General features: G+C 44.1%; 4 long non-coding RNA genes and 3 other non-coding genes across 8 annotated transcripts; 6 read left to right on the plus strand and 1 right to left on the minus strand.

Moving 5' to 3' along the window:
* Positions 1 to 34,824: 34,824 nt before the first annotated feature.
* On the plus strand, positions 34,825 to 34,931 carry LOC132537231 (U6 spliceosomal RNA). The gene has a single exon (XR_009548692.1). It is a non-coding gene; the product is annotated as a U6 spliceosomal RNA (small nuclear RNA).
* Positions 34,932 to 46,598: 11,667 nt separating this feature from the next.
* On the plus strand, positions 46,599 to 310,241 carry LOC132537024 (uncharacterized). Of its 2 annotated transcripts, XR_009548541.1 has the most exons (5): positions 46,599 to 46,689; positions 49,545 to 49,608; positions 305,230 to 305,362; positions 307,802 to 307,892; positions 309,593 to 310,241. It is a non-coding gene; the product is annotated as an uncharacterized LOC132537024 (long non-coding RNA). The 2 variants fall into 2 exon arrangements; XR_009548540.1 differs by lacking the exon at positions 309,593 to 310,241 and having other exon boundaries at positions 307,802 to 307,960.
* Positions 229,244 to 229,350, plus strand: LOC132537222 (U6 spliceosomal RNA). Its single transcript, XR_009548684.1, has one exon. It is a non-coding gene; the product is annotated as a U6 spliceosomal RNA (small nuclear RNA).
* On the plus strand, positions 263,074 to 263,180 carry LOC132537226 (U6 spliceosomal RNA). The gene has a single exon (XR_009548688.1). It is a non-coding gene; the product is annotated as a U6 spliceosomal RNA (small nuclear RNA).
* LOC132537023 (uncharacterized) lies at positions 280,181 to 281,414 on the minus strand. The gene is made up of 3 exons (XR_009548539.1): positions 281,256 to 281,414; positions 280,737 to 280,778; positions 280,181 to 280,245 (listed from the first exon to the last, which is right to left on the minus strand). It is a non-coding gene; the product is annotated as an uncharacterized LOC132537023 (long non-coding RNA).
* A 30,902-nt stretch (positions 310,242 to 341,143) lies between the features above and the next one.
* Positions 341,144 to 348,562, plus strand: LOC132537025 (uncharacterized). The gene is made up of 4 exons (XR_009548542.1): positions 341,144 to 341,854; positions 345,612 to 345,647; positions 346,084 to 346,110; positions 348,525 to 348,562. It is a non-coding gene; the product is annotated as an uncharacterized LOC132537025 (long non-coding RNA).
* Positions 348,563 to 432,403: 83,841 nt separating this feature from the next.
* Positions 432,404 to 442,394, plus strand: LOC132536782 (uncharacterized). Its single transcript, XR_009548312.1, has 3 exons — positions 432,404 to 432,564; positions 440,352 to 440,508; positions 442,106 to 442,394. It is a non-coding gene; the product is annotated as an uncharacterized LOC132536782 (long non-coding RNA).
* The last annotated feature ends 16,476 nt before the right edge of the window (positions 442,395 to 458,870 follow it).

Below are 458,870 nucleotides of genomic sequence, written 5' to 3' on the forward strand. Positions count from 1 at the left end.
TGCAGACATCAGATAAAACAGCAGTGCTGTTGGGGGATGGTCTAGACGTGAATTGCAGTAGATAATGAAAAATAAAATTGTTTCTAGAATGTGATTAGTAGTCTTTTTAGTTACATAGCATTTCCTCTCATTGTACACATTCTAGTGTTAATGAATCTAGTTTCTTTGATACTTGATTAAAACCAAGGGTGAAGGACAATGATAATGAGGAACAATAAATAACTTCCAAAAAGCCCCCAGGGTTGACTCACTCACAAGCTGGGCGGCCAGTCTCAGTGAAGATTCATGTGAACGCCATACCTCTGGACCTGTACGGAGACTTTGCATGAAGTCTTGGAAGAGTGTCTGTCACACTCATGCTTAATGTACCCAAGTGTGGATTAACTAGGGGACAGGTGACCCTTTCAAATCACATGTAGGAACAACTCCAAATTCAGTTAAACTCGGTCCTCTTGCTTGTCTCCTAGACATCCACGGAGCAACCCCTGGTCTCTTCCCTGGCTGGCGAGTTTTTCACCCACCTATTGCTGCTTCTGCTGTTCAGACCTCTTTTAATGTGGATGTCCATGTTCACTACAGGCTGTGTTGCAGAATAGACTCAGTGCCCTGTTTTGTTTTGTTTTTGTTTTTTTATTTAAGTTTCAGGTGATCTTCAAGGGTTTTACTCAACAGCTTCTTCTTTGGGACACCATCTTTGAAGTTTCTGAGTTTTCCTTGTGCTTTGATCTGATAAACTAGGCCTTGAAGACTGACTGCTCAGCCTCCTTACATGTTCCTGCTGTGCACTGTTTCCTCCTGGTGGAGGCCTCGGTGCTGTTGCCTGACCTCTTCAACAGTCCTTTTCATCAGCTCAACTCCCACAACTTGCTGCACCACCTGGTTTGAATGGGAACTTTCCTCATCCCCATCTCAGGAAGTTTTGCTGCTCCAAGAGTTTTAGTTTCCTCTTCCTCACCTTTTGTTTGGCAGGGTGGGGAGGACCTAAGGTGTCTAGAGTGTCTCGTCACTCTGGCTGACGTTGCCTATTCATATAGTGATAGACTGAAACACCACTGCTAGGTCAGATGGTGGCTCATATGTTACAATGTGCAGGGACCCGGGGTCAAGCCACCAGGCCCCATCTGCAGGGGTGGGGGAAAAGCTTCACCAGTGGTGAAGCAGGGCTGCAGGTGTCTCTCTGTCTCTCTCCCTCTGTATCTCCCCCTTTCAATTTCTGGCTATTTCTATCCAACATATAAAGATGAAAGAAAGGAAGAATGAGGGACCTGGGTGGTGGCACAGCGGGTTAAGTACACAAGGGACGAAGCGCAAGGACTGGCATAAGGCTCCAGGTACCAGCACCTGGCTCCTCACCTGCACTGGGTTCACTTGACAGGTCGTGAATTAGGTCTACAGGTGTCTTTCTTTCTCTTGCATCTCTGTCTCCCCCTCTTCTCTGGATCTCTCTCTGACTTTACCAACATCGACAATAGCAATAACAATAGAGAGATAGGGAAGAGAGAGGGAGTGAGGGAGAAAGGAAGCAAGGAATAAAGAAAGAGAGAAAGGAAAGAAAGAAAGAAAGAAAGACCACTCTCTGAAACTTGCTCTGGTGCTGTGGTACCTCACTATGGTTTTAGAACCTGAATCTGGACCACGTGCATGGCAAGGTTCTTGTCCTGCCTGATGGAATACATCTCCAGTCCTCTTCACTTTTTATTTCATTTTTATCTGATTCTTGTGTTTTTAAATTTTGATTAGATTGTAACATTCCAGTGTATAGTGCCATATCACACCCAGCACCAGAGTCCTGAATCCCAACCACTCCACTACCCAGAGATGACCACTAGAGTTCTCACAAGTCTTAAACTTTGCGTAATTCGGTTTTGTTTTTTCAAGTTCATATGTTTCAGTTCTCTATATTCCACGTGAGTGAAACCATCTGAGAGTTGTCTTTAATGCCTTTATTTATATCTAGAAACAAAATCATTTCCAGTTCTATCCATTTTGTCCTGAAACACACAATAGCATCTTTTTGATTGCCGAGTAATATTCCACTGAATATATATCCCATAACTTCTTTAGCCAGTCTTCTGATGATGGAATTTAGGCTGCTTCCACTCTTTGACTATTGTGAATAATGCAGCTATGAACATAAGAGTGTCTATGTCCCTTCACGTTTGAGTGTACTTTGGATAAATGCCTGTATGGAGTTATGGGATATATATTATATATATTATATATATATGGGAATATTAATGTGCATTCAGAAAAATATGATTACATACAAAACTTTTAGACAAGTTGTTCAATTTTCTTGAAATATGTCACTGAGTCTTGATAGGAGTTGCATTGTAATTGTAGATTAGTTTTGGTAGAAAGACCATTTAATATTGTTTATTCTTCCAATCCAGGGATGAGGAATGTTCTTCAATTCTTGTGTGAAAAGACATTCTCTATTTCTTTTAACAGTGCCCAATAGTTTTCCTTTATGTGTTTGTGTGGTTTATTTTTTTAACCTCCTTTGTGAGACCATCCCAAGGTATTTTATGTTTTAGGTTTTGATTGTAAATGTACTTGAGTCTTTTATTTTACTCTCTTCTAACTTTTTTGTATACAGAAATGCCACAGACTTATGAGTATTGACTTTATATCCTGTTACTTTATGAAATTTATTAAATACTTCAGTAGTTTGTCCGTAGAGTCTTGAGGTTCTCCAGATATGTTATCAGTCAGTAGCAAATAGTGCTAGTTTAATTTTTCTAATTTGCATATATTTGATATCTCTTTCTTGTCTGGTTGCAGTTGTTAGGACCTCAGTGACTGTAGTGAATAACAGTGGAGGTAGTGGAATCCTTGTTTGGTTTTCCCCATTGAGAATGATGTTAACTGTGGGTTTGTCTTAATGGTGTTTACTAGGTTGAGTAATTGTCCTTCTTTTCTCAATTTCTTGAGTGTTTTTATTATAAATGGCTAATGGATCATGTCAAATTATTTTTCACCATTAGTTGATATGACAGTGTGATTTTTTTCTTTTCCTTCTCTCTCCTCTCTCTCTCTTTCTGGTATGATAGATTTTATTTATTGACTTTCAGATATTGTTCCATTCCTATTTCTGAGGGATGAATCCCACTTGTACTTGGTGAATTATTTCCTTGACATGTTAGACTTGTTTTTCAGTGTTTTTTTTTTAAAAACGAATTGATTGTAATTTATTTATATTATTATTTTAATATATTTATTTATAAAATGGAAACACTGTTACAAACACTGGTATATTTATGGAATGGAGGAAATGATTCTCTAAGGAGAATAAAAAAGAACTGCACCAGGAAACGCAAAAACACCGAGTAACACATCAAATTCATGCATTTCCTTTTACCTTGCACATTACCTGTTGGCTATTTGGCTGTTGGCCAAGGCTAAGGTTGCTCAGTTTAGGAATTTTTTTCCCCCAGTGGTAAGAGAGGAGCTGCCGCTGGAGGGCACTTAGCACTTTTTTAATTGTTTGACAATTTAAAAAATATCAGAAAAAAAATATATATCAGAGCCTAGTTTCCTTGCCTTTCTTTTAGAGAGAAGACATTTTTTCCCCTCCTCCGGGGTTATTGCTGGGCTCAGTGCCTGCACCATGAATCCAACAGTCCTGGAGGCCATTTTTTCCACCTATAGGCTTCCCACACCTTGGAACTCCCTTCAAAGAGCAGGGAAATATTGTCAGAACAGAGGAGGTAAAAATGAACTCCTAGCCTCCACACCTGCAGAAAGCCAGGAAGCCTTGACCCATGACACCCAGGTGCAAAACTGGTCAGAGTTACCAAGCACCCAATCTGAAAGTATGGGACGTATTGGGGAGTAAAAGAGATAAAACCCTGTCCTGGAAAACTAAACAGAGGAGGAAGACTTGATTCAAAGGTATTTAAAGATAGAGTAAGAGAGAAGTGTGTACATGCAAGAACTGGTCCTCAAGAAAAGGAGGTGGCTCAGTGATAGAGCACAGGACTTGCCTGGGTAAAGTCCAGAGTTTGATCCTTAAATCTGTCAAATAACTGAGTAATTATTTTTAAAGTCCAGGTGGTGGAGCACATGTTACAATTCACAAGGACCCAGGTTCAAGCCCCCAGTCCCCACCTGCAGAGGGGAAGTTGCATGAGCATTGAAGCAGGTGTGCAGGTATCTTCTGTCTCTCTCCTTCTCTGTCTCCCCACTACCTCCCCAATTTTCTTTTTTTTTTTCTCACCTGACCACACCTGGCCCCACAGCTGAGTGCAGGGCCGCTACGACCCAGCCAGGTCCCCCCTCCGAGGCGCCCCTGCCCCAGGAGCCTGAGCCTGAGCCGCCCATAGCGGCCTGGCCCTCACGCCCCACCCCGGTGCCTCCAGCCCACTCACCTCGACCCGGCCCTACCTCCCCAATTTTCTTTGTCCTGTCAAAAAAAAAATGAAATCAAAACCCAAAAAGGAAATCTTAAAAAAAAAAAGTACAAATAAGCCTTTAAAGCAGGAGGAGGAGAAGGAGAAGAAGAAAAGAACTGTGGGGCTCTGGAAATGGCACAGTGGCTAAGGTGCTAGGCTCTGAATCGCGAGATCCCAAGCTCAGTCTCCAACATTGCTTGTGAGAGAGTGATGCTCTGGCTCCCTCTGCCCCATCCCTCTCATTAATAAATAAATGTTTAAAAAGAATAAAAGCAAGAACTAGGCCTGAGCTCACTTCTGCTGACAAAACAGAGGGTGGGGCATTTTTTAAATTTCTTAATTGGGGATTAATTTTTACATTCAACAGAACAAAACAATAAGGGGGGTTCAATTTGGGGCTAAAAGGAGGTCCTTAGTCATCTGTGCTTGCTCATGAGCTTTACCTAAAGGCAATGGGCCCATTCTTATATCTTTGAGACAGGAGGCAATTTCTCATATCTTTGAGACAGTTTAGGGGAAGGGGCCCACAGCTGTAGGCTCCCTCCTTCCTGGGGAGACTGCAAGATAGGGTTGCTGTCTCTTCTGATGTTTACATTTAAAAGTGGTCCTTGCGTAAGATGTTTCCTGGGTTGTAAGCTGACAAGAGAATTTAATTCTGTAAATGCTTGTGTGTTTGTGTGTGTGGGGGTGTGTGTGTGAGAGAGAGAGAGAGAGAGAGAGAGAGAGAGAGAGAGAGAGATACAGCAAAGCATCACTGTAGCCTTTGTGATGCTTGAGATCAAACTCGGGCAGGACCCCATGCTTGAGAGTCAGCTCTCTACCCACTGAATCACATCCCTAGCCAAAAATAAAAAGAAATCTCTTTTTAAAAAAAGAAAACTGGGGTGACAGTAAAATACTTTCTGCAAAATACTTTCATGCCAGAAACTCTGAGGTCTTAGGCTTAATCCCCAGCACCATCATCAGACAGAGCTGAATAGTGCTCTGTTCTATATGTGTATATCATTCTGCATCTCTCTCATTAAAATAAATAAAATATCTTAGAAAGAAAGAGGAAAAAAGAAAGTAGAATTCTGAAAGTAGAATTTCCCTTTTGTAGAATTGCCCTTGTTGTTTATCATTGTCATAATTGTTGTTGTCAGTGCTGTCATTGTTGTTGTTGGATAGGGCAGTGAAATTGAGAGAGTAGGGGAAGACAGAGAGGGGGAAAGAAAGACACCTGCAGACCTGCTTAACTGCCTGTGATGCGACTCCCCTGCAGGTGGGGAGCCAGGGGCTCGAACCCGGGTCCCTGCAGCGGGATCCTTGAGCTTCGTGCCATATGGGCTTAACCTGCTGCATGACTGCACAGCCCCCTATATTTTCAGTCTTTCTGTCCTGTGTTGCGGCCCACTTACACATGCATCACAGCCAGATTATAAGCACAAACTATAAGCAGTGCACGGGCTAAAATCTGGACATTCCCGACCGGTGACTGTGGTGACTGCGAGGCCGACCTCAGCCTCTGTGGCCAACTTCAGGGTCCTTAACAGCCCCCAGCTGAGGCCAGACCTTCAGCTTTTGCACAGGACCGGCCTGCAGCTCCTGACATCACCTTGTGCTTCCTGGCTTCCAGTAGGTTCAAGGCTCCTGAGCTTCCTGAAATAAATCTCTTTAGAGAAAATCCTGTAGACTTTGCACTAAAATATCAATATTCCTACTATGCAGGAAAAACTCACTTGATAAAATGCAGGGCGTTGGGTGGAGCTGGGCCCTTCTGCTAGTGAGAGTGATGGAGGACAAAAGCCCTCACGCCTGGCCTGCTCCTTGGGCCCAGAGCAGAGTCCCCAATGCCCTTCCTGTGGGTCACACACCCAACTCTTGTTCATCCTCACCCTGTGACAACCTTTCCCTCCATCCACAGCCCGGAGTGACTGCGCCAGCAGGGCCTGGGACAGAAGTGCAGCCGCAGCCAGGCCGGCACAGTGCTGGGAGATGCAAGCCCAGAGAAGAGGCTGCAGACAGGTAGGCGGACATGGTTCTCCTGCCCGGGAGAGCCTACCTGGCTCTGTCCAGTTTGCTGATGTGGTGGTGCTCCTTCACACACTTGATATGCATTCCCCTAGTACTCCACCTGTGACCGACCAGACCAGTGAGGTCAGTGAACCTGCTGGAAGCCTGCGGTATCTGGTGTTTTCCCAGATGTGACCCCAGGAAGGCATGGCCTCAGTTTGCTGGGGGAGGAAGCCACTTGGTCAAGTGGCAGATGTTGTGGAAAGCAGAAAGCTTAGTCCTTGAGGAGAAAGGCTTCTGGCAGCGGGTTCCTTTTTGGTGGCAGGAACACTAAGCTGGATGGTTAAGGACTGAGGTGAATTTGGGCAGTTGGGTGAGAACTATCTTTGAGAGTTGCAGGCAGCAAATGCAGAGGCAGCACAGCATGAAACTGGAGAGTATGAGAAAAAACAACTGACATCCCCAGGGCAGTTTGAAGGGGTTGGCTGAAAGGGGGTTTGGGTGGGGTTGTCCTTGTTTCTGGGCAGTGGCTCAGCAGGAAGAGCCCTGGGCTTGCCTTTGTGACACTGAACTTGGATGTGCCAGGTCTTGGCTTCTGTGCCAGCACTGCTTGTGCGAGAGATGGGCGTTGTTTGCTGGTGCCTTTCTCCTTAAGTATGTATCTTCACCCTGGCTGACGTTGCCCATTCATATAGTTCTTCTAGCATTTTCCCTTCTTCCGTAGCCAGTCAACAGCGTCAGGTTGAGCCTGATGTAAAGTTTCGAGACCTCCTTTGAATCTGGAGAGGTGGCAGTCGTTGACTATGTGGGTCATAGTCTGTCTGTAGCCGCAGGAGCAGTTCGGGTGGTCTCTGGCTCCCCAGTGATGGAACATAGAGGCGCACTGGCCATGGCCTGTTCGATAGCGATTGAGGAGGGCCCAATCATAACGTGCTAGGTCAAAGCCGGGTTGACGCTTGCAGGGGTCTGTGATGAGGTGTTTGTTCTTTACCTCAGCTGACTGCCAACTCTGTTTCCAAGAGACTGGAACAGAGAAGTTCAGTGTAAGCATAGGGGACCAGATTGGGTGATGAGACGTCAAGGGTTGGACAGGGTGGGCGAAGATATCCACGTATATTGGCAGGTCCGGTCGAGTATAGACATGGGAAAGGAACTTAGATGATGCCGCATCCTGTTAGAGGACAGTTTCTTGTGAGGTTTCACGTGTGTCACTGAGGTGATAAGAGAAACCTTCTCTGTGGTTGAATGCAGCTTTGGCTTGCCCATAGCTGGCTCACATGTGGGTCAGCACAGGAACCCTAGGCTTTTCCTGCCCCCATTCCTTCCACAGAGATGGGAGGGACCAGATATACAGCCCATTCTCACCAGGACAGAGTTGCGGGAGAAGCTCAGAGACCAAAGTTCCCTGTCATTACACTCTGACCCAGAGGCCTTCCCACAAACTCTTCCCAAACACACTCCTCCCACTCCTCCCAGTGAAAGCACCTTCCTATCACTTTTCTTCTCCTTTCCATGAGAGTTTCTCCTGTGCTTATTCTCTTGTTGGAGAGCCCTGACACTGGGTTCCAGGAGTGGGAGTCACCAGACCCTTCTCATCACATGGTCAAATGTCTATTTTTTTAAATAAATTTGTCTGTGCTCATGGTACTCTATTTGGGTGTCTTCCTATGACCTTGGTCCCTGAAATTTATTGACTTGGTACATCTATACTTCTCTGAAAACTCTCTTCCTTTCCTCCTCCAATAAAGTAGATCTACATGAGAATATTCCCCTCCCACCATGTGAGAGAGTTGCTCAGACTGTGAGCATTGTCTGAGCAGATGCTGACTCTTCCTATCAGAGTTTATTTGACCTAGGTACCACTTAAGAACAAGGACCTAGGCATTGAGAATTTGTTTTCATCCAGGGTTAATCCACTTCATCGATGTATCTGACATTTCCTTCGAGGTGGATGATGGAGTGAATTTTAGCATTCAGGGAAGGATGTCACCTTAGATTATGGATTTTTTCCAGTTAATTATCCACCAGAGGAGGTGGACCACACCTGTTATCAGGGAATAGAGTCCAACATGCAGAGATTGGTGCCTTCACTTCACCTGCCTGTGTACAAAGGGGCTAGGTTTTCTTGACCCCTACAAGTTCATACTTGAGTATTTAACTTTGCAAAGGAGGGATATTATTACCTAAACTATAGGAATAACAACATGGGTGTGTTCATTTTTCAAAGTCACTTAATAGGAGAATATACAGACAAGCCAGAAGGTGCTTGCATCTTTGCATAACTTGATCACGTGCAGCTGACAAATTATAGCGTGATTCCTCTTTCACAAAAGGCTTCCAAGTCCCACCTCCATTGCAGCTGCTATTGTGCTCAGTATCCATGACTAAGGGCTTGTTCATAGTATACAAAGGATTATGTTGAAAATGCCTACGAAGTCACTCATCAGTACTACCTATGAGAATGTATACAAACACAGAAACACAATTTGAAGTCCACAGTTAAGTGGCTTTCTTGGGGCATTCACTCTCCTCTTTCTAAGGATGTCAGATGGTGCTAAGTGAGATTAAATAACTGTCAGGGTTGTGACTCAGCTCCTGGACAGTAGCTTCATTGAATGATCTGTGGAAACTCAGAAAAGTTTCTTCCTGATTTCCTGTCATACTGCTTATTTTTCTCTCCCTCAGAAATAGATTCCAAAGCATCTGGGAGACTTTTAAGAGTTTTAAGTTAAACTTAGAGAACATCTTAGAATTGTAAGCCAGAGAGCCTTCTGGTGTTGTTTTCCTCAGGGGGTAAGGTACCAGCAGGACCTTCTAGAAGGAACCCCTGACCAACAACCAGTGCTGACTGAAATGCCAACCAGAGAATGAGGAGAGAAGAGCTGGTTCACTCAGGGCTGAATCATGTTGTCAGAGAGGTATTCCTTCTCCTTTCTTTTATTCAGTGTGCTGTAGATGTACAAGCACATTCAAAGTTCAGGGTTGATCGAGGAGTGGCTCAAATAAAGAATAAAAATTGGGCCTGGGGTTATCATACAAAGTCCCAGGTTTGTTTCCTGGCACCATATAAATAGTCTCTTTTGTTTCCTTTTCTGGGCAGATTTGGAATGGATTACAGTACAATTGTTAACACATGAGTATGATCTCTCATCTTACTGTGGTAGGTGTCTTGCAAGGAGCAAGATGGAAACTCGCCAGAGCAGATTTATGAAATGATGTCATCTCTTCACTGTGCTGAAAGGAGGTATAGTGGAGGAGGCCTGTAGAATCCTTTGAATGGCAAGCAGTAAGAAGGCAATGGCAGTGGAACTGGTGGGAAGAGGTAGTGAAATCTGGATATGTCTGAAGACAAAGCAAGGGATTTTCGGATTGAACAAGTGCAGGCTCTGACAGAGAAAAAGAACTACAGCATATCCCCACAGTTGTTCTTTACCAAAAGACTGGTGGTGTAATGAGAGAGGAGGTGCCTTGGATTGAATGTGAAATACAGGTTAGCTGTGTCATTGTGGGCAATTGAGAGTGACTTCAGAGTTCAGCAAAAATGCCCAGCAGGGACATATGCCTATGGCAGCACCTGAATCTGTCAGACTAGTCATGAAAAGAGTGGTCCCCTCCCCAGGCCCTACCTCACTTGGGAGAGATAGAAACAGACAGGGTGTGTGGATAGAACTGCCAATGCCCATGTCCAGCAGAGAAGCAATTATAGAAGCCAGATCTTCCACCTTCTGCACCTCATAAAGTTCTTTGGTCCATACTCCTAGAGGGTAAAGAATAGGGAAGTTTCCAATGGAGGGGATGGGTTACAGAACTCTGTTGGTGGGAATTGTATGAAATTCTACCTTTCTTATCCCACAGTCTTGTGAATCATTATTAAACCACTAATAAAAAGAAAGAAAGATCACTTCGGTAAAAAAAAAAAAAAAAAAAGAAAGAAAGAAAGAAGAGTGGTCCAGAACCAAACTTTTAACTAGGTACTATCTGAAAAAAAAAAAAAAACCTTATTTTTATTTGATAGAACAGAGAGAAACTAGGGGTTGTGGGAATAGAGAGAAAGAGACACTTGCAGCACTTCTTCACCACTTGTGAAGCTTCCTGTCACAGGTGGGGCTTCAGGCTTATGCTCAGACACTTATGCTAATACATACTAATGTGTGTGCTCAATTGGTTGTGCCACCACCCAGCCCCTTCTAATCCAGGTACTCCAACCAGAGTGGAGACAGAAGGTGCAAGGCTTGGAATATGACATGGAATGGGCAAGGAGGAGATGGAAGAAGTGAGAGGCTCAAAGCCAATCAAAGAAGTCATTAGTTTCAGATGAGGTAAGTGGGTGAAGATGAGCTCATCTCAGACAACTGATTTTGTCATAGCAGACTTTAGTAACCTTGACTAGGGTGATTTTGTTGAAGGGGTAGATACAAAACTTGCTGGCAATTCAATAGTGAGATTTGCAAGAGGGAAATTGAAGCCATTAACTGCAGACCACTCTCCACAGAGACTAGACAGGTTAGTGGCTGGAGGGTTTCTAAAATCAAGATACACTCCCCACATATAGTCAAAATAGGAACATGTGCATATGACCTATAAATAATTAAAGGAGGGACACACCCCATATATGAAAGAAAATTAGGCACATAAATAAGCCGTTTACAGTCAAAGGAAGGATACACACATACCACATATCATCAAAGGAGCACACATCCCATGCATGTTCTGAAGGACCTGATCAAGTTGAGACTGAAAAATAAGTACTAGAGACAAACACTATAATTTAAAAATAGGTGAAAGGAGAAAGGCAAAAGACCATAGACAGCTCACCATAGAAAATTGCAAAAAACATTCAGAATGATCACTGCTGGTGAAGACATGGAGCAACAGAAACTCTGGTCCCTGCTAATGGGAGTACAGATACTTTGGAGGACAGTTTAATATTTTCTTGTTAATACTAAACACTTATATGATCCAGAAATTGTTCTCCATGGGCTTTTAACCCAAATGGTTCCACACAAACACATGCACAAAAATGATTATACAGTTTTTTTACATGATCACCACAAATTGGAAACAATAAAGATGCCTTTCAGTAGCTGAAGAAATAAGCTATGGTCCATCCAAAAAGAGGAATGTTAGCACTAAAAAAGAAATGAGCTAGTCATGAAAAGACACTGAGGGACCTTAAACACTCATTACTAAGTGAAAGAAGTTCCTCTGAAAAGGTTACACACTGTACAATTCCAACTATAGGACATTCTGGAGAAGGGAAAACAAGAGATATAATAAAAAATTTGCCAGGGCATTGGAAAAGTAATGAATAGGCTGAACACAGAGCGTTTTAGGTCAGTGATAATGTAAGATGCTATAATGGACAAATGTCATTATACCTTTACCTTAACCCACAGGAAGTTCAACACTAAGAGTGCCTTGATAGGAACTATAGCCTCTGTGTAATAACAGCATGTCCCAGGTATAGGTTCACCAGTTGTAACAAATGTTCCATCTGGCAGGGTGTGCATAATTGGGCAGATTGGGAACACCAAAGGTATATATATATATATATATATATCTTTGTGCCTTCAGCTCAGTTTTGCTGTGAACTATACACTTCCCTAAAATTTTTATTTTAAAAAATGAATAATGCAGGAGAGAGAAGAAATACACAATAAAGTAATGTTTGATTGGGTTCGCCTTGAACTTGTCATTCTCTTCAAAATTCTCACCTTTATTCAAGCCTACTCTGAAATTCACAATAAAATGATCCCAGGAACCTTATGGTGATTTTTTAAACCTCTATTTTCCAGTCCCTTCCCCAGTTTTATTAAGACATAGTAGACATGCAACACTAAGTTTAAGGTACAGCATAATGACTTATATGTTATGAAATGATTATATTATGTTTACTTAACATCTTTCAATGGGATACCAAAATAATTTTTTTTCTCCTTGTGGTGAGAATACTGAAGATTTACTCTCCCAACAGCTCTGTTATCTTACATACAACAGTGTTCACTGTGATCACCACAATGGGTCATCAGAATGTCTGATCTCAGTCAGGAATCTTTATTTTTCGACCACTTTTCTCCTATTTTCCCTTGCCTGTCACTGGTACCAATAATTTGTTATCTATTTTTCTTTCTTTTCCATCACCTCTGGAGCTTTAACACTCTGAGATGACATTTTTTTTTATTTAAGAAAGTATTAGTTAACAAAACCATAGGGTAGGAGGGGTACAATTCCACACAATTCCCACCACCCATTCTCCATATCCCTCCCCCTAACCTGATAGCTTTCCCATTCTCTAGCCCTCAGGGAGCATGGACCCAGGGTCATTGTGGGTTGCAGAAGGTAGAAAGAAGGTCTGGCTTCTGTAATTGCTTCCCCGCTGAACATTGGCGTTGACTGGTCGGTCCATACTCCCAGTCTGCCTCTCTCTTTCCCTAGTAGGGTGGGTCTCTGGGGAAGCTGAGCTCCAGGACACATTGATGGGGTCTTCAGTCCAGGGAAGCCTGGCCGGCATCCTGATGACATCTGGAACCTGGTGACTGAAAACAGAGTTAACATACGAAGCCAAACAAGTTGTTGAGCAATCATGGACCCAAAGCTTGGGATAGTGGAGAGGAAGTGTTAGGGGGATACTCACTGCAAACTCTAGTGTACTTCTGGTTTCAGGCATATATTTTGCAGTAGTTTACGGATATGTGTGAACATATGCTCTCTCTCACAGAAACTGGTGTATATCTAGGTTTTGGGACTTTGTTAGAAAGTGAACCACCTGAGATGGAATTAGAGTATACTATGAAAGGAAAGGTCTCACCCAAGTAATGAAGCTGAAGGGTTGTCATTCCACAAGTGTAGTCTCTGGACACACAGTGAAGCATGTTGAGGTGGCAATCGTTGTGTTGGTTAAGTTGTGATCGGCAGATGCAATATTATTTGATATGGATTAGGAGAAGCATACGTGAAAGTGGGCCCTATCCAATGGTTCCAGGACTGGGGGAAGTAGAGGCTCTATAGTGGAGATGTGAGGTTCCTGCTGTCTTAGGGTTCAAAAAGACAATCGATAGTTAATGTTATCATCACATTATTTGGTAATTGGGTTAACTTTGAAAAGTCCTTTTGTTAGGGTTTGCTGTATAGTACCCAGTATCTTGTATATAGCTGTGCTATTGATTGCTTCTGATCTACTTGGTCAAGACCTTTGAGAGTGTCTGCATATCAATTACACTGCATATATTGAGAAAAGATTCAGTTTGTGTTTTGAAAACTTCAAGACATACAATTAATTTTCCCCCTCTCGTATTAATTAACTAGTGAAGTATATGACTACACTTTACTAGGAGTGTACATAAACACCATTCCCATCACCAAAAGACTGTGACCCATCCCTCCCACCCACTCCCACCCCCAACTGGCCCAGGAAGCTGCATGTCTACCCCTCACCACAGGGATTTTACTTTGGTGCCCTACTTACAATTTGGTCAGGTCCTGCTTTTAGTTTCCCATTCAGATCTTCTTCCTCAACTTCTGTTGATGAGTGGGATCATCCCATACTCATCTTTATCTTTCTGATTTAGCTTACTTAACATAATACCTTCTAGCTCCGTCCAAGATGGGTCAGAGAAGGTGGCTTCATTGTTCAGGATAGCTGCATAGTACTCCATTGTGTATATATACCACAGCTTTCTCAGCCACTCATCTGTTGTTGGGCACCTGGGTTGCTTCCAGGTTTTAGCTATTATGAATTGTGCTGCTATGAACATAGGAGTACACACCTCTTTTTGGTTGGGTGTTATGGAGTCCTTGGGGTATAAGCCCAGGAGAGGAATTACTGGATCATATGGAAGGTCCATGTCTAGCCTTCTGAAAGTTTTCCAGACTGCTCTCCACAGAGGCTGTACCAATTTACATTCCCACCAGCAATGTAAAAGGGTTCCTTTGTCCCCACATCCTCTCCAGCATTTGTTGCTGCTGTCCTTTTTGATGTATGCCATTCTTACAGGAGTGAGGTGGTATCTTAGTGTTGTCTTAATTTGCATTTCTCTGACAATCAGTGACCTAAAGCAGTTTTTCATATTTTTGTTAGCCTTTTGGATCTCCTCTGAGGTGAATGTTTTGTTCATATCCTCTGCCCATTTTTGGATGGGGTCATTTGCTTTTTTGGTGTTAAGTTTGCTGAGTTCTTTATATATTTTGGTGATTAGTTTCTTGTCTGATGTATGGCATGTGAAGATCTTCTCCCATTCTGTGAGGGGTCTCTTTGTTTGTTTAATAGTTTCTTTGGATATGCAGAAGTTTTTCAATTTGATGTAGTCCCATTGGTTTGCTTCTGCTTTAGTCTTCCTTGCAATTGGGTTTGATTTATCAAAGATGTCCTTGAGGTGTAGGTGGGAAAGTGTTTTACCAATGTTTTCCTCTAAGTATTTGATTGTTTCTGGTCTGACATCTAGGTCTTTGATCCATTTGGAGTTGATTTTTGTTTCTGGTGAGATAAAGTGGTTCAATTTCATTCTTCTGCATGTTACAACCCAGTTTTCCGAGCACCATTTATTGAAGAGAGCCTCCTACTTCCATTTAATCCTTTGGGCCCCCTTATCAAATATTAGTTGTCCGTAGGTGTGGGGATTTATTTCTGGGCTTTCAATTCTGTTCCACTGGTCTGTGTGCCTATTTTTGTTCCAGTACCATGCTGTTTTGATGATGATGGCTTTATAATATAGTTTAAGGTCTTAGAGTGTGATGCCTGCATTTCTGTTTCTTTTCCTTAAGATGGTCTTGGCAATTCTAGGTGTTTTCAGGTTCCAGATAAATGACTGTAGTGTTTGTTCTATTCTTTTAAAGAAGCTTGGTGGAACTTTGATGGGTATTGCATAAAATTTGTGTATGGCTCTGGGGAGAATATTCATTTTGATGACATTTATTCTTCCAATCCATGAGCATGGGATATCTTTCCATTTCTTGGTAGCAGTTTCTATTTCCTTGAGTAGCGACTCATAGTTTTCAGTATATAAGTCTTTCACTTCTTTGGTCAACTTTATTCTTAGGTATTTGATTGATTTTGCTGAAACAGTAAATGGGAGTGATTTCTGGATGTCTTCTTCTTCAGATTTAGTGTTTGCATAAAAAAATGCCACTGATTTTTGTACATTGATTTTGTAGCCTGATACCTTGCTATATTGCCTAATAACTTCCAGTAGTTTTCTGGTGGATTCTTTAGGTTTTTCTATGTATACTATCATATCATCTGCAAATAGTGACAGCTTGACTTCTTCCCTTCCAATCTGTATTCCTTTGATTTCTTTCTCTTGCCTGATTGCTATGGCAAGAACGTCCAATACTATGTTGAAGAGTAACGGTGACAGTGGACATCTCTGTCTAGTCCCCGATCTGAGGGCGTATGCTTTCAGCTTCTGTCCATTGAGTATAATGTTGGCTGTAGGTTGGCAATATATAGATTCCACTATCTTGAGGAATTTCCCATCTATTCCCATTTTTTGTAGTTTTGAGCATGACTGGGTGCTGGATTTTGTCAAAGGCTTTCTCTGCATCTATTGAAATAATCATGTGGTTTTTGGCTTTGCTTTTATTGATGTGGTGAATGACATTGATTGACTTATGGATGTTGAACCAGCCTTGCATTCCTGGGATGAATCCCAATTGGTCATGATGAACAATCTTTTTGATATGTTGCTGTATCCGGTTGGGCAAGATCTTGTTTAATATTTTGGCATCTATGTTCATCAGAGTTATTGGTCTGTAGTTTTCCTTTTTTGTTCTGTCCCTATCAGCTTTTGGTATCAGAGTGATGTTGGCTTCATAGAAGGTGGAAGGGAGTATTTCTGTTTCTTCAATCTTATGGAAAAGCTTAAGAAGTATGGGTACTAACTGTTTCCTGAAAGTTTTGTAGAATTGGTTTGTGAAGCCATCTGGTCCAGGACTTTTGTTGTTGGGGAGGTTCTTAATAATGGTTTAAATTTCTTTGTCTGTGATTGGTGCATTTAGATTTTGTAGTTCTTCTTGGTTCAGTTTTGGAAGGTCATATGCTTCTAGGAATTCTTCCATTTCTTCCAGATTCTCTAGCGTGGTGGCGTATAGTTCTTTATAGAAGTTTCACAGGTTTCTCTGGATTTCTTTGGTGTCAGTTATGATATCTCCTCCATCTTTCACAATTCTATTAATTTGAGTCTTCTCTCTTTTTTGTTTGGTGAGTCTGGCTAGGGTTTTTGTCAATTTTGTTTAATCTTTCAAAGAACCAACATTTGGCTTCATTGATCTTTTGTATGGTTCTTTTATTTTTGATGTTGTTGATTTCTGCTCTAACTGTAGTGATTTCTGTCCTTCTGGTTGGTTTAGGGTTCCTTTGTTCCTCTTCCTGTAAGTCCTTGAGGTGTGCAGTAAGGTCGTTCATTTGAGCTTCTACTTGGTGTTTAATATGTGATTGTATAGCTATAAGTTTCCCTCTCAGTACTGCTTTAGCTGTGTCCGAAATATTTTGATAGGTTGTGTCTTCATTTTCATTTGTTTCCAGGGACATTTGAATTTCCTGCTTGAGTGAATCTCTGACCCAGTGGTTCTTAAGGAGTATGTTGTTTAGTTTCCAAATTCTGTGACTTTTAATAATTGTCTGTCTGTTGTTAAATGTTAGTTTTACTCCACTGTGGTCTGAGAAGATACTAGGGATGATTTCAATGTTCTTGAATTTATTGATGCGGTCTTTGTCGCCTAACATGTGGTCTATCCTTGAGTATGTGTTATGTGGATTTGAAAAGAAGGTGTATTCCAGTTTTTTGGGGTGAAGGACTCTGAAATTTCCAAGAGGTCTAGTCTGTCAATCTCTTCATTCAATTCTCTTGTATCTTTGTTGGTTCTCTGCTTTGTTGATCTGTCTAAGTGTGAGAGTGGGGTATTGAAGTCTCCCACTATTACTGTATTACTATTGATGTATTTTTGAAATTCTTTCAGTAAGTGCTTGACGTATTTAGATGGTCCCTCATTGGGTGCATAGGTGTTAATGATTGTTAAGTCTTCTTGGCTGATTGATCCTCTAATCATTATGTAATGTCCTTGCCTATCTTTTATTACTTTATTTAATTTAAAATCTATCGTGTCTGAGATGAGAATGGCTGTTCCTGCCTTTTTTTGTGGTCCGTTAGCCTGTGTGATAGTTTTCCATCCCTTCACTTTAAGTCTGTGTTTATCTTGTTGTGACTGATGGGATTCTTTCAAGCAGCATATGGTTGGATTATGTTTTCTGATCCATCCCCCAACTCTGTGCCTTTTGATGGGTGAGTTTACGCCACTGACATTTATTGATATTATGGATTTAATGTATTGTAGTGCCATTGTTCAAAAAAAATTTTTTTTGTTTGCTCTGATATATTGCCAGTATTGTAGTGATGTTCTTGTTTATAAGAGGTCTTTTAGAACCTCTTTCAGGGCCAGTTCAGTGATGGTTGCCTCCTTTAACTGTTGTTTGTCTAAGAAGGTTTTGATCCCTCCATCTAGTTTGAATGAAAGTCTAGCAGGATATACTATCCTTGATTGAAACCCTTTTTCATTCAGGGCTCAATAGATATCTTGCCATTCTCTTCTGGCTTATAGAGTTTGAGTGGAGAAGTCTGCAGATAATCTTATGGGTTTTCCCTTGTATGTGACTTTTTTTCTCTCTTGCAGCCTTTAGGATCCTTTCTTTATCCTTACTTATTCTCATTGTGACTATGATGTGTCTTAGTGTCTTCAGGTCTGGGTTGTATCTGTTTGGTACTCTCTGGGCCTCTTGAATCTCGATGTCCTTTCTGTTATTCAGGTCTGGGAAGTTTTCTTCTATTATTTCCTCTAGAATGTTTGCTTCCCCTTCCTCTCTTTCTTCCTCTGGCAGGCCAATTAAACGAATGTTACTTCTTTTGAGATCATCCCATACATCTCTGTTGTTGTTTTCAGTGTCTCTCGATCTCTTTTTTAGCTCTTTCATCTCTTTCTTAGTTTTCTCTAACTCATCCTCTGACTAATTCTGTTTTCTGCTTCTGTTAGTCTGCTTTCCCTTGCCTCAGCTTCTTACTTCATTACAGCTATTTCAGCTTTCAGTTCTCTAATTGCCTCAGGATAATCAGTATTTTCCTTGGGGGTCTCAACTGTTGTTTCCCTAATACTGCCATTAATTTCCTCCAATGTTGTTTTCATTTCTGTGATTAATAAGTTTATTATTGCTTGCATACTTTTCTTATCTATGGTTACTTCTGGCTGATTTGTAGTTTCTTCTGGGCTCTTGTCTTCATTCATTGGAGTAGCAGTTTTATTTGTTTTTGATCTAATCATTTTTTATTTATGTGTTTCATTTTTTTTCCTGCAGGGTTATTGCTGGGCTCGGTGCCTGCACCATGAATCCACTGCTCCTGGAGGCCATTTTCCCCCTTTTTGTTGCAGCCTCGTTGCGTTTATTATTGCCATTGTTGACATTGCTTTGATGTTGGATAGGACAGAGAGAAATGAAGAGAGGAGGGGAAGACAGAGAGAGAGGGGAGAGAAAGATAGACACCTGCAACCTGCTTCACCCCCCGTGAAGCGACTCCCCTGCAGGTGGGGAGCCGGGGGCTCAAACCGGGATCCTTACGCCGGTCCCTGCACTTTGTGCCACGTGCGCTTAACCCACTGCACCACCGCCCGATTCCCTATTTGTTTCTTTTTTCATGCTCTGTTGTTCCTCAGTTGTTGTGTTTTGAGTACAAGCAACACTGTACTAAATACCTGTATGACAATTACAGTCACCAACCTCAGGAATTACAGTAGCAACTGAAGCAAGTATTGAAGCAGTTTAATCACTACCAGTTAGCCAAACAATTTCTCCAGTCAGTGAAAGAATAGTAACCAAGTCCCAGTGAAGAAGAAAGAGAAAAAAAAAAGAAGAGAAAGCAAGAATAGAGAGTTATGCAAGTCTACTATCCACTGTATATTCTATGGGTAACAAGAGGGGAAAGGGAACCAGAGCAGAGATACACACATAGAGAGTTCACTCTGAGTCAGAATTCTTCCCCAGAATAATTCCCAAATGTGTATCAGTGAATTCAAAAAAGCACACTGTTTGGTGGTGTGGGGGCTGGTTCCTGTGGCTTTGGGAACTGTAGGATTAAGGAAGAAAGAATGACAAGAATGGGAAAAGAATAAAAAACGAAAGAGAGAAAAAAGAAAAAGATAAGAAAAAGAACAGTCATAAAATAGCGGTGAAAGGAGTTTTTAAAATTTATTTATTTTTAATTATTTAATTAGCTATGTGGGGTGAGGTGGGGGGGTTGGCTACATAGAAAGAAAAAAAGGCCAGAGGTTTCAGAAGGGTATAGACTTAGAATGAATGATACTCCCTGGTGGGACAGGAATTCGGTAAAGACAGAAGCTCAGCAGGGGATTCTGCTAGGAGCTGGTCCCCAGGGACTGGTTAGGGGCAGGGGGCAGAGGAGGTGGTGTGCTTAATAATTAAAAGGAAAAAAAATTGTTCCCTTTTTTTCTACTCTAATTCTTAACCAAATTAAGTTATAGTCACCTCCTTGGTGTCACCACTAGGACCCCTTATTGACTGGCCTACTAAAAGCAGAAAATCCTACCTTTTCCAGAAGATGTGATCAGAGCTCAAGCCACTAGCAGCTTCTCAGTCAGCCATCTTCCGGGAACCCCCCTCTGGGATGACTTTTTCAGATAGAAAGAGCAAGTTGGTGGCTACATACTGAAGTTTCCTTTAATTCAGTGGGGCTGAGCTCAAACCTGGATCTCACACATGACAAACAGCACAATATACAAGTGAGCTACTGCCAACCAAATCTGATCTCTTCTCCTAAGAGTCTGGTGGTGGGTGGTGGTAGTGGGGTGTGTCTTTGATTAGATCATGCAATCACATAGAAACCTACTTTTATATCTAAAGCTCTGGAACGAACTGGTATCAGAGCCAGTTTTCATTTTTGTCATCTTCAGAGGACTCGATTGTTCCATCTGTCTTCTCCACTAAATCCCCTAGGCCCTCTGTGTCACAGTGATCCGTATTCTTGCCACAGTCCTCCAGAAGCACCACTCACTCAAATGCAGAGTCAGGCTTGGGTACTTCTTGCACTCCTCTGCTTCCTCTCTCCCTTTATAACCCAGCCAAAAAAAAATAATAATACCGTGTGTTTTACTTGCAACACTTCTCACTTCCAGTTTCTTTTTAAAAATTAATTTTATAAAATTATATGTCAACAGCGGTTTAAAGCCACACCATGCCTACCACCAGAGTTCTGAATCTTCAGTCTCTTCACTGCAATCCACTATAGTTCCCCTAAGGTTGTAGACATGCGCTAACCATCATCTCTACAACTATCTGTCTCCATTTATACATGATTTCCCCCATTTTCTCCTGATTCAAATCTCTGTTCCTCTCCAAGCCATTCATGACAAAATAACTACCTCCATATGCCCCTCTCCTTTTCCTTATTTCTCTCTGGGTGCTGATGGAGATGGAGTTCAGAATCCTCTTATCTTCATCTTACCACTTCTCCCCCACTGGGAGTACAGATCAGGCTTGTTTTTGGGGTGCAGAAGGTAGGGGTTCTGGCTTCTGAAATTGCTTCTCTGCTGAACACAGTCACTGACAGGTCGATCCATACTCCCAGCCTGTACCTATCTTTCCATAGTGGACCAGAGCTCTGGAGGTGGGAGCAGCTAGGACACATTGGTGAGGTCATCTTCCCAGAGAAGTCAGGATGAAGTCATGGTAGCATCTGTAACTTGGTATCTGGAAGGTGACGTGACCTAAATTGAGACAAACTAGTTATTGAACAGGAACCAAAAAGTAGGATTAGAGCAGATGAGATTAGGGATTTTAGGGTAGAATAAAGCTAGGAAAACCATTTTAGGCATGTTTCTGGGGGCACACAACTACGGTAGTTTTGCTTGAGTTTGATAGCTAGCCTGAAGTTAGAATAGAATATTATCTGAAAGAATAGTGTCAGGTTCCAGATAACAGCATGATGTTGACCAGACTTCCCTGGACTAACAGACAACCCCACCAATGTGTCCTGGAGCCTGCTTCCCCAGAGACCCACCCTACTAGGGGAAGAGAGAGGCCCACTGGGAGTAGTCAGTGCCCATATTCAGCAGGGAAGCAGTTACAGAAGCCAGACCTTCCACCTTCTGTACCCCATAGTGACCCTGAGTCCATACTCCCAGAGGGATAGAGAATGGGAAAGCTATCAGGGGAGGGAATTAAATATGCAGATTGGGTGGTGGGAATTGTGTGGAGTTGTACCCCTCCTATCCTATGGTTTTGTTTATGTCTCCCTTACTTAAATTTTAAAAAATTAAATAAAAAAAGAAGAAATCCAAGAAAAAAATGGTGTCAGAGTAGAGAAAAGGGCTAAAAAGTTGGATTAGGGCAAATGATGGATAAAATGAACTATCTCCATCCATCTGACCGAGGGCCCATACATATTTGTCCTTATACTTTATATTTACATTTATACTTATATTTATAATATACTTATATTTATATTTAGCACCAGAACCTGTGTAACCTCTAAGTCCCTATTGGTCTGAGCTCACAGCTCATGGTCACAGCTGGGAACATTGCAGCCTGCACTCATTTCAGGACACAGTGTTTTTTGAGTGGCAGGGCAGGATACCCCAGACTGGGGCTATCCTTACAGTCACTGCTTTATGGTGAAGACAATGTCATAGGAGGGCCAACAAGATGCCCTTCTTGATGTATCACTTCTTGTTTCCAGTTTATGTTTTTATTGTTTCACCAGAACTTTTCCTATCACTCTAAATGTGGACTTCCCAGTTTCATTTTTTTCCTTACCTCCCCTTTTAACCTCAGTCACATTTCCTTGTTAACAGTCTACTATTCCTTTAGACACCTCATTGCTGTTAAAAAAATTAATGACTTTTTTGTGGACCGTTAGCCTGTATGATAGTTTTCCATCCTTTCACTTTAAGTCTGTGTTTATCTTGTTGTGACAGATGGGATTCTTGCAAGCAGCATATGGTTGGGTTATGTTTTCTGATCCATCCCCCCACCCTGTGCCTTTTGATGGGTGAGTTTAAGCCATTGACATTTATTGATATTATGGATTTAATGTATTGTAGTGCCATTGTTCTAAAAAACAATTTGTTTACTCTGATATATTGCAAGTATTATAGTGATGTTCTTGTTTATAAGAGGTCTTTTAGTACCTCTTTCAGGGCCAGCTTGTTGATGGTTGTCTCCTTTAACTGTTGTTTGTCTAAGAAGGTTTTGATCCCTCCATCTAGCTTGAGTGAAAGTCTAGCAGGATATATTATCCTTGGTTGAAACCCTTTTTCATTCAGGGCTCGATAGATATCTTGCCACTCCCTTCTGGCTTTTAGAGTTTGAGTGGAGAAGTCTGCAGATAATCTTATGGGTTTTCCCTTGTATGTGACTTTTTTTCTCTCTTGCAGCCTTTAGGATCCTTTCTTTATCCTTACTTATTCTCATTGTGACTATGATGTGTCTTGGTGTCTTCAGGTCTGGGTTGATTCTGTTGGGTACTCTCTGGGCCTCATGAACCTTGATATCCTTTCTGTTATTCAGGTCTGGGAAGTTTTCTTGTATTATTTCCTCTAGAATGTTTGCTTCCCCTTCCTCTCTTCCTCTGGCAGGCCAATTATACGAATGTTACTTCTTTTGATATCATCCCATATGTCTCTTTTGTTGTTTTCAGTGTCTCTCAATCTCTTTTTAAGCTCTTTCACCTCTTTCTTAGTTTTCTCTAACTCATCCTCTGTCTGACTAATTCTGTTTTCTGCTTCTGTTAGTCTGCTTTCCCTTGCCTCAGCTTCTTTCTTCATTACAGCTATTTCAGCTTTCAGTTCTCTAATTGCCTCAAAATAATCAGTATTTTCCTTGGGGGTCTCAACTGTTGTTTCCCTAATACTGTCATTCCTTTCCTCCAATGTTGTTTTCATTTCTGTGATTAATAAATTTATTATTGCTTGCATACTTTTCTTATCTATGGTTACTTCTGACTGATTTGTAGTTTCTTCTGGGCTCTTGTCTTCATTCATTGGGGTAGCAGTTTTATTTGTTTTTAATCTACCCATTTTTTTTATTTATGTGTTTCTCTCTTTTTTTTTAATGCTCTGTTGTTCCTCAGTTGTTGTGTCTTGAGTACAAGTAACACTGTACTAAATACCTTTATGACAATTGCACTCACCAACCTCTGGAATTACAGTAGCAACTGAAGTAAGTATTGAAGTAGTTTAATCGTTACCAGTTAGCCAAACAATTTCTCCAGTCCGTGAAAAAATAGTAACCAAATCCCAGTGAAGAAAGAGAAAAGAAAGAGACGATAGCAAGAATAGACAGTTATGCAAATCTACTATCCAGTGTATATTCTAGGGGTAACAAGAGGGGAAAGGGAACTAGAGCAGAGATACACACATAGAGAGTCTACTCTGAGTCAGATTTCTTCCCCAAAGTAATTCACAAATTCAGAAAGGCAAAGAAGAAAGAAGAAGTGTATGACAAGATTAAAAAAAAGAGAGAGAGAGAGATAAGAGAGAGAAAAGGGAGAAGATAAGAAGAAGAGTTGTAATTAAAGAGCAGTGCAAGGAACTTCCCAAATGTGTATCAGTGAATTTAAAAAAAAAAACACCCTGTTTGGTGGTATGGGGTATCCTGCTAGGAGCTGGTCCCAGGGACTGCTTATGGGGGGGGGGAGGATGTATGCTTGAAAATTAAAAGGAAGAAAAAAGAATTTTTTTCCCTACTCTAATTCTTAACCCAAATTAAGTTATAGTCACCTCCTTGGTGTCTAAGCACACCTTATTGGCTGGCCTGCTAAAGGCAGAAAATCCTATTGTCTCTAGGGGAGTGTGTTCGGAGCTCAGAGGCTAGCAGCTTTTCCGTCCGCCATCTTCCGGGAACCCCCCCCTCCAGACTTTTTTAAAGGATTTCTCGAAAATGAAAACTAGCTCCAAGTCCTTTGATCCAATGAGAGCTATACTCAAGAAGTCTTTGGATCTGCCCTCAGGGTCGCGGTGGTCCCTGGAGACTCCCAAGAGAAAGCCCCTGAGCTAAAGTGCTCTCTCCGGGTCCTCTGCCCGCCGCCCAACAGCGCTCTGCAATCGGCGGAGGAGCCACCTTCCTATTAAGTATATACCTGACATTAATATTATTATTATTATTTATTATTATTATTATTATCGACAAGTTTATCAGTGGTGTGGTAAAATGAGTAATGGTCATTATTTTTCTGTTGTATGTGTTAGAACAGAGAGAAATTGCAGCTATCAAAAACAATGAACCCACCTTCTCTGACCCATCTTGGACAGAGCTAGAAGGAATTATGTTAAGTGAACTAAGTCAGAAAGATAAAGATGAGTATGGGATGATCCCACTCATCAACAGCTGACTAAGAAGATCTGAAAGGGAAACTAAAAGCAGGACCGGATCAAATTGTAAGTAGGGCACCAAAGTAAAAACCCAGTGGTGAGGGGTAGACATGTAGCTTCCTGGGCCAGTGGGGGGTGGGAGTGGGCGGGAGGGATGGGTCACAGTCCTTTGGTGGTGGGAATGGTGTTTATGTACACTCCTAGCAAAATGTAGACATATAAATCAGTAGTTAATTAATATGAGAGGGGGAAATCAATTGTATGTCTCAAAGTTTCTCAAAACACAAACTGAATCTTTTTAATATATAGGCTACGTATTTGATATGCGGACTCTCTCAAAAGCCTAGACCAAGTAGATTAGAAGCATCCAATAGCACAGCTATATACAAGATACTGGATACTGTACAGCAAACCATAACAAAGGGACTTTTCAAAGTTAACCCAATTAACAAATAATGTGATGATAATATTAACTATCGATTGTCTTTTTGAACCCTAAGACAGCAGGAACCTCACATCTTCACTATAGAGCCCCTACTTCCCCCAGTCCTGGAACCCTTGGATAGGGCCCACTTTCACGTATGCATCTCCCAATCCAAACCAAATAATATTGCATCCGCCGATCACAACCTAACCAAAGCAACGATTGCCACCTCAACATGCTTCACCTCAGGCTGTATCCAGAGACTTCACGTGTGGAATGACAACCCTTCAGCTTCATTACTCGGGTGAGACCTTTCCTTTTATAGTACACTCTAATTTCATCTCAGGTAGTTCACTTTCTAACAAAGTCCCATAACCTAGATATACACCAGTTTCTGTGAGAGAGAGCTTATGTGCACACGTATCCATAAACTACTGCAAAATATATACCTGAAAGCAGAAGTACACTAGAGTTTGCAGTGAGTACCTCCGTAACACTTCCTCTCCACTATTCCAAGCTTGGGATCCATGATTGCTCAACAATTTGTTTGGCTTCATATGTTAACTCTCTTTTCAATCACCAGGTTCCAGATGCCACCAGGATGCTGGCTAGGCTTCCCTGGATTGAAGACCCCACCAATGTGTCCTGAAGCTCAGCTTCCCCAGAGACACACCTTACTAGGGAAAGAGAGAGGCAGACTGGGAGTATAGACTGACCAGTCAACGCCCATGTTCAGCGGGGAAGCAATTACAGAAGCCAGACCTTCTATCTTCTGCAACCCTCAACGACCCTGGGTCCATGCTCCCAGAGGGCTAGAGAATGGGAAAGCTATCATGGGAGGGGGTGGGTTATGGGGATTGGGTGATGGGAATTGTGTGGAGTTGTACCCCTCCTACCTTATGTTTTTGTTCATTAATCCTTTCTTAAATAAAAAATTTAAAAAAATTAATGACTATGATCTGTCATGTTTACAAGCTAAAGAAGAAAACCCACATGTTCATACCAGTGAATACAGAAAAAGCATTTGACACAGTCCAACATCCACATAAAGGAAACAAACAAACACTTCTCATTAAACTAGGAGGAGAAGACTTCTTCAATTTGACAAAGGTCATCTACAAACACCTTACAGCTGACACTATATTTCATGTTTAGAAACTCATTGTTTCCTCCATGCCACCTGGAACAAGATAAAACTGTCTCTTCTCCCCATGCCTTTCAATAACTCACTGGAAATCCTGCTTAATGCAATAAGAAAAGGAAATAAAAACATTGGGAAGGAAGAAATAAAACTGTCTTTGTTTGCAAATGACATGGCTGCTTAAGGAAACATTTCCTTCCTCAAAATCCTATGTCAGATTTTATTTTATATGGGATACAAGCAGAATCCTTAAAATGCCCTTTCAAAAGCCTTGGGGGATGGGGAGAAGCAGCAGCTCTTCAGACATGTTCTGGCTGTTCCCTCCTTTACTTATGTGATTGCAGTTACTATGGACAGTCAGTTAAGTAAAGAGAACACTTCACTGGGGTCTCAGACCTGCTCTTTTTCATGTTTGAGAGCCCAACATATTATCCACTATGTCACGTCCTTGGCTGTCACCTCTTTCTTTCTACTTCACTGATTTCTTAGGATGAATCTCCCAATCCCACACCCAATGAGCTGCACTCAAGTTCACATCTCTGGACATGCTTTGAGGAAACCACAAGAAAAGATTTAACTGAAATATGTCTTCTTCAAAGCATTCCTCCCTGATACCACATGCTATGGTATTTGCCCTTTTAACATTTTCCAGTGAGATACTTTATCATTTGTTATTACAAATCACTGTGTGGGATGCATTGGATCGACCTTCTCGTGGTGCATCCCGTGAGTACCCATTTATTGGGGAAACTGAGGATCCTTCCTAGCCGACTGAATCCACATGGATCCCAGTCACTTTCAAAGCCAGCAACAAGCAGACATCAGGCTCAACCTGACGCTGTTGACTGGCTATGGAAGAAGGGCAAACGCTAGAAGAAGAACTGTGTTACTTAAAAAAAAAACAAACACTCCCTCTTTAGATTGAAAGCTCGATGGAGCTAGGGCTATTTCTCTGCTTTGTCACATACTGAGAGCAAAGAACAGTACTTGTCCCTATTATTATAATTATAAAAATAATAATTACTATTATTATTTTGCTGTTGCTGTTCATGATAAATGATATTTTGAAGATGAAAGGAATGTAAAATTTTAAATAAAAATATATATTGATCTAGGTCCAGTGAGTTTGCCAGGTTGGATGTGTGTGTTGCTATGCATTTCAGCCCCTTACCATACAAGAGTGGCACTGTACTGGGGGAGCTCCAGTGCCGCAATCTCCCTCTCTTTCTTGTCCATAGGACTAAAGTTGAGGTGGGAGTAGGGAAATCATACATGTGCAGGGCCTACACTCTGAAAACAAACAAACAAATTGAATCTCTATTTTTGAGGTTTGGCATAAAATCCAGCGATTTCTGACAGTGGAGCATATTGGGACGTAATATTCAATTTTGGACAAGATTCTTTGATTCTTTGATTCCTCTTTTATCCATGTTCCTGGGCACCTCTTAAAATGACTGCTCAATTTTAAGAAACTTAAGAAACAAATCTTAAAGCACAAGGACTGGCATAAGGATCCCGGTTCGAACCCCGCCTCCCCACCTGCAGGGGAGTCGCTTCACAGGTGGTAAAGCAGGTCTGCAGGTGTCTATCTTTCTCTCCCCCTGTCTTCCCCTCCTCTCTCCGTTTCTCTCTGTCCTATCCAACAACGACGACAACAACAACTACAACAATAAAACAACAAGGGAAACAAAAGGGAATAAATAAATAAAATAAAATATTTTTAAAAAAGAAAGAAACAAATCTTAGGAAGACCATGTTTCTGTTCAAAGACCAGGAAAATTTCCAGGAAAGATTAGTCTGTCCTGGGAGTATGGCTCTAGTACAGCGGGCTAAGACGCAGGTGGCGCAAAGCACAAAGACCGGCATAAGGATCCCGGTTCGAACCCCGGCTCCCCACCTGCAGGGGAGTTGCTTCACAGGCGGTGAAGCAGGTCTGCAGGTGTCTATCTTTCTCTCCTCCTCTCTGTCTTCCCCTCCCTCTCTCCATTTCTCTCTGTCCTATCCAACAACAGCAATAACAATAATAACTACAACAATAAAACAACAAGGGCAACAAAAGGGAAAAAAATAAAATAATTATTTAAAAAAATTAAAAAAAAAGATTAGTCTGTCCCAATTCAAAATAATCTGGACCACTCAACTCTCTTTTCCTATTTGAATCCCTATCCACTTTCTTTTTTAAAAAATGTCTTACTTATTTCTTATTGGATAGACGGAGAGAAATTGAGAGGACAGAGGGAGACAGAGAGGGAAAGAGACAGAGACACCTGCAGCCCTGCTTCACCCCTTGTGAAGTTTCCCCCCTGCAGATGGGGACCAAGGGCTTGAACCTGCGTCCTTGTGCACTGTAATGTGTGGGCTTAACCAGGTGTGCCACCGCCTGGCCCCACCTATCCATTTTCTGATAAGCTTTCATCTTGGAGTTTTTACTTTTTCTAGCAGCCTTCCTTCCAGTCTTTTCCTCTGGTTTAAACTCAGAGCTGAAGTCTATTCTTGCAGGAATACTACTCCTGGGGCTTCCAGAGCACTCAGAGGTCAGCTCTGTAAAGAGCAGCTGGTTGGAAGGGTGTAGGTTGACAACCCCACCCCCTACACTCCCACCCCCTTAGGTCACTGCAAGCTACCATTCTACTTGCAACCTCACCTTGCAAGGCAGAGGGGGACTTTTAGTCATGGTCTACCAAAGTAGGGCCAATGTCGCGAGAATTTCCTTCTTTCTAGATTCCTTCTCTTAGTTCTTGGCCAACCTCCGCCTAGCAATGGTGAGAGCACTTATTGCCCATAGGCCAGACCTCCTGCCTGCACTCCCTCAGCACCCAGTTACTGCTGGGGGGGTGGGCAGCACCTGGATGGTCTCTTCCACCTTGGAGACCCCCACGACACATTTAGTCTGCTGGGAAAGCGAGCGCCCGCAAGGAGAGAGACCCACGCCGAGACCTTCCGGGGCCTGAGACTTGCGTTGCACGCCCGCTCCCGGTGCGGGTGCAAGGAGCAGAGCAGCCACTGTGAAGACTTCTGTGGGCACAGGAGCTCCCCGCGCTGGAGCTTTGGGTCCCAAGCGGGCCTTCCGGCGCGGGGCTGCGCGGTCCTGCAGGGAACTTTGCAGCGCCCGGGGCTGGGCTCGAGCGCACCGCGGTGGAGGCCGCAGCCTCCGCGGGACATGCGCCCCGTGCCCTCCGCGGTCCCCATGTCCCCGCTTGACCCGCGGGTCCCCGCGCAGCAGTTGTCTGTTTGGAGGGACTCTGGGGGTGGGGTGAAGGGGAGCAGGCCAGGGGCCTGGGCTGGGGCGCCCTGTGCAGGCACCAGGGGCTGAGCGTCCCCCTAGGCATGCAGGGGGCTGGCCCCTCTGGGTGGAGCACGCACCGGCCGCCCCCCAGTGCGCAGGCGCCAGTGGTTGGCTTGCACCAAAACCCGGCTCGAGCGCGGTGGGAGCGCTGGAGCAACACGAACCCTGACTGACTGACCAACGGAGCCTGGAGTCTCAGAGGCAAGGGACTACGACGCCCGCCTAGGGGCCCGCTTGCCATGTGGCCTGGCCCCTGCTGAGCCTGGAGCACTGGAGGATGTCTGCGCTGAGGAAGGTGCGACTGCGGGGCCGGGGCCGGGGGGGGGGGGGGGGGGGGGGGCGGGCGCCATCGGGGAGAGGGGGGTGGCGGGTGGCGGGGAAGGGTCCCTGCAGAGCGCCCGGGTGTGGGCGGGGGACCCTGCGCGAGACTGCGTGGGGGCGGGAGCGCATAGGTCGCTGCTCCCGAGCCAGAGCGAGGTCCCCCGGCACCTGTGCGTGGGACCCCTGGCCCCGCGCCCCAGCGGCACTGAGTGCCGGGAGCCAGCGCGCGCGTCCTGCACCGTGGCGGGGTCCCTGGGTTCCGGGCTCTGGGGTGCACGTGTTAGAAGGTAAAACATTGTTCCAGAGATAAAAGGGTTAAAAAAGTAAAACTGGAGAAAATGGGCCCCCTGGAAAGGCCAGTAAACTACTTGTTTTGACAAGAATCAGTTAAGGAAACATTTCCTGCTGAGGGGAGACAATTAACAAAGGCAACTCCCCAACCTGCAACATCCTGCTGACCAGGCAGAAGGGAAGATTAGCAAAAGTCGCAACTCCTACCCCCCTGCATCCTCCTGCTATGGCTTGGGAACACTTTTTTTTAAATTAAACTAACAGGATGCTTGTCATATAGCCCCCCTTCCCTAAATCCTATATAATCTCAATAGAAACTATAGAGGGGGTCGAGCATTACTGACCACCACTGCGTGGTGGCTCAGTGTGTTCATCCCTGGCGCCAGCTAATAAAGACTCTGTTGATTTTACATCGCTCTGGTCTCTTGGTGATTTCTGTGGATTACCGGACCCTAACACATGGAGGGCGCCGAGTGGGGCGCCGCGGAGGTGCGACGGTCCCTCCTTGGCCCTGTGAGCCCAGTAGCTGGGAGACCCATGGAGGGGCTGACCAGTGAGAGGGCTACATGCTGACTGGGACTCGGGTTCCGGTGCAGGAGGGGCAGCCGCCATGGTGGTGGTGGTGGTGGGGCAGGCGGCACATTGCACCCCCCCAACCTCCTTGGTCAATTCCGTGTGGTGACGCTCTGGGACCCGCGGGAAAGGAGAGGTGTGGGGTCGCTGGTGCGGGGTGGCCTAGGCTGTGGTGACTGTGGTGCGGGGAAGGCGTGCGCAGGCAGGGGGTGGCCAATGCCCTGCTCTCCAAGTGCCAACTAGTGCACAGGGCTTTTTTAGGGGTGGTTGCTAAGCTAGGCTCTACCAGGCGCAGGATTTTATAACCAAGCCTTTTGTAACAAAAGCAAATTGATATGTAAAATATGATAGATTCCTTGTGCAGGCACCAATACCCAGAAATAACCCTGGTGAGGAAAACAAAACACAAAACATTAAAATAAATAAATAAACAATGATGTTGAGAGAAAAAAGTTAAAAGAATCTGGAGGAGCTGGGCGGTAGTGCAGCAGGTTAAACGCAGGTGGCACGAAGCACAAGGACCTGCCTAAGGATCCCTGTTAGAGCCCCAGGTTCCCCACCTGCAGGGGAGTCCTTCACAGATGTTGAAGCAGGTCTGCAGGTGTCTATCTTTATTCCCACCCCCGCTGTCTTCCCCTCCTCTGTCCATTTCTCTCTGTCATTTTTAACAATGACATCAATAATTACAGTAATAACTGCAACAATAAAAATGAACCCGGGCAAAAAAGGGAAAATAAAAAAATATATATATATATATATATATTTTTTAAAAGCACATTTAAAGAATCTTGGAGTTGGGCGGTAGCCCAGTGGGTTTAGCACACATGGCACAAAGCACAAGGACTGGCCTAAGGATCCCGGTTTGAGCCCCCAAGTCCCCACCTACAGTGGAGTGGCTTCACGGGCTGTGAAATAGGTCTGCAGGTGTCTATATTTCTCTCCCCTCTCTGTCTTTCCCTCCTCTCTCTATTTCTCTGTCCTATCCAACAAGGACAACAATAACAACAACAATAGTAACTACAACAATTAAACAAGGGCAACAAAAGGAAATAAATATTTAAAAAAAGAACTTAAAAGAATCTTTAAATCTGTAGCAAACAGGTAAACAGTAACAATTCAGTGTACATATCCTTGTAGACACTATATGGAAGCCAATGTGCAGACATCAGAGGAAACAACACTGCAGTTTGGGGATGGTCTAGATGTGAATTGATATAGTCCCATAATGAAAAAAATGTTTCTGGACTGTGGTTAGTAGTCTTTCTTAGTTACGTAGCCTTTCCTCTCTTTGTACACATTTGAGAATATTAATAATAGGATCAGCTGTTATTAAGAATTTGAAACAACAAGGGCAACAAAAGGATAAATGAATAAATAAAAATTTAATAGAAGAATTTGAAGGCATCTTGTAAATAATTAACAAGTGTTATATATATGTATATATATATATATATAAGATTTATATAAATATAAAGCAAATTCAGGGCCTGGCGGTAGTGCAGTGGATTATGTGCACACAGTACAAGGAGCAAAGACTGGCCTAAGGATCCTGGTTGGAACCCCTGGCTCCCCACCTGCAGGGGGGTCACTTCACAAGTGGTGAAGCAGGACTGTAGGTGTTGCTCTCCTTTTCAGTCTCTGTTTTCCTGTCCTCTCTGTTTCTGTCTGTCCTATCCAACAACAATAGCAATGGCAACAATAACCACAGCAGTAACAACTAGGACAAAAGAATGGGAAATAATGACCTCCAGGATCAGTGGACTATAGTGAAGGCACCAAGCCCCAACTATAAGCCTGGAGGCAAAAAGAAGAAATCTTTTGTCCATTCTCCCAGAGGGATAAGGATTAGGGAACCTTCCAGTGGAGGGGAGGATATAGGGAACTCTGGTGACTGGAATTGTATGGGATTGTACTCCTCTTATCCCACAATCTTCTTAATCATTATTAAATCACTAATTTAAAGAAAGCAAGAGAAAAAATCTATAAAAACACAGAAGCACACTATCTGCTAGCTACCTTCTTAGTAACTTTCTGAAGCTCCACATTCATTCTGTAGTATATTTAGAAAAGAGTTTAGTCTAGCTAGCTTAACACAAATACTAAAGAAAACATGTTCTCTGTACACTTGGTGAGGGAGGAACATTGGTTGTTTTTTTTTTCCTATTTTTATTAGTGATTTAATAATGGGTTTAATTGTTTTGTTGTTATTGTTGAGTCATATGATTGATTTATTGTCATTTGTTATCAGTCTCTTGTCAATTTTGTGACATCCAGGTATCTTCTCCCAATTTCCGGGTTACCTTTAGTGGCGAAGTCGGGGTACAGCCGCAGAGGGGCTAGCGCCCCCGGACCCAGTACCCCGGGACAGGCGCACCCCTTAGAGGTGGCTGCGCACCCCCCCCAAACCTCCAGCACCCAGCGGCCTTGAGCAGGGCGCTCCCCGAGATGGAGCCATGCACACCCAAGGCAGGGGCGCACCCAGGGGAGGTGTCCGCGAGCCCCCAGACCCCGCACCTCTGGCAGGGACAACCTGGAAGGGTGGCTGCGCGCCCCCAGATCTTGCTGCTTTTGGCTTCCTTGAGTGCGAGCATAGGGACCCCGCCAAAGTCTGGGCAGCAGGCCTTCCCTTTCCTTCCTGCCAGGAGAGGGGTCCTAGGTCCCTGGGCCTCACCCAGTGTGTCAGTGCTGGTGGCTCCAAGTGCCCTGAGGGTGAGGACCCGCCAGCACAGCTGGAGTCCAGGCAGTGCGCCTCCCGCCCATCCCAAACGCCCGGGCAGGAGGGGACCCCGGAACCCACTGACCTGGCTTCAGGAGCAGCCAGGCCCAGAAAACTTTCCTCGTGTCCGCCCACCCGAAATGTGCACCCGCTGTCCTTCCTCTCGGTGTGGCCCACGACGAGGTCCTCGGGGGACGGCTGTTTGGAATCCTGAACTTCGAGTTTGATCTGGGGCAACATGGCGAGCCAAGCTCCCAAATTAGGGTGAAGGAGGCTGGGGCACGGGGTGCGGGTCCAGGTTGGGGGTCTCCTCGCACTACTAGAACTGGAGTGTTTTCTCTGCCTCTTTTGGAAGAGACATGCATTTCAGAGGGGTGCCCCAAGCCAGCTGGCCCCAACCCTTGTTGAGCCCTGGGCCCAGGCTGTGGATTGGGTCTGGGCTGAGGGTCTGGCACTTTGCAACCTGCTGGTCCTAGAGGGCACTGCCAACACCCACCCCTAACCCCCCTCATCCCGGTGGCCTGGGTCTGGCAGGGCTCCCTGTGTGGTGGGGGGTGGGCAGGGGTCGCCTGGGGTTCTTGTGTCTGTGGGGACAGTCCTGGGGAGACTGCAATCTGCCTACTCACACAATGGGGCAGCCAGGATGCTGGCAGGTGGGAGCTGCACTAGGAGCCCCACAGAGCCAGGCAGCAGCTGATCTTGGAGCTGGGTGGGAACCAGGCAGGAACCGCGGTTTTTTTTTTTTTTAAATGAAATTTAAAAAAGGAAATTAAAAAAAGGAAAAATGTTATTTGTTAATACAAAAAAGAGAAGCAGAGCATGACTATGGCACATGCAAATCTGGGGATTGAATTCAGGACTTAATGCCTACAGAGCCATTGCCCTAGCCATTTTGCAATTCTAAAGTATAAATAGTTTATTTTATTTTTGTTGTTGTTGTTGTCACCAAGGTCTCATTGTCTTCCTTTCTTTATTTTCCTTGTCTATTATTTTCCACTCTTTTTTATTTTTATTTATTTTTCCATTTTGTTGCCCTTGTTGCTTAACATTGTGTGGTGATTAATGTCATTGTTGTTGGATAGGACAGAGAGAAATGGAGAGAAGAGGGGAAGACATAGAGGGGGAGAGAAAGACAGACACCTGCAGACCTGCTTCACCACCTGTGAAGGGACTCCCGGGCAGGTGGGGAGCCAGGGGCTAGAACCGCGATCTTTCCTCTGGTCCATGAGCTTTGCGCCATGTGCGCTTAACCCGCTGTGCCACTGCCTGACTCCAACTGTCTCCATCTCTTAACACTTTTTTAAATAAGATTATAATATAGTCCTAGTTTCCGTAGTACATATACTAAAATTGGCATGATACATAGAAGATTAGCATGGCCCCTGCTCAAGGATTACACACAGATTCATGAGGCATACCATGTTTTTTCAAAAAAGATTATAAAATATATGTACACACATATAAATAATTATAATCTTTTAAAGAGCCAGTTAATGCAACCTGGGAGGCGGTTCAGTGGCAAGAGATCTGGATTTGTATGTGTGGGGTCCCAGGTCTGTCTGAACTCTGGTTCTACATATGATGAAGCTCTTTTAAAAGATTTATTAATCAGTGAGGGAGAAAGGGAGGGGAGAGAGAGAGAGAGAGAGAGGAAACACACTATAGCATCAGTCTGGAACATGTGATACTGGAGGTAGAATTCAGGACCTCATGCTTGAGTCCAAAACTCCAACCACTCTGCCAGCCTCCAGGGCTGCAGATTGGCTTTTTTGAATAAAATCATGGTAATATTGTTCTCTTAACTGTAAATCTTTTAAATAATACAAAGTCTTTTTAAAATTTTTTCTCAAATAGTGTGCCTGGGGATCAATCCCACCCAGAACCTTGCACCTGCATGGGACAGCTGAGAAGCCTCCCTGCCAGTCTCCATTCTGTATCCTTTAAGAGAGGGAGACATGCAAAGCACTGCTCCTCTATGCAAGGAGTCCCGCCCATTGCCTGCCTGTGTTTTCACTTGCAGTGTGCAGGATCAGACCCCCAGCCACATGCTATGCAAAGCATGTGCTTTACCCCCCGCAGCACCTTCTGGTCCTGAGTTTGATTGCTGGCATTGCATGTGCCAGAATGATACTCTCATTCTCTCTCATGAATAAAAAAGTTATGTTATGTATGTTACTTATGTTATGTTATGTTTTTAATTAACGTATGTTATGTTATGTTTTCTTTTTAAGAAACAGACAACCTGCACCTAGATTTAGGCGGGTAACTGGACTCAACAGTAGGCCAGGCCCATTTAAAATCCAAATTCAACAAATTTAGAACCAAGGCAAAGGAAAGAACACTCACTATAATTTTTTTAAGACACAGGGTAGCTTCTTTGCATTGGTCTCTCTATATAAGTTATTTTCAACATCTCTGTATTTGTGATTGAAATGGGTCAAGCTGACTTAGTTCCCTTGAGCCAGACAAGGTGTGTGTCTACATTTGGGTCACAATACCCTGCTGTATGTTGATCTTTGAAAGTAAATGAATGTGCTGGGGTGGGATTGGGAGGCTGAACTTGGAGAAAGAATCATCCTCATCCATAGGTGTTGCTACATTCAGCCTTCATATAGGAAACACCTCAAGATATCAGTATCAGAGCAACCATTTACAAGTATTTTTTCAAGATTTATTTTAGTTTACATGTTTATTGAATAAAGACAGAGAAACTGAGATCGTAGGGGGAGGTAGAGAGAAAGACACCAACAGCACTGCTTAACCGCCTGTGAAGCTTCCTTCTTTACAGGTGAGTCAACAGTTATTACCATCTTTTTTTTTAAATTTTTTTTATTTAAGAAAGGATTCATTAACAAAACCATAGGGTAGGAGGGGTACAACTCCACACAATTCCCACCGCCCAATCTCCATATCCCACTCCCCCCCCGATAGCTTTCCCATTCTCTAGCCCTCTGGGAGCATGGACCCAGGGTCATTGTGGGTTGCAGAAGGTAGAAGGTCTGGCCCCTGTAATTGCTTCCCCGCTGAACACGGGCGTTGACTGGTTGGTCCACACTCCCAGTCTGCCTCTCTCTTTCCCCAGCAGGGTGGGTCTCTGGGGAAGCTGAGCTCCAGGACACATTGGTGTTATTACCATCTTAAGCTAGGTATCATTTCTTCCTTTCTTTCTCTCTTTTTCTTTTTAATTTCTTTATTGGGGAATTAATGTTTTACATTCCACAGTAAATACAATAGTTTGTACTTGCATAACAATTCCCAGTTTTCCATATAGCAATCTATGTATCATTTCTTTTCTTTCTTTCTTTTTTTTTGTTGTTATTGGATAGCGACAAAGATAAATTGAGAGAGAAGGGGGAGATAGAGAGGAATAGAGACAGAGAGACACCTGCAGACCTGCTTTACTACCTGTGAAGTGACTCCACTGCAGGTGGGGAGCAGGGGGCTTGAACCAGGATCCTAAATGGTCCTTGCTCTTTGTGCCATGTGGGCTTAGCCCACTGTGCTACATTCTGGCTCCCTTAGGTATCATTTCTAAAGCCTGTTAAATCTAAAATGTTCTTAACATTTTGTAGTAATTTCCTGATTCATGTTTGCTTGTCTTAAATATCTTGGTTCTGTTTTAGTTTGCCTTGTGGGAACTCCCATCTGTCTTTGGTCTTGGTAATTTTCCAGGGCTTGTAGTTGAATGCCAGCAAGGATGCTCCCAGATAAAAAACAAAGAAATCGCTCTGCATGTGCTTCGAGATAGGCTTTACCAGAAGATTATAGAGAAAGACGTGTCAACAGCAAAATACCAGAAGAATGCAGGTAATATATATATATATATATATATATATATATATATATTTAAATAAAAGAAAAAAAGAAAGGTGGGGGTCAGGTGGTAGTGCAGGAGGTTGAGTGCAGGTGGTGCAAATCACAAGGATTGGTGCAAGGAACCTGGGTTGAGTTCCTGGCTCCCCACCTGCAGGTTGTCTCTTCATAAGTGGTGAATCAGGTTTGCAGATGTCTTATCTTTCTCTCACCCTCTATCTTCCCCTCCTCTCTCGATTTCTGTCTGTCCTATCCACAATGACATCAATAACAATAATAATAACCATAATAATGATAAAACAACAAGTGCAACAAAATGGAAAGGGAAAAAAAAAAAGATTTATTTGTTAATGAGAAGGTGTGAGGGAAGAACCAGAGCATCACTGTGACCTATGGAATGCCAGAGATTAAACTCAGAACTTCATGCTTGAGAGTCCAATGTCTTATTCACTGCACCACCTCTCAGGACACTGCAGATAAGATTTATTTAGTAGAATCACTTAACAACTGTTCAAAGAGTCATTCTGCACATGCCTTACATATGGGAGTCCCTGGGATTGATTCCTGGCACCACTGAACAGTAACACAGACACAGCAAGCCAAGTTCAGTGGATGGTAGATCTATGCTTAGGTCTCTATCTCAAAATCATAAGCATTGAACTGAGAGGTAGCTTATTTGTAAATTTTATACTGCACATGCATAAGGCCCCAAGATTGATCCCCAGCATACAGAAGTTCTGAGTGGTGCTCTATCCATAAAAATAAATAAACGAAGGGGTCCAGAGCTTGCTCCCCCAGTAGAGTGCACATCACATCACCATGCTTGCAGACCTGGTGTTGAGCCCTAACACAACATGGGAGCACCAGGCATGATGGCAGGTACTGTGATGTTTCTCACATGCTCTTTCCCCCACTTTTTCTATTTCATTTATTTAATTTTTAAAGTCAATTTTCTTTTATATATATTAATATATATATTTATTATTGGACAGAGACAGAGAAATACGGAGGGGAGGGAGACAGAGAACAGGAGAGAGACAGAGAACCACCTACAGCCTTGCTTTACCACTTGTGAAGCTTCCCCTACCCCCTGCAGCTGGGGACCAAGGGCTTGAACCTGGTTCCTTATGCACTGTAATTTGTGTGCTTAACCAGATGCACCACTGCTGGCCCCCTGTATATTTTATTCATTTATTATTTCCTGGATAGAAATTGAGAGGGAACAGAAGATGTAGAGGGGGAGACAAAGAGAGACACCTGCAGCGCTGCCTTACCACTTGTGAAGCTTCTCCTCAGCTGGTTGTATCTTGGGCTTGAACCTTAGTCCTTGTGAATTGTAACATGTTCACTCCACTGGTTACACCACCTCCTGGATCCCATTTTTTCATTTTTAAATTTAAAAGGAGAAAACAACTGTTGACAACAGTAGAATTATGTAAGTATGAAACTCTGGTGTAAGTATGAAACTCTGGTGTACTAAAATACATGAATATATTCATCTTTTTTTAAAGGTCACTTTGTGACTGCACATGTTATAGTGTGAGAGGACCAAGGTTCAAGCCCCTGATCCCCACTTGCAGGTGGAAGCTTCACAAGCAGTGAAACAGTATCTTAATGTGTCTCACTTTCTTTTTCCACTCTATCTCCCCTTTCCATCTCCATTTCTTTCTTTCTTACCAAGCAAAAAGAAAAAAAAAACTTTTTAAAAGGTTTCTTTATATTAAAAATGTTTTTTCATTATTCTTGACCAAGTAAAAATCTCAGGACACATAGAAATTATACTCCGCTGTGAGTAAGAAATAACTTGAATGTTTAGGCTCTCTGTGTCTGTGCCAGAAGGGGTTTGCTAAGAAGTAGTGGTTTTTAAATGCAAATTCCTATCTTCAAGTCTACCTACTGATGCTCCTCTGCAGTCTGAGACCATTGCAGGCAAGGGATAAATATATTATTTGCACTGTCACTTACACTACGGCAGGCTAAAACAAGCGTAGGGGAAGTGGAAAGGCCAAAAGTAGGGAAAACTAAGATATCTAAATCAAAGTGACTTGTGACAGTTATTATAATGCTAACTGTTATGCAGCCCACTTTTCCTAAAATGCTACAAGGTTTACTGCAAATAACTCAAAAACATGGCTATTTTGGGCTTCCAACCCCAAAATTCTCTTTCAACCCCATTCAGGTTTTACTTTTGTTTTTAAAGATTTATTTATTAGTGAGAGAAATAGGGGACAGGAAGAAGGAGAACCGCAGCATCACTCTGACACATCTGATGCTGGAGATCAATCTTGAGACCTCACACCTAAGAACCCCAAAGCTTTATCCACTGCACAACTTCCCAGACAGTGGCAGCCTTTATTTTTATTTTTTTATATTTATTTTATTTATTTATTCCCTTTTGTTGCCATTGTTGTTTTATTGTTGTAGTTATTATTGTTGTTGTCATTGTTGGATAGGACAGAGAGAAATGGAGAGAGGAGGGGAAGACAGAGAGGAGGAGAGACAGATAGACACCTGCAGATCTGCTTCACCGCCTGTGAAGCGACTCCCCTGCAGGTGGGGAGGCGGGGTTCGAACCGGGATCCTTATGCAGGTCCTTGTGCTTTGCGCCACCTGCGCTTAACCTGTTGCGCTACAGCCTGACTCCCAGCAGCCTTTACTTTTTTATAATTTAAAATATTATGATACTTTGCTTACTTAAGAGGCAAAAGATTTATATAATCTGAAGAGAACAAGAGTATACATACTTTGCTTATTTAAATGATACATACACTTTAGTAGAACTTATACATTTGAGTAAAACTACATACATATGTAATTCAAAATCTAGGAAATAGAGAAAAATGAAGTGGGGGGAAAACCCTTTCCTGACCCTGGACCTTAGACTCTATCAGTAGAGAATATTACAGTATGGTGTTTTTAAATGAATTAATTTATTTTCCCTTTTTAGTTGCCCTTGTTTAACATTGTTGTAGTTATTGATGTCATTGTTGTTGGATAGGACAGAGAGAAATGGAGATAGCAGGGAAAAACAGAGGGGGAGAGAAAGACAGATACCTGCAGACCTGCTTCACTGCTTGTGAAGTACCTTTCCTGCAGGTCCGGGGAGCTGGGGCCAGAACCAGGATCCTTCCGCTGGTCCTTGCACTTTGCAGTATGGTTTTGGCAGAGATATTTATTTCTGAACCCATAGGGATTTGTAATAAATTTTTGTAATGATATGTTTCATTTTAAAACTTGAAAGTATCTTAATTTCCATAAAATTTTTCATAAAAATGACCTTTAAACCAATTTTCTCTTTAGACAGTAATGATACAAATCCTGAATAGAAATAGCTTGAGGAAGAAATTTGAGTTAACACATTAGTAAACTTGCTGGAGAACGGACTGATGAGGGTAAAATATAGTTTTTTAATTATTTTAATTTCATGAATTACAGAAGGTGGTAGAGGGCCACAGAAGCAGCACTCTAGCATATACAGTGCTTGGGATTGGACTCAGGACCTAAAATTTAGAAGCTCTAATTTCTTCCATGGTGCAACATACCCATCTTCAGAGATAGTTTTGTTTTGTCCTAAAGATCTTATTTATTCATTAATGAGAGAGAGAGGAGCAGGGAGGATCTGCACGTTACTCTAGTATATGTGGCACTGGGGATTGAACTTGGGACCTCATGCCTGAGAATCCTGTACTTTATCCACTCTGCCTCTTCCTCCCAGACCACTGATAATTTGGCTTTGATTGGAATTGGAACTACTGAAGAAGCACTGTTGGGGGCTGGGTGGTAGTGCAGCGGTTAAGCACCCATGGCACAAAGCTCAAGGATAGGGGTTGGGATCCCAGTTTGAGCTCCCCACCTGCAGGGATGTCACTTCACAAGTGGTGAAGGAGGTCTGCAGGTGTCTGTCTTTCTCTCCCACTCATTGTCTCCTCCCCACCCTCAATTTCTCTGTCCATTGTTGTGTGTTTAACCAAGTATACCAGTGCCTGACTCCCCCCTTTTTTCTCTTGGCTTTTCTTTCTTTGTTTATTTTTCCTTCCTTTCTTTCTTTCTTTTTTTTTTTTTTTTTTGCTTTTGGGCTTATCACCAGGTTTCAGGGCCAGCACTGTGAATCCACTGGTGCTGGCAGCCATATATTTATTGATTCATTTATTTATTTATTATGGCTAAGACAGAGAGAAACTGAGAGGGGAGGGGGTATATAGAGAGGGATAGAGACCTGTTTCTCTGCTTGTGAAGTGTCCCTCTGCAGGTGAGGAGCCAGGGCCTCCAACCAAGATAATTGCATGGGTCTTTGTGCTTTTATACTATGTGCACTAAACCCAGTGCACCCCCACCTACCCCACCCTCCCATTTGCATTCCTTTATAGGTGAGAGGAAATACAAAATAAGAGGCAAAATCTTCACCCAGCACTTTGTTTAGGGCAGAAGAAACTCTGCAAATGTCTCCCCTCAGCTTAGAGGGAGAGGGGAGTTTCTCTGCATGTGATGCCTCTTTTTTTTTAATTATTTATGTCTGGATTGACTGATTAGATAGAAAGAGAAATTGATAAGGGAGGAGCATATAGAAAGGGAAAGAGATAGAGACATCTGTAGCTATATTTCACCACTTGTGAAGTTTTCCCCCTGCAGGTAGGGGGCCAGGGGCTTGAACCCAGGTCCTTGTGCACTATGATGTATGCACTTAACCAGGTGCACCACCACCTGCCCCCATTTTTTGCTTTTAAAGAAGCTTCCATTGAGTTTTTTTGCATACAACTCTCTATATATGCTATTCTTTTTTAAAGGTTTATTTATAAAATGGAAACATTGACAAGGCCATAGGATAAGAAGGGTATAATTCCCACCACCAGAACTCAGTATCCCATCCCCTCCCAATGGCTTTCCTATTCTTTAACCCTCTGGGAGTATGGACTCAGGGACATTATGGTGTGCAGAGGTAGAAGGTCTGGCTTCTGTAACTGCTTCCATGCTGAACATGGGTGTTTACAGGTGGACCCATACTCTCAGCCTGTCTTTCTCTTTCCCTAGTGGGGCAGAGCTCTGGGGAAGTGGGGCTCCAGGACACATGGGTGGAGTCTTCTGTCCAGGGAAGTCCAGTAGGCATCTTGGTAGCATCTGAAACCTGGTGGCTAAAAAAAGAGTTGACATATAAAGCCAAACAAATTGTTGACCAATCATGAACCTAAAGGCTGGAATATTGCAGATGAAGATTTGGGGTCTCTGTTTTGAAGATAGCTAGTAGGCCTATTTTTAAAATGTTATATTACAAAGGGATATATATTCCAAAGGGATATTATATTCCAAGGGATATATATTCCAAAGGGACATTATATTCCTACTGCTTTGTCCTCCTCTCACGCAGTCTCATCCTGCAGGTAGCAGGGATGGGTCTGGGCAAAGCCCTATTTCTTTTTCTGGCTCTGAGATTTTGAACTTTACATCCTGTCTCTAGATTTTATTCAAAATTAAGTCTGTCTCTAAACCCTAACACCATCAACACAAAATGAGTTGAGTTAGATTCTTAAAATTTATTTTGGATTTGAGTCCCCACCACACCTGCAGAGGAAAATCTTTGTGAATGGTGAAGCAGTGCTGCAGGTCTCTCTCTCTCTCTCTTCTCCCTCTTTACTTCCCCTTTCCCTTTTGATTTCTGCTGTTACTATCCAATAAATAAAGATAATAAAAATATTTTTAAATTTTTAAAATATTTATTTTCCCTTTTGTTGCCCTTGTTGTTTTATTGTTGTAGTTATTATTGTTCTTATTGATGTCCTTGTAGTTGGATAGGACAGAGAGAAATGGAGAGAGGAGGAGAAAACAGAGAGGGGGAGAGAAAGATAGACACCTGCAGACCTGCTTCACTGCCTGTGAAGCAAACGCCCTGCAGTTTGAGAGCCGGTGTACTTAACCCACTGTGCTACCTCCTGACTTCGCTTAGATTATTTTTAAGGAATTTGTATTTACAATTAAATTTTGATTTGATAGAACAAGGCAATTCAAGCAAGGAAGGGAGATAATGGAGAGAGAGAAAGACACGTACAGCTCTGCTTGCTTGTCAAGCTTAACCCCACCCCCTAGCAGGTAGGCACTGGGGCCTTGAACCTGGGTTCTTAGTCATGGTTATGTGCATGCTCAACTGAGATCACCACCACCTGTGCCTATTTTAAAATTATTAAAGAATTTCTTAAGAATCCCCTCAACACTTTATCTGTACTATTCCAGCTTAGGTCCATGATTGGTCAACAATTTGTTCGGCTTTGTATGTTAACTCTTTTCAACCACCAGGTTCCAGATGCTAGCATAATGCTGACCAGACTTCCCTGGACAGACAACACCACCAATGTGTCCTGGAGCTCTGCTTCCCCAGAGCCCTTGCCCACTAGGACAAGGGAGAGACAGGCTGGGAGTATGGATCAACCAGTCACCGCCCATGTTCAGCGGGGAAGCAATTGCAGAAGCCAGACCTTCCGTCTTCTGCATCCCACAATGACCTTGGGTCCATACTCCCAGGGTTAAAAAACAAGAAAGCTATCAGGGAAGGGGATGGGATACAGAGTTCTGGTGGTGGGAGTTGTACCCCTCTTTTTTTAAAAATTATTTTATTTATTTATTCCCTTTTGTTGCCCTTGTTGATTTATTGTTGTAGTTATTATTGTTGTCGTCGTTGTTGGAAGTTGTACCCCTCTTATCCTATGGTTTACTCAATGTTTCCTTTTTATAAATAAAACATTTTTAAAAAAGGGAGTTCGGAGGTAGCGCAGCGGGTTTAGCGCAGGTGGCACAGCCTAAGGATCCTGGTTCGAGCCCCCAGCTCCCCACCTGCAGGGGCCTGGCCTCACAGTAGGTGAAGCAGGTCTGCAGGTGTCTATCTTTCTCTCCCCGTCTTCCCTTCTTCTCTTCTTCTCTTTGTCCCAGCTGCGTCCAGCGCAGCGCCATGGAGCCCTGCGGCCCGCGCCCTGAGGCCCCGTCGCCCCCACGCGCATTGCTTAGCGTCGCGTCGCGTCACGTCACCCCACGCGCGTCGCGTCACGTCACGTCACCCCCACGCCGCATTGGGTTGAGTTGCGTCGCACCCATAGGCCCCAGCGCTGGGGCCCGGGTCCGCAACTTGAGCGCCAGGCCACGACTGTGCGGAGGCTCCTGGCGTGGAAGTCCTGCTGCGGAGTCACGACGGTGCTGTGCTGGACAGCAGCGGCCATGTCCATCGTGCTCGGGCCATCTACTGCCATTCCTCCAATTCCAAGTAAGTGGCCCCCAGTGCCACCCGTCCTGGAAGGCTAGGGTGTTGTGCCCGCCCAGGAAGGTGCTGGGTGGGGGGAGGGGCGAAGTCGGGGTATAGCCGCAGAGGCGCCAGCGCCCTCGGACCCCTTACCCCGGGTCAGCCACACCCAGAAGAGGTGACTGCGCCCCCCCCAACCCCCAGGACCCAGCGGCCTTGAGCGGGGTGGTCCCCGGATAAGGGCCATACGCACCCCCGGCAGGGGCGCACCCGGGGGAGGTGTGCGCGAGCCCCCAGACCCCACACCCCAGGCAGGGACACCCTGGAAGGGTGGCTGCACGCCCCAGATCCCGCTGTTTTTGGCTTCCAGGAGCTCGAGCGCAGGAACCCCGTCTGAGAGTCTGGGCAGTCGGCCTTCCCTTTCCTTCCAGCCAGGAGAGGGGTCCTGGGGTCCCAGGGCCTCGCCCAGCATGTCCATGCCTGCGGCTCCGAGCGCCCTGAGGGTGAGGACCCGCCCGGACAGCTCGAGGCCAGGCAGTGTGCCTCCCGCCCACCCCAACCGCCTGGGCAGGAGGGGACCCCGGTGGAACCCACCGGCCTGCCCTGGCTTCCGGAGTGGCCAGGCCCAGAGAACTTTCCGCGAGCCTGCCCATCCGAAATGTGCGCCCTCTGTCCTTCCTCGGTGTGGCCCACTACAAGGTCCTCGGGGGAAGGCTGTTTGGAATCCTGAACCTGGAGTTTGGCCTGGGGCAACATGGTGAGCCGGGCTCCCAGACTAAGGTGAAGGCCTGGGCGCGGGGTGTGGGTCCAGGTTGGGGGGTCTCCTCACACTTCTAGAACTGGAGTGTTTTCTCTGCCTCTGTCTCTCTCGAAGAGACATGCATTTCAGAGCTGTGCCCCATGTTGGCTGGCTGGAACCCCTGTTGAGCCATTTGCACTGTCACTTACACTACTAGAGGCTAAAACAAGGGTAGTGAAAGTGGAAAGGACAAAAGTAGGAAAAACTAAGATATCTAAATCAAAGTGACTAGTGACAGTTACTATAATGCTTACTGTTATGCAACCCACTTTTACTAAAATGCTACAAGGATTATTGCAAATAACTAAAAAATCTGGGTATTTTGGGCTTCCACATTCTCTTTCAACACCATTCAGGTTTTACTTTTGTTTCTAAAGATTTATTTATTAATGAGAGAAATAGGGGAGAGGAAGAAGGAGACAGCATCACTCTGACACATCTGATGCCGGAGACCAAACTTGAGACCTCACACCTAAGAACTCCAAAGCTTTATCCACTGCACAACCTCCCAGACAGTGGCAGCCTTTATTTTTTTATAATTTAAAATATTATGATACTTTGCTTACTTAAGAGGCAAAATATTTATACAATCTGAAGAGAACAAGAGTATACATACTTTGCTTATTTAAATGATACATACACTTTAGTAGAACTTACACATTTGAATAAAACTACATACATATGTAATTCAAAATCTAGGAAATATCGAAAATGTAGTGGGGGGAAAAACCCTTTCTTGCCCCTTGACCTTAGACTCTATAAGTAGAAAATATTAGAGTATGGTTTTTTAAATGAATTAATTTATTTTCCCTTTTTAGTTGCCCTTGTTTAACATTGTTGTAGTTATTGATGTTGTTGTTGTTGGATAGGACAGATAGAAATGAAGAGAGGAGGGGAAGACAGAGGGGGAGAGAAAGACAGATACCTGCAGACCTGCTTCACTGCTTGTGAAGTACCTTTCCTGCAGGTGGGGAGCTGGGGGCCAGCTGGGCGGGGGGGAGGGGGGGCTGGCCTCCAGGAGCAGTGGATTTGTAGTGCAGGAGGCAAAAGAAAAAGAAACACTCTTACTCCATAAGTAAACCTGAGATAACAAGAGTCTTAAACAATTAAGTTCCTTCTACTCTTGTTCTTGTCAATTGTATGTGTCTGACCTTCAGAAATAGAAATCCTTAGAAGAAAATTTACAAGTGCCTTTTCCATTGTAGTAAAGATAGTGATTGTGTTAAAATGTGAATTCCTTTCTATCTCTGAACAGGTTGGAACAGGAGCCCAGTCAGAAAGAATTCAGACCTACAATTTTACACAGAATAGAGTCACTGACCACAGGGTAGGATATGAAGTCCAAGATATTAAGGTAGTATTACTGAATGTGCTTACTGTATCTTTGATTTATTAAGGAATCAAATTTCAGGGCCTGGTGGTAGCACAACAGGTTAAGCATACATGGTGCAAAGAAGCCACCTGGCAGCGGTCCCAGTTCATGCAGATGCATGTGGTCCTGGTGATACTGCGGGGCCCATCCATGCTGGCTCTGGGCACAGCTCAGTGCCCCCCATCTGTGCAGTACTTAGGGGCCAGGGAGCCCACAGTGGACCACAGGACAGCAGCAAGGCCCCTGTGTCGCCCTAGTTACAACATCTTCACTGGAGTGACTGTCAGTATCACCTAGAGATGCCTGCTAGCCATATGCTGCTGGGCATTTCAGTGTTTGTTTTGCCTTTCTTTTATATTATTTTTTATATATTCTCTTTTGTTGCCCTTTTTTATTGTTGTTGTATTTATTAGTATTGATGTCATCCTGTAGACAGGACAGAGAAAAATTGAGAAAGGAGGGGAAGACAGACGGGGAGAGAAAGACAACTGTAGATCTGCCTCACTGCCTGTGAAGCAACTCCCCTACAAGCAGGGAGCTGGGGGCTCGAACTCTGATCCTTCAGAAGGCCTTGCATTTTTTGCCCCACTTGGCTTAACTGGCTGCGCTACTGCTCAGTTCCCTTTTTCCCCGCTTTTTAAAAAAAAATATTTATTTATTCCCTTTTGTTGCCCTTGTTTTATTGTTGTTGTTATTTTATTTTTAAATATCTATTTATTCAGTTTTGTTGCCCTTTGGTTTTTTTTGTTGTTGTTGTTGTAGTTATTGTTGTTTTGTTGGGTGGGACAGAGAGATATGGAGATAGGAGGGGAAGACAGAGAGGGGGAGAGAAAGATAGACACCTGCAGACCTGCTTCACTGCCTGTGAAGCGACTCCCCTGCAGGTGGGGAGCCGGGGGCTGAAACCGGGATCCACATGGTGATCCTTCTGCTTGTGCACTTGTGCTTAACCTGCTGCACTACCAACCAAATCCCCTGTTGTAGTTGTTGTTGTTACTGATGTCATCATTGTTGGATAGGACAGACAGAAATGAGGAGAGGAGGGGGTCGGGCGGTGGCGCAGTGGGTTAAGCGCACGTGGCGCAAAGGGCAGGGACTGGCGTAAGGATCCTGGTTCGAGCCCCCGGCCCCCCACCTGCAGGGGAGTCGCTTCACAGGCGGTGTTGTAGGTCTGCAGGTGTCTACCTTTCTCTCCCCCTCTCTCTGTCTTCCCCTTCTCTCTCCATTTCTCTCTGTCCTATCCAAGAACAAAGCAATGTCAACAATGGCAATAATAACCACAATGAGGCTGCAACAACTAGGGCAACAAAAAGGGGGAAAATGGCCTCCAGGAGCTGTGGATTCATGGTGGAGGCACCGAGCACAGCAATAACCATGGAGGAAAAAAAAAAAAAGAAATGAGGAGAGGAGGGGAAGACAGAGAGGGGAGAGAAACATAGACACCTATAGACCTGCTTCACTGCTTGTGAAGCAACTCCCCTACAGGTGGGAAGCCAGGGACTCCAACCTGGATCATTACCCCCATCCTTGCACTTTGAGCCATGGGCGCATAATCAGCTGCACTACCACCCAAGTCTCCTCTTTTCCCTTTCTATATGCACTGAGTATGTGCTTGTCTCTGAAGGTCATGTATACCCTATGAGTTTTAGTCTTTTTTTTTTTTTTGCCTCCATAGTTATCATTGGGCTTGGTGGCAGCACTAGGAATCCACTGCTCCTGGAGGCTATTTTTACCATTTCATTGCCCTTGTTGTTGTTGTTGTTGTTGTTGTTGTTGCTATACCTGTTGTTGTTGGACAGGACAGAGAGAAACTGAGAGAGGACAGGAAGACAGAGGGGGAGAGAAAGACAGACACCTGCAGACCTACTTCACTGCTAGTCAAGCGACCTTCCCCACACACATAAGGAAGTGGGGGCTCAAACTGGGATCTTTATGCCCATCCTAGTGCTTTGAGCCATGTGTGCTTCTCCTGCTGTGTACGGCACAGCCCCCAGTATTTGCCTTTAATGACTTCGGTGTACCTTACTAATAATGAGACTATTTCTCATATAGACTCAGAATAATACTTTGATCGGACTTTTCAGGAAGCATTTCTTTAGATCATGTTCAGAGTTATATTTCTCTTTTTAAATATTTTTCATGACATGCCCGATTTTATATATATGGAGACAGAGATAGAGGCAAAGGCAGGGACTGAGAGACAGAGAGACAACGTCCCAGCATATACAGAACCTATCTGGCTGGAATGATCACCTAATCTGGCACTCTCTCCGTCTCAGGAGGTGTTCGCATCCCTACTCCCAGCCTGTCCTGGGACCCTCTTCCTAGTAATTGCTACCTCTGCATTTTTCCTAGTTAACATTAATTTTTGATCATTTGAGAGTTGGTCTCTATTCTTGAAAGTTGCTCACATTTTCAAGGTGTTTCCCTCCTCCCCCCTACATTAAGGAGCACTTTAACTGCTATATGGATACAATATATTTCCTTGCAAGGGAGTATTTGAAACTATGATCTGTATTTAAAGTTGATTTACAAAGTGCTGAGTTTGCTAGAATATATATCTGTCATTTACAAGGAAACAGTCACTGTGCAAGAAGAAATACAGTGTTGACAGTAGTGTTTCAAATATATAGTGTTCTTATGCACTCAGTCCAAGAGTTACTGAAATCAACAATGTTTACTCTCAAACTGTAGTCAAGTCTGTGGAGCTAAGAGAATTTACATTTTTACTTGATTCATTTTTTGTGAACCTTTGGGAAGCTAAAGACAAGTTTTCTTCAAGTAGATCCTGTGAAACGTGGGTTGTAACCCCAGTTTTTTAAAAATTATTATTCAAGGTTCCTGCACAGCATCAGATGTGTCTGACTTCTAAGGAAAATGAGACCCCAGACACATTGATGGGTGAGTGTCAAAATATTTAAGTTGGGATGGTTGGATTTAAAATAGCAGTTCAAAACTCTCTCAATAGCAGCTGTTTAGTATTAAGCTTAATTGTCTTCACACATTTCATCCATCCTGACCAGCCCTTACTATGGCACAAAACTCAGACCTGCCTTGCTAAAAGTTTTCTTTAGTACACTAGAGAATATACTGATTTGTACATCTGGGGAACAATATAGTTGCTGGGTCTTTCTATTTGTTTTGATATCTCAGTGTAATTTGTTTTAGGTAAAATACTTAATTAAAATAATGAAAATAGAAACCAGGCATTGCACAATGTAAAGGCATCAATACCCCTGTCCCAAACTCACCTGTTCCCAGTGTCTTTTTATCCCATTTTCCATGTTTTCAGCTACATGTTCTCAGGGAAAAAAACAAAACTCAGACCTGCTCCTCTGCACCTCTAACCACACTTGATGGTGTTGTTAGCCAGAGAGGTGAAGTCTCCTATTTTTTTCACCAAGAAGTGCTGTCTTGAAAAAAATATTTTGAGGGAGAGGCTGGGTGGTGAGGCTAGTTGAGAGCACATGTTACAGTGCTAAAGGACTCAGGTTCAAGCCCCTGTTCCCCACCTGCAGGGGGAAAGCTTCATGAGTGGTGAAGCTGTGCTGCTGGTGTCTCCCTCCATATCACCCCCATTCCTTCTCAATTTTAGGCTGTCTATCCCATCAATAAATATATAAAGATAATAAAATATTTTTAAATATGTATATTGAAGGGGCTGGCAGTGTACCTGGTTAAGCACACATAGTACTCAGAACAAGGACCCATGCAAGGATCAAGTTTCAAACCCCACTCCCCACCTTCAGGGGGGTCGCTTCACAAGAGTCGAAGCAGGTCTGCTAGTGTGTCCTTCGTTCTCCCTCCTCTCACCTCTCAATTTCTTTTTTTTTTTAAATTTTTTTATATTTACTTATTTATTCCCTTTTGTTGCCCTTGATGTTTTATTGTTGTAGTTATTATCAATGTCATTGTTGGATAGGACAGAGAGAAATGGAGAGAGGAGGGAAAGACAGAGAAGAGGAGAGAAAGATAGACACCTGCAGACCTGCTTCACCACCTGTGAAGCAAGTCCCCTGCAGGTGGGGAGCCGGGCTCAAACCGGGATCCTTTCACCGGTCCTTGCATTTGGAGCCACATGCGCTTAACCCGCTGTGCTACTGCCCGACTCCCACCTCTCAATTTCTGTATTATCCAATAAAATGAAAAAAATAGGCCACCAGGAAAAGTGGATTCTTATTGAGCCCCAGCAATAAGTAACCCTGGAGGCAAAAAGAGGAAAAATCTGTTAATTGATTTATTCATTTACTTCACTAATCATATCTTTCTCTCCCCCCTCTGTCTTCCCCTCCTCTCAATTTCTCTCTGTCCTGTCCAACAACAATGACAGAAATAAAAATCTATAATAACTACAACAAAGATAAAAAACAAGGTCAAAAAAAGGAAAAAATACCCTCCAGGAGCAGTGGATTTGTAGCATAGGCACTGAGCCACAGCAATTACACGGGGGGGGGGGAAATTAAAGAAAAAAAAGAGAGGGGGACTTTTAAACCTACTTCACCACTCATTAAAAATCCTTCCTGCTGGTGGGGAGTAGGGGCTCAAACCCAGGTCCCTGTGTATGGTAAGAGCAGTGTCAGCTGTGTGCATCACCAGCCATGCCCCATTCTAACATAGTTATCTAGTTGTCTGTGTTTAGGTTGCTTCCATATTTTGACTTACCAACTATATAGCTATATAAACATAGCTGTGCATATGTTTTGGGACTAGCATACAATTAAATATTAGAAATTAAAGTACATATATATGTTTTTAACAGACTATTATTATTGGAAAGGGCAGAGAGAAATTTAGAAGGGAGGGGGAGGTGGAGAAGGCGAGAGACAGATATGCACCTGCAGCCCTGCTTCACCACTCTTGAAGCTTTCTCCAACTCAGGCGGAGATCAGAGGCCTGAACCTGGTTCAATGTGCACTGTAACATGTGGGCTCAACCAGATGTGTCACTGCCCGGACCCTAAAAATATATATATATATTCTTTATATATTTTTAAAATATTTTTATTAATATTTCTTTATTCCCTTTTGTTGCCCTTGTTTTATTGCTGTAGTTATTACTGTTGTAGCCGTTGTTGGAAAGAACAGAGCGAAATGGAGAGAGGAGGGGAATACGGGGGAGAGAAAGACACCTGCAGATGTGCTTCACACCTGTGAAGCAAACCCCCTGCACGTGGGGAGCCTGAGGCTCTAACTGGGATCCTGATGCCTGTCCTTGTGCTTTGCACCACGTACACTTAACCAGATGCACTACCAGCGAACTCCCAATTCTTTATATTTTAATGAGAGAGATACAAAAAGAGAAAGATCAGAGCACTGCTCAGCTCTGGGTTATGGTGGAGCTGAAAATTGATCCTGGGACTTCAGAGCCTCAGGCATGGAAGCCTTTGACATACAGAACCATTATGCTGGCTCCCCAGCAGGGTCAGTGGAAGATAAGGAAGTTAGATGAGTGACATGCCTGGAGACAATCTTGAGTATTCAAGACTATCGGAAGTTCTCAAAAATTGAGAAAAGTGGGCAGTTAGTGTGTCACCCAGTAGAGCACTTAAGTTGCCATGTTGGTGACCCGGGTTCCAGCTACAGTCCCTACTCGCTAGGTGGGGATGGCAGAAAGTTTTAGAAATAGTAGAACAGTTCCGCACTTTGGTTCTTCATCTTTGTCTCTACATACATTCAAAATGAATAAATAAAATAAAGACAGCTGATGATGATGTTAGAGTCCTGTAGGTAATAATAAAAATAACATAAATGATATATTTATTATATATGAATAAAATAAATTAAATTAAATGATGACAGCTGATAATGATGATAGAGTCCTATAGCTAATGAGCAGGAGCCATAGCATTAGCAACAACAATGAAACATCAAAAAGAAAACGACACATGGGCCTTTAGAGTTTTTCAAATATTATGAATAGGGTACAGAAAAAGTACAGGTAGTCAATAAATACATAAAAATATTACACTTGTTATTAGGGAGGTGCAAAAGAAACTATAATGTTGATTGTATTTATAAGTAGCTTAAAAAAAGTGGGTCACTATTGAAAAATAGTTACTGTCTTTATTGTTTTTGTAATTATTGTTGTCTTCGTTATTAGATAGAATAGAGAGAAAAGGAGAGAGGAGGGGAAGACAGGGGTGGAGAGAAAGATAGACACCTGCAGACTTGCTTCACCGCCTGTGAAGTGACTCCCCTGCATGTGGGTAGCTGGGGATCCTTACGCTACTCCTTGCATTTCACGCCATGTGCCCTTAACCCTTGCGCTATTGCCCAACTCCCTGTTTCTATCTTTTTTTTTTCCTTTCAGAGAGTTTAAACTTTTAAAAATTTATTTATTCCCATTATTGCACTTTTTAATTTTTTATAGTTATTGTTGTTGTTGACCTTGTCAGATAGGATAGAGAGAAATGGAGAGAGGAGGGGAAGACAGAGACGTGAAGGGAAAGATAGACACCTGCAGACCTGCTTCACCAATTGTGAATCAACTCCCCTGCAGGTGGGGAGCTGGCAGGTCTAACCGGGATCCTTACCCCGGTCCTTCTGCTTTGTGCCACCTGTGCTTTACCAGCTGTGCTACTGCCCAACTCCTGACCTTAAACTTTTATAATTATCAGGTGTGGTCCTAGTGTACACAGGTTTTCATTTTTTTAAATTTTGACAAAAGCATACTCTGATATTTTAGAAAATGTGTGCTTTTTATTTTGGAAATGCGTACTTGCTTGTTTAAAAATGTCACTTCTCTTGAAAGAATGTTGAGTGTTATATTTTCTAAAGTTCTTAGTAGGCAGTGTAGTACTAAGTTTTCCTAAAAAGAGAAAGGGCAGTCAGGTTGAACAGTGACCTTCGTTTCCCCAGGATGCCAGTTTTGACCTGTGACCTTCTGATCTACATGTGGTGTACAGATGCCAGTGTCAGCATAATGAGTGGCTATTCCATGACCATTTGTCCCCACAATTGGTGACTATCTGGGAAGTGCTGGGCTAAGGAGTCTTTAAAAGGCTAGTAGCTGAGGGCCTATGGCAGTAGAGGTGTCACCTTGAACTTTTCAGTGAAATGTGCTGATCACAGTAACAGCCATCCAGAAGCCCAAAGTGCGCCATCTTAGTCTCTGCTACTGTCTCCTCCTGGGCTGACTGTAGACTCAGCCATGTCCTTGCTCTGGCACATGGAACATGGACAAATGGGAAGCAGGCAGAGACCTCAGTGGCTGTCTGGCTATGGTATGGGAGCCCTTCTTCGGCACTGAAGAAGCTGGTGCCACCCTGTGGAGATTTGGGGAACAGGCAACACAGAAAATAGATCCAGTTGAGCTATGAGCTGCCTGCAGACACATGGGACCTCAGCTAATGCAGAGCTGCCCAGAGGAGCCCACCAAGGTTTCATATGAGCCCTGAGCAAAGAGAGGGGCCATATAAGGTACAGAGTCAGGGAGTGATATTTATTATAGTAATACAATCAACAAGAAAATACAATAAAAGACTCTATAACTACATACATACAGTGAAAGGAATAAGAGAGAGATTTCTGTGAAAAGACCTTCAAAGCAGGATGTAAGAAGGGATCAAGGAAGATGCCTCAAATGAAATGAGCTGGATGTGAGATGTTGACATTTTTCATTGTGACCCCACTAGACAAAAAGTTTAAAAGAACTGCCTTAGTCAGAGGGCTTCATGTCTTCCACCAGGAAGTTTTCACATAAATGGCAGGACTGAGAACTAACTCAAAATCCTGCAAAGGATTAAGAAAATAATTGTTCTCAGTTGGATATCATAAAGTAACAGGGAAAAGAAAGGGTCAGTTCTAGAAAGGGGAACCTGTCTGTAGGCATTCCAACAGACACCCAGGTGGCCTCACTGATTGTAGATTTGCCAGGGGAGCCCTGAGCCATTATCAGCTGAGTAGGTTGTAGGTAGGGGGCTCTCTGAATCCCATTTGGAGAGACCTGAGATGTTCCATCACTGAGCCTTTCTGGAGGCATCACTCTCCCGGATTGGAATTAGCAGTCTGTCTTACTGTCATGCCTGAAATGAAAAACAGAGAGCTGTCTTAGTTAAATCACATTGTCATATACTAGCTTCTTCTTGATTCCTGAAGAAATAAGTTAAGCCAAAGAGAGTATTTATCCATGGAGATAAATTTATGAAAGGACTAAGTGGTGCCCACCTGGTGAGCACACATGCCACAGTGAAAAAGGACCTAGGTTTTTGCCCCTATCCCCACCTGCAGGGGGGAAGCTTCAGGAGCCGAAAAGCCAAGCTGTAGGTATCTCTCAATTTCTCCCCCACTGTCTCTCCCTCCCATCTGAATTTCTATCGCTAGCAATTAGGTAAATTGAATTATTATCAGAAGAGTTAAATATATTAAAACCTAGTCAACATTTCCTCTCAACACAGCAAGATTCTGCAGCCTCCACCCAGAATGTGCTGTCACCAGGACAATGAGTCAAGTCCTGCCATTGTTGGGATGTGATTCTCTTGTCCTGTTTTAATCAGCCAGAAACCTTTGTCTCACACAGACTAGTTGCTCGAATTAATCTCACATGGCCTAAGCTCACCCAGACTCATGGTGTAGATGAGGTGTGTCTAGGAGCCTGGTCACCTTTGTACCACTGGCATCAGTCAGGAAGGAGGCGCCTACCTCTAGCAGGATCAGGGGACTTGGATGTAGGGCCTCACTCCTCCCTGTCTTCCTTGTTAAGCTCTGTGTGGCTGCTGGTGCACAACACGGACATGATAGAGGAGAACTGAGTGATGGTGGCCTTCTCCTTCTGGTGTAGCAGATAGACACAGTCCATGATGTCCTCCACTGCCAGATTCACGGGGATAATGGGGTGGCTCAGGGCATAGTTGTAGAGTGACAGCTTGTGGGTGGCCCTGTCCCCACAGCCCATCAGGTATTCAGTACTGAGCTCAGAGGCAGTGAGCTCTAGCAGAGGCAGCCATGAGGGGGCACTGTGCAGACGGTTGAACACAGAGCTCTGCCTGATGCTTTCCACATCATGGAGGGTGGTGTCAGAGTCATCCCTCTGGTCCACAGCCACCAAGATGCTCTTGTGGTGGCCTCTGTAAACAGAGCTGCCCAGGGTCCATGTAGAGTCACCCCCAGTGCAGAGACCTGTGATCATAGCAGTGGGATTAGCAATGGACAAAGTAGGGGCCCTAGGGAGCAGAGCAGAGGCAGTGAGAGCATGAAGGACGTGGAAAACCAAGGGGTCGAGCGTCCACTTTCTAACTGAAACCTTTGTAGAGGGACAGATGGAGGTAGCAAACCCAGTTATAAGTGTATGACATGATTCCTGCACATTAACAGGAAAATCTTTGAGGATTTGAAAAAGGAGACTTGGACTCCCTACTTTTGACTGAATTTGAAGGTGTATATAACTGGCCTTGGCTTTTTATTGGAGAACTTAAGAGGTTTCTAGAAACTTGGAAGTAGAAGTTGTCATGCTGGGTCACTATTAGTTCTGGTGTATATTCTGATCCCATTTCCATAGTGAGGCTGGTTTTCAGTATCATGTGCTTGATTTCAAGAGGGGAGAAATGTCCAGAGAGGTGGCACTGGCAGCAAAGTGTTCAATTTCCCTCTCCTCTGCTGGCCCTGCCCTGAGGTCTGGGCTTGTGGAGGAACTAACCTGGGGTGTCCTCAAATAGCTGCTCCAAAAGGAAGGACTCCTGGTGGCTGGAAGCCAAGCCAGAGATTTCCTGATCCTGTGACTGGTCCTCAGTCACCTGTAGTGGAGCCATTCCATTTTCATAGTGATATTCTCTGTCTGTATGGAGAGGAATCCAAAATAGGTTCAGGCTGAAGTGGTCGTGATGAGCCCATCGTGACCACAGGATGTAGCTAGAGCAAGGCAAGGGAGCTGTGTCTTCCTTGGAGATGTGCATGTTTTTCTTTGGGACTACTGGGTCCCTGCCAATCTCCCCACCCCCTTGGGATTGATTTTTAGTGTCGTGAGCTTGTTTCAAAAAGGAGGTATGACTCGGCAGGAGGCATGTACAGGAACCCAGCTGGTCTCCACATGTGAGGCTGTGGGAGTCATCTGCTTCTAGTGGAAGCCCCTCAGTGGCTGGCGTTTGACCCCCTTCATGTTTATGCAGATGTTTGACACCTACATGTAGAGAAACTCCCATCTAGGTCCAGGCTGACCATGAAGAGACTCACCTCACTGTAGAAGATGACACATGGGCCTTTTTTGGACTTTCTGTGCAAAGAAGGCTGTGTCTCTGTGTCTCTGTGTCCAAGAGTCTGACAGGAAACCCTGCCCTAGCATGTGCCCAAGAAAAGAGTTGACAAAGTAAAGAGGAAGATGCTCTTATACATCCCTGTGCCTGGAATGCAATGAATTCCTCATGAGGAAGAGCTTCATATAGCAGTCCTGTCTGCCACAGAGAAGTAGAGAAGCAAGGACTGTCATTAGAGCCTATTACAGAGTAGTAGTTGGTCAGTGTCTGTTGAATTCATGGAGGCCTACTGCTTGCACTTTTCCCTGTCAGAAGGTATTGAAGCTAAGCCGGAATATATTTTCCCTGAGCCTTTGTAGTTAATGTCTCACTCCAGTCAGCCTCTTAGATTGCCCTGACACTCACCTGCAGGTGGCTCTGTGGTTTCTTCCATCCTAGAACTCACAGACCCCTGACCAGTTTCTGCAGAGTCCTGGGAGAGAAAGAAGTCAGGGTCACAATAAGCCTTTGGAGTGAGCAGTGGAAGAACACATTTCCCAGCAGCTCTGTTTCCCCCAGAGAGAGAGAGAGAGAGACAGAGAGAGAGAACCCTGTGTCCAGTATCAAACTACTTGACCCCTGGCGGTGACTGTGGTTTAGAATCACCACTGTAGATTTACATGAATACTTGGATTTTCAGTGCATGTTTAAAAGTGTGATGACAAGGGTATTTGGATTCGTTCCTGCATGCTCTCTAGTCTCAGGATACGCACACAGGTAACTCTCAGTTGAGTAATTTGTAATTTAAAATGTCAGCTATCTAATCAAATACTTTTAAAAAAATATATCTTGCCCCCACTAGAGGAGAAGAATTTCCTGGTATTTGAAGAGGCAGGAAACTGGCATCAATGCTGCAGAGTGAAGGCCAACCCTGACATGATGCAGATTTCAAATTATGCAAAAGAAGAAATAAAAAGAGAGAGGGCTAGGCGGTGTTGCAGCTGTTTTGGCACACACCTTACCAAGTGCAAGAACCAAGGATTGGGTGCCACTACCCTGCCAGAAAGCCTTATGATTGACATACTAAGCTGATAATGAAGATGAAAATTAAGGAGGAATTGGTTTGAGATAGGTCATTAAAAATGATCCCATTCTAATGCAGTAAAGAATTGTAAAAAGAGCACACAGTGTACAAGGGACATGCAGACAGTATCCATAGGTCAAGTATATATGTAAGTGGATCTTATGAGAATATCATAGTGGGATCTCCTAGCATAATGGTCATGCAAAGAGACTGTCATGCCTGAGGCTCCAAAATCCCAGGTACAACACCCTGGATGACCATAAGCATTAAGCCAAAGCTGAGCAGTGCTCTGGAAAAAAAAAAGAGAAAGAAAGAAAGAAAGAAAGAAAGAAAGAAAGAAAGAAAGAAAGAAAGAATCCTCCTCAGGGCCAGGCAAGGCAGTACACCTAGTTAAGTACACACATTACTATGGACAAGGACTCATGTTCTAACCCTGGGCCCCACCTGTAGGGGGACAGCATCATGAGTAGTTAAGCAGTGCTGTAGGTGACTCTGTCTCTTTCCTTCTCTATCTCCCCTCCCCTATCAGTTTCTTTCTGTATCTATCCATAGTAAAACAAAGAAACAAAAAAACTCCAAGGGAAGAATATGGTGTCCCATATCTGAAAATGGGGAAAGATTTAAGATGGGAAAGAAAAGATATCCGAGGTCACATGATGGAAAGACTCTAACTGAATGAAAAGTACATTTACAAATTTGAGAAGATACTCAGAATTACTTTGTTCAAATTCACATGACTCAGTTCTTTAGCCCTCACCTCCTCAGTTCATTAAGCATAATCAGCTCCAGGCCCTCCCCCCCAAATGGAAGCTCCAATGTATTTCAAGGTTTGTGAGAACTATGAAGTTATCTCTTATGGGAGACACAGGGATTTGGAGTGGGGTGAGCATGGAACTCTACCCGTATACTTGGATAAGCTTATTAACCATTATTCAGTCACTGCTGAAAATGTGGTTAAGAGAATGTCTTAGTTCTCCATAGTAAATGTCTTAGCTATTGTACTGCAGTTCCAGAAACCAAATGATACGCAGAGCTCCTGGCTGTCATTCTCTTCTTTTTTGTTTTCTTTGATAGCGGGGAAATGGGGGAGAAAGGGGCAGAGAAAGAGAGAGAAACCTGAAGTACTGCCTCACCACTCATGAAGCTCCCCTGCCACAAGTAGGTCTCAGGGACTTGAACCCAGGTCCTCTTGCATGGTAATGTGCACTCTACCGGGTACACCACTGCCTGGTCCCTCCTAGCTTGATTTTGGTCCAGTAGCATAAAGAAAAGTGAGGTTGTTATTTTTTCTTTAATTAGTAGAGTCACCCATTCCAGGAGGAAAACATCCACAGGGAGCAATGCAGACCACTCTGTATATGCAAGACAGGGTTGCATTCAGTCTAATTTTTTGTGTCTATAGAAAGTGTGTGTAAATAGGAAAATACATCCTTCCGGGAGGTATGTGCTGAATTCTTCCCTCATCTCTAGACCACTTTCTGTGTAAAGCAGGAACTTGGAATGTAAGTTCTAGTCTTAGAAACACTCACACAGGTGCGTTCTGCCTCCTTTTGGTTGATATCCAGGTAGTCCAGAATGGCGGTATAAATTTTGCTAATAGATTCCACAGTGACCCAAAAGAGAGAAGGAGAAATGAGCTGTTAGACTATTATCAAATGAACTTGTGTTTTGGCTAATCATTTCAGCATTTTTCAATGCTTTTTCAAGATGTCAAGTTTTTTAAGATACGTGCAAGACTTAATGAGAATAACAGTATGCAAATGTATTTCTGGAGAATGAGACAGATCCCAGAAAACATGTCTGTGGTGTCAGGTCTCTGAGACCAGGGCTGAAGATCCCATCCTCCAGGCCTGCCTGGAGTCCAGGCCAGACCCTCCCTGGTCTGTAGCTCTGGCAGGTTCATTTGCTTTGAGAACCAGCCCATGGAGAAACCTGCCCTTAAGTCAGGGCCATTTAATACATGGTGCAGGCTGATGTTAGCTCCCATCACAGCATGAAGAGAAGGGGGACAGTAGGGATGGGCATTGACTGCTTGGACTCTGCATTCTGAGAACTTGAAAATTTGAAATACATGAAATAAGGACATACTCAGAAAGCTCGTTATACCATTGCTCCATCTTCTCAACTGATCTGAAATCCAAGAGAAGGGGAGAAAAGCAGTTAAAATGCACATTCACACAAACATATTATGAGTGTTGGCCAGTGTAAACAGCATCATTGATTGTTATTGGTGGGACTGTGTGATCCAGGAGGCCTGTCCTGGTCATTGGGTGCTGAGGGGCCCTGCTCTTTGACAGTTTGCTGGGGTGGCAAGGAAATCTTCTAAATGGAGGAGAAATTGGGTTTAGGGCCCTTTGGTGGTGCTGGTGGTTAACTGCACATGCTACCATGCACAAGGACCCGGGTTCAAGCCCCTGGCCCCCACCTGCAAAGGGCTTAGCAGCTACATGTGTTTGCCTGTATCAGAGCCAGTGGGAGCCAATGGAGAGCACAGAGCTGTCCTTTTGGGGGTCAGAGCACCTGTGGCTAATAGACCCCCAGATGGAGCTGTGCTCCCCCTAAGAGTCATGAGGAGACAGGCAGGGCCTGGCTGCAGTCTTACTGAAAAGAGACCACGAAGCTGCAGTCAGCCCAGCCCAAGACCAGTGATGTGCGGGCTCTTGCAGCTTTCCTCATGTTGGGTTCCACCCACATGTCCATCAGGGGCACCAAGTACTTGATTCGGAAGTGACTCTTGTACCTGGGAGGAAATAGAGCACAGCACTGTTAGCTTGCATCCCAGCGATCTGGGAGTAGCTGGGTTTCTCCTGAGGAGATGGTGGGTGTGTTTCTTTCTTTAATTTTTTTATTGGGGAATTAATGTTTTACAGTTGACAGTAACTACAATAGTTTGTACATGCATAACATTTCTCAGTTTACCCTGAGTGTTTTTCACATAACAATACAACCCCCACTAGGTCCTCTGTCATCCTTTTCCAGGATGTGTACTCCCTCCACTCCTCCACCCCAGAGTCTTTCACTTTGGTGCATTATACCAATTCCTGGGAGGGAGGTACATACTTTGTGTTGGAGATGAGCAGCATGTTGGAATATAGGATCAGCTGCCTTTTCTGCCACCTCCGACCCTTCTGGAATTTGCCAGTGCCCATGAACTGGATATGGCCATAAGGCAACACTAGGATGTTCTCTTCCAGACTGCCCTCCTCCATAGAAGAGCTGCAACACAGCAGACCCACAGGGCAGTTTGTCTCTGGCAGGTAGGACAGTGGCTCATTCTGATGTCAGCCCTCACAGAGCAATACAGAGGAGTCTCAGTCCCCCAGAAGGGCTCAGTAGCCCAATTCAGGAGTCTTGAGCTAGACAGAGCTCCTGTGATAGTTGAGGTCACTCAGGCCTGGTGGTAATGGAGGGCTGCTTCAAGGAGAGGGCACAGGGCTTGTCACTTCAGTGTCAGGGGACAAGGAAGTAGCAGAGTCAGGACCTGGTAGAAAGGAGACACTAAAGGGAGTGAGGGGGAGTGAGGGTATTGGGGCCCTGGTACTTGGTGTGCTGGGAGAGGACCTGAGTGGGGGTGAGAGTATTGTGCAGACACCCTGTGTCAACAAATCACACTGTAGTGAATTAACACTGACCCCCAATATAAGGATAAAAAAATGTAAGGGGACACTAAGAGGTCAAAGGAGAGAGGATGAGAAATGTTTTAAAGAACCAACTCAGGGACACAGGGTCAAGGCCTGAAGGCAGCACAGTGTCTACAGCGTTGTCAGAGCATAATCAACCACAGTATCATCTGCGGTTTTAGCCTTTGTGACGCTGCTTCTTTCCCTACCCATTCTTCTACCACTTTCTTTCCTCTTTTCTCTTCTTTTTATTCACTCTCTCTTCCTCTCTCATAAAAATAATTTTAAACAGATCTATGTGTGACCTATAGGGATCAGATTGCATAGATCCAAGAGTGTGAAGAAGTCATTCCATTGTGGTCTCAGGTTAACATACACACTTAGATAACAGGATTCTGGAAAACTGACTCTAATCTTCTTTAAGTCAGTCATTGCTTTGGGGTTGAAGGGGGCAGGAAACCCATGATCAGCAGAGAATAAACCAAACATTCAAATGTTTCTCAACTCAAGGAAGTACTAAGCTATTCCTTGGCCGTGCCCTGAGTAAGCCCACAAGACTCTGATGCTAAGGGGTCAAGCCTGCTCTCTGTCATCAGCAGAAGGGAATCTCATGAGCACAAGTAGTTGTTGATGAGACCAGGGCTGAAGCTGAGGATCCTGTCAGTGGGAATCACACAGAGCACCTCCTGGAACCACCCTCCTCCTCCTCTGCTGGTCACACAGGGCATGTGAACAGACTCTACCTTAAGCAGGGCATCCAGCGCAGACACGCTGAAAGCCTCGAAGACTTTCTGGTAGACGCAGACATCCTCTACTCTTCACTCCTTGACACGAAAGTGAGAGCTGGGCACAGCACTTTGTGCACTGTTCAGCTCAGTCTCCAAGACTGAAGATTCCACTGTAGCTAGGGACCCTGGCCTGTGTTGTCAGTGGTCAAAGGTCAGCATCATAACTGACAGCTGACAGAGTGTCCCTCTAAAGCCAGTTGCACGTACAGCTTTCAGTCTTTTAATCTTTTCCTTTTGAGATGACTATAGACTTCCAGGCTTTTATTGGAAATAATAGAGATGCTACAAGCCTAGCCCCTATTTCATGCAGTGGTCATCTAATTATATAATTCTAAACAGAGTAAATATCACTAGGATATTCACATGGATGCTGTCACAGACACACTATTTCCAGGAGCATGTGTGTGTGTGTGTGTGTGTGTGTGTGTGTACACACACACACACACAAAGGCAATGTTATCCTCATAAAACCATTTTTGAAAGAATGAATCCATTGGCAAATGAGGTATGGACATTCTTTGATGTCCTTCAACTCTAGTGTAAAAGACCCACATTCAAGGAACCATTGGAGGACTTGATGTATCCTAGAATAGATGCCTTAGCTTCTTGGTATGTTTTCTCTTTTATTAATTAATTCATTTATCTTAATGAGAAAGATAAGAGCAATGCTCAGCTCTTTCCTTTGGCAATGGGATTGAACCTGGAAAGGACCCCAGATCCTCACACATGAAAGTCTTTCACTTTCTTTTTTTATTATTTTATTCATAGTTCACTGGACAGAGATAGAAAAAGTAGAGTGAAGGAGATGGAGGGAGAGAGGAGAGATATCTGCAGCCCTGCTTCAACTGCTTGTGAAGCTCTTCCTCTTTAGGGTGGAACCGTGTCTGGAACCCAGCATGTTGTAACTAGTGCTCTGAGCTAGGTGCATCTGAGCCTTCCATTACTTCTTGTCTTAAACAGCTCTGTAGGATGCACTCCATCTGATCACAGACAAGAAACATCCAGATTAATATCAGTGAGAGAATCACTGTTCAGAAAAAACAGGGTGTTGAGCACCAGACAGTGTGCTTGTATCTGTGTCTGCTTGTGTGGAGAGAGAGGTGGGGAGAAGCCTGTTCTCACTGTCCTGCTGCATCATCTGAGTGCTTGACCAGGCTGAGTGGTTCCTCAGACTTTTCTTTCTTTCTTTCTTACCTTCCCTTAATATAAACTGTTTGAAGGAAAATATGGCATTCTTACTAATGATGTGATGGTTGAACAATGCTTTTCCTCACTCAGTCCAGGGAAAGTGAGACAGATGTTTGTCTTTGCCATAAGGAACAATTAAAAGATTAAGGAAGCAATGGATCACATATACAATATTTCTATCATGCTGCTGGCACACTGGTAAAGTACAGTCAGGTGGCCGTGATGTGATTCACTTCCCTTGTCTGTCAGAGACTCATTGGCACTTCACCTCTAAAAGGTTCAGGCAGATTGGCTTTAGCTGCAGTTTTGGAATTCAGCCTCTTGAGGGCACTCATCACCTACATAGGGAAGCAAAATGAACAAAACTCACTCAGTTTTTTTCTTCAAGTACTTACTTAGAAAGGAGATTCTTCTAACAGATCCATTCACATAATTTAATTGTGAATGATCAACTTATAACAGTGCATAATGTTGAATAAGAATCAGAAATTCAACATACATGTAGATTGATATTAACTGTCAGCTGGAGGCAGTCTGCAATATTTTGTAAAATGATTTATTTCTATGGATTATGTTTTTCAGAAATTTGGAATGATTCTATTCCATACTTTAGAGATACATCTGGATCTAAATTTACACAACACTTTTTTGTTTTTTTATATGTATTTATTTATTTATTTATTTTCTCTTGTTTTGACCTTGTTTTTTGTTGTTGTTATAGTTATTATTGTTGTTGTTATTGAAATTGTTGTTGTTAGGACAGAGAGAATGTATAGAGGAGAGGAAGACAAAGAGGGGAGAAGAAAGATAGACACCTGCAGACCTGTTTCACCGCCTGTGAAGTGTCTCCAGCAGTGAGGAGCTGGGGCTTGAACTGGGATCCTTAGCCAGTCTTTGCGCTTTGTGCCACATGAGCTGAACCCACTGTGCTCTCATCTGACTCCCTACTCAACACTTTTTATGTGTCCAGCATTAACTACCACAATAATAGTTTGAGTTTCCTTAGGACATTTGGGGTCAGTTCTCTTCCTTGTGTCCAGGGTTATAACCGCTGGGGCTTATTGCAGGCACAGGAATCCACTGCAGCTGGTTGCCATATTTTTACCTTTTTTTTTTTTTTTTTTTTTACTAATTCCCTATTTTTTTTGGATAGGACAGAAAGAAATTCAGAAGAGAAAGGAAGGATATATATATATAAATATATATATATATATATAGAGAGAGAGAGAGAGAGGGAGAGAGAGAGAGAGAGAGGGACCTACAGACATGCTTCTCCACTTGTGAAGCCTCCTTGCTGCAGGGATGAGCAGGACCTGGAAGGACCTTGACCATGTACTATGTGTGCTTATCTGGGTGCAATACCGCCAGCCCCATAATGAAGTGATTAAATGCACAGCTTTTTACCCTACAGCCTAGAGAAACACCAGTAAGTGCTCTCTTACATCTTAATATGTCATTCATATAGCCATTGAGTAATAACTTTGTCTCATACATTTGGGGCCAAGATTGGAACATGCATTTTTCTTTACATAGTTCTGTCTGCAAAGGAGATTCTGCAGATGAGAAAGAGGGAAAGCATCCAGCAGGAGGCAGCATTTTCTGGCCTCAAGTTTCAAGACTGAGCCCCAGGGGATGGTCAGCTCCTGACAGCCAACTCCAGAGAATCTCCACAGGTTTGCTGGTTGGTGGCTCACCCTGATGAGAGCACATGTTTTCATGCCCAGGAACCTATAAAAGGTTAGGACAGTAAATATCCGGGAGTCTGGAGTTGGGCTGTAGTGCAGCAGGTTAAGCACAAGTGGCAGGAAGTACAAGGACTGGCATAAGAATCCTGGTTCAAGCCCCAAAGCTCTTTCTGGACTTTCTCAGATTGATTTACACTGATGGGACCTTGCTTGTGACTAATGGGGACATTCTAACCTTCCCTTGACTTATCTTTTTGCCTTTCTGTCATCCCATTCATTCAATCCTCCAAAGTTTTACAGAATACTTTCTCTAGAAGTCAGTTATAGTTGAAAAGGCTTCTTCTAACCCTGGAATCACCTTCTCCTATTCCCATATTTCAATTAACAGAAGCCAGGCTCTAAGGACTGCAGGGTAAGCTCTGCACCTTAGTGCTTATTTTGTTATTATTATTTTTAATATTTATTTTATTTATTTATGCCCTTTTGTTGCCCTTGTTGTTTTATTGTTGTAGTTATCATTGTTGTTGGATAGGACAGAGAGAAATGGAGAGGAGGGGAAGACAGAGAGGAGGAGAGAAAGATAGACACCTGCAGACCTGCTTCACCGCCTGTGAAGCGACTCCCTGCAGGTGGGGAGCCTGGGTTCGAACCGGGATCCTTATGTCGGTCCTTGTGCTTTGCGCCACCTGTGCTTAACCCGCTGCGCTACAGCCCGACTCACTTATTTTGTTATTTAATATTTATTTTTCTAGAGAAGGAAATTGAGAAGAGGGAGACAGAGACTCCCATATCCCTGCTTTAGAATCTGTGAAGCTTTCCCCCCTGCAGGCAAGGTCATAGGGCTTACTGCCTGGCATCCTTAGGCACTGTAGTGTATGTACTTGTGTGTGGCAGCCGGGCCATGCAATGTATTGTTTAAATTTCATGGTGAAAGGGTGAGCAGCCCCACAGTCCTGGAACAGTAGTTAGTGCTCAGACTACCTCTAGGCCTCTTAATCCTTTCTCACCTTGGCACATCCAAAGTGTGGATTTGTAGTGCAGGCACTGAGCCCTAGAAGTTACCCTGGAAGCCAAAAAAAAAATCTCTGCAGGGAGGCAATTTTCAAAATGTTTAATTTTTAAAAATTTCTTCACCTTCTTAATTTATTTAAAAAAGGAAATATTCACAAAACCATAGGATAAGAGGGGTACAACTCCACACAATTCCTACCACCAGTACTCCGTATCCCATCCCCTCCCCTGCCAGCTTTCCTATTCCTTATCCCTCTGGGAGTATGGACCGAAGGTCACTGTGGGATGCAGAAGGTGGAAGGTCGGTTTTCTGTAATTGTTTCCCCGCTGAACATGGGCATTGAATGGTCGATCCAGATCCATACTCCCAGCCTGCTTCTCTCTTTCCCTATTAGGGTGGGGCTCTGGGGAAGCAGAGATCCAGGACACATTGGTGGGGTTGTCTGTCCAGGGAAGTCTGGTCAGCATCATGCTGACATCTGGAACCTGGTGGCAGAAAAGAGAACTAACATACAAAGCCAAACAAATTGTTGACAATCATAGACCTAAAGGCTGGAATAGTGCAGATGAAGTGTAGGGGGGGGTACTCACTGCAGACTCTTGTGTACTTCTGCTTTCAGGTATATATTTTCCCTAGTTTATGGATACATGTGAAAGGCTGGAGTAGTACAGATGGCATGTTGGGGAGGCGGGCCCTCCATTTTGGAGATAGCTAATAGGCATATTTTAGTAATATTTCAAAGGTCCTGTAGCTATACTAGTTTTTTATTTTTCCTCTGAACCTGAAATCTGATATGCAAGTGGATCCCAATATTATCTGGGGAGGCGATGTCATGGCTGGAATAGGGACAGAAATCTGGATCAGGGAAGAGAGTAGTTCCATAATATGGGAAAGGTGTATAAATATTGTTGACTGTAAACCCCATCAATTTGATATGGACTGGGGCCAATATTCAACTTAGGAGCCTATGTGAATTCTGCATCCCTGTAGATCTGAGCTCACATTCTGTGGTCACGAGTAGGAGCATTCCAAGCTGCCCCAATATCAGGACCGATCTTCCTTAGGTGTAGCGTAGCTTATGTTGTCCATCCTCCAAAGGGAGGATAGAACATTCTCTACCATTGTTGATCCAAGGTGAGGACAAGGTCCTATGGGGGGCCCACATAGGGTTGTTTTTGAGAGAGATGACTGGTAACAATGGAGAGAGGGAATTATTTGATGTCTGGGCCCATCATGTCTGTTTGAGAATCTCAGGACTCCCCGAATAGGGCCCCAGCTGATGGGGTGGCCTGATAGTGACTAAAGAATCATCATTAATGTAAGCCAGTCTCTTGCCCTTATTCAGGTTTGCAGTCCTTGCTTTGTTAAGGTTAGCTTTGGGGTGAGTGAGAGAACTGTAATAGGAAGGAGGTGAGGAGGGTATCTAAGTCTAATTAGATACTATTTCATTAGGAACTTTATACTGACTCACTGCAGACTGTTGTGTACTTATGCTTCCAGGTATATATTTTGCCCTAGTTTATGGATGGTGTGAACATAAGCTCTATCTCATGGGACCTGGTCTACATCTAGGTTTTGGGACTTTGTTGGGAGTGAACCTCCTGGGTTGGAATTAGAGAATACTATGGAAGGATAGGTCTCACCCGAGTAATGAAGCTGAAGGTTGTCGTTCCACACCTGAAGTCTCTTGACACAGTCTGAAGTGAAGCATGCTGAGGTGGTACTCGTTACATTGATTAGGTTGGGACTGGCAGATGCAATATTATCATTATTGTTGTTAGTAGTATTGTTGTTGGATAGGACAGCCAGAAATGGAGAGAGGAGGGGAAGATAGAGGGGGAGAACAAGATAGACACCTGCAGACCTGTTTTACCATCTGTGAAGTGACCCCCTGTAGGGGCGCAAACCCAGATCCTTATGCTGGTCCTTGCACTTCAGGTCATGTGCACTTAACTGGCTGTGCTGCTTCTCAGCACCCAGGATCCTTTCTTTATCCTTACTTCTTTTCATTGTAACTACGATGTGTCATGATGTCTTCAGGTTTGGGTTTATCCTGTTTGGGACTCTCCTGGCCTCTGAAGTCTTAATGTCCTTTCTGTTGTTGAGAGCTGGGAAGTTTTTCTCTCTTAATTCCTCTAGGATATTTTCTTCCCCTTCCTCTCTTTTTTCCTCTGGTAGGCCAATTATGAAGTGTTACTTCTTTTGAGATCATCCCATATGTCTCTGTTATTGTTTTCAGTGTCTCTCAATCTCTTTTTTAGCTCTTTTACGTCCTTCTTTTATTTCTCTAGCTCATCCTCTCTGTCTGGTAATTCTGTCTTCTGCTTCTGTTAATCTTCGTTCCCTTCCTTCACCTTCCTTCTTCAGCTCAGTAACTTGTTCTGCTAGTTGGCCTTTTAGCTCAGCTATGTCAGCTTTCAGTTCTCTAATTACCTTGAGGTAGCTGGTATTTTCCTTGAGGGTCTCCTCTGTTGTTTCCCTATTTCTGACAGTCCTTTCCTCCATAGTTGTCTTCATTTCTGTGATCATCAGGTCTATTACTGTTTGCATACCTTTCTAATCTATAATTACTTCTGATTTATCTGGACTCTGTTCTGGGGTCTTGTCCTGATTCATTGTGCTAGCAGGTTTATTTGCTCTCAATTTTACCTTCTTTATTTTTTCATTGACGTGGTTTGTAGTTTTCTGTCCTGTCATTCTTAAGTTGTTGTGTGTGTGAGTATAAGGGCACACTAGAGTCTTTTCTCAGATGAAGTCACAAACCCCAGAGTGTACATTAGCAGCTGAAGCAGAGATTGATGCAGTTCAATCAAAAGCAGTTAGCCAGACAACACCAACACTGTAAAAACAACAGACATTACGAAAAGAAGAGAAATGAAAAATGGAAAGGCAAGAATAGACAATTACAAAAATAAGCCATCAACTATATAAATTCTGAGATAGTGGGAAGGGAGAGTGAAGGAAGGGGAAAGAGGCAAAGGGAGAGAGATAGAATCATAGAGAGAGTCCACTCCGCTACTGCTATAATCTCACCCATCTCTGACTCCTTTTAGGAGTTAGATCCTGGCATCTGCTTTGAAGGATTCTGAGCAATGAGTCAATCCTATTTCTGAATTATGCCATTTCCCAGAATAACCATAATAATTCTTTGTTGTGATAGAGATAGATGATACATAGGTAGATTGATTGATAGATAGATAGATAGATAGATAGATAACAGCACTAAAGCTTGCTTCAGTGAAGTGGGGGCAGGGTTCAAACCTGCATTAGACACATGGAAAAACCAATGCACTATTCAAGTGAGCTATTTCACCTGCCTAGCAAAATCTTTGTTTCTTAGTCTTTTTAAAAGTTTTTTTAAAATATTTATTTATGGGAGTTGGCAGTACTGCATGGTTAATTGCATGTGGGACAAAGCACAAGGACCATCATAAAGATATCGGTTTGAGCCCCTGGCTCCTCACCTGTAGGGGAGTCACTTCACAGGTGGTAAAGCAGGTCTGCAGGTGTCTTTCTCTCCCCCTCTCTGTCTTCCCATCCTCTTTCCATTTCTCTCTGCCCTATCTAACAATGATGGCGTCAATAACAACAATAATAAGTACACAAACAATAACAACAAGGGCAACAGAAGGGGAAATAAATAAAAATATAAAAAATAAAAATATTTATTTACTTTCTTCTTTGTAGAGACAGAGAGAAATTGAAAATGAAAGGGGATATAGGGAGGGAAATATACCTGCTACACTGCTTCTCTCATGAAACCTCCCCCCAGAGGTGGGGACCTGGGCCTTGAACCCAGGTCACTGTACATGGTAACCTGTGTGCTCAACTGGCTGCACCACCCACCATGCTCTGCTCCATATAATATTTAAATATCTTTGCTAGGGGCTGAGAGAGGTCGGATGCATACCTAGTAGGGTGCTCCTGGCCCAGATGAACCCTGGTACCACATAGGAGTACCATAGCACCAGGGGCTGGGCAGAGGTACACCCAGTAGAGTGTATATGTTACCATGTGCAAGGACCCTAGTTGAAGCCCTCAGCCCCTACCTGCAGGGGTTAAAGCTTTAGGAGTGGTGAAGCAGTGCTATAGGTGTGTTTCTGTCTCTCCCCTCTCTATTTCTCCTTCCTTCTTAATTTCTCTCTGTGTTATTAAATCAAATATATTTATTAAAAAATGAGAGTCACAGCACCAAGGGGGAGTGCCTGTCTCTGAGTGAAATTGGGGGACTACTTAGTAGTTCATGCAGAAGACTTTAGTGCTTGAGGCACCAGAGATTCCAGATTCAGTCTCCAACAGCATAAGCCAGAGTTAAGCAGTGGTCAGCTAAAGAAGGAAAAGGAAGGGAAGGGAAATACAGAAAAGGAGAGGAAGGAGAAGGAGAGATATATGGAGTATAGTGGTGCTTTTGTATGACCATTATGCTATCTCCTCAGTTTTTTTTTTTCATTTTTTTACCACTTATAGACCAAATTATAAAAAACCACAAATCCCCATTCATCCACCCTCCAAATTTAAACAATAATCGTACTCTGTCTCTCAGTTTGTCTGTTCTTTCCTACTCAGTATTTTTTTTAAAAAAACTATTTATTTTCCCTGTTGTTGTTATTGTTGTTGGATAGGACAGAGAGAAATGCATAGAGGAGGGGATGGCAGAGAGGGGGAGAGAAAGATAGACAACTGTTAACCTGCTTCACTGCCTGTGAAGCGACCCCCCCTGCAGGTGGGGAGTTAGGGGCTTAGACCAGGATCCTTATGCTGGTACTTGTGCTTTGTGCCATGTGTGCTTAACCCACTGTGCTACCGCTGACTCCCCAGATGTCTTTACTTAACATAATGGCGTTACCACTATAATCGATTTTACTTTTTTTTCTTCTTAATATTGTGTTCAGGATCTTTGCCAGTTAATGACATCTAAACTTGGAGGCTGGGGAGCTAACTTAAAGTTTACATAGAAAGCTTTCATGCTTCAGGTTCCAAGGCTTCAGGTTGAATCCCCAGCTCTCCAGCATAAGTCTGAGCTGAGCAGTGCTGTGCTTTCACTGATACACACACACACACACACACACACACACACACACACACACACACACTTATTTATTAAGTATTTATTTTTTTACCAGAGCCTTGCTCAGCTCTGCATCATGGTGAGGCAGGAACCCTAGAGCTTCCAGTATGAGTCTCTTTCCATCAGCATTATGTTATTTAATTATTTAACCCTGCCCATTCTCACACTTTTTGTATCATTCCATTTCTGTAGCTTTCATTACTAAACATAACAATAAAATAAAATGTGATAAAGTAGTAAATAAATAAGTAGGGCTTTGGCAGAAGTGACTGCCTAGTTATCATCTTTTTGTCTTTATACCTATCTCTCATTAGTAATGCTATTTAAGAAAGTAATGGAAAATAAAAATATTTTTCAAAGAAGCCCTTCGACTGGGAGAGCATTGACATCTTTCTCTCTCCCCATAACTAAATACAATAATACAATAAAATACAATTATTTAAAATAAAAGAGAGTGGGGGTAGAGAGCATAGTGGTTATGCAAAAATACTTTCATGCCTGAGGTACCAAGGTCCCATTTTCAATCCCTAAGACTACCATAGTCCAGAGCTGATCAGTGTCCTGGTTAAAAAGAAGAAGAAGAAGAAGGAGAAGAAGAAACATACCTGTGTGACGCATATTTTGTGAGTTCTTTAAATAAAATAAAATAAGAAGAACTTGTGCTTAGGAGTTCTGCTGAAGCCTGTCATACCTGTGGCTTTAAGAGCCCAGTTTCAGTTCCCCCGCGCCCCTTGAGCTTGAGCTGACAGTGAAAAACATACAGTTTTTCTCCCTGGATCTGTGTCTGGAAAAGAAAGTGAGGTGAAATTTGGGAGAAATATGGGAGCCCTTTGGTTGGCTGTAAGGTGCATTCTGCTCTGTGACCACAAGGCGGCAACATAACACAGCAAGGCCCCTCCTGGGCTGGCCTTGCTCTCATTGCACTGCCCCTTGGTCTGGAATAGTTGTTACTTTGGGCAGGGTGTTTGCAGTCTGTACCCAGGATCTGTTCCTGGGAGCTTCCTTCCCAGGAGCTAGAGAGAGGTAAGAGACTGTTCACTGGGCATGGCACCAGGTTTATGAGGCTGAGGCGCCAAGTTCCCTGTCCTGGTGAGGTGGCCACAGAGACAGAAGGGTCCTGGAGCTCTGCCTTTGCTCCCCCTGTGTTTGTGTCATGGGTGTATCCCCTTCCATTTCTTTCACTGCTCCAACCCCTTCCAAGAAAAATGATTTGAACACCTGTGCTGGGCTGCTGGGCTGTGAGGAACCTGCTGGAGTTCCCAGACTTCCCTGCACAAGGACCAGGGTTGGAGCCCTGGTGGTTCCCCACCTGCATGGGGAGGAGAGGTGAGGCAGGTCTGTGGGGGTCTCTTTCTCTCCACATCTCTATCTCTCCCCTTCCTCTCAATTTCTCAGTAGACTTTAAATTCAGAGAGAAAGAACAAATGGGATGTTGTTAGGTGGCAGGAGTGGGGTGAGCCATCAGCATCCCTGGGTTCCTAGTGTTGGAAATGATGTCCAATTAAAAATAGTTGTCAAGGCAAAAAATAGGAATTGAAGCAAGGCATTTATTTATTCTTTTGCAAAAGGGTGTGCCACCAACAGTGGCCTTCAGGCAGCAGCATGTCCCCCTCAGCCTTTTCCCATCTTTTATATCTGAAGCAGAACTGACTCCTCCACCCCTGGGCTGGGATTCAGAGCTCACAAATCTCTCCATTGTCTAAAGGAGGGAAGGAGGAAGGGAGTATGAGGGTCTCTGCTGGAGGATTGGGAGGCACTGCAGGGAGCTGACCTAAAGAATACAAAACTACTGGCCACAGGTGGTTACAGATAACAATTTATAAAAAGAATGTTTGTACTAAACAGTTGTTCTATTCGTGTTCTTTTGAAGAGAACACCTAACCATCTCTCACAGTCGATTGACTTTTTCTCTGCATGTTCTTTCTTTGATAACCACAGGAAGGCTCCCTTAATCTCCATGAAAATAAAGAGGGAAAAAATGTAGATGGGAAAGAGCTGCAGTTCAAGTCACAGCAATTCTGCTGATCCTCAGATTCCTTAGAATAAAGCAGAAGTGTCTAAAATTCTAGTTCAAAAATGTATCAGAAGTACAAGAGATAAAGTTTCTGAAATATGTTTTCCTAGTAGATAAATAACGACATAGTATTGCTTTAACGTTCCCTATTTCTACATGTCTCTATCTATACATACAAATGCAGTTATTTCTCTACCTCTCTGCCCATTTGTGTACTACCAGAGAGAAATTGAGTAATGAACAGCAAGGTAGGAAGCAAACTCTCACAAGAATATACTAAAAAGTTACGTGTCACACTGTTTATTTGGAGTTATTCATGACTTTAATCATAAAAGAGGACTGGAAAAATAAGCAATGGATGGGACTTGGGTGGTATAGTGTAGTGGGTTAAGTACAGGTGGCATGAAGCATGAGGACCTGCTTAAGGATCCTGCTTTGACCACCACCGCCTGCTGGGCTCCCCACCTGCAGGGGAGACCCTTTACAAGCTTTGAAGCAGGTCTGCAGGTGTGTATCTTTCTCTGCCACTCTGTCTTCCACTCCTCTCTCCATTTCTATCTTATCCAACAATGACGACATCAGTAACAACAACAACTAGAACAAGGGCAATAAAAAGGGAAAAATAAATAAAAAGGGAAAATATAAAATAAACATAAATAAATTTTTAAAATTGAAGAAAAAAATAAAAAAGCACTTGATACCCGGTCTCACTATTAGATATTATCACTATTAGGCCAGATTTCACTATTAAACATCCGTGATCAATGTTGGTAAGTTTGCTTGATAACCCAGTTGACCAGGAGAAGTCACTCTGCTTGTGTTCCTACATTAATGACTGTAAACAACACTATTCATAGTTTCCATTAAAAATAGATTCATTTAATTCTACGAACATTCGAGGAATGATTAATACCTATTCCCATAACTTCTTATTCAGTGATCTGCTATTGGCTATTTGCTTTCCTGTTCGGCTACTGTAAGCAGTGCAGCTGAGAACATGGGGCTCAGATACCTTTTATTTTTTAATGTGTTTGCCTCCAGGGTTATTTGTGGGGCTGGGTGCCTGCACTACAAATCCACTGCTCCTGGAGGCCATTTTTCCAACTTTGATGCCATTGTTGCATTGCTGTTGTTGGAAAGGACAAAGAGAAATTGAGAGAGGAGGGGCAAGAGAGAGTGGAGAGAGAAAGACAGACACCAGCAGACCAGCTTCACCCCCAGTGAAGCGACCCCTCCCTGCATGTGTGGAGCAGGGGGCCTGGGGCTCAAGCCAGGATCCTTGTGCTGCCATGTGCAGTTAACCTGCTGCAATACCGCCTGGCCCCTGGGCTCAGATATCTTTGAGAACCAGTGCTTCCATGTCTTTGGATAGAAGCCTAGGGATGGTATTGCTGGATCTTAAGGCACTACCCTTTTTGTTTGTTTGAGGACTCTCCCTGCAGCTTTCCAAAGGGGCTGCACCAGTTTACATTCCCAACAGCAGTGTCACTTCTCAGGGTTCCCTTTGCCCACACCTTCCCAGACCCCAGATCTTAAAGGTATGTTGATATGTGAGCTGGAGTCTCACTGTGATCCCAATCTGCATTTGCCAAAGTCCCTGTAATGGGTTGGCCAGTCAGCACAATTGTTGTGCAAATGACTTGAAAGCCTGGGGCTCTGAGATCCCAAATCCTGTTTCAGCACCAGAATCAGCCAGAGCTGAGCAGGGAGTGAGCAGCTGAGAAAAAAAAAAAAAATCAAAGGCCCCTGTAACCTCTGAGGTCATGACCTTGGTGTCTTCCTGGCCCTTGACTTGGTCCAGTGCTGGTTGAGGACCTGGGTCTCCCCTTCAGGAGCTCTTGGGGGAGCTGCTGGGCTTTGACACAAGACCTGCCCCTGCCTGCAGCAGCCCCTCAGTCTTCCCTGTGATGGTGGCCAGGAGGACACAGTCCAGATCACCTGAATGAAGTGACACTGCTGGGCCTTTATTGGGGATCCCAACACTGACTCACAGCCCCTCCATCCCACACAATTGTTAAAGAGATAATGTGGGGGGGCACCTGCCCCCATTCTGAAAGTGCCTCATGCCAATCTCAACAATGAATTAAAAAGAGAGCATGATTATCCAAGTAAACTAAACTGTAGAGAAAACGAAACATGTTAGTGTACAAGAGAGGGAGAGGAATGAACTCACTCACTTTCTCCTTGATCACATGGTATTCCCCAGAAAGAGCAAGCTCCACAAGGTTCACCACTTTTAAAGCCAAAGGCCCCACCTACAGCTGTAACCACTCCCATTTCTGGGTTGTGCCTTCTCTCCCTCAACACCATGACTCATCCAGGAAAGACTCACCCCTGCTCTCTCTATGCCCTGAGCCTCTGCCTCCTGCTCCTGCTCCCACTCCTGCTCCTGCCTGATTTCATGGTTCCACATGGGTCTGCACTTCTGCTCTGAGAGGAGGCACCAGGACCCGGGTTGGAGACCACACCCCAAGTCCACCAGGAGTCACAGTGCGCAGGGGGATCCCGTCCTGCTGGATGGTAAGAAGGGGTGCACTCAGTGATGTGGGTCTGAGACCTCATCCACATGCCTATGACCTTGACGTCACTGCTTCCCACCTGGAGCTTCCAGAAGCTTCTTCAATGGCGCTTCTGCTTTCTGAGGGCAGGAGACCGGGTGTCTCCATAGGTTACAGAGACAGTGATTGGGATTGTGCCCTTATGTCAACTCTCCCATAAACCTGGAGGCCCCCATTAAGATGATGGCAAAAGGAAAACAGACAAACAGCAAAAGCTAGAAGGAAGGCAACAGTGAGGTGAACACTGAACCTTTGAAAGTTCACGGAAATGTTTAGTGTGAGACGGCCTTTACTCTGTGCTTCATTTTGTCCCTCCAGGGCTGGGACTCCACACCTGCCCAACTCCACCATTCCTAGAGGCCGTTCTTTATCTTCTTCTTTTCCCATTTTTCATTCGATAGAGCACCCAGATGGATGGGGGAAACAGTGTCACACACTATAGAGCTCAGCTACGATAATGTACAAGGACCCAGGTTTAAGCCTCAGGTCCTCACCCGGGGGGAAAGGAGGCTTCACAGAGCAGTTAAACAGAGCAGCAGGTGTCTCTCCCTTTCTATAATCTCTCTTTCCACTTTCAATTTCTCTCTCTATTCAAAATAAAGAGAGAAGATGATCGCATGCAGCACTGGTCACCTGCTCCTGAGTTCTTACCCCTTCAAGAGGAACCAGGGACTTGAACCCAGGTCCTCTACTATGGTAACATGTGATCTCTACCAGATGAGCTAGCACCTGAGCCATGGCTTTTGCCCTGAGCCCTCTCATCACATATGCCAGGGGTAGAGATGTGTGGATGTAGACACACACATATGCACACACAGAGCCCAAACCTTTTGGTTCCTACTGAGTTAGCTTCTGATGTTGGAGTCCTACAGGCCTTACCTATGAACATGACACAGCATAGCCAGGACTGAACACGATAGGGAAATAACTGAACAGTCTGGGGCCTGGGATTCAGCATCCAAGATACACGCAGGTGCACTTGCATTTTCCCAGCAGCTGTTAGACGTTCTCTTCCGTCAGAATGAACTGCATATTAGAATTTAAACATACGTCTGAAGGAAGCTCAGAGTTACTATTATTGAGGTGAGGGAGCAGAGTTTAGTGCAAAGCACAGCGTTCTTAGCACATCAGTGTGCAGAGATGAAGCCTGGCTGCAGGTGGGCACCATCTGAGGAGTTTTTAGACCCCAGAGATTCTGTTCTGTCACAGGATGGACTTCCTCTGGGGGGCCGAGCTCAGTGCTGAATAGCTCCAGGTGAAACTCCCTGTGCTGCACATTTATTTGGAGGGACAGCCACGGGGCTTCAGGGACATTGACATCTACTTAGAGAAGTGAGGTCAGTTAGTCCTGTGAGTGCCCACACACGTCTGGTTTGGTAAGAGCATGCTCAGTGAATATGAAGATAAGATTAAGACAGAGCATTGCCAGTGGTGGTGGCCAGGCTGGTGAGGAAGCCGAGATGCGGAGATCGGCACCATAGTAACAGTGTGTGGATTGTTGTTCTGGGAACCCTTCTGAGCAGCTCATGTTCTTTGGAAGTACATGTCAGGCTGTTCTGTAACTTACAGTCTTTCCATTTTTCCTTTAAAAACAGAAACTGATGTGACTGTCTTGAACCATGTCTAAATGAAGGAGTGGGGCTCGTCTCACTGGCACTGTGGACATAAACATGTTCATGTCTGGGTCCAGGACGTAACACCAATTTTAGCTAAAAATATCAGTGAGAAGTGTAATTTTCCCCCTCAATTTTATATCGTTCCTGCAGTTATTCACAGTGGCATTTTAGATGAATTCAAAGTGTGTTTACATTTTGGTGACTGGAGATAGCTCATCTCTTAGAGTGCATGCCTCCCATGTTTGAATCCCTGCATTTGAGCATCAGCACCATACATGGCCTCAGTCTCGTCATGGGTGGTGACAGGTGCTGTGATGACTCTGTCTCTCTTTCTCCAACTGCTCTCTCTCTCTCTCTCTCTAAAAAATTATTTTAAATATTATACAGTTGGGCATTAGGGTCATTCAGTGGCACTGTGCAGATGGCAGGGCCAGGATTATTCCCTGCAGTGATTAAAATAAATCAAGAGCCAGGGAGAGAGCATAATGGCTATGCAAATGACATTTATGTCAGACGCTTCTGGGTCCCAGGTTCAAACCCTGCTACCACCATAAGCCATATCTGAGCAGAGCTCTGAAAAAAAAAAAAGGAAATTAAATTCAAATAAGTCTCCTTTCAAATGAGCTCTTCCAAGGAGCCTTCCTTGTTTGTCCTCTCCACAGTGTCAGTCAGGTTTCATGTTCCACCTTTACTCCCTCACTTCCCTCTTTGTTTTTTTCTGGGTAATATTTCCAGGAGTCTAGAATCACATTGTGATTGGTAGTCTCTTCTGTTGAATTTCTGTCTTCCCCATTCAAAAGTTGGTTGCATGAGAATTGGGCCTTTTTTCTTTTCTTTTTTTTTTTTTTTAGTTCTTACTATAGGACACTATTTCATTTCCTCAGGAAAATAACTTAAATATGTAGGCCAATCTGAAGATGCAGATAAGAATTCATTAGTAGCCACTTGTGGTGGACGGTCATTAGCACCTAGAGGTCTGGGACCTGGACAGTGTTGGAAACTTGCCCTGGAAGCTGCATGGACATGTCTGAAACATATAGTCTTGCAAACCAAGGTCTCATCCAAAACTGTGAATGATGCCTGGCAGAGGCATAATGTTGAGGTGGTTGTGTGTCTAGTGGTAAATAAAAGACAGGCGTCCATCAAGCTTCCTGAACAACTAGAAAAACCACAGCCCACATTTCTCCAGTTTAGGACCTATATAGCCCCCATTTGGAAGCAACCCAAATGCCCTTTGACAGATGACTGCATAAAAAAGTTATGGGACGGGGGTCGGGCGGTGGCGCAGTGGGTTAAGCGCATGTGGCGCAATGCGCAGTAACCGGCACAAGGATCCCAGTTCGAGCCCCCAGCTCCCCACCTGCAGGGGAGTTGCTTCACAGGCGGTGAAGCAGGTCTGCTGGTGTCTATCTTTCTCTCCCCTTCTCTGTCTTCCCCTCCTCTCTCCATTTCTCTATCCTATCCAACAATGACAATATCAACAATAATAACTACTACAACAATAAAAACAACAAGGGCAACAAAAAGGAAATAAATATTTTAAAACGTCTTTAAGAAAACATTTTAGGGAAAAAAAGAAAAAGAAATGAACCACATTTTTAAAACTCAAATCCACACCACAGCAAACTGTCTTTCTCTATTTTGGGAAGGGCAATGGAAAGCAATCCTAAGCATGAAGTACTAGCCACTGTTTTTATGCACAGTTACTCCCTGTGTCAGCTCTGGCTTTGTACTTGACTTCTGGGTTTTCAGTCCCCTGCGTCCTCTCTTTGGTGACTCCATGGGCTGGGAGGAGCAGTGGGATGGGAGCATAGAGCAAAGTGCCTGCTGTTCCTTTGTAGCCCTGACAAGGAGAAGGACATTCTAGGACTGGCACGGAGCTCCCACAGCAAAGTTCATTTTATTGTGTAGGAAGCCCCAGGTTCACACATGCACATCAAATCAGCTCAAACAGCACAGAGGGGAGACTCCATGATCAGTGGAGGCTTGCAGTGAGCCTGGATCTCTATCTCAAAATCTCTGTCTCTCTTTCTCTGCCTCCAGGGCTATTGCTGCGTCTCTGTTCCCTGCACGATGAATCCACTGCTCCTGGAGGCTATTTTCCTCTTTTGTTGCCCTTGTTCTTTATTGTTATTATAATTGTTTTTGTTATTGCTATCATTGTTATTAGACAGGACAGAGAGAAATCTAGTGAGGAGAGGAAGAGAGAGAGGGCAGAGAAAGACAGATACCTTCAGACCTGCTTCTCCACTTATGGAGCCAGGGGCTCGAACCAGAATCCTTAGGCCAGTCCTAGAGCTTCACACAATGTGCACTTAACATGCTGCACTAGCGCCCAGCCACCTTGTCTCTTTTTAAAGGATTCAAAAGAAAAGGTCTTCTGGAACTAGTGGGTGGTCACAAGACCATAACAGTTAAGTAAATAATAAAAGAAAAGAAACATTTAAAGTCTATTAGACTGACCTCATGTGTCAGTATAGTGAGCAGAGCAATTCCACACAATCCATTGCAGTTATTTAATCACAGCAGCCATCAGTGTTCCTACCTTCATTTGTTTGACTCCTTAACAGATCTCTGTTTAGAAAGTTTAGAAAGGCAATGTCAGGGCACAGGCAGTGGCATATCTGGTAGAGCGCACAAATTACAGTGCACAAGCATCCAGGTTCTAGTCCCTAGCCCCCACCTGCAACAGGGAACCTTGATGGACAGTGAAACAGAACTACAGGCTCCTGTCTATCTCTCTACCCCCATCTCTCCTCTCAATATCTCTTATCTTTATTCGCAAGAAATAGTAAATCAAATCTTTTCTAAAGAAGGACACATTTAGTGTCAGAACTGACAAATAATCTGCCATAGAAATACAGATCTCAATGGTATTGGGCATGGATGAGCAGGAGTGTTCTCAGACAGGATCCTAGCAGAAGTTACTACTAGGCCCAGGAGAAGAGCCCTCGTACTGCAGTCGCCAGCTTTTCCTGTGCCAGATCCAGGTTCAAGCTCAATCCTCACCATAGGATGGAAATAAGTGTCAGCGCTGTGTTGTTGCCTTTCTCTCTCTCCCTCTCCCTCTCCCTATCTTTCTCCCTCTCTCTCTGCTATCCTGTAATTCAGTGGATGGAGCTGGTTACTGGCACCATGAATTCACTGGTCCTGTCAGTCATTTTCCTTTTTTTTCCTATTTTATTGAATAAAGATATATTGGGGGGGGGAAGAGAGAATAGAGAACGATAGACACCTGCAGCGTGTTTCATCTCTAAGCATGTTGGGAACTTGGACTCAAACCCAGATCCTTGCACATGGTCATGTGTGCCCTCAGCCTGGTGCCCCACCTCCCGGCCTCTTGTGTTATTTTTGATCTATCTCCCTCCTCTACTGGAAGAAAGACAAACCCAGTGCAATGTCACCCCAGACATCATGGAATATAAAGTTCCTATTGCACCCTGTACCAAGGGATGTCTGCATTATAAGCAAGGGAACCTGGGAAGCTTGCTCCCATGGACTCAGCAATTTCTATGCCTGGCACCTGCTTTCTGTAGGGTTTCCCTGGCTGAGTGCAGTGATGCTCCCACAGACACAGTGGCTCCATCCTGAGGCCCAGAGGGAGGACCTAAGGCACCATGTGGGCACTAGCTTAAGGTGAGTTGGCCTGATTGGTACCATTCTTCAGCCTGAGTCTGCATGTTGACTGTTCTCCGTTTAGGGCATCAAGACTGTGGATAGGAAATGAGTGAGCTGCCAACTATTGAGCTGCTGCGCTGGAGACCACAAGACTCCACTTCTATCTCCATCATCGCAGAGCCCTGCCATCTGGAGCAGACCTCTGAGGAGAACCCAGGTCAGTGTGTCCTCAGGCCCAGACACTGAGTAGGAACCAGCAGGGAGCACTGGTGAACCCCAGCCATTCTGCAAGTGTCCCCTCTGGGCCAATGACTGCCATCCTGATGTGGCTCCTGACATTGAAAGCCACCTGTAGGGGTGAGGGGGTGGTACAGGCAGGGACCAAGACCCACCCACAGTCCAACCTGGGGACACTTCCTGTTGTGAAATCAGACCCAGCTCACTGCTAGGGAGGGCGCTTATTTTTCAGTGGCTATAGGTAGATAGTGGCTCCTCCTCTTTGTCTCTGGAGCCTCTCTCACACAGGACTCTGTCTCTGTGCACTGTGTCTCTTACCAGACCAGAATGCAAGAAAGTGAAATGTATACATATCATAAATCCTCACATTTCCCCTTGTAAAGGGCCCAGGGATTTGTACTCAGTCTTCATGCTGGGGAACATGTGCTCTCTGTTATCCCAGATTCACCCTGGTCCCTTTTGGAATATCTGAACGCGGCAAGGTGTTCATCACCTCCTGTTCGTGAAAGGCTCAGGCTGTAGCTAGAGGCCAGGCTCCCACAGTGGATCAAGTTCAGACATCACAGAATATTAAGGGAGCCATTGTGTTAAAACCTTGGCTGTTCAATTTCAGTTGAGAAGTCACTATAAACAACCTGTCTGCATTGCCTGTGCTGACCAGTCTGAACACTTGCTAGAGTCTGCTGGTGACTGGTAACTTTGCAACAGTTACTCAACTCACACAAGGTTGCAAAGGGTATTGATGAGGTACTTTCTGGTCATAAATACATGTGCCAGTTTACAAATATATATATATATAGAGAGAGAGGAACAGGGAGAGGGAGAGGGAGAGAGACATGAAGGAGGGAAGAGAAGGAAAGTATAAAGAAAACAAAAGAAATGAGAACTAAGGAACAATCTGGCCCATTTGATGTCAAAGGGAGGAATCTGACTGATCCCCACCAAAGAGAGACCAGGTAGCAGTGCTGGCCTTGTGATTGCAGACAGATAGACACAGTGTCACAGAGGGACTGTGGGCCCTTTCCCACATTGGGAGCCCAGAGCGGGCCAGTAAGTGTCAGTGTTACATTAGAAGCATTTGAATGAAATGTTGGTGTCAGGTAAGTTGAGACAGCAATGCCTTCTAGTTGTGGGAAATACACACACACACACGCCCAACTTAGGCACACACAGAAAGGAAATAAGCAGAGGATTAAAAAACTGCCATGCAAAAGGAGACAAATAGGTCTCCAAAATGATCAGTGCACAGGTGGGTCCAAATCCAGGAGCAACCCCAAAGGTTAACAGACGGGAGTGTTTTAAATGCTTGTGGTCCATATACACAAGGGAAGTCTACTCACCCATTGAAGATGGAGAAATCATACTCTTGTGTCCTACTGTATGGAACTTCAGGTGGCCATGTTTAGTACCATTTGTTGGAAGGAGAAAGATGAGTATTTGGAAATCTCACTTATAGATAGAACTTAAGAAATAAGGAATAGGTCCAAGGCCCTGGCTCCCCACCTGTAGGGGAGTCTCATCACAGTCAGTGAAGCAATTCTGCCTGTGTCTGTCTTTCTCTCCCCCTCTTTGTCTTCCCCTCCTCTCTCCATTTCTCTCTGTTGTATCCCACAACAACATCAACATTAACTACAACAATAAAACAAAAAGGGCAACAAAAAGGAATAAAACAATAGTTATATTTTTTAAATGCCCTTTCCCTTCATTTAAAAAAAATTAGCAAGAAAAAGCCAGATACATGGCAGAATTTAGACTGGGCTTGGCCTGTTGCAACAAGACCAGGCCTTGTGCTGTAACAGGAAGAGGAAGAGTGGGAGCTAGAGATACCCACTCTGCCCAAGGGTGCAGAAAGGCTAACATGGCTGTGGAGTCAGTGTGCAAGTGACTGTCAGAGACGGGGAGAAATTGTGCCCACTTGATAACTACTATTTTTTAAATCATTCTTTCCTAAGTAGAAAAATAAACTGAAAGGAATTTTGAAGATTAACAATAGGCTGTTTTGAGTTGAGGTAGATTCATAAACCAGTGTTTCAGAAATTGATATCTTCCCTTTTTCAAAATGTGTTGCAACACCTTATCTTCCACCAGAGTCCACTGAACCCCCTGCACCTCATCTGCAGACTCTGGGGTCTAAGCACTAAACTCTAGTTTTCCACACAAAGAAGTTCTTCTGTCCTTAATTTAAACTAGATTTTATGGACAGAAGTCACTTTCCTAATTCAGGTGGCTCACTTATGTATTGTTAGGATTAAACTGAAGTTCTGTAGAATACAGTTTTTAGATCAGTATATAGTGCATAGTAATAGCCTCTCAGTCATTTATTTTTATATTCCCAAATGTATTGTTCTTAATTTTACAAATACCTCATGTGTTTTAGATTTTGCCCATTTGGCTTTGGCTGGAATTCAATTACTCTGCCGATCCTTGTCTCATCATCTAGTGGGTAACAACCTTTTCTAACATGGGCCAGGTAGTGAGTTACTGTTGTTTCCTTTCTCTTAAAGTTGATAATACAGGGTGGGGGAGAGAGCATAATGGTTATGCAAACAAACTCTCATGCCTGAGGCTCCTAAGTCCCAGGTTCAATCCCCCACACCACCATAAGCCAGAGCTGAGCAGTGCTCTGGTGTTTCTCTGTGTGTGTGTGTGTCTCTCTCTCTGCATTGCTCTCAAAAAAATAAATAAAATTAATTTTAAAAAAAGGATTAGAAGACCATTCCAGGCACACATGAGAAAACTCCATTTAGTCAGGACTATGAATGCCCTAACACAGTAAGGATTAATACTCTTCTGAAATCCCTTCTAGAAAGGTTTTGCAGTACATCTGGTGTCTCTGCTAGAATTATTTTAGTTCCAAGAATTTAAAGTATTAACTTAGTGCTATTAGTCATAGGAAATATTCAAAGGCTGTAGCAATACAAAAACCATCCTTGATTAGGTAGCATCATGAATGAATCTCAGCTTGTAAGGAAGTGTGTATCTGTATATATACACATACACATAGTTGTATGAGAAGTTTTCGCTAAGGAACTCAGTGTTCTAAGAAACATTTAAGATTGTTTTATGTACTGCATAATCCTGAAGTGTGAGGGCTTTATTTACATTTATGGTTTTTCATTCCATCAGTGAATGTCCCTCTCTAGTTAAGTGGAATTGAACTGCATTTATACTTCAAGCATTATTAACCTTGTGGATCTAGGACCTCCTGTATGCTTGATTTCACCACTTCTAGGCTGCTTTTTCATTCAGACAGAGGGACAAGAGAGGTGAAGAGAGACAGATGGCATACTGACTGCATTGAAACTTCTCCTGGTCCATTCTCTTCCCATATAGGGCCATGGCCCAATTCTGGGCAGCCTGCTCTACTTGGTGAACTATGTATGTTCAAGGGTTCATTTTCCACATTATTTTAAACTGTTTTTTCACAGGTAGCATTTGCAAAACAGTGTCTTGGAATGAGGATAGGTTGACTTTAGATGCCAGTTATAGGCATACCTGCTCTTTACAAATTAGTGAAAATTCAGTTTTCTAGATATTGGACATTGCTTTTCTTTATTATAAATTCCCTTTTCTTTATTATTCCTCCCTCCTTTTCTCTGTCTCTCTCTATTATTTGTTTGTTTGTTTGTTTGTTTTACCAGAGCACTGCTCAACTCTGGCTCATTTTATGGTGGTATGAGCTGCTGAGCCTGGGACTTTGGAGTGTCAGGTGTGAGAGTCTTTTTGCAGAACCAATGTGCTCTCTACACCTGCTGGAACAGTGACTTCTTTGTGTCAAATTCTTCTCAAGAGAACATACCAGAGCATCATTCTGGCACATTCAGTGCTGGAACCAAATTCAGGATCCTATGCTTGCAGGTCCTGCTTTCTGACTTCTGAGCTCCCTCCTGGGTCACAGTAATTCTGCTTTTAAAAACAACCAGAGGGAGTCAGGCTGTAGCACAGCGGGTTAAGCGCAGGTGGCGCAAAGCACAAGGAACGGCATAAGGATCCTGGTTCGAATCCCGGCTTCCCACCTGCAGGGGAGTAGCTTCACAGGCGGTGAAGCAGGTGTGCAGGTGTCTATCTTTCTCTCCTCCTGTCTTCCCCTCCTCTCTCCATTTCTCTCTGTCCTATCCAACAATGACAACAACAATAATAACTACAACAATAAAACAACAAGGGCAACAAAAGGGAATAAATAAAATAAATATTAAAAAAAAAAAAACCAGAGCACCTCTGAGCTTTGTGTGGATGCCAGTTATAGGCATAGCTGCTCTTTACAAATTAGTGAAAATTCAGTTTTCTAGATCATGGACATTGCTTTTCTTTATTATAAATTCCCTTTTCTTTATTATTCCTCCCTCCTTCTCTTTGTCTCTATGTATTATTTATTTATTTGTTTTATTTATTATACCAGAGCACTGCTCAACTCCGGCTTATTTTATGGTGGTGTGAGCTGCTGAGCCTGGGACTTTGGAGTGTCAGGTGTGAGAGTCTTTTTGCAGAACCAATGTGCTCTCTACACCTGCTGGAACAGTGAACTCTTTGTGTCAAATTCTTCTCAAGAGAACATACCAGAGCATCATTCTGGCACATTCAGTGCTGGAACCAAATTCAGGATCCTATGCTTGCAGGCCCTGCTTTGTGACTTCTGAGGTCCCTCCTGGGTCACAATAATTCTGCTTTTAAAAACAACCAGAGCACCTCTGAGCTCTGCTTGTGGTCATGCCAGAGGTTCCACTGGGACTCCAGAGCTTCAGGCATGAAAGCCTTTTGTGTAACCGCTATGCTGCCTCCCAGTCACTGCAGTTGTGTTTGCAAAATGGACTTGTAGCACCAAGGTTTGGTGCAGGGACCTGAAGGAGCCAGGAGCAGCCCTGAGTGCTGCCATGTAGGTGTTGTGAACTGAAGCTGGGTTTGGAGGTCAGTTTACTGTGTCAAGAAAGCTTCATGGAACTCATTGTGACACCTGTGCTTTTCCTCCCTTTATTATGTTTTTATCAGAGTCTAAGTATTCTTTAAAGGAGGCTTGGTGCTCTTCTCTTTTCAGACCCACTAGAATTCTTTTCTCCATTGTACTGTCAGCATCATGACTTCCATTGGTTTGAAGCCCATCGGTAACTCTTTAGAATCACTGCTGCTTGAATGTTGCTAACATTATGCTTGTTTACACCTGAATTGTGGCTTCTGGTGGGCAGAAGACGTGTACTTTCTTTCCTCTCTCAGAGCCTAAGTTGTGTCTAATGCTGTGCAGTTGTTAAATCACCAGTAGCCACAAACAACTTTTCATGCTTCTCTTTTCTGTTTTCATATTAGTATAAATAGAGATTGCTCTGGCTCTGTGAATGTCTTTTTTTCCTTCCCAAGGGATTTTCTGATTATGATAAGTAGTTATTTTTTGTTGTTTTTATTTTTGTAACTTACAGGTTTAAATTTATTCTGCTATGCAATGGCACTTAGTCTTCCCGAGTTAAAAGTGCTAAAACTGTTTTTAAAAGACCAGAGGCATAAAGGGGGAAAATGATAGTTATAACTAAATATCTTTTTTAACATTTGTATTAGGGATTTAGTAATGCTTTATAAGATTATAATATGGACAGCCGTGATTCCACACCAAACCCATTGCCAAAGTTCTGTACTTCTGTCCACAAGAGGAACCGCCATAGTTTTCACAAAATCTTAGAAGTCAGCTTGGCTGCTTCTATTTCTTTCACTTTTTTCCAAGTTCATTTGTTCCAATTTTCTATCTTCTTTGTCCAAAAGGACATGGTACTATCTCTTTTTTAAATTGCAAAATATTTTCATATTAAGTATATACTTGAAATTATTATTATTATTATCATCAAGTTTATCAGTGGTGTGGTAGTATAAGTAATGGTCATTAATTTTCTGTTTTATGTCTTAGAACAGAGAGAAATTAAGAGGTGAGTGGGAAGAAAAAAGGGAGGGGGACCGGTGTAGTTGGTTAAGAGCACATGGCAGGAAGTTTATGGACCAGTTTAGGAATCCACTTGGTGCCACCCATTCCCCACCTGCAGAGGGGTCACTGTACAAGGGGATGAAGCAGGTCTGCTGGTGTCTATGTTTCTCTCCCCCTCTCTGTCTTCCCCTACTCTCAATTTCTCTCTGTCCTGTCCAACCACTATGACAGAAATAACAATAATAATAACTACAACAAAGATAAACAACAAGGGCAACAAAAGGAAAAAACAGCCTCCAGGAACAGTGGATTTGTAGTACAGGCACTGAGCCCCAGCAATTATCTTTGGGGGGGAATTAAATAAAAAAAGAAAAGAGATATATAGAGAGAGGGACTTTCAAACCTACTTCCCCACTCATTAAACATCCTCCCTGCTGGTGGGGAGCAGGAGCTCAAACCCAGTTCCCTGTGTATGGTAAGAGCAGTCTCAGCTGTGTGCATCACCAGCCATGCCCCATTCTAACGTGGTTATCTAGTTTTCTGTGTTTAGGTTGGTTCCACATTAGACTTACCAACTATATAGCTATATAAACATAGCTGTGCATGTGTCTTGGGATTAGCATACAATTAATAATCTAGAGGGGAGGGGGAGATGGAGAAGGGGAGAGACAGAGAGGTACCTGCAGCCCCGCTTCCCTGCTCTTGAAGCTTTCCCCACCTCAGGCAGAGACCAGAGAATTGAACCTGGGTTATTGTGCACTGTAAAGTGCGCTCAACCAGGTGCACCACTGCCTGGACCCTAAAAATAATTTATATTTTTAATGAGAGAGATACAAAGAGAAAGAACAAAGCACTGCTCAGCTCCAGGTTATGGTGGAGCTGATAATTGAACCAGGGACTTCAGAGCCTCAGGCATGAAAGCCTGTGACATGCAGAACCATTATGCTGGCTCCCCAGCAGGGACAGTGAAAGATAAGGAAGTCAGATGAGTGACATGCCTGGAGACAATCTGAGTATTCAAGACTATGGGAAGTTCTTAAAAATTGAGAAAAGTGGGCAGTTTGTGTGTCACCCAGTAGAGTACTTAAGTTGCCATGTTGGTAACCTTGGTTCCAACCCCAGTCCCCACCCGCGAGGCAGGGAGGGGGGAAGTTTTAGAAATAGTAGAACAGTTCTGCACCTCGGTTCTTCATCTTTGTCTCTACATACATTCAAAATGAAAAAATAAAGACAGCTGATTATGATGTTAGAGTCTTGTCGCTAATAGTAAAAATAACATAAATGATATATTAGTAATATATGAATAAAATAAATAAAAATTAAATTAAGACAGTTGATAATGATGATAGAGTCCTATAGCTAATGAGCAGAAGCCATAGCATTAACAACAACAATGAAACATCAAGAAGAAAATGACACATTGGCCTTTAGAGGATTTCAAATATTATGAATAGGGTACAGAAAAAGTACAAGTGTCAATAAATACATAAAAATATTACACTTGTTCAGTTATTATCAGGGAGGTGCAAAAGAAACTATAATGTTGATTATATTTATAAGTAGCATAAAAAAAAGTGGGTCACTATTGAAAAATATATATAAAAAAAACTCCCATGCTCAGTGATTTGGGACTGAAATCATTGTTTCCATCTTTTTTTAAAAAAGATTTTTTAAGGTGCATTTAAAATTTTTTATGTATTTATTTTTCCTTTTGTTGCCTTTGTTGTTTTTATTTTTGTAGTTATTATTGTTGTTGTCCTTGTTAGATAGGTTAGAGAGAAATGGAGAGAGGAGTGGAAGACAGAGAGGGGGAGAGAAAGATAGACACCTGCAGACTTGCTTCACTGCCTGTGAAGTGACTCCCCTGCAGGTGGGGAGCTGGGGTCTAGAACCGGGATCCTTACACTACTCCTTGCATTTCAGCCACATGCCCTTAACCCGCTGCTCTACTGCCCAACTCCATGTTTCTATCTTTTTTTATTGCCTTCCCGAGCTTTTTAACTTTTTATTCATTTGTTTATTCCCCTTTTGTGCTCTTGTTTAGTTGTAGTTAGTATTCTTGTTGGCGTTGTTGGATATGACAGAGAGAAATGGAGAGAGGAGGGGAAGACAGAGATGGGGAGGGAAAGATAGACACCTGCAGACCTGCTTCACCACTTGTGAATCTACTCCCCTGCAGGTGGGGAGCTGGCGGCTCTAACTGGGATCCTTACACTCGTCCTTCTGCTTTGTGCCACCTGTGCTTTACCCACTGTGCTACCGCCCGACTCCTGAACTTAAACTTGTTTAATTTTCAGGTGTGGTAGTAGTGTACACAGGTTTTCATTTTTTTAATTTTGACAAAAACATATTATGATATTTTAGAAAATTTGAAATTTTTATTTTGGAAAACGTGTACTTGCTTGTTTAAAAATGTCACTTCGAAACTTGGAAGTAGAAGTTATGCTGGGTCACTATTAGTTCTGGTGTATATTCTGGACCCGTCTCCCCAGTGAGGCTGGTTTTCAGTGTCATGAGCTTGTTTTCAGGAGGGAGAAATGGCCAGAGAGGTGGCACTTGAAGCAGAGTGTTCAATTTCCCTCTCCTCTGCTGGCCCTGACCTGGGGTCTGTGCTTGAGGAGGAACTAACTGGGGGTGTCCTCAAATAGCTGCTCCAACAGGAAGGACTCCTGGTAGCTGGAAGCCAAGCCAGAGACTTCCTGTTCCTGAAACTGCTCCTCAGTCACAGGCAGTGGAGACATTCCATTTTCATGGTGATATTAACCATCTGTATGGAGAGAAATCCAAATCAAATGCTTTGAACTGCCCCCTCCACTTGAGGAGAAGCATTGCCTGGTGTATGAAGAAATTGGAAAATGGCATCAGTGCTGCAGAGTGAAGGCCAACCATGACATGATGCAGATTTTCAAATTATGCAAAAGAAGAAATAAAAAAAGAGGGCTAGGCAGTTGTGCAGCTGGTTAGGCACACACCTTACCAAGTGCTAGAACCCAGGATTGGGTGCCACTACTCTGCCAGAAGGTCTTATTATTGACATGAGGCTGTTAATGAAGATGAGAAATTAAGGAGGAATTGGTTTGTGATAAATCATTAAAAATGATTGCATCCTAATGCAATAAAGAATTGTAAAAAGAGCACACAGTATCCAAGGGGCATGCAGACAGTATCCATAGGTCTAGTATATCTGTAAGTGGGATCTCATGAGAATAGCATAGTGGGATCTCCTAGCATAATGGTTATGCAAAGAGACTGTCATGCCTGAGGCTCCAAAGTCCCTGGTTCAACCCCCCGGACCACTATAGGCCATAAGCCAAAGCTGATCAGTGCTCTGGAAAAAAAGCAAAAGTAAGAAAGAAAGAAAGAACCTTCCTCAGGGCCAGGCAAGGCAGTACACCTAGTTAAGTACACACATTACCATGGACAAGGACCCACATTCAAGTCCTAGGCCCCACCTTAAGGGGAAAACTTCATGAGTAGTTAAGCAGTGCTCTAGGTGACTCTGTCTCTTTCCTTCTTTATCTCCCCTCCCCACTCAATTTCTTTCTGTATGTATCAATAGTAAAACAAAGAGACAAAAAAACTCCAAGGGAAGAAGATGGTGTCCCATATCTGAAAATGGGGAAAGATTTAAGATGGGAAAGAAAAAATATCCAAGGTCACATGACTGAAAGATTCTAACTTAGTGAAAGAAGTACATTTACAAATTGGAGAAGATACTCCGAATTACTTTGTTCAAGTTCACATGACTCATTTCTTTATATTCCTAAATGTGTGAAACCACCTAGTAGCTCTCACCACCTCAATTCATTAAACATAATCAGCTCCAGCCCCTCCCCCCCTAATGGAAGTGCCAAGCTATCTCAAGAATTATGGGTTTATCTCTTATGGGAAACACAGGGCTTTGGAGTGGGATGAGCATGCAACTCTACCCCTATACTTGGATAAGTTTATTAACTATTATTCAGTCACTACTAAAAATGTGGGTAAGAGAATGTCTTAGTCCCCCATAGTAAATGTCGTAGCTATTGTATTGCAATTCCAGAAAACAAATGATACTCAACGAACTTTCTTTTGCCACTGGACTTGGTGGCTACATCATGACTCCACAGCTCCTGGCTGTCATTTTCTTCTTTTTCATTTGATTTGATAGAGGGGAAACGGGGGAGAAAGGGGCATAGAAATAGAGAGACACCTGCAGTACTGCCTCACCACTCATTAAGCTCCCCCTGCCACAAGTAGGACTCAGAACTTGAACCCAGGTCCTCTTGCATGGTAACATGTGCACTCTACCAGGTACTCAACTGCCTGGTCCCTCCTAGCTTGCTTTTGGTCCAGTATCATAAAGAAAACTTGAGCTTGTTATTTTCTCTTTAATTAGTAGAGTCACCCATTCCAGGGGGAAATAATCCACAGGGAGCAATCCAAACCACTCTGTATATGCAAAAGTATGTTGCTCTTTAATAGTTTTCTGGGTTGGCAAGGAAATCTTATAATTGGAGGAGAAATTGGGTTTGGGCTCAGTTGGTGGTGCTGGTGGTTAACTGCACATGCTACTATGCACAAGGACCTGGTTTCAAGCCCCAGGTCCCCACCTGCAGGGGTCTTAGCAGCTACATGTGTTTGCCTGAATCATCCATTGGGGGACAAGGGAGAGCACACAGCTGTCCTTGTGGGGGTCAGAGCACGTGTGGCTAATAGACTCCCAGATGGAGCTGTGCTCCCCCTGAGAGTCATGAGGAGACAGGCAGAGCCTGACTGCAGTCTTACTGAAAAGAGACCACGAAGCTGCGGTCAGCCCAGCCCAGGACCAGCGATGTGCGGGCTCTCGTGGCTTTCCTCATGTTGGGTTCCACCCACATGTCCATCAGGGGCACGGAGTACTTGATTCGGAAGTGATTCTGAAGTGACTCTTGTACCTGGAGAGGGAATAGAGCACAGCACTGTAAGCTTGTATCCCATAGATCTGTGAGCAGCTGAGTTTCTCCTGAGGAGATGGTGGGTTTCTTGCTTTTATTCAATTTTTATTGGGGGGATTAATGTTTTATAGTCGACAATAACTACAATAGTACATGCATAATATTTCTCAGTTTTCCCTGAGAGTTTCCCCATAATGATACAACCCCCACTAGGTCCTCTGTCATTCTTTTCCAAGACCTGTATTTCCCCCCACTCCTCCACCCCAGTTTTTTACTTTGGTGCTTTACACCAACTTCAGGGTGAGCAGGTACATACTTTGTGTTGGAGATAAGCAGCACGTTAGAATATAAGATCAGTTGCCTTTTCTGCCACCTCCCACCCTTCTGGAATTTGCCAGAGCCAAAGAACTAGATATGGCCATGAGGCAACACTAGGTTCTTCTCTTCTGGACCAACCTCCTCCACAGAAGAGCTGCAACAGAGCAGACCCACAGGGCAGTTTGTCACTGGCAGGCAGGACACAGGGGCTCCTGCTGATGTCAGCACTCACAGAGCATTACAGAGGAGTCTAGTTCCCCAGAAGGGCTCAGCAACCCAATTCAGGAGTCTTGAGCTCCACACTCTCCTGTGAGAGTTGAGGTCACTCAGGGCTGGTGGTAATGGAGGGAAGCTTAAAGGACAGGGCACAGGGCCTGCCACTTCAGTGTCAGGGGACAAGGAAGTAGCAGAGTCTCAGGACCTGGTAGAAAGGAGACACTGAGAGGGAGTTAGGGGAAGTGAGGGTATTGGGGCCCTGGTGCTTGGTGCTGGTAGAGGATCTGAGTGGGGGTGAGAGTATTGTGCAGACACCCTGTGTCAACAAATCACACTGTAGTGAATTAACACTTACCCCAAAATATAAGGATAAAAAAATGTAAGGGGACACTAAGAGGTCAAAGGAGAGAGGATGAGAAATGTTTCAAAGAACCAACTCAGGGACACAGGGCCAAGGCCTGAAGGCAGCACAATGTTTAGAGTGTTGCGGAACATAATCAACCCCAAGTATCCTTTGCAGTTTTTGCCTCAGTGACTCTGCCTCTCTTCCTACCCATTCATCTCCCCTTTTCTTTTCTCTTTCCTTCTTTTTTGTTCTCTCTCTCTTCCTCTCTCATAAAAATAATTTTAAATGGATCTATGTGTGACCTATAGGGATCAGATTGCATAGATCCAAGAGTGTGAAGAAGTCATTCCATTGTGGTCTCAGGTTAACATACACACTTAGATAACAGGATTCTGGAAAACTGACTCTAATCTCCTTTAAGCCAGTCATCACTTTGGGCTTGAGGGGGGCAGGAAACCCATGATCAGCCGAGAATAAACCAAACATTCAAATGTTTCTCAACTCAAGGACATAGAAAGCTATTCCTTAGCTTGCCCAGAGTAAGCCCACAGGACTCAGATCCTAACAGGTCAAGCCTGCTCTCTGGCATCAGCAGAAGGGAATCTCATGAGCACAAGTAACTGTTGATGACTAGGGCTGAAGCTGAGGATCCTGTCAGTGGGAATCACACACTGGGACCACCCTCTTCCTCCTCTGCTGGTCACACAGGGCATGTGAACAGACTCTACCATAAGCAGGGCAGCCAGCCCAGACACCCTGAAAGCCTGGAAGAGTTTCTGGTAGACACAGACATCCTCTACTCTTCACTCCTTGATGCGAATGAGAGAGCTGGGCACAGCACTGTGTGCACTATTCAGCTCAGTCTCCAAGACTGAAGATTCCACTGTAGCCAGGGACCCTGGGCTGTGATGTCAGTGGTAAAAGGTCAGTGTCATAACAGAGTTGACAGAGTGACCCTCTGAAGCCAGTTGCACCTACAGCTTTGAGTCTTTTAATCTTTTCCTTTTGAGATGACTATAGACTTCCATGCTTTTATTGGAAATAATAGAGATTCCAGAAGACTTGCCCCTATTTCATGCAGTGGTCATCTAATTATATAATTCTAAACAGAGTAAATATCACTGTTGGATATTCACATGGATGCTGTCACAGACATACTATTACCAGGAGTGTGTGTATGTGTGTGTGTGTGTGTGTGTCTGTCCGTGTGTACATACACAACGGCAATGTTATCTTCATGAAACCATTTTTGAAAGAATGAATCCATTGGCAAATGAGTTGTGGACATTCTTTGATGTCCTTCAACTCTAGTGTAAAAGACACACATTCAAGGAACTATTGGAGGACTTGATGTATCCTAGAATAGATGCCTTAGCTTCTTGGTATGTTTTCTCTTTTATTCATTAATTAATCAATTTATTTATCTTAATGAGAAGGATAAGAGCATTGATCAGCTTAGGCCTTTGTCAGTAGGATTGAACCTGGAAAGTACTCCAGACACACATGAAAGTCTTTCACTTCTTAAAAATTATGTAATTAATTAATTAATTTTATTATTTATTTATTCCCTTCTGTTGCCCTTGTTGTTATATTGTTGTAGTTATTATTGTTGTTCTTGTTGTTAGATAGGACAGAGATAAATGGAGAGAGAAGGGAAAGACAGAGGGGAAGAGAAAGACACCAGCAAACCTGCTTCACCACCTGTGAAGTTACTCCCCTGTAGGTGGGGAATTGGGGGCTCGAACCAGGATCCTGATGTTGGTCCTTTTGTTTTTCTCCACCTGTGCTTAATCCACTGCGCTACTGCTGGACTCCCTTTTTTGTTATTTTATATATAGTTCACTGGACAGTGACAGAAAAAGTAGAGTGAAGGAGATGGAGGGAGAGAGGAGAGACACCTGCAGCACTGCTTCAACTACTTGTGAAGCTCTTCCTCTTCATGGGGACCCGTGTCTTGAACCCAGCAGCTTGTAACTAGTGCTCTGAGCCAGGTGCACTCCAGCCTTCCACCACTTCTTGTTTTAAACAGCTCTGTAGGATGCACTCCACCTGATCAAAGATGAGAAACATCCAGATTAACATCAGTGAGAGAATCACTGGTCAGGAAAATCAGGGTGTTGAGCACCAGACAGTGTGTTTGTGTCTGTGTCTGCTTGTGTGGGAGAGAGGTGGGGACAAGCCTGTTCTCACCTGCTGCATCATCTGAGTGCATGACCAGGCTGAGTGGTTCCTCAGACTTTTCTTTCTTTCTTTCTTACCTTCCCTTAATATCTTATAAACTATTTGAAGGAAAATATGACGTTCTTACTAATGATGTGATGCTTGAACAATGCTTTTCCTCACTCAATCCAGGAAAAACGAGAGAGATGTTTGTCTTTGCCATAAGGAAGGATGAAAATATTAAGGAGGCAATGGACCACATATGCTAGATTTCCTTCATGCTGCTGGCACACGGTAAAGCACAGACAGGTGGCCATGATGTCATTCACTTCCCTTGTTTGTCAGAGACTCATTGGAACTTCACCTCTAAAAGGTTCAGACAGATTTGCTTTAGCTGCAGTTTTGGGATTCAGCTAGTTGAGGGCACTCATCACCTACACAGGGCAGCAAAATGAACAACACTCACTCAGTTTTCTTCTTCAAGTACTTAGAAAGGAGATTCTTCCAATAGATACATTCACATATTTTAATTGTGAATTATCAACTTATAACAGTGCATATTGTTGAATAAGAATCAGAAATTCAAAGTACATGTACATTGTCAGCTGGAGGCATTCAGCAATATTTTCTAAAATGATTCTTTCTCTGGTTTATGTTTTTTAGATCTTTGGAATTATTCCATTCCATACTTTAGAGATGCATCTGGGTCCAAATTTACACAACACTTTTTTATTATTTTTTAGTATTTATCTATTTTCTCCTGTGTTGTCCTTATTGATCTTTATTGTTGATCTTTGTTGTTGTAGTTATTATTATTGTTGTTATTGATGTCATTGTTGTTAGATATGCCAGAGAGATATGTAGAGAGGTCGGGAAACAGAGACAGGGAAAGAAAGATAGACACCCGCAGACCTGCTTCACTGCCTGTGAAGCGACTCCCCTGCAGTGGGGAGTTGGGGCTTGAACCAGGATCCTTAGTCAGTCCTATCGCTTTGCTCCACAATCACTTAACCTGCTGTGCTCTCGCCTGACTCGCTACACAACACTTTTTGTGTGTCCAGAGTTAAGTATCGTAATAAATAGTTTGAGTTTCCTTAGTACATTTGGGATCCATTCTCTTCTTTGTGTCCAGGTTATAACCGCTGGGGCTCAGTGTAGGAACTAGGAATCCACTGCTCCTGGTTGCCATTTTTAACCTTTTTTCTTTTCTTCTTCCCTATTTTGTTGGCTAGGACAAAAAGTAATTCAGAAGAGAAGGGAGGGAGGAATATATATGGAGAGAGAGAAAGAGAGAGAGAGAAAGAGAGATAGAGACCCCTAAGACCTGCTCCACTTGTGAAGCCTCCTTGCTGCAGGGATGAGCAGGAACTGGAATCTGGGCCCTTGACCATGTACTGTGTGTGCTTATCTGGGTGCACTATCGCCAGCCCCATAATGAAGCAATTAAATGGACAGCTTTTTACTCTATAGCCTAGAGAAACACCAATAAGTGCTCTCTTACATCTTAATATGTCATTCATATAGCCATTGAGTAATAACTTTGTCTCATACATTTGGGGCCAAGATTGGAACATGCATTTTTCTTTGCATAGTTCTGTCTGCAAAGGAGATTCTGCAGATGAGAAAGAGGGAAAGGATCCAGCAGGAGGCAGCATTTTCTGGCCTCAAGTTTCAAGATTGAGCCCCAGGGGCTGGTCAGCTCCTGACAGCCAACCACAGATAAACTCCACAGGGGTGCTGAGTGGTGGCTCACCCTGATGAGAGCACATGTTTTCATGCCCAAGGAACCTACAAAAGGTTAAGACAGGAAATGTGGAGGAGCACTGGCTGCCCTCTGCCTTGGTTTTTTTACAGTTATGTGTGAGAAATTGCCAGATAGCTTACTGGAAACAGAGTCTTTCAGGTACTGGCTTAGATAGCAATCCTAAACTCTAGGACATCTTATATGAATATCCCCCAAGTTTGAAGGTAGACAGTCTACAGGGCCTGATAGAAGGTTAAGGATGTACTGGTGGCCTTCAACTTCTCTAGAACCAGAATGAAACAGCTTATGAACTCCACCACTATGTTCAGAGGGAAAGCAGGGGTCTCCTGGATAATAGCTATTGTACAGGAGCAGTTTGGGGCGGCCCTGTCCCCAGAGGCCATCACAGACTTAGGGGTGAGCTCAAGGCACTGAGGAGGAGAAGATTTGGCCAAATTGGGGCCATGGGTGTGTGGTATATGGTGGAGTGCTTCCAGTAAAGTTTCCATATCACTGATGGTGGTGATGATGTTACTTTTCTGGTCCATTGCCACCAAGAAGCTCTGATGGATGGTGCCTGATGACAGATTGTACAAGTCCTGGGATACACCCCCCCCAGCAAATAGATCTGTGACATAGCAGTGTGTTGAATGACGAGCTCAAGTGGACAATCTGTGTGCTGAGAGGAGGTGGAGAGCCAGGCGGTCACCAGGCCCACTTTCTAGTTGAGAGCATTATAGAAGGAGAGAAGGAAGAAAGCCCAACCAGTCTTACGTCCAGGAGGAGAATGATGTACCTCACCATGGAAATGTTTCCTTTACGTACAGTCCTTTCATGAGTAAAGACAGAAAGCAGAGAGGGCACTGAGTTTTGTCACATACTGTCTTTCAGGCTTCTGCCTTTTAATGGACAGTATTTGTTGCAAGAGTCACCAGGGGCCTGGCAGTGGTGCACCTGGTAGTGCACACACAGGAGCCCAGGTACTACCTGGTTTTAAGTCCCTGGACCCTATTCCTGGGTGGGGGAGGGAGTGGAGAACACCTCCCATGTGGTGGAGCAGTGCTGCTGATGTCTGCCTTTATCCTTCTCTCCCCATGTCTATATCTCTCTGGCGTGGCAAATTAGAAAAGGAAAAAATGACTGCGGAGAGCAATGGAATCATAGTGCAGGCATGAGCCCCAGCAATAACACTGGTGGTTAAAAAAAAAGAAAAAAGTCAGAATAATAAAATTATTTAACTAGACATCCTAGTCTGGTCATACTACATAGCAAGCTAATACACTTTTTCAATACATAATTATTGATGGGAGAGTATTAGAATGGTATGGAGAAAATGGCTCCTAAAGAAATTTTTAAAAAGCTGGTCAAAAACATCCCTGTCTTCTTTCAAAATAACCTGGTTCTGAAGCAGGTATTGATGGTTAGACACTGTGGGATGAAACAGAGTGTTTCTTTCTTTTTTTTAATTTTATTTTATTTATTTATTCCCTTTTGTTGCCCTTGTTTTTTTTTATTTGTTGTAGTTATTATTGTTGTTGTCATTGTTGGATAGGACAGAGAAATGGAGAGAGGAGGGGAAGACAGAGAGGGGGAGAGAAAGATAGACACCTGCAGACCTGCTTCACTGCCTGTGAAGCGACTCCCCTGCAGGTGGGGAGTCGGGATTCGAACCGGGATCCTTATGCCGGTCCTTGTGCTTTGTGCCACCTGCAGAGTGTTTATTTCTAATGGGAATCTGGATCCTACTTCTTTCCAGTCTCAGAATAGAGTCCATGCCTAATACATACACTTACTGTATCACTTCCTGGATTGCCTGAGACACTAGGGAAATCTAAAAACATCCTCGATCCATCCATCAACACAGATCCAGCATCACTGGACACAGTTTGAGTCATCTTTTTAGGTCTGTCTTCCAGGATTTTCTCTCCTTTTTCTTGCTACTCTCTTTTTCCTTCCCTTAGGCTCTCAATCTTCCTCAATATTTTCTAAGATAGTAATAATATAAATGAATGAAAACAGATGTACAAAAACTTACAGATCCACTTATATCCTTCTATATAACACACTTGTGCTTGTACTGCATGAGCAATCTCTATACATTTAGAAATAAGTAATAAGTCATTATCAAGACAATATATTAGATTCACTATAAAGTGTTATTTTAGTTTATCTACAAAGGAAAGGTGTCTCAGGTACATTATCTTTTTTTTTACCGGATACTATTATTTAAATTCTAGACACCGCTGTTTTTTTGTGTGCATTAAGTATCTGAGTGTCAAAGGACTGAAAGGACTAGTTTATACCCCTTTGCCTTTCATTATTTCTTTCTTCTCTTTCCTTTCAAAGAAATCTTTTCCTTTAAGCAAAATGTACTCTTGGTTATCACAAATATAATAATGAGAAAATGAATACATACTACCTGGACAGAAAAGTATTTTTATGCATGGTATGTGTGTGTGTGTGGTGTGGTGTGTAATAGAGAGAGGGAGAGAAACGGGGAGAAGGCCTGTGAGTTTCCTGAGTCATAATCAGCTCTGATAATGATGCCTGATGGATGACCCTGTCCCCAGAGAGGTTGCAGACCTGGCTCTAGACTAGCCAAGTCGGATTCATATCTTGCTGTCCTGGTGTCAGACCAGTTCCTCTATAGGCCTCCAGTTCTATAAAGGCAAAGCCTGTCACAGAGATTGAACCCATTCTTTCCAGTCCCTGGCACATATGGAGAGGGCTGCGCTCTAGTGTTTGAATTAAAACACCAGCCTTAATCCTGTTTCTCAAAGCCAGAGGCCAGAATCTCATAGTAGGTCATCTGTGGCGGCTAACCCTTGCTTCTGAACACAGAGACCAACAGGCCAACAACTTTCAATCCCACAGACAGTTCTGTCCTAGTTAGTTTCTGGCTCAGAAATGTTCCTTGTGGAAGGAATGGTAACTGGAGCTTCAGAGGCATGTGGCCATCTGTCCCCCTGGGCATTGCTGGGCTCCTACCTCTCCTCCCATGGGTGTTATGCCTGGACATTTCAGGACCCAGTGGGAGGCTGTCTGATGACAGAGTTGTCCAGCAGCAGGGAAGGAGAGGAAAGAGCAGAAGCTGCTTAGTGTGGCCATGTCTGAGGTTTCTCAAGTGGTCCTTGTCACAGTGCGCACAGGCAGAGCCATCATGAACAGTGAGGCTGCAGCTCTGTGGGCTGCATCAAGGGTGCCATCACGGCCACCCATCCCGGAGCCCAGCCCAGCCCTGGGCCATGTCCCCCATGACAGTAGAGCTGTGTTGTAGGTCTGTGGTCTGAACAAGAGTGAGGTTGCTGAGGAGCACTATTAATAATCAAGATAACTGAAGCCGAGGTGGGTGGAGGAGGAAAGGAGCCTTTTATTTATGCTTGAACCAGGGTCTCAGGTCTTTCTCATAAGTCTTGCACCAGACAAAGGGGCGGTACTGCCTTATATCAGGGCACAGGCTGGAAAACAGTAGGCATCATTCCAGACGCAGAGGCTACAAGGTTAAGGGGTGGGACTGGGACCCATTGCTGAAGGTCTGTTTGCCTTAGTTACTATTATCTTTCTTGCAGAGCTGTGCCTGGGAAAGTTTAGCCTCCACAAAAGAGAACCCACTGGTGGTGGGGGCAGGATGTCTAGGTGGGCAGGTGTTGGTCTGCTCCGGAATTCTGCCTCAGGGACCTCTTCTGTTGCACTGCTTACACTGGTCTATTTACATAATCACTGTGTTACCTGGGAACCGCCCTGCATACAGGGCATTGGATTAATCCCCACTGGTTCTAGCTTTTTCCTTCTCCCCACCCCCTATCCTACGTACTTCCTCTTCCTGACACTTCCGCCTCAGGAGATTATATATATAGGACAGGATTGTGATTAGAGCTAGCTTGCACTGCATCCCCGCTCATCAATAAAGATAGAACTGCATTTCCAGCTCAGCCTTGAGTCCCTGGTCGTCTCTCTCCCACCCGCAAAGCTAGAACAGCAACTGGCGCCCCGAACAGGGACTGGCAGGCAGGAGTTAGTGGGGTTTATTGAAGCGTCTTCTTAGTAAAGGTTCAGTCTGTGTCCCCATCCACACACCCATAGATAAACCACTAGAGTGTGCACACAGTCTCAGAAATAGGTTCACAGTTTGCTTTTTTTCCCCACACATATAGACTCACTATTCAACATATGAGTGAAACCATTCTGTAGTTGTCCTTACTCCTAACTTGCTTCACTGAGCATCATCTTCTCAAGTTTCAGCCACTTTATCCCAAAGGACACAACGTCATCCTTTTTGATTACTGCATAGTACTCTTTTTTCATCTAGGCATCTGTCAAAAGGACATTTTGGTTGTTTCCAGGTATTTGCTATTGTGACTAAAGCAGCTGTGAAAGTGGGGGTGCACATATCCCTCTGAACCAGTGCTTTTCTATCTTTTGGGTATATGCCTAAGAGTGGAATTGCTGTGTCATGTGGTATTTCCTTTTTTATTTGTTTAAGGATTCTCCATACTGTTCTCCTCACTCAATTTACCAGTTTGCATCCCAAAGGCAGTGCAGGAGAGTTCCCCTCTCCCCACATCCTCTTCAACACTTGCCTTCTCTTGCTTTACAGATGGAGTCCATATCACAGGTGTGAGGTGGAATCTCAGAAGTGGTTTTGATATGCACATCTCTGATGATGAGTGAACTGGAGCATTTCTGCCTATGTCTGTGGGCCAGGGGTATCTCTTCTTTAGAGAGCCACCTACTCGTATATTCTGACATTTTTATTGTGTTCTTTTTGTTGAGTTTTCGACTCACCTTTCTAAATTTCTCTATATATATATATCAAAAATAAAACAAAAATGACCACTAGTAGGGCAACAAAATTGAGAATAAATAAGTAAATATAATTTTAAAAAAGAAAGACCACTAGCAGCTGTTGATTCATCATTCATGCAGACACCAAGTCCTAGTGGTAATCCTGGTGAAAATAAATAAATAAATGCCTTTAGAGAAAATCCTGGAGTCCTTGCACTTAAATATCATTATTCCTACTATGCAGGAAGAGCACACTTAATAAAATTCAGGGTGCTGGTGGAGATGGGCCCTTCACCATGTGAGGGTGATGGGGGACTGCAGCCCCTGCCCCTGGCCTGCCCCTTGGGCTCAGAGCAGAGTTGCTGCTGCCATTGGTGTGGGTCACACTCCAAGCTCATGCTCATCCTCACCCAGAGACAACCTTTCCCTCAATCCACAGCCCACATGACCATGTTCAGCAGGGCCTCGAGACAGAAGTGCAGCCTTAGCCAGGCCAGCTCAGTGCTGGGGAGAACCAAGCTCAGAGAAGATGCTGCAGACAAGGTAGGCAGACAGGCTTCTCCCTGCCTTGTAGAACCCACCTGGCTCTGTCCGGTTTGCAGATGTGGTGGTGCTCATTCATGCACTTGAAATGCTGTCTCCTAAGTATTCCTTCCTGTGACTGGCGAGGTCAGTGAACCTGCCAGAACCCTGCAGGGACTGCTGGTTTCCCAGATTTGACTCCAGGAAGGCAGGACCTCAGTCTGCTAGGGGAGGAAACTGATCAGCCATGTGGCAGATGGGCACTGAGGTGTTGTGAAAAGTAGAAAGCTTAGTCCCAGAGGAGAGAAGCTGCTGGAAGTGGGTTCCTTTTTGGAGACAGGAACACTGAGCTGCCTGGTTGAGGACAGGTGGATTTGGGCAGTTGGGCAAGAACTATCCTTCAGAGGTTGTAGGCAGCAAATGCAGAGGCAGCAAGGCATGAAACTGCATAGTGTGAGAAGAGACAACTTACATCTTGAGGACAGTGTCAAGGGGTCAGCTGAAAGGGGGTTAGGGTGGGGTTGTCTTTATGCTTGGGCCATAACTCAGCAGGAAGAGCCCCAGGCTTGCCTTTGTGACACTGAACTTGGATGTGTGAAGTTTTGTCTTCTGGACCAGCACTGCTTGTATGAGAGATGAGTGGTGCTTTGCCAAAGGGTGTCTTTCTCCTTAAGTAAGTGCTTAAAACTGGAAAACAGAGTATTTTAAATGAACTGTAATTCAGGGAGCCTATGACCATTGGAAGGTGTGTAAGATAAGAAGGATGTTTTAGCTGTGAATCTCAATGTTACATGTATTTTTCTCCTTTTTTAAAAAAATGATTTAATTATGAAGGACAATTCCATTAGATAAGAGGGGTACAATTCCACACACAATTCCCAACACCAGATATTTCCATCGTACCCCCTTGATCGGAAGCTTCTATATTTTTTATCTCTCTGGGAGTATGTGCCCAGGATCTTTATGGGGTGCAGAAGGTGGAAGGTCTGGCTTCTGTAATTGCTTCATTGCTGGACATGGGCATTGACAGTTGGATCCATACTCCCAGCCTGTCTCTCTCTTCCCTAGTGGAGCAGGGATCTGGGGAGGTGGGGCTCCAGGACACATTGGTGGAGTTGTCTGCCCAGGGAAGTGAGGTTGACATCATGGTATGTGTAATTTTTTTAATGAAATGATACATATAGTATTGCCTGTGGCTAGTAAGTTGTATCTTTACACCTACATGTGGATGGGTTTAGCACTGTTATCAGATCACTATGAAGGTTGAACCTAGATATTTTAAGTATCTAAACAGATGCCGCAGTATAAAAGCCAGCCATAACAGGATTTATTCAAGAAATATTCAGAAGGTAATTTCAAAAGAATAGTGAGTGTGTTGGGCTGGAGAGATAGAAGTAGAATTAAAGCTCCAAACTTTCAGTCTCAAGATACATGAGGCCCCAGGTTTAGTTCCCAATACCAGGGCAAGCCAGGGCTGATCAGTGCTCTGTCCAAAACAACAACAACAAAAAAAAAGCAAGCAAACAAACAAAAAACTAAATTGAGTAATAATCTGTAGAGGTAGCCATGAGGGGGCTTTAAAAAAACTGAAATCAAACCTCCTAGAACTAATGGTTCTCTGTCAATAGCAGTGCAGGCACCTGCCACCTCCTTGCTGCTCTTTCCATGCATGATTTTCTCTCTTCAGATACTGGCCTGTAAGTGGAGCTGCAAAGAGGATATATAAACAGATCACCAGCGCCTCCTTTTAAAATACCCAGTGTACTGTTCATGTATTTGTTTCTCTGAACTGGTCAGTAGACCTGCATCCATGAAAGCTAAATAGTAAAATCACGGGTTTCTTAATTGTGTTTTACTCGAAGAGATAGAATGACAATATTTTTGAGGCCTACCACCCCACAGAGTCTATTCTTCAGACCTCTTTCTGGACTTTCTCAGATTGATTTACACTTATGGGACCTTGCTTGTGACTACTGGGGATATTCTAACCTTCCCTTCAGTTATCTTCCTGCCTTTCTGTCATCCCATTAACTCAATCCTCCAAAGTGTTACAGAATGCTTTCTCTAGAAGTCAGTTATATTTGGACAGGCTTGTTCTAAACTCTGGAATCACCTTCTTATATTCCTATACTTAAATTACCAGAAGCCAGGCACTAAGAACTGCAGGGTACACTCTGCAACTTAGTGCTTATTTTGTTAATACTTTTTTTTTTCTAGAGATGGAGAGAAATTGGGAAGAGGGGGATAGAGATCCCCCATAGTCCTGTTTTAGTACTTGTGAAGCTTTCCCCCTGCAGGGAAGGATAGGTGGCTCAATCCATGGTATTCTTAGGCACTGTAGTGTATGCCATGCCATATATTGTTTAAGTTCCATGGTAAAAGGGTGAGTATCCCCACATCCCTGCTACAGTAGTTAATGCTCAGACTACCTCTGGGCCTCTTATTCCTTTCTCACCACAGCACATCCACAATGGGGATTTGTTTTGCAGGCACTGAGCCCCAGCAGTAAACCTGGAGGCAAAAAAAAAAAATCATTTCCAGAGCCATTTTTTAAAATAATTATTTTAGTGGTTTATTTCATTTCTTCACCTTTTAATTTTATTTATTTAAAAAAGGATACATTAACCAAACTATGGATAAGAAGGGTACATACAACTCCACAAAATTTTCGCCACCAGATCTCTGTATCAAATCCTCTCCCCTGATAGCTCTCCTATTCTTTATCCCTCTGGGAGTATGAACCCAAGGTCATTGTGGGATGCAGAAGGTGGAAAGTCTGGCTTCTGTAATTGCTTCCCCACTGAACATGGGCATTGACTGATCAATCCATACTCCCAGCCTGCATTTCTCTTTCCCTAGTGTGCTGAGGTTCTGGAGAAGCAGAGCTCCAGGACACATTGGTGGGGTTGTCTGTCCAGGGAAGTCTGGTTGGCATTATGCGGGCATCTGCAACCTGGTGGCTGAAAAGAGAGTTAACATCCAAAACCAAATTTTTGAACAATCATGTACCTAGAAGCTGTAATAGTACAGATGAAATGTTGAGGAGAGGGAGGAGCTCCCTTTTGTAGTAGGCATGTTTTAGTTATATTTCAACTATAGGTTGGGCCTATAGGTATGTTAGTTTTTTTTTTTCCTCTGAGCCTGAAATCTGATATGCATGTGGATCCAAGTTATTGTCTGGGGAGGTAATGTCATGGCTGGAAAAGGAACAGAAAGGTGGATCAGGGAGGAGAGTAGATCCCTAATATGTGAAAGGGGTATAAATATGGTTGACTGTGAACCCCATTGATTTGATTTGGTCTGGAGCCCATATTCAGTTTAGGAGCCTATGTGACTTATGCATCCCTGTAGATCTGAGCTCACATTTTGTGGTCATGAGTGGGAACATTCCAAGCTGCCCCAATATCAACCCATCTTCCTCTGGTGTAGCACAGAGTATGTTGTCCATCCTCCCTTTGGAGGATGGAACATTCTCTACCATTGTTGATCCAAGTTGAGGGCAAGGTCTTATAGGGGGCCCACAAAGGGGTCTATTTTGTGTTCCTGATAGAGATGACTGGTAACAATGGAGAGAGGGATTTATTTGAGGTCTTGCCCCATCGGTTGACATGTAAATAAAGGAGTTTTTTATTAACTGCAAAAAAACTAACAATAATATATTCATATGTTAATTTCTTCATCTGTATATTGGAGATAATAACATAGTTATTGAAGAGACACTTACTCTGAACTTAGAAAACTTTTGGTATATGGGTGCAACCATATTGGGAGCACATATAATGAGGATGATAAACTTTCTGTTGGATTGATCCTCTAACCAATATGTGGCTAAGTGAGTTATCTTTTTTTAAAAAAAGACATAGTTGTAATTGGTAAATTTTCATGTAATTTTGTTGTTATTTTTACTTAAATTAGTTGTTTGGGGAGTGAATCTCTTGCTGTGCATTTCGTATGCATTTGGAAGTGGGCCAGGATTTATTTGCCTAGCTGCTTTTGGAAGCCTGAGCCAACCACAGGGCTTTAGTTCTCATCTTAATTTTTCCATTAATACTGGTGAATCCTTCTGGGGAGCCCAATATACTGTTGTTATTGAGTTCCTAAGTTAAGCCTCAAGATCTACCTTCGTGCCACTAACAGTGTACTCTGCCTTGTAATTCCTAAAATGGTGCCAGCAGTCACTAAGCATAGCTTCTTATGTCCTGAGAATCTCTCCTTCATCCTTTTTCTACTCTTTGACCACATATGTCTTCACCTACCTGTGGCTTAGTAAGATTCTGAAGAATTCCCAGTTGCGTTTTTTTATTATTATGATGATTTTAGGTTATTATTGTTGCTTTAAATTTTTGTTCAGGGGTGCAAACTTCATTGTCATGCAGGATCCTTGCAGGATCTGCTCTAGCATGCTCCATTCCCCTTTTCAGGCCTGTCCTTGTCTTTTGCTCCATGTGCGCTTAACCCTCTGTGCTATCACTCGACTCCGAAAAGTTAATATTTTTATGCATGGCGTGTGTGTGTGTGTGTGTGTGTGTGTATAATAGGTAGAAGGAGAGAAATGGAGTGAAGGCCTGTGAGTTTCCTGAGTCATAATCAGCTCTGATAATGATGTCTGATGACACTGTCCCCAGAGAGGTTGCAGACCTGGCTCTAGAGCTAGCTAAGTGGGATTCATGTCTTGTTGTCCTGGTGTCAGACCAGTTCCTCTATAGGCCTCCAGCTTTATAAAGGCAAAGCCCTTCACAGAGATTGAACCCTTTTTTTCCAATTCCTGGACATATTGGGAGGGCTGCACCCTAGTTTTTGAATTAAAATACCAGTCATAATCCTGTTTCTCAAAGCCAGAGGTCGGAATCTCATAGTAGGTCATCTGTAGTGGTTCACTCTTGCTTCTGGACACAGAGACCAACAGACCAACAACTTTTGATCCCACAGACAGTTCTGTCCTGGTTCGATACTGGCTCAGAGATGTTCCTTGTGCAAGGAATGGCGACTGGAGCTTCAGAGTATGTGGCCATCACTCCTCCTGGGAATTGCTGGGCTCTGCCTCTCCTCCCATGGGTATTATGCCTGAACATTTTAGGATCTAGTGGAAGGCTGTCTGGGGACAGAGTTGTCTAGCAGCAGGGAAGTGACCGTGTTCAGCAGGGCCTCGGGACAGAAGTGGAGCCTCAGCCAGGCCAGCTCAGCACTGGGGAGAAGCAAGCCCAGAGAAGATGCAGCAGACAAGTCAGGCAGACAGGCTTCTCCCTGCCCTGGAGAGCCCACCTGGCTGTGTCCAGTTTACAGATGTGGTGGTGCTCATTCATGCACTTGAAATGCTGTCTCCTAAGTATTCCTTTCTGTGACTGGCAAGGTCAGTGAAACTGCAGGAATCCAGCGGGGATTGGTTTTTTCCCAGAGGTGACCCCAGGAAGGCAGGACCTCAGTCTGCCAGGGGAAGAAGCTGCTAAGCTGCGTGGCAGATGGGCACTGACTGAGGTGTTGTGAAAAGCAGAAAGCTTAGTCTTTGAGGAGAGAAGCTGCTGGCAGCGGGTTCCTTTTTTGCGACAGGAACACTGAGCTGCATGGTTGAGGACTGAGGTAGAGTTGGGCAACTGGGCAAAAACTATCCTTCAGAAGTCACAGGCAGCAGATGCAGAGGCAGCTGGCATGAAACTGGATGCTGTGAGAAGAGACAACTGACATCCTGAGGACTGTGTGAAGGGGTCAGCTGAAAGGGGGTTAGGGTGGGGTTGTCCTTGTGCCTTGGCAGTAACTCAGCAAGAAGAGCCCCAGGCTTGCCTTTGTGACACTGAACTTGGATGTGTGAGGTCTTGTCTTCTGGACAGCACTGCTGTGTGAGAGATGAGTGGTGATTTGCCAAAGGGTGTCTTTCTCCTTAAGTAAGTGCTTAAAACTGGACAACAGAGGTTGTTAAATGAACTATAATTCAGGGAGCCTATGGCCATTGGAAGGTGTGTAAGATAAGAAGGATGTTCTAGCTGTGAATCTCAATGTTATGTGTATTTTTCTACTTTTTAAAAAATTATTTAATTATGATGGTCAAGTCCATTGGATAAGAGGGGTACAATTCCACACACAATTCCCAACACCAGATATCTCCATCCTACCCCCTAGTTCAGTAGTTTCTTTATTGTTTATCCCTCTGGGAGTATGGGCCCAGGATATTTATGGGGTGCTGAAGGTGGAAGGTCTGGCTTCTGCAGTTGCTTCTCTGCTGGACATGGGCATTGACAGGTGGATTCATACTCCCAGCCTGTCTCTCTCTTTCCCTAGTGGAGCAGGGACACATTGGTGGAGTTGTCTGCCCAGGGAAGTTTGGTTGAAAGCATTGTATGTGTATTTTTTTTTAATGAAATGATACATATAGTAGTGCCTGTGGATAGTAAGTTGTATCTTTACACCTCAATGTGGATGGGTTTAGCACTGTTATCAGATCACTATGAAGGTTGAACCTAGATATTTTAAGCATCCTAACAGATGCCGCGGTATAAAAGCCAGCTATAACAGGATTCATTCAAGAAATATTCAGAAGGTAATTTCAAAAGAATACAGAGTGTGTTGGGCTGGAGAGATGGAAGTAGAATTAAAGCTTCAAACTTTCAGTCTCAAGATACATGAGGCCCCAGGTTTAGTTCCCAATACCAGGGCAAGCCAGGGCTGATCAGTGCTTTGTCAAAACAGCAACAACAACAACAACAACAACAACAAAAAAACAAGAAAAGAAACAAAAACTAAATTAAATAATATTCTGTAGAGGTAGCCATGAGGGGTCCTTAAACAAACTGAAATCAAACCTCCTAGAACTAATGGTTCTCTGTCACTAGCAGTACTGGCACATGCCACCTCCTTGCAGCACTTTGCCTGCATGATTTTCTCTCTTCAGATACTGGCCTGACAGTGGAGCTGCACAGAGGATATATAAACAGATCACCAGTGCCTCCTTTTGAAATACCCAGTGTACTGTTCATGTATTTGTTTCTCTAAACTGGTCAGTAGACCTGCATCCATGAAAGCTAAATAGTAAAATCACGGGTTTCTTAATTGTGTTTTACTCGAAGAGATAGAATGACAATATTTTTGAGGCCTACCACCCCACAGAGTCTATTCTTCAAAACTCTTTCTGGACCTTCTCAGATTGATTTACACTTATGGGACCTTGCTTGTGACTACTGGGGATATTCTAACCTTCCCTTCAGTTATCTTCCTGCCTTTCTGTCATCCCATTAACTCAATCCTCCAAAGTGTTACAGAATGCTTTCTCTAGAAGTCAGTAATATTTAGACAGGCTTGTTCTAAACTCTGGAAGCACATTCTCCCATTCCTATACTTAAATTACCAGAAGCCAGGCACTAAGAACTGCAGGGTACACTCTGCAACTTAGTGCTTATTTTGTTAATTTTTTTTTCTAGAGATGGAAAGAAATTGAGAAGAGGGGGATAGACACCCCCATAGCCCTGCTTTAGTACTTGTGAAGCTTTCCTCCTGCAGGGAAGGATAGGTGGCTCAATCCATGGTATTCTTAGGCACTGTAGTGTATGCACTTAGTGTGTGGCAGCCGGGCCATGCCATGTATTGTTTAAATTCCATGGTAAAACGGTGAGTAGCCTACAGTAGTTAGTGCTCAGACTACCTCTGGGCCTCTTATTCCTTTCTCGCCACATCACATTCACAATGGGGATTTGTTTTACAGGGACTGAGCCCCAGCAGTAAACCTCGAGGCAAAAAAAAAAATCATTGCCGGAGCCTTACTAGGGAAAGAGAGAGGCAGACTGGGAGTATGGACCGACCAGTCAACGCCCATGTTCAGCGGGGAAGCAATTACAGAAGCCAGACCCTCTACCTTCTGCAACCCTCAACGACCCTGGGTCCATGCTCCCAGAGGGCTAGAGAATGGGAAGGCTATCATGGGAGAGGGTGGGTTATGGGGATTGGGTGGTGGGAATTGTGTGGAGTTGTACCCCTCCTACCTTATGCTTTTGTTCACTAATCCTTTCTTAAATTAAAAATTTAAATAAAAAAAAATAATTATTTAAGTGTTTTTTTTCATTTCTTCACCTTTTTAATTTAATTTATTTATTTTATTTTAAAAAGGAGACATTAACCAAACCATGGATAAGAGGGGTACAACTCCACATAATTTTCACCACCAGATAGCTGTATCCAATCCCCTCCCCTGATAGCTTTCCTATTCTTTATCCCTCTGGGAGTATGAACCCAAGGTCATTGTGGGATGCAGAAGGTGGAAAGTCTGGCTTCTGTAATTCCTTCCCCACTGAACATGGGCATTGACTGGTCAATCCATACTCCCAGCCTGCCTCTCTCTTTCCCTAGTGTGCTGTGGTTCTGGAGAAGCAGAGCTCCAGGGCACATTGGTGGGGTCCTCTGTCCAGGGAAGTCTGGTTGGCATCATGCTGGCATCTGGACCCTGGTGGCCGAAAAGAGAGTTAAGATACAAAGCCAAATTGTTGAACAATCAGTACCTGAAAACTGGAATAGTGCAGATGAAGTGTTGAGGAGAGGGAGGTCCTCCATTTTGTAGAAGGTAGTAGGCATGTTTTAGTTAAGGGCCTATAGGTATATTAGTGGACCTATAGGTATATTAGTGTTTTTTATCAAAGGGCCTATAGGTATATAGGTATATTAGCCTATATCAAAGGGCCTATAGGTATATTAGTGTTTTTTTTTCCCTCTGAGCCTGAAATCTAATATGCATGTGGATCCAAGTTATTGTCTATGGAGGTGATGTCATGGCTGGAAAAGGAACAGAAAGTTGGATCAGGGAAGAAAGTAGCTCCCTAATATGGGAAAGGGGTATAAATATGGTTGACTGTAAACCCCATTGATTTGATTTGGTCTGGGGCCCATATTCAGTTTAGGAGCCAATGTGACTTCTGCATCCCTGTAGATTTGAGCTCACATTCTGTGGTCATGAGTAGGAACATGCCAAGCTGCCCAAATATCGACCCATCTTCCTCAGGTGTAGCATAGAGTATGTTGTCCATCCTCCCTTCGGAGGATGGAACATTCTCTACCATTGTTGATCCAAGATGAGGGCAAGGTCCTATGGGGGCCCCACAAAGGGCTCGGTTTTGTTGTTCTTGATAGAGATGACTGGTAACAATGGAGAGAGGGATTTATTTGAGGTCTTGTCCCATCAGTTGGCATGTAAATAAAGGAGTTTTTTATTAACTGCAAAAAAACTAACAATAGTATATTCATATGTTAATTTCTTCATTTGTATATTGGAGATAATAACATAGTTATTGAAGAGACACTTACTCTGAACTTAGAACACTTTTAGTATATTTGGGTGCAACCATATTGGGGGCACATATAATTTTTCTGTTGGATTGATCCTCTAACCAATATGTGGCTAAGTGAGTTATCTTTTTTAAAAAAAAGACATAGTTTTAATTGGTAAGTTTTCATGTAATTTTATTGTTGTTTTAACTTCAATTAGTTGTTTGGGGAGTGAATCTGTTGGTATGCATTTAGTATGCATTTGGAAGTGGGCCAGGATTTATTTGCCTAGCTGCTTTTGGAAGCCTGAGCCAACCACAGGGCTTTAGTTCTCATCTTAATTTTTCCATTAATACTGGTGAATCCTTCTGGGGAGCCCAATATACTGTTGTTATTGAGTTCCTAGCTTAAGCCTCAAGATCTACCTTCATGCCACTAACAGTGTACTCTGCCTTGTAATTCCTAAAATGGTGCCAGCAGTCACTAAGCATAGCTTCTTATGTCCTGAGAATCTCTCCTTCACCCTTTTTCTACTCTTTGACCACATGTGTCTTCACCTACCTGTGGCTTAGTAAGATTCTGAAGAATTCCCAGTTGCGGGTTTTTTATTATTATTATTTTAGGTGATTATTGTTGCTTTAACTTTTTTCTCAGGGGTGCAAACTTCATTGTCATGCAGGATCCTTGCAGGATCTGCTCTAGCATGCTCTGGCCTGTCTCTTTAACCTGCTTCACTTTCAGCAACCTCTTGCCTCCCCTTGCATCTCAGGACCTTGACAGCTTTGAAGAGTGCTGGCTGAGTATTTTGTATTGTCTTTATGTTGGGATGCATATGATGCTTTTCTCCTAATTGGACCAGGGTTGTGTGTTCCTGGAAAGTAGAGCACAGAAAAAAAAAATGCTATTTTTACCAGGTCATTCAAAAGTACATATTATCAGTATGACATCACTGCTGACAATGACCGCAGTCCCCTAGCTCAAGTTGTATTTGCCCTGTTTCTCCATGGCACTTGTCAGGCTTCTCTAGAAGAACAGAGCCAACAGAATATATATGGAGAGAAATGGAATATATATGGAGAGAAGGGAAAGACAGAGAGAGGTAGAGAATGACACACTACTGGAGACCTGCTTCACTGCCTGTGAAGCAACTCCGCTGCAGGTGGGGAACCAGGGGCTGGAACCAGGATCCTTATGCCAGTCCTTCTGGTTCACACTACCTGCGCTTAACCTTCTGTGCTGTCGCCCGACTCCCATGTTATTTGAATTTCAAGTGGTTTTTGACTTAAGTGAGTTAAGATTATGTTACAGTTCCTTTTCAAAGGGCACATTCTCTAACAACGTGACAGAACCTAGATATAGACTAGGGCCTAAGTGATAGGTTATATGTGCACATCAGTTAGGGGAAAATATATACCTCAAAGTTAAAGTACTCAATAGGCTGCTGTGATTAGATTTAGATTCTATATGTGCAGCAAGCTAGTATAAATGCCTAAAGACACCATAAAGTACCTAATCAAATATTTACTGCTTAGGTCTAAATTCCCTTCTTTCCTACCCCATACTTCACTTCCCTCAACCACTTTATATCTAATCTTGTCAGATACAGTAAGGACTTCAGGGGAGTCGGGTGGTAGTGCAGTGGGTTAATAGCACATGGCACAAAGTGCAAGGACCTGTTAGGATCCAAGTTTTAGCCCCCGGCTCCCCACCTGCAAGGGAGTGACTTCACAGGTGATGAAGCAGGTCTACAGGTGTCTCTCTTCCTCTCTATCTCCCCCTTCTCACTCAATTTCTCTGTCTCTATCCAGTAACAAATACAAAGAGGCAAGGACTTCAAACGCTGTTTAGGGACAAGAGACTGGCACACTTTAATGATGGCCTTTTTGGTCCCTACCAGGAATATCCATCATCTGGGAATCTAGTCAGGGAATCCTTGAATTACCACATAGATAATGATGGGCCTAGACCTCTAATAGGCCCCATCTCTCTACCACCACTAGTCATCTTCATCAGGAACATTGTCATAAGCCCTCTTGTTAGCCTCTACAGTACCTTGCCCTCAGTGTAGAATAGCAATGGTAGAAACTGCCCCATTTATTGAAGGGAGACTGGATCAACCTACTGTGGCAGTCAAGGAAGACTGGTCCTAAAATGGGTGCAGTCTAGAATGTTCCTAGCTGTAGCCATCAACTGAGAGCTCACAATGACAGAGATTCAGAGGTTACACAGGCTCCTGTGCTAAATATGAATATATATGGGCCCTAGGTCAGATTTTTGGGTTTAAATTTAGTGGTATTTATATAATTTTCAAATATTTGGGAGCTAGCCAGGGGAATTAGACCAAAACTAAGTCACTAGATGTGGATTTTAAACACTGGAGATAGCACAATGTCAATATATAGTATCTTATGCAGTATACTAGATGATATTTTATTTTAATATATATACATTTTGTTGCCCTTGTTGGTTTTCATTGTTGTTGTACTTATTGTTGTTATTGACATTGTCATTGTTGGATAGGACACAAGAGAAATAGAGAGTAGAGGGGAAGACAGATGGGAAGAGAAAGATAAACACATGCAGATGTACTTCATCACCTGTGAAGCTACTCCCCTGCAGATGTGGAGCCGAGGGCTCAAACTGAGATCCTTAGGCTGGTCCTTGTTCTTTGTACCAAGTGTGCTTAACATGCTGTGCTACTGCCCAACTCCTTATAAAATATATTTTAACATATTTTGTGTATTATATATTACAGTGGAAAGTGTATAAGGTAAAATTGTAAAAAATGCTTAATAATTGTATGTTTATAATGTGTAAACTACAATTTAAAAGCTTATATTAATGTGATAATATCCTAACATACAAGGTACTACATATTACATAATAATAATATAAATTACATAATAATATACATACAGTTACCCAAAGTACAGTTTATAATAGTTAATATAATACATAGACAATATTTAATACATACCTGATAATATATAATAGTGTATATTGCTGGCACTCATGTGGGTGGCCTTGCAACCAGAGGTAAGTCACTGGTTTCCCCATGCCAGCTCAAGAGACTGCGCAAACAGAGGGAACCGCCAGGGGAAAATTAAGGTATGAACAATCCGCTTTATTAAGAAAAAGGCAGGGTTTATATAGCAGAGTGGAAGAAAGAACATTTTTCACATATGTCAATGATGATGGGTTTCCAAAAGGTCAGTACCCTTTTGGTGGGGGAATCTAAGGAATGATGAGAATTGATAGGGGTAGTTGAAAGGTCATTGTGATTTGTTACTTTGAGGCAAGAATGCTAATTAACTAAAGGTATTAAGAAAAACATGGTAGTTAAACCAGCATGGTGAGGTAAAGGGCAGAATATTGATGTAAGGAACAGTGATGACAGAATGAGGAAATAGTGTGTGGGTCTTAACTGTTATGTTACTGACAAGGCAGGGTGATGGAGTCCGATTTGTATGTGATCAAAGATGGTGAAGTGATCGTGAACTTTAAGTGAAATTTAAAGCAGGCAAACATTTGGTTTGTAGCAAGAGGCAAAAGAAAGGAAATACATACGATAGGGGGTAGGGAGAAGGAAGAAGCGCACACCAGTGATGACTAAACCAGATGTCACAGAGAAAAGGGAGGAAGACCAAACCAATATCCTGGAGGCAGGGGTGTGCCCAGCCAACAGTGGACATGCAAAAAGAACACATAGCAAGCAGCACAAGGGAACGCAATGTGTTAATAAAAAGAGAAGGCTTCACAAGCAGTATCCAGAAGCATACCAACAATTCCCCCTTTTCTTTTTAACTAATGGCCATAGTATCAGGAATGTGGGGGGAACAGAAACCTGTACAGGCATTTTCAAAAAAAAAACTGGCACAAGACATGGAGGAACAAGTAAGAGAGCAGCAAGAACCAGTGTGATGCCAAGGGAAGGCCTGAGGGGGCGTTTCTTGCCTGTGTGGGCAAGGCCTATCAGGCTAAAGAACATTTCCTGCCTCTGTGGGCATCTCTTGCCTCTGGGGGCGCTTCATGCCTCAACAGGCATTTCCTGCCTCTGTGGGCTTCTCTTGCCTCTAGGGGCGTAAAATGCCTCAATGGGCGTTTCTTACCTCTGTGGGCTTCTCTTGCCTCTGGGGGCGTAAAATGCCTCAACAGGCGTTTCCTACCTCTGTGGGCATTACCTACCAAGGAGGGGTGTGTGTCTGTCCTATAGAGTCCCAAGGCAGCTGGATGCAGTCAGTCTTTGAGACACCCAGCAGCGTAAAGGGAGCTGCTGTAGAGTTGTGTACCAGTCAGTCCGATAGAAGTGCCAGTCCAAAGTAGATTGCTAGGGGAAGAACTGCCAGGGGATGAAATGTTTCGTGTCTATCTCCATGGGGAAGGTGACCCACTGGAATTTCGCTTTTCTGTAGAGACTGAGCTTTGGAATCTATGAATCCTTTTCTTCAGGTCGTGCCAAGTCACATCATTGGTTTTGGGGGGGTGCGTTGTCCAGCGGTGGCCTCTTGCCCAACTTCACCTCTAGGAAGTGCAGAGGTGCGATCACTGCATGGAAGTCTGTGTATTCTAGCACCTCTGCCATCAGAGCCAAGCTGGGGATCTCGGCCAGAGGGTCCAGTCCTGGCAGGGAGCCTGTGGTCACCGCGGGGTTCGGGATCTGCCCAAGCTTCATAGCAGGAGGGTGGGAGAGGGAGCTGTGTAGAAGGCATGGGCCAAGGCACCCAGGGCGGGTGATGGGTTGCAGCCCTGCTCCCAGAAACCAAGCAGCACAGAGGGAGCCCACGCCCAGCGTCCCGCGTCCCACAGTGGCATGCAGGCTCTGGCGGGGTGGGGGGTGGCAGGCAGAAACCAAAGTGTGGCCCAGAACGAAATGTTCCAGAGACAGAGAAACTGTCTCATGAGGAAAGAGTAAAGGCTTTTGGAAACCTCTCCATAAGTAGAAAGGCAGGCCATGGCAGCTTTACTTATCTGGTCTCCTTCATGTGTGTGAAGCCAAGATTCTTGTACCTGTTCTTCGGGCGCCATTTTGTCATTTTTGCTGGGCTGGCATCGTGGGCAGGAGACAGAGACAACCAGAGACTTATGGCTGAGCTGAGAACGCAGTTCAATGTTTATTCACGAGCAGGGATGCAGTTCAACAAACTAATCTAATCTAATCACAACCCAATTCTGTCCTGCATCTCTCTCCTCCAGCTGAAGAGTCAGAAACAAAGGAAATACGTATGATGGAGGCAGGGAGAAGGAAGAAGCGCAAACCAGCAAAGACTAAACCAAATGTCCCAGAGGCAGGAGGGGAAGACCAAACCAATATCCCGGAGGCAGGGGTGTGCCCAGTCAACAGTGGACGTGCAAACAGAACACATAGGAAGCAACACAAGGGAACCCAATGTGATGATAAAAACAGAAGGCTTCACAAGCAGAATCCAGAAGCATACCAACAATGGGAGGAGTTTTCCCTAAGCTCTACCAATCCACAGTCCCACAACAGATTATCTCTAAAAGGTTGTTTTCTTTTGTTTTTTTACCAGAGTTGCCTACCTCTGGCTTCGTTTGGGACAGTGCTTTGAACCTCAACCTCAGGCATGCAAAGCCTCCATCTTGAAGTCTTCTGTTCCTTCCATACCCACAGACTGGTTGCTTTTTTCTGAAATCTGTCATTTAGCTTCAAATGAATTTATGAATATCTGTGGCGGTTGTTATGATGTCTTCCCTGTCATTTACAATTCTATTTATTTGAGTCTTTTTTTTTGTGAGTCAGGCTGTTTAATTTTTCAAAGAACCAACATTTGGCTTCATTAATCTTTTGTATGGTTCTCTTATTTTTGACACTACTTATTTCTGCCTTAAGTTTTGCTGTTTCTGGTTGCTTTAGTGTTTCTTTGTTTCCCTTTTTCTCAGTCTTTAAATCTTGTTGTCAGGTTGTTTACTGGAGCTTATTTTATTTATTTATTTTTTGGTCCCCTGATGTGTGCTTGTATGCCTATGAATTTCCCTCAAAGTAGTGCTTTAAAATATAAAAGTAGTGCCTAAATTTTTTGGCCTCCAGGGTTATTGCTGGGGTCAGTGCGTGCACCATGAATTCACTGCTCCTGGAGGCCATCTGCCCCCCTTTGTTGCCCCCTTGTTGTGGTTATTACCCTTGTTTTAGTTATTTGTTGTATAGGACAGAGAGAAATGGAGAGAGAAGGGGAAGACAGAGAGAAGGAGAGAAAGACACCTGCATACCTGCTTCACTGCCTGTGAAACGACTCCCCTGCAGGTGTGGAGCAGGGGGCCCGAACCGGGATACCTATGCTGGTCCTTGTACTTTGTGCCACTTGAGCTTAACCTGCTGTACTACTGCCCGACCCCCTGTGTCCTAAAATTTTGATAGATTGTGTCTTCATTTTCATTTGTTTCTAGGAACCTTTGAATTTCTTTCTTGAGTTCCTCAATGTGTTAAGCAGTGTGTTGTTTAGTGTCCATATTTTGTGACTTTTACTGATTTTCCGTTTGTTGTTAAGTGTTAATTTAATTTCACTGTGGTCTGGGAAGGTGCTTGGATGATTTCAGTGCTCTAGACTTTGCTGATACTATCTTTGTGTCCTAAGGATATGGTCTGTCCTTGATTTCCTGTGTGGGTTCAGAAAGAAAGTATATTCCAGTTTTTTGGAGTGAAGAACTCTAAAAATATCCAGAAGGTCTAGTCTGTCTATCTCTTCAATTAATTCTGTTTCTTTGTTCATTCTCTGCCTAGATGATCTTTTAAGTGTGAGAGTGGTGTGTTGAAGTCTCCTACTACCACTGTGTTACTATAGATGTTTTCTTTGTAGTTCTTTCGATGCGTTTGATGTATTTAAATGGATCCTCATTGGGGTTTGGTGCCTGCACTATGAATCCACTGGTCTTCATGGCCATTTTTTCCCTTTTGTTGCCCTTGTTGTTTTTATTGGTGTTGTAGTTACTATTATTGTTGTCTTTGTTGTTGGATAGGACAGAGAGAAATTGAGAGAGGAGGGGAATACAGAGAGGGGCAAAGAAAGATAGACACCTGCAGACCTGCTTCACCACCTGTGAAGTGACTCCCCTTGCAGGTAGGCAGCCAAGGGCTCTAACCAGGATCCTTCCGCTGTCCTTGTGCTTTGCGCCATATGTGTTTAACCCGCTGCACTACTGCCCGCCCCTGTATTTTTTTTCCTCTTCTTTCCCACTCTCTCTTAAATGTATACTTGATAGCTGATTTTTGTGATTGTCTATTCTTTTTTTTTGTCTTTGGAGGAAGAATTTTGCTTGGCTAACTGATTTTGTTTGAATAGCACTAATATATACTTCTGTTGCTGTTGTATTTGCTGAGGTTTGTGATTTCATTTGTGAGAGGACTTTGGTTTTTTGTGGCTTTTTCTCACAAAATAGAGTAACTGAATAGCCAGGACACAAAACACCCCCCCCAATATGGCTAAATCAAAAACAGATAAATCAGCTACAACAATAAATAAGGACAGGAGCCCAGAACAAATTCCAAGTAAGCTAGAAGCAACCAAAATAGAAGAAAATTTCCAAACATTAAATGATGCATTAAACACATGAATGAGAAAAGCTTTTGAGGAAAATACCATCAGTAATAGGGAAATTGGAGTTCCAGTGGGTTAGCAATGGGTTAGCGTGCGGTACTTATACAGAAATAGGGGAATAATCATTGAGACCCTGAAAGAAAACATGAACTATCTCAAGGTAATTAGAGAACTGAAAGCTGAAATGCCTGAGGTAGAAGTCCAGCTAGCAGAACAAGCTAATACTGTAACAGAATGAGGTTTTTTAAAAAAAAAACAGGGTTAACTGAAGAAAGAAGCTGAGGGAAGGGAAAGCAAAATAATAGTAGCAGAAAACAGAATTAGCCAGACCAAGGATGAGTTAGAGAAAACTGAAAAATAAGAAAGAATTCAAAGAGCTAAAAGAGAAAGGGAAACACCGAAAACAACAACAGACACATATTGGGCAACCTTAAAAGAGGCAACACACACATAATTGGCCTACCAGAGCAAGAAAGAAAGAAAGAAAGAAAGAAAGGGGAAGATAGCATCCAAGAAGAAACAATAGAAGAAAACTTCCCCATACTAAATAACAAAAAGGACATTAAGATACAAGAATCTCAGAGAGTCCTAACAGAATGAACCCAGACCTGAAGGCACCAAGATACATCATAGTTACAATTGGAAGAAATAAGGGTAAAAAAAAAAAAAGGATCCTGAAGGTTGTAAGAGAAAAACAAAAATTCAAATACAGAGGAAAACCCTTTAGACTATCAGGAGACTTCTCTCAGATTCTAAAAGCCAGAAGAGAATGGCAAGATATCTACTGAACTCTCAATGAAAGAGAGTTTCAACCAAGAATAGTATAACCTGTTAGACTGTCATGCAGAGTAGACAGAGGGATAAAAACCTTCTCAGGCAATCAGCAGTTAAAGGAGGCAACTATCATCAAACCTACCCAGAAAGAGGTTGTAAAAGCTCTCCAATACACATTAACAGCAACATCTCTCAAAAAAAAAAAAAAAAAACTTGCCAAATATCAGAACACGCAAAAAAGTGTTGAATAGGTAGTTGGGCTGTAGTGCAGCAGGTTAAGCGCAGGTGGCACAAAGCACAATAACCAGCATAAGGATCCCAGTTCGAGCCCGGCTCCCCATCTGCGGAGGAGTCGCTTCACAAGTGGTGAAGCAGGTCTGCAGGTGTCTTTCTCTTCTCTTCTCTGCCTTCCCCTCCTCTCTCCATTTCTCTCTGTCCTATCCAACAATGACGACAACAATAATAACTACAACAATAAAAAACAACAACAAGGGCAACAAAAGGGAATAAATATTAAACATAAATAAAAACATTTTTTAAAATATTTTATTTATTTATTCCCTTTTGTTGCCCTTGTTGTTTTATTGTTGTAGTTATTATTGTTGTTGTCATCGTTGTTGGATAGGACAGAGAGAAATGGAGAGAGGAGGGGAAGACAGAGAGTAGGAGAGAAAGATAGACACCTGCAAACCTGCTTCACCGCCAGTGAAGCGACTCCCCTGCAGGTGGGGACCCAGGGTTCGAACCGGGATCCTTATGCCGGTCCTTGTGCTTTGCGCCACCTGCACTTAACCCGCTGCGCTACAGCCCGACTCCCCAAAACATTTTTTAAAAGTGTTGAATAATGGCACTTAAACCCATAATATCAATACATGTCAATGGCTTATATTTACCCTTTAACAGTCAGAATAACAGGATAGACTAGTAAATATAACCCAACCATATGCTTTCTGCAGGAATCCCACCTAATTCAACAATAAAAACACAAACATAAAAACAATAAGGGCAACAACAACAACAACAATGCATGTTCCTTCCAAGATTGAGAGCACAGCCAGTCATCAGTTAATGCAAAATAAAGAAATAAATGCCTTCAGAGAAAATCCTGGAGACTTTGCACTAAAATATCATTATTCCTACTATGCAGGAAGATCTCACTTAATAAAATGCAGGATGCTGGGTGGGTCTGAGCCCTTCTCCGTGTGAGGGTGATGGTGGGCTGCAGTCCCCGCCCCTGGCCTGCCCCTTGGGCCCAGAGCAGAGTCCCCAATGCCCTTCGTGTGGGTCACACACCTGACTCTTGGTCATCCTCACCCGGTGACAACCTTTCCCTCCATCCACAGCCTGCAGTGACCACACCAGCAGGGCCCAGGACAGAAGTGTATCCATAGCCAGGCATGCGCAGTGCTGGGAGACTTGAGCCCAGAGAAGAGGCTTCAGACAGGTAGGCAGACAGGCTTCTCCTGCCCAGGAGAGCCCACCTGGCTCTGTCCAATTTGCAGATGTGGCGGTGCTAATTCATGTGCTTGAACTGCTGTCTCCTTAGTATCCTGCCTGTGAACAACCAGACCAGTGAGGTCAGTGAACCTGCTGGAGGAACCCTGCGGGGACTGCTGTTTTCCCTGAAGTGACTCCAGGAAGGCAGGGCCTCAGTCTGCTGGGGGAGGAAGCCGCTGGGCCATGTGGCAGATGGGCACTGAGATGTTGTGGAAAGCAGAAAGCTTAGTCCTTGAGGAAAGAAGCTGCTGGCAGCGGGTTCCTTTTTGGTGGCAGGAGCACTGAGCTGGATGGTTGAGGACTGAGGTGAATTTGGGCAGTTTGGCGAGAACGGCCTTTGAGAGTCGCAGGCAGCAGATGCAGAGGCTGCAGAGCAGGAAACTGGAGGGTGTGAGAAGAGACAACTGAAGTCCCCAGGGCAGTGTGAAGGGGTGGGCTGAAAGGGGGTTTTGGTGGGGTTGTCCTTGTGCCTGGGCAGTGGCTCAGCGGTAATGGCCATGGGCTTGCCTTTGTGACACTGAACTTGAGTGCATGAGGTCTTGGTTTCTGTGCCAGCACTGCTGGTGTGAGAGATGAGTGGTGCTCTCTCCCTGTCCTATAAAATACAAGGGGGGGGGGGGAGAAATGGCATCTGGGAATGGTGGGTTCATAGTCCAGGCACCAAGCCCCAGCGATAATCCTGGTTAGAAAAAATAACTTGCTTAAAAAATTAAAAATAGGGTACAGGCAGTGGTGCACTGGGTTAAGCACACATATAACCATGTGTAAGGATCTGGGTTTGAGCCCCACTCCTCACCTGGATAGAGAAAGTTTCATGAGCGATGAAGATATTTTTCTCTCTCCCTTTCTATCTACCCTTCTCTTTCAATTTCAATCTGTCCTCTCAAATAAACAAAAAACAGAAAAAATTAGTTGCAAGGAGCCATGGATTCCTAGTGTTGGCAGGGAGCCCAGCGATAACCCTGGTAGCAAAAAAATAAATAAAAAGAATAAATTAAAAATAAAATAAAAATGTTTAGGCTCAATTTGTGGCATATATATTAGACATCTTGTAGTTTTCACCACATTTACAGTCACATGTGGAACACTTCAGTTCTGTCATATTGTGACAATGTTGTGACCTCAGATTTTCTGTAATGAGAGAGTTGATAGACGTCAGACTAGATGATTTGCTTGATGCTGCTTTGCCAAGATTTATGGGGGATTTTGGAACATTATGACATATAGAAAATGTTTACTTGACGTTGCTGATATAATCTCTAGTTCTTTCCTAATGAAAAACAAAAGAATTCTGGGGCCAGGTAGTGGTGTTCCTGATTGAGTGCACATGTTATGATGTGGAAGGATCCAGGTTCAAGACTCCAGTCTCCACCTGCAGAGGGAAAGCTTTGTGAGTGGTGAAGCAGTATGGCAGGTGTCTCTCTTCCTATCACACTTCACTCTCAATTTCTGGCTTTCTATCCATTAAATAAAGATAATAATTAAAAAATTAAAAAAGACAATTGCTTCCAACAGTTTGCTTTATAGCATGTAGCAGCTCCCTATCAGTCATAGAGAAAAATAGAGGAGAATTAGAAATTCCTGTAAGCTCACTGATAACTTTTCTTGGGTCTTACTTAGAAACATTGCTCAGCTCTGCCTGATAGTTTAAACATGTAAGTAGAGTTTTCCTTCATCAGTCTTCAGTGCATATAATTTAACTCTGATCTAAATTGCATAGAGTAGAAATAAGAAGATGTGAAGTCTAATCATTTAGTAATCACAGTGGCATTTTTGGTGCAGAGGAATAAGGAGTGGTGTCAGGAAATACTAGCACCACACAAGCTCTAAGGATTGCCAACTGACTACCCTGATACACAGGGTGCTCTCTCCTGGTCTTTTAGGCTCATATACTTCTTTTTATTTTATATTTTAAATAAATATTAATTTGTTCCCTTTTGTTGCCCTTTTTGTTTTATTGTTGTCCTTATTGATGCCGTTTGTTGTTGGATAGGACAGAGTGAAATGGAGACAGAAGCGGAAGACAGAGGGGGAGAGAAAGATAGACACCTGCAGACCTGCTTCACCTCTTTTGAAGCGACTCCAAGGATCCTTACACTGGTTCTTGTGCTTTGCGCCATGTGTGCTTAACCTGCTGTGCCACTGCCCAGTTCCCTTAGGCTCATATTCTAGGAGAACAGGTACATTGACTTGATCCACCTCAGGGATCCTGAAACACTCTAGTCAACTTTAAAAAGAGTCCAATTTTGTTTTGTGGGCTGGGTGTTGTGCAGTAGTAGAGTACAGGACTTGTGAGCATGAGATTCTAAATTAGATTCTAACACGATATGAATCAGATTAATGCACTGATCCTCTTTTCTTAAATAAATTAAAAATACAATTATTAATTAGAAATTGACTTTATCTGTTTGTAGGAATAATTATACCCATCAAAAGTGCTAAATTGTCATATTCCTCTGTTTTAAGCTCCCTTATTTATGACAGTACATGAAAAATCAGATATTTATTAAATTGCATGCCTAAGCTAGAAATTGACTTGTGAGAATTTCCCTATAATCTTAATGGCATTGGGTTCAGTCTTCATGGATTAAAAAGGCAGTATGGTGAAACTAGGTATCTGCATCAGCATCTTAATGTGTTCTTACTCCTGGAAACAGCTAGAGAACTAGAAAGTTTGTGCTGCTTTCACCACCAAACATACTCAACCTGCCCTTTGTGTGTGTTCAGGTTTAATGTATTTCACATGCATTAACCTCTTTACATATTAGTGCCACATTGTAGTATAGTAACAACCCCTTTCTTTTTTTAATATTTATTTTTATTATTCCCTTTTGTTGCCCTTTTTGTTTTATTGTTGTAGTTATTATTGATGTTGTTGTAGTTGGATGGGAAAGAGAGAAATGGAGAGAGAAGGAGAGAAAGGTAGACACTGCAGACCTGCTTCACCACTTGTGAAGCTATTCCTCTGCAGGGGGGAGCCGGGGGCTCGAGCCGGGATCCTTACACAGGTCCTTGCGCTTTGCGCCAAGTGCGCTTAACCTGCTGCGCTACTGGCCAACTCCCAACAACCCCTTTCTTTGTCTGAAAGTTATTTTATCTACAAAATCTTACTTCTTTGCTTAATAACTGTCTATCCATCTAGCTGGTTTTATAAAGTAACTTGAACATGTGGAGTGTTTTATTATGTCACTTCTTTATCAGTAATGCTACTACTAAGACAAAGTAAGTGTGGATCACTTGTTAAAAATATCCCCCTGGAAGTTAGGCAGTAGCACAGAGGGTTAAGCTCAGGTGGCGCAAGGCACAAATACCAGTGTAAGGATCCTGGTTCAAGCCCTGGGCTTCCCACCTGCAGGGGAGTAGCTTCACAGGTGAAGCAGGTTTGCAGGTGTCTCTTTCTCTCTCCTCCTCTCTGTCTTCCCCTCCTATCTCCATTTCTATCCAGCAATGACTACAACAATAACTATTAAAAAAAACATCTAGGGCAACAAAGGAATAAATAAATAAGTAAATAAATAAATAAAATATCCCTCTGAGCTTTCCTATAGAGGTTGCTTAGAGACAGAACAGAAGCTTTTGCCAAAGGCTACTTCTAGGTAGGATCTTCCTGGGCGGAGGTCTACTCCTATACACCTGGGCATTATAGTGGACTAAGCTGTTTGAATTACTGTGTCCAGGTGTGTCATGTTCTGAAAGGGAAGGACTGTCATCTCTCAGTGTGGATAAATCCTCTCAGTTTTCTTCTATTGTGATAGTAAGATTTTTTTTGGAAATATTGAGGTGAAAACATAATAAAACCAACCTATGACAAACCCACAGTTAGTATGGTGGAAGAGAAGTCACACACTCACCATTTGCAGATAGTATGATAGTATTCATAGAAAAACCTAAAGAATCCAGCAGTAAGCTCTTGGAAATTATCAAGTAATATAGTAAGATGTCAGGCTACAAAATTAACATATAAAAGTCAGTGGCATACCTCTATGGAAACACTAAATTAACAGAAGAAGAAATCAATCCCTTTTACTATAGCAGTAAGAACAATAAAATATGTAGGAATAAACCTAACAAAGGAAGTGAAAGATTTGTATACTTAAAATTATGAGTCACTATTCAAGGAAGTAGAAAAATAATAGGAAGAATTAGCATCATCAAAATGAATATGTTATCCAGGACCAAGTACAATTTATTTTTATTTTGAAAAGTTTTTTATAATCTTTATTACTGCATAGAGACAGAGAGAAATTGAGAGGGGAGGGGGATGTAGAGTGGGAGACAGAGACAGAGAGACACCCTCAGCCATGTTTTACCACCTGTGAAGCTTGCTCCCTGCAGGTGGGGGCCAGGAGCTTGAACCTGTGTCCTTGTGCACTGTAATGTGTGCTCTCAAACTGGCTGTGCCATCACCCTGCTGTTCATTTTTAATACTTTGAGGAACTTCCATTTGCTTTATCTAGAGCCTGGACCAGTTTACATATCTCTGCATAAGGGAACCTTTTTTTTTCATACCCTCACCAATAACTGCTGTTTCTAGTCTTTATGATGTTGGGGATTTGGTAGTGTGATTTTACTTATTTATTAAATTTATTTTAATAAATAAGTGGAGATATGAAGAGAAAGATATGAAGAGAGAAAGACTGCTCAGGTCTGGCTTATGAAGGTGATAAGGACATGAAACTTAGACCTTTAATCCTCAAAATATCAAATATCAGTCTTTTTTATAACCATTATGCCCTCTCCCCTATTCAAGATTTTTAAAAATAGTAATTAAATGAAAAAAGTGATCTATTTCTGATTTTATTTTACATGTGTTAAGGATCAGAATAATGAAGCTATAGAAATTTCCTTAGGTGATCTTAATTATTTTAAATGAACAATATCATTTGACCTAAAAAATAATTGAGATGTAGTTGTAGTCTTACTTTGTTTGATTTATAGTACCCTTCATTCTCATTATTTGCCCGAGATAGCTCAGATTCAAAATGAAGTATCTTATGCCTTATAAGTTACATACAGACATGCACAAAAACCCACAGTTACCTATAAGATGTATGTAAATTTTCTACCATAAGAAAAATCAAAATAATTGTGGAGTTTGGGGCTGTTGGGTTGGGTTATCTTCTGCCTTATAAGTTACATACACACATGCACAAAAATCCATAGATACCTATAAGATGTATGTGAAATTACCACTTTACAAAAAATCAAAATAATTGTGGAGTTTGGAGCTGATGGGTTGGGTTATGTTCTGCCTTATAAGTTACATACACACATGCACAAAAATCCATAGATAGCTATAAGATGTATGTGAATTTATCACCTTATGAAAAATCAAAATAATTGTGGAATTTGGGGCTGTTGGCTATTTGGCTGTTGGCCAAGACTAAAGTTGTTCAGTTTAGGAAATTTTTTCCCCCAGTGCTAAGAGAGGAGCTGCCGCTGGAGGGCACTTAGCACTTTTTTTTAATTGTTTGACAATTTAAAAAATATCAGAGTCTAGTTTCCTTGCCTTTCTTTTAAAGAGAAGACATTTTTTCCCCCTCCTCCAGACTTATTGCTGGGCTTGGTGCCTGCACCATGAATCCACCACTCCTGGTGGCCATTTTTTCCCACTTTTTTGTTGTCCTTGTTGTTGTAGCCTCATTGCGGTTATTATTATTACCATTGTTGATGTTGTTCATTGTTTGACAGGAAAGAGAGAAATGGAGAGAGGAGGGGAAGACAAAAAGGGGGAGAGAAAGATAGACATCTGCCTCACTGCCTGTGAAGCAACTCCCCTGCAGGTGGGGAGCCGGGGGCTTGAACTGGGATCTTTATGCTGGTCCTTGCACTTTGCGCCACCTGTGCTTAACCCACTGCACCACCACCCGACCCCCAGAGAGAAGACATTTTACCAACAGTACAGATACAGTTATCTTCTCATTCAACTGCATGAGTTTGACCTCCGGTTATTTACCACTTTTGTCTCTAGTCTTTGCAGTCCATAGGACTCAGCTCTTCTAAACACCCCCCCTGGGAGCCCCAGTGATTTCACCTACAGGTTATTTAGGAAACCGGAGTCTATGTATCTGCTGCTTTCTGACTTGAACTGACTTGTCTTCAGCACTCAGATAATTAATAAAGGAATGCTGCCTCAGGTGTTACTGTGAGTCTGGTTTTGAGAGGCTTCCTTGTGCCCGTATGAATGAGATACTCTTTCTAGAGAGCTTACACAACAAGATTTCTTTCACTGCCCATGATGACATCTTTGGATTGATCCCAAATCTTTCCTGTATCCTAAAATTTTCTATTTCTCCCACCTTGAATATATGGGGATATATATATATAGATAGATAGATATAGATATAGATATAGATATAGATATAGATATAGATATAGATATAGATATAGATATATCCAGGGTTACTGCTGGGGCTCGGTGCCTGCGCTATGAATCCACTGCTTCTGGAGACCATTCCCCACATTTTTGCTGCCTTTGTTGATGCCCTTGTTGTTGGTATTTTTATTGTTGCCATTGCTATTGTTGTTGCTGCTGCACAGGACAGAGAGAAATCAAGAAAGGAGGGGAAGATAGAGAGGGGGAGAGAAAGACAGATACCTGAAGACCTGCTTCCCTGACTGTGAAGCAACTCCCCTATAAGTGGGGAGCTGGGGGCTTGAACTGGGGTCCTTACGCAAGTCCTTATGTTTCATACCATGTGTGCTTAACCCACTGCAATGCTACAGCCTAGCTCTCTATTTTCTAGTTTTAAGGTCTTCCTTGCAAGGATATGGGTATGCTTACATGATGTTTTTACAATTAGTGCTCAATTTAAAAATATAAAATGTCTGAATTTAAAATGAATTTTCAATTTAAAACTCATCCCTGGAGATGAATAATAATTGTATTTATATACTATTTGCACTTGTGTTTCATTTGGCTCTTACTCTTTTTTTTTTTCCTCCAGTGTTGTTTCTGGGGCTCAGTGCCTGCACCATGAATCTACTGCTCCTGCGGGCATTTTTTCTATTTTATTAGGCAGGGCAGAGAGAAATTGAGAGAGGAGGGGGAGTTAGAGATAAGGAGAGAAAGATAGATACCTGCAGATCTGCTTTGCTGCTGTGAAGCAACCCCTCTGCAGGAGGGGAGCCAGTGGCTTGAACTGGGATCCTAGCGCAGGTCCTTGCACTTTGTGCTATGTGTGATTAACCTGGTGAACCACCACCTGGCCTGGCCTTTACTCTTTAACTAAAAGTAAAGTATGGTTTTTGTTATGATTGCCACTGTCCAATCAGTAAGGTGGTCCTGACTTTAATCTTGTGATACAGCTATTATCACTATCATTCAAATTTACAGTTGAATTTGCAGCTAGAGATATGTTTTTACCTAATCAGACACTGAAGAAATGTGACCACTAGCTAATTACAGATTGTGTTCATGTAATTGGCAGAGCTGCTCTTGCTGACACTGAAGTTGATTGCACTCAACTCTTAGACTTTCTGTATATTCTGACTTAGAAAGGTACATCAATACTCTGGTGACTGGTATGTGCCAAATATGTATTCATAGGCTTATTAATATTTTCTCAGTAGTGTAAAGCCACCTGTATTCTGAGGCTCATTGGATCAGTCAGTCAGATGTGTACCATACTGGTAGGACCTGAAGGTTCACAAATGAGTAGGAGCACAGCACAGCGTCTGTTTGACGACTTAGCTTCCTACCCACTGCAGCATGTCCTGTCCTGGAGTGAATGGTGCTCTGGCCTGTCCCTTATACAAAATTACAACTTAATACTGTTTGACTCACAGGTTGGTTAGTTTTTGAAATCAGTGATTCTATTCAGTGTCAGTGAGGCTGGGGAAGTTACATTCTTACCAGCATTGCTGAGTTGGTTGCAAATTGATGCACACTTTCAGGAGAAAATGTTCTCAAATTATTGTTAAACTGAAAAAAATCACATGGGCTTGGGAGCCGGACAGTGGCACCCCTGATTGAGCACAGACATGACATGTGCAAGGACCCCTGGCCAGGACTCCAATCTCCACCTGTAGGAAAAAGCTTTACAGTGGTAAAGCAGGGCAGGAGATCTATCTATCTCTATCTATCTATCTATCTATCTATCTATCTCTAACTCTATATCTATCTCTGTTCTCTCTCAATATCTCTTTCCATATTGATTTTTCTGGCCCTATTAAACAAAGAAGTAACTTATTAATAAAGAGTTGTAAAAAAAAAGAAAATACATAGACTCTTTGAATAAGAATATACGTTAAAAAACTTGTCCCAAGGAAATCACTGGGCCTTTGCTCCAAAATTCAATACACAAAACCTGGTACTTCAGAGAAAAATAGACAAATAGAAACTGGTTTAAAAAATGTTAAGTTCTGTGGACTGGGAGTTGGTGCAGTGGATAAGGCATTGGACTCTCAAGCATGAGGTCCTAAGTTCAATCCCTGGCAGCACATGTACCAGAGTGATGTCTGGTTCTCACTCTCCTATAATTTCTCATTACTCAATAAATAAAAGCTGAAAGAAAAATTGTTAAGTTCCAGGAAGATAACTCATAAGCAGAGCACAGAACATAGATGCATAAAATTCCCAGGTCTGGTGTGTGTGTGTGTGTGTGTGTGTGTGTGTGTGTGTGTGTGTGTGTGTGTTAGAAATAAGTGTATCTGGGGCTGGGTGGTAGCACACCTGTTTGAGCACACATGTTACAATGCTGAAAGACCCGGGTTGAGGTCCCTAACCCCCAGCTGCAGGGGGAAAGCTTTGAAAAAGGTAAAGCAGTGCTGCAGGTGTCTCTCTGTCTCTCTTCCTCTCTAACTTCCCTTTCCTCTCAATGTCTGGATGTCTATGTCCAATAAATAAAGATAATAAATTATATATATATATATATTTTTTTTTTTTAAACTGAGTGCCACAAAGGAAAGTCACAAATGGGCTGGGTGTATGGATCAACATACCAACTCCCATGTTAAGAGGAGAAGCAGTTACGAAAGGCATAATTCTTTTTTTTAAATTATTTTTAATTTATTTCATTTATTTATTCCCTTTTGTTGCCCTTGTTGTTTTATTGTTGTAGTTATTATTGTTGTTGTCTTTGTTGGATAGGACAGAGAGAAATGGAGAGAGGAGGGGAAGACAGAGAGGAGGATAGAAAGATAGACACTTGCAGACCTGCTTCACCGCCTGTGAAGCTACTCCCCTGCAGCTGGAGAGCCGGGGTTCGAACTGGGACCTTTATGCCGGTTCTTGTGCTTTGCGCCACCTGCGCTTAACCCACTGTGCTACAGCCCGACTCCCGGAAGGCAGAATTCTTACCTTCTGCACCCCAAAAGGAATTCTGGTCCATACTCCCAGAGGGAGGAGAAATGTTATGGGAAGGTGACTTAAAGATGACTATTTACAGAAGGAATAAGTCAACTCATATCTTTAACCTTGGGAGAACCACATCAGTTCCCAGTGAAGGGGCAGAGAAGGAATGGAATTGTACTTCTGTTGTCTCATAATTTTGTAAATCAATATTAAGCCACTAATAAAAACCTTTCAAAACTTGAATCATCTTGTGTTCAGGCAGTGGCACTCCCAATTGAGTGCACATATTGACATGTGCAAGGACCTAGGTTCAAGCCCTTGGCCTCCATCTGCAGGGAAGAAGCTTCATGAGCAGTGAAGCCAGGATGCAGGCATGTCTCTGTCTCTCTCCTTCTTTCTCCCCAACCCCTGTCAGTTTCTTTCTGTCCTGTCAAATATGAAGGAAACAAAAACCCAAAAAAAAGGGAAGGAAAAATGAATGGTCACTAGGGTCAGTGGATTCATTGTGGAAGCACCATGCCCCAAATGATAACCCTGGTGGAAAAATAAAATCTGAAAATGGTAGAATTTTGTATTCAATTATCAAAATAATGTAGTAGCATAATTTTGTAGGTTTGGAAATAGATTAAAGATGCCATCTTAAGCAACAAAAGCAAATTAATATATAAAGTATGATGGATTCCTTGTGCAGGCACCAATCCCCAGCAATAACCCTGGTGACGAAAAAAACAAACAATAACAACAACAAAACTAAAAAAAATGATGTTGAGATAAAGAAGTTAAAAGAATCTTTAAATCTAAAGCAAACAGGTAAACAGTAACAAGTCATCCCACATATCCTTGTAGACACTATATAGAAGACAGTGTGCAGACATCAGATAAAACAACAGTGTTGTTGGGGGATGGTCTAGATGTGAATTGCAGTAGAAAATGAAAAATAAAATTGTTTCTAGAATGTGATTAGTAGTCTTTTTAGTTACATAGCCTTTCCTCTCATTGTACACATTCTAGTGTTAATGAATCTAGTTTCCTTAATACTTGATTAAAACCAAGGGCGAAAGACAGTGATAATGAGGAACAATAAGTAACTTCCAAAAAGCCCCCAGGGTTGACTCACTCACCAGCTGGGTGGCCAGTCTCAGTGAAGATTCATGTGAACACCTTACTTACCTCTGGACCTGTACGGAGACTTTCCATGAAGTCTTGGAAGAGTGTCTGTCACACTCATGCTTAATGTACCCAAGTGTGGATTAACTAGGGGACAGGTGACCCTTTCAAATCACATGTAGGAACAACTCCAAATTCAGTTAAACTCGGTCCTCTTGCTTATCTCCTAGACATCCACGGAGCAACCCCTGGTCTCTTCCCTGGCTGGCGAGTTTTTCCACCCGCCTGTTGCTGCTTCTGCTGTTCAGACCTCTTTTAATGTGGATGTCCATGTTCACTACAGGCTGTGTTGCAGAATAGACTCAGTGCCCTGTTTGTTTTTTTTTATTTAAGTTTCAGGTGATCTTCAAGGGTTTTATTCAACCGTTTCTTCTTTGGGACACCATCTTTGAAGTTTCTGAGTTTTCCTTCTGCTTTGATCTGATAAACTAGGCCTTGAAGACTGACTGCTCAGCCTCCTTACATGTTCCTGCTGTGCACTGCTTCCTGCCAGTGGAGGCCTTGGTGCTGTTGCCTGACCTCTTCAACAGTCCTTCTCATCAGCTCAACTCCCACAACTTCCTGCACCTCCTGGTTTGAATGGGAACGTTCCTCGTCCCCATCTCAGGAAGTTTTGCTGCTACAAGAGTTTTAGTTTCCTCTTCCTCTCCTTTTGTTTGGCAGGGTGGGGAGGACCTCAGGCTTCTAGCATGTGTCCTCACTCTGGCTGATGTTGCCCATTCATATAGTGATAGACTGAAACACCACTGCAGGGGCCAGATGGTGACACATATGTTACAATGTGCAAGGACCCGGGGTCACCACCAGGTCCCATCTGAAGGGGTGGGGGACAAGCATCACCAGTGGTGAAGCAGGGCTGCAGGTGTCTCTCTGTCTCTCTCCCTCTGTATCCCCCCTTTCAATTTCTGGCTATTTCTATCCAACAAATAAAGATGAAAGAAAGGAAGAATGAGGGACCTGGGTGGTGGTGCAGCAGGTTAAGTGCACAAGGGACGAAGCGCAAGGACTGGCATAAGGCTCCAGGTTCCAGCACCTGGCTCCTCACCTGCAAGGGGTTCGCTTGACAGGTGGTGAATTAGGTCTACAGGTGTCTTTCTTTCTCTTCCATCTCTGTCTTCCCCTCTTCTCTGGATCTTTCTCTGACTTTACCAACATTGATAATAGCAATAACAATAGAGAGAAAGGGAAGAGAGAGGTAGAGAGAGGGAGAAAGAAAACGAGGAATAAAGAAAGAGAAAGGAAGAAAGAAAGAAAGACCACTCTCTGAAACTTGCTCTGGTGCTGTGGTCCCTCACTATGGTACTAGAACTTGAATGTGGACCACATGCATGGCAAGGTTCTTGTCCTGCCTGATGGAATACATCTCCAGTCCTCTTTCTTCACTTTTTATTTCATTTTTATCTGATTGTTGTGTTTTTAATTTTTTAATTTTTTTAATTAATTAATTTATTTTGTTGCCCTTGTTTTGTTGTTGTTGTTGATGTCGTTGTTGGATAGGACGGAGAGAAATGGAGAGAGGAGGGGAAGACAGAGAGGGGGAGAGAAAGACAGACACCTGCAGACCTGCTTCACAGCCTGTGAAGTGACTCCCCTGCAGGTGGAGAGCCAGGGGCTCGAACAGGTTCCTTCTGCTGGTCCTTGTGCTTAGCGCCACCTGCGCTTAACCTGCTGCGCTACCATCCAACTCCCTGTGTTTTTAAATTTTATGATTAGATTGTAAAATTCCAGTGTGTAGTGCCATCTCACACCCACCACGAGTCCTGAATCCCAACCACTCCACTACCCAAAGATGACCACTAGAGTTCTCACTAGAGTTTTACACTTTGCTTGAATCTGTTTTGTTTTTTCAAGTTGATATGTTTCAGTTCTCTATATTCCACATGAGTGAAACCATCTTAGAGTTGTCTTTAATGCCTTTATTTATATCTATAAACAAAATCATCTCCACTTCTATCCATTTTGTCCTGAAAGACACAATATCATCTTTTTGATTGCCGAGTAGTATCCCATTGAATATATATCCCCTACCTTCTTTAGCCAGTCTTCTGATGATGGGCATTTAGGCTGCTTCCACTCTTTGGCTATTGTGAATAATCAGCTATGAACATAAGAGTGTCTGTGTCCCTTCACATTAGTGTTTGAGTGTACTTTGGATACATGCCTGTATGGAGTTAAAGGATTTATATATATATTGAATTGAATATTACCATGCATTCAAAAATATGATTACATACAAAACTTTTAGACAAGTTGTTCAATTTTCTTGAAATATGCCACTGAGTCTTGATAGGGGTTGCATTGTAATTGTAGATTACTTTTGGTAGATAGACCATTTAATATTGTTTATTCTTCCAATACAGGGACAAGGAATGTTCTTTAATTCTTGTGTGTCTTTCTCTATTTCTTTTAACAGTGCCCAATAGTTTTCCTTTATGTGTTTGTGTGGTTTATTTTTTTAACCTCCTTTGTGAGACCATCCCAAGGTATTTTATGTTTTTGGTTTTGATTGTAAATGTAATTGAGTCTTTTATTTTACTCTCTTCTAACATTTTTTATACAGAAATGCCACAGACTTATGAGTATTGACTTTATATCCTGTTACTTTATGAAATTTATTAAATACTTCAGTAATTTGTCCGTCGAGCCTTGAGGTTCTCCAGATATGTTATCAGTCAGTAGCAAATAGTGCTAGTTTAATTTTTCTTTCTAATTTGCATATATTTGATAGCTCTTTCTTGTCTGGTTGCAGTGGTGAGGACCTCAGTGACTATAGTGAATAACAGTGGAGGTAGTGGACATCCTTGTTTGGTTTTCCCCATTGAGAATGATGTTAGCTGTGGGTTTGTCTTAATGGTGTTTACTAGGTTGAGTAAATGTCCTTCTTTTCTCAATTTCTGGAGTGTCTTTATTATAAATGGCTAATGGATCATGTCAAATTATTTTTCACCATTAGTTGATATGACAGTGTGATTTTTTCTTTTCCTTCTCTTCACTCTCTCTGTCTTTCTGGTATGATAGATTTTATTGATTGGTTTTCAGATATTGTTCCATTCCTGTTTCTCAGGGTTCAATCCCACTTGTACTTGGTGAATTATTTTCTTTTTTTTTATTTAAGAAAGGATTAATGAACAAAAACGTAAGGTAGGAGGGGTACAACTCCACACAATTCCCACCACCCAGTCTCCATAACCCACCCCCACCCATGATAGCTTTCCCATTCTCTAGCCCTCTGGGAGCATGGACCCAGGGTCGTTGAGGGTTGCAGAAGGTAGAAGGTCTGGCTTCTGTAATTGCTTCCCCGCTGAACATGGGCGTTGACTGTTCGGTCCATACTCCCAGTCTGCCTCTCTCTTTCCCTAGTAAGGTGTGTCTCTGGGGAAGCTGAGCTCCAGGACACATTGGTGGGGTCTTCAATCCAGGGAAGCCTGGCCAGCATCCTGGTGGCATCTGGAACCTGGTGATTGAAAAGAGAGTTAACATACGAAGCCAAACAATTTGTTGAGCAATCATGGATCCCAAGCTTGGAATAGTGGAGAGGAAGTGTTAGGGAGGTACTCACTGCAAACTCTAGTGTACTACTGCTTTCAGGTATATATTTTGCAGTAGTTTACGGATACGTGTGCACATAAGCTCTCTCTCACAGAAACTGGTGTATATCTAGGTTATGGGACTTTGTTAGAAAGTGAACCACCTCAGATTAAATTAGAGTGTACTATAAAAGGAAAGGTCTCACCCGAGTAATGAAGCTGAAGGGTTGTCCAGAAACAAAAATCAACTCCAAATGGATCAAAGACCTAGATGTCAGACCAGAAAAAATCAAATACTTAGAGGAAAACTTTGGTAAAACACTTTCCTACATACACCTCAAGGACATCTTTGATGAATCAAACCCAATTGCAAGGAAGACTAAAGCAGAAACAAACCAATGGGACTACATCAAATTGAAAAGCTTCTGCACATCCAAAGAAACTATTAAACAAACAGAGAGACCCCTCACAGAATGGGAGAAGATCTTCACATGCCAGACATCAAACAAGAAACTAATCACCAAAATATATAAAGAGCTCAGCAAACTTAGCACCAAAAAAGCAAACGACCCCATCCAAGAATTATTTTCTTAACATGTTAGACTCGTTTTTTCAGTGTTTTTTAAAAACAAATTGATTGTAATTTCTTTATTATTATTATTTTAATGTATTTGTTTATAAAATGGAAACACTGTTACAAACATTTGTATGTTTATGGAATGTTGGAAATGATTCTCTAAGAAGAATAAAAAAGCACTGCACCAGAAAAGGCAAAAACACCGAGTAAAACATCAAATTCATGCATTTCCTTTTAAGTTGCACATTACCTGTTCATACTTATTTGAAGCTTTTCTCCCTTGGTCGAGATCAACTGCAGCTTCCATAAGTAAACATGTTTTTTGTGAGATCATAACTACTTGGTCAGAAGGACAAAACTGGGACATCTATGAGAAATGGCCAGAATACTAATAAATAGTAATAACACTTCCAGATGAACACAAAGAATAAGAATGAATTAGATAATTCAGCTAAAAAAACATCTCGCTAAGAATTATATAGACTATAGCATTGATTATTTGTTTCAATTTTATATTGTTTTCTCACTGATTTTAGCACCTCCATAGAAATAAAAACACTTTATTTACCTGAAAAAATACAAATTGATTGAAAAACCTAAATGATTTCTTTCCCCCATCATGTCAGTGCTTTAAAACATAACGTTAAACAGTAGCTCTTTGAGGGCTTTTAACTATTTGTCTCTCATGTAGATTGTTGCTTCTTCTCTTCCTCACTTAATTCAAGTGCATGGTTTTTGTTAATTTTTGGTAATCTTTTTAACAATATGGGGTGTGTTATCTCCTTCCTGCCAGATCTCTTCCCTACATTCTGCACAAATCAGGGATTTAACTATCTCCTTGTGACAGACAGTTCATGTAAAAATCCCTGCAAATATGTGCAGAGATATGATGAGTTAATGAGTTAATGAGATGTCTTTGAGCCCGACATTCCCATGATCATTCTTGGTGCCTAATTTTAATAAAGATAGATAGTTGTTTCTGTATTCTCATCTAACTCTTCAACTAAGTTTTCTAAAAAGAAATGTCACCTGCTAGTAGATATAAATTAAATTTCAGATTGATTATAAAAGTCAGTAGTAATTCAAGAGGTAGATTATGGGGGAAGATCCTGAAGATGATATCATGGCTGGAAAAAGGACCAGAAAGCTGGATCAGGGAAGAGAGTAGCTCCCAAATATGGGAAAGGTGTATAAATATTGTTGACTGTAAGCCCCATAAATTTGATCTGATTCAATGCCCATATTCAGCTTTGGAGCCTATGTGACCTCTGCATCCCTGAGTTCACATTCTATGGTCATGAGTAGTAATGTTCCAAGCTGCCCCAATTTCAGTATCCAACTTCCTCAGGTGGAACATAGAGTATGTTGTCCAGCCTCCCTTAGGAGGATGAAAATTCTTAACTCAGAGACTATTTGAAAAGATAGAGTCAGCTGTTATGAAGAATTTGAAACAACAAGGGCAGCAAAAGAGAAAATAAATAAATAAAATTTAAAAAAGAATTTGAAAGCATCTTGTAAAAAAAATTAACAAGTATATTATAAAAGAAAAAAAAAAAACGAGGGCCTGGCGGTAGTGCAGTGGTTTAAGCACACAGGGTGCAAATCTCAAAGACTGGCCTAAGAGTCCCAGTAGGAGACCCTTGCTCCCCACCTGCAGGGGCATCACTTCACAAGAGGTAAAGCAGGATTGTAGGTGTCTCTCTCTCTTTCCCTGTCTCTGTCTTCCTGTCCTCTTTCAAATTCTCTCTGTCCTATCCAACAACAATGACAACAGTGTTAATAACAACAATGATAAGCAACAAAAGGGAAAATAGCCTCCAGGAGCAGTGGAGGCACTGAGCCCCAGCAATAACCCCAGAGGTTTAAAAAAAATCAACATTTTTCATGTTAAATCATAGGAGACTGAAAAAAAGATATGGCTCTTACCTCCACAGAGCCCTGCTGCCTCACTAGGGAAAGACAGAAACAGGTTGGGGGTATGGACCCACCTGTCAATGCCCATGTCCGGTGGAAAAGCAATTACAGAAGTCACAACTCTACTTTCTGCACCCCATAAAATCTTTGGTCCAGGGGCTGGGTGTTAGGGCAGCAGGTTAAGCACACATGGCACAAAGCTCCAGGATTGGAGTAAGGATCCCAGTTTGAGCTCCCAGTTCTCTAACTGCAGGGTGGGCACTTCATAAGTGGTGAAGCAGGTATGCAGGTATCTTGTCTTTCTCTCCCCACCTCTGTCGTCCCATCCTCTTTGGATTTCTCTCTGTCCTATCCAACAACAATAGGAATGACAATAATAACAACAGCAATAACAACAAGGACAAAAGAATGGAAAATAATGACCTCCAGGAGCAGTGGACTGTAGTGCAGGCACCAAGCCCCAGCTGTACTCCTGGAGGCAAAAAAAAGAAATCTTTGGTCCATTCTCGCAGAGGGATAAAGATTAGGGAACCTTCCAGTGGAGGGGAGGGTATAGGGAACTCTAGTGACTGTAATTGTATGGGATTGTACTTCTCTTATCCCACAATCTTGTTAATCATTATTAAATCACTAATTAAAAAAAACAAGATAAAAATCTGTAAAAACAAAGTAGCACACTATCTGCTAGGTGCCTTCTTAGTAACTTTCTGAAGCTCCACATCCAATCTGTGTATATTTAGAAAAGAGTTTAGTCTAGCTAGCTTAACACAAATACTAAAGAAAACATGTTCTCTGTACACTTGTTGAGGGAGGAATATTGATTGTTTTTTTTCTATTTTTATTAGTGATTTAATAATGAGTTTGTTCTGTTGTTATTGTTGAGTCATATGATTTATTTATTATCATTTTTTATCCGTCTCATCAGTTGTGTGACATCCAGGTATCTTCTGCCAAATTCTGGGTCACCTTTGTGTGTGTGTGTGTGTGTGTGTGTTTATTTAGAAGAAGCTGTTAAGTTTGTAGAAGCTGTAAAATTTGTTGTAGTCCCAGTAATTTAACCTTGTTTTAGTTTTGCTTACTCATAGCAATGAGTCTCCAAATAGAGCCTGATGTTAAACTGTGGATGTTTTCCACCAATGTTTTCTTTATATTTTTTATTCTCAGTTCCAATAGCCAGATCTTTGACCCATTTTGAGTTAATTTGGCATATGGTATTAAGGGGTGGTGAAGTTTCATTTTTCTGCAATTGACTACCCAGTGTCAGCTATTGAAGAGGCCTTCTTTCCACTCACTGAAAAGGTTTTAGTCCTTTATAATGTATGCACATGTGGGTTTATTTTCCCTTTCTGCCCTTTTTATTGTTATAGTTATTATTGCTGTTGTTATTGATGTAATCATTGTTAGATAGGACAGAGAGAAATGGAGAGAGGAGGGGAAGACAGAGGGAGAGAGATAGACACCTGCAGACCTGCTTCACCACCTGTGAAGTGACCCCCCTGCAGCCTCTCTCCATTTCTCTCTGTCCTATCCAATGACAACGATGATATCAACAACAGAAACTACAACAATAAAAATAATAATAATAATCCCAGGCATTAGTAAGCTCTAAAAGACATGAGCCTATCATTCAGAAATGTGAAATTTGGTATGTATGGAACAGGCTTCCAAAAATTCTGACATCGTAAGGAAAGAGATGCTTGCTAACACGCATGTACAAGACAGACTGAGAACACAACCAAATTTACCCTGAAGTTCATAAAATTTAAGCAGAGACACACATGACCTTGGCTGATTCCAGAACTGCCCAGGTGAGGCCTCAACAAGGGATTTATGTGAGCCTTGAACAAAAAATAGAGGTCATATAAGTACAGAATTATAGGATAAATTTTATTATATCAATAAATAGAAAAATACAACAAATGACTATATACCAATATATGACATTATTAATGGGATAATGGGTCCTGGAAAGGGCCAGAGAAGTGTTGTAGACTGGTGCATTGTGGGCGGCCCTGTCCCCACAGCCCATCAGAAACTCAGTGTTAGGCTCCGGGGCAGTCTGGGTCAATACAGGTGGCCGTGTCGGAGCCCTGTGCCGATGAATGAACATGGAGCACTGCCTAGTGCTTTCCACGTCACGGTAGGCAGTGTTGTCCTCACTCCTCTGCTCCACAGCCACCGACATACTCTTGTTCTTGTCTCTGTCAACAGAGCTGCCTAAGGTCCAGGTAGAGTCACCCCCAGTGCAGAGACCTGTGAACAAAGCAGTGGGTTTAGCAATGGACAAAGGAGGAGCCCCAGGGAGCAGAGGAGAGGCAGTGAGAGGATGAAGGGCTTGGAGAACCAAGGGGCCGAGGGTCCACTACCTCACTGAAACCATGGTAGAGGGAGAGATGGGAGAGCAAACCCAGACTTAAGTCAAGGAGACGATTCCTGCATATCAGCAGGGAAATGTTTAATGAGGAGTTGAGGTATGTGACCTTATGCTTTACTGAACTTAATATTTGTAACTGGAATCCAGATAAATTCAATATGGAGTCTCAGCAGAAAGAACGCCTTGAGGAAGAATGCCACATCTCCTTACACTCACTCTACACCCAGAGAGTCCTCTGAGGCTGAGCACAGGCAGAAGCAGAGAGCCAGAGTCCTGTGTCACCCTGTCAGAGTCCTGTGTCACCCTGTCAGGCTTGGTCCTTCTGTGCTGGACATTATTTGGAGGAAGAGCTCATGATCCCTCAGTGACCAAACAAGAGAGATGCTCTATCTGTGGGGGCTGAGTGGGATGAATAAACAGGCTAGCATATTAAATTGATCTGTCTTCTGGAGTTGGGCGGTAGCACAGTGGGTTAAACACACATGTTGCAAAACACAAGAACCAGATTAAGGATCTCAATTTGAGCCTCCAGCTCCCAACCTGCAGGGGAGTCGCTTCACAGTTGGTGAAGCAGGTCTGCAGGTGTCTATCTTTCTCTCCCCCTCTCTGTCTTCCTGTCCTCCTTCCATTTCTCTCTGTACTATGCAACAACAACATATATAATAACTACAACAATAAAATAAAGACAACAAAAGGAAATAAATAAATATTAAAATTTCTTTCAATGTTCTGTCTTCAATGTTTAGGCAAGATTTGTTTTATGAATACCTCAGGGTTGATGGGGCATGAATACAACCTTGAAAGTGTAAGTCAGTACTTCTGGATTAGAATTATCATAATAAAAATATCTTAACCCATTTTATTCTGATCCAAATAAATACCAACTAGCACTTTTCTTTAAGGGACAAAGATTGGTGGGAGAGTTTTAGCATTATATTGGGGAAAGGGGAGGGACTGGATAGAAGGACCATTTTAAAGACACCTGATAACACATAGACTTTCAGTCTACTGTCATGCTGATCTGGGCCTGAAGACAACTTGGGAAATGAGACTGCTTTGGGGGTGGAATTGAGAGTTTCACTGTAACAGGAATCCCAAGGCTTCTCCAATACAAGCTCAGAATAGAGTCCAGTCCATTCCTGCAACTCAGAGTTGCTCCACCTCTACCAGAGTCAGTGGAGACGTGCATGGTTTCTGGGGGCTTCTAGGTCCCTGCCAATCCTGCCCTCCCTCCCATGGGATTGGTTTTCAGTGTCATGAGCTTGTTTCAGGAAGGAAGATCTGACCTGGATCAAGGCATACACAGGCACCCAGGGGGTCCCCTCTCCCCTGCTGGTCTTCACATGCAAGGCTGGGGGACTCCTGTGCTTCCTGTGGAAGCTCCTCAGTGGCCGGCATTTGGCCCACTTCATGCTCCTGCAGATGTTTGCCACCTACATGGAGAGAAACCTCAGTCTAGGTCCAGGCTGACCATGAAGAGACTCACCTCACTTTGAGTGTGACATAGGGGCCTTCTCCTGGACCTTCTGTGCAAAGAAGGAGGTGTCTCTGTGTCTCTGTGTCACTGTGTTTCTGTGTCTCTATGTCCCTGAATCTGACAGGAGATCTTGCCCTCACTTGTGCCCAAGAAAAGAGTTGACAAAATAAACAGGAAGATGCTCTTATTCATTCCTGTGCCTGGAATGCCATGAATTCCTCATGAGGAAGAGCTCTACAGAGCAGCCCAATCTGCCACAGAGAAAGAAGTAGAGAAGCAAGGACTATCCCTAGAGCCTGTTACAGAGCAGTGAGTTGGTCACTGTCTACTGAATGCATGGAGGCCTGTTGCCTGCACTTTTCCCTGTCAGAAGGTATTGAAGCGAAGCTGGAAACCATGTACTCTGAGTCTTTACAGTTAATGTCTCACTCCAGTCAGCTTCTTCTCAGATTGCCCTGACACTCACCTGCAGGTGGCTTTCTGTTTACTTCCAGCCTGGAATTCGCATCCTGTAAGAGAAGGAAGGCAGGGTCACAACAAGCTTTTGCAGTGTGCAGTGGAAGAACACATTTCCCAGCAGCTCTGTTTCCCTGGAGAGAGAGCCCTGTGTCCAGGATCAAAGCTACTTGACCCTTGCAGTGACTGTGGTTGAGTCGACACTGTAGATTTGAGTGAATCCTTGGGTTTTCAGTGCATGTTCAGAAGTGTGTTGACAAGGATATGTGGATTTCTTCTTGCTTGCTCTCTAGTCTCAGGTTATACACACAGGTAACTCCCAGTTGAGTGAGTAATTCATAATTTAAAATGTCAAATATATCAACTATCTACTCAAATGCTTTGAAAAAAAAGCAGCTCCTCCCCCACCCCCCTTGAAGAGAAGCATTGCCTGGTGTATGAAGAAGCAGGAAAATGTCATCAATGCTGCAGAGTGAAGGCCAACCCTGACATGATGCAGCTGTTCAAATTATGCAAAAAAAAATAAAAGAAATAATGAAAAGAAAGCGAGCTAGGAGGTAGTGCAGCTGGTTAGGCACACACCTTAACAAGTCAAGAACCCAGGTCTCAACCCTCACTCCCTACCTGTAGTGGGGAGGCTTCCTGAGAGGTGAAGCAGGTCTGCAGGTTCTATCTCTCTTGAGTGGGGAGAGGTGGGTTATGGTGCACAAGGTTAAGCGTACATAGTACAAACTGCAAGGACCTACATAAGGATCCTGGTTCAGTTCGAGCCCCTGCTCCTGATCTGCATGGGGGTCACTTCACAAGTGGTGAAGCAGGTCTGCAGTGTCTCTTTCTCTCTCCTCTATCTTCCCCTCCCCTATCAATTTCTCTTTGTACTATCAAAAAAAAAAAAAAAAGGAAAAGTCCAAAAAAATATCCATAAAAGCACTGGATCTGTAGTGCAGCAATGAGCCTCAGCAATAACCCTGGAGGGAGGGAGAGAGAGAGATAGAGGGGGGGGAACAAAAGGAAAGGAAAAAAGGAAAAGAAAGGAAAGGAAAGGAAAGGAAAATTGAGGTCAGTATTTTCTCTTCACTTGAAGAGCCATCCTTGAATTGGGTTTGGTGTACTGCACCAAAGTAAAAGACTAGGGCGAATGGTTGTTCCAATCCTGGTGCATGATGGGAGAGGCGGAGCTGGGCTGGGAGTGAAGTGTTTTGCAGAAAACCGATATACATATGTGCCAACAACTGTTTACTGTTTACTGTAAACCATTAATCTCCCCATTAATAAAAAGTAAAAAAAAAAAATCCTGGCCAGGGATAAATTATCTACAGGAAACAATGCAAACCACGTTGTACATGCAAGAGTTAATTGGGAAAACAATCCTAGCTAATAGAAAAGCTGTCCTGTGAAAATCATTTGGTGCAAGAGACATCAAGGATGGATATTAGGGCAATCTGAAAAAAATGTTAACTTTTCAGATGCAATCTTCTTTCCAAGTTTAAGTCATGTGACCACTAAGGACTGTTGCATATAGTCCCAGCTTTCTTTTCTGTGTATACACAGACCTGTGTGTCTGTAGAAAAATACACTTTTCTATCTGGTACATTCTGGATTCTTCCCTCATCTCTAGACCTCTTTCTGTCCAAGGCAGAAGCTTGGAGTGTAAGTTCTAGTCTTAGAAACACTTACAATGATGTCTTCCACCTGCTTTCGGAGGGTGTTCTGGAAGTCCAAAATCTCATTCTGAATGTTCCTAATCAAGTCCACAGTGACCCAGAACAAAAGAATATCTGTTAGATTATGTGCAAGTCAACTTACGTTTTGACTAGTCACTTCAGTATTTTGCACGCCTTTTTCAAGATATCAACATACTCAGCGAGATCTAATGAAGAGATATACAAATGTATTTCTGGAAAATGAGACCAAATCCTAGAAAACATATATTGTCAGGTCTCTGAGAGCAGGGCTCCAGATCGTGTCTTCACAGCTTTCCTGCCTGGAGTCCAGGCCAGAACCTCCCTGGGCTGTAGGGCTGGCAGGTGCATTTGCTTTGAGAACCACCCCTCAGAGAAACATGCCCTTAAGTCTGGGCAGGTGAATACATGGTCCAGGGTGATGTTAGCTGCCATCACAGAGTGGAGAGAAGGGGGACAAGAGGGAGAAGCATTGACTGCTAGGACTCTGCATTCTGAGAACTTGAAGATTTGAAATACCATGGCCTGGGTGGTAACACAAAGGAAAAAGATCTCAAGCATGAGATCCTAGTTCAATTCTTGGAAGCACATGTACCAGAGGGATGTCTGGTTCTTACTCTCTCTCCTCCTATCTTTCTCATTAATAAAATAATGTCTTATAAAAAAGATTTGAAATACCTGAACTAAGGACCTACCTATGAAGCTCATTGTACCATTGCTCCATTTTGTCGACTGAACTGAAATCCAAGAGACGGGCAGAAAAGAAGTTAAAATGCACAAAATTCACACAAACATATTGTGAGTATTTCCCCCACCAATAAAAAGTAAAAACAAATAATAAATAAAATAAAATAAAGTTATCCCTTCCAGGGGGAAATTACCTACAGGAAACAACAACAACAACAAAATCAACATGTAAACATCAACATCAGGTTGTTATTGGTGGGACTGTATGAGTCAGGAGGCCTGTCCTGCTCATTGGGTGGTGAGAGGCCCAGCTCTCTGACAGATAGTTTGCTGTGGGTTGGCAAGGAAATCTTCTAGCTGGAGGAGAAATTGGGTTGAGGCTCAGGTGGTGGTGCCAGTGGTTAATGGCATATGTTACCATGTACGAGGACCCAGGTTCAAACCCCTGGTCCCCACCTGCAGAGGGCTTAGAAGCTGCATGTGTTTGCTTGAATCACAACCATTGGGGGACAGTGGAGAGCATACAGCTATCCTTGTGGGGGTCAGAGCACATGTGGCAAATAGACCCCCAGATGGAGCTGTGCCCCCCGCCCAGGTGAATCATATGGAGACAGGGCCGGGCTGCAGTCTTACTGAAAAGAGACCACGAAGCTGCGGTCATCCCAGCCCAAGACCAGCGATGTGCGGGCTCTCGCTCCATTCCTTGAGTTGTGTGCCACCCACATGTCCAGCAGGGGCACCCAGTACTTGATTCTGCAGTCACTCTTGAACCTGGAGAGGGAACAGCACAGAGCAGTTAGCTTGCATCTCCAGCATTCTGGGAGCAGCTGGGTTTCTTCTGGGGAGATGGTGGGTGTGTTTCTGTGGCTCCTTCCCCTCTGAGCTGAGCCTTGAGAGCACAGCAGAGGGAGGGCTGGGGCCTGAGTGCTGTGTGCTGACTGGAGCCAGGCCCAGGATGTCCCTGAACACTCCTTACCAGTGGGAGGAAACCAGCCATTTTCCTGAACATTGCAGAACAGTTAGATACTCCCCCATATTTATGAGCTCGCTTTTTATGAGAACCTTTCACTCATTTAGCATCTTTCCAGGTGCTTGCTTGTTAGCCATAATGGTCCATGATCATATTTCCCTTATTAATTGTATGGAAATTGCAATTAATATATTAGTTCATTATTGTCATCCTGAAAGTGCTTGAGGATACTAATAAAATAAATCATGCATTACAATGTTAGTTAAGAATATTTTCTGGATGTCTACCCCTCACCACAGAGTTTTTACTTTGGTGCCCTACTTAAATTTGGTCAGGTCCTGCTTTTAGTTTCCCTTTCAGATCTTCTTACTCAACTTCTGTTGATGAGTGGGATCATACCCCTCCTACCCTATGTTTTTGTTAACTTATCCTTTCTTTAAATAAAAAAAAAATTTTTAAGAATATTTTCTGGACTGGGCGGTAGTGCGCAAGGACCGGGTTCAAGCCCCGTCCCCACCTGCAGAGGGAAAGCTTCGCAAGTAGTGAAGCAGGGCTGTAGGTGACTCTCTGTTTTTCTCCTCCCTATCACCCTCTTCCTTCACGATTTCTGGCTGTCTCTATCCAATAAGTAAATAAAGATAATTTTTTAAAAAGTTTAAAAGAATATTTTCTATGAGTCCCAAACAATTAAGTTGAATTTTCCATGTCTATTATTTTTAATTGCCACTGAGGTTATCACTGTGGCTTGGTGGCTACATGATGAATCCACTGTTTTTGTGGGTCATTTTCCTGGTTTTTGTTTGTTTGTTTTAATATATACTTATTTATGTATTTTTTCCCTTTTCTTGTCCTTGTTTTTTTATTGTTATGGTTATTATTGTTGTTGTTGATGATGATATTGTTGTTGGATAGGACAGAGAGAAATGGAGAGAGGAGGGGAAGATAGAGGGAAGAGAAAGATAGATACCTGCAGACCTGCTTCACCGCTTGTGAAGCGACTCTCCTGCAGGTGGGGAGCCAGGGGCTTGAACCAGGATCCTAATGTTGGTCCTTGCACTTTGTGCCACCTGTGCTTAACCTGCTGTGCTACTGCCCGACTCCCTGTTTTGTTTTGCTTTAAAGGACTGAGAGAATTAAGATGGTAAGATGACTGAGTGGAAGATAGGAATGAAACCTACAGCCTTGCTAACTGCTCATGCATCTTTCCCTCTGCAGATGGGGAGTGGGGATTGAACCTGGGTCTTAGGCCATGGATGCTCAACCAGGTGTGCCACCACCACCCAGCCACCCAGTCTCAGTTTCTAAGGGTTTTTCATGCCTTTAAAGCTTAAGTTACTGAAAATTTGCTTTCATGAATTTGTATTCATAATTATCCCACTTAGAGTCTGGCAAAACATGAAAAGCTGCTTTAGTACTGTGCCCACCTAAAACCAGGCAGAGGCTCATGTACCATGAGAAGGACCATGGACAGGAGCAAAGGGAACTGCACGGTGGGAGCTGTCACTGGGTGTCTCTCCTCTCTGTTCCCTTCCCAATCTCCTTCTCTGTCTCTCAGGTACTTAAAAAGAAATTTGAGGGTGGTGGGTAGATACTATAATGGTTATGCAAAGATACTCTCATGCCTGAGGCTCCAAAGTGCCAGGTTCACCCCCACATCCCATCAGCCATGAGGAGGACTTTGCTCAACAGTGTTTTCCACTCACGGAATTCACTGCCTCTTGTCACAAGAGAATAAATTCAGTCAGTGAATGAATCATTCATTCCCTCAGTCCCAGGTCCCTGTCTCCATGTGCAGGCTATTGTTGGTATGCAGGAGACCCCTTCTGTTTCATTTGGTTTAAATCCCCCCTGCTTAACACTATTCTATTTACATAACCATTTCATTCTATTTACATAACCACTGTTAACAAGTAGCACCCTCCCTCCAGGGCATTGGTGGTTCAGTGATGGGATTCTCGCCTGCTCTGCCACCTCCTTGTCACACTCTGATTTTCACCAGTCACTTTTCTCTCCACCCTCTCTATGTCACATCCTGTTTCCACCCTACTTGGCAAGTATATATAAAGACAGCATTTTACAGTACCTTGAGTTTAGCTTAGCTCATCTTAGATTGTGCTGTGTCCTGCATGAATAAAGAGATACTGCCTACAGCTCAACCATGAGTCCCTGGTCGTCTGTTACCTGCCCGTGAAGCTAGCCCGGCAAAAACAACATAACCCGTTGAAAACAACAGGCTGTGAATGCAAACACTTTGCAAAAATTCAGTGTGAGTGTCTGTGAGTCCTGGGAAGCAGGGACTGGCTGTGCCTTGTCCTGCCTCCCTCGGGCAGAGCTGGAAGGGTAGACACCTGAAGGAAGAGCAGGCCAGGGGAGGGTCCTCCAGGCTGGTGCCCCCCTGACCTCTGTCTCTGCATCTCTCCTTTATCCTCTCCACCATGGCTGCCCTTCCCCAGGACTCTGGGCCTGCCCAGTCTCCCTGCTTCCCCTCAGACGACCACCCAGTGCTGGACAGAAACCTCGCAGAAAAGCCACCCTTTCTGTCCTCAGAGCAGCAGAGAAGAGGCAGCTGTGGGGTCAGGAGCAGGGGGAGCAGGTACGTACTTTGTGTTGGAGATGAGCAGCACGTTGGAATATAAGATCAGTTGTCTTTTCTGCCACCTCCGCCTCTTCAGGAATTTGCCAGGGCCACTGAGCAGGGTGTGGCCATGAGACAATACTGGGATGTTCCTCTCTTTTAGGCCGCTCTCCTCCACAGAAGACCTGCAACACAGCAGACCCCCAGGGCAGCTTGTCAATGGGCAAGTGGGACACAGGGACTCGTGCTAATGTCAACACTCACAAGCATTACAGAGGAGTCTCGGTCCCCCAGAAGGACTCAGCACCCCAATTCAGGAGTCCTGAGCTACACAGAGGTCCTGTGAGAGTTGAGGTCACTATAGATCAGAAGAGGAGAATGTGTGCATTTGTAATGAATGACCATGAAATATTTTCAATTTATGGTGAGTTGTTGGAGTATTTCACTTGGGATCAGTCCAGATGATTTATGGGCATCTGTCAGTGACTATTTTTGTTCAGAGGATGGTAACATATCTAGTCAGGCTGTTGATGCCAAGGTCTCCTAGATTGTAAGGGAAAGAAGATGGTGAGGTTATTCATTTCTGAAACTCCAGCAAGTCAATTCATGGTAATATCCCCATGCTCCACTTTTTTTCTTTAGACTCAGAATCTCATACAGATACAACTTCAGTTTCCAATAGCTTTTAATCCAATTAGAGAGAGACACACAAAGAAAGAGAGGGAGAGGGAGAGGGAGAGAGAGAGAGAGAGACTTACCACAGAACCAGAGCTTTCCTTGGGGCCATACTGTTACCATGGGGTGTTCAAGCTTGAACCCAGGCTGCAAGTATGGCAAGGTATGTGCCCAATCTGTTGAGCTGTCTTTCTGTCTAACCCAGCTCCCGTTCTTTCAAAACATGTGGAAAGATGTGTGTAATCCTCAAAAAATTAAAAATATATGTTGTATATGGTCCAGTTATCCTCCTTCAGGTTTCTTACCTGAAAAAAAAGCATAAACAGTAATTCAAGAGCCACCTACATCTCCATGTTCATTTCAGCACTATTTACAATATGTGAGAACTGAAAAACAACCTATTGCCTATAGAGAGGGGAGTGGATAATGAAAATGTAGTCTGCATACACAATATATATTCAGATCAAAGGAAAAGAAGGCCTGCTGTTTTCAGTAGCCTGGATAGACTTTGTAGATATTATGTTTAGGTGGAGAAAGACAAATGCCTCGTGATTTCACTCATTTGTGATAGATAGAGAAAACAAATGGATGAGTTACACCTATCCGTAGTCTTACCTTATTAGGGATAGATAGAGACAGGCTGGGGATATGGATCAACTAGCTAACATCCCTGGCCAGTAGAGAAGCAATCATGGAAGCCAGAGCTCCTTCCTTCTGCACCTCAAAAAGAATTTGGGGTTCATACTTCCAGCAGTGGGGGGATGTGAAGGGAAGATGACCAGAGAATGTTGAACCCCAATTCCATCAGGCCAGGAAATGTTTGTCACCAGGAATCTTTGTTTTATCCCCATCACTGAAGGGGAAAAAATCTGGAAATCACCAGAGGAAGTCAGGCAGTGTTTTGCTTATCTGAGAGGGAAGAAAATGAAAATTTGGAAGTCGTAATGGGTGTAGGTGTGACTTAGAAATGGTAATAGAAATGTGTGTAAGTGTGACTTAGAAAGGAAGAGAAGACAAGGTCATATAAGTGAATATAAATGGGCAAAATATATAGAGATAGGTAGGTAGGTAGGTAGGTAGATAGATAGATAGATAGATTGGATGATAGATAATAGTCAGTCCTTCCCTGGGCAGATGACCTCATAAATGTATCCTGTAACCTCATCTCTCCTGAGCCCTAACCCACTAGGGAAAGATAGAAACAGGTTGGGAGCATGGATCAACATGTCAGTGTCCATGTCCAGCAGAGAAACAATTACAGAAGCCAGAGTCCATGGCCAGCAGAGAACAATTACAGAAGCCAGACTGTCCACATTCTGTACCCCCCAAAAAATTTTGGGCCATACTCCCAGATAGAGAGACAATAGGAAAGTTTCCAATAGAGGAGATGGGACACAGAACTCTATTGATGGAAGCTGTATGGAATTATTCTCCTATTACAATTATACCTTTTACAATCTAGTAAATCAATATTAATCACTAAAAAAACCATAAAAATATATAGTCAATCCATATCTGTGACTTTGGGAGAACTATTATAATTTCCACTGGAGGGCTATGGGGACCCAGAACTCTGGTGGTAGGTAGGAACAGTGTGGAATTTTACCTCTATTATCTTTTAATTTTTTAAATCACTATTAAATAATTGATAAGCATAAAAAAGCAAGTAGATGAGCTAAATAAAACAGCAATATACTTCTAGGCTCTGAAAAACAACTATATGGTAAAAGGAAAGTGTTGGTGAGTGATTGGAGAAGCACACCTTTGATTTTTTTTTTTGTCTTTGTGGAAGAGAATACTCCTTGCTGTGGTGTAAATGAAACAGGAAAATTTCAGAAGGGAGAGAGGTAAGAACCTGCTGGCCACCTGTCCCAGAGCCTAGTGCCCTGAGGAACTCAGGCCCTGAAGCTTTTCTGCCAGTTGTGTCATTCCACAGGGCAGGGCGGGGTGGATCTGAAACCCTGGTCATACTCCTTTGCTTTATCCTTCAAGAATGTGTCTGAAAGGAGATCCTTTTCTCTTGAAAAAAGAAACCCATAAGGGCAAATCAGCATTAGTTTTGCTGCATTGGGACCATGGGGCAGCTAGGAGGCTCCCACCTAGTGGTACTGAGAAGAAGACGACCATCTCACACCGAGATTCGTTCCACACATCATTTAACCCTAATTTGAATGACCTCCAATGTACACCTAAGTGAACAGCACAACTGCAGTGCATGGAACTCCATGAAGTTACCTTTGTCTTTTTGGTACTTTTTTTCTTCCCTCAGAAGTGTGTTATATTTCCCTCACTTGTTATTCCAGTTTCTACATTGTGTTTCTAGAAGAATGGATTCACTGTGAGTCCTGACTTTATTGTGCATTTCAGTTCAGGACACTGATGTTTTACATGAGTTGCAGAAAGAGTCCTGACTCCCATACACAACAATCCTGGTATCTTATTTTTACACTGATAGAATCAGAGAGGGTTGAAAGCAAAGCCACACGGCCCCTCACCTTCGAAAAGAATGAAGGCAGCAGAATCCATCTGCTTCTATAGATCCAGCATTCACTGAATGTGTGCAGTGCTCATGCCTCTACTAGAGACATAAATAGAAGGCAACCACAGCACATGAGAGAGTTGTCTGCAGGAGGAAGTAGCTACTGTGAAAAGAGGAAGTGTTCTGGCTGCTTGGGTTTATGAAGGCTCTTTCAAGAGGAGGCTGGTGGGTGGAAGGGCTTCCAGAAGAAAGTGTCTGGGACATAGCTGTCCCAGGTGGGAGAGAAGCTGCAAGCAGTGTTTTTGAAACAGCTATACAAACACTGGGGGGTGGAGGAGCATGGGTGTCATGCTGAAATGAGTATTTTTCTAATTTCTAAATCAACTTTTCCACTGGTTCTCCACCAAATAAAACCTCTCCCAGGGGGAACACAGAGGGGTTTCCCTCAAGTCACCACTAGTAGCTTGGGCCTTTTAACATTTCAATGCGAGGCCACTATGCAATCAATTCCGCCCTTTCTAAATCTACACTTACTTTAAAATTCTCCACATGCCACAGAGCTGGTGGTCAGGCCTTCAAGTGAGCTGACCTTCTCTGGAAGATTTCTGAATGTCAGAGCCTGGGCAGCAACACTCCCAGGAAGCTCTTCTGCCTGAATAGCAGCAGTGCTTTGTCCCAAAGCCCATAACAACTCCGGGGCTCCCCAGCCTACGGGGAGCTCTCCAGGGGCAGACATGAGCGAGGTACAGAGGTACATTTTATATCCCTGCTTCCAGCAGCAGCCGTCAGTTGTGCCGCACATCTTGTGCCGTCATTACCCATCAATGAACGTCAAATGTGCACCTGTCACATCCAACAAAGCTGATGCTTCAAGTTTCCCATCAATTCCACTCTTTAGAGACTGGGTCTAATGATCATTCTTTTCTTCAGAAATGACGTGTTCCCCAGGGAAGCCACTTTGAAAAGATGTCAGTTAATGTGTATTTATTTGAATGTCACCTGCATCATAAAGCAAACCCTCCACACTGGATAGAAGGTTTCTGGAATAACAGGATACCTGCCCTGTGGAGGATACGTCCCTACAAGGCCTGAGTGAGGCGCGTGGTAGGCAGAAGGCTCAGGATCACATCCATCCCTGTGAGAGAGTTGGTGGGCTCTCTTCCTGTTCCTATGGCTCACTCATTTCCAAAGGGTCTGGGCTTGGGGGTCACCCTTGTGTATCCCTCAGTAAAGGACCTCTCTTCCTATCTGGTCCTCAGCTGAGTGATATCTCAGCATCTCTCACTTTTGAGGCTCATAGGTGTTCGACCAGATGACCCTCAGGGCTCTTTCAAGTCCTGTATTCTGTGTCCCTGTGATTCCCAGATCAGGTCACAGGTGTTTGGGTTGTGAGGGACCAGATGTTCAGACCATCCTGTACTCCAGTGATCATTCAAGGGGAGTTGAGATCATGTTCATGTTTTCCACTCTCATATATTCTCCCGTCCTTTGCATACCAGATAAGCACTATTGCTGTGCCTGCCCCCTCCATCTCTCTCTCTCTCTCTCTATTTTTCTGTGTCTGTCTCTCTATCTCTCCACCAGATACACACAGTGCAGTATTCCCAGTTGAGGCCTGTCTCAGGCTATAGAGTGGTGGTGACTTTTCATGTTAACTAGTTCAGTCTGTCCTTAGTACATTCATCTGCTATATCACTTCTCTCAGAGGATGTTGAAGTGCAGTAACTAGTTGTGATTAGATCTTTTCCCTAAGAAAGCCTGAGATGTGTCTGTTAAAACCTCCTCTGAGGGAGTCGGGCTGTAGCTCAGCGAGTTAAGCACAGGTGGCGCAAAGCACAAGGACCGGCATACGGATCCTGGTTGGAACCCCGGCTCCCCACCTGCAGGGGAGTCGCTTCACAGGCGGTGAAGCAGGTCTGCAGGTGTCTATCTTTCTCTCCTCCTCTCTGTCTTCCCCTCCTCTCTCCATTTCTCTCTGTCCTATCCAACAACGACAACAATAATAACTACAACAATAAAACAACAAGGGCAACAAAAGGGAATAAATAAATAAAATAAATATAAAAAAAAACTCCTCTGAGAGGAGCAGATAAGGAGTGCCTTCTCCCAGAGGTGAGACCACCCTGTAGACAAAGAGAAGGGACCGACATCTAAATGTGTCACTTTGTCATGTTGACACATATTATGTTTAGTTCTGAGTATGTGTCAGTGCTATCTGGGAGCTGAGAACATGCACAGAATCCTGCTGTCAGAAACATGAGGCCATGGGGCTAGGAAGCCTTAGAAGTGAGCTTTATAAAGTGTCTGAGATTGTGAGGGTAGCAACTAGAAAGATAAACAATTCCTTCTGCTCACATTAGTCCAGCAAGTTTTCCTGAGAGGGGAGGGGCATTTTCAAGTGTGGGTAAAAGGGTGAACAGATAGGGAAGAAGGCAGTGTGTGGACACAAGGACAGAAGAGGGCCTTCAAATCTGAAGACATGTATAATGGGTAGTTTGGTGTCATTTGCGTAGCCCGTGGGGCTTTCAGATGAGAGAGCCCTCTGTGTCCTCTTTGTGTCAGAGGCTAAGGAAGCTCTGAGCCTTGCACTCATCCCACAGAGGCCATGACAGTGGTACCTGGACCAAGCAAATGGCACATGTCCTATGAAAATAAAATCTGTATATTCAGGACTTCTGAAGTTAGCCTGTGATAAAGCAATGAAACAGCCATTGTCAGAAAGCAAGATACAGACATCCTGGTGACCATGGTGACTTGGTTAATATTGGCAGGGGCTGGGGGCTGCTTCCATGGGGAGCTGGACTCGGGGCTTATGTGATGGGACATGAGGTCATCACGGCTACATGGCTGCATGTGAGTGCTCTGACCCCCACATACAGCCCTACCACCAGCAACAAATAATTCCAGGACTGTAAAGGAATCATCATCCTTCAAATCAAAGTGCCATGGTTATCATTAAAGCTGCAGAACACATGGAATCTCAATGAATCTGCAGGAGCCTGGAAAAACCATGGGTCTTGGAGCTTGAGGACTTGGCTCCGTGTCTGAGTATTGCTACTTATTTTATGACTCTTGACATTTACTTAAATTCTCTGAGTTTCCATTTCACCTTTAAAATTGGGATCACAGTAATGGCAGCATCACAAGAAGATGGGGTGATGTGCTTGGGAGATGCATGTAGAACACTTTATGCAGTAAGGAAGATGCTCTGTGACATCTTGGGAGCCAGGATGGAATTGAACGTGTGATGGAACCAGGCACCTCCACTTTACCTGCTTGGATGCTTCCTTTCTGAGCTCAGATTATTCATCTGCAGCATGAAGAGGCAAGGCCTTATATTTTATGATCTATGCAGTATGAACTGTACATGCAGCCTGCACTCCTGTGTGAACCATATACATATATGCACCGTGTGGTGCAGACTACTAGTGCATCACACACATTTGCTACACCTCGTACAGCACACAGTGCACTGTGAGTACATTTACTGCACTGTGCAGTGTCCAGCACATGTAAAGCACATACTGTGATGTAATGCACATAAGTATATAAGAAGACACAAGGGCCGGGGATAGCGCACTGGGTTAAGCGCACATGGCACGAAGCACAAGGACAGGCCTAAGGATCCCAGTTTGAGATCCCAGTTTGAGTTTTTGTGGAGGTCGCTTCACGGATGGTAAAGCAGGTCTGCAGGTGTCTATCTTTCTCTCCCCTTCTCTGTCTTCCCCTTCTCTCTCCATTTCTCTCTGTCCTATTCAACAACAATGATAGCATTGGCAACAATAACAACAACAACAACAACAATAAAGGCAACAAATGGGGAAAATGGCCTCCAGGAGCAGTGGATTCGTAATGCAGGCACTGAGCCCCAGAAATAACCCTGGAGATATATATGATGACACACAGGGCTTGACAGGAATCTCTGAGCAGGAGTTTGCAGGAATTGCATAGTAGTACCCAACCTTTCTTTATTTTTCTTTTTGTCTCCAGGGTTATCTCTGGGGCTTGGTGCCTGCACTACAAATCCACTGCTCCTGGAGGCCATTTCCCCCTCTTTTTTGTTGTTATTTTTAACCTGCTGTGCTACTGTCCATCCCTCAGACCCAGCCTTTGTATATCAGAAATAGAGATGAGCAGACATCTGATTTCAAACAGCCCCAACAAAGAAAGGTCCTACGTGCACATGTGGCCCTGACCATACAGCTGTGTTTTAACTCCCTCCCAATTTGCAGACCCACAAAACATGTCCTATGTCTGTTCATCCCAGAATCTCCTATTTACAGCAGAAACTTGATCCTGGAACAAACAGCTGCACAGACACCACCATACATCAACTGGAAAACCATCAGCATGAGTGTTCATTAGCAGTGAAAAACAACCTCTCAAAATCCAGTATTTAAAATTGGAAATGATCTCTTGTCTCCCATTCCCATTCCCCCTAACGGGAAAAAATAATAGTAAAATAATAATAAAGTCAAACTATGTTCTATTTTCAATATTCAGAAACTTTAAAATCCAGTCTGCAAAAAGCAGAAGTTGTGAGCACGAGCATGCTTTCCTCTTGCATCTTTTCCTGATTACTATGCCCTGCTGCTATTTGTGAAATTCCAAGCATATGATATTTTGCACAATTTCTTTTTGAGGAGACAGGGCCTTCTACATGCATGATTTCACCAAACTGGGCTCCTTTTTCTTTCTTTTTAAAAAATCTTTATTTATTGGGAGTCCGTGGTAGCGCAGTGGGTTGGGCGCAGGTGACGCAAAGCACAAGGATTGGCTGAAGGATCCCGGTTCGAGCCCCCGGCTCCCCACCTGCAGGGGAATCACTTCACAAGCGGTGAAGCAGGTCTGCAGGTGTCTATCTTTCTCTCCTCCTCTTTGTCTTCCCCTCCTCTCTCCATTTCTCTCTGTCCTATCCAACAACAACGACATCAATCATAACTACAACAATAAAACAATGAGGGCAACAAAAGGGAATAAATAATAAATAAAAAATATTTTTTAAAATACATTTATTTATTTATTTATTTATTTTCCCTTTTGTTTCCTTTGTTTTATTGTTGTAGTTATTACTGTTGTTGTTATTGATGTCATCATTGTTGGACTGGACAGACAGAAATGGAAAGAAGAGGGGAAGACAGAGGAGGAGAGAAAGACAGACACCTGCAGACCTGCTTCACCATCTGTGAAGCGACTCCCCTGCAAGTGGAGAGCTGACGGCTCAAACTGAGATCCTTAACGCAGGTCCTTGCACTTGGAGCCACCTGCACTTAACCTGCTGTACCACCACCCAACCCCCTTTTTCTTTCAGATAGAGAAACACCACAGCACCAGGTCTTCCTCTAGTGCTGTAGCATCTCCCAGGCAGTGCCAGGACTCAAACCTGAACTGTGCGCACATAACAAGGCACATGCTTTACCTGGTGAATTATATCCCCAGATCCTTAAACCATTTTTCAAGGTTCATTTTTTATTTATTATACTTGAGAGAGAGTTTCATATGAGATGGGGTGGAGAAACACCAGAGCACCACTTTGGCACATATGCTGCCAGGAGTCAAGCCAGGAATCTTAGGCATGCAGGTCTGGCGCTCTACCAGTTGAGACAACTGCAGTTCTACTTCACTACTCATGAAGCTTCCTTTCTGCAGGTGGGGACCAGGGGCTTGAACCCAGATCTTTGAGCACTGTAATGTGTGCACTTAGCCAGGTGGTTGGTAATTGAATGGGGAAAGGGGTGATTTCTGGACCTTCTTTGAAAGCAACATGTTGTATGATGTGGAATAGCATTTTAGTGTTTCTTGTTAGGTTTTATGATTTAATCGTTTTCTAGATATTTGAACTTGGAAGGTAAATGAGGCTTCACAAGTGCAGGGTGGTGCCTCCTCATTTTCCTTCTGTTATGCTGTGTCTCCTCCTTTTTCTTGTTCAGCTCATGAGAGGAGCTCAACATGTTTACATGGAAAGTGCACTCATTCCTCTGTGAGCATAGCCCCCTTACACCCCCAAAGCTGTACTGGACAGTGCCTTCCAGGCTACAGGTTTAGGGGACAGGGGTTGAGAGCAGTTTTTTAGCATCATCTTTTTTGGAAATTTATAGAAGACTTTCATATTTCTCCAGGTTTCCTTCCTCTTTCTGTGTCTCTCTATCTGCATGCCTGTCTATATCTCTCCTCTTTTTGAACCACACTCCACATCATGGTATTTTATTTTTATTGGCCTGTTGAAATGCCCATGTTTTAAACTGAGGGCATAGAACATGTCTAGGAAGTAATGAGAATGGCTTTATCTTGTGTGCCCTTTTTGCAGATTAGTCAATAGCTGTGCCCTTTCTCTTTACACTCTGGGTGGTCTTAATCTCCTCCACTCTTAAAACGGAATGCATTTGCACTGATGGGCCCACTGTGGGCTTTCACTCAGCATCTCTGTGGAAGGTGTGCCCTCCAGAAGGCTCCATAGAAGCAGAGGAGCAGAACTGAAGGTGGAAATATGCCCTCAGCTGCAGCTTCTCGGTGGTGCTACTATCTGTTGACACAATTTTTTTTAACTTTTGTAGATGTCTAGGTCAGTGCTGACCTGTCCCCTGGCCACAGACTCCTTCTTCTGCTGTATCTGTGTTCATCTGCTGCGTACAAATGTTAAAGTTCCTGATCTGAGGATTTGTTGGATTTTGCCTAAAGGGTGCACTGCTTCTCTGAGACTACTACTACTTTTTCAGCTCTTACACGGGAAGCAGGGCAGTGAGTAGGATTTCTTGCTGCTTTATTTCTAGGTTAAATGAGGTTCTGAAGTGGTTGTCATAGAAGAAAAAAAAGTAAGTGTTAGAAATGGTTGCTCTTTTTCAAGTCATGTTGGTGTCCTCAGCTGAGAATAAGTTGCACATCTGCCTTTGAGAATTCTAGATGAATCCCACAGATCCTAGAGCCAATTCTCCATGCAGAAGCCCCCACAAGCCACTTAGGGAGATTCAATTCAGATTGAATTGTGGACATGATATAGGCAATAATAACTGGTGTGTATTGAAGATTTGCTACAGGTCCTCAGGCATGGTAAGGGCTAGACTGTAATGGATGAATTATTTCCCCTGTCAGTTATACTTCTGATGTCCATTTGCTCCTTGCTTTCAAGAATCTATAGATGATCAGAATGGCAAGTGCCATGCATTGTCCATGGTGCTGCCTGCAGTGGTGATGAAGGTCGTTAGACTCCTGTGCATACATGTTGAGATGACACTGTGCACACCTATCAAGCTGACACCATATATGCACGCCTAATATGATGACACTGTGTAACCTAGTGAGAAGGGGTCAGTGCACACCTTCTGAGACAGTGTGCACACCTAGTGAAATAGACTCAGTGTACACCCTAGCAAAAAGGACTTAGAGCAAGAATGCAGTTGATGATTTTACTAACTAGAAGTAATCTTAAATGTCTTTTCCTAAGTTTCCTTTTCTTGCACCTTCTATTATTTGCCCATAAAGAGAAACCATTTCAAAGTCCTGGTAGAATCATTGGGACCACTTAGAAACAAGTCATTTTTCAGGAATCAAAGAGATACTTCCAGATGTTGAGTTCAACTATGGGTCACCAACTTCAGTTTGATTACTGTACTCTCCCACTCTCCCAGCGTGCATACACACTCTCACTCTCATGCCTTCCCTCCCTCCCTTACTACCTCTCTCCCTCTGGTGCACTGAGCAGAGCAGCCGCTGTGAAGACTTCTGTGGGCACAGGAGCTCCGCGCGCTGGAGCTTTGGGTCCCTAGTGGGCCTTCTGGCGCGGGGCTGCGCGGTCCTGCAGGGAACTTTGCAGAGCCCGGGGCTGGGTTGGAGCGCACCGCTGTGGAAGCTGCAGCCTCCTCAGGACATGCGCCTGGTCCCTCCTGCTGTCCCCATGTCCCCGCTTGACCCGTGGGTCCCTGCGCAACAGTTGTCTGTTTGGAGGGACTGGGGGGGTGGGGTGAAGGAGGGCGGGCCAGGGGCCTGGGCTGGGGCGCGCGGTGCGAGGCACCAGGGGCTGAGTGCCCCCCCTAGGCGTGCAGGGGGCTGGCCCCTCTGGTGGAGCGCACTGGCCGCCCCCCAGTGGCAGGTGCCTCCCTGGGCGCTGAGTGCGCAGGCGCCAGCCGCTGGCACTGACCAAAACCAGGCTTGAGCGGGCAGCAGCAGCGGCGGCAGCGCTGGACCAACAGGAACCTTGACTGACTGACCAAGGGAGCCTCGAGTCTTGGAGGCAACGGGACTATGAAGCCCGCCTAGGGGCCCGCTAGCCATGTGGCCCGGCACCTGCTGAGCCTGGAGCATGCTGAGGAAGGTGCGACTGTGGGGCCGGGTCGGGTCGGCGCGGGCAAGAGGGGTGGCGGGTGGCGGGGTAGGGTCCCCGCGGAGCGCGCGGGTGTGGGCGGGGGACCCTGCGCAAGACTGCGTGGGGGCAGGAGCGCGTAGGTCGCTGCTCCTGAGCCAGAGCGAGGTCCCCCCGCACCTGTGTGTGGGACCGCGAGTTGGCAGCATGGCCCTGCGCCCCGGAGGCACTGAGTGCCCAGAGCCAGCGCGCGCGTCCTGCACCTCTGCGGGTCCCTGGGTCCCGGGCTCTGGGGTGCACGGCGAGCGCCGAGTGGGGCGCCACGGAGGTGCGACTGTCCCTCCTTGGCCCTGTAAGCCCAGTAGGCAGGAGACCCATGGAGGGGCTGACCGGCAAGAGGGCTACATGCTGACTGGGACTCAGGTTCTGGCTCAGAAGGGGCAGCCGCCTTGGTGGTGGTGGGGCAGGCGGCACATTGCAAACCCCCCACCCCCCAACCTCCTTGGTCAATTCCGTGTGGTGACGCTCTCTGGGACCCACGGGAAAGGAGAGGTGTGGGGTCGCTGGTGCGGGGTGGCCTGGGCTGCAGCGACTGGGGTGGGGGGAAGGCGTGCGCCTGCAGGGGGTGGCCGACGCCCAGATCTCCAAGTGCAAGAGAGCTTGCCAGGCCTTTTTAGGGGTGGTTGCTAAGGAGGCGCTACCCAGCACAGGATTTTGTAACCAAGCCTCCCCTGGCAGAGGCTGTCGCTGCTTGCGCCCCTTCCCTCTCTTGCAGGAGAAATAATGATGTGATGAGCATAGCCCTGCGCGCCATGGCCAGGGTGCGGCGGGTGCGCCCAGGTGGGCTGGCTGGGGTGTGTGTGTAGGGGGGCCGCTGCACACCGCCTCGCCCCACCCCCACCACTCACCCCTGCGATGCGCCCGGGGTGTCTGGACTAATTAGACTTGGGGAGCCTAAAGGAGAGAAGAGTTGCAAGAGGTGGGGAGGGGGTGGCGAGCTCGGGCTAGGTGACAAGCAGAGGCAACCTGCCTGCACTACCCCAGGAAACTCTGGGCTAGTCCTGGATGAGGTACTCCACCAGCCTTTCGCTCTCGGTGAAGGTCTTGGGATTCAGAATCCATGATTTATCAGTGGTGGCAATATTGTATGGATTAACAATATGGCCATTGCCAGCAGAACCATCTTCAGTGTTGAACGATTCTGCCTGGGCTGCTTTAGGGAGATTGAAGTGCTGTAGCCTCTCCATCACCTTTGGCTGGAGTGTGCTGGGGAGGCCACCTCACCTGCCACTGAACTGGGGGTGGAAGGGGTTGCCCCGTCATCAGTTTGGGGGCCGGGAGGCGTGTGCTTCTGATTGACACTCAGGGACTTTAGTCTCCTAAGACTTGAAGACTCTTCACAGCACAATAGGAGAGTGTCCCTGTGGCACATTCACAGATTCCAAAGCACAGTTAGCGACAGACCCCTTTTTAGCTCCACTTTCACCCCTGGGAGTGACACATTTAGATTTGAGGTTGAGTTGCATTACAGCACAATTTTCAGTTTACCTGCTTTATTTCCCTGGTGAAAGAAAGGTAATAGGTAACCAAGGCAAAAAAAGAGGGTTAAATGATAAAACATGCTAATTTTTGGCAGGTCAAGTTGTTACTCTGGTTTTTCAAAAAATACCATTAATCAGAATTTTCCAGTAGCCAAATTGTCTTGTGCAGGCAGCTGTGACTCAGAGATTTTGGCTCTAATAGTAATTGTAGAGTGTGCAACATTTCCTTTAGATGGGGTGACTTTTTCATTGCCTGCAAGAGAACAAATGAGAATTATTTTGTACCCCACATCTGGCATTATGGCTAGTGGGATTCATCGTGTACGTGGGTACATTTGGACTGAGAGGTAGGGCCTTGCAGGCCTTCAGGGACAGGAACAGGAACTACACGCACCAAAGACACTATCTTCTCCACCAACATTTAGAGTCAATTTATCCTCTGTCAGTAATTCAGCAGACCTGAGGGTTCTTCTCAGTAAAAGTTGTTCAAGGGAACTGGACTTTATCATGCAAATCACTCAGTTCCCTTTATTAACTCTTTCCTCCATGTTTCTCTGTTCTTGGTTAAGAGTTCATATAAGCCACAGATGTCATCGATGTCACTTGTCATGTCAAACTTGTGTATTGCACTTGAGACTAAGTGGTAACTTGAGTGAGCAAAATGAGTACTATGTCCAGTAAACAAGCAGATGAAATAAAGGTTCTCAGTTCAGCATTCTAAGTCATTGTTTCAAACTCTTAAGCATTTATTCCTCCTTCTTCGAAAGAACTTTGCACTTATAGTATAATTATCCTAAGTGGTACTGTTTGAGACAAAAATAAACATGTATCCTACTTTCCAGTATTTCTGAATGTTATAGGTTACTTGTGGTGGAAATGAAATTTAACATGTAAAACCCTTCTATAGAAGTAGGATTATATTGGTATTTCTCCCCTTTGACATATATATCCTGTAGCTCTCTGTTTTAAAATGGTATAAGTTACAAAATAAATAATAGCACTTAATAATAATACTCAATAGAAAAAGTCCTTTGGGGGGCCGGCAGTAGTGCTTCAGGTTAAGCATACATAGTACGAAGTGCAAGGACCTGTGAAAGTATCCCAGTTCAAGCCCCAGCTCCCTACCAACAGGGGAGTTGCTTCACAGGTAGTGAACCAGGTCTGCAGTAATCTCTTTCTCTTCCCCTATCTTCCCTTCCTCTCTCAATTTCACTCTGTCCTGGGACCAGATGGTGGCACACCTGGTTGAGTGCACATGTCACAATGTGCAAGGACCCAGGTTCGAGCCCGGTCCCCACCTGCAGGGGGAAAGCTTCACAAGTGTTGAAGCAGGGCTGCAGGTATCTCTCTGTCTCTCTCCCTCTCTATCACCCTCTTCCCTCTTGATTTCTGGCTGTCTCTATCCAGTAAATAAATCAATAAAGATAAAAAAGGGAGTCGGGTGGTAGCACAGCATGTTAAGCACATGTGGCGCAAAGTGCAAGGATTTGCATAAGAATCAATATCCATAACAACAATAATAAAAATCAACAAGGGCAACAAAAGGAAAAATAAATATTAAAAAAAGAAAAAAAATTCACTCTGTCCTATCCTATAAAAAAAGTGTTTTGCAGAATTTAAATACATTGTATTTCATGTACCTAGAACCTGACCAGTTTTGAAAGTAAAGGAGTATAATGGGGCTTTTTTTAATTGTTAGAGGATCTGTTATTGCTCTTAACAGAGTATCTTTCAGGAAATGCACATAGGGTGAAGAGATGCCTTGATGCTTTTGTTATTTACAACAACATATTGAGGTGGCGACTAGGAGATAGCTCACTTAGTAGAGCACACACTTTGCCATGCTAAGTATTCATAGGAGCACCATACAGAGGGGAAACTCCATGAGTGGTAAAGTAGTGCTGTGGTGTTTCTCCACCCTCTCTCTCCCATCTCTATTTCTGTCTCTCTCTCTCTCTCCCCCTTTCTATATTCCATCTTCTGTATGAAAAAAAAAGAAAAAATAGTCTACTTGGAGTGGTTGATTGTTGCAGACACTGGTGGCAAAAAAGTAAGTATATAATATTGATTTAAGAAAACATGGAAGTCATAGTTTCTCAGTTGCCCACGTTATTGAATAATAGGCACTTTGACTACAGATTTTAAAGGAGTGTTAATTAAATATATTTTATTGACACACAGAATAGATATGCCCTGGTCTTTCACTGGACACAATAAAAATAACTATGCCTTTGTGACTTGGGCAGAAGGGAGTCCTGTGTCAGCACTGCCAGTACATTGGTTATGAAGAGTTGTGTTCAGGAGTCAGTCATAAAGACAAGATGAGTCAGTGGGCAGCACATATACCTTACCATGAGTTTTAGTCTTGGCACCACATGGGAGTACCATAGATAGCACTGGGGTAGCTCCCCGATGAGGTAGAATGATGATGTGATACTCGTCTTCTCTCCTGTCCCCCAGATAGTGAAGAAAGAAAAAGGGCCAAAGAGGTCTCTCAGTAGTGTTATCTGCCACACATGAAGCCATAAATTGATGTTGCATATGTACAAGGCTCAGAGCTCATTTCTGGAACTACATTAAAACAAATAAATAAGCAGGAAGTCAGCAAGCAGAGTGTTCTTGTGCAGTTAAATCACTTGTAAGGACTGACAAAGTTGCTCACTTGGATAATGCAGAGCTTTGCCACATGTGTGACCCAAGTTTGAGCCCGGCCCCCATAGCATTGAAGAAAGCCTCAGTTCTCCGGTCTCTCTCACTCTTTCTACTTCTGCCCATAAAAAAGAAAAGTTATTCTTCATCCGCAATAGTTTTACTTAATGCTGTTTTTATCAAACAGTCCATTCCCAGAAGACTGGCATTTTCTTTGTCTGGGCTCTGGAGTGTATAAGATGGTGTGTTTGTGTGTGTGTGTGTGTGTGTGTGTGTGTGTGTGTGTGTGTGTGTGTGTGTGTGTGTGTGTGTGTGGTGTCAGGGCTCTCCTTTTCAAAGGCCAAGTCTCAGCTCTGTCTTATGGTGTGCCAGAGACAGATAGGTGCACTTACCCTGCCTTCTAGCCTGAACAGTAGTGACAAGGAATGGACTGAGCTGTCCATGGCAGCTGGAGTTCAGTAACCACTGCTCTGCTTTTTCAGCCATTACTTTCTGCCCCTATGCTGTGGAGATGCTTCTCAGTCAGCAGCTCCTGGCCCTCACATTCAGTCCCTTGGAGTGACAGTCCTCTTGGCCTGATCTGTCATTTCTCAGAGAGAATATTATAGGGCTCACTCTTGAGAAAATGTGCGTCTCCTGAATTATTCCCAGTCATTTTTCCATGATGGATGCCTCCAGCTTTTATTCTTAAACTCTCTTTCCTGCTAGAAGAAGTTGTCCTGCACTCTTGCCCTTGTGATTGGCCCTCCATAGACATTTGCATGTAAATTTCCTTGGACTATTATATTTGCCTTTCTGAGAGTCTTGCTATTTTCAAAATGGTTCTGCTTTGTCTAATGAGAACCCTTCCTGTTTGAGGATTTTGGTATCCAGGGATAAGATAACATGACATTTATTTATTTATTTTTGAGCTGAGACAGAAACATGCCTTTTGAGCAGAGGGAATCCTCGGGAGGAAGGCTGAAAGGGAGTGGGTCCTAGAATTTTTGCTGGGTGCCAACAGCTTAGGTGGTGACTGTCTGTACACAGAGCAACATGGCCACTTTACTGTGAATTCAGGCAAGAATCTGGTTGTCTGTCCATGGCAACCAAAGTAAAGTATGAGTTTTTCTAAAATAATATTAATAATTACATGAAAATTACTGAAGAGCAAGATTTTCAGTCTTTAGCTGATATTCTCATCTGGTGTAGTCACAGAATAACAAAAAAGAAAACTTTTAATGAGTCATTGCTAAAAAGGGACATTTGCAACCAGTCTTTCCTTAAAATCATAGAAAATATGTTAACAGTAACTTTGTAAGTTTAGGTAGGCATTACCTTTAAAATGATGTACTATACTCTGCACAAAAGAAAAAAGTACTCAACTAATCCACCAGAACCTGTAAGTATATATGTTAAGCCAGCCATGATGTCATTATCCCCTTGTCTGTCATGAAAAGTTGTCCTGCTCTCCTGCATGAGGATGAATTGGAGCCCCCCTGGGGTGACAGTTCAAGTGGTATCACTGAGTTCTGATCCTAATACTCAAAAGGGGACAGAATCAATGCTGATTTGATAGGATTGTCACAAGGATGAAGTGAAACTGTGGCTGTACAGCATACAGCATTTAGAGAAGCTCCGGAGGTGACTCAGCAGGTAGAACACAGAGCCTGTGTGTGTGAGTCCCAAGTTCAATCCCTGGTATGTACATGCTAGAGTTGTTACTGATTCTCTCTTTCTCCTAAATAAGTACATACATACACAATGAAATTTCCCCCCTTTTTATTTGATAGGACAGAGAGAAATTGAGAGGAGGGCGAGGAGACAGCCAAAGAGAAAGAGGAAACACTTGCAGTACTGTGTCACTGCACATGAAGCATTCCTCCTGCAGATGGGGACCTGGGACTTCAACACCAGTTCCACTACAACATGTGTGCTCAACTGGGTGCACCAGTCTCCATATTTTAAAAATAAAGCATTTAGCATAGTGCCCACTGTCATGCTCAATGAAGCTGGTTCATTGGGACCCAGTTGCAGCCATCTTGCATAGGTTGTGACCAGGCCATCTTCATATTACCATCCACCCAGAAAATAATGATTTACAGGACAGTTCTTACATGGGTTACTTGTTCATCCTTCCATGATAGGTATCTACACACCATTCCCACCATCAATTTTGCTCCACCACTGTGCATTGGGTCCCTGATAGCCACTCAACTCCCTTCCGTGGGCTTTCTGCAGTGGAGAACATCTAGTCTGGTTTTCTCCCAGTGTTTTATCTTTCTTTCTTTTTAAAATTTTTTTTATTTATTCCCTTTTGTTGCTCTTTTTTATTGTTGTAGTTACTACTGTTGTTGTTGTATAGGGCAGAGAGAAATGGAGAAAGGAGGGGAAGACAGAGAGGTGGGAGAGAAAGACAGACACCTGCAGACCTGCTTCACTGCCTGTGAAGCGACTTCCCTGCAGTTGGGGAGCTGGGGGCTCAAACAGGGATCCTTACACCAGTCTTTGCGCTTTGTGCCACGTGCACTTAACCCACTGTGCTACCACCCACTCCCTGTGTTTTATCTTTCTTAAGTTCCACTTATAAGTGAGATCATATAGTGTTCATTCTTCTCCTTTTGATTGATCTCACTTAACATGATTTCTTCAAGTTCCATTCAAGATGGGGCAAAAGAGATTGTTACATCATTTAAATAACTGAATAGTATTCCATTATGAATATAGACCACAATTACCTTTCTCTTCTATTCCCTTCTTCTTCTTTCTCCTCCTCCTTCTCTTCTCTTCTCTTCTCTTCTCCCCTTCCACCACCTCCCCTCCCCTCCTCTCTCTCTCCCCCCCCTCTCCGAACAGGGGCTTAAATCCAGGTCTTTAACATGGTAATATGTGTGTTTAATTGGATGCACCACTGCCTACCCCTAGACGCTAAATTTCTTAACCACCTGTCTGTTGTTGGGCATTTAGCATGGTCTGTTGTTGAGCTAATTTCCCAGAGAATTATGGCTGCTGTTCTGAATGTGAAACCATGTGGGTGAAGTCTTAAGCTTTTGTCTCCAAATCCAAGCTACTTTTCTGTGCCCCCCCCCCAACACTTGGGAAGCAGGGTGAGTGTCTCAATGAGAACTTAGATGTGATATCAGTACCACTTTCTGATCCACAGGGTGGGCCAAGTATCACTCTGCACCTTCTATGGAATAGCATCTCACCATCAAAATCTCCCCATCCCCCCAGACCCCCTTCCCCTGCCACCTTTCTTCTGGAGAGACAGCTCTTAAAAAACAGTGCCCGGGGAGTTGGGCGGTGGCGCAGTGGGTTAAGTGCATGTGGCACAAAGCACAAGGACAGGCGTAAGGATCCCTGTTAGAACCCCCAGCTCTCCACCTTCAGGGGAGTCACGTCACAAGTGTTGAAGCAGGTCTGCAGGTGTCTGTCTTTCTCTCACCTCTCTGTCTTCCCCTCCTCTCCATTTCTCTCTATCCTATCCAACAACAATGACATCAATAACCACAACAACGTTAAACAACAAGAGCAACAAAAGGGAAAATAAATAAATTAAACAAAACAAAAAAACCAGTGCCTGGTCTTATTTAGCTAAGATCTGACCGAAGAGGTCATACTATTCTGTGGATGAGTGAGTGAGACTGTTGGACACATTACAGATTCTCCAGATCTGTCTGACCTTGTCTTGTGAACACTGCCACTTCCTGTGGGCCCAGTACTCTGCTCTTGGGTACTGTTACTCTGTACCAGTTTCTGATTCACCTATACAAGGACAAGATTCCCTGATTTTTAATTTAATGAATTAATTTATTTAGCCTTTTCCGTGTTTTCTTCTCATTTGTTCTTTATGACTGAATAGCTACTTCTGCTGTGCCTGTGTCTCAGGTCTTAACTGCCAAAAATCAATATATCTGTGTGGCCCTGGGTCTCTGCCTGTCTCAGGGAATGTTCTGTGGAAGATTTGTTCTCCAGGCTGCCCAGCTAGAGTATGGCACTGTCTTTAGGGGTTGAGATTCAGTGAATGGGCAAGTTTGGCAGTCTCCCAGTTTCCACATAGTTTTTGAATGAATAAATAAATCCACAACCAACTAACTCCATAGTCCACTACTAGAAAGTGTCCTACTGGCATGTTTTCACATTTCTTCTATAAATTGTGTGAGAGAGACAGATGGAGCTAGAGGACCTCATGAGCATGTTAGTGGGTATGAATACTTTTTATTTGCTTGTAATAGGATAACTTTGACTCTTTAAAAATAACTTCAATCTTTTGTAATATTTTGACAAGTTTTTCAACATTTGTTTTCTGGTTCTATTAAAAACGTAGCACTGAAATCTATACTATAGTCAATTTAGATTTTTTTTTTTGCCTCCAGGCTTATTGCTGGTGCGCGGTGCCTGCGCTGCAAATCCATCAATCCTGGAGGCTGTTTTTTTCCTTTCGTTGCCCTTATTGTTTACTGTTATTGCTGTCATTGTTGTTGTATAGGACAGAGAGTAATCACGAGAGAGAGGAAGAAAAGACAGAGAGAGGGAGAGAAGGATAGGCACCTGCAGACCTGCTTCACCGCTTGTGAAGTGATCCCGTGCAGGTGGGAAGCTGGAGGCTCGAACCTGGATCCTTATGCCTGTTCTTGCGCTTTGTACCATGTGTGCTTAACCTGATATGTTATCTGCCCCGCAGCAATTTAGAATTTTTCACAAACTGTTGATGTTGTCTTTTCAGTCTTTCATCATGATAACTACATATTCCCAAGTCTATACTATGCTGTTGATGTCATCAACCATCATTAGGCCAAGATTTTAGTTTTTTGTAAGGCAAGTTACATTGCTCTTTGAAGTCTGAACATTATTTCTTAGTCTTCAATTTATCTATTTGTTTATATTTCCTTGTTTCTATAATGATATTCTACGAAGGGTCATAGCACACATTTAAAAAGCACTACTATTCCAGGGCCTGTTGGTGGCTCAACTGGCAGAATTGGTAGCACACGCTACCAAGCACAAGGACCCAAGTTCAGGTCCTTGGTGTCTCCCTTCAGGGACCGTCATGGGCTGTGAAGCAGTGTTGCAGACATCTCTCCTTCTCTGTGTCTCTCTATTCTTCTTTCTCTATGTCTCTTGCCCTCTAAAGAAATATCTGCTGTAATGGGGAAGTAGTGTAGGTACCATATTCCAGTGGCAGCAAGAACACCACCACCATTCTTTCTGCTTCCAGCAGTTTCATTTCTGGGAACATATCCTAATAAAATTATCATGAATTTATAGGAAATTAGCTGAACAGATGTTCTCTTCAGCTTTGTTCATTGTAAGAAGTTGGAAAATAGCATTAACCATTGGATAAAGCCAGTGTGAAAAGTAAAAGAAAAGGGAAAGAAAACTACATGTATGCATTAAAAGGATGAAAGTTAATACAAAATACTGTGCTCAGTGAAGAAAAGCAGGCCCTTGTACCCCAAATACCTGTCATCCTTTTCAATCCTGACACCAATCTAACTATGTCAACCCATCTGACTGAGTTTGTCCTTATCTAACCAGATTGGAAGACCATGTGGGAGAGTGTGTTACTGTGGTCCGAAGTGCATATGCCACTTCATTCTTTTCTGTTGCCTCCTCACATGCCACACTCATGGGTGGGAGATAAAAGACCCTTAGGGCCCAGGAAGAATAAGGGGTGTGTGTGTGTGTGTGTATGTGTGTGTGTGTGTGTGTGTGTGTGTGTGTGTGTGTTTGTGTGTGATGTATGTAAATCTTTGACTGTTTCATGGAACTGGGAAACCTGATGTGTTCCTTTTCACAGAATAGAGACCTCCTGAGGTTCTCCGGAGGATTGTAACCTGTATCTCACAAACCTAATACTGGTTTGAAAAGCCACTCAACACTTTAAAAACTGGGAGAAAGTCTAAGCTTGTCTGATATAGAAGGGACTCCAAAGCTGGATAAGGGCAGGAGACTGGCTCACTCAATGATGGTCTCTTTAGCCAGTGTCAAGCCACTCTTATCACCTAGGGTCCTATCCAGAGGATCATAGGATTCCCCCATAGATGATGTGGGGCAAGATCTCTAGGAGTTCCCTCTAACACCACTGGTCACATCCATTGGGAATATTACCAGAAACTCCATTGAAAACACTGTATTTAAAATGGGAGTTGCCTCAGATAAATCAGATCTAGAGACAGCTTCAGAAAATGATGGAAAATTTCCTTTCCTTTTATGTTCATTTCCACCTCCACATTTCAGAGACAGTAATTAAAATTTTTATTTATAAAAAGTAAACCCTGACAAAAACCATATATACGATGGGTACAATTCCCCACAATTCCTGCCACCAGAATGCCATATCCCACCCCCTCCCCTGATAGCTTTCCTCTTCTTTCTCCCTCTGGGAGTATGGACCCAGGGTCATTATAGGGTACAGAAGGTGGAATGTTTGGCTTCTGTAATTACTTCCCCACTAAACATGGGTGTTTGTAGGTCGATCCATACTACCAGCCTGTCTCTCTTTCCCTAGTGGGGCGGGGTTCTGGGGAAGCAGAGCTCAAAGACACATTGGTGTGGGTTTTTCTGCCCACGGAAGTCCAGTTGGCAATCATGTTAGCATCTGGAACCTGTTGTCTGAAAAAAGATTTAACATATAAAACAAACAAACAAAAGTTGACTAATCATTATCCTAAATGCTGTAAAAGTTCATATGAAGAGTTGGGGGGTATCCATTTTAGAGTTAGTTATAGTTCTATTTTAGGTGTATTCCAAAGAGCCTATGACTATACTACTTTGTTTTCCTGAGCCTAACATCTAATATGCAGGTGGATCTAAGTTATTGTCTGTGGAGATGATAATCATGGCTGGAGAAAGGACCAGAAAGCTGGATCAGCGAAGAGAGTAGCTCCCAAGTATGGGATAGGTGTATAAATATTGTTGACTGTAAACCACATCAATTTGATCTGATCTGGTGACCATATTAAGCTTTGGAGCCTATGTGACCTCTGCATCCCTATAGACCTGAGTTCACATTCTGAGGTCATGAGTAGGAATGTTCCAAGCTGCCCCAACTTCAGTATCCAACTTCCTCAGGTGGAAAATAGAGAAACATTCTCTACTCAGAGACTATTTGAAAAGATAGAGTCAGCTATTATTAATAATTTGAAACAAGGGCAACAAAAGGATAAATAAATAAAAAATAATTTGAAGGCATTCTTTAGAAAATTAACAAGTAATATATATAAATATATAAATATATAAATATATATATATATAATTGGGGACCTGGCGGTAGTGCAGTGGATTAAGTGCACATGGTACAAGGCTCAAAGCCTGGCCTAAGGATCCTGATTGGAACCCCTAGCTCCTGACCTGCGGGGGGGAGGTCACGTCAGAAGTGGTAAAGATGGACTGTAGGTGTCTCTTTCCCCATCTCTGTCTTCCTGTCCTCTCTCAGTTTTCTCTGTCCTATCCAACAACAATAACAACATTGTTAATAACAACAAAGATAAACAACAAAAGGGAAAATAACCTCCAGGAGCAGTGGATTATAGTGCAGGCACTGAGCCCCAGCAATAACCCCAGAGGTAAAAAAAAAAAAAAAAAAAAAAAAAATTTTCATGTGAAATAATAGAAGACTAAAAAAAGATATGGCTTTTACCTCCCCAGAGCCCTGCTGCCTCACTTGGGAAAGACAGAAACAGGTTGGGGGTATGGACCCAACGGGCAATGCCCATGTCCAGTGGAGAAGCAATTACAGAATTCAGACTCCTCCTTCTGCACCCCATAAAATCTTTGCTCCAGTGGTTGGGCGGTAGCACAGTGCGTTAAGTGCACTTGGTGCAAAGCTCCAGGATTGGAGTAAGGATCCCAGTTCGAGCCCCCTGCTCTCAACTGTAGGGTGGCCACTTAACACTTGTGAGGCAGGTCTGCAGGTGTCTGTTTTTCTCTCCCCACCTCTGTCTTCCCATCCTCTCTGTATTTCTCTCTGTCCTATCCAACAAAAATAGCAATGGCAACAATAACCACAGCAGTAACAACTAGGACAAAAGAATGGAAAATAATGACCTCCAGGAGCAGTGGACTGTAGTGCAGGCACCAAGCCACAGCTGTAACCCTGGAGGAAAAAAAAAAAGAAATCTTTGGTCCATTCTCCCAGAAGGATAAAGATTAGGGAACCTTCCAGTGGAGGGGAGGGTATAGGGAACTCTGTTGACTGGAATTGTATGGGATTGTGCTTCTATTATCCCACAATCTTGTTAATCATTATTAAATCACTAATTTAAAAAAAAAGATAAAAAAATCTATAAAAACACAGAAGCACACTATCTGCTAGCTACCTTCTTAGTAACTTTCTGAAGCTTTACATCCATTCTGTAGTATATTTAGAGAAGAGTTTAGCTAGCTTAACACAAATACTAAAGAAAACATGTTCTCTGTACACTTGGTGAGGGAGGAACATGGCTTGGTTTTTTTCCCTATTTTTATTAGTGATTTAATAATGGGTTTAATTGTTGTTATTGTTGAGTCATATGATTTATTTATTGTCATTTGTGATCAGTCTCTTGTCAGTTTTGTGACATCCAAGTATCTTCTCCCAGTTTCCAGGTTACCTTTGTGTGTGTGTGTGTGTGTGTGTGTGTGTGTGTGTGTGTGTGTGTGAAGTTTTCTTTTAATGTAAAGAAGCTGTTAAATTTGATGTAGTCCCAGTAATTTAACCTTGTTTTAGTTTTGCTTACCCATAGTGTGATGAGTCTCCAAATAGAGCCTGATGTTAAATTGTGGACGTGTTTCACCAATGTTTTCTTCTCTATAATTTTTAGTCTCAGTTCCAATAACCAGATGTTTGATCCATCTTGAGTTATTTGGCATGTGGTGTTAAGGGCTGGTGCAGTTTTATTTTTCATTGACTACCCAGCATCAGATATTGAAGAGGTCTTTTTCCCTCCCACCCCCCACTGAAAAGGTTTTAGTCCTTTATTATATACACACATATAGGTTTATTTATGAAATTTCAATTTTATTTTGTTGGTCTATAAATTGGTTTTGTTCCAGTACAGTATGTAACATTAATTACTATTGCTTTGTAGCATCAATGGAAGTCAGGAATGTTATGTGTGCATTGTTTGGTTTTTGCTAGACTGCTATGGTGCTGACTCCCCTCTGGACATCTTTATTAAATATTTTCAATGAATGTGAAAACGCATACCTTGGGATTCATAGTGTGATTATTAGTACATGATTGTTAGTTTCTATACTTAGCATATTTAATAAATATTAAAGTAGATTTTTAAATTAATTCATCTCTATATAATTAAATTATATGGCAAAGTTAGTAAAAATGTAAAACCAAGGTCTCTTTTACAATCTTCTCCTTGGGAAACAGACGATGGCTTGTCACTTATAAGCCAGGTTCTAGTAGGAATGAACATGTCTGGCTCCACTCTGAAACATTTCTTTTTAATATTTACTATGGCTTTCAATTTCCCATCGTTTTCCATCCAAGTTCAGCTCATTAGCAAATCCAGTAGCAAGTCTAGAATGAAATTTTCAAGAGAAAATGATCTTGTCTTTTACTTCCAAACGCCTGAAGATTCAGTGAAAAGACAGATGTATTTATTTCTTCTAGTGTAGGTGATTATTTTTCTTATGATTAATGAAGAAATAGCTACAATTCAAGGCCAGAGGGTAAGCTGTTGCCCAGGGGTTCTTTTCAACTTTTTGTTAATTAGTAAATTCCTAAGCCCAATTATTCAAGTAATGCTTTGACTACTTTCTTTTTTTATTATCTTTATTTTTTATATTTATTTATTATTCCCTTTTGTTGCCCTTTGTTATTATAATTTTTGTTATTGTAAGTTTTGTTATTGTTATTGTAATTTGTTGCCTTTTTTGTTATTGTAATTATTGTTGTTATTGATGCTATCGTTGTTGGATAGGACAGAGGGAAGAGGAGGGGAAGACAGAGAGGCAGAGAGAAAGATAGACACCTGCAGACCTGCTTCACCTCCTGTCACGCGACTCCCCTGCAGGTGGGGAGCCAGGGGCTTGAACTGGGATCCTTACACTGGTCCTTGAGCTTTGTGCCACCTGCGCTTAATCCGTTGTGCTACCACCTGACTCGCTATTTGACTACTTTCTTTGTAAATAGATTTAGGTAAATTAGTTCTCCTCCAGGACCATATTTAAAGCTGACTCTCCATCAAAATCCAAAGGCACATACCTGTGAAAAATGGCAAAAAGGCACTTAAGTTCAACGTTCAATCTGACATACCATTATAAGCCACAGTTGAGCAGTTCTATGGTAAAATAAAAATAAAATAAAACAAAATAAAGAATTTAAATAAAAAATAAATCTACCACCCTCAAAAGTATGTCTTTGGGGGAAAATAATTTCATGGGAGGAGAATAATGGAGATTCCTTTTTAGAGATAAGGCCAACTTCTTGGGAAAAGTTGACCAGTGAGGAAAGCAGAATTTTATGTGTAGTCATGTCCTTTTATTGACCGTGTCTCTTCTTGCTAAGCTTATGAGCTGGCCTTCTGTTACCCCCTCACAATGTCCTCTTTGTTAACTAAGCTATTAAAGATGGCGTCGAAGAACACATGGTGAGTTCCTCACCATATCTGACTCTCATATGTGAAGGTGGTGTGCATGTTATTAATCATCCTTTATTTTTCTCTAATCCGTCTTTCTAATGCCTACTTAAGCAGTATCTGAAGAACTCTGCTGGGTAGAAGATAATTTCTTTCTTGTTTGAACACTATAGAACATTCATATTTAGTCTTTTTTCCCTTCCTTTTTGTACTCACTAGGCCAATGTACTCCCAATGTGCAGGTGTCTAGAAATCCCTGAAAAGCAAGCTTTCTCTTCATTTTTGCTGAGTTTATGTGTGAGGAAATTTTATTTATTTGTTTAAATTTCTCAATTTTCTTTTTTTTATTAATATTATTTTTGAAAGAATGGAGAGACACATACAGAGAACCCCATGTTTAATTTTAAATGTCTTCTTTGGGGGAAATGTTTCTTTTTAATATTCTGTTTACTTATCTATTTCCTGGGTAGAGACAGAAATTGAGAGGGAAGCAGGAGATGATAGATTAGAGAAAGGACAATTAGAAAAGTGCCCTTCATTTTCCCAGGATGCCAGTTTGACCTGTGACCTTCTGACCTGCATGTGGTGCACAGGGGCCAATGTCAGCAGAATGAGTGACTATTCCATGAACTATTGTCCCCACACTTGGCCTCTGTCTGGGAAGTGCTGGCTAAGGAGTAAAAGGCTAGTAGCTGAGGGACTAGTGTGGGAGAGGCTTCACCTTGAGCTTTGCTGTGAAGTGTGCTGATGACAGTAACAGCCTTCCAGAAATCAGAAGTGCACCATCTCTAGTATCTGCTACTGTATTCAGCCATGTACTTGTTCTGGCCCCTGGGACATTGACAGGTGGGACTCAGGCAGAGACCTCAGTGCCTGTCTGGCTGTGGGGAGCCCTTCTTCCAGCACTTTTTCTTCTAGCGTTTGCCTCTTCCAGCACTGAGGAAGCTAGGTGCCACTCTGTGGAGGCCTGGGGAACAGGCAAGACACACATAGTAGCTCCAGTGGAGCTGTTAGCTGCCTGCAGACACACATGACCTCAGCTGATGTAGAGCTGCCCTGAGGAGCCCACCAAGGGCTGATCTGAGTCCCGAGCAAAGAGAGGGGTCATCTAAGGCACAGAGTCAGGGAGTGATCTTTATTATAGCAATAAGCAAGAAAATACAGTAAAAGAATATATAACTACATATATACCATGAAAGGAATAATAAGCGAGAAATTTCTGTGAAAAGACCAGGGAGCAAGGGATTAAGGAAGAAGACTCAAATGAAATGATCTGGATATGGAATGCTGACATTTTCCATTGTGACCCCACTAGACAAAAAGTTTAAAAGTCTTAGTCAAAGGGCTTCAAGTCTTCCACCAGAAAGTTTACACATGGATGGCAGGACTGAGGAACAATGCAAAATCCTGCAAAGTATTAGCATATAATTGCTCTCAATTGTATATCATAAACTAATAGGAAAAAGAAAGGGTCAGTTCTCGGAAGGGGAAGGCTGGCTGTAGGCATTTCAGCAGACACGCAGGAGGCCTCACTGATTGCAGACCTGCCAGGGGAGCCCCCAGCAAGGTGCTGAGAGGAGCCCTGAGCTCCTTAGCAGCTGAGCAGGGTGTAGACAGGGTGCTGCCTGGACCCCGCTCAGAGAGGTCGGAGATGGTCCATCACTGCGCCTTTCTGTAGGTGTCACTCTCCCAGCTTGGAATTAGGAGGCTGTCTTATTGTCATGCCTGAAATGAAACACAGAGAGCTGTCTTAGTCAAGTCACATTCTCAGACACTAGCTTCCTCTTGATTCCTGAAGAAATGAATTATCCCAGGAGAGAATTTTTCCAAGGAGATAAATGCATGAAGGGGCTGAGTATTGCCCACCTGGTGAGCACACATGCCACAGTGAGCAAGGACCTGGGTTCTTGCCCCTGTGCCCACCTACAAAAAGGGAAAGCTTCAGGAGCTGGAAAGCAGATCTGTAGGCATCTTTCCTTCTCTCCCCTCTGTCTCTCCCTCTCATTTTAATTTGTCTCTAGCCATTAGGTAAATTGAATCATTATCAGGAGTGAAATATATTAAAACCTAGTCAGCACATAGTAGAAACCTTTCCTCTTAAATCAATACAGCAAAAATCTGCAGCCTCCACCAAGACTGTGCTGCCAGAAGAATGAAGTCCTGCCATTGTTGGGATGTGATTCTCTTGTCCTGTTTTAAACAACCAGAACACCGTGTGTCTCACACAGACTGGTTGCTAGACTAATCTCACATGGCCTAGGCTCACCCTGACTCATGGTGTAGATGAGCAGTGTCCAGGAGCCTGGTCGCCTTTGTACAACTGGCATCAGTGAGGAAGAAGGCACCTACCTCTAGCAGAACAGGGACCAGGATGGAGGGTCACACTCCTCCCTCTCCTCCTTGTTAATCCCTGTATGGTTGTGGGTGCACAGCACGGCCATGAAGCAGGAGAACTGAGTGCGGGTGGCCTCCTCCTTCTGGGGGACCAGATGGACACAGTGCCTGATATCCTCCACTGCCAGGTTCACAGGGATGATGGGGTTGCCCAGGGCATAGTTGTAGAGTGACACCTTGTGGGTGACCCTGTCCCCATAGCCCATCAGAGAGTCAACCCTGAGCTCAGAGGCGGTGAGGTCCAGCAGAGGCAGCCATGAGAGGGCCCCGTGCAGACGGGTGGAAACGGAGCTCTACCAGATGCTTTCCACATCATGCAGGGCGGTGACAGTGTCACTCCTCTGGCCCACAGCCACCAAAATGCTCTTCTGGTGGCCTCTGCCAACAGAGCTGACCAGGGTCCAGATAGAGTCACCTCTAGCACAGATACCTGTGAACATAGCAGTGGGTTTAGCAGTGGACAAAGGAGGCACCCCAGAGAGCAGAGCAGAGGCAGTGAGAGGATGAAGGACTTGGAGAACCAAGGGGCTGAGGGTCCACCACCTCACTGACACCATTGCGGAGGGACTGATGGGGAGAGCAAACCCAGGCTTATATCTAGGAGACGATTCGCACATATCAGCAGGAAAATGTTTAATGAGAGTTGAGACAGGAGACCAGGAGTCCCTAATTTTTACTGAATTTGAAGGTGTGGGACTGGAGTTGCCTTTTTAATTGAGAACTTAAGAGGATTCTGTAAACTTGGCACTGGAAGTTATCATGCTGGGTCATTGTTAATTCTGGTGTATATTCTGATCCCATTTCCCCAGGGAGTTCGGTTTTCAGTGTCCTGAGCTTGTTTTCAGGAGGGGATAGATGGCCAGAGAGGTGGCACTTGCAGCAAAGGGTGCAGTTCCCCTCTCTCCTGCTGACCTGACCTGGGGAACTGGGCTTGAGGAGGAGCTGACCTGGGGTGTCCTCTAGTAGCTGCTCCAAAAGGAAGGACTCCTGGCAGCTGGAAGCTGAGCTGGAGTCTTCCTGTTCCTGTGACAGGTCCTCAGTCACGGGCGGTGGTGCCATTCCATTTTCGTGGTGATAGTCACAGTCTGTGTGGAGAGAAATCCAAGCATAGATTCAGGCTTAGGTGCCATGATGAGCCCATTGTGATCCCAGAATGTGCCCACAGCTTAGCAAGGGAGCTGTGTTTTTCTTGGAGACGTGCATGGTTTCTGGGGGCTACTGGGTTCCTTTCAGTCCTTTGTCCCCCATGGAATTGGTTTTCAGGGTCATGAGTTTGTTTCAGGAAGGAAGATCTGACCTGGTAGGAGGCATTTACAGGAACCCAGGGGGTCCCCTCTCCTCAGATGGTCTCCACATGCCAGGCTGGGGGAGTCATCAGCTTCTCGTGGAAGCTCCTCAGTGGCTGGCATTTGGCCCACTTCATGCTCCTGCAGATGTTTGCCATCTAGGTGGAGAGAAACCTCTGTCTAGGTCCAGGCTGACCATGACCATGAAGAGACTCACCTCATATAGAATATGACACATGGGCCTTCTCCTGGACCTTCTGTGCTAAGAAGGCTGTGTCTCTGTGTCCCTGAATCTGTCAGGAGACCCTACCCTCCCATGTGCCCAAGAAAAGAGTTGACAAAATAAAGAGGAAGATGCTCTTATACATTCCTGTGCCTGGAATGCCATGAATTCCTCATGAGGAAGAGCTCTACAGAGCAGCCCAATCTGCCACAGAGAAAGAAGTAGAGAAGCAAGGACTATCCCTAGAGCCTGTTACAGAGCAGTGAGCTGGTCACTGTCTACTGAATGCACGGAGGCCTGTTGCCTGCGCTTTTCCCTGTCAGATGGTGTTGAAGCGAAGCTGGAAACCATTTATTTACTCTGAGTCTTTGCAGTTAATATCTCACTCCAATAAGCTTCTTCTCTGCTCTGACACTCACCGGCAGGTGGCTCTATGGTTTTCTCCATCCTGGAACTCACAGGTCCCTGATCATGTTTCTCAGAGTCCTGGAAGAGAAAGAAGTCAGGGTCACAATAATCATTGCAGTGAGCAGTGGTAGAGCACATTTCCCAGCAGCTCTGTTTCCCCAGAGAGAGCCCTGTGTCAGTAGCAAAGCTACTTCACCCCCGGGGGGGGGATGGGGTGACTGGTTTAGAGTCTACACTGTAGATTTGAGTGAATCCTTGGGTTTTCAGTGCATTTTCAGAAGTTTATTGACAAGGATATGTAGATTTCTTCCTGCTTGCTCTCAAGTCTCCCTTGCTGCAAGTAGGACCCAGGGACTTGAACTCAGGTCCTCTTGCATGGTGACATGCGCACTCTACCAGGTACACCAGTGTCTCCCCCCACACCCTTTCTTGCTTTTTTCCAGTTGAATAAGGAAAACTGAGGTCAATATTTTCTCTTCACTTAAAAGTGTCACCCTGTCCAGGGGTAAATAATCCACTGAAAACGACACAGACCACTCTGTATACACAACAGTCAATTGGGGAAAAAATCCATGTGAATAGAAAAGCTGTCTCCTGAAAACAGTTAAGTACAAGAGCCATCAAGGATTGACACAAGAAGCCTTCTGGAAAAAATTGTGACATTTCAGGTGCCATGGTCTCTCCATGTTTAAGTCAAATTAATTATTGTTGCATATAGTCCCAACTTCCTTTTCTGTGTATACACAGACCTGTGTGTCTGCAGGAAAATAAACTTTCCTGTCTGGTACATTCTGGATTCTTCCCTCAACTCTAGACCTCTTTCTGTCCAAGGCAGGAGCTTGGAATGTACGTTCTAGTCTTAGACACACTTACACTGATGTTGTCCTCTGCATACTCCAGGATGGCATCTTCATAGTCCGTGTTCTCACTGTAAATGTTGCTAATCAAGTCCACAGTGACCCAAAACGAAAGAATACCTGTTAGGTTGTTTTCTAATCAACTTAAGTTTTAGCTGGTTACTTCAGTATTTTCCACTACTTTTTCAAGATAATCAACTTTTTAAAGATATATGCAAGATCTAATGAGAGAAACAGTATGCAAATGTATTTTTGGAGAATGGACAGATACCAGAAAAAGAATGAAAGCTATGTTGTCAGGCCTCTGAGACTAGGGCTGCAGATCCTGTCCTCACAGCTTTCCTGCCTGGAGTCCAGGCCAGACCCTCCCTGGCCTGTAGGGCTGGCAGATGCATTTGCTTTGAGAACCACCCAGTGAAGAAAGCTGCCCTTAAGTCAGTGAAGTTTAATACATAGTCTTGGGTGATGTTAGCTCCCATCACAGCATGGAAAGAAGGGGGACGAGAGGGAGCGGCACTGACTTCTAGGACTCTGCATTCTGAGAACTTAAAGATTTGAAATACCATGGCCTGTGAAGTGGCACAATGGATAAAGTACTGGGCTCTCAAGCATGAGGTCCTGAGTTCAATCCCCAGAAGCACATGTACCAGAATGATATCTGGTTCTTTCTCTTTCTCTCTCTCTCTCTCCTCCTTTCTCATTAATAAAATAAAATATTCTTAAGAAATGATTTGAAATATGTAAACTAATGACATACCTACAAAGCTCTTTAAACCATTGCTCCATCCTCTCAACTGATCTGAAATGCAAGGGAAGAGGGGAAATCCAGTTAGAATGCATAAAATTCACACAAACATATTATGAGTGCTGGTCAGTGTAAACATCAATGTCGGTCATTATTGGTGGGACTGTGTGAGTCAGGAGGACTGTCCTGGTCACTGGGTGTGAGGGAGCCCTGCTCTTTGAAAGACAGTTTTCTGGGTTGGCAAGGAAGTTATCTAGATGGAGGCTAATTGGGTTTGGGGGTAAGGTGGTTATGCTGGTGGTTACCTGCACATTTTACCAAGCACAAGGACCCAGGTCCAAGCCCCTAGTCCCTATCTGCAGAGGGCTTAGCAGTTGCATGTGTTTGCCTGAATCAGAGCCACTAGGGGACAGTTGAGAGCACACAGATGTTTTTGAGGGGGTCAGAGCACGTTTGGCTAATAGATCCCCAGATGGAGCTGTGTTCCCCCCTGAGAGTCATGAGGAGACAGGGCCGGGCTGCAGTCTTACTGAAAAGAGACAAAGAATCGGTGTTCAGCCCAGCCCAAGACCAGCGATAGGCGGACTCTTGTGAATTTCTTGGCTTTCTTCAAGTTGCATATAACCCACATGTCCAGCAGGGGCACCGTGTACTTGATTCTGAAGTGACCCTTGAACCTGGAGAGGGAACAGAGCACACTGCAGTTAGCTTGCATCAACAGCATTCTGGGAGCAGCTTGGTTTCTCCTGGGGAGATGGTGGGTGTGTTTCTGTGGCTCCTTCCCCTCCCCTCTGAGCTGAGCCTTGTGAGCACAGCAGAGGGAGGGCTGGGGCCTGAGAGCTGTGTGCTGACTGAAGCCCGGCCCAGGATGTCCCTGAACACTCCTGACCAGTGGCAGGAAAGCAGCCATTTTCCTGAACATTGTAGAACAATTAGATACCCCCCTATATTTATGAGCTCGCTAAGAGAACCTTTCACTCAGTTAGAATCTTTCCATGTAGTGTCTTCTTTGTTAATCATAATGATCCATGATCATATTTCCCTTATTAATCATATAAAATTGTAATTAACTTATTAGGTAATTATTGTCACCCTGAAAGTGCTTGAGGATACTCATGAAATAAGTCATGCATTATAAGTTCCGTTAAATACATTTTCTATGAGAATGAAAGAAGTAAGATGTATTTTCTATGTCACTTTGTTTTAATTGCCACTGGGGTTATCACAGTGGCAGCCCGATGAATCCACTGTTGTTACTGATCATTTCCCTGTTTCTGTGTGTTTGTTTTTGAGAGGACGGAGAGAAATTGAGAGGGTGGGAGACTGAGTTGAAAAGAGGAATGAAATCTTTAGCCCTAGGGTGTTGCAGCAGGTTAAGTGCATGTGGCACAAAGTGCAAGGACTGGCATTAAGGATCCTGGTTTGAGGTCCTGGCTCCCCACCTGCAGGGGAGTCACTTCACAAACAGTGAAGGAGTTCTACAGGTGTCTACCTTTCTCTCCCCTTCTCTGTCTTCACCTCCTCTCTCCATTTCTTTTTCTCTTATCCTACAACGACGACAACAATAACTACAACAACAATAAAAAAAACAAGGGCAACAAAAGGTAAAATAAATAAATATAAAAAAACAAAAAAAAACAAAAAATCTATAGCCCTCCTAACTGCTTATGAGGCTTCCCCTCTGCAAATGAAGAGTGGGGATTGAATCTGGAACCTTGGGCATGGTAATATGTACGCTCACTGAACCAGGTGTGCCACCAGCCAGCCACCCAATCTTACTTTATAAGGGCTTTTCATACATTTTTATAAGTTACAGGAAAAATATATAGCTCAAATAAAAAGTGCACACATTTATAATGAGTCAATAAGTGCAGCAAGCAAGTAGAAAGAAAAAAAAGACACCATAAACTATTTAATCAAATAGTTTATACTTAGACCTAGATACCTCTTCACCCACTTCCTATTTCACTTCCTCAATCACACTAAGGCTAAACTTGTCAGACAAAGTAAGGACAACAAAAGCTGAATAAGGGCAAGAGACCAGCAGACTTCAATGGCTCTTTTGGTCACCACCAGGCCACCCCATCATCTGGGGCCCAAGTGGGGGAATAGTGGGATTCCCACATAGACAAGATGGGCCTTGACCGCTGACAGAGACCTCCCTGCACTATCACTGGTCACCTCCATCAGGAGCAACACCATGAACCCTCTTGTGGGCCTCTACAGGACCTTTACCTCAAAAGGGAACAGCAATGGTAGGGACTGCCCCACTCTCCGAAGGGAGGCTGGGTCAACATACTCTGACACTGGAGGAAGACTGGTCCTGAAATGAGTGCAGCCTAGAAATGTAAAGGAATCATGTGAGATAAGCCAAAAGGGGAAGGATGAGTAGAGATGATCTCACTTGTAGGCAGAACATAAGGTTCAACAACAGAAAGGAGAAACACATAACAAAACATTGACTCATTTGGTATATTGAACCAAAGGGAAGGACTCTAGGGAAGGGAAGGGTAGGGAGAGGGCTAGGTTGGGGGTGGGGTGATTGTGGAGTCCTGGAGCATGATGGGAAAGGACCTAAGTCGATGAAGAGAGTGTTTTCAGACAACTATTAAGGTGCAATGAAAAAATTACCTTTGTGTCAAGAACTGTACCAAACCATAAACCTCAAATAAAATTATTTTAAAAGATAAAAAGTCAAGTTGTTCCCTGAAGACCCCACCAATGTGTCCTGGAGCTCCACTTCCCCAGAGACCCACCCTAGTAGGGAAAGAGAGAGGCAGACTGGGAATATGGATCGACCAGTCAACGTCCATGTTCAGCAGGGAAGCATTTACAGAAGCCAGACCTCCCACCTTCTGCAACCCACAACAACCCTGGGTCCATGCTCCCAGAGGGATAGAGAATGGGAAAGCTATCAGGGGAGGGGATAGGATATGGAGATTGGGTGGTGGGAATTATGTGGAGTTGTCCCCCTCCTCCCCTATGGTTTTGTTAATTTATTCTTTCTTAAATAAAATATAAATTTAAAAAAAGAAAAAAATTTAACCACTCAAAAAAAAAGTCAAGTTATTTAAAACTTGCTTTCTTAGAGTTCTATTCATAATCTTTCACTTAGAGTTTGCAAAACCTAAACAGCTGCTTATATACTGTGTCCACCATAAAACCGGCAGAGGCTCACAAGTACCGTGAGAAGGACCATGGATATGAGCAAAGGGAACTGCATGGTGGGAGCTGTCACTGGGTGTCTCTCCTCTCTGTTACCTTCCCCATCTCCTTCTCTGTCTCTCAGGTACGTTAAAAGAAATTTGAGGGTGGTCTGTAGACACTGTAATGGTTATGCAAAGATACTCTCATGCCTGAAGCTCCAAAGTCCCAGGTTCAATCCCCCACACCACATCAGCCAGAGCAGAGCAGTGCTCTGTTTAAAAAAAAATTGAGGAGGACTTTGCTCAACAGTATAGTTCACTCACTGAATTCATTGCCTCGTGTCACACAGAATAAATTCAGTTAATAAATCACTCATTCCCTCAGTCCCTGGTCCCTGTCACCATGTGCAGTCTGTGAATGCAAAGACTTTGCAGAAACTTAGTGTGAGTGTCTGTGAGTTGTAGGAAGCAGGTTCTGGCTGTGGGTTGTCCTGTCTCCTTCGGGCTGAGCTGGAAGGGCAGACACATAAAGGAAGAGCAGGCTGGGGAGGGTCTTCCAGGCTGGGACCCCGCTGGCCTGTGTCTCTGCATCTCTTCTTCAGCCTCTCCACCCTGGGTGCCCTTCCCTAGGACTCAGGCCCTGCCCAGTCTCCCTGCTTCCCCTCTGCTGCCTGCCCAGTGCTGGACAGAAACCTTGCAGAAAAGCCACCTCTTCTGTCCTCAGGGCAGCAGAGAAGAGGCAGCTGTGGAGTCAGGAGGAGGGGGAGCAGGTACGCACTTTGTGTTGGAGATGAGCAGCACGTTGGAATATACGAACATTTGTCTTTTCTGCCACCTCCGGCCCTTCTGGAATTTGGCAGGGCCGAAGAGCAGGATGCCTCCACGAGGCACCACTGGGATCTCCTCTTGCGGGCTGCTCTCTTCCACAGAAGACCTGAAACACAGCAGACACAGGGCAGTGTGTCACTGGGCAGGCAGGACACAGGGTCTCATGCTGATACCAGCACTCACAGCATGAGTCTCACAGAAGAGTCTTAGTCCCTCAGAAGGACTCAGCACCCCGATTCAGGAGTCCTGAGCTACACAGAACTCCTATGAGATTTGAGGTCACTCGGCCAGTGGAGATGGAGGGCAGCTTGAAGGACAGGGCACGGGGCTGTCACTTTAGTGTTAGGGGACAAGGAAGCAGCAGAGTCTCCTGACCTGGGGAAAAGGAGACTCTAAGAGGGAGTGAGGGGGAATGAGGGTTGGGGTCCTGCTGCTTGGTGCTGGGGAGGGAGCTGAATGGGTGTGAAAGTGTTCTGCAGACACCTCTCACAGGGAGATGAGAAATCTTACCCTGTGACAACAAACTGCACTGTATTGATTTAACACTGGCCCACAATATAAAAATCAAAATATATAAGGGGATGCTAAGAGGTCAAAGGAGAGAGGATGAGAAATATTTCAAAGAACCAGCTCAGGGCCAAGGCCTAAAGGCAGCACAGTGCCTAGAGTATTGTCAGGAAATCATCAACTCCAAGTATCATCTGCAGTTTTTGCCTCTGTGACTCTGCTTCACTCCCTACCCATTCCTACTCCCCTTTTCTTTCCTCTTCTTTTCTTTTCTCTTTTTCTCTCTTCCTCTGTCATAAAAATAACAGACCCATGTGGGATCTATAAAGGTCAGATTGCATTTGCATCCAAGAGTGTGAAGAGGTCATTCAATTGTGGTCTCACATTAACATACACACTTAGATAACAGAATTATTGAAAACTGACTCTAATCTTTAAGTCAGTCTTCACTTTGGGGCTGAGGGGGGCAGGAATTCCACAATCAGCAAATAATAAATCAACATCCAAATGTTTTTCAACTCAAGGAAGTACTAAGCTCTTCATGGCTGTGCCCTGAGTAAGCCCACAGGACTCTGATCCTAGCAGTTCAAGTCTGCTCTCTGGCATCAGCAGGAGGGAATCTCATGAGCACAAGTAACCGTTCATGAGACCAGGGCTGAAGCTGAGGATTCTGTCAGTGGGCATCATACAGAGCACGTCCTGGGACTGCCCTCCTCCTGCTCTGCCGGTCACACAGGGCATGTGAACAGACTACCTGATGCAGGACAGACAGCCCAGACATGCTGAAAGCCTCGAAGACTTTCTGGTAGACGCCGACATCCTCTAATATTCACTCCTTGATGCTCAAGAGAGAGCTGGACACAGTACTGCTTTCACTGTCAGCTCAGTCACCAAGACTGGAGATTCTGCTGTAGCCAAGGTCACTGGGCTGTGATGTCAGCAGTCAAAGGTCAGCGTCATAATTGACCAGCTGACAGCATGACTGACTCCCTAAGCATGTTGCACCACCCTCTCTTGATTATTAAAATAGTTTTCTTTTGAGATGACTATAGACTTCCAGGCTTTTACTGAAAATAATAGAAATGTCAGAATCCTTGCCCCATTTCACACAGTAGTCATATAATTATATAATTCTAAACAGAGTAAATATCACAGCAAGATATTTACATGGGTGCTTTCAGAGATACACTATTTCCAGGAGCATAAGTGAGTGTGTGTGTTTGTGTTTGTGTGTCTCACAAACTACAATGTTATCTCCATAAAACCACTTTTAATATAAACAATCCAATAGCAAAGATCTCAATGGTGTTATGTTTGAATGAGCAGGAGTGTTCTCAGACAGTATCCTAGCAGAAGTGACTTTATGGGCCCAGCAGAAGAGCCCTCACACTGCACAGTCCCCTGGCTTTTCCTGTGCCAGATCCAGGTTCAACTCAGCCCTTACCAGATAATGGAAATAAGGGTCAGTGCTGTTTTGTTGCCTTTCCCTCTCCCTCTCCCTCTCCCTCTCCCTCTCCCTCTCCCTCTCCCTCTCCCTCTCCCTCTCCCTCTCCCTCTCCTCCTCTTCTTTCCCTCTCTCTCTCTCTCTCTCTCTCTCTCTCTGCTAATCTGAAATTCAGTGGAACTGGTTAATGGCACCATGAATTGACTGGTCCTGTCAGTCATTTTCCATTTGTTTTTCTCTTCTGTTTTATTAGATTGAGAGAAATTGGAGGGGGAAAGAGAGAAGAGAGAAAGATAGACACCAGCAGACATGTTTCATCAGTAGAAACTGTCCCTAGCAGTTTGGGAGCTAGGGCTGTGCACTCAGGTTGGGAGCTAGTATGTGCACCCAGCCCTATACACCACCACCCAGCACCTTGTTGTTATTTGTGATCTGTCTCCCTCCTCTACTTAAAGAAAGGCAAACCCAGTGCAATGTCACCCCAGACATCACAGCATATGAAGGCCCCATTGCACCAGGTACAAGGGATGTCTGCATTCTAAGCAGGGGAACCTGGGAAGCCTGCTCCCACTGACTCAGCACATTCTGTGCCTGGGTACCTGCTTTCCGCAGGGTCTTCCTGCGTGACTGCAGTGATGCTCCCACAGACACAGAGGCTCCATCCTGAGGCCCAGAGGGAGGACCGTGGGCACCATGTGGGCAAAGCTCAAGGTGAGGTTGGCCTGATCCGGACCATTCATCAGCTTGCATCTGCATGTTGACTGTTCTCCCTGTGGGGCATCAACAAGATTGTGGACAGGAAATGGGTGAGCTGCCACCCACTGAGCTGCTGCCCCAGAGACCACAAGACTCCACTTCTGTTGTTAAAATTCGGAGGCTCCAGCTGGCCGGGCTAGCTTCAAGGGCGGGTAACAGAGATGACCAGAGCCATACGGCTGGGCAGGGAAGCTGTATTTCTTTATTCAGAAACAACGATTTATAAACTAAACCAAGCTAATCACCAAACAGAACTCTGTTGCCTCTTTCCCCCGCGGCAGCGCCAAGCACTCTCGAACTCTGCAACTCTGGAACTATGGAACCCTCTCGGGGTTCCTTGGGGTGGGGACAAGCGGGCCCATGAAAATAGAACGACTGAACCAATTTTCTTGGCAGGGGGAGAGCTAGAACAAACCAATGTGAAGCATACAACAATTCCCCCTTTTCTTTTTAACTAAATGACCACAGTATCAGGGGTGTGGCGTGAACAGAAACCTATATCATACAGGCATTTTTAAAAAAGAAACTGGCACAAACATGGAGAAACATGTAAGCAAGTAACAAGAACCAGTGTGTTGCCAAGGGAAGGCCTGAGGGGGCCATTTTTTTGCCTCTGTGGGCAAAACTTTATCAGCTTAAAAAAAACATTTCTTGCTTCTGGGGGGTGTACATGTCTCGATGGGTATTTGTATGGGGGTGGGGAACGGCCTAGAGTCCCAAAGGCAGCTGGCTGCAATTTACTTACTATGAAACAAAACTTGTTATTAGCATATCCACAGCACAATCTAAAATTTCTAATAGAGAAGGAATTTGAGACTTTTACATATCAACAACATCTTTTTAACCTTTTGTTACACCTATTCAAGATGGAGACACACCCTAGGTGTGCACAGGAAAGGAAACCTCAGGCATGATAATAATTAGCATAGCCATTGTGTAATCTACCATTTCTAATAGAGAAGGTAATCGAGAGTTTTACATATCAACAAGTTTATTTAAACTTTTGTTATACCCATTCAAGGTGGAGACACACCCTAGGTGTGCGTAGGTCTTTAGACCAACTTAGTTAAAATATATTGATTGTTAACTAATTTTTACCTCAGACTTTAAATATAAGTTAATTTTGTCTTTATGAGAATTACGTTGAAAACCTTTTTCATTTAACTTTGACTAGTAAGAATTTAGCCTTAAAAATACTGTTTACCAAACTTTAAACATACACATAAACATGGTCATTAATGCACAAGGAGAGAAACCTTTGTTACAAAGACATGTCATTTCAAACACGAATTTAGATATGTACTGTCTTAGTTGTTGAGGGGGTGCGTTGTCCAGTGGTGGTCTCTTGGGCAGCTTCACTTCTAGGAATTGCAGGTTGCGATCTCTGTACAAATCTCTGTGTACTCCAGGTTGTCTGTCTTCAGACCAGACCAGCAGCTGGAGATCTCAGTCCAGTTTCAGCAGGGAGCCCGGGCGTCCGGGAGGTCTGGGATCATTCCAGAATTCATAGCACAAGGGCGGGCGGGCCAGCCTTGTAGAAGGCACGGGCCGAGGTGCCCAGGGGTGGCAGCCATGATAGGCTGCCGCGGCCCTGCCCCATGGCCCTGCCATGTCTGCTGCCCTGTTCGCAGTGGAAGAACAGCATGGAGGGATCACATGTCAAGTGCCCTGCACCAAGTGGTGGAGAGCTGGCTCCTGTGGGCTGGCCTCGGGCTCCTGCGTGTTGGCATCAGGCTCCTGTATGTTGGCATCGGGCTCTAGTGTGTTGGCATCGGCTCCTGCGTGTTGGTGTTGGTCTCCTGCAGGCTGCAGGGCTGTAGGGCTGCGGGCGTGGTGCGCGGCGTTGTCTGGGCACAGCCGGCTGCCTGGCTGTTCCACCAGATGGAAAAGGCAGCTCCGTGCCTCGCCCCTTGCCCGCTGACTCTTCCCGACTCCTCTGGCTGTTTTGAGTGTGCCCGAGTGCGTGGAAACCACAGAGAGGTCCAAACATAAATGTTCCAGAAACAGCAAAACAGTCTCGTGAAGAAAGAGCAGAGGCCTTTGGAGATCTCTTCACAAGCAGAAGAGAAGGCCATAGTACATAGGTAGCCAAATTGTCTTCACTTATCTGATAGATGCGCAGGTCAGGTCCACATGGGCACCATTTGTTGTTAAAATTCAGAGGCTCCAGCTGGCCGGGCTAGCTTCAAGGGCGGGTAACAGAGATGACCAGAGACATACGGCTGGGCAGGGAAGCTGTATTTCTTTATTCAGAAACAATGATTTATAAACTAAACCAAGCTAATCACCAAACAGAACTCTGTTGCCTCTTTCCCCCGCGGCAGCGCCAAGCACTCTCGAACTCTGCAACTCTGGAACTATGGAACCCTCTCGGGGTTCCTTGGGGTGGGGACAAGCGGGCCCGCGAAACTAGAAGGACTGAACCAATTTTCTTGGCAGGGGGAGAGCTAGAACAAACCAATGTAAAGCATACAACACACTTCTGTCTCCATCATCACAGAGCCCTGCCATCTCTGAGGAGAACCCAGATCAGTGTGTCCTCAGTTGAAGTGAAGCTGGAAACTCTTTACCATTTATGTCTCACTCTAGTCAGCCTCTTCTTAGATTGCCCTGACACTCACCTGCTGGTGGCTCTGTGGTTTCTTCCCTCTTGGAACATACAGGCCCCTGATCATCTTCCTCAGAGTCCTGGGAGAGAAAGAAGTCAGGGTCACAATAAGCTTTTGCAGTGAGCAGTGGTACAACACATTTCCTAGCAGCTCCGTTTCCCCAGAGAGAGATCCCTGTGTCCAGAATCAAAGCTACTTGACCCCTGGGTGTGACTGTGGTTCAGAGTCGACACTGTAGATTTGAGTGAATCCTTGGGTTTTCAGTGCATGTTCAGAAGTGTGTTGACAAGCATAAATGGATTTCTTCCTGCTTGCTCTCTAGTCTCCGGATATACACACAGGTAACTCCCAGTTGAGTGAGTAATTTGTCATTTAAAATGTTAACTATCTAATCAAATGGTTTGAAAGAAAAAAAAAACCCACACTCTCCCCCACTTGAGGAGAAGCATTGCCTGGTGTATGAAGAAGCAATAAAATGTCATCAGTGCTGTAGATTCAAGTCCCACCCTGACATGATACAGATGCTCAAATTATGTGAAAGAAGAAATTAAAAAAAGGAAAGTGGGCTAGGAGGTGGTTCAGCTGGTTGGGCACACACCTTACCAAGTACAAGAACCCAGGTTTGAACCCTCACTCCCTACCTGTAGTGGGGAAAACTGACTCTAAACTTTAAGTCAGTCTGCACTTTGGGGTTGAGGGGGGCAGGAATCCCACAATCAGCAAATAATAAATCAAACATCCAAATGTTTCTCAACTCAAGGAAGTACTAAGCTATTCCTTGGCTGTGCCCTGAGTAAGCCCACAGGACTCTTATCCTAGCAGGTCAAGTCTGCACTCTGGCATCAGCAGGAGTGAATCTCATGAGCACAAGTAACCGTTCATGAGACCAGGGCTGAAGGTGAGGATTCTGTCAGTGGGCATCACACAGAGAACGTCCTGGGATTGCCCTCCTCCTGCTCTGCCGGTCACACAGGGCATGTGAACAGACTCTACCTGAAGCAGGGCAGCCAGCCCAGACACTCTGAAAGCTGCGAAAAATTTCTGGTAGAAGCAGATATCCTCTACTCTTCACTCCTTGATGCTAAAGAGAGAGCTGGACACAGCACTGCTTGCACTGTCAGCTCAGTCTCCAAGACTGGAGATTCCGCAGTAGCCAAGGCCCCAGGGAAGACCAGCATGCACTACACACCTGCACTGCCTCAGACCTTCTACAATTCTCAACCCTTCATTACAGTTACACATTTATTTATTTATTTATTTATTTATTTATTTATTTATTTTGCTTTCAGGGTTATTGCTAGGTCTCAGTGCCTGCACCAAAAATCCACTGCTCCTGGATGCCATTTTTGCCCTTTTGTTTCCCTTGTTGTTTATCAGTGTTATTATTGTTGTTGTCATTGCTGTCATCATTGTTGTTGGATAGGACAGAGAGAAATCGAGAGAGGAGGGGAACTCATAGAGGGGGAGAGAAAGACAGATACCTGCAGACATGCTTCAGTGACCATGAAGCAACCCCCCTGCACCTAGGGAGCTGGGGGCTCAAACCAGGATCCTTGTGCTTCATGCCATGTGTGCTTATCCTGCGTTGCTACTGCCTAGCCCCTATATTTTCAGTCTTTCTGTCCGGTATTGTGGCCCACTTACAAATGCATCACAGGCAGATTATAAGCACAAACTACAAGCAGTGCAGGAACTAAAATCTGTGGACATTCCCCATCAGTGACTGCGAGGCTGACCTTGGCCCCTTCCTCCAACTTTGGGGCCCCAGACTGCCCCAAGCAGGTGCTGGACACTTGCATCTGGCTGAGCACAGACCCGTGGCTTTTGTACATGCCTGGCTCTCGGGCTCCTGCTCTGTCCCCTTCCCCAAGACTCAGCCCTCAATGGGCGCCCAAGGAGGACTCTGCAACCCACGGCTTTGCCTGCAGGTCTCCAGAGATTCCCCTCTAACCCCCACTTCCTCTCTGACAGGAGGCTCCAGGACTGGAGTTCTGGGATTTGGGGACCCGAGCATGAGTCCACCAGGAGTCGCAGGGCACCGGGACAACCCATATCCCAAGGGAGGATGAAGGGGTGTGCTCCAGGATGGGGTCTGTGACATCAGAACATGGCTGCCCCGATGACATCACTGCATCCCTCCTGGCTTCTGGCAGGTTCTAGGCACCTGGGCTTCCTGAGAGCACAGACCAAAGGGCACCTGGTATGACCATGAAACATTTTCAGTTTATGGTGAGTTGTTGGAGTATTTCACTTGGGATCAGTCCAGATGATTTATGGGCATCTGTCAGTGACTATTTTTGTTCAGAGGATGGTAACATATCTAGTCAGGCTGTTGATGCCAAGATCTCCTATATTGTAAGGGAAAGAAGATGGTGAAGATAGTCATTTCTGAAACTCCAGCAAGTCAATTCGTGGTAATACCCCCATGCTCCACTTTTTTCTTTAGACTCAGAATCTCATACAGATACAAGTTCAGTTTCCAATAGCTCTTAATCCAGTTAGAGCGACACACAAAGAAAGAGAGGGAGAGGAAGAGATAGATTGAGAGAGAGAGAGACTTAGCACAGAACCAGAGCTTTCCCTGGGGCCATACTGTTACCATGGGGTGTTCAAGATTGAACCCAGGCTGTAAGCATGGCAAGGTATGTGCCCAATCTGTTGAGCTGTCTTTCTGTCTAACCCAGCTCCTGTTCTTTCAAAAGATGTGGAAAGATGTGTGTAATCCTCAAAAAAAATTTAAAATATATGTTGTATATGGTCCTGTTATCCTCCTTTAGGTTTCTTACCTGAAAAAAAATGCATAAACAGTAATTCAAGAGCCACCTACATCTCCATGTTCATTTCAGCACTATTTACAATATGTGAGAACTGAAAACAACCTATTGCCTATAGAGAGGGGAGTGGATAATGAAAATGTAGTCTGCATACACAATATATATTCAGATCAAAGGAAAAGAAGGCCTGCTGTTTGCAGTAGCCTGGATAGACTTTGTAGATATTATGTTTAGGTGGAGAAAGACAAATGCCTCGTGAATTCACTCATTTGTGATAGAGAAAACAAATGGATGAGTTACACCTATCCGTAGTCTTACCTTATTAGGGATAGATAGAGACAGGCTGGGGATATGGATCAACTATCTAACATCCCTGGCCAGTAGAGAAGCAATCATTCAAGCCAGAGCTCCTTCCTTCTGCACCTCAAAAAGAATTTGGGGTTCATACTTCTAGCACTGGGGGGGATGTGAAGGGAAGATGACCAGAGAACTTTGAACCCCAATTCCATCAGGCCAGGAAATGTTTGTCACCAGGAATCTTTGTTTTTTCCCCATCACTGAAGGGGAAAAAATCTGGAAATCACCAGAGGAAGTCAGGCAGTGTTTTGCTTATCTGAGAGGGAAGAAGAAAATGAAAATTTGGAAGTCGTAATGGGTGTAGGTGTGACTTAGAAATGGTAATAGAAATGGGTGTAAGTGTGACTTAGAAAGGAAGAGAAGACAGGGTGATATAAGTGAATATAAATGGGAAAAATATATAGAGATAGGTAGGTAGATAGATAGATAGATAGATTTGATGATAGATAATAGTCAGTCCTTCCCTGGGCAGATGACCTCATAAATGTATCCTGTAACCTCATCTCTCCTGAGCCCTAACCCACTAGGGAAAGATAGAAACAGGTTGGGAGCATGGATCAACATGTCAGTGTCCATGTCCAGCAGAGAAACAATTACAGAAGCCAGAGTCCATGACCAGCAGAGAAACAATTACAGAAGCCAGACTGTCCACATTCTGCACCCCAAAAAAGAATTTTGGTCCATACTCCCAGATGGAGAAACAATAGGAAAGTTTCCAATAGAGGGGATGGGACACAGAACTCTATTGATGTAAGCTGTATGGAATTATTCTCCTATTACAATTATACCTTTTACAATTTAGTAAATCAATATTAATCACTAAAAAAACATAAAATATATAGTCAATCCATATCTGTGACTTTGGGAGAACTATTATAATTTCCACTGGAGGGCTGTGTGGGGACCCAGAACTCTGGTTGTAGGTAGGAACAGTGAGGAATTTTTACCTCTATTATCTTTTAATTTTGTAAATCACTATAAAATCATTGATAAGCATAAAAAAGCAAGTAGATGAGCTAAATAAAACAGCAATATACTTCTAGGCTCTGAAAAACAACTATATGGTAAAAGGAAAGTGTTGGTGAGTGATTGGAGAAGCACACCTTTGATTGTTTTTGTCTTTGTGGAAGAGAATACTCCTTGCTGTGGAGTAAATGAAACAGGGAAATTGCAAAAGGGAGAGAGATAAGAACCTGCTGGCCACCTGTTCCAGAGCCTAGTGCCTTGAGGAGCTCAGGCCCTGATGCTTTTCTGCCGGTTGTGTTATTCCACAGGGCAGGGCGGGGTGGATCTGAAACCCTGGTCATACTCCTTTGCTTTATCCTTCAAGAATATGTCTCAAAGGAAAAGATCCTTTTCTCTTGAAAAAAGAAACCCATAAGGGCAAATCAGTATTAGTTTTGCTGCATTGGGACCATGGGGCAGCTAGGAGACTCCCACCTAGTGGTACTGAGAAGAAGATGACCATCTCACACTGAGATTCGTTCCTCACATCATTTAACCCTAATTTGAATGACCTTGAATGTACACCTAAGTGAACAGCAAAGTAAAGAACAAACACCTCATCACAGACCCCTGCAAGCGTTAACCTGGCTTTGACCTAGCACGTTATGATTGGGCCTTCCTCAATCGCTATCGAACAGGCCATGGCCGGTGCGCCGCTATGTCCCATCGCTGGGGAGCCAGAGACGATCTGAACTGCCCCTGCGGCTACAGACTATGACCCACATAGTCAACGACTGCCACATCTCCAGATTCAAAGGAGGTCTCAAAACTTTACATGAGGCTCAACCTGATGCTGTTGACTGGCTATGGAAGAAGGGCAAACGCTAGAAGAAGAAGTGAACAGCACAACTGTAGTGCATGGAACTCCATGAAATTACCTTTGTCTTTTTGGAACTTTTTTTCTTCCCTCAGAAGTGTGTTATATTTCCCTCATTTGTTATTCCAGTTTCTACATTGTGTTTCTAGAAGAATGGATTCACTGTGAGTCCTGACTTTATTGTGCATTTCAGTTCAGGACACTGATGTTTTACATGAGTTGCAAAAAGAGTCCTGATCCCATACACAACAATCCTGGTATCTTATTTTTACACTGATAGAATCAGAGAAGGTTGAAAGCAAAGCCACACGGCCCCTCACCTTCGAAAAGAATGAAGGCAGCAGAATCCATCTGCTTCTATAGATCCAGCATTCACTGAATGTGTGCAGTGCTCATGTCTCTACTAGAGACATAAATCAAAGGCAACCACAGCACATGAGAGAGTTGTCTGCAGGAGGAAGTAGCTACTGTGAAAAGAGGAAGTGTTCTGGCTGCTTGGGTTTATGAAGGCTCTTTCAAGAGGAGGCTGGTGGGTGGAAGGGCTTCCAGAAGAAAGTGCCTGGGACATAGCTGTCCCAGCTGGGAGAGGAGCTGCAAGCAGTGTTTTTGAAACAGCTCGACAAACACTGGGGGGTGGAGGAGCATGGGTGTCATGCTGAAATGAGTATTTTTCTAATTTCTAAATCAACTTTCCCACTGATTCTCCACCAAATAAAACCTCTCCCAGAACACAGAGGGGCTTCCCTCCAGTCACCACTAGTAGCTTGGGCCTTTTTTTTTCTTTTTTATTTAAGAAAGGATTAATTAACAAAACCATAGGGTAGGAGGGGTACAATTCCACACAATTCCTACCACCCAGTCTCCATTTCCCACCCCCTCCCCTGAATGCTTTCCCATTCTCCATCCCTCTAGGAGCATGGACCCAGGGTCATTGTGGGTTGCAGAAGGTAGAAGGTCTGGCTTCTGTAATTGCTTCCCTACTGAACATGGGCGTTGACTGGTCGGTCCACACTCCCAGTCTGCCTCTTTCCCTACTAGGGTGGGTCTCTGGGGAAGCGGAGCACCAGGACACATTGGTGGGGTCTTCAGTCTAGGGAAATGATTATAGTATGTTTACTTAACATCTTTCAATGGGATACCAAAATAATTTTTTTTTCTCCTTTAGGTGAGAATATGAAGATTTACTCTCCCAACAGCTCTGTTATCTTCCATACAACAGTGTTCACTGTGATCACCACAATGGGTCATCAGAATGTCTGATCTCAGACAGGAATCTTTATTTTTCGACCACTTTTCTCCTATTTTCCCTTGCCCTGTCTCTGGTACCAATAATTTTTTATCTATTTTTCTTTATTTTCCATCACCTCTGGAGCTTTAACACTCTGGGATGACTTTTTCAGATAGAAAGAGCAAGTTGGTGGCCACATACTGACGTTTCCTTTAATTCAGTGGGGCTGAGCTCAAACCTGGGTCTCACACATGATAAACAGCACAATATACAAGTGAGCTACTGCCAAACAAATCTGATCTCTTCTCCTAAGAGTCTGGTGGTGGGTGGTGGTAGTGGGGTGTGTGTGTCTTAGATTCTAAATATAAATCAGATCATGCAATCACATAGAAACCTGCTTTTATATCTAAAGCTCTGGAAGGAACTGGTATCAGAGCCAGTTTTCATTTTTGTCATCTTCAGAGGACTAGGTTGTTCCATCTGTCTGCTCCACTAAATCCCCTAGGCCCTCTGTGTCACAGTGATCCGTATTCTTGCCACAGTCCTCCAGAAGCACCACTCACCCAATTGCAGAGTCAGGCTTGGGGACTTCGTGCACTCCTCTGCTTCCTCTCTCCCTTTATAACCCAGCCAGAAAAAATAATAATAATACCATGTGTTTTACTTGCAACACTTCTCATTTCCAGTTTCTTTTTAAAAACTAATTTTATAAAATTATATATGTCAACAGCGGTTTAAATCCACACCATGCCTACCACCAGAGTTCTGAATCTTCAGTCTCTTCACTGCAATCCACTATAGTTCCCCTAAGGTTGTAGACATGCGCTAACCATCATCTCTACAACTATCTGTCTCCATTTATACATGATTTCCCCCATTTTCTCCTGATTCAAATCTCTGTTCCTCTCCAAGCCCTTCATGACAAAATAACTACCTCCATATGCCCTTCTCCTTTTCCTTATTTCTCTCTGGGTGCTGATGGAGATGGAGTTCAGAATCCTCTTATCTTCATCTTACCACTTCTCCCCCACTGGGGGTACAGATCAGGGTTGTTTTTGGGGTGCAGAAGGTAGGGGTTCTGGCTTCTGTAATTGCTTCTCTGTTGAACACAGTCACTGGCAGGTCGAACAATACTCCCAGCCTGTACCTATCTTTCCATAATGGACCAGAGCTCTGGAGATGGGAGCATCCAGGACACATTGGTGAGGTCATCTACCCAGAGAAGTCAGGATGAAGTCATGGTAGCATCTGTAACTTGGTATCTGGAATGTGATGTGACCTAAATTGAGACAAACTATTTATTGAACAGGAACCAAAAAGGTAGGATTAGAGCAGATGAGATTAGGAATTTTAGGGTAGAATAAAGCTAGGAAAACCATTTTAGGCATGTTCTGGGGGCACACAACTACGGTAGTTTTGTTTGAGTTTGATAGCTAGCCTGAAGTTAGAATGAATATTGTCTGAAAGAATGGTGTCAGGTTCCGGATGACAGCATGATGTCGGCCAGACTTCCCTGGACTGAAGGAAGATCCCACCAATGTGTCCTGGAGCCTGCTTCCCCAGAGACCCACCCTACTAGGGAAAGAGAGAGGCAGACTGGGAGTATGGATCCACTAGTCAATGCCCATGTTCAGCAGGGAAGCAGTTACAGAAGCCAGACCTTCCACCTTCTGCACCCCATAGTGACCCTGAGTCCATATTCCCAGAGGGATAGAGAATGGGAAAGCTATCAGGGGAGGGAATGAGATATGGAGATTGGGTGGTGGGAATTGTGTGGAGTTGTACCCCTCCTATCCTATGATTTTGTTTATGTCTCCCTTTCTTAAATTAAAAAAAAAAAAAACAAATAAAAAAGAAGAAATCCCAGGAAAAAAATGGTGTCGGAGTAGAGAAAAGGGCTAAAAAGTTGGATTAAGGCAAATGATGGTTAAAATGAACTATCTCTATCCATCTGACCGAGGGCCCATACATATTTGTACTTATACTTTATATTTACATTTATACTTATATTTATAATATACTTATATTTATATTTAGCACCAGAACCTGTGTAACCTCTAAGTCCCTGTTGGTCTGAGCTCACAGCTCATGGTCACAGCTGGGAACATTGCAGGCTGCACTCATTTCAAGACACAGTGTTTTTTGAGTGGCAGGGCCTCCCTTCAGAGACTGGGGCTATCCCTACAGTCACTGCTTTATGGTGAAGACAAGGTCATAGGAGGGCCGACAAGATGCCCTTCTTGATGAATTTTTTCCAGGGGCTGGGCTCCAGGGCACTGTGGTGGAGGCTGTAGCCCCCGAGGGACATGCGCCCAGGGCCCTCTCTGGTCCCCATGTCCCCACTTGCCCAGTGGGTCCCCGCGCAGCAGTTGTCTGTTTGGAGGGACTCAGGGGGTGGGATGAAGGAGGGCGGGCCAGGGGCCTGGGCTGGGGCGCGAGGTGGGTGGTAACAGGGGCTGAACGCCCCCCTAGGCGTGCAGGGGGCTGGCCCCTCTGGGTGGAGCTCGCACCCGCCGCCCCCCAGTGCGCAGGTGCCTCCCTGGGCGCTGAGTGCGCAGGCGCCAACAGGCTGGCCAGACTGAAACCTGGCTAGAGCCAGGTCAGAGTGCGCAGCGGCAGCAGCAGAGGCAGTGCTGGACCAACAGGAACCCTGACTAACTGACCAACTGCAGCTCGAGTCTCAGAGGCAACAGGACTACTACGCCCGCCTAGGGGCCCGCTAGCCATGTGGCCTGGCACCTGCTGAGCCTGGAGCACTCGAGGATGTCCGCGCTGAGGAAGGTGCGACTGTGGGGCCGGGTTGGTCGGGGCGCGGACGCCGTGGGGGGAGGGGGTGGCGGGGTAGGGTCCCCGCGGAGCGCGCGGGTGTGGGCGGGGGACCCTGCGCGAGACTGCGTGGGGGCGGGAGCACGTAGGTCACTGCTCCTGAGCCAGAGCGAGGTCCCCTGGCACCTGTGCGTGGGACCCCGAGTTGGTAGTGTGGCCCCGTGCCCCGGCGGCACTTAGTGCCCGGAGCCAGCGCGCGCGTCCTGCACCTCTGCGGGTCCCTGGGTCCCGGGCTCTGGGGTGCACGGCGGGCGCCGAGTGGGGCGCCGCGGAGGTGCGACGGTCCCTCCTCAGTCCTGTGAGCCCAGTAGCAGGGAGACCCATGGAGGGGCTGACCAGCGAGAGGGCTACATGCTGACTGGGACTCCGGTTCTGGCACCTGAGGGGCAGCCACTGTGGTGGTGGTGGGGCAGGCGGCACATCGCACCCCCCCACACCTCCTTGGTCAATTCCGTGTGGTGACGCTCTCTGGGACCCGCGGGAAGGAGAGGTGTGGGGTCGCTGGTGTGGGGTGGCCTTGGCTGTGGCGACTGGGGTGGAGGGGGAAGGCTTGCGCCGGCAGGGGGTGGCCAACGCCCTGCTCTCCAAGAGCTAGTGAGCCCGCTGGGCTTTTTTAGGGGTGGTTGCTAAGTGAAGCCCTACTTGGCACAGGATTTTGTAACCAAGCCTCCCCTGGCAGCTGCTGTCACCGCTCGTGCCCCTTTGCTCTCTTGTGGGAGAAATAATGATGTGATGAGCACAGCCCTGCGTGCAGAGGCCAGGGGGCGGCGGGTGCGGCCAGGTGGGCTGGCTGGGGTGTGTGTGTAGGGGGGCCGCTGCCCACCGCCTCGCCCTACCCACCTGCGCTGCGCCAGGGGTGTCAGGACGAATTAGACTTGGGGAGCCTAAAGGAGAGAAGAGTTGCAAGAGGTGGGGAGGGGGTGGCGAGCTCTGGCGAGGTGGCAAGCAGAGGGGACCTACCTGCAGTGGCCCAGGAAACTCTGGGCTCATCCTGGATGGGGGACCCCACCAGCCTGTCGCTCTCGGTGAAGGTGTTGGGATTCGGAATCCATGATTTATCAGTGGTGGCAATCTTGTATGGATTAACAATACTGCCATTGCCAGCAGAACCGTCTTCAGTGTTGATTGATTCTGCCTGGGCTGCCTTAGGGAGATTGAAGTGCTCTAGAGTCTCCATCACCTTTGGCTGGAGTGCACAGGGGAGGCCACCTCACCTGCCACTGGACTGGGGGTGGGAGGGGTTGCGGGCTGGGGGACTTATCTGTTCTCACCCAGTCATCAATTTGGGGGCGGGGAGGCCTGTGCCTCTGATTGACACTCAGGGACTTTAGTCTCCTAAGTCTTGAAGACTCCTCTCAGCACAATCTGAGAGTGTCCCTGTGGCATATTCAGAGATTCCAAAGCCCAGTTAGCAACAAACCCCCTTTTAGCTCCACTTTCATCCCTGGGAGTGACACGTTTAGATTTGAGGTTGAGTTGCATTACAACACAATTTTCAGTTTACCTGCTTTATTTTCCTGGTGAAAGAAAGGTAATAGGTAACCAAGGCATAAAAAAAGGTAAAATGATAAAAAACATGGTAATTTTTGGCAGGTCAAGTTGTTACTCTGGGTTTTCAAAAAATGTCATTAATCAGAATTTTCCAGTAGCCAAACTGTCTTGTACAGGTGACTCAGATTTTGACTCTAATAATACTTGTAGAGTGTGCACCATTTCCTTTAGATGGGGTGGCTTTTTCATTGCCTGCAAGAGAACAAATGAGAATTATTTTGTACTCCACATCTGGCATTATGGCTAGTGGGATTCAGGGTGTATGGTGTACGTGGGTACATTTGGACCGAGAGATAGGACCTTGCAGGCCTGCAGGTACAGGAGCAGGAATTATATGCACCAAAGACACTATCTTCTCCACCAACATTTAGAGTCAATTTATCCTCTGTCAGTAATTCAGCAGACCTGAGGGTTCTTCTAAGTAAAAGTTGTTCAAGGGAACTGGACTTTATACATGCAAATCACTCAGTTCCCTTTATTAACTCTTTCCTCCATGTTTCTCTGTTCTTGGTTAAGAGTTCATATAAGCCACAGATGTCATCGATGTCACTTGTCATGTCAAACTTGTGTATTGCACTTGAGACTAAAAGGTAACTTGAGTGAGCAAAATGAGTACTGTGTCCAGTAACCAAGCAGATGAAATAAAGGTTCTCAGTTCAGCATTCTAAGTCATTGTTTCAAACTCTTAATCATTTATTCCTCCTTCTTCGAAAGAACTTTGCACTTATAGTATAATTATCCTAAGTGGTACTGTTTGAGACAAAAATAAACATGTATTCTACTTTCCAATATTTCTGAATGTTATAGGTTACTTGTGGAAATGAAATTTAACATGTAAAACCCTTCTATAGAATTCGGATTACATTGGTATTTCCCCCCTTTGACATATATATCCTGTATAGCTCTCTGTTGTTAGGTTTTATAAAATGGTATAAGTTACAAAATAAATAATAGCATTTAATAATAATACTCAATAGAAAAAGTCCTTTGGGGGGCCGGCAGTAGTGCTTCAAGTTAAGCATACATAGTACGAAGTGCAAGGACCTGTGAAAGTATCCCAGTTCATGCCCCAGCTCCCTACCTACAGGGGAGTTGCTTCACAGGTAGTGAACCAGGTCTGCAGTAATCTCTTTCTCTTCCCCTATCTTCCCTTCCTCTCTCAATTTCACTCTGTCCTGGGACCAGATGGTGGCACACCTGGTTGAGTACACATGTCACAATGTGCAAGGACCCAGGTTCGAGCCCGGTCCCCACCTGCAGGGGGAAAGCTTCACAAGTGTTGAAGCAGGGCTGCAGGTATCTCTCTGTCTCTCTCCCTCTCTATCACCCTCTTCCCTCTTGATTTCTGGCTGTCTCTATCCAATAAATAAATCAGTAAAGGTAAAAAAGGGAGTTGGGTGGTAGTGCAGCGTGTTAAGCACATGTGGCGCAAAGTGCAAGGACTGGCATAAGAATCCCGGTTTGAGCCCCTGGCTCCTCACCTGAAGAGGAGTCACTTCACAAGTGGTGAAGCATGTCTGCAGGTGTCTCTTTTTCTCTTCCCCCTCTCTGTCTTCCCCTTCTCTCACCATATTTGTCTGTCCTATCTAACAACGATGACATCAATAACAACAATAATAAAAACCAACAAGGGCAACAAAAAGGAAAAATAAATATTAAAAAAAGAAAAAAATTCACTCTGTCCTATCCTATAAAAAAAGTGCTTTGCAGAATTTAAATACATTGTATTCCAGGTACCTAGAACCTGACCAGTTTTGAAAGTAAAGAATTATAATGGGGCTTTTCATTTATTGTTAGAGGATCTGTTATTGCTCTTAACAGAGTATCTTTCATGAAATGCACATAGGGTGCAGAGATGCCTTGATGCTTTTGTTATTTAAAACAACATATTGAGGTGACAACTAGGAGATAGCGCTCACTTAGTAGAGCACACACTTTGCCATGCTAAGTATTCATAGGAGCACAATGCAGTGGGGAAACTCCATGAGTGGTAAAGTAGTGCTGTGGTGTTTCTCCTCCCTCTCTCCCCCTCTCTCTTTCTGTCTCTTTCTCACTCTCTCTCTCTCTACCCCTTTCTATATTCCATCCTCTGTATGAAAAAAAAAAGAGAAAATAGTCTACTTGGAGTGGTTGATTGTTGCAGACACTGGTGGCAAAAAAGTAAGTATATAATATTGATTTAAGAAAACATGGAAGTCATAGTTTCTCAGTTGCCCACGTTATTGAATAATAGGCACTTTGACTACAGATTTTAAAGGAGTGTTAATTAAATATATTTTATTGACACACAGAATAGATATGCCCTGGTCTTTCACTGGACACAATAAAAATAACTATGCCTTTGTGCCTTGGGCAGAAGGGAGTCTTGTGTCAGCACTGCCAGTACATTGGTTATGAAGAGTTGTGTTCAGGAAGTCAGTGGTAAGGACAAGATGAGTCAGTGGGCAGCGCATATACCTTACCATGAGTTTTAGTCTTGGCACCACATGGGAGTACCATGGATAGCACTGGGGTAGCTCCCCTGATGAGGTAGAATGATGATGTGATACTCCTTTTCTCTCCTGTCCCCCAGATAGTGAAGAAAGAAAAAGGGCCAAAGAGGTTTCTCAGTAGTGTTATCTGCCACGCATGAAGCCATAAATTGATGTTGCATATGTACAAGGCTCAGAGTTCATTTCTGGAACTACATTAAAACAAATAAATAAGCAGGAAGTCAGCAAGCAGAGTGTTCTTGTGCAGTTAAATCACTTGTAAGGACTGACAAAGTTGCTCACTTGGATAATGCAGAGCTTTGCCACATGTGTGACCCAAGTTTGAGCCCGGCCCCCATAGCATTGAAGAAAGCCTCAGTTCTCCGGTCTCTCTCACTCTTTCTACTTCTGCCCATAAAAAAGAAAAGTTATACTTCATGCACCATAGTTTTACTTAATGCTGTTTTTATCAAACAGTCCATTCCCAGAAGACTGGCATTTTCTTTGTCTGGGCTCCGGAGTGTATAAGATGGTGTGTTTGTGTGTGTGTGTGTGTGTGTGTGTGTGTGTGTGTGTGTGTGTGTGTGTGTGTGTGTGTGGTGTCAGGGCTCTCCTTTTGAAAGGCCAAGTCTCAGCTCTGTCTTGTGGTGTGCCAGACACAGATAGGTGCACTTACCCTGCCTTCTAGCCTGAACAGTAGTGACAAGGAATGGACTGAGCTGTCCATGGCAGCTGGAGTTCAGTAACCACTGCTCTGCTTTTTCAGCCATTACTTTCTGCCCCTATGCTGTGGAGATGCTTCTCAGTCAGCAGCTCCTGATCCTCACATTCAGTCCCTTGGAGTGACAGTCCTCTTGGCCTGATCTGTCATTTCTCAGAGAGAATATTATAGGGCTCACTCTTGAGAAAATGTGCGTCTCCTGAATTATTCCCAGTCATTTTTCCATGATGGATGCCTCCAGCTTTTATTCTTAAACTCTCTTTCCTGCTAGAAGAAGTTGTCCTGCACTCTTGCCCTTGTGATTGGCCCTCCATAGACATTTGCATGTAAATTTCCTTGGACTATTATATTTGCCTTTCTGAGAGTCTTGCTATTTTCAAAATGGGTTCTGCTTTGTCTAATGAGAACCCTTCCTGTTTGAGAATTTTGGTATCCAGGGATAAGATAACATGACATTTATTTATTTATTTTTGAGCTGAGACAGAAACATGCCTTTTGAGCAGAGGGAATCCTTGGGGGGAAGGCTGAAAGGAGGTGGTGACTGTACACAGAGCAACATGGCCACTTTAATGTGAATTCAGGCAAGAATCTGGTTGTCTGTCCATGGCAACCACAGTAAAGTATGAGCTTTTCTAAAAATAATAATAATAATTACATGAAAATTACTGAAGAGCAAGATTTTCTGTCTTCAGCGGATATTCTCATCTGGTGTAGTCATAGAATAACAAAAAAGAAAACTTTTAATGAGTCATTGCTAAAAAGGAACATTTGCAACCAGCCTTTCCTTAAAATCATAGAAAATATGTTAACAGTAACTTTGTAAGTTTAGGTAGGCATTACCTTTAAAATGATGTACTATACTCTGCACAAAAGAAAAAAAGTACTGAACTAATCCACCAGAACCTGTAAGTATATATGTTAATCCAGCCAAGATGTCATTATCCCCTTGTCTGTCATGAAAAGTTGTCCTGCTCTCCTGCATGAGGATGAATTGGAGCCCCTCTGGGGTGACAGTTCAAGTGGTATCACTGAGTTCTGATCCTAATACTCAAAAGGGGACAGAATCTATGTTGATTTGATAGGATTGTCACAAGGATGAAGTGAAACTGTGGCTGTACAGCATACAGCAATAGAGAAGCTCCAGAGGTGACTCAGCAGGTAGAACACAGAGCCTGTGTGTGTGAGAGTCCCAAGTTCAATCCCTGGTATATACATGCTAGAGTTGTTACTGATTCTCTCTTTCTCCTAAATAAGTATATACACAATGAACTTTCCCCCCTTTTTATTTGATAGGACAGAGAGAAATTGAGAGGAGGGTGAGGAGACAGCCAAAGAGAAAGAGGAAACACTTGCAGTACTGTGTCACTGCACATGAAGCTTTCCTCCTGCAGATGGGGACCTGGGACTTGAACACCAGTGCCACTACAACATGTGTGCTCAACTGGGTGCACCAGTCTCCATATTTTAAAAATAAAGCATTTAGCATAGTGCTCACAGTCATGCTCAATGAAGCTGGTTCATTGGGACCCATTTGCAGCCATCTTGCATAGTTTGTGACCAGGCCATCTTCATATTACCATCCACCCAGAAAATAATGATTTACAGGACAGTTCTTACATGGGTTACTTGTTCATCCTTCCATGATAGGTATCTACACACCATTCCCACCATCAATTTTGCTCCACCACTCTGCATTGGGTCCCTGATAGCCACTCAACTCCCTTCCGTGGGCTTTCTGCAGTGGAGAACATCTAGTCTGGTTTACACCCAGTGTTTTATCTTTCTTTCTTTTTAAAAAATTTTATTTGTTCCCTTTTGTTGCTCTTTTTTAATTGTTGTAGTTACTACTGTTGTTGTTGTATAGGACAGAGAGAAATGGAGAAAGGAGGGGAAGACAGAGAGGTGGGAGAGAAAGACAGACACCTGCAGACCTGCTTCACTGCCTGTGAAGCGACTCCCCTGCAGTTGGGGAGCTGGGGGCTCAAACAGGGATCCTTACACCAGTCCTTGCGCTTTGTGCCACGTGCACTTAACCCACTGTGCTACCGCCCGACTCCCTGTGTTTTATCTTTCTTAAGTTCCACTTATAAGTGAGGTCATATAGTGTTCATTCTTCTCCTTTTGATTGATCTCACTTAACATGATTTCTTCAAGTTCCATTCAAGATGGGGCAAAAGAGATTGTTACATCATTTTAAATAACTGAATAGTATTCCATTATGAATATAGACCACAATTACCTTTCTCTTCTATTCCCTTCTTCTTCCTCCTCCTCCTTCTCTTCTCTTCTCTTCTCTTCTCTTCTCTTCTCTTCTCTTCTCCCCTCCCACCACCTCCCCTCCCCTCCTCTCTCTCTCCCCCCCTCTCCGAACAGGGGCTTAAATCCAGGTCTTTAACATGGTAATATGTGTGTTTAATTGGATGCACCACTGCCTACCCCTAGACGCTAAATTTCTTAACCACCTGTCTGTTGTTGGGCGTTTAGCATGGTCTGTTGTTGAGCTATTTTCCCAGAGAATTATGGCTGCTGTTCTGAATGTGAAACCATGTGGGTGAAGTCTTAAACTTTTGTCTCCAAATCCAAGCTACTTTTCTGTGCCCCCCCAACACTTGGAAACAGGGTGAGTGTCCCAATGAGAACTTAGATGTGATATCAGTACCACTTTCTGATCCACAGGGTGGGCCAAGTAACACTCGGCACCTTCTATGGAATAGCATCTCACCATCAAAATCTCCCCATCCCCCCAGACCCCCTGCCCCTGCCACCTTTCTTCTGGAGAGACAGATCTTAAAAAAACATTGCCCGAGGAGTTGTGCCGGGTGACGCAGTGGGTTAAGTGCACGTGGCACAAATCACAAGGACAGGCTTAAGGATCCCTGTTTGAGCCCCCAGCTCTCCACATGCAGGGGAGTCACTTCACAAGTGTTGAAGCAGGTCTGCAGGTGTCTGTCTTTCTCTCCACCTCTCTGTCTTCCCCTCCTCTCTCCATTTCTCTCTATCCAATCCAACAACAATGACATCTTAGGACAAAAGAATGGAAAATAATGACCTCCAGGAGCAGTGGACTGTAGTGAAGGCACCAAGCCACAGCTGTAACCCTGGAAGAAAAAATAAAGAAATTTTTGGTCCATTCTCGCAGAGGGATAAAGATTATGGAACCTTCCAGTGGAGGGGAGGGTATAGGGAACTCTGGTGACTGGAATTGTATGGGATTGTGCTTCTCTTATCCCACAATCTTGTTAATCATTATTAAATCACTGATTTAAAAAAAAGATAAAATAATCTATAAAAACAAAGAAGCACACTATCTGCTAGCTACCTTCTTAGTAACCTTCTGAAGCACCACATCCATTCTGTAGTATTTTAGAAAAGAGTTTATTGTAGCTAGCTTAACACAAATCCTAAAGAAAACATGTTCTTTATGCACTTGTTGCTGGAGGAACATTGCTTGGTTTTTTTTTCCTATTTGTATTAGTGATTTAATAATGGGCTTAATTGTTTTGTTGTTATTGTTGAGTCATATGATTGATTGTCATTTGTGATCAGTCTCTTGTCAGTTTTGTGACTTCTAGGTATCTTCTCCCAATTTCCACGTTACATTTGTGTGTGTGTGTGTCTGTATGAAATTTTCTTTTAATGTGAAGAAGCTGTTAAATTTGATGTAGTCCCAGTAATTTAACCTTGTTTTAGTTTTGCTTACCCATAGTGTGACGAGTCTCCAAATAGAGCCTGATGTTAAATTGTGGATGTGTTTCACCAATGTTTTCTTCTCTATAATTTTTAGTCTCAGTTCCAATAACCAGATCTTTGATCCATCTTGAGTTATTTGGCATATGGTGTTAAGGGCTGGTGCAGTTTCAATTTTCATTGACTACCCAGCATCAGCTATTGAAGAGGTCTTTTTCCCTCCCACCCCCCACTGAAAAGGTTTTAGTCCTTTATTATGTACACATGGGTTTATTTATGAAATTTCAATTTTGTTTTGTTGGTCTATAAATTGTTTTTTTCCAGTACAGTATGTAACATTAATTACTATTGCTTTGTAGCATCAATGGAAGTCAGGAATGTTATGTATGCATTGTTTGGTTTTTGCTAGACTGCTATGGTGCTGACTCCCCTCTGGACATCTTTAATAAAATATTTTCAATAAATGTGAAAACGCATACCTTGGGATTCATAGTGTGATTATTAATACATGATTGTTAGTTTCTATACTTAGCATATTTAATAAATATTAAAGTAGATTTTTAAATTAACTCATCTCTATATGATTAAATTATATGGCAAAGTTAGTAAAAATGTAAAACCAAGGTCTCTTTTGCAATCTTCTCCTTGGGCAACAGAAGATGACTTGTCATTTATAAGCCAGGTTCTAGTAGGAATGAACATGTCTGGCTCCACTCTGAAACATTTATTTTTAATATTTACTATGGCTTTCAATTTCCCATCGTTTCCCATCCAAGTTCAGCTCATTAGCAAATCCAGTAGCAAGTCTAGAATGAAATTTTCAAGAGAAAATGATCTTGTCTTTTACTTCCAAAAGCCTGAAGATTCAGTGAAAAGATAGAGGTATTTATTTCTTCTAGTGTAGGTGATTATTTTTCTTATGATTAATGAAGAAATAGCTACAATTCAAGGCCAGAGGGTAAGCTGTTGCCCAGGGGTTCTTTTCAACCTTTTGTTAATTATGAAATTCCTGATCCCAATTATTCAAGTAATGCTTTGACTACTTTCTTTTTTTATTATCTTTATTTTTAATATTTATTTATTATTCCCTTTTGTTGCCCTTGTTTTTGTTATTGTAATTGTTGTTATTGATGCCATCTTTGTGGAGAGAGGAGGGGAAGACAGAGAGGCAGAGAGAAAGATAGACACCTGCAGACCTGCTTCACCTCCTGTCAAGCGACTCCCCTGCAAGTGGGGAGCCAGGGGCTTGAACCGGGATCCTTACACTGGTCTTTGAGTTTTGCGCCACCTGCGCTTAATCCGTTGTGCTACCACCTGACTCGCTATTTGACTACTTTCTTTGTAAATAGATTTAGGTAAATTAGTTCTCCTCCAGGACCATATTTAAAGCTGACTCTCCATCAAAATCCAAAGGCACACACCTGTGAAAAATGGCAAAAAGGCACTGAAGTTCCAGGTTCAATCTGCCATACCACCATAAGCCACAGTTGAGCAGTGTTATGGTAAAATAAAAATAAAATAAAACAAAATAAAGAATTTAAATAAAAAATAAATCTACCACCCTCAAAAGTATGTCTTTGGGGGAAAAATAATTTCAAGGGATGAGAATAATGGAGATTCCTTTTTAGAGATAAGGCCAACTTCTTGGGAAAAGTTGACCAGTGAGGAAAGCAGAATTTTATGTGTAGTCATGTCCTTTTATTCACCATGTCTCCTCTTGCTAAGCTTAGTAGCTGGCCTTCTGTTACCACTCTGACAGGAGGCTTCAGGACTGGAGTTCTGGGATTTGGGGACCTGAGCATGAGTCCACCAGGAGTCGCAGGGCACCGGGACACCACATATCCCACTGGAGGATGAGGCGGTCTGCTCTGGGATGGGGTCTGTGACATCAGAACATGGCTGCCCCGATGACATCACTGCATCCCTCCTGGCTTCTGGCAGGTTCTAGGCACCTGGGCTTCCTGAGGGGAGAGACCAAAGGGCACCTGTTAGGGAAGCAGCGGTGTGTGTGACCTTGTGCCTGTAACCTTCAGGAAATGCCCCGGGTGGGCTGTGCACTGGTGCACCTTCCTCAGCACTCACGGAACCACAAGCAAGGACCTGGGTTCAATCCCAGGACCCCACCTGTGGGGAGAGGTGGGTCAGCTTCAGTAAATACATAAATGCACACGTGCCTTCAGAGAACACCCAGGAGACTCTTAACTAAAATGTCACTGTTGCTACTATTTGGGAGGAACTCTCTTTAAAAAATCTGGGCTCTGAGTGCACACGTTACAGTGTTCAGGGACCCGGGTTCGAGCTCCTGCTCCCCACCTACAGGGAGAAAGTTTCTTGAGTGATGAAGCAATGATGCAGGTGTCTGTCTGTCTCTACCTCACCTTTTCCTATCTGTCTCTTTTTTGTTCACTATTCCCGTTACCAAAGGTGTGTGTCCCCATCCTCACCCCCATAGATAACCACTAGAGTTCACACACAGTCTTAGAAATAGGTCAACATTTTGTTTTTTTGTCACATTTATAGACTCAATAGTCCATATCCCACATATGAGTGAAACCATTCAGTGGTTGTCCTTACTCCTAACTTGCATCATTGAACATCATCTTCTCCACTTTCAGCCACTTTATCCCAAAGTACACAATGTCATCCCCCTTTGACAGCTGCATAATACTCTCTTTTTATCTAGGCATCTGTCAAAAGGGCATTTTGCCTGTTTCCAGGTCTTTGCTATTGTGACTAAAGCCACTATGAACACGGAGGTGCACATATCCCTCTGAGTCAGTGCTTTTATATCTTTTGGGTATATGCCTAGGAGTAGAATTGCTGGGTCATGTGGCATTTCCATTGTTATTTGTTTAAGGAGTCTCCATCCTGTTCTCCAGACTGAGTTCACCAGTTTGCATCCCACCAGCAGTGCAGTAGACTTCCCCTCTCTCCACATCCTCTCCAACAGTTATCTTCTCTTGTTTGACTGATGGAGCCTGTTCTCACAGGTGTGAGATGGCATCTCAAAGTGGTTGTGATTTGCACGTCTCTGATGATGGGTGAACTGGAGCATTTCCCCCTGTGTCTGTGGGCCATGTGTATGTCTTCTTTAGAGAGCCACCTACTCATATATCCTGACCACGTTTTATTGTGTTCATTTTGTTGAGGTTTCATCCTACCTTTCTCAATTTCTCTATATATATATCCAAAATAAAATTAAAATGACTACTAAGTAGTAGGGTAACAAAGGGAAAATAAATATTTAAAGAATTTATTTAAAAACACCACTAGCAGCCTTTGAGTCATCATTCACGCAGACACCAAGTCCTGGTGGTAATCCTGGTAAAAATAAAGAAATAAATGCCTTCAGAGAAAATCCTGGAGACTTTGTACTAAAATCATTATTCCTACTATGCAGGAAGATCTCACTTAATAAAATGCAGGATGCTGGGTGGGTCTGAGCCCTTCTCCGTGTGAGGGTGATGGTGGGCTGCAGTCCCCACCCCTGGCCTGCCCCTTGGGCCCAGAGCAGAGTCCCCAATGCCCTTCGTGTGGGTCACACACCCGACTCTTGGTCATCCTCACCCGGTGACAACCTTTCCCTCCATCCACAGCCTGCAGTGACCACACCAGCAGGGCCCAGGACAGAAGCATATCCATAGCCAGGCATGCGCAGTGCTGGGAGACTTGAGCCCAGAGAAGAGGCTTCAGACAGGTAGGCAGACAGGCTTCTCCTGCCCAGGAGAGCCCACCTGGCTCTGTCCAGTTTGCAGATGTGGCAGTGCTAATTCATGTGCTTGAACTGATGTCTCCTTAGTATCCTGCCTGTGAACAACCAGACCAGCGAGGTCAGTGAACCTGCCGGAACCCTGCGGGGACTGCTGTTTTCCCTGAAGTGACCCCAGGAAGGCAGGGCCTCAGTCTGCTGGGGGAGGAAGCCGCTCAGCCATGGGGCAGATGGGCACTGAGATGTTGTGGAAAGCATAAAGCTTAGTCCTTGAGGATAGAAGCTGCTGGCAGCGGGTTCCTTTTTGGTGGCAGGAGCACTGAGCTGGATGGTTGTGGACTGAGGTGGATTTGGGCAGTTGGGCGAGAATGGCCTTTGAGAGTCGCAGGCAGCAGAGCAGGAAACTGGAGGGTGTGAGAAGAGACAACTGACGTCCCCAGGGCAGTGTGAAGGGGTGGGTTGAAAGGGGGTTCTGGTGGGGTTGTCCTTGTGCCTGGGCAGTGGCTCAGCGGTAAGGGCCCTGGGCTTGCGTTTGTGACACTGAACTTGAGTGCATGAGGTCTTGGTTTCTGTACCAGCACTGCTGGTGTGAGAGATGAGTGGTGCTCTCTCCCTGTCCTATAAAATACAAGGGGGGGGATGGCATCTGGGAATGGTGCGTTCATAGTCCAGGCACCAAGCCCCAGCTTGCTTAAAAAATTAAAAATAGGGTACAGGCAGTGGTGCACTGGGTTAAGCACACATATAACCATGTGTAAGAATATGGGTTTGAGACCCACTCCTCACCTGGATAGAGAAAATTTCATGAGCGATGAAGATATTTTTCTCTCTCCCTTTCTATCTACCCTTCTCTTTCAGTTTCAATCTGTCCTCTCAAATAAACAAAAAACAGAAAAAATTAGTTGCAAGGAACCACGGATTCCTAGTGTTGGCAGGGATCCCAGCGATAACCCTGGTAGCAAAAAAATAAATAAAAAGAATAAATTAAAAATAAAATAAAAATGTTTAGGCTCAATTTGTGGCATATATATTAGACATCTTGTAGTTTTCACCACATTTACAGTCACACGTGGAACACTTCAGTTCTGTCATATTGTGACAATGTTGTGACCTCAGGTTTTCTGTAATGAGAGAGTTGATAGACGTCAGACTAGATGATTTGCTTGATGCTGCTTTGCCAAGATTTATGTGGAATTTTGGAACATTATGACATATAGAAAATGTTTACTTGACGTTGCTGATATAATCTCTAGTTCTTTCCTAATGAAAAACAAAAGAATTCTGGGGCCAGGTAGTGGTGTTCCTGATTGAGTGCACATGTTATGATGTGGAAGGATCCAGGTTCAAGGCTCCAGTCTCCACCTGCAGAGGGAAAGCTTTGTGAGTGGTGAAGCAGTGTGGCAGGTGTCTCTCTTCCTATCACACTTCACTCTCAATTTCTGGCTCTTTCTATCCAGTAAATAAAGATTATAATTAAAAAATTTAAAAAAGACAATTCCTTCCAACAGTTTGCTTTATAGCATGTAGCAGCTCCCTGTCAGTCATAGAGAAAAATAGAGGAGAATTAGAAATTCCTGTAAGCTCACTGATAACTTTTCTTGGGTCTTACTTAGAAACATTGCTCAGCTCTGCCTGATAGTTTAAACATGTAAGTAGAGTTTTCCTTCATCAGTCTTCAGTGCATATAATTTAACTCTGATCTAAATTGCATAGAGTAGAAATAAGAAGATTTGAAGTCTAATCATTTAGTAATCACAATGGCATTTTTGGTGCAGAGGAATAGGGAGTGGTGTCAGGAAATACTAGCACCACACAAGCACTAAGGATTGCCAACTGACTACCCTGATACACAGCATGCTCTCTGCTGGTCTTTTAGGCTCATATTCTTCTTTTTATTTTATATTTTAAATAAATATTTATTTTTTCCCTTTTGTTGCCCTTTTTTGTTTTATTGTTGTCCTTATTGATGCTGTTTGTTGTTGGATAGGACAGAGTGAAATGGAGACAGAAGCGGAAGACAGAGAGGGGGAGAGAAAGATAGACACCTGCAGACCTGCTTCACCTCTTTTGAAGCGACTCCCAGGATCCTTACACTGGTTCTTGTGCTTTGCGCCATGTGTGCTTAACCTGCTGTGCCACTGCCCAGTTCCCTTAGGCTCATATTCTAAGAGAACAGGTACATTGACTTGATCCACCTCAGGAATCCTGAAACACTCTAGTCAACTTTAAAAAGAGTCCAATTTTGTTTTGTGGGCTGTGTGTTGTGCAGTGGTAGAGTACAGGACTTGTGAGCATGAGATTCTAAATTAGATTCTAACACGATATGAATCAGATTAATGCACTGATCCTCTTTTCTTAAATAAATTAAAAATACAATTATTAATTAGAAATTGAGTTTATCTGTTTGTAGGAATAATTATACCCATCAAAAGTGCTAAATTGTCATATTCCTCTGTTTTAAGCTCCCTTATTTATGACAGTACATGAAAAATCAGATATTTATTAAATTGCATGCCTAAGCTAGAAATTGACTTGTGAGAATTTCCCTATAATCTTAATGGCATTGGGTTCAGTCTTCATGGATTAAAAAGGCAGTATGGTGAAACTAGGTATCTGCATCAGCATCTTAATGTGTTCTTACTCCTGGAAACAGCTAGAGAACTAGAAAGTTTGTGCTGCTTTCACCACCAAACATACTCAACCCTGCCCTTTGTGTGTGTTCAGGTTTAATGTATTTCACATGCATTAACCTCTTTACATATTAGTGCCACATTGTAGTATAGTAACAACCCCTTTCTTTTTTTGTTTGTTTCTTTTTTAATATTTATTTTTATTATTCCCTTTTGTTGCCCTTGTTGTTTTATTGTTGTAGTTATTATTGATGTTGTTGTTGTTGGATAGGAAAGAAAGAAATGGAGAGAGAAGGAGAGAAAGATAGACACTTGCAGACCTGCTTCACCGCTTGTGAAGCTATTCCTCTGCAGGTGGGGAGCTGGGGGCTCGAGCCAGGATCCTTACACAGGTCCTTGCGCTTTGTGCCAAGTGCGCTTAACCCGCTGCGCTACTGGCCGACTCCCAACAACCCCTTTCTTTGTCTGAAAGTTATTTTATCTACAAAATCTTACTTCTTTACTTAATAACTGTCTATCCATCTAGCTGGTGTTATAAAGTAACTTGAACATGTGGAGTGTTTTATTATGTCACTTCTTTATCAGTAATGCTAAGACAAAGTAAGTGTGGATCACTTGTTAAAAATATCCCCCTGGAAGTTGGGCAGTAGCACAGAGGGTTAAGCTCAGGTGGCGCAAGGCACAAATACCAGTGTAAGGATCCTGGTTTAAGCCCTGGGCTTCCCACCTGCAGGGGAGTAGCTTCACAGGCGGTGAAGCAGGTTTGCAGGTGTCTCTTTCTCTCTCCTCCTCTCTGTCTTCCCCTCCTATCTCCATTTCTATCCAGCAATGACTACAACAATAACTATTAAAAAAAAACATCTAGGGCAACAAAGGAATAAATAAATAAGTAAATAAATAAATAAAATATCCCTCTGAGCTTTCCTATCGAGGTTGCTTAGAGACAGAACAGAAGCTTTTGCCAAAGGCTACTTCTAGGTGGGATCTTCCTGGGCGGAGGTCTACCCCTAGATACCTGGGCATTATAGTGGACTAAGCTGTTTGAAGTGCTGTGTCCAGGTGTGTCATGTTCTGAAAGGGAAGGTCTGTCACCTCTCAGTGTGGATAAATCCTCTCAGTTTTCTTCTATTGTGATAGTAAGATTTTTTTGGAAATATTGAGGTGAAAACATAATAAAACCAACCTATGACAAACCCACAGTTAGTATGGTGGAAGTCACACACTCACCATTTGCAGATAATATGATAGTATTCATAGAAAAACCTAAAGAATCCAGCAGTAAGCTCTTGGAAATTATTAAGTAATATTGTAAGATGTCAGGCTACAAAATCAACATATAAAAGTCAGTGGCATACCTCTATGGAAACACTAAATTAACAGAAGAAGAAATCAATCCCTTTTACTATAGCAATAAGAACAATAGAATATGTAGGAATAAACCTAACAAAGGAAGTGAAAGATTTGTATACTTAAAATTATGAGTCACTATTCAAGGAAGTAGAAAAATAATAGGAAGAATTAGCATCATCAAAATGAATATGTTATCCAGGACCAAGTACAATTTATTTTTATTTTTAAAAGTTTTTTATTACTGCATAGAGACAGAGAGAAATTGAGAGGGGAGGGGGATGTAGAGTGGGAGACAGAGACAGAGAGACACCCTCAGCCATGTTTCACCACCTGTGAAGCTTGCTCCCTGTAGGTGGGGGCCAGGAGCTTGAACCTGTGTCCTTGTGCACTGTAATGTGTGCTCTTAACTGGCTGTGCCATCACCCTGCTGTTCATTTTTAATACTTTGAGGAACTTCCATTTGCTTTATCTAGAGCCTGGACCAGTTTACATATCTCTGCATAAGGGATCCTTTTTTTTCATACCCTCACCAATAACTGCTGTTTCTGGTCTTTTTGATGTTGGGGATTTGGTAGTGTGATTTTACTTATTTATTAAATTTATTTTAATAAATAAGTGGAGTTATGAAGAGAAAGATATGAAGAGAGAAAGACTGCTCAGGTCTGGCTTATGAAGGTGATAAGAACATGAAACTTAGACCTTGAATCCTCAAAATATCAAATATCAGTCTTTTTTATAACCATTATGCCCTCTCCCCTATTCAAGATTTTTAAAAATAGTAATTAAATGAAAAAAAGTGATCTATTTCTGATTTTATTTTACATGTGTTAAGGATCAGAATAATGAAGCTATAGAAATTTCCTTAGGTGATCTTAATTATTTTAAATGAAAAATATCACTTGACCTAAAAAATAATTGAGATGTAGTTGTAGTCTTACTTTGTTTGATTTATAGTACCCTTCATTCTTATTATTTGCCCGAGATAGCTCAGATTCAAAATGAAGTATCTTATGCCTTATAAGTTACATACAGACATGCACAAAAACCCACAGTTACCTATAAGATGTATGTAAATTTTCTACCATAAGAAAAATCAAAATAATTGTGGAGTTTGGGGCTGTTGGGTTGGGTTATCTTCTGCCTTATAAGTTACATACACACATGCACAAAAATCCATAGATACCTATAAGATGTATGTGAAATTACCACTTTACAAAAAATCAAAATAATTGTGGAGTTTGGAGCTGATGGGTTGGGTTATGTTCTGCCTTATAAGTTACATACACACATGCACAAAAATCCATAGATAGCTATAAGATGTATGTGAATTTATCACCTTATGAAAAATCAAAATAATTGTGGAATTTGGGGCTGTTGGCTATTTGGCTGTTGGCCAAGACTAAGGTTGTTCAGTTTAGGAAATTTTTTCCCCCAGTGCTAAGAGAGGAGCTGCCGCTGGAGGGCACTTAGCACTTTTTTTTTATTGTTTGACAATTAAAAAAATATCAGTCTAGTTTCTTTGCCTTTCTTTTAAAGAGAAGACATTTTTCCCCCTCCTCCAGAGTTATTGCTGGGCTTGGTGCCTGCATCATGAATCCACCACTCCTGGAGGCCATTTTTTCCCACTTTTTTGTTGTCCTTGTTGTTGTAGCCTCATCGTGGTTATTATTATTACCATTGTTGATGTTGTTCATTGTTGGACAGGAAAGAGATAAATGGAGAGAGGAGGGGAAGACAGAAAGGGGGACTCCCCTGCAGGTGGGGAGCCGGGGGCTCGAACTGGGATCTTTATGCTGGTCCTTGCACTTTGCGCCACCTGTGCTTAACCCACTGCACCACCACCCGACCCCCAGAGAGAAGACATTTTACCAACAGTACAGATACAGTTATCTTCTCATTCAACTGCATGAGTTTGACCTCAGGTTATTTACCACTTTTGTCTCTAGTCTTTGCAGTCCATAGAACTCAGCTCTTCTAAACACCTCCCACCCCCGGGAGCCCCAGTGATTTCACCTACAGGTTATTTAGGAAACCGGAGTCTATGTATCTGCTGCTTGCTGACTTGAACTGCCTTGTCTTCAGCACTCAGATAATTAATAAAGGAATGCTGCCTCAGGTGTTACTGTGTCTGGTTTTGAGAGGCTTCCTTGTGCCTGTATGAATGAGATACTCTTTCTAGAGAGCTTACACAACAAGATTTCTTTCACTGCCCACGATGACATCTTTGGATTGCTCCCAAATCTTTCCTGCATCCTAAAATTGTCTATTTCTCCCACCTTGAATATATGTGGATATATATATCCAGGGTTATTGCTGGGGCTCAGTGCCTGCGCTGTGAATCCACTGCTTCTGGAAACCATTTCCCCCATTTTTGCTGCCTTTGTTGATGCCCTTGTTGTTGGTATTTTTATTGTTGCCATTGCTATTGTTGTTGCTGCTGCACAGGACAGAGAGAAATCAAGAAAGGAGGGGAAGATAGGGGGAGAGAAAGACAGATACCTGAAGACCTACTTCCCTGACTGTGAAGCAACTCCCCTATAAGTGGGGAGCTGGGGGCTTGAACTGGGGTCCTTACGCAGGTCCTTGCGTTTCATACCATGTGTGCTTAACCCACTGCACTGCTACCGCCTAGCTCTCTATTTTCTAGTTTTAAGGTCTTCCTTGCAAGTATATGGACATGCTTACATGCTGTTTTTACAATGAGTGGTAATTTTAGGAATATACAATGTCTCATCTTAAAATACATTTTCAATTTAAAACTCATCCCTGGAGATGATTAATACTTGTATTTATATACTATTTGCATTTGTGTTTCGTTTGTCTCTTACTTTTTTTTTTGCCTCCAGTGTTGTTGCTGGGGCTCAGTGCCTGCACCATGGATCCACTGCTCCTGCAGGCATTTTTTCTGTTATTAGACAGGACAGAGAGAAATTGAGAGAGCAGGGGGAGATAGAGAGGAAGAGAGAAAGATAGACACCTGCAGACTAGCTTTGCTGAAGTGAAGTGACCCCCCCTGCAGGAGGGGAGCCAGGGGCTTGAACTGGGAACCTTGTGCAGGTCCTTGCACTTTGTACTACTATGTGCGCTTAACCTGGTGAAGCACCGCCTGGCCTGGCCTTTACTCTTTAACTAATATTAAAGTATGGTTTTCATTATGATTTCCACTGTCCAGTCAGTAAGGTGGTCCTGACTTTAATCTTGTGATACAGCTATTATCACTATCATTCAAATTAACAGTTGAAATTGCAGCTAGAGATATGTTTTTAACCAATCAGACACTGAAGAAATGTGACCACTAGCTAATTACAGATTGTGTTCATGTAATTGGCAGAGCTGCTCTTGCTGACACTGAAGTTGATTGCACTCAACTCTTAGACTTTCTGTAGATTCTGACTTAGAAAGGTACATCAAAACTCTGGTGACTGGTATGTGCCAAATAGGTATTCATAGGCTTTTTAATATTTTCTCAGTAGTGTAAAGCCACCTGTATTCTAAGGCTCATTGGATCAGTCAGTCAGATGTGTACCATACTGGTAGAACCTGAAGGTTCACAAATGAGTAGGAGCACAGCACAGAGTCTGCTTGACGACTTAGCTTCCTACCGACCACAGCATGTCCTGCTTAACAAAGGCAACTCCCCAACCTGCAACATCCTGCTGACCAGGCAGAAGGGAAGAAACCAAAAGTCGCAACCCCTACCCCCCTGCTTCCTCCTGCTATGGCTTGGGAACACTTTTTTTTAACTAAACTAACACGATGCTTGTCACGTAGCCCCCCTGCCCTAAACCCTATATAATCTCAATAGAAACTATAGAGGGGGTCAAGCATTTCTGACCACCACTGCGTGGTGGCTCAGTGTGTTCGTCCCTGGCGCCAGCTAATAAAGACTCTGTTGATTTTACATCGCTCTGGTCTCTTGGTGATTTCTGTGGATTACCGGACCCTAACACACGGAGGGCGCCTAGTGGGGTGCCGCGGAGGTGCGACGGTCCCTCCTCGGCCCTGTGAGCCCAGTAGCCGGGAGACCCATGGAGGGGCTGACCAGCAAGAGGGCTACATGCTGACTGGGACTCGGGTTCTGGCGCCGGAGGGGCAGCCGCGGTGGTGGTGGTGGTGGTGGTGGTGGTGGTGGTGGTGGTGGTGGTGGTGGTGGTGGCAGTGGCAGCACATTGCACCCCCCCAACCTCCCTGGTCAATTCCCTGTGGTGACGCTCTCTGGGACCCGTGGGAAAGGAGAGGTGTGGGGTCGCTGGTGCAGGGTGGCCTCGGCTGCAGCTACTGGGGTGGGCCGAAGGCGTGCGCCAGCAGGGGGTAGCTGATGCCCTGCTCTCCAAGTGCCAGCTAGTGCGCAGGGCTTTTTTAGGGGTGGTTGCTAAGCAAGGCACTACCAGGCGCAGGATTTTGTAACCAAGCCTTTTGTAACAAAAGCAAATTAATATGTAAAATATGATAGATTCCTTGTGCAGGCTCCAATACCCAGAAATAACCCTGGTGAGGAAAACAAAACACAGAACGTAAAAAAAATAAATAAACAATGATGTTGAGAGAAAAAAGTTAAAAGAATCTGGAGGAGCTGGGCGGTAGTGCAGCAGGTTAAACACAGGTGGCACGAAGCACAAGGACCGGCCTAAGGATCCCTGTTCGAGCCCCAGGTTCCCCACCTGCAGGGGAGTCCTTCACAGATGGTGAAGCAGGTCTGCAGGTGTCTATCTTTATCCCCACCCCCGCTGTCTTCCCCTCCTCTGTCCATTTCTCTCTGTCCTTTTTAACATTGACGACATCAATAATTATAGTAATAACTGCAACAATAAAAATGAACCAGGGCAAAAAAGGGAAAATAAAAAACATATATATTTTTAAAAAGCACATTTAAAGAATCTTGGAGTTGGGCGGTAGCCCAGTGGGTTTAGCACACATGGCACAAAGCACAAGGACTGGCCTAAGGATCCCGGTTTGAGCCCCCAACTCCCCACCTACAGTGGAGTTGCTTCACGGGCTGTGAAATAGGTCTGCAGGTGTCTATCTTTCTCTCCCCTCTCTGTCTTTCCCTCCTCTCTCTATTACTCTGTCCTATCCAACAAGGGCAACAATAACAACAACAATAGTAACTACAACAATTAAACAAGGGCAACAAAAGGGAATAAATATATAAAAAAAGAAGTTAAAAGAATCTTTAAATCTGTAGCAAACAGGTAAACAGTAACAATTCAGTGTACATATCCTTGTAGACTCTATATGGAAGCCAATGTGCAGACATCAGAGGAAACAACACTGCTGTTTGGGGATGGTCTAGATGTGAATTGATATAGTCCCAGAATGAAAAAAATGTTTCTGGACTGAGGTTAGTAGTCTTTCTTAGTTACGTAGCCTTTCCTCTCTTTGTACACATTTGAGAATATTAATAATAGGGTCAGTTATTATTAAGAACTTGAAACAACAAGGGCAACAAAAGGATAAGTGAATAAATAAAAATTTAATAGAAGAATTTGAAGGCATCTTGTAAATAATTAACAAGTGTTATACATATATGTATATATATATATATAAGGTTTATATAAATATAAAGCAAATTCAGGGCCTGGCGGTAGTGCAGTGGATTATGTGCACACAGTACAAGGTGCAAAGACTGGCCTAAGGATCCTGGTTGGAACCCCTGGATCCCCACCTGTGGGGGGGGGTCACTTCACAAGTGGTGAAGCAGGACTGTAGGTGTTGCTCTCCTTTTCAGTCTCTGTCTTCCTGTCCTCTCTGTTTCTCTCTGTCCTATCCAACAGCAATAGCAATGGCAACAATAACCACAGCAGTAACAACTAGGACAGAAGAATGGGAAATAATGACCTACAGGAGCAGTGGACTGTAGTGCAGGCACCAAGCCCCAGCTATAAGCCTGGAGGCAAAAAGAAGAAATCTTTTGTCCATTCTCCCAGAGGGATAAGGATTAGGCAACCTTCCAGTGGAGGGGAGGGTATAGGGAACTCTGGTGACTGGAATTGTATGGGATTGTACTCCTCTTATCCCACAATCTTCTTAATCATTATTAAATCACTAATTTAAAGAAAGCAAGAGAAAAAAATCTATAAAAATACAGAAGCACACTATCTGCTAGCTACCTTCTTAGTAACTTTCTGAAGCTCCACATTCATTCTGTAGTATATTTAGAAAAGAGTTTAGCCTAGCTAGCTTAACAAAAATACTAAAGAAAACATGTTCTCTATACACTTGGTGAGGGAGGAACATTGCTTGTTTTTTTTTCCTATTTTTATTAGTGATTGAATAATGGGTTTAATTGTTTTGTTGTTATTGTTGAGTCGTATGATTGATTTATTGTCATTTGTGATCAGTCTCTTGTCAGTTTTGTGACATCCAGGTATCTTCTCCCAATTTCCGGGTTACCTTTGTGTGTGTGTGTGTGTGTGTGTGTGTGTGTGTGTGTGAAGTTTTCTTTTAATGTGTAGAAGCTGTTAAATTTGATGTAGTCCCAGTAATTTAACCTTGTTTTAGTTTTGCTTACCCATAGTGTGATGAGTCTCCATATAGAGCCTGATGTTAAATTGTGGATGTGTTTCACCAATGTTTTCTTCTCTATATTTTTTAGTCTCAGTTCTAACAACAAGGTCTTTGGTCCATTTTGAGTTAATTTGGCATATGGTGTTAAAGGCTGGTGCAGATTCATTTTTCTGCAATTGACTACCCAGTATCAGCTATTGAAGAGGCCTTCTTTCCCCCCAATGAAAAGGTTTTAGTCCTTTATTAGTACACACATAGGGGTTTATTTATGGAATTTCAATTTTGTTTTGTTGGTCTATAAATTGGTTTTGTTACAGTGATATAACTTTTTAATTGCTATTGTTTTGTAGCATCAATGGAAGTCAGGAATGTTATGTATGCATTGTTTGGTTTTTGCTAGACTGCTATGGTGCTGACTCCCCTCTGGACATCTTTAATAAAATATTTTCAATAAATGTGAAAACACATACTTTGGGATTCATAGTGTGATTATTAATACATGATTTTTAGTTTCTATACTTAGCATATTTAAGATTAAAGTAAAATTTTAAATTAATTCAACTATATATAATTAAATGTTTATATGGCAAATTTAGTAAAAATGTAAAACCAAGGTCTCTTTTGCAGTCTTCTCCTTGGGAAACAGAAGATGGCTTGCCATTTTTTTTTAATTTAAGACCTTTATTAACAGATGCTGCAGCTTGTTGCCTTTTAGTTTTTGAAAAAATAAAGTTGTAAACTTTTATTACAAATTCAAAATGAGGTTCTTAAAAATCTCAACTTGACCAGATATGAAACAATTTAAAAACCTTTAAAGGTGTATTGAGAAAAACCAGGCCTTTTTAAAAAAAAAAAAAAAACATGTTTGACATTACCAAAAAGAGACATCTTTAGGTAAAAATAATAAAAAACCCCTTGCTGCATAGATAATGCAGATAGTTCTGGTTATCTGGTCAAGGGGCAAAAAGCAAGCACTTAAGGTCTTCAGCTCATTCCTGTTGTTGAAACCATATTTGCTCCTTACATTGACCATTTTACTGTTCCCATAACCTTCATTGCCTTGATCTTCTTGTCCCTGCCAGCAGGAGCCACCGATGTGAGGCTGCCTGGGCAGCCGCTCCCTGTGCCACTACCCGTGGCAGCAGGCTTGGTGTCGGTGGTGCTGAGGGCGGGGGCGGCCTGCGGCTGCTGGGTCTAGGCCACTCTGCTCATGGTTGCCATGATGGTGACTGGGGCCAGCTGCTGCAGCTGCAGCTCCTCCCAGGGTGTGATGGTAACTAGGAGGCGGTGGCGCTGGGGCTGCTCAGGGCTCTCTGGGGTCCGCTCTCAGCTTGTCATTTTTAAACCAGGTTCTAGTAGGAATGAACATATCTGGCTCCACTCAGAAACATTTCTTTTTAATATTTACTATGTTTTTCAATTTCCCATCCTTTCCCATCCAAGTTCAGCTCATTAGCAAATCTTAGCAAAGATCTTGTTTAATATTTTGGCATCTATGTTCATCAGAGATATTGGTCTGTAGTTTTCCTTTTTTGTTCTGTCCCTATCAGCTTTTGTTATCAGGGTGATGTTGGCTTCATAGAAGGTGGAAGGGAGTATACCTGTTTCTTCAATCTTATGGAAAAGCTTAAGAAGTATGGGTACTAACTGTTTCCTGAAAGTTTTAAGGAGAATGTTGTTTAGTTTCCAACTTCTGTGACTTTTAATAATCTTCTGTTTGTTGTTAAATGTTAGTTTTACTCCACTGTGGTCTGAAAGATACGTGGCATGATTTTGATGCTCTTGAATTTATTGATGCTGTCTTTGTGGCCTAATATGTGGTCTATCCTTGAGTATGTATTATGTGGATTTGAAAAGAAGGTGTATGCCAGTTTTTTGGGGTGAAGGACTCTGAAAATGTCCAAGAGGTCTAGTCTGTCTATCTCTTCATTCAGTTCTCTTGTATCTTTGTTGGTTCTCTGCTTTGTTGATCTGTCTAAGTGTGAGAATGGGGTATTACTGTATTATTATTGATGTATTATTGAAATTCTTTCAGTAAGCGCTTGACGTATTTAGATGGCCCCTCACTGGGTGCATAGATGTTAATAATTGTTATGTCTTCTTGGCTGATTGATCCTCTAATCATTATGTAATGTCCTTGCCTATCTTTTGTTACTTTTTTAACCTAAAATCTATAGTGTCTGAGATGAGAATGGCTGTTCCTGCCCTTTTTTGTAGTCCATTAGCCTGTATGATAGTTTTCCATCCTTTCACTTTAAGTCTGTGTTTATCTTGTTGTGACAGATGGGATTCTTGCAAGCAGCATATGGTTGGGTTATGCTTTCTGATCCATCCCCCCACTCTTTGCCTTTTGATGGGTGAGTTTAAACCATTGACATTTATTGATATTATGGATTTAATGTATTGTAGTGCCATTGTTCAAATAAAAATTTTTGTTTGCTCTGATATATTGCAAGTATTTATAGTGATGTTCTTGTTTATAAGAGGTCTTTTAGAACCTCTTTCAGGGCCGGCTTGGTGATGGTTGGCTCCTTTCACTGTTGTTTGTCTAAGAAGGTTTTGATCCCTCCATCTAGTTTGAATGAAAGTCTAGCAGGATATATTATCCTTGGTTGAAACCCTTTTTCATTCAGGGCTCGATAGATATCTTGCCATTCTCTTCTGGCTTTTAGAGTTTGATTGGAGAAGTCTGCAGATAATCTTATGGCATTTTCCCTGTATGTGACTTTTTGTTTCTCTCTTGCAGCCTTTAGGATCCTTTGTTTATCCTTACTTATTCTCATAGTGACTATGATGTGTCTTAGTGTCTTCAGGTCTGGGTTGTATCTGTTTGGAACTCTCTGGGCCTCTTGAATCTCGATGTCCTTTCTGTTATTCAGGTCTGGGAAGTTTTCTTCTATTATTTCCTCTAGAATGTTTGCTTCCCCTTCCTCTCTTTCTTCCTCTGGCAGGCCAATTAAAGGAATGTTACTTCTTTTGAGATCATCCCATATGTCTCTGTTGTTGTTTCCAGTGTCTCTCAGTCTCTTTTTGAGCTCTTTCACCTCTTTGTTATTTTTCTCTAACTTATCCTCTGTCTGACTAATTCTGTTTTCTGCTTCTGTTATTCTGCTTTCCCTTGCCTCAGCTTCTTTCTTCATTAGAGCTATTTGAGGTTTCAGTTCTCTAATTGCCTCAAGATAATCAGTATTTTCCTTGGGGGTCTCAACTTGTTTTCTGAATAGTGCTATTCCTTTCCTCCAAAGTTGTTTTCATTTCTGTCATTAATAAGTTTATTATTGCTTGTATCCTTTTCTTATCTATGGTTACTTCTGGCTGATTTGTAGTTTCTTCTGGGCTCTTGTCTTCATTCATTGGAGTAGCAGTTTTATTTGTTTTTGATCTACCCATTTTTAATGTGTTTCTTTTTTTATGCTCTGTTATTCCTCTTTTGTTGTGTCTTCAGTACAATTAACACTGTACTAAATACCTTTATGACAATTTCACTCACCAACCTCAGGAATTACAATAGCAACTGTAGCAAGTATTGAAGCAGTTTAATCACTACCAGTTAGCCAAACAATATCTCCAGTCTGTGAAAAAATAGTAACCAAATCCCAGTGAAGAAGAAAGATTAAAAAAAAAAGGGATAGCAACAATAGACAGTTATGCAAATCTACTATCCACTGTATATTCTAGGGGTAACAAGAGGGGAAAGGGAACTAGAGCAGAGACAGACACATAGAGAGTCCACTCTGAGTCAGATTTCTTCCCCAAAATAATTCACAAATTCATAAAGGCAAAGAAGAAGGAAGGAAGAAGTGTATGACAAGATAAAAAAAGAAACAAGAGAGAGAAAAGAGAAAAGATAAAAAAAAGAGCTGTAATTAAAGAGCAGTAAAAGGAAAGTTTTTTTGATTACTTTATTTTTAATTTAATTTTTTTAATTAGCTAGGAGGAGGAAGGCGAGAGTCTGTAGAGGAGGTAGGAGTAATGAGACAAGTTCCTCCCACAATAGATAAGATGCCCACTACCCTAGCAATGAAAGATACCCTAAGAGTTAATTCTGATCAACCTAAAGGGGGGGGGAAGATATATGCCTTTACATAATATTAATAATAAAATAGAGCAGGGTAAAAAAAACACCCTGTCCCAGATTACCTCAAACCTCGTGAGCAGAGGTAGCTGATTGTTAAGAAAGAAGAAGAAAAAAAATAATAAAAAAAAACCTCAGGACTAGACAAGGATAGCTGGGATAGACAGTTATACAAATCTATTATCCACTGTATATTCTAGGGGTAGCTAAAGGAGGAAGGGAAGTTGATCAGAGATACTCGTAGTGAGAGTCCACTCTGAGTCAGATTTCATCCCCAAAAAAATTCCCAAACGTGTATCAGTGAATTCAGTGAAAGCACACTGTTTGGTGATGTGGGGGATGGGGCCTGTGGCTTTGGAAGCCACAAAAAGAGAGAGAGAGAGAGATAGAGAGAGAGAGAGAGAGAAAAGAAAAAGACAAGAAAAAGAACAGTAATAAAAGAGCAGTTAAAGGAAAGAGTTTTTTATTTGTTTATTTTTTATTATTTAATTATCTATGTGGGGGAGGGGTGGCTACTTAGAAAGAAAAAAGGCCAGAGGTTTCAGAAGGGAATAGACTTAGAATGAATGGTACTCCCTGGTGGGACAGGAATCTTGGTAAAGAAAGAAGCTCAGCAGAGGAGCCTGCTAGGAGGTGGTCCCCCGGGATTGGTTATGGGGGGGTGAGGGGGAGGAGGTTCGCTTTGGGAATAATAATTTAAAAGAAAAAATTTTTTTTTCCTTTTTTTCTACTCTATTTTTAACCCAAATTAAGTTAGGACCCCTTATTGACTGGCGTACTGAAGGCAGAAAATCCTACCATTTCCAGACAGTGTGGTCAGAGCTCAAGCCACTAGCAGCTTCTCAGTCCACCATGTTCCGGGAACCCCGCTATTCTTTTTTAAAGTTTTATTTATAAAATGGAAACATTGACAAGGCCATAGGATAAGAGGGGTACAATTCCCACCACCAGAACTCTGCATGCCATCCCCTCCTGAAAGCTTTCTTATTCTTTATCCCTCTGGGTGTATGGACTTAGGGACATTATGGTGTGCAGAATGTAGAAGGTCTGGCTTCTGTAACTGCTTCCATGCTGAACATGGGTGTTTACAGGTGGATCCATACTCTCAGCCTGTCTTTCTCTTTCCCTAGTTGGGCAGAGCTCTGGGGAAGTGGGGCTCCAGGACACATTGGTGGAGTCGTCCGACCAGGGAAGTCTGGTAGGCATCTTGGTAGCATCTGAAACCTGGTGGCTGAAAAAAGAGTTAATATATAAAGCCAAACAAATTGTTGACCCATCATGAACCTAAAGGCTGTTATATTGCAGATGAAGATTTGGGGTCTCCATTTTGAAGATAGCTAGTAGGCCTATTTTAGTTGTATTCCAAAGGGATATATATTCCAAAGGGATATTATATTCCTACTGCTTTGTCCTCTCAGGCAATCTCATCCTGCAGGTAGCAGGGATGGGTCTGGGCAAAGCCCTATTTCTTTTTCTGGCTCTGAGATTTTGAACTTTACATCCTGTCTCTAGATTTTATTCAAACTTAAGTCTGTCTCTAAACCCTAACACCATCAACACAAAATGAGTTGAGTTAGATTCTTAAAATTTATTTTGGATTTGAGTCCCCACCACACCTGCAGAGGAAAAGATTTGTGAATGGTGAAGCAGTGCTGCAGGTTTCTCTCTCTCTCTCTCTTTCTCTCTCTTCTCCCTCTTTACTTCCCATTTCCTTTTTGATTTCTTCTGTTACTATCCAATAAACAAAGATAATAAAAATATTTTTATTTTTTAATTTTTAAAATATTTATTTTCCCTTTTGTTACCCTTGTTGTTATTGTTGTAGTTATTATTGTTGTTATTGATGTCCTTGTAGTTGGATAGGACAGAGAAAAATGGAGAGAGGAGGGGAAGACAGAGAGGGGGAGAGAAAGATAGGCAGTGAAGCAGGTCTGCAGGTGTCTATCTTTCTCTCACCCTGTCTTCCATTCTTCTCTTCTTCCCTTTGTCCCAGCTGCATCCACAGGAGCACCATGGAGCCCTGAGGCCCGCGCCCTAAGACCCTGTCGCCCCCTGTCACATTGAGTAGCATAGCATCGCATCACCCCCAGGCAGCATTGAGCCATGCCACGTTGTGTCGCACCCATAAGCCCCAGCGCTGGGGCCTCGGCCCTGCGACCTGAGCACCCAGCAAGAACTGTGCGGAGGCCCCGTGTGGAAGTACTGCTGGGGACTCCCCAAGGTGCTGTGCCAGACAGCAGCCAGTGGCCAGGTCCATAGTGCTGGAGCCCATCTAGTGAGATTCCTCCAATTCCAAGTAAGTGGCCCCTGGTTCCTGTGCCCTTGAAGGATGGGTTGTTGTGCCTGCCTGGGAAGGTGCTGGGTGGAGTGAGGGGCGAAGTCGGGGTACAGCCGCAGAGGGGCCAGCGCCCCCGGACCCAGTACCCCGGGACAGGCGCACCCCTTAGAGGTGGCTGCGCACCCCCCCAAACTTCCAGCACCCAGCGGCCTTGAGCAGGGCGCTCCCCAAGATGGAGCCATGCGCACCCCCGGCAGGGGCGCACCCAGGGGAGGTGTCCGCGAGCCCCCAGACCCCGCACCCCTGGCAGGGACACCCTGGAAGGGTGGCTGTGCGCCCCCAGATCGTGCTGCTTTTGGCTTCCGTGAGCGCGAGCGTATGGACCCCGCCGGAGAGTCTGGGCAGCCGGCCTTCCCTTTCCTTCCTGCCGGGAGAGGGGTCCTAGGTCCCTGGGCCTCACCCAGCGTGTCAGTGCTGGTGGCTCCAAGTGCCCCGAGGGTGAGGACCCGCCAGCGCAGCTGGAGTCCAGGCAGTGCGCCTCCCGAGCACCCCAAACGCCCTGGCAGGAGGGGACCCCGGAACCCACCGACCTGGCTTCAGGAGCAGCCAGGCCCAGAAAACTTTCTGTGTGTCCGCCCACCCGAAATGTGCACCCGCTGTCCTTCCTCTCGGTGTGGCCCACGACGAGGTCCTCGGGGGACGGCTGTTTGGAATCCTGAACTTTGAGTTTGGTCTGAGGAAACATGGCGAGCCAAGCTCCCAAATTAGGGTGAAGGAGGCTGGGGCACGGGGTGCGGGTCCAGGTTGGGGGTCTCCTCGCACTACTAGAACTGAAGTGTTTTCTCTGCCTCTGTCTCTCTCAGAAGAGACATGCATTTCAGAGGGGTGCCCCAAGCCAGCTGGCTCCAACCCTTGTTGAGCCCTGGGCCTGGGCTGTGGATTGGGTCTGGACTGAAGGTCTGGCACTTTGCAACCTGCTGGTCCTGGAGGGCACTGCCAACACCCACCCCCAACCCCCCTCGTCCCGGTGGCCTGGGCCTGGCAGGGCTCCGTGTGTGGTGGGGGGTGGGCAGGGGTCGCCTGGGGTTCTTGTGTCTGTGGGGATAGTCCTGGGGAGACTGCAGTCTTCCTACTCACACAATGGGGCAGCCAGGATGCTGGCAGGTGGGAGCTGCACTAGGAGCCCCACAGAGCCAGGCAGCAGCCGATGTTGGAGCTGGGTAGGAACCGGGCAGGAACCGCGGTTTTTTTAAAAAAAAAATGAAATTAAAAAAAGGAAATTAAAAAAAGGAAAAATGTTATTTATTAATACAAAAAAGAGAAGCAGAGCATAGTCATATGGCACATGCAAATCTGGGGATTGAATTCAGGACTTGATTCGTACAGAGCCATTGCCCTAGCCATTCTGCAATTCTAGAGTATAAATAGGTTATTTTATTTTTGTTGTTGTGTTGCCACCAAGGTCTCATTGTCTCCCTTTTTTTTTTTTGTCTATTCTTTTCAACTCTTTTTTATTTTTATTTATTTTTCCATTTTGTTGCCCTTGTTGCTTAACATTGTGTGGTGATTAATGTCGTTGTTGTTGGATAGGACAGAGAGAAATGGAGAGAAGAGGGGAAGACATAGAGGGGGAGAGAAAGACAGACACCTGCAGACCTGCTTCACCACCTGTGAAGGGACTCCCGGGCAGGTGGGGAGCCAGGGGCTAGAACCGCGATCTTTCCTCTGGTCCATGAGCTTTGCGCCATGTGCGCTTAACCCGCTGTGCCACTGCCTGACTCCAACTGTCTCCTTCTCTTAACACTTTTTAAATAAGATTATAATATAGTCCTAGCTTCCGTAGTACATATACTAAAATTGGCATGATACATAGAAGATTAGCATGGCCCCTGCTCAAGGATTACACACAGATTCATGAGGCATACCATATTTTTTCAAAAAAAGGATTATAAAATATATGTGCACACATATAAGTAATTATAATTTTTTAAAGAGCCAGTTAATGCAACCTGGGAGGTGGTTCAGTGGCAAGAGATCTGGATTTGTATGTGTGGGATCCCAGGTCTGTCTGAACTCTGGTTCTACATATGCTGAAGCTCTTTTAAAAGATTTATTAATCAGTGAGGGAGAAAGGGAGGAGAGAGAGAGAGAGAGAGAGAGAGGAAAAACACTATAGCATCAGTCTGGAACATGTGATGCTGGAGGTAGAATTCAGGACCTCATGCTTGAGTCCAAAACTCCAACCACTCTGCCAGCCTCCAGGACTGCAGATTGGCTTTTTTGAATAAAATCATGGTAATATTGTTCTCTTAACTGTACATATTTTAAATAATACAAAGTCTTTTAAAAATTTTTTCTCAAATATTGTGCCTGGGGATCAATCCCACCCAGAACCTTGCACCTGCATGGGACAGCTGAGAGGCCTCCCTGCCAGTCTCCATTCTGTATCCTTTAAGAGAGGGAGACATGCAAAGCACTGCTCCTCTATGCAAGGAGTCCCGCCCATTGCCTGCCTTTGTTTTCACTTGCAGTGTGCAGGATCAGACCCCCAGCCACATGCTATGCTATGTTTTCTTTTTAAGAAACAGACAACCTGCACCTAGATTTAGGTGGGTAACTGGACTCAACAGTAGGCCAGGCCCATTTAAAATCCAAATTCAACAAATTTAGAACCAAGGCAAAGGAAAGAACAGTCACTATAATTTTTTTAAGACACTGGGTAGCTTCTTTGCATTGGTCTCTCTATATAAACATGTTATTTTCAACATCTCTGTATTGATGATTGAAGTGGGTCAAGCTGACTTAGTTCTCCTTGAGACAGACAAGGTGTGTATCTACATTTGGGTCACAATACCCTGCTGTATGTTGATCTTTGAAAGTAAATGAATGTGCTGCGGTGGGATTGGGAGGCAGAACTTGGAGAAAGAATCATCCTCATCAATAGGTGTTGCTACATTCAGCCTTCATATAGGAAACACCTCAAGATATCAGTATCAGAGCAACCATTTACAAGTATTTTTTCAAGATTTATTTTACTTTACTTGTTTATTGAATAAAGACAGAGAAACTGAGATCGTAGGGGGAGGTAGAGAGAAAGACACCAACAGCACTGCTTAACCGCCTGTGAAGCTTCCTTCTTTACAGGTGAGTCAACAGTTATTACATCTTAAGCTAGGTATCATTTCTTCCTTTCTTTCTCTCTTTTTCTTTTTAATTTCTTTATTGGGGAATTAATGTTTTACATTCCACATTAAATATAATAGTTTGTATTTGCATAACAATTCCCAGTTTTCCATATAGCAATCTATGTATCATTTCTTTTCTTTCTTTCTTTCTTTCTTTCTTTTTTTTTGTTGTTATTGGATAGCGACAAAGAGAAATTGAGAGAGAAGGGGGAGATAGAGAGGAATAGAGACAGAGAGACACCTGCAGACCTGCTTTACTACCTGTGAAGTGACTCCACTGCAGGTGGGGAGCAGGGGGCTTGAACCAGGATCCTTAACGATCCTTGCTCTTTGTGCCATGTGGGCTTAGCCCACTGTGCTACCTTCTGCCTCCCTTAGGTATCATTTCTAAAGCCTGTTAAATCTAAAATGTTCTTAACCTTTTGTAGTAATTTCCTGATTCATGGTTGCTTGTCTTAAATATCGTGGTTCTGTTTTAGTTTGCCTTGTGGGAACTCCCATCTGTCTTTGGTCCTGGTAATTTTCCAGGGCTTGTAGTTGAATGCCATTAAGGACGCTCCCAGATAAAAAAAACAAAGAAATCGCTCTGCATGTGCTTCGAGATAGGCTTTACCAGAAGATTATAGAGAAAGTCGTGTTGACAGCAAAATACCAGAAGAATGCAGGTAAATAAAAGAAATAATAAATAAAAATAAAAGAAATAAAATAAAAGAAAATAAATAAAAGAAAAAAAGAAAGGTGAGGGTCAGGTGGTAGTGCAGGAGGTTGATTGCAGGTGATGCAAATCACAAGGACTTGTGCAAGGAACCTGGGTTGAGTTCCTGGCTCCCCACCTGCAGGATGTCTCTTCATAAGTGGTGAATCAGGTTTGCAGATGTCTTATCTTTCTCTCACCCTCTATCTTCCCCTCCTCTCTCAATTTCTGTCTGTCCTATCCACAATGACATCAATAACAATAATAATAACCATAATAATGATAAAACAACAAGTGCAACAAAATGGAAAGGAAAAAAAAAAGATTTATTAATGAGAAGGTGTGAGGGAAGAACCAGAGCATCACTGTGACCTATGGAATGCCAGAGATTAAACTCAGCACTTCATGCTTGAGAGTCTAATGTCTTATTCACTGCACCACCTCTCAGGACACTGCAGATAAGATTTATTTTTTAGAATCACTTAACAACTGTTCGAAGAGTCATTCTGCACATGCCTTACATATGGGAGTTCCTGGGCTTGATTCCTGGCACCACTGAACAGTAACACAGACACAGCAAGCCAAGTTCAGTGGATAGTAGATCTGTGCTTAGGTCTTTATCTCAAAATTGTAAGCATTGAACTGAGAGGTAGCTTATTGGTGAATTGCATACTGCACATGCATGAGGCCCCAAGATTGATCCCCAGCATACAGAAGTTCTGAGTGGTGCTCTATCCATAAAAATAAATAAACGAAGGGGTCCAGAGCTTGCTCCCCCAGTAGAGTGCACATCACATCACCATGCTTGCAGACTTGGTGTTGAGCCCTAACACAACATGGGAGCACCAGGCATGATGGCAGGTACTGTGATGTTTCTCACATGCTCTTTCTCCCACTTTTTCTATTTCATTTTTAAAGTCAAATTTCTTTTATATATATTAATATATTTATTTATTATTGGACAGAGACAGAGAAATAGGGAGGGGAGGGGGAGATAGAACAGGAGAGAGACAGAGAAACACCTATAGCCTTGCTTTACCACTTGTGAAGCTTCCCCTACCCCCTTGCAGCTGGGGACCAAGGTCTTGAACCTGGTTCCTTATGCACTGTAATTTGTGTGCTTAACCAGATGCACCACAGCTGGCCCCATTTATATTTTATTCATTAATTATTTCCTGTATAGAAATTGAGAGGGAAAAGAAGATGTAGAGGGGGAGACACAGAGAGACACCTGCAGCGCTGCCTTACCACTTGTGAAGCTTCTCCTCAGCTGGTTGGATCTTGGGCTTGAACCTTAGTCCTTGTGCATTGTTACATGTGCACTCCACTGCTTACACCACCTCCTGGACCCCATTTTTTCATTTTAAATTTAAAAGGAGAAAATAACTGTTGGCTACAGTAGGATTATGTAAGTATGAAACTCTGGTGTACTAAAATACATCAATATATACATCTTTTTTTAAAGGTCACTTTGTGAGGCACATGTTATATAGTGTGAGAGGACCAAGGTTCAAGCCCCTGATCCCCACTTGCAGGTGGAAGCTTCACAGGCAGTGAAACACTATCTTAATATGTCTCACTTTCTTTTTCCACTCTATCTCCCCTTTCCATCTCTGTTTCTCTCTTACCTAGCAAAAAGAAAAAAAAACTTTTAAAAAGGTTTCTTTATATTAAAAATGTTTTTTCATTATTCTTGACCAAGTAAAAATATCTCAGGACATAGAGAAAATATACTCCGCTGTGAATAAGAAATAACTTGAATGTTTAGGCTCTCTGTGTCTGTGCCAGAAGGGGTTTGCTAAGAAGTAGTGGTTTGGAAATCCAAATTCCTAGCTTCAAGTCTACCTACTGATGCTCCTCTGCAATCTGAGACCATCTCAGGCAAGGGATTAATATATCATTTGCACTCATTTACACTACTGCAGGCTAAAACAAGGGTAGGAAAGTGGAACGGCCAAAAGTAGGGAAAACTAAGATATCTAAATCAAAGTGACTTGTGACAGTTATTATAATGCTTATTGTTATGCAGCCCACTTTTCCTAAAATGCTACAAGTTTTACTGCAAATAACTCAAAAACGTGGCTGTTTTGGCCTTCCAACCCCAAAATTCTCTTTCAACCACATTCAGGTTTTACTTTTGTTTTTAAAGATTTATTTATTAGTGATAAAATTAGGGGAGAGGAAGAAGGAGAACCGCAGCATCACTCTGACACATCTGATGCCGGAGATCAATCTTGAGACCTCACACATAACCCCAAAGCTTTATCCACTGCACAACCTCCCAGACAGCGGCAGCCTTTATTTTTTATAATTTAAAATATTATGATACTTTGCTTACTTAAGAGGCAAAAGATTTATACAATCTGAAGAGAACAAGAGTATACATACTTTGCTTATTTAAATGATACATACACTTTAGTAGAACTTATACATTTGAATAAAACTACATATATATGTAATTCAAAATCTAGGAAATAGAGAAAAATGAAGTGGGGGAAAAACCCTTTCCTGACCCTCGACCTTAGACTCTCTCAGTAGAAAATATTACAGTATGGTGTTTTTAAATGAATTAATTTATTTTCCCTTTTTAGTTGCCCTTGTTTAACATTGTTGTAGTTATTGATGTTGTTGTTGTTGGATAGGACAGAGAGAAATGGAGATAGCAGGGGAAGACAGAGGGGGGAGTGAAAGACAGATACCTGCAGACCTGCTTCACTGCTTGTGAAGTACCTTTCCTGCAGGTCCAGGGAGCTGGGGCCAGAACCAGGATCCTTCCGCTGGTCCTTGTACTTTGCAGTATGGTTTTGGCAGAGCTATTTATTTCTGAACCCACAGGGAGTTGTAATAAATTTTTGTAATAATATGTTTTATTTTAAAACTTGAAAGTATCTTAATTTCCATAAAAAATTTCATAAAAATGACCTTTAAACCAATTTTCTCTTTAGACAGTTATGATACAAATCCTGAATAGAAATAGCTTGAGGAAGAAATTTGAGTTAACACATTAGTAAAATTGCTGGATAACGGACTGATGAGGGTAAAATATAGTTTTTTAATTATTTTAATTTCATGAATTACAGAAGGGGGTTGAGAGGCTCAGAAGCAGCACTCTAGCATTTGCATGTTTGGGATTGGACTCAGGACCTAAAATTTAGAAGCTCTAATTTCTTCCATGGTGCAACCTACCCATCTTCAGAGATAGTTTTGTTTTGTCCTAAAGATCTTATTTATTCATTAATGAGAGAGAGAGGAGCAGGGAGGATCAGCACGTTACTCTGGTATATGTGGCACTGGGGATTGAACTTGGGACCTCATGCCTAAGAATCCTGTACTTTATCCACTCTGCCTCTTCCTCCCAGACCACTGATAATTTGGCTTTGATTGGAATTGGAACTACTGAAGAAGCACTATTGGGGGCTGGGTGGTAGTGCAGCGAGCGGGTTAAGCGCACATGGCACAAAGCTCAAGGATAGGGGTTGGGATCCCAGTTTGAGCTCCCGACCCGCAGGGATGTCACTTCACAAGTGGTGAAGCAGGTCTGCAGGTGTCTGTATTTCTCTCCTACTCCTTGTCTCCCCCCCACCCTCAATTTCTCTGTCCTATCCAGCAACAATGATAAACAAAAAGAACAACAAAAGGCATGGGAGGGGGATGGCCTCCAGGAGCAGTGGATTTGTAGTGTAGGAAGAAAAAAAAAAAAAAGAAACACTCTTACTCCATAAGTAAACCTGAGATAACAAGAGTCTTAAACAATTAAATTCCTGCCACTCTTGCTCTTTGTCAATGTATGTGCCTGACCTTCAGAAGTAGAAATCCTTAGAAAAGAATTTGCGGGTGCCTTTTCCATTGTAGTAAAGATAGTAATTATGTTAAAATGTGAATTCCTTTCTATGTCTGCACAGGTTGGAACAAGAACCCAGTCAGAAAGAATTCAGACCTACAATTTCACCCAGAATAGTGTCACTGACCACAGGGTAGGATATGAAGTCCAAGATATTAAGGTAATATTACTGAATATGCTTACTGTATCATTGATTTATTAAGGAATCAAATTTCGGGGCCTGGTGTTAGCACATCGGGTTTAGCACACATGGCGCAAAGCACAAGGACCAGTGTAAGGTTCCTGGTTGGAGCACCTGGATCCCCACCTGCAGGGGGTTTGCTTCATAGGCGGTGAAGCAGGTCTGCAGGTGTCTATCTTTCTCTCCCCCTCTCTGTCTTCCCCCTCCTTTCTCCATTTCTCTCTGTCCTATATAACAAAGCCGACATCAATTGCGACAACAATAATAACTAGAACTACAGTCAAAAACAAGGACAAGAAAAGGGAAAATAAATAAGTATAAAAATTTAATTGGCTAGCAATAATTTAGCAGGACCATTTAGACACATTGTTTTGTTAGAATTACTTTTCTTTCTTTCTATTTGATTGTATAGGAAAGAGAAATTGAGAAAGATGGAGAGAAAAAGGAAGAAAGACCTGGTTCACTGCTTGGGAAGTGTCCCTCTTGTAGGTGTAGAGCAGGGCTTTGAACCCAGAACCTTGCACATGGTTATATATGTGCATAACCTGGTGCACCACAGCCCAGTCTCCAAAATTTACTTATTTGTTAATATGAGGAAGAGAGAGAACTGGAGCATCGTTCTGTATATGCAGTGCTGGGGATTGAATTTAGGACTTCATTCTCAAGAGTCTAGCACTTATTCCACTGCACCGTATTCCAGTTTTCTTGTTCACATTGTTCTAATTATTCCTATGCCCTCAATAGTAACTGGTATTGTAGAATAGTGTTGGGTTTAAGGACCAGATGCCAGGAGTCTGAGCTCTATAATGAAGATTGGCAGGCACATGGTGTACTACTTACAAGATTCTGCCCTGTTTAAGCGTATGTCGTGCAAAGCTCAAGGACTGAGTGAAGATCCTGGTTCTAGTCCCCAGCTCCCCACCTGCAGGGGGTCACTTCACAGGCGGTGCAGCAGGTCTGCAGGTATCTATGTTTCTCTCCCTGTCTCTGTCTTCCCCTCCTCTCTCCATTTCTCTCTTTCCTAGCCAACAACAATGGCAGCACTAACAACAATGGCACCAAAAGGAAAAAATAGCCTTCAGGAGCAGTGGATTCATAGTGTAGGCACTGAACCCAACTATAACCCTGGAGACAAAAAAAAAAAAAAAAAAAAAGAGTCTGCCCTGTATGTGTTCTGCACTGGCAGCTCTTTTCGTTATATACTGGCTGTGTATACATGTAGCTATGTCAAGTATAAACATCTTAAGGGCATACACAGTAGAATGGTCTCTCTCCTCGTCTTTAACTGTTCTATATCAGACTTGTTATCTCCATTTTAGTGACTATATCTGATTCTCTGTTTACTTTTCAAATTCTGACCTTATGCCAAGGATGTAGGCATAATTCAGGGGTATCAAATAAGACAGGCTTATTTTTAACCTAAAGGGCCCTGTTGACCACTGTCTGAGTTTACCCTGATGTGTCCAAAACACTGTGAAAGCTGGAAACAAAACTACAAAGATGACAAAGAATTTGTATCATAACTAGTTTTAATACATAGCTGCGAGTATGAGAGAAATGGGTCACATAAGTGATGAGACATTATAGTTTCAGGGTCCCCAACAAGCTGGCTCTTCCTAGAGACAGCTGCATTCTTATGAAGAATATTGTTTGCATTATCTCGTGTTGCCCACCGGCTGGAGGTCCCCACCTGTGTATGGTGACAGTGGCTCCTATGCTGAGTGCCCAGAGCCTGTCCTGCATGAGCTTCTCTGTAGGTGCATTGTTCTCTCATTTGAGCAGGGCCTTTAGGACCTGGGAGGAGGCCTTCCCCACCCCAGGGTGTGTCCAGTATCCTGGCAACCCCGGGAGCAGATGCACTGCCAGGCCTGTCAATCCATACCTGTACTGGGGACTCCAATGCACAGGGACTATTGGGAGGGGGTGAAAGGGACTCTGAGCATAGCCTGGGCTGAAGTGGCCTTGACTCAGCTAGAATGTGGCTCTAACCTCACTCCACCCTGACTTACTTCCCACATACTGACTGGATGTTGATGGTCAGAGCTAAATTTTTTTTTGTAATTCTCTAGCTTCCTATTCCCCCATGCTTACATGTTATGTTTCTAATATGCCTACTAAAGAAAAAAAATGATTTGATAAGATTTTGCATCAGAGGAAGGGCAAAAAGCTGTCTTAGTGCACTTCATTGCTTTTTTATGACAAAGCTTCAAGCCCAGACCCTCCACGATGAAAAAAGCTTTGGCTCTCTCTCTCTCTCTCCCTGTCTATTTGTCTGTTTACCCCTCTGTTTTTTGTCTCTATCTTAAGAAGAAAGATTTTGCACCAAGAATGAAAATTGCATAAAATACCTTTTAGCAGGATGAGTCTTACTTTCTGAACACCTAGTTTACGGTTGTTTTATTGTTGTTGTTGTTGTCAATAATATAATAATTTGTACATCTGGGGAACAATATAGTTGCTGGGTCTTTCTGTTTGTTTTGTCATCACAGTGTAATTTGTTTTAGGTGAAATGATTTATTAAAATAATGAAAGTAGAAAACAGGCATTGTACAATGTAAAGGCATCAATACCCCTGTCCCAAACTCAATGTTCCCAGTGTCTTTTTCATCCCATTTTCCATGTTTTCAGCTACATGTTCTCAGGAAAAAAAACAAGCCTCAGACCTGCACCTCTGCACCTCTAACCACGCTTGATGGTGTTAGCCAGAGAGGTGAAGTCTCCTATTTTTTTTTTTTTCACAAAGAAGTGCTGTCTTGAAAAAAAATGTTTTGAGAGAGAGGCTGGGTGGTGGTGCACCTAGTTGAGAGCACATGTTACAATGCTAAAGGACACAGGTTCAAGCCCCTGGTCCCCACCTGTAGGGGGAAAGCTTCATGAGTGGTGAAGCTGTGCTGAAGGTGTCTCCCTCCCTATCACCCCCTTCTCTCTCAATTTTGGCTGTCTCTATCCCATCAATAAATATATAAAGATAATAAAATATTTTTAAATATGTATATTGAATGGGCTGGCGGTGTACCTGGTTAAGCACACATAGTACTGAGAACAAGGACCAATACAAGGTTCAAGTTTCAAACCCCACTCCCTACCTTCAGGGGGGTCACTTCACAAAAGTCTAAGTAGGTCTGCTAGTGTGTCCATCATTCTCCATCCCTCTCACCTCTTAATTTCTGTATTATCCAATAAAATGAAAAAATAGGCCACCAGGAAAAGTGGATTCTTATTGAGCCCCAGCAATAAATAACCCTGGAGGCAAAAAAAAAGGAAAAGGAAAAATCTGTTGATTGATTTATTCATTTACTTCACTAATCATATCTTTCTCTCCCCGCTCTGTATTCCCCTCCTCTCAATTTCTGTCCTGTCCAACAACAATGACAGAAATAAAAATCAATAATAACTACAACAAAGATACACAACAAGGGCAACAAAAGGAAAAAGTACCCTCCAGGAGCAGTGGATTTGTAGCATAGGCACTGAGCCGAAGCAATTACCCTGACGGGGAATTAAGTAAAAATGAAAAAAGAGAGAGAGGGACTTCTAAACCTACTTCACCACTCATTAAACATCCTTCCTGCTGGTGGGAAGCAGGGACTCAAACCCAGGTCCCTGTGTATGATAAGAGCAGTCTCAGCTGTGTGCATCACCAGCCATGCCCCATTCTAACATGGTTATCTAGTTGTTTGTGTTTAGGTTGCTTCCATATTTTGATTTACCAACTATGTAGCTATATAAACATAGCTGTGCATATGTCTTGGCATACAATTAAATATTAGAAATTAAAGTACAGATATATGTTTTTAACAGACTATTATTATTGGAAAGGGCAGAGAGAAATGTAGAATGGAGGGGGAGGTGGAGAAGGCGAGAGACAGAGAGGCACCAGCAGCCATGCTTCACCAATCTCAAAGCTTTCTCCACCTCAGTTGGAGATCAGAGGCCTCAACCTGGGTCACTGTGCACTGGAACATGTGGGCTCAACCAGATGTGTCACTGCCTGGACCCTAAAATATATATATATATATATATTTATAATTTTTAAAAGTTTTTTATTAATATTTATTCATTCCCTTTTGTTGCCCTTGTGGTTTTATTGCTGTAGTTATTACTGTTGTAGTCCTTGTTGGAAAGAACAGAGAGAAATGGAGAGAGGAGGGGAAGACAGAGGGGGGAGAGAAAGATAGACACCTGCAGACCTGCTTCGCAGCCTGTGAAGCAAACCCCCTGCAGGTGGGGAGCCTGGGGCTCGAACCAGGATCCTGATGCCTGTCCTTGTGCTTTGCGTCATGTGCACTTAACCCGATGCGCTAACACCCGACTCTTAATTTTTTATATTTTTAATGAGAGAGATGCAAAAAGAGAAAGATCAGAGCACTGCTCAGCTCTGGGTTATGGTGGAGGTGAAAATTGATCCTGGAACTTCAGAGCCTCAGGCATGGAAGCCTTTGACATATAAAACCATTATGCTGGCTCCCCAGCAGGGACAGTGGAAGATAAGGAAGTTAGATGAGTGACATGCCTGGAGACCATCTGAGTATTCAAGACTATGGGAAGTTCTTAAAAATTGAGAAAAGTGGGCAGTTTGTGTGTCACCCAGTAGAGCACTTAAGTTGCCATGTTGTTGACCCGGGTTCCAGCTCCAGTCCCCACTCGCTAGGTGGGGATGGGGGAAAGTTTTAGAAATAGTAGAACAGTTCCGCACCTCGGTTCTTCATCTTTGTCTCTACATACATTCAAAATGAATAAATAAAATAAAGACAGCTGCTGATGATCTTAGAGTCCTGTAGCCAATAATAAAATAACATAAATGATATATTTATTATATATGAATAAAATAAATCAAATTAAATGAAGACAGCTGATAATGATGATAGAGTCCTATAGCTAATGAGCAGAAGCCATAGCATTAGCAACAACAATGAAACATCAAAAAGAAAATGACACATGGGCCTTTAGAGTTTTTCAAATATTATGAATAGGGTACAGAAAAAGTACAGGTAGTCAATAAATACATAAAAATATTACACTTGTTATTAGGGAGGTGCAAAAGAAACTATAATGTTGATTGTATTTATAATTAGCTTAAAAAAGTGGGTCACGACCAGTCAACGCCCATGTTCAGCGGGGAAGCAATTACAGAAGCCAGACCTTCTACCTTCTGCAACCCACAATGACCCTGGGTCCATGCTCCCAGAGGGATAGAGAATGGGAAAGCTCTCGGGGGAGGGGGTGGGATATGGAGATTGGGCGGTGGGAATTGTGTGGGGTTGTACCCCTCCTACCCTATGGTTTTGTTAATTAATCCTTTCTTAAAGAAAAAAGAAAAAAAATAAAAAATAAAAAAAAAAGAAGGGGGAGAGAAAGACAGACACCTGCAGACCTGCTTCACCGCTTGTAAAGTGACTCCCCTGCAGGTGAGGAGCCGGGGGCTTGAACTGGGATCCTTTCGAGATCCTTGGCTTCACACCACGTGCACTTAACCTGCTGTGCTACTGCCCAACTCCCCAGTCCAAAACTTTAAAAAGAGAAACATAAGTAAAAGGGCAATTTGATGTGAGCTATATCAAAGCTTCCAGTGTCTACTCTCTACAACCCTCCACTGATGGCTTTGACTCAGACTTCACTGAGAAAACAACTTCCACAGACACCGACGTCTTTCCAGATTTCTTGTCTATTCCAATGGAAGCAACATTCCTCCATTGACCAAAGGTCAGGCCCTTCATCTGGGTTTGAGGTCACTGCCCCCCCCCATTACCTCCCCAGAGGTTGTGCCTCTGTTCCCTCCTCTCTGGCATCACTGAACTTGAACATCCCTCTTCTCCAGGAGTATTCTTATCAGCATCTAGACACATTCTAGCGTTTCCCACTAGTAAAAGACCAGAATCGAATCGACCAACATGCCCATTGGCTTGAACATTTTCTCCTGGCCTCTACTCTCATCTCTCTTGTACCTTCTATGGCAAACATTTTTATCTTTTGAAAAACTTAGGACCAAAATTGAAAGGGGTAGAAAAGATAGAGACCATACAGGCGGGGGCTGTGGACTTGCATCTTGGTCCTTGTGCGTTGTGCTGTGCACTCAGTCAGGGGCACCACTGCCCAGCCCCTTGTTTGCAACTGCTAGGTCATTTCACAAAAAAAAAAAAAAAAGTGGGTCACTATTGAAAAATATAAAAGAAAACTCCCGTGCTCAGTGATTTGGAACTGACTGAAATAATTGTTTCCATCTTTTCTTTAAAAAAGATTTTTATGGTGCATTTAAAAAATTTTATTTATATATTTATTTCCTTTTGTTGCCCTTACTGCTTTTATTGTTGTTGTAATTATTGTTGTCATCATTATTAGATAGCATAGAGAGAAAAGGAGAGATGAGGGGAAGACAGAGAGGGGGAGAGAAAGATAGACACCTGAAGACTTGCTTCACCACCTGTGAAATGACTCCCCTGCAGGTGGGTAGCTGGGGTCTAGAAACGGGATCCTTACGCCAGTCCTTGCATTTCACGCCACATGCCCATTACCCGTTGCGCTACTGCCCAACTCGTTGTATCTATCTTTTTTTATTGCCTTTCAGAGAGTGAAAACTTTTTAAAATTTATTTATTCCCGTTATTGCCCTTGTTTAGTTGTTTTAGTTATTATTGTTGTTGATCTTGTCGAATAGGATAGAGAAAAATGGAGAGACAAGGGGAAGACAGAGACGGGAAGGAAAAGATAGACACCTGCAGACCTGCTTCACCACTTCTGAATCGACTCCCCTGCAGGTAGGGAGCTGGCAGCTCTAACCGGGATCCTTACCCCGGTCCTCCTGCTTTGTGCCACCTGTGCTTTACCAGCTGTGCTACTGCCCAACTCCTGATCTTAAACTTTTATAATTTTCAGGTGTAGTAGTAGTGTACACAGGTTTTCATTTTTTTAATTTTGACAAAAGCATACTCTGATATTTTAGAAAGTTTGTGCTTTTAATTTTGGAAAATGTGAACTTGCTTGTTTAAAAATGTCACTTCTCTTTGAAAGGACATTGGGTGTTATATTTTTCTTTTTTTATTTTTTTTTAATTTTTTTATATTTATTTATTCATTCCCTTTTGTTGCCCTTGTTGTTTTATTGTTGTAGTTATTGATGTCATAGTTGTTGGATAGGACAGAGAGAAATGGAGAGAGGAGGGGAAGACAGAGAGGGGGAGAGAAAGATAGACACCTGCAGACCTGCTTCACCACCTGTGAAGCGACTCCCCTGCAGGTGGGGAGCCAGGGCTCGAACCGGGATCCTTATGGCAGTCCTTGTGCTTTGTGCCACCTGCATTTAACCCGCTGAGCTACAGCCCGAATCCCGGGTGTTATATTTTCTAAAGTTCTTAGTGTAGTACTAAGTTTTCCAAAAAAGAGAAAGGGCAGTCAGGTTGAACAGTGACCTTCATTTCCCCAGGAAGCCAGTTTTGACCTGTGACCTTCTGACCTGCATGTGGTGCAAAGAGGCCAGTGTCAGCATAATGAGTGGCTGTTCCATGACCATTTGTTCCCACACTTGGCTACTGTCTGGGAAGTGCTGGGCTAAGGAGTAAAAGGCTAGTAGCTGAGGGCCTATGGCACTAGGAGTGTCACTTGAACTTTGCAAGTGAAATGTGCTGATCACAGTAACAGCCATCCAGAAGTCTGAAGTGCGCCATCTTTAGTCTCTGCTACTGTCTCCTCCTGGGCTGACTGCAGACTCAGCCATGTCCTTGCTCTGGCCCATGGAACATGGACAAATGGGAAACAGGCAGAGACCTCAGTGGCTGTCTGGCTGTGGTATGGGAGCCCTTCTCCCAGCACTGAAGAATCTAGGTGCCACCCTGTGGAAGCTTGGGGAACAGGCAACACACAGAAAATAGATCCAGTTGATCTGTTAGCTGTCTGCAAACACAATGGGACCTCAGCTAATGCAGAGCTGCCCAGAGGAGTCCACCAAGGTTTCGTATGAGCCCTGTGCAAAGAGAGTGGTTGTATAAGGCACAGAGTCAGGAAGTGATATTTATTATGGCAGTACAAATAAGAAGAAAATACAGCAAAAGACTCTATAACTACATACATACAGTGAAAGGAATAAGAGAGAGATTTCTGTGAAAAGACCTTCAAAGCAGGATGTAAGAAGGGATCAAGGAAGATGCCTCAAATGAAATGAGCTGGATGTAGAAAGTTGACATTTTTTTTACTGTGACCACACTAGATAAAAAAGTTTAAAAGAACTGTGTTAGTCAGAGGGCTTCATGTCTTCCACCAGGAAGTTTTCACATAGATGGCAGGACTGAGAACTAACTCAAAATCCTGTAAAGGATTAAGAGAATAATTGTTCTCAATTGGATATTATAAAGTAACAGGGAAAAGAAAGGGTCAGTTCTAGAAAGGGGAAGCTGTCTGTTGGCATTACAGCAGACACCCAGGTGGCCTCGCTGACTGCAGATTTGCCAGGGGAGCCCCCAGCAAGGTGCTGAGAGGAGCCCTAGCCCTTCAGCTGAGCAGGGTGTTGCTAGGGGGCTCTCTGGATCCTGCTCAGAGAGGTGTGAGTTGGTCCATCACTGCTCCTTTTTGTAGGTTTCACTCTCCTGGCTTGGAATTAGGAGGTTGTCTTCTTGTCATGCCTGAAATGAAAAACAGAGAGCTATCTTAGTCAAAACATATTCTCATATACTAACTTCCTCTTGATTCCTGAAGAAATAAGTCAAAGGGAGAATGTCTCCTTGGAGATAAATTCATGAAAGGGCTAAGTGGTGCCCACCTGGTGAGCACACATGCCACAGTGAGCAAGGACCTGGGTTCTTGCCCCTATCCCCACCTGCAGGGGGGGAAGCTTCAGAAGCTGGAAAGCAAAGCTGTAGGTGTCTCTCCTTCTCTCCCCATATGTCTCTCCCTCCCACCTTAATTACTGTCTCTAGCCATTAGGTAAATTGAATTAATATCAAAAGTTAAATATATTAAAACCTAGTCAGCATGTACTAGAAACCTTTCCTCTCTATACAGCAAAATTCTGCAGCCTACTCTCAGACTGTGCTGCCACCAAGAGAATGAGTAAAGTCCTGCCATTGTTGGGATGTGATTCTCTTGCCCTGTTTTAATCAGCCAGAACACCTTGTGTCTCACACAGACTGGTTGCTCAAATTAATCTCACATGGCCTAGGCTCATCCAGACTCATGGTGTAGATGAGGTGTGTCCAGGAGCCTGGTCACCTTTGTACCACTGGCATCAGTCAGGAAGGAGGCACGTACCTCTAGCAGGAACAGGGGACCAGGATGGAGGGCCTCACTCCTCCGTGTCTTCCTTGTTACTCTCTGTGTGGTTGCTGGTGCACAGCACGGCCATGATGCAGGAGAACTGAGTGCTGGTGGCCTTCTCCTTCTGGTGGAGCAGAGTGGCACAGTCCATGATGTCCTCCACTGCCAGGTTCACAGGGATGATGGGGTGGTTCAGGGCATAGTTGTAGAGTGACAGCTTATGGGTGGCCCTGTCCCCACAACCCATCAGGTATTTAATTCTGAGCTCAGAGGCAGTGACGTCCAGCAAAGGTGGCCATGAGGGGCCCCCGTGCAGACGATTGAACACGGAGCTCTGCCTGATGCTTTCCACATCATGGAGGTTGCTGACAGTGTCATCCCTCTGGTCCAGAGCCACCAAGATGCTCTTGTGGTGGCCTCTGTCTACAGAGCTGCCCAAGGTAAAAGTAGAGTCACCCCCAGTCTGCAGACCTGTGAACATAGCAGTGGGATTAGCAGTGGACAAAAGAGGGGCCATAGGGAGCAGAGCACATGCAGTGAGAGGATGAAGGACATGGAGAACCAAGGGGTCGAACTTCCATTTCTAACTGAAATCTTTGTAGAAGGACAGTCGGAGAAAACAAACCCAGTTATAAGTGTAGGAGATGATTCCTGCATATCAGCAGGAAAATCTTTGAGGATTTGAGAAAGGAGACCTGGACTCCCTACTTTTGATTGAATTTGAAGGTGTATATAACTGGCCATGGCTTTTTATTGGAGAACTTAAGAGGTTTCTAGAAACTTGAAAGTAGAAGTTATCATGCTGGGTCACTATTAGTTCTGGTGTATATTCTGATCCCATTTCTCCAGTGAGGCTGGTTTTCAGTGTCATGAGCCTGTTTTCAGGAGGGGACAAATGGTTACAGAGGTGGCACTGGCAGCAAAGTGTTCAATTTCCCTCTCCTCTGCTGGCCCTGTCCTGGGGTCTGGGCTTGAGGAGGAACTAACCTGGGGTGTCCTCAAATAGCTGCTCCAAAAGGACGGACTCCTGGTGGCTGGAAGCCAAGCCAGAGATTTCCTGTTCCTGAGACTGGTCCTGAGTCACAGGCAGTGGAGCCATTCCATTTTCATGGTGATATTCACCTTAGTACGGAGAGAAATCCAAGCATAGGTTCAGGCTGAAGTGGTCATGATGAGCCCATCGTGACCACGGGATGTAGCCAGAGCATGGCAATGGAGCTATGTCTTCCTTGGAGATGTGCATGGTTTTCTGTGGGGCTACTGGGTCCCTGCCAATCCTGCCCCCACCCCCTCCTTTGGATTGATTTTCAATGTCATGAGCTTGTTTCAGAAGGAGATATGACCTGGCACCTAGCATATACAGGCACCCAGCTGGTCTCCACATGCAAGGCTGCGGGAATCATCTCCTTCTAGTGGAAGCCCCTCAGTGGCTGGCATTTGGCCCACTTCATGTTCATGCAGATGTTTGCCACCTACATGTAGAGAAATCTGAATCTAGGTCCAGGCTGACCATAAAGAGACTCACCTCACTGTAGAAGATGACACATGGGCCTTCTCCTGGACCTTCTGTGCAAAGAAGGCTGTGTCTCTGTGTCTCTGTGTCCATGAATTTGACAGGAGACCCTGCCCTAGCATGTGCCCAAGAAAAGAGTTGACAAAGTAAAGAGGAAGATGCTCTTATACATTCCTGTGCCTGGAATGCAATGAATTCCCCATGAGAAAGAGCTCTACAGAGCAACCCTGTCTGCCACAGAGAAGTAGAGAAGGACTATCATCAGAGTCTGTTACAGAGCAGTGAGTTGGTCAGTGTCTGTTGAATGCATGGAGGCCTATTGCCTGCACTTTTCCCTGTCAGAAGGTATTGAAGCTAAGCTGGAAACCATTTTCCCTGAGCCTTTGCAGTTAATGTCTCACTCCAGTCAGCCTCTTCTTAGATTGCCCTGACACTCACCTGCAGGTGGCTCTGTGGTTTTTTCCATCTTGGAACTCACAGACCCCTGATCAGGTTCCTCAGACTTCTAGGAGAGAAAGAAGTCAGGGTCACAATAAGCCTTTGGAGTGAGCAGTGGAAGAACACATTTCCCAGCAGCTCTGTTCCCCCATAGAGAGAGAGGGCGGGAGCGCCCTGTGTCCAGTATCAAAGCTACTTGACCCCTTGGGGGTGACTGTGGTTTAGAATCGCCACTGTAGATTTTAGTGAATCCTTGGATTTTCAGTGCATATTTAGAAGTATATTGACAAGGGTATTTGACTTTTTTCCTGCTTTCTCTCTAGTCTCAGGATACATACATAGGTAACTCCTGGTTGAGTAATTTGTTATTTAAAATGTCAACATTCTGATCAAATGCATTTAAAAAAATATACCCCCCCACTAGAGGAGAAGCATTGCCTGATGTATGAAGAAGCAGGAAAATGGCATCAATGCTACAGAGTGAAGGCCAACCCTGACATGATGCAGATGTTCAAATTATGCAGAAGAAAAATAAAAGAGAGGGCTAGGCGGTGTTGCAGCTGGTTAGGCACACACCTTACCAAGTGTAAGAATCCAGGATTCGGTGCCACTACCCTGCCAGAAAGCCTTATTATTGACATACTAAGCTGTTAATGAAGATGAGAAATTAAGGAGGAATTGGTTTGTGATAGGTCATTAAAAATGATCCCATTCTAATGCAGTAAAGAATTGTAAACAGAGCACACAGTGTCCAAGGGACATGCAGACATCATCCATGGGTCTAATAAGTGTTATCTTATGAGAATAGCATAGTGGGATCTCCTAGCATAATGGTTATGCAAAGAAACTGTCATGCCCAAGGCTCCAAAATCCCAGGTACAACCCCCAGGACCACCCGAAGCCAGAGCGGAGCAAAGCAGTGCTCTGGAAAAAGAAAGAAAGAAAGAAAGAAAGAAAGAAAGAAAGAAAGAAAGAAAGAAAGAAAGAAAGAAAGAAAGAAAGAAACCTTCCTTAGGGCCAGGTAAGGCAGTACACCTAGTTAAGTGCACACATTACCATGGACAAGGACTCATGTTCTAGCCCTGGCCCCACCTGTAGGGGGATATCTTCATGAGTAGTTAAGCAGTGCTGTAGGTGACTCTGTCTCTTTCCTTCTCTACCTCCCCTGTCAAATTCTTTCTGTATCTATCCATCGTTAAAATAGTAAAACAATAAAAAAAAAACTCCAAGGGAAGAAGATGTAGTCCCGTCTCTGAAAATGGGGAAAGATTTAAGATGGGAAAGATAAGATATCCAAGGTCACATGACTGAAAGATTCTAACATAATGAAAGAAGTACATTTACAAATTGGAGAAGATACTCATAATTACTTCGTTCAAGTTCACATGACTCATTGCTTTATATTCCATAAATGTGTGAAACCACCTAGTAGCTCTCACCTTCTCAATTCATTAAGCATAATCAGCTCCAGTCCCTCCCCCCAAATGGATGTGCCAATCTATCTCAAGGTTTGTGAGAACTATGGAGTTATCTCTTATGGGAGACACAGTGCTTTGGAGTGGGGTGAGCATGGAACTCTACCCCTATAGTTGTATAAGCTTATTAACCATTATTCAGTCACTACTGAAAATGTGGGTAAGAGAATGTCTTAGTTCCCCATAGTAAATGTCTTAGCTATTGTACTGCAATTCCAGAAACCAAATGATACGCAAAGAACTTTCTTTTGCCACTGGGCTTGGTGGCTGCATCATGACTCCACAGCTCCTGGCTGCCACTATCTTCTTTTTTCGTTTTCTTTTTTCGTTTTCTTTGACAGAGGGGAAACAGAGGGGGGAGAAAGGGGCAGAGAAAGAGAGAGAAACCTGAAGTACTGCCTCACCACTCATGAAGCTCCCCTGCCACAAGTAGGTCTCAGGGACTTGATCCCAGGTCCTTTTGCACGGTAACGTGCACTCTACCGGGTACACCACTGCCTGGTCCCTCCTAGCTTGCTTTTGGTCCAATAGCATAAAGAAAAGTGAGGTTGTTATTTTTTCTTTAATTAGTAGAGTCACCCATTCCAGGAGGAGATAATCCACAGGGAGCAATGCAAACCACTCTGTTTATGCAAGAGAGGGTTGCATCCTGTCTCAGCTCCCTTTTTGGTGGCCATAGAGACCTGTGTGTAAATAGGAAAACACATCTTTCTGGCTGGTATGTGCTGAATTCTTCTCTCATCTCTAGACCACTTTCTGTGTGAAGCAGGAACTTGGGATGTGAGTTCTATTCTTAGAAACACTCACACAGGTGTGTTCTGCCTCCTCTTGGTTGGTATCCAGGTATTCGAGAATGGCGGTATAAATTTTGCTAATGGATTCCACAGTGACCCAAAAGAGAGAAGGAGAAATGAGCTGTTAGACTGTTATCAAATGAACTTGTGTTTTGGCTAATCATTTCAACATTTTTCAATGCTTTTTCAAGATACCAAGTTTTTGAAGATATGTGCAAGATGTAATGAGAGAAACAGTATGCAAATATATTTCTGTAGAATGAGACAGATCCCAGAAAACATGTCTATGGTGTCAGGTCTTTGAGACCAGAGCTGAACATCCCATCCTCTAGGCCTGCCTGGAGTCCAGGCCAGACCCTGGGCTGTAGCTCTGGAAGGTTCATTTGCTTTGAGAATCGGCCCATGGAGAAACCTGCCCTTATGTCAGGGCCATTTAATACATGGTGCAGGGTGATGTTAGCTCCCATCACAGCATGAAGAGAAGGGGGACAGTAGGGATGGGCATTGACTGCTAGGACTCTGCATTCTGAGAACTTGAAGATTTCAAATACATGAAATAAGGACATACTCAGAAAGCTTGTTGTACCATTGCTCCATCTTCTCAACTGATCTGAAATCCAAGAGAAGGGGAGAAAAAAAATTAAAAATGCACAAAATTCACATAAACATATTGTGAGTGCAGGCCAGTGTAAACACCATCATTGATTGTTATTGGTGTGACTGTGTGATACAAGAGGCCTGTCCTGGTCACTGGGTGGTGAGGGGCCCTGTTCTTTGAAAGTTTGCTGGGTTGGCAAGGAAATCTTCTAAATGGAGGATTAATTGGAATTAGGTCAATATGGTCGTGCTGGTGGTTAACTGCACATGCTACCATGCACAAGGACCCGGGTTCAAGCCCTTGGTCACCACCTGAAAAGGGCTTAGCAGCTACATGTGTTTGCCTGAATCAGAGCCATTTTGGGACAGTGGAGAGCACACAGCTGTCCTTGTGGGGGTCAGAGCACGTGTGGCTAAGAGACCGCCCCAGATGGAGCTGTGCTCCCCCTGAGAGTCATAAAGAGACAGGCATGGCCTGGCTGCAGTCTTACTGAAAAGAGACCATGAAGCTGCAGTCAGCCCAGCCGAAGACCAGCGATGTGCGGGCTCTAGCAGCTTTCCTCATGTTGGGTTCCACCCACATGTCCATCAGGGGCACCAAGTACTTGATTCTGAAGTGACTCTTGTACCTGGAGAGGAAATAGAGCACAGCGCTGTTAGTTTGCATCCCTGCAATCTGGGAGCAGCTGGGTTTCTCCTGAGGAGATGGTGGGTGTGTTTCTTTATTTTTTATTGGGGGATTAATGTTTTACAGTTGACAGTAACTACAATAGTTTGTACATGCATAACATTTCTCAGTTTACCCTGAGAGTTTTCCACATAACAATACAACCCCCATTAGGTCCTCTGTCATCCTTTTCCAGGACCTGTACTCCCCCCTGCTCCTCCACCCCAGAGTCTTTGACTTTGGTGCATTACACCAACTCCCGAGGGGGCAGGTACATACTTTGTGTTGGAGATGAGCAGCACGTTGGAATATAAGATCAATTGCCTTTTCTGCCACCTCCGACCCTTCTGGAATTTTCCAGTGCCCATGAATTGGATATGGCCATAAGGCAACACTAGGATGTTCTCTTCCAGACTGCCCTCCTCCATAGAAGAGCTGCAACACAGCAGACCCACAGGGCAGCTTGTCACTGGCTGGTGGGACACAGGAGCTCATGCTGATGTCAGCCCTCACAGAGCATTACAGCAGTCTAGTTCCCCAGAAGGCTCAGCAGCCCAATTCAGGAGTCTTGAGCTAGACACAGCTCCTGTGACAGTTGTGGTCACTCAGGAATGGTGGTAATTGAGGGCAGCTTAAAGGACAATGCCCAGGATCTGTCACTTCAGTGTCAGGGGACAAGAAAGTAGCAGAGTCTCAGGACCTGTTAGAAAGGAGATACTAAGAGGGAGTGAGCAGGAGCAAGGGTATTGGGGCCCTGGTGCTTGGTCCTGGGTGAGGACCTGAGTGGAGGTGAGAGTGTTCTGCAGACACCCTGTGTCAACAAACCACACTGTAGTTAATTAAAACTGACCTCCACAATATAAGGATAAAAAATGTAAGGGGACACTAAGAGGTCAAAGGAGAGAGGATGAGAAATGTTTCAAAGAACTAACTCAGGGACACATGGCCAAGGCCTGAAAGTAGCACTGTGTCTATAGAGTGTTGCGGAGCATAATCAACCCCAAGTATCATTTGCAATTTTTGCCTGAGTGACTCTGCCTCACTCCCTACCCATTCCTCTCCCCCTTTTCTTTTCTCTTTCCTTCTTTTCTCTTCTTTTTTATTCTCTCATAAAAATAATTCTAAACAGATCTATGTGTGACTTATAGGAGTCAGATTGCATAGATCCAAGAGTGTGAAGAAGTCATTCCATTGTGGTCTCAGGTTAACATACACACTTAGATAACAGGATTCTGGAAAACTGACTCTAATCTTCTTTAATCAGTCATCACTTTGGGTTGAGGGGGCCAAGATCCCCATGATCAGCTGAGAATAAACCAAACATTCAAATGTTTCTCAACTCAAGGAAATACTAAGCTATTCCTTGGCTGTGCCCTGAGTAAGCCCACAGGACTCTGATCCTAACAAGTCAAGCCTGCTCTCTGGCATCAGCAGTTGGGAATCTCATGAACACAAGTACCTATTGATGAGACCAGGGCTGAACCTGAGGATCCTGTCAGTGGGAATCACACAGAGCACCTCCTGGGACCATCCTCCTCCTTTGCTGGTCACTCAGGGTATGTGAATAGACAGACTCTACCTTAAGCAGGGCAGCCAGTGCAGACACCCTGAAAGCCTCGAAGACTTTCTGGTAGACGCAGACATCCTCGACTCTTCACTCCTTGACACGAAAGAGAGAGCTAGGCACAGTACTGTGTGAACTGCTCATCTCAGTCTTCAAGACTGAAGATTCCGCTGTAGCCAGGGCCCGCTCCTGGGCTGTGATGTCAGTGGTTAAAGGTCAGCATCATAACTGACAGCTGACAGAGTGCCCCTCTAAAGCCAGTTGCACCTACAGGTTTGAGTCTTTTAATCTTTTCCGTTTGAGATGACTATAGACTTTCAGGCTTTTATTGGAAATAATAGAGATGCTACAAGCCTAGCCTCTATTTCATGCAGTGGTCATCTAATTATGTAATTCTAAACAGAGTAAATATCACAGTAGTATATTCACATGGATGCTGTCACAGACACACTATTTCCAGGAGCATAAGTGTGTGTGTGTGTGTGTGTGTGTGTGTGTCTATGTGTACATACACAAAGGCAATGTTATCTTCATAAAAACATTTTTGAAAGAATGAATCCATTGGCAAATGAGTTGTGGACATTCTTTGATGTCCTTGAACTCTAGTATAAAAGACACACATTCGAGGAACCATTGGAGGACTTGATGTAGCCTACAATAGATGCCTTAGCTTCTTGGTATGTTTTCTCTTTTAATAATTTATTTATCTTAATGAGAAATATAAGAGCACTGCTCAGCTCTGGCCTTTGGCAGTGGGATTGAACCTGGAATTGACCTGAGATCCTCACACATGAAAGTCTCTCACTTTCTTTTTTATTATTATTGTATTCATAGTTCACTGGTCAGCAACAGAAAAAGTAGAGTGAATGAGATGGAGGGAGAGAGGAGAGACTCCTGCAGCACTGCATCAACTGCTTGTGAAGCTCTTCCTTCTTTAGGGGGGACCCCTGTCTTGAACCCAGCAGCTTGTAACTAGTGCTCTGAGCCAGGTGCACCTCCCGCCTCTCCACGACTTCTTGTCTTAAACAGCTCTGTAGGATGCACTCCATCTGATCACAGACAAGAAACATCCAGATTAACATCAGTGAGAGAATCACTGGTCAGAAAAATCAGGGTGTTGAGCACCAGACAGTGTGTTTGTGTCTGTGCCTGCTTGTGTGGGAGAGGTGGGGAGAAGCCTGTTCTGTCTTGCTGCATCATCTGAGTGCTTGACTAGGCTGAGTGGTTCCTCAAACTTTTCTTTCTTTCTTACATTCCCTTAACTATTTGAAGGAAAATATGACATTCTTACTATGATGTAATGCTCAAACAGTGCTTTTCCTCACTCAATCCAGAAAAAGGAGACAGATGTTTGTCTTTGCCATAAGGGATGATTAAAAGATTAAGGAGGGAATGGATCACATATACTAGATTTACCTCATGTGTCTGGCACATGGGTAAAGCACAGACAGGTGGCCATGTTGTCATTCACTTCCCTTGTCTGTCAGAGACTCATTGGAACTTCTCTAAAAAGATTCACGCAGATTTGATTTAGCTGCAGTTTTGGGATTTAGCCACTTGAGGGCACTCATCCCCTACAAAGGGCAGCAAAGTTATTCTTCTAGCGTTTGCCCTTCTTCCATAGCCAGTCAACAGTGTCAGGTTGAGCCTTTTGTAAAGTTTGGAGACCTCCTTTGAATCTGGAGAGGTGGCAGTCGTTGACTATGTGGGTCATTGTCTGTAGCCGCAGGGCCATTTCGGGTTGTCTCTGGCTCCCCAGCGATGGAACATAGCAGCACACCGGCCATGGCCTGTTCGATAGGGATTGAGGAGGGCCCAATCATAACGTGCTAGGTCAAAGCCGGGTTGACGCTTGCAGGGGTCTGTGATGAGGTGTTTGTTCTTTTGGGACCCAGCTGGAGAGCCGGGGGGCCAGCCTTCCCTTTCCTCCCTGCCTAGAGAGGGTCCTCAGGTCCTGGGCCTCGCCCAGAGTGTCCGTGCTGGTGGCTTGGCTCTGAGTCCCCGGAGGGTGAGGACTCGCCCGCACAGCTGTAAGCCGACCAGTGTGCTCCCCGCCCACCCCAACCCCCCACACCTCTGCACCCCGGGCAGGAGGGGACCCCGGAACCCACCGGCCTGCAGAGGCTTCGGGTGCAGCCAGGCACAGAGAACTTTCTGCGCACCCGCCCACCCGAAATGTGCGTCTGTCCTTTCGGTCTGGCCCACGATGAGGTCCTGGGGGGCGGCTGTTTGGAATAGTGAACCCCGAGTTTGACCTGGGGCAACATGACGAGCCAGGCAACCAGACTAGGGTGAAGGCTGGGGCGCGGGATGCGGGACCAGCTTGGGGGGGGGGTCCACTCGCACTTCTAGAACTGGAATGTTTTCTCTGTGTTTCTCTCTGTTTCTCTGTCTCTGTCTCTGTTTTTCTCTCTCTCTCGGAAGAGACATGCATTTCAGAGCAGTGACCCAGATCGGCTGGCTGGAACCCCTGCATAGCCAGGCGCCCGGGCTGTGGATCTGGCCTGGTCTGAGGGTCTGGCACTTTGCAACCTGCTGGTTGCCACTCTGAGCCCCCCATCCCACCCCCAGCCTCACCCCTTCCCCTCAGCCTGGGCCTGGCTGGGCTCCCTGCCCGGTGGGGGGTGGGTAGGGGGCTCCTGTGGTTCTTGTGTGTGCAGGGACAGTGCTGGGAGGGGGGGACTGTTGTCTGCCTGCACACACAATGGGTGGCCAGGGCTGTGGAGGGTGGGAGCTGCACTAGGAGCTGAGCCTGCACTAGGATCCAGGAAGAGCCAGGCAGGAGCTGACCAGGAGCCAACCAGGAGCTGAGCTAGGAGCAACCCCGGGCCTACAGAGGTCACTCTTCCTGCACAGAGTGGCCAGGCCCGCCCAGCCTTTCCCCCCATCCCCTGACACTTTAACACCAGGCCTCTCTTGGGTGGGGTGAGGGCTGTGTGTGTGGATTTGGTTCCCCCCTCCAAGTCCCCCTCACCTGTTCAGTTCTGTGTTTCCCTCCTCTGCAGCTTGGAGCTGGCAGTGGAAGTGGGCACAGGCTTCTTGGAGAAAGCAGACTGGTCTTGACTTCCAGTGAGGGGCAGATCCAGATGCCTTCTCCAGGGGAATTGTGCAGGTGTGTGGGGGGCGGCTGCTGGTCTCTGCATCCCCTCCCTCTCTCTTGTGAGGAACAGGCTAGGTTTCTGAGCCTCTGCCTGGCTTGGAAAACCCCCTCCTGGAGGCCTGCATAGTGCAGAGGCTTGGTGGTTGTACTCCATACTGGGTCTTTGTGGAGGTTTTGCTCAGGCCTCCCTGGCGGGGAATTGCTTTTTTACATTCTCCTGAATGTGGCAGAGCAAATGGCCCAGAGGATCAGGCTCGCATGCTGGGGATTCCGGGTTAGATTCCCCAGGTCCTGCATGTGTGGATGTGATGCTCTGGTTTCTTCTCTCTCTGGTGCAACTGTCCTATGCAATCAAGACATCTTGAAAAATAGACATGACTGGGTTCACCTGATGGTGGAAATCTTGGTCAATTTCTCCATGAGGGGAAAAAAAAAAGAAGAAGAAAGCTTACCCAATAGAATCTGGGTTGCTCCCCAGCCTCAGATCAGGCAGCTATCTCCCTGAGAAAAAGGCTGTGAAATATTTTCTTTATTTTATTCTTTTCTCTACTCTTCTGTTTTCTTTCTTTTCCTTTCTAATTTGAAGATAGAGAGACTCTTCAGGAAGGCTTCTGAGGTGGGAGGGGGGGCCAGTTGACTGGTTTACTCAGTTACTTTCTGGGGAAAAGTTTCTGCAGCCAAGAGAGATGGCAGGAAGGCCCTGGGCTTCCAGAACACCCTTCCAGGAACCTAGGACACTGGGTCTGTGGGGGATTCAGCTATCTCTCTGGTCTTCTGCGGGCTGAGTTCTTTGGGCAGGTGGAGGGAGGATAGAGGAGTCTGGGTCCTTTGTCAGATTCCACCCTGTACAACCACCATCTTTCACTCACCCTGCTCGCCACTCTGTAGTTTCTGCTGTAGGAAGGGGGAAGCCCCACTCTCTCACTACCTGGACAGATGGTTTTCATCAGCTATCTGGTGTGTCTGTCTGTCTGTTGAGAGGGGTATGGTTGACTTGTAACCATTTCGATAGTGTAGCTATTTTATCGTTTTTTTTTTTCTTTTTAACAGAACAGCACAAAAACCTAGCTTCCATTTTTAATTAGCATTTCAGCCTGAGCAGTTTTTTTCCAATCATGTTTTTTGCCAAAATAAAATGGTTGGCCCATCCCCCCCAAAAAATATATTTTATCTTGGAGGAATTGGGCAGTAGTGCAGTGGGTTAAGCGCACATGGCGCAAAGTGCAAGGACTGGTATTAGTATCCCAGTTTGAGCCCTTGGCTCCCCACCTTCAGGGGAGTTGCTTCATAAGCGGTGGTGCAGGTCTACAGGTGTCTTTCTCTCCCCATTTCTGTCTTCCCCATCTCTCTCCATTTCTCTCTGTCCTATCCAACAAGTACAACAGTAAAGCAAGGGCAACAAAAGGGAATAAGTAAATATTAAAAAATATTATCTGATTTATTTATTGGATAGAGACAGCCAGGAATTGAGAGGGAAGGAAGAGATGGAGAGAGACATCTGAAGATCTGTTTTACCAATCATGAAGCTTGCCCCCTTTCAGGTGCGGTGTGGGGTTATGAGCCTAGGTCCTTGTGCCTGGGAACCTGTGCATTTACCCAGGTGCACCACTACCTGGCCCCAGAATTACTATTTAGTTAGAGCTGCAGATTCATAGTGAAAGAGACCTCAGCAGCCAGAACTTCTCCAATATGGTGGGGACCTGGCCAAACCTGGATCAAACACATGACAAAGCAGCACACTGCCCACCTGAGCTATTTTACCACGTTGGATGTCAGCATGCTTGCTCCTGGCTGCAGGAATGAGCCTGATATATCAGACCTAAGCATTTGCTACTGGGTGTGTCTTAGTGCATCAACCTCTTTGTACAGCTGTTCGACCTTAAAGTGGCCTTGGAATTTGCTTTATGTTTTTTCCACATCATGTTGCTATCAATATATTTCTTGTTCACAATCTTCTTCTTCTAGCGTTTGCCCTTCTTCTGTAGCCAGTCAACAGCATCAGGTTGAGCCTGATGTAAAGTTTCGAGACCTCCTTTGAGTCTGGAGAGGTGGCAGTGGTTAACTAGGTGGGTCATAGTCTGTCTGTAGCCGCAGGGGCATTTTGGGTCATCTCTGGCTCCCCAGCGATGGAACATAGCGGCACACCGGCCATGGCCTGTTTGATAGCAATTGAGGAGGGCCCAATCATAACATGCTAGGTCAAAGCCGGGTTGACACTTGCAGGGGTCTGTGATGAGGTGTTTGTTCTTTACCTCAGCTGACTGCCAACTCTGTTTCCAAGAGTCTGGAACAGAAATGTTCAGTGTAGGCGTAGGAGACCAGATTGGATGACGAGAAGTCAAGCGTTGAACAGGGTGGGCGAAGATATCTGCGTATATTGGCAGGTCTGGTCGAGCGTAGACATGGGAAATGGACTTAGATGATGCCGCATCCCGACGAATATCTGGCGGGACGATGTTGCTAAGAACTGGCAGCCATGGAACCGGGTTGGAACGGATGGTTCCAGAAATTATCCTCATGGAGGAATATAATTTGGAATTGACCAAGTGGACATGGGGGCTACGGAACCATCCTGGGGCACAGTATTCTGCAGTGGAATAGCATAATACCAGAGATGATGATAGTAGTGTGGAAGCGCTCGCGCCCCATGAGGAGCTGGCCAGTCTTGCAAGGATGTTATTCCTCGCACCCACCTTTGCTGCAGTTTTTATGAGATGTTCGTGAAATGACAGGGTGCGATCTAGAGTAATGCCAAGATAGACTGGCTGGGCTTCATGCCGGATTCTCGTATCGCCAAGCTGCACATTAAGCTCACGCGAGGCCGAGGCATGGGGTAGATGGAAAACAGATGATACCGTTTTTGCAGTGCTAGGGATTAGTCCTCATTTTTTACAGTAATCAGATATCAGAGACATGTCTTTCGTGAGTGTTTCCTCGAGGATGTCAAAGTTGGATGCCTGAGTTGCACAGCAGATGTCATCGGCGTAGATGAACTTCCTTGAAGAAGTTTCTGGGAGGTCATTGATGTAAATATTAAATAGTGTAGGAGCCAGAGCAGAGCCCTGGGGGAGGCCACATGAGACAAGTCTCCATCTGCTAGACTTGTCACCCAGATGCACCCGGAATCTTCTGTTTTGGAGAAGAAACGATATAGTGTTGGCCACCCATGGAGGCAGGCATCTTGAGATCTTGACTAGGAGACCACGGTGATGGACACAATAAATGTCTTTCAATACATTGCTTGTTTTTATATATATTGAGCACTTTTTTTCCCTTTTGTGGAGGAAAGATACTTCCTTTTGGTGCATAAGCCCATCAGTATTGTTTTAATGTTACACTTTGTGGGATTAATACAGAAGGGATATAGATTTGTTGTCTTTAATCATTTCATGATGTATTGCATGTGATTTTACTGGATTGGAATTGTATGATGTTTAAATTGTTAGGGCTTCATTTTGTCATGGTTACAGGGTAAGAGCTGAAGAGGTAGATTTAGTGGTTTACTTAGAGGCATGTGGATTCCTTCTAGATGCTGTTGGCATGAGGTGTAATGGCTATTATTAGAACATGCATATGATCTGTGCTATAGTTGTGATTTATATTTTTATCCTGCTTATAAATAGGTGGCAGTGGCTTTGAAAGTGGATGTGTGTGCTGTAGCAGTGGGTAGGAGCCAAATACCAAGCACTTGAAAAATTATGAGCTTCTTCAATGAGTTACATTCATAAGCTCCTAAGAAATCACCTAAATGAAGCTACAATGGCAAATGGGAGGAGTTTTCTGGGGTTTGGGTAGCCAGTTATGAAGCATTACCAGGCAAAGCACAATAAAAATGGTTTGTAACTTATACTCCTTATGCTGTGAGCCATATCTTGGAGTATGACCTGTTGCTACCTTCACACATCATAGGAAACTACACTGACAGGCATTTCATTGCAGCAAGGTTTATCTTTCACATGAATTTCTTGTTTGAGACTTTCTTATTTTAGTGTGTATGTGACACATACATATAGGGGGGAGAGACAACAGAGCACACACATACATATATGGAGAGAGAGTGAGGATACTAGAAAAGTTACGAGAGAGAGAGAGAGAGAGAGAGAGAGAGAGAGAGAGATAAAAGGCAGAGCACATACAGAAGAGCAGGGGGATTTTCTTATTTTGTAAGGTGTGTTTATTTACTAAGTGACTATGGGCAGGAGAGAGCCAGAGCATCATTCAAGCACATTCCACGTGAATACGATTCCAAGGATTGAATGACAGAACTTGTGCTTTCATTTCTAATACCTAGATTGCCTGTGCTAGCTTGTGTCATTTAAATAATTCATCAGGGTAACCACACTGGCCCTGTGCATACATGATTCTAAATGCCCCTTCTGGATTGTCTTTATTTTATAGAGGTGTGTGACAGTGAAGTGGGAAGGAGGGCGGTAAGAGAGTAACAAGACAATATCAACTGCTCCTGAAATCTTGAGGCTTCTTGTCACAGAGGCTGCTGTGTGTCCATGTGTGAGGGGGATGCGTGGTTCTGTGCTGTAACCTCACACATTGTATGATTTGTACTTTACACTCTGAGCCATCTTCTGACCCTCGGCTTGAAACCAAAATGTTATGCATGGTATTCTGTGTGTATGGGGAGGAACTTGGGCCTCATATATGTCTGTTCACTGCTCTTAGACACATTGAAATATCTGCATATAAATGAGAGGGGTTTGTGGAGTGGGGAAAGAGTATGAGTGTGTTTGTGCAAGAAAGAGAGAGAACTAGAGAATCAGTCTGGCACATGTAACAGGGTGCATCATACTTGGCACATTATGGATTTCAGCTGAATATTCTAGCCATTGTAGCTCTCCTTGGGTCATTGGTCATTTTTCTTGTTTTCAGATGCAAAGACACTGAGAGGGAGGGAGCTTTGCTGTGAAGCTTTCACTGGGACCTAGCATCTCCCATATGTTGCCAGACCTGGAAGCTTGGTGTTGTGCATGGCCATGTAGATACTTTCCTGGATGATTTCTTTCTCTAGGCTTTCTTCTCAGTCCTATAGGAGCTACATCTGACTTATGATTTGGAGATACTACTATTTTTGATATTTTTTTTCTTAACGAGCATTTTCTCCAGTTTTTTACTATCAAATTTTTAATATTTATTTATTCTCTTTGTTGCCCTTGTTGCTTTATTATTGTAGTTACTGTTGTTATTGATGTTGTTGTTATTGGATAGAACAGAGAAATGGAGAGAGGAGGGGAAGACAGAGGAGGAGAGAAAGACACCTGCAGACTGGAACCAGGATTCTTACACAGGTCCTTGCACTTTGCACCATGTGCGCTTAACCTGCTGCGCTACCTCTGGACTCCCTTTAAATTATTTTTAAGGAGTTTATATTTACAATTAAAATTTGATTTGATAGAACAAGGAAATTCATACAAGGAGCGGAGATAATGGAGAGAAAGAGAGAGAAAGGCATGTGCAGCTCTGCTTGCTTGTCAATAGACAGAACTTTGTCATGCACTTTTAGTCATTTTATCCTACAGCAATACTGTGTCCATTAAAATACAGGAAAGTCATGACAGCATTGTTTTAATTTAAAAAATGTTATCTTGGGGGACTCCTTGGCAGGGATGCGGGCTGGGAGCAGAAGCCGCACAGCACCAGAGCTGTCACACAAAGGCCACAGCTGCTGTCTCTGCTGAGGCCAACCTGACCTCGGAAACCTGCACCCAGGACATGGGATCCCTCGCCAGGGCACCGGTTCGCCGCGCACCAAGACCGCTTGCGCCCCTGGATCTATAGTTCCTGCGCCCACCCAGAGCACCCTGGAGCCTTTGTCTGCACACTGGAGCCACCTGGAGTTGGCCATCCCAGCTGCCTCCAGCGCAGCCATGGAGCCTAGCGGCCCGGCCCCTGAGGCCATGACGACCCCACGCAGTGTTGCTTCGCACCCAGAGGCCCCAGCGTTGGGGCCCCGACCCCCACGCTGACCCCCGGCCATGGCCATGCTGAGGGCCCCAGCTTAGAAGTACTGCTGGGAATTCGCGATGGTGCTGTGCTGCACAGCTGTGACCAGGTCCATTGTGCAGGAGCCCATCTACTGGGATTCCTCCTTTCTTCTTTTAGCGTTTGCCCTTCTTCCATAGCCAGTCAACAGCATCAGGTTGAGCCTGATGTAAAGTTTCAAGACCTCCTTTGAATCTGGAGAGGTGGCAGTCATTGACTATGTGGGTCATAGTCTGTCTGTAGCCGCAGGGGCAGTTCGGGTCATCTCTGGCTCCCCAGCGATGGAACATAGAGGTGCACTGGCTATGGCCTGTTCGATAGCAATTGAGGAGGGCCCAATCATAACGTGCTAGGTCAAAGCCGGGTTGACGCTTGCAGGGGTCTGTGATGAGGTGTTTGTTCTTTACCTCAACTGACTGCCAGCTCTGTTTCCAAGAGACTGGAACAGAGAAGTTCAGTGTAGGCATAGGGGACCAGATTGGGTGAGGAGACGTCAAGCGTTCCTCCAATTCCAAGTAAGTGTACCCCGGGTCCCCGAGCCCTCGGCAGCTAGGGTGTCGCGCCTGCCCAGGAAGGTGCTGGGTGGGTGGAGGGGCGAAGTTGGGGTGGAGCGCAGAGGGGCCGCGCGACTTCGAACCCAGCACCCTAGCCAAGAGAGATGGTGGCTGGGCTTGCCCAGACCCCGCGCCTCGGGCCAGGCACACCCTGGAGAGGGTGCTACGCGCCCCCTCACCCCCACCCCCAGGACCCAGCGGCCTTGGCCAGGCGCCCTTGGCGGGGCGCTCCCTGGGATTGCGGCCCTGCGCACCCCAAGCAGTGGCGCACCCTGGAGAGTTGTGCATGAGCCCCAGACCCCACACCCCCGGCAGGGACACTCTGGAAGGGTGGCTGCGAGCCCCCAGATCTCGCTGCTTTCAGCTTCAGCGAGGGCGAGCGTGAGCTCAGGGACCCTGTTGGAGAGTCTGGGCATTCCTTCCCTTTCCTCCCTGCTGGGAGAGGGGTCCTAGGGTGCCAAGGCCTCGCCCAGCTTGTCCCTGTAGGTGGCTTCGAGCACCCCGAGGGTGAGGATTGCGCCCACCCCAAACCCTCACACCTCTGCACCCCGGGCAGGAGGGGACCCTGGCACCCACCGGCCTGAGGGGGCTTCATGAGTGGCCAGGCCAGGAGAACTTTCGGCTAGCCTCCTCACTGAAAAAGTGCACCCACTGTCCTTCCTCTAGGTGTGGCCCATGAAGAGGTCTTCAGGGGGCGGCTGTTTGGAATGGTGAACATTTGACCTGGGACAACATGGGGAGCCGGGCTCCTAGACTAGGGTGAAGGCTGGGGCTGGGGGTGCGGTTCCAAGTTGGGGGTCCCCTCGCACTTCTAGAACGGAGTGTTTTCACTGTGTCTGTCTCTGTCTCTCTCTCTCTCTCTCTCTCTCTCTCTCTCTCTCTCTCTCTCTCTCTCGGCTGGCTCCAACCTGTGCAGAGCCCCGCGCCCGGGCTGTGGATCTGGTCTGGGCTGAGGGTTGGCACTTTGCAATGTGCTGGTCTGGGGAGGTCACTCCAAGTTCCCCCTCACCCCCACTGCTTCCTGGCTGCCTGGGCCTGGCTGGGCTCCATGTGCTGTGGGGTGTGGTTCGGGGCTCCTGGGGCTCTGTTTCTGCAGGGACAGTTCTGGGGAGTCCTGTGCTGTTGGCCTTCCAGCACAATGGGGATGTCTGGGCGCTGGCTGGTGAGAGCTGCTCTAGGAGCCAAGGAGAGCAAGACAGGGGCCTATCTTGGAGCTGAGTAGGAACCAGGCAGGAACCACGGTTTTAAAAAAAGGAAATTTAAAAAAGGAAAAAAATGTTATTTATTAATACAAAAAAGAGAAGCAGAGCATGACTATGCCACATGCAATGCTGGGGATCAAATTCAGGACTTAATGCTTATAGATCCATTGCTGTAGCCATTCTGCAATTCTAGAGTATAAATAGGTTATTTTATTTTGTTGTTGTTGTTGTCACTAAGGTCTCACTGTCTCCATCTCTTTTTTTTCTTTTCCATTCTTTTCTTATTTTTATTTTCCCTTTTTGTTGCCCTTGTTGCTTAACATTGTTGTGCTTATTAATGTCCTTATTGTTGAATAACAGAGAGAAATGGAGAGAAGAAGGGAAGACAGAGAGGGGGAGAGAAAGACAGACACCTGCAGACCTGCTTCACCACCTGTGAGGTGGGAGCCAGGGGCTTGAACCCGGATCTTCCCCATACAGGTGGGGAGCCAGGGGCTCAAACCTGGATCTTTCAGCTGGTCTTTGCGCTTTGCGACATGTGCGCTTAACCCGCTGTGCCACCACCCGACTCCAACTGTCTCCCTCTCTTAACACTTTTTAAATAAGATTATAATATAGTCCTAGCTTCGGTAGCACATATACTAAAATTGGCATGATACAGAGAAGATTAGCATCGCCCCTGCTCAAGGATTACACACAAATTCATGAAGCCTACCATATTTTTTAAAAGATTATAAAACATATGTACACACATATAAATAATTATAATATTTTAAAGAGCCAGTTAATGCAAGCTGGGAGGTGGTTCAGTGGCAAGAGGTCTGGATTTGCATGTGTGGGATCCTAGGTCTGTCTGAACTCTGGTTCTACATATGCTGGAGCTCTTTTAAAAGATTTATTAATCAGTGAGGGAGAAAGGGAGGAGAAAGAGAGAGAGAGAGAGAGAGAGAGAGAGAGAGGAAACACTATAGCATCAGTCTGGAACATGTGATGCTGGAGGTAGAACTCAGGACCTCATGCTTGAATCCAAAACTCCAACCACTGTGCCAGCCTCCAGGTCTGCAGATTGGCTATAAACTCATGGTAATATTGTTCTTTTAACTGTACATCTTTTAAGTAATACAAAGACTTTTTAAAATTTATTTTCAAATATTGTGCCTGGGGATCAATCCCACCCAGAACCTTGCACCTGCATGGAACAGCTGAGAAGCCTCCCCTGCCAATCTCCATTCTATATCCTTTAAGAGAGGGAGACATGCAAAGAACTGCTCCTCTATGCATGGAGTCCCTCCCATTGCCTGCCTGTGGTGTTCAATTGCGGTGTCCAGGATCGGACCCCCAGCCACATGCTATATAAAGCACGTGCTTTACCCCCTGAGCCACCTTCTGATCCTGAGTTTGGTGCAAATCGCAAGGACTGGTGTAAGGATCCTGGGTTGAGCCCCTTGTTCCCCACCTGCAGGTTTTCTCTTCATAAGTGGTGAAGTAGCTCTGCAGATGTCTTATTTTTCTCTCCCCCTCTCTATCTTCCCCTCCTCTCTCAATTTCTCTCTTTCCTATCCAATAACAGTGACATCAATAACAATAATAATAATAACCACAACAATGATAAAACAATGAGGGCAACAAAAGGGAAAGGAAAAAGAAAACAATTTTTTTTAATGAGAAGGATTGAGGGAAGAACCCGAGCATCACTGTGACCTATGGAATGCCAGAGATTAAACTGAGAACTTCATGCTTTAGAGTCCAATGTCTTATTCACTGTACCACCTCTCAGGACACTGCAGATAAGATTTATTTAGTAGAATCACTTAACAACTCTTCGAAGAGTCACTTTGCACATACCTTATTGTGGGAGTCCCTGGGCTTGATTCCTGGCACCACTGAACAGTAACACAGAAATAGCAAGTGAAGTTTCATGGATGGTATAGCTGTGCTTAGGTCACTATCTCAAAATCATAAGCATTGAACTGAGAGGTAATTTAGTGGTAAATTGCATACTGCACATGCATGAGGCCCCAAGTTTGATACCCAGCATACAGAAGTTCTGAGTGGTGCTCTATCCATAAAAATAAATAAACGAAGGGGTCCAGAGCTTGCTCCCCCAGTAGAGTGCACATCACATCACCATGCTTGCAGACCTGGTGTTGAGCCCTAACACAACATGGGAGCACCAGGCATGATGGCAGGTTCTGTGATGTTTCTCACATGCTCTTTCTCCCACTTTTTCTATTTCATTTTTAAAGTCAAATTTCTTTTATATATATTAATATATTTATTTATAATTGGACAGAGACAGAGAAATAGGGAGGGGAGGGGAGATAGAACAGGAGAGAGACAGAGAACCACCTACAGCCTTGCTTTACCACTTGTGAAGCTTCCCCTACCCCCTGCAGCTGGGGACCAGGGACTTGAACCTGGTTCCTTATGCACTGTAATTTCTGTGCTTAACCAGATGCACCACAGCTGGCCCCATGTATATTTTATTCATTTATTATTTCCTGGATAGAAATTGAGAGGGAACAGAAGATGTAGAGGGGGAGACACAGAGAGACACCTGCAGCGCTGCCTCACCACTTGTGAAGCTTCTCCTCAGCGGTTGGATCTTGGGCTTGAACCTTAGTCCTTGTGCATTGTTACATGTGCACTCCACTGCTTACACCACCTCCTGGACCCCATTTTTTCATTTTAAATTTAAAAGGAGAAAATAACTGTTGGCTACAGTAGAATCATGTAAGTATGAAACTCTGGTGTACTAAAATACATCAATATATACATCTTTTTTTAAAGGTCACTTTGTGAGGCACATGTTATATAGTGTGAGAGGACCAAGGTTCAAGCCCCTGATCCCCACTTGCAGGCGGAAGCTTCACAAGCAGTGAAACACTATCTTAATGTGTCTCACTTTCTTTTTCCACTCTATCTCCCCTTTCCATCTCTGTTTCTCTCTTACCAAGCAAAAAGAAAAAAAACTTTTAAAAAGGTTTCTTTATATTAAAAATGTTTTTTCATTATTCTTGACCAAGTAAAAATATCTCAGGACATAGAGAAAATATACTCCGCTGTGAATAAGAAATAACTTGAATGTTTAGGCTCTCTGTGTCTGTGCCAGAAGGGGGTTGCTAAGAAGTAGTGGTTTGGAAATCCAAATTCCTAGCTTCAAGTCTACCTACTGATGCTCCTCTGCAATCTGAGACCATCTCAGGCAAGGGATTAATATATCATTTGCACTCATTTACACTACTGCAGGCTAAAACAAGGGTAGGAAAGTGGAACGGCCAAAAGTAGGGAAAACTAAGATATCTAAATCAAAGTGACTTGTGACAGTTATTATAATGCTTACTGTTATGCAGCCCACTTTTCCTAAAATGCTACAAGTTTTACTGCAAATAACTCAAAAACATGGCTGTTTTGGCCTTCCAACCCCAAAATTCTCTTTCAACCCCATTCAGGTTTTACTTTTGTTTTTAAAGATTTATTTATTAGTTATAAAATTAGGGGAGAGGAAGAAGGAGAACCGCAGCATCACTCTGACACATCTGATGCCGGAGATCAATCTTGAGACCTCACACATAAGAACCCCAAAGCTTTATCCACTGCAGAACCTCCCAGACAGCGGCAGCCTTTATTTTTTATAATTTAAAATATTATGATACTTTGCTTACTTAAGAGGCAAAAGATTTATACAATCTGAAGAGAACAAGAGCATACATACTTTGCTTATTTAAATGATACATACACTTTAGTAGAACTTATACATTTGAATAAAACTACATACATATGTAATTCAAAATCTAGGAAATAGAGAAAAATGAAGTGGGGGAAAAACCCTTTCCTGACCCTCGACCTTAGACTCTCTCAGTAGAAAATATTACAGTATGGTGTTTTTAAATGAATTAATTTATTTTTCCTTTTTAGTTGCCCTTGTTTAACATTGTTGTAGTTATTGATGTTGTTGTTGTTGGATAGGACAGAGAGAAATGGAGATAGCAGGGGAAGACAGAGAGGGGAGAGAAAGACAGATACCTGCAGACCTGCTTCACTGCTTGTGAAGTACCTTTGCTGCAGGTCCAGGGAGCTGGGGCTAGAACCAGGATCCTTCCGCTGGTCCTTGTACTTTGCAGTATGGTTTTGGCAGAGCTATTTATTTCTGAACCCACAGGGAGTTGTAATAAATTTTTCTAATAATATGTTTTATTTTAAAACTTGAAAGTATCTTAATTTCCATAAAAATTTCATAAAAATGACCTTTAAACCAATTTTCTCTTTAGACAGTTATGATACAAATCCTGAATAGAAATAGCTTGAGGAAGAAATTTGAGTTAACACATTAGTAAACTTGCTGGAGAACGGACTGATGAGGGTAAAATATAGTTTTTTAATTATTTTAATTTCATGAATTACAGAAGGGGGTTGAGAGGCTCAGAAGCAGCACTCTAGCATATGCATGTTTGGGATTGGACTCAGGACCTAAAATTTAGAAGCTCTAATTTCTTCCATGGTGTAACCTACCCATCTTCAGAGATAGTTTTGTTTTGTCCTAAAGATCTTATTTATTTATTAATGAGAGAGAGAGGAGCAGGGAGGATCAGCACGTTACTCTGGTATATGTGGCACTGGGGATTGAACTTGGGACCTCATGCCTGAGAATCCTGTACTTTATCCACTCTGCCTCTTCCTCCCAGACCACTGATAATTTGGCTTTGATTGGAATTGGAACTACTGAAGAAGCACTATTGGGGGCTGGGTGGTAGTGCAGCGAGCGGGTTAAGCGCACATGGCACAAAGCTCAAGGATAGGGGTTGGGATCCCAGTTTGAGCTCCAGACCCGCAGGGATGTCACTTCACAAGTGGTGAAGCAGGTCTGCAGGTGTCTGTCTTTCTCTCCTACTCCTTGTCTCCCCCCCACCCTCAATTTCTCTGTCCTATCCAGCAACAATGATAAACAAAAAGAACAACAAAAGGCGGGGGGGGGGTGATGGCCTGCAGGAGCAGTGGATTTGTAGTGTAGGAAGAAAAAAAAAAAAGAAACACTCTTACTCCATAAGTAAACCTGAGATAACAAGAGTCTTAAACAATTAAATTCCTGCCACTCTTGCTCTTTGTCAATGTATGTGCCTGACCTTCAGAAGTAGAAATCCTTAGAAAAGAATTTGCGGGTGCCTTTTCCATTGTAGTAAAGATAGTAATTATGTTAAAATGTGAATTCCTTTCTATGTCTGCACAGGTTGGAACAAGAACCCAGTCAGAAAGAATTCAGACCTACAATTTCACCCAGAATAGTGTCACTGACCACAGGGTAGGATATGAAGTCCAAAATATTAAGGTAATATTACTGAATGTGCTTACTGTATCTTTGATTTATTAAGGAATCAAATTTCCGGGCCTGATGGTAGCACATCGGGTTAAGCGCACATGGCGCAAAGCACAAGGACCAATGTAAAGTTCCTGGTTGGAGCCCCTGGATCCCCACCTGCAGGGGGTTGCTTCATAGGCGGTGAAGCAGGTCTGCAGGTGTCTATCTTTCTCTCCCTCTCTCTGTCTTCCCCTCCTTTCTCCATTTCTCTCTGTCCTATATAACAAAGCCGACATCAATTGCGACAACAATAATAACTAGAACAACAGTCAAAAACAAGGGCAAGAAAAGGGAAAATAAATAAGTATAAAAATTTAATTGGCTAGCAATAATTTAGCAGGACCATTTAGACACATTGTTTTGTTAGAATTACTTTTCTTTCTTTCTATTTGATTGAATAGGAAAGAGAAATTGAGAAAGATGGAGAGAAAAAGGAAGAAAGACCTGGTTCACTGCTTGGGAAGTGTCCCTCTTGTAGGTGTAGAGCAGGGCTTTGAACCCAGAACCTTGCACATGGTTATATATGTGCATAACCTGGTGCACCACAGCCCAGTCCCCAAAATTTACTTATTTGTTAATATGAGGAAGAGAGAGAACTGGAGCATCGTTCTGTATATGCAGTGCTGGGGATTGAATTTAGGACTTCATTCTCAAGAGTCTAGCACTTATTCCACTGCACCGTATTCCAGTTTTCTTGTTCACATTGTTCTAATTATTCCTATGCCCTCAATAGTAACTGGTATTGTAGAATAGTGTTGGGTTTAAGGACCAGATGCCAGGAGCCTGAGCTCTATACTGAAGATTGGCAGGCACATGGTGTACCACTTACAAGATTCTGCCCTGTTTAAGCGCATGTCGTGCAAAGCTCAAGGACTGAGTGAAGATCCTGGTTCTAGCCCCCAGCTCCCCACCTGCAGGGGGTCACTTCACAGGTGGTGCAGCAGGTCTGCAGGTATCTATGTTTCTCTCCCTGTCTCTGTCTTCCCCTCCTCTCTCCATTTCTCTCTTTCCTAGCCAACAACAATGTCAGCACTAACAACAAGGGCACCAAAAGGAAAAAATAGCCTTCAGGAGCAGTGGATTCATAGTGTAGGCACTGAACCCAGCTATAACCCTGGAGACAAAAAAAAAAAAAAAGAGTCTGCCCTGTATGTGTTCTGCACTGGCAGCTCTTTTCGTTATATATTGGCTGTGTATACATGTAGCTATGTCAAGTATAAACATCTTAAGGGCATACACAGTAGAATGGTCTCTCTCCTCGTCTTTAACTGTTCTATATCAGACTTGTTATCTCCATTTTAGTGACTATATCAGATTCTCTGTTTACTTTTCAAATTCTGACCTTATGCCAAGGATGTAGGCATAATTCAGGGGTATCAAATAAGACAGGCTTATTTTTAACCTAAAGGGCCCTGTTGACCACTGTCTGAGTTTACCCTGATGTGTCCAAAACACTGTGAAAGCTGGAAACAGAACTACAAAGATGACAAAGAATTTGTATCATAACTAGTTTTAATACATAGCTGCCAGTAAGAGAGAAATGGGTCACATAAGTGATGAGACATTATAGTTTCAGGGTCCCCAACAAGCTGGCTCTTCCTAGAGACAGCTGCATTCTTATGAAGAATATTGTTTGCATTATCTCCTGTTGCCCACTGGCTGGAGGTCCCCACCTGTGTATGGTGACAGTGGCTCCTATGCTGAGTGCCCAGAGCCTGTCCTGCATGAGCTTCTCTGTAGGTGCATTGTTCTCTCATTTGAGCAGGGCCTTTAGGACCTGGGAGGAGGCCTTCCCCACCCCAGGGTGTGTCCAGTATCCTGGCAACCCCGGGATCAGATGCACTGTCAGGCCTGTCAATCCATACCTGTACTGGGGACTCCAATGCACAGGGACTATTGGGAGGGGGTGAAAGGGACTCTGAGCATAGCCTGGGCTGAAGTGGCCTTGACTCAACTAGAATGTGGCTCTAACCTCACTCCACCCTGACTTACTTCCCACATACTGACTGGATGTTGATGGTCAGAGCTAAATTTTTTTTTTGTAATTCTCCAGCTTCCTATTCCCCCATGCTTACATGTTATGCTTCTAATATGCCTACTAAAGAAAAAAAATGATTTGATAAGATTTTGCATCAGAGGAAGGGCAAAAAGCTGTCTTAGTGCACTTCATTGCTTTTATATGACAAAGCTTCAAGCCCAGACCCTCCACGATGAAAAAAGCTTTGGCTCTCTCTCTCTCTCTCCCTGTCTATTTGTCTGTTTGCCCCTCTGTTTTTTGTCTCTATCTTAAGAAGAAAGATTTTGCACCAAGAATGAAAATTGCATAAAATACCTTTTAGCAGGATGAGTCTTACTTTATGAACACCTAGTTTACGGTTGTTTTATTGTTGTTGTTGTTGTCAATAATATAATAATTTGTACATCTGGGGAACAATATAGTTGCTGGGTCTTTCTGTTTGTTTTGTCATCACAGTGTAATTTGTTTTAGGTGAAATGATTTATTAAAATAATGAAAGTAGAAAACAGGCATTGCACAATGTAAAGGCATCAATACCCCTGTCCCAAACTCACCTGTTCCCAGTGTCTTTTTCATCCCATTTTCCATGTTTTCAGCTACATGTTCTCGGAAAAAAACAAGCCTCAGACCTGCACCTCTGCACCTCTAACCACGCTTGATGGTGTTAGCCAGAGAGGTGAAGTCTCCTATCTATTTTTTTTTCACAAAGAAGTGCTGTCTTGAAAAAAAATGTTTTGAGAGAGAGGCTGGGTGGTGGCTCACCTAGTTGAGAGCACATGTTACAATGCTAAAGGACACAGGTTCAAGCCCCTGGTCCCCACCTGTAGGGGGAAAGCTTCATGAGTGGTGAAGCTGTGCTGAAGGTGTCTCCCTCCCTATCACCCCCTTCTCTCTCAATTTTGGCTGTCTCTATCCCATCAATAAATATATAAAGATAATAAAATATTTTTAAATACGTATATTGAATGGGCTGGCAGTGTACCTGGTTAAGCACACATAGTACTGAGAACAAGGACCAATACAAGGTTCAAGTTTCAAACCCCACTCCCTACCTTCAGGGGGGTCACTTCACAAAAGTCTAAGTAGGTCTGCTAGTGTGTCCATCATTCTCCATCCCTCTCACCTCTTAATTTCTGTATTATCCAGTAAAATGAAAAAATAGGCCACCAGGAAAAGTGGATTCTTATTGAGCCCCAGCAATAAATAACCCTGGAGGCAAAAAAAAAAAAAGGAAAAGGAAAAATCTGTTGATTGATTTATTCATTTACTTCACTAATCATATCTTTCTCTCCCCCCTCTGTATTCCCCTCCTCTCAATTTCTGTTCTGTCCAACAACAATGACAGAAATAAAAATCAATAATAACTACAACAAAGATACACAACAAGGGCAACAAAAGGAAAAAGTACCCTCCAGGAGCAGTGGATTTTTAGCATAGGCACTGAGCCGAAGCAATTACCCTGACAGGGGGAATTAAGTAAAAATGAAAAAAGAGAGAGAGGGACTTCTAAACCTACTTCACCACTCATTAAACATCCTTCCTGCTGGTGGGAAGCAGGGACTCAAACCCAGGTCCCTGTGTATGATAAGAGCAGTCTCAGCTGTGTGCATCAGCAGCCATGCCCCATTCTAATATGGTTACCTAGTTGTCTGTGTTTAGGTTGCTTCCATATTTTGATTTACCAACTATATAGCTATATAAACATAGCTGTGCATATGTCTTGGCATACAATCAAATATTAGAAATTAAAGTACAGATATATGTTTTTAACAGACTATTATTATTGGAAAGGGCAGAGAGAAATGTAGAATGGCGGGGGAGGTGGAGAAGGCACCAGCAGCCATGCTTCACCAATCTTGAAGCTTTCTCCACCTCAGTTGGAGATCAGAGGCCTCAACCTGGGTCACTGTGCACTGGAACATGTGGGCTCAACCAGATGTGTCACTGCCTGGACCCTAAAATATATATATATATATTTTTATAATTTTTAAAAGTTTTTTATTAATATTTATTCATTCCCTTTTGTTGCCCTTGTGGTTTTATTGCTGTAGTTTTTACTGTTGTAGTCCTTGTTGGAAAGAACAGAGAGAAATGGAGAGAGGAGGGGAAGACAGAGGGGGGAGAGAAAGATAGACCCCTGCAGACCTGCTTCGCAGCCTGTGAAGCAAACCCCCTGCAGGTGGGGAGCCTGGGGCTCGAACCGGGATCCTGATGCCTGTCCTTGTGCTTTGCGTCATGTGCACTTAACCCGATGCGCTAACACCCGACTCTTAATTTTTTATATTTTTAATGAGAGAGATGCAAAAAGAGAAAGATCAGAGCACTGCTCAGCTCCGGGTTATGATGGAACTGAAAATTGATCCTGGAACTTCAGAGCCCCAGGCATGGAAGCCTTTGACATACAAAACCATTATGCTGGCTTCCCCAGCAGGGACAGTGGAAGATAAGGAAGTTAGATGAGTGACATGCCTGGAGACCATCTGAGTATTCAAGACTATGGGAAGTTCTTAAAAATTGAGAAAAGTGGGCAGTTTGTGTGTCACCCAGTAGAGCACTTAAGTTGCCATGTTGGTGACCGGGTTCCAGCTCCAGTCCCCACTCGCTAGGTGGGGATGGGGGAAAGTTTTAGAAATAGTAGAACAGTTCCGCATCTCGGTTCTTCATCTTTGTCTCTACATACATTCAAAATGAATAAATAAAATAAAGACAGCTGATGATGATCTTAGAGTCCTGTAGCCAATAATAAAAATAACATAAATGATATATTTATTATATATGAATAAAATAAATCAAATTAAATGAAGACAGCTGATAATGATGATAGAGTCCTATAGCTAATGAGCAGAAGCCATAGCATTAGCAACAACAATGAAACATCAAGAATAAAATGACACATGGGCCTTTAGAGTTTTTCAAATATTATGAATAGAGTACAGAAAAAGTACAGGTAGTCAATAAATACATAAAAATATTACACTTGTTATTAGGGAGGTGCAAAAGAAACTATAATGTTGATTGTATTTATAATTAGCTTTAAAAAGTGGGTCACTATTGAAAAATATAAAAAAAAACTCCCGTGCTCAGTGATTTGGAACTGACTGAAATAATTGTTTCCATCTTTTCTTTAAAAAAGATTTTTATGGTGCATTTAAAAAATTTTATTTATATATTTATTTCCCTTTTGTTGCTCTTACTGCTTTTATTGTTGTTGTAATTATTGTTGTCATCATTATTAGATAGCATAGAGAGAAAAGGAGAGATGAGGGGAAGACAGAGAGGGGGAGAGAAAGATAGACACCTGAAGACTTGCTTCACCACCTGTGAAATGACTCCCCTGCAGGTGGGTAGCTGGGGTCTAGAAACGGGATCCTTATGCCAGTCCTTGCATTTCATGCCACATGCCCATTACCCGTTGCGCTACTGCCCAACTCGTTGTATCTATCTTTTTTTATTGCCTTTCAGAGAGTGAAAACTTTTTAAAATGTATTTATTCCCGTTATTGCCCTTGTTTAGTTGTTTTAGTTATTATTGTTGTTGATCTTGTCAGATAGGATAGAGAAAAATGGAGAGACAAGGGGAAGACAGAGACGGGAAGGGAAAGATAGACACCTGCAGACCTGCTTCACCACTTGTGAATCGACTCCCCTGCAGGTAGGGAGCTGGCAGCTCTAACCGGGATCCTTACCCCGGTCCTCCTGCTTTGTGCCACCTGTGCTTTACCAGCTGTGCTACTGCCCAACTCCTTACCTTAAACTTTTATAATTATCAGGTGTGGTCCTAGTGTACACAGGTTTTCATTTTTTTAATTTTGACAAAAGCATACTCTGATATTTTAGAAAGTTTGTGCTTTTAATTTTGGAAAATGTGAACTTGCTTGTTTAAAAATGTCACTTCTCTTTGAAAGGACATTGGGTGTTATATTTTTCTTTTTTTAATTTTTTTAATTTTTAATTTAATTTTATATTTATTTATTCATTCCCTTTTGTTGCCCTTGTTGTTTTATTGTTGTAGTTATTGATGTCATAGTTGTTGAATAGGACAGAGAGAAATGGAGAGAGGAGGGGAAGACAGAGAGGGGGAGAGAAAGATAGACACCTGCAGACCTGCTTCACCGCCTGTGAAGCGACTCCCCTGCAGGTGGGGAGCCAGGGCTCGAACCGGGATTCTTATGCCAGTCCTTGTGCTTTGTGCCACCTGCACTTAACCCACTGAGCTACAGCCCGAATCCCGGGTGTTATATTTTCTAAAGTTCTTAGTGTAGTTCTAAGTTTTCCAAAAAAGAGAAAGGGCAGTCAGGTTGAACAGTGACCTTCATTTCCCCAGGAAGCCAGTTTTGACCTGTGACCTTCTGACCTGCATGTGGTGCAAAGAGGCCAGTGTCAGCATAATGAGTGGTTGTTCCATGACCATTTGTTCCCACACTTGGCTACTGTCTGGGAAGTGCTGGGCTAAGGAGTAAAAGGCTAGTAGCTGAGGGCCTATGGCAGTAGAGGTGTCACCTTGAACTTTGCAGTGTAATGTGCTGATCACAGTAACAGCCATCCAGAAGTCTGAAGTGCGCCATCTTTAGTCTCTGCTACTGTCTCCTCCTGGGCTGACTCCAGACTCAGCCATGTCCTTGCTCTGGCCCATGGAACATGGACAAATGGGAAGCAGGCAGAGACCTCAGTGGCTGTCTGGCTGTGGTATGGGAGCCCTTCTCCCAGCACTGAAGAATCTAGGTGCCACCCTGTGGAAGCTTGGGGAACAGGCAACACACAGAAAATAGATCCAGTTGATCTGTTAGCTGTCTGCAAACACAATGGGACCTCAGCTAATGCAGAGCTGCCCAGAGGAGTCCACCAAGGTTTCGTATGAGCCCTGTGCAAAGAGAGTGGTTGTATAAGGCACAGAGTCAGGAAGTGATATTTATTATGGCAGTACAAATAAGAAAATACAGCAAAAGACTCTATAACTACATACATACTGTGAAAGGAATAAGAGAGAGATTTCTGTGAAAAGACCTTCAAAGCAGGATGTAAGAAGGGATCAAGGAAGATGCCTCAAATGAAATGAGCTGGATGTAGAAAGTTGACATTTTTTTTTACTGTGACCACACTAGATAAAAAAGTTTAAAAGAACTGCGTTAGTCAGAGGGCTTCATGTCTTCCACCAGGAAGTTTTCACATAGATGGCTGGACTGAGAACTAACTCAAAATCCTGTAAAGGATTAAGAGAATAATTGTTCTCAATTGGATATTATAAAGTAACAGGGAAAAGAAAGGGTCAGTTCTAGAAAGAGGAAGCTGTCTGTTGGCATTCCAGCAGACACCCAGGTGGCCTCACTGACTGCAGATTTGCCAGGGGAGCCCCCAGTAAGGTGCTGAGAGGAGCCCTAGCCCTTCAGCTGAGCAGAGTGTTGCTGGGGGGCTCTCTGGATCCTGCTCAGAGAGGTGTGAGTTGGTCCATCACTGCTCCTTTTTGTAGGTTTCACTCTCCTGGCTTGGAATTAGGAGGTTGTCTTCTTGTCATGCCTGAAATGAAAAACAGAGAGCTGTCTTAGTCAAAACATATTCTCATATACTAACTTCCTCTTGATTCCTGAAGAAATAAGTTAAAGGGAGTATGTCTCCTTGGAGATAAATACATGAAAGGGCTAAGTGGTGCCCACCTTGTGAGCACACATGCCACAGTGAGCAAGGACCTGGGTTCTTGCCCCTATCCCCACCTGCAGGGGGGGAAGCTTCAGAAGCTGGAAAGCAACGCTGTAGGTGTCTCTCCTTCTCTCCCCATATGTCTCTCCCTCCCACCTTAATTACTGTCTCTAGCCATTAGGTAAATTGAATTAATATCAAAAGTTAAATATATTAAAACCTAGTCAGCATGTAGTAGAAACCTTTCCTCTCTATACAGCAAAATTCTGCAGCCTCCTCTCAGACTGTGCTGCCACCAAGAGAATGAGTAAAGTCCTGCCATTGTTGGGATGTGATTCTCTTGCCCTGTTTTAATCAGCCAGAACACCTTGTGTCTCACACAGACTGGTTGCTCAAATTAATCTCACATGGCCTAGGCTCATCCAGACTCATGGTGTAGATGAGGTGTGTCCAGGAGCCTGGTCACCTTTGTACCACTGGCATCAGTCAGGAAGGAGGCACGTACCTCTAGCAGGAACAGGGGACCAGGATGGAGGGCCTCACTCCTCCGTGTCTTCCTTGTTACTCTCTGTGTGGTTGCTGGTGCACAGCACAGCCATGATGCAGGAGAACTGAGTGCTGGTGGCCTTCTCCTTCTGGTGGAGCAGAGTGGCACAGTCCATGATGTCCTCAACTGCCAGGTTCACAGGGATGATGGGGTGGTTCAGGGCATAGTTGTAGAGTGACAGCTTATGGGTGGCCCTGTCCCCACAACCCATCAGGTATTTAATTCTGAGCTCAGAGGCAGTGAGGTCCAGCAAAGGTGGCCATGAGGGGCCCCCGTGCAGACGATTGAACACGGAGCTCTGCCTGAAGCTTTCCACATCATGGAGGTTGCTGACAGTGTCATCCCTCTGGTCCACAGCCACCAAGATGCTCTTGTGGTGGCCTCTGTCTACAGAGCTGCCCAAGGTAAAAGTAGAGTCACCCCCAGTCTGGAGACCTGTGAACATAGCAGTGGGATTAGCAGTGGACAAAGGAGGGACCATAGGGAGCAGAGCACATGCAGTGAGAGGATGAAGGACATGGAGAACCAAGGGGTCGAACTTCCATTTCTAACTGAAATCTTTGTAGAGGGACAGTCAGAGAAAACAAACCCAGTTATAAGTGTAGGAGATGATTCCTGCATATCAGCAGGAAAATCTTTGAGGATTTGAGAAAGGAGACCTGAACTCCCTACTTTTGATTGAATTTGTAGGTGTATATAACTGGCCATGGCTTTTTATTGGAGAACTTAAGAGGTTTCTAGAAACTTGGAAGTAGAAGTTATCATGCTGGGTCACTATTAGTTCTGGTGTATATTCTGATCCCATTTCTCCAGTGAGGCTGGTTTTCAGTGTCATGAGCTTGTTTTCAGGAGGGGACAAATGGTTACAGAGGTGGCACTGGCAGCAAAGTGTTCAATTTCCCTCTCCTCTGCTGGCCCTGTCCTGGGGTCTGGGCTTGAGGAGGAACTAACCTGGGGTGTCCTCAAATAGCTGCTCCAAAAGGAAGGACTCCTGGTGGCTGGAAGCCAAGCCAGAGATTTCCTGTTCCTGAGACTGGTCCTGAGTCACCGGCAGTGGAGCCATTCCATTTTCATGGTGATATTCACCTTAGTACGGAGAGAAATCCAAGCATAGGTTCAGGCTGAAGTGGTCATGATGAGCCCATCGTGACCATGGGATGTAGCCAGAGCATGGCAATGGAGCTATGTCTTCCTTGGAGATGTGCATGGTTTTCTGTGGGGCTACTGGGTCCCTGCCAATCCTTCCCCCACCCCCTCCTTTGGATTGATTTTCAATGTCATGAGCTTGTTTCAGAAGGAGATATAACCTGGCACCTAGCATATACAGGCACCCAGCTGGTCTCCACATGCAAGGCTGCGGGAATCATCTCCTTCTAGTGGAAGCCCCTCAGTGGCTGGCATTTGGCCCACTTCATGTTCATGCAGATGTTTGCCACCTACATGTAGAGAAATCTGAATCTAGGTCCAGGCTGACCATAAAGAGACTCACCTCACTGTAGAAGATGACACATGGGCCTTCTCCTGGACCTTCTGTGCAAAGAAGGCTGTGTCTCTGTGTCTCTGTGTCCATGAATTTGACAGGAGACCCTGCCCTAGCATGTGCCCAAGAAAAGAGTTGACAAAGTAAAGAGGAAGATGCTCTTACACATTCCTGTGCCTGGAATGCAATGAATTCCCCATGAGAAAGAGCTCTACAGAGCAACCCTGTCTGCCACAGAGAAGTAGAGAAGGACTATCATCAGAGTCTGTTACAGAGCAGTGAGTTGGTCAGTGTCTGTTGAATGCATGGAGGCCTATTGCCTGCACTTTTCCCTGTCAGAAGGTATTGAAGCTAAGCTGGAAACCATTTTCCCTGAGCCTTTGCAGTTAATGTCTCACTCCAGTCAGTCTCTTCTTAGATTGCCCTGACACTCACCTGCAGGTGGCTCTGTGGTTTCTCCCATCTTGGAACTCACAGACCCCTGATCAGGTTCCTCAGACTCCTAGGAGAGAAAGAAGTCAGGGTCACAATAAGCCTTTGGAGTGAGCAGTGGAAGAACACATTTCCCAGCAGCTCTGTTCCCCCACAGAGAGAGAGAGCGGGGGGGAGCACCCTTTGTCCAGTATCAAAGCTACTTGACCCCTTGGGGTTGACTGTGGTTTAGAATCGCCACTGTAGATTTTAGTGAATCCTTGGATTTTCAGTGCATGTTTAGAAGTGTGTTGACAAGGGTATTTGACTTTTTTCCTGCTTTCTCTCTAGTCTCAGGATACATACATAGGTAACTCCTGGTTGAGTAATTTCTTATTTAAAATGTCAACTATCTGATCAAATGCATTTAAAAAAATATACCCCCCCCACTAGAGGAGAAGCATTGCCTGATGTATGAAGAAGCAGGAAAATGGCATCAATGCTACAGAGTGAAGGCCAACCCTGACATGATGCAGATGTTCAAAGTATGCAGAAGAAGAAAAATAAAAGAGAGGGCTAGGCAGTGTTGCAGCTGGTTAGGCACACACCTTACCAAGTGCAAGAATCCAGGATTCGGTGCCACTACCCTGCCAGAAAGCCTTATTATTGACATACTAAGCTGTTAATGAAGATGAGAAGTTAAGGAGGAATTGGTTTGTGATAGGTCATTAAAAATGATCCCATTCTAATGCAGTAAAGAATTGTAAACAGAGCACACAGTGTCCAAGGGACATGCAGACATCATCCATGGGTCTAATAAGTGGGATCTTATGATAATAGCATAGTGGGATCTCCTAGCATAATGGTTATGCAAAGAAACTGTCATGCCCAAGGCTCCAAAATCCCAGGTACAACCCCCAGGACCACCCGAAGCCAGAGCGGAGCAAAGCAGTGCTCTGGAAAAAGAAAGAAAGCAAGCAAGCAAGCAAGCAAGAAAGAAAGAAAGAAAGAAACCTTCCTTAGGGCCAGGTAAGGCAGTACACCTAGTTAAGTGCACACATTACCATGGACAAGGACTCATGTTCTAGCCCTGGTCCCACCTGTAGGGGGATATCTTCATGAGTAGTTAAGCAGTGCTGTAGGTGACTCTGTCTCTTTCCTTCTCTACCTCCCCTGTCAAATTCTTTCTGTATCTATCCATCGTTAAAATAGTAAAACAATCAAAAAAACTCCAAGGGAAGGAGATGTAGTCCTGTCTCTGAAAATGGGGAAAGATTTAAGATGGGAAAGAAAAGATATCCAAGGTCACATGACTGAAAGATTCTAACATAATGAAAGAAGTACATTTACAAATTAGAGAAGATACTCATAATTACTTCGTTCAAGTTCACATGACTTTATATTCCATAAATGTGTGAAACCACCTAGTAGCTCTCACCTTCTCAATTCATTAAGCATAATCAGCTCCAGTCCCTCCCCCCAAATGGATGTGCCAATCTATCTCAAGGTTTGTGAGAACTATGGAGTTATCTCTTATGGGAGACACAGTGCTTTGGAGTGGGGTGAGCATGGAACTCTACCCTTATAGTTGTATAAGCTTATTAACCATTATTCAGTCACTACTGAAAATGTGGGTAAGAGAATGTCTTAGTTCCCCATAGTAAATGTCTTAGCTATTGTACTGCAATTCCAGAAACCAAATGATACGCAAAGAACTTTCTTTTGCCACTGGGCTTGGTGGCTGCATCATGACTCCACAGCTCCTGGCTGCCACTATCTTCTTTTTTCGTTTTCTTTTTTCGTTTTCTTTGACAGAGGGGAAACAGAGGGGGGAGAAAGGGGCAGAGAAAGAGAGAGAAACCTGAAGTACTGCCTCACCACTCATGAAGCTCCCCTGCCACAAGTAGGTCTCAGGGACTTGATCCCAGGTCCTTTTGCACGGTAACGTGCACTCTACCAGGTACATCACTGCCTGGTCCCTCCTAGCTTGCTTTTGGTCCAATAGCATAAAGAAAAGTGAGGTTGTTATTTTTTCTTTAATTAGTAGAGTCACCCATTCCAGGAGGAGATAATCCACAGGGAGCAATGCAAACCACTCTGTTTATGCAAGAGAGGGTTGCATCCTGTCTCAGCTCCCTTTTTGGTGGCCATAGAGACCTGTGTGTAAATAGGAAAACACATCTTTCTGGCTGGTATGTGCTGAATTCTTCTCTCATCTCTAGACCACTTTCTGTGTGAAGCAGGAACTTGGTATGTGAGTTCTATTCTTAGAAACACTCACACAGGTGTGTTCTGCCTCCTCTTGGTTGGTATCCAGGTATTCGAGAATGGCGGTATAAATTTTGCTAATGGATTCCACAGTGACCCAAAAGAGAGAAGGAGAAATGAGCTGTTAGACTGTTATCAAATGAACTTGTGTTTTGGCTAATCATTTCAACATTTTTCAATGCTTTTTCAAGATACCAAGTTTTTGAAGATATGTGCAAGATGTAATGAGAGCAACAGTATGCAAATATATTTCTGGAGAATGAGACAGATCCCAGAAAACATGTCTACAGTGTCAGGTCTTTGAGACCAGGGCTGAACATCCCATCCTCTAGGCCTGCCTGGAGTCCAGGCCAGACCCTGGGCTGTAGCTCTGGCAGGTTCATTTGCTTTGAGAATCGGCCCATGGAGAAACCTGCCCTTATGTCAGGGCCGTTTAATACATGGTGCAGGGTGATGTTAGCTCCCATCACAGCATGAAGAGAAGGGGGACAGTAGGGATGGGCACTGACTGCTAGGACTCTGCATTCTGAGAACTTGAAGATTTCAAATACATGAAATAAGGACATACTCAGAAAGCTTGTTGTACCATTGCTCCATCTTCTCAACTGATCTGAAATCCAAGAGAAGGGGAGAAAAAAATTAAAAATGCACACAATTCACATAAACATATTGTGAGTGCAGGCCAGTGTAAACACCATCATTGATTGTTATTGGTGTGACTGTGTGATACAAGAGGCCTGTCCTGGTCACTGGGTAGTGAGGGGCCCTGTTCTTTGAAAGTTTGCTGGGTTGGCAAGGAAATCTTCTAAATGGAGGATTAATTGGAATTAGGTCAATATGGTGGTGCTGGTGGTTAACTGCACATGCTACCATGCACAAGGACCTGGGTTCAAGCCCTTGGTCACCACCTGAAAAGGGCTTAGCAGCTACATGTGTTTGCCTGAATCAGAGCCATTTTGGGACAGTGGAAAGCACACAGCTGTCCTTGTGCGGGTCAGAGCACGTGTGGCTAAGAGACCGCCCCAGATGGAGCTGTGCTCCCCCTGAGAGTCATAAAGAGACAGGCATGGCCTGGCTGCAGTCTTACTGAAAAGAGACCACGAAGCTGCAGTCAGCCCAGCCGAAGACCAGCGATGTGCGGGCTCTAGCAGCTTTCCTCATGTTGGGTTCCACCCACATGTCCATCAGGGGCACCAAGTACTTGATTCTGAAGTGACTCTTGTACCTGGAGAGGAAATAGAGCACAGCACTGTTAGTTTGCATCCCTGTAATCTGGGAGCAGCTGGGTTTCTCCTGAGGAGATGGTGGGTGTGTTTCTTTATTTTTTATTGGGGGATTAATGTTTTACAGTTGACAGTAACTACAATAGTTTGTACATGCATAACATTTCTCAGTTTACCCTGAGAGTTTTCCACATAACAATACAACCCCCACTAGGTCCTCTGTCATCCTTTTCCAGGACCTGTACTCCCCCCTGCTCCTCCACCCCAGAGTCTTTGACTTTGGTGCATTACACCAACTCCCGAGGGGGCAGGTACATACTTTGTGTTGGAGATGAGCAGCACGTTGGAATATAAGATCAATTGCCTTTTCTGCCACCTCCGACCCTTCTGGAATTTGCCAGTGCCCATGAACTGGATATGGCCATAAGGCAACACTAGGATGTTCTCTTCCAGACTGCCCTCCTCCATAGAAGAGCTGCAACACAGCAGACCCACAGGGCAGCTTGTCACTGGCTGGTGGAACACAGGAGCTCATGCTGATGTCAGCCCTCACAGAGCATTACAGAGGAGTCTAGTTCCCCAGTAGGGCTCAGCAGCCCAATTCAGGAGTCTTGAGCTAGGCACAGCTCCTGTGAGAGTTGTGGTCACTCAGGAATGGTGGTAATTGAGGGCAGCTTAAAGGACAAGGCCCAGGATCTGTCACTTCAGTGTCAGGGGACAAGAAAGTAGCAGAGTCTCAGGACCTGTTAGAAAGGAGACACTAAGAGGGAGCAAGCAGGAGCAAGGGTATTGGGGCCCTGGTGCTTGGTCCTGGGTGAGGACATGAGTGGAGGTGAGAGTGTTCTGCAGACACCCTGTGTCAACAAACCGCACTGTAGTTAATTAAAACTGACCCCCCCCCAATATAAGGATAAAAAATGTAAGGGGACACTAAGAGGTCAAAGGAGAGAGGATGAGAAATGTTTCAAAGAACTAACTCAGGGACACATGGCCAAGGCCTGAAAGCAGCACTGTGTCTATAGAGTTTTGCAGAGCATAATCAACCCCAAGTATCATTTGCAATTTTTGCCTGAGTGACTCTGCCTCACTCCCTACCCATTCCTCTCCCCCTTTTCTTTTCTCTTTCCTTCTTTTCTCTTCTTTTTTATTCTCTCTCTCATAAAAATAATCCTAAACAGATCTATGTGTGACCTATAGGAGTCAGATTGCATAGATCCAAGAGTGTGAAGAAGTCATTCCATTGTGGTCTCAGGTTAACATACACACTTAGATAACAGGATTCTGGAAAACTGACTCTAATCTTCTTTAAGTCAGTCATTGCTTTGGGGTTGAAGGGGGAAGGAAACCCATGATCAGCAGAGAATAAACCAAACATTCAAATGTTTCTCAACTCAAGGAAGTACTAAGCTATTCCTTGGCCGTGCCCTGAGTAAGCCCACAAGACTCTGATGCTAAGGGGTCAAGCCTGCTCTCTGTCATCAGCAGAAGGGAATCTCATGAGCACAAGTAATTGTTGATGAGACCAGGGCTGAAGCTGAGGATCCTGTCAGTGGGAATCACACAGAGCACCTCCTGGAACCACCCTCCTCCTCCTCTGCTGGTCACACAGGGCATGTGAACAGACTCTACCTTAAGCAGGGCAGCCAGCGCAGACACGCTGAAAGCCTCGAAGACTTTCTGGTAGACGCAGACATCCTCTACTCTTCACTCCTTGACACGAAAGTGAGAGCTGGGCACAGCACTTTGTGCACTGTTCAGCTCAGTCTCCAAGACTGAAGATTCCACTGTAGCTAGGGACCCTGGCCTGTGATGTCAGTGGTCAAAGGTCAGCATCATAACTGACAGCTGACAGAGTGCCCCTCTAAAGCCAGTTGCACCTACAGCTTTCAGTCTTTTAATCTTTTCCTTTTGAGATGACTATAGACTTCCAGGCTTTTATTGGAAATAATAGAGATGCTACAAGCCTAGCCCCTATTTCATGCAGTGGTCATCTAATTATATAATTCTAAACAGAGTAAATATCACTAGGATATTCACATGGATGCTGTCACAGACACACTATTTCCAGGAGCGTGTGTGTGTGTGTGTGTGTGTGTACACACACACACAAAGGCAATGTTATCCTCATAAAACCATTTTTGAAAGAATGAATCCATTGGCAAATGAGTTGTGGACATTCTTTGATGTCCTTCAACTCTAGTGTAAAAGACCCACATTCAAGGAACCATTGGAGGACTTGATGTATCCTAGAATAGATGCCTTAGCTTCTTGGTATGTTTTCTCTTTTATTAATTAATTTATTTATCTTAATGAGAAAGATAAGAGCAATGCTCAGCTCTTGCCTTTGGCAATGGGATTGAACCTGGAAAGGACCCCAGATCCTCACACATGAAAGTCTTTCACTTTCTTTTTTTATTATTTTATTCATAGTTCACTGGACAGAGATAGAAAAAGTAGAGTGAAGGAGATGGAGGGAGAGAGGAGAGATATCTGCAGCCCTGCTTCAACTGCTTGTGAAGCTCTTCCTATTTAGGGTGGACCCGTGTCTGGAACCCATCATGTTGTAACTAGTGCTCTGAGCTAGGTGCATCCGAGCCTTCCATTACTTCTTGTCTTAAACAGCTCTGTAGGATGCACTCCATCTGATCACAGACAAGAAACATCCAGATTAACATCAGTGAGAGAATCACTGTTCAGAAAAAACAGTGTGTTGAGCACCAGACAGTGTGTTTGTGTCTGTGTCTGCTTGTGTGGAGAGAGAGGTGGGGAGAAGCCTGTTCTCACTGTCCTCCTGCATCATCTGAGTGCTTGACCAGGCTGAGTGGTTCCTCAGACTTTTCTTTCTTTCTTACCTTCCCTTAATATAAACTGTTTGAAGGAAAATATGGCATTCTTACTAATGATGTGATGGTTGAACAATGCTTTTCCTCACTCAGTCCAGGGAAAGTGAGACAGATGTTTGTCTTTGCCATAAGGAACAATTAAAAGATTAAGGAAGCAATGGATCACATATACAATATTTCTGTCATGCTGCTGGCACACTGGTAAAGTAAAGTCAGGTGGCCGTGATGTCATTCACTTCCCTTGTCTGTCAGAGACTCATTGGCACTTCACCTCTAAAAGGTTCAGGCAGATTGGCTTTAGCTGTTGTTTTGGAATTCAGCCTCTTGAGGGCACTCATCACCTACACAGGGAAGCAAAATGAACAAAACTCACTCAGTTTTTTTCTTCAACTACTTACTTAGAAAGGAGATTCTTCTAACAGATCCATTCACATAATTTAATTGTGAATGATCAACTTATAACAGTGCATAATGTTGAATAAGAATCAGAAATTCAACATACATGTAGATTGATATTAACTGTCAGCTGGAAGCAGTCTGCAATATTTTGTAAAATGATTTTTTTCTATGGATTATGTTTTTCAGAACTTTGGAATGATTCTATTCCATACTTTAGAGATACATCTGGATCTAAATTTACACAACACTTTTTTGTTTTTTTATATTTATTTATTTATTTATTTATTTTCTCTTGTTTTGACCTTGTTTTTTGTTGTTGTTATAGTTATTATTATTGTTGTTATTGAAATTGTTGTTGTTAGGATAGAGAGAATGTATAGAGGAGAGGAAGACAAAGAGGGGAGAAGAAAGATAGACACCTGCAGACCTGTTTCACCGCCTGTGAAGTGTCTCCAGCAGTGAGGAGCTGGGGCTTGAACTGGGATCCTTAGCCAGTCTTTGTGCTTTGTGCCACATGAGCTGAACCCACTGTGCTCTCATCTGACTCCCTACACAACATCCAGCATTAACTACCACAATAAGAGTTTGAGTTTCCTTAGGACATTTGGGGTCAGTTCTCTTCCTTGTGTCCATGGTTATAACCGCTGGGGCTTATTGCAGGCACAGGAAACCACTGCACCTGGTTGCCATATTTTTACCTTTTTTTTTTTTTTTACTAATTCCCTATTTTTTGGATAGGACAGAAAGAAATTCAGAAGAGAAAGGAAGGATATATATATATATAGAGAGAGAGAGAGAGAGAGAGAAAGAGAGAGACCTACAGACATGCTTCTCCACTTGTGAAGCCTCCTTGCTGCAGGGATGAGCAGGACCTGGAAGGCCCTTGACCATGTACTATGTGTGCTTATCTGGGTGCACTACCGCCAGCCCCATAATGAAGTGATTAAATGCACAGCTTTTTACCCTCCAGCCTAGAGAAACACCAGTAAGTGCTCTCTTACATCTTAATATGTCATTCATATAGCCATTGAGTAATAACTTTGTCTCATACATTTGGGGCCAAGATTGGAACATGCATTTTTCTTTACATAGTTCTGTCTGCAAAGGAGATTCTGCAGATGAGAAAGAGGGAAAGCATCCAGCAGGAGGCAGCCTTTTCTGGCCTCAAGTTTCAAGTTGAGCCCCAGGGGCTGGTCAGCTCCTGACAGCCAACTCCAGAGAATCTCCACAGGTGTGCTGGTTGGTGGCTCACCCTGATGAGAGCACATGTTTTCATGCCCAGGAACCTATAAAAGGTTAGGACAGTAAATATCCGGGAGTCTGGAGTTGGGCTGTAGTGCAGCAGGTTAAGCACAAGTGGCAGGAAGTACAAGGACTGGCATAAGGATCCTGGTTCAAGCCCCCGGCTCCCCATCGTGAAGTGACAGGGGAGTCACTTCACAATTGGTGAAGCAGATCTGCAGGTGTCTTTCTCTTCCCCCTCTGTCTTCTTCTCTCTCCATTTCTTTCTGTCCTATCCAACAACAAGGACATCATCAACAACAACAATGGTAACTACAACAATAAAAGAAGGGCAACAAAAGGGAATAAGTAAATATTAAAAAAAAAAAGACAGTAAATGTCCAGGAGCACTGGCTGCCCTGTGGGTCTGGTTTTTGCAGTTATGTGTGAGAAATAGTCAGCTAGCTTGCTGGAAACAGTCTTTCAGGTACTGGCTTAGATAGCAATCCTAAACTCTTGGACATCTGATGTGATGTCCCCCAAATTTGAAGGTAGACAGTCTACAGTGCCTGATAGAAGGTTAAGGATGTGCTGGTGGCCTTCAACTTCTCTAGAACCAGAATGAAACAGCTTATGTCCTCCACCACTATGTTCTCAGGGAAGAAGGGGGTCTCCTGGATAGTAGCTACTGTACAGGAGCAGTTTGGGGTGGACCTGTCCCCAGAGGACATCACAGATTCAGGGGTGAGCTCAAGGCACTGAGGAGGAGTAGATTTGGCCAAGTTGGGACCATGGGCGTGTGGTATATGGTGGAGTGCTTGCAGCTAAGTTTCCATATCATTGATGGTGGTGATGATGTCACTGTTCTGGTCTACTGCCACCAAGAAACTGTGATGGATGGTGTCTGATGACAGATTGTACAAGGGCCGGGGATAACCCACCCTCTCCCAGCAAATAGACCTGTGACATAGCAGTGTGTGTAATGATGAGCTCAAGTGGCCACTCTGTGTGCTGAGAGGAGGTGGAGAGCCAGGCGGTCACCAGGCCCACTTTCTAGTTGAGAGCATTATAGAAGGAGAGAAGGAAGAAAGCCCAACCAGTCTTACGTCCAGGAGGAGAATGTACCTCACCATGGAAATATTTGTGCATGGGCTGATGTATGAGTTTTGCCTTTGCTACTTTTAACAGAATTTAAGAATTCGAAGGTGGAATCCAGATATATTGTGTTATTCATCTTTCACAGGCAGAATGCCTGTAGAAAGAACGCCCTGTCCCTTGACATACAGTCCTACCTCCAAGGACACCTCTATGAGCAAAGACAGAAAGCAGAGAGGGCACTGAGTCTTGTCTCATACTGTCTGTCAGGCTTCAGCCTTTTGAATGGACAGTATTTGTTGCAAGAATCACCAGGGGCCTAGCAGTGGTGCACCTGGAGCCCAGGCACTACCTGGTTTTGAGTCCCTGGACCCTAATCCTGGGTGGAGGGAGGGAGTGTAGAACACCTCCCTGTTGGGAACATGTGTGAGCCTGATAGAGCTTAGGGAGAACCACCCCCATCTTTGGATGGAGGTCTGAGAAGATAACCTCTTGGTAAATCTCTCTCAACCGAGGTGAGCATAAGGGGGGAAACTCAGACTTGGTTCTTTCCTTCTTGACTCTCAGGCCCACAGATACCCCAGTACTTCCCTCCATTAACTGCAGGCCACATGGCCTCAGATTCACTCATTCAAAGTCACCTTCTGATCATAGAAGAACACATCTTATCACACACTTCATCACACACCTCAGACCCCAGACAAGAGAAATGCCAAACTATATGGCCTTTTGATATCCATCTTCTCTCTGTCTCACCCTACGGGTTTAACCCCTATGCTTCTCTTAAATACCTTTGGATAATTAAGTTGCTTGTGTTATGGAAAATAACTGTCTTGTATCTCATCAATTCCTGTCATACCAACACCCTACCTTAGGGGCATGCTGACTGTTAAGAAACCTGTAATTTCTGTCATATCGCAACAATAATTAACTCCATTGCTTTTCTATGTAACTCATGTCAATTTTGCTAATAAACGGACTCTAGGATTCTGGGACTCTAAAGACTCAGATTCTAGATTCACGCTAAGAGTCCCCTGGTGTCTTTTACTTCGTGTCACCCCTGTCGTGAGCGAGAAAGAACCAGCCTGTTACCTTTCTCCTGGAGGACACCCTGCCGAAGGAGAGAGACACCCCGAAACCTCCCAAGTGCTTGAGCAGTGCTGCTGATGTCTGCCTTTATCCTTCTCTCCCCATCTCTGTATCTCTCTGGCGCAGCAAATTAGAAAAGGGAAAAAATGACTGTGGAGAGCAATGGAGTCATTGTGCAGCCAAGAGCCCCAGCAATAACCCTGGTGATAAAAAAAAAGTCATAATAATAAATTATTTAATTAGACATTTTAGTCTGGTTATACTACAAAGCAAGCCAATACACTTTTTTCAATATATAATTATTGATGGGAGAGTATTAGAATGGTATGGATAAAATGGCTCCTAAGAAATTTAAAAATAATAGTAAAAAACATTCCTGTCTTCCTTAAGGGCAGGGAATGGGATATAGAGATCTGGTGTTGGGAATTGTGTGGAGTTGTACCCCTCCTATCCTATGGTTTTGTTAACATCTCGTTTTTTAAATAAATAAATAGAAATGTAAAAAAATACTGGTCAAAAACATTCCTGTCTTCTTTCAGCATAACCTGGCTCTGAGGCAGGTAGGGATGCTAAGACACTGTGGGATGAAATGGAGTTTCTTTCTAATGGGAATCCCAATTCTACCACCTCCCACTCTCATAGTAGACTCCATGCCTAATCCAGACACTGACTGCATCACTTTCTGGATTGCCTGAGACACTAGAGAAATCTAAAAACATCCCCAATCCATCCATCAACACAGATACAGCATCACTGTAAACAATTTGAGTCTTCCTTTTAGGTCAGTCTTCCAGGATCTTCTCTGCTTTTTCTTGCCACTCTTGCCAAAATCAGTTCAGTCCATTTTCTCCTAGTAGGTCAACTGTGACAGCTCATCCTTGTTTCTGGACACAGAGACCAACAGGCCAACAACTTTTGATCCCACAGACAGTTCTGTCCTAGTTAGTTTCTGGTTCAGAAATGTTCCTGTACAAGGAATGGCGACTGGAGCTTCAGAGGCATGTGGCCATTAGTCCCCCTGGGCATTGTTGGGCTCCTGCCTCTCCTCCCATGGGTGTTAAGCCTGGATATTTTAGGATCCTGTGGGAGGCTGTATGGGGCAGAGTTGTCCAGCAGCACAGAAGTGACCATGTCCAGCAGGGCCTCGGTACAGAAGTGAAGCCTCAGCCAGGCCAGCTCAGCACTGGTGAGAAGGGAGCCCAGTGTAGATGCTGCAGACAAGGAAGGCAGACAGGCTTCTCCCTGCCCTAGAGAGCCCACCTGGCTGTGTCCAGTTTGCAGATGTTGTGGTGCTCATTCATGCATTTGAAATGCTCTCTCCTAAGTATTTCTGCCTGTGACCATTGAGTTTAGTGAACCTGCTGGAACCTGCGGGGAATGGCGTTTTTCCAGAGGTGACCCCAGGAATGCAGGACTTCAGTCTGCTAGGGGAAGAAGCTGCTCAGCTGTGTGGCAGATGGGCAATGACTGAGGTGTTGTGAAAAGTAGAAAGCTTAGTTCATGAGGAGAGAAGCTGCTGTCAGCAGGTTTCTTTTTGGCGACAGGAACACTGAGCTGGATGGTTGAAGACTGAGGTGGATTTGGGCAGTTGGGCAAGAACTATCCTTCAGAAGTCACAGGCAGCAGTTGCAGAGGTAGCACAGCATGGAACTGGATGGTGTGAGAAGATGTTGAACATAGATATTTTAAGCACCTGAACAGAGGCTGTGGTATAAAAGCTAGCCATAACAGGATTCATTCAGAAATATTCAGAAGGTAATTTCAAAAGAATAGAGTGTGTTGGGCTGGGGAGATGGTACTAGCATTAAAGCTCCAAACATTCAGTCCCAAGATACATGAAGCCCTAAGTTTAATTCCCAATAAGCCATGGCTGATCAGTGCTCTGTTTGAAACAAAAAAAACAAAAAAGCAAGCAAGCAAACAAAAACTAAATTAAATAATACTCTGTAGAGGTAGCCATGAGGGGGCTTTAAACAAAGTGAAATCAAATCTCCTACAGCTAATGGTTCTCTGTCACTACCAGTGCCGGCACCTGCCACCTCATTGCAGCTCTTTGCCTGCATGATTTTCTCTCTTCAGATACTGGCCTGCAAGTAGAGCTGCACAGAGGATATATAAACAGATCACCAATGCCTCCTTTCAAAATACCCAGTTAATGTATTTGTTTCTCTAAACTGGTCGGTAGGCCTGCATCCATGAAAGCTAAATCGTAAAATCACGGGTTTCTTGTTTTTTACTCAAAGAGATAGAATAAAAATATTTTTGAGGCCTACAACCCCACAGTCTATTCTTCAAAGCTCTTTCTGGACTTTCTCAGATTGATTTACACTGATGGGACCTTGCTTGTGACTACTGGGGACATTCTAACCTTCCCTTCAGTTATCTTTTTGCCTTTCTGTCATTCCATTAACTCAATCCTCCAAAGTTTTACAGAATACTTTCTCTAGAAGTCAGTTATAGTTGGAAAGGCTTCTTCTAAACCCTGGAATCACCTTCTCCTATTCCCATATTTCAATTACCAGAAGCCAGGCTCTAAGGACTGCAGAGTAAGCTCTGCACCTTAGTGCTTATTTTGTTATTATTATTTTTAATATTTATTTTATTTATTTGTTGCTCTTGTTGTTTTATTGTTGTAGTTATTGTTATTGTTGGATAGGACAGAGAGAAATGGAGAGAGGAGGGGAAGACAGAGAGGAGGAGAGAAAGATAGACACCTGCAGACCTGCTTCACCACCTGTGAAGCGACTCCCCTGCAGGTGGGAAGCCGGGGTTCGAACCGGGATTCTTATGCCGGTCCTTGTGCTTTGCGCCACCTTCGCTTAACCCGCTGGAACTTTTTTACAGCCCAACTTTTTTGTTATTTAATATTTATTTTTCTAGAGAAGGAAATTGAGAAGAGGGAGACAGAGACTCCCATATCCCTGCTTTAGAATCTGTGAAGCTTTTCCCCCTGCAGGCAAGGTCACGGGGCTTACTCCCTGGCATCCTTAGGCACTGTAGTGTATGTATTTGTGTGTGGCAGCCGGGCCATGCAATGTATTGTTTAAATTTCATGGTGAAAGGGTGAGCAGCCCCACAGTCCTGGCACAGTAGTTAGTGCTCAGACTACCTCTGGGCCTCTTAATCCTTTCTCACCTTGGCACATCCAAAGTGTGGATTTGTAGTGCAGGCACTGAGCCCTAGAAGTTACCCTGGAAGCCAAAAAAAATCTCTGCAGGGAGGCAATTTTCAAAATGTTTAATTTTTAAAAATTTCTTCACCTTCTTAATTTAATTTATTTAAAAAAGGAAATATTCACAAAACCATAGGATAATAGGGGTACAACTCCACACAATTCCTACCACCAGTACTCTATATCCCATCCCCTCCCCTGCCAGCTTTCCTATTCCTTATCCCTCTGGGAGTATGGACCAAAGGTCACTGTGGGATGCAGAAGGTGGAAGGTCTGTTTTCTGTAATTTCTTCCCCGCTGAACATGGGCGTTGAATGGTCGATCCAGATCCATACTCCCAGCCTGCTTCTCTCTTTCCCTATTAGGGTGGAGCTCTGGGGAAGCAGAGATCCAGGACACATTGGTGGGGTTGTCTGTCCAGGGAAGTCTGGTCAGCATCATGCTGACATCTGGAACCTGGTGGCAGAAAAGAGAACTAACATACAAAGCCAAACAAATTGTTGACAATCATAGACCTAAAGGCTGGAATAGTGCAGATGAAGTGTTGGGAGGGTACTCACTGCAGACTCTTGTGTACTTCTGCTTTCAGGTATATATTTTCCCTAGTTTATGGATACATGTGAAAGGCTGGAGTAGTACAGATGGCATGTTGGGGAGGCGGGCCCTCCATTTTGGAGATAGCTAATAGGCATATTTTAGTAATATTTCAAAGGTCCTGTAGCTATACTAGTTTGTTTTTTATTTTTCCTCTGAACCTGAAATCTGATATGCAAGTGGATCCCAGTATTGTCTGGGGAGGTGATGTCATGGCTGGAAAAGGGACAGAAAGCTGGATCAGGGAAGAGAGTAGTTCCATAATATGGGAAAGGGGTATAAATATTGTTGACTGTAAACCCCATCAATTTGATATGGACTGGGGCCAATATTCAACTTAGGAGCCTATGTGAATTCTGCATCCCTGTAGATCTGAGCTCACATTCTGTGGTCACGAGTAGGAGCATTCCAAGCTGCCCCAATATCAGGACCGATCTTCCTTAGGTGTAGCATAGCTTATGTTCTCCATCCTCCAAAGGGAGGATAGAACATTCTCTACCATTGTTGATCCAAGGTGAGGACAGGGTCCTATGGGGGGCCCACATAGGGTTGTTTTTGATAGAGATGACTGGTAACAATGGAGAGAGGGAATTATTTGATGTCTAGGCCCATCATGTCTGTTTGAGAATCTCAGGACTCCCCGAATAGGGCCCCAGCTGATGGGGTGGCCTGATAGTGACTAAAGAGTCATCATTAACGTAAGCCAGTCTCTTGCCCTTATTCAGGTTTGCAGTCCTTGCTTTGTTAAGGTTAGCTTTGGAGTGAGTGAGAGAACTGTAATAGGAAGGAGGTGAGGAGGGTATCTAAGTCTAATTAGATACTATTTCATTAGGAACTTTATACTGACTCACTGCAGACTGTTGTGTACTTATGCTTTCAGGTATACATTTTGCCCTAGTTTATGGATGGTGTGAACATATGCTCTATCTCATGGGACCTGGTCTACATCTAGGTTTTGGGACTTTGTTGGGAGTGAACCTCCTGGGTTGGAATTAGAGAATACTATGGAAGGAAAGGTCTCACCCGAGTAATGAAGCTGAAGGTTGTCATTCCACACCTGAAGTCTCTTGACACAGTCTGAAGTGAAGCATGCTGAGGTGGTACATTGATTAGGTTGATTAGGTTGGGACTGGCAAATGCAATATTATCATTATTGTTGTTAGTAGTATTGTTGTTGGATAGGACAGCCAGAAATGGAGAGAGGAGGGGAAGATAGAGGGGGAGAACAAGATAGACACCTGCAGACCTGTTTTAACATCTGTGAAGTGACCCCCTGTAGGGGCGCAAACCCAGATCCTTATGCTGGTCCTTGCACTTCAGGTCATGTGCACTTAACTGGCTGTGCTGCTGCTCAGCACCCAGGATCCTTTCTTTATCCTTACTTCTTTTCATTGTAACTACGATGTGTCATGGTGTCTTCAAGTTTGGGTTTATCCTGTTTGGGACTCTCCTGGCCTCTGAAATCTTAATGTCCTTTCTATTGTTGAGAGCTGGGAAGTTTTTCTCTCTTATTTCCTCTAGGATATTTTCTTCCCCTTCCTCTCTTTTTTCCTCTGGTAGGCCAATTATGAAGTGTTACTCTTTTTGAGATCATCCCATATATCTCTGTTATTGTTTTCAGTGTCTCTCAATCTCTTTTTTAGCTGTTTTACATCCTTCTTTTATTTCTCTAGCTCATCCTCTCTGTCTGGTAATTCTTTCTTCTGCTTCTGTTAATCTTCGTTCCCTTCCTTCACCTTCCTTCTTCAGCTCAGTAACTTGTTCTGCTAGTTGGCCTTTTAGCTCAGCTATGTCAGCTTTCAGTTCTCTAATTACCTTGAGGTAGTTGGTATTTTTCTTGAGGGTCTCCTCTGTTGTTTCCCTATTTCTGACAGTCCTTTCCTCCATAGTTGTCTTCATTTCTGTGATCATCAGGTCTATTAGTGTTTGCATACCTTTCTAATCTATAATTACTTTTGATTTATCTGGACTCTGTTCTGGGGTCTTGTCCTGATTCATTGTGCTAGCAGTTTTATTTGCTCTCAATTTAACCTTTATTTTTTCATTGACGTGGTTTGTAGTTTTCTGTCCTGTCATTCTTAAGTTGTTGTGTGTGTGAGTATAAGGGCACACTAGAGTCTTTTCTCAGATGAAGTCACAAACCCCAGAGTGTACATTAGCAGCTGAAGCAGAGATTGATGCAGTTCAATCAAAACCAGTTAGCCAGACAACACCACCACTGTAAAAACAACAACAGACATTATGAAAAGAAGAGAAATGAAAAATGGAAAGGCAAGAATAGACAATTACAAAAATAAGCCATCAACTATACATTCTGAGATAGTGGGAAGGGAGAGTGAAGGAAGGGGAAAGAGGCACAGGGAGAGATAGAATCATAGAGAGAGTCCACTCCGCTACTGCTATAAGCTCACCCATCTCTGACTCGTTTCAGGAGTCAGATCCTGGCATCTGCTTTGAAGGATTCTGAGCAATGAGTCAATCCTATTTCTGAATTATGCCATTTCCCAGAATAACCATAATAATTCTTTGTTGTGATAGAGATAGATGATACATAGGTAGATTGATTGATAGATTGTTAGATAGATAGATAGATAGATAGATAGATAGATAGATAGATAGATAGATAAAAGCACTAAAGCTTGCTTCCGTGAAGTGGGGGTAGGGTTCAAACCTGCATTAGACACATGGAAAAGCCAATGCACTATTCAAGTGAGCTATTTCACCTGCCTAGCAAAATCTTTGTTTCTTAGTCTTTTTAAAAGGTTTTTAAAAATATTTATTTCTGGGAGTTGGCAGTACTGCACTGGGTTAATTGCATGTGGGACAAAGCACAAGGACCATCATAAAGATATCGGTTTGAGCCCCTGGCTCCTCACCTGTAGGAGAGTCACTTCACAGGTGGTAAAGCAGGTCTTCAGGTGTCTTTCTCTCCCCCTCTCTGTCTTCCCATCCTCTTTCCATTTCTCTCTGCTCTAACAATGATGGCGTCAATAACAACAATAATTAGTACACAAACAATAAAAAACAACAAGGGCAACAGAAGGGGAAATAAATAAAAATCTAAAAAATAAAAATATTTATTTACTTTCTTCTTTGTAGAGACAGAGAGAAATTGAAAATGAAAGGGGATATAGGGAGAGAAATATACCTACTACACTGCTTCTCCTCTCATGAAACCTCCCCCCAGAGGTGGGGACCTGGGCCTTGAACCCAGGTCACTGTACATGGTAACCTGTGTGCTCAATTGGCTGCACCACCCACCATGCTCTGCTCCATATAATATTTAAATATCTTTGCTAGGGGCTGAGAGAGGTCGGATGCATACATAGTAGGGTGCTCCTGGCCCAGATGAACCCTGGTACCACATAGGAGTACCATAGCACCAGGGGCTGGGCAGAGGTACACCCAGTAGAGTGTATATGTTACCATGTGCAAGGACCCTAGTTGAAGCCCTCAGCCCCTACCTGCAGGGGTTAAAGCTTTAGGAGTGGTGAAGCAGTGCTATAGGTGTGTTTCTGTCTCTCCCCTCTCTATTTCTCCTTCCTTCTTAATTTCTCTCTGTGCTATTAAATCAAATACATTTATTAAAAAATGAGAGTCACAGCACCAAGGGGGAGTGCCTGTCTCTCTGAGTGAAATTGGGGGGACTACTTAGTAGTTCATGCAGAAGACTTTAGTGCTTGAGGCACTAGAGATTCCAGATTCAGTCTCCAACAGCATAAGCCAGAGTTACGCAGTGGTCAGCTAAAGAAGGAAAAGGAAAGGAAGGGAAATACAGAAAAGGAGAGGAAGGAGAAGGAGAGATATATGGCGTATAGTGGTGCTTTTGTATGACCATTATGCTATCTCCTCAGTCTTTTTTTTTCAGTTTTTTTTTTACCACTTATAGACCAAATTAGAAAAAACCACAAATCCCCATTCATCCACCCTCCAAATATAAACAATAATCGTACTCTGTCTCTCACAGTTTGTCTGTTCTTTCCTACTCCTATTTTTTTTTGAAAAAAAACAATTTTCCCTGTTGTTGTTATTGTTGTTGGATAGGACAGAGAGAAATGCATAGAGGAGGGGATGGCAGAGAGGGGGAGAGAAAGATAGACAACTGTTAACCTGCTTCACTGCCTGTGAAGCGACCCCCCCTGCAGGTGGGGAGTTAGGGGCTTGGACCAGGATCCTTATGCTGGTACTTGTGCTTTGTGCCATGTGTGCTTAACCCACTGTGCTACTGCTGACTCCCTAGATGTCTTTACTTAACATAATGGTGTTACCACTATAATGGATTTTACTTTTTTTTCTTCTTAATATTGTGTTCAGGATCTTTGCCAGTTAATAACATCTAAACTTGGAGGCTGGGGAGCTAACTTAAAGTTTACATAGAAAGCTTTCATGCTTCAGGTTTCAAGGCTTCAGGTTGAATCCCCAGCTCTCCAGCATAAGTCTGAGCTGAGCAGTGCTGTGCTTTCACTCTGATACACACACACACACACATACACACACTTATTCATTAAAAATTTACTTTTTTACCAGAGCCTTGCTCAGCTCTGCATCATGGTGAGGCAGGAACCCTAGAGCTTCCAGTATGAGTCTCTTTCCATCAGCATTATGTTATTTAACCCTGCCCATTCTCATACTTTTTGTATCATTCCATTTCTCTAGCTTTCATTACTAAACATAACAATAAAATAAAATGTGATAAAGTAGTAAATAAATAAGTAGGGCTTGGGCAGAAGTGACTGCCTAGTTATCATCTTTCTGTCTTTATACCTATCTCTCATTAGTAAAGCTATTTAAGAAAGTAATGGAAAATAAAAATATTTTTCAAAGAAGCCCTTCGACTGGGAGAGCATTGACATCTTTCTCTCTCCCCATAACTAAATATAATAATACAATAAAATACAACTATTTAAAATAAAAGAGAGTGGGGGTAGAGAGCATAGTGGTTATGCAAAAATACTTTCATGCCTGAGGTTCCAAGGTCCCATTTTCAATCCCTAAGACTACCATAGTCCAGAGCTGATCAGTGTCCTGGTTAAAAAGAAGGAGAAGAAGAAACATACCTTGTGTGACCCATATTTGAATGTGGTATAAAACTTTGTGAGTTCTTTAAATAAAATAAAATAAGAAGAACTTGTGCTTAGGAGTTCTGCTGAAGCCTGTCATACCTGTGGCTTTAAGAGCCCAGTTTCAGTTCCCCCGCGCCCCTTGAGCTTGAGCTGACAGTGAAAAACATACAGTTTTTCTCCCTGGATCTGTGTCTGGAAAAGAAAGTGAGGTGAAATTTGGGAGAAATATGGGAGCCCTTTGGTTGGCTGTAAGGTGCATTCTGCTCTGTGACCACAAGGCGGCAACATAACACAGCAGGGCCCCTCCTGGGCTGGCCTTGCTCTCATTGCACTGCCCCTTGGTCTGGAATAGTTGTTACTTTGGGCAGGGTGTTTGCAGTCTGTTCCCAGGATCTGTTCCTGGGAGCTTCCTTCCCAGGAGCTAGAGAGAGGTAAGAGACGGTTCACTGGACATGGCACCAGGTTTACGAGGCTGAGGCGCCAAGTTCCCTGTCCTGGTGAGGTGGCCACAGAGACAGAAGGGTCCTGGAGCTCTGCCTTTGCTCCCCCTGTGTTTGTGTCATGGGTGTATCCCCTTCCATTTCTTTCACTGCTCCAACCCCTTCCAGGAAAAATGATTTGAACACCTGTGCTGGGCTGCTGGGCTGTGAGGAACCTGCTGGAGTTCCCAGACTTCCCTGCACAAGGACCAGGGTTGGAGCCCTGGTGGTTCCCCACCTGCATGGGGAGGAGAGGTGAGGCAGGTCTGTGGGGGTCTCTTTCTCTCCACATCTCTATCTCTCCCCTTCCTCTCAATTTCTCAGTAGACTTTAAATTCAGAGAGAAAGAACAAATGGGATGTTGTTAGGTGGCAGGAGTGGGGTGAGCCATCAGCATCCCTGGGTTCCTAGTGTTGGAAATGATGTCCAATTAAAAATAGTTGTCAAGGCAAAAAATAGGAATTGAAGCAAGGCATTTATTTATTCTTTTGCAAAAGGGCGTGCCACCAACAATGGCCTTCAGGCAGCAGCATGTCCCCCTCAGCCTTCTCCCATCTTTTATATATGAAGCAGAACTGACTCCTCCACCCCTGGGCTGGGCTTCAGAGCTCACAATCTCTCCGTTGTCTAACGGAGGAAAGGAGGAAGGGAGTATGAGGGTCTCTGCTGGAGGATTGGGAGGCACTGCAGGGAGCTGACCTAAAGAATACAAAACTACTGGCCACAGGTGGTCACAGATAACAATTTATAAAAAGAATGTACTAAAAAGTTGTTATATTCATGTTCTTTTGAAGAGAAGACCTAACCATCTCTCACAGTCGATTGACTTTTTCTCTGCATGTTCTTTCTTTGATAACCACAGGAAGGCTCCCTTAACCTCCATGAAAATAAAGAAGGAAAAAATGTAGATGGGAAAGAGCTGCAGTTCAAGTCACAGCAATTCTGCTGATCCTCAGATTCCTTAGAATACAGCAGAAGTGTCTAAAATTCTAGTTCAAAATGTATCAGAAGTACAAGAGATAAAGTTTCTGAAATATGTTTTCCTAGTAGATAAATAACGACATAGTATTGCTTTAACGTTCCCTATTTCTACATGTCTCTATCTATACATACAAATGCAGTTATTTCTCTACCTCTCTGCCCATTTGTGTACTACAAGAGAGAAATTGAGTAATGAACAGCAAGGTAGGAAGCAAAACTCTCACAAGAATATACTAAAAAGTTACGTGTCACACTGTTTATTTGGAGTTATTCATGACTTTAATCATAAAAGAGGACTGGAAAAAAAAGCAGTGGATGGGACTTGGGTGGTATAGTGTAGTGGGTAAAGTACAGGTGGCATGAAGCATGAGGACCTGCATAAGGATCCTGCTTTGACCACCACCACCTGCCGGGTTCCCCACCTGCAGGGGAGTCCCTTCACAAGCTTTGAAGCAGGTCTGCAGGTGTGTATCTTTCTCTGCCACTCTCTGTCTTCCACTCCTCTCTCCATTTCTATCTTATCCAACAATGACGACATCAATAACAACAACTAGAACAAGGGCAATAAAAAGGGAAAAATAAATAAAAAGGGAAAATATAAAATAAACATAAATTTTAAAAATTGAAGAAAAAAAAGGAAAAAGCACTTGATACCAGGTCTCACTATTAGATATTTTCAGTATTAGGCCAGATTTCACTATTAAACATCCATGATCAATGTTGGTAAGTTTGCTTGATAACCCAGTGGACCAGAAGTCATTCTGCTTGTGTTCCTACATTAATGACTGGAAACAACACTATTCATTGTTTCCAGTAAAAAAAGATTCATTTAATTCTACAGAACTTTCAAGAATGATTAATACCTATTCCCATAACTTCTTATTCAGTGATCTGTTATTGGCTATTTGCTTTCCTGTTTGGCTACTGTAAGCAGTGCAGCTGAGAACATGGGGCTCAGATACCTTTTTTTTTTAATGTGTTTGCCTCCAGGGTTATCTGTGGGGCTGGGTGCCTGCACTACAAATCCACTGCTCCTGGAGGACATTTTTCCAACTTTGATGCCATTGTTGCATTGCTGTTGTTGGAAAGGACAAAGAGAAATTGAGAGAGGAGGGGCAAGAGAGAGTGGAGAGAGAAAGACAGACACCAGCAGACCAGCTTCACCCCCAGTGAAGCGACCCCTCCCTGCATGTGTGGAGCAGGGGGCCAGGGGCTCAAGCCAGGATCCTTGTGCTGCCATGTGCAGTTAACCTGCTGCAATACCACCTGGCCCCCGGGCTCAGATATCTTTGAGAACCAGTGCTTCCATGTCTTTGGATAGAAGCCTAGGGATGGTATTGCTGGATCTTAAGGCACTGCCCTTTTTGTTTGAGGACTCTCCCTGCAGCTTTCCAAAGGGGCTGCACCAGTTTGCATTCCCACACCTTCCCAGACCCCAGATCTTAAAGGTATGTTGATGTGTGAGCTGGGAGTCTCACTGTGATCCCAATCTGCATTGCCAATGTCCCTGTAATGGGTTGGCCAGTCAGCAGAATTGTTGTGCAAATGACTTGAAAGCCTAGGGCTCTGAGATCCCAAATCCTGTTTCAGTACCAGAATCAGCCAGAGCTGAGCAGGAAGTGAGCAGCTGAGAAAAAAAAAAAATCAAAGGCCCCTGTAACCTCTGAGGTCATGACCTTGGTGTCTTCCTGGCCCTTGACTTGGGCCAGTGCTGGTTGGGGACCTGGGTCTCCCTTTCACAGGAGCTCTTGGGGGAGCTGCTGGGCTTTGACACAAGACCTGCCCCTGCCTGCAGCAGCCCCTCAGTCTTCCCTGTGATGGTGGCCAGGAGGACACAGTCCAGGTCACCTGAGTGAAGTGACACTGCTGGGCCTTTATTGGGGATCCCAACACTGACTCACAGCCCCTCCATCCCACACAATTGTTAAAGAGATAATGTGGTGGGGGGGCATCTGCCCCCATTCTGAAAGTGCCTCACGCCAATCTCAACAATGAATTAAAAAGAGAGCATGATTATCCAAGTAAACTAAACTGTAGAGAAAACGAAACATGTTAGTGTACAAGAGAGGGAGAGGGAGAGGAAAGAACTCACTTACTTTCTCCTTGATCACATGGTATTCCCCAGAAAGAGAGCAAGCCCCACAAGGTTCACCACTTTTAAAGCCAAAGGCCCCACCTACAGCTGTAACCACTCCCATTTCTGGGTTGTGCCTCCTCTCCCTCAACACCATGACTCATCCAGGAAAGACTCACCCCTGCTCTCTCTATGCCCTGAGCCTCTGCCTCCTTCTCCTGCTCCCACTCCTGCTCCTGCCTGATTTCCTGGGTCCACATGGGTCTGCACTTCTGCTCTGAGAGGAGGCACCAGGACCCGGGTTGGAGACCACACCCCAAGTCCACCAGGAGTCACAGTGCACAGGGGGATCCCGTCCTGCTGGATGGTAAGAAGGGGTGCACTCAGTGATGTGGGTCTGAGACCTCAGCCACATGCCTATGACCTTGACGTCACTGCTTCCCACCTGGAGCTTCCAGAAGCTTCTTCAAAGGCGCTTCTGCTTTCTGAGGGCAGGAGACAGGGTGTCTCCATAAGTTACAGAGACAGTGATTGGGATTGTGCCCTTATGTCAACTCTCCCATAAACCTGGAGGCCCCCATTAAGATGATGGCAAAAGGAAAACAGACAAAGAGCAAAAGCTAGAAGGAAGGCAACAGTGAGGTGAACACTGAACCTTTGAAAGTTCACAGAAATGTTTAGTGTGAGACGGCCTTTACTCTGTGCTTCATTTTGTCCCTCCAGGGCTGGGCCTCCACACCTGCCCAACTCCACCATTCCTAGAGGCCATTCTTTATCTTCTTCTATTCCCATTTTTCATTCGATGGAGCACCCAGATGGATGGGGAAAACAGTGTCACACACTATAGAGCTCAGCTACGATAATGTACAAGGACCCAGGTTTAAGCCTCAGGTCCTCACCCGGGGGGAAAGGAGGCTTCACAGAGCAGTTAAGCAGAGCAGCAGGTGTCTCTCCCTTTCTATAATCTCTCTTTCCACTTTCAATTTCTCTCTCTATTCAAAATAAAGAGAGAAGATGATCGCATGCAGCATTGGTCACCTGCTCCTGAGTTCTTACCCCTTCAAGAGGGAACCAGGGACTTGAACCCAGGTCCTCTACTATGGTATCATGTGCTCTCTACCAGATGAGCTAGCACCTGAGCCATGGCTTTTGCCCTGAGCCCTCTCATCAAACATGTCAGGGGTAGTGATGTGTGGATGTAGACACATACATATGCACACACAGAGCCCAAACCTTTTGGTTCCTACTGAGTTAGCTTCTGATGTTGGAGTCCTACCGGCCTTACCTATGAACATGACACAGCATAGCCAGGACTGAACACGATAGGGAAATAACTGAACAGTCTGGGGCCTGGGATTCAGCATCCAAGATACACGCAGATGCACTTGCATTTTCCCAGCAGCTGTTAGACGTTCTCTTCCGTCAGAATGAACTGCATATTAGAATTTAAACATACTTCTGAAGGAAGCTCAGAGTTACTATTATTGAGGTGAGGGAGCAGAGTTTAGTGCAGAACACAGCGTTCTTAGCACATCAGTGTGCAGAGATGAAGCCTGGCTGCAGGTGGGCACCATCTGAGGAGTTTTTAGACCCCAGAAATTCTGTTCTGTCACAGGATGGACTTCCTCTGGGGGGCCGAGCTCAGTGCTGAATAGCTCCAGGTGAAACTCCCTGTGCTTTACATTTATTTGGAGGAACAGCCACGGGGCTTCAGGGACATTGACATCAACTTAGAGAAGTGGGGTCAGTTAGTCCTGTGAGTGCCCACACACGTCTGGTTTGGTAAGAGCATGCTCAGTGAATATGAAGATAAGATTAAGACAGAGCATTGCCAGTGGTGGTGGCCAGGCTGGTGAGGAAGCCGAGATGCGGAGATCGCACCATAGTAACAGTGTGTGGATTGTTGTTCTGGGGACCCTTCTGAGCAGCTCATGTTCTTTGGAAGTACATGTCAGGCTGTTCTGTAACTTAGAGTCTTTCCATTTTTCCTTTAAAAACAGAAACTGATGTGAGTGACTTGAACCATGTCTAAATGAAAGAGTGGGGCTTGTCTCACTGATACTGTGGACATAAACATGTTCATGTCTGGGTCCAGGACGTAACACCAATTTTAGCTAAAAATATCAGTGAGAAGTGTAATTTTCCCCTTCAATTTTATATCGTTCCTGCAGTTATTCACAGTGGCATTTTAGATGAATTCAAAGTGTGTTTACATTTTGGTGACTGGAGATAGCTCATCTCTTAGAGTGCATGCCTCCCATGTTTGAATCCCTGCATTTGAGCATCAGCACCATACATGGCCTTAGTCTCGTCATGGGTGGTGACAGGTGCTGTGATGACTCTGTCTCTCTTTCTCCAACTGCTCTCTCTCTCTCTCTCTCTCTCTCTAAAAAATTATTTTAAATATTATACAGTTGGGCATTAGGGCCATTCAGTGGCACTGTGCAGATGGCAGGGCCAGGATTATTCCCTGCAGTGATTAAAATAAATCAAGAGCCAGGGAGAGAGCATAATGGCTATGCAAATGACATTTATGTCAGAAGCTTCAGGGTCCCAGGTTCAAACCCTGCTACCACCATAAGCCAGATCTGAGCAGAGCTCTGAAAAAAAAAAAAGAAATTAAATTCAAATAAGTCTCCTTTCAAATGAGCTCTTCCAAGGAGCCTTCCTTGTTTGTCCTCTCCACAGTATCATTCAGATTTCATCTTTCACCTTTACTCCCTCACTTCCCTCTTTGTTTTTTTCTGGGTAATATTTCCAGGAGTCTAGAATCACATTGTGATTGGTAGTCTCTTCTGTTGAATTTCTGTCTTCCCCATTCAAAAGTTGGTTGCATGAGAATTGGGCCTTTTTTCTTTTCTTTTTTTTTTAGTTCTTACTATAGGACACTATTTCATTTCCTCAGGAAAATAACTTATATATGTAGGCCAATCTGAAGATGCAGATAAGAATTCATTAGTAGCCACTTGTGGTGGACGGTCATTAGCACCTAGAGGTCCGGGACCTGGACAGTGTTGGAAACTTCCCCTGGAAGCTGCATGGACATGTCTGAAACATATAGTCTTGCAAACCAAGGTCTCATCCAAAACTGTGAATGATGCCTGGCAGAGGCATAATGTTGAGGTGGTTGTGTGTCTAGTGGTAAATAAAAGACAGGCGTCCATCAAGCTTCCTGAACAACTAGAAAAACCACAGCCCACATTTCTCCAGTTTAGGACCTATATAGCCCCCATTTGGAAGCAACCCAAATGCCCTTTGACAGATGACTGCATAAAAAAGTTATGGGATGGGGGTCAGGCGGTGGTGCAGTGGGTTAAGCGCATGTGGCGCAAAGCGCAGGAACTGGCGCAAGGATCCCAGTTTGAGCCCCCGGCTCCCCACCTGCAGGGGAGTTGCTTCACAAGCGGTGAAGCAGGTCTGCAGGTGTCTATCTTTCTCTCCCCTTCTCTGTCTTCCCCTCCTCTCTCCATTTCTCTCTGTCCTATCCAACAACGAATCGCGTCAACAAGGGCAATAATAATAACCACAATGAAGCTACAACAAGGGCAACAAAAGGGGGAAAAAATGGCCTCCAGGAGCGGTGGATTCATGGTGCAGGCACCAAGCCCAGCAATAACCCTGGAGGAGGAAAAAAAAAAAAAGTTATGGGACATATACTCAATGAAGTATCCCCTAGGAAAGTAAAGATGATGTTGTATCCTTTGGGATAAATAGGATTATGCTTGGTGAATAAGTAAAGAGGTAAGTGACAGCTACAGAATGGTTTTTGGCACTGGGTAGAAACAACTCAGCAACATAAATCTCAGGTCTGGTCTGTGGCACTGCATATGCTTGTGTCATGTGTCATTCTATCTCTGTCTCTCTCATCAATCAACAAATGGAGTTTTGAAGTAGGCTACCTGGTGATCTATTCCTCTCATCCTAAATAAATACTTGAAAGAAACTCTAAATAAATTTATTTATTTCATTCTTTTATGAAAAGGCTATTGAAATCTTTTTTCCAATCATGTATTCTTTTCTGTGAAGGCCTGAAATAATTTAGAAGGCCCGGCTTAAAAATTTCATCATTTCTACTAATGTATGAGGTTTAGTAATGTAGTATATACATTAAGTGTAACAAAGTATAAATATCAGAAATTCAGCAACAGGAAAGGAACTCTCAGCATTCTCTGAATGGCATTTGTAAACCCAGAAGTGAAGAGTGCAGCCACACTGGAGCCTCAGCTCTGAGGGCAGGACCTTCCTGCCTGTGGTGTGGTGTCTCCAGGGTCAGTGAGCACACACAGTGCTCAGGCCCCTCTCCCCACCCTTGCTGAGTTGCCAGATGAGGACAGAGCTGCAGGAGCTCCATGGGTTGGGCTAAGAGCAGAGGGGAGAATGACAGAGTGCTTCTCTCTGTCTCTCTGAGTTTGAAAGGAGCTTCAGGATCAAGCACTCAGTGCCTCTGCTTAGCCTGTGGGTGTCTGCCTACTTGCAAAGATCCAAGAGAGCCACCAGCAGAGACAAGAGGTCACTGGTTCTAGGCTGGCCCAGCTTCGTGGTTACTTTCTCCTAAGACCTCCATCTTGGTTTTCCATGTGGTCATGACTTTTACATTTAAAACCTTTTCATCTACTTGTCTGTAAAGCCAATGGCTCAAGCATGAAGCTTTAGTCTTTGTTATTCTCTCTCGTTCCCTTCTGAACATTAAAAGGGAAAAACAAAAGAAAACACGGGTCATCTGGCACAGTGTAATCATGCACAGGAGGCCCACAGATAAAAAAAGGAAATATGGACATCAGTATTTTGTGGAGTTGAACTTATTTCTTCCCAATTTCTTGCACTGCAGGTCAGTTCAGCAAAAACAAGAGTGGCATTCCTGTCTGGAGAGGGTGGAGAGGAAGAGAGTCAGACACCTATAGCACCGCGTCATAGCCCATGAAGCTTCTCCAGAGCAGGTGGAAGCAGGGAACGGAACCCAGGTCCTTGCTCTTGCTAACATTTGCACTCTAATGGGTATACCACCTGCATGCTGTGCAGTTGGTTTACTAGGGAAACTACAGATATTTATGTTTATGGGAAACTGTAAAGGCATAGGAAGCAAAAGGAATTCTTAGTGGCTCTACAGCCTAAATATAGAAATAATGTTGCTTATTAAATTCCATAATGTTGATCAGGTTCTTCCTGATGTCAGTCATCATACTCCTTGTAAGGAAGTGAGTTTGAGGGCCAGGTGGCCATGTCCTGAAAAAGCACACACATTACAGAGCACAAGCACACAGGTTCAAGCCCCTGTTGAAGCTTCTGGAGTAGTGAAGCAGGCCTGCAAATGTCTCTGGCTCTCTCCTTCTCTGTATCCCCTCCTCTCTCAATTTATCTCTGTCTCTATCCAATGATACATATTTTTTTTAAAAAAGGGAGTGATGTTTACTAACTGGAAACTCCTACAAGAATCAAATAAATTTTCTAAAAGCAGGGGAGAGGCCCAAAGCCCTGTGTTCAAGGGAGATAGCATATGGCTGAGGGTGAGAGTTTCTACATGTAGTTTAGGGAGATATGAATGTGAACCCATCAGATGACTACAGTCTTGCAAAACATCATTCCTGGGGGCCAAGAGGTAGCACAGCAGGTTAAGTGCACATGGTAAGAAGTGCAAGGACCAGGTTAAGGATCCAGGTTCTAGTTGCAGGCTCCCCACCTGCAGGGGCCACGCTTCACAGGCAGTGAAGCAGGTCTGCAGGTGTCTGTCTTTCTTTCTCTCCCCCTCTGTCTTCCCCTCCTCTCTCGATTTCTCTCTGTCCTATCCAACAACAGCAGCTATAACAACTACAACAATGGGAAAAATGGCCTCTAGGAACAATGGATTCATAGTGTAGGCACCAAGCCCCAGCAATAACCCTTGGGGGTGTTGGTATGCTTCTAAAAACCCCTTCTGTTTCATTAGTTTAATCCCCCCTGCTTAACACTATTCTATTTACATAACCCCTTCATTCTATTTACATAACCGCTGTTAACAAGCACCACCCTCCCTCCAGGGCATTGGTGGTTCAGTGGTAGAATTCTTGCCTGCTCCACCCCCTCTCCTTGTCATACCCTGATTTTCACCAGTCACTTTTCTCTCCACCCTCTCTGCGTTGCATCCTGTTCCCACCCTACTGGGCTAGTTTATTTATAAGGACAAGATTGTTTGTAGTTAGTTTAGCTTAGCTTGCTATAGATTGCGCTGTGTCCTGTATGAATAAAGAGATACTGCATACAGCTCAACCATGAGTCCCTCGTCGTCTATTACCTGCCCGTGAAGCCAGCCCGTCGAAAACAACATAATGGCGCTTACAACGTGGGACTGGACCTGCACAGATAAGTGAAGACTTTGCCTACCTATGCACTATGGTCTTCTCTTCCACTTATGAAGAGGATAACTCCCAGATAAGTGAAGACTTTGCCTACCTATGCACTATGGTCTTCTCTTCCACTTATGAAGAGGTTTGCCAAAGCCTCTACTGTTTCATCATGAGACAGTTACTCTGTCTCTGGAACATTTTGCTCTGGGCCACACTTTGTTTCTGACCAGGAACTTTGGTTTCTTGTGACCCTAATCATAGAGCTTGGGAGATGCACTGAGATTTCTCCTTGGACTTTCTGGATTCCCTCTCCCATGTTTCCTGAGGAAAAGGACTACATTTTACTCCGGGCCACAATTTGGTTATGACCATGATCATAGACCTTGAGATATGCATGGGGATTTCCACTGAGACTTTCTGGACTTCTTCTCGCATGTTTCCCATGGAGAAGGAATACTCTAATTTGAGGAGCGTTCTCCAGTACCCTGGCAGAGGAGGGGGTGGGATATGGAGATTGGGTGGTGGAAATTGTGTAGATTTATACCCCTCCTATCCTATGGTTTTGTTAATTAATCCTTTCTTAAATAAAAAAAAATTTTTTTAAAAAGGAAGTGCAAGGACCAGGTTAAGGATCCAGGTTCTAGTTGCAGGCTCCCCACCTGCAGGGGCCTCGCTTCACAGGCAGTGAAGCAGGTCTGCAGGTGTCTGTCTTTCTTTCTCTCCCCCTGTCTTCCCCTCCTCTCTCAATTTCTCTCTGTCCTGTCCAACAACAGCAGCTATAACAACTACAGCAATGGGAAAAATGGCCTCTAGGAACAATGGATTCATAGTGCAGGCACCAAGCCCCAGCAACAACCCTTGGGGGAAAAAATAAAAAGTTCCTCAGCATAAACAAATAACAGTTTCCCTCAGTTAATTGTCATCCTTACAAATGGTGTTTTCAGTGTTTTCACAGGTCCCTGTCCCTTATGATTTACTGAGGTAACCTAGAAAAAAATGGTAAATGTGAAAGGATCATTCAGAATCCCCTCAGGTACTTTATCTGGACTCACCATTTCATGGTCTTTTCCCACCCTCAAGGAGCCCTTCCATCTGGAGCAGATGACTTCAGAGACCCCAGGGCAGCTGGTCCACAAGGCCAGGCAGTAGAGAAGGAGCCAGCAGGGGAGAGGTGAGCCCCAGCCTTCCCAAAGTGCCTCCTCTGGGATGTCTCCCTTTCTGAAGCAGGATCATGACACAGGACCATTCGCATGTGCGGGGTGCGGGGGTTCAGGGAAGGTTACAGACAGGGACCCAATTCTCATCCGAAGTCATTTCTAGAACGGTATTTTATTTTGGGAATTGCTCTAGGTCAGTGTGGGCAACCCTTTTTCTGCCAGGGGTGACATAGATATTTAAGAGATAATTTACAGGCCCTACAATTATCAGCTTGAACATGAGCATTGGATGCTATGTGCTGACTTTGATTCCCAGTTGAAATGACTCCCTGGGTCTCGTGTTGTCCACAGGCTAGAGGTGGCTTTTATTTCAGATGCCCAGATCCTGTTCTTCATGGGTTTCTCTGTAGGTGCATTGTTCTGTCATTAGAGCAGGACCTTTAGGGCCTGGGAAGAGGCCTTCCCCACCCCAGTGTGTGTCCAGTATCCTGGCCACCCTGGGAGCAGATGCACTGCCAGGCCTGTCAATCCATACTTGTAGTGGGGAACTCCCATGCACAGAGAGTATTGGGAGGTGAAGGGACTCTGAGCACAGCCTGACTCAGCTAGAATGTGGCTCTGACCTCACTCCACTGACTTACTTCCCACATATTGACTGGATGTTGATTGTCAGGACTAATTTTTTTTAATTCTCCAGCTTCATATTCCCTCATGATTCCATGTTATGCTTCTAATATTCCTACAACAGAAAAAAAATGATTTGATAAGCTTTTGCATCAGAGGAAGGGAAAAAGGCTCTCTTAGGTAAAGCACTACCTTGCTTTTGTATGACAAAGCCTCAAGCCTAGACCCTCCATGGTGAAAAAAGCTTTGGCACCATCTCTCTCTCTGTCTCTGTCTGTCTATTTGTCTGTCTCTTCGCCCCTTTGTTTTTCTGTCTCTATCTTGAGAAAAAAGATCTTACACCAAGAATGAAAATCATATAACATACCTTTTATTAAGGTGACTCTTACTTTATTAACATATAGGTGACTCTTACTTTATTAACATATAGTTCAGCTTTTTGTTCTTGTTGTTGTTGTTGTCAATAATATGTTTACTTTACTGAAACCTGAGGAAACTGTACTTGAATCTTGCCTTAACAGATGGTGAAGGATGAGGTTGCATTAAATTAACTTGTTTAATAATCTCCATTTGCCCTGCCCCCCAAAAAATAAAATAGACCAGCTATTGTCATCAGTCACAGAAAATCAGAGCCTACACCAGGGCATGTCTATCTGTAATTAACAATACAGCTGAGCCTGACAGTCCTTCTCGGGATGAGACTCCTTTTCTGACTGTCGGTGTTCTGGAGTCACTATTATAAGATTGCACAAAGGCTCTGTTCCATCAAGGAATAGAGCGTTCTTGCCGAAAGCCTTTGTAAGGGACTATATTTGGGTTCCATTTTAGAAGTCTTGGGTCTCAGGTAGGAAAACCAGGATGCATGTATCAACTCATCTATTAACAAATATTCCCATGTTGATGTAGGAGAATCCCTTCTTGTATTAAATAGGAGTTTGCTGTCCCCTCCTTTCTGTCCTACTGAGCCTCAGTAGGAAGTGGACCTGCCCCAGGCCCCATATTTAGCTGTCCTCCATTCTCTCCAAGCCTCTACTGAGCAGACAGGAACCTCTTCCTCTGCTCCTCCCATAGCTCAGTGTCTTGTTGACAGGTGTCCTTGCTGATGGGCGAGTCCCCTGGTCGGGATTCCAGGGCATTACCAGGAACTCCCAGGCCCTGGGAACCCTGTTGGATGAGCAGAACTTCTCCCCCTGTATCAGCAAGAAGCCACCTGGCAGCAATCCCTGTTCATGCAGATGCGCGTGGCCCTGGTGATACTGCGGGGCCCGTCCATGCTGGCCCTGGGTACAACTCAGTGTCCCCCATCTGTGCGGGTGTGTAGTAGCCTGGGTGCTGCAGTGCACCACAGTACAGCAGGACGGCCCTGCGTTGCCCCAGTTACATCTTCATTGCAGTGACTGGCCTCATAATATGTGTCAGTATCCCCTAGGGACACCCACTAGTCATATGCTGCTGGGCATTTCAGTGTTTCTTTTCCCTTTTGCTTTTATTATTTTTTTTTATATTTTCCCTTTGGTTGCCCTTTTTTATTGTTGTTGTAGTTATTAGTATTGATGTCTTCATTGTTACACAGGACAGAGAGAAACAGAGGAGGGGAACAGACGATGGGGAAAGACACCTGGAGATCTGCTTCACCGCCTGTGAAGTGACTCCCCTACAGGCAGGGAGCTGGGGGCTCGAACTGGGATCCTTCAGCAGGTCCTTGCATTTTGCACCACATTGCTTAACCTGCTGTAGTACTACCCAGCTCCCCTTTTCCCTTTATTAAAAAAATTATTTATTTATTTTTATTCCATTATGTTTCCCTTGTTTTATTGTTGTAGTCATTATTGTTGTTGTTACTAATGTCTTCATTGTTGGATAGGACAGAGAGAAATGGAGAGAGGAGGGGAAGACAGAGAGGGGAGGAAAGATAGACACCTACAGACCTGCTTCACTGCTTGTGGAGCAACTCCCCTATAGGTGGGAAGCCAGGGGCTCTTACCGAGATCATTGCCTTTTATGCCATGGCCGAGAAGCCTGCTGCGCTACCACCCAACTCCTCTCTTTTCCCTTTCTATATACACTGAGTATGTGCTTGTCTCTGAAGTTCATGTATACCTTATGGGTTTTTGTCTTTTTTTTTTTTTGCCTCCAAAGTTATCATTGGGGCTTGGTGACAGCACTACAAATCCACTGCTCCTGGAAGCTGTTTTTCACATTTCATTGCCCTTGTTGTTGTTGCTGTTGTTATTGTTATAGCTGTTGTTGTTGGATAAGACAAGAGAATCTGAAAGAGGACAGGAAGCAGAAAGGGGGAGAGAAAGACACCTGCAGACCTGCTTCACTGTTTGTGAAGTGACCTCCCACATACACAGGTTGTTGTTTTCGACGGGCTGGCTTCATGGGCGGGTAACAGAAGATAAGGGACTCATGGTTGAGCTGTATGCAGTATCTCTTTATTCACAGGACACAGCGCAATCTATACCAAGCTAAGCTAAACTAACAGAACTACCAACTCACAACTCACTAAAACGAACAATGCTATCTTTAAATATTTTCCAAGTAGGGTGTAAACAAGATGTGACATACAGAGGGTGGAGAGAAAAGTGACTGGTGAAAATCAGGGTATGACAAGGAGAGGTGGTAGAGCAGCTGAGAATTCTACCACTAAACCACCAATGCCCTGGAGGGAGGGTGGTGCTTATTAACAGAGGTTATGTAAATAGAATACACTGTTATGTAAATAGAATGCAGTGTTAAGCAGGGGGTATTTAAACCAAATGAAACAGAAAAGTTTTTTAGAAGTAGAATTAGAAACATACCAACAACTCCCCCTTTCTTTTTGTTTTAGGCAATTCTTTTTTTATTTTTTATTTATTCCCTTTTGTTGCCCTTGTTGTTTTATTGTTGTAGTTATTATTGTTGTTGTCGTCGTTGTTGGATAGGACAGAGAGAAACGGAGAGAGGAGGGGAAGACAGAGGGGGAGAGAAAGATAGACACCTGCATACCTGCTTCACCGCCTGTGAAGCGACTCCCCTGCAGGTGGGGAGCCGGGGTTCGAACCGGGATCCTTATACCGGTACTTGTGCTTTGCGCCACCTGTGCTTAATCCCCCTTTCTTTTTAACTAATGGCCATAGTATCAGGATTGTGTGGTGAACAGAAACCTATATCATACAGGCATTTTCAAAAGAACTGGCATAAGACATGGAAAACAAAATAGGCGAGCAGCAATAACCAGTGTGTTGCCAAGGGGAACATTTCTTGCCTCAAAGGGCAATGTCTAGCAGGCAAAAGTGAATTGCTCCCCCTCCCCATTCCTCCAGCATTCCCTCTCCTTCCCCAAAGCCTTATAATGCCTGTGAACACAATCAAATTTTGCAGCTTGATCAGAAACCTGTCTTGCTGTCGTTCTTCGTGTCTTGTGTCCCTTTCATTGCAGGTTTTTTTGGTTCCTAGCCCCTGTTCACCGCCCTGCTGGTCGGGGCACCCATCCAGAATGACAGTCTGCAACTTTCTTTCCTTCTCCTCCTCCTCCTTTCTCTACTCTCTCTCTTTCTCTCATTAAGAAATGAACCATCCCACCTGCAAAGGAGTCACTTCACAGGTGGTGAAGCAGGTCTCTCCCCCTCTCTGTCTTCCCCTCCTCTCTCCATTTCTCTATCCTATCCAACAATGACAACATCAACAATAATAACTACTACAACAATAAAAACAACAAGGGCAAGAAAAAGGAAATAAATAAATAAATAATTTCAAATGTCTTTAAGAAAACATTTTAGGAAAAAAAAAGAAAAAGAAATGTACCACATTTTTAAAACTCAAATCCACACCACAGCAAACTGTCTTTCTCTAATTTGGGAAGGGCAAGGGAAAGCAATTCTAAGCATGAAGTACTAGCCACTGTTTTTATGCACAGTTACTCCCTGTGTCAGCTCTGGCTTTGTACTTGGCTTCTGGGTTTTCAGTCCCCGGCGTCCTCTCTTTGGTGACTTCATGGGCTGGGAGGAGCAGTGGGATGGGAGCATAGAGCAAGGTGCCTGCTGTTCCTTTGTAGCCCTGACAAGGAGAAGGATACTCTAGGACTGGCACAGAGCTCCCACAGCAAAGTTCATTTTATTGTGTAGGAAGCCCCAGGTTCACACCTCAGGTGCACATCAGATCAGCTCAAACAGCACAAAGGGGAGACTCCATGATCAGTGGAGGCTTGCGGTGAGCCTGGATCTCTTATCTCAAAACCTCTGTCTCTCTCTCTTTCTCTGCCTCCAGGGCTATTGCTGGGGCTCTGTGCCCTGCACTATGAATCCACTGCTCCTAGAGGCTATTTTCCTCTTTTGTTGCTCTTGTTCTTTATTGTTATTATCATTGTTTTTGTTATTGCTATCATTGTTGTTAGACAGGACAGAGAGAAATATAGTGAGGAGAGGAAGAGAGAGAGGGCAGAGAAAGACAGACACCTACAGACCTGCTTCTGCACTTATGGGCCAGGGGCTAGAACCGGGATCCTTAGGCCAGTCCTAGAGCTTCACACCATGTGCACTTAACCTGCTGCACTAGCGCCCGGCCAACTTGTCTCTTTTTAAAGGATTTAAAAGAAAAGATCTTCTGAAATAGTGGGTCACAAGACATAGCAGTTAAGTAAATAATAAAAGAAAAGAAACATTTAAAGTCTCTTAGACTGACCTCATGTGTCAGTATAGTGAGCAGAGCAATTCCACACAATGTGTTGCAGTTATTTAATCACAGCAGTCATCAGTGTTCCTACCTTCATTTGTTTGACTCCTTAACAGATCTCTGTAAAGGAACAGTTTAAAAGGGCAATGTAAGTTTACAAGTGGCATATCTGGTAGAGCGCACAGATTACAGTGCACAAGCATCCAGGTTCAAGTCCCTAGCCCCCACCTGCAACAGGGAACCTTGATGGACAGTGAAACAGAACTACAGGCTCCAGTCTATCTCTCTACCCCCCTATCTCTCCTCTCAATATCTCTTATCTTTATTCACAAGAAATAGTAAATCAAATCTTTTCTAAAGAAGGACACATTTAGTGTCAGAACTGACAAATAATCTGCCATAGAAATAAAGATCTCAATGGTATTGGGCATGGATGAGCAGGAGTGTTCTCAGGCAGGATCCTAGCAGAAGTTACTAATGGGCCCAGGGGAAGAGCCCTCGTACTGCACAGTCGCCAGCTTTTCCTGTGCCAGATCCAGGTTCAAGCTCAATCCTCATCACATGATGGAAATAAGTGTGAATGCTGTGTTGCTGCTTTTCTCTCTCTCCCTCTCCCTCTCCCTGTCTCCCTCTCTCTCTGCTATCCTGTAATTCAGTGGAGCTGGTAATTGGCACCATGAATTCACTGGTCCTGTCAGTCATTTTCCTTTTTTTTTTTTTCTATTTTATTGAATAAAGATATATTGGAGGGGAAAAGAGAGAATAGAGAATGATAGACACCTGCAGCGTGTTTCATCTCTAAGCATGTTGGGAACTTGGACTCAAACCCAGATCCTTGCACATGGTCATGTGTGCCCTCATCCTGGTGCCCCACCTCCCAGCCTCTTGTTGTTATTTTTGATCTATCTCCCTCCTCTACTGGAAGAAAGACAAACCCAGTGCAATGTCACCCCAGATATCACGTAATATAAAGTTCCTATTGCACCCTGTACTAAGGGATGTCTGCATTCTAAGCAAGGGCACCTGGGAAGCCTGCTCCCATGGACTCAGCAAATTCTATGCCTGGGCACCTGCTTTCTGTAGGGTTTCCCTGGCTGAGTGCAGTGATCCTCCCACAGACACAGTGGCTCCATCCTGAGGCCCAGAGGGAAAACCTAAGGCACCATGTGGGCACTAGCTCAAGGTGAGTTGGCCTGATTGGTACCATTCTTCAGCCTGAGTCTGCATGTTGACTGTTCTCCCTGTAGGGCATCAACAAGACTGTGGACAGGAAATGAGTGAGCTGCCAACTACTGAGCTGCTGCGCCTGGGACCACAAGACTCCACTTCTGTCTCCATCATTGTAGAGCCCTGCCATCTGGAGCAGACCTCTGAGGAGACCCCAGGTCAGTGTGTCCTCAGGCCCAGACACTGAGTAGGAACCAGCAGGGAGCACTGGTGAACCCCAGCCATTCTGCAAGTGTCCCCTCTGGGCCCATGACTGCCATCCTGATGTGGCTCCTGACATTGAAAGCCACCTGTAGGGGTGAGGGGGTGGTACAGGCAGGGACCAAGACCCACCCACAGTCCAACTTGGGGACACTTCCTGTTGTGAAATCAGACCCAGCTCACTGCTAGGGAGGGCGCTTATTTTTCAGTGGCTGTAGGTAGATAGTGGCTCCTCCTCTTTGTCTCTGGAGCCTCTCTCACACAGGACTCTGTCTCTGTGCACTGTGTCTCTTACCAGACCAGAGTGAAAGAAAGTGAAATGTATACATATCATAAATCCTCACATTTCCCCTTGTAAAGGGCCCAGGGATTTGTACTCAGTCTTCATGCCGGGGAACATGTGCTCTCTGTTATCCCAGATTCACCCTGGTCCCTTTTGGAATTTCTGAAAGCAGCAAGGTGTTCATCACCTCCTGTTTGTGAAAGGCTCAGGCTGTAGCTAGAGGACCTACAAGGCCAGGCTCCCACAGTGGATCAAGTTCAGACATCACAGAATATTAAGAGAGCCATTGTGTTAAAACCTTGGCTGTTCAATTTCAGCTGAGAAGTCACTATAAACAACCTGTCTGCATTGCCTGTACTGACCAGTCTGAACACTTGCTAGAGTCTGCTGGTGACTGGTAACTTTGCAACAGTTACTCAACTCACACAAGGTAGCAAAGGATATTGATGAGGTGCTTTCTGGTCATAAATACATGTGGCAGTTTACAAATATATATATATAGAGAGAGGAACAGGGAGAGGGAGAGAGAGAGAGACATGAAGGAGGGAAGAGAAGGAAAGTATAAAGAAAACAAAAGAAATGAGAACTAAGGAACAATCTGGCCCATTTGATGTCAAAGAGAGGAATCTGACTGATCCCCAGCAAAGAGAGACCAGGTGGCAGTGCTGGCCTTGTGATTGCAGACAGATAGACACAGGGTCACAGAGGGACTGTGGGCCCTTTCCCACATTGGGAGCCCAGAGCGGGCCAGTCAAAGTCAGTGTTACATTAGAAGCATTTGAATGAAATGTTGTTGTCAGGTAAGTTGAGACAGCAATGACTTCTAGTTGTGGGAAATACACACACACACACACACACACACACACACACACACACACACACACACGCCCAACTTAGGCACACACAGAAAGGAAATAAACAGAGGAATTAAAAAACTGCCATGCAAAAGGAGACAAAGAGGTCTCCAAAGTGATGAGTGCACAGGTGGGTCCAAATCCGGGAGCAACCCCGAAGGTTAACAGAGGGGAGTGTTTTAAATGCTTGTGGTCCATATACACAAGGGAAGTCTACTCACCCATTGAAGATGGAGAAATCATCCTCTTGCGTCCTGCTGTATGGAACTTCAGGTGGCCATGTTTAGTACCATTTGTTGGAAGGAGAAAGATGAGTATTTGGCAATCTCACTTATAGATGGAGCTTAAGATATAAGGAAGAGGTTCAAGGCCCTGGCTCCCCCACCTGCAGGGGAGTCTCTTCACAGTCAGTGAAGCAGTTCTGCCGGTGTCTATCTTTCTCTCCCCCTCTCTGTCTTCCCCTCCTCTCTCCATTTCTCTCTGTTGTATCCCACAACAACATCAACATTAACTACAACAATAAAACAAAAAGGGCAACAAAAGGGAATAAACCAATAATTATATTTTTAAATGCCCTTTCCCTTCATTTAAAAAAAAATAGCAAGAAAAAGCCAGATACATGGCAGAATTTAGACTGGGCTTGGCCTGTTGCAACAAGACCAGGCCTTGTGCTGTAACAGGAAGAGGAAGAGTGGGTGCTGGAGATACCCACTCTGCCCAAGGGTGGCAGAAAGGCTAAGATGGCTGTGGAGTCAGTGTGCAGGTGACTGTCAGAGACGGGGAGAAATTGTGCCCACTTGATAACTACTATTTTTAAATCATTCTCTCCCAAGTAGAAAAAAAAAAACGGAAAGGAATTTTGAAGATTAACAGTAGGCTGTTTTGAGTTGAGGTAGATTCATAAACCAGTGTTTCAGAAATTGATATCTTCCCTTTTTCAAAATGTGTTGCAACACCTTATCTTCCACCAGAGTCCACTGAACCCCCTGCACCCCATCTGCAGACTCTGGGGTCTAAGCACTAAACTCTAGTTTTCCACACAAAGAACTTCTACTGTCCTTAATTTAAACTAGAGTTTATGGACAGAAGTTACTTTCCTAATTCAGGTGGCTCACTTATGTATTGTTACGATTAAACTGAAGTTATGTAGAATACAGTTTTTAGATCAGTATATAGTGCATAGTAATAGCCTCTCAGCCATTTATTTTTATTTCCCCAAATGTATTGTTCTTAATTTTACAAATACCTCATGTGTTTTAGATTTTGCCCATTTGGCTTTGGCTGGAATTCAATTACTCTGCGGGTCCTTGTCTCATCATCTAGTGGGTAACAACCTTTTCCAAAATGGGCCAGGGAGTGAGTTACTGTTGTTTCCTTTCTCTTAAAGTTAATAATACAGGGTGGAGGAGAGAGCATAATGGTTATGCAAACAGAATCTCATGCCTGAGGCTCCTAAGTCCCAGGTTCAATCCGCCAAGCCACCATAAGCCAGAGCTGAGCAGTGCTCTGGTGTTTCTCTGTGTGTGTGTGTGTGTGTGTGTCTCTCTGCATTGCTCTAAAAAATAAATAAAATTAATTTAAAAAAAAAGATTAGAATACCATTCCAAGCACACATGAGAAAACTCCATTTAGTCTGGACTATGAATGCCCTAACACAGTAAGGATTAATACTCTTCTGAAATCCCTTCTAGAAAGGTTTTGCAGTACATCTGGTGTCTCTGCTAGAATTATTTTATCTCCAAGAATTTAAAGTATTAACTTAGTGCTATTAGTCATAGGAAATATTCAAAGGCTGTAGCAATACAAAAACCATCCTTGATTAGGTAGCATCATGAATGAATCTCAGCTTGTAAGGAAGTGTGTATCTGTATATATACACATACACATAGTTGTATGAGAAGTTTTCGCTAAGGAACTCAGTGTTCTAAGAAACATTTAAGATTGTTTTATGTACTGCATAATCCTGAAGTGTGAGGGCTTTATTTACATTTATGGTTTTTCATTCCATCAGTGAATGTCCCTCTCTAGTTAAGTGGATTTGAACTGCATTTATACTTCAAGCATTATTGACCTTGTGGATCTAGGACCTCCTGTATGCTTGATTTCACCACTTCTAGGCTGCTTTTTCATTCAGACAGAGGGACAAGAGAGGTGAAGAGAGAAAGATGGTGTACTGACTACATTCAAACTTCTCCTGGTCCATTCTCTTCCCATGTAGGGCCAGGGCCCAATTCTGGGCAGCCTGCTCTACTTGGTGAACTATGTGTGTTAAAGGGTTCATTTTCCACATTATTTTAAACTGTTTTTCACAGGTAGCATTTGCAAAACAGTGTCTTGGAATGAGGATAGGTTGACTTTAGATGCCAGTTATAGGCATAGCTGCTCTTTACAAATTAGTGAAAATTCAGTTTTCTACATCATGGATATTGCTTTATTATAAATTCCCTTTTCTTTATTATTCCCCACTCCTTCTCTCTGTCTCTCTGTATTATTTGTTTGTTTGTTTTACCAGAGCACTGCTCAACTCTGGCTCATTTTATGATGGTATAAGCTGCTGAGCCTGGGACTTTGGAGTGTCAGGTGTGAGAGTATTTTTGCAGAACCAATGTGCTCTCTACACCTGCTGGAACAGTGACTTCTTTGTGTCAAATTCTTCTCAAGAGAACATACCAGAGCATCATTCTGGCACATTCAGTGCTGGAACCAAATTCAGGATCCTATGCTTGCAGATCCTGCTTTCTGACTTTTGAGCTCCCTCCTGGGTCACAGTAATTCTGCTTTTAAAAACAACCAGAGCACCTCTGAGCTTTGCTTGTGGTCATGCCAGAGGTTCCACTGGGACTCCAGAGCCTCAGGCATGAAAACCTTTTGTATAACCACTATTATGCCTCCCAGTCGCTGCAGTTGTGTTTGCAAAATGGACTTGTAGCACCAAGGTTTGGTGCAGGGACCTGAAGGAGCAAGGAGCAGCCCTGAGTGCTGCCATGTAGCTGTTGTGAGCTGAAGCTGGGTTTGGAGGTTAGTTTACCATGTCAGGAAAACTTCACGGAACTCATTGTGACACCTGTGCTTTTCCTCCCTTTATTATGCTTTCATCAAAGTCTAGGTGTTCTTTAAAGGAGGCTTGGTGCTCTTCTCTTTTCAGAACCACTAGAATTCCTTTCGTCATGGTACTCTCAGCATCATGACTGCCATTGGTTTGAAGCTCATCACTAACTCTTTAGAATCACTGCTGCTTGAATGTTGCTAACATTATGCTTGTTTACACTTGAATTGTGGCTTCTGGTGGGCAGAAGACGTGTGCTTTCTTTCCTCTCTCAGAGCCTAAGTCGTGTCTGATACTACGCAGTTGTAAAATCACTAGTAGCCACAAACAACTTTTCATGCTTCTCTTTTCTGTTTTCATATTAGTATAAGTAGAGATTGCTCTGGCTCTGTGCATGTCTTTTTTCCTTCCCAAGGGATTTTCTGATTGAGTATGATATGTAGTTATTTTTTGTTGTTTTCATTTTTATAACTTACAGGTTTAAATTTATTCTGCTTTGCAATGGCACTTAGTCTTCCTGAGCTAAAACTGCGAAAACTGTTTTAAAAAGACCAGAGGCATAAAGGAGGAAAATGATAGTTATAACTAAATATCTTTTTTAACATTTGTATTAGGGATTTAGTAATGCTTTATAAGATTATAAGATGCACAGCCATGATGTGACACCAAACCTATTGCCAAAGTTCTGTACTGCTGTCCACAAGAGGAACCACCATAGTTTTCACAAAATCTTAGAAGTTAGCTTGGCTGCTGCTGTTTCTTTCACTTTTTTCCAAGTTCATTTGTTTCAGTTTTCTATATTCCTTGTCCAAAAGGACATGGTGCTATCTCTTTTTTAAATTAGAAAATATTTTTCTATAACTATATACCTGAAATTATTATTATTATTATTATTTATTATCAACAAATTTATCAGTGGTATGGTAGAATGAGTAATGGTCATTATTTTTCTGTTTTATGTGTTAGAACAGAAAGAAATTAAGAGGTGAGTGGGAAGAGAAAAGGGAAGGGGACAGGTGTAGTGGGTTAAGAGCCCATGGTAGGAAGTTCATGGACCAGTTTAGGAATCCACATTGGTGCCACCCACTCCCAACCTACAGAGGGGTCACTTTACAAGGGGATGAAGCAGGTTTGCATGTGTCTGTGTTTCTCTCCCCCTGTCTGTCTTCTCCTCCTCTCAATTTCTCTTTGTCCTGTCCAACAACAATGACAGAAATAACAATAATAATAACTACAACAAAGATAAACAACAAGGGCAACAAAAGGAAAAAATAGCCTCCAGGAACAGTGGAGTTGTAGTACAGGCACTGAGCCCCAGCAATTATCTTGGGGGGGGAATTAAAAAAAAGAGAAAAAAGAGAGAGATGGACTTTTAAACGTACTTCACCACTCATTAAACATTCTTCTTGCTGGTGGGGAGCAGGGGCTCAAACCCAGGTCCCTGTGTATGGTAAGAGCAGTCTCAGCTGTGTGCATCACCAGCCATGCCCCATTCTAACATGGTTATCTAGTTGTCTGTTTTAGGTTGGTTCCATATTTTGACTTACCAATTATATAGCTATATAAACATAGCTTGTGCATGTGTCTTGGGATTAGCATACAATTTAATATTAGAAATTAAAGTGCATATATATGTTTTTTAACAGACTATTTACTTATTATTGGACAGGGCAGAGAGAAATCTGGGGGGGGGGATGGAGAAGGCGAGAGACAGAGAGGCACCTGCAGCCCCGCTTCACTGCTCTTGAAGCTTTCCACACCTCAGGCAGAGACCAGAGGCTTGAACCTGGGTCATTGTGCACTGTAACATATGCGCTCAACCAGGTGTGCCACTGCCTGGACCCTAAAAATATAAATATGTAATTTATATTTTTAATGAGAGAGAAAGAAAAAGAGACAAAACAGAGTACTGCTCAGCTCCAGGTTATGGTGGAGCTGATAATTGAACCAGGGACTTCAGAGCCTCGGGCATGAAAGCCTGTGACATGCAGAACCATTATGCTGGCTCCCCAGCAGGGTCAGTGAAAGATAAGGAAGTCAGATGAGTGACATGCCTGGAGACAATGTGAGTATTCAAGACTATGGGAAGTTCTTAAAAATTGAGAAAAGTGGGCAGTTTGTGTATCACCCAGTAGAGCACTTAAGTTGCCTTGTTGGTAACTTTGGTTCCAACCCCAGTCTCCACCCGCGAGGCGGGGAGGGGGGAAAGTTTTAGAAATAGTAGAGCAGTTCCACATCTCGGTTCTTCATCTTTGTCTCTACATACATTCAAAATGAATAAATAAAATAAAGACAGCTGATGATGATGTTAGAGTCCTGTAGCTAATAATAAAAAGGACATAAATGATATATAAATTATATGTGAATAAAATAAATAAAAATTAAATTAAATGAAGACAGCTGATAATGATGATAGAGTCCTATAGCTAATGAGCAGAAGCCATAGCATTAACAACAACAATGAAACATCAAGAAGAAAATGGCACATTGGCCTTTAGAGGATTTCAAATATTATGAATAGGGTACAGAAAAAGTACAGGTAGTCAATAAATACATAAAAATATTACACTTGTTCATTTATGATCTAGGAGGTGCAAAAGAAACTCTAATGCTGATTGTATTTATAAGTAGCATAAAAATGTGGGTCACTATTGAAAAAAAAAAAACTCCCATGCTCAGTGATTTGGGACTGAAATAATTGTTTCCATCTTTTTTTAAAGAAGATTTTTTAAGGTGCATTTAAAAATTTTTTATTTTCCCTTTTGTTGCCTTTGTTGTGTTTATTTTTGTAGTTATTATTGTTGTTGTCCTTGTTAGATAGGTTAGAGAGAAATGGACAGAGGAGGGGAAGACAGAGAGGGGACAGAAAGACACCTGCAGACTTGCTTCACTGCCTGTGAAGGGACTCCCCTGGAGGTGGGGAACTGGGGTCTAGAACCTGGATCATTACACCACTCCTTGCATTTCAGCCACATGCACTTAACCCACTGCTCTACTACCCAACTCCCTGTTTCTATCTTTTTTATTGCCTTTCTGAGCTTTTTAACTTTTTATTTATTTATTCTTTTGTGCCCTTTTTTAGTTGATGTAGTTCGTATTCTTGTTGATGTTGTTGGATAGGACAGAGAGAAATGGAGAGAGGAGGGGAAGACAGATATGAGGAGGGAAAGATAGACATCTGCAGACCTGCTTCACCACTTGTGAATAGACTCCGCTGCAGGTGGGGAGCTGGCGGCTCTAACTGGGATCCTTACACTCGTCCTTCTGCTTTGTGCCACCTGTGCTTTACCCACTGTGCTACCGCCCAACTCCTGACCTTAAACTTGTATAATTTTCAGGTGTGGTAGTAGTGCACACAGGTTTTCATTTTTTTAACTATGATAAAAGCATATTCTGACATTTTAGAAAATTTGTACTTTTTATTTTGGAAAATGTGCACTTGCTTGTTTAAAAATGTTACTTCTCTTTGAAAGAGCATTCATTGAATGTTATATTTTCTGAAGTTCTTAGTAGACAGTGTAGTACTAAGTTATCCTAAAAAGAGAAAGGGCAGTCAGGTTGAACAGTGACCTTCATTTCCCCAGGAAGCCAGTTTTGACCTGTGACCTTCTGACGTGCACATGGTGCACAGATAACAGTGTCAGCATAATGAGTGGCTATTCCATGACCATTTGTTCCCACACTTGGCTACTGTCTGGGAAGTGCTGGGCTAAGGAGTAAAAGGCTAGTAGCTGAGGGCCTATGGCACTAGGAGTGTCACTTGAACTTTGCAGTGAAATGTGCTGATCACAGTAACAGCCATCCAGAAATCGGAAGTGCAGCATCTTTAGTCTCTGCTACTGTCTCCTCCTGGGCTGACTGCAGACTCAGCCATGTCCTTGCTCTGGCCCATGGAACATGGACAAATGGGAAGGAGGTAGAGACCTCAGTGGCTGTCTGGCTGTGGGAGCCCTTCTTCCAGCACTGAAGAAGCTCGGTGCCACCCTGTAGAGGCTTGGGGAACAGGCAACACACAGAAAGTAGATCCAGTTGAGCTGTTAGCTGCCTGCAGACACATGGGACCTCAGCTAATGTAGAGCTGCCCAGAGGAGCCCACCAAGGTTTCATCAGAGCCCTGAGCAAAGAGAGGGGTCATATAAGGCACAGAGTCAGGTAGTGATATTTATTATAGCAATACAATCAACAAGAAGATACATTAAAAGATTCTATAAATACATACATACAGTGAAAGGAATAAGAGAGAGATTTCTGTGAAAAGACTCTCAAACTAGGATGTAAGAAGGCATCAGGGAAGATGACTCAAATGAAATGAGCTGGATGTGGAATGTTGACATTTTTCATTGTGACCCCACAAGACAAAAAGTTTAAAAGAACTGTCTTATTCAGAGGGCTTCATGTCTTCCACCAGGAAGTTTACACATAGATGGCAGGACGGAGAACTAAGTCAAAATCCTGCAAAGGATTAGGAAAATAATTGTTGTCAGTTGGATATCATAAACTGACAGGGAAAAGAAAGGGTCAGTTCTTCAAAGGGGAAGCTGGCTGTAGGCATTCCAGCAGACACCCAGGTGACCTCACTGATTGCAGACTTCCCAGGGGAGCCCCCAGCAAGGTGCTGAGAGGAGCCCTTAGCCCTTATCAGCTGAGCAGGGTGTAGACAGGGGGCTGTCTGGATCCTGCTTAGAGAGGCCTGAGATGGTCCATCAGTGCGCCTTTCTGTAGGGGTCACTCTCCTGGCTTAGAATTAAGAGGCTGTCTTCTTTTCATGCCTGAAATGAAACACAGAAAACTGTCTTAGTCAAATCAAAATGTCATATACTAGCTACCTCTTCATTCCTGAAGAAGTAAGCCAAAGAGTGAATTTCTCCAAGGAGATAAATACATGAAGGGGCTAAGTGGTGCCGACCTGGTTAGCACACATGCCACAGTGAACAAGCACCTGGGTTCTAGCCCGAGTCCCCACCTGCAAGGGGGAGGCTTCAGGAGCTGAAAACCAGAGCTGTAGGTGTCTCTCCCCCTCTGTCTCTCCCTCCCGTCTTAATTTCTTTGTCTAGCAATTAGGTAAATTGAATTATTATGAACAGAGTTAAATATATTAAAGCCTAGTCAGCATGTAGTAGAAACCTTTCCTCTCTATACAGCAAAATTCTGCAGCCTCCACCCAGACTGTGCTGCCACCAAGAGAATGAGTAAAGTCCTGCCATTGTTGGGATGTGATTCTCTTGTGCTGTTTTAGTCAGCCAGAACACCTTGTGTCTCTCACAGACTAGTTGCTCGAATTAATCTCACATGGCCTAGGCTCATCCAGACTCATGGTGTAGATGAGGTGTGTCCAGGAGCCTGGTCACCTTTTAACCACTGGCATCAGTCAGCAAGGAGGAACCTACCTCTAGCAGGAAGGGGACCAGGATGCAGGGCCTCACTCCTCCCTGTCTTCCTTGTTAAGCTCTTTGTGGTTGCCAGTGCAAAGCACGGACATGATGCAGGAGAACTGAGTGCTGGTGGCCTTCTCTTTCTGGTGGAGCAGAGTGGCACAGTCCATGATGTCCTCCACTGCCAGGTTCACAGGGATGATGGGGTGGCTCAGGGCATAGTTGTAGAGTGACAGCTTGTGGGTGGCCCTGTCCCCACAACCCATCAGATATTCAGTACTGAGCTCAGAGGCAGTAAGGTCCAGCAAAGGTGGCCATGAGGGGCCCCCGTGCAGACGATTGAACACGGAGCTCTGCCTGATGCTTTCCCCATCATGGAGGGTGGTGACAGTGTCATGCCTCTGGTCCACAGCCACCAAGATGCTCTTGTGGTGGCCTCTATCAACAGCTGCCCAGGGTCCAGGTAGAGTCACCCCCAGTGCAGACACCTGTGAACATAGTAGTGGGATTAGCAATGGACAAAGGAGGGGCCCTAGGGAGCTGAGTCAGTGAGAGGATGAAGGACATAGAGAAACAAGGGGCTGAGGGTCTACTTCCTAACTGAAACCTTTGTAGAGGGACAGATGAAGAAAGCAAATCGAGTGTTAAGTGTAGGAGATGATTCCTGCATATCAGCAGGAAAATCTTTGAGGATTTGAGAAAGGAGACCTGGACTCCCTACTTTTTATTGAATTTGAAGGTGTGTGACTGGCCTTGCCTTTTTATTTCAGAAAATAAGAGGTTTCTAGAAACTTGGAAGTAGAAGTTATGCTGGGTCACTATTAGTTCTGGTGTATATTCTGGTCCCATTTCCCCAGTGAGGCTGGTTTTCAGTGTCATGAGCTTGTTTTCAGGAGGGGAGAAATTTCCAGAGAGGTGGCACTTGCAGCAAAGTATTCAATTTCCCTCTCCTTTGCTGGTCCTGACCTGGGATCTGGGCTTGAGGAGGAACTAACCTGGGGTGTCTTCAAATAGCTGCTCCAACAGGAAGTACTCCTGGCAGCTGGAATCCAAGCCAGAGACTTCCTGTTACTGTAACTGGTCCTCAGTTACAGGCAGTGGAGCCAGTCCATTGTCATGGTGATATTCACCATCTGTATGGAGAGAAATCTAAGCATAGGTTTAGGCTGAGGTGGTTGTGATGAGCCCATCATGACCACAGGATTTAGCTAGAGTATGGCAAGGAAGCAGTGTCTTCCGGGGAGACGTGCATGGCTTTCTCTGGGGCTACTATGTCCTTGCCAATCCTGCCCCCCACTCCCTCCTTGAGACTGATTTTCAGTGTCATGAGCTTGTTTCATGAAGGAGATATGACGTGGCAGGAGGCATATGCAGGAACCCAGCAGGTCCCCTCTCCCCTGCTGGTCTCCACATGCAAGGCTGCAAGAGTCATGTGCTTCTAATGGAAGCCCCTCAGTGGCTGGCATTTGGCCCACTTTATGTTCATTCAGATGTTTGCCACCTACATGGAGAGAAACTGAATCTAGGTCCAGGATGACCATGAAGAGACTCACCTCACTGTAGAAGATGACAGAAGGGCCTTCTCTTGAACCATCTGTGCAAAGAAGGCTGTGTTTCTGTGTCCATGAATCTGACAGGAGACCCTGCCCTAGCATGTGCCCAAGAAAAGAGTTGACAAAGTAAAGAGGAAGATGCTCTTATACATTCCTGTGCCTGGAATGCAATGAATTCCTCATGAGAAAGAGCTCTATAGAGCAGTCCTGTCTGCCACAGAGAAGTAAAGAAGCAAGGACTGTCATTAGAGCCTGTTACAGAGCAGTGAGTTGGTCAGTGTCTGTTGAATGCATGGAAGCCTATTGCCTGCACTTTTCCCTGTCAGAAGGTATTGAAGCTAAGCTGGAAACCATTTTCCCTGAGACTCAGTTAATGTCTTACTCCAGTCAGCCTCTTTGTAGATTGCCCTGACACTCACCTGCAGGTGGCTCTGTGGCTTCTTCCATCCTGGAACTCACAGACCCCTGATCAGGTTCCTCAAACTCCTGGGAGAGAAAGAAGTCAGGGTCACAATAAGCCTTTGGAGTGAGGAGTGGAAGAACACATTCCCAGCAGCTTAGTTTCCCTAGAGAGAGAGAGAGCCCTGTGTCCAGTAACAAAGCTACTTGACCCCTGGGAGTGACTGTGGTTTAGAGTCAACACTGTAGATTTTAGTGAATCCTTGGATTTTCAGTGCATGTTTAGAAGTGTGTTGACAAGGATATGTGGATTTCTTCCTGCTTTCTCTCTAGACTCGGGATATACACACAGGTAACTCCCAGCTGATTAAATATTTTTTAATTTAAAATGTCAACTATCTAATCAAATGCTTTGAACTGCCCCCTCCACGTGAGAAGCATTGGCTGGTGTATGAAGAAGCAGGAAAATGGCATCAATGCTGCAGAGTGAAGGCCAACCCTGATATGATGCAGATTTTCAAATTATGCAAAAGAAGAAATAAAAAAAGAGGGCTAGGCAGTTGTGCAGCTGGTACGGCACACACCTTACCAAGTTCAGAACCCAGGATTGGGTGCCACTGCCCTGCCAGAAAGCCTTATTGACATACTAAGCTGTTAATGAAGATGAGAAATTAAGGAGGAATTGGTTTGTGATAGATCATTAAAAATGATCCCATCCTAATGAAATAAATAATTGTAAAAAGAGCACACAGTATCCAAGGGACATGCAGACAGAATCCATAGGTCTAGTATATCAGTAAGTGGGATCTCATGAGAATAACATAGTGGGACCTCTTAGCATAATGTTTATGCAAAGAGACTATCATGCCTGAGGCTCCAAAGTCCCTGGTTCAATCCCCCAGACCACTATAAGCCATAAGTCAAAGCTGATCAGTGCTCTGGAAAAAAGAAAGAAAGAGAGAAAGGAAGAAAGAACCCTCCTCAGGGCCAGGCAAGGCAGTACACCTAGTTAAGTACACACATTACCATGGACAAGGACCCACATTCAACACTTAGGCCCCACCTGTAATGGAAAAACTTCATGAGTAGTTAAGCAGTGCTCTAGGTGACTCTGTCTCTTTCCTTCTTTATCTCACCTCCCCACTCAATTTCTTTGTGTATTTATCAATAGTAAAACAAACAAAAGAACTCCAAGGGAAGAAGATGGTGTCCATACCTGAAAATGGGGAAAGATTTAAGATGGGAAAGAAAAAATATCCAAGGTCACATGACTGAAAGATTCTAACTTAGTGAAAGAAGTACATTTACAAATTGAAGAAGATACTCCGAATTACTTTGTTCAAGTTCACATGACTCATTTCTTTATATTCCTAAATGTGTGAAACCACCTAGTAGCTCTCACCTCCTCAATTCATTAAACATAATCACCTCCAGCCCCTCTCCCCTAATGGAAGTGCCAAGCTATCTCAAGTTTTATGACAACTATGGGTTTATCTCTTATGGGAAACACAGGGCTTTGGAGTGGGGTGAGCATGGAACTCTACCCCTATAGTTGTATAAGCTTATTAACCATTATTCAGTCACTACTGAAAATGTGGGTAAGAGAATGTCTTAGTTCCCCATAGTAAATGTCGTAGCTATTGTACTGCAATTCCAGAAAACAAATGATACTCAAAGTACTTTCTTTTGCCACTGGGCTTGGTGGCTACATCATGACTCCACAGCTCCTGGCTGTCATTGTCTTCTTTTTTCATTTTATTTGATAAAGGGGAAGAAGAAGGGGGAGAAAGGGGCATAGAAGTAGAGAGACACCTGCAGTACTGCCTCACCACTCATGAAGCTCCCCCTGCCACAAGTAGGACTCAGAGACTTGAACCCAGGTCCTCTTGCATGGTAACATGTGCACTCTACCAGGTACACCACTGCCTGGTCCCTCCTAGCTTGCTTTTGATCCAGTAACATAAAGAAAACTGAGCTTGTTATTTTCTCTTTAATTATTAGAGTCACCCATTCCAGGGGGAAATAATCCACAGGGAGCAATGCAAACCACTCTATGTGCAAGAGAATGTTGCATATAGTCTCGACTCCCTTTTTTTGTGTCTATAGTGATGTGTGTAAATAGGAAAACACATCTTTCTGGATGGTAAGTGTTGGATTCTTCCCTCATCTCTAGACCACTTTCTATGTAAAGCAGGAACATGGGATGTGAGTTCTAGTGTTAGAAACACTCACACAGTTGCCTTCTGCCTCCTCTAGGATGGTGTACAGGTAGTCGAGAACGGCAGTGTAAATTTTTCTAATGGATTCCACAGTGACCCAAAAGAGAGAAGGAGAAATGATCTGTTAAACTATTTTCAAATGACTTGTGTTTGGCTAATCATTTCAGCATTTTTCAATGCTTTTTCAACATACCAACTTTTTGAAGATATATGCAAGATCTAATAAGAGAAACAGTATGCAAATGTATTTCCAGAGAATGAGACAGATCCAAGAAAACATGTCTATGGTGTTAGGTCTCTGAGACCGGCTGCAGATCCCATCCTCCTGGCAGCTTTCCTGCCTGGCGTCCAGGCCAGAACCTCCCTGGGCTGTAGGGCTGGCAGGTACATTTCCTTTGAGAACCAGCCCGTGAAGAAATCTGCCCTTAAGTCAGGGCCATTTAATACATGGTGCAGGGTGATGTTAGCTCCCATCACCGCGTGGAGAGAAGGGGGAAAAGAGCGATGGGCATTGACTGCTAGGACTCTGCATTCTGAGAACTTGAAGATTTGAAATATGTGAAATAAGGACATACTCATAAAGCTTGTTGTACCATTGCTCCATCTTCTCAACTGATCTGAAATCCAAGAGAAGGGAAGAAAAAAAGTTAAAATGCACAAAATTCACACAAACATATTATAATGCCAGCCAGTATAAACAGCATCATTGATTGTTATTGGTGGGACTGTGTGATCCAGGAGGCCTGTCCTGGTCACTGGGTGCTGAGGGGCCCTGCTCTTTAACAGTTTGCTGGGTTGACGAGGAAATCTTCTAAATGGAGGAGAAATTGGGTTTGGGGTCAGTTGGTGGTGCTGGTGGTTAACTGCACATGCTACTATGCACAAGGACCTGGTTTCAATCCCTGGGTCCCTACTTGCAGAGATCTTAGCAGCTACATGTGTTTGCCTGAATCAGAGCCATTGGAGGACAATGGAGAGCACACAGCTGTACTTGTGGGGGTCAGAGCACCTGTGGCTAAGAGGCCCCCAGATGGAGCTGTGCTCCCCCTGAGAGTCATGAAGAGATAGGCAGGGCCTGGCTGCAGTCTTACTGAAAAGACACCATGAAGCTGTGGTCAGCCCAGCCCAGGACCAGTGATGTGCGGGTTCTCGCGGCTTTCTTTATGTTGGGTTCCACCCTCATGTCCATCAGGGGCACCAAGTACTTGATTCGGAAGTGACTCTTGTACCTGGGAGGGAATAGAGCACAGCACTGTAAGCTTGTATCCCAGCGATCTGCGAGCATCTGGGTTTCTCCTGAGGAGATGATGGGTGTGTTTCTTGCTTTTAGTCATTTTTTATTGGGGGATTAATGTATAGTCGACAGTAACTACAATAGTTTGTACATATATAATATTTCTCAGTTTTCCCTGAAAGTTTCCCCCATAATAATACAACCCCCACTAGGTCCTCTTCCATCCTTTTCCAGGACCTGTATTCCCCCCCCAGTCCTCCACCCCAGAGTTTTTTACTTTGTTGCATTACACCAACTTCAGGTTGAGCAGGTATATACTTTGTGTTGGAGATGAGCAAAACGTTGGAATATAAGATCAGTTGCCTTTTCTGCCACCTCCGACCCTTCTGGAATTTGCCAGAGCCGAAGAAATGGATATGGCCATGAGGCAACACTAGGTTCTTCTCTTCTGGACTACCCTCCTCCACAGAAGAGCTGCAACAAAGCAGACCCACAGGGCAGTTTGTCACTGGCAGGTGGAACACAGGCTCCTGCTGATGTCAGCACTCACAGAGCATTACAGAAGAGTCTAGTTCCCCAGAAGGGCTCAGCAACCCAATTCAGGAGTCTTGAGCTAGACAGAGCTCCTGTGAGAGTTGAGGTCACTCAGGGCTGGTGGTAATGGAGGGAAGCTTCAAGGACAGGGCACATGGCCTGTCATTTCTGTGTCAGGGAACAAGGAAGTAGCAGAATCACAGGACATGGTAGAAAGGAGACACTGAGAGGGAGTTAGGGGGAGTGAGGTATTGGGGCCCTGGTGCTTGGTGCTGGGAGAGGACCTCAGTGGGGGTGAGAGTATTGTGCAAGACACCCTGTGTCAACAAATCACACTGTAGTGAATTAACACTGACCCCCAATATAAGGATAAAAAAATGTAAGGGGACACTAAGAGGTCAAAGGAGAGAGGATGAGAAATGTTTCAAAGAACCAACTCAGGGACACAGGGCCAAGGCCTGAAGGCAGCACAGTGTCTAGAGTGTTGCTGAACATAATCAACCCCAAGTATCATTTGCAGTTTTTGCCTCAGTGACTCTGCCTCTCTCCCTACCCATTCCTCTCCCCCTTTTCATTTCTCTCTGCTTCTTTTCTCTTCTTTTTTGTTCTCTCTCTATTCCTTTCTAATAAAAATAATTTTAAACAGATCTATGTGTGACCTATAGGGGTCAGATTGCATAGATCCAAGAGTGTGAAGAAGTCATTCCACTGTGGTCTCAGGTTAACATACACACTTAGATAACAGGATTCTGGAAAACTGACTCTAATCTTCTTTAAGTCAGTCATCACTTTGGGGTTGAGGGGGGCAGGAATCCCATGATCAGCCGAGAATAAACCAAACATTCAAATGTTTCTCAACTCAAAGAAGTACTAAGCTATTCCTTAGCTGTGCCCATAGTAGCCCACAGGACTCAGATCCTAACAGGTCAAGCCTGCTCTCTGGCATCAGCAGAAGGGAATCTCATGAGCACAAGTAATTGTTGATGAGACCAGAGCTAAAGCTGAGGATCCTGTTAGTGGGAATCACACAGAGCACCTCCTGGGACCACCCTCCTCCTCCTCTGCTGGTCACACAGGGCATGTGAACAGACTCTACCTTAAGCAGGGCAGCCAGCGCAGACACCCCGAAAGCCTGGAAGAGTTTCTGGTAGACGCAGACATCCTCTACTCTTCACTCCTTGATGTGAAAGAGAAAGCTGGGCACAGCACTGTGTGCACTGTTCAGCTCAGTCTCAGAGACTGAAGATTCCGCTGTAGCCAAGTACCCTTGGCTGTGATGTCAGTGGTCAAAGGTCAGTGTCATAACTGAGAGTTGACAGAGTGACCCTCTGAAGCCAGTGGCACCTACAGCTTTGAGTCTTTTAATCTTTTCCTTTTGAGATGACTATAGACTCCCAGGATTTTATTGGAAAAAATAGATATTCCACAAGCATTGCCCCTATTTCATGCAGTGGTCATCTAATTATATAATTCTAAACAGTAAATATCACTGTAGGATATCCACATGGATGCTGTCACAGACACACTATTTCCAGGAGCATAAGAGTGTGTGTGTGTGTGTGTGTGTGTGTGTGTGTACATACACAAAAGCAAGGTTATCCTCATAAAACCATTTTTGAAAGAATGAATCCATTGGCAAAGGAGTTGTGGACATTCTTTGATGACCTGTGTGCTGAGAGGAGGTGGAGAGCCAGGAGGCCGCCAGGCCCACTTTCTAGTTGAGAGCATTATAGAAGGAGAGAAGGAAGAAAGCCCAACCAGTCTTACGTCCAGGAGGAGAATGATGTACCTCACCATGGAAATGTTTCCTTTACATACAGTCCTACATCCAAAGACGCCTTCATGAGTAAAGACAGAAAGCAGAGAGGGCACTGAGTCTTGTCACATACTGTCTTTCAGGCTTCTGCCTTTTAATGGACAGTATTTGTTGCAAGAGTCACCAGGGGCCTGGCAGTGGTGCACCTGCTAGCGCACACATAGGAGCTAGGGGCAGGACCTTGTTTTAAGTCCCTGGACCCTATTCCTGGGTGGGGGAGGGAGTGGAGAACACCTCCCAAGTGGTGGAGCAGTGCTGCTGATGTCTGCCTTTATCCTTCTCTCCCCATGTCTATATCTCTCTGGCGTGGCAAATTAGAAAAGGAAAAAATGACTGCGGAGAGCAATGGAGTCATAGTGCAGGCATGAGCCCCAGCAATAACCCCAGTGGTTAAAAAAAAAGAAAAAAGTCAGAATAATAAAATTATTTAACTAGACATCCTAGTCTGGTCATACTACATAGCAAGCTAATATGGTTTTTCAATATATAATTTTTGATGGGAGAGTATTAGAATGGTATGGAGAAAATGGCTCCTAAGAAATTAAAAAAAAAGAAACTGGTCAAAAACATCCCTGTCTTCTTTCAAAATAACCTGGTTTTGAAGCAGGTATTCATGGTTAGGCACTGTGGGATGAAACAGAGAGTTTCTTTCTAATGGGAATCTGAATCCTACCTCATCCCAGTCTCAGAATAGAGTCCATGCCTAATACATACACTTACTGCATCACTTCCTGGATTGCCTGAGATACTAGAGAAATCTAAAAACATCCCCGATCCATCCATCAACACATATCCAGCATCACTGTACACAGTTTGAGTCTTCTTTTAAGGTCAGTCTTCCAGGATTTTCTCTCCTTTTTCTTACCACTCTATTTCCTTCCCTTAGGCTCTCAGTCTTCCTCAATATATTCTAAGATAGTAATAATATAAGTGAATGAAAACAGATGTACAAAAATTTACAGATCTACTTATATCCCTCTATATAACACACTTGTACTTGTACTACATGAACAATCTATACATTTATAAATAAGTAATATTATAAGTCATTATCAAGACAATATATTAGATTCACTAAAAAGGGTTATTTCAGTTTTTCTAGGAAGGAAAGGTATCTCAGCTATATTATCTTTTTGTTTATCTGGTACTATTATTTAAATTCTAGACACCACTTTTTTGTGTGTGCATTAAGTATCTGAGTGTCAAAGGAACTGAAAGGACTAGTTTATACCCCTTTGCCTTTCATTATTTCTTTCTTCTCTTTCCTTTCAAAGAAATCTTTTCCTTTAAGCAAAATGTACTCTTGGTTATCACAAATATAGTAATGAGAAAATGAATACATAGTATCTGGACAGAAAAGTCAATATTTTTATGCATGGTGTGTGTGTGTGTGTGTGTGTGTGTGTGTGTGTGTGTGTGTGTGTGTGTGTGTGTGTGGTGTAATAGAGAGAGGGAAAGAAACAGGGAGAAGGCCTGTGAGTTTCCTGAGTCATAATCAGCTCTGATAATGATGCCTGATGACCCTGTCCCCAGAGAGGTTGCAGACCTGGCTCTAGACTAGCCAAGTCGGATTCATGTCTTGCTGTCCTGGTGTCAGACCAGTTCCTTTATAGGCCTCCAGCTTTATAAAGGCAAAGCCCTTCACAGAGATTGAACCCATTCTTCCAGGCCCTGGCAAATATGAAGAGGGCTGCACCCTAGTGTTTGAATTAAAACACCAGCCATAATCCTGTTTCCCAAAGCCAGAGGCCGGAATCTCATAGTAGGTCATCTGTGGCGGCTCACCCTTGCTTCTGAACACAGAGACCAACAGGCCAACAACTTTCAATCCCACAGACAGTTCTGTCCTAGTTAGTTTCTGGCTCAGAAATGTTCCTTGTAGAAGGAATGGCGACTGGAGCTTCAGAGGCATGTGGCCATCAGTCCCCCTGGGCATTGCTGAGCTTCTACCTCTCCTCCCATGGGTGTTATGCCTCGACATTTCAGGACCCAGTGGGAGGCTGTCTGAGGACAGAGTTGTCCAGCAGCAGGGAAGGAGAGGAAAGAGCAGAAGCTGCTTAGTCTGAGGTTGGCCATGTCTGAGGCTTCTCAAGTGGTCCTTGTCACAGTGGGCACAGGTAGAGCCATCATGAGCAGTGAGGCTGCAGCTCTGTGGGCTGCATCACAGGTGCCATCACGGCCACCCATCCCGGAGCCCAGCCCCTCCCTGGGCCATGTCCCCCATGACAGTAGAGCTGTGCTGTAGGTCTGTGGATTGAACAAGAGTGAGGTTGCTGAGGAACACTATTTATAATCAAGATGACTGAAGCCGAGGTGGGTGTAGGAGGAAAGGAGCCTTTTATTTATGCTTGAGCCAGGGTCTCAGATCTTTCTCATAAGTCTGGCACAGGACAAAGGGGTGGTACACCCTTATATCAGGGCACAGGCTGGAGAACAAAAGGCATCATCCCAGAAGCAGAGGCTGCAAGGTTAAGGGGTGGGACTTGGACCCACTGCTCAAGGTCTGTTTGCCTTAGTTATTATTATCTTTCAGCAGAGCTGTGCCTGGGAAAGAAAGTTTAGCCTCCACAAGAGAGAACCCACTGGTGGTGGGGGAGGGTGTCTAGTTGGGCAGGAGTTAGTGGGGTTATTGAAGCCTCTTATTAGTAAACATTTAGTCTGTGTCCCCATCCCCACACCCAGTCTTAGAAATAGGCTCACAGTTTGTTTGTTTTTTCCCACACATGTAGACTCACTATGCCACATATGAGTGAAACCATTCTGTAGTTGTCCTTACTCCTAACTTGCTTCACTGAGCATCATCTTCTCCAGTTTCAGCCACTTTATCTCAAGGACAAAACGCCATCCTTTTTGATTACTGCATAATACTCTTTTTTTCATCTAAGCATCTGTCAGAAGGACATTTTGGTTGTTTCAAGATCTTTGCTATTGTGACTAAAGCAGCTGTGAACATGGGGGTGCACAAATCCCTCTGAACCAGTGCTTTTCTGTCTTTTGGGTATATGCCAAAGAGTGGAATTGCTGTGTCATGTGGTATTTCCTTTTTTATTTGTTTAAGGATTCTCCATACTCAGTTCACCAGTTTGCATCCCACAGGCAGTGCAGTAGTGTTCCCCTCTCTCCACATCCTCTCCAACACTTACCTTCTGTTGTTTTACTGATGGAGTCCGTATCAAAGGTGTGAGGGGGTATCTCAAAGTGGTTTTGATTTGCACATTTCTGATGATGAGTGAACTGGAGCATTTCTGCCTATGTCTGTGGGCCAGGGGTATCTCTAGAGAGTCACCTACTGGTATATTCTGACCACATTTTATTGTGTTCTTTTTGTTGAGTTTAAATCTCAACTTTCTCAATTTCTCTCTATATTTATCAAAAATAAAACAAAAATGACCCCTAGTAGGGCAACAAAATTGAAAATAAGTAATAAATATAAATTTTTAAAAAATAAGACCACTAGCAGCTGTGGATTCGTCATTCATGCAGGCACCAAGTCCTAGTGGTAATCCTGGTGGTAAAATAAATAAATAAATGCCTTTAGAGAAAATCCTGGAGTCCTTGCACTTAAACATCATTATTCCTACTATGCAGGAAGAGTGCACTTAATAAAATTCAGGGCGCTGGGTGGAGATGGGCCCTTCTCCATGTGAGGGTGATGGAGAACTGCAGCCCCTGTCCCTGTCCTGCCCCTTGGGCTCAGAGCAGATTCGCCACTGCCCTTGGCGTGGGTCACACTCCCAGCTCATGCTCATCCTCACCCAGAGACAACTTTTCCCTCAATCCACAGCCCGCAGTGACCATGTTCAGCAGGGCCTTGGGACAGAAGTGCAGCCTTAGCCAGGCCAGCTCAGCGCTGGGGAGAAGCAAGCCCAGAGAAGATGCTGCAGACAAGGTAGGCAGACAGGCTTCTCCCTGCCTGGTAGAGACAACCTGGCTCTGTCCAGTTTACAGATGTGGTGGTGCTCATTCATGCACTTGAAATCCTGTCTCCTAAGTATTCGTTCCTGTGAAGGCGAGGTCAGTGAACCTGCCAGAACCTGCAGGGACTGTTGTTTTCCAAGATTTGACCCCATGAAAGCAGGACCTCAGTCTGCTAGGGGAGGAAACCGCTCAGCCATGTGGCAGATGGGCACTGAGGTGTTGTGAAAAGTAGAAAGCTTACACCTTGAGGAGAGAAGCTGCTGGCAGTGGGTTCCTTTTTGGCGACAAGAACACTGAGGTGGATGGTTGAGGACTGTGGTGGATTTGGGCATTTGGGCAAGAACTATCCTTTAGAAGTAATAGGCAGCAAATGCAGAGGCAGCAAGGCATGCAACTGGATGGTGTGAGAAGAGACAACTGACATCCTGAGGACAGTGTGAAGGGGTCAGCTGAAAGGGGGTTAGGGTGGGGTTGTCCTTGTGCCTTGGCAGTAACTCAGCAAGAAGAGCCCCAGGCTTGCCTTTGTGACACTGAACTTGGATGTGTGAGGTCTTCTAAACCAGCACTGCTTGTGTGAGAGATGAGTTGCTTTGCCAGAGGATGTCTTTCTCCTTAAGTAAGTGCTTAAAACTGGAAAACAGAGTTTTTTTTAAATGAACTGTAGTTCAGGGAGCCTATGGCCATTGGAAGGTGTGTAAGAAGGATGTTGTAGCTGTGAATCTCAATGTTATGTGTATTTTTCTCCTTTTTAAATATGAAGGTCAAGTCCATTGGATAAGAGGGGTACAATTCCACACACAATTCCCAACACCAGATATCTCCAAACTACCCCCTCTCTTGGAAGTTTTCCTATTCTTTATTCCTCTTGGAGTATGGGCCCAGGATCATTATGGGGTGCAGAAGGTGGAAGGTCTGGCTTCTGTAATTGCTTCTCTGCTGGACATGGGCATTGACAGGTGGATCCATACTCCCAGCCTGTCTCTCTCTTTTCCTGGTGGAGCAGGGATATGGGGATTTGGGGCTCCAGGACACATTGGTAGAGTTGTCTGCTCAGGGAAGTTAGGTTGGCATCATGGTGTGTGTATTTTTTTTAATGAAATTATACATATAGTAGTGCCTGTGGATAGTAAGTTGTATCTTTACACCTTGATGTGGATGGGTATCAGATCACTCTGAGTGTTGAACCTAGTTATTTAAAGCATCTAAACAGAGGCTGTGGTAGAAAAGCCAGCCATAACAGGATACATTCAGAAATATCCAGATGGTAATTGCAAAAGAATAGAGAGTGTGTCAGGCTGGAGAGATGGAACTAGAATTAAAGCTCCAGACTTTCAGTCCCAAGATACATAAGGCACTTAATTCCATGGTGAATGGGTGAACAGCCCCACAGTCCTGGCACAGTAGTTAGTGCTCAGACTACCTCTGGGCCTCTTACTCCTTTCTTGCCACGGCACATCCACAGTGGTGATTTCTGGTGCAGGCACTGAATCCCAGCAGTAAAACTGTCATTTATGACAAAGAGATGATACAGACACATGGGAAAGCTCCTTTTCTGTAAACACAGATTCCCTCCCCCATTTTATTTAATAGGACTGAGAAAAATTGAGAGGTTAGGGGATATAGAAAGGGAGAAAGATTGACACTTGTAGACCTGCCTTGCCACTTGTGAAGCATTCCCCCCCTGCAGGTGGAGAGTGGGGGCTAGAAACTGGATTCTTTAATTTAATTTAATTAATTTATTTATTTGCTTTTGTTGCCTTTGTTGTTTTATTGTTGTAGTTATTATTGTTGTCATTGTTGTTGGATAGGACAGAGAGAAATGGAGAGAGGCGAGGAAGACGGGGAGAGAGAGAGATAGCTGTAGACCTGTTTTACTGCCTTGAAGTGACTCCCCTGAAGGTAGGGAGCTGGGGGCTTGAACTGGAATCCTTATGCAGGTCCTTGGGTTTGCACCACCTGCATTTAACCCACTGTGCTACAGCCCGACTGCCAGAACCTTGATTCTTGCATGGGCCTTGTGCTTAGTAATATGTGCGCTTAACTAGGTGCACCACCGCCAAATCCTGACTTTTTTTTTATTGTCAACTTAATACTTATTTACAAAATTGTATGATAATGGGGGTATAATTACATACTGTTTCAACCACCAGAGGTCTGTGTCCCATTCCCTGCATTGAAAACTGCAGTCTCCCAATGTTACCGATATGGGCTGATTCTACTACTTACCATCTGCCTGTCTATCTAAAATCTATCTTTATCTATGTATATATATATTTTTCTCCATTATTTTTGTAGTCCTACCTTCACTTCCTTTCTAGATCAGCCCTACACCTATTAACACTTAGAAGGTCTCTCCTTGTCACACCCTGATCTTCCACCAGTCACTTTTCGCTCCACCCTCTATGTCACATCCTGTTTCCACCCTACTCAGAGAGTATAAAAACAGCTGCTCTTCTGATTAAAGACATTTGGAAATTGCTTTCCAGCTCCGAGAGTTCCAGAGTGTATCTCCTGCGAAGTTAGTGCAGCATGAGTTCCTGATCCCTCTCCCATGCAGCAGCCTAGATCGGCTCCAGTTGAGTTCTCTCCAACCCAGAGAGCACTAGCTCGGGAAGAAGCACCCTCCGGCTATCCCGGCAGGTGTTGGTCGGTCAGTCTCTACCCCTGGACTGTTCTAGTAGAGTAGGGCTCTGGAGAGGTGAAGTTCTGGGAAGCATTGGTGAGATCATCTTCCCAGGGAAGTCAGGATGGAATCACAGTAGCACCTGCAATTTGGTGGCTGAAAGTCAGTAAGATGGAAAACAGGACAAAATGTTTAGTTAACAGGAACCATAAGGTAAGTATAATGCAGATGAAAGTACAGAGCTTAGGGTACAAGGGAGCTAGGAAGTCTATTTTAGGAGTGTTCCTAGGAACTTATGTCTTAGTAATCTTTGCTTGAGCTTATGAGCTAACATGGAGGTGGACTAACAATATTGTCTGAAAAGATGGTGTCAGAGTTGAGAGTAGTACTAGAAATCAGGATTAAGGTAGAGAGTTGCTTGCAAATTTAACAAAAAAATATATAAATGCAATTAACTGTTTACCTCAGTGAGCTAACCTGGGGCTCATATTTATTCATGTTTAGCACTAGAGCCTCTGCAACTTCCAAGTCTCTGTCAGGCTTAGCTCACAGTTGATAATCACATCTGAGAACATTCTAGGATACACTCACTTCAGAATCAGTCTTCTTTGAGTGGCAGAATAGGATAATCCAGCCTCCCTTTGGAGAGTAGTTCATAGTGAAGGTATGGTCCTGAGAAGCCCACAGAAGGGCTTATGATGATGTTCCTAATAGATATAACCAGTTATAATAGAGAGAGGTCTAGGGGAGAATCTATGGGGTATTCAAGGATTCCCTGTCTAGGACCCCAGGTGATGATAACATGGCCTAATGGTGGCCAAAAAGGTCATAGATAAGTGAGCTAGTCTTTTGCCCTTATTTGTAGTCCCTTTATCTGATAAGATTAGACTTTCTCCCCATGTTGAGTGTAATTTGTTGTATCCAAACCAGTATTGGATTTATGGAATATGGCCTCATGTTGGGGAGGAAATAGACCTAGGATTTTAGTGAGGTCTTAGTTAGCCTCAAGTTTTTCTTCAGTTACTTGATTAATGATTTTTTTTTTAATACCAGAGCAGTGCTCAGTTTTGGCTTATGGTGGTATGGGGGGTTGATCTTTGGTCATTGGAGCCCCAGGCATAGAGTCTGATTACGTAACCATTATGCTATCTCCCCCTCGTTTTTTAATGATTCTAATAATGGTTGTCATTGGGACAGTACTTGTCCTTTACTTGATGTGTAATTTTTGCCTGTATATCTCTTGGCCAGTTGTATAGTGTCTCTTCTAAAATTAACCTAAGGGTAACAATAATGCTGATGCTCTGTCAGAAGAGATTTAAAAAGATGGAAGAATATATCTTACTTAAATTATTTTTGAGTTATTTGATACTCAATTAACTACATAAAGTGATTGAGAGAAGTGAAGTAAGGGGTAGGAGAGGAGGGTGTATAAGCCTAAATAATAAATATGTGATTAGAGAATTTATGATGCCTTCTTTAGGACATTCTACTAGAATACCAGGCTTATGCTATCTAAGTCTAATCATAAAGGGCTATTTATTAAGCACTTTTACTTTGAGGTATATAATTGTCCCTTGCTTATACTAGGTACATGTAGGCCCTTGCCTGTATTTAATATCTGTAATTTTGTTAGAATATGTGCCATCTGGAATGGAACTAGGTAGTCCCATGGAAACACAGACTTTCAAAGTTCTACTTTGCTTATTAAATGCAAGAAGCAATGGCTACTACTCAGATGGAGAACCTTAGCCATATGCTAGGACACTGAGATCCCACCCATCCAAATAGCTAGTCTGAGGAAGTCTGGAGGGATGTTCCCAGATACCTCAAGATGGGAGACTGTCCGGTGTATCACTGATCAGAACTCCATCAAAGATTTTATGGATAAAACCACATGTAAAGGAACAAGAAGATCAAAGATGTTTTTAGTTGAACATACATCAGGAACAATAGTCAAGGTACAAATTACTTTCAAGGTAGGGGAGACACCAAGAATGTGTTGGCCTTAATTATGATAGTCTTCTCTCAATATGCACTTTTTTGATGCTCCAAGAAATATTTGTTTATTCTTAGGTCATTTTCTGCACAAACCCCAAAGCCCTCATGGAAGGAGTCAAACATCAGAGTTACAGATAATTAATATTTTTTTAAAAAAATTAAAAAATGCATTTATTAATAATTTTCCTTCCTTTTATTTTATTTCTTTAATGTAATTTTTACCAAAGCATTATTCAGCTCTTGCTTATAGTGGGGCAGGGGATTGAACTTGGGTCATTGGAGCCTCAGGAATGAGAGTGATTGCATAACCGTTATGCTATCTACCCTTTGTCCTTTTAATCTTTATTTATTGGGTAGAGACAGCCAGAAGTCAAGAGGGAAGGGGGTGATAGAGAGGGAGAGAGACAGAGAGATACCTGCAGCACTGCTTCACCACTCACAAAGCCCTCCCCCTGCAGGTGGGGACTGGGGGCTCAAACCTGGGTCCTTGCACATTGTAATACATGTGCCCAACCAGGTGCACCACGACCTGGCCTCCTGACAAAGAAAGAAAGCTTCATGGAACTCATTGTGACACCTGTGTCAGTACCCCCAGCCATTGGTACTGACCAGGAGTGGGAATCTTACCTGCTCAGAGGATTCCAATGCACTGACATCATTGTTTCTTAACCAGGAGGAACAGGGGCTCCCACAGCACACATTCCACCAACTGAGCAAGAGACCACAGGCACAGAAGAGGGCACCACAGCAGGACAGTCCAATCAGGGCGCTAGGGCCACTCAACCAGGCTCTCCAGGCAGTGCCAGTGACTCCACTGTGTTTGGATCATCTGTGGCAGGGCAACACACCAAGGCTCCATCATCCCAGGGCTCTGGCACCACTGGACCAGCACCTAATGACTCTGGAAAAACAGGGCCACCTGCAGAAAGCTTTGGGACCTCAGGCGAGCCTCAGGAAGGATGTCAGTCCACAAGCTCATCTGTCAATCAACCTCGCACCTCTCAACCAGCTGCAGTGCAGTCTAGAACCACTGGGCTATCTGTCATGGAGGCAGGAACCACAGGGCAATCCGTTCAAGACTCCAGAACCACCCGGCCTGGCTCAGCAGGCAGTAGCAGTGGACCCACTGGGGCTGGAACAGCAGGAGCAGGGCGCCAGACCACGGCTCCATCATCCCAGGGCTCTGGCACCACTGGACCATCTTTTGTTGTCTCTCAGACTTCAAGCCAGTCTAAGGAAGGATCTGAATCCACAGGCTCATCTGTCATAGGATCTGATTCCACTTCAACCTCCTTGGTGTACCCATGGGCACCACTGGCTTCTCTTCTACCCTGCTGGGCACTACTGCTTCCTCGGTGGGCATTGTCACAACCACAAGAGTTTTTCCTCAGGGATCCTCTGCTGACACAGCTCCAGGAGGTAAGCCTACACACAGTATATACAAACGTCTTTTTTCTCCTTTACATTCTCTCTTTGGTATTTTCAGGCCATTTTGAGCTGTTAATGGCTTCCTGAGTCTTCTTAAAATAATGAAGCTTTCATATTCTAAGTCAGGTCATCATATATTCATCATTTATACATCATGTTCTGTTTAGTCTTTTTTTTAAATTTCATTATTAGAAATAGAAAGAAATTGAGATGGGAGAGGGCCATAGAGGAGAGAGTCAGACACCTGCAGTTCTACTTCACCACTCGTGAAGCTTCCCACTGCAGGTATGGACTAAAGGTTTGAACCTGGGTCTTGGAGCACTGTAATATGTGTGCTCAACCAGGTGTACCACCACCTGGCTCATCAGGTTCTGGTCTTTTAATTTATCAATATATTATTTAGAAGTGTGCTAGTTGTTCTTATTTAACCCAACATTACAATGGAATTATTTTAATGCTTGCAGATAATTCATCTACATAACAAGTTTATTTTTACCCTAACCCTTGTGATACATGCTCTTTTGTTTCCCCCTCTCTTTCAAATGGAATTCTCGAGAAATAATATTTTTAGGGTTTAATGAGGACTGAAGCTTAGGCTGTCTAGTCTCCAGTCCTGTTCTCAGCCCCTACCCTCCTCACTCCAGTGGCTGTAGGAACAATCTGGGTATAGCACGTATATCCAACCACCCTCTGCCCCTGGAACTTGCAGTACAAAAGCAATGATTAATAAATGTGACTCAGGTATTCTTCCATAAGTAGAATGTACTATCCACTCTGTTTTATGCTTAATAATAATAAGATGTAGCACAGACCTCACTTAGTTGTTGTTAAAATTTGTAGGCTCCAGCCGGCAGGGCTAGCTTCACGGGCGGGTAACAGAGACGCGGAGACAACGGCTGGGCAGGGAAGCTGTATTTCTTTATTCAGGAACAACGATTCACAAACTAAGACAAACTAATCACCAAACAGAACTCTGCTGTCTCTTTGCGGCGGCGCAAGCACTCTTTCTTTTACTCTCGAACTCAGGAACCCTCTCCCTTACTCTGGAACTCAAGAACTCTCGTACTGGGGAACCCTCTCAAACTCTCACACTCTCGAACTCAGGAACCCTCTCCCTTACTCTCGAACTCAGGAACTCTCTTACTCAGGAACCCTCTCTCGGGGTTCCTTGGGGCGGGTCCAAGCAGGCCCACGAAATTAAAAGGACTGATCCAATTCTCTTGGCGGGGGAGGGCTAGAACAAACCAATGTAAAGCATAGGACACTTAGTAGCATGGTTCACTGTGTTATCAATACTGCAGGCTTTATTTCCCCTTTTCATTTGTGATTAATGGTGGTTACAATCTATTAAGATTATAATATGTAGGTCCATGATATACTCCTTATCACTGGTTTTTTTTTTCCCCTATTTCAAACAATTAATCACTTCTGGCCTTTCCACTGCTACTCAGTGATGATGGAGTATAGCCAAGTTTGTTACCTACCTGAGTGTATATTTGTCACACATAAACTCAACCAAGAATTAGAAATTTCAAGCTTTTTTAAAAATTTATTTATTTATTTATTCCCTTTTATTGCCCTTGTTGTTTTATTGTTGTATTTTTTATTGATGTAATTATTGTTGGATAGGACAGAGAGAAATGGGGAGAGGAGGGGAAGACAGAGAGGGGGAGAGAGAGACACCTACAGACCTGCTTCACCGCTTGTGAAGTGACTCCCCTGCAGATGGGGAACTGGGACTTGAACTGGGATCCTCACGCTGGTCCTTGCACTTGGCGTCACATGTCCTTAACCCACTGTGTTACTGCCCAACTCCTGAAATTTCAAGCTTTATTCAGGAAAATTGAGAACAGACATTTTAGTGTACATGTGTGGAGAGAGGAGAGAGAGAAATAGAGAGAGAGAGAGAGAGATCGAGAAATGAGCGTTGGAGTAATTTACTGATATGTTGAGGGCCCCATGTTAGCAGAGCTAGAAAGGGAGAAACCAGGCCTGTAACAGAGCCTTATCAACCCCCAAACCCCGCCTCCACCTTCTTTCTAAGCCATGCCCATACCTGTTGCCACTCCCATTTCCTGTGCATTCTTTACTTTTTTAACAATTTTATTTATTCATTTATTTTCCCTTTTGTTGTCCTTGTTTTTTATTGTTGTAGTTATTATTGTTGTTGATGTCATCGTTGTTAGATAGGACAGAGAGAAATGGAGAGAGGAGGGGAAGACAGAGGGGGAGGGAAAGATAGACTCCTGCAGACCTGCTTCACCACCTGGGAAGGGACTCCCCAGCAGGTGGGGAGCTGGGGCTGGAACAGGGATCCTTACACTAGTCCTTGAGCTTTGCACCACCTGTGCTTAACCTGCTGCACTACTGCCAGACTCCCCCATTCTTTCCTTCCTTCCCCACTGTCTTGGGAAACATGTTCTGGCAGTGGTGCTCCAGGGAGTGTCTATACTCCCCAGGTTCTCCCTATCCATTCTCTGACCTGAGCAGCTCTAAGGGGCAGCACACCTGAAGACACAAAGTCTGTTAATGCCCCTCCCAGAAAGTGAGAGTATCAACGATGTAACACGGGAAGCCTCTCCTTAAAAAAGGGCTGTGGTCCAGGAGTGGGCGTGGTGGGTGGAGCATCTCACCTGTGGACCTGAGGTCCTAGTTTATTCCTGCCATCTCGGGTGCTACAGGGATACTGTGCCCTCTGTGTCTGTCCCTTGAGGTCCCCTTCATTAATACATATGTCACTGTAACCACAGGACTGTCATTTATACTTAAGACTCAGTTACCATTGCTATTAGAGCTGCTTCTGACCTCTGTATACTCCAGGAATCTGAGCTGTGGATGCTAGGATAGAGAGTCAGTATTCAGGGGCTGGGTGATGGTGCCTGTGGTAGAGTGCATATGTTGCTATGAACAAGGACCCCACCTGCAGGGAAGCTTCACGAGTGGTGAAGCAGGTCTGCAGGTGACTCTTGGTCTGTCTCACTCTCTATCTCCCCATCTCTCTCAATTTTTCCTTATCTATCTGCTAGCAGATCTATATGCTGAAATTTAAATATATTATTTCTTTTTTCTTTTTTTTCTTCCAGAGTTATCGTTGGGACTTGGTGCCAACACTATGAATCCACTGCTCCTGTGGCCATTTTTTCCATTTCTTTTTAATAGGATGACAGAAATTGAGTGAGGAGGAGGAAGACAGAGAGGATGAGGGTGGGGAGCCGGGGGCTCGAACTGGTATCCTCACACTGGTCCTTGTGCTTCATACTGTTGTAAATGAAGTCCAGTTAAAATTACTTGTCAAAGCAAAAAACTAAGGACCTGAAGCAAGGCATTTATGCTTTTGCAAAAGGGTGTGCCGCCAACAGTGGCCATCAGGCAGGAGCTTATTCTCCACCACCACTCCCCTTCTCCCAACTTTTATGCTTGAATCAGAACTGTCTCCTCAACCCCTGGGCTGGGCTACAGAGCTCACAGTCTCCTCATTGTCTAAATAAGGAAAGGAGGAAGAGAGTCTGAGGGTCTCTGCTGGAGGAGTAGCAAGCACTGCAAGGAACTGACCTAAAGAATACAAAACTACTGGCCACAGGTGGTCACAGATAACAATTTGTAAAAAGAATTTTTGTACTAAACAGTCATTCTATTTTTGTTTCCTTGAAGACCTAACCATCTCTCAGTACTATGTGCGCTTAACCTGCTACACTGCTGCCCATTCCCCTGTATGCTTTAAAGTATGAATTTACTTTTTCTTAATTAGTCTCAAGCAATGGAATTCCTCCAGAACTCGTTGAATGTAAGTTGAAATTAACATGAGAAGAATATAATATGCATATCCTTCTGCATAATAGAGCTTGAAAATAATATTTCTGGGCCAGGATAATAGTTCACTTGCATAGTGCACTGCTTTGCTATATGTGCAATCCTGGTCCGAGCCTGGACCCTTTGCATTGAAAGTGTTCTCAGTGCTGTGGCTTCTCTCTGTGTGTGTCCCTCTCCCCTTCTCTGTCTGCTTCTAAAAAATAGATGTAGCTTTTCTGTCTACTCCAATTGAGCATTAAAAATATCTATAGAACTATGGTCTTCTTTCCAAAGTATAATCTAATATAACTAAGAACTGTACAAACAACTATCACAAAATAAGAAGTTATTAAAATGTAGTATGATTCATCATTACAAATTTAGATATTAAAATGTATATTTATAAATCTATTTGTGTTTTTAAATTTCAGTGCCATCAAAACAGCCAGAAGTAACAGGTGAGAAAACATAGGACTGTAGATAACCATTTGAAAGAACTGATATGACAGGAACAGAATAGGAAACAGGATACCAAACATCAGACTTACCAGATCAGCAACACATGAATTTCAGATTAGATGCTGGACTTTTTTCTGTTTTTTGTTTTTCTCCCAGAGCCCTGCTCAGCTCTGGCTGATGGTGGTGTGGGGGATTGAACCTGGGACCTGTGAGCCTCAAGCATGAGTCTCTTGGTATAACCATTATGTCGTCTACCCCTGTCCACTTTTTCTTTTTTTTTACACCTTTTTTTGAAATTTAAAAAATATTTATTTATTTATTTATTTATTTATTTATTTATTTCCTTCTGTTGCCCTTGCTGTAGTTATTGTTGTTGTTATTGATGTCATCGTCATTGCATAGGACAGAGAGAAATAGAGAGAGAACGGGAAGACTTGTGAAGTGACTCCCCTGCAGGTGGGGCTCCAACCAGGATCCTTAAGCTGGCCCACCATGTGCACTTAACCTGCTGCACTACCACCTGCTGCACTACCACCTTTTTTACACTTTTTTTTTATTAAATCTTTATTTATTTGACAGAGACAGCCAGAAATTGAGAGGAAGGGGGAGATAGAGGAGAGAGGAGACAGAGAGACATCTACAGCATTGCTTCACCACTTGTGAAGCTTTCCCCCTACAGGTGGGGACCAGGGGCTCAAACCCAGGTCCTTGCACACTATAACGTGTGCTCAACCAGGTGTGCCACCACCTGGCCCCTTTTTTTACACCTTCTTACATTATAACAAAGTTGTGTTGACTTCCTTTCTTAATATAAAGTCTGTACTAATTTTGTACAGTCTTCAGTGTCAACCAAATAAAGAAAATATCTCCTAAGAATATTCACATTATTTAAAATAATACTAATGTTATTTGTGACTTACTATTTCCATAAAGAAAAATTGAGATTTTATTGCAAACCGACATCTCTGTTTAGTTTAGGATAAAAGTAAGCAAAAGTTTAATCTCATTTCTGGCTGATGGCTGATGCCTGGGGGTTGTGGGGTAGAGTGGAGGAATGGAATCTGGGACTTCAAAGCCTCAGGCTTAAGAGTCTCTTTGCATAACCATTATACTGTCTGCCCCCAACCAAGTTCTTTAGAATACCTTATTTTTTGTTATTTGGCCTTTTTGCATTCTCCTAGCACTTACTGGTTGAGCTAAAAGGCTTTCATGCTTGAGGCTCCAAAGTCCCCCACTACCACCACCACCAACAAGACCTGGTAAATACATGTACATTTTTTACATACAAATTTGAACTCCAGAAAAGATTCCAAAAGGCTGGATTTTAGCAGGAGGGAGTCATTTTCCCTTGGAGTGTGCAGAGAGAAATGTGGCAGAAGAAAGCCTTGCAGATGCTTTGTGTGGGGGGACTCAGCTAGACCTCTGCTCCTCTGTCCCTCTGCTCCCTGGAGGACCTCCACCTTGGGTTGCCCTTTGTGACTGTGGCAGCAAGTTCCTGTGGGAGCCCCCAGGCCCTGGCACAGCCCATGGCCTTGGCTACAGACTCTCCATCTTCCCTTGTCCTCCTTTCTCTTACTAAAACCACTTTTAAAGAATTTCTTTATTGGGGGATTAATGGTTTTCAGTCAACAGTAAAATACAATAGTCTGTCCATGCATAACATTTCTCAATTTTCCACATAACGATTCAGCCAGCCCCCACTAGATTCCTCTGTCATCATGTTTCAGGACCTAAACCTTCCCCCCCACCATAGTCTTTTACTTCTGTGCAGTACACCAACTCCTACTTTTTTATTCTTAAGTTTGCTTTATTGTGAATTACATTCCTTATTTTTTTTTTTTTTGGATAGAGACAGAAATTGAAAGCTGAGGGGAAGAGATAGGAAGAGAGAGAGACAGAGAGACACCTTCAGCCCTGTTTCCCCACTCATGAAGCTTTCCCCTTTCAGGTGGGGACCGGGGGCTTGAACCCTGCTCCTTGCACAGTACCATGTGTACTCAACCAGGTGCAACACCACCTGGCCCCACATTTTTTATTTATTTTATTTTTAAATTGCCACTAAGATATTTATTAGTGATGGAGAAAGAGGACATGACTAGAGTATCACTCTGGCACATGCAGTGGTTTCAAACTCAGGCCTTTGTATGTGAGAGCCCAACATTATTTACTGCACTACCTCCTGGGCTTCTGATGATTTAATATTGATTTTAAAAAAACTATATTTGTCTTCACAACATAGTTACATATCTTGACATTGGTAATTCTAGGTAAAGTGCAGCAACCCTGTGAAGTCGAGGAAGGTGGCATGGTCCTCAGGAAGTCCCCGAAGCTGCTGAGCACCATTTCTGCAGAGACTTCTAAGCTGGCAGGGGGTTTAATCAAGAAAATGACATATCATCTTATTTCTTCCCAGAAACCACTGGAAAAGGAGAAGAAGACCAAGAAGCAAAATGTAAAACAGGTCAGTAGAGGGGAGGAAAATCCCAATTTTAAAACTTATTCAACTAACATTTTAATAGAAAACTATATGTGAGGGACTGAGTGGTGATACACCTGGTTGAGTGCACACATTACAGTGCACAAGGACCTGGGTTCAAGCCCCTGGTCCCCACCTGCAGGAGAAAAGTTTTGCAACTGGTGAAGCAGATCTGCAGGTTTCTCTCTCTCTCTCTCTCTCGACTCTCTCTCTCTCCCCCTCTTCTCAGTTTCTATCTGTCTCTATCAAATAAAGACAAAAATATAAGTAAATAAAATAAAAAGGGGCTTGGCAGTGGTGTACTGGATTGAGCACACACATTACAGTATACAAGGACCTGAGTTCAAGCCCCTGTTCCCCACCTGCAGGAGGACAGCTTCACAAGTGGTTGAACAGGAGGGCTGCAGGCGTCTCTCTCCCTTTCTAACAACTCCTTCCCTCTTGATTTCTGGCTGTCTCTAGCCAATAAATACATAAAGATAATTAAAAAATCAGCTTTTAAAAACGAGGGAGAAAAGTTTCTTTTAAGAAAAAAGAGACTAAAAAGTTTGTACATTTCTTCTTTTGATTCTCCTATGTTCTTTCAACCAACATTACCATCTTCCAGTGATAGATCAGTGAGCCAGGTGTGTCAGTGACTGTTCCGGTGACCTCAAGGCCTGACTGACTGAGATTCTGTGTCCACAGGTTGTCCAGCTTTCCTGCCTCCACCTCCAGGTATGTATCCTCGCTCTGAGCTGACCAGTAGGCTTCACTGGTCCTCTCAGGCCTCACCTGTCAGGAATCATCTGGTGAACGCCACTCCTGTGGGAATGTTGCTGAACGGGAAAACCTGAGTGACTACATTTTGATTTTTGTCCCCAAATGCACAGTGAATGTTGATCACAGATAAATAGTCAGACAAAAGAAGTGGGTTTCATGACTTGAGTGAAAATACAGCTTAACTACTGATTCATGAAATCAGATGCTATCGACAAAAATCTGGGAAAAAAAATCTCAGTGATATTTTTAAAACTAGGTAACTTATCACCCCCTTTTTTAAACCCTGAATTGTAGCAAGACACATTTGTATGGTCAGAATTTAGTTAGAAAAGACAGACACCCTGCAGCCCTGCTTTACCATTCGCAAAGCTTTTCCCGGCAGGTGGAGACCAGGGCCTTGAACCCAGGTCCTTGCACACAGTAGTGTGTGTGCTTAACCAGGTGGACCACTGCCTGGCCCCCTAAAGAGGACAGTTTCAACATAAGTGTTTAAAATTCACTGCTTGCCCAGAATTTGAAAACTGAGAAAGCCCTTGGAACTGATCCTTTAAGAAGTCTTGGGTGGCCTGTAGGTTTACAGAGGCAGAATTTGGACTGTAAAACAGTAAAAAGTGGTAGCTAGAAAATCTAGTGACCACTCCCAGAAGCAACCAAGAATTACCCTTTACTTAAAATTATAGAATAAGACATGGGGGCCAGGCAGTGGTGCGCCTTGTTAAACACACATTATAGTGCACAAGGACCAGGCTTCAAGCCCCTGGTCCCCACCTGCAGGGGGGAAGCTTCACAAGTGGTGAAGCAGGGCTGCAGGTGTCTCTCTGTCTCTGTCTCTCTCTATCTCCCTCCCTCTCCCTTCTCATTTTTTCTCTGTCCAATAGTAAATAAATAAAGTGGAAAAAAAAGGAATTATAAAAATAAGACATGGGGGGCCAGGTGGTGGTGCACCTGGTTAAGCACACACATTACAATGCACGTGGATCTGGTCCCCACCTGCAGGGGGAAAGCTTTGCCAGTGCTGCAGGTGCCTCTCTATCTCTCTCTCCCTTTTTATCTCTATCTCCCCTCAATTTCTCTGTCTCTATTCAATAATAAAAATATTTTTTAAAGTGATTTTAAAAAGATAAAGAAAAAATAATAAAGGGGCCTGGGCAGTAGTACACCTGGTTAAGTGCACATAGTACTAAGTATAAGAACCCAGTGAAGGATCTGGGATTGAACCCCTGGCTCCCCACTTGCAGGGGGAAGCTTCACAAGCAGTGAGGCAGGTCTGCTGGTCTCTTCCTCTCCTCTCAGTCTCTCTGTTCTTTTTTTTTTATTTTTTATTTATTTAAGAAAGGAGACATTAACAAAACCATAGAATAAGAGGGGTACAATTCCCATAACCTGATCTCCACATCCCAGCCCCTCCCCTGATAGCCTTCCCACTCTCTATCTCTCCGGGAGTATGGATTCAGGGTCCTTGTAGGTTGCAGAGGGTGGAAGGTCTGCCTTCTGTAATTGCTTCCCCACTGAACATGGGCCTTGACATGGGTCGATCCGTACTCCCAGTCTCTCTGTTCTATCAAATAAAAATGGCCACTAGGAGCAGTGGATTTGTAGTGCAGGCACAGAGCCCTAGCAATAACCCTGGAGGTAAAAATGAAAAGAAAATTAATTAAAATAAGACATGTGCTCATGCATGCTGACTAGGATGGTTTCTTCCTGGTAGATGGGTGTCATTTATGCACCTGTGGGAGCACATATTCAGGGACTCTGAAAGCCAAGGCCAGTGATCATTATCCACAAATAACCTGTTGCATGTTGCCAGATGTAACCTCCATTTTATTAACTTCATATTAACAGTTTGCCGTGGTCCACTGGGAGAAGAAAAAGTGTTGAGTATCCCATTTCTCTTTGCTTGAGTCCACACTTGCTGTCACCCCTCTCTTGAATAACATGACATGACCCATAGCCTGGAGACACATGGAAGGCCAATGGCCACCAGTGCACCTGCATGGCTGCCAGGTCTGTGGACTGTAGACCACGGGAGTGCCCCGCCCCACCCACATGTGGGGTTGGAGAGAAGGTGGTCACCTTCTCATCTAGTGATACATACCTGCTGTGACATTGGACACTATGGTGAGTCATAACAGCATGTTTAAAAAAATATTAATAAAAACTTCAGAGGGTCATATAGCATAATGGTTCAGCAAAAAGACTTATTCCTGAGGCTCCTAGGTCCCAGGTTCAAAACCCCACACCAACATAAGCCAGAACTGAACAGTTCTCTGGTAAAACAGAAAAAGGAGGGGGCTGGTGGTGACACACTTGGTTGAGCGCACATGTTACAAGGTGCAAGGATGTGGTTCAAGTCCCCATCCCCCACCTGCAGGGGGAAAGCTTTGTGAGTGTCTCTGCAGGTGTCTCTGTCTCTTTCCCTCTCTACCTCTCCTTACCCTCTCGACTTCTAGCTGCCTCTATCCAGTAAATAAAAGTAATAAAAAAATTAGAAATATTAAAGCAGCATGTTTGAACTGAAGGGCCTAGTTTACTTTTGCATACCTAGGAGATATTTATTGAGCTACTTGTATGCGGTGCTTATGTGACGTTTACCATCCTAAGAGATGCTAACAGATGCTCTGTTTACTGGGTTCAAGACCCTGTTCCCACCTGCACAAGTGGTGGAGCTGTGCTGCTGGTGTCTCTTTCTCTCCCTCTCTTCTTCTGTGGCTCACCTCAAAGGGCACCAATAGGGTTGGCCATTAAGTACCGGGCATGGAGGTTCTGAGCCATTGTCCCAAAAAGACGTGCTTTATGACATTCAGATCTGTGAGCTGGAAATCTGTGGTTGTGACTAGAGGAAATAGGTGGCCCAATTCTCAGAGATCAGAGAAGAAAACCCAGAGAGACCAGAACCTCATGTTATGTAAATAACAGCACAACATCTTCAGGATTGGATTCTGACAACTGATTTGTCATCTTGGAAAGTTGTTTCATGTGTTTTTTTTTGCAGTTAAAATCAGATTCCTTTATTGTATCAAAGTATAATCTGAGTTTTACAAAGTATTTTCCATATATATATATTTTTTTTCTTTCTTTCTTCCCATTTTTTTTTTTACCAGAGCACTGCTCAGTTCTGGATGATACTGCTGCAGGAGATTTAACCTGGTACTTTAGTGTCTCAGACATGAGAGTCTCTTTACATAACCATTAAGCCATCTACCCCACCTGTATTTTACATTTCTTAGAGGAGAAATACAATTTAACATGTTGTATAAAGGTAATATAATCTTCTAATTAATTAATTAATTAATATTGAAAGCATATAGTTGTGAGGGAAAACATTTAATTTTTTAAGGAACACTATCAAGCAATCCTAAAAAACAGATGATTCTCAAGTTGATACCACTATAGTTTAACTCTTGATACTATCAAAACATCTAAAAGGTATGTGGTGGAGCTGGGAAGACAGTTAAGTGGTTTTGCTAAAAGACTTTCACTCCTGAGGCTCCAAAGTTCCAGGTTCAGTCCCCAGCAGCAATATCAGCCAGAACTAAACAGTATTCTAGTAATCAACAAATAAATTAAATGAAAAATAATAACATATAAAGAAAAAAGAGTGGGTGTTGGGCGGTAGCGCAGTGGGTTAAGCACACGTGGCCCAAAGTGCAAGGACTGGCAGAAGGATTCCTGTCCCAGCCTCCGGCTCCCCAACTACAGGAGAGTCGCTTCACAGGCGGTGAAGCAGGTCTGCAGGTGTCTCTCTTTCTCTCCCCCTCTCTGTCTTCCCTCCTCTCTCCATTTCTCTCTGTCCTATCCAACAATGACGACATCATCAACAACAACAATAATAACTACAACAACAGTAAAACAAGGACAAAAAATGGGAAAATCAATAATAAAAAATAAAAATGGAAAATGGAAAAAATACCCACCAGGAGCAGTGGATATGTAGTGCCAGCACCCAGCCTGGAGGCAAAAAAAAAATTTAACTGTGAAAAAAAAATTAAGAATGGGGAGTCGGGCAGTAGCACAGTGAGTTAAGTGGATCAAAACGCAAGGACCAGCTTAAGGATCCTGGTTTGTGCCCCCAGCTCCCCACCTGCAGGGGAGTCGCTCCACAGGCAGTGAAGCAGATCTGTAGGTGTCTATCTTTCTCTCCCCCTCTCTGTATTCCCCTCCTCTCTCCCTTTCTCTCTGTCCTATCCAACAACTATGACATCAGTAACAACAACAAAACAACAAGGGCAGCAAAAGGGAATACATAAATAAATATTTAAAAAAATTAAAAATATAACCCCTAGGATTTTAATTGACAACTTATTTATCACACTGAAATTATCATCTACCCTTCCTAGTTTTTAGTTTCCAAAGGTGATCTGACTGGAGAATAGATGAGTTTGGTTTTTTATAAAATCTTTTATTTATATATATTTATTTTCCCTTTGTTGCCCTTTTTTGTAGTTATTTGTTGTTATTGATGTCATTGTTGTTGGATAGGACAGAGAGAAATGGAGAGAGGAGGGAAAGACAGAGTGAGGAGAGAAAGAGAGACACCTGCAGAACCTGCTTCACTGCCTGTGAAGCAACGCCACTGCAGGTGGGGAACCACGGGCTCCAACTTGGATCCTTATGCCACTCCTTGTGCTTTGCGCTGCCTGTGTTTAACCCACTGTGTAACAGCTAGACTCTCTGCTTTTTTTTTTTTAACATAAACCTATGGTGATGTTTAGAAACGATGGAAACAGTAGGAGGTGGCTTGCAGCACTGCATAGAACTTGCTGGCAGGAGACTTGATCCTAGATGCCATGTATGCCAGAGTGATGACCTGCTTCTTACTCTCACTAATAAATATAGAAGTGCATCTACTAAGAAAGAAAATGTTTTAACTCAAGTCATTTATATGACAAAAAAAGTTCAGATAAATAAATGTCAGTTTATTAGTCATCTTATGGTTTGAGACCCAGAAATAAATACAACTTTGATTTTCAAACAAAAATTAATAATAGGGGTCAGGTGCTGGTTCACCCAGTGAAGTGCATAGTACTATGTGCAAGGACCCGGGTTTGAGCCCCTGCTCTGTGGCCCTGCTCCCCACTGGCAGGGGGGAAGCTTCACAAGCAGTGAAGCAGGTCTGCAGGTACCTCTCTGTCTCTCTCCCTCTCTGTCTCTCCCTCCTCTCTCTATTTCTCTCTGTCCTATTAAATAAAAAGTAGAAAAGAAAAAGCAAGCAAACAAAAAATTATGAAGCACTCTGGGGAGCTTGACAGGGCACACAAGGAAGAAGATAATTTGTGGATCTTGCCTTTTGTTCTCATCTGATGAGCCAGTTATTCTGTGCCATGTTACCCTTATTGTTCGTTATCCTTAAATTTAGACCGTGGTGGCCAGGTGGTGGAGTGCCTGGTTGAGTGCTCACATTATAGTGCATAGGGACCCGGTTCAAGCTCCCAGTCCCCACCTTCAGGGGGAAAGCTTTGTGAGTGGTGAAGCAGTCTGCAGGTGTCTCTGTCTCTCTGCCTCTCTATCTCCCCCTCCCTTCTCAATTTCTCTGTCTCTATCCAATAATAACAACAACAACAATTCAGAGTGTGGTGGTGACTGGCTGCCTGCTTACCATAAAATAACGTTCCTTGAAACCCTGGTATAGTAGAGTAACATTGTGATAAAAATAAAGATAATAATAGAAAATTAATTTACATGATAGAAGTCTACATCAAATTGGCATTTGAAATAAGAAAGCTCTTTTTTGAGGTCCCCTGTTACGGAGCACATGAGTGGAAACAAACTGCTTCTGGAAAGCCTTGTTTTCAGTAGCTTAACTTTTTCCTTTCCTTAATTTCCTTTTCTTTTTAAACTATCTCTGTGCATTGTTGTGTGTTTAACCAAGTATACCACTGCCTGACTCCCCCCTTTTTTCTCTTGGCTTTTCTTTCTTTGTTTATTTTTCCTTTCTTTCTTTTTTTGCTTTTGGGCTTATCACCAGGATTCAGGGCCAGCACTATGATTCCACTGGTCCTAGCAGCCATATATTTATTGATTCATTTATTTATTTATTTTGGCTAAGACAGAGAGAAACTGAGAGGGGAGGGGGTGTATAGAGAGGGATAGAGACCTGTTTCTCTGCTTGTGAAGTGTCCCTCTGCAGGTGAGGAGCCAGGGCCTCCAACCAAGATCCTTGCATGGGTCTTTGTGCTTTTATACTATGTGCACTACACCCAGTGCACCCCCACCTACCCCACCCTCCCATTTGCATTCCTTTATAGGTGAGAAGAAATACAAAATAAGAGGCAAAATCTTCACCCAGCACTTTGTTTAGGTCAGAAGAAGCTCTGCAAATGTCCCCCCTCAGCTTAGAGGGAGAGGGGAGTTTCTCTGCATGTGATGCCTCTTTTTTTTTTTAAATTATCTATGTCTGGATTGACTGATTGATTAGATAGAAACAGAGAAATTGATAAGGGAGGAGCATATAGAAAGGGAAAGAGATGGAGACACCTGTAGCTACATTTCACCACTTGTGAAGTTTTCCCTCTGCTGGTGGGGGGCCAGGGGCTTGAACCCAGGTCCTTGTGCACTATGATGTATGCACTTAACCAGTTGCACCACCACCTGCCCCCCTGTTTTTTTGTCTTTTAAAGAAGCTCCCACTGATTTTTTTTGTATACAACCATCTATATATGCTATTCTCTTTTAAAGTTTTATTTATAAAAAGGAAACATTGACAAGGCCATAGGATAAGAGGGGTACAGTTCCCACCACCAGAACTCCACATGCCATCCCCTCCCAATAGCTTTCCTATTCTTTATCCCTCTGGGAGTATGGACTCAGGGACATTATGGTGTGCAGAATATAGAAGGTCTGGATTCCGTAACTGCTTACATGCTGAATATGGTTGTTTACAAGTGGATCCATACTCTCAGCCTGTCTTTCTCTTTCCCTAGTGGGGCAGAGCTCTGGGGAAGTGGGCTCCAGGACACATTGGTGGAGTCGTCTGTCCAGGGAAGTCCAGTAGGCATCTTGGTAGCATCTGAAACCTGGTGGCTGAAAGAAGAGTTAACATATAGAGCCAAACAAATTGTTGACCAATCATGAACCTAAAGGCTGGAATATTGCAGATGAAGATTTGGGTTCTCCATTTTGAAGATTGCTAGTAGGCCTATTTTAGTTCTATTCCAAAGGGTTATATATTCCAATGGGATATTATATTCCAAAGTTATATATATTCCAAAGGGATATTATATTCCTACTGCTTTGTCCTCCTCTCAGGCAGTCTCATCGTGCAGGTAGCAGGGGTGGGTCTGGGCAAAGCCCTATTTCTTTTTCTGGCTCTGAGATTTTGAACTTTACATCCTAGATTTTATTCAAACTTAAGTCTGTCTCTAAACCCTAACACCATCAAAACAAAATGAGTTGAGTTAGATTCTTAAAATTTATTTTGGATTTGAGTCCCCACCACACCTGCAGAGGAAAAGCTTTGTGAATGGTGAAGCAGTGCTGCAGGTCTCTCTCTTTCTCTTCTCCCTTTTTACTTCCCTTTCCCCTTTTGATTTCTGCTGTTACTACCCAATAAATAAAGATAATAAAAATATTTTTAAATTATTATTTTTAATTTTTAAAATATTTATTTTCCCTTTTGTTGCCCTTGTTGTTTTATTGTTGTAGTTATTATTGTTGTTATTGATGTCCTTGTAGTTGGATAGGACAGCGAGAAATGGAGAGAGGAGGGGAAGACAGAGAAGGGGAGAGAAAGATAGACACCTGCAGACCTGCTTTACTGTCTGTGAAGCAAACCCCCTGCAGTTTGAGAGCCAGTGTACTTAACCCACTGTGCTACTGCCTGATTTCCTTTAGATTAATTTTAAGGAATTTATATTTAAAATTATATTTTGATTTGATAGAACAAGTCAATTCATACAAGGAAGGGAGATAATGGAGAGAGAGAAAGACACTTGCATCTCTGCTTGCTTGTCAAGCTTTCCTCCACCCCCTAGCAGGTAGGCACTAGGGCCTTGAACCTGGGTTCTTAGTCATGGTTATGTGCATGCTCAACTGAGATCACCACCACCTGTGCCTATTTTAAAATTATTAAAGAATTTTTTAAGAATCCCCTCAACTCATCATCTGCACTATTCCAGCTTAGGTCCATGTTTGGTCAATGATTTGTTTGGCTTTGAGTGTTGACTCTTTTCAACCACCAGGTTCCAGGTGCTAGCATAATGCTGACCAGACTTCCCAGGACAGACAACCCCACCAGTGTGTCCTGGAGCTCTGCTTCCCCAGAGCCCTTCCCCACTAGGGAAAGAGAGAGACAAGCTGGGAGTATGGATCAACCAGTCAATGCCCATGTTCAGCGAGGAAGCAATTGCAGAGGCCAGACCTTCCATCTTCTGCATCCCACAATGACCTTGGGTCCATACTCCCAGGGTTAAAGAATAAGAAAGCTATCAGGGGAGGGGATGGGATACAGAGTCTGGTGGTGGGAATTGTGTGGAGTTGTACCCCTGTGCTTTACTCAATATTTCCTTTTTATAAATAAAAAATTTAAAAAAGGGAGTTCGGAGGTAGTGCAGCGGGTTTAGCGCAAGTGGTACAGCATAAGGATCCTGCAGGAGCTCCTCCATAAGGAGCTCCCCACCTGCAGGGGTCTGGCTTCACAGTGAAGCAGGTCTGCAAGTGTTTTTCTCTCCTGGTCTTCCCTTCTTCTCTTCTTCCCTTTGTCCCAGCTGCGTCCAGCGCAGCGCCATGGAGCCCAGCGGCCTGCGCCCTAATGCCTCCTCGCCCCCACGCTGCATTGCATTGCTTCACCCATAGGCCCCAGCGCTGGGGTTCGACCCCGTGCCCTGAGCACCTGACCACGACTGTGCGGAGGCCCCCCGTGTGGAAGTACTGCTGAGGACTCGGGACAGTGCTGTGCCAGACAGCCTCGGCCAGGTCCATCGTGCTGGAGCCCATCTACTGGGATTCCTCCAATTCCAAGTAAGTGGCCCCAGGGGCCCTGTGCCCTCAATGGCTTGGGTATTGCGCCTGCCTGGGAAGGTGCTGGGTGGGGGGAGGGGCGAAGTCAGGGTGCAGCTGCTGAGGGGCCAGAGTCCCCTGACCCTGTCCCTAGGCAGGGACACCTTAGAAGGGTGGCTGCGCACCCCCAGATCCAGCTGCTTTCGGCTTCTGGGAGCAGGAGCGCAGGGACCCCGCCAGAGAGTCTGGGCGGCTGGCCTTCCCTTTCCTTCCTGCCGGGAGAGGGGTCCTCGGGTCCCAGGGCTTCCCCAGCATGTCCATGCCGGCAGCTCCCAGCGCCCCGAGGGTGAGGACCCTCCTGCACAGGAGGATTCCAGAGTGTGCCTCCCACCCACCCCAACCGCCGGGTAGGAGGGGACCCTGGAACCCACCAGCCTGCTGTGGCTTCAGGAGCGGCCAAGCCCAGAGAACTTTCCGTGCACCCCACCCACCCACCCGAAATGTGCGCCCACTGTCCTTCCTCTCGGTGTGGCCCAGGATGAGGTCCTCTGGGAAGGTGGTTTGGAATCCTGAACTTCAAGTTTGGCCTGGGGCAACATGGCGAGCCAAGCTCCCAGACTAGGGTGAAGGCTGGGGCGCGGGGTGTGGGTCCAGGTTGAGGGTCTCCTGGCATTTCTAGAACTGGAGTGTTTTCTCTGCCTCTGTCTCTCTCGGAAGAGACATGCGTTTCAGAGAAGTGCCCCAGGTTGACTGGCTTTAACCCATGTGGAGCTGTGCTGGGCTGTGAATTGAGTCTGGGCTGAGGGTCTGGCACTTTGCAACCTGCTGGTCCGGGGAGGCCACTCTCAGCGTCCCCCCAACCCCCCACCCCTTCTGGAAGGTTTGGGCCGGGCTGGGCTCCATGTGCGGTGGGGGTGGGCGGGGGGCGCCTGGGGCTCTTGTGTCTGCTGGGACAGTCCTGGGGGGACTGCAGTCCGCCTGTGCACAATGAAATGGCCAGGGCGCTGGCAGGTGGGAGCTGCACTAGGAGCTGGGCAGAGCCAGGCAGGAGCCAATCTTGGAGCTGGGTAGGAACCGGGCAGGAACCGTGGTTTTAAAACAAAGGAAGTTAAAAAGGAAAAAAAAATGTTACTTATTAATACAAAAAAGAGAAGCAGAGCATGACTATGGCACATGCAATGCTGTGGACTGAATTCAGGACTTAATGCCTACAGATCCATTGCCCTAGCCATTCTGCAATTCTAGAGTATAAATAGGTTATTTTATTTTTTTGTTGTTGTTGTCACCAAGGTCTCATTGTCTCCCTTTTTTTTTTCTTTTCTATTCTTTTCCACTCTTTCTTTATTTTTATTTATTTTTCCTTTCTGTTGCCCTTGTTGCTTAACATTGTTGTGGTTATTAATGTCGTTGTTGTTGGATAGGACAGAGAGAAATGGAGAGAGGAGGGGAAGACAGAGAGGGGGAAAGAAAGACAGACACCTGCAGACCTGCTTCACCACCTGTGAAGGGACTCCCGGGCAGGTGGGGAGCCAGGGGCTCGAACCACGATCTTTCCGCTGGTCCATGAGCTTTGCGCCATGTGTGCTTAACCGGCTGTGCCACTGCCCGACTCCAACTGTCTCCATCTCTTAACACTTTTTAAATAAGATTATAATATAGTACTAGCTGCAGATTATATAAAATATAAGATTATAATATAGTACTGGCTGCAGATTGGCTTTTTTGAAAAAAATCATGGTAATATTGCTCTCTTAACTGTACATCTTTTAAGTAATACAAAGTCTTTTTAAAAATTTTTCTCAAATATTGTGCCTGGAGATCAATCCCACCCAGAACCTTGCACCTGCATGGGACAGCTGAGAAGCCTCCCCGCCAGTCTCCATTCTGTATCCTTTAAGAGAGGGAGACATGCAAAGCACTGCTCCTCTATGCACGGAGTCCCGCCCATTGCCTCCCTGTGGTGGGCACTTGCAGTGTGGAGGATCAGACCCCCAGCCACATGCTATATAAAGCATGTGCTTTACCCCCTGAGCTGCCTTCAGATCCTGAGTTTGATCCCTGGCATTGCATGTACCAGAATGATGCTCTCATTCTCTCTCATGAATAAAAAGTTATTTTATGTTATGTTTTTAAGAAACGTATGTTATGTTGTGTTTTCTGTTTAAGAAACAGACAACCTGCACCTATATTTAGGCTGGTAACTGAACTCAACAGTAGTCCAGGCCTACTTAAAATCCAGAATCAACAAATTTAGAACCAAGGCAAAGGAGAGAACAGTCATACAATCTTTTTTTTTTAAGACACTGAGTAGCTTCTTTTCATTGGTCTACATGTACTACAGAAGGGGGTGGAGGGGCACAGAAGCAGCACTCTAGCATATGCAGTACTTGGGATTGGACTCAGGACCTACAATTTAGAAGCTCTGAGTTCTTCCATTGTGCAACTTACCCATCTTCAGAGATAGTTTTCCTTTGTTTTGTTCTAAAGACCTTATTTATTCATTAAGGAGAGAGATAGGAGCAGGGAGGATCACTGGGGATAGAACTTGGGACCTCATGCCTGAGAATCCTGTACTTTATCCACTCTGCCCCCTCCTCCCAGACCACTGATAATTTGGCTTTTATTGGAATTTGAACTACTGAAGAAACACTCTTGGGGGCCAGTTGGTAGCACAGCAGGTTAAGAGCACATGGCATGGGAGTCGGCCTGTAGCGCAGCGGGTTAAGCGCAGGTGGCGCAAAGCACAAGGACCAGTATAAGGATCACGGTTCAAGCCCTGGCTCCCCACCTGCAGGGGCGTCGCTTCACAAGCAGTGAAGCAGGTCTGTAGGTGTCTATCTTTCTCTCCCCCTCTCTGTCTTCCCCTCCTCTCTCCATTTCTCTCTGTCCTATCCAACAACAATAATGACAACAATAATAACTACAACAATAAAACAACAAGGGCAACAAAAGAGAATAAATAAAATAAATATAAAAATATTTTTAAAAAAAAGAGTACATGGTATGAAGCGCATGGATGGGTGTTGGGATCCCGGTTTGAGCTCCCCACCTGCAGGGATATCACTTCACAAGCGGTGAAGCAGTTCTACAGGTGTCTATCTTTCTCTCCCTGTCTCTGTCTTCCCCTCCTCTCTCCATTTCTCTTTGAACTATCCAACAACAATGACAACAATGATAAACAACAAGGGCAACAAAAGGGAAAAAATAGCCTTCAGGAGAAGTGGATTCATAGTGTAGGCACTGCGCTCAGCAATAACCCTGGAGACAAAAAAAAAAATAGATTTTGCCCTGTGTGTGTCCTGCACTGGCAGCTCTTTTCCTGACATACTGGTTGTGTATGCATGTAGCTATGTCAAGTATAAACATCTTAAGGGCATACACAATAGAATGATCTCGCTCTTAGTCTGTAAACTGCTCTATATCAGACTTGTTATCTCCATTTTAGTGATTATATCAGATTCTCTATTTACTTTTAAAATTCTGACCTTATGCCAATGATGTAGGCATAATTCAGGGCTATCAAATAAGACAGGCTTACTTTTAGCCGAAAGGGCCTTGTTGACCACTATCTGAGTTTACCCTGATGTGGCCAAAACACTGAGGAAGCTGGAAACAGAACTACAAAGATGACAAAGAATTTCTAACATAACTGCTTTTAGTACACAGCTGCCAGGAAGAAAGAAATGGATCACATAAGTGATCAGACATTATAAGTTTCAGGGTCCCCAACAAGCTGGCTCTTCCCTGAGACAGGTGCATTCTTATCAAGAATATTGTTTGCATTATCTATTTATTTATTGTGCTGAGCTGAGGAATTAACCAAGGGCCTTACACATGTAAAATACTACAGTGCACTCCACCCACCTTATTATTTTCCACTCTGTATCCTGATTGAATAAATACAGAGATAAATAGAGAAGGAAAAACAATGGGAAAACACGAGGATATCATTCCTCCAGCCCGAGAGCCCCTTGGTGCTCCTAGTGAAGTCTAGATCTTCCCACCAACTGCCTACTAGCCTATTCTTTATACTCACTTACCTATCTACATACTTCTGTGTGGCTTAGGGGTCTCGCACCTGTATGATCTCACCACTCAGCAACCCTCTCCTAGTCAATTTTCTTATTCTGTTGATTCTTGGGGGCACAGAGGAAAAAGCAGAAAGAGGAAAGAGACCACAGTACCACTCTACCATCCATGGAGCTCCTCCCTTGTCCCCAGTGCTCCTTATAGCACTGTGGGATCACTCTATTTATATTAAAAGCCAGTACACTGAGAGTCCCACTTTAGTGACTCTGCTATATTGGGTAACCACATTAATAGCAATCCTTTTTTGATATGAACTCATGTCTTTAAAGAAGCAAAATAAATATACACTTAACTCTCTTCTTGATTTCTCCTTTACTCCCAGCAATTGTATTTGTGTCATAATTCTCTTTTATTCTAGGATTTTTTATGTGGGGAGAAGTGCCTGGATCAACCAATTCAGAAGCTGCTCTAATCAGCAGATGAAGAAGCCATTACTGCATTTTTGGAAGAAAACTTTAAATCTGCCAAATGAATGATGACTCATTATTGACATTATGGTAACGTTTATGTTATCTATCCAATATGTGAAATGGATCTTTTTTAAGAAGCAGACCGAGGGGTCAGGGAAATGGCTCGGCACCTCATATTCAGGAACATTGCTCTGGTCCCTTGTTCTGGTTTCTCTCTTAAAGCAAAATCTAAAAAGTAAAAAAGAATAGATTGGCACATGGAAATACTCTGCTATTTATTTTGCTTTTTTTTTTAGAGGGAGGGGGTTTGTTTGTTTGTTTGTTTTGAAGGCAGTCTTGGGCAAAGCATGCTCTCTACACTGAGCTCTGTTCCAGGCCCAGAATTGTCTTGTGATGTTATGGAAATCTTTGAAAGCTTTTGAAACATAACTTAAAATACACAGCCATCAGGGTTATCACTTGGAGCTCGGTGTCTATATGACTCCACTGCTCCCAGCACTTTTTGTTGTTGTTTGTTTTCTTTCTTTTTGATAGAGGGTGAGAGAGAGAGTGAAATAGAAAGTAAGAGAGTAGTAGCACTGCTCTAGAAGCTTCCACCCTGCAGGCACTCATATGGTGGCTGAAGTTTCAAACCTGGCTCCTTACTTTTGGTAACCTGGATGCTCACTGGATGAGTCACCTACCAGCTCAGAGTTCTTCACCCCAAGAAGCTGGAATACGCATTCTTTTCAAATCCACACAGCGCATCCTCCAGGATAGACCACATGTTAGGCTACAAAGACAGTATCAACAAATTCAAGAGCACTAAAATCATCCCAAGCATCTTCTCAGACCACAGAGGAGTAAAGCTAACACTCAACAACAAACATAAAATTACTAAAAGTCACAAAATTTATAAACTCAACAACATACGGCTGAATAACCACCCAGTCAAAGAGGAACTCAAGCAAGAAATTCAAATGTTTCTAGAAACAAATGAAAATGAAGACACAGGCTACCAAGATATTTGGTACACAACTAAAGCAGTACTTAGAGGGAAACTCATAACTATACTAGCACTCATTACAGAACAAGAAAAAGCTCAAGTAAAGGACTACACTGCACACCTTAAAGACTTAGAAGAAGAACAAAGGAACCCTAAGGCATCCAGAGGGACCGAAATGGCAAAAATTAGAGCTGAACTAAACAATGTGGAAAATAAGAGAACCATACAAAAGATCAATGAAGCCAAATGTTGGTTCTTTGAAAAATTAAACAAAATTGTCAAACCCTTAAACTCACTAGAAAAAGGGAGATGGGCTTGAAGACAGAAAAGATATAGAATTGTAAATGATAGAGGAGATAGCACAACAGACACCACAGAAATCAAAAAAATTAAGCGAACCTTCGACAAACTACATGCCACTAGCTTAAGAATTTGGAAGCTTCTGCACAGCCTAAGAAACTATCACCCCTCACAGAATGGGAGATCTTCACATGCCATACATCAGATAAGAGACTAATCAGTAAAATATACAAAGAGCTCAGCAAACTTAGCACCAAAAAAGCAAGTCACCCCATCCAAAAATGGGCAGAGGATATGAACAAAACATTCACATCAGAGGAGATCCAAAAGGCTAACAAACATGAAAAACTTCTCCAGGTCGCTGATTGTCAGAGAAATGCTAATCAAGACAACATTGAGATACCACCTCACTCCTGTGAGAATGGCATACATCAAAAAGGACAGCAGCTACAAATGCTGGAGAGGCTGTGGGACAGAGGAACCATTCTGCACTGCTGGTGGGAATGTAAATTGGTCCAGCCTCTGTGGAGACCAGTCTGGAGAACTCTCACAAGCTAGACATGGACCTTCCATAAGACCCAGTAATTCCTCTCCTGGGGATATACTCCAAGGACTCCATAACATTCAACCAAAAAGATATGTGTAAACCTATGTTAATAGCAGCACAATTCGTAATAGCTAAAACCTAGAAGCAACCCAGGTGCCCAGCATCAGATGAATGTCTTAGAAAGCTGTGGTATATATACACAATGGAATACTATGCAGCTACTAAGAACAATGAACCCACCTTCTCTGACCCATCTTGGATGGAGCTAGAAGGACTTAAGTGAACTAAGTCAGAAAGATAAAGATGAGTAGGGGATGATCCCACTCATCAACAGAAGTTGAGAAAGAAGAACAGAAAGGGAAACTAAAAGCAGGATCTGACTAAATCTAGGGTAGGGCACCAAAGTAAAAACCCTGTAGTGAGGGGGAGGGTGGACATTCGGCTTCCCAGGGGGTCGGGGGTGGATGGGGTGGGAGGGAACACAGTCTTTTGGTGGTGAGAATGGTGTCTTTGTACATCCCTATTAAATGGTAGTCATATAAATCATTAACTAATATGAGAGGGGAAAATTGATTGTATGTCTTAAACTTTTTAAAACACAGACTGAGTCTTTGTAATACATAGGCTGAGTGTTTGATATGTTGACTCTCTCAAAAGCTAGATGAGGGAGAACAGAAGCAACCTGTGGCACAGCTTTATACAAATCCTAACAAAGAGACTTTTCAAAGTTAACCCAATGACCAAACAATGTGATGATAACAATAACTATCCATTGTCTTCTTGAACCCTAATTCAGCAGGAACCTTACATTTCCTGCATGCTTCTCTCAATTCATATCAAATAATATTGCATCCACTGATCACAACCTAATCAACGCAATGAGTGCCACCTCAGCATGCTTCACTTCAGACTGTGTTCACAGACTTCAGGTGTGAAATGACAACCCTTCACCTTCATTACTTGGGTGAGACTGTTCCTTTCATAGTATTCTCCAATTCCTTTCCAGGTGGTTCACTTCCTAACAAAGTCCCAAAACCTAGATATAGACCAGGTCCTCTGAGATAGAGAATATGTTCACACGTATCTATAAACTAGTGCAAAATATATACCTGAAAGCAAAAGTACACAATAGTCTGCAGTGAGTACCCCCCAACCATTCATCTGCACTGTTCCAGCCTTTAGGTCCATGATTGTTCAACAATTTGTTTGGCTTTGTATGTTAACTCTCTTTTCGGCCACCAGGTTCCAGATGCCAGCAGGATGCCTACCAGACTTCCCTGGACAGACGAGCCCACCAGTGTGTCCTGGATCTCTGCTTCCCCAGAGACCCACCCCACTAGGGAAAGAGAGAGGTAGGCTGGGAGTATGGATTGACCAGTCAATGCCCATGTTCTGCAGGGAGCAAATACAGAAGCCAGATCTTCCACCCTCTACAACCCACTATGACCTTGGGTCCATACTCCCAGAGGGAAAAAGAATAGAAAGGGTATCAGGGGAGGGGATGAGATATAGAGATCTGGTGGTGGGAGTTGTGTGGAGTTGTACCCCTTCTATCCTACAGTTTTGTTAATTTCTCCTTTTTAAGATAAATAAATCTGGAAGAAGGGCTGAGGGTAGATAGCATAATGGTTATACAAACAGTCTCTCATACCTGAGGCTTTGAAGTCCCAGGTTCAATCCCCCACATCACCATAAGCCAGAGCTGAACAGTGCTCTGGTGAAAAAAATGAATAAATAAAAACTAAAAAAGAATCTGTAAGAAATGGAAAATTCCTAGAAACATACACACTTCCAAAACTGAACTAGGAAGAACTATAAACCTACATGCACCAATCACAGACAAAGAAATGAAAACAGTTATTAACATCTTCCCAACAACAAAAGTCCAGGACCAGATGGCTTTATAAATGCATTCTACAAAACCTTCAGGAAATAGTTAATACCTATACTTTTTATTTATTTTTTCTTTTTTGTTGCCCTTGTTGTTTAACATTGTTGTGGTTATTAATATCGTTGTTGTTGGATAGGACAGAGAGAAATGGAGAGAGGAGGGGAAGACAGAGAGGAGGAGAGAAAGACAGACACCTGCAGACCTGCTTCACCGCTTGTGAAGCAACTCCCCTGCAGGTGGAGAGCCGGGGGCTCGAACTGGGATCCTTACGCAGGTCCTGGCGATTTGCGCCACGTGCGCTTAACCCGTTGCGCCACCACCCGACTCCCATACCTATACTTTTAAAGCTCTTCCAAAAGATCGAAGAAACAGGAACACATCCTTCCACCTTCTGTGAATACAACATCACCCTGCTCCAAAAGTAGACAGGGACACAATAAAAAAAGGAAAGCTCAAGACCGATATCTCTGATGAACATAGATGCTAAATCATTGAACAAGATCCTAGTCAACCTGATACAGCAGTATAACAAAATGATTGTTCATCACGACCAAGTGGGATTTATTCCTGGAATGCAAGCCTAGTTCAATATGTATAAGTCAATCAACAGCATTCACCACATCAATGAAAGCAAAAACAAAAATCACATGATTATCAGTAGATGGAGAGAAAGCCTTTGACAAAATCCAACACCCATTCATGATCAAAACTCTACAAAAAATGGGAATAGACGGGAAATTTGTCAAGATAGTGGAATCCATATATAGCAAACCTACAGCCAATATCATACTCAACGGACAGAAACTGAAAACATTCCCCTTCAGATCAGGGACTAGACAGGGCTGCCCATTATCACCATAACTGTTCAACATAGTATTAGAAGTTCTCTCCACAGCAATAAGGCATGAGAAAGGAATCAAAGAAAGGGAAGAAATGCCAAAGGTTCACCACTTTTATAGCCAAAGGCCCCATATACAGCTATAAACACTCCCATTTCTGGGTGGTGCCTTCTCTCCCTCAACACCATGACTCATCCAGGAAAGACTCACCCCTGCTCTCTCTATGCCCTGAGCCTCTGCCTCCTGCTCCTGCTCCCACTCCAGCTCCTGCCTGATTTCCTGGGTCCACATGGGTCTGCACTTCTGCTCTCAGAGGAGGCACCAGGACCCGGGGTTTGGAGACCACACCCCGAGTCCACCAGGAGTCACAGTGCACAGAGGGATCTCAGTCCTGCTGGAGAGACATAGGGAACGCTCAGTGGGTAGACTTCAGCCACATGGCCATGTCCTTGATGTCACTGCTTCCCACCTGGAGCTTCCAGAAGCTTCTTCAAAGGCGCTTCTGCTGTCTGATGGCAGAAGACCCGAGTGTCTCCAGAGGTTAAGAGACAGTGGTTGGGATTGTGCCCATATATTGACTCTGTCCATAAACCCGGAGGCCCCCTTAAGATGATGGCAAAAGGAAAACAGACAAACAGCAAAAGATGGAAGGCAACAGTGAGGTGAACACCTTCAGTGAACTTTCAAAGGTTCACCTTTTTTTTTTTTTTTTTTAAATTTTTTATTTAAGAAAGGATTAGTGAACAAAAGCATAAGGTAGGAGGGGTACAACTCCACACAATTCCCAACACCCAATCCCCATAACCCACCCCCTCCCATGGTAGCTTTCCCATTCTCTATCCCTCTGGGAGCATGGACCCAGGGTCGTTGAGGGTTGCAGAAGGTAGAAGGTCTGGCTTCTGTAATTGCTTCCCCGCTGAACAAGGGCGTTGACTGGTCGGTCCATACCCCCAGTCTGCCTCTCTCTTTCCCTAGTAGAGTGTGATTCTGGGGAAGCTGAGCTCCAGGACACATTGGTGGGGTCTTCAATCCAGGGAAGCCTAGCCAGCATCCTGGTGGCATCTGGAACCTGGTGATTGAAAAGAGAGTTAACATATGAAGCCAAACAATTTGTTGAGCAATCATGGATCCCAAGCTTGGAATAGTGGAGAGGAAGTGTTAGGGAGGTACTCACTGCAAACTCTAGTGTAGTCCTGCTTTCAGGTATATATTTTATAGTTTATGGATACGTGTGCACATAAGCTCTCTCTCACAGAAACTGGTGTATATCTAGGTTATGGGACTTTGTTAGAAAGTGAACTACCTGAGATGAAATTAGAGTGTACTATTAAAGGAAAGGTCTCACCCGAGTAATGAAGCTGAAGGGTTGTCATTCCACACGTGAAGTCTCTGGATACATTCTGAGGTAAAGCATGTTGAGGTAGCAATCGTTGCTTTGGTTAGGTTGTAATCGGCAGATGCAATGTTATTTGGTTTGGATTGGGAGATGCATACGGGAAAGTGGGCCCTATCCAAGGGTTCCAGGACTGGGGGAAGTAGGGGCTCTATAGTGAAGATGTGAGGTTCCTGCTGTCTTAGGGTTCAAAAAGACAATCAATAGTTAATGTTATCATCACATTATTTGTTAATTGGGTTAACTTTGAAAAGTCCCTTTGTTATGGTTTGCTGGACAGTACCCAGTATCTTGTATATAGCTGTGCTATTAGAAGCTTCTAATCTACTTGGTCTAGGCTTTTGAGAGAGTCCGCATATCAAATACATAGCCTATATATTAAAAAGATTCAGTTTGTCTTTTGAGAAACTTTGAGACATACAATTGATTTCCCCCTCTCATATTAATTAGCTACTGATTTATATGTCTACATTTTGCTAGGAGTGTACATAAACACCATTCCCACCACCAAAGGACTGTGACCCATCCCTCCCGCCCACTCCCACCCCCCACTGGCCCAGGAAGCTACATGCCTACCCCTCACCACTGGGTTTTTACTTTGGTGCCCTACTTACAATTTGATCAGGTCCTGCTTTTAGTTTCCCTTTCAGATCTTCTTAGTCAGCTTCTGTTGATGAGTGGGATCATCCCATACTCATCTTTATCTTTCTGACTTAGTTCACTTAACATAATTCCTTCTAGCTCTGTCCAAGATGGGTCAGAGAAGGTGGGTGAAATGTTTCGTGTGAGAAGGCCTTTACTCTGTGCTTCATTTTGTCCCACCAGAGCTGGGACTCAACACCTGCCCAACTCCACCATTCCTAGAGGCCGTTCTTTATCTTCTTCTTTTTCCAATTTTTCTTTTGATGGAGCACCCAGATGGGTGGGGGAGACAGTGGCACACACTATAAAGCACAGCTGCTATAATGTACAAGGACCCAGGTTCAAGTCCTGTGCCCTCAACCCTGGGGAAAGGAGGCTTCACAGAGCAGTTAAGCAGAGCAGCAGGTATCTCTCTCCCTTTCTGTATATCTTTCCTCTTTCTTTTTCCCTATTAAAAATAAACACAATCACATGCAGCACTGTTCATCTGCTCCTGAGGTCTTGCCCCTTGAGGAGGGGACCACCAGGGACTTGAACCCAGGTCCCCTACCAGGTGAGCCAGCACCTAAGCCCTGGCCTTTGCCCTGAGCCCTCTCATCGCACATGCCAGGGGCAGTGATGTGGACATGGACACAAACACAGAGCCCAAACCATTTAATTCTTACTGTGTTAGCTTATGACTTTGGTGTCCTACAGGCCTTGCACAACTATGAACATGACACAGCATAGCCAGGACTGAACATGTTAATAAAATAACTGAACAGTCTGGGTCTTGGGATTCAGCATGCAGATAAATGTAGATGCACTTGCATTTTCCCACCAGTTGTTAGTTCTCTTCCATTGGAATGAACTGCATATTGGAATTTAAACATACTTCTGAAGGAAGCTCAGTGAGTTACTATTATTGAAGTGAGGAAGCACAGTTTCATTCAGAGCATAGTGTTCTTAGCACATCAGTGTGCAGACATGAAGCCTGGCTGCAGGTGGGCACCAACTGAGGAGTTTTTAGATCCCAGAGATTCTATTCTGTCACAGGATGATGGACTTCCTCTGGGGGCCTGATCTCAGTGCTGAATAGCTCCAGGTGAAACTCCCTGTGCTGCACATTTGGAGGGACAGCCTCAGGGCTCCAGGGACATTGACATCAACTTTGAGAAGCAGCCTTGGTTAGTCCTGTGAGTGACCACACACACATCTGGTTTGGCAAGAGCATGCTCAGAGAATATGAAGATAAGATTAAGACAGAGTGTTGCCAGTGGTGGTGGCCAGGCTGGTGAGGAAGCCTAGATGCAGAGATCGGCACCACAGTAACAGTGTGTGGAGTGTTGTTCTGAGGACCCTTCTGAGCAGCTCATGTTCTTTGGAAGCACATGTCAGGCTGTTCTGTAACTTAGAGTCTTTCCATTTTTCCTTTAAAAACAGAATCTGATGTGACTGACTTTGACCCATGTCTAAATGAAGGAATGGAGGCTTGTCTCACTGACACTGTGGACATAAACATGTTGATGTCAGGGAGTCTGTTGGTAGCACAGGTGGTCATGTGCTGGTGGTGCAAAGCACAAGGACCGGAGTAGGGATCCCGGTTCAAACCCGACTCCCCTCTTGCAGTGGAGTCCCTTCACAAGCAGTGAAGCCCGTCTGCAGGTTTCTATGTTTCTCTCCCACTCTATGTCTTCCCCTCCTCTCTCCATTTCTCTTGTCCTATCCAACAACGACCACATCAGTAAGAACAACAGTAATAGCTGAAACAAAGAAACAAACAAAACAAGGCAACAAAAGCGAATAAATAAATAAAATATTTTAGCAATGTTGATGTCTGGGAACAGGTCTTATAATAATTTTAGCTAAAAATGCCAGTGAGAATTGTAAACCCTCCCCAAGTTTATATTGCTCCTGCAGTTATTCACAGTGGCATTTTAGATGAATTCAAAGTGTGTTTACTACATTTTGGTGACTGGAGATAGCTCATCTGTTAGAGTGCATGCCTCTCATGTTTGAGTCCCTGCATTGGAGCATCAGCACCATACATGGCCTCAGTCCATGGGTGGTGACAGGTGCTGTGATGACTCTGTCTCTCTTTCTCCAACTGCACTCTCTCTCTCTCTCTCTCTGAAAATTTATTTTAAATATTATACAGTTGGGCATTAGGGCCACTCAGTAGCACTGTACAGATGGCAGGGCCAGGATTAGTCCCTGCAGTGATTAAAATAAATCAAGAGCCAGGGAGAGAGTGTTGTTGAGGCGGTCTGGTGTCGGGCTGCACCGCGGAGAAGAGAGCGGACGTCCAGAGCAAAGGGGTACACAAATCTTTATTATAGGATGGGGGGGTGTTTGGTTCAGACCATGTGGAGCCAGCCAGCAATGGCCGACCACGGGGGGGGGGGGGAGAGCAGGGAGCGAGATCTCAGAGAGGGAGAGCTGAGAGCCCAGAGAGAGGGAGAGGGTAAGGGGGCTTTTTATTGGGCGACAACCAGAGGTGACATGTAGGGCCAGGATTGGTTGAAGGGGGCAATGCTAGGGTTTCGCGAAGCATAGTAAAACCTGGGGGCGGAGACTGCATCAGAATAACTCCTCAGCAACAAGAGAGCATAATGGTTTTGCAAATGACATTTATGTCAGAGGCTCCAGGGTCCCAGGTTCAAACCCTGCTACCACCATAAGCCAGATCTGAGCAGAGCTCTGAAAAAAAAAAAGAAATTAAATTCAAATAAGTCTCCTTTCAAATGAGCTCTTCCAAGGAGCCTTCCTTGTTTGTCCTCTCCACAGTGTCAGTCAGGTTTCATGTTCTACCTTTACTCCCTCACTTCCCTCTTTGTTTTTTTCTGGGTGATATTTCCAGGAGTCTAGAATCACACTGTGATTGGTGGTCTCTTCTGTTGAATTTCTGTCTTCCCCATTCAAAAGTTGGTTGCATGAGAATTGGGCCTTTTTTTTTTTTTTTGTTCTCACTATAGGACACTATTTCATTTCTTCAGGAAAATAACTTAAATAGGTAGGCCAATCTGTAGATGCAGATAAGAATTCACTAGTAGCCACTTATGGTGGACGGTCATTAGCACCTTGGGTTCCAGAACCTGGACAGGGTTGGAAACTTCCCCTGGAAGCTGCATGGACATGTCTGAAACATACAGTCTTGCAAACCAAGGTCTCATTCAAAACTGTTAATGATGCCTGACAGAGGCAGAATGTTGAGGTGGTTGTGTGTCTAGTGGTAAATAAAAGACAGTTGTCTATCTAGCTTCCTGAACAACTAGGAAAACCACAGCCCACAGTTCTCAAGTTTAGGAACTATATAGCCCCCATTTAGAAACAGCCCAAATGCCCTTTGACATATGACTGGATAAAAACGTTATGGGACATATACTCAATGAAGTATCTCTTGGAAAATAAAAAAGATGATATTGTGTCCATTGGGATAAAATGGATTATACTTAGTGGATGAGTAAGGAGGTAAGGGACAGCTACAGAATGGTTTCACTCACATTCAGAATGTAGAGAATTAAACATACAAATGTGAAAAAAAAAGATGTGCAGCTTTATCTAAGAATGTGGGAGAACTATAATGGTTACCAGGGGGTGAGGTGGGGACACAGATGTTTGGTAATGGGAGCAGTGAGAAACTGTACTCCTAAATGAGGGGGGAAAAAAGAAAGGAGGAAAGAGGAAGACAGAGACAGAAGGATACAGAAAAATGAGGAATGTTATACAGGTACTAACAACTGAATTTATTGTAAACCATTAATCCCCCAATTAAAAAAAGAGATGAAGGAGGAATTCAGTAAAACATTTTTGAAATTTGAAAGTAGTGATAGAGGTGGAAAAAAAAGCTTAGGTGAGTTTAAAGGTATCATGAGCAGATAAATATATATGTCTGACTCTGTCCTTGTGAACATCCTGACCATGATACTATAATCTAGGCAAGTACTACCACTGTGTCAGTAGAACTAAAAGTCCTTTCTTACACCTGCATGTGAGGCTGCTGTCATCTCACAAGCGAAATACTGGTTTTTAAAGATCAACAGCGGGAGGCACTGCTGGCCCCAGGAGGCTGTTCTGCAGTGTGTCAGTGATGTCAAGAGCCTTAGACTGTGACATCACGGCACAGCTCCAGTGGCCAAGGCTACTGCAGAATCTTCAGACTTGAGGACGAAGTTGGCAGTACTCGGGGTATTGTACTCTTACTTTACTTCAAAGTCAAGGAGTAAGAGTGAAGGATGTCTGCTTCCACCCAAAAGCCCTCCAGGCTTTCAGGGTGTCTTGGCTGGCTCTCCTGCTTGAGGTAGACTCTCCCTGTGCTGGGTGTGGTTGTCAGAGGAGCAGGGCAGTGATGGGAAGTGCTCTGGTTCATTCGCTCTGAAACATGGGAACGGACTCTGCTGGTCTTCAGCTCTGGTTTCATGAAGAGAGAGTCCTGTTCCTGGCACTCAGTCCTGCGGAATATGAGAAAGCAGGTTAGACATTCTTAGGCAGACACTTCTCAGGGCCCATGGGAGGGTTTTCTGTATAAATAATGAAATGAGTAAAATAATCTGCCGTGTTTGTCAAGAACTTTCATGTTCTATTGAATTGAGTTGTCATAGCTGTTAAGACTGGACAGTCCTATTGAAGTCCACCCATAGTTCAGTATTATTTAGCTACTTCCTTGCAGTTAGAGATATTTGGATCTTTTAGTGTTATTTTCTGATTCTGATAATTTTCCCCAAAGTGTAATAATTGCTTTAGACAAGATTGGAGTCAGTTTTCCAGATTCCTATTACCTAAATTTTTAGACTCATCTGCAGCCACATTGCCCTCACCTCTCCACAGCTCTACATGCCATTTAATGTAACCTCTGCTAGTTCCCAGAGAACCTTCTTATTGTGTTGAAGATTTTTTTATTTCTCTCTCCCTTTGTCTATTTGCTTGTTTTCTTCCTCGCAGCTCTGAGTGGCCTAGCTGCTTCCTCTAGCCCTCCCGTCTGGATTGTCTGGCGAGGCCCAGTGTCCTGACTTCAAACTGCTCCCTTCTCCATCAGTCCCTGAGCGACCTCATCTCTCACAGGGGCTCTCTATAACCCAGGGACTCCTGACTGGAAGTCTGGGTTTCTGTTTGGCGGATTAAAATAAATGACTAGCCTGTCATGTCACTGAGGATGTTAAGCATACAAACCTGCTGTCTATTTGAGCCCTTAGTGGCTGTGGTTGATGTGTTCCAGGCGGTCTTCTGAGGACTCAGCCACTTCTGAAGGAGAGGATGCTTGGGAGGGGCCCTGTGGCAGGCTGCTGCTGGCCACCACAGCCAAGGTCAAAAGGGGCCGCAGGAGGCAGGCGCGACAGATGCACCTATACTCCAACGTCTTGCTCATCTCTAGCTCAAAGTCTGTAGATGCTCCATTTCCACGTATGACCTGGGGGTGGGACAGTGCAGGCCATGTGGGCCAAAGCAGCACTGAATGCTGCCTCCTGGTGCCACCTCCTGGGCTGGTTGGCTATAGTGGTTATGTTTTGCATGTGCAAGGCCCCAGCAGTGCAAAAAAAAAAATGTACATACATGGGGGGGAGGGAGAAGGAGAGTGACTCTGTGACTGGAGAAGTTTCTGGCACTGGGTAGAAACAACTCAGCATAAATATCAGATCTGGTCTGTGGCACTGCATATGCTTGTGTCATGTATTGTTCTCTCTGTCTCGCTCATCAGTCACCAAATGGATTTTTAAATTAGGCTACCTGGTGATCTGTTCCTCTCATCCTAAATCAATACTTGAAAAAAATTGGAAATAAATTTTTTTCATTCCTTTATGAAAAGGAATTGATTTTTTTTCCAATTGTGTTCTTTTGTATGAAGTCCTAAAATAAACTAGTAGGTCTGAAGTAAAAAGTGCATCACTTCTATTAATTTATGAGTTTTAATTATATACTATATACAATTAAAGGTAACAAAATATAAGTTTCAGCAACAGGAAAGGACACTTATTGTTCACTGAGTGGCATTTGTAAACACTGAAGTACAGAGTGCGGCCACACTGGAGCCTCAGCTCTGAGGGCTGGCTGCTTCCTGCCTTTGGTGAGATGTCTCCAGGATCAGTCAGCACACACAGTGCTCAGGCCCTTCTCCCCACTCTTGCTGAGCTGCCAGATGAGGACAGAGCTGCAGGAGCAGGTCTTCATGGGCTCGGCTGGGAGTACAGGGCAGAGTGACTGAGGTCTTCTTGCTGTCTCTCCAGGTTTGAAAGCAACTTCACGATCAAGCACTCGGTGACCCTGCGTAGCCTGTGGGTGTCTGCCTACCTGGAGAGGTCCAGGAGAGCCACCAGCAGAGACCAGAGGTCACTCATTGTAGGTTGGCCCAGGAAAAGCTTCGTGGTCACTTTCTCGTAAGACCTCCATCTTGGTTTTCCATGTGGTCCTGACTTTTACATCTAAAACATTTTCATCTGGTTGTTTGTATAGCCAATTGCTCAAGCATGAAGTCTTTGTTTTTCTCTCTCATTCTCTTCTGAACATTAAAAGGGAAAAACAAAAGAAAGCATGGGTCATCTGGGACAGTGTAATCATGCACGAGAGGGCCAGCAGACAAAGAAAGAAAATATGGACATCAGTATTGTGTGGAGTTGATCTTGCACTGCAGGTATGTTCAGCAAAAGCAAGAGTGGCATTCCTGTCTGGAGAGGTATTTTTGCCAGTACATATTTTCTATCTTTCAAGTGTAATGAAATAATGCAGATATCTGTACAGCAGTGTGGCCCTCTCTCCTGCCCTGCCCCATGGTGGTGAGTTCTGGTTTAGAGCCACCTGCCACTCAGGCAGGTGTTAGTCCCTCCTTCACATATGTATCATACTCCATTATTGATTTATGAGGGACTTGTGGTCAGCACTCTTTATTTTCCCTTCCTTACAACTTGTGATTGGAGACAACAGCTGTTTTCAAAGGTGAATTGAAATGCCATAAACTGCAGACACTTATCATGGTGAGATGGGAAATTTTACCCATGTGAGAACAACTAGACCATAAACCATCACCCTTAATCCTGAACCCCCCCCCACACACACACACACTGTTGTTGGGTGAATCAATAGGCCCAGGTTTCCCCTTTGCATGATTCTCAAAACAAGTTTCCTTCCCTCCTTCCCCAGAGTCCTGGGCCATGGGTTCTCGGTCAGAAGTTGAGAGAAGTTGCAGATCTGGAGCTCCAGTCTCACAGACCATGTCATACTTTCCAGGGCTCATCTCATTTGCCTGAACTAAAACTCCTTACTTTCCTGAGATTTAGACTTGACTTCATAAGAATGTTCATCCACTTTGAAAAGTAGCACAGGATATTAAACATAGTAGCAACAAATACTGACTTGGGGGAAAAACAGACTAATAGCTCATCCTTTCTCCTTTCTTTTGGGTCCCTGTTGGGTTTGATTAGCTGCATCTTTCTTGCTGACAGGGACCAGCCTGGAATGACTCCCCAGGACACCCTCCCTGCCCTGTACAGAGGGAGGATGGGGCATGCGGAAGGTTTTTTTTTTAATTTCTTTATTGGGGAATTAATGTTCTACATTCAATAGTAAATACAATAGTTTGTACATGCATAACATTTCCCAGTGTTCCATATAACAATACAACCCCCACTAGGTCCTCTGTCATCCTTCTTGGATTCTCTCCACCCACCCAACCCAGAGTCTTTTATTTTGGTGCAATATGCCAATCCCAGTTCAGGTGCTACCTGTGTTTACCTTTCTGATCTTGTTCTTCAACTTCTGCCTGACAGTGAGATCATACCATATTCATCCTTTTGTTTCTGACTTATTTCACTTAACATGAATTTTCAAGGTCCATCCAAGATCGCAAGATTGGCTGAAAATGGTAAAGTCACCATTTTTTATAACATATATATATATATATATATATATATATATATATATATATATCATAAATTTCTCAGCCACTCATCTGTTGTTGGATACCTGGGTTGCTTCCAGGTTTTGGCTATTACAAATTGTGCTGCCAAGAACATATGTGTACACAGAGCTTTTTGGATGGGTGTATTGGGTTCCTTAGGATATATCCCCATGAGAGGAATTATAGGATCATAGGGTAGGTCCATTTTAGCCTTCTGAGAATTCTCCAGACTGTTCTCCACAGTTGGACCAATTGACATTCCCACCAACAGTTTAGGAGGGTTCCTTTGACCCCACAGTCTCTCCAGCATTTGCTGCTGTTGCCTTTTCAGATGTATGACATTCTTAGAGGAGTGAAGTGGTATCTCATTGTTGTCTTTACTTGCATTTCTCTGACAATCAGAGACTTGGAACATTTTTTTTCATGTGTTTCTAGACCTTTTGGATCTCTTCTGTGGTGAATATTCTGTCCATGTCCTTCCCCATTTTTGTAAGGGGTTATTTTTTTCTTGTTGAGATTTGCAAGTTCTTTATATATTTTGGTTATTAGCCTCTTGTCTGAGGTATGGCATGTAAAGATCTCCCATTCTGTCAGGGGTCTCTTGGTTTGGGTAGTGGTTTCTTTAGCTGTGCAGAAGCTTTTTAATTTGATGTAGTCCCATAAGTTTATACTTGCCTTAGTCTTCTTTTTAATTGGATTCGTTTCATTGAAGATGTCTTTAAAATTTATGTAGAAAGGGGTTCTGCCAATATTTTCCTCTAAGTATCTGATAGTTTCTGATCTAACATCCAAGTCCTTGATCCACTTGGAATTCACTTTTGTATTTGGTGAAATATAGTGATTCCGTTTCATTCTTCTGCATGTTTCAACCCATTTTTTCCAACACCATTTGTTGAAGAGACTTTGCTTTCCCCATTTAATAGTCTGGGCACCTTTGTCAAAGATTAATTGTCCATAGGTGAGGGGGCTTACTTCTGGCCTCTCAATTCTATTCCACTGGTCAGTGTGTCTATTCATGTTCCAGTACCTAGCAGTTTTTATGACAAGGGCCCTATAATACAATTTGAGATCAGGGAGTGTGATGCCTCCGGTTCTGTTCTTTTTTCTCAAGATTGTTTTGGCAATTATAGGTCTTTTCTGGCTCCAGATAAACATTTGTAGCATTTGTTCTATTCTCCTAAAAATGTGTTTGGGATCTTGATAGGAATAGCATTAAGGTTGTATATGGCTGTAGGTAGTATATTCATTTTAATGGTGTTAATTCTTCCAACCCATGAGCATGGAATATCTTTCCACTTCTTTGTGTCTTTTTCAATTTCCTTGAGTAGTGACTCATAATTTTCAGTATACAAGTCTTTTACTTTTTTCTTTTTTATTTCAGAAAGGATTAATTAACAAAACCATAGGGTAGGAGAGGTACAACTCCACACAATTACCACCACCCAATCTCCATAACCCACCCCCTCCCCTGATAACTTTCCCATTCTCTATCCCTCTGGGAGCATGGACCCAGGGTCATTGTGGGTTGCAGAAGGTAGAAGGTCTGGCTTCTGTAATTGCTTCCCCTGCTGAACATGGGCGTTGACTGGTCGGTCCATACTCCAAGTCTGCCTCTCTCTTTCCCTAGTAGGGTGGGTCTCTGGGGAATTGGAGCTCCAGGACACATTGGTGGGGTCTTCAGTCCAGGGAAGCCTGTCTGGCATCCTGATGACATCTGGAACCTGGTGACTGAAATGAGAGTTAACATACAAAGCCAAACAAATTGTTGAGCAATCATGGACCCAAAGCTTGGAATAGTGGAGAGGAAGTGTTAGGGGGATACTCACTGCAAACTCTAGTGTACTTCTGCTTTCAGGTATATATTTTACAGTAGTTTATGGATACATGTGAACATAGGCTCTCTTTCACAGAAACTGGTGTATATCTAGGTTTTGGGACTTTGTTAGAAAGTGAACCACCTGAGTGGAATTAGAGTATACTATGAAAGGAATTAGAGTATACTATGAAAGGAAAGGTCTCACCCGAGTAATGAAGCTGAAAGGTTCTCATTCCACACGTGAAGTCTCTGGACACAGTCTGAAGTGAAGCATGTTGAGGTGGCAATCGTTGTGTTGATTAGGTTGAGATTGGCAGATGCAATATTATTTGATATGGATTGGGAGAGGCATACAGTAAAGTTGGCCCTATCCAAGGGTTCAAGGACTGGGGGAAGTAGAGGCTCTATAGTGGAGCTGTGAGGTTCCTGCTGTCTTAGGGTTCAAAAAGACAATGGATAGTTAATGTTATCATCACATTATTTGGTAATTGGGTTAACTTTGAAAATTCCTTTTGTTAGGGTTTGCTGTACAGTACCCAGTATCTTGTATATAGCTGTGCTATTGGTTGCTTCTTATCTACTTGGTCTAGGCTTTTGAGAGAGTCCACATATCAAATACACAGCATATATATATATATATATATATACATATATATATATATATATCCACCTGACTTTTATGGCTGGAAGGGTGGTTTCAAGCCAGCTGCAGTGGGACCCAGTTTCAATCAAGCATAGAGGGGCCAGGACCCGAGTTCAAGCCTCAAGGAGGTGAGACACGGATTCAAGACTCATGGGAAGAGGGTGCCCATCAAGCGACCCGAGAGCTGCTCATGGGTCCCAAAGGCAAGTCACAGGAGTCGGGGACTGCTGGCTTTACTATACTCCTTTCGCATTAGCAGTAAAACCTATGGCCAGTGTGGGAATTGAGCTAGAGTTAGTAATTAAAAGATAAGCAGGCCTGGACTCTAGCAACCTGAAGGCTACACAAACAATTAGAGAAAACAATTAGAGAAAGCAATTCTCAGAATTCAAGGCAGACTGCAGCTGCTGATCCCTGAGGTGAGGTGAGAGATGATAATAAAGGAAGACCTTAAAGAGACACCTCTGGCTGGAGGCACTGTGAGAGATCATAACAAAGGCAGACCTTGAAGAAGTTATCTCCGGAGTCTGGTGGCAGGAAAAGAGATAACCATAAGAATTGTAAAAACCCTTCACACACCCTTCATATAGATAGTGAATAACTTCAAATGTAAGACTGTAATCAATCACTGTGAAAAATGAGTTGTGTCACTTATGCCATATATACTTTAGTAGAACCTAGGTGGGGAGGTCAAAGACTAGTGGCGTCTGCAACCGATACTCGGTATTTGACCCCAGCCTGGCTGGAATATTAAAGCTCTGTTCTTACATCATTCTGGTCTCTTGGTATTTTTCTTTGAATAACTGTACCCCAACATTTTGGGGGGCTTGTCTGTGATTCTTATATCCAAAGGAATCCACCAGTAAGACTAGAGTGCTGAACCTTTAATATTAGGAACTCCAGAGAATTAGGGAACAGGCCTAAGTTTTGAATGTAGGCAGAAGCCTAGGGGGATGCCCTGTGTATGGCCACCAACAGAGAGGGTGTGGAAGATGTTCCCCTTGCTCCACCTGGACCCTTAGGGCATGGGGCACCAGTCAAACTAAGGGTCAAGAGTAGCCCAACGTGAAAACTGGGCACCCCGACATAGAATCCAGGGTTAGTATTGGGGTGTCTAGACATTTTTTTGGCTGGTCCAGTCAGGGAAAATTTGTTCAAGCGCGCTTCTCTGTTCATTATCTTATCCGTGTTTCTGTGTTTGTGTGTCTCTGTTTACTCTCACTTTGCAGGAATGGGTCAGGCAGCATCCACCCCTTTAGACTTGGTTCTCAGCCATATGAACTCAGTTAAGGCATGGGCTCACCTCTTACGGGATGCACGTAAGAAAATCTAAAGACCTTTTGTTTTTCAAAATGGCCCACCTTTGGCATGGGATGGCCCCGAGAAAGAACTTTTGACCTCAATATCATCATGAGAGTGAGGGATGTTGTATTTAACCCAGGTCCAAGTGGAAACCTGAACCAGGTGCCTTACATCGTTGTCTGGCAAGATCTAGTTGAAAACCCTCTCCCTTGGATTAAGATTTAGTTCCTTCGCAGGTTCCCTCAAGGGAACTGGTGACTGAGATGCCTAAGCCTGGGGACAAGATCCCTACCAAACCTGCAGTGCTTCCCGATGCTTCACAAGACCTCTACGATCTCTTAGGACCAGAACTCCAACTTCCACCGTGTTCCCCACCCACTGGAGTCTGCAACCAGACCTGTCCTGCCCAATTCCAGCTGCCGACAGCTCCTCTGCCTCCTCCCCCTAAAGAGGTGGAGATGGCAGGACGCTCTGGACCGGTTTTCAGTCTCTGGTCCCACCAGGGACAGAGTGAGCTCACTCCTGAGCCAACTCTCATTTCCCGAGCCCTTCCCCTGCGAGCGGTGGGTCCCCCAGATGAAGAGGGGAACCAGATGTTGTAATACTGGCCTTTCTCCACTTCTGACTTATATAATTGGAAATCTCAGAACCCCCCTTCACTGAGGACCCCAAGGCCTTGATTAACCTGCTAGAGTCTGTCATATTTACACATCAGCCCACCTGGGATGACAGTCAGCAGCTCTTACAGGTATTTACCACCAAAGAAAAAGAAAAAAATCCAGAATGAGGCACGGAAAGCTGTCCCTGGACCAGACAGGAGACCTACCCAAAATCCTGATTTAATCAGGGCAGCTTTTCCATTAGTGGGATCATAACTCGGCAGGAGGTAGGGAGCTTTTCAGAGTCTACCACCAGTTGCTAATGGCTGGTCTCTGAGCTGCGGCCAGAAAGCCGACAAATCTGGCCAAAATCAGGGATGTAAGACAAGGACCACAGGAAAGCCCCACCGCCTTCTTAGAAATAATTATAGAAGCTTTTAGACAGTTTACTCCTATGGATCCAGAGGCAGAGGAAAGTAAAGCAGCAGTGGTTATGGCCTTTGTTAATCAGCCAACTTTATACATTAAAAGAAAGTTGCAGAAGATTGATAGGTTAGGGGAAAAGTCGTTGAAAGATTTGGTAGAAGTAACAGAGAGGGTGTTTAACAATAGAGAGACTCCAGAAGAAACAAAAAAAGATTGAGGGCAGAGAACAGAAAGTATTGGACCGCAGAAGGGAAGAGGCAAAATAGAAACTTAGCCAAAATCCTATTTGCAGCCACCAGAGGAGAAAGTCAGGATGGAGAAAAGAACAAGAAAGTCAGGTTCAAAGGTAAAGAGAGAAAAAGCAAAAAAAAAGAAAAAAGAAAGTTAGAAAAAGATCAGTGCAACTTTTGCAAGGACAGAGGACATTGGGCAAGAGAGTGTTCCAAGAAGAAGCAGGCAAATAAGTCCAGGAATATCTTTGTGGCCAAAGAAGACAGTGAATAGGGCCATCATGGCTCAGAGCCCCTCCCCAAGCCATGAATAACACTCAAGTGGAGGGGCAGCTAGTGAACTTCCTTGTGGACACCGGAGCCCAACATTCTGTCCTAACCCAGCCCTTGGGGTGCCTAGATACCAGACAGAGCTGGGTACCAGGGGCCACGGGAAAGAAAATTTATAATTGGACTACTAACAGGAGAGTTAATTTGGGCACCAGACAGGTCACCCACTCCTTCATAATCGTCCCTGAATGTCCAGCTCCCTTGCTAGGAAGAGATTTATTGAGCAAAGTCGGAGCAAGAATTCATTTTGGAAAAAAGAACAGTCAAAGTAGCAGACCTCCAAGACCAACCCCTACAGATTTTAACTGTCTCCTTGGCAGATGAGTATCACCTTTACAGAAAGTCAGAGACCTTTATCTGGAACCAGAAAAGACCGTTAACTGCCAAAACAATCTTGAGAAAAAAAGAACAGAACCAGAGGCATCACACTCCCAGATGTCAAACTGTATTATAGGGCCGTTGTCATCAAAACTGCTTGGTACTGGATCATGAATAGACACATTGACCAGTGGAATAGAATTAAGAGCCCAGAAATGAGGCCCCACACCTATGGACATCTAATCTTTGACAAAGGGGCCCAGACTATTACATGGGGAAAGCAGAGTCTCTTCAACAAATGGTGTTGGAAACAATGGGTTGAAACATGCAGAAGAATGAAACTGAATCACTGTATTTCACCAAATACAAAAGTAAATTCCAAGTGGATCAAGGACTTGGATGTTAGACCAGAAACTATCAGATATTTAGAGGAAAATATTGGCAGAACTCTTTTCCGCATAAATTTTAAAGACATTTTCAATGAAACGAATCCAATTACAAAGAAGACTAAGGCAAGTATAAACCTATGGGACTACAGCAAATTAAAAAGCTTCTGCACAGCAGAAGAAACCACTACCCAAACTAAGAGACCCCTCACAGAATGGGAGATCTTTACATGCCATACATCAGATAAGAGTTTAATAACTAACATATATAAAGAGCTTGCCAGACTCAACAACAAGACAACAAATTACCCCATGAAAAAATGGGGGGAGGACATGGACAGAATATTCACCACAGAAGAGATCCAAAAGGCCGAGAAACATATGAAAAAATTCTCCAAGTCTCTGACTGTCAGAGAAATGCAAATAAAGACAACAATGAGATATAACTTCACTCCTATGAGAATGTCATACATCAGAAAAGGTAACAGCAGCAAATGCTGGAGAGGGTGTGGGGTCAAAGGAACCCTCCTACACTGCTAGTGGGAATGTCAATTGGTCCAACCTCTGTGGAGAACAGTCTGGAGAACTCTCAGAAGGCTAGAAAAGGACCTACCCTATGACCCTGCAATTCCTCTCCTGGGGATATATCCTAAGGAACCCAAGACATCCATCCAAAAAGATCTGTATACACATATGTTCTTGGCAGCACAATTTGTAATAGCCAAAACCTGGAAGCAACCCAGGTGTCCAACAACAGATGAGTGGCTGAGCAAGTTGTATATATACACAATGGAATACTACTCAGCTGTAAAAAATAGTGACTTCACCGATTTCAGCCGATCTTGGGTGGACCTTGAAAAAATCATGTTGAGTGAAATAAGTCAGAAATAGAAGGATGAATATGGGATGACCTCACTCTCAGGCAGAAGTTCAAAAATAAGAGCAGAAAAGAAAACAGAAAAGAAAACAGGAGTAGAACCCAAAATGGAGTTGGCATATCGCACCAAAGTAAAAGACTCTGGTGTAGGTGGGTGGGGAGAATACAGGTCCATGAAGGATGATAAATGACATAGTGGGGGTTATATTGTTAAATGGGAAACTGGGGAATGTTATGCATGTACAAACTATAGTATTTACTGTTGAATGTAAAACATTAATTCCCCAATAAAGAAATTTAAAAAAAAGGAAAAAAGAAAGAGACCTTAATCCCTCTACCATAATGGTGGCTACAAACATACCCACAGGCGTGGGCAGAGACAGGGGGTCCTGGACTGACAGTGAATCAAGCTCCCCTATTCATTGAACTAAAGCCAGGAGCTGAACCGGCCCACATTAAACAGTATCCTATGACATTAGAAGCAAAAAAAGGGATCGCACCCCACATCCAGTGCCTCCTAGAACAAGGAATTGTAAGGAAATACCAGTCAGCATGGAACACCCCTTGCTACCAGTCAGATAGCCTGGAGCCAGGGATTATTGACCAGTGCAGGACTTGAGAGAAGTAAATGTCAGGGTTATGGACATACACCTCATGGTGCCAAACCCCTATACTCTACTTTCAGCCTTGTCCCCGTCTCATACCTGGTACACCATTCTAGATCTGAAAGATGCATTTTTCAGCCTACCCCTGGCACCCAAAATCCAGGAGATCTTTGCCTTTAAATGGGTGGATGAGGAACAAGGACTCAGTGGGCAATTGACTTGGACTTGGCTTCCCCAGGGCAACAAGAACTCACTCACCCTTTTTAATGAGGTGCTGCACCAGGGCCTGGGTGAGTACCGAAATACCTACACTGAGCTCACCCTTTTATAATACGTGGATGATATTATTCTGGCAGCCCCTGATAAAAAATAGTGCTTGGAGGGCACACAAGACTTATTAAAGACTCTTGGACACTTGGGGTACCGGGCCAGTACAAAAAAAGCACAGATTTGTAGGGAAGAAGTCATATACCTGGGGTATAAGTTAAAGGGTGGCCAAAGGTGGTTAACTGAAGCCATGAAGCAGACAATTCTGGGCAAAATCATGCCCAAAGGGAAAAGGGAAGTGCAGGAATTCCTGGGCTCAGCCACATATTGCTGCCTGTGGATCCCCCGGTTTTCTGAGATAGCTTGCCTACTATATGAGAGTACAGCAGAAAACAGGAGATGGGAATGGACTGGGGCCATGGAACAGGCCTTCTGTAAACTTAAAGAGGCTTTCCTAATGGCATCGGCTTTAGCTCTCCCCGACCCTACCAAGCCTTTTCAAATATACGTAGATAAAAAAAAGGGGTGGCCAAGGGAGTGTTAACCCAGACTTTGAGACCCTGGAAACAACCTATAGCCTATCTATCCAAAAGGCTAGACTCAGTTGCCGCGGGATGGTCTCCTTGCCTAGAGATTATCACAGCCACGGCTTTGCTGGTAAACGATGCAGACAAGCTCACCCTGGGTCAACATTTAAAAGTTACAACTCCCCATGCCATCGAAAGAGTTTTAAAACAGCCCCCGGGTAGATAGATAAGCAATGCACGCCTGGCTGCGGTGGTAAATGAAGAGAGACGAGTGATTTGGAGCCAGGCCTTGCTGCCAGGGACATCAACCAAGAAGGTGGAGCTAGTAGCATAGATGGAGGACCTCAGAAGAGCAGCTGGGAAAAGACTGACTGTGTACACAGACAGCCAGTATGCCTTTGCAACGGTTCATGTCCATGGGGCCATATATCTAGAAAGGGGCCTGGTCACTGCAGAGAGAAAAGACATTAAAAATAAAAAAGAGATATTAGATCTCTTAGAGGTGGTACAGTTACTCTCCAAATTGGCTATGATCCACTGTCCAAGACACCAAAAGGGAGAATACCCTATAGCTAAAGGAAACAGGGCAGCCAATCGAGCAGCGAAAGAAGTAGCTAAGAAATTGTCAGAAAGAGCTATCCTGACCTTACAAAGACTCGGGATGGGAGAGCTAACCCCCAAGCCAGACTAAAGCCAAGAAGACAGACAATAGATATTAACACAAAGAGAAACAGAAGAAAATGATTCATGGGTGTACAAATTTTTGTTTTGCCAAACAAAAATTTGTTATTGCCCAGAGATTTGGGTGCTCATCTGTTGAAAAATCTACATTGCACAACACATTTGGGCTACAAAAAGATGGTCCAGCTCCTGCAGAATGCATGCCTCCATTTCAGAAAAATCCATAGTGTAGCAGAAGAAATTTTCAGATCCTGTAGAGCATGCCAAATGATGCAGCAGAGTGGCAGCAGAGAAAGGAAGAGGACCAGGGTCTGAGGTACCAGACTGGGGACAGTATGGGAAATAGACTTCACTGAGGTAAGACCAAGAAGGTATGGCTATAAATATTTGCTTGTCATGGTACATAATTTTTCATGGTGGGTAGAGGCTTTTCCTACAAAAAATGAAACGGCACGGACAGTGGCTAAGTTAATCTTAGAAGAGGTAGTGCCTCAGTATGGAGCACCTAAAAATATGGTTCGGACAATGGTCCAGCCTTTACAGCCCAAATTATACACAATTTGGCCAAGCAACTGGGGGCAGATTAGAAATTACAGTGTGCATATAACTCCCAGAGCTCAGGCCAAGTAGAGAGAATGAATAGAACAATTAAAGAGACTTTATCAAAATTGGCAATTGAGACTGGCAGTGACTGGGTGACCCTATTTCCCTTTGCCTTGTTTAGGGTCAAGAATACTCCATACACAGGAAGATTTACTCTTTATGAAATTCTTTATGGAAGGCCCCCTCCCATAATACTGTTACATCTAGAGTTCAGGGACACGGGCAAAAGTGACCTGACTAGCGCAATGTGGGCCCTCAGCAGAGTACACCAAGACATTTGGCTGATATCAGAGGCCATATATGACCAGAAGGGAAAACCAGCCCCAGTTGGATCCTACCATGTTTTTCAACCAGGAGATTGGGTCTTGGTAGAGAAACACCAAACTAAGACCTTAGAACCTAGATGAAAGGGACCATACCAAGTTATTTTTATCACCCCTACTGCTTTAAAGGTAGATGGACTAACCCCCTAGATTCACTACAGCCACACAAAAAGAGCCAGCGACGAGCACATTCCTTGGTAGATGGTGGAAAGAGACCTAGAGAAGCCACTGCGCATCCAACTGAAAAAAAAGAGATGAACATGAACAGTCTGGTGTTTCTTGTGAGCTTCCTCGGAGCGACTGTGAGTGACCTACCCCAGACGGCTGAAACTTGGGCTCATCTACCTTCCAGCCTTACCTGGGTGGTTCACCGATATGACTCAGAAATGCGAGAACCCATCACGTCCTGGTCAGAACTACGCCCTATCGGGACCTGGTATCCAGACCTTCAGCTTGATCTCTGCGACTTGGTAAAAGCTGATTGGGACCCTACCCCAGAAAACGGCCATTGGTATGGTTGTGCTCACCCTGGACGGGGGTATAGGGTGGGCCTTAGAAAACATAAATTCTATGAGTGTCCAAGGGGGGGATTGTAAAAGGAAAGGCTGTGAAGAATCAAGAGAATACTATTGTTCTGACTGGTCATGTGTATCCATGGGACAAATTTCATGGGCACCTCCAGTTAAAAATGACTATATTATAGTTAAATGTGTGGGAGGCTTGATCACTGGGATCTGAGTTTATGCCCAATGGACGATGGGGAGGGCCCTGTCACTTGCCGCCCGCTCCACGAGGTACACCTGGGGGCAAGTTCAACCAGGTACAAATCAACTTTACACCAGAAAGAAAAGAGGCAACAGAATGAGAGAGAAGAAAGATCTGGGGATTGAGATTATGGGATACAGGAACAGATTCAGGGGTGCTGTTCATGATTTGCCTCATAGTCCAGAGGTGGCAGCCACCCTCTCCCCAACTCAGACCCGAGCCAGTACAAACCCTACACCTACCTTGACCTAAGGAGATAGAGATCCCACGTAGTACCCCTGATCCCAGACCCCCCCCAGCTGTCACCCCTCAGGCTATCTAACTCAAACTATGGGACCCTTCAGAATTGCTCAGGAGGCCACCCTAAAGACACACGCTCATGACATGAGTAACCATCCTTTGTGGCCCCTACTAACAGGAGTGTACCGGGTTTTAAACCAGACCTACCCTGAAATGACTGTTGGTTATGTTTTAATGTACAACCTCTTTATTATGAAAGCATAGCAGAAACTGCTCCCCTTACTGAGGCTGCAACCTCCCAGACACAGTGCAAGTAGACTCACACAGTTGAACAGAAAATCACCATCTGAGAAGTTAGCAGAACACGGACATGTTTAATAAGTAAAAAGGTGGGTACAGAATTCTTCTTCTTCTAGCATTTGCCCTTCTTCCGTAGCCAGTCAACAGCGTCAGGTTGAGCCTGATGTAAAGTTTCAAGACCTCCTTTGAATCTGGAGAGGTGGCAGTCGTAGGCTATGTGGGTCATAGTCTGTCTGTAGCCACAGGGGCAGTTTGGGTCGTCTCTGGCTCCCCAGCGGTGGAACATAGCGGCGCACCAGCCATGGGTACAGAATTAAAAAATGTAATGCAACGTCAAGCCACTGGGTTGATCCAGATGCCGGGTATTATCCAAAACCAGATGAGATGTGGTTGATCTGTTATAAAGCTGGATTAACCCCATGTGTCTCAGGAGTTGTCGTAGATTGAACTGAAGATTATTGTTTATTGTGTTGCTTCCAAAAATAATGTATCATACTAACCAAGAATTTCTGTCCAAAGACCTATCAAGGCCCAGGCAATGATAAGAGCTGCCCTTACGGTAGCCACCATCCTAGGAATTGGGGAAGTTATTTTAGGAGGGACAGCACTAGCTCGCCAGGAGGGACATCTAGCTGCACTCAGAGAGGTGATAGATGCTGATCTTGGACAGATTGAGCGGACCATATGTAGTCTTGAAGAGTCCTTAACTTCCTTGTCTGAGGTGGTCCTACAGAACAGAAGGGGACTGGATTTTTTATTTCTGCAAGCAGAGGGTGTATGTGCGGCCCTAAAAGAAGAGTGTTGCTTCTATGCAGACCTACACGAGTTGTGAAAGATTATATGAACAAACTTAGGGAGGGGTTAGAAAAGAGAAAGAGAGAGAGAGACAACAGGGACAAAGCTGGTTTGAGTCATGGTTTAACTCTTTCCCTTGTTAACTACACTGATTAGCACCATTGTAGGACCTCTAGCCATGCTATTGTTAGGTTCTGGAATCCAAGGAAAACACCAAGAGACACCAGGCTGATGCAAAAACAAAGAACCTTTATTGTTCTAGCCTGGAGTTGGGGGCCAGGGCCAAGACCTCACATCTGTTCTAGGTGCTCGACCTCGAACCCCAGCACACCAAGAGATATATAGAGTATGGATTACATAGCATATATGACAAGCTTAGCCTCTTGTTTGTCTTCTTTAAACATCTGGGGGAAATGTGGGGAAATGTTTATCAGTCTCTGTCTCTCTGGAGATGCCTTGGAAATGCTTAATGGTCTCTATCTCTCCAGAGATGCCTTTCTTAATGCTGAATGGTCTCTATCTCTGTTCCTGTTGACTCAGGACAATGAGGATTAAAAAATAGAAAGGGCATATTGCTGTAAAAATTAAATACAGGGGGGTCGGGTGGTATCTCAGAGGGTAAAGTTCTCCTGGCGCAAAAGGAAGGGATCCAGTTTGGAGCCCGGCTCCCCACATGCAGGGGAGTGCATTCACAGGGGGTGAGGCAGATCTGCAAGGGGTCTATCTTTCCCCCATCTTTCCCCTCCTCTCTCCTTTTCTTTCCTATGCAAAGACAGTAACAACAACAACAACAACAATAATAATAATAATAACCACAACAATTATCAAGCAACAAGGGCAGCAAAAGGGGAAAAAATGGTCTGCAGCAGCAGTGGTTTCCTAGTGCCGGCACCAAGCCCTGGCAATAACCCTGGACACAATAAATAAATAAATAAATACATAAATACTTACATAAAAAATAAAGGTAATATACATGTATACAGGTCTGTGTGTTTCCACTAAGTAAATGTAGATGCTGATTTATTTATATAATGAAGCAGATCTGCAGAGGACTATCTTTCACTCCCCATCTGTCTTTCCCCTCCTCTCTCCCTTTCTCTCTTTCCTATGCAAGTACAGTAACAACAACAACAACAACAGTAATAATAATAACCAACACAAGGATCAAGCAACAAGGGCAGCAAGAGGGGAAAAAATGGTCTGCAGGAGCATTGGATTCATGGTGCAGACACTGAGCCCTGGCAATAACCCTGGAGGCAATAAATAAATAAATACATAAATTAAAATACAGTTAATATCCATGTATATGTGCCTGTGTGTTTCCACGCAGTAAATGTAAATAAACTTTTATTTATTTATTTATTTATTACCTAGCCAAGAGAATTTCTTTCATTGCTAAAGAAATGTTACAATCAGGGGCCAGGACAAGCCGCACATGGTTAAAAGCACTCAGGGTACAGTGCAGGAGGAAAAGGGTTCAAAACCTTGGTCCCCAGCTGCAGGGGGAAAGATTTATAAGTGGCGCAGTAGTGCTGCAGGTGTCTCTCTGTTTCACACCCTCTCTATCCGTCCCTTCCCTCTCAATTTCTGACTGTGTCCATCTAATAAATAAATAAGACTATCAACCCTGTACATGTAGGTTTCCTGGTGTCCTGGTCACCTGAGGAGGGCTTTGGGGCTGATCCAGGATCTGGGTTGGGGGGTGTGGGTGTGTGGGTGGATGGAGTGAGCAGGTGAGTTGTGAGCTAGGTCAGGTCAGGGGCGAGGAGAGGGGAAAGGGTTATGCAGGCGGCTGTCAAGGGAGCACTTTCACGAGAGCCCTTTCAGGAGCTCTGGAGCTAGTGAGCAGGGAACACGGAAGAGAGGACAGAGGAGAGGTGAGTAGAGGAGATGATAGCGAGAGGGCAGGAAATTAGAGGAGAGGAGATAAGTGGAGAGGAGAGGAGAGGAGAGGAGGCTGGAGAGGAGAGGAGAGGAGAGGAGAGGAGAGGAGAGGAGAGGAGAGGAGAGGAGAGGAGAGGAGAGGAGAGGAGAGGAGAGGAGAGGAGAGGAGGCTGGAGAGGAGAGAAGAGAGGAGAGGAACTGGGAAACCTACCTCAACAGAGGTAGGCATATAGGCAGGCAGGATGGCAGGCAGGCATGCAGGCAGCTGTATCCCGGGCTCCCTGGCTCCCGGGAACACCTCCTCCTTACTTCTCTGGGCTGTCAGACCTGAGGTCCATGGTCATTCAGCACTATCCCCCCCGTCCTTCCGTTAGTCTGTGCCAAGGAGCTGGGGTCACGGTGTTGCCCTCCGCTCTAGTGGCAGGGCAGTTGGGCTGCCCAGTGTCAGTGCGCCTGGGCACAGAATCCTGGGGGAACATCACAGAGGGCTCCTGCAGTTGCTTGGCGACCAGGACCCCGCCCTTATAGTTGACCCCAAGGGAGGTGGTGGTGGCATTGGCCATGACCCCCATCCCAAACTTGACCTTAGGGGTGGGTGGTGGCCAGCCACCAGAGGCAGAGCCCCAGGCCAAAGCTAGTGCTGCTGGGCAGGGCCTTAGGCCAAGGGGCGTGGTGGGGGCGTGTCCTGGGGGCGGGGCTGTCATCTGACAGCCCAGGGCTGGGGTCAAGGGCTGCCAGGCCCCTTTTCCAGACATGTGCTTTGACAGACAGACTGACTGACAGTGCCCGCCCAAGAGACACCGCAGGTCCCTGGGCCCCCTGAGCTTCCCTGGGTTGGGCGGGAGACCGCCTTGACAGACCTCTGTAGTGGAGACCCTTGTGGACCCCAATGACCACTGACAGCTGCCCTCCTCCCCCTCCTTCTCTTACTCCTCCTCAGAGGGTCCTCACATGGGGCCCTTGGCCTAGGCAAGCCAGGGCTGCTGATCAGGCTGCTGCAGCTGTTATTGAGTGGGTGGGTGTAAATGTCTGCATCTGTCAGTCAGTCCCTGATTCTTGGGAACTGCCTGCATCCAGCTCCACGCACTCTTCAGTCTAGCCCCCCCCCCAAAGATGCCCCCTTTCCCCTTGCCCCCTGTCGCCTAGTTCCCCAATTGTCATCTACTGTGTGCCTCCCTGCGCTACCTTCCTGCCACCCTGCTGCTGCCCTCCAGCCCTGGGGTCCCTGGACCAGCCCAGCTGCCATCTCACCATCCAGAAGGAGTTATCTAACCACTGCCCCCACACACACACACATACCAGCACACACTCAGGGACTCCCGAGTCTGCAGTCTGGCCCCCATACAGTCTCCCTCTGCCCCTCAACACCCTTCTAACCTCTGCCACAACCCCCCACACACACACCTGGCCCAAGGTAGCAATTCTCTCTCTCTCTTCACCCCTCCACTCCATTTGCACTAAGGAAGTGAAGATACTTTTTCTTTGGGTGTAGGGGAGGTAGTTGAGTCCTTCCAATGTTCTGGAGAGCAGGAACTCCAAACAATCTACAAAGTAACATTTGGGTCTCTGGTCTCCCCACCCCCTAGTGTGCAGTGCAGTCCTATGACTGGCAGAAAACACCCCACCCTGAGCACTCGTCTGGCTGGAGTAGTGACTCTACCTGCAGATTTCGAGACAGAAACACAGATTTTGCAGGTTCAAAACCTGTACTTCCCAGAAACTTGCGATTCACTCAGGGGAACAAAAAGAAAACCCTCTTTTTTTTTTTTCCCCTGCTTGGCTCTCCTGTCTGATGCTTGTTTCTCAGTGAAAAAAGGGAAAACCTTTTTGCAAGGGAGCAGGACCAGGACAAGGGCAGGCAGACTCCATGGAGAGTGGATGGAACTGCGCTCCTGCAATGGCTCCAGAGCCGCAGTGGCTGTGCCAGGCGATCTCTGATACCAGAGATCCCCCTGTGTCGTCTCATGACACTATTTCCAGGAGTCATCCTCAGGATAATGAGGATTCAAAAATGGAAAGGTCATACTGCTGTGAAAAGTAAATACAGGGGGGTCGGGCAGTATCTCAGAGGGTTAAGTGCTCGTGGCGCAAAATGAAGGGACAGGTGGAAGGATCCAGGTTCAAGCCCCTGGCTCCCCATCAGCAGGGGAGTTAATTAACAGGGTGATGCAGATCTGCAGGGGAATCTATCTTTCTCACCCCCCTCTGTCTTTCTGTTGTTTTAACCGGGCTGGCTTCATGGGCAGGTAATAGAGATGAGCAGAGACACTCGGCTGAGCTGAGAATGCAGTTTAATCTTTATTCATGAGTGGGCAAACATGTGCTCCTCCATCTTTCTCCTCCGGAGGCAGAGAGGGACTCCTAATCTAATCACCACACAGATCTGTCCTGCATCCTTCTCCTCTGGCAGCTTCCACAGGAACCCAGGAAGTATGTATTGAGAGGGATTCCAGAGTTTTACATATCAACAAGTCTATTTAACCTTTTGTTACACCCATTGAAGATGGAGACACACCCTAGGTCTTTCCCCTCCTCTCTCCCTTTCTCTCTGTCCTATGCGATGACAGTAACAACAACAACAACAATAATAATAATAACCACAACAATGATCAAGCAACAAGGGCAGCAAAAGGGGAAAAAATGGTCTGCAGGAGCAGTGGTTTCCTAGTGCCGGCACCGAGCCCTGGCAATAACCCTGGACGCAATAAATACATAAATACATAAATAAACACATAAAACATACAGGTGATATACATGTATACGTGCCTGTGTGTTTCCACTAAGTAAATGTAGATGCTGATTTATTTATATAATGAAGCAGATCTGCAGGGGTCTATCTTTCACTCCCCTATCTGTCTTTCCCCTCTTCTCTCCCTTTCTGTCCTATGCAAGGACAGTATCAACTACAACAACAACAACAACAGTAATAGCAATAACCAACACAATGATCAAGCAACAAGGGCCACAAAAGGGAAAAAAATGGTCTGGAGTAGCATTGGATTCATGGTGTAGACACCGAGCCCTGGAAATAACCCTGGAGGCAATAAATAAATTAGTAAATAAATACATAAATATAAGTTAATATACATGTATACGTGCCTGTGTGTGTTTCCACGGAGTAAATGTAAATAAACTTTTATTTATTTATTTAATTCTTACGTATCCAAGAGAATTTCTTTTATTGCTAAAGAAATGTCACAGAGGGAGTCGGGCTGTAGCGCAGCAGGTTAAGCGCAGGTGGCGCAAAGCACAAGGACTGGCATAAGGAACCCTGGCTCCCCACCTGCAGGGGAGTCGCTTCACAGGCGGTGAAGCAGGTCTGCAGGTGTCTATCTTTCTCTCCTCCTGTCTTCCCCTCCTCTCTCCATTTCTCTCTGTCCTATCCAACAACAACGACAACAACAATAATAACTACAACAATAAAAAAAAAAACAAGGGCAACAAAAGGGAATAAATAAATAAAATAAAATAAAAAAAAAAAGAAATGTCACAGAGGACCAGGCCATGCCACACCTGGTTAAAAGCACTCAGGTTACTGTGCAGGAGGACAAGGGTTCAAGACCTTGGTCCCCACCTGCAGCTGGATTTACAAGTGGCGCAGTAGTGCTGCAGGTGTCTCTCTGTATCACACCCTCTCTATCCATCCATTCCCTCTCAATTTCTGACTGTCTCCATCCCTAAGCTTTGCACCACAAATGCTTAACCTTCTCTGATATCACCAGGCACCCCTGTATTTACTTTTTACAGCAATATGACCTGTGTATTTTTTGAATCTTCATTATCCTGAGGATCAGTCCTGGACAGTGTCATGAGATGACATGGGGGAATCTCTGGTATCAGAGAACTCCTGGAATAGCAGCTGGAGCTCTGAAGCCATGGTAGGAGCGCCATCCCATCCACCTTCCATGGAGTCTGCCTGCCTGCATCTTGATCCTGCTCCCTCCCAAAAAGATTTTTCCATTTTTTCACTGAGAAATAGGCATCAGACTGGAGAGCCAAGCAGCAAAAGTGCTTTTTTTGTTTTTGGGTTTTTTTCATTATCTTTATTTATTGATTGGACAGAGACTGTCAGAAATCAAGAGGAAAGGCAGGGATAGAGAGGGTAAGAGACAGAGAGACATCTGCAGCACTGCTTCACTACTTGTAAAGCTTTGCCCCTGCAGGTCAGGACCAGGTCTTGAACCCAGGTCCTTGATCACTGTAATTTGAATGCTTAAGCAGGTACAGCATGGACTGTTCACCTGAATGTGACATTTCTTTAGCAATGGAACATAATTCTGTTGGATAGGTAAGAATGAAAAATAAATAAATAAAAGTACATTTACATTTACTCAGTGGAAACTCACACACACGTACATACGTATACATGTAGATTAACTGTATTATTTGTTTATTTATTTATTTATTTTTGCTTCCAGGGTTATTTCTGGGGCTTGGTGCCTGCACCACAAATCCACTGCTCCTTCAGATCATTTTTTCCCTTTTGCTGCACTTGATTATTTTTGTGATTGTTTTTGTTGTTGTTTCTTTCGTTGCATAGGACAGAGAGAAATGGAGAGAGGTGGGGAAAGACAGGTGAAGAGAAAGATAGACCCCTGCCGATCTGCTTCACAGCCTGTGAAGTGACTCCCCTGCAAGTGGGGAGCCAGGGGCTGGGAATGGGATCCTTTTGCCTTTTCCTGGGCTTCATGTCATGAGCTCTTAACCCTCTGCAATACCACGTGACCCCCCTGTATTTAATTTTTTAAAGCAATATGACCTGTATGATTGCTATGGCATGAACTTCCAATATCATATTGAAGAGTAATTATGGTAATGGCCATCCCTGTATAGTCCCCTATCTGAGGGGGAATGCTTTCAGCTTCTGTCCATTGAGTATGATGTTGGCTGTAGGTTTGCTATATATGGACTCCACTATGTTGAGATATTTCCCATCTATTCCCATTATTGTAGTGTTTTGAGCTTGAATGGGTGTTGAATTTTGTCAAGGGCTTTCACTGAATCTATTGATATAGTCATTTGGGTTTTGGTTTTGCTTTTATTGATGTGGTGTATGACATTGATTGACTTACGTATATTGAACTGGCATTGCATTCCTGGACTAAATCCCACTTGGCTTTGATGAACAATCTTTTTGATATACTGCTGTATCCACAGTTGGCCAGGATCTTGTCTTATATTTTGGCATCTATATTCATCAGAGATATTGGTCTGTAGTGTTCCTTTTTTGTTGGGTCCCTATCTGCTTTTGGTATCAGGGTGATGTTGGTTTATGGAAGGTGGGAGTGTTCCTGTTTCTTCGATCTTGTGGAAGAGCTTTAGAAGTATAGGTATTAGCTGTTTCCTGAAAGTACTGTAGAATTCGTTTGTGAAGCCATCTGGTCCAGGACTTTTGTTGTTGGGAAGATTCTTAATGTTTCAATTTCTTTGTCTGTGATTGGTGCATTTAGGTTTTGTAGTTCTTATTGGTTCAGTTTTGGAAGGGTATATGTTTCCAGGAATTCTTCCAGATTCTCTAGCTTGGTTGTGTATAGATCTTTTTTTTTCTTGCCTCCAGGGTTAACCCTGGGGCTCAGTGCCTCCACCAGAAATCCACTGTTCCTGGTGGCCATATTTTTCCACTTTTGTTTTTATTGTTGGATAAGGTCAGAGAGAAATTGAGAGAGGAGGGGAACACAGAGAGGGGGAAAGACCTGCTTCTCCACTTGTGAAGTGTCCCCCCTGCAGGTTAAGAGCTGGGGACTTTAACTAGGATCCTTGAACTAGTCCTTGCACTTCATACTAAGTGCACTACTTAAACTAGTGGACTATCGCTATGTCATTACTTTTTAAAAACATACCATAATCTGTATTTTATGAGCCATAACCACTTAAGAACAGAAGCTATATTGTATTTAAACATTAAAGAAAGGGAAATCATAGAGGAGGAATTCAAATGGTCAGTGAATACCTAAGCATGTTTAAATTTACTATAACTGAGGCAATGGACACTAACATAACAAGTATGGTATCTGTCAAATCCGCTGGACAAAATTGACTTAAAGTAACATTTACACTGTTGCTTCTACCTTCAACCCATTCTTCCCTTTGTTGTACTTGGTGATGTTTGGGTTCTCATATGTAGGATAAGTAGCAGGACATTCTTATGTGCTTGTTCATTACAGCTTCTCTAGTGTCTATCATGGTTCAATAAACTTTGTTGAATGAATAAACTGACTCAGTGTATTCACTGGCCAATAAATTATCATACCTTACCTCTGATTTTGAAGAATTCTTAAATCTAAAGAGAACTTATTCTGTGTCAGATGATGTTATCTATATGTACAGATGGATGGCATATCTGGAAGAATATAGAAGCTGACTTACAGTGGACACGTGTTTTTTTAAAAATATATTATTTATCTTTATTTCTTTATTGTATAGAGATACCCAGGAATCCAGAGGGAGAGGTGGTATAAAGGGAGAGACAGAGAGACACCCACAGCCCTGCTTCACCACTTATGAAACTTTCCTCTGCAGGTGAAAACCTAACCTGTGCACTTGACCAGGTGCACCACCACCCAGCCCCACAATGAATGTTTTTATTTTCTGTGATTTGGCAGATATTTCCACCCTGTTCCTCTTTGAGGAGAGTTTGGGATTAACAAGTAATGAACTTACACATATTGTACCTATTACACCTATTGTATCTGGCAGAAGTTCCAGAAATGTAAGGAAATCAGGAAATGTGGATATGTGGCTTCCCCAGCATTCAAAAAGCTGACAGTTCTGGTGCTTCTCTATCCCACAAGGTGAGCAAAGCCTGTAGGGGAGGGAGTTAGAAGGAAGTGGAAGAGGTAAACTGTTACCTGGAAAATATTTGGAATGGTAAAATCTTCAACTGCAAGAATTTAGAATTATGAGGTTGAGGTTGAAAACATGAACATTCCCATAAGGGATCTAGTTACAACACTGACTATCTCATGGTTTCTCTGAGTTTCCACATGTTGTTACACTAAATAACCTAGATTCTGCTCTGGCAGCTTCTGATTAGTGCACAGTCCCTATAAAATATCAAAAGTAGTGCTCTCAAAGCAGAAACTTCCCTTCTCCTTCTCAGAAACATTCAGGTCTATGCATCATAGGAAGTTATAATTCTCTAATCTTACCATGTTATCATTTTTAAATTTTTATATTTACTTATTTATTTTTCCTATTGTTGCCCTTGTTGTTTTATTGTTGTAGTCATTATTATTGTTATTGATGTCATTGTTGTTGGATAGGGCAGAGAGGAATGGAGAGAGGAGGGGAATACCGAGAGGGGGAGAGAAAGACACCTGCAGACCTGCTTCAATGCCTGTGAGGTGACTTCCCTGCAGGTGTGTATCCGGGTTCTTTACACTAGTCCTTGTACTTCACGCTCCATGCACTTAACCCACTGTGCTACTGCCTGACTCCCACCATGTTATTCTTAAACATGGAGTGGTGGGGCATTTGCTGCTTTGATTTATTGCTAGAATGTTACCAATTTCTTCCAGTGTGTCTTCTGTTTACTTTCGCAGTTACTACTGAATAGACTATATTGTAATTTTCTTAAAAAGGGGTTTTGGTTGGGAGCTGTTTGCAGCATGTGAAAAGATTCACAGTGGGAGCTAGGAACTGGTTTAAATAATACAAGGTTTATTAGGGGGGAATAAGGAAAGGCTAAATAAGCACTTATCATCAAAGGTTAAAAGTAGGCTAGGTCCATAACGTCTGAATATAGTTATCAAAAGTTTAGACCCATAAGATAAACAATTACCAGCACTGGTAAAGATTGCTCATGGCTGTAGAGGGGTCTAAAAGTTTACCAGTTAGCAGAGTCACATGTGGTCAGTTCCCAGGAGAAGTAGCCATGGCAGATGGATGCCTGGAGCACTTCCAATGAGATGTTGCGAGTTCTGACTGGCAAAACTTTTCTTTGTACACTAGCACAGACTGGATCTGCCCACAAGCCACCATGCTCCTGCGCAGATCACTACATACTCTGTCACCAAAGCTTACTTCAGCACTGTGTCAGGACTTCCATCCAGGGTCGCCAGTATACCGTGTCACCACAATTGCCCACTTTTGGTCCACATGTACAGTCTGTATGAGCACAGGAGAAATAAGCAAATCTTCAGCGATTCTAGGATTACCCCTGCAAGCTCTGCCTTCACGCCCAGAGTTCAGGTGCAATAGCTGGATATCAGTTAGCCTGAAGACCTGTGGTTTGGTATCTATCTAACCACAGAGACAGTCCACCATTCAGGGAAGCTCAGAACAGAGACTTACAGAGGAGTCCCCAAGTTCAAGTAACTCACGAGAGGCAATTGTGGCATATGCAGGGTGTTGCACTTCTGCAATCTATGCGTCACCTTGTGTTCTTGTGAGAAGTTCACAGATGACAAGAGTTTAACTGCTCAGAATGAGTCCAAGCAGGACCTGTGAATGATAAACTAGAACAAACATACTCTATGCCTTAAGTCAGTAATTTTATATCAGTCGCAAAGACTAGACAAATCATGAGGCCATGTGCTGGAGAAGGAATAGCTCTGTGGAGAAAAGTAATGCTTAGCAGCTATCTGCAGCTCTCCTGCAGAAGTTCTGGATGGACAGTGGATTGTCCAGTGAAAGCCTCTTTTACAGAGTGGGCATTTGATTAAGGGATGGTTTAAATATCTGTCATCTCCAGATATGTTATTATCAAGCTGTTTGAGATTCATTTTGCAATTCTTTTGTAAATGGCCCTCATTATTACATCTGAAACAAACCTTGCTTGTGCATGGGCTGTACTGAGCCTGTCACTTATGTGGCCTGATTAAATGCATGTACTTTATGAATTTGAGTCTGTACCTCAGTACATGCTTTTATCTTCTGAGAAATACTTAAATCTAGATCCTTAAGTGGCCCAAGAATTCCTTTATAAGCTTGGTTTGCATTTTCATAGGCTAGTCACTTAATAAAAATTCTGGTTGCTTCTTTATTGTCTACTTGTCTACGGATAGCTTCTTGTAGCCTGTCCACAAATTCTCTGTTGGGTTCTGTGGCTTCCTGAATAACAGAGCTGAAAGACTCTACATTAGTGCTAGGTAACTTGTCACTTATTCTGACTGCTGATTGCACAGCAAAGTGCCTGTCACTTTTTATAATGTTCTTATGTTCACTAGGATAAGTAATAGCACCCTCACCCACTAACTGACTGGGTGAGATATCTCTGGACACCTGATCTGGCCAAAATTTATATTTATATATTCAGTTCCTTTGCCTGTAGGGGGCATGGGAAAATAATCAAATTGAAGGCCTCGTTCAATAGGAATTTTTCTGTTTTTATCACTGGTAGCAGGACAATCTGGGTCTATTGTGGGTGAAGACAAAGGAGGATTAGGAGTTAGGAAGGGGTTGAGTGAGTCACATGGCACAGTAGGAAGAGGTGGTAGGGGTAAGAATGGGTTAAATGGTGTAGAGTCACAGTGGGTAGCTGGTTGAAGTGTATGTGGAAGGGGGTTGGTGACCACACAGGAAGAGGGGGTGGAGGTGAGGCACCACAGAGGGTGGAGGTAGAGGCTCTAGAGGCAGCATGGAGGAAACTGGGATCTGGGCTAAGTAAAGGATTTCCACGGGTTATAGATTGTGGTGGTAGGATGGTGTTTGGAATAGCGAGACAGTGTAGACAAGGTCCATACAAAGGCAGGCTAGCTGATTTAGGCTCAGTAGAAAAATTTGAGAATGTTTGAGTTTCAGGCATGACAAACAGTATCTGAGAAGAAGGTGAGGAAGGAGAAGTGGAACTGGAAGTAGAAGGAGGAGGCTTTAGGCAACAGTCTTTCAGAAAAGCCTGTAATTGATTTAGAGCAAAAAGACAAAGCTTATAAGTCTGAAGTTGTTTTTCTGTGACTATACCAATATTTTTCAATAAATAATCTCCAATTTGTGTCCATATCATAACTGACATAGCTGTATTCTTGGGAAGAGGTCCAGAGTCCACCTCTATTGCATTTAATAACTTTCTTAATTCTTGGCTCTAACAGTGATTTTTACATATCTTTAAAGTTTGTTTCAACTGTCTGAGGTGAAAACTATCTTCTTTAGAATGAAATATACCCATTGTGGCAGTTTAGAAAGGACGAGAGTAAAAGAAACAAAATTAATTGTCGGTCACTTACCAAATTAGCATATGTTTGTTGGGTCCCTAACTAGCTTAAAGTAAAGTCAAGTGGTAAAGGGTATGGGGTAAAAAGAAAAAAATTTGTGTGGTAAATAAAAATCAAGGCAAAAGCTACTTTGAGCAGAAAAAACTAACAAAAAACAACAACTGGAGTGGGTAACCATAGAAACAGTTGGAGCAGATTAAAGTCACATGGGGGTGGGGTAAAAATTTGAAACATGTTTTGGACCCTCAGTGGGGAAATCAAAGTGGATCATATATAGTAATTCGGCACTTGGGAGATAAAGTAAACCACATAGAGCAAAAAGTGGGTAGGGCGAAATCAAAGTCAAAACAAATATGGGGTGGGGCAAAAAAATTGCAACACGCTGAGGCGCTATTTGTTTTAACTTAAAAAAGGTTTGTGTTTGGGGGCTTCTTGCAGCATGTGAGAGGATTCACAGTAGGAGCTTGGAACTGGTTTTAACAATACAAGGTTTATTAAGGTGAAACAGGTAAAAGGCTAAATAAGCATTTATCATGAAAGAAAGGTTAAAAGTACGCCCAGTCCTTAAAGTCTGAATATAGTTATCAAAAGTTTAGCCCCATAATATAAAAAATTATGAGTTCTGGTAAAGGTTGCTCATGGCTGTAGAGGGGGTCTAAAAGTTTACCGACTAGCAGAATCATACGTGTTCAGTTCCCAGGTGAAGTAGCCATGATGGATGGATGCCTGGAGCACCTCCACTGAGAAGCTTCTGACCAGGAGAAGCAGCAACATCCAAAGAGTGGGAGTTCTGACTGGCTGTACTTTTCTTTGTACACCAGAACAGACTGGATCCGCCCACAGTCCACCACATGCGCAAAGACCTGAGTAAGCATCCTGGTTCGAGCCCCCAGCTCCCCACCTGCAGGGGGCTTAAACTCGCCACATCCTTGTACATTGTAACACATATGTTCAATCAGTTGCACCACTGCCTGGTCCCTTTAATTACCCTATATCTTCTGAAAACTGGTTTAATTCACACAATAGCATAAGGAAAACCAATACAATTGCCCTTGTGTCTGAACCTCCAGCTTTGTTGACACCTATTCCAGTCTATTCTTTGGATGAACATTTTTTGACACTTCTGAATTCAGTGCTGTTTAATATTAATCTCATTGTACGTTGCAGTTAATGAAGTCATATTCTTCATCCTTTTTTTTTTAATCTTCTTGATAATGCATTTTGTTTTCTTTTGTAGCCCTTGACAAGTTGAATGACTTATTTTCTATTAACTAGTGGATATTCACCTTGGGCTTCAAGATTTGATCCTGCTGATTTGGGCCAGTGATTTCTCTATTTGATCTTATCCAACCTTGCCTACCAAATCTTTCAAATTAACTTATTTACTTCCAAATAAAAATAATTAACAGCAACACCAAAAATTAATTTTATTTAGGAGTAGGTTCCTTACCTATTGTTTTAGTCAAGTGACAAATGATAGACACTATGAAATTTATTAATTACATTTTAATGTAACTTCTGAATAATAAATTTATTTTATTTTTATTCTTTTACTTGATAAGTCAGAGATGAACTGAGAGGGAGATTGAGATAGATAGATAGACAACAGGGGACTTCTGGGAGGCATGACCATGTAATAACTGGCATTGAATAATCTCTCACACTGACACAACAAATAAATGCATGGGGCCCAGCTGAACTCATAATCTACAGCTAAACGATGTGCAGCCTCAGGTGGGTGCTCCCAAGAGGTTGGGGCAAGAAGGGGCCCGGGTTGCAGACAGCACTGTCAAATCAGAGTTCCAGGGAGCAGAGTGCTGAGCTGTGCCATTTTGGCGATTTTGCATTAAGTGCAGTAAGCAGTGAAGGTTGTTCATAGTGCCGGAAGAAAGAGAAAGGGGCCTAAAATCCCTCAGTCTTTAACTGGGAGGGGAGGTGTTAGTCTACGGAATTTAAGGCAAGGACACAACATTAAACAGAACATCTGTGACCACAAGACAGCCCAAAGCAATAGCCTTGAACCCCATCCCACCCACCAAGGATCATACTAACAAAAGAAGCCTAGTAATCACAACAGCACCACCTGCTGGCCATCAATAACCACACAATAAACATGCAAGCAGAGAAACAGAACTCAACAGCTAACCATGCCATATCAGCAGGACAGAAATGAAACAGAGGAAATGCAAGAATTTACAGATTTAGAGAATCTCAGAGACAGACTACAGAAACTCTGAGAATCATATGCAAGAACTGAAAGAGGAAAACTACAGACCAATGTCTCTGATGAACATAAATACCAAAATATTAGACAAGATCCTGGCAAACTGGTTACAGCAGTACAAAAAGATTGTTGGTCATGACCAATTAGTATTTATCCAAGGAATGCAAGGCTGGTTCAACATACGTAATTCAATCAGTGTCATAAAGCAAAACCAAAAACTATATGATTATCTCAATAGATGCAGAGAAAGCCTTTGACAAAATCCAACATTCATGCTCAAAACACTACAATAATGGGAACAGATGGGAAATTCCTCAAGATAGTGGAGTCCATATATAACAAACCTATAGCCAACATCATACTCAATGGACAGAAGCTGAAAGCATTCCCCCTCAGATTGGGGACTATACAGGGATATCCATTACCACCATTACTCGTCGACATAGTATTGGAAGTTCTTGCCATAGCAAGAAAGAAATCAAAGGAATATAGATTGGAAGGGAAGAAGTCAAGCTCTCACTATTTGCAGATGATATGATAGTATACATAGAAAAACCTTGAGAATCCAGTAGAAAACTACTGGACATTATTAGACAATAGAGCAAGGTGTCAGGCTACAAAATCAATACAAAAATCAGGCATTCATTTATGTAAACAATAAATCTGAAGAAAGCATATCCAGAAATCACTCCCATTCACCTTTACAGAAAAATCAATAAAATACCTAGGAAGAAACTTGACCAAAGAAGTGAAAGACTTGGTGGTCCAATCTTGTAGGGAAACAGGATATATTTGAGCTTGGTGGAACCTCACATTGAAAGATGGGTGCCTGAGGAACACGGTCTTCTTTTCAGCCTTTCTCTAGCAGAGATTGAGCAAGGGAGAAAATAGCCTTCAGGTTCAGCTTTACCTGTCAGACGCTCTGCCTCACAGGGACTCTGCATTCCCAATACAATCGCTTACTTCATTGTCTTTAAACCAAATGGTGTGCTTATTCAAAAGCTACCAGAAGTTATACCTGAAGCACCTTCTCTCCACCCTCAGGACACCTCTCTGCTAGCCATTGATAACCCTACTTTCTCATTCCCAAAATGGCTCTCTTACACAGATGCTAGGAGAGGCCCCTTTTCTCACTTCTTTGTTCTTGTCCTTCTGAATAAGACTATAACCAAACCTCACACTCCTGACATGCAAGGACTCCTACATCTATGTACATCAAGGCCTGGCTCCCTCATTCCTTAGATCACTCACCTGATAGTTTTCCCAACCCCCTTACCTCTCTTTGCCCCTTTTCTGCTTTGACCATATATAAACAAGCTACCTCCTTCTGGGACCCCTTAAAAACTTTGCTTTACTGTTCAATAAACAGATGTGTCTATCAGACATTCCCCTGGTGATCTCTTGTTGTGTCTCTAGCTACAAACACTGATAAAGACCCAGTAGATTCTCTCCTGCTGCCTCAGAACATATTCTCCCAGGCATCAACTTCTTGTGTACAACAGAGCAGCCACTCCAGGGAGTTTGTGCCCGAGAGAGGTCTCCCTATACAAGCCCTGTACAATATCTGTGGAGAGAAGTCTGGAGAACTCTCACAGGCTAGACATAGACCTTCCATATGACCCAGTAATTCCTCTCTTGGGGATATACCTCAAGGACTCCATAACACCCAACAAAAAAGATATTTGTACACTTATGTTCATAGCAGTACAATTCCTAATAGCTAAAACCTGGAAGCAACCTAGGTGCCCAACAATAGATGGGTGGCTGAGAAAGCTGTGGTATATATATACACAGTGTAATACTATGCAGCTATTGAGAACAATGAACCTACTTTCTCTGTCCCATCTTGGATGGAGCTAGAAGGAATTATGTTGTGAGCTAAGACAGAAAAATAAATATGAGTATGGGATGATACCACTCATCAACAGAAGTTGAGAAAGAAGAAGAGAAAGGGAAACGAAAAGAACAATTTGACTAAATCTGGAGTAGGGCACCAAAGTAAAAACCATGGGGTGAGGGTGAGGGTGGATATTGAGCTTCCCGAAGCAGTTGGGTGGGGTGAGGGTGGGAAGGAACACAGTCTTTTGGTGGTGTGAAGGGAGTTTATGTACACTCCTATTAATTTGTAGTCATATAAATCTCATAATAATATGAGAGGGGGAAATTAATTGAATGTCTCAAACTTTTAAAAGCACAGACTGTCTTTTTAATACATAGTCTGAGTCTTTGATATGTTGACTCTCTCAAAAGCCTAAACCAGAGAGAACAGAAGTGACCAGTGGCACAGCTATATACAGATAATGTCAAAGAACATAATTATGTTTATGTTGGGTATTATACAGCAAGTCGTAACAAAGGGATTATTCAAAGTTAACCCAATTACCAAATAATGTGATTATAACAATAACTATCTATTGTCTTCTTGAATCCTAAGACATCAGGAACCTCACATTTCTACTATAGAGCCTATATTTCCCCCAGTCCTGGAACCTCTAAGGTGTGATGCACTTACTGTATGCTTCTCTCAATTCATACCAAATAATATTACATCTGCCGATCCCAACATATCAATGCAATGAGTACCACCTCAGCATGCTTCACTTCAGACTGTGTCCAGAGACTTCAGGCATGGAATGTCAACCCTTCAGCCTCATTACTCGGGTGAGACCTCTCCTTTCATAGTATTCTGTAATTGCATTCCAGGTGGTTCACTTCCTAACAAAGTCCCAAAACCAAAATATAGACCAGACCCCATGAGATAGAACATATGTTCACAGGTATCCATAAACTGGGGCAAAATATGTACCTGAAAGCAAAAGAACACGATAGTCTGCAGTGAGTCAGTATGAAGTTCCTAATGAAATAGTGTCTAATTAGACTTAGATACCCTCCTTGCCTACTTCTCATTACAGTTATCTCACTCACTCTAAAGCTAACCTTAGCAAAGCAAGGACTGCAAAAGCTCAGCAAGGGCAAGAGACTGGCATACTTTAATGATGAGTCTCTAGTCACCATCAGGCCACCCCATCAGCTGGGTCCCTGTTGTGGGAGTCCTGAGATTTCCAAACAGACACGCTTGGCCTAGACCTCAAATAAATCCTTCTCTCCATTGTTACAAGTCATCTCTATCAGGAACAACAAAATAGGCCCCTTTGTGGTCCCCCATAGGACTTGACCTCAAGTTGGATCAACAATGGTAGAGATTGTTCCTTTCTCTGAAGGGAGGATGGACAACATACTCTATGCTACACCTGAGTAGGATGGGTAGATATTGGGGTAGATTGGAATGTTCCTACTCATGACCACAGAATGTGTACAGGGATGCAGAGGTCATATAGGCTCCTAAGCTGAATATGGGCCCCAGATCATATCAAATTGATGGAAGGTGTCTGTAAGCCCCATCAATTTGATGTGATCTGGGGCCCATATTCACGCTCAGAGAAAAAAAAAACTAGTATAGCTACAGGCCATTTGAAATATAAAGTATGCCTACTATCTATCTACAAAATGAAGGACCTTCCCCCAACTCTTCGTCTGCACTATTCTAGCCTTTAGGTCCACGATTGTTCAACAATTTCTTTTGCTTTGTGTGTTAACTCTCTTTTCAGCCACCAGGTTTCCAGATGCTAGCATGATGCCAACCAGACTTTCCTGGACAGATGACCTCACTAATGTGGCCTGGAGCTTCACTTCCCCAGAGCCCCACCCTACTAGGGAAAAAGAGATGCAGGCTGGGAGTATGGATCCACCAGTCAATGCCCATGTTCAGTGGGGAAGCAATTACAGAAGCCAGACTTTTCACCTTCTGCATCCCACAATGACCTTGGGTCCATACTCCCAGAGGGATAAAGAACAGGAATACTATCAGGGGGAGGGGATGGGATATGGAGAGCTGGTGGTGGGAATTTTGTGGAGTTGTACCCCTCTTATCCTATGGTTTTGTTAATATCTCCTTTTTAAATAAATAAAATTAATAAAATAAAAATAAAAAAGAAGAGGGAAGCTATCAGGGGAGGGGATGGGATATGGAGTATAAGTGGGATGGCTTGAGTGGTTCTGCTTACATGTGTGCCAAGTGCCATAAGGACCAAAAAAAATGCAGGACATATATGGTCAGGGAAAGACAGGCCAGAAATTATTGAGTGGCTCTACTGAAGCTGCCAGGTTCTATCACATGCATTGTAGGAGCCTGAGAATTCTAGACCTGCAGCCACAAATCTTGTTTTTTTTTTTTCCTTTTCCCCAGCTGCAGGGGGGATGGTTCACAAGTGGTGAACCCAGAGTTCTGAGGTACAGAAGTCTCGAGGTACAGAAGGTGGGAGTTTTGATTTCTGTAATTGCTTCTCTGTTGGACATGGATATTGGCAGGACAATCAATAATCCAACCCTGTTTCTATCTTTTTTTAGGGGTGTTAAGATTCTGGAGAGGTGAGTTTCTGAAATACATTGGTGAGGTCATCTGCCCAGGGAAGTCAGGATGGAATCATAGTAGCATCTGAAACTTGTGGCTGAAATGCAGTAAGATAGAAAACAGAACAAAATGTTTAATGAACAGTGGGGACCTTAGGATAGAAGCAAGCTAGAAAGTCTATTTTAGTAATGTTCCTAGGAGCCTATATCTTCATAATCTTTGCTTGAGCTTGATAGTTAACATGACATAGACCAGAAATAGTATCTGGGAAGATGGTGTCAGAGTTGAGAGTTGAACTAGGAAGCAGGATTATGGCACAGAATTGCTCACAAACTTAAGATATATAAATGCAATTAATGTTTACCACAATTATCTAACCCAGAGCCCATATTCATTTATATTAGCACTGGAGGCTGCATACCCTGAGTTCCTATGAGACAGATCACAGTCCATGGTCACATCTGAGAACATCCTAAGCTACACTCATTTCAGAGTTAGTCTGCAGAGTCGGATGACCCAGCCTTCCTCTGGAGAGTGGGGAAGTCCCTACTTTGCATGGGGAACTTCCTTTCTCGTTCCTTCACCACACTGAGCCCAAGTTTATTCTATCAATCTCTGAGCACATTATGCCTCCTGGATACATGATAATGATCTCATCCAGGAGTTTAATTTTTATTGGGGATATATAATTATGACTGTGCTATCAAACTTACCATGAAATAATTCCCAAATGCCTTCTGCTACCTCACTCTACCCCAACATTTAACTCATCTCTCTTTGAAACCACCACCTTATTTGATGTTTGTTCTGGACACTGTCAAATATTGATTCAAAAGCTTGCTCTAGTTCTCCTTCACATTATGTAGCTATTATCAGGCTTTAAATTTCATCTGAGATCATATATGATGTACAAATAAGTATATGTGTTCTATAAATGTATTGGTGTCATATTTTGTGATAGCAACAGAGGAGCATTGAAAGAATTTTGTGAGAAACACGTAGCAACCGGTCTATACTTATTGATAGTACATTTGCATTAATATAATTCTAAGAATTTATGCTTAAGGAAGTTTGTTTTTTAATTTCATTTGAAAATTGTCAAGCTTTCTATATTTTTGGCTTACTATACATTATAGAAATAGTTTATTTGCTACACACAGAAAAAAATCAGTGGTTTTGATTAGTAATAGTAATTGTTTCTCTAAGGTTGTTCTTTTAACAAATTCTAGAGTCAAATAATAAGCATCAGTACCAGTTAACACACAATATATACATGTCTACTCTCAGGATCTGGCCAAAAAGACTGCATATACACCTCATTTTTCTGGAAACTTCTGACCCCTCATAATACAGCAGAACTCAGAAGCTACCAAAAGAGGTGTAATATGATCCACAGTTCCTTATCAGGTAATTTCACCCACAGTCATTATTTTTAAGTTACTTGCTTCCTGATGATATTGAATGCATTTATTTCATTACATTAATACCTTTTTTTTTTTTTACTGTGCTCAGGAGGACGGAAACTTTTCTTTCTTTTTTTTTTCCCCCCCAGGGTTATTGCTGGGGCTCAGTGCCTGCACTATAAATCCACTGCTCCTGACTGCTTTTTTTTTTCTTTTCTATTTTGTTGTTGTGGATAGGACAGAGAGAAATAGAGAGAGGAGGGGAAAGATAGGGAGAGAAAGATAGACACCTGCAGACCTGTCTCATCACTTGCAAAGAAACCCCCCCTGACCTTGGCAGGAGTTCATTTGTCTTTTTGAACATTCTCTCTATCTCTGACTTCCCCTCCTCTCTCATTTCTCTCTGTCCTATCCAACAACAATGACAAAATAGAAAAGGAAAAATAACTACAACAACAAAACAATAAGGGCAACAAAATGGAATAAATAAATAAATAAAAATAAAAACTCCCTCTTTGTTGGTCAGACTCTTTATTCTTCAAGCCATAGCCCCCTCTGTACATGATGTCATTAGACACCAAGTGAATTCTACACTGAAAGGTTCTCTCTGGATTTAGGAATACTTCAAAATCAAACAAAATATAACATCCAGTGCATCCACTGAGTCAGCTTATTCATTCAACAAATATTCATTGGTCATTATTAATGCTAGACACAGCAATAGACACTAGAGAAGCTCTAATGAACAAGCACACAAGAATGCCCTGCCACTCATCAGTAAGTGCAACAAAGGGAAGGAAAGGTAGAAGGAAGAAACAAAGAAAGGAAAGAAGTGCAGAGTGTATTGTGTATTGTGTGTATTATATGACATAATAAGCATCCTCTCTATGGAACCTGGGTTCAAGGGGACTATCCAAAGACAATGATTGAAAGAGGTTTAGGGGGAAAATTTTTTTCCAAGTATTTACTCTTTTTTTCCAAATCATTTTTTCCAAGTATTTACTCTTTTTTTCCAAATCATTTCATTGAGGTGGGGGGATTAAAAATTTACAATATAGTTTTTGACAAATGGGTAGTTTCTCATCTCATGAAAAGTGACTGCACAACAGTGACACCCTCTACTCCCACTGAAGTTCTTCACCATATTGTACTAGGTCCCTAATATCCTCTCCATCCTCTTCTATCCCTTCTCCCCTAGAGCCCCCCCTTTTTTAATATCCTAGAAATGTTTATGCACATAAATGCATAACTAAGGGGACCCTGGTGGTGGCACACTTGGTAGAGTGTTCATGTTACAATGTGCAGTAACCTTGGACCAAGCCCACAGATGCAATCTGTTGGGGAAAAGTGTCACGGGGGGGGGGGGGGAAGCAGTGCTGCAGGTGTTTCTCTTGCTCTTTTTTCTAATTTTTTTTTTTTGCCTCCAGGGTTAATGCTGGGGCAATGTGCCTGCCCCATGAATCCACTACTCCAGGAGACCTTTTATTTCTTTTGTTACCCTGTTTTATTTTTATGGTTGTTGTGGTTATTATTATCATTGATACTGTTGTTGTTGGATAGGGCAGAGAGAAGGCATCTCTGATGAAACAAACCCAATTGCAAGCAAGACTAAATCAGAAACAAACCAATGGGACTACATCAAATTGAAAAGCTTCTTCACAGCCAAAGAAACTATCACACAAACAAAGAGACCATTCTCAGAATGGGAGAAGATCTTCACATGCAAAACATCAGACAAGAGACTAATAACCAAAATATACAAAGAGCACAGCAAACTTAGCACCAAAAAGCAAATGACCCCATCCAAAAATGGGCAGAGGATATGAACAAAACATTCACCTCAGAGGAGATCCAAAAGGCTAACAAACATATGAAAAACTGCTCCATGTTGCTGACTGTCAGAGAGATGCAAATAAATACAACATTGAGATACCACTTCACTCCTGTGAGACTGGCATACATCAAAAAGGACAGCAGCAACAAATGCTGGAGAGGCTGTGGGGACAGAGGAACCCTTATGCACTGCTGGTGGGAATGTAAATTGGTCCAGCCTCTGTGGAGAGCAGTCTGGAGAACTCTCACAAGGCTAGACATAGACCTTCCATATGACCCCATAATTCCTCTCCTGGGGATATACCCCAAGGATTCCATAATGCCCAACCAAAAAGATATGTGTACATCTATGTTCATAGCAGCACAATTCATAGTTGCTATAACATGGAAAGAACCCAGGTGCCCAACAGCATATGAGTGGCTGAGAAAGCTATGGTACAAATACACAATGGAATACTATGCAGCTATTAAGAACAATGAGCCCACCTTATCTGACCCATCTTGGACAGAGCTAGAAGGAATTATGTTAAGTCAGCTAAGCCAGAAAGATAAAGATGAGTATGGGATGTCCCCACTCATCAACAGAAGTTGAGAAAGAAGAACAGAAAGGGAAACTAAAACAGGATCTGATTAAATTGAGAGAAGGGCACCAATGTAAAAACCCTGTGGTGAAGGGGAGGGTGGCCATTGGGCTTCCTGGCACGACAGGGGGTGGGGGGCGGGGGTGGGTGGGCATGGGACACAGTCTTTTGGTGGTGGGAATGGTGTTTATGTACATTCCTATTAAAGTGTAAACATATAAACCACTAATTAATATAAGGGGAAAAATTGATCATATGTCTAGAACTTCTTAAAACACAGACTGAGTCTTTTTAATACATAGGCTGAGTCTGATATGTGAACTCTCTAAAAAGCCTAGACCAGGGAGAAGAGAAGCAACCGGTAGCACAGACACTGGGTATTATACCCCAAATCCTAACAAAGGGACTTTCCAAAGTTAACCCAGTCACCAAATAATGTGATGATAACAATAACGATCCATTGTCTTCTTGAACCCCAAGATAGCAGGAACCTCACATTTCCACTGTAGAGCCTATATTTCCCCCAGTCCTAGAACCTTAGGGTGGGCCCACTTTCCTGCATGCTGCTCTCAATTCAAATCAAATAATATTGCATCCACGGATCGCAATCCAATCAATGCAACGAGTGCCACCACAACATGCTTCACTTCAGACTGTGACCAGAGACTTCAGGTGTGGAATGACAACCCTTCAGCTTCCTCATTCGGGTGAGACCTTTCCTTTCGTATTATTTTCTAATCCCATTCCAGGCGGTCCACTCCCTAATAAAGTCCCCAAACCTAGATATAGTCCAGGTCCCCTGAGATAGAGCATAGGTTCACACGTGCCCATAAACTAGGGGAAAAATATATACCTGAAAGCAAAAGGACAAAAGACCATGCAGGGAATACCCCCCAACACCTCAACTGCACTATTCCAGTCTTTAGGTCCATGATTGTTCAACAATTTGTTCGGCTTTGTACGTTAGCTCTCTTTTCAGTCATCAGGTTCCGGATGCCAGCAAGTTGCAGACCAGAATTCCCTGGACAGGTGACCCTATCAATGTGTCCTGGAGCTCCATTTCCCCAGAGCCCCACCCTACTACGGAAAGAGAGAGGCATACTGGGAGAATGGATCAACCAGTCAACACCCATGTTCAGTGGGGAAGCAATTACAGAAGCCAACCTTCCACCCTCTGCAACACACAACGACCCTGGATCCATACTCCCAGAGAGATAGTGAATGGGAAGGCTATCAGGGGAGGGAACGGGATATGGAGATAGGGTATCCCTTTTAGTCTATGTTTTTGTTAATGTCTCCTTTCTTAAATAAAAAAATGACAATAAAGAAAAAAATTAAAAAGATTGTTCATCATGACCAAATAGGGTTTATCCCAGAGATGCAAGGTTGGTTTAATATACGTAAATCAATCAATGTGATCCATCACATCAACAAAAGCAAGACCAAAATCCACATGATCATATCAATAGATGCAGAGAAAGCCTTTGACAAAAGCCAATATCCCTTTATGAACAAAACGCTACAAAAATGGTAATAGATGGAAAAATCCTGAAGATAGTGGAGTCTATATATATCAAACCTACAACCAACATCATACTCAATGGTGAAAAACTGGAAACATTTCCTCTCAGATCAGGTACTAGACAGGGCTGCCCACTATCACCATTACTATTCAACATAGTGTTGGAAGTTCTTGCCATAGCACAGGCAGGAGCAAGGAATTCAAGGGATACAGATTGGAAGAGAAGGAGTCAAACTCTCCCTATTTGCAGATGACATGATAGTATACATAGAAAAACCTAAGGAATTTAGCAAGAAGCTTTTAGAAATCATCAGGCAATACAGTAAGATGTCAGTCTACAAAATTAACATTCAAAAGTTAGTGGCATTCCTCTATGCAAATGCTAAGTTAGAAGAAGTTGAAATCCAGGAAACAATTCTTTTATTATAGCAACAAAAACAATAAAATATCTAGGAGCAAACCTAATCAAAGAAGTGAAAAATTTGTATACTGAAAATTATGAGTCACTACTCAAGGAAATTGAAAAAGACACAAAGAAGTGGAAATATATTCCATGTTCATGGGTTGGAAGAATTAACATCATCAAAATGAAGATACTACCCAGAGCTATCTACAAATTTAATGTTATCCCCATCAAGATCCCAGCCACATTTTTTCAAAGTAAAGAATTAATGCTACAAATGTTTATCTGGAACCAGAAAAGACGCAGAATTGCCAAAACAATCTTGAGAAGAAAGAACAGAACCGGAGGCATCACACTCCCAGATTTCAAATTGTATTATAGGGCCATTGTCATCAAAACTGCTTGGTACTGGAACATAAATAGACACACTGACCAGTGGAATGAATTGAGAGCCCAGAAGTAAGCCCCCACTCCTATGGACATCTAATCTTTGACAAAGGTGCCCAAACTATTAAATGGGGAAAGCAGTCTCTTCAACAAGTGGTGTCGGAAACAATGGGTTGAAACATGCAGAAGAATGAAACTGAATCACTGTATTTCACCAAATACAAAAGTCAATTCCAAGTGGATCAAGGACTTGGATGTTAGACCACAAACTATCAGATACTTAGAGGAAAATACTGGCAGAACTCTTTTTCACATAGTTTTAAAGACATCTTCAATGAAATGAATCCAATTACAAAGAAAACTATGGGACTACATCAAATTAAAAGACTTCTGCAGAGCTAAAGAAACTACTACCCAAACCAAGAGACCCCTCACAGAATGGGAGAAGATCTTTACATGCCATACATCAAACAAGAGCTTGCCATACTCAACAACAACACAACAAATAACCCCATCCAAAAATAGGGGAGGACATGGACAGAATATTCACCACAGAAGAGATCCAAAAGTCCTGAGAAACACATGAAAAAATGCTCCAAGTCTCTGATTGTCAGAGAAATGCAAATAAAGACAGCAACGAAATACCACATACTCCTGTGAGAATGTCATACATCAGAAAAGTTGGCAGCAACAAGTGCTGGAGAGTTTGTGGGGTCAAAGGAACACTCCTGCACTGCTGGTGGGAATGTCAATTGGTTTAACTTTTGTGGAGAGCAGTCTGGAGAACTCTCAGAAAGCCAGAAATGGACCTACCGTATAATCTTGCAATTCCTCTCCTGGGGATATATCCTAAGGAACCCAGCACACCCATCCACAAAGATCTGTGTACACATATGTTCTTAGCAGCACAATTTTAATTTTTTAATTTATTTAATTTAGTTTTATTTATTTTCCCTTTTGTTGCCCTTGTTGTTTAACATTGTTGTGGTTATTGATGCCATTGTTGGATAGTACTGAGAGGAATGGAGAGAGGAGGGGAAAACAGAGAGGGGAAGAGAAAGACGGACACCTGCAGACCTACTTCACAGTTTGTGAAGTGACTCCCCTGCAAGTGGGGAGCCAGGAACTCCAACCAGGATCCTTCCACCAGCCCTCGTGCTTTGTGCGATGTGCGCTTAATCTGCTGAGCCACCACTCAACTCCCAACAGCACAATTTGTAATAGACAAAACCTGAAAGCAACCCAGGTGTCCAACAACAGATGAGTGGCTGAGAAAGTTGTGGTATATATACAAGATGGTATACTACTCGGCTATAAAAATGGTGACTTCACCGTTTTCAGCCTATCTTGGATGGAGCTTGAACAAATCATGTTAAGTAAAAATAAGTCAGAAACGGATGAATATAGGATGATCTCACTCTCAGGCAAAAGTTGAAAAACAAGATCAGAAGAGAAAAACACAAGTAGAACCCAAACTGTATTTGGTGTATTGTAGCAAAGTAAAAGACTCTGGGGTGAGTGGGGGGAGAGTACAGGTCCAAAAAGGATGACAGAGGACTCAGTGGGGGTTGTATTGTTATGTAGAAAACTGGAAAATGTTATGCATGTACAAACTATTGTATTTACTGTTGAATACAATACATTAACCCCTCAATAAATACATTTTAAAAAGGGAGAGAGCAAGAAAAGCTCTAGTGGGGCATTCAGTGGCACCCTAGGTAAAGAGCACACATTATCATGTGTGAGGACCCAGGTTCAACACCCCTCTCCACCTACAGAGGGGGAAGCTTCATAAGTGGTGAAGCAGGTCTACAGATGTATTTTTATCTCTCTCCACATGCATCTACCTATCCCATTCTTAACTTATACTTGTCCTATCTATTAAAAATTTATAATAAAATAAAAAATTTAAATAAAAAACCCAGAAAAAATGGCTGCTGGGAGATGGTAATTTGTCGTGCAGTCACCGAGCCCCACTGATAACCTTAGTGGCAAAAAAGAAAGAAAGATAGAAAGAAAAAAAAAAAGGAAGAAGTTCTGGTTAATTGACTTCACCGCAGAATAAACAACCATTTGAGTAAGAAGCAGGAGAATTCCATCCTGCATGAAGGTTTAGAATGCTTTCCATAGTGTTATGTCTCCCGTGTGGAAATGGAGAATACACCACAAAGAGATGGCATCAATTTGAAAGGTATTTCTAGATACTATTAAATTGACTTGTAAATTCACTGCAAAGAAATGGAGTAGCTGGGCAGGTAGTCCATTGGCGGACAGGGGGTTGCACCTGTCTGAGGTCCCAGGTGGTCTCTCTCTTAACACTTCCCCTAATATGGGATCATCTTTTGACAAGAATGAATGCATGCAAAGTGTGGAAGTGTAGACCACCCAGAAATATAGAAGAGAGGAAGGGCACAGCTGGCTTGCTGGGGCCTCTAGAGCCAGAGTCCTGAGTAGGGAGCCAGGAATGGTAGTGAGCAGGCTGTTTGTCTCTGGACACTGTTCTGCAGACAGGGATAGCCTGGCACTGAGCTGAAAAGACCACATCTGAAAACCTTGCTTGTTAGGAATAATGCTGTGGCTGAATCAGCAATGGGCACTGTTTTGCAATCACCCAGTATGACTTCTTTAACCTTGAAAACCTACTTTGTATTCCTCAGGGCTCTGGAGCCATGGAACTCTTGAATCAAAATGCAAGTGGATTCCCTGTCTCTGTAGAACCTGCTGCCTCTTGCACAGAGAACTGGACTGTTCTGAATATTCCCCTGGAGGACAGGCTCAGACATGGAGTTCTATGGCTGCTACCCCAGAATTTTGTGATTTTGGGCAACAGTGGATCTCTGTGTTCCTATCATCAAGTGGCTATAAGGTGTACAAAGCTATGACTACAAATCTAAGGATACCAAATGCCAATAGAAATGGGTACGTTCCCAGTGCCAGCCCTGGTGCTCTGTGACCTAGCATGAAAAAACATGGCAGAGAGGAAGCATTCATCATGAGCCTCTACAGATAAGGAAACAGTCTTGTGGGGTGGGTGTGGCAACAGAGGACTTTACTGTGGTAACATATTTATAAGCATATGACCCAGGATTTGAACTTGGACACATACAGTCTTCACTACTGTCCTCATTTGCTACACACTGAAGTCTTTGCTCCCAGGAATGTCCCATAACCACTTCACTATCTCTTGCTCACTGTATATGAGTGGAAGGGACTCATCTCAGCCATCTAAGTGAACTGGATCAGCCCTGTTGTCTCCTTGCCAAGCACCCAACTGCTTCCACACCTGCAAGGATACAGCCCTGAATATCAGAGAAGATATCCTCCTCACCAGTAAGAACACTTGCTATAGGAAGCCTCACTCACAGAGCATGCTTCTACTGCATGTCACCACATGGGTCTAACTTCTGCCCTTTTTGAGACACAGAAAAATGTAACCCACTTCCCCCAACTGTCCTCTACACATCCTGGAAACAACTTTATTGTCTTCACATATGCCATCCCTCCTCCCCTAGGCCTCACAAGGCACACAAACACAAGCCAAGAGACTCATTTCCCTGTTCAGACCCTCAGTAAGACTCAACTGGAATCCAAGCCACAGAGCAAACACTCTGCTGTCTATGCACTTAGGGGAACAAGGAGCTGGGACTACAAGAGAGATGCTAAAACACATGCACAACCTTATTACAAGGTGGGGGAATTACAGACTAAGTGAGAATACCTGGAGAGGGCTGTGTTCAGACTTGGAGGAGAGCTCTTCCAGCTGGTTTAGAAGTGAGGGTGTCCTCTGCTCTGCTCTTGAAGAAGGGACTTGACCATTTGCTGTTGCAAAGAGCCATGGTCTGGGGGCCCTGGGTGAGTGATGACTATAGCCCCCCCTCTATAAAGTGGAAGGAACCACACATGCCTAGACTCTGCCCGGGGAATGGGGCCTATGAGATCAGGTGCAAAGGATTTCAAACAAGATGAAGAGGTGAAGAAAACACTCCCAACAGACTAAGAAATTGGTCAGCCCTAATTTGTTTTGGAGCTGACTTTGGCATGTCCCAGCTTGTAGAGAGGTGGGGGAGGAATGAGAAGACATGCATTTGGGGTACAGTCCCATGGAGGGAGCCTCCTGAGAGGACAAGACACTTAGGACAAGTCAGGGTTTTCCCTGTAGCTGGGGGCTGGTGAACTGATTGTCCAACAGGCAGCCTCTCCATTTGCTCATTATTCCCATCATCTGTGGAAGCAGAATTGTCCTGTATAGGCTTCAACAGGGCTCCCTCTGAGTCAGGGCTCTCAGTCAGGTAAGAGAAAAAGACAAAGCCAATTTAGTTTGAGCAGACACTCCTTCCCTGAAACCTCTGAAGCCCCCAAGGCTCCTACAATGCTATAAGCCTACACCTCATCACAGAAATTTGTGTGTGTGTGTGTGTGTGTGTGTGTGTGTGTGTGTGTGTGTGTGTGTATACATAAAATAAAATCCAGAGCTTAAAGGCAATGAGATGCAATGCGAGTGGGCCAGAGCTGAAGGACAGGCAAGAGAAACACATTCTCACAACCAGGCTCTGGGATGATTCTGTCTATGATCAGAAATAAGGATCAGATTGTAATCAGTCGCCCTGGAAGAAAAATCAGTTACAGGCAGCAAATCCTGCCCTAAAACCCCTCACCTAAATGATGCCAGTTTACTCACTTTCCCCTTTTAAAAGAAATGACACGTTGAGTCCAGGCAGTGGCACACATGGACCCACGATCAAGCCCCCGGTCCCCACCTGCAGGGGGAAAGGTTTGTGAGTGGTGAAGCATGGCTTCAGGTGTCTCTCTGTCTCTCTCTCTCTCTATCACCCCCTTCCATCTTGATTTCTAGCTGTTCAATAGAGATAATAAAAAAATCTAAAAAAAAAGTTTTGGTCCATATACACAGAAGGGGATAAATGATAGTGGAAGGTGAAAAGAGGGCTGTGAACTCCAATTCCATCAGAACCTAGAGAGAGGAGGAAAAAAGGAAAGCCATTTGGAGGTAGTAACAGGTGTAGGTGTGACTCAGAAAGGAAGAGACCTTGCCCTCACTGCAATGGTAGGGACTGCCAACACACACACACACACACACACACACACACACACACACACACACGTCTCCATTTTCACCTTCTTTCTTGCAGTCAATTAGTCTCCCAGCTGTGTAAATGTTCTTTAGTACCTCCTATCTTTTAAACTCAAAGATATACATAAGCTCCAGGGTGATCATTTGGGCTTAGTGCCTGCACTATGCATCCACTGCTCCTGGAGGCCATGTTCTCCATTTTGTTGTTGTTGATGTTGGGTAGGACAGAGAGAAATCAAAAGAGTAGCGGAAAAGAGGTGGAGAGAAAAACAGCATGCAAGGACCTAAAAGCCAGACATAATAGCACCTTGCTGAGATGTAATTTTCTTTATTATTATTATTATTATTACCTCCAGGGTTTTCACTGGGGATTAGTGCCTGCACTCGAATCCATTGCTCCTGGAGGCCATATTTTCCCTTTTGTTGCCCTTGTTGTTTATCATTGTTATTGTCGTTGTTGGATAGAACAGAAAGAAATCGAGAGAGGAGGGGAAGAAAGAGGGAAAAAGAAAGATAGATACCTGCAGACCTGCTTCACTGCTTATGAAGTGACTCCCATGCAGGTGTGGAGCCAGGCGCTTGAACCCGAGATCTTTAAGCTGGTCCTTGTGCTTTGTGCCATATGTGCTTAACACGCCACCACCCAGCCCCCTAGTATTATTTTTTTAACCAAAGCACTGCTCAGCTCTAGTTTATGGTGGTGCAAGGGATTGAACCTGGGACTCTGGTGTCTCAGGCATGAAAGTCTCTTTGCATAAACATTATGCTATCTACTCCTGCCTCTGAAATGTAATTTTTTACACTAGCAAAGACAAAAATGCCTGTTCTATGGTGGTCCAAGAGGTTACTCATTGGATAAAGCTTTGAACTCACAAACATGAGGTCTTAAAAGCAATGTTTAGCATCACAATTGCAAGAGTGATAATCTGGTTCTCTCTTCCTCCCTTTTTCTCTCATGAATAAACAGTAAATAAAAAAACTGAGGCAGGGAGGGGGAGGGGAATGCCATAATGGTCATGAAAAAAAAAACTTATGGGGCCAGGTGGTGGTGCACCAAAGTGCAAGGTCCCATGCAAGAATCCCAGTTCTAGCCCCCAGCTCCTCACCTGCAGGGAGGCCGCTTCACTAGTGGTGAAGCTGGTCTCCAGCTGTTTATCTTTCTCTCCCCCTATCTTTCCCATCCCTCTTAATTTCTCTCTGTCCTATCAAAAAAAATCAAAATATGGCCACCAGGAGCAGTGGATTTGTAGTGCAGGCACTGAGCCCCAGTGATAACCTTGGAGCAAAAAATAAAAGAAAAAAAAGAGAAAGACTTTTATGCCTGAAGCTCCAAAACCCAAGGTTCAATCCCCAGCACCATCACAAACCACAGTTAGCATTATTTTAACTCAGCTCTGGTGGGAGGTAGAGATTGAATTTAGAACTTTGGAACCTCATACATGAAAGTTCTTTTGCATAACCATTGTGATATCTATCTATCTGGCCCCACCCACATGCCTGTTCATATCTAACCCCGCTCTTGTACCCGCTGCCTTCACCACCCTCCATTGGAATTAGGGGGCCCCTCAAAGGACCCCCGGGAGCCACTGGCTTTACCACCCTCCATACAAATTGTCAGTAAAACCTGTGGTCAGAAGCCAGCTAGACTAGGGCCTGGGCCTAAGACACCCTTCAGTGGAATTTGAAGAATAAACCTGTGGCCAGATGCCAAAAGGAGTCATCCTCTAAGTGGTAGAGAGTTGGCCTAGCACTTTAGGTATCCGATAACCATACAGGTCAAGAAGTAGAGGATGAAGGATGTCTGCATTGCCTGAGCGATGCTCTGGCTCTCTCTCGCTCTGTCTCTTTCTCTCTCTCTCTGTCCTCCCCTACCTTGTACCCTAGTAAATGAACGAACTCATGTTACAACAAAAGTGGGGTGGTAAAAGAAACTTCCAATGCTCTTCTGTGGGAGCTCTCTGTTTTCCAGTATTTATTTATTCATTCATTTATTTTACCAAGCACAGCTGGGCTCTAGCTTAAACTGGTGATGGGGATAGAACCTGGTTCTATGGAGACTTAGGCATGACAGTACCATCTTTGAATTAACTTTAAGCTATGACAGTACCATCTTTGAATTAACTTTAAGCTATCTCCCTCCACCTTTCCCCACATTCTCTTAATTGCTCTTTCTCACAAATTCTCCTTCTAATTTCCCCCCCATCTCTCACTATACCCTCCCCATCTCTCTCTATCTCTCATTCTGACTCCTATCCATTTTGAGCAGAGCAGAATTCGATTCTGTCTTACAATAGAACTGATGTCAGTTACTGACACTTGTTTGCTGTGCAATGCTAATGCCAGGGCCTCAGCACTGAGTCACCTTCTAGCTACCCCCACAGTGCCCCTGGAGCATCACAGGTATAAGTAATGTTTCTTGACTCTGTCCAATTCACATGTCCTAATGCACTGTGGAGAAATTCTGCACTCGTGTTGTCCAAGAAATTCTTAGAAACAACTGCCTGAATTGTGCTGCTATCTTGTGCCTTCTTGGGGACAAGCATCAGAATAACTGGGGGAAGAAATTCCAGTCTTAATAATAATTTATATAATATAATTATTATAAATTCTGGGAGAGATACAGTCATGAATTTGAGGAGAGGGCATATTGCTTGTGCTAGAGACTGAGGTGGAAGATACCACAGTGCCAAAATCTCCTGAACTACTGTGATTCTTGATAGGTACCAACCTGGTTTGTAGAGATGGTAAGACAGCACCTCTTGTCTCCACAGACCCCCAGACTTACCCCAAATTTTACCATCTGATGTATTACCAGGCCAGGATAGGAGTGTGTGTGTGTGTGTGTGTGTGTGTGTGTGTGTGTGTGTGTGTACACACAGAGCTCACCTATTCTAATCTTATGGCTGCTAGGTAGCCACCCTCATCTGCAACCTACCTACAGACACCCAGCTGGTCAGGAGCTAGCCAGGAAGTCCATATTCTGGCTAAGCAGGGATGCATATGCAAAGGGACACTCATGTCTGACTCTCCATAGTCCCAGATTCAATCCCCTGCCTCACTATCATCTAGACACCGTTACCCAGGGAAACTTGGGTACTCATCAGAATTCAGGGGTATAAGCCTGGCCAGTCATGTTTGGCTGCCTGCTCAGCCTCCAGACTCTCAGTCCACTGCTCAGGGAAGCAGACTACAAGCATACCAAGCACCCAAGCAGAGCTGTGTTTTCTACATAGATTGGAACTCTGTTTGACCAAACAATAGTGGATGAACCCTTTGGGTTCTTCTAAGGAAAGTGCTCATGTGGCCTCTCACAGCTGACAGATGATTTCCAGGTGTCCACACATCACACTCAGATTCCCAGAAGAGGGCATTCATGAGTCTCCCATGCAAAGTCACTCTTCATGCAAAAACCAGACGCTCCCCAGGCCCTGGCTGCAGAAAGACAAAAGGAAGATGTGTGCTTCCATTGGTTGAGTTGGGAGATTCCAGTGGAAATCACAGCCCCAGTGAATCAAAATGTTCCAGTGGAATATAGTTACACTTCTCTAGACCTGTGCTCTCATGGGATAATGACAATGACACTGCAGGAAAGGTGCACCTGGGAACATATGTCTGGAACCTGCAGCAGGAAAACTGTCCCCTCAATTCCCCTCAGAACCCAATAAGCATGAAACTAAATAATCCAAAAGGCAAAGAAAGAAAATTTTCAACACCAGGAAGACTCAGTTCATGATGCAGGGACTGACTTCTAGTAAGAGCCCAATAAAAAAAATATTTAGAGGAAGAGAGACATAAAGACAGACACAGAAAGATACAACAATGCCAGCACCCTGTACTGAATAGTGCTAGAGCACAGAAGACAGACCTGGCTGGGTTTACCACACTCCATTGAAATTAGCAATAAAACCTGTGGCCAGAAGCAAGCTAGACTAAGGTCTGGGCCTGACACACGCATCAGTGGAATTTGAAGAACAATCTGTGGCCAGATGCCAAAAGGAGTCATCCCCTAATTTGTAGAGTTGGCCTAGCTAGCTAGTGCTCCAAATATCCAGTAACCATACAGGTCAAGAAGTAAAGATTGAAGGATGCCTGCATCTAGCTCAGAGCCCTCCAGACATTTGGGGTGTCTCAGGTAGCTCCCCTGCCTGAGAGGTACCTGACCTGGACTGGCAGTTGGGAAGGGCTTCCTGCAGGAGATGACAGCTGAGCTGAGCCTTAAAGAGTAGCTGGGTGGCCCAGGAGAACTCGATGGAAGGTATAGTGGTGCAGTGGTGCATCTGCTTTCTTTCTGTCTCCTCTCCCTTTATCACTCTCTTTATTTCACTCTAAAGTAAAGAATAGAGCTGGAGAGGTAGTATAGAGATGTTGGAGAATCATCAAAATGCAGTCAGTAAACATGCTCTACATATTAGAACTTCAAAAGACATTGAGAATTTGTTGTTCTTTCTTCCTGGAAAAGAGGAAGCTAAGATTCATACCCTGTTCTATGAGTCCTGTATTCGTCTCCTTAGAGTAAAGCTAAAAGTGAATACTGCTAAAAAAGAATGAGAAAGCCTGCTAAAGGGCAGGGCTCTTAGTGTCTCCTTGAATGTTCTGAGATGAACAATCAGTGAGAAGTTCCAAGTTCTAACCATCTTTTTCACCTGAACCAGTTTTCATCTGACCCACATTAGTCTAAATCAGTCATTTCCCACATATTCTCAAAAGAGGTAATTAAAAACTTTGGAGAATATTCAAAATGCAGCCAGTGAAAATATGCTCCACACCTTCCAATTTCAAAAAGCATTGAGAATCTGCTGTCTTTTCTTGCTGGACAACAAGAAGCAAAGATTCACACCCTGGTCTATGAAACCTGCATTCATATCTATGGAGGTGAGATGTGAAAGATAGAAGTGAATAGGGCTGCAAAATTGTGCAAAAGCCTTCTATAGGATAGAGGTAGATAGCATAATGGTTATGCAGTCTTTCGTGCCTGAGGCTCCAAAGGCCCAGGTTCAATCCTCTGCACCACCATAAGCCAGAGCTGAGCAGTGCTCTCGTAAAAGAAAAAAGCCTTCTACAAGGCAGTGCTCTTGGTATCTCATTGAGTTCTCTGTGATGTACAATGAATGAGAAGTTTCCAGTTGTAGCAGTCTTTTTCACCAGAACCAGTTTTCATCAAACCCACCTTGATAAAATCAGTCATTTCCTACATATTCTCAAAAGCAGTCATGAAAGACTTTGGTGAATCTACAAAATGAAGAGATTGAAAACATGCTCTAAACCTGTGAGATTGAAAACGTGCTCCAAACCTGTAAACTTCAAAACTCATTGAGAATCCCTTATCCTTCCTGGAAAAGAGGAAGCTGAGATTCAGACCCTGTTCTATGATGCCTGCATTAATCTCTTGAGTGGTGTGGTTTGAAAGCTAGAAGTAAATACACCTGCAAAAGTGTGAGAAAGCCTGCTACAGGACAGTGCTTTTGGTGTCTACTTGAGGAACTGAGTACAAAGAACTCTATGCTGTTTTTCTAGCCTTAAAACTATACCAGAATCATATCTTTTTTTCTGACAGTGTGTATACTGAGAACCTACTTCCATGCCTTGCTTGTTCTTATGTGAGATTAGATGACAACCCACTTTCTCCTCTCCTAATTCAAATTGCCTCTATGCTCTGTTCTCGATCTTAACCACTGTATATTCAACACCTCCATTCCCATAGTCCTCTTCCTGGTCCTCTGTCTGAAGGAAATGCTGCAGCTGATTGCCTTGCCTTCTCCACAGGAATTCTCCTAGCCTCTGTCTAAAGTGCTGCTGACTTCCATTCCTCAACCCATGTTAATCTTAAAGGTCTTGGAGCTCGATGTCCTGATATTCCTCTAGCACAGTTGAAATGTATTCTTGCTATATTCTCCTCCTGTGCTAGTTTAATCAAGACAGCTGCTATTCAGACTCTCGGGGTTAACCCGCATGGCTTAAAACCCAATGCCCTCTGGCAGGTTGATATCACCCACTTGCCAAATTTTGGTAAACAAAAATATGTTTTTTTTTTCCCAATTGATACCTTCTCTAAATTTATGTGGGCTATGGCGCAAACTGGAGAAAGCTCAAAAAAGCCCATAAGCCATGTCTTGTTTTGCTGTTATGGGGTTGCCAAAAATTTTAAAGTTGATAATGGTCCAGCATTTGTCAGCAAACAATTTAAAGATTTTTGTTCTATTTGGGACATTACAATTACCACAGGCATTCCATACAATCCCCAGGGGCAAGCCATTGTTGAGAGGGCATATTAAGGCTCGACTAAAAAAAGAAGGGGAAGGAATTTATGCCCCAATATCCAGTTGGCTAAAGCATTAACTACACTGAACCTTTTTAATATTTACAAAAATTCGGATTTTCTACCTATTATATCTCATTGGCAAATGCCATCCACTCTTCTAGTTACAAAAGTCAAGTGGAAGAACTTTCCATAGGATGGCCCATGGAAAGGGTCAGATTCAGTGTTAACCACAGGGTTAGGGTTTGTTTGTGTGTTCCCGCAGAATGCCCCAGACCCATTTGGATCCCCGCACACAATTTCTGACATTGCCCAGAAGATGGTGCAGCTCTCCTTGAAGAAGAAGAGATGCAGGATGCAGAATGCAACCTGGCAGGACTTGAGAAAACTGATGCACTGTGTCCAAGGACAAAACCCTTCCACTGCCTTTCTCTCGCCTATTGCTCTCTCGGTATATCTAATTCCACTGTCCACTCTTCCTACCCCTGCCTCTTCCTCTAATGTTCTCATCTGACAGTTTCAGGTAAGAGAAACTTACAATGGATTAAATAAAATTATTGGGACTGAAAATTGCTCCCATAAGGGATGCAGTCTGCTGTTACCATTTCTGTCATTTCTGAAGCCACCAGCCCTTGTGCTTATAGATGCCCATATGTCTGATTATTCAATCCTAGCCGACAATATTTTTCTGACAAGGGATCTCTTAAATTTATCATTCATGACCCATGGCACCCTAGGTGGGCCACTGGAGTCACTGGAAAACTTTATAACAGTGCTGCTTCTAATTCTCCTTCTGCTGATATTTTCATCTCGGTAGTCCCTGCCTCTAGAGAAGTTCAAACTCAAAATATGATAATGAAAAAGCTCTTTCTCAAGCTCTTGCCTCCCATTCCTTTAACTTTGATCTATCCCCATGGCCTGATTATCTTCAATATGCTGTCTTTTTAAAAATTTCTTTATTGGGGGATTAATATTTTACATTCAACAGTAAATACAGTAATTTGTACATGAATAACATTCCCCAGTTTCCCATATAACAAATACCACCCCACCAGGTCCTCTGTCATCCTTGAACTTGTATTCTCTCCTCCCACCCACCCGAGTCTTTTACTTTGGTGCGATATGCCAATTCAATATGCTGTCTTAATGATTAATCCCCTACTCTCCCTAATGCCTCAAACTGTGTTCTGTGTGCTTCTCTTAGCATACACCTTCTAGCTGCTACACCAGTAAACAGTACCCCAGCCAACCTCATTAGCCTACCCAACTCCTCCCTTTCTTCTGACTTACCACCCCTTACCTCAATTCCTCTCTACACAGAAGCTACTAGCTCTGAATTCATTAAGTGTCTGTTAACTTCTTCCTTTTCTCCCAAGGTCCCTGATGTTCAAAAAAGCCTCACATTGTCTTCTGACAGGTATGTCACTCCTTTGTTTCTGTTCTGATGCAATTCAACCCTATATTTTCATGTCAACTCTTCTCTAGCCTGTCCTTGAATCCTAGTGTCCCTTGTTCCACAGCTAACCCTCTATGGAGAAGAATTCCATTGGCTGACTTCCCACCCGAGGAAGACTGTTTCTTCTCCTGGTCATAGGCATTGGGCTGACAGCCTCCATTAGGCTTGCTGGCGGTGCTTTGGGACATTCTCTCTATACGGCTGGATTCATTGAAGATCAACTTCGGCAGTCCATCAACTTCACCTCTGACAGCTTGGAGTCTCTCCAGAGACATAAACTCTCTCGCCAAGGTCTCTCCAGAACCGTCCAGTTCTTGACGTGATTCTAGTGGAACATGGAGGGACATGGGTAGCACTACAAGAAGAAAGCTGCTTTTTTATAAATTAATCTGGGATGGTAAAAAAAAATGTTGATACTTTGCATAAACTCAGCCGTGACTTAAGAATTCCCTTTCCTCCTTCAGTACTAACTCTTGGTTTTCTCCTCTAACTTCATGGCTTTTACCTTTTCTAGGCCCCTTGATGGCTATTGAAGTTCTGCTACTGATTGCTCCTTGCCTTATTCGATTCCTCAAAAAGTGCATACATGACATTATAAATGTTACCATTCAGAAAGTTTCTGTTCATCCCTACACTGCTGTCCCTATGACAGATATGACATCCTTTGCTGATATAGACCCATAACCCTGCTAATAAATTAAAAAATGAGGATTTGTGGGATTATGTGAAAGCATGGTAGAGCATAAGGGAACTCCCCCATCATTGAGATGGGGCCTCTATCACTGCCTTGCCTGTAACTTAACAGTGAGACCTCCACACACACACCTCACTTCCCAGATTTTATGATCACCATGATTTACATCAGACTCTGCCCTTCTCTGTTTATCTCACTCTGCTGGTTTAACCACCATGTTGTTCTTAATACCATTAGATAATTAACATCTCTTGCTTCATGGAAACTGATTGCCTTGACCTTTTGGTATGTCATCAATTTCCTTCATTCCTTATCCTTCCACACCATAGGGTTACTGACATTTAAAAAACATAATTACTGACATATGTGAAAAATGTTCTTTGTTCCATTTTCTATATAAGCTTATAGATATATCCTCCTTCAAATATATCGGAAGTTCATACCTGAATTTCTCCGGGTTCTTTGCATCATGCGATCACAAGAAACAGTAACAGGAAAGCCAGCAGCTACCTTGCTTGCGAGGCTACCCAAGTGAGCACCAGCACACCACAATCAGTTTTCATCTGAACCACATTAGGCGAAATCACACATTCCCACAGTCTCAAAAGCAGTCACTAAAGATCTTGGAGAAACTTCAAAATCCATTCTGTAAAAGCATCACCCAGAACATACAATGTCAAAACACACTGAGAATTTGCTGTATTTCTTCCTGGAAAAGAGGATGCTAAGATTCATACCGTTATATGAGTCCTGCATTAACTTCCAGACCACTTTATGACCACTTTTGAGAATATGTTGAAAATGTGTAACTTTGCCTAATAATAGAGGGAAAATAATTATAGTTACAACTGTGATCTTTTCACAGAGTATTCATCTATATGAGCACAAGGAAATACCAAAAGCTCTGTCATGTAGAAGGATTTCTCACAATTTTAGAGCACTATTCACTTCTAGCTTTTTTTTGTTTTTTCTTCTTCATAAACACCATTCAAACACAAAAAGACTGTGTCCCATCCCACCACCCCCACCCCACTTCTAGCATAATAATTACACCTCTAAAAAGATGAATGCAGGCATCAAAGAACAGGGTATGAATCTTAGCTTTCCTTTTTCAGAAAGAAAGGACAGCAAATTCTGAAGGTGTTTTGAAGTGCTAATAAGTGGAGAATTTGTTCACAGACTGGATTTTGAAGATTCTCCAAAGTCTGTAGTGAAGGCATGGAGAATATGTGTGAAATTGGTGATTTCACCTAATGTGGGTCAGATGAAAATTGGTTCTGGTGAAAAAGACTATTACAACTATGAACTTCTCACGGATTGTTCAACTCTAGGAGCACAAGGAGACACCAAAACACTGTCGTGTAGCAGGCTTTCTCACACTTTTGCAGCAATATTCACTTCTAGCTTTCTAATCACACCTCTAAAGAGATGAATACAGGCATCATAGAACAGGGCATGAATGTTAGCTTAATATTTTTCAGGAAGAAAGAACAGCAAATTATCATTGTGTTTTGAAGTAGTAAGGTGTGGAGCATGTTTTCACAGACTGGATTTTGAAGATTCTCCAAGGTCTGTAGTGAAGGCTTTGGAAAATATGTGTGAAATGGGTGATTTCCCTAAAGCGAGTCAGATGAAAACTGGTTCTTGTGAAAAAGACGGTTACAACTGAAAACTTCTCACTGATTGGTCATCTCTAGGAGCACACGGAGACACAAAAAGCACTGTCATGTACCAGGCTTTCTCACACCTTTGCAGCAGTTTTCACTTCCAGCTAATGGCACCTCTAAAGAAATGAATGCAGGCATTATATAACAGGGTATGAATCTTAGGTTAATCTTTTTCAGGAAGAAGGAACAGCAAATTCTCATTGTGGTTTGAAGTGGTAAAGTGTGGGGCATGTTATCACAGACTGGATTTTGAAGTTCTCCAAGGATTTGAGTTACTGCTTTTGAAAATATATGTGAATTTTTTTTTTTTTTTTTTGCCTAATGCAGAGCAGAAGAAAACTGTTTCTGGTGATAGACTGTTACAACTAAGAACTTCACTCTGTGCATCTCTAGAAGCACACAAAAATCACTATCGTTTAGCAGGCTTTCTCACTTTTGCAGCAGTAGTCACTTCTTGCTTGCTAATCACATATCTAAAGAGATCAATGCAGGCATCATAGAACAGGGTGTGAATGTTAGCTTCCTCTTTTCCAGGGTGAAAGAACAGTAAATTCTTATTGTGTTTTGAAGTGATAAGGTGTGGAGCGTGTTTTCACAGACTGGATTTTGAAGATTCTCCAAGGTCTTTAATGTTATTTTTAGTGTGATCTTCCCAGGTCAAACCTCTTTTTATCCAACCTGTTTTTTTTCTGCCATCTATGAAGCTCACTCAGTCATTTGTCCCATATTCTCAAAACCGGTCACTACAGACTTTAAGGAACCTTCATAACACATTCAGTTAAATCGTGTTCTACACCCTATATCATCAAAACACTTTGAGAATCAGCTGTGCTTAGTTCCTGTGATACAGAGGGTGCTCAGGTTCATAACCTGTTCTATGAGCCCTGCATTCATCACTACACAGTGCTCTTTGAAATCTAGCAGTGAATAGTGTTGCAATAGCTTAAGAAAGTATGATACAAGGGAGTGCTCTTGATGTTTCCTGGAGCTCTCAGGGGTGAACAATCAGTAAGATATTCCCAGGTGCAACCCTCTTTTTCATCCGAACTTGTTTACTTCTGCCTCTCAGGAGGCTCACTCCTTTATTCATCCTTTATTCTCAAAAGCGATTTCGACAGACTTTGGAGAACCCTCATAATGCATCCAGTAAAATTGGGACCCACACCATACAACTTGATATAGGTTGAGTATAAGCTGTGCTTGCTTCCTGGGATACAAGAGCTCAGTTTCATACCCTGTTCTATGAGCCCTGCATTCATTACTACGCTATTTAAAGTCTAGCAGTGAATAGTGCTGCAATAGCTTAAGAAAGTATGATAGATTAAGGGGAGTGTTCTTGGTGTCTCCTTGAGCTCTCAGGGATGAAAAATCAGTGAGATGTTCCCAGGTCCAACCCTCCATCTTTTTCATCCGAACCTGTTTTCTTCTCCCATATATGAGGCTCACTTAGTCATTAGTCCCATATTCTCAAAACCGGTCAGTACAGACTTTAGGGAACCTTCAAAATGCATCCATTAAAAATGTGCTCAACACCCAACTCCATCAAAATAAGTTGAGAATGACCGACCTCTCTATTTTTGAATCCTCATTATCATGAGGATGAGTCCTGGAAATAATGTCTTGAGACGACATAGGGGTATCTCTGGAATCTGATACTGCCTGGCACAGCCAATAGGGCTCTGGAACCATGGCAGGAGCGCAGTTCCATCTACCCTCCATGGAGTCCGCCTGCCCTTGTCTCAGTCCTGCTCCCTCAAAAAAAGGTTTTCCCTTTTTTCACTGAGAAAGAGGCATCAGACAGGAGAGCCAGGTAGGAAAAAAAAAAAAAGGCATTTTTCTTCGCCCCCCCCCCCCGGCCCCAGAGAATCACCAGCTTCTGGGAAGTAAAGGTTTTGAACCTGAAAACTCTCTCTGTCTCCAAATCTGCAGGCAGAGTCACTACTCCAGCCAGACCTGTGCTCAGGGTGGGGTGTTTTTGCCAGTCATAGGCCTGCACTGCACACTAGGGCATGGGGAGACCTGAGACCCAAATGTTACTTTGTAGATTGTTTGGAGTTCCTGCTCCCCTGCACATTGGAAGGACACAACTACCTCCCATATAGCCAGAGAAAAAGTATCTTCACTACCTTATTGCAAATGGAGTGGAAGGGTGAAGAGAGAGAGAGAATTGCTACCTTGGGCCAGGTGTGTGTGGGGGGGTCATGGCAGAGGTTGGAAGGGGGTTGAAGGGCAGAGGGAGACTGTATGGGGGCCAGACGGCAGGCTGGGGAATCCCTGAGTGTGTGCAGGAATGTGTGTGTGTATGTGTGTGTGTATGTGTGAGTGTGGGTGAGGGGGGTCAGGGCAGATAACTCCTTGTGGATGGTGAGATGGCAGCTGGGCTGGCCCCGGGTACCCAGGGCTGGAGGGCAGCAGCAGGGTGGTAGGAAAGTAGCACAGGGAGGCACAGAGTAGATGACAGTTGGTGAACTGGGGGACAGGGGTAAGGGGAAAGGGGGCATCATTGTGGGGGGGGCAGGACTGAAGAGTGGGTTGAGCTGGAGGCAGGCAGTTCCAAAGAATCATGGACTGACTGATTGGTTCAGATACTTGCACCCACCCACTCGATTACAGCTGATAACAGCTGCAGCAGCCGGATCAGCAGCCCTGGCTTGCCTAGGCCAAGGGCCCCATGTGAGGACCCTCTGAGGAGGAGTAAGAGGAGGAGGGGGAGGAGGGCAGCTGTCAGTGGTCAATGGAGTCAACAAGAGTCTCCACTACAGAGGCCTGTGTCAAGGCAGTCTCCCGCCTAACCCGGGGCAGCTCAGGGGGTTCAGGGACCTGGGGTGTCTCTTGGACGGGCACTGTCAGTCAGTCAGTCTGTCTGTCAATGCACATGTCTGGAAAAGGGGCCTGACAGCCCTTGACCCCAGCCCTGGGCTGTCAGATGACAGCCCCGCCCGTCCCCAGGACACGCCCCCACCGCGGCCCTTGGCCTAAGGCCCTGCCCAGCAGCACTAGCTTTGGCCTGGGGCTCTGCCTCTGGTGGCTGGCCACCACCCACCCCTAAGGTCAAGTTTGGGATGGGGGTCATGGCCAATGCCACCACCACCTCCCTTGTGGTCAAGTATAAGGGCGGGGTCCCGGTCGCCAAGCAACTGCTCGAGCCCTCTGTGATGTCCCCTCAGGATTCTGTGAGCAGGCACACTGGCACTGTGCAGCCCAACTGCCCTGCCACTAGAGCCGAGGGCAACACCGTGACCCCGGCTCCGTGGCACAGACTGACGGAAGGACGGGAGGATAGCGCTGAAAGACCACGGACCTCGGATCTGACACCCCACAGAGGTAAGGAGGAGGTGTTCCAGGGAGCCAGGGAGCCTGGGCTACAGCTGCCCGCATGCCTGCCTGCCATCCTGCCTGCCTATATGCCTACCTCTGTTGAGGTAGGTTTCCCAGTTCCTCTCCTCTCTTCTCTCCTCTCTCCTCTCCAACCTCCTCTCTCCTCTCTTCTCCTCTCCTCTCCTCTCCTCTCCTCTCCTCTCCTCTCCTCTCCTCTCCTCTCCTCTCCTCTCCATACTCTCCTCTCTCCTCTCCTCTCCTCTTTTCTAATTTCCTGCCCTCTGGCTATCATCTCCTCTACTCACCTCTCCTCAGCCCTCTCTTCCGTGTTCCCTGCTCACTAGCTCCAAGCTCCTGAAAGTGATGTCGTGATAGTGCTCCCTTGACAGCCGCTGGCACACCCCTTTCCCCTCTCCTAGCCCCTGACCTGACCCAGCTCAAAACTCACCTGCTCACTCCTCCCACACCCACACCCACACCCCCCAACACAGATCCTGGATCAGCCCCAAAGCCCTCCTCAAGTGACCAGGACACCAGGAAACCTACATGTACAGGGTTGACAGCCCTATGCATTTATTAGATGGACACAGTCAGAAATCGAGAGGGAAGGGACGGATAGAGAGGGTGTGAAACAGAGAGACACCTGCAGCACTACTGCGCCACTTATTAATCTTTCCCCCTGCAGGAGGGGGCCAAGGTTTTGAAACCTTGTCCTCCTGCACTGTAACTTGTGTGCTTTTAACCAGGTGCGGCACATCCTGTACCCTGATTGTAACATTTCCTCAGCATTAAAAGAAATTCTCTTGGCTACGTAAGACATAAATAAGTAAATAAATAAGTAAACAAAAGTTTATTTACATTTACTGCGTGGAAACACACACAGGCCCATATACATGTATATTTACTGTATTTTAATTTATGTCTGTCTGTCTGTCTGTCTGTCTGTATTGATCCAGGGTTATTGCCAGGGCTCAGTGTCTACACCACGAATCCAATGCTCATGCAGACCATTTTTCCCCTCTTGCTGCCCTTGTTGCTTGATCATTGTGTTGGTTATTATTATTACTGTTGTTGCTGTTGTTCTTGTTACTGTACTTGCATAGGAAAGAGAGAAAGGGAGAGAGGAGGGGAAAGACAGATAGAGGAGAGAGAGATAGACCACTGCAGATCTGCTTCATTACATAAATACAACTGAATTTACATTTCCTCAGTGTAAACAAACAGGCACGTATGCATGTACATTACCTGTATTTTTATATATGTATGTATTTATTTATTTATTTATTGCCTCCAGGCTTATTGCCAGGGCGAGGTGCCTGCACTAGGAAACCACTGCTCCTGCAGACCATTTTTTCCCCTTTTGCTGCCCTTGTTGCTTGATCATTGTTGTGGTTATTATTATTGTTGTTGTTGTTGCCTAGGACAGAGAGAAAGGGAGAGAGGAGGGGAAAGACAGAGGGGCTTGAGAAAGATAGATCCCCTGGAGATCTGCCTCACCCCCTGTGAATGGGTTCCCCTGCAGGTGTGGAGCCCAGGGCTCCAACATGGATGCTTCCACCTGTCCCTTCGTTTTGTGCCACGAGCACTTAACACTCAACACTGAGAGATACCGCCCGACCCCCCTGTGTTTACTTTTTACACCATTATGACCTCTCTATTTTTGAATCCTCATTCTCCTGAGGACGAGTCCTGGAAATAATGTCTTGAGACGACATAGGGGTATCTCTGGAATCAGATACTGCCTGGCACAGCCACTAGCAGGAACCATGAACCATGGCAGGAGCGCAGTTCCATCGACCCTCCATGAAGTCCGCCTGCCCTTGTCTCAGTCCTGCTCCCTCAAAAAAAGGTTTTCCCTTTTTTCACTGAGAAAGAGGCATCTGACAGGAGAGCCAGGTAGGAAAAAAAAAAGGCATTTTTCTTCCCCCCCCCTCCCCCCGGCCCCAGAGAATCACCAGCTTCTGGGAAGTAAAGGTTTTGAACCTGAAAACTCTCTCTGTCTCCAAATCTGCAGGCAGAGTCACTACTCCAGCCAGACCTGTGCTCTGGGTGGGGTGTTTTTGCCAGTCATAGGCCTGCACTGCACACTAGGGGATGGGAGACCTGAGACCCAAATGTTACTTTGTAGATTGTTTGGAGTTCCTGCTCCCCTGCACATTGGAAGGACACAACTACCTCCCCTATAGCCAGAGAAAAAATATCTTCACTACCTTATTGCAAATGGAGTGGAGGGGTGAAGAGAGAGAGAGAATTGCTACCTTAGGCCAGGTGTGTGTGGGGGGTCATGGCAGAGGTTGGAAGGGGGTTGAAGGGCAGAGGGAGACTGTATGGGGGCCAGACGGCAGGCTGGGGAGTCCCTGAGTGTGTGCAGGAATGTGTGTGTGTGTATGTGTGTGTGTGTGTGAGTGTGGGTGAGGTGGGTCAGGGCAGATAACTCCTTGTGGATGGTGAGATGGCAGCTGGGCTGGCCCTGGGTCCCCAGGGCTGGAGGGCAGCAGCAGGGTGGTAGGAAAGTAGCACAGGGAGGCACAGAGTAGATGATAGTTGGTGAACTGGGGGACAGGGGTAAGGGGAAAGGGGGCATCATTGTGGGGGGGGCAGGACTGAAGAGTGGGTTGAGCTGGAGGAAGGCAGTTCCCAAGAATCACGGACTGACTGATTGGTTCAGATACTTGCACCCACCCACTCGATTACAGCTGATAACAGCTGCAGCAGCCGGATCAGCAGCCCTGGCTTGCCTAGGCCAAGGGCCCCATGTGAGGACCCTCTGAGGAGGAGTAAGAGGAGGAGAGGGAGGAGGGCAGCTGTCAGTGGTCAATGGGGTCAACAAGGGTCACTAGAGAGGCCTGTGTCATGGCGGTCTCCCGCCAAACCCAGGGCAGCTCAGGGGGCCAGGGACCTGGGATGTGTCTTGGGCGGGCACTGTCAGTCAGTCAGTCTCTCTGTCAATGCACATGTCTGGAAAAGGGTCCTGGCAGCCCTTGACCCCAGCCCTGGGCTGTCAGATGACGGCCCCGCCCCCCAGGACACGCCCCCACCACGCCCCTTGGCCAGAGGCCCTGCCCAGCAGCACTAGCTTTGGCCTGGGGCTCTGCCTCTGGAGGCCGGCCACCACCCACCCCTAAGGTCAAGTTTGGGATGGGGGTCATGGCCAATACCACCACCACCTCCCTTGTGGTCAAGTATAAGGGCGGGGTCCCAGTCGCCAAGCAACTGCGCGAGCCCTCTGTGATGTCCCCTCAGGATTCTGTGCGCAGGCACACTGGCACTGTGCAGCCCAACTGCCCTGCCACTAGAGCTGAGGGCAACACAGTGACCCCTGCTCCGTGCCACAGACTGAAGGAAGTACGAGAGGATAGCGCTGAAAGACCACGGACCTCGGATCTGAAAGCCCAAGGAGGTAAGGAGGAGGTGTTCCCGGTAGCCAGGGAGCCTGGGCTACAGCTGCCTGCATGCCTGCCTGCCATCCTGCCTGCCTATATGCCTACCTCTGTTGAGGTAGGTTTCCCAGTTCCTCTCCTCTCTTCTCTCCTCTCTCCTCTCCAACCTCCTCTCTCCTCTCCTCTCCCCTCCCCTCCCCTCCCTTCCCCTCCTCTCCTTTCCTCTCCTCTCCCCTCTCCTCCCTTCCCCTCCTCTCCTTTCCTCTCCTCTCCCCTCTCCTCTCCTCTCCTCTTCTCTAATTTCCTGCCCTCTGGCTATCATCTCTAATCACCTCTCCTCAGCCCTCTCTTCCCTGTTCCCTGCTCACTAGCTCCAGAGCTCCTGAAAGTGCTCTCGTGATAGTGCTCCCTTGACAGCCACCTGCACACCCCATTCCCGCCTCCCTGCCCCAGACCTGACCCAGCTCACAGACTCACCTGCTCTGCTCACACCACCCACACCCATACCCCCTAACCGAGCCCCTAGATCAGTCCCACTGCCCTCAAGAGTGACCAGGTCTCGAGGAAACCTAAATGGACAGCGATGATTGTCTTCATTATTCAAGGAGATCTCTCCTTTTCTACTAGCTTAATTGACTGGTGTTTCAATGGATGGATGGATGGATGGATGGATGGATGGATAGATGGATGATGGGTCGGTGGATTGGTTGGGTAGAGGCAGAGAGCCATCCAGAGGTACTTGAAACCACTTTTTGTCATAGCCCTTGACTGCTGGTCAGACCTCCCCCCTGTATTGGTGGTGGTGTGGGGGGAGGGGCAGGCGGGTCCCAGGGCCAGGCCTGGGCTGCTGAGACTCCACCTTAGGTGATGGGTGTCTGCTGGAGCCAGTGCCCAGCAGCCTGGCCAAAGGAATTTACTTGGTTCTGGGTGTGGACCCACAAACGAAGCAGCTGGCAAGCTGGCAGAGAGCAAGAGACACAGGGTGACCTGACCGGATCAGTGGTGTGTGTTTGGGGCAGGCAGGCAGGCAGGTGTAGATGGAGGGGGTGGTGCAGAGCTCTTTCCCCAGAGGGCAGCAGTCTCTGGGATCCCTCAGGGGTCTAGGGCCAGCCAGATGCCCTCGGGTCCATCGCTCCAGCCCTGCCCGGGTGACACTCTGGCTCCTGATTGCCATGCCTTCAACCTTTTTTTTATTTCCATACCCATCCAGGTCTCCGGGGGGGGGGGGTCTACAGGAATGGGGCTTCCTGGCCGCTGCGGCTCTTGTGTTCATCCATTGAGAAAGGCATCTCTAGCACCAACTATATCTCCCCCAACAGCCCAGTGAACAACTGAGGATAGATCCCTCCTGGTAGAACTGGTCACTAACCTGCACTTGAGAAGAGGGGTACATGCCAGGAAGACTGGCCAAGTGAATTCCTCAGACACTCAAAGGGTGTCTTTTGCTTGGATGGGGTTGATGGGTGGAGTAGAATGCAGGTCAAAAAGAATGACAGAGGACCTAGTGGGGAATGTTATGCATGTATGAACGTTTGCATTTACTGTTGAATGTAAAATATTAATTCCCCAATAAAGAAATAAAGAAATAAGTAAATAAAAATAATAAACTTGGTTCAAAAAGAACCAACAAACAACAAGGTGTCTTTGCCCTTTCTGGATATGGGATGTTGTGAGGATCTAAACAGGGACAGCAATGTCCTGAGCAGGCCCTTGAAGTGTTGGGATATTTCATTTTCTTTCTTTTCTTTAATTTTTTATTATCTTAATTTATTTATTGGATGGAGACAGTCAGAAACTGAAAGGAAAGGGACAGATAGAGAGGGTGTAAGACAGAGAGACACCTGCAGCACTGTTGCATGACTTATAAACCTTAACCACTTTAGGTGGGGACCAGGGTCTTGAACCCAGGTCCTCCTGCACTATAACCTGAGTGCTTAACCAGTTGCGGCACGGCCTGGTCCACTGAATATGACATTTCTTTAGCAATAAAAGAAATTCTCTTGGCTAGGAAATAAATAAATAAATAAAAGTTCATTTACATTTACTCAGTGGAAACACGCACAGGCACGTACAGATGTATATTAACTGTATTTTTTTGTATTTATGTATTTATTTATTTATGTATTTATTTATTGCCTCCAGGGTTATTGCCAGGGCTAGGTGCCTGCACCAGGAATCCAATGCTCCTGCAGACCATTTTTTTCCCTTTAGATGCCCTTGTTGCTTGATCATTGTGTTAGCTGTTATTATTAGTGTTATTGTTGTTACTGCCCTTGCATAAGACAATGAAAAGGAGAAAGGAGGCGAGAGACAGATAGGAGAGAGAGAGATAGACCACTGCAGATCTGCTTCAGTATATAAATAAAACTGTGTTTACATTTCCTCAGTGTAAACAAACAGGCACGTATACATGTACATTACCTGTATTTTTTATATATGTATTGATTGATTGATTGATTGATTGCCTCCAGGGTTATTGCCAGGGCGAGGTGCCTGCACTAGAAAACCACTGCTCCTGCAGACCATTTTTTCCCCTTTTGCTGCCCTTGTTGCTTGATCATTGTTGTGGTTATTATTATTGTTGTTGTTGTTGCCTAGGACAGAGAGAAAGGGAGAGAGGAGGGGAAAGACAGAGGGGCATGAGAAAGATAGATCCCCTGCAGATCTAACTCACCCCCTGTGAATGTGCTCCCCTGCAGGTGGGGAGTCAGGGGCTCCAACATGGATGCTTCCACCTGTCCCTTCGTTTTGTGCCACGAGCACTTAACACTCAACACTCGGAGATACCGCCCGACCCCCCTGTGTTTACTTTTTACACCAGTATGACCTTTCTATTTTTGAATCCTCATTCTCCTGAGGATGAGTCCTGGAAATAATGTCTTGAGACGACATAGGGGTATCTCTGGAATCAGATATCGCCTGGCATAGCCACTGGGGCTCTGGAAACATGGCAGGAGCGCAGTTCCATCAACCCTCCATGGAGTCCGCCTGCCCTTGTCTCGGTCCTGCTCCCTCACAAAAAGGTTTACCATTTTTTTAACTGAGAAATAGGCATAAGACAGGAGAGCCAGGCAGGAAACAAAATAATAAAGGCGTTTTTCTTCTTTTTCCCCCCAGAGAATCACCAGCTTCTGGGAAGTAAAGGTTTTGAACCTGTAAACTCTCTCTGTCTCCGAATCTGCAGGCAGAGTCACTACTCCAGCCAGACCTGTGCTCAGGGTGGGGTGTTTTTGCCAGTCATAGGCCTGCACTACACAATACAGGGTGGGGAGACCTGAGACCCAAATGTTACTTTGTAGATTGTTTGGAGTTCCTGCTCCCCTGCACATTGGAAGGAGATGACTACCTCCCTTACACCCAGAGAAAAAGTATCTTCACTTCCTTAGTGCAAATAGAGTGGAGGGGTGAAGAGAGAGAATTGCTACCTTGGGCCAGGTGTGTGTGGGGGGTCATGGCAGAGGTTGGAAGGGGGTTGAGGGGCTGAGAGAGACTGTAAGGGGGCCAGACTGCAGGCTGGGGAGTCCCTGAGTGTGTGCAGGGATGTGTGTGTGTCTCTCTCTCTCTGTGTGTGTGTGGGTGGGTGAGGGGGGTCACGCAGATAACTCCTTGTGGATGGTGAGATGGCAGCTGGGCTGGCCCTGGATCCCCAGGGCTGGAGGGCAGCAGCAGGGTGGCAGGAAAGTAGCACAGGGAGGCACAGAGTAGACAACAGTTGGTGCACTGGGGGACAGGGGGCAAGGGGTAAGGGGGCATCATGGGGGGGGCTGGACTGAAGAGTGGGTTGAGCTGGAGGCAGGCAGTTCCCAAGAATCACGGACTGACTGATTGGTTCAGATACTTGCACCCACCCACTCAATTACAGCTGATAACAGCTGCAGCAGCCGGATCAGCAGCCCTGGCTTGCCTAGGCCAAGGGCCCCATGTGAGGACCCTCTGAGGAGGAGTAAGAGGAGGAGAGGGAGGAGGGCAGTTGTCAGTGGTCAGTGGGGTCGACAAGGGTCTCCACTACAGAATCCTGTGTCAAGGCGGTCTCCTGCCAAACCTGGGGCAGCTCAGGGGGCCCAGGGACCTGGGATGTCTCTTGGGCGGGCACCGTCAGTCAGTCAGTCTGTCTGTCAATGCACATGTCTGGAAAAGGGGCCTGGCAGCCCTTGACCCCAGCCCTGGGTTGTCAGATGCTGGCCCCGCCCCCAGGACACGCCCCCACCGCGCCCCTCGTCCTAAGGCCCTGCCCAGTAGCACTAGCTTTGGCCTGGGGCTCTGCCTCTGGTGGCTGGCCACCACCCACCCCTAAGGTCAAGTTTGGGATGGGGGTCGTGGCCTATGCCACCACCACCTCCCTTGGGGTCAACTATAAGGGCGGGGTCCTGGTCGCCAAGCAACTGCGAAAAGCCCTCTGTGATGTCCCCCCAGGATTCTATGAGCAAGCGCACTGGCACTGGGCAGCCCAACTGCCCTGCCACTAGAGCAGAGGGCAGCTCCATGACCCCAGCTCCGTGGCACAGACTGACGGAAGGACGGGAGGATAGCGCTGAAAGACCACGGACCTCGGATCTGACAGCCCACAGAGGTAAGGAGGAGGTGTTCCCGGGAGCCAGGGAGCCTGGGCTACAGCTTTCTGCATGCCTGCCTGCCATCCTGCCTGCCTATATGCCTACCTCTGTTGAGGTAGGTTTCCCAGTTCTGTTGTTTTTGACGGGCTGGCTTCATGGGCGGGTAACAGATGACCAGGGACTCATGGTTGAGCTGTAGGCAGTATCTCTTTATTCATGCAGGACACAGCGCAATCTATACCAAGCTAAGCTAAACTAAAAACTACAATCTTGTCCTTATAAATATACTAGCCCAGTAGGGTGGGAACAAGATGCAACACAGAGAAGGTGGAGAGAAAAGTGACTGGTGAAAGTCAGGGTATGACAAGGAGAGGGGCGGAGCAGGCAAGAATTCTGCCACTAAACCACCCATGCCCTGGAGGGAGTGTGGTGCTTGTTAACAGTGGTTATGGGGAGTCGGGCAGTGGCGCAGTGGGTTAAGCGCACGTGGCGCAAAGCGCAGGGACCAGCGTAAGGATCCCGGATGGAGCCCCCGGCTTCCCACCTGCAGGGGAGTCGCTTCGCGGGGGGGTGAAGCAGGTCTGCAGGTGTCTATCTTTCTCTCCCCTCTCTCTCTGTCTTCCCCTCCTCTCTCCATTTCTCTCTGTCCTATCCAACAACAAAGCAACGTCAACAATGGCAATAATAACAGCAACAAGGCTGCAACAACTAGGGCAAAAAAAAAAACAAAAAACAGTGGTTATGTAAATAGAATGAAGTGGTTATGTAAATAGTAAATAGCAGGGGGGATTAAACTAATGAAACAGAAGGGGTTTTTAGAAGCGTACCAACACAGTTCCTCTCCTCTCTTCTCTCCTCTCTCCTCTCCAACCTCTTCTCTCCTCTCCTCTCCTCTCCTCTCTAATTTACTGCCCTCTGGCTATCATCTCTAATCACCTCTCCTCAGTCCTCTCTTCTGTGTTCCCTGCTCACTAGCTCCAGAGCTCCTGAAAGTGCTCTCGTGATAGTGCTCCCTTGACAACTGCCTGCACACCCCATTCCCGCCTCCCTGCCCCAGACCTGACCCAGCTCACAGACTCACCTGCTCACACCACCCACACCCATACCCCCCAATCGAGTCCCTAGATCAGCCCCACTGCCCTCAAGAGTGACCAGGACTCGAGGAAACCTAAATGGACCATGTTGATTGTCTTCATCATTCAAGTTTCTCTCCTTTTCTACTAGCTTAATTGGTGTTTCAATGGATGGATGGATGGATGGATGGATGGATGGATAGATGGATGATGGGTCGGTGGATTGGTTGGGTAGAGGCAGAGAGCCATCCAGAGGTACTTGAAACCACTTTTTGTCATAGCCCTTGACTGCTGGTCAGACCTCCCCCCTGTATTGGTGGTGGTGTGGGGGGAGGGGCAGAGGGGTGCTAGGGCCAGGCCTGGGCTGGTGAGACTACACCTTAGGTGATGGGAGTCTGCTGGAGTCAGTGCCCAGCAGCCTGGCCAAAGGAACTTACTTGGTTCTGGGTGTGGACCCACAAACGAAGGAGCCGGAAAGCTGGCAGAGAGCAAGCGACACAGGGTGACCTGACCAGATCTGTGGTGTGTGATGTCCCCCCAGGATTCTGTGCGCAGGCGCACTGGCACTGGGCAGCCCAACTGCCCTGCCACTAGAGCGGAGGACAACACCGTGACCCCAGCTCCGTGGCACAGACTGACGGAAGGATGGGAGGATAGCGCTGAAAGACCACGGACCTCGGATCTGACAGCCCACAGAGGTAAGGAGGAGGTGTTCCAGGGAGCCAGGGAGCCTGGGCTACAGCTGCCTGCATGCATGCCTGCCATCCTGCCTGCCTATATGCCTACCTCTGTTGAGGTAGGTTTCCCAGTTCCTCTCCTCTCTTCTCTCCTGTCTCCTCTCCAACCTCCCCTCTCCTCTCCTCTCCTCCCTTCTCCTCTCCTCTCCTCTCCTCTCCTCTCCTCTCCTCTCCTCTCCTCTTGTCTCTCCTCTCATCTCTCCTCTCCTCTCCTCTCCTCTAATCTGCTCTCCTCTCCTCATCGCTCCTCTTCTCTCCTTTCCTTTCCTGCCCTCTCTTCTTTTCTCCTCTACTCAGCTCTACTCTGTCCTCTCCTCCGTGTTCCCTCCTCACTAACTCCAGAGCTCCTGAAAGTGCTCTCGTGATAATGCTCCTTTGACAACTGCTAGCACACCCCTTTCCCCTCTCCCTACCCCTGACCTGACCCAACTCACAGAATCACCTACTCACACCACCCACACCCACACCCCCCAACACAGCCCCTGGATCAGCCTCACTGCCCTCCTCAGGTGACCAGGACACGTGGCAACCAACGTGTACAGGGTTGATTGTCTTTATCATTCAAGGAGATGTCTCCTCTACTTAGCTTGGTTGACTGGTGGATAGATGGATGGATGGATGGATGATAGACGGTTGGATGGATGGATGCACGGGTCAGTGGATTGGTTGGGTAGAGGCAGAGAGCCATCCAGAAGTACTTGAGACCACTTTTTGTCACAGCCCTTGACTGCTGGCCAAACTCCACCCTGCATTGTTGGTGGTGTGGGGGGATGGTGAGGGGGGTCCAAGGGCCAGCCTAGGCTGATGAGACTCCACCTTAGGTGTATGGGAGTCTGCTGGAGCCAGCGCCCACCTTCCTGTCCAAAGGACCTTCCTTGGTCTTGGGTGTAGACCGCAAATGAAGGAGCCGGGGAGCTGGCAGATAGCAATGTGCCCAGGAGGACCTGACTGGATCCATGGTGTGTGTTTGGGGTAGGCGGGTAGTTGTAGATTGGGGAGTGGGGTGGTGCTGAGCTCTTTCCCCAGAGGGCAGCAGCCTCTAGGATCCCTCAGGAATCCAGGGCCTGCCGGCTCCCCTTGGGTCCATCGCTCCAGCCTTGTCATGGTGACACTCTGGCTCCTGATTACCATGCCTTCAACCTTTTTTTTATTTCCATACCCATCCAGGTCTACAGGGTAGGTCTACAGGAATGGGGCTTCCTGGCCGCTGCTGCTCTTGTTTTCATCCATTGAGAAGGGCCTCTTCAGCATCAACAATATCTCCCCCGCCAGGCCCCTGAACAGCTGAGGCTAGATCCTTCCTGGAGGAAATGGACACTGACCTGCTGTTGAGAAAGTGGGGAACATGCCAGGAAGACTGGCCAAGTAAGTGAATTCCTCAGACACTCATAAGGTGTCTTTTGCTTGGATGGGGGTGAGGGGTGGAGGAGAATACAGGTTTAGAAAGATGACAGAGGACCTAGTGGGAAATGTTATGCATGTACGAATGTTAGTATTTACTGTTGAATGCAAAATATTAATTCCCCAATAAATAAATAAAAATAATAAACTTGGTTGAAAAACAAAAAGAAACAAGGTTTCTTTGCCCTTTCTGGATATGGGATGTTGTGAGGATCTGAACAGGGACAGCAATGTCCTGAGTGGGCCCTTGAAGTGTTGGGATATTTCATTTTCTTTCTTGGGATGCATTGGATCGACCTTCTCGTGGTGCATCCCGTGAGTACCCATTTATTGGGGAAACTGACGATCCTTCCTAGCCGACTGAATCCACATGGATCCCAGTCACTTTCAAAGCCAGCAACAAGCAGACCTGACGCTGTTGACTGGCTACAGAAGAAGGGCTAATTCTAGAAGAAGAAATTTTCTTTCTTTGTTTTTAATTTTTTTATTATCTTTATTTATTTATTGGATGGAGACAGTCAGAAATCCAGAGGGAAGGGATGAATAGAGAGGGTGAGAGACAGAAAGACACCTGCAGCACTGCTACACCACTTGTAAATCTTTCCCCCTGCAGGTGGCAACCAAGGTCTTGAACCCTTGTCCTCCTGCACTGTAACCTCAGTGCTTAACCAGGTGTGGCAGGACCTGGTCCCCTGATTATGACATTTCTTTAGCAATAAAAGAAATTCTCTTGGCTAGATAATAAATAAATAAATAAAGTTCATTTACATTTATTCAGTGGAAACATGCACAGGCACGTATACATGTATATTAACTGTATTTTATGTATTTATGTATGTATGTATTTATTTATGTATTGCCTCCAGGGTTATTGCCAGGGCTCAGTGTCTGCACCAGGAATCCAATGCTCCTGCAGACCATTTTTCCCCCTTTTACTGCCCTTGTTGTTTGATCATTGTCGTGGTTATTATTATTACTGTTGTTGTTGTTACTGTCATTGCATAGGACAGAGAGAAAGGGAGAGAGGAGGGGAAAGACAGATGGGGGAGAGAAAGACCCCTGCAGATCTGCTTCATTATATATATAAATCTGCATTTACATTTACTGAGTGGAAACACACAGGCACGTATCCATGTATATTACCTGTATTTTTTATTTATGTGTTTATTTATTTATTGTCCAGGATTATTGCCTGAGCTCAGTGCCTGCATTACAAAACCACTGCTCCTGCAGACCATTTTTCCCCTTTTGCTGCCCTTGTTGCTAGATCATTGTTGTGGTTATTATTATTACTGTTGTTGTTGTTACTGTCGTTGCATAGGACAGAGAGAGGAGGGGAAAGACAGAGGGAGGAGAAAAGATAGACCCCCTGCAGATCTGCCTCACCCTCTGTGAATGCACTGCCCTGCAGGTGGGGAGCCGGGGGCTCGAACCTGGATCCTTCCACTTGTCCCTACGTTTTGCGCCAGGAGCACTTAACCCTCTGAGATACTTCCCAACCCCCCTCCTGGATGGTGAGATGGCAGTAGGTCTGGCTCAGGGCCTCCAGGTTTGGAGGACAGCAGCAGGGTGTCATGACAGAAGAGCACCCACCCTGTGCTGGGGGGCTGGGGTGTTGTGACTGGACTGAAGAGTGGATGGAGCTGGAGGCAGGCATGTCCCAAGACCCAGGGACTGACTAACTGGTCTGGATACCTGGACCCACCTATTTCTCTATCTCTGTATCTCCCATTTTTCTCTCAATTTCTTTATGTCCCATTCAATTAGGTGATGATAATGGCCTTCAGGAGCAGAGGATTAATCGTGCTAGCACCAACAGACCTGAAGTCAAAACAAAGCAAAACAGCAATATCAGTTGAGCTATTTCCAGTCCTCTATATCCATGGCTCGCTGTAGGAATATAGAGCACAAGGACAGTAAAGTCTGCTGAAGGGAACTGAGAATGCAGTAAGTCATCTCCAGCTACAAGCTCTTCAGGCAAATACCTCCATTTCTTCACAGAGAAATAATAGGAGAAAATAGGTGGGAAAAGAGAACACCACCTAAGAAAGCCAGAAAAAAGAGGTATTGGGGGGTAGGGCAGTAGCGCAGCAGGTTAGGTACACGTGCAAAATGCAAGGACTGGTGTAAGGATTTCGCTTGGAGCCCCCAGCTTCCCATTTATGTGGGGGGTCCTTTACAGGCAGTGAAGCAAGTCTGCAGGTTTCTATCTCTCCCCCCACCCCGCTCCCATCCTCTCTCGATTTCTCTCTGTCCTGTCCAACAACTACAACAGCAGTGACAACAAATACAATAACAACAAGGGCAACAAAATGGGGAAAATGGCCTACAGGAGCAGTAGATTTGTAGTGCAGGCACTGAGCCCCAGCAATATCCCTGGAGAAAAAAAAAAAGGTCTGTAAGGTGGCATATTTAGCATAGGACTTACAAGCAAGATGTTCTGAGTTTGATCTCCAATACTTCATGTGCAAAGTGATGCCCTGGTTCTTTCTTTCATTAAAAATGTGTAAGTATATACTGTATATATCTATAGATATAATATTTTCGTTCTTTCTTTTTCTCTTTCTTTTTTGCCTCCAGTGTTAGGCATTGGGGCTCAGTGCTGCCACTACGAATCCACTATTCTGGTGGCAATTTTTCATTTTTATTGGATAGGACAGAGGGAAATTGAGAAGGAAGGGAGAGAGACATACAGACACCTGCATAACTTCTTCACCATTTGTGAAGTGATCCCTTTGCAGGTGATTTTATTTCTTTCTTTATGAGAGACAGGAGGGAGGGGTGAGGAACAGACCACTCTGGCATATGTGATACTGGTGGCTGAACTTAGGATGTCAGACATGAGTCCGCTGTTCATTACACCCTGCACCATCTTCTGGGTAGCTGGAATGCTTTATTTGTTGTCCTTTGTTGTGGTTAAAAGAATATTGCTTCACCTTTAATAGTTCACTTAGGAGTACAGTATATTGTAGGGCTGGGTGGTGGTACACCTAGTTGAGCACACACATTGTTATGCACAGGGACCCAGGTCCCTTATCCATCACCCGCGTACAGTGAGGAAGTTTCATGTGCTGTGAAGCAAATGGCTCAGGTCTCTTTCTGTGTCCCTCTCTCCCTCTCTCCTTCCCTATCTCAATTTCTCTCTTGTCAAAATAAGATGAATTACATCTATGTAATTTAACAAGTAAATTTCATTGCCTGGACTATCAATCTTGAGTGGCATGATGCATAGACCATGTCGTGCTGTGGGCAGGACACTGTTTATTCTGAGCAGGAGTGCAAAGCAGTGGGAACTGAAAGAAGCCACAGAGTAGCAAGGCAGAGGCACACCTTTATTAGGCAGGAATCAGCTCAGCTCTGCTCTGCCAGGCTCTCCAAGTCTCCCTCCCTCAGGCCAGCCCCCCCTGTCTGCCCTCACAGGTATGTCAGTTGCAGACTTTTTTTGCAGCTCTGTATATTAGCAGCTGCTCTCCAGGGAGCAGTGCTGGTCAGCTCCCAAGGCAGCAGCAGCAGCAACTGCTCCTTGGCTCAGTGACTACATGTCAGCTGCAGCAGCTCCCCTCTCAAAAATCTTCTCTAAGGTCCACCCAAAGTCATGGAGCCTCTAGAGTACATTAAAATCTCCCACAATCCCCCACTTATGAAGGGGTTTCCCCCAGACCCTTTATATAAAGGAGGAAAAGAAAAGTGGCTGTTTGCCAGGAGGCCGACTGCTAACATGCTCAGTGCCAGGCATGTCCCCAAGGCCACAGAACATGTCCTCTGCCTGGTTATCCACCCAGGCACCTGCTTTCCCATTTAGGAAAAGCTCATCTTCTCCACAGACTCATTACTTCTGGATCCCTATTCTCTAATTTTTCCATTCTTTATGTAATTCAATACTTATATAGTGGACTGGGTAGTGGTGCACCTAGTTGAGCGCACAATTTACAATGTGCAATACAGCTGACTGGCACCCCTTATGGGAGCAATTTCTAGTCCCAATAATCTTATTAATTCCATTGTAAGTTTCTCTTGAAATTGCCAGATGAGAACTGGGGAGGAAGAAGCAGGAACAGGGAGAGCGGACAACAAGATGAGATATAATGAGAGAACAACGTGTGAGAGGAGGGCAGTAGAGGAATTTTGCCCTTGAACGTGATGCACCAGGTCTCTCAGGTCCTGCCAGGTTGCACTACGTCTCCTCAGAGGTGCTCTGTGGTTCCAGCGTCTCTTGTTCTTCCTCAAGGAGAGCTGTGCCATCTTCCGGGCAGTGCCGGATATTGCGTGCAGGAACCCAGATGGGTATGGAAGCGTTCTGTGGGAAAACACAAGCGAATCCCCTCCCTGTGGTTAACAGATAATTTGGCCCTTTCCATAAGCCATCCAAGGGATCCTTCCTTTTGATTTTAATAGCTGGAAGTGTAGGTGTTGTTTGCCAATGAGCTACAATAGGTGGACAATCTGAATTTTTGTAAATATTAAAAAGGTTTAGTGTAGTTAAAGCTTTAGCTAACTGAATATTGGGGGTTACATTCCTCCCCCTTTTTCTCTTTGTAATTGAGCTTTAAGAGTTTGATGTGCTCTCTCAACAATGGCTTGTCCTTGGGGATTGTAAGGAATCCTTGTAGTAAGTGTAATGTTCCAAATAGAACAAAAATCTTTAAATTGTTTACTGACAAACGCTGGTCCATTGTCACTTTTCACCTTTTGAGGCGTCCCCATGACAGCAAAACAAGAGAGCATATGACTAGTAAGCTTTTTTTGAGCTTTCACCTGTCTGAGCTGTATCCCACATAAAATTAGAATATGTATCAATTGAAACAAAAATAAATTTTTGTCTACGAAATATGGGCAGGTGAATTACATCTATCTGCCAGAGAGCATTGGCTTTTAAGCCATGGGGATTAATCCCTAATGTTTGAATAGCAGATGTTCTAATTAAACCTGCACAGGTGGAGCATATAATGATGATGTGTTTTAACTGTGCCAGAGGAATATCAGGAAATTGAGCCCGAAGGCCTTTAAGATTAACATGTGTCAGAGAATGGAAATCAACAGGATTAGTCACAGTAGCTAAAAGAATTCCTTTAGAAGCAAACCTGTCGGCTGCAGCATTCCCTTCAGATGGGGCCAGGGAGAGCACGAAGGTGTTGGACATACAGTGGTTGAGTCTGAGAACAAAGCATAGAAGCAATTTGAATGAGGAGGGGAGAAAGTGGATTATCATCAATCTTTACATAAGAACGAGCAAGCCATGGAAGCAGGTTCACAGTATATACACTATCAGAGAAAAGGTTGAAAGATTTTGGTACAGCTTTTAATGCAAGGAAAACAGCATAAAGTTCCTTGTACTGTGGAAAGTTATCAGGAAGTTCAGTAAAGAGAGAGGTGGGACATTGTTTGTCCAGATAATGTATAGTGGCAGCTGCTCCCTTTTGGCAAATTTTTGTAATATTTGTAAATATTACAGGAGCAGAGGGGATGGGTTCATGAGAGAAAAGTTTAGGTACCAATAAAGGCAAAGGGAGTAGAGATGCTGTTAATTTATTTCAGGGAAAGCGATTATCTAGCTGTCTTGGATAACCCATTAGACTTACAGCAAAACAAGAATGGTGGTGCATAAGCCACTCTACCTGTTAGAGAAAAGGGAATAATAATTGAGTGTGGCTCTTGTCCAAATATTTGCAGAGCGCAGCTGCACCCTTGGCGAGCCATGGATGACAAGGCATCAATCTCAGTGAGAAGTCTTGGAGCTCCCCCTACTGGCGTATGAAGCCACTCGAGAATACCATGGGGCTGGCTTAGAGCCCCAAGGATGGTAGGGGAAGAGTTAAATATCAAAAGGTTTACTGGAGAGGAGGGGGAGTACCTAATGAAGTGCACGTCTTGAAAAGCCTAGTTAACCCTTTCTAGTGCCAATGAGGCTTTGGGAGTCAGTGTTCATTTTGAAGAAGGCTGTCTCCTTTTAACAGATCAAACAGCAGCTGAAGGCAACTAGTGGGGAGTGACAAATATTGTCTGAGCCAATTTAAATTACCGAGAAAACTTTGTAAGGAAGCAAGAGTAAGATTAGAAGGAAAAGTAACACAAGGCTTTAAAGGACGAACCTTTGTTAAAGAAATTTATGAACCCAAGAAGGAAATTGGAGCAATTAACTGTACCTTCTCGGGGGCCACATTAAGGCCATTTTGTTTTAAGGCATGGATAAGAAAATCACGTAAAGCAGAGAGATCTATGTTTAATTTACCCCATATCAGAATACTGTCCATGTAGTGAAAAACTTTGAGCCCTTTATGAATATATGGAAGAAGGGAAGCTTTAACAGCTTCTTGACAAATGGTAGGACTATTGGCCATGCCCTGAGGCAATTCTATCCATTCAAATCCATCAGCAGGGCTGGCATTATTGATAGAAGGAACAGAGGAAGCAAAACGCTTACAATCTTGTGGGTTCAGGGGAATAGAGAAAAAACAATCTTGAATATCAGTTGCCATAATTGGGATTCCTGTGGGAATCGCAGAAGCAAGAGGCAAACCTCTGGGGGGGGGGGGGGCTCCCCAGACCTGCATTGTTTTGTTAACTGCACGGAGGTCTTGGAGGAGGTGCCACTTTCCCAAGTGTTTTTTAATTACAAAGACAGGGGTGTTCCATGGGCTCCGGAATGGCTCTTGAACAAGCTTTTTAAAAATTTTTAACTTCTTCCCTGGCAAAGGCCCCTGCTCCACCCAGACAGGATCATCAGAAAGCCAGTCTAGGTGGGGGGTTCGGTTATGAACAGTGGCGTTTAGTATTGGGGGTGCTGGCAAGATTTAGAATTCTCACTTCTGTGAGAGAGATGCCCTGCAGAGTGTTCAGAACAAATCACTAGAGATTCTATCAGATCTCTGCCTAACAGATTGGTGCTGCTATCAGCTATCAAAGGACAAAAGCGTCTGGTTGCCCCATCAGGGTCTTCACAAATAAGTGGGTCTCGGGTCTGAAATTCCTGAGTAAGGCCTCCAACCCCATGAAGTCTAGGTCCAGGGAGGAGCTCCCAGCGCCAGGGGACCTCTGTCTCAAAATTGTTCTATCAGCTCCAGTATCAATCAGACATTTAAAAGGTATATCGTCAATATTCAGTGTCATAACTGGATGGCCTCATTCTATAACGGGGTTATATTTGGTCCATAATATTTCAGGCTCCGAATCTGTACTCTCTCCAGCTGGCTGTTTTTACTCTGGGACTTCCCATGCACCAGGCACTCTCCCTCTCGATGGGGAGCAGAGCAGGGGGCGGCAGACAGGTTCCCTGGCTGGAATTTTGATTACTCAATGGAGGTACAATATCTACAGAGCGTTTTATCTCTATTTTTCTCTTACTGAGGCTGAGGGTTGCCCCATGTCTAGTTTAAATCTTTGCCAAGGTCTGGTAAGGGTGTGTCATCTTTGTGAGTCTTAGAACGGCACCCCTTTTTCAAATGATAGCCCTTCTGGCACCTGGGACAAAGCGTCTTAGTCTTCTGGTTGCTAGACGTAGTGCAGGGTCACTGCTTGTTCTTAAAACACTGGTTATGCCAGTGCCCTTCGTGACCTCATTGAAAGCAAGCTCCCTTTTGTTTATCTAGGGCGGCTGCAAAAGCTTGTGCCATGGTGGTAGCCTGGTGAGTGCTGGGTCCTATCTCCTGCATGGCTAAAATCCACTGGCTTGGTGTTTCATTGTTTAATGACAAGCAAGCCTGGTGAAAGTCTGGAAGCATCCCATCCCACACTATAGATTTTAATAACAACTGATGGGCATTTGGATTAGAAATTTTCCTTTCTAGGCTTAACTGCACTCTAGTGATACACTTACTTAGAGACTCATCTCGCTCCTGGCAGAGGGTGAGCATAGGGGCAAGACTCTCACCTGTAGGTGGTGTTAATCTGTCCCATGCCTGCATTGTGCAGAGGTGCACCTGGTCAAAGTGAACGGTGGAAACCTGATCTCTACCTGTAGAATTCTGGTGCTCAAATGGCCTGTACCAAGCAATGCATCAAAATTCCAGTCTGGCTGTTCTTCGGCATTTCTACGGGCTTGCTGTAAGCATTCATCCTGGAAAAACACTTCCCAATGGAGAAAAAGCGGGCTAGGCAGTGTGGTTCTCATATCCCTCCAATCTTGGGGCATGTTCAAATTTTGTAGGTAACCCTGGAGAATAGACTTTGTCCAGGGCGCATGAACACTTGTTGGTATGCTTCTAAATTTTGCTTCTAAGACCCCTTCTGTTTCATTGGTTTAATCCCCCATGCTTAACACTGTATTCTATTTACATAACCACTGTTAACTAAGCACCGCCCTGCCTCCAGGGCATTGGTTTAATCCTCACTGTTTTGCACGCTTTTTCCTTCTCCCCACCCCCTATCCTACATACACTCTCTTCGGACCTGACACTTCCGCCTCAGTATATATAAGGACAGGACTGTGATTAGTGATAGCTTAGATTGCACTGCATTCCACATGAATAAAGACTGAACTGTGTACCACTCAGTCATGAGTCCCTGGTCGTCTCTCCCACCCACAAAGCTAGCCTGGAATAATGGTGCCTGAACAGGGACTGGAATCTCGGATCCACACACATGCAGCAGACCAAAGAAGACCAGATAAGTAATGCCGCCATGGCCTGCCTTTCTTCTTATGAAGAGGTTTCCAAAGCTCCTACTCTTTCTTCACGAGACAATTTCTCTGTCTCTGTAACATTTTGCTCTGGGCTACACTTTGGTTCCCTGACTGGGAACTTTGGTTCCTTATGACCGTGATTGTAGAGCTTGGGAGATGCGCAGAGATTTCTCCTGGGACTTTCTGGACTCCCTCTCCCATGTTTCCCAAGGAGAAGGACTACATTTTGCTCCAGGCCACACTTTGGTTTCTTATGACTGTGATTGTAGAGCTTGGGAGACGCACAGAGATTTCTCCTTGAACTTTCTGGACTTCCTCTCACATGTTTCCTGTGGAGAAGGACTACTGTAACTTGAAGAGCATTCTCCAGTATCCTGGAAGTCCCCAAGAATGCTCCACGTGGTTAGTTCTACCCTCCTGATTTGATTCTTTCTTCGATGGGAAGATGTTTTTAAAAATGGATGCCTGCAGCAATTCTGCAGGAACCATCAGAAGCATCCTAAATGGAATTTCAAGGAGCTTTTTGGACTAGGACACTCTCCAGGGACTCATGATGCTACATGGTGAGATCTAGATAATCTGGTTCAAGGTGAAAGAAGCAAAAAACTGCCTACCGCTTTTCTCTCAATTCTCCCCTCAGTGTTCTCCCTGAATATCTTAAGTTTGCTGTCTGCTTTCAGTTGCATTTTATAAGAGAGTGATTTGAATGACAGAATTTTTGTATGACATTGACTTAAAAAAAATGCTGGACACAGCCATGATTTCTAGAGACATCCAGAAACAGTCCAAAAACTTTTTTTTTTCTCTTTTGATTTTTTTTTTACGTCATGGAAACATTTAATCCTGAAAACTGTATGAGTATGGGTGGGGTAGAAAAAGCACAATGGTTATGTTAATGATTATCATGCTTGAGGTTTCTAACCATGGTTCTTTTATTGAGTTTAAACTGTTTAACCAACTTTAAAATCATACTAGAAAGGACTTCCAATTATAATGGAGTTATCAATTATAGTAAACTTCTAATCTGCTAAAGTTTTGTTTTACAAGTAAGTGAATTACAGCTGTCGTCTTCACATGAAAAAGCATCTGCTCAAATGGAACCCCCGGAAATCCATTTGGACCCCTGTTCTCTGACATCGCCCACAAGATGGCATGACTACAACACACCTCCCAAAACCAATGATGTGACCTTACACGACCTGAAGAAACTGATTCACAGACTCCAAAGCTCACTCTCTACAGAAAAGAGGAATTACATTGGTTGACCTTCCCCATCGAGGCAGACGTGCATCTTTTCATCCCCTGGCATTTCATCCGTGGTCATCTGCTTTGGACTGACGCTTCTATTGGACTTACTGGTACACCTCTTGGACACTTCACACAACTTTACAGCAGTTTCCCTTTACGCTGCTGGGTTTCTCAAAGACTGACTGCAGCAGTCCATGGACTTTGCAGCCAGCAACCTTGGGGACTCTATAGGCCACACTCCGTTGCCTGCAGGCTCTGCCCACAGTGTCAGGAAATGCCCTTTGAGGCAAGAGACGCCCACAGAGGCAGAAAATACCCTTTGAGGCATGAAACGCCCCCAGAGAAAAGAGATGCCCCCAGAGGCAAGAAATTCCCTTTTGCCTGATAGGCCTTGCCCTTTGAGGCAAGAAATGCCCCCTCAGGACTCCCCTTGGCATCACACTGGTTCTTGCTGCTCTCTTACTTGTTCCTCCATGTCTTGTGCCAGTTCTTTTGAAAATGCCTGTGTGATATAGGTTTCTGTTTGCCCCACACTCCTGATACTATGGCCATTAGTTAAAAAGAAAGGGTGAAATGTTGGTATGCTTCTAAATCCTGCTTCTAAGACCCCTTCTGTTTCATTGGTTTAATCCTCCCTGCTTAACACTGTATTCTATTTACATAACCACTGTTAACTAAGCACCACCCTGCCTCCAGGGCATTGGTTTAATCCTCACTGTTTTGCATACTTTTTCCTTCTCCCCACCCCCTATCCTATGTACATCCTCTTCAGACCTGACTCTTCCACCTCAGGAGAGATAAGGACAAGATTGTGATTAGAGATAGCTTAGATTGCGCTGTGTTCCACATGAATAAAGACTGAACTGCGTACCACTCAGCCATGAGTCCCTGGTTGTCTCTCTCTCCCGCCTGCGAAGATAGCCCAGAAAATGCTGTCCTCCCTGATAGCTACTCTAAGTTCTTTTATGTCTGCTGCTGCATAGGGGTACCAGGAATTTGGTTTTTGCCTGTTCAGAACCAGATTGACCAGGTAGGCACTAAGCTGTCCCAGAGGAAACTGATCATGCAGCTGGCATAAGCGTTCAGAGTCTGTCAGATCAGCTCTGGAAATGACAGGGAGTGGAGAAGCAGCCAGAGCAGGAAGAGGAGGGGGAAGAGAGGCAGGGCACAGGGCCTGTGCAGGAGGCTGTGGTTCCTGCAGCTGGCGTGCATTGGCAGACCCTGCGGCTCTGGCACAGCCAGGGTCATTGTCAGCTCTGGCACGGGCGATGGTGCCCATTGCGCTGAGGGGAGCTGCATTTGTGACACTTGCATGGGCTGCGGAGGTGGCAGTGGCAGTAGGCCTGCCAGCGGCTTTGGAGCCAGTGGCTGCTGGGGCGGAGCCTGCAGCGGCTGACAAGGCGGCTGAACCAGAAGTGCAGGTGCCTTCAGAAATGGCTCTGGTAATGCCCATGGAGGCAGCATGGGGACAGGCAAAGCTTGCGTTCCAGATGGCAGCACGGGGGACCGTGGCCTGCTATGTGCCAGGAGCTGCAGGGGAATCTGCAGGGATACAGGCGCTGCCATGGTGAGAGAGGAGGAAGAGGAGGAGGAGGAGGGGCGAGAGCCTGCTGGAGGAAAGACTTGGGATGAGGTGGAGGCGGAGCAGAAGGTGCAGGAAAAGGCGGAGGGAGAGATGGAAACTGCGGGGCAGATTTTTCAGATTCTGCCTTCTCCAGTGGAGAATAAATCTGAGATTTAGCCAAAAGAGCAATCTGTTCTTTTAATTCCTGAATGGAAGTTTCAAGACCAGCCTTTCCTTTAGTATCTAATCCTTTCTCTTCTACTGAAATTTGTGTGTGTGTGTGTGGGGGGGTGAAGTGGCCCCGCCCTCCAACGGATCTGCTGAGAGTGCTATCTCCTTTCTCCAGTTCCTTGGCAGGCGCTGCGCACTGTTTTGATGCAGCAATTATTGCCAAGAACTGAATAGGTAATTTTATTAACCCTTTAGCTTCCTCTTTGTGGGCTAAGTATGCCGCATGGGCCCATGACTCCGGGTCATAGATATGCTCTTTAGTAAACCACAGTGTTTACCACAACATTCCAAAATCGTAGAGCCTGCTTCTTAGACTTTAACTCTGGTAGCTAGCAAGACTCGGGGATGATTCTGATACAAACACTCTCCTTATTCAGGGGTGGGCTTGTGTATATCTAGAGAAAGTTAAACAAAGAACATTTTTCAAATATGACAGAAATTACAGGTTTCTTAACGGTCAGCTTGCCCCTATGGTAGGGGACTGGTATGACAAGAATTGATGCAGATACATAAAGGTCAAGATAATTAGTCTCCTGATGCAGGCATTTAATTACCCAAAGGCATTTGAGAGAAGAATAGGGGTTAAACCAGTTAAGGTGAGATAGAGAGAAGATAAATAAGTCTTGTTGTAAATTAAGGACATCAAAGAACACTGTTAAGAGTGTGTGATAAGGTGTGTCCTCCTTTGTGATCAGAAGGTGAGGTGAACTTTGGATAAATGAACCTTAAAGCAAGAAGCCATGTGGCCTGCTGCTAGCAGGGAGAAACTGAGATTTCTGTGAGCTTGAGAGTCTTACAAGGGGAAACTGAGTCTGGGAGACTTTTTCTCCTTGGCTCATGTCTATGAGAGAGGTTAACAAGGGAGTGTCTTTTCCAGACCTCTATCCAAGGATGGGGGGAGTTTTCCCTAAGCTCTACCAAGCTTTCATATAGTCCCACAGTGGAGCCCAAGGGACGACCAGGACTCCCTTAGGACTTGGTCTCTGGCTGAGGAGTCCATGGTAGACCTGGAGTGGGATGAAGTCGGACTCCAGCACCCAGCATCTGTCACCTTGGACCCCGGCTGCAGTTGTGGAGCCCATGGGTAGACAAGCAGTCTCTTGAGAGACTATCCCAAATTTTGAGTCTGATCTGAGGGTGAAGAAGTAATTGAAAAGGGAAAAGGCAACCTACCTACCTACCTGCCTGCTCTAGAGGACTGAACCTGGGACTTGAGAGCCTCAGGAATGAGAGTCTCTTAGCATAACCATTACCCTCTCTACCCCCACCAGGCAACACTTTTTATATTTCTGTTCAGTAATTTGCATTGTAAATGAGTGGGAGGAGTGGAGTGAAGGTGGTGGGGGTGTTGGTGGTGAACAGAGTGGTGGGGATTACTCAGAGAAATGGTACCTGGGAGCCACCGCCTCCATTTCCTTTCTCTCACCCTGCCATTTTCCTAATTCATTGGATTTATATTTATTGTCAATTTTGGATCAATCAAAGTGGAGACATCTGCAGCACTGCTTTGCTACCCGGGAAGTTTCCTCAGTGCAGATGAAGGCCCAGGCCGTTTGATTGAAGGTGCTCGACCAGGTGTGCTGGGCATTGTTCTTTTAATTCACCAGCATTAGAAGATAAATGTTTCATAAGGGAGTCAAGCGGTAGTGGTGGGTTAAGCACAGGTGGTGCAAAGTGCAACAACTGGCATAAGGATCCCGGTTTGAGCCCCTGGCTCCCTACCTGGAAGAGAGTTGCTTCACAGGTGCTGAAGCAGGTCTGCAGGTGTTTATCTTTCTTTCCCTCTCTCTGTCTTCTCCTCCTCTCTACATTTCTCTTTCCTATCCAACAACTATGACATCAATAACTACAACATCAAGAGCAACATAAGGGATTAAATAAGTAAATGTTTTTAAAATTTTAAAAATAGATGTTTGTATAATATGCATTATGTATGTCCAAGACCACACATTCCTTTAGTAAATAAAACTGGGGGAGGGGCACAACACACATTTCTTGACTGATTGATTGAATGAATGAATGAATGAATGAATAAAGTTGGGGTTGTGTGTCACAAAGCCTTATTGATACTGTTGTTCATCTCAAGAGCTACTGATTAGAATTCCTGTCTTGCAGGTTTTGTGAAGGCACCAAGGGCTGAAGTTGAAACCTCAGAGGAGTCAAATACATGAAAGTCTTTTGCATAATCATGGTATCTCCGGGTCCCTTTCTCTTATGACTATATTTTATTACATACATGTGAGAGCTTAACATAGTGTGTATGGGGGCTTGTGGGGGCATTAGGGGAGAAGGGAAAGCTGGGCATCTCATATATATCTCATATATGATCTTTTAAAAATTATTTATTTATTTATTTATTTATTTATGAGAATGACAGGAGAAAAGAGAAAGAATCACACTGGTACATGTGCTATCGGGGTTTAAACTCGGGACTTTATGCTTGAAAGTTCAGTGCTTTATCCATTGCATAACCTCCCGGATCACTAAATTATCTTTATTTATTGGATAGAGATAGCAATAAATTGAGAGGGAAGGAGGAGAGAAGGAGGAAGAAAGAAACAGAGACACCTGAAGCCCTGTTTCACTACTTGTGAAGGAGGAGAAAAGAATACAGAAAGCAGGATGTGTGTGCTCCTTTCTTTTTTTTTAAACTTTTAAAAAATATATTTATTTTATTTATTCCCTTTTGTTGCCCTTGTTGTTTTATTGTTGTTGTCGTTGTTGGATAGGACAGAGAGAAATGGAGAGAGGAGGGGAAGACAGAGAGGAGGAGAGAAAGATAGACACCTGCAGACCTGCTTCACCGCCTGTGAAGCGACTCCCCTGCAGGTGGGGAGCCAGGGTTCGAACCGGGATCCTTATGCCACTCCTTGTGCTTTGCGCCACCTGCGCTTAACCTGCTGTGCTACAGCCCGACTCCCCTATGCTCCTTTCTTTCCTCCCCCTCCTCCTCCTCCTCCTTCTCCTTCTCCTTCTCCTCCTTCTTCTAACAGCATTGCTCAGCTGTGGCTTATGGTGGCGTGGGGGCTGGAACCTGGGACCCTGGAGCCTCAGTGTTAGAGTCTGTTTGCATAAACATTATGCTATTTAACTCTGCCCTTTCTTTTGTTTCTTTCTTTTTAAAAAAATATTTATTTATTTATTCCCTTTGGTTGCCCTTATTGTTTATTGTAGTTACTGATGTTGTTAAGACAGAGAGAAAGTGAAAGAGGAGGGGAAGACAGAGGGGGGAGAGAAGATAGACACCTGCAGACCTGCTTCACCGCTTGTGAAGTGACTCCCCTGAAGGTGAGGAGCCAGGGGCTTGAACTGGGATACTTCTGCCAGTCCTGGCACTTTAGGCTACCTCACTTAACCTACTGTGCTACCACCTGACTCCCTCTTTTGTTTCTTTCTGTCTCAATTTTTCCTTCTCCCTCTACACCCCCCCATTTCTCTTACTCTCTCTCTCTTTCACACACACACACACACACACACACACACACACACACATTAACTTAAATGCTGG

This window comes from Erinaceus europaeus, chromosome 2 (genome assembly GCF_950295315.1).
Source record: "Erinaceus europaeus chromosome 2, mEriEur2.1, whole genome shotgun sequence".
In the NCBI taxonomy this organism is placed as follows: Eukaryota; Metazoa; Chordata; class Mammalia; order Eulipotyphla; family Erinaceidae; genus Erinaceus; species Erinaceus europaeus.